Source organism: Mustela lutreola, chromosome 6 (assembly GCF_030435805.1).
Source record: "Mustela lutreola isolate mMusLut2 chromosome 6, mMusLut2.pri, whole genome shotgun sequence".
NCBI lineage: Eukaryota > Metazoa > Chordata > Mammalia > Carnivora > Mustelidae > Mustela > Mustela lutreola.
In genome coordinates, this window is record NC_081295.1 from 67,738,418 (window position 1) to 68,315,133 (window position 576,716).

General features: G+C 37.4%; 1 protein-coding gene across 3 annotated transcripts; it reads right to left on the reverse strand.

The window, feature by feature from the left end:
• Positions 1–163,867: 163,867 nt before the first annotated feature.
• On the reverse strand, positions 163,868–435,935 carry EYA4 (EYA transcriptional coactivator and phosphatase 4). Of its 3 annotated transcripts, XM_059177515.1 has the most exons (20): positions 435,538–435,935; positions 407,540–407,639; positions 295,355–295,404; positions 233,535–233,659; positions 232,069–232,137; positions 223,490–223,582; positions 219,002–219,068; positions 217,731–217,873; positions 217,441–217,584; positions 215,527–215,606; positions 211,771–211,936; positions 202,777–202,913; positions 201,242–201,325; positions 185,899–185,988; positions 179,939–179,997; positions 179,671–179,831; positions 176,988–177,102; positions 172,992–173,113; positions 170,849–170,949; positions 163,868–167,277 (listed from the first exon to the last, which is right to left on the reverse strand). In XM_059177515.1, exons 2-20 carry the CDS (start codon positions 407,570–407,572, stop codon positions 167,197–167,199), a joined length of 1,920 nt encoding a protein of 639 aa, XP_059033498.1. In that variant the 5' UTR covers positions 407,573–407,639; positions 435,538–435,935; the 3' UTR covers positions 163,868–167,196. The 3 variants fall into 3 exon arrangements, with proteins under 3 accessions (XP_059033498.1, XP_059033499.1, XP_059033500.1); XM_059177516.1 differs by lacking the exon at positions 232,069–232,137 and having other exon boundaries at positions 435,538–435,934; XM_059177517.1 differs by lacking the exons at positions 170,849–170,949; positions 232,069–232,137 and adding an exon at positions 170,988–171,088 and having other exon boundaries at positions 435,538–435,934.
• Positions 435,936–576,716: the final 140,781 nt, after the last annotated feature.

A 576,716-nucleotide genomic window follows, 5' to 3' on the forward strand; every position in this document is an offset into this window, starting at 1 on the left:
CCCTCTCAGACCCTTGCTTCCCTATCTCCTCCCATAATGGTGTAAGATCTAACTCCTATAATAATAGATCCTTGCAATTTCATCATACAGAGACAATAAACATAAATAATTGGACAAATTTAGACAATAATATAATCATTAGGAATTGAATTTTGTGTAACTATTATCTTTTAAATAAGCATAACTAATTTAATTATATTATCTAATTTAATTTTTTTTTTTTTTTTTTTTTTTTTTTATTTTTTATTTTTTATAAACATATATTTTTTATATACATATATTTTTATCCCCAGGTCTGTGAATCACCAGGTTTACACACTTCACAGCACTCACCAAATCACATACCCTCCCCAATGTCCATAATCCCACCCCCTTCTCCCCAACCCCCTCCCCCCGGCAACCCTCAGTTTGTTTTGTGAGATTAAGAGTCACTTATGGTTTGTCTCCCTCCCAATCCCATCTTGTTTCATTTATTCTTCTACCCACTTAAGCCTCCATGTTGCATCACCACTTCCTCATATCAGGGAGATCATATGATAGTTGTCTTTCTCTGCTTGACTTATTTCGCTAAGCATGATACGCTCTAGTTCCATCCATGTTGTTGCAAATGGCAAGATTTCATTTCTTTTGATGGCTGCATAGTATTCCATTGTGTATATATACCACATCTTCTTGATCCATTCATCTGTTGATGGACATCTAGGTTCTTTCCATAGTTTGGCTATTGTGGACATTGCTGCTATAAACATTCGGGTGCATGTGTCCCTTTGGATCACTACATTTGTATCTTTAGGGTAAATACCCAATAGTGCAATTGCTGGGTCATAGGGCAGTTCTATTTTCAACATTTTGAGGAACCTCCATGCTGTTTTCCAGAGTGGCTGCACCAGCTTGCATTCCCACCAACAGTGTAGGAGGGTTCCCCTTTCTCCGCATCCTCGCCAGCATCTGTCATTTCCTGACTTGTTGATTTTAGCCATTCTGACTGGTGTGAGGTGATATCTCATTGTGGTTTTGATTTGTATTTCCCTGATGCCAAGTGATATGGAGCACTTTTTCAGACATTACTTTCTAAAGATAATTGTGGTTACATGCAGTGACAGAGAGTTGTTGGGTTCAGGCTTAGTTTCAGTCTTGTCTGCTTTAAGTCTAGCTCTTCACAACTGCTGACCCTGTTGACTAAATGAAATCTCCTGTCCATGACTGGATTTTTGACAACAGATAGACAGACATGGGAGCAACACACAGACATAGCTTCTCATAGACCTCAGGGATCTTTCCTTCACAGTCTGATTTAGGAACATGCTAGGCTTTTCACACAGATTGGTTGGTGACTCCTTTGGTCTTCCAACTTCCCTCTCAGACCCTTGCTTCCCTATCTCCTCCCATAATGGTGTAAGATCTAACTCCTATAATAATAGATCCTTGCAATTTCATCATACAGAGACAATAAACATAAATAATTGGACAAATTTAGACAATAATATAATCATTAGGAATTGAATTTTGTGTAACTATTATCTTTTAAATAAGCATAACTAATTTAATTATATTATCTAATTTAATTTTTAATGATGGTGTATTGACAGTACACCTGGGTGGCTCGGTTGGTTAAGTGTCTGCCTTCGGCTCAGGTTATGATCCTGGGGTCCTGGGATCAAGTCCCCACATCAGGCTCCCTGCTTGTTGGGAAGTCTGCTTCTCCCCTCCCCTCTGCCTGCTGCTCTACTTGTGTTCTCTATCTTGCTGTCATATAAATAAATAAAATCTTCTAAAAAATGGTGTATCAAATTTTTTTGGTGCAAAATTCCTGAAAATTTAAAAATCAGCCCTTATGAGCTTGTAACCATACACTACCGGATAGACCCATCCAGTCATGGATCTATTATCCTTGCGAAGAAATGGGCAGATGGGACTAGATATTTTTCCAAAGACATCCAGATGGCTAACAGACACATGAGAAGATGCTCCATATCACTCATCATCAGGGAAATACAAATGAAAACCATAATGAGGTACCACCTCTCACCTGTCACAATGGCTAAGATTAACACAAGAAACAACAGGTACTGGCAAGGATGTGAAGAAAGGTGAACTCTATTCCACTGTTGGTGGGAATGCAAGCTGGTGCAGCCACTCTGGAAAACAGTATGGAGGGTCCTCAAAAAGTTAAAAATAGAACTACCTATGACCCAGCAATTGCACTACTAGGTAATTTCCCGAGGATACAAAAATACAGATTCAAAAAGATACATGTTTGTAGTAGCAGTATTATCAATAATAGCCAAATTATGGAAAGGGCCCAAGGTCCATTGACTGATGAATGGATAAAGAAAATGTGGGGTGTGTGTGTGTGTGTGTGTGTGTGTGTATTACTCAGCCATCAAAAAGAATGAAATCTTGTCATTTGCAAAGATGTGGATAGAGCTAGAGTGTATTATGCTAAGCAAAATAAGTCAGGCAGAGAAAGACAAATACCATATGATTTCACTAATGTGGAATTTAGTAAACAAAACAGATGAACATATGTGAAAGGAAAAAACAAAAGAGAGGGAAGCAAACCATAAGAGATTCTTAACTATAGAGAACAAACTGAGGATTGGAGAGAAATGGGTTGGGGATGGGCTAAATGGGTGATGGGTATTAAGGAGGGCACCTGATGAGCACTGGGTGTTGTATGTAAGTGATGAAGGATGAAATTCTACTCCTGAGACCAATACTACACTATATGTTAACTAACTAGAATTTAAATGAAAATTTGGAGGAAAAAACCTTTATTATTAAAACTTAAAAAAAAATAAAACCTGCTAAAAAAGAATAAAGTATTGTTGGATTCACTTTTCTGTTTTGTTAAGAATTTTTTATCTAAATTTATGGGAAATAGTCATTTGGAGTTTTATATAGTTTTGATTGGGGTTATAAAGAATAGTTTTATATAGGTATAATTTGTTTTATAGTTTTCTTTTTATTTTGATGGATTTATATAGTCTTCTTTAGAATAACACCTCACAAAGTGAGTTTGGAAGTATGTTCTCCTCTATATTTTGAAGTAGTTTGTGAAGTTTGTATTATTTCATACTGTTTTAATAAAATTAGGGAGTGAAGCTATTTATGATCCTGGATTTTCTTTGTGGGAAGCTATTTTTTATTATGAAATCAATTTATATAATGGTAGAGAAATAATCAGGTAATTCGTATATTCGTAATTCGAAATTTGTCCATCTTCTCTAAGCTGCCAAATTAATGGGCATGAATTTTATTATTATTTTAATATCTTCAGGGTATCATTATTGTTTTAATTATTATTTTAATATCTTATTGTTTTAATATATTCAGGGCAGAAGTGAATGTCTCATGAAACAAATGAGGGTTGCTCAGGTGTGGGGATGTAGGGATAGGGTGGCTGGGTTATGGACATTGGAGAGCGTATGGGCTATCGTGAGTCTTGTAAAATGTGTAAACCTGATGATTTACACACTTGTACCCCTGGGGCAAATAAGACATTACATGTTACTTAAAAAAAAAAAAAAGTGAATCTCTTTTTAAATTGTTTATATTGGTAATTTGTGTTTTTATTCATTTTTCTGGATTTAGCTAGAGCAATTTTATTGATTTTTTTTCAGAGAACCAAATTTTTATTTCTCTGGATTACCCTATTTTCGTTTATTTTCTGATTTCTGATTTTATCTTTAGTATTTCCTTCATACTATCACTTTAATTTCCTTGTTTTTTTCTTGTTGCCTTTTTTGTTTTGTTTTGTTCTTTTTTTTTGTTTGATTTTTTTCCTTTTTCTTATTTCTTAATGTGTAAGTGTAGATTACTGATTTTAGGCCTTTTTAATGTAATATAAGCATACTTAAATTTATAATATACAATATAAAACACTAGTTAGCCATATCCCACAATTTTTGGTATGTGTATAAGATATATTTTCTAATGTATCTTGTGATTTATTTTTTGACCTCTGGAAAATTTAGTATTATTTAATTTTCCAATTTTTGGTATTTTTCTAGATATCATTCTCTTATTGATTTCTAGTTTAATTTCCTTGTGGTCAGAGAAGATATTCTGTATAATTTCCCTTTTCTAAATTTATTGAGAGTCGTTTTATGGCCCAGAATGTGGTCTATTTTAGATGAATTTTCCATGTGTGCTTAATTTTTTTTTAAAATTTTACTTGTAGAAGACTGAATCATAACCCCAGAGATATTACATCCTAATTTCTAGGACCAGCAAGTTACCTTATTTGGCATAAAGATATTAAGATGGAGAGATTATCTTGGATTATGCTGATGGACCTAATGTAATCATAAGAGTCCTCATAAAGGGGAGAGAGAGGCAGGAGAATCAGAGAAGCATATGTGACTACAGAAGCAGAGATTAGAAGGATCTGCTTGATAGTTTTAAAGATGGAAGAGGGCCATCAGTAGAGGAATGTAGGCAGGCTTTAGGAGCTGGAAAAAGCAGGAAATAGATTCTTTTGATCCTCCAGGAGTAATGCTTTGTTAGTATCTTGATCTTGGTTCAGTGAGAATTTTGACCTCCGGAACTGTAAGATAATAAATTTGTCTTTATATATGTAATATGGAAGTATATAAAAGTTTGTGGCAATTTGTTACAACAGCAATCAGAAACTGATACATTGGTTATGTGATTGGTTTTTTCACAAGTTATAATTCTCACTCCCTCTTTCTGAATTACCAAAAAGAGGTTAATAATTACCTTATAGGATAATCTTGAGAATTAAGGGGAATAATAAATAAATTTAAATCCACAGCTCAATTCCTGCTACAAAGTAAGCATTCTGCAAATATTAATCCCTTTTGCTTTCTTCACTTGTTGGAAAGTACAGCATCATTATGGAGTTTTAATCAGGGTGAATGACATAACTGAACAACACTTAACAATGATAAAACTTGCAGAGTCACAAAGGATGAGCAACCAGAGGCTGCTTCAATGATCTCTGTATGATTAATGAGATCTTGGACTAGAGGGCTGAACAATGAGAACAGAAAGGAAAGAAAAAGTCCAAGAGATATTTCAGAAAAGATAATAAAATATTTAGTATGGAGACAAGGAGAGGCAAGAACCAAAGATAAGCTAGCAATTGTGTTTCTGCTGGAGTGAAATTCAAAAGGATTCTAAACCTTTGGGATCTCAGAAATAAATTAGTATCAGTAAAGCGCATTGTTATGTCTGATTCTGAGCTAATGTGAGAAGTCCCTTCACCTGGTGCTCTGGACTACAATCTTCTAAATTGCTCCATTCTTCTCTGATAAACTCTTGACTGTGTCAATGAATGTTAGATATAGCCTGAAGCAGTAAATACCAAATTGTAGTCCATGAACCATTAGTTGTCATAAAATCAATTTGGTCATATAGACACAGCATTTTAAAAAATGTAATCGGACAAGATAGAATGGAGAAAATATGTACACTTCATATATAGTAATGGTAGAAATTCTTTTCTCCCTGTGTGTGTGTATTTGTGTGCTGGATTTCGATGCAAAGTGTATTTCTTGTGGATCACTGTCAAAAATATTTGAAAAATATAGTATAAAAGGTATCAACATATCCATGCCCTTTTTAAAACAGCGAGTTCAGACTCCTGGGGAATGTGGAGATCAGAGGTTCCTTCCATTCTTTAGTGCCAGGGTTTGATTTCAGGCTAGAAAAATAATAATAATCATTTGAATTCTCTATTGATGGATCTTTATAAGGCAAATCCACTAAGACTATGTGCTTATGAGGTATGTCCTCAGATAACCTATAAATCACTTGAATAACAAGCATTTATTTAATGCATATAAGAGAGATGCACACTTTCATGGGAAATTTGGTTAGTTTGTTGTTGGTACTGTCCTAAGGCTTTCTTGTGCCTCTTTATATTACTATAACTTCCCAAATTAACTAATTTTACTAGCATCCAAACTTCAGACATAGCTTTAAGATGGGTAGTTTAGAATTTTACAATAAATTTCGGGAAAGACCCCCGTAGACAAAATCACATGAATTTTGGTAAGACTTTTACTTCATCAAAGGGTGGAAAATTTATGTAAGCCTTTAGGAATTAACCCCCAAAGTAGGTATTACAAATATAAGATATTGGGGTGCCTAGATGGTGCAGACATTCAGCATCTACCTCTGGCTCAGGTCATGATTCCAGGGTCCTCAGATCAAGCTCAGTGTTGGGCTCCCTGCTCAGCAGGAAGCCTGCTTCTCTCTCTCCCACCCACTCTGCTTGTGTTCTCACTCTTGCTATCTATCTCTGTCAAATAAATAAAATCTTTAAAAAAATTTTTAAAATAAATGTAAAACAAAAAACAAATATAAAATATTTATAAAATATGCTAAATTTCAGACTGCTTATTATCTTTTCATAAATCTTTGATTCTTTATGGAAAAATGAAAAGTTTGAAATTAACAATTTAGGATAAATTTGAAATCAACAATTTAGGATACTAATCACAATCACTTGAGAAATTAGTAATAGCATAAATCTTTCCTTTATAAATGGAGGCAAAATAATATAGTAAAATTGAAATTGAAATGAATACCTTATAAAATGCTATTTAAATAAGGATTGGAATACTCTGGGGACTCTCACAAACAAAATGATTGATGTAGTGTTAAATTCAGTTTTTAAAACAGCAAGATAAATCTTAATGAGATAAAATAAGAGCTCAATTTTAAAATTAGTCATTACTTTTTCAACAAACTATCAGCAATCTTGGCATTAAAGCAATGCTAGGTGATCCCCTAATCAACTTTTATTTATTTCACATTCATATTCCTAAATAGGATGTAAGAGGTAATTTGTTACTTTATAAATTACATTTACCCAGAGGGAATTTTTCTATGGAAGACAGGGGTAGATTATTGGTCATGCATGTTGTGGGTTTTTTCTCATTTCGTGGGAGTTAGAGTTACCAGTCTCTTACTTTTTAGTTTTGAACAGATTTCAAAATAAATCTACAGACACATTGAGACATTGCTTATTTTGGGCTAGTGTGGGGTAAATGAATATTCTAGGAGATTCTGACACTGTGCCAAATGTCTTTTAGTCTAAGTTATAGAATCATGTTTTTTATGAAACTTTGAGATTTGCCAACAAATCCTTTTTTTATTGTTACTCTACATTCAAAAGACTTGTCTACAGAGAGGTTGATAGAGGGCAGTCAAGTCTTTTGCACTGCATAAATTATATCATTAGGTGTCTGAATATGGATTGACTTGTTCTCAAGACCTAAAAACTAAACACAGCTGAGAGCTAAATCCCTTGACAAATGAAAGTTCTGTGCAAAGATAACAGACAGCATATTGCAAATGGAATTTCTAAAAACCACACTATCCTCTAATATACACCTGATAAATGGTCATCTAAAACTGTAATTTGGAAAAAAGGTAATTTAATGTTGCTGCTTCGGGATAGCAAGGGTCAAAGAAAAAATGTAGCATACACATTAGAAGAAGAAAAGATTAATGCATTCAATTTAGTGTTCAATGTAAAGAAATTGGGGGGAGGGGAATAAATGTAAAGCTAGATTAAAGTTAATGCATTAGGCTGTTGCTCCTGAGATTCTTGTTGAAAAAAAATTTGTAGTATATGAGAGATTACATATTTAATGCTGCCTTTAAGGTAAGAGTAAATATTTATGGATTAAAAGTGGCAAAGTCCAGTTGTAGTGTTCCTTTAGTTACCCTCCCGAAAGGTTCTTGTAATTAATTATATTTTAAAAATAACTTATCATCATTATAAATAATAATGTATATTATTGAATAACAATAATTTGTATTATACAAATAGTATATTAATTAAGATTTATATTTTGTTTGTAGTTTTTGCTATTGTTATTTGCTTTTTTAGTTTTATTACAGTCAGGGATGATATAGTCATTTTCCATGGAATTAAGAACCTGCTAAATCGTATAATGGCATGACAAAATTTATATTTAATCTGAATTATGTATTCTTTTTTTTTTAAAGATTTTATTTATTTATTTGACAGAGAGAAATCACAAGTAGTCGGAGAGGCAGGCAGAGAGAGAGAGAGAGAGAGGAGGAAGCAGGGTCCCCGCTGAGCAGAGAGCCCGATGCGGGACTCGATCCCAGGACCCTGAGATCATGACCTGAGCCGAGGGCAGCGGCTTAACCCACTGAGCCACCCAGGCGCCCCTGAATTATGTATTCTTTTAAAAATAAATTTGATATACAGCACTGTTTAAGTTTAGAGTGTATAGTGTATTACTTTGATATATTTATACATTGTAATATAATTGCCAATGTAGCCATATTTATCACATTACATGAATACAGTGTAATATTATTGTCTATATTCATTATACTGTGCATTAGGTCTTCATGGATTATTTACTACGTGTTATAAAATTCTATCCTTAAATACCATTATCCACTCCCCAGATCCTGTGATAACACCACTTACTCTCTGTCTTTTTTGTAGGTTTAATTTTTTTCTTTCTTTCTTTCTTTCTTTTTTTTTTTTTTTGAGAGAGGGAGGGAGAGAGAGAGAGAGAGACATGGAGCCTGCGAGCTTGGGGGAGGAGTAGAGGGAGGAGTAGAGAATTTCAAGCAGGCTCCACACTGAGCAGGGCTCAATCTCACAATGCTGAGATCATGACCTGAGCCAAAATCAAGAATGGGATGCTTAACTGACTGAGTATCCCAGGTGCCCCAGATTTAACTTTTTTAGATTCCACATATAAGTGAAATCATACAGGACTTGTCTTTCTCTGACTTTTGTCTCTCTAAACATATTGCCCCCAAGGTCCATCCATGCTGTAGCCAATAGGAGGATATCTTCCCTCCTCATGGCTAAATAATATGTACTACATCTTTTTAATCCATTCATTCATTGTTGGATACTTGAGTTGGTTCCATATCTCGGTTATTGTGAATAAAACTATGATAAACATAGAGGTGCATATATTTCATTGAAATCCTGTTTTCATTTCCTTTGGGTATATACCTAGAACTGGAATTGGTGAATAATATGTAGATCTATTTTTAATTTTTTGAGGAATCTCCATATTGTTTTCCATAACTGTTGGACCAATTTATATTTTCATCAACACTGTATAAATGTATCTTTTTCACCACAATCTCACCAGCACCTGTTGTCTCTAACTCCTGGATTATAGTCATTCTCACAGACGTGAAGTGATATATTTTGTGGTATGGGTTTGCATTTTCCTGGTGATTAGAGATGTGGGACATCTTTTCATGTATCTTTTGATGTCTTTTTTGGGAAAATGTCTATTTAATTCTTCTGCCAATTTTTAAATCAAATTGTTTGGTTTTTGTTATTGAGTTGACTGAGTTATTTATAATATTTTAGATATTAACCCTTTCTCTGACATGTGGTTTGAAAAATTGTTCTTTTTTTTGGTAAAGATTTTATTTATTTATTTGACAGAGAGAGACACAGTGAGAGAGGGAATAAAAGCAGGGGGAGTGGGAAAGGGAGAAGCAGGCTTCCTGTTGAGCAGGGAACCCAACAAGGAGCTTGATCCTAGGACCCTGGGATTATGACCTGAGCTGAGCCTTGCCCAATCTCTCTAGCTAGGACTTTCAACAGTGTATTGTACAGATGTGATGAGGGTGGGCATTCTTGTCTAGTTCCTGATCTTGGGGGAAACTCTTTTAATTACTTTCCACTAAGTATAATGTTAGCTGTGGATTGTCATATATGACCTTTATTATGTTGAGGTATGTTCCTCCTATACCCTGTCTGTGGAGGGTTTTTCTTATCAAAAGATGTATGTTGTCAAATTTTTTTATCTGTCTGTTATGATCATGGGGTTTTAATCCTTCATTTTATTGAGGTAATATATTACATTTACTGAAACATTACATTCATTGTGTTAAATCATCTTTGCATTACAAGGATAAATCCTACTTGATCGTGGTATAAAATACATGAATTCAGTTTGCTAGCATTTTGTTGAGAATTTTTGAATGTATATTCATCATGGATATGGCCTGTGGCAATTCTTTTCCTATGATATCTTTATCTGGTTTTGGTATAAGTAATGGTAGCCTTGTAAAATGAGTTTGGATGTACTCTTTCCTCTTCAACATTTTGGAAGAGTTTGAGGAGGATTGGTATTAATTCTTATATAAATGTTTAGAAGAATTTTCCAGTGAAACTGTCTGGTCCTGGGGTTTTCTATTTTGGGAGTTTTTTGATTACTGAATTAATCTCTTGACTCCTTATGTTTGTTCAGATTTTCTGTTTCTCCCTGAGCTAGTCTTAGGAGGCTGTGCATGTCTAGAAACATATTTATTTCTTCTAGGCTATGGAATTTGTTGGCATGAAATTGTTCAAAGTAGTCTCAGGATTTTATATATTTTTGTAATATTACTTGAGATGTTTCCTCTTTCATTTCTAATTTTATTTACATGAGTCTCTCTTTTTTGCAATTGACAAACCTTCATCTAATTAATTTAATTTAGCTGAAGGTTTGTCAATTGTGTTTCTTTTTGAAGAACAAGTTCTTAGATTTCTTCAGCCTTTCTATTGATTTCCTTGTCTCTATTTCATTTATTTTCATTCTGATTCTTTAAAGTTCCTTTCTTCTGCTAACTTTGAGCTTAATTTCTTCTTCTTCGTTTTTTTTAAGTTATTTATTTATTTATTTATTTATTTATTTATTTATTTATTTATTTTGACAGACAAAGATCACAAGTAGGCAGAGAGGCAGGCAGAGAGAGAGGAGGAAACAGGCTCCCTGCTGAGCTGAGAGCCCCAGGCGATGCAGGGCTCCATCCCAGGACCCTGAGATCATGACCTGAGCCAATGGCAGAGACCTTAACCCACTGAGCCACACAGGCGTCCCTAAATTTATTATTCTTTTTCTAGTTTCTTGAGAAAGGATGGGTTGGGTTGTTTATTTGAGGTCTTTATAATTTCTTAATATATGTATTTGTTGCAATAAACTTTCCTCTCAGAATACTTTTGCTGCATAACACAATATTTGATATGTTGTATTTTCATTTTCATTTGTTTTGAAATACTTTTTAAATTTCCCTTTTGATTTCCCCTTTGTCCCAAAGGCTGTTTGAAAGTGTGTATATAGTTTCCATATATTTGTGGATCTTCACACTTTCCTCATGTTGTAGATTTCTAGTTTCACACATTGTGGTCAGAGAAAATAGATTTCAATCTTAAATTTGCTAAAATTTATTTTGTGGCCTATGATATGTATCCTGGAGAATGTCCTATGTGCACTTGAGAAGAAGGTTATTCTGTTGCTGTTGGTTAGAATCTTCTGTATACATCTATTAAGTCTATTTGTTCTAAAGGGGTTCAATTCCCAACTTTCCTTGTTGATTTTCTGTCTGGACAATCTATCCATTGCTGAAGGTGGAATATTGAAGTCTCCTACAATTATTATATTGTTGTCGATAGCTCCCTTAAAATCTGTTATTAATGACTCAGTATACATATATGCTCACATTCTGGGAGTATATATATTCATGATTATTGTATCTCATAGATGATTGACTCCTTTTGTATTATATAATTATTTTTTTGTCTCTTGTCACATTTTTTGGCTTAAAGTTTATTTCGTCTGAGATAGGTATGACTATGCTTACTTTTTTTCTTCATTTCTGTTTCCTGGAAATATCTTCTCCCGTCTTTTTTATTTTGAGCCTATATATGCCTGTAAAGCTGAAATGAGTCCCTGTAGGCAGCATAGAGTTAAGTCTTATTTTTGTAATCCATCCAGCCATGGTGTGCTTTTGACTGGTGAGCTTGATCCATTTACATTTAGGGTGGTTATTGGAATGCAGGGATTTACTCGTGCCACATTATCTTTTGACTTCTGGTTCCTTTGACTCTCCATTGTTTCTTTTTCCTTCTGTTTCTGTCTCTGTTTATAAGAGACATTGTGATCTCCTCAGTCTCCTCCTTTTTGTTATGTTTTGTGTCTCTGGTTTAGATTTTACTTTGTGGTTACCATAAGGCGTATATAAAATATCTCACAGATAAAATAGTCCTTTTTGCTGATAGCTAATTATCTTCACTCACCAATAAAGTTTTCAATTTTTATTCTTCCTCTTTTATATTTTAGTGTCAAAAGTTATCTTTTTTTTTTTTTACTGTGATTTTGTTGCCAAGTTGTAATAACAATATTTATTTTTAGTGTTTTCTTTCCTTTAACTTTTATGCTATAGTTAAGTGTTTCATATACTATTCTAAAAGAGAGTTACTGAATTTTAATTCTGATAGACTACTTACCACCTTAATTAGAGTTTGTGTACTTTTGTCTTTTGGTTTCAGCTTGAAGAGCTCCTTTCAACATTTCCTGTAAGCAAGTCAAGCAGTAGCGAATTCCCTAAGATTTTGTTTGTCTAGGAAAGCTTTTATTTTTTCCTTCATATATTCATACCCATGTCTTTGGGTTTGGCTGCTGGAAAATTGTAATTTCCTCTTTGTGATATTGTATTACCATGATTTTTCATGGCGTTCCATGGGAAATGCTTCTGCCAGTGCTTGTAATTGCATTTGAAAGGGCAAACGTCTTTCTTATTTAGGCAAGGCTATGTTTATTTTGATACTAACAGTTCAACAGGTTGGTATTTAGGCACCTTCCCTTTTTTTTGTTTTTGTTTTTGTTTTTTTGTGTTCTTTTCTTCTAGAAGCTGGTGCTATAGTACAAGTTTCTGATCTCCCTTACCAGATCTGATTTCACTGCTAAGGCTGGGAACATATGCATAGAAAACAAACAAAGGAAAAAGCAAAGGATGGTGGTGGCAGGGGTGGGAGGGGTGGGGGGGTGGGGGGGTGGGGGGGTGGGGGGGTGCAGTGGGGGTGTTGTGTACTTAGCTCTTGGGGCTTTGGTGTGCCCACACAGGTAGGGGGATTTTGTAGGGGGTTCCAGAGGTTTGTGATTGACCTTCTTACTTCTGGTGCAGGCAAAAGACACTTTCAGTTAGTTCTCTTCACTTACCTACTTTTCTTTCCTTCCCCTAAATGATTGTAATCTCTTCATAGAGAAACTGGTCCTTCCAGCTGCAGCACATGTGCCTGGGCAGTGCCCCTTTCACCACCTTCAGATCCTACATCCTCTGCCAGAAAGGCAGTGCTGGCTCATTGCCTGACTGATCACTGCTTTCTTTGTCAGCACTGCCTCTGCTGGCCCTGGCTCCCCTGACACTTTCCTTTCTCTGCTGCCCTCTCCATAGTCCAATCCATTGACTTCTGGGCACAGAGATGGTGGATCTTTCAGGCTTCCTCATATGCTGTGCAGAGGCCCCCCTTTTTTTCCTCTTTGGTTATGGATATCCAATTAATTGTAAATCAAAAGGGACAGAATGAAAAGTGTCTCACGCTGCCATGATGCTGACATCACTCTCCTCTTTTCAGACACTGGTTGCTGATGGTGGCACAAATCAGCATAATTGGAGAAAACATCTAAGATTTATATTTTTGAGAAGTAATTTAAACAGACTTACTGGTCAAATTTTAAAGAATTATCATTATTACTAATTTCTTTTTTTTTCATTATGACTAATTTCTAAAAATAACTTACATCAACTCAGTACTCCGTCTGACTTGGTATTATCAGTATTATTAGGCAGTCCATTAGTATACTGTATATTTGACTCTAATTCTTTCTCAGATCTTTCAGTGCTTAGGCATGCTTTCAATTTCTGGTGGAGAAAACATACAAATTAATTTGGAATCATGGTATAAGGTAACTGAATTGAGATTAAAGACCAAATATGTGCCCAGAATTTGGATTATATTTTATATCATCAAATAAAATTTTAGTTATATATGTAAAAATTGTTACTCTATTATGCCTTCTTATTTTATACTTTACACTGATTGACTTATTTGTCTTGATCAGTTCATTTAATAGATATTCATTATCACTCTATGCCAGACTTTGTACAAACTACTACAGATACAATAGAGAACAAGAGTGAAGAAGCTTCTTCCCTTTTTCCCCTTTCATCTATTTTTTACATTGTTCTATTTCCCATTCTAGTGTGTAAGCTTTATAATAGGCTATGCATCTTTTACTTAAAAAAAATCTTATCATAATGCTTAGTATAGAATCTGTATAGTAGATGCTCAATGAATCTGTAAGTAAGAAAAGTAAAAAATAAATTGACAATTAGAAGCAGTTTGGAAATATGCAGTCTAATGTACTTCTATAGATGACAAGGCAGGTAGCCTTACTCAAGATCCACAGTTTTGACATAAGCAGCCCTAGAGTTCAAGTCTCAAATTCAGTTTCAGGGCTCTTTTCACTGCCATGCTCTGCCACTTCTAGGAAGATGATTATCATAGAAAATGTCAAGGTGTAAATAAAATCCATGAATTAAATCAGAAATAATATTATAAATAGATTAAAATATGTACATTTCACATAACTAATTAGAAAAGAATACAGTGAGCAAACTATAGTGGTGGGTTAAGGAAAGTAGGATGATGCTGAAGATAATGAAAAAGTCTGATTATGTGTAAAATATTTCAAAGATGAAGGTAGTTTTGTTATAAATCTTATAGAGAATCAATGAAAAAATTAGTATAGAAATTTGAGAAAATCATAAAGAATGAAGAGATGGATAATGTATGGATTATATGCCTCAGATAGAAATGGAATAGTTGAGAAAGGAGAAAGGTTTGAAATGGACTTTTGGGGTTTATATCTACATTACAGAATTTAAATTAGAAGCTGGAAGATATTGTAATTTTTTTTTGTAAACAGAAATCAGTGGTATATTTAAATCTATAGAATTTTGATTATGGTAACTGTAATTGAATTTTATCAGAGCAATATTTCTCCAGAAGATGATATTAATTTTATTAAGGGATTGAATTAGGATAAGAGATGACTATAATATTTAAAATGAAGGAAAATAAGAGAAATAGTTATTCTAAACTCACAAATGTAGGAGGTCAATATGGAAAGAATTTGAGCCTTTAGTCTTTATATCATTTTTCTCAGTTTTATGGTTTTAATCCTCATTATGTGGAACGACTGCTTAATGAATCTTAAGGACTGCATTGTGTATCTCCAAAATTTGTATGTTGAAACCTTAACTCCCAATGTGACTATATTTGGAGATAGGGTTTCAGGAGACAATTAAGCTTAAAAGAGGTCATAAGGGTAGTGTCCTAATATGTTAGGACTGCTGGTCTTATAAGAAGAGAGAGATCTTATTCCCTCCTTCCCTTTTTCTTCCTTCCCTCCTCCATGTGTGCACAAAGAAGAGGTACTATGAGCACAGAGTAGAATGGTGGCAGACAAAAACCAGGAGAAGGGATCTCACAGTAAAACCTACCTTGCTGGCATCTTGATCCTGGCCTTCCCAGCCTCCAGAACTATGAGAAATAAATTTCTGTTGTTTAAGCCACCCAGCCTATTGTATTTTGTATGGCAACCTAAACAGAATAAGAATGAATTAAGTGAGGGGCGTCTGGGTGGCTCAGTGGGTTAAAGCCTCTGCCTTCAGTTCAGGTCATGATTTCAGGGTCCTGGGATCGAGCTCCACATCAGGCTTCCTGCTCTGTGGGGAGCCTGCTTCCTCCTCTCTCTTCCTGCCTCTCTGCCTACTTGTGATCTCTCTCTCTCTGTCAAATAAATAAATAAAATCTTAAAAAAAAAGAAAGAATTAAGTGAGAATTTTGCTATTATCTACATTTAACAGCTAAGATACATGATGTGAAGAGTAGTATTTTTTTTAATATAATTTTTTATTTTTTATAAACATATATTTTTATCCCCAGGGGTACAGGTCTGTGAATCACCAGGTTTACACACTTCACAGCACTCACCAAAACACATACCCTCCCCAATGTCCATAATACCACGCCCTTCTCCCAAACCCCCTCTCCCCAACAACCCTCAGTTTGTTTTGTGAGATTAAGAGTCACTTATGGTTTGTCTCCCTCCCAATCCCATCTTGTTTCATTGATTCTTCTCCTACCCACTTAAGCCCCCATGTTGCATCACCACTTCCTCATATCAGGGAGATCATATGATAGTTGTCTTTCTCCGCTTGACTTATTTCGCTAAGCATGATACGCTCTAGTTCCATCCATGTTGTCACAAATGGCAAGATTTCATTTCTTTTGATGGCTGCATAGTATTCCATTGTGTATATATACCACATCTTCTTGATCCATTCATCTGTTGATGGACATCTAGGTTCTTTCCATAGTTTGGCTATTGTGGACATTGCTGCTATAAACATTCGAGTACACGTGCCCCTTTGGATCACTACGTTTGTATCTTTAGGGTAAATGCCCAATAGTGCAATTGCTGGGTCATAGGGCAGTTCTATTTTCAACATTTTGAGGAACCTCCATGCTGTTTTCCAGAGAGGTTGCACCAGCTTGCATTCCCACCAACAGTGTAGGAGGGTTCCCCTTTCTCCGCATCCTCGCCAGCATCTGTCATTTCCTGACTTGTTGATTTTAGCCATTCTGACTGGTGTGAGGTGATATCGCATTGTGGTTTTGATTTGTATTTCCCTGATGCCGAGTGATATGGAGCACTTTTTCATGTGTCTGTTGGCCATCTGGATGTCTTCTTTGCAGAAATGTCTGCTCATGTCCTCTGCCCATTTCTTGATTGGATTATTTGTTCTTTGGGTGTTGAGTTTGCTAAGTTCTTTATAGATTCTGGACACTAGTCCTTTATCTGATATGTCGTTTGCAAATATCTTCTCCCATTCTGTCAGTTGTCTTTTGATTTTGTTAACTGTTTCCTTTGCTGTGCAAAAGCTTTTGATCTTGATGAAATCCCAATAGTTCATTTTTGCCCTTGCTTCCCTTGCCTTTGGCGTTGTTCCTAGGAAGATGTTGCTGCGGCTGAGGTCTAAGAGGTTGCTGCCTGTGTTCTCCTCAAGGATTTTGATGGATCAAGAACTATATGATACTCTCAACAGATGCTGAAAAAGCATTTGACAAAGTACAGCATCCCTTCCTGATCAAAACTCTTCAAAGTGTAGGGATAGAGGGCACATACCTCAATATCATCAAAGCCATCTATGAAAAACCCACCGCAAATATCATTCTCAATGGAGAAAAACTGAAAGCTTTTCCGCTAAGGTCAGGAACACGGCAGGGATGTCCATTATCACCACTGCTATTCAACATAGTACTAGAGGTCCTAGCCTCAGCAATCAGACAACAAAAGGAAATTAAAGGCATCCAAATCGGCAAAGAAGAAGTCAAATTATCACTCTTCGCAGATGATATGATATTATGTGGAAAACCCAAAAGACTCCACTCCAAAACTGCTAGAACTTATACAGGAATTCAGTAAAGTGTCAGGATATAAAATCAATGCACAGAAATCAGTTGCATTTCTCTACACCAACAGCAAGACAGAAGAAAGGGAAATTAAGGAGTCAATCCCATTTACAATTGCACCCCAAACCATAAGATACCTAGGAATAAACCTAACCAAAGAGACACAGAATCTATACTCAGAAAACTATAAAGTTCTCATGAAAGAAATTGAGGAAGACACAAAGAAATGGAAAAATGTTCCATGCTCCTGGGTTGGAAGAATAAATATTGTGAAAATGTCTATGCTACCTAAAGCAATCTACACATTTAATGCAATTCCTATCAAAGTACCATCCATCTTTTTCAAAGAAATGGAACAAATAATTCTAAAATTTATATGGAACCAGAAAAGACCTCGAATAGCTAAAGGGATATTGAAAAAGAAAGCCAACGTTGGTGGCATCACAATTCCGGACTTCAAGCTCTATTACAAAGCTGTCATCATCAAGACAGCATGGTACTGGCACAAAAACAGACCCATAGATCAATGGGACAGAATAGAGAGCCCAGAAATAGACTCTCAACTCTATGGTCAACTAATCTTCGACAAAGCAGGAAAGAATGTCCAATGGAAAAAAGACAGCCTCTTCAATAAATGGTGTTGGGAAAATTGGACAGCCACATGCAGAAAAATGAAATTGGACCATTTCCTTACACCATACACAAAAATAGACTCAAAATGGATGAAGGACCTCAATGTGCGAAAGAGTGGTATTTTTGACTCATGCTTTTATAGTTGCAAGTTTGACACATGCAATCAGCTTGCCTTATTTTATGTCCATTTTTCATTTTCTTGGTTTATCCCTAATTAATCATTTTGAAGTAATCTCATTCGGTTACTTTACTCAATATTTTAAGTCAGAGATTGATCAGTAATACAGATACTACTTCAGTACTGCCAGCAGTAATCAACATAACAGAATATTAGTTGCTTGGGAGTGTCATAGTAGAAATCGCAGGAAACCACAGCTAAGATTTCAACTCCGCACACCATCAGGGAGTAAATAATAAACTGACAAAGCTAGAATGTTGGGGCGCCTGGGTGGCTGAGTGGGTTAAAGCCTCTGCCTTCAGCTCAGGTCATGATTCCAGGGTCCTGGGATCAATCCCCGCATTGGGATCTCTGCTCAGCAGGGAGCCTGCTTCCCTCCTTTCTCTCTCTGTCTACTTGTGAGCTCTCTCTGTCAAATAAATAAATAAAATATTTTTAAAAAAGCTAGAATGTTATACTGTAATTCTCCAACAGTCATATCATTATGTTATGTAGTATTACCTCCTCATGAGAAGACTCATTCTAAAACAGGTCTTTGCAAAAGAAAAATGATTAGAGTATATAAATCTCTTTCAAATTCCACTCTGACTAGATTTTCTTGTTCCGTTATTTACATGTGTTTTCTTTAGGAACATCTTTTCTGAAAGATGTCTTTTCTGAAAGTGTCTTAAATATTAACATAAGTATTATGAATACGTTTAAATACTCTTATCATTTTGGTATCTATACCAGCTCTTCGCATAACTCAATGAAAATCAGGATAGATCAAAGATTAAAATCACAATTCACTTTAAACGTCAAACATTACTGAGATGCCTGGGTGGCTCAGTCAGTTAAGTATCTGCTTTCAGCTCAGGTCATGATCGTTGGGTCCTGGGATTGAGTCCACATCAGGCTCCCTGCTCAGTGGGGAGTCTGATTCTCCCTCTGCCTGCTGATTCCTCTGCTTGTGCTCTGTCTCTTTTTTCCTCTGATTAATAAAGTCTTAAAAAAATAAACTTCAGACATTATTACTGAATTTATATATAACTTGGTTCCACTTTACATATCTCTAGAATATTAATTCTCAATAGGGTCACAAATTGTCCTTCAAATAATATTTTGAAAACAGGAAGATAATTATTTTATTTCTACCTCATGGTAAGGCGTATTTCCCCAAAATGGCCCTGGCATCATCCCTCAGTCTATATTTCTTCTTACAATGTGACTATGGCACTCATCCCATCAAGAAGTGGAATCTAGGTTCTCTCCCCTTGGACCTAAGTGAGCTTGTGCCTTATGTGATTTCAAAGGTTGGGTTGTAAAAGGTGATGCAGTGTCTACTTAGCTCTTTTGTAATGGTCTATGGTCTAATGAACCTAGCCACCATGCCATGAGGAAGTGCAAGCAGTCACATGGAGAGGACACTTGCATGTGGTCTGCCCAGTAGTTCCAACTGAAGTCTCACCTTATAACCAAAATCCAGAGTTGGATGTGTGTACATGAACATTCAGATGATTCTAGTCCCAGTTACTGAGTCACCCTTAGCTCTCAAGTCTTTCTAATTGAGGCCTCAGATGTTGTGGTGCTGAGATACATTGTCACTGCTTTGCTCTTTCTGAATTCTTAATACCCAGAATTTTTGAGTCTAATAAAATTGTTTTTATTTCTATGTTACTAAACTTTGTGTTGTTTGTTATGCAGCAATAGTGACTGGGATGCTTCTTGAACATTTATATATTGAATTTGACATAATTTTAATATAAATTGCTTTGTTTTAATTTACTTTATTGATATAAAATATTATGTACCTAGGTATCCATATTAGTCAGCATTCTCCAGAAAAACAGAAGAAATAAGATACACATCTATATAAAATTTCTATCTATATCTGCTTCTGTATCTGTATAGGAAATGGCTCACATGATTATGAGGGCTAGCAAGTCTGATATCCACAGGCAGACCCAAGGAAGAGCACTTATTGTAGTCTTGAGCTCAAAGAGACAGAAATCCTTCTTCTGAAGACCTCACTCTTTTGGCTTAAGGCTTTCGACTATTTAGAAAAGGTCCACCACACTATGGAGAGTACTCTGCTTTATTCAACATCTACTTATTTAAATGTCATCACATCTAAAAAGGAATAAAGTCCCTGCAAGCTGGAGAGGATCAGGAAGATCTCTATTTTTCTTTCTTTTTTCATTCTGGGATCTGCCTCAAGGCCAGTCACAGGTATTGACTATACAGTCTCAGTACCAGGCATGCGATTCTCCAACAGAAAATCTTTTCCTGAATAAAAGTACCTTCCAAAGAGTCCTTTGTTCTCATCCTAAAACTTACATGGAAAGGGGAAGGAACTAGAAGAGCCAAAATAATTTTGAAGAAGAAAGAAATGAGAGAACTCCGAATCCCTGCTTTTAAGATTTACTGTTAAGTAACAGGAAGCAAGGCAGTATGGTATTTGTGAAAGGATATCCACATGACTCAGTGGAGCAGAATAGAAGAGTCAGAAATAACCTACATAAATATTTTCCCTGCATTTAAAATAAAAAATTAATTATAAAGCCAAGAAGTTACAGAATAGTTTTATAGCAGCAATTTTTTTATACGGTGTAATCTGATATATTAAATGCTGATTCAGCCAAATATTGTGATATGACTATATTGGAAGAATAAAAGAAAGGGGCATGTCTATGTGGCAGTAAGGGTTAAATGTTGGCCATCTACTGTAGGTAGTCAGTAGATGGTTCCCAATGTTAAAACATTAAGAAACATGTTACAGGAAAGAAATAGTTAAGAGTTGAAAGTGGTTAAAAAAAGCAAAACAAAACAAACAAACAAAAAGAGTTGAAAGTGGTTGTTTCTGTGTGGTGGGGCTCTGAGGTAGGAAGCCGGGCAAGAACTCTTGTTTGATAATGTACTACATGGATAACTTGGGCATAGTTACATCTCTTTGTTCTTAATATATAGTAGAAAATAAATGGGATAAATGGGATTTTAAAGGGTAGGAACCATTCTGGGTGAGGGAAAGAGTGAGAGCAAAGACTAGCTCTTTCAAATCAGGAGTTCTTAACCTGTAGATTATCATGAGTCTGCTGGGTTCAGGGGACTATAAAAGAAATGAGCTGTCTAGAGTAAGGGGGTGTGTTCAAAAACAGTAGAACAAGGGGCGCCTGGGTGGTTAAGTGTCTGCTTTCAGGTCAGGTCATGCTCTTAGGGTCCTGGGATCAAGCCCGGTGTGATCGTCTGGCTCCCTGTTCAGCAGGAAGTCTGCTCATCCCTCTAATTATCCCTCTTTCAACTACCCACCCCCACTTGTGTGCTCGCTCTCTCTCTCTCTCTCTCTCTCTCTTCTCTCAAATGAATAAATAAAATCTAAAAAAACAAAGAGTAGGACAAGTGATTGGGTCAATCTTGAATGCCAGGCTGGGAGGCATGGACTTGCAAGTCTGGAGGTTTTGAGTCTAGATTAGAACTGACTTGACCATGTGACCTGGTACAAATCAATTATCCTGCTGGACCTCAATTTTATCACTATAAAAATAATATCTTTAAGAGTTACTTCTGATTGTATGATAAAACTCAAGTTCCAGGATGATGATTAGTCTTCAGCAGTGGGAAAGGGAGAGATTCAATCTGGCAGTCTAATTTGGAGACATTGGAAGTATTTGTTTTAGAGGCCCAGGAGAATACACTAGGTATGTATTTTCTGAAAGAAATGAAGTTAGCAGGTTTAAGAGTATCAGGGTATATAGGATATATATAGGGTATAAGACAAAATTTTGCAAATGCTTGATCATAGAACTCCCTAAATTTTTTTAAAATTGTTGAGGATCCCAAAGAAATTTTCTTATCTAGGTTATATCAACTGATATTTCTGTAATAGAATAAAACATGAATGTACACAAGCCTACACAACTTTCCATTCCATTTCAGAGGACCCCTGGGCTTCCCTTGCGGCACATTTATGGATTACAGGTTGAAAACCTCTAATAGACTAAAGTTTGATGTTAGAGTAAATGTGTAAGGCAAATATGATTTTGCCAGAATAATTTAGATTGGTTCTAGAACACGAGCTACACAACTTTGGTTTCATGTTGCCAAGTGAAAAAATTCTTTGGTGGAAATCATATTCCTGGACTAGATGACCTTTAAGAATCCCTTCAAACCTAACTTTGTGTTATTCTATGAATCATTCTTATTGGCTAGTTAGACTGTTCTGATTTCATTGCTCTGTTGCACCACCCTTACTTCACAGGAATTATATCCAACTGGCCTCAGGTTTATTCCCCAGAAACGATAGTCATAAATTTATCTTCCAGTTTCCTTTGCTTAATTTGGAAAATGTCTAGTGAATTAAAAAGTCTATTTCCAGGGACTAAAAAGCAGTGGCAAATGGCCTATTTATTATACACATGCATACTTCTGATGACAAGGAACAAGAGAGGAAGTGTTTTTTGGCTAAAGCCTTGCATTTTTACAATTCAGAATTTTTTAAGCTAGTAAATTTCATCATTCTTTATTGCACCATTTTTCCATTTGAAGAAGATTTTCATTAGGAAGAAGAAGGAGAGGAAGAGGGAGAAGGAGGAGGAGAATGAGAAGGGGGGGAGAAGGTCGAGGAAAAGAGGCAGCAGGAGGAGGAGGAGGAAGAGGACAAAGAAGAGGAAGAGGAGGAGGAGGAGGGAAAGAAGAGAGAGAAGGGGAAGCGGGACAGCAAAGGAAGGGGAAACGAAGTAGAAGATGACGACATCCAAGTGTACATCCCAGATGAACAAGGTCTTCTCTGTTTGGGAAGGGTTACCATGCCAGAAATCAGCACACACAGACATTTTCAGAAATGGCAAGAACAAATTGTGACTTTGAACATATAATGTATTTTCCAAAACTTTAGGAAAAACTCGGAGGCAGATGATTCACCAAACGTCAGATTTGTATTTATATAACATGAAACAACCAGCTGATCACTATGAAATGCAGTCCTAAATGTGGATTTCTTAAATATAGAAATGTTCAATATTAGAAAAGAAAAAGTTCAGACTTTTTTTTTTTTTTTTTTTTTTTTTTTTTTTATAATTTCAGGGTTTGTTGTAGAGAGAGAACTCAAATCTCTGGAGAGAGTAAGAAGTAGAATTCCTAGGTTTGCCGGGAGGAAAACTGAATTCATATAAATAAATAATAATCATGATTCTCTCCCTAAATTCTCTTGGAGTGAAATTTGGTTTAGCCTTTATCTGAAATTTAAGGCAACTAACTGGCATGCCATTATCTTTCCAGTTGTCTTTCTGCCTTGTCCTCTTCTTTACCTAGCTTAAAATTCTTGCCAATGTGAAATTCCTGGTGAAATGCTTCTGTGTAACCTAGATTAGAATGCTAGCCCTCTCCTGTTAGTGCAGAATAGATATAGTCTATACTCATTAATAGTGCATTAGCGAGTTCACCTTGTTTCTGAGGGTAATGCATACATTAACATTAATAAGAAGGGGCAATGAAGTCTATATCCTTGCCTCTCCCTTTCCACACACACCCAATCCTCTTCCTGCAAAAAGCAAACCTGAATGCTTCCAAGTTGTGGGATTAGGCGCATCCAGCCCAGAGCTACTTTCAAAACCTGAGCAGTGGGGATGCCCAGGATAGACTGGTGATGCCTTAAGTCTTTTCTGTCAGTGGTGTAAGAATGAGGGGCCCCCAAAATTGCTGTCTTTCTTCCACAAGGTAGGGAGCGCTGGGATGGTACACGAGAGAAGTAGATGTTTTCTCTCTGGTGGTCTCTGAAGGTTGTTGCCAGGCCCTACTCCTAAGCAATGAATGAATAAAATACTTAAAAAAAAAAAAAAAAGGAGTCATGTACTCAAAAGTGCAAGCATGGTAGAGAGGAGCATCTTTCTCAGTCTGAATGGGATTAATTAGCCTATCCTCTCAAATTAGGGAAAATTCCCTCTCCCTCACAAATCTTCTGCAAAATCAACTCTACCAAATATTAAGAGAATGTGAATCAATGGGAACTCGTAGATGCTGATAAAGTAGACCAATTGTTTGGGAAAACAATTTGACCTAACATGTGGTGTGAAACAACCAAACAACCAGCAAATCCCTTCCAAGGCGATCACAGTAGATGAGGAGTGGCAGGAGTGCTCTGGGAGCCACGGGCAAGGAAGTTCAGAGGAGCTCCATTCAGACTTCTAAAAGCCAGAAACAACAAAGTTCAGAGCAGCTCCAGTTCAGACTTCTAAAATTCAGAAACCACCCAAATATCAACAAGGAAGACAAATAATTGCACTCTAGGCTAGTATACCATATATGATCTCTACTCTACAGAATAGAATGGATGAACTTTAGAAACATGTCGGAAAGTGGGGAAAAAAAGCAAGTTCTGGAAATCTGTAATAGTATGGTATTCTATCTATAAAATTCAGAGACTAAACCCTATGTTGTTTAAGCTTACAGACATAGGTCATTGGTAGGATCATTTTTTAAAAACAAGAGGATGATAAACATAAAATTCCAGATACTGCATAACTCAAAATGGGGTCCAGAAAGCAGAGACGTAGGGCTAGGAGAGAGTAATCTCAATAGAGGCCAATTATTGGAAGAGTTGCTTTTCCTAGATTGCAGACACTATAAATTACAGAGACAAAGAAGAAAGGAAGAACTAAAGGACTATCCACTTTCATTTATTTCTGCCCCTAACCAAGGAAAAATAAATAAATTGCTGAGACTTCCAGAGAAAGTCTGGTTGTGGGAGAAGTTGTAGTTGAGTCCCTCCTAGAACCTCTTTTCTGTCTTCAACATATAGGAAGGATCCAGGGCAACGCTCACTATCAACTCCAAATATGAAACCTGCGTCCAAAGGCACATGGGAGGCTTTTTGGCTGCCAGAAGCTGCCCCCAGAGAATCCACTCATTCTATGTGCTTGTCGACTGTGTCATAGCTCAGTTTGAGTCTCAACAAGATAAGCTCAACAAGGCAGAACATTTCCAGCTGTTGTGGTCAGACAGCAGCAGGTTCTTATCTGAGGACAGCAGGGCCATGTGGCACACCGCAGCCGGGGCAGTGTCAGGGGAAGCATGTGGTCTCTGTACACAGTAGCAGGTCCAATAGACAGCAATTAGCACCAGGAGAATGAAGATGAACGGGACATATACATAACCTTCATAAAAATGTCACAGGGAAAAGACTCACAAACCATATGGATCCGTGCCGGGGCTCTCCCAAGGATGGCCTTTTATATTACGCTAGTCCAAGTGATGGCTTTTTAAAAGAGATGTCTGTTCATTGCTGCGTCTTTCTGGCTAGACCTATGGAGAGAAGTAAAGAAATAGCCTGCCTCTGTGGGGTTTGTGGAAACATGAAGAACCCTTGGGCTTTGACATGTTTTGGCTTTCTCAGCTCCGAGTTTTTGGGCTAGGTTGTCTAATCTGCATATGTTGATGGTTAATGAACTGGGTCCCCTCACCTTGTAATATTTTTCTCTTTTACTTTTAATGATAATTTTTCTGAATCTATAAGTTTTTCAAATATATCCTTATCTGTTTTCAAAAGCACCCATGTTGTGTCTTCTTTCTTCATGAAGAAAAATTGTTTTTCAAAAGGACTTTATCCCCTTTACAAGATCACTGACCGAGATGGCTGCAGAATCAGTCCCATGAAACAAGCAGGCACCAAGGAAAAAGACTGAGCAGAAACCGTAGCCAAAATCCACCCACAGCTGATGGCTGTGAGGTCAAGGCTGACACTGCCAGAGACCACGGGACCACAGGGTTTTTTTGTTGTTCTGGATTTTTTAAGATTTATTTATTTACTTAAGAGAGAGAGAGAGAGAAAGTGTGAGTGAGTGGGAGGAGGGGCAGAGGGAGAGGGAGAGAGGGAATCCTTAAGCAGACTCCCCATTGAACACAGGGTCCAATGATGATGTGAATCTCAATCCCAGAATTCAAGATCATAACCTGAGCTGAAACCAAGAGTCAGCTGCCTACCCAGCTGAGCCACCCAGGCATTCCTGCATGTGCTGATTTTACTGCTCCTGGATGCTCCTCCTGGGAAGGTAAGGGTAGGGTCATCACAGCCAGAATGAAAAATCATTTTGACTTTTCTTCTTTGAGATTTCAATTCCTGATTCAAAATCCAGAGCTCATCATTCAATTAATATATACTGAGCTCCTAAAATATGTGTGGCTCTAATCTTGGAGCTTAGGATCCATCACTGAAGGAACAAATGAATGCTTCTATCCTCTTGGAATTTATATTCTAGTGGGCTAAGAGGCAAGCAGGGCTTTAGGAGATAGGCCATAAACAAAAAGAGTAAGTTATATAAAGTGATGGTAGGTGATAAGTGCTTTAGGAAAAAAGAAAGCAGAGTAATGAGGATAAGGAAGGTGGATGTATGGGCAGGTGTTGATTACAGGTAAAATTTTTAAATGGAGTGGCTTGGGAGTTCTCATGGGAAAAGTGACATTCCAGCAAAGATTACCGAAACATAGGGATGGGAGATCTTGTGGCCACTGTAGAAAATACAATCAGGCACTTGAACCATGAATTTCAGAGGACACAGGGAAATAGCTTGTGGGATTGGCGATGGTAGGAGAGCAGCAGTGTAGGAAGTGTGTTGAACCTTATGGGGAATCAAAGGAGATAAAAGATTTACTTGGGAGCCAGGGCTTTTTGTGATGATTTATAAAAACAGGAATAACAAGCTAAATGTGAGTATTTCCTGGACGAATTTAAGGCAGATAATGTGTTAGGGGATTGGGAAGGCAGTGGTATTTGCTGTTCTCTATTAATAGGGGTAAGGAAATCTGGGGTAGTTGGTTGTAGGCCTTTTCTGACCCTTAAAAATGGTGGTGAAAAGGATGGGGGGAGCAGTGGCCACAGACCCAGTACATTTCCTGAAGGAGATTGAGGCTTATATTAGGTGTTTGGGTTCTGTCTTGAGACCTGCTACTGGAGTTGTTATGAACTGAATGTTTGTATACCCCTGATATTTTCAAGTTAAGTCTTAATGCCCAATGTGATCATAATCTGAAGGTGGTACCTTTGGGAGGTGACTAAGTTATGAAGATAGGGTCCTCATGAATGGGTTTAGTGCCCTAATGAAAGAAGCCTTAGAGAGATGGCTGTCTATGGGCCAGGAGACAAGCTCTCATCAGACACTGAATCTGTCAGTACCCTGATCTTGGACTTCCGGCCTCCAGAATTATGAAAAGTATTTATAGTTTATAAGCCATGGCATTTTGTTACAGCAGCCTAAGTAGACTAAGACAGGAATTGAGATTTTTGGAGAAGTCAGTAGTGGGGACCCTTTCTTGGCTCTTGATGATGGGGTAGAAAGTCTAGGTAATCTCTGTGGGGTCATCTGATTGGCTGCAGCTAGGATGGGTGCCTAGCCCTAGTCACGAAGGAGGCTGGTGAAGAGAATGTCTGACCATATCTGACCCAGATGATGGGAAATCCTCAGATATTACACAAGGATTTCAATGCTGGACCATCAAAAAAGAGAAGGAAGATATTCACATTTTTTAGTCTTGCTTTTAAAAAAAAATAATGAAATTTTGATGTTCTTTAACGTATACACTCCTCTTGCATCACTTTCTTTTCTTTACAATTTATTTGCTGAAGAGCCCAGGACATTTGCCCTGTAATTAATAGTCCGGGGTTTGCTGATTGCACACTCTTAATGCTGTTCAACGGGTTCCTCCAGGCTCTGTATTTCCTGAAAATTGGAGCTGAATCCAGAGCTGTGATCTGACTTCACTTCTTTCCTTTATGCAAGATTGCATGGAACATTTTTCATTAGGAAGTACATGATGTCTAGTTATCTCCTTATTTGGGACTTACTGGCTACTACTAATGCTAAATGACCTAGCTCAATTAATTCATTCAGGTTGAAAAGTTATTTTTAAAATTCCACAAATTATTTTTGCTAATTATTAGTTTTGAACTACTTTTTTTTTTTTAAGGAAACTTCAGATTTTAGTATAGTGTTAGATTTACAAAAAAAAAGTGAGCAGTTAGTACTTAGTGTAATATGTATGGTACATTTGTTATAATTAATAGACCAATATTAGAGTCCATACTTTATTCAGGTTTCCTGAGTTTGTACTTGATATTCTTCATGAATGCCCCTCCCCTAACCAGATCCCATATACGATACTATAGTACATTAACTCATCATGTCTCCTTAGGCTCCTTTTTGGCCATGACAATTTCTTATTTTCCTTGTTTTTGATGATCCTGAGAGCTTTATTTTTTTTTAAGGATTTTGTTTATTTATTTGACAGACAGAGATCACAAGTAGGCAGAGAGGCAGGCAGAGAGAGAGAGAGGAGGAAGCAGGCTCTCTGGTGAGAAGAGGGCTTGATGTGGGGCTTGATCCCAAGACCCTGGGATCATGACATGAGCTGAAGGCAGAGGCTTTAACCCGCTGAGCCACTCAAGCACCCCAGATCCTGACAGCTTTAAAGAGCATTGGTCAGGTATTTTATAAAGTGTCCACCTACTGGGATGGCTAAGGTATTTCTTATGATTAAGCTGGGGTTATAGGTTTGGGGGAGAAGATCACTTTTCCCCTCTACCTGCCAGAGTGTGGACAAAACATTTCTCACAGCTTCACCATGAGAACATATCAGGCTTTCTGGAGGTAGGACCCATGAAAGTGTAGAGCCCCCCAGTGTTGTGGTCCCAGGAGTTTCTGCCTTTTGAGCTAATCCAAACTCAGCTACCAGCAACCTGTCAAAATTACCATGTAAGTGTTCCCACTAGTTTGCAGCTGTAGTGGATCCACCACCCGGTAAATAGAATTTGGCTATGACAGTGTAAATTCGCTTATCTCCCCAGATTTCTTATGACCTCATTTCCAAAAACGAATAAATAGGAATTACCCAAGACTTCTAACTTCATCCCTGATATATAAGGAGCTTGGAAATTATCATGCTTGTTTTTACAACAAGAAAAAAGCTAAAGAAAAATCAATTTGATTTTCAGCTTCTTTAGTTTTTTCTTTTATAGAAACAAGTTCCTTATACATCAGGGATGAAATGAGAAGTCTTGGGTAATTCCCATTTATTAGTTTTTACCTTTTAAGGAGATTTGATTACCCTACAGTAGTATAGTTCATAAACATGGAAGGTAAATACTTTATTCTTTCTACTTACTTTTACTAAAGTTAATGAATTGGTTACCTCTTTCTCTGAAAGTGACCAGTTAGCTTCTTTATACCTACAAACTCATAGACTAAATAAAATACAGTTGATAGATTTCAATCCTTTGCAATTATTATCCTTATTAAAGCTCAAGTTCCATTTTTGGACGATAAGATCCTCTTCAGCTTAGCTCCTCAGTCCTTTTGACATGACCCTAGTGTTTCCTAGCTATTAGTTATTATAGGATGATTCTGTGTCATGTTGAACATTTTCTGCCCTAGACCTGAATCAGCCATGGACTCTTTCAATGGGAAATGGTTTAAAGACCATAATCTGAGCACTAGAGATTTTTATTCTTACCGTGTTAATCAGTGCTTTTAAGAGTTTTCAGTGTAGAGGGGTCCACACACATATATGCATACAAATATTATAAGTCATAATTTCATAATGCTATTTCCAATTAAAATTCAGTATTACAAGGATTACATTTAGCCCTTTAATAATACATGTGCATGTCCTTTCTTTTATACCACATATCGCAGTGCTTAAGCTGTCCTATCAAGTTTATAGAAAAATGGTTTTAACATAAAAATCTAGGAGATTCTGGATTTGTTGGCTCTTTTTGAGGAATTTAATATAGTGATGACTTGGGAAATCAAGGCAAAACAATGGATGGTGAGTATTTTCAAGTAATTAATGTACAGCTAAGACGGAAACAAAAGCAAAGATGACAGTGGGAGACTAAGGATATTGTGATATGAATAGATGACTCACAAGAAAGATATAAGAATGGCTCTCAAACATATTTTCAAATGTCCTACCTCACTCACAGAGAAGTGGAAATTGAAGCAACATTAAGATACCATTTGCCACCTATGAGGCTGACAAAAATAAAAACATGATGACACATTCTGTTGGTGAGGCTATGCAGAAGCTGGCACTCCCACACTGCTGGTGGGGATGCAAGATACAACCCCTTTACAAGGAAATTTGGCAACACCTAACAAAATTATACGTTCACCTACCTTTTGACCTAGCAGTCATACCTCTAAAAGGAAGCAACTACCTACACCTATGTTGTTTGCTGCAGATTTGTTTGCACTTGCAACATACTGAAAAGAAACTAATACCTACACATAGGAAGTGGTTGAATAAATAATGATGAATCTGGAAAATGAAGACCTTTGAGAAGAGGGAGAAATGACAGCAGGTTAGTAGGGTGAGAGGGAACAACACTCCTCCAAGTATACTTTTTTGTATATTTTTGCCTCTTAGAAACATAGTAACAGTTTTTAAATGTGACCTTCCCCCAATAAATAAATAATTCAAAGCAATCAGGATGTGGAGAGATTCAAAATGGAATAGAAACACCAACAGTCCAACTTAACTGCATTACAAATGATGAACATAATCACACCACAGAAGATGGAGAAGAAAAGAATATACCTAACTTTGGATAACAGTATTTTGACTAGCTACTGTAAAGCTAAAGATGAAAATAATTGTTCAAAAACACTATGCTTTAGATAGTACACTGTTCCTTACTGGGGTTTGGGTGAGCAACTTTGTAACTATTTTATATATAGAATAAGTAACTAGATAATAAGAGCCAGGATTCTCAGTATGGGAGAAATAAGCTTAAAAATAAAATGAAAGGGAAATCTGGAATGCAACTTCAGGTTTTGGGTTGTAATCAGAGGTACTCATGAATTTGGGGCTTTTAACATATACACAGATAAATATAGAATTAACTATAGATGTGTGTTCATGAATGGGTCCATGCACACCCGTATATTCCCCAGGAGCAGTGACATCTCAGCAGGGTGAGCACATCTTACACCAAGTTATTGTTTTCTAAATACTATTCTCCAAAAGCAATGACCCAGTGGCTGATTCCAGGAGTGAGACAGCAAAAATACAAGATAAACCTGAGGCTAAAAAGTAGAGAAGTACTCAAAAAGGACGGGGACATGTCAAAGGGCACAGGAAGGAGTTTCCCACCACCAAAGGGAAACAATTTGAGCAACAAGCAAATGATTGTATTGATAATAGCTTATGGACTAAAATATTCATGAGAACATGCAGACACAAATAATTGAATAAATAAATAGATTGAGAAAAAGTGATCTAGATACCTTACAGTATAAACCTATTTAAAAATACAGAAAGAAAGAGGGGAAAATACTCACCATTTGGCAATCACCACAGTAATAATTTTTGCATGCAAGATGCACTGATGGAACACCGGGAAGTTTGAGGAGAAATGGGATATTTACATAGGTTTAAAGTATCTCTCCCAAGGTATTTATCAATCAAAAAGGGGAAAATAGTAACTACAGTGGAGAATCTCAGCAGATGCCACTTAACCAAACATTGAAGCTTAACATTGCCAGTAGAAGGACATACTGACAACATGTGCCCCTTTGTAAGATGCATTGAGGACAAAGCATTATTTCTGCAGTATTCTAGCCAAAAGCTGCATAACTTCAGTATAATTATTAGAAAACATTGAACAAGCCAAGCAAGAGATATTCTTCAAAATAACTCACCAGGGCTCATCAGAATTGTCAAGGTCATGAAAGAAAAGAGAAAAAAAAATGTGAAACTTCCACAGATCGGAGATTAAGAACACACAATAACTAAATGCAATGTGGTATCCAGAATGAGATCTCGAAACAAGCAAACAAAATGTCAGAAAAAAGCTGATGAAATTAGAATAAGGTTTGTAGTTTGGTTAGTAGTGTTGTACCAACATTAATTTCCTGGCATTGATAATTGTATTTTGGTTATATGAGCTATTAACATAAGAAATTATACATGAATTATCTGTACTATTTGTGCAATTTTTCTCTAGGGTTCAAAATTGTTTCCAAATAAAAATTTGGAAAAAAGAAGAAAATTCATAATGAAAAGGCATGACACAGTGTAATAGAAAATAATTGCAACACATGTGAAGATCAAAAGACTTGTATCCAGAGTAAACCACAAATCAATGAGAAAAAGACAGATAACCCAATGAAAAAGTAGGCAAGAGACCTGAAGATACTTTACAAAAGAGGACGCCAAAAATTCCAATGAACTTGCTCAGTTTATGAATCATCAAAGCAATACAAATTAATATCACAATGGACATATTAGTTCGCCAGAATGACTAATATTAAAAAGATAATAAAGTCAAGTATTGGTTAGAATGCAGAGCAACTGGGACTCTCATATACTGGTAGGCAGAATATAAATAGGAACAATCACTGAAAAACTATTTGACCGTATTTGCTAGAGTTTAACATACATATAAACTTTGATCTAGCAATTCCACTTCTAGATATATAGCCATTAGAAATGAGACCATGTGTTCACCAGAAGACATGCCATAGCCAAAAACTAGGATTTATTTAAATGTTTATCAACAGTAGGATGGAAAAAAAAAAAACAGTAGGATGGATAAAGTATGGTAATCATAAAATAGGTTATTATAAAGCCATGAAAGTTAATAGTACACAGAATAACCTGAATGAATCTCACAAGCATAAAATTGAACAAAAAAGGCCAGACCCTGGGCTTTTGTTTGTTTGGAGATTTTTAATGACTGTTTCAATCTCCTTACTGGTTATGGGTCTGTTCAGGCTTTCTATTTCTTCCTGGTTCAGTTGTGGTAGTTTATATGTTTCTAGGAATGCATCCATTTCTTCCAGATTGTCAAATTTATTGCCGTAGAGTTGCTCATAGTATGTTCTTATAATAGTTTGTATTTCTTTGGTGTTAGTTGTGATCTCTCCTCTTTCATTCATGATTTTATTTATTTGGGTCCTTTCTCTTTTCTTTTTGATAAGTCGGGCCAAGGGTTTATCAATTTTATTAATTCTTTCAAAGAACCAGCTCCTAGTTTCGTTGATTTGTTCTATTGTTTTTTTGGTTTCTATTTCATTGATTTCTGCTCTGATCTTTATGATTTCTCTTCTCCTGCTGGGCTTAGGGTTTCTTTCTTGTTCTTTCTCCAGCTCCTTTAGGTGTAGGGTTAGGTTGTGTACCTGAGACCTTTCTTGTTTCTTGAGAAAGGCTTGTACCGCCCAGGGCCAGACGGCTTCCCGGGGGAATTCTACCAAACATTTAAAGAAGAACTAATTCCTATTCTCCTGAAACTGTTCCAAAAAATAGAAATGGAAGGAAAACTTCCAAACTCATTTTATGAGGCCAGCATCACCTTGATCCCAAAACCAGACAAGGATCCCACCAAAAAAGAGAGCTATAGACCGATATCCTTGATGAACACAGATGCGAAAATACTCAACAAAATACTAGCCAATAGGATTCAACAGTACATTAAAAAGATCATTCACCACGACCAAGTGGGATTTATTCCAGGGCTGCAAGGTTGGTTCAACATCCGCAAATCAGTCAATGTGATACAACACATCAATAAAAGAAAGAACCAGAACCATATGATACTCTCAATAGATGCTGAAAAAGCATTTGACAAAGTACAGCATCCCTTCCTGATCAAAACTCTTCAAAGTGTAGGGATAGAGGGCACATACCTCAATATCATCAAAGCCATCTATGAAAAACCCACCGCAAATATCATTCTCAATGGAGAAAAACTGAAAGCTTTTCCGCTAAGGTCAGGAACACGGCAGGGATGTCTATTATCACCACTGCTATTCAACATAGTACTAGAGGTCCTAGCCTCAGCAATCAGACAACAAAAGGAAATTAAAGGCATCCAAATCGGCAAAGAAGAAGTCAAATTATCACTCTTCGCAGATGATATGATACTCTATGTGGAAAACCCAAAAGACTCCACTCCAAAACTGCTAGAACTTATACAGGAATTCAGTAAAGTGTCAGGATATAAAATCAATGCACAGAAATCAGTTGCATTTCTCTACACCAACAGCAAGACAGAAGAAAGAGATATTAAGGAGTCAATCCCATTTACAATTGCATCCAAAACCATAAGATACCTAGAAATAAACCTAACCAAAGAGACACAGAATCTATACTCAGAAAACTATAAAGTACTCATGAAAGAAATTGAGGAAGACACAAAGAAATGGAAAAATGTTCCATGCTCCTGGATTGGAAGAATAAATATTGTGAAAATGTCTATGCTACCTAAAGCAATCTACACATTTAATGCAATTCCTATCAAAGTACCATCCATCTTTTTCAAAGAAATGGAACAAATAATGCTAAAATTTATATGGAACCAGAAAAGACCTCGAATAGCCAAAGGGATATTGAAAAAGAAAGCCAACGTTGGTGGCATCACAATTCCGGATTTCAAGCTCTATTACAAAGCTGTCATCATCAAGACAGCATGGTACTGGCACAAAAACAGACACATAGATCAATGGAACAGAATAGAGAGCCCAGAAATAGACCCTCAAATCTATGGTCAACTAATCTTCGACAAAGCAGGAAAGAATATCCAATGGAAAAAAGACAGCCTCTTCAATAAATGGTGCTGGGAAAATTGGACAGCCACATGCAGAAAAATGAAATTGGACCATTTCCTTACACCACACACAAAAATAGACTCAAAATGGATGAAGGACCTCAATGTGCGAAAGGAATCCATCAAAATCCTTGAGGAGAACACGGGCAGCAACCTCTTCGACCTCTGCCGCAGCAACATCTTCCTAGGAACAACGCAAAAGGCAAGGGAAGCAAAGGAAAAAATGAACTATTGGGATTTCATCAAGATCAAAAGCTTTTGCACAGCAAAGGAAACAGTTAACAAAATCAAAAGACAATTGACAGAATGGGAGAAGATATTTGCAAACGACATATCAGATAAAGGACTAGTGTCCAGAATCTATAAAGAACTTAGCAAACTCAACACCCAAAGAATAAATAATCCAATCAAGAAATGGGCCGAGGACATGAACAGACATTTCTGCAAAGAAGACATCCAGATGGCCAACAGACACATGAAAAAGTGCTCCATATCACTCGGCATCAGGGAAATACAAATCAAAACCACAATGCGATATCACCTCACACCAGTCAGAATGGCTAAAATCAACAAGTCAGGAAATGACAGATGCTGGCGAGGATGCGGAGAAAGGGGAACCCTCCTACACTGTTGGTGGGAATGCAAGCTTGTGCAACCACTCTGGAAAACAGCATGGAGGTTCCTCAAAATGTTGAAAATAGAACTGCCCTATGACCCAGCAATTGCACTATTGGGTATTTACCCTAAAGATACAAACGTAGTGATCCAAAGGGGCACGTGCACCCGAATGTTTATAGCAGCAATGTCCACAATAGCCAAACTATGGAAAGAACCTAGATGTCCATCAACAGATGAATGGATCAAGAAGATGTGGTATATATACACAATGGAATACTATGCAGCCATCAAAAGAAATGAAATCTTGCCATTTGCGACAACATGGATGGAACTAGAGCGTATCATGCTTAGCGAAATAAGTCAAGCAGAGAAAGACAACTATCATATGATCTCCCTGATATGAGGAAGTGGTGATGCAACATGGGGGCTTAAGTGGGTAGGAGAAGAATAAATGAAACAAGATGGGATTGGGAGGGAGACAAACCATAAGTGACTCTTAATCTCACAAAACAAACTGAGGGTTGCTGGGGGGAGGGGGTTTGTGGGAAGGGGGTGGGATTATGGACATTGGGGAGGGTATGTGCTTTGATGAGTGCTGTGAAGTGTGTAAACCTGGTGATTCACAGACCTGTACCCCTGGGGATAAAAATATATGTTTATAAAAAATAAAAAATTTATAAAAAAAAAAAAAGGCCAGACCCACAAAAAAGTATATTATGGGGGTTCCTGGGTGGCTCAGATGGTTAAGCATCTGCCTTCAGCTCAGGTCATGAACCCAGGGTCCTGGGGTTGAGCCCTGATTTGGGCTCCCTGCTCAGTAGGGAGTCTGCTTCTTCCTCTCCTTCTGCCTTTTTGCCCTACTCATGCTCTCTCTTTCTCAAATGAATAAATTAAAAAAATATTTTTAAAAAAGTATACCCTGAGGTTATTCATGTGGAAGTAAAAACAGGCAAAACTAACCTATGATTTTAAAATTCACAATAGTCATTAATGTTTGGAGAGGAGAGTAGGAGTAGTAATTAGAATGTATGGGTTGGAGATCTGGGGGATTTGGTAACATTCTGTTTCTTGATTATAGCATCAAGTTGTACTTTCAGTATTTTCACACTTTGATGTACATTTTGTGGACATGAATACAAATATTTTTAAGCCTCTGATAGAAAAGATTGCTAGTGAGCCTCTGGGTTGTTCAGTTGGCTGGGTGTCTGCCTTCAGCTCAGGTCATGATACCAGGGTGCTCAGCGGAGAGTCTATTTCTCACTCTGCTCCTCCCCTTGCTCATGCTTGTTTCTCTCTCTCTCTCTGAAAAGTAAATAAAATCTTAAAAAAAAAAGACTCTTAGCTATTCAGGAATAGATATAAGGATATATGTAGATATCCTTTATTCCTTTCTGTGTAGGATGAGATTATACGTATTCTTTCTAATTTCTACCCACTTCTGTCTCTGATTTTTATTTAGAAGAAATTCTGTGACTCTTTTTTATTTCCTTTCTTCTGATTATTTTCTTTCGTATGCTTCAAATTGATACTAATGTGGAGCATAGGTTAACTTCCTTGATTTCTCTCCAAAATACTCACAGTGTGGGTCCCAGATTTTACTTATGAAATTTGGGACAAATGGGGCCAAGTAAGAGACTCTTGCACAAGATCATATGGTTTAAATATAAAGTTCTAAACTTAAAGGTCTTTCTTGTTATCCTTATCCTCTCCCCCTACACAATCTCCCGCAGGAAAAATGTCAGTTTATCTTCTCTTCTTGGATTCCCAAACCCCATCATGTTTCTTCTCTTCACCAATGGCATGGTTTTTCTTCTCCTCCCTAGCTAGCTTGTTGAAATCTCTCATATACTTTTTTAAAAACCACTTTATTTCATGCATAGGTTATACTGGCCATACTCTGAAAGCTAATTTTCCATATCAAAGATGTCTCATTAGTTAATTAACCCCAAACAGTCCTCCCCACTAAGATAAGGGTTTTCTATTCTTCTCTAGTAGAATTCCGCTTCTGGTCTTAATCTGACAGTCTATCCACTCTCTTTGAGCTCTACACTGTATTTATTCACACATGTTTTTCTTGGTGCAAGCCAAATGAATTTCTAAAAATTTTAGAAGCTTATCGTATTGATGAAAATTTTATGGCTCAGCTGTCTGGGATGTACTGGAACAACGCTTTTGAGGCAAAAGACAACTTCCTATTCATTGCAGCTCTTCTCACTAAAAAGGAAGCTCAATGTTTTGTGAACCTCTGAATTTTGAAGCAGTATATACATTCTTGGGAATTATGCTCTGAATCAGGGTTAGGTGGCTCAAAGGGCTACCAGTTTTGAGTGGTAGACAGACTAAAGAAGAATTGTGCACCAGATTCAGACTCAGTGAGAACAGCCTGAAGCTTGGACTATTAGTTTCAACATGAGAGTGCTAGAAGTTTCCATAATGGTTAAGTATACAGGATAGAATGTCTACTAAGCTCTACCAAAAGAATCATAGTTCAGACTCCCAGAATTCTAGGGCAAGATCATTCTTGTTTTCACAGAGAACCAACTCCTTGCTCTTCAAAAATAGTTCCTAGTGGGCGCTTATACGCCTATAGATACTGAGGGTCTGACCTTGGGACTCCAGTAACTATTATCCAAAGAAGAGCTAGTTGAAACTCTGGATGTGGCACATTCCCTTGAGAAACCAGACAGTTATCTGGTGACAGATCTGGTGACATTACACCAGACCCCTTCAACCCTATAAGGGACTTGGGGCTAAATTTGACTTAACGGGATCAATGAATGGAGGGCATAAGAAGATCCAAAAGGCACAGAGGGTAGACTATATCATATACTTCTTGTATACTAGTTCATATCCTCTGAAGATCTCCACTAGCTTTGCTCAGTTGCTTTTTGACAAGACCTCATTCAGAACTGTGTCACATAGTTCTCGCTTCCTACCCCAGAATATCTCTGATGTTGAAATATAAGATGTTTGCATGAACACACTTGGCCTTCATAGATGCACAAACCAGGACTGCAGAGAAGTTAGTATCTCTGAGGCCATCTTTGACTAATAAGGGAAATGGAGCCAATTAATTAATACTCCTCTCTTTTTGTCCTGTGGTTCGACAATCTTAGACATATTCCATGAGGCTCCTGAGAAGTTCCTTGCGTGATGTAGTACCAGCCCACATCATGATGGCCAATTGAGTATGCACCCTTAGATTAACTTTCCCTTCCTCCCTCTCTTACTCCTCATGTCCTTCTTCCTTTATTCCTGAGGTCAATCCCCAAATAAACTATCTTCATGCAAGGCTTTGTCATAGAGGCTCCTTTTTGAGAAAACTAGATTAAAATAGATTAGAGAAGTGATTAAAGCTGGAGAATAAAGCTGATTAAAATTTTATTTCATTGACTCTGAAGGGATTGTAAGAAAGAATTTTCATGGGCTTTGCTATCACACACTTCTTATTGTGAACCCCTAGAAATGAAGCTAGAGAAGCTTAGCCATCTGAAGAAAATGACACCATTATTATTCTCCAGTTTATTAAGAATACAGTGAGGTTCCAGTGGCCTGTATCAATTCAGCTCACCCCTCAGATAACCCTCAAGAAACTGTCTATAGCCAAATTAAATTCTATGCTCACCTTATCAACATTATAAAACAGTTTCCCCTGTATTTGACAAGTATAGTAGCAATAAATCAATTTTAGTGTTTTAACATTAAAACCTTATCTTTTTTTTGATTGGGTCTGAAAATGATAACACTTCATTTGTAATGAGTCTGAACCAAGAATGCCCTCTTATAAAAGTCCTCAGTTTGTTTTTTCTCCATAGAACAATATCCATATAAACTGCAGGGAATCCATTGTTAAAACATAGAAACTCTCTTTGATGATTTTAACTATACTATGTAATAAGTTAATTTTGATTCAAATGCAAAAGAAAACTCTACACCCTTATTTTATTTCTGTCTCATTAAAGAAAGGTCTAAGTATTAATTTAGGAAATTGTCAACTTTAAATGATAAAGGAAATGGTTGTTTAGGTACCAATAATTCACAAATTTATCTTGAATATGTCAGCATTTGATAAGAAAAAGAATAATGAAGCTCATAATAATTCTGTTTTGCTGTTACCAAAAATTGTTTTCAACTGGGGCAGTGTGTCTGGGTTTAATTTAAATCAGTCTAAGAGAAAGAGAGAGCATTACAAATAATTAGAAAATACAATTGAATAATCTTGATTCTGTTATCTCTTTACAGCACATCTAGGTCTGCCCTTCAAAACTGTGAAGGTGCTTTTCTGGTTCACTTTCCTTTTCCCAAGTTCACCTAGAAAAGATGTGAAGACCCAAGCAAGACCTCAGTTTTACCATAGGCATTCAATTCCAAGAACTTGCTTCAAAAAAAAAAAAAAAAAAAATTCAACCTAGTCTAATGTGATGAGATTGTTATTTTTTTTTCCAGTTACAAAAATGTGACTCACATTTTCTAACTGATAACTGATTATGGTAGAGCAATTAGAATTAGTCCAAAACATTTTTAGATGAAATGGGAAGAAGTTTTGAAAGTATAGGAGGATAAGAACCATGGAAAATTATGTAATATGATTGTTGCAAAGATTGATTGTTCAAAGAAGTGAGCTTTGAATCCTGCATTAATTAAGTGACAACACATAAGCCAACTACATTGTCTCTATGAAAAATCAAGATGATGATTTTTATATCAGTTCTATATATGAGATGCAGTCCAAAAGACATTAGTATCCTTTAAACACATTAATAATTCAGAGAGAATAGGAAGAGTAATTTATATTAAAACTATCTAAAAAATCCACACCAAATGGTCATTGCACTTAAAAAGAAAGTTTTAGTCACCATTAGTAACTTTTTAAAATATACAAAAAACACAAACACTAAGTAATGACATCTAAAACTAAGTATTTATTAATATTTTGCCATATTTGATATATCTGTATTATTTCCATGCATATGCTGTATTTTCACTACCTGTGTATTTAGTCACAATAATACATCTTATTATTTGTTTTTAAAATGTTAAACAAGTGACATTGTGTATGTTTTCTTTCTGCAATGTTTTTTCAGCATTAAGTTCTTAAGATTTTTCCATTTTGAAATCTATTGTTAATGGCTGTGAAGTTTCTACGGACTGTTGTTTTTCCTTTTGTTTAGTTTAGTTTGTTTGGTTTTTGTTTTAACAACCAGTGCTGCAATAAGCCTCCCAAGATATGTTTCTTTTTGTATGTGTGCTAGAGTAGCTGGTTATAGATTATACATTTTTCATCTTATTAGGTGTAGAGAAGCAGTGCATGATACAGTAGGTATGTTGTTTGTGTGAGCTCAGGGCTTGACTTCGTCATTCACTCTGTGGGTAACTACCTCTTTGACTCTGTTTTTAGATCTCTAAAATAATGATAATAGTAATTGCCTATGGCAGAGTGCTTGTTGTACTCCAACATCCTTTCTCCCTTCTGTCCATCTGAGAGTTTCAGGTGCATTCATGGCTCTCCAGATACAGGTTACATTTCTCAACATACTCTCAGCATGTGGCCACATTATGGTTCATGGGATTTATGTGGAAGTGATATACATCCCTATGTATGTTTGTCTGCCTTTTGCCCCTTCCTGCTCTCTAGGTAATGCTGAAAGACAGAACAGCTGTTCCTAGAGATGGAATCTCCATATTGAACCTGATGGAGTTGCCTTGTTAGCCATCTACTGCTGGACTATTATAGGAAAAATAAATAGACTTCTTTCTTACTTAACTATTGGATTTTGACTAGTCTCTCATTTCACACAGCCTATTTGCCACATATATAGCCCTTTTCACACCCTAAAAAAATACAACTTGTAATATTGTCAAATGAAATGACAACTCTTGGAAGAGTGCTTAATAAGTATCAATTATTTTGTATCATTACAACAATTGTGAAATTGCTTTTGAAGATGGTTCACTATAAACTTCCCAGCAATCCCCAAATCTTCATACTTCATTGCATTTTTTGTATTTTGGCCATCTGATGGGTGTAAATTTATTTTCATTAACTTATATTTTCTTATTAAACTTTTCAAAAATGAAGAACAAACATTTAGAGAAGTACACAATCATCAGTATATAGCTTGAGTATTTACTAAGTGATAATACTAACTGTATTATCAGAAGCCAGAACTCTAGAGCTCCTCATGCCTGTTCACAGTCATTATTACCACCACCCTCCCTAAAGGTAAGCATTGTACTGAATTTAAGTGATATATATGGTTATGGGCTGAACTGAAGTCCCAACACACATCACCTCAGAATACGACCGTATTTGGATATGGGGTCTTAGCGATGTAATTAAGTTAAAGTGAAGTCATATGGGTGAGCCCTAATTCAACGCAAGTGGTATTCTTATAAGAGGAGATTAGGACACAGACACATATAGAGGGAAGACCACGTGAAGACACAGAGCATCTAGAGCCAGGAAGAGAGGCCTCAGGAGGAACTAATCCTTCTGACACCTTGGTCTTAGATTCTTAGCCTTCAGAAATGTGAGAAAATAACTATCCATTGTTTAAGCCACCCAATGTATGATACTTTGTTATGGCAATCCGCCAAAATGAATACAGTAGGTAAATTTTAGCAAGAATGATTAGTGTTAAAATCAATACCAGATTCAGAATCTTTTGTGTTAGATCTGTTCGCTCAACATTATGTTTTGAGATTTACTATATTCTTGAACTTGGTGGTAGTTAGCCCGTCTTGTTGCTTCACAAAATTCTTTTTTTTTTTTTAAGATTTTATTTATTTATTTGACAGAGAGATCACAAGTAGGCAGGGAGGCAGGCAGAGAGAGAGGGGAAGCAGGCTCCCAAAGAACCCGATGTGCGGCTCAATCCCAGGACCCTGAGATCCTGACCTGAGCCAAAGGCAGAGGCTTAACCCACTGAGCCACCTAGGGGGCCCTGCTTCACAACATTCTATTATGTGTGTATATGAAAATTTAGTTATCCATGTAATATGGATAAACATTTGAGTCATTTTCAGTGTTTGGTTCGGAAGATTCTCATATATCTTTTGGAGAACATATATTTTCATTTCTCTTGGGTATTGACATAGGAATGGAATTGCTGTATCATAGTATGTATATATACATATACATATATATACTTATACATATATATACTTATATTTTATACATATATACATATTTGTATATTATATTATGCATATTATATTTTATACATATATATATGTATATATATATATGTTCCATTATAGGAGGTTCAGCCAAAAACTTTTCTAAAGTAGTCATACCAACCTACACTTCTAAGAGTAGTATATTCCAGTTGCTCCACATTCCTTTCAGCAAGAGATATATTCTTTTATTTTTCATTTTGGCCATTCTGATGTGTAATAATGGAATTTCAAAGTGACTTTAAAGATTTATTTATTTATTTATTTATTTAAAGAGAAAGAGAGAGAGAGAGTACACCAGCAAGAGGAGGGGCAGGAAGACTCCCACCTGCGTGTGGGGCCCCTGGCAGAGTTTCATCTCAAGACCCTGAGAGCATGACCTGAGCTGAAATAAAAAATTGGAGGATTGGGACGCCTGGGTGGCTCAGTTAGTTGGGCAGCTGCCTTCGGCTCAGGTCATGATCCCAGCGTCCTTGGATCGAGTCCCACATCGGGCTCCTTGCTCCGCAGGGAGCCTGCTTCTCCCTCTGACTCTTCCTTCCACTCTGTCTGCCTGTGCTCGCTCTCACTCACTCTCTCTCTGACAAATAAATAAAAAATTAAAAAAAAAATTGGAGGATTGACCAACTAAGCCACCCAGTGGCTTTTAATTTGTATTTTTGTAATTTGTCATTTTAATTTGTATATTCCTAATTACTGACAAGACTGAACACTTGCTATATGAACTAGCATATGGTGATTTTTCACAAATATTTCAAGTATACTTGAAAAGAATGTGTATTCTATTACAATTTGTGTATTTCGAGTATACCTAAAAAGAATGTGTGTTCTATTACAGTTTGTGCGGTGTTGTATATATTTCCATTTCAGGTTATGTTTCTGAAATTCTCTATATCCCTACAAATTTTCATAATATAATTTCCCAATGATTCTGCATCTGTCCATTTCTTCTTAAGATTCTGTCATTTATTAGTTTATACATTTTAATACTTTATAAATTGTTATATATGCCTAGGAGATTAGAACTTTTTTTTTAGATTAGAAGTTTTTTTTAATTATTCTATTCTTAACCTCCTAGTACTTTGTAATTCATTATTTTACTACCCTTTTACTGGTTATCCTAAAGATTAAAACATGAACCCCTGATTTATTATATTTAAATATAAGTTATTACTTTTACTACTTTTCAACAATACATATACTCCTTTCTTACCTATTGTTATTTTGTATTTTACTTCTTCAAATATTTTAATATTTTATTTTTTAAAGATTTGTTTATTCATTTGAGAGAGAGAGAGCACAAGCATGGGGGGAGGGCAGAGAGAGAAGAAGAGAATTCTCAAGCAGACACCCCACTGAACATAGAGCCTGACATGGGGCTTGATCCCAGAACCCCAAGATCATGACTCCATCCAAAATCAAGAGTCATTCTCCCAACCAACTGAACCACACAGGCTCCCCAACTTTTTCCAGTATTTTAAAACACACAGAGTATTGAGCAATTTATTAGGCATTCATTCAGGTGTATTTAAATATTTAACCTTTTCTGTATTCTTTATTTCTTCCCATATTTCCATGCAGGCTTACTTTTTTTCTGCTTAAAGAATGTAATAATTTTTATTTAGTAAATCTGCAGGTGACCAACTCTGTTTTTATATATCTGAAAATGTTTATATTATGTTAAATTTTGATAGATATTGTTGCTGTATGTGTAAAACTCTAAACTATTGGTTATTTTCTTTCAGCCTTTAAAAAAAAAAAAATGCCATGCCATTTTCTCCTGGTTTCTTAATGTTTGTGTTGAGGGGTTAACCATTAGTCTTTTCCTTGCTTTTTGAAAATAACTTATTTTCTTTCTGGATGCATTTGCTATTTTCTTTGTATCTGTATCTTTGGATCTTTGTTGTGTCAGTAGTTTTATTGTGATGTATATCTTTGCAGACTTTCTTCATATTTATCTCTCTAAATCATGGTTCATAAAGGTTTTTAAGTCTGCAATTTGATATATTTTATAAATTCATGGAAGTTCATAGTCATATTTCTTCAAATATTGTTTCTGTCCCATTTTATCTCTTTCTCCTTTACACTCATTACAATTATTATACACATTCATCTTCTTTATACATGCGAAACATTTTCATTATGTCCAATATACTTTTCTTTTTTTTTTAAAAGATTTTATTTATTTATTTGACAGAGATCACAAGTAGGTAGAGAGGCAGGCAGAAAGAGAGGAGGAAGCAGGCTCCTGGCTGAGCAGAGAGCCCGATGCGGGGCTCAATCCCAGGGCCCTGGGATCGTGACCTGAGCCAAAGGCAACTATTTTATAAGGCAGGCAAGAGTGAATGTTGAACTTACATCTTTATTCTTCCTTTTATTTTGGAATTGGCTCCTCGAGTCTTAACTATTTTGATTACTCTTTGAAGTCTAAAACAGATTTTTAAATTTTTCCAGATTTGTTTTGTTTCGTGTTAAAAGATTTAGTCTCATGCAAAGTTAGTCAGCTGTAGCCGGAAGTACACATCCTTTGATTCTTATTTTAATTTGCATGTCCATTTATTGTCATGAAGTTGAGGATACTTTTATATATTTACTGATGATTCTGTTTTCTTGTCTGTGAATCCTTTGCTCACTTTTTTTTTTTTATTTTTTATTTTTTATAAACATATATTTTTTATATACATATATTTTTATCCCCAGGTCTGTGAATCACCAGGTTTACACACTTCACAGCACTCACCTTTGCTCACTTTTTATTGGGTTGTCTTTTGGTTTATAATGCATGAAGAATTCCAGATATGATTTTGGGGAAAGGAGACTTTAATAAGTCTGCAAATATCTTCCTCTACTTTGTGATTTGTCTTAATTTTTTAATGTTATCTTTTATCACACAGAAATTTTAAATTTTAATAGATAAATTTCAAACATTTTTTCCTTTATAGTTTGTGTATTTTGTGTCTGATTTAATAAATTCTTCTGTTTCCTGATGTCATAAAGATATCTTCCTAGATTTTCTCCCAATAGTTTTGCAATTTTAATTTTCATTTGAGGTATTTAATTTACCAGGAATTTACTTTTTCTGGGTTGTATGATGTAGGGATAACCAAATGTTCTAGCATCATGTATCAAAATGACAAATATTTCCTAACTGTTTGGTAACGCCATTGTCAATGTTTTCTCTTTAAAATTAACTTTAGTGTTTTTATGTGTTAACATTATTAATAACGTTTTTATGTTTACATAACATTTTAAGAACTGTGATCACATCTTATTGTTTTTGACTCCATCAAACTCCTTAATGTTCATAAAAATTAAGTTCAAGAAAATATTTTTAATAGGTATATTGACCTAGATGAATTGATGCTGTGTATTGACCAAAAAACAGCACTTTCTACTTATCACAAATTCACATTCATGATTTCTATCAGGTGTTGCAAAAATTTTTGGACATGTACAACAAAATATTCACTTCTGGTTGTCCTAAAATGAAGCTCTAAAAAACAATATTAGTAGTACTAACTAAGATTTATTGATTACCTACTATGTGCTTGGGAATGCTCTAGAATCTTTGTGTATGTGATAACTCATTTGTTACAAAAACTACTATATGGTGACTAACATAACATAACAAAAAAAGCAAAAAAAGGTCAAGTTATTACTAATGTCAACATATTTCATATGATAACTCCACATTGAAGTTTTACTTATGTTTATAAGATAGGCAATGCAGAGCCACTTTATTTAAATCCACTTCATTTTAATTTATATAAAAAAAGAAGTTATAATATAACTTTCAGGTGAACATTGAAATATAAATATATCTGTAAATAAATTTATAATTTTTTGTTGTATGTTCACATTTATATTTCAGTTTACCAATGCTGTTATCATAATCATCAATAATAATTTATTGGAAGCTAAACAGGTTTGTGGTATCGAAAAGGTGTTAAAATTAACTATAATTTTCTTGAATCTAAGGAAAACATTTGGTAGTCTGACTTTCACTAGTCTTTCCTTGATAATGACTGCATTTCAAGGAATAATGCACTTTACATGCTTCTCTGGTGGTTAAAAACACATTTCACATAAATGGAGTAAAGGGCATTTAATGAACTGAGCTCTATGCATGTGAAAGCCAACAGCAATATTAGAAATGGTGTTTATTTTATGGCCCAGAAACTGCATTTTAAATGCTAGTATATGTTTACATGACAGTTCTATTAAATATAAAAGAGTCCCATTACAAGGGAAGTCCTTTACACGGGCCTTTTATATGGTCTAAATAGCATACCCAGCCCTGCAACTCCTCATATGAGACATTTTTAGAACCTTATTTATGTTAAAGCCATAACAAACTAGCAACTAGAAAACTATAATGGGCACAAACGGCTAATAAAAATGAGATTGTTGAAAATACTTCTTAATAGCAACTAAGGAAGAATCCTGATAAAACAAAGTCAAGCTTTGGTGTCTCTGGAAGCCTGCCACCCCAGTAATCACAGACCACAGGTACTCCCCCCTTTTCCATCTTTGTTGCTTTCTTGGCTGGAAACTAAACAGCCAATGCACTTTAAGATTGGTATTTGCCCTATTTTTCATTCTAGTGCCTACTAAACTGATGTGCTCTGGGAAAAATCCTAGGATTGTTCCTTCTCTCTCTACTGATGATTTACTGAGTAGATCAGGAGAGTTATGGCAAATGTTGCAAAACTGGTCAAAGGGGAAAGAACGCCAGGATGGGTACGTAGACGAGTCTGCATATGTGTGTAAATGTGTGCATGTCTATTATATAGGTAAGGCCCAGACATGTGAAATCTGGATCACTTCTCAGCTGAACTGCTATGTTTAGACAAGCTAGCTAAAATGAACAGGTCAAATCCTTTATTTATAGAGTAAAAACTATTTGATCTGGGGTAGATATCAGCCCTACAGTCAAACATGTGGGCCAAAGTAATTTTTATTGCTACATCTTGCAGAATTCTGAAATGGTTCATGTGGCCATCCATGTGAGCAGAGGAAAAATTCCCACAGAAGAGTAAGCCATTCAAGTATGAAATGTTGCTCGAATCACCAAAAAAAAAAAACAAAAAAAAAACCCAAACCCAAACCAAAACCAAACCAAAACAAAACAAAAACCAAAACCGTATGTGTCTGTATAATTCAGAGTGTAAAACAATGGAGAAAGGAATGACTTTAAGTTCTGAACTAGAAGGAATCTCCTAATGAATTTTGCTTACCCAGACCCTGGTAGCACTTTACTAAGGTGGTAGCTGAGGCAGACACCAAAATAATCTCTTTCTATGCTTGGGGATACTAGAACCCTGTGAAATATAGTTTGAAAATGACATATAATGTAGTTATTTATGCTATGACAAATGGTTCAAAACCCATACATTTTTGGAGTTGAATGTCAACTTTAAAATCAATGATATTTGCCTCTCACCTAATTTGGAAATTTGCTCCTCCACATCATGATGAAGGTCCTCCAGTCCGTTTGTGAGCTCAGTATTGGGAAGCTCGTGACCTTAAAATTGTCCATATTTACGTGTTAGAAAATTCTTTACAAGACCATTCCCAACACATAGATGGTTAATTTATAAAAGACTGTCATTTGAAATAAAAATGACCACCCCAAAATAGTTGGCTCATCTCATATGCTTGCCACTGCCATTTTTGGAATCTCCTTTTATGACAGAGAAAAATATTTAGTCTATATCTATATCTATGTGTGTGTGTGTGTGTGTGTGTGTGTGTGTGTGTGTGTAATGTATTTTCAGCCTGTGTCATCCTGTTGATCTCCTGAGACCGTTGTGTTGAGTAAAAAAGAGAACCGGGAGAAGTAAGATCTCCCAGGAGGCTGTAGATTGGTTTACATTGGAAAGGCAAGAAAGCCTTGGTGGTAAACTGGAAAAGATCTAGAAACCAGGAGACAGTAGCAAGAAAGAGCTGTCATAAGCAGAATTTTAGGGAAAAGTTTTGTAAGAAATTTCTAGCACATAGCTCTGTTTTTACACAAATATATATAAACAAGTTATTAAATGATATCATATTCACTCATTAATCTATAATCTGTATTTTCCCATTTTACATATTATGGACAGCTCCCCATGTTTTCCCTTGAAGTCATTTTTTAATAAAGCAAGTATTCCATTTTGTCGATTTTCTATTATTTATTTAATTAGCAATTAAGGAACTTTCATATTATTACCATTACTTTTCCCCTATAAACAATGCTTCCACATTCTTGTATAATAATCTTTTTTCTTCTATAGGAAAAATCCCAAATATAGGGTTATTGGATCAAAGGTTATATACAGTTTATATTTTAATGATATTTTCAGATTCTTTTCTTGAAATACTTCCTAAACCAACCCGCAAATGTACTAACTTCTTATCATTGCAATCAAACTGAATGTTATCTATCATTTTTAAAAAACGATTAATTTTAGAGAAAGAGAATGAACACTGGGGGTGGGATGTGGGAGGGGCAAAGTGAGAGGGAGAGGGAGTCCCAGGCAGACTCAGAGCTGAGTACAGAGCCTGAGGCTGGGCTGCAAGCCATTAGTCCACCATCATGATCCTGAGATCACGACCCCAGCTGAAACCAAGAGTGGAATGCTCAACTGACTGCATCATGTAGGCACCCCATATTACTATCTTTTAAATTTTCTTTATAATGACACTTTAAGTTACATTTTCTTCAACTGCAGTAAATCCCTTGCCCATTTTTCTATTGGATAATTTTATTTTTTATTCATTTGTAGATTTTTAAAAATATTTTTGTATTTGTTGTAGTTTCCTCTCCCTTTCCTTCCGGCCTCCTCCCTTCCCCTCTGTCTCTTTCTCTTCTTTTTTCTTTTCTTTCTTTCCTTTTTACCCCCAGTCTATTTTTTTCATCTGATCTTGTTCATGGTATTTTTTTTTTATCATATCTCAAAGTTTTTGTGTGTCTATTCTCACATTTCTCCTGAGTCTCCATCTTGTTTAAAAAAAGTCTTCACTTTATCACAATTTTGGGAATTCATTAGTCCAATGTTCACGATTTTAGTCTTCTAGCATACTCTACTATGATGAAGGCACGCAGCTGGAGATATAGCAGAAGGCTTGTCCTCTGGTTTATTGCTACTCCAACATAGCATGTGGAGAAAGTTATTTCTAAAAAATATATAAAATATAAAAAATATTTTTAAAATATAATGAATTATTTAATGTTACAGTCTGGAGTATTTCTAACAATTGGTTGACTAATTGTTTCTTTTAATTTTAATTTCAGTAGAGTAAACATACAATGTTATATTAGTTTTAGGTGTACAGTATGATTCAATAATTCTATACACTACTCAGTATTCATTGTGATAAGCGTACTCTTAACTCCCATCACTTATTTCATCCATTTCCCCCATCTACCTCCCCTCTGGTAACCATCAGTTCTCTATAGTTGAGTCTGTTTTTTAGTTTGTCTCTTTTTTCCTTCTTCATTGTTTTGTTTCTCAAATTCCAAATATAAGTGAATTCATATATTATTTATCTCTCTGACTGACTTATTTTATTTAACATTAGTCTCTCTAGATCTATCCATGCTGTTGCAAAAGGCAAGATTTCATTCCTTTTTATGGCTGAGTAATATTATGTTGCATAGGTAAACACACCACATATTCTTTATCCATTCATCAATCTTATGGGCACTTGGGCTGCTTCCATATCTTGGCTGTGGTAAACAATGCTAGTGTAAACATCAGGGTGCTTGTATCCTCAGTTGTTGGAACATAGGGTAGATATATTTTTAACTTTTGAAGAAACTTTGTACTGTCTTCCACAGTTGGCTGCACCAGTTTGCATTCCCACCAACAGTGCACAAGGGTTCCTCTTTTCCACATCCTCACCAATACTTGTTGCTTCTTCTGTTGTTTTTAGCAATTCTGACAGGTGTGGAATGATCTCTTTGTCGTTTTGATTTGCATTTCCTTGATGGTTAGTGATTGTTATGCATCTTTTCATGTGAATTGACTATCTTAACCTTTGACATCTTTTTCTATCTGCACAATAATACATTTTGGATTAAGCTCTGATACTTTGTTTTCTTTCTACACTTTCATGACTTTTAAAATTGTACTACCTGTGCCTTAAACACAACATCTCCAAGTTATTTTAAGACTCTGAATATAATACTTTGAACTTGGAATATGAAAAAAAAATATAAATGTTCTCTATTTTCTTATTCTCCATCTTAAGTTTTCATTCCCTCCTAACCAAGCTGATTCTTCCTGTTTAGAGACTTTCTTCCTGGTTCTTACAATAATATAGTTTCTAATTATGGAATAGAAAGACTCTGAAATATCAATAATATCAATTTGTATTATTTTAGTTCCTTTTAAATCTGATTTCTGATTAAGGGTGCTAGCATCATGATTTGGGGAAGAAATGTTAGTTTTTAACATCTATAAGTTTTAAGATCCCCGAGCGTACTAAAAGAGTTAAAACAACTTTGAAAATAAAAGGTAAAGTTAGAGGACTAACATTTATGATTTTAAGACATATGATAAGCTACAGAAATCAAAACAGTGTGATATAAGTGCTAAGACAGAGAAATGGAAAACCGGAACAAAATAGTTTAAAAAGTGATTTATATGTAATGAACAACTGATTTTTAACAAGGGTGTGAAGGTAATTCAAATGGGTAAAAAGATCATCTTTTCAACAAAAGGTGCTGCAACAACTGAACATCCATTTGCCAAATGAAAGAATAAATGAACAAATTTTTTATCCATACTTCACACTATATGTAAAAATTAACTCAAAATAAGTCATAAGCTTAAATGCAAGACCAAACCCTACGCAATGTCTAGAAGAAAACATAGGAGAAGACCTTTATGACCTTGGGTTAGGCAAAGATTTCTTAGAGGCAATCCCAAGAGCATAATCCATAAAAGAAAAAAATTAATCAGTTGGACCTTATTAAAAATAAAAATTGTTCCTCTTTGAAACCACTGTTAAAGATAGAAAAGGCAAACCAAAACTGAGAAAATCTTTGCCAAGTATACATTTGATAAAAAACTAGTATCTAGAACATATAAAAAGCTCTCATAACTCAATAATATGAAAACAAAGAATCCACTTTTTTAAAATGAATGAAAGTTTTGAACATGTAATTCACCTGAGAAATTAAGTGAATAACTAATAAGCACCAGAATAGATATTCAATATTAGATAAATGCAAATTAAGTCTACAATGCTAGGGCAGAGATTCATCATAACATCTTATTTCAATAGTCCCACAATCCCAGTTCTACCCTAGCTAGCCAACCCCTCAAAGCCAGTGTTCCAACACTTCCTCACAGATCCTTTGGACAGTCTCCAGGCCCCTGATGTCTGCTGTGATGACCAGCCTCCCTCGCATGTGTATCTGAACTACCACCAGGACTCAGAGGTCACCATTAATCACCAAAATGACCCAGAGATCTACATCACCTGTATCTACCTGTCCATGTCTTACTACTTTGACTGTGATGATGTGATTTTGAAGAACCAAAGAAAACTCTTCACTAATTTCATGAGAAGAGGGAACATGTGAAAAATTGATGAAGCTGTAGAACTTGGATGACCACTGTAACCAACTTGTGTAAGATGGGAGCCCTGGGTCCTGACATTTCAGAGACTATCTTTGACAAGCACATCCTGGGAGAGAGTGACACTGATAGGTAAGTCTTAGGTTGGCTTCTCCATAGCCATGTGGATAACTTCTGTCACCAAAAGGCTGTACACGCATTTGGGTTTATCTTTTCCTTTCCTGTAAGTTGTACCAAAATATCAACGTAAGTTCTTTCATTTGTACAATTCTTTCAAATAAAGCAATATTGTTATGCTCCTCCAAAAAGAAAAAAAAGCCTACAATAAAATAATACTTCACTGCATACCTATTAGAATAGCTAAAAATTTAAAGAGCTGACCATACCAAGTGTTAGCAAGGAACTAGAGCTCTATACATTACTGGTGGGGATGTAAAATGGTGCAGCCACTTTGGAAAAAAGTTGGTTTCTTAAAAAGTTAAACATATACATATCATATGACCTAGCACTTCCCAGTAGATACTTTCCTAAAAGAAATGAAAATATATGTCCATATAAAGACCTATACACAAATGCTCATTTATTTATAATAGCTTAAAAGTGGAAACAATTTCAAATTCCCATAAAAAAGGGAACGTGGGGGCGCCTAGGTGGCTCAGTGGGTTAAAGCCTCTGCCTTCGGCTCAGGTCATGATCCCAGGTCTTGGGATCAAGCCCCACATCAGGCTCTCTATTCAGCAGGGATCCTGCTTCCCCCTTTCTCTCTTCCTGCCTCTCTGCCTACTTCTGATTCTCTCTCTCTCTCTGTCAAACAAACAAATAAATAAATAAATCTTTTTTAAAAAGTGAATGTGTAAATTAAATATGATACATCCATTCAATGGACTACTACTCAGTAGTAAAAATGGATGAAATATTTGTGAATGCTACAGCATGAATGAATCTCAGAATAATTATACCAACTGAAAAAAGCAAGGAAATAAAAGAACACATCCTATATGATTTCATTTTCATAAAGTTCTAAAAATGCTAGCTAATGTATTCTGACAGAAAGCAGATCAGAAGTTGCTTAGAGGAAGCAGGTGAGGATGTACTATAGGTAAGGATTACAGAGTGGTGCAAAGAAACTTTTAAGGGTAATGAATATATTTATTATCTTGCAGGAGTGTCTCAAATATGCATTCTAAATATGTGCAGTTTATATGTGTCAACTGAGCCTAGATAAAGCTGTTCAAAAAAAAATCTCTGTGTGGCATAAGCTTATGCCACATACACTCATAGGTTTATTTTAAATACATCTTTTAAATGCTACTTTGGAAATAACTTTGAAATGTTGGGTCTAGCACAGGGGTGAGAGCACAGGGAGCAGCAGTGACTGCTCCTTTCATTTGCTTGGGTTCTAGCCACCATCTCTCTGGCATCTTGCTGCTCTCTCTGGCGTTCAGGTCCAAGTTCATGCAGGGTCACTGCTGTTACTGCTTGCTCTTTCCCTGCTTATCTTTTTCTCCCTGACATTTTTCTCGGGGCTTAGATTCTCAGTGAGGTCTTTTAGAAAAAGATATGTGCAAAACTTAGAAACACCCCTCTTCCCTTTCGTCCTGAAAAAAACATACTGGTTCTTAATATAAGTGACACTGTTTGGGGGGGTTCGTTTTTGGTTTATTTTTGGTTAAAGTATTAACTTTAGCCTTCTATCTGACATGTTAAAGTGAGAGAATTAGGGGTGCCTGAGAGGCTTAGTCATTAAGCATTTGCCTTCAGCTTGGGTTATGATCCCAGAGTCCTGGGATCAAGCCCCGCATAGGGCTCCTTGCTCAGCAGGAATCCTGCTTCTCCCTCTCCCACTCCCCCTGCTTGTATTCCCTCTCTTGCTGTCGCTCCCTCTGTGTCAAATAAATAAAATCTTTTAAAAAATTTAAAAAAATAAAATGAATTAGGATAAGCTATCCTTTTTTCTTGTTTCCCTTTGTAATTAATTAATTATTTATTTTATGGTAGTATAGTTGGTGTACAATATTATATTAGTTTCAGGTGTACAACATAGTGATTTGACAATTCTATACCTTCTATACTGCTCACCATAGAAAGTGTAGTATTATTGACTATATTCCCTATGCTGTACTTTTCATCTCTGTGACTTATTTAATAGCTAAAACTTTGTGCCTCTTAATGCCCATCACCCATTTCACCCATCCCTCCATCCACCTCCCCTCTAGTCTGTTCTCCATATTTATGAGTCTGTTCCTCTTTTTTGTTTGTTTAGTTTTTATATCCCTCACTTAGCATAATACCCTCTAGATCCATGTTGTCACGAGTGACAAGATTTCGTTCTTTTTTTTACAGCTGAGTAATAATCCATTGTACGTGTATACCACATTTTCTTTATCCATTCGTCTATCAGTGGACACTCGGGTTGCTTCCATATCTTGTCTATGGTAAATAATGTTGCACTAAACTTAAGGGGGCATATATCTTTTCAAATTAGTGTTCTGGGCTTTTTTTTTTTTTGATAAATACCAACAGTGTAATTACTGGACTGTATAGTACTTCTATTTTTAATTTTTTAGAGGAACCTCCATTGGTTGGCATACTTTCTAGTGAAAACTGGTATAAGTAGATCTATTTTTATTAATTTGGCTAAGAAAATTAAAAACTGTGAGGGCTGTCTCCTAGATCTTATCTTGTTCTTGACTTAATTTCAACCTACAGTTAAGCAGCTTATGTGACAAGCTGTTTTTTCCTTCTGTGGAAAACATTCACTATCTTCATGGGTTTCAAGCAACAAAAACTCACAGACCACAGGATTAAGGTACTGCTCTGTGAAAATCTGTCCTGCCTGTTGCTGTGTTAAAGGCTGTGTCTCTCCCTTCCTAGGGCCCCTTCCTTTATCTCTTTCTATGTAACTGTGTGTGGTCTCCTTGCATGTCTATTTTTCCTCCCTCTTCTTTAGCTCTCTTAACTATATCTTAAAGTTAGAATTTTTTTATTGTTTTATTTATTGAATGGGATGTTTGAATTGCCTTCCTTAAACATAGATAGGTGGCATATTTTATTTCTTTCAAAAAACCACTCCAATTAGAACGAAACAAATTAAATCTAGTTGCTGTATACTTTTACATGTATGGCCTTTAGTTTGCTTTTCTCTGGGCTAATGATGCTGCTCTCCTCACCTCTCTCCCTGCCAGCTCCAATTAACATGTAACAATGTAGTGAATTATGATAGTTCATAGGCTTACTTATAGATGGTATCATAAAGTGCATTACCATGGAGTTGACAGTGTATGTATTTGTTATTTTTCTCTTTGAGACTTTTTTTTGGCCTATTTTAACTGCTAATAAAAATAGGATTAAAGTAAATCTACTTAGGTATATGTATTTCTAAAAACTTGCTTATTTTACAAAATTGTCATCCTCCAAGAAAGGACTTGGTAAATTCATTTTGATTATGAAATCAGTACCGGTCAATGAGAAATGTCAATTATTTTATATTGGCATTGGCTACTTTTCTTATCTTTGGATAAGAAGGCAATTGTGACCATACCATTTATACTCACAGAATATCAAGGACACTGGTTTTAGATATTCAGTTTCCCACAGTATAAGACCCTTGAACTTCTCAGAAAATTTACTTCCTAAACTATTGCTAATCATCTGTGAGTCTGGTATTCTATCAAATAAAACATAAAGGCATGGACTACCAACAATTAAAGTGCAATATGCAATAATAATAGAGCGAGGCAAATGAGACAGCTTATAAAAAAGTTTTGGAAACTTTAAGCAAAAATTATTATGAATTGATTCAGTCAATTCTGCAAGGAGCTTTGGTGGAAAAAAAAAAAAAAAACAACAACCTGCTTAAAAATCCAGTACCTCTGATTCTGTATTACATTTTAATATTTTAATCACAGAGAATAAACAGCACAAGACAGGCGATTTTTTTTTTTTAATACAAGCTGGAGAGAACTTCTTTTGCAGCTTCTTTATTATATTACCATCTCTTTCCACCCCTGCTCTTACTCTGTGACTTCCTGATAAAGAACCGTTATAAAATTTCCAGAATTGCCCCCACCTGCAGCAGCAAGATGGTAAGATGGGAGTATTTCCAGAAGGAGAGTTCAACCACATTCTCACTGACCTCCAGGGGTATAAAGCAGCCTCAGAGTGACAAGGAGAAGTGAGGCTCTTTGACAATAGATACCTATTTAGAAGATGCTCTTCCCTGCAACCCCCACCCTGGCCCATGGGCTTTCTGTCCTTTGAGAAAACAATGATGTCTGAGCAATTAATGCTCCCCTATGGACAGCCCAAGAGGCTGATAGAATGTTACAGTGAATCTGGAATAAGAAGTGACCATCACCAAGACAAGGAGAAATCACAAGAGCTGCTCAAATTAGAACAGATGTCAGCCTTGGGTATTTCCATACTGCAAACAACACATACTCTTCTTGGAAAAGAGCAGCCAGCAGGCCTAGCAAGCTTTACCCAAAAGGCTGAGGGTCTCAGGGTGAGACTAATTCCTCATGCCTACCTGGGAAGGAGAACTGGAGGCTGCAGCTTTCCCTGATTTTTTTTTTTAATATTTTACTTATTTATTTGACAGAGATACACAGCAAAAGAAGGAACGCAATTGGGAGGAGTGGGAAAGGGAGAAGGAGGCTTCCTGCCAAGCAGGCAGCCCAGTGCAGGGCTCGATCCCAGAACCCTGGGATCACAACCTGAGCCAAGGCCGACACTTCATGACTCAGCCACCCAGGCGCCCCTTTCCCTGGGATTCTTAAAAGACAACGAACTTCTGGTAGCAAGGGCTGATGTTTATCTCCTCTTTTGCTGCCTAAAGTCAACACTAGACTGAGACCAGGGCAGCAGTATCCAGACCTTGGTTTCTTGAGTTGAGATCAGTCCCAGAATTCCTTACTCTGTGGCCTCATTTGCCTTCTTAAAGTCACGAGAGCAGCCCCCACCATACTACTGCCATCCATGCTGCCCTAACCTCCATATGGGCTCTTCTCAACTGCAAGCAGGGAATATTCTTGCCAACCCTATGCCCTGGGGATGGTCTGAGCTCAAAGATATTTGCCATGTCAAATGGGCACCAATCTAGGAAGAGGCAGATTTCAGATTACCTGGGAGGAAGAGCTGGTATTAGGAGTAAGAATTGATTTAAATGAGGTGGATCAAGTTGGGGATAAAGATGACTAGGTTCAAGGCTGTTGTGACATCACTGAGTGATCAAGAATTCATCAGCGCCTGCTCAGGCTTAAAGGATTATCCAAGACTAAAGCAAGGAGGACTCAAGGCTAGGGACCTCTAATATTATATTAGTAATAGTTATTAGTTGGAGTTTTTCTATATTCCATATTAGCTAAATAGTTGGTGGATATCTGTTTATCCTCAATAACTATTGAGAACCATTTTAGGTGGATGTCAACAAATATTTATAAAGAATTTATTTTGTGCTGGATTAAATGCTTAATTATGTGGACACTCAGGTTGCTTCCATATCTTGTCTATGGTAAATAATGCTGCACTAAACTTAAGGGGGCATATATCTTTTCAAATTAGTGTTCCGGGCTTTTTTTGGATAAATACCAGCAGTGTAATTACTGGACAGTATAGTACTTCTATTTTTAATTTTTTAGAGGAACCTCCATTGGTTGGCATACTTTCTAGTGAAAATTGGTATAAGTAGATGTATTTTTTATTAAATTGGCTAAGAAAATTCTAGAACTCATTTGGCTTGTTCCTCATTGCTGTGCACTGGAGAACTTCCATTCTCTAACTGAGGAGGACTCTTCAATGTAGCTTCTTTATTTAGTTCAGTTGTGTTCAGTTGTGTTCAGTTGTGGCCTTTCTGTTTCAGTTTCTATCTGAGTCATAAAGGCCTCTTCTGCTGGACACAGCAGTCTTGAGCACAGAGATACAGGTACAGGATTCACAGCATTCTTACCTTATATGATAAAATTGGATATTTGAGGTGTGTTTACATTTGCTTGGAAAGACACTTAAAAACTAATCTTTTTTCTAGAGTCATAGTTCTCTCTCACCTAAACAGAACTTTAAAGATATATATATTAGAAATATATATTTATATAAATATATATAATATATATAGAAAAAATATATATATATATCTTTCTCCAAATGTGATTTGGTATAGAGAAAGTCCCTTCTTACATAACAAAGAAGAGGAGGAAACTGTTACATATGCACTTATTGGTTCATATTCTAACAGAAGTGGTCACAGTGTAAACAAAACCATGTTGAAATGTTTTTAGGTAGGACAACACTGCATCAGTCAGGTTTTGGTAAAGGATTAAGAAACCAGTGTAGGCAGTTCAAATACATGGTATCGGACACAGGGAACTAGATGTCTTTAAAAATCAATGGAAAAACTAGAGGAGCAGAAGTGGAGGCTGCAAACTGGACATTTACATTCAAGGTCACACCATTGCAACAAGGATCTACAGGCCAGGAGACTGCTGCCACCCCACCCACCTCACACCCAGAATCTGGAGAGAGACCAGGGAACACTGAGTCTGGCTGCTGTATACCCACGGTCTATCCAGCACGACCACAGGAAGATGGCCTGTCCCACCCTTCCGCCTTCTAAATCTCTTGGGAGTGCTTCTCACTGGTGGAAACTAAATCATGTCCAAGATGCAAAATCAGTCCCTGGTTGCAAAAAAGCTTCAGAAATGTAGTGTTTGCCTTTCTACATCTAAAGGAGGTAGGGGAGGTTGTAGAGGGCAAAAACTATCTAGTCTACATCTGCTGTCATGTTATACTAAAAATATAGGAAACGTTGCTATTATCTTCCATGAGCATAGGATCTCTGGCAAAGTTAATGTGTTTTACCAACAGATTGGAGACTTCAAGGGTCCAAAACTACAGGCAATACTTACCAGGATAATTAAGTTATATAACAATTTTTTTTTTTTTTTGGTAAATTCAAGTATGCTCTTCATAAGAAATGATATGATTGTGCCATTTTAAATTCTCACCTCTATGATGCTTATGGATTAAGTATTTTTGACATTTTTGCATATAAATAGCTTGAAATTTTTGAGTAAAATGAACCACTAATTGAACAAAATAATTTAGATTTTCATTAACAAGAAATCTTAGAGTTGTAATCAACCTAATAAAGATCACATTGATAATTATGTTTGTGTTGATTTTTACTTTTTTATGAATAAAATGAACAATGCTAATAACGCTAATTTTAGTGTATTAAATTTTCCTGTGGTTCAGTTTTCTTTTCCTTCTTCTGTGACTAGATTTGGGACCTAACATATATCAGAATGTTATTTTCCGGTATGAAACACACAAAAGAATATTAAAGTGTTGAATAATATTAACTGAAAAATGGAGAAATTTTTCTAGTCTTCAGCTCGTGCGGGAAACAGACTGTGAGGCAGGAATTTGCCTGTAGGTGGTTAATTGGTGAGTGTTCTTGAAAGAAACATCCATGAGGGCTGAGGGACACAAGCTTGGGCAGAGAGAGTAGCAGAGCTAATCAGAGGCCTCAGAGGATCCTTCGGAGTTGTGATAACCCTTTAGACTTGTCCTGAGTCAAGGCAAGAAGGCTGACCCTTTGTATACCTGTCTTGACCATCCTGGATGTGGACAATGTCCAGGGAATAGGTGTCACTTTGGGTGAGAGAGTATCTTTCCTAAAAAGGAAATGTGTAGAGAGGAACTCATGTATTAGTAGTCAACACCCTTGCATCTGGAAGTGTCCTAGCTCTTAAGGAGGATCTGGCTGGCAAACCACAACATAGACCACACCTCTGATATACACCACATTAAAGACACTCTAAAAGAGCCTTAATTTTCAATGCTGCCTTATTTAAGGAAAGCATTATTTGCTTGGACATGTTGATGCATTCTGTATCAAAAATACAGTGTATGTCCGGTTAAGTTTTAAATTATGGAAAACATTGAGCTTAGCCTGTACCTAGATGCACAGACTATAGTATCTTTCTATGTCAGAAGACAGTTTCAGTTTATTTTATAACTACTTTGAGAAAGTCAACTTTGATTCTGTGTTGTATGAATTATAACTACTGTGAATGTTCTCTTATTAATCTAGCCTAAAGGATACAGGTATATGGGTGGCCTATTTTCCAGACAACTTTAGATATCTTGCATGAGAAAAGATTTTGATTTTAATCTGATGTATCATGTTATAAAAAAATGAATCTTGAACCTTTAAGAATCAATCCAGTTTTATTTCCATTATTAAACTAATACTTCAGATCCTTCAATGAATAAGTTTCAATTTTATGAATTATAGGGTACAATATTGTCTGGCTAGTTAAAATTAAAGGAAAGGATACATAATTTCTAGTTATATTTGTTTTACACTATCTTATATTGGAAGTCAAGTAATCTATAAAGCTGTACAGACAAGAAGGCATGTAACAGAGACATGAAGTTGATCTTGTGGAACATCCAACAGAGATCATGTACTTAATTAAAGGAAGTTACTTCAGAACGATAATATATGTGGGGTGGCTCAGTTGGTTGAGTGACTGACTTTTGATTTTGGCTCAGGTCATGATCTCAGGGTTGTGGGATTGAGTCCAATGTTGGGGTCCAGGCTCAGCATGGAGTCTGCTTGGAATTCTCTCTCCCCCTCTCCCTGTGCCCTTCCCCATGCTAGCCTCACTCCAAATAAATAAACAAATAAAATATTTTAAAAAATGATAATGTATGTGACATATATAATTATAGAAACATAGACAAAAGTTGTTACTGAGTTTGGCTCAGGAGCCAGGTGATCACTCTGTGTTACAGAAAAGAAAAATTTTACTATTAATCAGCAGTGATCAGCAAAGAAAGAAAATTAGAGGGAGTTTTAAAAAGAGACAAATAAGGAGAAACTTTCAAGTGAAGAAATTGGAAGCAAACCTTGGGAAATACAATTGATATAAAAAAATCAGTCATGGTTGAAGATAAATCATATTATGATTGCTGTATTAACCACCATAGGAATGACAACTATTTTTCTAGAGAATATTAATATTCTAGTATTTTCTGGTATTCACTAGACCATGCTGCTTCTGCCAAATTTATTTTCTTAAAATATATCTTTTCTTCAGAGAGATTGCTATTACTGATCTTTCAAAAGCTCATGGGAATAGTTTTCTCCTTTCTTCTAGTTGCATTTAAATCATTCTGAGACTTTTCTAATCAGACACACATTTGGCTGCTGAACAAAGAACTGGCTCACCAGTCACTTAATTACCTGAGGCTGTAACAATGATTCATTTACACTAAGATGATTAAGGAATGCTTATGTTCTAGCTGAAAGCCAAGAATCCAATGGTGAACATCAATGACATTTTATGAATCTGGGGGATATTCTACCCCAAATTTCTCTTATCATCAAGTAAAAAACAAAACAAAATACAAAAAAAAAAAAAATAAGAACACTGGAATTACCTTGCAAAATTAACTTTGGAAGTTGGAATATCCATTATATAGATCAATTTTATGTATTATGGCCTCTTTCTTGGCTGTCAGTTGTTTTGTAGTGACCGAATGAGACTCACCACATAAAGCCAAGGTATCGTAACAAGGGACAAGAGAGAAATAGCATTATCACTAAAGACACCTATCTTCCAAAACACCATGATTTCTCCAGGCTATTTGACCTGATATGCTCAGTGTTTCCCAGCACACCATGGACCTCTGGTTTCCCGTATCAGCATCCCCACAGTCAACCTGACTTTAGCTGCACTACACAGTTCCAGGCAACCTTGGGCTCACCTTAGCTGACAGCATCCTACCTCCAGGACCATGTTCTCTGCGATGGCCTTCCTGCACTTAAAAGTAGCCCACATGTTGGAGCAAGTTTTAATGTCCTGATGCAATCCTCACTGAGGAGGGATAGAAACTGCTAGTTAAATACCCCATCTTCCTCCCCTTCTTCAGAGGACAGTTCTAGGAGGCATTCTGTACATTTCCCAGGCAGTCCCAGAGGAACTGAGCCCATTGTGCAAAGCAGCAACCTCAGTGATGCACCTAGAGGCTGGATGTTCCTCCTTCCTTGCCTCACTTCACTCCCCATCACTTCACCCAGGGACCGCCTCCCAAATAAGAAGCCTTAATCTAAAAACCAAGTTCTTAAAAAAATAAATAAATAATAAGAACCAAGTTCTTGTCTTGGCTTGCCTTTTAGGGGAGCCCTGATTAACACACTTCTGATTATTGTTATCATCATCATCATTAATAATTATCATTTCATCTCAAAAATGAATAATCTCAAATCCTCCCTGATTAAATTTGGTAAATGTTAAGTTTATGTATGTACTTGGGTCTCTCTTTTTGGACTGTTTTGTTCCATTGGTAAATTTATATATGGCTTGGAATTATGTCTACATTATAATACATTAACTTATGCTTGCCTTTAATTTTTTCTCCTTTTCAAGATATTTGCAGCTTTTCTCAGTGATTTATTTTCATAGGAATTTTAATATAATTTTATCCATTTCTAATATTATTCATATTCATAATTACAGTAAATGATTTCTGAAATTGCATCAAACTTATATGTGAATTTGGAAAAATTGCATTTTCAATATTATGTTGCTTCATTCAGAGAGAAGGTGTATTTTCCCAAGCATCTTAGTCCTTTTGAGCTACTTATAAAAAAAATACAACAGACTGGGTGGCTTATAAACTGCAGATATTTTTTCTTCACAGTTTTGGAGGCTGGGAATTCCAAGATCAAGGAGGCAGCAGGTTCTGTTTGGTGAGGGCCCACTTTTTGGTTCAGAAGTGGTCATCTTCCTCTTGTAACTTTACCTTGTGGAAGGAGCAAGAGGGCTCTCTAGGGCTTCTTTCATAAGGGCACTAATTTTCTTCATGAAGTCTTGACCCTCATGATGTAATCACCTCCCAATGGCCCTGCCTCCTAATACCATCACATTAGGGGGTAGTTTTCAATACAATTTTGGGGGAATACAAACATTCAATCTATAGCACTGAGCATTCAGATATTACTATTATATTTTCTTTAAGTCCTGTGCTTTTCTTACAAAACTATTCCTAAGGATTTTTTGTTTGTTTGTTTGGTTTGCTATTATTGACTGATTCTTGTTTTTCAGTTTGGATCTTTAACTGGTGGCTAATACAAAGAAAGTCTTTTTTTGTTATTTTTTTTTCTTTTATCTGGTAACTTCACTAAATTTCTTTATCATCGGTTTTGTATTCATCTCATAAGGATGTATGAGCAACTTTTTCTTCTCTTCTTTAATATGGGTTAATTTTATTTGTTTTCTCATGGCATTTATTAAAGCCTCCCAAGTGTTGCTGAATTATAGTAGTGTTCGCAGGTATTTTTCACATTGTTCTGGTTTTTAGTGGAAATTATCTCAGTGGGCTATCTGAGTGGAAATATCTAAGTATTTCATACACTAGAGTTTAGGTTACTAGTGTTTATCAACTTAAGTAGTTTTCCTCTGTTTCCATTTTATGTAGAGATTTTATTATGAGGTTTAACATAATTTTAGGAATTGAGGGGGTGGAATGGATTGAGAGGAGAATGTCTCATGATTATATATGGAGAGAAAGAACCCAGTAAGTCCAAGAATTTGATGAAAATAAAAGAAACAAATTATTTAGCAAGGTTGTGAATGGGGAGATTTTCATCTGAAGTTTATAGGTGGAGAGAGATGGGCGTGAGAAGGAGGGGGGGACCCTTCTCTGGAAAAGGGGGGAAAAGGGAAGACAAGGTGCTTGGAGCCCCAGAGAAACTCTGACTTGAAGAAGGAAACTGTTTCTTTCTTTGTGAATGACCTCATCTCCTTTCATGAAAGAGACTGGTTGTAAAATGGACAGAAAAACAGGACTTATCTGAGGTTTGAGATTGACCGGTGTGAATGACAGATTGTGTCACAAGGCTATAGGACTCAGATTGGTCAACATGAACTGGGGCACAGGAAAACTTAAGGAATTTAAACAAGTGTTGATTGGTGATAGTGAATTCAAGGGGGCTGATGGATGTAAAGAGGCTACTATGGTCAGAGGGGGTGATGTCAAGATTCCACATGAAAGAGTGTCCCACATGCTGAAGGTGGATGTAATGGTTTAGCAGAGTAGTTATGAGTGCACTTAAAATCAGAGCACTCCAAGGCAAGAGTTTTGAAAGTGCCATGAGCATGGAGGCTGAAGGAAATTTAAATTGATAGTAGAGTTTGGAAAGAAAGAACAAAAACAAACCAGGGCTGAGCCACTGAAAAAAGCTCAGATCTGACGATGGCATTAATGAGGTGAGATTCTGGGAGTTAGAAGAATTCAATCAGCTGACAGATGTACACCTAGATGGGAAGGTATGCTGGGCAAGAGAGGAACATGTGTTCATGAGTCTGTAGATGGGTGAGGCAAGTGAGCATAAAAAGGAATATGAAGCAGGAAATCACAAATTAGTTTGGAATCTATGTGCTATTTGCATCTGAGTTTGGTGATTATGCTGTATCTTATTAATGGAGGGCTATGTAAAACATCCAGATCCAAAGATTCAACTAGAACTTGATGGTGGGTGGCTTTGCAAAACCTTGTTTTACAGGAGCTCAGAGAAGTTAAGAGATGTGTCCAAGAATATGTAGCTAATAAATGATGGAAGAAGAATCCAAACAAGGGGGCGCCTGGGTGGCTCAGTGGGTTAAAGCCTCTGCCTTCAGCTCAGGTCATGATCCCGGTGTCCTGGGGTCAAGCCCCGCATCGGGCTCTCTGCTCAGCAGGGAGCCTGCTTCTTCCTCTCTCTCTGCCTGCCTCTCTGCCTACTTGTGATCTCTCTCTGTTAAATGAATGAAGTGAATCTTTGGGGGAAAAAAAAAAAGAAAAAGAAAAGTTAAAAAAAAAAGAATCCAAATAAGGTCTCAGCTCCAAAGCCCATTTTTGCCCCATTTCACAATGGTTCTATTTGAAGTTTGGATAGCTTTACAAGTTTACGCAGCTAGGAAATGAGAGATGGAGGATTCAAACTTAGGTCTGACTTCTAAGTTCATGAAAATTAGCATTTAATAAGACTAATTAGACCATTTAAAAAACTTTGATGTCCATAGCAGGTCCAAAAAAGCACCACATATCTTTCATTCATAAATTTCAATAGTTCATGTGTATGTGCGCTTGATTTGGTGAATGCATTTAGCAAGTTGCCTTAAGAAAGATGTTAAGAAGACTTGAAGTGTGACCTACCACTAGCTTGCTCCTTTCCCCAAGCCTTAGTGCTAAAATTGGGTAAACCTAGGTGTTTGACTATAACTACTTTATTCACACAGCAATGGGGATTATGCTGATGCCATCCCTCCAATGACAGACGTCATGCAACTAGAGCTCAGACAGAATCTTGGTGCATTTCTTGAGCAGCAGAAAGCATCAGAGTTCAGATATACAGAAGAAGTATTGGATACTTTCCTTAGAAGATAGAACAAGGGGTAGGTGGAAGTCTTTTACGGGTATGAAAGATTAGAAGACACTTAACTCCTAGTTTTATCTTTGCAGCTAATTCTCTGTGGGACTTTGGAAAGATTGCTTAACCTCTGTCTAGATGGGGCTGGTCATACTTTACCATCTAGCTGTGCATCCATCAGCTCATTAGATTCTCGTTCTAACCCCCCAGAATCCCCAAAGTATTCCACTGTCCTTGTGTTTATTTACCTCTTGCATTTTCTAATATTGTGACTTATTTTTCTGTATTTTTTTTCATCTGTTAAAAAGTAAATTCCCTTGTAATGGACTTATAGCTATGATAGAATTCCTCTCGAAAGCACAATCAGGGTAGACATGGGAAAAAGATTAGCAGGTAAACTGACCTTTTAAAAAGTGTTAATTAATTAACATACAGTGTATTATTAGTTTCAGATGACAGTTTAGTGTTCCCTACTTCTTTTTTTTTTTTTTTTTTTTTTTTTTTTTTTTTAAAGATTTATTTATTTATTTGACAGAGAGAGATCACAAGTAGGCAGATAGGCAGGCAGAGAGAGAGAGAGAGGAGGAAGCAAGCTCCCTGCTGAGCAGAGAGCCCGATGCGGGACTCGATCCCAGGACCCTGAGATCATGACCTGAGCTGAAGGCAGCGGCTTAACCCACTGAGCCACCCAGGCACCCTCCCTACTTCTTATATGTCCTCCAAACCTGTCTCTTCTGGACCTCATCCTGGATCTCACACAGAGGCAATGCACACTATGATTCTACCCCTGGGCCATCTGGGTTTTAATCTTGAGTTCATCATCTCTCAGCTGTGTGACACAGGGATAAATACTTCACAGTTCTGGGCTCCAGTTTTCTCATCTGGGGAGATGATGGTTCCCACCTTATTAACACATTGTGCTCATTAAATGTTTTAATGTAGAAAAGTTTAGCATAGTGCATGGCATACAGTAAATGAACAATATATGTTGTATAAAAGATAGGGTTACATGTTTCTGGGTGACTTATGTAACCAATTAGTTGTACATATGAACTCATGGATGGCTATGATTATGACTATACATTTTTTTCTATCCTTGAAAATGAATGTGCATTTTCCCATTTTTGTGTATTAATGATATGAATGGAATTCCCAGCAATGGCTTACTATGGAGGCAGACATTTTGGGTAAGAACCCTTCACAGGTTCTCAGATCATACCATATAATCTCCCTTTGAATCATGGAGCTGCCTCTGTGAATACACAGTTTGACAGCATTGTGCCAAAGGCTGTCTACACTTGCTAACACCTGACAAGAGTGAACAAAACTTACTACAAGAATCACCAGAGTCGCATTTCTTATTGCTCCCCTTAAATGGTGTTGGTGTGGCAACTATATGTGTTTACAGTTCCCGCTAGGCTCCTGTCTAAAAGAACTATGAAAGCATCATAGGGCATCTCTAAATGCAATTATTTCCCTCTGTGCCAATCTTCAATATCTCTCTACCTATGGTATTCTATGCTGCAGGTCCTGCTTCTATTGACTTCAAATGGGAGAGAAAAGACTATGGATTGCTATAATCTCTTGTCTTGAAATAATAGTCTATATTTTAGAAGTTGGTAACTATTCAGTGTGTGAGCAGAAAGCCTGCATTTCTTTTTCAACTGTTATACACTTCCTTTTAGTAAAATTTTAGGACCATTTTTTCTCCTTTTCTGGTTAGGACCAGAAAATCATAGAGAATGTAAGTAAACTAAACAGAAAAACAAATCAGAAGGAATCTCTCTTTTACCAATGTCATGCTTTGCTTCATTAGTTGAGTTTGACATTTAGAAATTTATGAAAGGTTTGCCATTATGGGTATGAGGACTTTTCCACATGGCATAGGTATTTTCTACTGAGTCCATTTGGCAATTTTAAGTGTCAAGTGCTAAAGTAATTAAACTCAGGCATCTAAGTGGTTTGCTTGAATAACCAATGGGGCTCTTTATTATAAAACCCAACCTGGTCAGGGATTGGTTTAAAAGAAACCATGTAATTTGTTAATTAGTATTTTTTTAATAAAAAAGTTACAGTAAGTATTTTGGAAAGCAAAATGAAAAGGACATATGAAATATTTCTGTCTGAACCAGAAGAATATTCAGAATCTAGAGCAGAGCTCCAAAAGCTAAATATCCAACTGAAATTATCAAGAACAGCTGCAATGTGTAGTGGCTTGGGAATAATGATGGGAGCTATCTGGGATTGTTTTCCTTTATAAGACTGGTATTTTTGTCTTCTATTCTTTACCAAACTCCAAAGTGTCCTGACTAATAAAGATTATTCTGTGAATGAAATGAATGACTAAAACAACCTCTATAAGCCTCCAGGGGGCTACCAATCGTGTCCATGGCCATGTGTCTTCTACTAGAGGAAAAAGTCTCACATTATTTAGACATATTCACGAGGTACTTCTCCATTCAGTTTTCAAACATATTTTGTTTTGCCCTTTTTACTTACAATAACTATCTCTTTCATTGAAGGAACATTTAAACAACTTCAGGGGAGAAGAAGCACAAGGTAAGATATCTATATTTGAAAAGAGATATTAAAATATCAAAAAGCATGGGGGAGAAAACACTCATGTTTCCCATTTCTTTTCCAAAACAAAGGAAGTAAGAAATTCTTTCATGGTTTTTATTTGTTTTTCAAATCACATCGTCCTCAACTTTTAAAATAATAATCTTCCTTGACAGCCATTTAATAATTGTGAGTGATCTATGACTTCATTATAAAGTATTCATCTAATGATCTATTTCCTCTACCCCAGGGGCCAAGTACAAAGCTAGGGAATTATCTTGGTGATACTTTTAATAACTTCCTGTGGGATTGCGAACCTCAACCGAAGCTGACTCTGCAAAGGAGTTAATCATGTAATTTCACAGATTAGACACCACAGGGTTACTAATGAGAAACTTCAGTTTGGTGATAAACTTTTTTTTTCCAGGAATATTTTGAGAGGCCCGTAACCTTTGGCTGACACCCAGCAAGGCTATTAGTTTAACCATGGGATGCACTACCAAATGCATGAGAGTCAGCGGAACTTCTTTTCTGAAAGTTGATTTGTAAGAAAAGTTTGGTTAAAGAACAGATGGAATGGGTGAAAGGGGACAAAAAGACAAGCATCAAGAAACTTGACTTCCGTTGGTTGGCATAACTGCAGCTTCTAGTGTCTTTTCAACCATATGTTCAAGATGGAAACTGCAGCTCACATTTAAATGTCACGCTGCCCTTGGTTCCATAAACATGTATCATCCATCACTAAATATTTAGATCTGAATTGTTGAAGTTGAGTTCTGTGCCAGGGGTAGGGGGATTAATTCCTCTCAAGTTCCTCACATGATGGATTTTCCACTGAAGTAAACATCCGAGAAGAGCTCACACTAAAGCCATAAAATATATAAATAAAGTTTAAAGTTTAATTAAGTCAACATTATTTAAAGTGGTTGTCATATTTTACGGTGAACTTTCCATGTTTATTTTGTATAACTCCTAATAAATAGCCCCTCCTGATCAGACAAAAGGCACAGCTAGGTTAAAGTCAAGGGCTCTAAACTTAGGACCAGAAGAAGAATATTCCTGAGTTGGGGATAAGACAACTTTTTTCCATTCTGTTTTTGTTTCAGAAACTAGCCTGTTAGCCAGACACTGAGTCAGTATCTTGAACAGACAAAATGTTTGAAAATCCTTCAAGGATTTATCAGTTGGATTATGGGGAAACATACCCATACAGATCAGAAATAAAGAATAAAAAAGAATAAAGAAGAATAGCCCAAGTGATAGAATGAATTTCATTTTTTTAATTTTCTTATAAAAATAGAAAGCATAAGAAGAAAAATAGCTGGTTCAAGTTAAATTCATACTGGGTTATTGACTTTTTGAAATGTTTTCTTAAAAGCTGGATCATTTTAATGCACATAGCCCTCTCTCCCCTAAAAATAAAACGGTAATCTAGGGTACTTGGTTTTCTCCCTTAATCAATAATCACATACTTTTTCTTGTTTGATGGATATAGTATTGAAGGAGAGAGAAAGCAGAGGACACAGATCGTCTAAAGTGAATGTTTTTCTCCTTAGTGTTCAATCAGAGCTGCCGCCCAGTATGGACTTTCTCTTTAAAGCAAAAACTCCGCCAGTGTGATGGTGAGAGCCTTAGTTCTTCCTACAGTCCAGAGAAGTATTTAAACTGGTAAGGAAACTTTCGGAGTTGGACTCACCCTCTAGCTATCTTGTCCAACCCTGATGTTTTGTGAGAAAAACAAAGCCGGGAGAAGTTAATTGTCACAGTTCACATAGCTAACTGGTGGCAAAGTCATCCAATGCCCATCTTACTGGTTTCTCTGCAGAGTACTGATATCACAATGTGGATATCTGCTGAGGAGATGCACGGTAGGTATAATTGATGGTCTTGGAGAAGATGAAAAGTATAATACCTTCATTGGTTCTTAGGTTACATATGTTCAGAAACCAGGTGATTTGATGCAAAAGGCTAAGATTCTGTTGCCTTGTGTGTAAAACACAGCTACTGTGAGATACTGATTAGAGATACTATTTGTCACGTGTATCCTCCATATACTCAGTAAATACCGTATCAATGGTATCAGTTACCATTGGTTTCGTGTCCACATTTTAGAAGCTACATATGAAGGGCAGTGTGTCTTTCCAAATTACCAAGTTCCAGGTATGACTGAGGAAGATCTCACTTCTTTTCCTAGGTTGGGGCTTACATTTAATTTAGACAAGCTCAGATCTTTTTTTATAAAAAAAAAAAAAAAAAAAAAAAGATTCTAGTTGTATTTGTTTTCTGGAGTAAAATATATATCAAATGAAAGGATACATGCTATCAAAATGGTTTATTATCACTTGGACTAGAGTTTGAGGTTTTAATGAACTGAAAAAAATTTTAAAACATGATGGAAATTTGACAAGAAAAACACAAAATTCATTTCATTCTTTTCTCCTGAGAAAATGTCTCTTTACGTCCTCACACTTAGCATTTTGAAATGTGACAATTAATCATACAGTAAATGATTAGGAAATAAGCAATATTCAGTTATATCTGTATATTTTAGCCCAACCCTCAAAGAAGATTACAGGGGAAAAAACACTACCTACAGAAAATAACAAAACTATGATCATTTCAAGGACTTATATTACTACCTACAAACTCTCTATCATTTTAATTTTATTAGTTTTTCTCAACTCCTTACATCGTTCTTATGTGAATTTTGGTTCCAGATTATTTTCTCTCCTTACTTCTACATAGTTCTCTTTGTCACAGTGAAACAACTGTATTTTCTATATGAATATATCACAGTCTGCTAAATCTCTCTGTATTTATATAAATCATGGACTTATTATGATTTATATGTAGCTTCTAAAATGTGGACATAAAACCAATGGTAACTGATACCATTGATGTGTTTATGGAGTGTATGCGGGACATACCTGACAAATAGTAATCCTCTGCAGATTATGTGTTTCATGAAATAAACATGTGATTAAAGGGAAAATAAATGGAAATGAAAGTATCCTTTTACACTAAAAGAGAATTGATTAAGATTGTTATTACAGAACACAAACACATTATGCCAAATACAGTCCATTTTGCGCAAACTTACAAGGAAGTAACAACTTTAATTAAATAGCTCATGGTTTCAACATCTAACAGATCTATTAAAAGATCTCTAAAGTTTACTAAAGCAAAAACAGGGAAGCATAACCTCTACATGCCTGATGGATGCCATGATGCTTATTTCATATAAAATTATATCACTGGATAATTCTAATGGTTAAAAGTTCTTTATTAATTTGCATATTCCAAAATCACATTTTAATTTTTCTATAATAGACTTGTCCAGACTTACACCTACATATATCCAGGCTGAGGAAACTTTTATTATTTATTTCCTATAGATGTGTTAAAGAAATCAGCTCGGATAAGAGAAATTTGAATGTATTTATTTATTTATTTAGTATTTTCTGTACATGGGTGTCCAAACTAATAGATCTTTTAATGAATATTTATAAAATGTCATCCACAAAATTCTGCTTCCTTTTCTAGTATGTTGCTTGCCGAGAAAACCTCTTCTCTTCATTCACACCTAACCTCATCCAACTAGCCTTTCAGGAGAGCAGTTTCTGATGCTCATAAACCAGCGACCTAGAAGGTTCCCTGGAGCACAAGTTAATTTCATTAATGCACTCTCAGGGTAAGCACATGGGCAGCTAGGATTTCCAAATTATTTATTTTGTCTAAACATTTTCCCTCCCTGAGTTATTTATATATTATGCAATAGAAGTGGAGTGGGTGCTAAAGGTAGGCCAGATGAAAATCTTTCTAGGTGTAGCTCACTGGTAGTAAATCTGGGGCTTTTCTCAAGGGAACTTCGGCAAATAGAAATGTTCATGCAGAAGCACAGGCTTTTAGACAGAACAAGTTAGGTAATGAAGACATAGACACTTTTTAAAAATTTTTATTTATTTTTATTATTTTCAGTTAGCCAAATATAGTACATCATTAGTTTTTGGTGTAGTGTTCAATGATTCATTAGTTGTGTATGATACTCTTAAGCCTTAGCTATTTATTTTCCCAAATATTTATTATGAATACATCAGTTTGTTCCACTGTATTTGCTGAGAGCCTTTTCTACGTTGTTGACTATCTCCTGATATCTCAGTTAATGAGATTTAATGAAAAGTAAGCTTTCTCCACCATCACCTTGGGATGAAAAATTCCTTTAGATTCTGCACACACACTCGAAAATATAGGACTGTGTAAATATATATGTACATATTTGGTTTTAATATTTTATGTTAATTATGTATTTTTAAAAATTCAATTTAATTTTACTTTTTTTCAGTGTTCCAAAATTCATTGTTTATGTACCACACCCAGTGTTCCATGCAACACGTGTCCTCCTTAATACCCACCACCAAACTGGCCCAACCCCTCACCCCCCTCCTCTCCAAAACCCTCAGTTTGTTTCTCAGAGTCCATACGCTATCTGCATAAACATATCATTCCATACTTTTTGGCATTATTCTGCTGACAAAAAAGGGGGCAGTGAAATTAAATTCATTAAACCTAATCAGTCCAGAAATGTCATTGACTTTCCAAGTTTCCAAATTCTAAGTAAATACAGGGTTTTCATTGTAAATCGGGCTGCATAAATGAGGGTACTAACAGGCTACCTTTCTTTAACTGGAATGACAAGATATAAGGTAGTGATATGAAGGTGGAAATTTTGTCTTTTAGGAAACTTGAAAGAGGAAGTCCTTTATTTAAAATATGAAACCATAAGATGAAAACGTTAGAAAATAACTTGAGGTAATAAGTCATTAATATTATGAAACAAACTGTGGTCAGACATATGAATGGGAGAAATAAAACTTTAAATTATGATAGTATGACATTACGATGTGATTGGTTAGCTTTGATTATAAAACCTTCCAATAAAGCTATATTAGTTCTTGGAAGACATCCCCATCCTACTTCAGAGCTGGCTGCACATGACCAATGGAAGTAACATAACCAGGATATACAATCATTACATACATAAAATTCAAGAAAGCACATGAAAAACAGAGATAAAGTTAAACAGTGGAAAGTTTATTTGTGCACAGAACTGACTTCACAGTTATTTGTTGATTTTATTTTAATTAGCAATTTACCAGACGTAACCAGTGTTATCCCAATGGTAAGAACCATTAGATACCTACCTATGCTTGGTAAACTCCATACCTCTTGCTCATTCTCCAATGGCCATGTGTAGGAGGCTCATTATCTCTATTGCGAAGAGGAGGTAAGCAATGCTCAGAATGAACAACCGACTTCCACATAGTCACACAAAAAGTGACAAAGCTGTGGTATAAACCCAGACTGGTCTGGTATATAATCATTCTTGTTTATTACACTATGCTGTAAACACTAAAAATATAATATAAAATGTGATTTTTAAAGGAAATACGGGGCTTGTTTCAAATGTCTCTTCATTTCTTCTCCTCTCCTTAAGCCGGACTAAACTTTGGCTTAAACTGTAAAAACAGTCATGTGAAGACAAAAAAATTCAAGAAGGAGGGGCGCCTGGGTGGCTCAGTGTGTTAAAGCCTCTGCCTTCAGCTCAGGTCATGATCCCAGGGTCTTGGAATCAAGCCCTGCATTGGGCTTTCTGCTCAGCAGGGAGCCTGCTTCCTCCTCTCTCTCTGCTTGCCTCTCTGCCTACTTGTGATTTCTGCCTGTCAAATAAATAAACAAAATCTTTAAAAAAAAAAAAAAAATTCAAGAAGGAGGTGACATGGCAGAAGGATTGGTATAAAGATTTGGAAGAAAGAGGAGTGGGAGACTGCAAAAGATGACCATAGATTATTCCCATCCCTGTATGCATACCTATTGCTAAGGGACTTTGCAGTTACTCTCATCAAAAAGTAAAGTCTGTTTCTCTACCTTTTGAAGCTTGTCTTGAATACACGTCTTGCTTTGGCCCATGGACTTGGTAACTGTGACAGAAACAGAGTTTGCTTCCATTAGGACATGAGTCCAGTCTACCCAGCAGAAGAGGCCACATTGGGCAGGACCCAGGTGCCCTGACCAGAAGCCTATCAACTGCCAGCCTGTGAGTGAAGCTTCCTGTCCCAGGCAAGGTGCCAGATGACTGCAAGGAATCTGGAGGAGAACTGTCCTGTCGTTGTTCAATTCCTGACCCACAGAATTTCAAACCACAGAATTCCATTGTGGTTTGTTAGCATTGTAAACGTTGCAATAAGTTAATTTTTTAAAGCACTTGTGGGAGCCTCGGTGGCTCAGTAAGTTGAGCCTCTGCCTTCAGCTCAGGTCATGATCCCGGGGTCCTGGGATCAAGTCCTACACTGGACTCTCTACTCAGCCAGGAGCCTGCTTCTCCTTCTGCCTGCCTGCTACTCCCCCTGCTTATACTCTATCTCTCTGTCACATAAATAAATAAAATCTTTAAAAGAAATAATAAAGTACAGGGAATTTCTAGTTATTCTCCCCAGTAGTGACAGAGTCTGCATTGAGCCATGTAATTTTTGCTATATCCAATCTCACTTTGTGATCAAGTAATGCATTTGGTAGACGGCTTGGTTGCTATGGAATATTTTTTCTCTGAAGCAACTAAATTTCTTAGGAATTCTCTGAAGTAACTGAATTCTTTAGGAATGAAACCCAAGATCTTGGCTTCATGAGCATCCTGCTTCTGGAACTGAGAGTCTTGGCTCACTTACTGTCTTCAGATGGGTCTCTACAACCATCTGAATGGAGCACAGACATGCTGGTCACCATATGACTTTTAGGAGCCTTTATCCTACTTGCCTTTGTGGGCGGCATCCCTCATAAAAATATTAATGACTCTAATTTGTAACTGCATGGGTATAAAAATGAATATATTAATATTACATATTAAAATATTTCCTACAAGTCAAAGGTTCTTTTTTTTTTTTTTTGCTTCTAATTTTAAAAGAAATTTAAACACTTTTGTGGGCTCCTCAAAGTATTGTAAGCCTGGGCCCTGACCCTATCTTGTCTAATGAATATATTAGCCTAGCTAGACATTATAAATAATAAACTAACCGGCTTTCTTCTTCCTTCTAGCTCTTCAGAACTGCATTTATTTATTTATTTTTGTTAGAGATTTTATTTACTGATTTATTGAGAGAGAGACAGTGAGAGATCACAAATGAGGGAAGGGGCAGAAGGAAAGTGAGAAGCAGACTCCTTTCCAAGAAGGGAGCCCAGAAGGGATCTCGATCCCAGGACCCCAAGATCATGACCCGCGCTGAAGGCAGGCATTCGACTGACTGAGCCACATAGGCACCCCTAGAACTGCTTTTATAACCAGGATCACAAAGTCGTGTGTGTGTGTGTGTGTGTGTGCACGCATGTGTGTGTGTGTGTGCGTGTGCACACACGTATGTGTGAACATTTAACCTCCTTTCATAACTACTATAGGAAGCTACCTCTCCACCCTCTCCCGTGTCCTGTGTCCCAAGACAGGGGCAGCTTTCGAAGAGGAAACTACATAGGGATTACAGAGGCTATAACCATTCATATCCTGCAGTGACCAAAAAAGAAAAAAAAGCTGGGGGGGGGGGTAGAAAGAAAACCAACACTAGGGAATCTTCAATATAAACATTAATAGTTTCCCACATCTTTGTTTAGAGAATAGCCTGAGGATTTCTAAACTTTTAGATCTTATTCATTCCAGAAGAACTGTTTCGCTTATGGCCACATAAATCTTGGCCCTTCAGAAAGTTCCAAGATTAAGACTGCGGAAAGTAGAGTCACAGAGGACTCACAGGTGACCTATGTAGAGCAAATCTGATTCGGGCCAGTCAGGAGACATAACATTTGCTGAGATGTTTGAGTTTGGCTCTGACATCAGTTACAGAGACAAGAGACTTGGTAAGAGAACACAGACAGGAAAGTTGGGTAGCAATTACTGTATTGTTTTTTAAACAGATTGTACTTTTTTTTTTTTGAGTACAAAAGACAGACAAATTCAATAAAGAAGAATCTAAAGAATTTTTTTTTTTAAATAAAAAATAAACACCATGAAAAGTTGTAGTAAGGGTTGTCAGGTCAGATGTGACTGAGAATTTAGGGGTTTATATATATTTTTTATATATATTTATATATATTTATATATATTTATATATAAATATATATATATATAAATATATATATATATTTATATATATTTTTATTTATATATATTTTTACCTCTAACTACAAGCATGTTTCACTGATACTTCATTTTTTAAAATTTATGTCATTTTGAATCTAGTCATGTGAAAGGCTCTGCCCACCACCAGGTTCCACAGCACTTTACACTCTGTTGGAACTGACTTATCAGACTTATTAGCAGTTTTATTTCTCATTTCTGGATTCAGACTGAATTCTGGTAGCCATGTTAATTTTACACTCCTCACAACATAATTCATTAAAACTCTATTTCCTTAACCATCCTTGATTGCCTGCCTTCTTTTTTACTCATACTGACAGTCGCAAGGAATTCATTATTTCTCATCTAGATCACAGCAATGACCTCCCAACTGCTTCTCCTGTCACTAGTCTCAGTTTCCCAAACCATAAGACATATTGTTTCCAGGCTATTTTTCTAAAAAAAAAAAAAAAATCCCATTATGCAACAGTCTTGCTTAAATTAATGCAATGATTTCTTACTTATCTATAACAAATTTACAGATGGGAAGATCCTGGAGGAGCATGATTGTCTTGAATTTATTTGAAGGTAAAAAAATTCAAGGAATATTAAAATTAGAATGGGTTATAAAATTCACACTTGTTTTTAAATATGGGACCTCAAAGAATCTTAACACAAGCAACACCCCTTTTAGGCTATACTACTACATCATTGGAGGTAAACAATCCTTTTTTGCTTTTCGGGTTATTTGTAAAAACGATAGAAGTAAAAAGGAGAATTAATGCATAAAATTCAAATATCTTAGTATAGTCCATAAAGCTTGCTATGAGCTGGCCCTTTTGGCCTCATTCAGGCACTGCGCCTAACTTTCCAACTTGTCCTTAGGTTTCAGGCATGGCCACATCAGAAAATCTTCCTTGTGTCTCCTCCTACCCAGTCTGAGTTTGGATTTATATGCTTTACAATTTCCCAGTATCTTGTGCATGCCTGTATCATAGTGTCTTACTACACTGCTCTGCCTTTGCTGTTTTCATGTGTGACTCCTTTATTAGACTTTAAGTACCTTAAGTGTAGGATACATTTAGTTTTGAATGTTGGGTGTCTAATAGAGTGCCAAGCATGTCGTAAGTGCTCAATGAATGCTTGTGATTGGTTGAATAGTAATTTTCTTCAGAGCACAGAATAGGTAGTCAATAAATGTTTAATTTAACAAATAATCAGAAAATTGACATTTCTCATTGATTATTTCCCTTTACATGTGAGCATTCATAATGTTCCACCTCTGAATTCTTAAAATCCAATATCCCGTCCTCTGATCACAACTTTCTGTGTTCCTGCTGGGCTGGAAGCAGGGGGCTGCTGAGGGCAGTCAGAATGCAGGTTTGTAGCTGGAAATTGATCCTTCTCGGTCCCAGCTGGGACAGCTTTGTCACTTAGCAACCTTTTAAATTGTTCTTTTCCGTCGGTGGATGTTTCAAATATTGCCTGCTATTATGGATTCCATGGTCGTCTCAGCATCAAATCCCATGTCCTAATTCACAAGCTAGCCATAAATGTCTGCCCCCCTTTAAAACACTGGCAACTGCATCTTCATCCATATCTTCTCTCTTCCTCTTCTCCCTTGAGAAAAATGTTATCCCTTCTCTTCAAAAGCCTTCCTCCTGGGCTCTAGGTCCTGATAATCTAACAGTTAAATTTTATAAATGCTTTTCATTACGTTATCTGTGGGGTCACTCTGTGGCACTTGACAAGATGAGTGATTTCTTCTTACTGGAAATTCTTGTCCCTTGGTTTGGGTGGTTGATCTTTCCTCTACTTCTGACTGCTCTCCTTTGTGTACCTCCACTATCTGTGTTTTCTAGGGTTCCTTCTTCCACTAATCTTCTCTCATTAAGCACATTCCGTCAACATCTAAAGGATGTAAGTGCCACAATGTACTCAGATCTATATACTCTAACATATAGCTCCCTAGGCATCTTAACCTGGAAGTGTCACAGAGATTTTGAACTTAACAAGACACAACTTACTATCTTTATAGCATCTCCTCTCCTCTAATTCCTCTAAGATGCCACTTTTCCTGTGTTTCCTCTCTGGGTTCACTGGTGGCATCATTAATTTGCCCAAGTCAGGAAAGGGGACGTCAACTCATGATGTCCCTTCTCCTTAATGGCAACTGATTAGTAAAGAGGCCTTGAAAACTCTTCCTCCAAACCTAATCTCAGTTCATCCCTCCCTCTCTAACGCAACTGTCAATGCTCTTATTCTGGCCTTCATCAATTTGCACATGCTCTGTTACAACAGGCTCTGAATGTTCTCCTTTTGGACCTCTCTTTCTCCCAACCTACCTTTCTCACAGCTGCCAGAGTTGGTTCTTTGAGCCAGCCCAGACATCACTTCCTGGAGAACCAATGACCCCATCACCTGCTCAACAGATAGAGATGGCTGACTTGTCATGTGTGTACCTATAGCCTTGCACAGCGTGAAGTCCTGCTATGATTCTTGTACTCTAGGGCACTCATTCATTTTCTGTTTTCCTCTCTTTTTCTCTCTTCTGCCAAATTGTAATTTCTTTGATTATAGGAGCTGTGTCTTCTTGAACAACTCAGTAAATATTGTCTTTCCAGCTCAATAAATATTTATTGGATAAAATGTTTATTGAATAAATTCTTCTAATTCTTTACCCTTTTCCACTTCATTTTGCTGTTATTCGATTTTATTTAGAGGTAGCAGAGCACAGTGTTTAAAAGTGCAGGTTCTGAGCTAAAACGGCCCGAGTTCAAATCCCAGATTTACCACTAAGAAACTGTACTAATTTTGCAAGCTGCTTCACTTTTCTGTGCCCAGATACCTGATATAAAAATGGAGAATGTAATAGTACCTACTTCTAGGATAATATGAAGACTAAATGAGTTAATCTGCAAATATTTAGATCTACACTATTACCTGACATGCACAAAGCACTTGTTCTGTCATTTTTGCTTTTCTTTCCTTCTCTTTCTTTCTTTTCTTTTTTATTCTTTGTTGTTTGTTTGTTTGGGATCCAATTTTCTCCTTTCCTTCTCTATTAGTTTTATATTTACTAACAACTCATAATGTTTCAGCCACAGAGAAGGCCTTGCTCTGAGAAGTCACACAAACAAATACCTCCTCTCTAAGGTCATGTTGATGTGACATTTCAAGAAGGAGTAAACAGTTGCATTGTGGCTCTGGAATTTGGCTGCAACACAGCCCTCTATAGCATGGAATGCAGAATAATGATTTCAAGAATCCCACCCAAAGAGGTTAGAACATTTCTAGGGTATCATTTGTGTTATGGTTTTGAGCATGACACTGTGGCAGGCTTCAAGATAGTTTCTTCAGGGTCAGTATCATCTGATGGAGAGACCTATTTCAGAACCTGGTTCAGAATCTGACCTACTCTTTCCGCTGGAGCGAAGACCACTTCAGGTTAGGTTTGGGTACTATGCGATTTTAACCCTCAAAGTTAGGTTTCTCTGGAAATTTGCTACCCTTTCTTCCAATACTTTGAGAAGGACAAAAGTGGGAAGACTAAACCACTAGCTGTCATGCAAAAGTTTGAGAACTTATGGTATCGTTCTGATCTGCCATTCAGAGTAGAGGCTAACAGAGGTCAGATGATCATTGGAGTTTTAGCTGGAGGTGGTCTTGTGCTGGATCCCTGAACCTATCTTGTGGTTATTTGGTGGGTTCCAGAATAGATCACTGGAATGGACATACTCAGCAACTGGCAGAGTCCCCACATTTGTTCTGTGACTGTGGAGAGATGAGGAAAGATAGGAGGAAATGCATGGTAGAAGCCGCTAGAACTGCTTCTATGTAAAAAAATAGTAAACCAAAAGCATTACTGCATTCTTGGAGGGATTGTAGAGTTCAGTGGCACTATCAAGGATTTGGAAATTGCAAGGATGGTGACTTCCACCACATTCCCTTTCAGCTCATTTATTAGGCCTGTGCAGAAAACAGATGAATTTGGAGAATAACAGTGAATTATCATAAACCTAATCAGAATCACTCATCATACTAAATGTGTATCAGTCAGAGTTCAGCTGGAGAAACAGAACTAGGCAGTCCTCACAGCATACCGTCATCATACCACATCATTGCCACATGACACCATTACCTCCTGACACGTGTGGCTCCATTATGACACCACATTATCATCACACCAAACCATCATCATGCTATACCCTCATCATACTAAACTGTGACAAACCCACACTGCGTCCACACCACAGCCTCATCTTCCCACATCATCATCGCTGTACACCAACTTCACCGAGAGCAGCAGCATCCTCATCACCACAGTTTTTGCTACCAAATTAGATTAATAGATTCACATGAAAGCATAATCAATCATGTGTTTGTCTGTGTTTTCCTGAAACAGTAAAATTCTGGATGAGAAAGTAAAAATCAATTCATATGGATATATGATCACCAGTCTCACATAGCTCTTATCATTCCCATTAGTACTACCATCATCTATTGAAGTACTACAGGCTCTCAATATTTCATATATATCATCTAATGTGATCTTTGCAACAATCTTCCAAGATATTTATTATTACCTCCATGTAGTAAGTGAGGAAACTGTGCCTTACCTATCTGGTAAATTGCAGATCTAAGACTTGAAATGATGCTTGCCTATTTCTAAATCCTGTGCTTCTTACCTTCCACCATGCTGTCAACTCTGGAAATACACATTATTTACAACAGCTTTGAACAGATACTTATCTTTTATTTTTATTTTTTTATATCTACGTAACCTATTGACACAGATAGGAAAAAATTATACATCAAATAAGTTTATCTCTATAGCTAAATTATGTGAGACAAAACTAAAAGTACTAATTCTAGTATACAAATAGTTTAAGATGTTCTCCAAAATATTAGAATAGTTGAATGATACAGTCCCTTGTTTGATTTTCTTTGGCATAGGACAAAATGTCACATAATAACTGCATCTTGATAAGGTAAGTTTGTTTCTCTCAACATGCATATAACAACATAGTCCATGAAAACAAATGGCATAGAGCTCATCAGAAATTCTGAGAATAGTATTGTCCAGAACATCATAATGATCTAGAAGGCAAATGACAAATGATATCATATTTTAATTGAACTTTCAGTAGGAAAGTAATGGAAACAAAAATTAAACCAGTCAGTTCACCAGAGAAAAAGAATTTTAAATGAGGGTAAGTAAAGTGCAATGAAATAATCTGGAAAATAACTACAGAACTTTTAAAACTAATAATAAATAAATGTTATCTGAATTGAACTGACAGTTTTTAATGGGCCATATGTAATTCATTTGTGTCCTGATGAGGCTGTAATTTTCTCCAAAGATCATCTCCATTTTTTTCTTCTTTATAATGAAGAAAAAGTAACACACATACCAAAAATCATTTGAAAGATGTTATAATTTAATCCAAAAAGATAGTGAAGGCCCATGTCAGTTTGGGGGGAGCTTGTATTTTATTGCATAACATGGTTTACAGCATAAAGTTGGCTCTGGAATTGCGGTTTATTCCATAAGCAGCCAATGCATTTGCTAAAACCTTAGTTCTTTCTGTCTTAATCATATTGCAATCTTTTGGGACTATTTCAATAATAATAATTTCAACAATAAATAATATGTAAATAAAAAACTTATGACAGAGCTGCACAGTTATGTTTTATAGAAATTTTATGAGCTATGTGTTCTACATTTTGATCTTTTTCATGCAAAAGGGTTTACTTTCTTGATATGCTGCCTAAACAATTTGTGGGTGGTATTTGAAGACTCTGGTCAAAAGGGGATAATATTTAAGTTTCAAATACAAATCTTGCCAAATGCAGAGGAAAGGAAAATCATAGAAGATGAGGGAACAGTTTAATTCCTACAATATACACTTCACCAGAATGGACCCATTTGTGACTACACAAGCTGTTAATAGATGAGCTAAACTCCCATTACAATGTGTTACATCTCTAGATGATTTGTGGCATCTTATTTTTATAAATAGACTTTGGTCTTTTATTCTTAAGATTCTATACACTGAAGAATCTAATGTATGAATCCTGGAACCTTTAGGCAAATGATATTTCTTTTGCCTTTTTGTTGGACGAATGTTAGTGTGCTAATAAAATTAATGTCATTATTTCATTAAACAAGTATCCATATAAGAGGCTTTTTCAGACACTTAAACATTAAAGATCAATCAGACACAGATCTTGGAATCAAGGAACTTGTTATATTGTAGAAAAGATAGATGTTTAAATAAATAAACATAACATAGTGTGAACAGTGCTGAAATTGAGGTTCATGCAGTGTAACGTTACTGAACAAGAGAATGATAAACTCCAGAGGGAGAATGGAAATGAAGAGTTCTCTGTGGAGAGCTTCCTTGAACTGGGACTAAAAGGATGTGTGTGGTCCCCAGATAAATTAGAGAGAACAAGTATTTCCAGGCAAAGGAAAAAGTTGGAGCTAAGAAGGGAAACTTCTTATTTTATGGCATCCTTTCATCCCTCTTACAAATGGTTTGGTCTATAATGGGAGAGAGAGAGTGTGTGTGTGAGCAAGGGGGGAGGGAGAGGGGGAGAGGAAGAGAGATAATCTTAAGCAGGTTCCATGCCCAGTGTGGAGCCTGACATGGGGTTGGATCTCACTACCCTGAGATCATGATCTGAGCCCAAATCAAGAGTTGGGTGCTTAACCAACTGACCCAACCAGGTGCCCCAGGAAACCTTGTTTCTATATTCTCCAATACTGTCCATAGCTAATAATTTGTATAACATTCTACAACACTATTCATGTCTGTTTATGATACCAGATAGTCAAATAAATAAATGATAAAACTAAGTGGAATTTCAACAATGAAAATATCTTCAAAATAAAGACAAAGCCCAGAGGAGGGAGAATGATTACTTTTGGTTTAAGGGGTCCAAAGAAAGATTTCTTGGAAGAGATGATATTAAAGCTGTGTTTCACTAGATGAGAGACTAGACACAGCTACCTAGGGGAGAGGGAAACAGTGGATAAGGTGGCACAGCAGAGGATATACAAAGGCATGAGGTTCATGAAAAACTATAGTATGCTAGATGAAATATAAGCACTTTGGCACTGTTGGGGCATAAAGTTTCATAAAAAAGACAAAGGTGGAAGATGGGTATGTAGGTTAGGTTACATTCTACAACAATAGTAGAGAACCCAAATTAACCTAACAAATAGGGGTTCATTTTTCTCATATAAATCTGGAAGTTTTGTTTTATCCTCATGGTCATAGGGTAGCTGCTATAGCTCTAGGCATCTTGTCTTTGTGAAGGTCAAGAAAATAAACGAAGGGAAAAGTGGAAGGCACTAGGATATCTGTTCCCTCTTTCTAAGAAGAACAAAACCTTCTGAGAAGTTTCTTCACTGATTTTATGTGCAACCCTCTCTTTGGCAGTCTGTGACATATGACAATCCAAAAGGAGTTTGGCAAATTGATAGTTTAGCTTTTCAGGTTCTACCAAATTGGGTTAAGGGAGAACAGTGGAGAATGAATATTAGATTGGCTAACAAATGTATCTGTTACAATGAGTTTGAGAGGGAAACTAACTATATCATTAGTTTCCCTCTCAAACTCATTGTAGCAGATGAAGATTATTTTTAAATGAAGGGTTAAGGAGCTTTAATTTTACCCTAAAGGAAAAAGAGTTTTGGTGAACAATTTTTGAAAGGTGCAGTCAAACTTGTATATTAGAATAAATAGTTGCTTAATGGCTTGATAGCAGAGGTATATTATCTCTTCCTTTTAAATGTGAATATAGATTGAAAAAAAGTTAATATTAACAAACCATTGTTCAAAATTTGGTTTTTCTGACTCTTGACACACATAGCGTCAAAAATACTATATTTGAATATGAAGGATATAATCACAGGCACATGTGATCACAGACAGACACGTCACATACATACACTTCTTGTGCCTGTTACATAGGTAGGTCTTCAAATTACTTTTGTTCAACATGATAACTAGATTACCATGGTCCTCCATTTTTTCTAAATAGTTAATTTGATCAATTTCCAAGTGGGCAAACACCATGCTTTACAGTGGCTGAGTCCATTTTTATTCGATTCCTTTGGAAGAAACCTTTGATTATTGTATGATTTAGAAATAAACTCTTAAAAACACTCAAAACCCCCTCAGTTCTCTGGTTCGAGATAGTACAAACTAATCGCTATCTTTTTCCATTCCTATGTTTCTAATAGGATAAGAATATCCATAACAATCACATACAGGCCTCCTGAAATGAGTAGTTTTTCCTTCATCCCATGACCAGTGAGGAAACTGGTAAGAATAAAAAGTATTCTGGCATAAAGTCTGAGAAAAATGAATTTTCCTAGAACACTCCCATTTTTTAAAAATAGCCATTTCTCGGACTTAGTCTCTGAAGTGAAAATAGTCATTCCATTTTCTAAAATATGGAGGAGCACCGATGAGTTTAAATAGCAGAGCTGAACATTGCTACACTTATAAATTAAGTGTAGAGGAAGAATAACAGAAAGAAAGAAAAAAAAAGATAAATGTAATTGCTTCAATTTCAAATAGAGTTGAAGAGTCTTTGGAAAGTCAGAGAATGCCCAAAAGGGAGAACTGAGTACTGGGAGCTGGGCAAATTAACTGGCCACTTCTCCTTCCCAGTGGGTGTTTCCAGAAGCAGCCCTGCAGTGGGAGGAGCCTGGCATCTCCACAGGCAGACTCTTTCCACAAAAAGTATAAGCAGAATGTGAAGCAAACTGCCAAACTGAACAATGGGTCAAGAGGGAGCTGGACTGAGCTTTGGAAACAGAAAATGCACAGCTGCTCTCAAGATTTTTAAGTTGAGGATGAGGAGTTACTGTGCAAATGAACTGGTATTTCCTGGGCACATCTGTACTGAGTTTCTGTCTTCTTCAGGTTCCAAGTGCTTTACTATTTTTTCTTGAACTCTCAAGTCTGCATAAATCTCATGTCTTCATCTCTTGTATCTAGCAGCTGGTCCTCCTGGCCCTGGTCAACCCTTGTAGGATTCTGAATTATAGTCTAGAAATGGAGGGGAAAGGAAATTTACTTTTACTGATAGCATAGACCTATATCTATATCTGAATTTGTATTTTACTCTCAAAGCAAGAACCATCATCATCATCATTTGCATTTAAAATGATGAAATAGGATGCGGAGAGGTTAAGTAACCTCACCAAAGTCAGGGGCAAGTCTGCATAAGAATAGATATTCCTGCTTAGGAGCCAGGCTCTGTGCTAAGGGGGCATGACTGAGAACTGCCACTCTTTATCATTCTGTAATCAGGAAAATCCTGCATATGGATCTCTAATAACTTGGAAAGGGTACATGGGACTTCATTAAACCAGTGTTTATGAGTTCTTACTGTATGTGCTGGACATAGTTATCAAAAGCTGAGGGAAGAATCAAAAGTAAAAAGATCGTGGAGCCCCTTCCACCTAATAGCTTAAATTATAAATAATGTATATAAATATATTTCAATAACAAAAGACAAAAGATGCAGTATTATTTGCTGTAATGCTAAAGGACTGCCTGTGCCCCTGGGTGCTGAGGAAAGATCATCGACTGATGCTCTGTTGTCAAATTCATCAGATTATGTCCTTTTGGAGAACTGACCCCTTTGTCATTATGTAATGCCTCTCTATCTTTGATATCTTTCCTTGGTTTAAAGTCTGTTGTGTCTGAAATTAATATCATTTCTGCCTTTTTTTTTTTTTTTTTTTTTTTGTCTAGTGGTCAGATAGTATATCTACCTCCATACTTCACCACCTTGAAAATACATTTGACCAGCAATACGTTTAAGATCACATTGATTTCATAAGGTATCTGTTTTTTATTTAGAGATGTTTTTCTAGACATTTCTAAAATCATCTAGGCAGCTTGGCATCCAGTTTTGGACATTTGTTTATTAATTCTTTCTGCAAATATTTATGATACATCTCTTTTCCCATACATGCTTAATACTAGTCCCAGTGATATAATAGTAGATAAGATAGACATTTGTCCTGGGGTCATTTTTCAAAAAGACTAAAATATAAACAATTTTCTTTCCATTCTCAATCATTACAAGATATTTAACTTTTAATAACTTAGCTAATTTGTGGTTCAGTATATATGAAAAAAATGTTGTGGATGGGGTTAATTCTGTGATTGGATACTTACCCCATCTTTTTAGTACTTCAGGAGACATATAAAAACAAAAACAAAGGAAACCACAATGCTTGCTGTCTAACTTGTGAATGCCCAGAAAAAACAAAATCTCTCTTTACCGAAGTGTATTTGAGAAGCCTAAAAGGATCTTGACTCAGTCCTAAGTAGAACTCAGACAGAAAAAACAGAGTTCAATCCATAATTAAAAATGAACAGCAATAAACCTTTGTAAAGCTAATGAAGAAGGAATGGGCCTACAAGGCAATCTGCTAACCATGTGGGTTGAAAAGTAATAGGTAAAAGGTATAACTTCTAAGACCATTCCTGAAGCTGTGCCACAGATGGAATTATCATAGAGAAGCAATGTACTATTGCTTTTACAAGGAGTACTGAGACAAGAACATAAAAGTACATTGAAGAAACATTTTCAGAATTAGAAATGAGGGTAAAAAGATAAAACATGTGGTTTTCTCACTGCACTCCAGTAAGGGGCCTTTTGCATACAACAAAAAGCTATAGCCCTCCTCTATTTCTGGATAAAATTTTTGTATTCTATAATGTTTTGTCTTACAATCACCAATGCCTGCCCTCCAGCTGTATGGTTCATAAGCCATAATTACCACTTATTCAAGACAAGTTCCCTGTGAATTGGTAGGGTAAAGCTTAATCTTTGGGTGTTTCAAATGTTCACTGTGGTTTTCTTGTCCTTCATTTCAGAAATGTGAAAGGATCATGACAAATCAATTCCTACATGTATTTTTTTCCAAATTTTTATTTAAATTCTAGTTTGTTAACATACAATGCAATATTGGTTTCAGGAGTAGAATTTAATGACCCATCACTTACATACAGCACTCAGGGCTCCTCATAACAAGTACCCTCCTTAATACCCATCCCCCATCCCCCACCCACTTCACTCCATCAACTCTCTGTGTTCTCTATTGTTGAGTCTCTTCCAGTTTCTTTCCCTCTTTTTTCTTTCTCCCTCCACCCATATGTTCATCTGTTTTCTTTCTCCTTGTGGTTTTGATTTGTATTTCCCTGATGGTGAGTGATGTTGAGCATCTTTTCATGGGTCTGTTAGGTATCTGGACATCTTCCTTGGAAAAGTGTCTATTCATGTCTATTCCTCAGTTCTTAACTTGAATATTTGTTTTTTGGGTGTTGAGATTGATAAGTTCTTTATAGATTTTGGATACTTGTCCTTTATCAGATATGTTATTTGCAAATATCTTTTCCCATTCTGTATGTTGCCTTTTAGTTTTGTTGACTGCTTCCTCTGCTACACAGACGCTTTTATCTTGATGAAGTCCCAATAGTTAATATTTGTTTCTGTTTCCCTTGCCTCTGGAGACAGGGATGATAAGAAGCTGCTGTGGCCAAGGTTGCTGCCTGTGTTCTCCTCTAGGATTTCTATGGTTTCCTGTCTCACATTTAGGTCTTTCATCCATTTTGAGTTTATTTTTGTGTATTGTGTAAGAAAGTGGTCCACTTTCATTCTTCTGCATATTGCTGTCCCATTTCCCAATACCATTTGTTGAAGCATTTTACATGTATTCTTAAGCTTATGCTGGGAGATACCTTTTATCCTTTCAAAGTGTAAGGACTCAAGCTAAGTACAAATGGATAAAATTCCCATAATGTCATATGCGATTTATGGGAACCAAACTCTATTTCAAGTGGGGAAAAAATAAAACTTCTGTCCTGTATCTACCCCAATGCCTTAAATGACAATTTTTTAAAAAATATTTTATTTATTTATTTGGCAGACAGAGATCACAAGTAGGTAGAGAAGCAGGCAGAGAGAGAGGAAGAAGCAGGCTCCCCGCTGAGCAGAGAGCCCGACTCCGGGCTCCATCCCAGAACCCTGAGATCACGACCTGAGCCAGACAGAGGCTTAACCCACTGAGCCACCCAGGCTCCCCTGCATTAAATGACAATTTTATATTATTAGATATGACACAGATCTACTTTCCAGCAAAAGCTGCCTGCCATTTCTGGGACTAGACAATATATTTTTATTTGTTTCTATCTTTCCCCTTTCCTTTCTCTTCACCTTACAGAATATCAGCTCAGAGGGGGCCTTGTGACCTGGTACAAGGAAGAACCATTTTCTGGCTTGTGTTTCCAAGAGCCTAAGAGCATCAAAACACTTTCAGGGCTTGCAGAGGAGGGAGAGGGTTGCAGTAGAGAGAATAATGGTTAGGACCATGTGGTAAAGTGGGGCTCCAGCATGGGACTATCAGCCTCAGCACAGATCCCTTGCCTCAGGAAAGTGCATCAGCAGAATCCAGCCATCTCCATGAGAACAGGACACAGAATACACCTGTAGTTCAGATGCCTGCTCATCTGTAGTCAGAGAAAAGGGAAAACAATCTAAGGCTCCCTAAAGGCATACTTAATTGTTACTACTGCTGTTGTTGTTGTTTTAAAGATTTATTTATTTGAGGGAGAGTGAGTACACGTGGAGTGAGGGGCAGAGAGGGAGGGCGTGGGTGAGAGAGTCCTCAAGCAGACTTCTGGGCTCCATCTCAGAACCCTGAGATCATAACCTGAGCCAAAGTCAAGAGTCAGACACTCAGTTGACTAAGCCACCCAAGAGTCCCTTTATTGTTTTTCATCCAAAGGAGATTAGAAGCTGGTATGAACAAAAGCATAGAGGCAAGAGAAAAAATCTTGTTGGAGATGTCAAAATACACCCAAACTTACTGGACAGGAGAGAGAATGAGGTTGCTGAGCAAAGAGATTAGCATGAAGGGGAGGAGCTAGTCGTTAATTAGGCTGGAAATCATGGGAAGGGTTGGGTAAAAACTGAGGCAATGGAAACTCTTCCAAGCCAAGGACTACACCTGCTGCATTTGGATGAAATCAAAGGAGAAGGTTGTGGAGAGGAAATAACCACAGTAATTCAGGTGCGGGTCATGGCGAACAGAGTGGGATTTTGTATATGAGAGGGCAGCCTTCCCTGATGATGGACTGGGGATGTGGACACAAGAGTAAAAAATGTTTTAAAATGCCTCAACAACCGGGAGTCTGGTGCCTGGGGTAATCTCAGTGCTACAGAAAGTAACAGAACATTTGTAAGAGAGGGAGGGGGAGAGGGTGATAAGATATTGGAGGAGGGAACAAACTGGGGTGAAAAATGAAGACTTAATTCTACCGCTTATCTTATAAACAAAATAATTAGGTACAATATTTTTATAATGGGAACATCCCGTGCCTTAATAATCATTTAAACCTTATCTCATTGATGAAGAAATGAGACCCAGGGAGAATATGGCTGCTTGGCCCAAGACTGTCCAGCTGGCTTTAGGACAATGGGCAAGAGAAGTGGGTGTCCTGACTTTGTCCATTAGGACCTTTGCTTTTGGCAGCACTGTAGCTCCTGGCTCCACCCTACTGCCCATTCTGCCTTTCCTTCCTGCTTTTATTGAAAACATTCTTTTCCCTACAGAACCAAACTTTGTGTTATGGTTCTCTAGTGCATGCAAGAAAAGCCAGCTCTAAGATCGTACAGTATTTAGGCCCCTTCCTTCCTGCCTCCTTTAAACTATTTATTTATTTATTTATTTATTTGAGAGAGAGAGTTCATGATGGTGGGAGAGGGAGTTGCAGAGGGAGAGGCAGAAACAGACTCCCCACTGGGCAGGGAGCCCCACCTGTGGCTCAGTCTCAGGGCCCTGGGATGATGACCTGAGCCGAAGGCAGACACTTGACCAACTGAGCCATCTAGGCACTCCAATTTAGGCCTTTTTCTAAACTCTACGTTCACTATTTCCTCATTTCCAAAATATTCTTTGAGCATCTACTTTGTACCAGGCAGTGATTTAGGAGACCAGAGAACACGATAGTCCCAAACCAGTGGAGCTCACATCTAGTGGGAAGAGGGAGACAGGAAACAGTAAACCAAATTTGTCAGGTGATGATGAGTGCTATGGCAAAAAGAAGTGGGCAAATGAATAAAGAATGACTAGGGGGTGATCAGGGAAAGCATTCTAATAAGGTGATGTGAATAAGAAGCTTAAATGAAGAAGAGACAGCCTTGTGCAGGTCGCTGGGAGAACATGGGAGCAGCTAGTACCGGAAATGCAAAGGTCCTGAAGGGCAGATGTGCTCAGTGCATTTGAGGAGCAGAAGGAGGCTGGCAGGACTGTAGCAGGTTGAGTAAGGAGGGAGCAGAAATGAGGTCTGAGGATTGGCATGGATGCAGACCACCTAAGGCTTGGAGGCCGTGGCCTCTGGCTTCCATGATGAGTGAAAAGAAAAGCCCTTGAAAGGTTTAAAGTAGAAGAGTAACATAATCTAGTTTGCACTTTGGTTCACTCTGCTTACCATGTGGTGAGGAGGCCATAAGGCTATGTGAGTGAAAGCAGGGAGACCAACAAGAAAGGCCTTTGCAGTAGTCTAAGTGAGAACTTTCTGGAGCTTGCTCTAGGATAATGGGCATGAGAAATGGTCAGGATTGAGACATAGATTGAAGAAAGCCTCAGCAGAATTTGCTGAAGAATTCGATGGCAAGCAGGGGAATCATGAAGGACTTTAGCAGGATAATTTATGTCATTGCTTACTGTTGAAGAAGACTTAGGAGGCCCAGGTTTAGTGGGAAGCAGGAAGGGGGATAAATCCTGAATTGTGTTTTATATAATTCAAGTCTGAGTTGCCCATAAGAAAAGAGAAAAGTAGCCCCTGGCATTTGGGGAGCTGGCCGGGAACTACACAGCTAGGCCTTGGGGTGTGTTGCTGGTGATCTTTGGCTGGAGGGCTTTGACCCTGTAGACACCCAGGTTGGAAAGTTGAGAAGGCAAGGGTAGACCATAGAGGAGGCCGGGGCTAGAGACGTCAATTCAGTGTTCATCCTTATAGTGTCCTCAAAGCTGTGACACTGTATAAAATCCACTGGCGGAAGGTAAAGATAAAAAGGGGTTGAAGGACTAATTCTCTGTTTGGAGGCTGGGGGAAGATGAGAAAGGTCAAGCAAAGGTAACTAACAAACAATGGTGACTGATGTAGGAAGAAAACAGAGAGAAAACAGAATCTACGAGAAGCCAAGTGAAGAAAAGCACTTTGAGATGGAGAAAGCGAGGAACTGTGTCAAAGGTGGGCGTTTAAGTAGTCTGAGGATGGGGACATGACCATTTCACTTGAAATGTGGAGGTCCCTGGTGACTGTAGGAGCACAGTGTTGGTTGTGTAGTTGGCAGGAAAGTCGGATTACGGGTGGCTTCAATAGGGAGACGGTGAGCGTAGGAACTGTGTGGTAAAAGGAAGTGGGGAGAATTGGGGCAATCTCTAGAGAAATTACAAGGATTTGAGGTAAAAGAACTTTTTTTTTTTTTTTTTTTGGATGGTGACTCTAAGACATTTGTGTGCTAATGGAAGTGACACAATAGAGTGATTAATTAGTGAAGCAGGAGAAAAGACACACCTGAGTGTCTCATTCAGGCACAAATTCATCTACCACAGAGGGAAAAACGGAGTGTGAGGTACAGCCAAGAAGCCTGATGGATGTGCTGGTCTGAGCATGTGGGTGTTCACTTCTAATCCTCTGGCAGCTGCTAGGAGTCTTTCTGAAGGAAATAAAGAAGGTCATCTGCTAAATGAGGACAAGAGGATAGTACTGGAGGTTTGAGAAGGGAGAGGAGGTTGCAAAATATACTGTGGGGGAGTGGAAGAGTACTCGATAATCTTCCTGCTCTTTGTGTTCCCCATCTTAACAAGGACCTCAGAATAGACACAGTTTTATAATCTGTCTTTAAAACAAAATTCCATGTGCCTATATACATAGGTATAATTTTGCAACATTTTAATCATATGTTGTATGCATACATACAGAAATATAAAACTTGGTCTATTCAACATGGTACTAATTAATTGAAAAAAAAAAGTTGAGCTTGGGAATAAAATACCCCCTCCCGCCCAATTTTTGGAAACTCATGATCTTTTTTAGTGGTACGGTATCTTTACATATCAATTTTCAGATTAAAAATCACTGACAATTTTTTTTCTTTTATCAAGAGAACTCTGAAAAGTGCATCATCTAGAAGAGTGGCTCTTAAACTTGAGCATGCATCAGAATCAGACAGCTTGTTAAAGCACAGATTGCTGGGTTGCACTCCCAGAAGTCATGACTTAGTCTGACTGAGGTTGGACTTGAGCATGTGCATTTCTAAGATGTTTTCAGGTGATACTGATTGCTGCTGGCCTAGGGACCACCCTTTATGAAATGTTGTTTTAGAGTCACAAGGTTTTGGTCTTCTTGTAAGGACCAAAAGAGATCTGGGGAGAGAGATTAAGTAGGTGGATTGGTCCAAGCAGGAGACAGGAGAGAAAAGATTTGAATAGCCTTCCATCTTGCTTTGTTCTTGTCACTTCACTTTCAATCCTTCTTGGAAGAAATCCCTAATTAGAGTAGACCCTGAAGACAACATAGGATTTCATTCTTCTAGAAAGTTCTAAACTCCCATTATAATCATGACCAACTTTTCTTTTGCTATTTCCAAGATAGTTGCTAGCATTTGTGAATGTACAGACTAAAATAGAAAATGCTGTACTGAGAGAGGAGTGAGCCATCATCTTAGCAGCTCACACCAGCTACCACCTTGCATATGACCCCAATTCCAGCTTGCTTATAGGGACGCAGGATGTGGCCTTAAATTCCCTCACTACCTACTCTTCTCTCCTTGCTCCTGCTTGCCAACTGAGGCTTAAGAGGTCCCTCAGGGCTGTCCAGATCCATTTGTCAGGAGTCCATGTGGTAAACCTGCCACTGATCCCAGCCATTAGGGGAGCCCTGCCAAAAAGCCATCATCCAGGCAGTTCCTCAGTCTTCTCATTTCATTTCGGCTCCCTCTGCAGCTTTATGCTTTGTTTAGTTAAGTATACAGTTCTCACATAATAAATGTTGATGAATAACTTGACCAATGTCTGCAGTAACACAAAGAGGAATGTTTCGTAATTTCAACAGAGAAAGTAGGAACGGAGCAAGGTAAACTATTTTGTAAACATCAGGTGTCTGTAATGTAGACTGAATCATATGGTAGCTTATTTGGTATGTATCTTATGTGACAAAAATTCTTTTTTTTTTTTATGTGACAAAAATTCTTAAAGATAACAAATGTTCATTGTTCTTATCAGAGCAAAAAGACAAAGGTTAAAGTTCCTGTAATGCCATCACCCATAAATAACCTCAGCTATGATTTTGGTGACTACCTTTTCCAATACAGGCCCATGTGTGTATGCTTATATATCCTTGCACACATATGCACACAGGTACATACCTGTGTGATAAAACTAGACCTGCTTTTTGTTACCTTCTAGTTTTCCTTTATTTTACTTAATGTATTTTGGTTTTGTCCTTTACTTAATGTATTGTGAACCACTTTCCACATTTTTAAAGAAAATAGCTTTATTTTCAATTGCTGTTTAGGTATTCTTCCCCCTGGATATGCCATAGTTTGTCTATTACTTAACCGGTCCCTCTGTTGCTGGTCATTGTCCCGATCCCTCATTTTTATAATCATGTCACACTTAACCATATTAGGTAACTGTTAAGTCCATCTTTAGTAATTGCTTTAAGATAAATTCCTAGAATGATCATCTTAAAGATACTAATGCATATTACCAGGTGGCCTCCCAGGAATCCTATACACAATTTATTTCCTACAGCAACGAAATCACCCATTTCTCTAATGCTTTTGTAAACTATAGGTATCATCAATTTTCCAACACTTTGGTTTTAATATTCATTTCCTTTTTTTTAAAATTTTTATTTTTTATAAACATATATTTTTATCCCCAGGGGTACAGGTATGTGAATCACCAGGTTTACACACTTCACAGCACTCACCAAAGCACATACCCTCCCCAATGTCCATAATCCCACCCCCTTCTCCCAAACCCCCTCCCCCCAGCAACCCTCAATTTGTTTTGTGAGATGAAGAGTCACTTATGGTTTGTCTCCCTCCCATTCCTTTACCAAATATTTGTCAGTCATTCATATATTTTCTTGTGTAATTTCTTACTGTCATTCTTTATTTTTTTATTTTTTTTTTCTTATTTTGGAAGCATAGTTCTAATATATTAATATCTCTTTGCTGTATATGTTACCATGTTTTTCTGGTTTGCCCTTTGCATTTCAGTTCTGTTTATGGATTGTTTTAAACCTTCATATGTTTAAAATATTTAGATCTGTACCTAGTTAGATCTATCAATATTTTCCTTTGTTGTTTTTATTTGTGGGGCATAATGCCAAAGGAATATTTCATAACATAAGATTTTTCCCAAAATAAAAATCTAAAAATATTTTGGTTATTCTAAATAGACTTCTCTTACGTTTTGCCCTTTACTAATTAGATGATTCTCACTTCACAATAGAATTCCTCCTCAGCTATGGATTGTTCTTTGAGATGACCCCAATCCTTCCAATGGACATGTGGGAACCTTAAAAAATAGGTTTCCTTTATCAGAGATTATATAAAATAGAGATTAACAATTCAAATTTTGAAGCCAGACAGACTAATTTCAAAAGCTGATTCCTATTGCTAACTGACATTGGGTGAATTAACAATATTGCTTATTTCACAGGATTATGGTTAATATTAAAATAAAGATTCAGATAAAACACTTTACATGTTTGGTGTATAGTAAATAGGAAGTAAATTATTCTAGAAGTTATTCCCAAATTTCAAGTGTCTTAAACATAGATGGATCAATCAACTATTGCCATGGTATTACACAGAATGTTGAACAAAGTATTGGTCATTTCCAGCACTTGAGTCCGAACTCTGAAAACAGGTAGTTGGCATGTCATTAGTATCTGTTTTGCCAGCACCTCTTACAGGGACTAACACATATAATTTAAGTTTTAAGTTCAACTATCTAAAATATTCATTTATGTTTTTCTTCATGAATCATGAATGAAATATTCTGACTAAACATATATCATCTTACCATTAAGAAGGCTGTAACAGTTTGAATGGAATAACTGAACCTATTATTTTGGTAATGAGTTGTGAGATCATGAAGCCTTCCATAAAGAAAAATTGAGCTGAGATCACTTCACTCACCTACCACTGGGGAGTACAAGCAGACAATAAGAGCACATTTTGGGGAACTCTGTCTTGTGGATAGTATATATTGGAGATAAACTGATTGCAGCATGGATTAATAACTTTTTTGGTGACAAAATGTGCAACTTTAAGAATACCATGATTTTATTTTTATAAGCTTCAGTATCCTTCTTAAGGATTTCATCTATGGTAAAATGGATTTCTGTATCACCTAATATTTCAAAATCTCTCTCAATTTACAATTGCTTCGTATCAGTGCCTTTATGTTATATAGAGACACATGTTAATAGATATTTCTCCTTCCACTGTTGTGTCCAAAGTGATCGATGTACAATTGATATGACTCAACAGAATAGACAGATCAAAGTAAATGAACTTAGATGAGAACAGTTGGTAAGAATGGAGCAAATATAAAGTTACACAAGACTAGGAGCCCAAAAAGGTCTGCCATGCTGAATAATAATAGGAAGTCAGGATAGGGACAAAGATTAATTACTTCCCTGCTCAACACTCATCAAAACAAGACCGAGGTCAAGGCACTCAACTGAACCCTATTATAACACAATGTAAAGGTTATCAAGAATAGGCTTCTGCACCCAAAGGACTTACAAGCCAGTAGACAATAAAACCTTTGTATTAGATTGTGAAGCATTTTGTCATAAAATTTGTCTATCGATCCTTAAAATACCCTTTTAACTTGGGTATGGTAGGTACTATTAGGTACACAATGCAGAAAGATAAAAAATGAACTGAAATTCAGAGAGGATTTTTTTTTAAAGATTTTATTTATTTATTTGACAGAGAGATCACAAGTAGGCAGAGAGGCAGGCAGAGAGAGAGGAGGAAACAGGCTCCCTGCAGTAGAGAGCCTGATGCGGGGCTCGATCCCAGGACCCTGGGATCATGACCTGAGCCGAAGGCAGAGGCTTAACCCACTGAGCCACCCAGGCGCCCCCAGAGAGGATTTTCTTAAATCACATAACTTATTTCCAAGTTTCATAACTAGGATGTTTTAATTAAATGCTTGTTCAACTATGCTTTGCTGATCTCTTATGGTTGTAGGGGTTTGGGTTAAAAACAAATTAGTGTGCATGACAATTGAATTAATTCCTCTGCCACAGATATTTTAAGTAAGATCATGGTGACAGGGAGGCACGGTAGGGCAGATTTTTCTGTATCTTTTAACACCTTCATTTATGTTTTGGGATGAAAACTGCATTCGCCTTTGGAAATCACTGTCATTGGAGGCTCCCCCTTAATATTTTTTTCAATAACTCCTGTACTTGCAGTGGAATCCTTGAGAAGTTAAAAGAGTAAAGCATTGTGGGACAGTCAGCTTCAGCAGAAGAGAATGCTTGGTTTGTCTTCTATCTGCTACCCTCTAAACACAGCAAGGACCCAAGACAATGGAACCTGAGAGAACCAATACTTAAGAAGCCAAGAGACATAGGACATTCTTGCTGGATGCAGAGGCTTATGGCAGGATGGAGCTAGGATCCTGGGGGGGAAATATGAAATAGTAAACTAGAGACGTAATCCAATAGGGAGAAGAGTTCTGGTACCCAAAGGAAAAAGTTTCCTTTGGATCAAAAAGGACCATAGAAAAAGAGTAACTGGATGTTTGCAAAACCCTTCTGTCATGTTTGCAAAACCCTCTTGCCTCGAGGTATATTTGTAATGGGTGGCAAGTAAGATTGTGTTTTCTGTGGGGTCGATAAATGGAGCCTGCTCAGCTTTTCTTGTGTAGTAAGTATATTCTCAGTGTTAATTCACCAAAAGTTACTTAAATGTTTTTATCTAAACATTAAACATTTAGGTACTTCTAAAGATTTTTTAAGAATTAAAACATTGATAAAATGAATTAGAAATTATAGAAAATACCATTTTAGCTCTCTGCCTAGCTTATGTTGACCCTTTTTTAAAGAAAGTTTCTCTATAGTCAAGGGTGGGCTCCTATAACCATGTTTTTGTGTATGTTTGTGTTCCCCTGGCTAGAATTACTAGACATGGGTATATACCCGTTTCTCAGTGTGGGCCAGAGAATCTTCACCATCTGCCTTTTGGTGAAATTTGGGATTGTGATTCAGTGATAGTTGCTTTTTCTCAGGATATGAATAAACTGAGGGTTTTCAAATGAGAGTTTATTCAGCTATGATCTTCTACCTACCCAAGTGTAGATAAAGATTTCAGAGAGGAGCAGAAAATAACAGAGGGGACAGCCTGTTACCCTTCTTGTATTCAGAGTCATAATACTACATCAACACAACTATAGGAATGGGTAGAAATAATACAGTAATAATACATGTTAAATGCGATTAAATAGAACACGAGATGTAAAAGTCAGAGAAAGCTGAAAAGAATAAGAGATGATTGGCTAACTAAGAGCCACAGTTAAATCATGAAAGCATCTTTTGGACATAAAACCAGCTATTTCTGGTCCACTGCTCCTTCCTCCCAGGTTCCTGGACTTGCCTAGTCTCTTTCATCCCAAGTTACTTACTTTTGGAATAATCTAGAAATTACCTATGTATATAAAAGCATTTTTATTCATTCACTAAATATTTTTAAATATCTACTATGTGCTAAAGAGGATGAAGTCAGAAAAAAAAAATTCTCAAATAATTTACTACCTAGGAACAGGAGAAGGAAAATAAAGTGCTGAAAATAACCAAGAAAATCAGGAGATAGTGGTAAACACTGTGGTGAATTAAAATAGGAAGATGTGAGGGACGCCTGGGTGGCTCAGTTGGTTGGACGACTGCCTTCGGCTCAGGTCATGATCCCAGAGTCCCGGGATCAAGTCCTGCATCGGACTCCCAGCTCTATGGGGAGTCTGCTTCTCTCTCTGACCTTCTCCTCGTTCATGCTCTCTCTCACTGTCTCTCTCTCAAGTAAATAAAAAAAATCTTAAAAAAAAATAGTAAGATGTGATATTGATGAGATATTGATGCTTTATTGTGGCTGGCCTGGGGAAGGTTGCTCTGAGAAGTTCACTTTTTAGCTAAGCCCTGGCTCAGCTGGTGGAAGACAAAAATTGGTGGAAGAGAATATTCCTGTTTAGTAGCGACTTTGAGTCTAGTACAGTGGTTTTCAAATGTGGTTTTAAGACTTCCAAGACATTTTACAAGGTTCACAAAGTCAAAACTATTATCATAGTAGATCAAAAATATTAAGATTATTTATCTTTGTCAGTGTGTTGACAATGACACTGATGTTGCAAAAACAAAATTGGGCAATACTGTGAAACCCTAGCGGGGATCAACTCAGTGGTAAAAATTACTAGTAATCATAGTATTTTTTTAAAACATAAATACACACAATTTTTGAAACACCAATTTCATTTATCTCTTCATTGAAACAGGACAATGATTAATTTTATTGTATTATATCCCTACAGTACACATCTTTTAATATTCTGTGTGATAAAATGAGATAAACAAATGAAACATTTCTGCTGCATACCAATGTCCAATAATTGTCTTAAGGCAAAGCCCCTAACTGACTATAATTTTAAAAGATATATTTTTATGAAAAAACTACAGCTACCAAATAAATCAATAATGATAAAATCAGAAAAAAAACACTACTTTACCATTACTGATAAATCAGTGGATTTAGGCGTTGATCATTATTGGCTACTAACCGCCTCCCCCGCACACACACAAAAATCAAACAGATGTTTTATGCATCCTGAGGGAAGGACACACCTCAACCTACAAGGCAGCTTTGCCAAAAAAATAAAATAAAATAAACCTTAATCTGATCAAGTATCTAGTTCAAACAACCAAAATACAGGAACTACAGGCAACAGGGGACACATTAAATGATACCATGGAGATGTAATTAGCAAAACCCAGGCTGGGGGAAACTCTGTAAGACAAATAATCTAATTTCTTTGATAAAAATTTTCAACAACAACAACAACAATAACAACAAAAAAATAGAAAGAAAGAAAGGTGAAGGATGAACCTGTAAGTTAAAAGAGGCAAGAAATATTAGCTGAGAGGTTCCTGGGTGGCTCAGCCAGTTAAGTGTCTGCCTTTGACTTAGGTCATGATCTCAGGCTCCTGGGATCTATCCCTGCATGGGGCCCTCTGCTTGTGGGGAGCCTGCTTCCCCTCTCCCTCTGATGCTTGCCCTGCTTGTGCTCTCTCTGTGTCAAATAAATAGATAAAATCTTTTAAAAAATCAGACAGATAACATTAAAAAAAGAAATATCAACTGATTGCAATATGTGGATCCTTTTGGATACTGATTTAAAAATTGTTTATGATGTTTATAAGACAAGTGGAATCAGTTTACTGAATAGTAATAATATTAATGAATTATTATTTCATTATTAAATGTGCTTAGTATTATGGGTGGTTAGATCTTTGAAAAATATCCTTTTAATAGGTACATACTAAAACTTCTTTGAATTGAACAAAACCAAAAATAAATAAATAAAAGATTAAATAAATAAATAAAACTTGCATCAGGCTTAATGGTGAGAATCTCTACTTAATCAAGAAAAAAGCAAATATGCCCACAATCGCCATCATCATTTAATATTATTTTGGAAGTGCTAGATACTCACTTTAAGCAAGAGAACTAAGAGGAAGTGAATAGTCACAGCAGAGAAAGCAGCATGATCATATACTACCAAAAATATTTATAGAGCTGGAACTAGAAACTTATTAGATATATTTTTAAAAATCAGCAAAAGTACTGGTTATAATATGAATGCAAAAAGCATTAACTTTCCCTAATGCAAACATCACAAAGCTATGATCTATAATATTGGGCAAGATCTCAGTCAACATGGCAAAAGAAATGCAAGATAACTGAAGCACCTGTGTAACAAGAAGTATGAGAGACTGTATGAAGAAATTTCTGAAAATTTTATGAAACACATGAAGAGTACAAGGAGAAATTGACTTTAAAAGGATATCCAATGGTGGGTGGGGGAATGGGGTAACTGGGTGATGGGCATTAAGGAGGGCACGTGATGTGATAAGCAAAGGGTGTTCAATGCAACTGATGAATTATTGAACACTACATCTAAAACTAATGATGTACTATGTGTCGGCTAATTGGATTAAAAAAAAAATGAAAGGATATCCGCTGTCTGCATATTCTGTGCATTTCCAAAACAGGACCCAATGTGATTTGGGTGGAGAACATGTTTGAAAAAATATACTAACTTTCTTTTCACCAATCAACAGGTAAGTATCAGTAGGGAAATGTTGATTTTTGAGTCCCCTTTTGCCACTCTTTTATTTTTTGAAAAGGAAGGAAAGCAAAAGACATCCCCAGATGACCGTCTGCGCTGGGCTCTCTGGTAGGGGCTTTGTATACGGCAGCCCCACGGGACCCATCTGAGCAGGAGAGGACGACGTCAGCAGCTGTGAGCCCTCACACAACATCTCACTTAAAATGTCATGTGTGCTACTTGGTTTAAATTGTCACCCCTCCAGCAACCACAAACAATGCAGACACAGCAGATGTATTTTCTATTTAGAATTAAACAGTTTATCTCAACCACTGTCATTGTTATAGGGAAAAAATAAATAAATATCCATCTTAATGTAAACTTCAAAAGGTACTTTCTGGCAACAGGAGATATTTTCAAATCCAAATCCTCTGAGAAAACTAGGATTTGACTACAGATTTTTTTTTCAAATCGGGATGCTGGCAGCTCCAAGAGTAGTAAAACGCAGCCTGGTCAAAAGATTTTTGGCCAGATATTACATACAATAACTCACGTCATTGATGCTTAATGGTCCAAAGCATTAAGTAAACATCATAAATGTCTTTTGTTATTAAACGTTCCATTCAAACATTTTGTTTAACACTTGTGTAATAGATAGAAAATAAGAAAGCTGTAGTAGAAATTGGCCCTCAAGACTATGGTTGATTCACCTTTCAGAGATTTTTTTTCTTTTAATGCCATCCTTGAAATTACAGAAAGGAAATAGCATTTCTGTCCTGTGGTGTATGCATTCTAATTCTGGAAGTTAGGCTACTTGTGAGTGTGACTTTGTTAGGTCAAGTTCAATTTACCACCCATGTATTCAGAAGACTGTTCCTTTGTTCTCTCTAAAGTCAGGAAGTCAGCCTTCTTCTCTGGTAACTAAAGAAATATGGGTGTTTTCTTAATGCGAAGTTACCAAGACCAGGAAAATGCTATTTTTCAAAGATTATTTTGTAAAAATAATAATTGCTATAGTAAAAAAAAATTGGCTTGTAAAACTGGCTTATCAAGACAGTGATCACCTTGTGTAGTCTACCCCACCCCAACATATCTTGACATAAATGCATTTCTGTTGCATTTTGAAGGTTCCATTTCATCATCAAAACCTGACTCCTATTATCCTGCATCTAATCTCAGCTTTTCTCTTGCAGTGTTTGTTGTTGTTTTGTTTTGTTTCAAGTTTTTATTTAAATTCCAGATAGCGTATAGTGTAATACTAGTTTCAGGAGTAGAATTTAGTGATTCTTCACTTACATATCACATCCAGGGCTCATCACAAGTGTCCTCCTTACTACCCATCACCCATTTAACCTGTCCCCCTGCCAGCTTCCCTTTTGAATCCATCACTAAAACATCCGTGAAAAGCCCTGCAGTTACATTATGTTAGTATTTTTCCATGGAGCTGCTTTTAGTCTAATTTAAGTAAAACTCAGCTACTCTATTGACCCAAAATGCCAAAGAATTATTAGGATACTTTATAGTTCTATTAGGGAGAAAAATACCCAAACAACACAAACCAAACGACCATTCAATTATATTTTATAATTCTTATGTAAAGAAAAATCTAAAATCACATTTGTTACAGTGTATCCCATTTTGGTTGATTCTGTGTTGCATCACATGCAGGAAACCTTACACTCTTTGGAAAGAAGGGAACAAGTACTGTTCTTTGCAATAGGATTCTCTAACTGAAACTACTAAAACTACATTTTCATAGTATACCTATGATTTGTTTGCTTATTCATTCATTCACTCAGTGTTTTATCTGACAATTATTTATTAAGCTTCTACTATGCTATCAATGAACAAACCCTGTCCTTTCTCCTTCATGAAATTGCTAGTTAAACTCTAGCTTGTTTGCATATTTCATAGTTGCCAGAACTAACAGACTTTTCTCTTATATAAAATCCATTCAGAATTCTTTACAACAATCACCCTCTGCATCTATTGTGGAATGACTGAAGTCAATACGTTACCTTCTGAACTATACTTATATAGCATCTAGAACCATAAATTTTTTCAAATGAATGATGTGAAAAATAGCGGGGCTGCCAATTTTATAATAAGAGCAGTAACAGGAAAGGAAATATAACAACAAAGATGCTTCTATTTCTCTTTTGAGCTTAGAAAAAAATGAATAGTCAATTATTACAAAGTATTTGTATTCCAACTGGCTCCAAGGTCTAATACCTGGACAAGTAATTATAGAGATATTTTTGAAATAAGCAAACATATAATGAAGGAAATTAATGTATTTTTTTCTTTATCAAAACACCCTTAAAATTTTGACTATCTATCTTTTACCTGAGAAAAGTGATACTTCATAGCTCAACTGTCTACACCTTGCTATATTCTGGAGGCATCAACAAGTGTGGCTGGACTGACATTTGAAATCAAATGATGGAAAACTATTTCAGATGCCACTCATCCTGATACATATTTCTCTCTGAGGGGAATGGAAAGAAAATGGTATGTAAATAACAAAAATGGACTTCTTGACTCTTTCTTTTCTGTTTTTATCACAACAAAAGCTTCACTGAAGTTTTTGGAAAAGAAAAGATTTTAGTAAATCAAGCTCATCAACCAATACCTAAAAAAAATTACTTTTCAATTAAAAAATTAGAAAGCTGGATGGGGGGAAAAACTGTGAACTTTGTCTAAAGAGATCAGTAAATTTGATCAGATATATCATCATTTTATTCTTCCTTTTTCACTGCATTAAATGAGATCACAGATTGAGTGAAATTTATGCATCAGCTTTATTAAAACACCAAAGAACATTTCTGTATTTTCTTTGGTTAAGGAAAATTTAAAAATAGTATTATCCTGAAAAATCCCTCTAATGTTGATGGTTATAAAGCCATTAAAGCCTAAAGTGACTTTCTCAAGGCAGTTATAAAGCCTGGGACTCCTTAATGTTGTATGAAATGCTCCAATCTACGTCTATTAAAAAAGTACTAGGTCTTTCTCTGACTGACTTATTTTCGCATAACATTACCCTCTCTAGCTCCATCCATGTCATTGCAAATGGCAAGATTTCATTCTTTTTTATGGCAGAGTAATATTCCATTCCAATACACATGTATACACACATGCATGCACACACACCATGTCTTCTATTTTATTTTTATTTTTTCCAGATATTTTATTTTTTCTGGATCAGGACCAATAAGCCAGAGAAAGACAAATCCCATACAATTTAAATTATATGTGTAGTTCAAGAAACAAAAAATGAACAAAGAGAATAGAAAAAGAGGCAAACCAAGAAATATACTCTTAACTATGGAGAATGAACTGATGGTTACCAGAGAGGAGGCAGGTGGGGAGATAGGTGAAACAGGTGATGGGGATGAAGGAGGGAACTTGCTGTGATGAACACTGGGTGATGGATGGAAGTGTGGAATCACTACATTGCACAACTGAAGCCAATATTACACTGTATATTAACTAACGGAAACTTAAATAAGAACTTAATAGAAAAATTAAAAAATAAAAAAGCACAAGATTACTCCTTTTTAGGCTTGTTAATCATAGTTGCTTCATTCACTTAGCTGGATATATGCTTTGAAACAAACTCTGAGAAGTTTTTGTGTTTACATAAAAATGTTCTTCAAAAACAGGAAAGCAATACAGAAGAGAATAAGAACTATGAGTTAGAAACAAGGCTGCATATGTTCAAGCCTTCAGCTGGAGGCAGCATGGTGATCAAGGTCCAGGGATGACTTGTTCTACTTTCGTTTCCTTCTTTGAGGACTTAAGAGCTTCCCTCACTTAAGAAGGATGGTTGGCACTTAGAAAATGTGAAATACGTGAAAAATTTTCATTACATTCTAGAAAGGAAAAGTATAATTAAAGAAGTCCTAAGTGATGAGACTAATTATTATTTCTTCTTAGTAGCACAAAGGAATCAAACATAATGGGATTCAAGAGCAATGCAATATTGAGACTTGTTTTGAAATACTGATAAACATATCATTAAACTAATAATGAAACATAGCATTTAAGACTCAGTAGAACACAAGGAGCCCAAGCAGTACTTTCATTTCAAATGGAAAGAGTAGTGGCTATCTTAAGAGTAGTTGGTTCATAAATTGACTAAAGGTATTTCTTCTAGCTTTTAGTGAACAATTTTTTTAGGTATTCAGAGATAGGAAATTCTCCCTGGCTCAAAGTGGTCCTGTGATTATAGGAGAATTTTACTGTTTACATATTATGAAGGATGGGAAGAGCATGAGGTGGTGGAGAATACTAAACCCTCATCCTCATTACCATTTTCTTTCTTTCTTTCTTCCTTTTTTTTTCAAGAAATCTCTCTCAATAGTTTTAATGGCTAAATCTTTGTAGATAGTGGATTGGCTAGAGCTGTTTTGGTTTGCAAGTGACATAAATCTGAATGAATTTGAGTTCATGTACCCAAACCAGGAAGGGTAGGGGTGGAGTTGAGCCCTCTGACAACTCACCCTAGGTTCTGAATTTTATCAGTTAATATCTCTGTCTCTGTCTCCTCTGTGTGTGTATGTGCCTATCTCTGCAGGTGTGTTTCTCTCTCCGTCTCTCCCTATGAGTCTCTCTCCCCATTTCTCCCTGTGATCTCATCTCTATCTTTATATCTCTGTCTTCATCTCTATCTCTCTAATGTTCTAACCACTGTCTTAGACATTGTGGATAGAGAAGTGAAGAAACACAGAAAGCAGGGGTGCCTGGGTGGCTCAGTGGGTTAAGCTGCTGCCTTCGGCTCAGGTCATGATCTCAGGGTCCTGGGATCGAGTCCCGCATCGGGCTCTCTGCTGGGAGGGGAGCCTGCTTCCCTCTCTCTCTCTCTGCCTGCCTCTCCATCTACTTGTGATTTCTCTCTGTCAAATAAATACATAAAATCTTTAAAAAAAGAAACACAGAAAGCAGAATTTTCTACCTTTATGAGCTTGTATCACTTCATAATCCTTTATGCATGAGTTGGATATAATCACACAGAGATGTGGGAAAGGCATCCTTGGAATAAAAGACAGCATGAGCAAATGTATTAAGTGGGGGGTGTGGGGGGTTCATGTGATGGAACATGCCAGTAATAGCCAAAGATGGCTGAAGCACAGATTACACACAGGTGTGAATAAGGAGATGCATGCTAAGATAGAGCCAAATGCCACAAATGCCACATCTGTTTGGAAACAGATAATAGGTGAGAAAAAGAAAGAATTGTCAAAGTGGAGTGTAAAATTTCTAATTCTAGAAATATGAACGTCCATCCCTATCCCCTTCACTCACTTTCATATACAGCCATACCAAGTTACAATCTGTCAGTGTATTAGTCAGGGTTCTCCAGAGAAACCAGATATACAGGATGTATATTTATATAGGAAGAGATGTATTATAAGAGATTGGTTCATGGGATCATGGTGGCCAAGAAGTCCCAAGATCTGTAGTAGGCAAATTGGAGGCCTACGAGAGCTGATGGTGGAGTTCCACTCTGAGTTCAAAGACCAGAGAACCAGGAGAGGGGATGCCATAAATTGTGGTCCATAAGCCTGCAGGCTCAAGAAAAGCCTATGTTTCAGTCTGAGTTTAAAGGCAGGAGAACACTGACATCCCAGCTCAGCCGCCATGCAGAAGTTTCCTCCTACTTGCAGGAAGGTGAGGCTTTTTCTTTTATATAGACCTTCAGCAGATTGAATGATGTCCACCCTAGTGGAAAGTTGAATCTGCTTTACTCAGCCTACAGATTCAGATGTTAATCACATCAAAAATTTCCATCACAGATACCCCCAAAACAGTGTTTGAAGAAATACGTGGGCACCTTGTAGTACATTCAATTTGACAAAAAAATAACCATCACATTTGGGATCAGGCACATTTTCAAGCCTTTATTCATGGAAATTCCTCTGTTTGCAATGCTTTTCCCACCCTTCTGACCCTCTTCACCCCCATTCCTATTAGTCACCACCATTAGCCTTGATGATATCTCATCATCCTTTAAAAATTTTCCCAAATGTCATTTTTGAAGTCTTCCTTGAAGCCCTGCATCCCGCTTTAAGGAGTTTCAGAAATACTGTAGTTCACATAGCACCTTGCACATGCTACCAATATAGCATATATCCTATTACTTTATCAGTTCAAATCCCTGTCATTTCATATTAACATCTGGGTCTCCCAAAGACACATACAATTTTTTTAATGATTATTCTATTGTGTTAAAAATATAAGTAAACATACTTGTGTTCCAGTATTCACAGCAGCTTTATTCACAATAGCCTAAAGATGAAAGCTACTCAAGGGCCTATCAAAAGATGAATGAATAAACAAAATGTGGTCTTTTGATATAATGGAATATTATTCAGCCATAGAAAAGACAAGTTTTGATATGTATATAACAAGGAGGACCCTTGAAAACATGGGAACTGAAACAAGTGGGCCATGTTTTACTCACTCTTGGACATCCACCACTTCACATGGCTCCTGGCACATGCCTAACAAGCGATTTCTGAGGCCAGAAATAGGTTTGGGGCCAGAGTTCCTAAGCTGAAATCTTGGAAACTTCATTTTCTAGTTGTTTGGTTTGGACAAGTTATTTCACCTCTAATGCCTCATTTTCCTTATTTGAAAAGTGGGGGTAGTAATGGTCCATCTTTCGTAGGGTCACTCTGAGGATTAAGTGAGTTAATTTGCAGGGAGCTTAAACAACATCTGAAACACTGTAAGCACTAACAAGTGTTCATTCCTATCATCATTATTATTTATGTTATCATTTAATGGATTTATGGATAATGTGCAAGTTGGGGAAAGAGTTCTTAATATTTGAGGGATACAGTCTTTAGGAAAGAACTGTTAAAACTAAGAAGACTGATATTGCTTTAAAGGTATTTTTTGTGCCATTATCACAGAGAGTAGAAAGAAATGGGCACTGAAATTGAGCTGTCCAAACATGAATCATGGCTTAAACATGTACTATCTGTGTGGCCTTGGGCAAATTGCTAACTGTTGAGCCTCAATTTTTGTTTTCTAAAATGGGGTTAGTAAGGGTTGTTATGAAAACTAAATGAAATAATGCATGTAAAGTGCTTAGCATTGTCCTGGGCACAAATGAAGTACTTAATAAGTGCAAGCTACTATTAACTGTGTTAAATGAGATAGTGCTCATTGGTTTCTTGGACTTCTTTGACCAAAAACATTAGTCTGTGATTTTAAATATTCTATCCAGTTGACCTCACCCACAACCTCAAGTCAAAGACAGCCTACTTAACATTGGCAGTGGGTTTTAACAAGTTTACCAGAATGCCTACATATGCAATAATAAACATGACATTCCTCTGAAATTGACCTCAATCATTCACTACTGCCTAGACAGTGAGGAGCAAAATTCTTCAGCTTTGTGTAATGTCACACTGTTTAAAAACCAGTGCATGTCCTGGTTTTTAAAATAAGACAATTATGCAGATGGAGAGAACAGATGGATTAGATCGGTGAGTGTTTATCATTTTTTAATATTTTGAAACCAGATGTGCTACGTACACATTGCTGGTTGCCTTCTAAAGAAGTTTCATTGGTGGGTTACTAATCTTTAATAAGAAGTACAACATTTTCATCCAGCTTAAATCAACTATTTTTAATATACAATTGGACAACCACTGCAGCAATCCTTAAGAAAATAGAAAACAGATGCTTAATACAAGGAATACTATCAGCCAAGAAATTCCTGGTGATCTTTTTATAGAATGTAAACTTACATATTTTATGGGTCTTTTAATGAACTGCTATAGAACAACTTCAGCAGTCAAAACATTTCGTGAAAATAGACGTGAACAATTTGTCACTTGTTACCATATTCACAGAAGATCCTTCAGTGGCACTCCTGGGGAAATGGGCATGTTAGTGGCTCTACTATGTTATTAACGACATCTGTTATTTACCACAGATCTGATTGGATACATTGGAGAAAGATGGAGTTAGAATAAACAAACAGAAATGCCTCTACTTTTCTTTGTGTTTCTGGGAGACCAGACTTAAGATCCCTTGCTAGGTATGAATACTTCTATGTTAATTGTGCTCACTGGGAAATGGCGCAACAGAGTAAGGCCAGAATAGTGTATTGTTTCAGGGATGTCTTTCAGAGAAAAGTCCAGTAGAAATTTGGACCTTTGAGAAGGATTATGGATTAGGAGAACCTAAAAGGGGCCTACCATTTGCCCATTAGGACAACATACTAACCGAACTCTGACTGGCTCAGTCCAACTGTGACACTGGAAAGGAGGTAATAAGCGATGGTCACCCAGTTCCATTTCTGGATTCACTTCTGTTGGATGGTCCCTGAACCTCCGTAAGTTGGGACACAGAAACCATGGTTAAGAGAGTGGGACTTTACCTCTCCTATATCTCTACCCCATCATCTATGCTTATCGCATACACCCTTCATCATGCTTTGTGATGTTTAATGTTGGTTTAGAGTATGAAAGAGTGGGGTGAAGAAAGGGAAAAGTAGGAGAAGAGACGTAGAAAATTTTAAAAGTATTTATTTATTTTTATATTTTCTAAAGATTTGATTTATTTATTTGACAGAGAGAGAGAGCACAAGCAGGGGGAAGAGGGAGAAGCAGGCTCCCCACTGAGCAGGGACCTTGACATGGAACTTGATCTTAGGACACTGGGATCATGACCTGAACTAAAGGCAGACGCTTAACCAACTGAGCCACCCAGGCATCCCTTAAGAAGCATTTAAATGATGTACATGGCATCTTCCCAAAAGAAGAGGATAGCCTTTTTTTTTTTTTTTAACAAAACAAAATAAAATGATGTAGCATCTTATCCACACCATCTCACCACTATCCACGGGAAAAGATAAAGGCTGGGTGTGTGATGGTGCTGAAGTCATCCAATTTAGAACAGAAAGATATGGAGATATGGTCTTCTCCCCTGCAATTATACAAGACTATTTGACCCTTGTAAGAAATGAGTGGAAACCTCAATCTTAAGAAAATACAGCATAAAATACAACATTTAGAACATAAGGACAGTGTTACTATGAAAAGACACTTACAGTGCCCTGCAGGTAGCAGGAAATGGATAAGCTTTATCTACTACCCACATGGTCCTCATGTACAGTTCAAATGAGTTAATATTGATTAGTTCATTCATTTAACAAATATTTTTGAGTGTCCTATAAGTGCAAATTTCAGTACTATATACTATTCATGATGCAAAGTATAATTAACATGCTCTTAAGGAACTTAAAGTCTTCAAGAGGTGATAAAAACAAATATAAAGAGTGGCAAAGACTGCTATTTTCTATTCGATATCTCTTTACCCTTCAACCAAATGGCTACTACCCCTTATAAGGAAGTGTTACCTACAATTAGATTCTGGGTAATAAAATGTAAACAGAATGCTGTTTGGGGTTTCTGGGAAGGCTTCCTACATGCAGCTGAGAGATGGACCCTTTGCCCCTTCCCTTGTGAAACTTCCACCATCCTGTTTCTTGGAATACATACAGCTTGAGCTTTAGTGGTTATCTTGAGGAATCAAATGACCTCAGGATGGAAGTAGCAGACTGGACAAATTAGAAGTTCAAACAAGACCGGGTCTTTTTGGACAAAGAGTCTTCCTACTAGATCCAAACTGGGTATACCCTATTGCTTTTATATTAGAAAACAGTTAACTTCTGTCTTAAGCCTAACATTAACTGATACATTAAATTACTATAATTAATTCTAGGAAATGATCTATATAGGCATAAATAAAATGCCATGAGACTAGAGGAGGGGAATGGTGATGATCAGAGGGGATTTGATCATAGGAAGAAATGTTTGTTAGTGCCTTGTACTGCCACACTGAGTAGCTTAAACAACAGAAATTTATTTTATTACAGATCAGGAGGCAAAAACTCCATGATCAAGATGTTATCAGAATTGATATCTGGTGAAAGCCCTCTTCCTGGCTGTATCCTCATATGGCTTTTCCTCTGGGTTTGCTGAAAAAAAGAGACATCTCTGGTGTCTCTTCCTGTATGAGGCCACCACTCCTATAGGATTAGTGTCTCACCCTTATAACCTCATTTAACCTTAATGACCTCCTTAAAGGCCCTTTCTCCAAAGGAAGTCACTCTCTAGGCTCAGCCTTTGAAAGGGGACACAGTTCAATCTATAACAGGTACTATGTAAACTAGGCCTATAAAGTTAGCTAGAACTTAAATATACGAAGATGTCCAGTGTTGGGAACAAGGAGGGTAAATACATAGAGGTAGGAATATCCAAGATACACATAAAAAGAAGTAATAGTTCCAGCTAACCAGACACTAATGGCTGTAAAGAACTATCAGGACTATAAAATGGAAGGCAGAATGTGAAAGCTAGTTTGGAGATTAAATGCCCCACTCAAGTTTGGACTTTTGTTCAAAGAATGAGGAGTCTGAAGGTTTATGAGCTGAGGAATGACACAATCAGAATTGAGCTTCAGAAAGATAATTTGAGAGTTGAGTGTATGAGAGATTGCAGTGAGTGAAAACTGGAAGCAGAAAGAACAGTAAAAATGCTCGCTATTGCAATAGTTCAGGGAAAGATAATAGCTTGGAAAATTACATCTAATTAAAAATGACCATTGTTTTGCTTTTACAGTGGAATTCTTCAGAGGGGGAGACAAACCATGAGAGACTGTGGACTCTGAGAAACAAACTGAGGGTTTTGGAGGAGATGGGTGGTAGGGTTGGGTAAGCCTGGCGGTGGGTATTAAGGAGGGCACATATTGCATGGAACACTGGGTGTGGTGCATAAACAATGAATCTTGGAACACTGAAAAAAATAAAATAAAATTACCAAAAAAAAAAAGTGGAATTCTTAATATGTTTCTTATCTCTATTTTTCCATTTGGTTTTTGGCCTTCTCATCCTGCAGCTTTTGTCTTGGCATTTTGTGTTCTGAAGACTTAATCCCACTATTGAGAAAGTCTTACAGGCAAGTACATAGAATTGACACCCAGTGATTAAAGAATTCTGGGGAAATTTTAAGAGCAGAATAAATCACCTATCAGAGACCCATAATACCCACAACACAATTGGATTCACCTGCACATAGGAGACCTTACTGTTTTACTTGTCAACATTGTTAAGTATTTCACAGCTAAAAACATAACTGTCTATGGAAAATGCTAAACGGTACATTTACATTTTACCTTCTATTTAATATTCAGATTGACTACTAAGTGAGCATTCACCATGTTATCCATACCATTCAAAATAAACTTCAGTGTTTATTATGTGAATGGGCACTGAAAAGAAATTCTCAGCAAAACCTCTTGTTTAGCAAAAACAGCATATTTTGCTTGCATTCTAGCTACCAAATTGTTTAGCTTTTCATGTTGTTTTTTCAAAACAACCTCATTTCTTCTCATGGAATTCAGCCCATAGTTCTATTCATGATAACCAGAATCCTAGCCCGTTTGGCATTGACCCAGCTGATTTTTAGCCAAAATAATTCAGTTATTGTTTCCAAATAAACCCTCTAATTTAGTCGTTATTTTCTTCCCAGCCTGGAGGCTCAGTGGTTTACAGCACATTCTTGCAGCTGTTCCCCAATGCCAGGATCAGAGTCCACTCCCTTAGTTGGTAGAGCAAGAAAGTAAAAAATTTATCAATAAATGGTTACTGGCTTACCACCGTCAGCAAGGCAGCCGGCTCGGCACTGTTGGGAATACAAATGGAATCCCTGTTCACTGACTCATAAGCTTTAGTTCCAAATTTATAAAAACATCTTTCCAGACTCTCTCCAACTAGAGAAGTGCAGGAGTGTTGGTCCATTTGAAATTTCTCTAGGGTAGCCTGGGCCGCCCTAGCCAAGAGGTCATGCAGTGAAGCATGCACAGAATCAGACACAGACACAGAGGTATCTGTGTTTAAGTATTAAAATGAATAGTATAATGATCCTACATTTCTAGAATAAACTTCACTTGGCTATTATGCATTATCCTTTCAGATATTATTGGATTTAACTTGTTAATTTTTGTTTCTTATGAGGTTCTTATTGGGTTTTGATATTAGAATGATGCTGACATCATAAACTGAGTTATGAAAGGTTTTTTCCTACTCTAGCTTTTGAAAAGGTTTTGTGAAACATGAGGATTTCTCAAATGTTTCAATGAACTAACCAGAAAATCCAGTTTAGTGTAGAATTTTCTTTGTGGAAAAGTTTTTGATTATAATTAAAGCTTTTAAGAAATAGAGGCCTATTTAGATTTTCTGTAGATACGGGTATGGAAATTTTGTCTTTCTAGGAATTTGTTCATTATATCTAATTAAACTGATAGATGTAAAATTGCTTATAATATTATTTTATTGCATTTAAAATTAACATTTTATTAGATCCAATACCTTGTTTTTTCAATTAATGAGTTTATTTTCAGATAATTAAACTCACATGTTATTATAAGAAATTATACAGAGAGCCCCAGAATGCTCTATCTAATTTCCCCCAATGGTAGAATCTTGGATAATATCACAACCAGGATATTGATATTGATAGAGTCAAGACACAGAACATTTCCATCGCCTCAAGGATCGCTCATGTTGCTCTTCAGTACACACACCTACCTAGCTCTTCCCAAGCACTCTCCCTCTGTCAACCACTAAACTGTTCTCCATTTCAATAGTTTTGTCATTTCAAGGATGTTAGATAAATGGAGTTATACCTATGTAATCTTTTGGGATTGATTTTTCCACTGTATTTTTTATTTTTAAAATTTCCATAGGAGTCTTCCTTATATTTTCTATTTCTCTGCTTACACCTTTGATTTCTTTGCTGATACTTTGTTTTGTTTTTTTTTTTTTCACTTGTTTCAAGCACGTTTGGAGCATTTTTATGATGGCTGTTTTAGTCTTTGCCAGATAACTTTAGTTGGCATATACAGATTGTATTTTTCATTCGACTTGAGATTTTCCTTGTCATATCAAGAGCTAGTTCTTGGTATAACAAGGAGATTTTTATTGAAAATCTCTAAGGGAGATTTTAGTTATTATATTACGAGACTGAACTTTATTTAAATTTCCTCTGACACCTCTCAGACAGGGGATAGGGCAGTGGATATCCCCTAATTACTGCCAGGTGGGATAGACTTTCAGGTTCCCTACTCAGCCTCTCTTGACACTCAACATGTGTGTGTTGGGGGGAGGGGGTTCTTGTTACTGCTAAGTGGGATGAGAGTTCCTGCTCCCCTCTAGGATTCTATGATCCCTTCGATCTTGAGTACGTTGTCACTGCTCTTCACAAGGCTGACACACCAGGAGGTGGAGGGTTTCATCTGGATGCAGTCACTTCTCCATTAGGTCTCCTCTGTCACCACCATAGTGGGACATAGGATGGGCACTTTATGACTGCCTTTGAGAGATGGAAGTTCCTGCTCCTCAAGCAGTCTCCAGTGACATGGCAGTGAGGGGAGGCTTTATTACTGCCCAGCAAGGATAAAAATCCCAGCTCCCTACTCAGCCTCTAATGCCACATCAGTGGGGAGTTGGGATGCGTTGTTGCAGCTGACAAGTGTGGGAAATACGGATTCACTCCTCAGCCATGGCTGTCACATATATGTGTTTAGATAAAGTAGGACAGTTACTTTCTAAAATACTTTTGTCTTGCTAGGCAGTCCCTTACCTGGACCTTGGACTAAGGAGAGTTGGCTACATTAGAGCTTTATTTGAATTTGCATCCATTGGCATCTCCAGTTTCTCCGGCACCCAATCTGGGGACTAACAGGCAAAAAGAAGGTCAGCAAAAGCACCCACAGGTCATTCTTCAAAGTCCTGAGGTCTGTAACTGATCTATACCTTCTTGTTTCGGAATATTCTAATGTTTAATTTATATATAACTTTCAGGGTTTTTAGTTCTACGTAGTGGGAGAAATCGGGGAATGTACAACTACTCCACCTTCCTGGAAGGGAAAGTCTTAACCTCTCAATTTTTAGTGGGTCCACACAGATGTCTGTTCTTTCATTCCTAATAGAGGTCATTTTCTTGCTAGGACTTAATTTATTTTACTCATTTTTCAAAAACATACTTTTGGTTTCGTTAATTTTCTCTGTTGCTTGTTTTCTATTTCATTGATTTCTGCTCTTTATTATTCCCTTTCTCTACTAACTTTGGGTTTCATTTTTCTTCTTTTTTCTAGGTTCTTGAGGCAAAAGCTTAGATAATTGATTTTAGACTTTTTTCCCTCTAGTGTAAGCCTGTAACATAAACATCGCATTATGTATATATTACAAATTTTCATACATTCTCCTTTTGTTATTTAATATATCCTTTTGTTATTTAATTTTTAATATAAAAAATATAATATATAATATAAAATATAAAAACAAATATATATTTGTTAATATATAAACAAATGTATATTTGTTATTAAATATAAATATAAAAATTAAAATATATTTAATTTCCTAATTTTTCTGTAATTTTTTTCCCTCAAGTTATTTTAGAAGGGTGTTGCTTTGCTGGCAAATAGTTCACTCTTTCCTCCTGTTCACTCACAGAGAACCTTTTCATCCCTAACCTGTGGTCTTGAAAGTGTGACTCAGAGCATCATTTTCAGAGTTCTCAGAAATTTCCTTTTAGGAATGAAGTAGTGATGAAGTCTGGCTTTGACAAAACTCTCGTGCCCCATTCCCCATCATTCCCACCGCTTTCCCACTCACACTGCATTGTCTGGTTACTGACCTAGTTTTCTGATGATTTGCTCTGTGGTTCTATTCATAACCAAAGGAGAGGTATTCTAAATACTCTAAGGTTATTGTTTTAAACAATAACAACCTATACTCATGACTTAGACTTGTATATTTCATCTGACTTGAGATTTTACTTCACATTTCTTCACTATATCCTTTAAACTAGATTCTCTTGTTACCTCAACAAACTACAGCTTTCTAGACTCTTAGGAATAAATTTCTGTACTATTATGACTCCTTCTTTAAATCTTCAAAAGAACAAGTTCTAAAAACATAGATCATAGTATTAAATCTGGCACACAACAATAAAAATCCCTTTATGAGAGCACACTAACCAGGGCATACATAACCATAATAAAATATAGAAGAAAATAAATTTGATTTTATTAAACACAAGCTCAGAACAATTTGCTCTGAACACATAGAGCTATTTATTAAACTTAATTTAATAATCTAGATCTGGCAGCTTGCTTTCTCCGAATTGTGATATTTCTTGAGAACTCACCACTATATCTGATTGATGGATATTATCTGATTAAAGATTAGGGAATAATATTATAGAATAATAATAATAGTTTGAAGAATGATAATAATATTTGCAATAATTTTCTGGGTACTGATTTAAAAGATACTAGTCTTCTAATTTACAAAGAGATGGGTTCAAAGAGAAGTGACTTTCAAGAAAGAACTTCCAGTAATGGCCAAGTGAGGACTAAAACTAAAGTTTTATCGTTTCTTGTTTTATATTTAGATCTATGATTCATTGGGGCACCTGTGTGGCTCAGTCGGTTAAGCTCAGCTTGATCTCAGCTCAGCTCTTGATCTCATGGTTGTGAGTTCAAGCCCTACATGGGGCTCTATGCTGGGTGTGCAGACTACTTAAAAAAAAAGAAAGATAAATATTGATGTTTGAGTCATTATGCATTATTTTGTGCATAAATGTGAGGCTAAGTTACAAATCCTGGAAGGGATTGTGAAAAATTGATTTTTTTTTTCATAAATGAAAGAATCTACCAATCAAACCATCCAGGTCAGAAGATGTCTTTTTCAGAAAGGTTTTGACTATTAGTTCAACTTAATAGTAGTAGGGTTATCAAAGTGATAAGTGGGTTGAGTTTTGCTAGTTACTATGAAATTGGTGTCCTTTCTCTAAGTTGTTGAATTTACGTATTGTTAAAAGAAGATTTAGAGAGTTTTGTTTTTGTTATTAATAATTTATTAAGCAAAAAATAAATTATTTATAGACACCTGGGTGGCTCAGATGGTTAAATGTCTGCCTTCAGCTCAGTTCATCATCCCAGGGGTCCTGGGATCAAGTCCGCCATTGGGCTCCCCACTCAGTGGGGAACCTGCTGTTCCCCCTGCTTGTGGTCTCTCTCCCCCTGTCAAATAAATAAATAAAATCTTAAATAAAAGAAAGAAAGAAAGAAAGAAAGAAAGAAAGAAAGAAAGAAAGAAATCATTTGTGATCAGAGATACTTCAAATCCAAAACTGTCATAAATCTTAGAAGCTTGATTATACGTGGTGGCTTGTAAAGTGAAAAATGAGGAAGGTGTTTAAACTTTACAGTGATTGGTTATTATGATGGGGGTTTCCAGATGTCGGGGGATTGCTCAATAGTCATTATTTTATATCATTTTAGTATCATGACTTAAGTTTCTTTTATAATTATCAGAGACAGTACAAGAAATAATCTAAAGTAAATTGCTCTTATGTTCATGAAATACGCTAGATTCAGTTTTGCTTATATGGCTTATATGGTTTTGTCTGCTCCAGGGATTTTCAAGCCTGGTTTCCATTTTATTTTATTTTAATGTTACATAGGGTTGTTGGTAGCATATCTTTTTATCCCTTTATTAACCACAATGTCTGTAGGGACACATCCTTTTTCACTGTGGATGTGGGAAATTTGTGTTTTCTATTTTTCCCCCTTGTCAGTTTAGTGAGATGTTTATCAATCTTGTTGATCTTTTGAAGGAAAAAATTTTTACTTCATTGATTTTCTTAATTGATTTCTTGTCATATCTACTGAATAGAGAGCGTATATAGGGATAACATCTATTCGTATTTCATGCAATATTAATATATTTGGATTTATATCTATCATTTAATTATTTGGATTTATATCTAGTATTTTATTATTTGAAAATCACATATCTACAAATGACTTAACCAGTGTATTAAAAAATTCTCAAAATTAAAAAAAAAAAAAGAAACAAACCAACTGAATAGTCAGCAAAGACAGGAATGATACTTTGTAAAAAGAAGCAATTAAAGGGGCCCCTGGGTGGTTCAGTGGGTTAAGCCTCTGCCTTTGGCTTAGGTCATGATCTCAGAGTCCTGCTCTCTTCTCAGCAGAGAACATGCTTCCCCCTCTCTCTCTGCCTGCCGCTCTGTCGACTTGTGATCTCTCTCTCTCTGTCAAATAAATAAATAAAATCTTTTTAAAAAGAGGCAATTAAAATGGCAGTGGGCTTATGAAAATACGTTATATACATCATTAACCATTAGGGAAATACAAATTAAAGCACAATGAAATAACATTACACATCTATTGGAATGACTAAAATAAGAAATATGGACACTATCAAGCTCTGCTCTGGTGAGTTAGCCTTGCATATGAGTGGACAAACGATGATCCTTCCAGAAGTGTTGTAGAAGGGAAATGTAGAAATGTTGTAAAAGGGAAATAAACTAAAATCATCTCTCTCTTTCTCTTTCTCTCTCTCTCTCTCTTTCACACACAATTGCAGGCATATTAAAGATCTAATGGTAAAAGAAAAAAATGAAACTTTCAAAGCAAATACATGAGAGATAGATGAGAATGTGTTTACAATTATCGGATATAAATGTTTTTCTAGATAAAACACAATAAACACGAACTATAACAAAAAGGTAAAATTAATTGTATCAACATTTAATTTTTTGTTATTATACCAGACCCTATAAGTAGAGAAAAAAGAAACTGCAAGAAGAAAAATGATTTGCTTTTAATTAACATATAATGTACTATTTGTCCCAGGGGTACAGGTCTGTGAATCATCAGGCTTACACATTTCACAACACTCACCATAACACATACCCTTCCTAATGTCCATAACCCAGCAAACCTATCCCTACTCCCCACCTCCCAGCAACCCTCAGTTTGTTTCAAAAGATTAAGAGTCTCTTATGATTTGTCTCCTTCCTGATCCCATCTTACTTCATTTTTCCCTCCCAACCCCCACAACCCTCTACCCTGCCTCTCATACCAGATAGATCATATAATTGTCTTTCTCTTATTGACTTATTTCACTTAACATAATACCATCTAGTTCTATCCACATCATTGCAAATGGCAAGATTTCATTTCTTTTGATGGTTGCATAGTATTCCAGTGTGTGTGTGTGTGTGTGTGTGTGTGTGTGTGTGTGTCTACTCTGCATCTTCTCTATCCATTCATCTGTTGATGGACATCTAGGTTCTTTCCATAGTTTGGCTATTGTGGATATTGTTGCTATAAACATTTGGGTGCACATGCTCCTTCAGAGCACCACATTTGTATCTTTTTTTCTTTTTTAAGATTTATTTATTTATTTATTCGACAGACAGATATTACAAGTAGGCAGAGAAGCAGGCAGAGAGGGAGAGAGGAAAAAGAAGTTTCGCCACCAAGCAGAGAGCCAAATGTGGGGCTTGATCCCAGGACCCTGAGCTCATGACCTAAGCTGAAGGCAAAGGCTTTAAATCACTGAGCCACCCAGGCACCCTACATTTGTATCTTTAAGGTAAATACCTAGTAGTGTGATTTCTGGATCATAGGGCAGCTCTATTTTCAACTTTTTGAGGAACCTCCATATTGTTTTCCAGAGTGGCTGTACCAGCTGCATTCCCACCAACAGTATAGGAGTGTTCCCCTTTCTCTGCATCCTCACCAACATCTGTCCTTTCCTGACTTGTTAATTTTAGCCATTCTGACTGGTGTTAGGTAATATCTCTTTGTGGGTTTGATTTGTAATTCCCTGATGCTAAGTGATGTGGAGCACTTTTTTTCATGTGTCTGTTGGCTTTCTAGATGTCTTCTGTTCATGTCCTCTGTCCATTTCTTGATTGGATTATTTGTTCTTTGGGTGTTGCGTTTGATAAGTTCTTTATAGATTTTGGATACTAGCCCTTTATCAGATATGTCATTTGTGAATATCTTCTCCCATTCTGTCAGTTGTCTTTTGGTTTTGTTTACTGTTTCCTTTGCTGCGCAAAAGCTTTTGATCTTAATGAAATCCCAATAGTTCATTTTTGCCCTTGGTTTTCTTGCCTTTGATGATGTTTCTTGGAAGAAGTTGTTGTGGCTGAAGTTGAAAGGTTGCTGCCTGTGTTCTCCTCAAGGATTTTGAGGGATTCCTATCTCACATTGAGGTCTTTCATCCATTTTGAGTCTATTTTCTTGTGTGGTGTTAGGAAATGGTCCAATTTCATTATTCTGCATGTGGCTGTCCAGTTTTCCCAACACCATTTGTTGAAGAGACTGTCTTTTCCATTGGACATTCTTTCTTGCTTTGTCGAAGATTAATTGACCATAGGGTTGAGGGTTTATTTCTGGGCTCTCTATTCTGTTCCATTGATCTACATGTCTGTTAAAAAGATATTTTTAATGCATTTATACAACAAGGGATTTGTAAACAAAACACATAAGTTACTCTTAAAAATCGACCAACAAAAGACAATCTGATAGACAAGTGAAATACATCTATTTATGATAGACAACATAAATATGACCTGGAACATTGAAGGAAGAGGGCAGTAAATGGCTAATAAATCAATGAAAAGATATTCACTGGGAAACCGGGATACATTAAAAAAAAAATCAACAGGATATACAATTGCATAGTCATTAGATTGGGAAAAACACCTGAATACTTATTGTCATGAAATATCCAGAACAACAGATAAAACTTTTTGGTAGAGATTTGGCAAAATACATGTACTTTAGAACTCAGAAACCCCATGTGTACCTATGATCTCAGAAAAACTCTGATTCATGTACATATAGAAAATACAAATTTCAAGACAGTGATGTTTGTATTAAAAGGAAATGGGAAACATATTATGAACACCTTATGAACAACATAAGAATGAATAAAAATTGAGATATACATTTAATGGTTTACCATATAGCAGTGAAAATGAATGAATGAATGAATGAACTTCAAAAATATAATGTTAAGTGAAAATCATGAGTTGCAGAGGAATACATCTAACATGGTACTACTATAAAGTGTAAAAACACACAAAACCTGTATCATGTAGGTGTATATACTCTAGTTAGTAAAAGTTTTAGGAAATGGTTGGAAATGATAAACCTCAAATTAAGGGTAGCAATTATCATTGAGAAACAGGAAAATTCAATCAAGTAGAGGTATATGAGGGCTTCATTTCTAATGTCAAATTTGTATCCTTATGCTAGGTGGTAGCCACATATTTTTATATTTGTTTATATGCCTGAAATATTACAGAAATTCTTTGAAATTGAAAATAATTTACATATTAACAGATTAAAAAGACAAAGTATCACACAATGGTTTCAGAAGCTAGAAAATAGAAAAACTCTTGCTATAACACAACTTCATCCATTACCAAACATCTCATTAAAAAGGAGTGAAAGGCAACTTCCATATGATCTTATCATAACAGAAAGCTCAGCAAACAGCACACAACTTGGTAAAATATTTAAAGTGTCCACTTTAAATTCACATCAAGGCAAAATTGCCTATTTCTCTTCAACGTTATATGGTGGATCCAACAAGTCAAGGGCAAGACATAAAAAGTATGATCGGAAAGGGGGAATCCAACTGCTTGCTGCATTCTTGGTTCTCCTTTTCCCTCTTCCAGGTGTATGTCTCAGCCTGCCTATCTCTCCTTTTTAGTGCTGTGCTGGGGGTTCCTCTCCCTTACAGCCCAGCTGCCTAGAGGGGCACAACTCTCCACTTCTTTGGTAATTTACAGCCTAAATTGGTTACTGCCATTTTCACAAAGAAAAAGAAGTAACAAAACAAACAAAATATAGGGGGGAAAAAAAAACTTTTATCATCTCTTGAATTAAAATGCCCATCTCCCTTTCTCAAATGATGGCAATTGGGGTGGGCAGCTCCAACATGTCCCCCCCCTTGTATACGCCCTTCTAATTTCAGATGTTCTGTCTTGGCAGGAGCACTATCTGCAAATGGCTTTCTTGTGTGTCTCGGTTCGTATGTTGTACTATGTGTGATGTGTGTGGATCATCCTGGGACACCATCTCCCACTGCTTACCCTTCCCATGATGTAAGGGCTTGCTTTATCAGTTATTCCTTAAGTCTGTTTTGAAAACAATAAACCAATGGCATCTACACATTCTTTTGGGGAAGTCAATCTTTTTTTTTTCTTTTTTTATTAACATATAATGTATTGTTTGTTTCAGGGGCAGGGGTCTGTGATTCATCAGTCTTACAGAATTCACAGCACTCACCATAGCACATACCCTCCCCAATGCCCATAACCCAGCCACACTAGCCCTCCCCCTCCACCCCCTAGCAACCCTCAGTTTGTTTCCTGAGATTAGAGTGTTTTATGGTTGAAGTCAATCTTTCTTACTCATAAAGAGAAAGAACAGAAGGAAGAGTTTCCCAAATTAAAAATCTTATTCAACCAATCTGCTCAGTGTAAACAAGGAGGAAAAAAAGGTAATTCAAGGAACTGTGCATTATAATAATAAAATCCTGTATTTACAAAGTAATTACAGGTGTCAAAGTATTTTTACATCTATTAACTTGGATTTTCAAATTCATTTTACCCCAGAATATTAAGTACAGGTATAATAGAAAAATATGAGATATAAAGTATGCTTAGATTAACATAAGTAGGAAAAAAAAATGATCTCATAGCTTTAATCATTTCCAAAAAATAATTAAAATATAAATTTTTAAAAACTATATAGAACTCTTATGAAATATAGTTTGGGAAACATGAGATTTTTAGAAGAGTCGTGTGAGACAGGTATACAAAGTTCCATGATGTCAAGATATTATTTATCTCAGTTATTAATGCTTTCAAATTACTATATAAAAGCATTGTAATAAAAATAATGGGGAAAACAATATAAAACACTGAATTCATCTAATTCTCTCATTCTAATGTTTCTTTCTAGACTTTATCCAGAAATACTTATCTTTATACGCATGGCATATTATCAATTCCTATTTTTTATTATTTTTATTTTATTTTTTAAAAGATTTTTGTTTATTTATTTGACAGACAGAGATCACAAGTAGGCAGAGAGGCAGGCAGAGAGAGAGGAGGAAGCAGGCTCTCTGCTGAGCAGAGAGCCCGATCCAGGGCTTGATCCCAGGACCCTGGGATCATGACCTGAGCTGAAAGCAGAGGCTTTAATCCACTGAGCCACCCAGGCACGCCCAATTCTTATTTTTTATTCACAATATTATGTCAAGTGTTTATGTAATTGCTTTATCTATAATTCTCATTTTAGTGGTGATATAGTTTTACAAGATATTGGTAAGCTGAAGTTTATTATCCACTTTTTATTTTTTGGACATTTAGATTATGTTTAGAGAATATGTATGTGCATACAGTGTTTCCTTCAATTTAAAATAATATCAGACAGCAAGCAACAGGAGGACAAGTCTAGTGTGTAACGGTAGGCTGGCCATTGACTTCCAGCCAGCTCCTGGACCAGGGTTTTGGAAGTACTTAGTATTTACATTTTTAACTTTTTGAATGAACAAATTGACTTTTGAAACATATTGCCAAATTGCTTTTCAAAATTACTACCTTAACATTTACTAAAGTAGCAATACGTAAATACACTGGTTTCATCACGTTCTAATTATAACTGGGTATTTCATTGATTTTAAAATACTCCAATATTTTGAATGTTTTCTACATGATTATGTAGTCATTTACATTTCTCTGGTTGAAGTTGAATATATCTTCATGTTGGTTATTTAATAATATTTGCTTTTTCTAATTGTTGGTTCAGATTTGGAAAATGAGGTTCAGCGAAACAGAACAATAAGCAAGAAATATGGGGGCTCCTGGGTGGTTCAGTGGGTTAAGCCTCCGCCTTTGGCTCAAGTCATGATCTCAGGATCCTGGAATCAAACCCTACATTGGGCTCTCTGCTCAGCGGGGAGCCTGCTTCCCCCTCCCTCTCTGCCTGCCTCTCTGCCTACTTGTCATGACTCTCTTTCTGTCAAATAAGTAAATAAATAAATACATAAATAAATAAAAATCTTAAAAAAAATAAGCAAGAAATATCCCATGGAATAGAAATTAGGCAAGTATGAAATATTTCTTATCTAAACTTTCTTTTTTTATTTAATTTTTTCAGTGTTCCAAAATTCATTGTTTATGCTTATCAAAGCTTTCTGATTAAAACTTTCTGTTACATTAAAATATAGTCTCTACCATAACACCCCAAATGCAGTTAATTTTTGAAGCTGAAATTTTGATTTATTTAGCTTGCAGAGTATTATATAGGCATACCTCATTTTATTATGCTTCGCTTTATTGAAATCTTTTTATTCCTTTTTTCTTTTTTTTACAAGTTGAAGGTTTGTAGCAATCCCGTTATCAACTAAGTCTATTGAAGCCATTTTTCCAAGAGCTTTTGGTCAGTTTGTGTCTCTGTATCACATTTTGGTGATTCTCACAATTTTTCAGTCATTATTATTATTATATTTTTATGGTAATCTGTAATCAATGATCTTTGATGTTACTATAGTTGTGGGGCACCACGAACTGTGCCTACATAGAGAAACAAACTTGATCAATAGATCTTATGTGTGTCTGACTGCTTCACCCCGAGCTCTCTCCTCATGCCACCCTATTCCCTGAGACACAACAATATTGAAATTAAGTCAATTAATAGCCCTGCAAGAGCCTCTAAGTGTTCAGGTGAAAGGAAGAGTCACACATCTCACTTTAACTCAAAAGCTAGAAGTGATTAAGATTAGTGAGGAAGGTGTGTCAAAAGCCAAAATAGTCTGACTTCTTGCATCAGACAGCCAAGTTGTGAATGCAAAGGGAAAGTATTTTTTTTATTTTATTTTATTTATTTATGTGACAGAGAGAAAGAAAGAGAATAAGCAAGGGGAGCAGCAGGCAGAAGGAAAGGGAGAAGCAGGCGTCCCACTGGGCAGGGAGCCAGATATTGGATCCAATCCTAGGACTCTGGGATCAGGACCTGAACCAAAGGTAGATGCTTAACTGACTGAGCCACCCAGGCGCCCCACAAAGGGAAAGTTCTTGAATGAAATTGAATGTGTTACACCAATGAACACACTGGTGATGAGAAAGTGAAACAGCCTTAATGCTCATACAGAGAAAGTCTGAGTGGTCTGGTTAGATGATCAAAGCAGCCACAAGATTCCCTTCAGCCAAAGCCAAATCCAGAGCAAGGCCCTAAGTCTCTTCAATTCTACAGAGGCTGAAAGAGGTGAGGAAGCTGCAGAAGGAAGTCTGAAGCTCGTAGAGGTCAGTGCATGAGGTCTAAGGGAAGACACCGTCTCCATGATAGAGAAGTGCAGGGTGAAGCAGCAGGTGCTGGTGGAGAAGCTCAAAGTGCTCCCCGGAAGATCCGGCTGACCTCACTCATGAGGCTGGCCACACTGGACAACAGATTTTAAATATAGATAAAACAGCTTTTGATTGAAGAAAATGCCATCTAAGGCTGTCATAACTAGAGAGAAGTCCATGGCTGGCTCCAAAGCTTCAAGGGGCAGGCTGGCTCTCTAGTTAGGGGCCAGCACAGCTGGTGACATACATTTGAAGCTAATGTCCATTTACCATTTGGAAAATCGTCAGGCCCTTAAGAGTGATGCTAAATCTACTCTGTCCATGGAACTACAGTCTGGGTGACAGCACAGCTGTTGTCGACATGATTCACTGAGCATGTAAGGCCCACCATTGACACCTACTGCTCAGAAAAAGAAAATCAGAAAAAAGATTCCTTTCAAAGTATTACTGCTCACTTGACGATGTCCCTCACTTGACGAAGAGCTCTGATGGAGACGTCTGATGAGAATAATGTTTTCCTGCCTGCTAACAGCCCTTCTGCAGCCCATGGATCAAGGAGTCATTTTAACTTTCATGTCTTATTATTTATTTAAGAAATATGTTTCATAAGGCTAGAGCTGCCATAGATAGTGATTCCTCTAATGGATCTGGGAAAAATACATCAAAAGTCTTCTAGAAAGAATTTACCATTCATGATGCCATTAAGAACATCCGTGATTGGTGGGAAAAGGTCAAAATATCCACATGAACAGGAGTTGGGAAGATGTTGATTCCAACCTTCATGGATGACGGTGAGGGTTCAGGATTTCATTGAAGGAAATAATTGCAGACGTGGTGGGAATAGCCCAGGAACTAGAATTAGCCATGGAGCCCAAAGGTGGGACGGAATTGCTGCAACCTCCTGATCAAACCTGAATGGGTGAGGAGTCGCTTCTTATGGATGAGCAAAGAAAGTGATTTTTTGAGATGGTAGCTACCCATGGTGAAGATGTAAAGATTGTTGAAATGACAACAAAGGATTTGGAATATGACATACACTTAGTTGATAAAGCAGCAGTAGGATTTGAGAAGATCGACTCCAATTTTGAATGAAGTTCTACTGTGGGTACGATGCTATCAAAAAGGATCACACGCCACATAGAATTTGTCTATGAAAGCATGAGTCAAACAATATGACCAACTTTATTGTTGTTTTATTTTTAAAAATTACCACAGCCACCCACCCTCCAGCAACCATAGGCATGGGGGCAAAACCCTCCACCAGCAAAAAGATTGTAACTCACTGATAGCTCATATTATGTCAACCTTTTCCTTAGCAATAAAGTATTTTTTACATAAGTGTGCACATTTTTAGACATATTTTTATCGCACTTAATAGACTATGGTATAGCATAAACATAACTTTTATATGCACTGGGAAACCAAAAAAATTATTATTGCATTACTTTATTGAGGTGATCTGGAACCAAATTCACAGTGCATCTGATGGATACCTGAATATTGATGTGATTATCTCTAGGTATCACACCTGTGTCTTGGCATCTGTAGAAAGAATACAGTATTCCCAGCCCCAGATTTTTGTAGGTTTGATTTAGTTGAACTTCCAATGATTTTGCTAATATTCCTAATAACCGAATCACTGGCTATTTGAATTTAATAAGTTATTTTCTGAATTTTTAAAATGTTTTAAAATTACTTAAAATGTTTTGGGGATTAACAGGACTTTAATCACACATTAAAAATCCCTTCAACTACTTGTGTATATTGAGTCCATTTTATTTTGCACATTCCCTTGACATTATTATATAAGCCACAGAATAATTTCTGAATATTAAATATGACTTCACAGAAAATAGAACTTTGGCATCTGGTGAGGAAGATAACCGTCTTAGCTTATCTTTCAGAGAGGTTTTAAGGAATTCAAGGTGTTACCTTCTGTAAGGAGATTAAAAGAGGTCTAGGTTTGAAAATAAATAAATAAGTAAATTAATACGCCATTAATCTAATCAGTCTTTTTTTTTTTTAAATAGATCACTGTTGAGATATTAGAGGGAAATATATACTCACTAACTAACTGGGTGTTTGCCTTCAACGACTCTATTCCTGGTACCTTTGGACAAAATTTCATTTATATGAGGCATCCGTAAATCAGATGTGCAGGACTTAGGCCCATCCGGCCAGGTTTTACAGCTGAAGGGAAAGCTGAGATTGCCACTTGAAAAGGGTGGGTCTGAGGTACTTTGCTTGGGACAGCCAGGGCCCCACGACGCACGTGACACACGCTGCAGGTGCAGCGAGAAGAGGCTAAGATTTCAGTCGCCAAAACTCTCATCCTCACTTCCCAGCACAACTGCTATAAATCAGTAGTCAAGGAATGATGAAATAGTACCTATAACATCAATATTTGAGTTTTTGAAGGGCTCAAAACGTGTATAAATAGACACATGTGTACACATACCCATATATACATACGTATGCGGGCAGATATATACATATGTACACTTGTTTTGTGTTTGTTTGTTTGTTTGTTTTTAAGATTTTATTTATTTATTTGACAGAGATCACAAGTAGGTAGAGAGGCAGGCAGAGAGAGAAAGGAGGAAGCTGGCTCCCTGCCAAGCAGAGAGCCTGATGCGCGGCTCTATCCCAAGACCCTGAGATCCTGACCTGAGCCGAAGGCAGAGGCTTAACCCACTGAGCCACCCAGGCGCCCTGTGCACTTGTTTTTATGTGGCAACATACATGCTTCCTGTAATTTCTTTCCCCGAGACTTATCGCTTCTGCTAGATGTCTGTAAGGATACCACGCTTGTCAGGTCGGAAGTTGCAGAAAAGAAGCCTATCCCCAGCAGGGAGCTACCACAGTGTGAAGCAAACCACTGTTTTCTACAGCTTTAAACGCTCTTCAGGATGTTGTGTTTGTACTTCGATTTGGAATAATCCTCGTATTTGTGCACTTTGCACAAATTCATTGTAAAAAGATATAATCACGTTGAAGGGTGTAATTCATTACCCTTCAAGGTATGCTCCTAACTTTGTTTCCTTGGACTAGGTCTTAGATGAACCCATCTGTGAGATTTGGTACTCTTGAGAGATGGGATTTTAAAGAGATTCCAAACAGTTGAGATGGAGCGCCCTCTCGTGTTCATTAGAAGTATTGCCAGTTGGAAGTTTGTTGTTTTGTTTTGTTTTAAGCTTCAGTATTACTGAAGAGGAGGAAAAGTAAAGTTCCTCAGTTTTCTCCTTTGACTGAATCAATTTTCATAATAATTGGGGTACGTCTGGGGAAGTACCTGGTGAGTTATTTTAGTGAACCCATAAAGGAACCTCTTTATTTTTATCTCCTTAGGCTTGCAGATAAACATAGGATCAGTTTCCTCTTTCTCCTTGGGGATTCCAGTCACTCTCAAATTCTTCTCCCACATTTCTGGGAATCTTCGAAGTGGTCTCAAACGTACTTGAGAATTATTCATTTAGAGATGACTGAACTTTCTCAGAAGAAATTGACTTTTGGGAGGATGAGTCACTCATTTGTATGGGGATAAAAAATTGTGAGCTCCTGGCTGGCTCAGTCTGGGGAGCATGTGACACTTGATCTCAGGATCGTGGATTCAAGCTCCATGCTGGATGTAAGGATTACTTAAATAAATAAAGTTTTAAAAATAGGGAAGGAAGCTGAAAAGCTGTGGAACATTGGGCACTGATAAGAAAATGTTGGTTTTAAAGAATGATTAATTGGGTGAGGCAGGGAGCAAGGAAGCATCCTGAGGACAGTGGATGCTTGTAACAAGAATGAGCCCATGCAAAATGTAGACAGAGAAATGCACTGGAAAAGGTGTATTAAGGCCAAAGGTAAACTCTGACTATAATTCAGTCTGTGGCCTAGAGAGAGGAGACAGTGACACTGCCATACCTTAGTGTGTCCCTGTTCTTCCACAAGTGACAGAAGACCAGTGGAGTCTGGCGAGCAGCTTCCCTAGGCCTGCTCTTGGCTAACAGTTGGAGTAGAGATCCTAGAGGTAATTATCAGATGTGGCATCCTGGGGGTTTAGCTAGCACTAAAGAAGGTAGTCCAGGACTGGACTGGATTATAAAATCCAAAAACAGAAAAACAAAGTAAGGTCGGGGACTGAAAGAGAGGCTGAGAAATGCAGATATGGAAGAAATTTGTGGGGCCAGGGTTCTGCATCTCCCATGTTTTATGTTTGTTTATGTTTTGTCTTCTCAGAATCCTATGCCAGAGTCTTTGGGAACCAATGTGCAGCAAACCAAAATCGTATCACTAATTCAAGTTCAAAGCCTGAAAATGCCCAGGATTTTGGGTTGGATGATGGAGTAAAGTCCTTTGAAAATTAGTTTGCTTTTTTGGCAAGGGAAGCAAGGGCAAAAATGAACTATTGGGATTTCATCAAGATCAAAAGCTTTTGCACAGCAAAGGAAACAGTTAACAAAATCAAAAGACAACTGACAGAATGGGAGAAGATATTTGCAAACGACATATCAGATAAAGGACTAGTGTCCAGAATCTATAAAGAACTTAGCAAACTCAACACCCAAAGAACAAATAATCCAATCAAGAAATGGGCAGAGGACATGAGCAGACATTTCTGCAAAGAAGACATCCAGATGGCCAACAGACACATGAAAAAGTGCTCCGTATCACTCGGCATCAGGGAAATACAAATCAAAACCACAATGAGATATCACCTCACACCAGTCAGAATGGCTAAAATCAACAAGTCAGGAAATGACAGATGCTGGCGAGGATGCGGAGAAAGGGGAACCCTCCTACACTGTTGGTGGGAATGCAAGCTGGTGCAGCCACTCTGGAAAACAGCATGGAGGTTCCTCAAAAAGTTGAAAATAGAACTGCCCTATGACCCAGCAATTGCACTATTGGGAATTTACCCTAAAGATACAAACGTAGTGATCCAAAGGGGCACGTGCACCCGAATGTTTATAGCAGCAATGTCCACAATAGCCAAACTATGGAAAGAACCTAGATGTCCATCAACAGATGAATGGATCAAGAAGATGTGGTATATATACACAATGGAATACTATGCAGCCATCAAAAGAAATGAAATCTTGCCATTTGCGACAACATGGATGGAACTAGAGCGTATCATGCTTAGCGAAATAAGTCAAGCAGAGAAAGACAACTATCATATATGATCTCCCTGATATGAGGAAGTGGTGATGCAACATGGGGGCTTAAGTGGGTAGGAGAAGAATCAATGAAACAAGATGGGATTGGGAGGGAGACAAACCATAAGTGACTCTTACTCTCACAAAACAAATTGAGGGTTGCTGGGGGGAGGGCATTTGGGAGAAGGGGGTGGGATTATGGACATTGGGGAGGGTATGTGCTTTGGTGAGTGCTGTGAAGTGCGTAAACCTGGTGATTCACAGACCTGTACCCCTGGGGATAAAAATATATGTTTATAAAAAATAAAAAAATATAAAAAAAAGAAAATTAGTTTGCTTTTTTTCACTTATATATGCTCTCCCTCTTTGTACCCTGCTTATTGATAAGCAGGACCATACAATTTCAGTCCTGAAATTGTTGTTTTAATTAATTTGAGATGAAGTGAGGTCACAAAGCATTCTCATCATGTTCTCTGAAACCACATCTTTTCCTATCTCTGCTGTAGCACTTGGCCGTTGGAGTTGTATTTATTGTTTTCATGTCTACATAAACCATTTGTATTAGAGCGCCTGAAAAGCAGAGACTATAACTTATTCCCCTTTGTATTTTTAGCATCTAACATAAGAAGGGCTTGTTGAAAAAGAAAAAGGGACGTGATTTATAAGTACTTTTCTTGAAGAAATGAATGAAGGAAGGAAGGAAGGAATTGTAGAGGTATGTTCTAATAAATGGAATATAAATAAACTGAGACCAGGTCAGCCATTTATATTTGGATAGTCATCTATCATGCCTTTAAGTTTCTGTTTTATATTGGGCTGTCAGAAGGTTGAACAAATGAAAATAAGAAATAAAAAAGAAAAAGCATAATAGAATGTTCCATATTGTTTATTATATAAAGTAGAATTCAAAAGAGGCTCCATAGCATCTTATAAAATTTCAATCATACTATAAATCTATTTTCTCCATAAATCTCAAATGTGGCCCATTTTGTGAGAGGATTTGTGTTTGGTGGTCAGCGCTGAGGATGATGGCTGATTTCTAGTGGTGGGTTACCTGCATTAATAATGGGGTAAATGAAATGGAAAATCAAAAACCCTACTTTATTTCTTTCTGAGAGACCCATCTTTCTCATCTTTATTAAAATACTAATTGTCCTGAAATTTGTAGACCTCAGGATATCTTTCTGAGTGAGCACAAGTAATAATTGTAATCTAGTCAAGTTCAATTTTAAAAAGCTGCTGGGGTTTTTTTTTTCTTTTCCTTTTTGACCTCCAGCAAAGTCGTATAAACATTTTTAATTGCTTGACCATGAGATGGCCTCCCATCTTGGCAAATCTGTGGATCCTGCTGATCAGTGGCTCTGATAATTTAAGCGTCAATGTCAGTTTGTCAAATGGACAATATGTAACTTCCAAAGATTTTAGACCATTTGCTTATTGGCAATTTGTTATCATTTGAAGCTGGTTTCCTTCTTTAAAAAATTATAATCCTGGGTTTCTGAGATTAATATTCTACCTGAGGAATAAAAGAGATTCCCATTCAGCTCTTCCACAATGATGGTTTTTATCATTCATGATCTTCTTTAGGGAGAAGGTCACTTTTTTGCAATGTTTGACTCTATGCCTGGACATCGACTGTGGGCAAGGTATAGGAGTGAAATACAGATTCTTGGTACGTTGACTACTGGGCGGTGGACCTGGTATTATTCCAGAAGTCACCAACAGGTGAAAAAGGCATCCTGAGACCTGAGATAAGGCTTTTAAAAAACATAAAATTAAATGTTTTTCTCCTTTCATGATTTTCTTAAAAAAGTATTTGTTCTATTGTTATCTAGTTTAATAGTTATTAGGATTTGAGTATGACTCAGTTAATTTTTTTAATATCAGTGAAAAATTGCAAATATTCACTGAAGTAGAGTAGATAATAGTACAAGGGAACTGCTATCTAACCTCACTCAGATTTGACAATTATCAATATTTTGCTACTTTTGCTTGACTATTCCTTTTCCTTTCCTTTTTTCTTTGCTGAAATATTCTAAAGCAAATCCTACATTTTAGCAATAGATGTGTGTATCTCAAAAAGAACCTTTTTTAAAAAAGCTAATGAATTTAAATTAAAAAAATGTTTTAACCAAAATGCCATTATCAGATCTAACAAAATTAAAAATGTTTCTTGGTATCAAATGATATTCAGCTCATAATTAATTTCCCAGATTGTATCAAAAATGTTTTTACTGTTGTTTCCTTGAGGATGCAACACTCAATGTTTAAAATGTACTTGAATCCCCACATGAGACCCATTATTAAGAACATAATGACAAATCACCTACATGCACTTGGAAACACTTTTGAACGGGGCTGTATTTTATTAGTCTCCATATTGTCTACATATTCTTGGAAAATGATAATGCATATGTGTGAGACATTTTCAGGCTACAGAAAATGCTTGATGATCACAAATATTTGTAGCATTTGTAATAATTTGTAATTCCTCCTCAGGCTCTGAATCCTTAGTCTAGACTACATTCGTTAAATGGTAAAAGATAATTTTAACTTAGACCAAAGTTTTTATTTTATTATTTTATTTTATTTTATTATGCTTATTTTATTTAATTTGTTTTGTTTTGTTGCTGTTGTTGTTATCAAAAAATTATGATCTGATCTCCATTGTAGGAATTTTTCTTGTAATCTTGGATTATTATTCTAATGGTTTTCTAGGCCTTCATACCAGGGAGTACTTAATAAGTGAGATAATTTTAGATCCTTTTGATTTGCTAAAATCTGAGCTTCCTTATTTGATTCCTTACTTGATTCTGGTGTACTCCATTTTAATACTATTTATCACTTATTAATATATTTCCCAATATGAATTCTGTACCATTTAAAGATATTTTTAATTAAAATGATATGAATTAAATTCTAAAAATGATCATGTCAGAGAAGTGAAATATATTCATTGTAAGAAATTATAGAGCTATAAAAAAATGAAAGGAAAAAAATAACTCATAATCTGTGACCTAGAGAGAACCTCTGGTAGGTAATATTTTGACATATAGTCTTCCAATTTTTTCTGTAAAAAGTTGGCTCTTTCTGCATGTATAATTTAGTATTCTACTTCTCCACATTGTGTTGTGAATATTTCTGTTTTTCATCATGCTTATAAATGTGGTTTTTACAAGTTTCCATAATATATCACTATATGGATATACCATAACTCACTTAAACATTGTGTGTTTGCTGAGCCTAGAAATATAGATGAATATACATGTACATACACATATACATATACACAAAACATTGTTCTATATTTCTTCTGATGATTTCTTTTTAAAGTAATTTAAAACTATTTAGTAATTAATTAGTGATAGACCCTTTAAACTAATTGTTCCATGAAACACCGGAGGCAATGTCCTTGTTTGCTTTGATCCTCAAATCGCTAGGTTGGGCTTTGTGTTTCTCAAGTTCCCCAACACTTGGCATCTGCTGGCTCTTTGGCACCACCCCTTCCATCCTGTTGATTACTTCCTGCCATATTACTCAAAGAAGCCCTAAATTCCTCTCATTCAATCACAAAAAGATTTCCAAATCTTAGTCTCTAACAGAAATGCAGGCCCACCATTGGTGTATCTTGAACACAGCAAAGATCTGAGCAAAACACAATGGGCCTTCAATGACGACAATCTAAACTTAAAGAGTAGTTAGGGTTATGGAGGCAAATTTTCTTCCATTAAGGAACCAATCTTTTGCTTTGAAATTTTTCCAAGAATAGTTGGGGCAGTAGCTAAGAGGTAAGGCCAGGAAATATGTGTCAAGTACTTAGCACAATGCTTGACACCTGGGAAATGTTTAATAAAAGTTAATTGTTGATGATAAAGACAATGGATACATCTCTTTATGAATACATCTGTTTACACCTTGTGAAACTGGCATTTTCATTGGCCAATGGTACACAGACTGGTATTCTATATAAGGTGTTAATATATGTTTAACACATTTTGGAAAAGCTTTTGGGTTGAAGAAATGAAATTTGAAAAAATACAGTCCAATGAGAAAGCACTGCGGGTGATAGCGACAATTCTACTACTAACATTACTACTATTAATTGTTGGTAGTATTATATTTGTATTCCTTTTCTCCACCTGCAAATCTTGAGTCTAGGATACATAAATCTCTCCCACTGTGGATAATTTGGAAAAACAACAACAACAACAACAACAACAACCAGGAACTGAATGATTAACATTTTTTAAAGAGGGGAAATAAAATAAAAGACAAAGCCGGAACAACAAAAAAAAAGTATGACAAGATAAAGCCAGTTCTTTCTCAGAATGACAACTGAGCAGCTTTCAAAGCAACTAAAGGTTTTGACATAAAGTTTATGGGCTGAAACAAAGCTATATAATTACATATATTGGGGGAAGGATTTGAGAAATGCCTAAGAGCTATGCAGAATAATCTCAAGAGAGGTTAACAATGTATATTCTTTCTTCAGCATTCTCATTTTTGCATCTCTTTGAATACAATAGGATCTGAAGGCATGAATCTATTGGGTCTACATGACAAAAATCCTACAACATTGTTTATTTATAGGGGTGCTCCTTAGTATTCAATGATCTACATAAAAGCAAAATTAGTTAAAACATGTGTCATTTAAATCTCAGAGGAGGGATAGCCTAAGAATGTTCTAGCAAGTAAAAGATGGTAATTGTGTCCTGGGACACTCTGCATTTTAGTAGAGTAATATATATAAAATGTAATTTGATGGGAGAGACTTTTGCCTTCATTTTAAACTCTATAACAAACCTATAAGAGTTTGCTCAAGTTCACCTAAGATACCGGATATCACTCTCTCAAATCTGAAGTTAAGTAGAAATTGCTTTACCACAGACCGTTTCAGCAGCTTCATCTTCCTGGTTGGACATGACGTAAGTTCTCTTTTATTAAATTAACAACCACCCTAAAAGTTAGTGTCTTTAAACAATGACCACTGATGTATCGCACACGTCCTCAGATTGGCCGTCTCTGCTGGTCTAAGCTGGGCAATCTCTCTGGTCCGGGCCAGCTCTGGCTGGTGTGCCTGGAGCTTCTCCACACACGAATGCTCATTCCTCACAGGCAGTCTTGGGCTTGTTCACATGGCAGCGTCATTCCAAGAGTATCAAGCTAGCAGGTCCCAACACCTCAGTACTTTCCAAGTTTTTGCTGGAGTTACACTGGTGACTGTCTCTTTGGTCAAAGCAAGTCGTAGGATCAGTTCAAACAAAAGAGCTGAAGAAAAATTTTGACTGGAGGAGTTTCAAAGTTACTATGGATCTGGGGCAGGAAAGAATTTGTGGCCATTTAAAAAATTTACCACAGAGATGAATCTACTATAGATTTATAGACTGCCTAATTTATTTGCTACATATTCTCATTTTATAAATGAAGACCTAATTTTCAAAAAAAATTAAAGTGTCTAAGTTCTCAAAAGATGACAAATAATGGCATGAAAATTTGAACCCTTTCAACCTGACCTTGCTGGTCCTACCATTAGACCATGCTGATTACCCAGGGGCCCTGGAGGACTAACACATTTGCATTAGATTACAAAAATCCATAAGAAATAACAGTATACAACAGAGCCAGAAGTTTGCCTTTATTATTGAAGAGGTGTGTAGATGTATATGTGTATGTGTGTGACATTTTTAGTAGTTTTTCCTCTAAGGCTTTGGATTATTTGCAACAGGTTTCTGTAGTCTCAGAGTAAATCCATACACAATTTTTAAAAAAATTCTTTTTTTAAAAGATTTTATTTATTTATTTGACACAGAGAGAGAGATCACAAGTAGGCAGAGAGGCAGGCAGAGAGTGAGGGAGAAGCAGACTCCCCTCTGAGCAGAGAGCCCAATGCGGGGCTCGATCCCAGGACCCTAAGATCATGACCTGAGCCAAAGGCAGAGGCTTAACCCACTAAGCCACCCAAGTACCCCTTTTATTTATTTATTTTTTTCAATCCATACACAATGAAGATTTCAAATTGGGGAATATAGTGCTGTAGAATAAAATGTAGTTAAAACTTCAAATGTTATAATGACTTGAATCTGTCCCAAAGTCAGATGAGATTCCACACTGGTTCACTTATAACTATAAACGTAGATGATTCCTGCAACAATCAGAGCAGAATTAGAACCAACAAACTTTCCATTTCCTTTTCCTCAAAAGAACAGCGTGACAGTATGCAAGCAACTGTATAAGACAGCAAGAAATGGAGAAAGGCGAGAACTAGAGGAAAAGTGAAAAGGAAAATCATGGGGAACAAGAACCAGGGGAAGCAAGAGATTCATTCACCTGCAGTGGGAGGCACGGTTGCTTAAACTGTTAGAAAGTATAGTTGACCCTTGAATGATGGAAGGGTTTGGAGCACTGACCTCCCGCATAGTTGAAAATCCAAGTGTAACTTCTGACTTCCCCAAAGCTTTACTAATATCCTACTGTTGACTGGAAACCTTACCAATAACATAAACATCTGATTAACACATATTTTGTATGTTATGTTATTGTATATTATTTCTTCTTAAAAATATTTTATTAATTAACTAATTAATTAATTAATTTAAGAGATATGCAAGTGTGAGCACAGTGAGGCGGGGAGGAACAGAAGAGGAGGGAGAGGGAGGGGAAAGAATCTCAAGGAGTCTCCACATTGAGTGCAGAGCTGGGCGGGCCAAAAACAAGAGTTAGATGTTTAACCAACTGAGCCACGCAGGCACCCTCCCATATACTGTATTCTTAAAGTAAGCTCAAGGAAAGAAAATGTCATTAGAAAAATCCTAAGAAAGAGGGATGCCTGGGTAGCTCAGTTAAGTGTCTTCCTTTGGCTCAGATCATGGTCTCAGCGTCCTGGGATCAAACCCCTCACCAGGCTCCCTGCTCAGGGGTGTCTGCTTCTCCCTCTCCCACTCCTCCTGCTTGTGCACTCTCTCTGTCTCTATCTCTCTGTCAAACAAATAAATAAAATCTTCAAAAAAAAGAAAAGAAAACCTTAAGAAAGACAAAAACACACTTACAGTACTATACATATATTTATTGAAAAAAAATCCTCAAATAAATGGACCCACACTGTTCAAACCTATGTCATTCAAGGGTCAGCTAGGGCAATATTTTTGCTGACTTAGAAGAATGGTAATTATTTTGTTTTTCCCAGACACAATGGGATCTCACTGAATGTGCTCTGATTTAATAGTATGTATTTGAGGTCTTTTGTTAAAACAATGTTTTATTTTGAGATCACTACAGACTCAGATGCAGTTGTTAGGAATAATACAGAAAAATCCAATTATTCTTTACCCACTTTCCCCAATCATTATATTTTGTCAGGTCATTTTGAAGGGAAAAAAGTAACTAAAGCATTTCATTTAAAAAAGTATTAAAGCCCTGGAGTCAAAGAATTTTCACCATAATTAAAATTACTCAAGGTAATACCTCACATTAACAGAATGAAGCACAAAACCACACAACATCTCAATTAATTCAGAAAAAGCATTTGACAAATTTAACATTGTTTTATGACAAAAACTCATAATAAATTAGGAATAAAAAGCATACACCTCAACATAATACATATCATATATGAAAAGCCCACAGATAACATCTACATAAGTGTAGAAAACTCCAAAGATTATGTTAAAGAAATACTGTTAAAAACTAATAAAGTTAGAAAAGTTGTATGATTCTCACCTAAACCAAGAGATGAAAGATTATACATTGAAAACTATAAAATATTGTTGCAAGAAATTTTAGAATATACAAATAAATGGAAAGACATTTCATGTTCATGGACTGGAAGACAATGTTGGTAAGATGTCCATCCTACACAAAGCAATCTACAGAATCAGTGTAATCAAAATTCCAATGTTATTTTTGCAGAAAAAGAAAAATCTGTCGTATAGGAAAAAAGTTCGTATAGAATCTTAAGGGACCCAGAATAGCTAAAACAACTTTGAAAAAGATTAAAGTGGGAGGGCTCACATTTTCTGATTTCAAAATATATTGTAAAGCTACAATAATCAAAACATTGTGGTACTGGTATAAAGACAAACACTGGAATAGAAAAGAATCAGAATAGAGAATAGGAAGTCCATAAATAAACCTTCACATATATGATCAAATGATTTCTTAAAATATTTTATTTATTTGAGAAAGAGAAGGAGAGAAAGAATGGGGGAGGGGCACGAGGAGAGGGAGAGAATCTCAAGCAGACTCCCTGCTGGATGTGCAGCCCCATCCCAGGACCCCAAGATCATGACCTGCACAGAAACCAAGAGTTGGGTGCATAACTGACTGAGCGACCCAGGCACCCTGATCAAACGATTTTTAACAAAAGTGCTGAGACCATTCAATGGGGAGAAGACAGTCTCTTTAACAAATGGTACTGAGGAAATTAAGTATCCACGTGCAAAAAATGAAGCTGGACCCTTATCTCATTTTCTACAAGAATTAAATTGAAATGGATTAAGGACATAAAAGAAAGACATCAAATGATGAAACACTCAGAAGAAAATATAGGGGAAACAATTCATGACATTGGATCTGGCAATGATTTCTTGAATATGACACAAACTATGGAAGCAAAAATACACAAATGACACTACATCAAACTTAAAAACTTGCATCAAAGGATACAATCAACTAAGTGAAAGTGCAACCTATAGACGGGGAGAAAATATTTGCAAATTATATATCTGATAAGGGTTAACATCCAGAATATATAAAGAACTACATGTCAACAACAAAAAAATCAAATAACTCAATTTTAAAAAGGCTAAAGAACTTGAGTGAACATTTCTCCAAATGGCCAACAAGCATACAAGAAGCTCGTCAATCACTTATCATAAGAGGAAATCAAATAAAAGCCTCAATGAATATCACCTCACATGCATTAGCATGACTGCTACAAAGTAACCAGAAAACAAAACAAAACAAAAATTATTGGCAACAAATGGTATCAGTGATGATGTAGAGAAATTGAAATCCCTCTACATTGTTAGTGGAAATGTAAAAGGGTATAACCATATGAAAAACAGTATGGAGTCTCCTCTAAAAATTGTTTAAATTATCTTATGGTTCACCAATCCCATTTCTGGGTACATACCCAAAAGAATTTAAAGCAGAGTCCTAAAGAGATATTTGTACATCCATATTCATTGTGAAATTATTCACAATAACAAAGAGGTCAAAGAAACAAATCTGTCTATCATCAGATGAAGAAGTAAAGAAAATATGGATATACCTATAATGAATGTTATGCAGCCTTAACAAAGGAGGAAATGTCCAATGCTATGACATGTGATAGGTAGAGGTACATGGGTAAACCTCAAGGGAATTATACTAAGTGAAATAAGCCAGTCACAGAAAGACATATGATGTACTCATATGAAATAACAAAAGTAGTCAAAATCATAGAAAAAGAAATTAGAAAAGTGGTTGCCAAAAGTCGAAGGGATGATGGGGGGGAATTAGCGTTCGATGGGTCACATTTTCAGTTTTACAAGATGAAAAAGTTCTAGAGAGCTGGTGTACAACAGTATGACTATGCTTAGCACAGCTGAGCCATACACTTAAAAATGGTTAAGATGGTAAATTTAATGTGACTTTTTTGTTTTTTTTTATTAACCACAGTTAAAAAAAAAATAAAAAATAGTTGTTAAGACACATTCCTCCTCTTCTCATCAGTTTCCAAAGTTCAAAAGCAGAGCTTTGCTCAGTGAGTTATTTAATCAATGAAATCTCCCGTTTTACTGAAAACATTGGTGATGACAAAAATGAGAGCACTTAATACCACCAAAATTTCACACTCCTGGCCATCTGCTCTTTGGGGTGAGGGAATCTTGAAGACAAATTAACATGTGGCATATGAAAGAAAGGCAGAGAAGTTGGGACTCTGCCCAGACTTTCAAAGACCAGCACTATCCATTTGGTTTGAAAGCAGTTTTCTTACATATGGGTGGGTCCTTTGCATTCCCCGCCAAGCTATTTCTTTATATAAACAATCGCCTGTAGTCCAGTTCATCCCAGGATCTTCTGTTGTAATCATTCAACTTCAAGCACAGCTATCCACACACCTGGTTAATTGCACCTCTGATCACACTCCTTCAGATCCAGCTTTCACACCCAAATTAGCCTTCCTATGTGGGGTATAGAATAAGGTCAAACAAGCAGTAAAATGCAAATCTTTGCAAAGCCCTAGAAGTGGACTTCTTTTGTCAGGAAACCTTTAGGCAAGCAACCAAGGGCAATTTTGATATTTTTAAATAGACCCGCAGCTGGACGGGCAGTGGCAGCAGCGGCCCCTAGAAACTTGTCAGAAATGCAGACTCTCCAGCCCCACCCAGACCTACTGGATCAAAACCCCCTGGGGATGTGTTTCAAAACCCTCTGGGTGATTCTGATGCCAGCTGAAATTTGGGAGCCACTGCTCCAGATTGTCTACCTCAATGTGACCAGGCCAAATCCGCTCCATTTCAGAGCGAATGTGGGAAAAGTGACAGCAGGGGGCAGTGTTTGACTATTTCTGCCTTTTTCATTAACTTGCACTCACCATAGACAACCAAGTTGCCCAGCCTGAATATTTAGCTCACTTAGTAAAAAATAAATTTCATGGTTATTTTTCTTTCCAAAAAGAAGACAAAACTATTTCCTTGAAAATATAGAACCAACATCTAAAAATAAAATAGGTGGGGTTTTTTTCATTATTGTTTTTGTTGTTGTTTTTTGTTTTTTTTTCCTTTTAGGAACTTAGGGAGATTTAACTTGGAGAAAGCTTTTAAATTGTATTACATCAAGATACAAATGTGGCTGTGCTGGAAATTATTAAGTATATTTTCATAAGTCAACAGAATGTTCATTCCTGCTCCTCAGCAACCCTGTACTGTTTTGTTTTGTTTTGTTTTCTATTCTATGCAGCCATGACTTTGGTCTGTCCAATCTACATACGTGTCTCTGGTGTGAACAGTAAGCTTTAGGCTAGTTTATATTTTGAAAAGGGTTCACTGCAGTACAAGTCAGAGTTTTAATCATAGCAAATGGGATGAAGTTGGAAAAGAGTTATCACTGCCCTAAAAGATGGTGCGACATATATGTGATTTCATGGTGAGAGAGTCAGGCTTTGCCAAGGGAAATGATTCGTTTTCCCATTACAGGATCCAACACTGGCCGCTTTCTGATCACCAGTGGCTACAGGAATTCAGCCCTGATTTGCTTGGAGCCTTCTAGAAGCCTGCCCTCTCAGTGACCCTTCCTAGATCACAGTGATTCCGGCCCACAGTACGGGGCTTGCTCATGAGAAGGAGCACAGAGAAGGTGTTGAGGTCTAGCTGTAGCCTAGTCCCATTCACCACACCCTGGAAGCACAAACGGTTTTTAGTTTTAACACTATTGTACCCTGAAGGGCTTTGCTTGATAAATGGCCCTTGAATGGTGTGTGTAAGAGCACATAGTGCCTTCTCCAAATGGCTGCTGCCAATGATGGTAAGCATGGTCAGAGTTACTGCTTGCTGCGTGCTACTGAAGCTTTGTTTTCTGATGTTCTTTAATCTGGAACATACATTTGTTCCTGTCAGCAATCATAAGCTATGGCGGCAGGATTCCATACACAGAAGATGAGGCTTGATCTCCTCTACCAGCGACCGGTTAGCTAGATCTTCAGGATGCCCTATTACATTGACCGCTGTGCTGCGCGGGTGGGGGTCGGGGGAGAAATACATCAGTGCCTCTCCAGGTCAGTATCCCATCTTGTCTTGAGATCACGTTTCATTGTTCCCCAAGCCAAGAACGCATGGGGTCTGATCCCCGGCCAGATAATGTGATTCTGGGACATAGATCGGGATTACTGAAGATAAAGTGGCCTGGCCATGAGGCATACTGTAAGAACACATGTGCTTATCGGATTGCATCCCGTGTCTGTGGCGGCGGCCCTCCTGCCAAGTCGGAGCGCCACTAAGCTCATCCCTCCCTCCGCTCCCACGCGAGTCACAGGTTTGCTTTCACTCCAAAAGCAAAACATAACAGTGAGAGAGGCCCAGTCCGGCTCAAGATCTACAAGCTGTCAGTTCGTGTGGGGACAGAGGCTGCCTTCCAGCTGAGGCAGCACCCCAATAATGCCAAGAGGCTCCTTTGGCACCCTCCCGGGTGCAAGCTGTTTCTTCCTGAATGAATCGCTGATTCTCTGGGTTCTTCGTGTTGCACTGTTGCTTGCATCGTAAATGCACCCAGGCTGCAAAGCCTCACTTTGGTTCAAGCACCTAAAAGCAAAGTTTTTAGCCTCTCCTTGTCTCGCTCCTTACATGGTAACAGCTGAGCTCTGAATCACGGACAGAGCAGGGCCCTATCTTTGAAAGGAACTTAGAAATCAAAGGCAGTATCAATAATTGAAGACGTCGAGTTGCTTTTTTTATGTACCTGATAAAAACATATTTTAGTTGGGATACCTGGGTGGCTCATTTGGTTAAGCATCTGCCTTTGGCTCAAGTCATGATCCCAGGGTCCTGGGATCAAGTCCCATGTCCAGCTCTCTGCTCAGAAGGGAATCTGCTTCTCTCTTTTCATCTGTCTCCTTCCCCACTGCTCATGCTCTGTCTTTCTCTCAAATAAATAAAATATTTTTTAAAAATAAAATCAAATAAAAAACATATTTAAGTCAACCACTATTTGAATGGAGTTACATGTCTGGACCCCCAAGGAGGAAGTCATTAGCCTAGAAGCATTTCAACATTTGTGATGGAAAACCACTGGGTTATAAGTGAAAAATAAAGGAGGTAGAAGTGGTTCTTTTGTAATTATATTCTTCCATTTATAATCTCCCTTATATAAAGGGTGGGGGAGAATCTCCTCGTTTCTTAAGGCGTAGGGGACAGACCATCTCTACCAATGATGTCTGGAGTGCTTCCTACATATGTATTCCCAGCCCCACCAAAGATCAGAATTACTGAGTTTGGGGAATCAGGGAATCCGTATTTTAATGAGATTTCCGGATACCTCTTTTTGGACACTGAAATTTGAGAACCATTTATCCAGCATCTTAAGAGACTCTCAGGTTTCTAATAACGATGAAATCCTCTAAAGCGTGCTGTGGGCTCCTGTGGTGCCTTCGATTAACCCCCCTTGCAGAACTGCCCAAAGCTAGGTGCTTGTTCTTACTATGTACATATCATCCCCCACCATGCAGATCTCTCAAGGGCAATAATCAGGCCTTGCATGCCTCCATTTTCAGCAGTGACAATGACCCTGGTGCTCTAAGTAGACAAGATGGTCACGAATGACTAGATAAGATGCAAAATTTTAAAAAGGCAGAAAAAGTATTTGCATTTATTGCGTTATAATTAAAGGAACATCCCACTGGGATTCAGTCAAGATAAGTCTTCCCTGACTGTCTAATTCCATGAAGCCCACAGGACATGGCAAGGCTGGGGAGAAGCCTTCACTGGTCATTGGCAAAATTATGTTAAGAGCATGATGCTTACAAACTGAGTTGAAACCTGGGGTGACCCCAAAGAGATCCTAGTGCTCGATAAGTTCCTGGCATACAGTGGGTGGGTGGTCAATAAATATTTGTGGCATGGAAATGAACATTGTGATTCCAGCACTTCTCCTGTTGCTCTGATTCACAGCCTCCTCTACTTCCTGTCCCGTGATTTTATTCTCCCTTCCCTACATATCTGCCCTATTGAGCAGAGGCTACTAAATAGTAATAATACTTAATTTGTTTTTTTTTTGTTTTTTTTTTATACTTTTTTTATTTTTTATAAACATATATTTTTATCCCCAGGGGTACAGGTCTGTGAATCACCAGGTTTACACACTTCACAGCACTCACCAAATCACATGCCCTCCCCAAAGTCCATAATCCCAACCCCTTCTCCCAAACCCCCTCCCCTCGGCAACCCTCAGTTTGTTTTGTGAGATTAAGAGTCACTTATGGTTTGTCTCCCTCCCAATCCCATCTTGTTTCATTGATTCTTCTTCTACCCACTTAAGCCTCCATGTTGCATCACCACTTCCTCATATCAGGGAGATCATATGATAGTTGTCTTTCTCTGCTTGACTTATTTCGCTAAGCATGATACGCTCTAGTTCCATCCATGTTGTCGCAAATGGCAAGATTTCATTTCTTTTGATGGCTGCATAGTATTCCATTGTGTATATATACCACATCTTCTTGATCCATTCATCTGTTGATGGACATCTAGGTTCTTTCCATAGTTTGGCTATTGTGGACATTGCTGCTATAAACATTCGGGTGCATGTGCTCCTTTGGATCACTACATTTGTATCTTTAGGGTAAATACCCAATAGTGCAATTGCTGGGTCATAGGGCAATTCTATTTTCAACATTTTGAGGAACCTCCATGCTGTTTTCCAGAGTGGCTGCACCAGCTTGCATTCCCACCAACAGTGTAGGAGGGTTCCCCTTTCTCCGCATCCTCGCCAGCATCTGTCATTTCCTGACTTGTTGATTTTAGCCATTCTGACTGGTGTGAGGTGATATCTCATTGTGGTTTTGATTTGTATTTCCCTGATGCCGAGTGATATGGAGCACTTTTTCATGTGTCTGTTCACCATCTGGATGTCTTCTTTGCAGAAATGTCTGCTCATGTCCTCTGCCCATTTCTTGATTGGATTATTTGTTCTTTGGGTGTTGAGTTTGCTAAGTTCTTTATAGATTCTGGACACTAGTCCTTTATCTGATATGTCGTTTGCAAATATCTTCTCCCATTCTGTCAGTTGTCTTTTGATTTTGTTAACTGTTTCCTTTGCTGTGCAAAAGCTTTTGATCTTGATGAAATCCCAGTAGTTCATTTTTTCCCTTGCTTCCCTTGCCTTTTGCGTTGTTCCTAGGAAGATGTTGCTGCAGCAGAGGTCGAAGAGGTTGCTGCCCGTGTTCTCCTCAAGGATTTTGATGGATTCCTTTCGTACATTGAGGTCCTTCATCCATTTTGAGTCTATTTTTGTGTGTGGTGTAAGGAAATGGTCCAATTTCATTTTTCTGCATGTGGCTGTCCAATTTTCCCAGCACCATTTATTGAAAAGGCTGTCTTTTTTCCATTGGACATTCTTTCCTGCTTTGTCAAAGATTAGTTGACCATAGATTTGAGGGTCTATTTCTGGGCTCTCTATTCTGTTCCATTGATCTATGTGTCTGTTTTTGTGCCAGTACCATGCTGTCTTGATGATGACAGCTTTGTAATAGAGCCTGAAGTCCGGAATTGTGATGCCACCAACGTTGGCTTTCTTTTTCAATATCCCTTTGGCTATTCGAGGTCTTTTCTGGTTCCATATAAATTTTAGCATTATTTGTTCCATTTCTTTGAAAAAGATGGATGGTACTTTGATAGGAATTGCATTAAATGTGTAAATTGCTTTAGGTAGCATAGACATTTTCACAATATTTATTCTTCCAATCCAGGAGCATGGCACATTTTTCCATTTCTTTGTGTCTTCCTCAATTTCTTTCATGAGTACTTTATAGTTTTCTGAGTATAGATTCTGTGTCTCTTTGGTTAGGTTTATTCCTAGGTATCTTATGGTTTTGGATGCAATTGTAAATGGGATTGACTCCTTAATATCTCTTTCTTCTGTCTTGCTGTTGGTGTAGAGAAATGCAACTGATTTCTGTGCATTGATTTTATATCCTGACACTTTACTGAATTCCTGTATAAGTTCTAGCAGTTTTGGAGTGGAGTCTTTTGGGTTTTCCACATATAGTATCATATCATCTGTGAAGAGTGATAATTTTCCGCTAAGGTCAGGAACACGGCAGGGATGTCCATTATCACCACTGCTATTCAACATAGTACTAGAGGTCCTAGCCTCAGCAATCAGACAACAAAAGGAAATTAAAGGCATCCAAATCGGCAAAGAAGAAGTCAAATTATCACTCTTCGCAGATGATATAATACTTAATTTGAAAACATCCAGTGGTCTCAATGAAGAGGAGTGGTCTTGGACATTCCATCAGACATTATTTACTACCATTTGGACAACTTCAAGCATTAGATCCAAGCAGAAACTCTTAAGGTGATTCAAGTTTGGCAGCAATCAAAATGCCCTAGTTTCTAGGAAGTTGTGTCCTGAGTGTCTTCATCATTTCATTTTTCTACTCGTGAAAACTGCTTTAAACATGTTACTTGGAAAAGAATGTTTTACACGTGTTATTACACGCAGGTCTAATGCCTCCCTCTAGAATGAAAGCTTAGAGAAGACAGGAACTAAAAATATACTTAACACTCCTTATAGGCACAAAGAGGTTCCAGAGTTTCAGAAGCTTGCTGGCAGTTCATAATACTGTCATAGCAGAATGAATGGCCACCAGGATCCTGGCAAAAACAAGGAGTCACAAAAAAGGACTCAAGCCAAGAAGGGGCTGCTGGGTGGTAAGGGGGATGCCTGAGGGAGAAACCAATGGTAAGTTCTTGCTCAAAAAAGAGATTCCAAGCCAAATGCTTACTTACTCTTAAGGACTAGCCTGACTCTGGACATGCTGTTGTTGGTTGGGATGCCAGGAGGTAAGAGGAAAGAGAAAGAAAGAAAGAGAAGAAAAAAAAAAAAAAAAAGCAAAATTCAAAATGGAAGCAAACAAACTTGAGGTAAAAGTATTTGCACACGTTCATCTAGCCTCTTAGCCTTTGCACTGTGCCTGCTGCCAGTGAATGACCCCCTCCCATCCTTCCCATTGGGAAACAGGTGTCTCCTGCCAATTAGGCTTTAAAAATCAACAGGGGCTTCTTGAGAGAATGATGACAAGTCTAATTGCAAGGAGCAGCTGTAGAGCCCTGGGCTGCACTGGGGCGGAGTCTATTAATCCCCGTTTTGCTGGGTGCCTGGCACAGAGCTGGGTTCAGCTCCCCTGTCACAGGGTTGAGGCTGTAAAATGTAGGGCGAGTATTTAATGGCCTGAGCTCAGCAGGAGGGATTAGGCTCTCTGCACTGATACTGTGAGTCCAGCGTGTAAAAGTCAAGTGGACATAAAGGCACTGTCAGCGAGCGACATCAGCCCAAAAGGCTGCCACCACGGGAGAACATGCCCAGCATGTTTACCCAAGGCGGTGGGACTCATTCAGTCTCACTATGTTTACCGCCTGTTGTCAGGACCCCCGCCCCCCATCCAGGCTAAGAACCTGGAGGTTCTCAGAAGCGTGGCCTTGGCGTGGTTCCTGATGTTGGCCTCTGCAATGTGCTTAGATTAATTACATAAGCCCTCATTGGAAGAAACCAAGGGGACTATGCTAGCGTAGTACTTTGTAGGTATGAGACTGGCAAAGCCAAGCCACCAATAAGCAAACGAAAAAGTGTGCGTCTGAAGGGCCCGTGTAAACACATTTTTTAAATAAATTAAGATTATTATCTTGAAAGAGCTTTCTAAGATTTCCTACCAGGGGAGCATCATTAGATTCTCCAGGGCCCTTCTCTGGGTGTGGTTTCCAGACAGCACGTATGTGGACACAGGCTCATATGCACATGCTTATAGGCTCAGACATCACCTCTTAGGGAAGTCCCTCTCAGTTCTTCTCTGTGCTTCCTCAACACATTCTTCAGGCCTGCACATCAGCTCTTCTTTGAAAGTGACTTTATACTCTATGTGAGTACGCATTCATTAGTATAGCGCAAACTTCTTTTCAGGGGAGGTTGTGTTTTCGTTGACTTTGTATCCTTATCATCTAGCCTTGTACCTCTGCTGTTGTAAGAGCTCCATAAATGTTTCTTTAAACTCCCACCTCCCAAACGAGGAGGTGTGGAATCTATCTGCCAAAACATTGGTAGCAATTGCCAAGGCAAACATTCTGCAATCGTGCTGTTCTGTTGCCATCTAAGAAGTCATTCCTTTAAAATGCCAGCAAAGACAGGAAAGTCCAAGAAACATTCCTCCAGAAACACATGCAAACATTCATTCTGGAATGCCTTGGCATTCTCTCATAAGAATAGCTCAGGGAGAGTCCAGCAGAGAGAAAAATGAAACCAGAGAATAACATTTGCTCACAGAAACTTATAGACCTTAACATAGGCAGTGCTGAGAGGTCAAGGTCAAATGCACTAACAGGATGCAGAGATTTCAGTAGGAAAATTCTGCAAGTCCCATAAACACATTAAAGTTTGCAGTAGAAACTAGCCCATATAGCAATGAAATCCTTTTTAACTAACATTTCCTGGAATCTTACTCGATACTACCTTTTGTTCTGACTAATAGAACCCAAAGAGCAATACAATTTTGCCATTGTCTTAAGCTGCTTCTGGAAGGGGAGTGAAGTACTATACCATGAGTGTGAACAAATGGATTGTAACACAGAGAAGTGGTCTCAGTCTGAGCAGAATTTGTCAACCTGAGATACAGGATATAATCATGTTCAGAAGACAAAAAGGGGTTTTAAAAAGAGGAATTAATTAGTTTGAGCAATGAGAGTACAAGGTGTGTAAGAAGAGCGAATGAGATCCATGTGAAACCCAGGACGAGAATGGGCTGAGAGGAGAGGGAATGGAGTAGTGTTGATGCCCCAGCTCCGGGATGTGGAGTCTCCCCTTGGTCTCTCAAGAGATCCTAGAGTCTAGCAAAGAGTCTGCTCTTTGAAAGAGCAGAGAGACAAGCTGAGTTCTCCTCTTTATTACCCACAGTGAGCTGGCTCACAGGGGATGTATTAGAATGGTGGGAAGCAGCCAGATGATTAACGCTGTTAATCATCTTGGCAAAAAGGAGCTGAAATCTTCAGTTGGGGATGGGGCCAAAGGGATGGGGTGAGGACAGAGATTTAAAGAACACTTCAGAAATGGTATGGATAAGACCAGAGAGGGAAGGCAGAGCAGGGGGTCAATACAAAGCCCAAGGTTTGTAGTTTGGGGAACAAGGTAGATAGTCGTGGCATCTAAGATGCCATTCTCCAAAGATGGAGAATTCAAGCTGAGTTATGGGAAGATTAAATGCAGAATTTGTAAGTAAAAGACAAACTTGTAAAGAAGCAGAGAGAATTTACATAGGGGTCTGAATCAATACTTAATAAAGAGTGTTTCATAACTAACTATGTTTTCATACTAACATAATGAGTCAGTATGTAGCAAAATAAGTCTGCATGAACTGATACATAAATTTAAAGATTCATCTTATAATCTCAAATAATGTGTATATAGTATAGAAAATGAAAGTGGCCAAAACATTAGATCTCCAAAACACAAAGTTGAATTAATTGTTTGCTTAAGTAAGGGAGAATTTATCTAGTTTTACTGACAAGATCTTAAAAAGGGTTTGGGGAAGAACATGGTTTGGGTGGTGATGGTCACCAAGGCAAGAGGTCATGGCCACAGTCTTGGAAGCAGGGTTTTGCCTTGGTGACAGAGGCAGGAGTGGATGGATTTCAGCCTTACAAGCTTGTTTACTAGTATGTGTATGACACCCAATGACTGGCCTTGAAAATGTAAGGCTGCCACTGATCGGTTGGTTTTCAGTCATATGCTCCTGGAAAAACCAGCTTTAGCTAATTAGGCAAGTTGAAAATCAACTTTGGTGTTTGTTTGCATTTGCCTTTTAACTGAAATTTATTGATTAAAGGGTTCAAAACTAGTTTCTCTGCTTAGTGGTTAGCAAAGCTCTAGAACTTTCAAGCTCTTCTTTTCATTTTTCTTTAATTATTCTCAATAGGTAGGAAACCTATGCAGTAAGGGCCAAATCATCCATTTCACTGCGTTGCTATTCTGGAAATCTAAAAGTAAAAAGCATCTTCATTTTCGAACTTCTCATAACAACAGAAGAATACGACAACCAAAGATTTCCAATATTGCCAAGTATTTTGAATTTGTGTGATCTTAACAATGAATCTTCCCCAATTTGGCTAATGCCTAATGGATCTTTTCATCTTGCTTATTTTCATGGTGTGACGCATGGTCTCTCATTCTATGAAGAAGATTTCAAATCCAGTACTGAATTGAGATAGCTGAAATCCAGAATGGTTCCTTACTGAACTTAGGAGCTATGAATGTGTGCTGTGGCGTTTCTTTTGTAAATTATTGGTTGCGCCTGTCAAACTGTTTAGATACTTTGAATTCTAAGGTAATTTTTGGTAAGGCACCATTTGGTTCCCTTACAGCTGATGTCTGGGGCTATATGTGCTTCAGCTGTGGTGCTGGTCCTGACAGGCTGACAAAATTCTTGCTAAGTGGTTGTCTAAACAGATGTCTTAGTACATATGCCTTCTCTGCACCAAATTGACAGAAGGCCTGCATTTTTGGGAATCCACTACATTGTTTATATTGTGATGTAAGATTTGGAAGCTGTTTTAATTTTTTTGTTTAAAGCATCTGAAAAGGGGTTCTGCTTCAAAAATTATTAAAATGAAAATAGCATTCAACTCCAAATACCATGCCATAGAGCCCCCATTATAGCACTTATCCCAGGCAATGTAGTTGTCTATGTAGCTAACCATGTCCTTCCCCAGTCTCTGAACACCCTAGGGGATCTGGCCTCCTTCCTTTGCTATTTTGGCCAGTGTCTACTGGAGGGCTTGACACATAATAGGTACTCAGTAAATTTTCACTGAATAAATAAATCAGTAAGATTTTAATGTCAAATGCCAAAATATTTCTAAAACACGAACAGAAGTAACATATTCATTTTATTATGCTCATTTCTAAGTTCCATTCAACTATAAATACTCAGAATCCCCAAATAGGAAGAAATGTTGGAACCAATAATTTCCAATCCCTTTATTTTACTTTATAAGGGTTCCTGAAAATACTTTTTGGTGAAACTTGAGGGGATTATGGCAAGTGAAATAAGTCAGACAGAGAAAGACAAACACTATAACTTCACTTATATGTGAAATCTAAAGTAAAACCAACAAAAACCCGAAATCACAGTTACAGAGAACAATTAATTGGTGGTTGCCAGAGGTAAGGAGTGAGAGGTGGGCAAAACAGGTGAAAGTGGTCAAAAGATACAAATTTCCAGATATGAAATTACAAGTCCTGGGGATGTAATGTATAGCATAATGATTATAGTTAACAATACTGTCTTGAAAATTTGGAAGTTGCTAAGAGAGTAGGTCTTAAAAGTTCTTATCACAGGGAAAAAAAAATTGTAACTCTGTGGTGCTGAACGTTAACTAGAATTATTGTCATGATTATTTCACAATATATACAAATCACAAATCATTACCCTGTGCACCTGAAACTAACATAATACTATATGTCAGTGACATCTCAATAAAAAAGAACCAGAGGTGCCTGGGTGGTTCAGTCAGTCAAGCTCCTGACTCTTGATTTTGGCTCAGGTCACGATCTCCGGGTCATTACAACAAGTCGTGACAACAAGTATTGGGCTCCGCACTGGGCATGGAGCCTGCTTAAGATTCTCTCCCTCTGCCCCTTCCCATAGTCCCCTCTCTCCCTCTCTAAAAAGCAAAAACAAAAACAAAACCAAAAACACCTAAAAACCAAGATCAGGAAATAGGTCTCTTGATTCGTAATCCAGTGCTTTTCCTATCATCCAATACTGGTTTTTCTAAACATATATTTTTAAATTTTTCTTATCAGTGCAAAACAGTTTCTAAACATCATTTTTATTGACTTCATTAGACTATTTTACTTTCTTATTTTCACTAAATCAGATTGAGAGAGCAGAGATCTTGTAATCAGTTCTTTGCCAGTACTAAACCACTAAGATATTTTCGCAATGATTTTCACTTCATTTTCAAGCTACTACCCTCAGCCTTCTTCTTACGTGGATATCACAGGAAAAAAATGTCTGCAAAGAAAGACAAAGGGAAGAAGAAGACAAAAGATAAGTCTAATTTAAATTAGATTTCAGGCTTGATTAAATATCAAAACATCTGGTCAACCCTTGGTCTGATATGCAACCTTCTGGTTTTCCTTGACTAGTTACAATCTTGTGTGTTCAAATCATTCATTCCTTTCTTATTCAGGCCTTTCTTATTCTTGATCTTAGGGAACTCACGTCTTGAGGGGCAAAGAAAGGAAGCATACCTTGAGTGAGAAGGAAATAAGCTAGAATACACTGACATACATGGCTTTTGTGAGGTCATTTGTGAACTGAACCACACTTTATAGAAACTGAAGTTTCTGGGGCACCTGGGTGGCTCAGTGGGCTAAGCCTCTGCCTTTGGCTCAGGTCATGGTCCCAGAGTACTGGGATGGAGCCTTGCGTAGGGCTCTCTACTCAGCGGGGAGCCTGCTTCCCCCTCCCACTCTGCCTGCCTCTCTGCCTACTAATGATTTCTCTCTCTCTTGTCAAATAAATAAATAAAATCTTAAAAGAAAGAAAGAAAGAAAGAAAGAAAGAAAGAAAGAAAGAAAGAAAGAAAGAAAGAAAGAAACTGAAGTTTCTGCTGTAAGGAATCTTGGGAAAAGTCGTCTGTTAAGTGGAAAAAAAAACCCCAAAACATTTCAAGTACAAATACAAAAATGCCCACAATGTCTCTGTCAAAGGCAAACACTTGACTGCCGATATAAAACCAAACAACAGGCTCATGACCTCTATTTTTCTCTGGATATGGGACACCCACCTGATTGGGAAGATCTATAGGACATCCATATTCCATTGATCTAAAAAAAGATCCAAATAACTGAAAGTTGGTGGTAGTACTTATGTGTAGACACTAGAAAAAAACCAAGATGCCTTTAGTGAAAATCAGGGAGGTCTTCTGAAAGATATTTAATGAACTGTGTAAATGCAAACATTTCATCATGTGTTCTCCAGAGAGCAATCTTTAGGCAGAAACTTAGCATGTTTCCTATAGTCAGATGTCTGAGATTTCTGGGTCAAATGGCAATAGCCCAAGGAGAGTAAAGGAGGTGTTCATACATGTGGGTGTTTAAATGGGGCCCAAGTGTATCCTTTGACAATGTTCTTTCCTGCTTTTCAACCACAGAATGAGATAATCTATCTAGAAAAATGATTGATTACAATAGTCCCTTAATATTCCTGGAAAAGAACAGCCAGTTTTTCACCCTGGAAGCATGTAGAAGTGACAGACATTGGTTCTATGAAGGAGGGTTCTATGAAGTTGATAATGTGCTCTTGCTCAGATGGACCTCTTACAGAAAATCAGGCATTCCTTGGAAATATAAAAGATAGGATTTGATAGGATTTGTTGACCCTGACTATACAGAAATACCTAGAGAAGTAAAAAACAAAACAAAACAACAACAACAAAAAAAAAAAAACAAAGAAACAAACAAAAAAACAATTGTCTAGGTCCTGCATCAAATCATTTCAATTAGAATCAATGGGAGAGAGAATTTAGTCTTTTTTTAAAAACCTGTGTAGTTCAAATGTACAGCTAAGGGTTTCAAAAATTTCTTACACCCTTTAAAATATGTGTCCTAAAGACTAGATGCTCCACCACCAACTCCTGCCCTCAGAAACGATGACACTGCCTCTCTTGCTTTTGTCTCAGTCTCTGGTCCCTATCATGCCCTTCTATTTCAGCACAGCCACCAGCATGATCTTACCTACAATTAAATCTGATCATGTTATTCCCTAGCTGAAAACCCACTAGCTCTCCAGCACATGTCTAATATTGGTGAAGTTCAAACTCCTCAACTTGGGCTCCAAAATCTTCCCTATTCTTACTGTTGCCTTCTTCTACTGCTCCATGCAAATTAATTGTTCTTTTCAGGATATGACTGCTAGATAAAGAATATAGGACATTCAGCTAAACTGGAATTTTAGAGAAACAATAAATAATGAAATATTTGGAATACGTTTATATTAAAACATTATTTTTTTTTCTCTGAAATTCAAAATTAGCTGAGTGTTCTCCTGCATTTCTTTTTGCCAAGTCTGGCAACTCACTCCAGGAGGAATCCTGGGGAACTGTATCACCCCCTTCTCTGCCCCGGCTGTGCATGCGGCTCTGGTCTTCTCCAGCTGGCACTCGTTTGCTTGACTGCCAAGAGCGGGTTGAGGATCTGCCTGTTCTTTCCCAGGCAGTCAGGTCCTCTTCCTCTGAACACAATGCTTTCTTCGAACTTCCACCTAAAGGTTAGAATTGTCTTGTTGCCTGTCTCCAATTTGATGTCAGGAACTGAGTCTTAATTGTTTTTGTAAGCCTAGCTCCAAGCTGTGCCTAGAGCATGGGTGCTTAATAAATGTTTGGAAAATGACCGAACAGCACTCCTGGGAAACCCTGGCCAATATAGTGATAAGAAGCTCTACCTTAGTTTTGAATACTCTAAGCTTTACTCTTTCTGAAACATTATCAGCACTCTCAAATCACCTGTGGTATACCATACCTGAGGACACTGAACCTTCCAGATACTGTGGCATGCCTTCTTTGAGTTTCTTTCTCTACCTTATGGAAAAAAAATTTTTTTTTGTTTTTGTTTTTCATTGTTAATTTCCTTTAGAGGAAGCTCCACAGGGAAGCTCTTTAAATATCTGTATCATTTAACTGTCACAACAACTGTATGATATGGGTTGTTTAAGGATTAGAGATGGGAAGGTGAAGGCTCAGTGAGGTATGTAATTACTATAAAGTAGCAAGAAGCACTCTAGGATCTGTAACCAGGTATGTCTTACTCTTAACTGTTCTCTTTTGAATTGCCTATGCTGATGTACTTCACTTTATAGCTTGTTCTTAAATATCATTGACATCTCATCCAGGAGTGAGGTAGCCAGGATTCAAGATGGCTGCCCAGCAATCCCCACTTCCTGGTGTTGATACCATATGTAGGGTCTTCTCACATTTTCTCATGGTTGATCTGTGTGTCTAATAGCACAAGTTATGCCACTTCTGAGATCAGTATAAAATACTGCAGCTTCCACTTGGGGTACAGTCTTGCTAGCTCAATCAATCTCTTCCTCTTGGATCTCTCATTATGAGGCATGCAAGCTGCCATATTGTGACTAGTCTTACGGTGAGGTCCATGTGGCAAGGAACCGAAGACTGAAGCCAGCACTCAGGAAAGAACTGATTCTGGCTAATGATCATTTAAGTGAGCTTGAAAGAAGATTCTCCAACCAGTCAAGCTTTGAGATGACTAGTCCTGGCTGACAACTTCACTGTAATCCTGTGAGAGACCCTGAGCCAGAACCACCCAGCTCTGCTGTTCTTAGATTACTGATACTCCAACACTATATGAGGTAATAAATCCTGAATGTTTTAATCTGCTGAGTTTTAGAGTAATTTGTTACAGAGCAACACCGAACTAATACACAGGGTGGATGAGTCCTTCTTTCTTTATCAGCTTTTCTGTTAGAGTTGAGTAAAGGAAGGCTTGGTGCCCAATATCACACCATTTAATCTACTGCCTGCCTCAGTTTACACAACGGAAGATAAAGACCTTCTTTTAGGCGAGAGTGCAAGTGTCCAAGCTTCTAGGGTATCAAATATGAAGAGAAAGTAGACCAACAGGTCTCTTTTTCATAATTTAGCAACTGGGGAGCAAACAATCCCCCTTAAGCTCTTGACTCTTCCCAAGACTCTGGTGGGTGGTTATTTATAGCTGATTCTGAGTTATTGCTGCATAACAGTTTGCACAGTATTTATTGAGCAGCCTTTAATGATGAATAGAGTGAGAAACACCAGGCAAAGAATATGGTAATAACAGCACATAAATTTTATTTTCATTTAGCATGAAAACACCTGATTTCCTTCAACATTGTAAACATGTCACATTATTAGGCAGTGAAAGGCTGATGAATTTAGACGTTTATTTAGACATTGTTTTGAATGGAAAATGTACTTTAATTCCACTTGCCTCCACTATTACAGACCATTTTACATTTATTTATTTTATTTCACTTTGGTTAGTTTTAATTAAAATAAAAATCCCAAGGAGAGAAAGCAACTGGGAAGTTTTCTCAGAATAGGATTTTTTTTTTTTTTAAAGACATTTCTCTTCTTATTCTCCTGTGAACAGAGAGGCAGCCTCAGGATAGAACATCTTATGGTCAGAGTTGGGAAATAGTTCATGTTTTATAGTTAATAAACACAATTAGAATTAAGTGATTAGAAAGAAACTCTGCTAGACCATTTTTTAACAAAATGCAAAAAGTACATTCATTAATTATATACAATTCTGTTGTTAGCTAAAGAAGGAGATTTCAGGGGCACCTGGGTGGCTCAGTTGGTTAAAGTCTCTGCCTTTGGTTCAGGTCATGATCTCAGGGTCCTGGGATTGAGCCCTGCATTGGGCTTTCTGCTCGCAGGGAGCCTGCTTCCCTCTCTCTTTCTGCCTGCCTCTTTGCCTACTTGTGTTCTCTCTCTTCTCTGTCAAATAAATAAATAAAATCTTAAAAATAAACAAACAAAAAAGAAGGAGATTTCAGGCTAGGAAGGCATCTTATCCCTTCCCTTCATGTTAAGGGAGTAAGTACCTACAAACTTCAATTACTGCCCAGTAAAACAATGGCCTCATTACTTTCAAACCAATGATTTGCTGTTTCACTAGCATGATGTGTTTTGTGGCACTGAGATTCTGTCAGTAGGTGTAATAGAAACTCCTATGTCTAGGGTTTATCATTCAACTGTTAAATAAAAAAATTTAAAAAAAAAAGGTCTGGTTGGCCAAAAAATTAAGTAAGGGTGCTTTGGAGCTATATGAGAAATCAGAAAAAAGAAGAAACCTAACTACCTCCTAACTACCATGCTAATTTTGGTCATACAGAGTGTTGAAGCTTGGAGCCATTATGTGACTCAGCGGTGCTCTTTCCACTGACCCTATTGTATGACTAAGGGTGGGATAGTAATGAGCGTGATAGGCCAATTTTTTTTCCAAAGGGAAAAAATGTTAAGGAGTCACAAAATCTAGCATCCGATGGGCTCAGTTCTAAATGCCATTTTATAGATAATTAGGTGATGTGGTCCCAGTTGTGGGGAGAGGAGGGCAAAGCAGATGGAACACTGAGATTCTAGGCCTAGAAACTGAGGTTCCCAGGGTGTATGGGCAATTTGTAGGGAGGCATAAAGTAAAGTATAGGGTTTATTGAGAGCACTGTAATTTAGAGGGAGTAATAATTGAAAGTAACAATAAGCACAGGATAAGATGTTTGACATCACTAATCATTAAGGAAATGCAAAGCAAAACCACAGTGAGGTATCACCTCAAAACATTAGAATGGCAGCAGTCCAAACACATCATGATGACAATAATGGAGATATGGAGAAACTGGAAGCCCTGCGCGTTATTAGTGAGAAAGTAAAATGGTGCCACTGTTATGGAAAAGTGTGTCAGTTCCTCAAAGATTTAAAAATAAAATTACTACATGATCTAGCTATTTCACTTCTGGGCATATACTCCAAAGAATTGAAAGCAGGGACTCAAGGAGGTATTTGTAGATCCATGTTCATCACACTGTTAGTTGCAGGAGCTAAAAGGTGGACCCAAACCAAGTGTTTATCTGTAGATGAATGGATAAACGAAATGTGGTGTCTCCATACAAGGGAATATCATTCAGCCTCAGAAAGGAAGGAGATTCTGACACACGCTATGACATGGATGAACCTTGAGGACCAGAAACTACATGAAATACGCCTGCCATTAAAGGATGATTACTGTGTAGTTAGTCTATATGCTTATAGGAGGTACATAAAGTAGTCAAATTCATTGACAGAAAGTGGAACAGTGGTTGCCAGGGGCTGGAGGGACAGGGAAGAGGGGATAATTGTTCAGTGGGAACAGTTTTGCAAAGCATGCAGTTCTGTGGTGGGTGGGTAGACAGTAGCACAATAGAGTGGATGTACTTTGTACCATTGACTCTACCCTTAAAAACATGGTTAAGATAGTAAATCTTGAATGCGTTTTACTGCAATTTAAAAAAAGGCATGTCCACTATAGAATTTTTAAAAGAGAAGCAAAGTTGGCCCAATTATTTCTAAAAACTTTTCTCCATTTATCCCTTAGAGACTTTCTTCTGGACATTTGTTATACAGATACCCCTGAAATCCTGCTGAATCCTTCCTGCTCCCCCCTGATTTGTTTTCCTGATACTTAGTAGCTCTAGAAACTCCCTAATTCCCCACTCTTGTCAGAAGCCTCCTCAGGCCCTTGCTTTAGTTCACGATGTGTATAAGTCAGTTGTGCCAAAAGCTGTTGATATATGCGTTATCTCCAGGAAAGGTGTTTTGAAGAGAGAGCATCTGGAGAATGTGTTTTTGCTTAAATGTAAACCAATTCAGCAACTTCCATTGGGTAGTTATCTCTTGGGTTTCCATACAGAACTGCATATAATTGTGATCCCTAAGCCAGACCTGCTGAGGGCCCTTTGTACCTTTTCTCTGCAGAAGTACTATTTTTACCACACAAGGATCATTTGTCACATAGGCAACACAGGATGGTATGTGCAATGGCATTTATGCCCCCAGGAAGAGAAAAGAATTATGGTAATTCCATTGCTTGCAATATCACATGCTCTGGGTTGCACTTTTCCTCAGATCATAATTCTATAAGTTCTGAGCAACTCGACTGCAGTAAGTGGATAGCCAGATACAATGGAACAAACCTAACATTGTAGTCCAGACAGTCCACTTGCTGGACCCAAGTTCAAATTCTATTTGTGTCACCCACCATCACAGGACTTTAGGGGTCACTTGAACTATATAACGGAACTAATGATACCATTTCTCAGGGATGTGATAACTAAATGAGGTAAGATACCATAAGTTCATTAAGTCTCTTCAAATGTTAGTTTCCTTCCTTTTTCTCCTTCTGCATGCTCACTTCAGAGCTGCCTCCAAAACTACTCATTAAATCAAAGCCTGCCTCCCCCACCCCCAGCATAATCCCACTCCTCACCTTCCTTCAATGGTACCAGCTGTCTCCATGTGGGTCTGTCCCTGCTGAAGTCAGAAGAGTAAAACCACAACAACAATAATAAAGACTTCAAAGAGATCGAAGGTGGTGCATGAATGAATATCCCTGTTTTGGATAGACAGAACAATGTTTTGCTTTCTTAAGAACCAGTTTAGTTCTTGAGCCAAGCATGGTGACAATGTATACTGCTAGAAGTGATCATAATCTGTGATAGTAGATTTTATTTAGGAAAGCAGCCTGTCCTCAACATTTGGAAAATACACTGGTCATTTGTAAAACTTTAAATGCAAGTTTAAAAAATGATGTGTTATACCACCTTTTTTCCTGAGCCTCTCTAATGTTTCCTCCACCTCACCCCCTGCCATTTCCATAATTGATGTAGATGTAATTTCACAAGCTAAATAAGATGGTTTTAGAGCTGTGTGTTTGGCATTAATTTTAATTTCTATTCACATACACATAATTATTGGCCACTTCCATGCGAATAGTTTATCCCACCATAACATATAATTTAATGAAAGCCGTATTTTGTTGAAGTTACATGAATCTGTCGAAGAAGGACTCAATCACTTGTCTTTCTGGTGTAGAGCTCCTTCTCTATCAGGTCTTCATTGTTTGGCAAATAAATTAAAATGTCATGTTTGTTTCCAAGTAGACATTAGCTGGTGATGACTTGTACAAGAGACTGATGAAAAGTTCACAGAGGCATTTGAATTACTTCAGGGTTGTAAATCCAGATACAGTATTACTTTATCTTTGTAGAAAACTGGGGTAAGGCATGAGATAGGAAAGCAAGATGATAAGTGGTAACCCCAAATAATTTTCCATGGTGTACACTGTACATACACATTCTATATTTCTGCCATCATTTCTAGTTTTCACTAATGCTATCTCAAGGTAGCACAAATGACAAAATCTTGTTTAAATAATGAATTGATTTGAAATGATGAAATGTTTTAAAATTTCACTGAATGCTTGCAAATTCTGTTATGATTAAACAAGGTGTTTAATGACCAACCAGGAAGTCACTACAAGTTCACCATCCCACTGGACAACTCTACTTTGAGGTCCATGACCATCTCCCAAGTAACACTTCCAATCACTGCACTCAGTATCTTTTTCTAATAACTAACATCACAAACAGCAATGGAAATGGCTAGGAGAATCCTTTTTTCTTTTATGTTTCTGATCTCTGTGAATGGCCCTACATCTACATCTTGGGCACTGGATCTAACAAATTTCCCAAACCAGAAACCCAAAGGTAAGGCTAGATTTGCTTGAGGGCATGAGGAGAAGCAGGAACAATTGCTAATAGCTAATTATTCTTAGCGTCTTAATCTCTTTAAATCTGTGTCCTTGTCTCCACATTCATGACCATCACCTAACTGAGGAATCTATCAGTAACTCTCTGGAACCCTGTACCAGCCTCAGAGATCTTCCATTCTCCACTGTGGGGGTGGAGTAACTGTTACCCCATGCAAATCTGGACACCTGCATCCTCTGTTTACTGGCCTTTCATTTGACACCTACTGATCCCCTGATAAAATCAAAACTTGTATTGAAAATAAAATCAAATGGTATATTGAAATCCTCATGATCTGACCCTTGTGTATTTTCCAGTCTCACTTCTTACTATTCCTTCTCTTGGCCCTGTGTTCCAGATATAGTAATTATTTTCAGTGGTTCCCTGGTCATTTTTCTCTCTTACCTTTACTCTCTTTACTCTCTTACATACTTTTTTTTTAGCATGTCTTACATACTTTTTTTTAACATGTCTTTACTCTCTTACATTCTTTCCACTTTGTCTAGATGTTTTTTTTTTTACATGTCTTACATACTTTTTTTTTTTTTTTATATATATCTTTACTCTCTTACATACTTTCTACTTTGTCTAGATGGTTCCAATCCCTGGCCTTCTCCATTTTGTCTTTGAATTTCTAGCTTGGGAATCATTTTCTCCAGGAATCTTTCCTTTGAGGGTGGGCTAAGTGCCTGTGCAAACTATTCACCATGCCCCATGTGATGCCCATGGTAGCCCCCTTCACATACTCTCTTCAGAGTCACCCTATCTAATGCCCAAGAGCTTGAAGCTCAAGAGTGTGATGAGTTCAGAATCAGCGGTAACAGTGGTTCTATGGAGACTGATTTACTTGATGGCTCCTTGACACCCTCCAACACACACTTCCTTCAATTCTGTGTATTTTCACTGAAGGCGTCACAGAGAACTAGACTGACATCATCACTGCAGCCAATGGACACAGAAATCTAAGATTTTATGAAAACAAAACAACACGGTACCCTTTAGGCACTGAGACAGTGTTCTGACAAGCCCCAATCAAAAAGTATTTAATTGGGGTGGGGAACCTGGGTAGCTCAGTCAGTTCAGCATCCAGTACTTGATTTCAGCTCAGGTTATGATCTCAGGGTCATGAGATGGAGCCTTGTGTCAGGCATAGAACCTGCCTAAGGCTTTTTCTCTCTTCCTCTCCCTCTCCATCTACCCCTCCCCTTGATGCGCTCGCTCTCTTGCTCTCTCTCTCAAAAAAAAAGCATTTTATGGGGGGAGAAGATAATATTCTGGCTTGTATAGAGTTACCTGCTTTATCAGATATTAATTATGTCTGGACATTTTTCAAATTGTGGCTAACACAATTCTGGAAGTTTCTCTGGATGAGGGGCAGGCATTTAAAATCAGAACTTGGAAAGTTTTCCCCTTGGTGCTGTGAGAAAGCATCTAGTTTACTAGAGTAGATCCCCAGAATTGACTTTGGCCCAATCAGATTTGAGAGGTTTTTGAGTAGTGACCTATAAGTGAGAATATATGTTCTTTTATACTGCAATATTCAATAACTAATTTTTTTTAAAATGAATATTATGAACAGATGTGAAACAGCAGTTATCTTTTGATAGCTAAGGGAAATCACACATTCCCCTTTCTTTTTTTTGTCCCTGGATCTCAGAATCACAAACCACAGACTTTGCAGATAGATCTAATTTTTACGGGATATTTTGTGGCTTTAAGTAATTTAAATAAAAGAAAGCTACTGATGTTGCATTTTATTATTATTTAATAAAAGTAATGGGGGCCGAGGAAGCAATTACTAATTTATCACAAACTTATTTTTTCTTATCAGATTATTCTTAGTTCACATGTAACTCTTTTCTCAAATATGTCTTTACTTAGGGCCAGCATTGCTCTTTATTTTTGTACATTTTTAGGCAAGCAGACACTCCAGCTAAGTTGTAAAAATTTACATTAATTCCATCCAACTTACTCTCACATTTTCTTTTTTAAAAAAATCTAGTGCTACCTTTTAAAATCTCTTTAATTCCAGACCATAATCATACAAGTGTTTTCCTATGGTTTATACATTCCTTCAGCAAATATTTTTTGGGGTGTCCATTACATGACAGATATTTTCCTAGATAGTAGTTAAATAGAAGTGAACAGAACAAAATAAGACAAAAATCCCTGCCCTCACAGAGCACACATTCTAGTGGGGAGTCATCCAATACAAAGGATAAACAAAATTTTGTGCTATGTTGGGTCAGTTGAGGGAGTATTATTTAATAGTAAAGCAGTGAAATGATAGAAGTGCTGGGCGAACTTGTGGGACATACTTGATTTAGAGGTGAACCTTTTAAAAAGTTGTGAATGAGGATGTCTGAAATCTCCTTTTGGTTTGCATTTGAAGAGCAGATTTGCAAATAAATCAATACCATACACAAGGGGATAAAGCTGTTAAAAGCTATTTAAGACAATGGACTACTACTCAGCCATCAAAAACAATGAAATCTTGCCATTTGCAACAACATAGATGGAACTAGAGAGTTTTATGCTAAGTAAAATAAGTCAGAGAAACACACATAACAGAGGATTTCACTCTATGTGCAATTTAAGAAACAAAACAGATAAACATAAGGGAAGGGAAGGAAAAAATAAGATGAAAATAGAGAGGGAGACAAACCATAAGAGACCCTGAACTCTAGAAACAAACTGGGGGCGGCTGGAGGGGAGGGACGTGGGGAGATGGGGTAACTGTGATGGGCATGAAGACGGGCACATGATAGAATGAGCACTGGGTGTTACGTGCAACTGGTGAATGACTAAATTCTACCCTAAAGTGAGTAATACACTATGTGTTAACTAACTTGAATTTCGATAAGTAAAAAAGCTATTTAAGAACAACTCTGGGGGCGCCTGGGTGGCTCAGTGGGTTAAGCCGCTGCCTTTGGCTCAGGTCATGATCTCAGAGTCCTGGGATCGAGTCCCACATCGGGCTCTCTGCTCTGCGGAGGGCCTGCTTCCTCCTCTCTCTCTCTGTCAGCCTCTCTGCCTACTTGTGAACTTTGTCTGTCAAATGAATAAATAAAATCTTAAAAAAAAAAAAAAAAAAAAAGAACAACTCTGCTGGGCACCTGGGTGGCTCAGTTGGTTAAGCAACTGCCTTCGGCTCAGTTGGAGTCCCAGGATCCTGGAGTCCCAGGATCAAGTCCCACATCAGGCCCTCTGCTCATCAGGGAGCCGGCTTCTCCCTCTGCCCCTCGCCCCTTTCATGTTCACTCTCTCTCTCTCTCTCAAATAAATAAAATCTTAAAAAAAAAAAAAAGAACAACTCTGCTTTTATCATTCTTGGAGCTACTTAGAAACTGGGTCCCATATTCATTTAAAAAACCCTGCTTTCAATATTCTAAAAGGTGTTATGTTGTCATTAATGAACTGCAACTCCTTTCTGCATTACACTTGAATGTGACTGCTCCTATGTAAAACAAACAAGCAAAAAACAAACAAACAAACAAACAAAAACAAAGCAACTTGCATCCTTTTGGCACACCAGCCTGCTTTTTAGTCTTGATGAGTGACATTCTGTCATGTTACCTCTCAGCTTGCCTTAACTGCAAAAGACATCACAGAGACATAAGCAAGGGAAGAAAAAAATACATCAGAAAGCCTAAACATACATTTCACATTATTTAGAATTGAGCTAAGTCCACACAACAAAAACTCTACAACATAGGAGGGTGAAGAAAATGAAAACATTTCCAAAGGTATTTATTGAGAAATAGTAAAGATGTACATATTTTTACAAGCTTTTAATATTAATTTACATTTCTTTAAATTATGTCGGCCCCGATAATCTATACTTTACTAATACATAACAGAAACCCTTGACTTTGACTGTGAGATTTCCAAAATGCTACCATAGTTGGGAGTCAAAATGCAACTTTGGCTCATGATGCTTTAATTTGTTTTTGAAAGAAATACTAAATGCCATATTCACTGAGAACATAGGCTCGTCATAAACAAATCCACTTCAAAGAAAAAACCTTCAAACTGGAGTATGCTGTTGACATTATCTTGAATCTTTACTCACAAGACTAAGGAAAAAATATTTTTAGAGTTATTCACTTTTTTGTGCACCAACTGCATGATTCTAATTTTTTTTTTTTTTTTTTTTTTTGGTCTCTGAATTTGACTTACAAACTTTTGTAGGGATATAGTGACTTTATCTTGTAAGCTATAATATTGTAGCCAGGCCACCTGCTTCGATATTTCTCAAGTGTGACACGAGGTGGTTACCTTTCCTAGTGATGGACCACGTTCGTACACGTATTAGTCGAAAACTCAGTGACAGAACGTTTTCTGAACTGGTTAATAACAAGGCACAACAGTTGATGTCAAAAGCAAGTGGGAGTTGCCAAAAAGGTTGTTCCTTTTGCTTGTTGGCTTATTTTTGTTTGTTTGTTTGTTTGTTTGTTTTTGTTTTGTTTTAGATCAGAAAGGAAGAGAACCTCTGTTCCTCGCACAGGAAGGGCAGAGTTCTAGTCTGAGCATGCTCCAAGTTGCATGACAGGCTGCGAGGTGAGCCATATTGTGCCGTTGTTTTGGACGAGCTCTTTTTGAACAGCTTGGGCTTTATGCCAGCAGCCTCTTCTGAACACACAAGAAGGGGAGAAAATTTATGTGAGAAACAGCACTGGGTCATGTCATCGGTGACCCTTCCTTTGCCTGTGAACCACTGTTCCTTTCTGGCCCTGCAGGGTTAGCAGCATTAAAATCCTTGCTTGTTTGATATGAAAAATAATTAAGAGTCTAGATGCAATGCCACAATTCTATCATTTAAAGAAACTGGCTAGAAAGAGAATATTGTTTCATTCACAGTAATAAATATATAAGGTTTTAGTGCACAAAACAGAATTGATAATCAGTGCAGCTCTTTGATTTTTTTTAAACTGCCATTTTCAAGCTACGTGCCAATAGAAGTGTGAGATGATGATGATCATCATCATTATTATTAAAATTATTGCAAGCTTAATTTCTCTGCAGCAGTGCTTGGGCCAGAAAGAGCCAAAAGTTACAAAATTTAAAGAATAAGTTTAAAGTTTGTGTGATGAAATCAGAGTCTTAAAATCTGCAAACTTGGATCTCTAGCTGTTTCTGCCTGGTGTAAATATGGCCTTAGCATTCAGTAAAGAAATATAGGTTTACAACCTAGGAAATTAAACCTCGCTTCCATAGTGAATGTTGGGATCAGTGTCCAAAAGCACTGATCTCACAGGAGCCACCGAAGCCTCAGATGATGAGCTATCACAGACCACCCTCTGATTAGGGGGGCTGCCTATTAGCTGGACTCCTGCTTCCACATTAGGACAGTTTAAACACAGAGCTGCAGGTGCAGACACCATTAAAACACTCCTAGATCTTGAGGTCTTAAATTTCCACAAGGGAAATCATGTCATGCAAAATGACAGGAGAACTTGTATCGTGTTCTTAACATGGGCTACACACCAAGAAAAAAAAAACACACATGCACACACACCGATGACAGGTTCTCCTTGAGATGAATGCAAGCCATTGTGCAGGAACAGGGCAGGCAGAAATGAAGGTGCATGGGTCTCTAAGGGAAAGAAACTGGACTGAAGCATTCAGACAGAGAACCAGATACTATTTCGCTGTTGTAATTTTAGTATTGCTGCCAAGATCTGGCTCGCTTGCCAATTTATTTTAGGATGATACATTCTAGGTGAAATTTTCATTGACTCACCCTTTCTTCAGAGGGCATTTGGGCATTCGCCTTCCAACACTGATGACATTTCGTTTTTGCAAAGGCATTGGGAATGAACGCACTTAGCTTTTATTTTAAGCCATGTTCACTCAGTGTGAATTTCAAGCCATGTTCATGGCGTAGCCTAAGAAAGTTTGGGTGATATTTGCTCATGAATTTAATGAGACTATTTTTCTCTACACAACTTACACATATCAAAAAGTCAAACTCAAAATAGTGTAAGTAGTCTTGAATATGGCTCTTAGTTTTCTCCAGAAGAACTGTAAAAAGGGGTACTTGAGACTTCAACATACATTTCACTTTCTAAGTAAAGGTCCCACAGTCTTTCCCAAACCTTCTGTTTATGGTTGCCTCATAAACATAAATAGTTGCCTCATATAATTATTGGAATTATTAAGAACCCAAATAAAATACAAGCTTTCCTTTATTATCATTGTTTTCTTATTGCAACAAATACTCAGTTTCTTGGTGATGCAGTATTAAACTTTGATAGCTTGAATTTTAAATTTGGTCATCTTAAGAATGATCACAAAGGTTTTTTGTTGTTGTTGTTTTTGTTTTTCATTATCTACAGAGATTTTAACCAGTTACACCATAACACACAAACGCTGTCTTTTCTTTAAGGCACAACACATCAGTATGAACATTCTGTTTGCCAAACTTAAAAAAGAGACATTATTAGACTCCCATTGCCCACCCCCTTCCCTCCCCAAAAAATGAAAGAAAAATTGCATCCACTTGCAAAGTCAGCTGCTAATAAAGTCACAGTAAATTATTTTCATCAATAATTTACACAAATTACAGGTCTAGATAGGATTGTCCTTATACAGTCTGAGTGCATTCCAATTCAGATTTTCTGGGCTAGGTAGGCTAAAGTCAGATTCAAACCTCAGGACTGAGAATATCTCCCATTTTGAGGAATGTTGTTGAACACCACCTTGTCGGACGGAGCCTGTGTTGGCGTTCTGCCAGGGTCAGCGTTCTTTGCTAAAGCTGTTAATTCCAGTGAGGACTCACTCGGTGTGTACCAGCAACCTCCACAGATTTTTTTTTTTTTTAAACCATTAAAGTGTTGTAAATATAAGACCATAGAGCTTCCTTTCTGTAGCGCTAAAGTTTAATTCCATTCAGCAATCTGAATTCTTCATTCTGGAATTTTCTTTCCAAATATGATTTCATCCTTTAAGACAATTTATATGTGTAAAGCCAGAGGCATTGAATCACACATAAAAATTCAGTGTACTTTGAAATTAAAATTAAAAAAAAATGGATCTCCAGCTAGAGAACACAGTTACAAATACTCTAATTCCAGTGCTTGATGAAGAGCCAAGAGGTCTGAGTGACTTGATATCCTCCAAAAGGGCATGTTGTGCTGTGTATTGACAGAGGCAGGGACAGAGGAGAGAAGGGGAAGGAATGGAGAGAAATCATAACTATCGTCTCAATAAAGCAGCAATAAACACCAAGACCTGTGGTTCACCCATATTCAAGGGAGGGAACTCAAAGGAGGCAGGATCGTATTTGAAGCCTTGGTAGCATCCATATTATAGTGTCAAAATACTAGAGAAATAGATCTGAACTGGATTTTAGTGTTTATAAAAGCAAATACTCAGATTTCTTAGGTAGTTTAGTATTTATTCTGGAAAAGCATGACCAACATCAGCATCTGGGGAAGCAAGTTGAGCATGAAAAGCCTCCATGACTGATAGAAAGCAATTTTTAACCACAACACTCCTTAGAGTTAGAAACAATATTTTTTAAAAATTATAAACTTCCTATGTCTAAGGCTTTTAGTCTATATGAGAGGAAGAAGGTGAATTTCTATGTAAAAAATAATTTGAAGCTGGACTGTAGAAGGTAGAAAACAATGTGGGGATGATCGACCTTGTTCCTTGTCTGGCGTAAGTAATAAGCCAGTAGCATTGACTTATTTCACTGGTATGGGACTGAAAGGAAGCACTCCAGCATCCATTCACAATAGGGATGATATATATTAAAGGGGACAGAAACGACCTCTTGTGGGGAAATATTCTTAGACATTACAATGGTTTGAGCCCCTCCAAAGATATACCAGGATATAGTATTTGTGTGTAAGTTTCGTGAAAAATTGTGATTCCAAAAAACTGTCTAAAAATACTCCATTATGGACAATAATGAAAAAAAGAAATAATGCATGGTAGCAATTAAAACCAAAGCATTATTTGTAATTTTTGCTGATGGTATCTTGTAGAATATATATGTATAGAATACATATACATATAAATGTATTATACATATATATAATGGAGATATATATATATATATATATATATATGTATGTATAACATGGAAAATGTATTATAAAGGTTAAACATTAAAATAATAATCACTATTGTTATGATTCTTTGCTGTCCAATATGGTAGCCAGTAGCCCCATATATCTGTTGAGTACTTGAACTGTGACAAGTCCTGTTCTAAATGCATACTGAATTTCAGAGACTTAGAATGTAAACATCACATTAGTAACTAGTGTTTTTATTAGGTGTTGAGACAGTAACATTTTAACATACTGGGTTAAAGTATATTACTAAAATCAATTCTCCCTCTTATTTTTTTTAAAGCAACTTCCAGAAAACTTGCAATTATAATAATGGCTCACATTATATATTTCTATAGGGGGCTGTGGTTATACATTAGTTCTTAACCTTTGAAATCTCTTCTTAAATTTGCAAGAGAAAACATGTTTCTAGGTCCATTTAAAGCACAGAAATTCACCTAGAAGTAACCTTTTTTTTCTCATTCAGCTCAGATCTATTTATAATAACAAAATAGTACATTGTATTTCTGCGCATGCGATTATAGCCACATCCAAAGTAAAGCATGCATTCTGGATACTAGAGGAACCAGCCACCTGTGTTTCCAAACAGAACCCATAAGCTTTCACCATCACCAAAACTGTACCTACATAAACAACCATTTGGAAATAGCATTCTAACAAGGTTCTCTTCCAATTGGAGTCACGACTTTTTCTCCTGAAGTTTCAGGTATAAAGCAGAGGGTGTAACAACTGAAGAGCCAAGTCCTGTTTTCACATGGTGGATAAGTGGTGTAGACTTTATAGATTTTCAGTTTCAGGCATATAATGTTTCTGGTTTGGAAAAGTGAATTTATATTGCCCTGACCTAGGTATGTGTGAATTTCACATAGTCTTGTACAAGACATGCAAAATGTTTTGCTGCGTTTGTGCTTTGACTACTTGTTGTGGGTCATGATGGTGCCAATATGAAAAACAGCAGGACTCTAGACATGGACAAACTCCAAAAGATACTTCGACTGTGTGCCACTGGAAGGCTTTTTAGAAGCAGCTGGCAATGAAAGTTGGGTTTCTTGAGGCTGCATCTCTGGCCTTATACAGAATGTCCTAGGGGTCAGTGTGCTGTCTTGTGTCACTGATGCTGCCAACAATTACAACCAAGAGCTCTATGGGAGTCAAAGCCTATGCCAGTTCTCTTAGTGTTAATGGAAAAGCATGGAATTTTTCAATTATGGCTTCCAATACTTCACTAAACCTTCTAAAACAGAAGCTCATTCTCTTTCTTCACTTTGCTTGATTTGAATGATCTACAAACCAAAGTCATTTCTTTCACCTTTCTAGTATAGCTAAACTTTTCTTATAATTTCTTTTATTTATTTATTTAGGAAAACAGAAATCAGGTAAACCCTTGAGCACACTGCAAGTGGTTAGTGAGGGCTTCATTGGATGATTTGAGATCTCCTTAGGATAAGGACAACATTCTTTCTATGTACGACAATATAAGCTGATATGTCTCTGTTTAAAAATAGCAAGCATCAGGGCGCCTGGGTGGCTCAGTGGGTTAAGCCTCTGCCTTCGGCTCAGGTTATGATCGTGGGGTCCTGGGATCGAGCCCTGCATTGGGCTCTCTGCTCAGCAGACAGCCTGCTTCCCCCCTCTCTCTGCCTGCCTCTCTGCCTACTTGTGATCTCTGTCTGTCAAATAAATAAATAAAATCTTTTTAAAAAATAGCAATCATTGTTTTGCTTTATTTTACAAATTATATGATTTTTTATCCTGGCTGGATGATATTTTGGGACCATTCAGTAAAGGAAGCATTCGATCTCAGTGTTGTGTCAACTGATAGTTTGGTTCCTAGGACTAATCCCCGGTATCATTCCTCTTTTGATCTTGGGCCAACCATTTAATGGTTTTTAACTACCTTAATTTCTTCTTCAGAAATATGGACCAGATGAAAAGGCTTATTTAAATACCTAGGGCCTACGAGATTTTCTGAATAGGTTCAATGCCAGCTGCTTGGCTTCAGTCAAATGCTAGCAGCTAGCTGAAACAGACAACACCCTTCTAGAAGACATAGGCGTACTGCCTCTAAGTCTCTATGACAAGTTGGCACCAAAGGACCTGGATAATACATGTCATTCCGATAGCATTTACTAAATTCTCTAGCAACAGTGTTTTCCTTCAGCTACTAAATCTTTCCTTATCATTTATATGGAACACACTTACTACAAGGCACTCACAAGGACCATTGGCATAAAGATGGGTGAGCAAGAGGGTAAGAACAGAGCCACTTATATGATTTCTATGGAGCTCATTAAAGCTATCAGGTTAAGCTTCATGTGTTTAAAAATGGTTATTTTCCCCCACCTTTCTCAAAAATCACCATATCTGTGTGCATTATACTTACACACGCAAGCACGCACAAATAAATCTGACTAAATTTTTATACATTTCCTTTCAAATTTCAGGCAAAAAGTGCTAGACTCCAAATGGTTTCTTTGAATGTAAGTATTAACCTTCTCATGCTCTTACAGATTTGCAGCTACACATTTAAGTCATTTGTCAAGCTGCCATTGGGCCAAACTACAGGAATGCAAACACAAAAGCTTGCATCAGAAGTATCACACCAACATTGTTTGAGACAGGTTACCTTTTTTGCTGCCTGTTCTTCTTCTACACCATCCCCAATTACAACATATACTACTTTTCTGCCAAACCTTTGCATTATTCGTTCAAAGCAACTTTCTTTTCCTGGAAGATAAACGAGATAAAGTTCAGAGTGAAGTTACCTGGTTAGCGGCATGCTCCTCATCTCGGCCATCTCCAATCACAACATAAGTTATGTTAGTGCCAAATCTGGACACTATACGCTCAAAACAGCTTTCCTTGCCTGAAAAACAATGCACTGCTTATTCTTCCAGCCATTGCATTCATTAACCTAAAGATTCATAAAGTGTTAGATTAATTTTTCTTGAACATCCATCACTTAGACTAGCTTGCAACCTCTGGCTTTATGAAATCAACAAATAGGTTTGAAAAATATAAGTCTTTCTTTACTTGAGACAGAGTATTAGGCAAACGTGCTTCACACTCCAAAAAAGTCAGTAGGGTTAAACATTGACCCAGAGAAAATGTTAGCATCTTTTACACCACCAAAAGAATGCTGGAACAACTTTACAAGCAACCGTGAGTTTTAACATTTTTTTGTTTAATTCTGTGTATCCATTTTATCTAGTTGAAGTAGTATAGACAAGTCAGCTAGCAATATTATTATTGTAAAAAAAACTGAAGGTTCGTCTGTAAGGAAAGAGGAAATACTAAGATGTGCATTTACCTTGATAAACAACTCCTTTCTTCAAGTGGCTGGGAGCTAGTCTGCTCAGATTAATTGTACTAAGGGAGTTGTTTGGATCACAGAACTGCTGGCACCTGTCTCCTCTGACTGCACTACGGGAATAACATGGTGGAATTTCTACATGTTCTTCGTTTTAGAATACTGGCACAATTCTCTGAATTTCACTCCCACAATGTTCATGTGGTCATGGCTATTTTTGCATTTTTTTTTTTCCTAATCTGATAGTTCAGAACTCCAAAAAAAAAAAAAAAATACTAGCTTAAAGGGAAAAATAAAAATGATTGTTTTTTCAGATTAAATATAAGGAACAATTTGGTCAGTAAAAAAAAAATAATAATCTTGTCCCAGCTAGAAGAAACATTTATCCTGGTGTGAAATGATTTCACCTGTCAAAATGCAAAATAAAGTGAGCTAGGTTAAGCCTGCTAGCATGAATACATACATTTCTGTAACGAATGAGTGGGCCTGGCATCAGGGCTCTGAGCTGCGGTGCGTATGACAATGTGGAATTTACATTACGAAAGCTTATAAAGGCTCTCTTTAATTCTACTCCTCAAACAGCTGCAACCAGGGGCTCTTTTTAGCTGGTGCCAATACAGAAACTCTGAGAGACCCAGCGCAGGTTATTTTTGGTTGGGGATTTTGGGATTCTGAGCTCTTGTCAAGGTGCCAGCACCTAAGTTTGCTGACCTGCGGGGTACATTATACAACCTACTTCCCCAGCATTTCCTTGACAAGACAGTGCCATACGGACACTGTTTTCTTTTAACTCTTTCAGGACGGCGGAGGTTAGGAAGCTCAGCTTTTGAAAGATGATTAGAGACATAGTCTCTTTAAATCAAAGATGGCTCCAAAGACAGATAGTAAGCAAATAAACAAAGCCGTAGTTCTCTGATTACTGTGGAACATTGTTGAAAATGTGGATTTCCAGCCATTCGTGAGTTATAATTTGTGAGATATTTTTTTCCTGGAATTAAGGATGTTATTTCCATCCACCTGGCACTTCCCTGTAATGCCAGCATCGTATTTTTATCTTAGATCTAGATTACTGCATCTGCAAAGATGAAATACCATATACCATCCTAACTAAGATATTCAGTACCATGGCCAAAGACACTCTGTTATTTAGAAAACAGGGGCTGCAATGAAAGACAAATATAAAGACATAAATAAGTATACTTATTTATGTATAAATAAATAAGTCCTAATATTGTCCTAATATTGACTTCAGAATTTCACTAGGAAACAGTTTTCATACAATTTGCACGTGTACAATGGGTTACAGGCTGCTTTATTATCTGAGCTCTGCTCAAATTTGCTTGATATTTTTGTAGCAAAACCGATAAAAGAGGGAATCATGCAGAGAGACATACCGAGAACAGCCTCCAAGACACAGAAGTGAACACATTTCATACAGAGTTAGAAAGGATTTTCTTACCTATTTTAGTTGCACTGTAAATATTCTCAATGGGGAAAGCACCTCCTAAACTATAGAGGAGAACCTTCGCAAGTGCTGGGATCAGTTGGGTTGTCGTGACCAAGACATTTACGCAGTTACTCCTAAGACAGGGAGGAAATAGGCAGAGTTGTTTTCTAATTCTAAATAATTTCTAATGGTGCAGGTTGTAAATGGTCACTGTGGTCTTTCGATTCCATGATAAATGGGCCCTGATAACCTAACCTTTAAACATCAACAGTTATTTACGGACTGTCTGCTACCCGGCAGGCACGATGACAGGGGTTAGGAATACATCCCAAAATGGAGGACATGGAGGAAGACAGGCAAAAAGAGGTCACGTGTGGATGACATTTTGTCCCCGCCACCCCCCCCACCCCAGATCACAAGAGAGATAGGAGAGAGGGAAGGAAATAAGACACCTGCAATATGAAATGTGTTCTATAATAAAGATCTCCTCTGGCTTCTGTGGGACCTCAGAGAAGTACACCTGCCTTAGCCAGTGGCAATTACGGGAAGGTTAACAGAGGGAGAGTGTAGCTCAAAGCTTCACAGGTACCAGACGAAGTGTTTTTTAGGGTAAGAATCTATGTCCCGGGCTTAGAAGAAAAGTAGTAGACATGGGCAGAAAGAAGGTTATAGGATGGGTAAAAGGTGTTTTTGGATTTTGTGCGAGAAACAGTCCAGCGTTCTAAATCAAGGGGCTGAGAGATGGGGATCCTGAATAAGTAAGAATGGAGAGGACCCTTATTTAATCCAGAAAAGGTGAATCCCCGAATCTCCTTCTTAACAACAACAAAGAGCAAACTGCATTTAATGGGCCCAGTTTTAATCCATCTACAAAGGCTCTACTCTCTGAGAGTGACAGTGTCCCAATTTGTAACTTACAGCTGTTTCTTTCATGGTAATATTTCAGGGAGATAAAGGAAACACTAAGAGAGTAGGAACTGTGAGGCAGAGATCTGGAAAGAATGGACTGTGGTCCTTCCTTCTTGATTATGTAGAAATTGAGCCTTCCTGCCGTGAGGAGTTCAAACCACACACATCAAATTGGGACTCAGGAAGCATACAGGGATGGGGCTTTCTCTATTGGCATTTTGTAGCACGAGCCTTGAATACAGATTAGTGAGAACCCCCAAAATATTCTCGAGAAGTCTCTAGATTGATTTTCAGAAACTTGGTTAGAATTTAGAAGATAGAAGACCAAGTTGGGTGCCAACTTTTCATGGTATGTATATGCTTATCCCCCAGTACATGTAATATTATGTTTATATTTTTAGACATATCCTCTGTCAAGAAAAACTGCAATTTGTCCCAAGAACAATTATAAAACCTGTATAATTACAGGTTTTTAAAACATTTTCATTTCTAAATTATTTCCATAGACAACCTGATTTTATAATGGGAGCTCTGACTTCTGGAAGCATGTGATGAGGTTCTCACTTATATGGGATGAAGAAACAAAGCCTTCCAGAGGTAGAAGTTTAATAAGTATCACCAATGGAAACCTTAATGCTGCCAATAAGGCATTAGAGACCTAGAAAGTGATTTGCCTGTTATTGGACAGAAACTATCCAAATAATGGCAGATTATTTAGCATAATACATAAACACATAACTGTACTCAAGTAATGTTTTGGAATCTAGCTTTGCCACTGAGACAGTGATATTTGGAGTTATTTCTTTTCCAAGTTAGAAACCTCATATATACTTGTAAATTATAGACTTTAAAATTGCAAACATCGCATTTATCTAATATTCAATTTATAATGCAATTGTAACTTTTAATTACAAATATTGCATATATTTATAGGTTGCATGTATATACATTTGTGAAATATGGGAAAACATCAAGAACATGAAAAGCATCAATTATTTAGCTATCCAGAGAGCAGAGGGTAACTGCTCTCACCATTTTGTGTGTTTACTTTCAGGATTTGTTTGCATATAGATTTTCTCATTAGTACCATACTATATATATATAATTTCTTCTACATTTTTTGCTTGTTTGTATCATGAGCCTATTTATTTATGTCATACTCTCTATTAGTCCTCCTTTCCCAACAAAATATAATGTGTGAAAACCACTTGTAGTTGTGGGGTCATTTTTTTTTTTTAAGTTAGCTCACTGAAGATGATTTGCTTTCTAAACATTATATTAAAATGTCTTACATAGAAAAATTTCCTACACATTTGGTTATGACCTTTGACTATATTCACAGGAGAAGAATTAGAGCTGGAAGGTGCAAACTTAGCTAAAGGCTCAGAAACGTAATTCAGCCATGTTTTGTATAAGCTTCCGTTCTCCTGACATCTTGGACATTTTATAAGGACCAGTAGGGTCCTACATGTGGATGACTTAGCAAATTTCACAGCACTTAAGTCTCTAATGTGTAAAGACTTATTTTTCCCCTTCTTCTCTTTGTCATATTTTTATTTCTTAAAAGTCACATACCTATGTAGTTGCTTTAAAACCATGTGTAGAATAATAATAATCTCTTTCTATTATGGGTAACACATATATGATCTACATAACACTGTAAGAACCTTTGGTTTTTAAGCTTCTAAGAGAACTCTTTTAAAAAGAGTGAAAGCCGCTGACTTCCTCCTCAGAGAAATGCACATTCTACGACATTTTATGCACAATTTCAGACACTTAGAAGTCCTCTCATCCTAGCTTCCTTGACCTTTTGTCTCCATATCCCTAGTTACAGATCACAACCCAGCAAGTCCCATTTTAAAACAGCTTCAGTTGTGAGACAGTTCTTCCTCCCATAGAGCCAGAACATTCCTTCCTAGCCTTCCCACTCATCCATCCTAATTTTCTCCTTTACAGATCAGAGGGAAATGTAATTTATTTTCAGTCTAACATCTCATACCATTGAAATTGGTCATCTTGTCCCACATGGGACACTCCTTCAGATGAAACTCCTTGGTTCCTCCCTCCAACTGCCCCTTTCATGTGGTATCCTCAGCCTGAAACCCTTCTGGCCACTTTGTTGGACAAAAGATGTGTCAAATATGCCACAGCCCCCATTGGAATGTGGTGCCCAGAATAAGCCAAGTACTCTGGTCTGGCTTCCCCATCCTGACTCAGGAAACCTGCCACTTCCTACCCACCTCCATCCACCCACTCATAGTTTTTGACATCAGTGTAGTTGCTGGTCACGTGGCAGCTGGACATCACATGCAGGACGGGACATATACATGCTAACTTCCGTATTCTATTCCTGGATTCTCCTTTTACCCCACCAAGATTTCTGTAGCCCAGTTCAATCAGTCCAAATATGACCTCTTCTTCTGAATTTGTGCTACCACAGCTTGGCTATGCATGCTTTATCCGCCCTAACTAGCGATCGCTTTCTGGATTTATATTACTTCATGAACTAGCATTTAGGCACATGGCGTTCAACTAATTGTAAGTCTATTCAGTTCTATTATCTATGCTACTAAGGCAGTATTTCACTATTTAGTTCAAATGGTGCAAAGATTACAAGTTTTTCAAAGAGCTTCCACTAGCAACTTTCTTGCATTTAAATTATGCATATTATCTATAGTGGGCCCAAACACTTTAAACATGCAGTCTGTGTGTAAACTACTGTTTTATTTTTTTTTTTTCATCATCTCCTGTACTTTGCCACCAACAGGGTGCTGTCTTTTTTGTTGTTTTTCTTTTTCTTTTTTTTTTTATTACTAGTCCTATGACCTTCCTGTGGAGATTATCAGTAGTTATGTAGAATGGAGGGTAAAGACAAGGGATCTCCTGGTTATTCTGGGACATTCTGGGAAGCAGCAACTCCCGTCTTCTGCCCCCCAAACACCTCCCCCGACACACATTGAAAATCACTTGCTTCAGTGAATTGTTAGGGCCCTAGAAATTCCAAAATACTCTAGTAATTAATGAATCTGTATATTTGTTGTACTATTACAACCACATCTTCAATACAATAAATACAGAAACTGAAATAATACCACTTACCTAGTACTAATAATTGATAAAGATTTAAGTGCGTTGGTTAGCCAGGAGTCTGTGAGACCTTCGATCTCTGCCCTTAACTGTAACCATGCATCTCTCTTGGCAGGGCCAAGGAGTCCTGCAACCAAAAACCAAGGCAGAATCAAGAGATGAAAAATTTCAGGAATACCTAGTTTGCTCCCCCTTCTGTCTAGTAGAGATCATATCAGAAACAGGGAGAGACTGATTTGTATCAATAGTGATCTTTCACTTAGGAACTGGTGATCCATTCATTCATTCAAACATTCACTGAACAGCTTCGAGATTTCTGGTCCTGGGCCAAACAGTGGGGATGTAACAATGAAAGAATGGGTCCCAGCCTCTGCTCTCACTGAACCCAGAATGTGGCACCGTGGACACAATCACCTGAGGGGCTTCGACCACACCTGTGCCGGGGTCCCACCCCGAAAGATGGGATATAGATAGGTCTGGGGAGGAAACCGGGGTCGACCTGCCGAGGGATACGAATCTCAAACACTCTGGCTGTCTGAAAATGTTTTACTTCTTAACAACCACAATCGTTACCACTTTCCATGAATGTTATCATACGTAGCTACGAGCACCAAAGCTATCACTAATACTGTGCGCTTGAAAAAGAATTGTGTTTAAAATTCTGAAGCATGTGATACAAGTTATAAACAATGGTTAAAACTGCACTGATGTTGGGCTAAGAAAACAAGAAGGCATACTAATTGTTTTATTTAAAAAGCCCTTGCTTATGGGGCGTCTGGGTGGCTTAGTCCGTTGAGCGTCCGACTCTTGAACCCAGCTCAGATCCTTATCTCAGGGTTGTGAGATTGAGCCCCACGTCAGGCTCCACACTTGACATGGAGCTTAGTGAATAATAAGTAAATAAATAAATAACCCTTGTTTTATGATAGAACAAGATCATGCAAATCTGCTAAAAAGAAGTTTCTGATTTAAGTCATATTTTAGAAAATTAGGAGCACATATACAGATGGATGATTTATCATAATGTATAATTTCTGGCAGCTCTCATTTGTCCTTACTTCAAAAAAGGGATGCTAACAGAGCATAGAAAATGGACTTGCATGTCAGCACTTCAACTTTTAAAGCTATAATATTATTTATTAGTAATCTTAGTTTTTATATAACTTTAATACCCTTCATGAGGGAAACAATGCCTATCTAAATAAAAATTACTTCAGATTTCTCAAGGGGACATTTAGTGTAAAATTAAACATGTTACCCACAATGGAATTTAAACAGAATATCTGTTTGTCTGATTTTGTGAATGTCTCATCTACAGCAGTAGAGTGTATTTGGAAACTGGAGTTGTCTGTCCTGCAGGAGCCTATTTCTCCTTTGGAAATGAAGATCTCCTTTGGAAATGAAGATTTCTCAGATCCCTTTTTGGTTCTAACAACCATAGTAATAACATTGCTATTGCTTATGGTTCTACATTTTTTTCAATGATTTTATTTATTCATTTGAGAGAGAGAGAGACACGTGTGTGCACACAAGAAGAGGGAGAAGAAGGACACTTCCCACTGAGCAGTGAGTGCAACTCGGGGCTTGATCCCAGGACCCTGGGGTCATGACCTGAGCGGAAGGCAGACGCTTAACCGACTGAGCCACCCATGTACCCCTTTATGTTTTTTGTTCTTTTGAGCTACAGAGTGTCTACTTAGTATCTATGATGTGCCTTAAGGGTTATTAGACACTGAGAATACAAGATGAACAGACACACAGCCCCCCATATGTAATATATATATACCATAGATGAAAACATTACTTACTATACTATGTTCTATGTATATTTATGTACATATGTATTGTATGCATAAGTATATTTAACTTATCATTCAATTTTAGATTCTGATTTTAAGCTCCTCATTCCTCCTTTAAAAAGAGAGAGAGAGAGAAACAAACAGAAAACTCTGAGAGAAAAATGTTACGTGACTTCATAGCTAATTTTAGGATCTTGCTGACCTAAAACTGATCCTAATAATAGAAACAGCCAAGGTTTATTTTATCAAGAAACGTATCCAGGATTTTAGTTTTGATGTCACAGGTTATGATACCACCTGTAACAAATGGATGAAGGTAAAACAGCTTAGATAAAACCTACAGAGTATCCGAACATTTGAAAACCATGATAATCACAGTTAATACTCTACATGGCAAAGACATATTGCCAGATAACCTGCAATTTTTAAAAAAATAAAATAGACTTAAGTCATTGAAATAACATAAATCGCTGCTTATGTTTATTTTGGAAAGTATTCCAGAAAGGTAATGAGGACTAACCACTTCGCTTTAATGACTGGGATCTTTGCTTTCAGACAGGTTTCCCTGCTGCCTCAAGGAGTTCCCCTGTCAGGTTTACATGAATAGTGTCTGTACAAGAAGGGTACACTTTCCATGTCCTGCTGTGAATCTTGACCAAACATTTGGGTACAAAAAATTCCCAACTCCTTTGGCCAGAGCCGCCTGTTTTATTTTGTGATTACGTGTTTTCCCCCCACCAACGAAGACACTTAAAATTCCAACTCAGTGTAGTTCAGCAGGGGCTCTTGCTAATTTCTTTTCTAGTAGAGTAGTCTCTAACATGGAACACGGAACTACAGTTCAGTGTCTACCTCTCTCTGCAGTATCTTTATTAGATTTAATGAGCCACACATACCTCCAACATTGTTCTTGTAGGTGTTATATAATTCTTTTACTCTTCTGTAACGAAAAGCCAACTTCCTCATCCAGTCAACCCCTCCTCTTACACCTGTTGGCAAACAAAGGTTTGCACTACTTGCAGCTGCATGGAAGCCATCAGTTGCAAAACTGTAGGTACTGCAACACCCAAAATACATTAAAAAGAAATAAAAGAAATAATTACAGGTGCAAAACTCCATAGCTGAATTTCTGTAGGAAAGAGCATACTGAAAGGCCTGGCTTACCTTAAGTCCTGCCCATTATCATCAGACGAAACATCATCTATATGAACTTGATCACATTCCTGTTAAAAACGTTGGAAAAGTTATTTGTTTTTCAAACGATGCCTGTGTGATATTTGGTTTTTCTGTCTTTCCATTTGATCAGGTCATGGCCAGAAGGTGGCAGCATTTGCCCATCTATCCTATTGCCAAGCGGGGGACAAGGCAGCATTTCTGTTTTAAATCCAGGAGAGTACCATAAAAAGGGGTCTGAAAACATATGGCATGTGGATTTCTTTAGAGCAGCTTAAAATTGTTTATTCTGAAAATTACGGATAATAAATGATTTTCTGAATTTTTATAAGAATGACTGGTGTTCACTTTCAGCCCTTTCTGTTGTGTATACAGTATGGAAACCAAGCTAATCTGAAGACATACAGAACTGTGTGGTTGAACCTCAGGTGATTACTATTATTTGCTATTTGTTGAGCAATTATGGATGGGCCCGATGATTATGGTGTCCTTTGAGATCTCTGGACTTCCTGCATTTTGCTGGGCCAGGGGTACCATGAAAAGACCATGCTGATGTTATTCTAAAAGTCCTGTTCTTTTAACACAGAAAAAAGCTAGATAACCATGGGAGTTGGTATCTTTTATTCCTTTTGTTCAAGTTTTGGAATCCTGACGCTGGAAAAGATACTTATGAATAAAAGGGAAATAATGAAGGTTTACTGTCTCCAATGTGCTACAAACTCAGAGGAGAGTAAACTTTAGGTACATATACACATACACTTGCCCTGACGGAAGTCACAGTGTTCTCAAATGGTCACTTTTCTAGATAAAAAGTAAACTCTTCTTTGTTGTTCTAAGGATCTTGTTACATCTTCAAATAATCTGTAAAGTTCTAGGAAATCGTATGTGATCTGAAGGGGGAATTTGGCTAGGGCATTTAAAATACCTAGTACTTCATAACTTCAGGGTAAGTATGTTTTAGCCTTTTGGACCTCGTTTTCTCTCCTCAAATTATTTCAGATACTCACAGATCCTGACTGTGTAACATAATGCTTACTCTTCAAAATCATTTTTTAAAAAATTATTAACTTTGACAAGAAGGTGCCTTACTAAACAAGGGCTCTTCAGCTACTGTTTATATTCATTATAGGACCTGGAAAGTATCTGGTGGTGAAGTATTTCATATCTCATCTCCAGCTTTCCATGTCGAGTATATTACACCCTCTAATAGTCTGAGGGTGAACTAGCTGAGTTGGGCTTCTTTCAAAATGTAAAATAAAAAAGTAGCCCAGTCAATATAATTTTGAAGCTTGAAAATCCAAGTAAATTAAAGGTTCATATGATTTACATAAATCACACATAAATTAGTGATTTTTTTTTCAGATTTTATTTATTTATTTGACAGAGAGAGATCACAAGTAGACAGAGAGGCAGGCAGAGAGAGAGAGGAGGAAGCAGGCTCCCTGCTGAGCAGAGAGCCCGATGTGGGACTCCATCCCAGGACCCCGAGATCATGACCTGAGCTGAAGACAGCGGCTCAACCCCCTGAGCCACCCAAGCGCCCCTAAATTAGTGATTTTAACATAAATGTCTACCAATACTCATAGGTAAGGAAGGGCTCCAAAAAGTTGATTTGACTGAAAGCTCCCTGAGGGGGGTGTTGGGCCACCTCCATATTACTCCCCACTCCCAGCCAAGGCACAATCTGGCACATGGTAATCTCTCATCAATTCTTTGTTGACTAAATGGCAGCTATCTAAACAAATGACAGTTCTCGACAAAATTACCACAATCATTTAAATTTTCTAATAAAAGTTGCAATTATATTAAAAATAGTACTCTACATGGTAAGGACCGTAAGAAGTTATTTTCATCAAGAGTGGAGGGGAGTTGGGGGAGAATGGGGTATCGGCCAAGGCTACCGGAGTCTGGGCGGGGCGTGCATTTGGAAAGGGTTTACCCCATTTTTGACTAAGCATGGGTGGAATGGAGTCCAGCCCGAACTTTAACCAAAGGAAGCACTAGGCTTCCAGAAAAATCTCAGGGAAAAGTACGGCAAGTAACAGTAGTGGCTACTGGATTGGGCTCTAAAGGAAAGGGTGGAGAGATTTAATCATTAGCATGAAAACTGGAAATAAACTTCTCCCAGAATAGGGAGGCAACAAAGGGGTTCTAGACAAAAAGACTTATATCTTATTTAGAGATGGTGACATTCTTGGTAAGCATGAAGATGGAAGTAAATCATTATCAAAATGGCATCATGTGGGGGCACCCGGGTGGCTCAGTCATTAAGTGTCTGCCTTCAGCTCAGGTCATGATCCTGGAGTACTGGGATCTAGTCCCACATCAGTTCCCTGCTTGTCAGCGAGTCCGCTTCTCCTGCTGACCTCTCTCCTCACATGCTCTCACTCTCTCATTCTCTCTCTCAAATAATAAAGGAAAAAAAAATGGCATCATGTGAAGTTGTTCATTCCACTGAAGTTCTGAAATCTTTCATTATGTAAATAGTTTCCATCTCTCTCTTTTATTATAAACTACAATAAATAAAGAAATATCAAAAAAAAGTGGGGGGAAATTCCTACGAACGACTCTGGTAATTAGAAGTTATTTCTAGATTTCATACCTTCTCATTCTAATTTGTAGAGAAATTCCTCTGACAGTTCAAGTATTAACTCACATGATTAATTTGTACGTTTTGCCCTTAAATTTATTTTTTACTCCTGAGGACATCAGTATATCAAACTTACTGGAGCATGAGCTCCATATTTGAAGTTATGTTTGAGATTTTTCCAAATGGAACTTCTCTTTAAATTTATGCCTAGTTAACTATGCTTGTTGACTCTGGACTCTGGCCTGAGGATTACAGTCCAGTGAAAGAAACCTGAACTTCAATCACTTACATTTTTAGAAGATTCAAAATAATTGTTCTTCAATTAGTTTTCACTCAGAGGAATTCTGCAAGTATTATTTTTGACCAAAACCTGAACTACTAAAAACAGTGTGATGCTTGGCTTCAACAAATTTCAGTATAAGGACTCAAATATTTGGACTAATTCTGTTACTAATCTTAAATTCTTTAATTTTGTCTTGCAAGGTGACCATAAAGTTGTCACTGATCTTTATCAGTTATAATCCACACAGCAGTCTTCTCTCACTTTCGTGAACCTGAACTCCCCAGTGCCTCCTTTTCTGGAAGTTATTCTAACTGAAACAACATATTATTTCAACAGAGAGCATTCTCTTCTTCCGAGGAGTAGTGTCAGCATTTGCTTTCTCTGCAGTTGGGCAGGATGGGGGGAAGTGTCTATCAGGATTTAAATTTGTATCTTTTAAGGAATTATGTGAGAGCAGCTGCTACTACATATGTTACAGTATCTATTGAAGGATTTGAGTCTCAAATTAGATTTCTGGGTTAAGAAAAGGAACCCTGAGTGATTAAATACAGAAGAAAAAAATAGTAATAGGCTAACGCTGGAGTTACTCTCTTGAGGAATTTGCCTCTTTGTTTGCAGAAGCAGAAATAGCTCAATACCAGTTCTGCAGCCCATGAAAATCCGCTTACCAGAAGTTTACTGAAATAAAAAATGGGGAGAAAGTCAAGTTGACTTTCAAAATCAGATGTAGCAGGATCGTGGATATAGACGTAACAGCACTGAATGACCCTGGAAGCTACTGTTTAGATTTTATTTTCATGCCTGTTTATCTCACTGAAGGCAATAGTAAGACTTTGAGTTTCCTTGGGCACTTCATCTGGACTTAACGTGCGCCTATGTCTTAACGTCTTTGGACTTAACGTGAGCATGCGTGTGCCGCACAGATGAGCGTTCAGTCAATTTATAAGCAGATCTCAATCATTTCATTGATAAGATACTGTTGGATACTAAGTTGTAGTGCTTGAGTCAAATGGAATTTTTAATCACATTTTAAAACATAACTAAAAAGCTATAATCAGAAGAGAAAGTCAATACCAATATTTTCTCAGTTACTATTTTTACCAGAGACCCTGTTGGGCATTTTAAAAATATATTTTATATAGTACATAATCGAAGATAAAAATTCTTAAAGCCTCATAACTGACCACATGCTTCTGATACGCCAGTATTCATGCCAAACTTGCTAAATGTATTTGCAAATTCACCATACGCTACTTTCACTTCCTCACTTTACCATTCTGTAAAAAGTTGGGTGGTAAATTTATTCCATCTGGCTTCTAATGTGCCACTATAAAGATAAAAGGTCATTTATTCCATTTATTTCTAGTAAAAAATAATTAATAAAATGAAATAAAATCTCTAAAATCTAAATAAAACCACATAATTTTTTTTTTTGGTCCTTTACAGGTTTAAAAGGATGAGTGATCTTATTATTTTCTTTAGAAAAATGAGACTCTTCCATTTTAACCAACAGAAAAACCAACCTAAAAGTTATTGCCATATATAAAAATTCAAGCTCCAAAAAAGATTAAAATGTGTTTTCTATTATAATGTATATACAAAGTCATTCTGTATGCTACACTACTAATAAGTAGCAGGATTAATTTAAATCAGGTTTTAGAGAGGTGATTATTTTTTCTTATTATCTGAAACTGGAAAACTTGCTGAGGAATACTGATCTTTCATATTGGCCATTAAAGAAAACAAATAAAACCTCTTTAAGCAGACAGTAATTTTATTATCCAGTAAAAACAGTGACTCACTGCAGAGAAAACACCACTACCAAAAAAAAAAAAAAAAAAGACATTACCCAGATTTCCAGCACATACATTTATGGGATATACTAAAAAACAGAATTTTTACTCATGTCTCAAGTGCAGCTGAAACTGGTTTTAAGACCTTGTCAATTTTTAAAACTTATTCAAGATACTGACTAATTTGGCTTTTCTTGCTCACACCCTTCTGTTAATTTCAGCATGGTCTGGGGGCGAAGTATGAGCTCTGGAGCCAGAGAGACTCCAGAGTTTCAAATCCCAGTGTTGCCACTTAGCTACCAGGTAACCTTAGACACAATTTTTATGCTTGTGGACCTACAGTTTCTCCTCTACAAAAATAATGTGATAAATAAATTTATTTCAAAGGTTATTATTCAATTAATGGGAAATCCAATATAAAATGTTCTGCACAAGATGGGATTTCTGCAATAATAATCTCCCTCTCCATTTATAATATGATTACAGATAAACACTTTTATTTCATTGTGAAACCACTGGGTAAAAGATAAACGTAAACATATCACTTAAAAAGTATTTCACTACAGCGGCTCTGGATTGAGAAGTACATCTGCTCAGTGCCTAGCTACTCAATTACTTCAAACTTAACCATTTGAATGCCTGATCACCCAGATCATTAGAAGCCAGATCATACATACCTTATTACAGTATTTATTCAGTGGTCTTGACACTATTGGGGGAGGGGGAGTTCTTTCATTTTGTTACTGTTTTTAACTTTCCCTTTGAGGTTAGAAATGAAATGATAAATGATTAAAAAAGAAAATAAATGCAATGCAACCAGTCAGATATGCTATGTCAAATGGCTCTAACAAGGTGCAGAGGAAATAAGGAATGATAATGTTGTTTAAAATGAGGCTTCAGATTATCTACAAATCTTAAGGACCCATGCCAGCACCATGAATAGTACCCAGTGATTTAACCTAAATAATACCCTGGTTAGTAACCTGGAAAAGCTAATGTTGATTCCAAAGATGCCAAAGGGGCTATCCAGTATGGGACAGCAAAGCAGACCTTCTCCTCTTCTGAGATACTTCTGTTTCAAACAGGTGCCTGTATACAGGCAGACTTTATTACCTCAAGTTAGCTTTTGTTTGTATTTGCATCTATACTTTTCCCCTTGACAGAAACTTTCCTATCCTCTTGAGCGAAATATTTTTCAGATTCTTGAGGTTATCTGTCTAGTTAGAAACCATCTAAGCATTGTAATATTTGGGATACGACTATTCCTTTCTTTTTCAGTTCTTACCTCTAAATCATTAAAAAATAAATGTGTATCAGCAAGATTAAAAATCATTTCTTCCATTCGGAGTCCCAGGGTTACAGCCATGGGGGGATCCTGAAATGAAAATACACAAGGAATGAGGTAAAATTTCAGTAAGCACTTATTATTAAGAACATTTTAAGTGCCTATTGTTATGGGAAGTGGGGGTGGGTAGACTGTATGGATTTTTACCTAGGATCCAAAAGATTTCCCAATCATCTAAAAAGCTGCCTTTCCAAAAAGTAATCTAAACCATACTAAATATAGGGCTACATCTTTGAATGTATAGGAATTTATACACACATCAAGACAACTTAGAACACATTTCCACATACATCTGTATGTTCCTGAGGAGGAAGAAGGAAGCAAGCTAGTTCACAGAACCCCGTTTATGCATACCCCATGGAAAGTCCTTTGGAGAAATATATTTGGTTGGGCTACTGAAGAATGGAGCAGACTTAAGAGATGGCGGAACACAGTAAAACCACCACTCAATTATTAATTGCATTTTGATCAACAGGCAGTATTTATTTGAATATGCATATAAGTTGGTCTAACCTACATTTGACTAGAGCTTTGACTAGAGAGGGTAGGGTTGAGGATAACTAAAGGAACATTAGTTCAGTAAAAGAAATCTGAGTAGAAAATATATACATTTGAAGTTTAATGAATGTAAAGGAATTAGTAAGGAGGCAAGTGATTGATTCTTGTCTACAGAAACCAAGATATTATCTAGCAGCAATGAGCTGAGAACCAAGACCAAAGCTGGTACTTGATCATGATTATCCAGAGCTGAAAACCTGACAACAGAGGTGTAAGACTTTGACAAGTAGGGAGAGTTTAGGAATAGGGATGGGGAAGTAATTCAGGCACAAATATTGTGCTTGAAATGATGGGAGATTGAAATGATCTTGAAAGAAGAATTGCAATAGGTATACCTCTGGAGATACAGAAACTAGAAAACCTGGAAGGGACAAAGCCTCATAATTTGAGACCAGAATGGGTATTAGCAGGGAGAAGAATATGGTTTTGAATAAAGCTGACAAGTCTAGAAGGATACTGTTGGTTTTGGCTGAGAAGTTATTTTGGAAGACTTTAGAGGGTGATTTGGGTTGAGTGGCTGGGCCAGGAGCCAGACTGTAGGGATTTGAGGAGAGAGAACCAAACTTGTGTTTTCAATGTTCTAAAAAATGGCATTTCAAAAAAACGTATTTAAACTTGGAGAAACTAATGTTAACTTTACTTCAGTTTATGATAAGGATATGCAACCCAACAGGCCAATCTATGTCCGTATATAACCCTGACCTCATTCCACTTAGCAGGAGAAGCCCTTCCTTTTCTCATTCGCACACAGCAACAACGGATTTTCTGCCTATACTCCCTTCCATAATGCTTTAAGGAGGAAACCCTAGAGTAAACATATTTGCAGTGAGTGTCAGTTTCATAGTCCATAGTGATTAAAACCTAGAGAGTAGGAATTGAGTGCTAAGAAAGAAAGAGGTCACTGAGGTGTGCTGAGCCCAGTGAAGACTTGATGTGGGAGAAGATGAAGACAGGGCAGTAACAACACGCTGGATGTCGACACGGTTTTCTAATTGTCTGCATCACTTCCTTAGAGATTTCTGTGGATTTCATAGTCAGAGACTCTCTTTCCAAAAACAGATGTCCACTGTTCACATACTTGATGGCATCCTGGTATCCTGTCCTGCAGTCGCTCAGACATGTCTGCTGGATTCGTTTGTCTTGCACTGACAGGATCACTTGGAGCAACACACGCAAAGACCAGATAAATTCCATTTTCTCCAACAAATATTCAAGAACCAAACAGAAACAGGGAGTGCCTCATTTGTGTCTCAGAGGGATCTCATGCTGTTATCTTAAGTATGAAATTCTTTTTCCTTACTTCTTTTGTTGTTGTTCATGTTTTCACTGCTGTTGAAAGAAAATCCCTGAAGGCTGAATAATTTTGTCTCAAACTCTACATTTGTCTTTTTCTGTTCAGGAATTCCTATTTCTAGTCTCTGTCTTTCTTTTTTGGGGTGGGGTACTGAGGCTGAGGATGGAAAACTTGTAAATATTCTGTCTAGTCATGGGGCCATGAACAAAAAGTCTATAGAAATATCAGGAAAAATCAAATGTAATTATAGCATGAAAACATATAATTCCATTAGTGACGCTCTCTGCTTTTGAGGAATGTTCACTGATGCAAGACAATAAAACCGAGCTCTACACTACTCCGTTATGTTTCTGATGATTACTGCCCTAAAGATATATATTTCAGATGGGGATTCAGAAACATCCTATTTAAAAGGTTTTCCTTCTGGAGACTTTCCTTCAGTTGATTGAATTCTCCTATAATGCGCCAAATTTTCTTTTTTAAGTTTTAAATAAAATTACTGAATTTCTTATATTCATGTCTCACATTCTTTGCATTTATAGATCAGATTTACGAGGCTGGGAGAAAACATACTGTTCCTCTTTGATTGTTACTTTCATTGATTCCACGCTTCTGAAGTCCATAACTCTCTATGCTACCCATGATAGGCAAATCCATGAAGAATGCATTTTGTGTATCTGATAAGCATGCAAATACAATTTTAAAAAATGTATTTTTTTAACATGAATTCTCTAACAAGTAAGTACAACGTATGGTATGATGAAAACTGTATTCGAGTGCTCCACAGGAATGCAAACCCATGGCACTAGAAGGGGTTGTTTGTTGGTTTTTCAGGCAATGGCGATTCTACATCACCCTCTCCTCAGAGCCCGGACTTAGTAAGCATTCTGGCAAAATATCATTTGTTAACCGGGAAAGTTTAGGTTTGAGGTTTGTCAGAGTGTGAATTAGCTGTATTTTACTGAGGTTTCCAGAGAACAAGGCCTGTTGAAAGGGAGGGGTTGCATCAGCCATGCCAAAGGCTTGGCACAGATGGGCTAGGGATAGTCATGTCTAAGCCAAGGAAAACCATGTCTGTAAGAAGTGGTGATCCTGTTTCTAAGAGAATGTTTAGTGAGGGCTTACTTTCAAATACTGAGTTCCCCCTTTTCCCCCAGCAGCTTACTAAGTCACTGGGACAGCTAAATCTAAGCGGGTTACGATACCACATTTTTCTAGCTGAAGAACCCACAGATGTTAAGACTCCAAGAAAGGTGACCAGCAAATTGGTGGAGGTGGCCTTTGTGAGGATCTGTAATGCTGGGTACCCTTTGCTTGGCCAGACTCCTACGAAGGAGCTACCAGAGCCAGCAACCCCATGGTTTTATCAGGCATCTGAGAGTTAAACATACTTCTGGATTGAACCCAAGTTTTATACAGAGATGTTTGCTCATTTTCATGAGATGTTTGTAGAATTATGGGCACCTTATGAATCAAGAGTAACTGCCCTTTTTAAGTTTAACTGTAGTGCGTGTTGAGTTTAGGGTCTGAAATGAAGTGACGGTGAAATCTTGGATGGGGGGGAGTGGGATACTAAGGGCACCAAAGGGGTTTTGTGGAAGCTCTGATACATATTATACATATATAACAGTACCAGTAGGTTCCAAGTGTCTACAGCAGAGTTTAACATGGCGCAAACTGAACTTCTGCCAATTTGCTCTGTGTACCGCTCTATTAAAATACTTCAACTATTCCCAAGACATTTTAAGGGAGGGAGGGGGAGACAGAGAGAGAAGGGAAGAGAGAGAGAGAGAGGGAGGATGAAGAAAATGAATAAGTCTTGGCCATTAAATGTGTGATTCTAAGCCAGATGTTACCAGTTTTTAACCAAGTCAGAATCAAGTACGGCACTTCTCTATATCAAAATACTAACGCCTATTAGCCATGTTAGCACAGAACATAAATTGGAGCCAGACTGTCTGTCTATGGGCCTCTGGCCTGCACTGGGCCATCAGCTGGAATTCCTCCTCTAGAGACACAATGTAAAAATATCTCAGGAGAGGCAGCAGTTACAGATTTTAAAAGAAAGAAGGAACTTTTTTTCCCCGGAAAAAGAACTAAAGCTCTTGGAACAGTTACTCCTTTGGGACCGGAAGCACATTTGTTGACTTGTGGGCACAGACTCAGAAGATGTGCAAATTTATTACAGAAGGAGGAAGACAACAGCATTATGAACTCGGGTAGGAAGAGCTAGTGGGTTTGTGAGAGTACATGAACTCTTCTCATCAGTGATGGGGGGTGAAGCGAAACTCAGTCAGGAATCAGAGGGGCAATTTTACAACTGATGTGTTTCTTTGTGATGGACAGGCAAAGGGCTTCAGGCTTCTTGGGGGAACTGGAGAAGGTCTCAGGAATACCCATTCCATTAGTGTGTAGTCAGTGAGTATCTATGATGTGTTAGACGTGTTCAAATTCTAGGCAGAGAGCAGAGAATCCATTAAGCAAAGTCTTTCCCCTATGGGGTTAATATTATTACCAGATGAGATACCTGATACATAAGTGGACAAAAATCCATGTAAATATATAGTATGTCAGGGAGAGGAAAAAAAATCAGAGTTGACAGATACAGAAGACCATGGGAATAGGTGGTGATGGCTCATTTAAACAAAGTTCAGGGAAGGCCTTTCTCAGGAGGTGACAGTTGAGCTAAGAGCCTGAACAGGGTAAGGACATAGCCATGAAGAGAAGAGGGGGCAGAGAACACGTGTAGAGGCAAGAGGGAGTCCATGTGTGTGGACTGGTGTGAGGCATGCGTGACCCCAGTCAGAGAAGGGGAGTGGAGCGAGAACTTAGAGAAAGATGGAGTGCGCAGCTGATTCAGACACACGTGAGAGGCCCCAACAAAATAAGGCAGGCATTTGGCAAGCAGGTCATTCCTCAGACTTGAAGGCACAGGCAGAGAATGAGAGCTACAATGGGAAAATGGGCTCCAGAGGCTTTTCTGGTGATTGGGCCATTATAACATGAAATATGGCCCAAAGAATAATCCAGGAGAGTGGGGGGCCAGGGATGTAGGCAAGAAAAAGGTCATTTCCAGAGTCAGTTTATTGGGTAAGTACAAGGGCCTAGATACAGGACATGGCTGGAGGTGCAAAGCGCAGGCAGAGAACACGGTTATGTTGCGAAGATAAAGGATTTTTTTTCAGTTTTTCAGTTTGGGTTTTTGTTTGTTTGTGTTTGCTTTTTCTTCTAGTGAAGAGGAGTTTTGTGCAAAATTGAGAAGGAGCTATGAAGGTCTGAGGAGAGAGAAGGTTTGAAATAGTCAGCTGAAGAATGAATGAACTCAAACATGCTGTACCCACTGGGCCCAATCAGCTGTTGAGAAACAGGCAGAGAGTCAGGTGGGGTTTTCTGCAACATGAGTTTGATGCCAAAAGAGCAGGATAAGGACAGTGAGGCTTTATGCGAAAGTGGGGCTGCAGGGACATCCAGGGCTTCAGGGATGATGTCTAATGCAGAGCCTGTCAAACCTGACCACACACGAGAAACCGGAGAGTGTTTAAACATCCCACTGCTTACCCCCCACCCCATACCATTGACCTCAGATTTTCTGAGGTGGGATCTATGCATCAGTAATTTCAAAGCTCTCCAGTGATTCCAATGTATAAGTAAGACAAAATCGACAGATCAGTGCCTTGCTACTCAGTGTGGTTCACAGACCAGCAGCCTTGACATCACCTGGGAGCTTGTAAGAAAGACGGAATGGCAAACCCTCCCCCAGATCTACCCAAGCAGAACATGCAGGTTAATAAGATCATCATCATAGGCATGTTGATATTTGCAAAGTACTAGTGAAGAGCTCTCATGAAGTTCTGGGACAGTAGGGAACAGCGGAGCTGGTATGACCTTCTGGTTTCCCAAGAGGTAAGCCTCTAGGTTGCTTCCGAAGGACTCTAAGACTTGATCCATCTGATCACTGAGCAGAATCCTGGTTCAGTAGAATTTCTTAGGAACTAGGATTCCCTACTAATAGTTTAAAGTTGTGAGTAAGCATGCACTGCCCCATCTTCACCTCCATAAAGACTACCTGTGGACTTAACTTCAGTAACCAAATGACCCACACAGATACCTGCTGGAGAGCTGGCAAAGGTGGAAAACTAGCTAATTTTTGCTCAGGATTAAGAACATTCATCCCGAATCTAAGTGTTCAGTGTAAGCCACATATTTGTAATTAAATAGTAGTCAGTATTAAGTAATCAGAAATCCTGATGGAGGCATCATACAACTTACCATACCAACTTCTGTTTCAATCAGAAGAGAATCCAATGAATACAACTCATCCAAATTTATTAAACTAAGGACAGAACATATATAATTCAAGGGGAATTACAGTAGTAGTAATAAGCTAGACTTACAGTTGCTATGCTGTACCATTGCTAGTGTGGAGACTCCAGATCCATGAGACTTGTTCAATTTTTATTATTTTTTGGCCCTTAGAACCTATCATATGCCATATATATTTTTAAACTTAAAAAACAAAATAACACTATGTTTATACTATAGCTTTGCAACTGGGTGTGAAGGATAGTTTGGGGAGAACAGTCATGGACTAATGAGCTAGAAAACCCAAGACTGAGAGAGGAGAGATGGGACAGAGACCACTGAACACACCTACTGGGTTGGCCATGGGACTTGGTGGAGGGGGGGAGCATGAGATGAGTGGTACATGAGAGGAAGGCTGTGGAAAAGAGAGGTGAGACATTACCTAGAAAATGGACAGTTGATCATTTAAGGAAATTTAAGGGACATTGATAATCAAATCTGTCCTGTCCACCTGCTCAAGATGGGAGATGGAACAAGTTTATAACCTGAGATCATAAACAGGGACTGAAATTTCAAGGGAGGTCATAGAGGTCTCCTCTAGAAGTTCATGTTTTTAAGAAATGGATTACCACTCACCTTTCTGGTATATTAGCTTCAAGCTAATAAATGTGAGATCCCTTCAAGATCTTTCCCTTTTCTCATCTACTCCCAGCAATAATTTGGTGAGGCTGGGCTTCAATAAAAGTGAGCACGATGTTTGGCTATTTATGGTATCACCTAGAGCCACTCAATCTCTGAAAGGAACAGATACTCAACAGAAAAGGAACACAGAGCTCTGCAAGAGGAGTCCCTATGACAGAGTTTGAGAAACGTTACTGTCTTTGACTTAGCTTTACTCATACATACCTACACACTGTAATTATGTACACACCATTCATGTACACATATGTGCACACAAACACACATATTATGAACAACAACTTAACACCACAACATTTGTGAAGCCTACAAACTCTGCTCTCACTCGTTTGTATGGACCACACACTGTCTTGTCACCCTCTAATTCCCTACAACAGTGAGCCGAGTATCTGACATCTGAGATAAAACAGCAGATATAAACATATGCACATTTCTTTAGGAAACATTTGGTTTTCCCAAAATTCAGTTTCCCAACATTCAGATTTCCTTGAAACCACATAAAGTACGTTAAACTTACTGAATGCTTATTCTGTGGTAGGTAATGTGTCGAATTTTAATGCCTTAGCTCATTTAACCCTCCTAATCACGTGATTAATTTTATCATCCCTCCTTTTTTTTATACAGAAGGTAACTGAGGCTCACAAAGTTTAAATACACTACCGAGGTCAGAGGTAGAGCTAGAATTTAAACTCAGGTCTATTCTCCCTTCAATGACAGAATGCTTTATTCATTATGCTTAGAGGGGAGGTGACCTACACTGGTGTTAACGCTGCCACTGGGGTGGCCTCTAGTCCATGGTTCTAACCCTTAATTAATTCTAATCACTTCCTTTTAAACCATATTGCTTTTCCTTAGTTGGCCAGCCCCTAAGTCAGTACTTATCTTCATAACTAACCCAAAACTTAAAATCTAGCTGGTGCCATTTCAGAAATCTTTCTATGTAAGCGTGTATACACTTTTAATATAAAAGTAATCAATGGGCTTATGCTGATGGACATCTATTTCTCCAGCGCCGCTCTTACATAAGATGTTGTCTACAACGAGTAAGTAGTTTGGGGAGCTTGAAGTTCAATTTCTCAGTACAAAGTAACTAACCCACTGTTCACTTTTCCTTCAATCTTTTCCCTGACTTGGGCTATCTCCTTAGCTTCCTCACCCATACTATGGAATAACTTTAGAGAATCACGGCTTCACAGCACATGGCATATTAATGCTCCCAAATGGATCAAATCCCTAAAGCACAATTTATTTAGTTCCTTTCATCCCTCCTTCAAAAAAGAGGAATTACTACAACTTATCAAATATAATAATACATATACATAATCAGGGGATAGGAAGAGTCTTCACAAACTCTAACTGATGATGGTTGAGGTGATTCCTCATCTATGTCATGCCCAATTTACAAACTCCTATTCTGGAGTTCTACACGGCTGAAAACTATACGTGCCCACAGGTGCTCTGCTGTAAAGCCCATCATCAGCTTCATAAGCCTCAAGGCTCAAACACCCACAGAGCTCACTTGCCATTATGGTAAACATTCAGAAACTGTTCTGCTTGGGAAAAGAGCATGTTGTATGGACAACAGAACAGAGTGTAAGAGTTTTAAGCTTATAGGAAGATTCTTGGAATATTCACAGTATCATTTACTTGTAAGTGGAGCTAGGGTTTTCCAGAAGTTTCTTTTCTAAATTAAAATGAAAAAGTTGGGCACCTGGGTGGCTCAGTTGGTTGAGCGATTGCCTTCAGCTCAGGTCATGATCCCAGAGTCCTGGGATCGGGTCCCGCATCAGGCTATCTGCTCTGTGGGGAGTCTGCTTCTACCTCTGATCTTCTCCCTTCTCAAGCTCTCTCTCACTGTCTCTCTCTCTCAAATAAATAAATAAATAAATAAATAAATAAAATGAAATGAAAAAGTTTGTTACACAGGGCTATTTATGACTGATGTGGCATCCCTAAATTATTATGTTCCATGCATTTTATTTTTATAGAAACCACGAGACCAAAAGAATGCAGAGATTAAGAGCATGTCAAAGAAATGTGGGTTCTGACTGACCATAGCACTTATGAGCTGTGTGAGATACTACCAACCACACAGGGCGGTGATTAAAGTTATGGAGATAATGCCTTGAACAGGACACTGGGCAAAATGTCAGGCCCATAGCAAGAACTCCAAATGGTGCTTATTTTTTCTCAGTGAGAGAAAGGAAGATAAATAGAGAGGTAAGTAGGCATGGTTCTCAGGACATGACTTTGTATCTCTGGTGCTTATATTTCTGTCTCCCAGCTCATTAAATATCAGGCCACTATGATACCACTTCATACAAACACTGACCTTCTATGGGTCCAGAAATAACTGCCATTAGCCATTTCTCATTTAGGAGAAATAATGTGTATTTTTGTAAGCTTCTCTGGCCTGGGATGTGGATGATAGTTTTCAGAGCAGAGTGCTACTTTTTATACATCTACATTACCTCATTTAATCCATCCAGTAACCCCAAGTAGGAAACTGATTATACCCATTTTGAGATGAGACAGGCTCAGAGATTAAAAGAGTTGCCTGAGGCACATCCAGGCACAGGATTTCCCTCTACCTTCTAGCTCAGTGCTCCTTCAGCTGGGTAACTGCTTTAAAAACTGTGCTCTGAGCAGCACCCAGGACTCAAGAAACCTGGTGACTGAGAACTGTGGGAAGAGATCGGCTACATGAGGGAGGGAAGTATGTTATCTCTAGTCCCTTAGCATCTCCATTTCACCCAGAGTACCTCCACGCTCGGATGTTTTACATAAAGAGCCTTAGCGTGACAGAGTAAATGTGCACGAGCGTTCTCGGGCTAGAAGGAAAGAACTGAAAAAATCACTATGTTACACAAAAATGTTAGGCTTTAAAAACGCATGTGGTACAACCAAGACTCACTGAACAAATGAAAACAACTGAAGACATTAACAATTGCACACTGAGGCGAACTTTAAGTAGCATAAGGGTTGTCTTTTCCTTTGGATAAGAATGGCCCTGGTCACTTTTGTTATTAGCAAAGTCCTTCTAAATTGTCAACTAGACACCAGAATGACCTCACTTCAAGCAGTCCTCAAGGTCATTACTGAAGACACTAAGGAACTGAGTAATTAAACATGGTTACAAAGGATTCTCAGCTGTTAAAACCTCTCAAGACCTCTAACATGATAATGTGCACTGAATGGCCATAAAATATAAGTAGTCTCTAAGTCTCTTTGGCCATGAGCCTTTCCACAAAGACTATCAACTAACATGTTCCAGAACTCATTTTTTTCAAGAAGAAAACATTGGGGAACTACTCTATTCTAGTGGTTCTTAAACCATGTTTCATCAGCTTTATTGGGTTTTATTCCAAATACAAAATCTCAGGCCCCACCCAGACCTACAGAATCTGAAACTCTGCAGTTGGGATGCAGCATCTGTGTTTCATAACCTGTTTCATAAGCAGGTTATGGTGACTCACGTGGGAGTTCGAGAAACACTGTTCCAGTCTAAACTGCTATCGCTTCTTCCTTACTGCATAGCAGCCTGCGAATCTCCACAGAGCACCCGATTATAAACCATCATGACCCCACTTAGCCAAAACCCCTACAACACACTGCAGCTTGAATAAACCCCAAGTGCCTTATGGGAGATACCCTAGTGGATGTGGCCCTCCACTCACCACTCCATTCTTACCCTGAATTATTCTCTTCCTTCTTTACAAGCTTCCAGAGACACTACTCCTTTATATTCCTGGAACACTGGAAGGCTGTTCCTGGTTCAGGGCCCTCCTGTGCCCTCGGCCCAGAACAGTCCTCCATGCTCTCCCCTTCCCCCCACATCAGCACGGCTAGCTCCTTCTGTAATCCAGGTCTTAGTATCAATGTCACCTCCACGCTCAGTCCCCTGTGACGCTCTACAGGATGCACTTTCACTGTCTTCACAGGGGTTACGACTCTCTGCTCTGATTTTGTTTGCTTGTAAGCTCCATGAGAGCAGGAAAAGGGTCTTGCATTAAAAAATAGTTGCTAGGGGTGCCTGGGTGGCTCAGTGGGTTAAGCAGCTGCCTTCGGCTCAGGTCATGATCTCAGGGTCCTGGGATCGAGTCCCGCATCGGGCTCTCTGCTCGGCGGGGAGCCTGCTTCCCTCTCTCTCTCTCTGCCTGCCTCTCTGTCTACTGTGATCTCTCTCTGTCAAATAAATAAATAAAATCTTTAAAAAAAAAAATAGTTGCTAGATGAATATAGTCTGTCTACAGAGCTCTGTTTCACCATTTTTACTTGTGGTTTGTGGTCAAGTGAAAGCTGCCCGACGCCCTCTTGGCCCCATTGAATGACCTCTGAGCTGCATGTGGTCTCCAGCTTCAAAAGATGGGAACATAACATCCCTTATTTAGCTCTTTCCCAATATGCCAAATAGTAATGTCTTACTGGAGAGAAGACTATGCCAACTTCCTTTTGGACATTAAGAAACTTGTCAAGAATCAAGTGACTTTTAGAAAAATGTAAGTAATAATTCAATAAATTGTCATCTTAGTTGTTTTTCATGGATTTCAAGAAGGGTGTTTTCATTCTGATTAGAAAAAAAAAAGGAGCCTAAACAAATTTTTTACTTTAATTTCCTTAAACTGCCCCAAGTAAAACATTATTCAATATGGTGAATTCCAACAGGCTTCTCTCCTGTTAGAATCGTATCAAGTACAAGGAATTGTTATGAGACGGGCCAAATGTACCAGCATTTAGCATTTTTGTGACCTTGGTCATGTTTCTCAGCTTCTCATAACCCTGGGTTTCTGCATCCACCGAACCTGGATCACCAGAAGTTACAGCCGAGTAATTAAGAGAATTAAGGGGGACGACATTTGTGAAAGTTTTTTGAATGTTAATTCATGCCAGCTGTTCTGAAAAGCCCCTTAAACATGTTATCCCTTTCATTCTTATTTACTACAGGTACTATTATTTCCATTTTACAGAAATTGAAGCCCAGAGATTAAGGACTTTGCCCGAGGTCACAGAGCGGCAAACACTGGCTCAGCGGCTGGGTTTTCAAAGTGAAGTTTTTCTAACTGAAAGCTTCTTGTCCTTAATCATCATCCTTACTGCTTGTGAAAAGCCAAACACCGGCTCCATCTGCCCCCCAGCAGGTGTTCTACAGATGTCAGTTTACCTTCCCCAGACTATCAACAGTGCCCCTGGTTCCCTTCCCGTGCTAGACCGCCATGAGGCAGTGACATCTGTCTGCCACAATCCATTTCACAAGGTTTATCTCTTGAGGGAAAAGTATTCCAGTCTTCTGAGAGAAGATCATTCAAATCCTTTCAGCCCACAGAGGACTCCCATAATGGCCTACACAGTTCCTCACTGCCTGTCTTTACTCTTTCTAGGCTAGGTCCCATACTGTGCTCATGGCGCATTGAAGGTCTATGCTGTGTGATGCGCTGTAGCAGAGACGAGACGGGCTCTGGGGTCCGAGTCCAAGGCTCCATGACTCATCTCTGCCATGGACTAGCCTGATGACTCTGCACACATTTTATTCCCTGAGTATGTTTCCTCCGCTAGAGATGGGGAGAAAATCCTGTCTTACAACCGCTGCGACACTTCACGCCTGGCACTCTGCGGGCACTCAGCAACATTAGTTCCCTCCTTCCCCTCACTTTGCCCCACTCTTTTGATAAGCTCTCCTGTTTTAGGCATTGACAATGGCTCTTTTGTATTCCAAAAAAACTTTCTGACAGTACTTTAAGAGAATGGGACTTGTCCGTGAAATGAATGCTGCATGTCCAGGTGGCCATCTGGGGAGGTGACAGGTCCCTTTTGATGATACATCACTGCTGAGGGAAGCATGAGAACTTTGCTATTAAATCAGGAAACAGTCTGAGTCACTCAAGAAAGCTGACTTGTTATTCAGGTTTTTTATAGTTCACCACCCACGCCCCCTGACTCCTTAACACTTTACTGGTGCCCCTTGTTATCACAAAAGGTCTATGCTCAGTTCTGGGAAGGGTGCAACTTTATGGTATTTTTGCCAAAAAGAAAAATATATATATATATATATATATATGTGACAACCATGCTCCTTATTTATCACCTTGGGTTCAAATGATCTTACTATTTCTAATAATTAAAACCACCACAAAAGGATGAAGTTCTGAAGTGAGGAAACACTCCAAAAATCTAAAGGTAATTCCAAAAGATGACTTCCACCACTGATCTGACACAATGGAAACCACATGGATATTTAGGTATAGCCTCTGATGGAGCCTATTTTGAAGGGAACTTCATTTCGATTCATATGTTCAAGTTAGATTATCTTAAATAGTGAAGTAATATGAAACTTAGCTGTATAAAAATACTGCGGTCAGCTCAAGCAGGATTTATTGTGTATTCCTCATCAGCCAAAACTATTCCAGAAAAAATGCTTTAGATTGTTATCTGGAAAGTTTTTAGACTGTATACTCCACCAGTCATTGAATTTTGAATGTGCACCCCAAATTTATGTATGGTTACTTAATTTATATGTTATATGCATATTCTTTATAACAATATGTATGTATTTGTAAAGTAAGTGCATTATGAAACATAAAAAATACAAATTGTAGGACAAAATGTGTGTGTATATGTGTGTATGTGCACAGGTGTGTACACACATTATCTTTTTTCCTTATCTCTGTGGAGCATCTTGTATATCTGCACATATACTGTGGTCTTAAATGACAATGACTGTGATAAAAGGGCCAAGGCCCATTTTTTCTAAATAGCTGTTTTTTATGCTTTTTTTTTTTTTTAAAGATTGTATTTATTTATTTAACAGACAGAGATCACAAGTAGGCAGAACAGCAGGCAGAGAGAGGGGGGGGAAGCAGGCTCCCTGCTAAGCAGAGAGCCTGATGTGGGGCTCCATCCTAGGACTCTGGGAATCATGACCTGAGCTGAAGGCAGAGGCTTTAACCCACTCAGCCACCCAGGCGCCCCAAAATAGCTGTTAAGCAAATCTGTTACCTTCCATATTTGTTTAGTTACGTATATTACTTAAACCAAAAATCAAATACAGGGCATATTCACCAAGAGCACATCCCATGAATATTTCAAGGAGGAAATACTTGAGCGCAACTCATCATTTCTGGTCTAGAAGACAACTTAACAAAACTGCTAAACACGGCATGCTGGGCTGTCAGGAGACCCTCGTAAATAATGAAACACTATAAAAACACAGGGAAGGCACTTCTATCAGCGTAATATGTAAAGGAGCCAAGTCAGATGTAACTCTGAATACGGTAATTGAAGGCAGACCAAACATATTCTTTTTTTTTTTTTTTTTTTTTATTTTATATTTTTTATTTATTTATTTGACAGAGAAAGATCACAAGTAGGCAGAGAGGCAGGCAGAGAGAGAGAGAGGAAGGGAAGCAGACCCCCTGCTGAGCAGAGAACCTGATGCGGGACTCGATCCCAGGACCCCGAGATCATGACCTGAGCTGAAGGCAGCGGCTTAACCCACTGAGCCACCCAGGCGCCCAGACCAAACATATTCTGAGTTGACTCTAGTCAGATTATGAATCCTACAGAGTCAAAGATTCAGGCAAGAATGGCCTAAACACTGTGGACCTGACAACTGCTTTCCCTGACAAGGAGTTCGGCACTTACACACTGTACACCAACACAGTCATAAGAAGCTAGCTAACCACAAAAAAGATGGCAAGAAAGAAAGGAAGAGGAGTCACCAGACCATCGGTCTCTGAATTTGTGTGTGTGCGGGGGTGTTATCCCCACTTGCTGCTCAAATTCTTATTCGAAGTTATATAAAAAAAAAAAATACTTAGTTTCATAAATCCAAAGGATCTCTCAGACAAAAGATTATCTCCTTATTTCAACTGGCATTCAATAGCAACACTTGGTGCAATAAGTGATTTCAAACAATTTCTTAAAATTTCCTTATTAGAGGATAGCATATGATTTTATAATGTTGCAAGTCCATTTTGATTTACCAAATAATTTTTTCTAAAGTGATTATATCATAGTAAATAATCTTGCTTTTGAGACAGAAAATTCAAAGGCATTCTGAAAAAGAATTCAATGTCGAATTATTTTGGTAAAATTTGCTGGTTCTCATTAAAGAACAATGAGCCACTGAAAATTAATTACAAACAGATCTGACAGTCTACGATAAAAACACTTAAATGTATTTAAATTGCTCTGTATTTTTTAAAAAAGATTTATTTATTTGAGAGAGAGAGAGAGTGCGAGTACATGAGAGTGTGCGCTGGAGGAGGGGCAGCAGGAGAGAGAGAATTTCAAGCAGACTCCCTGCTGAGCGCAGAGCCCAACACAGGGCTCAATCTCTTGACCCTGGGATCATGACTTGAAATTGCTCTGGATTTTTGAACAAAATAAAATTCCAACAAGGTGCCTTGCAGTAAAATGTCTTGATTTTCTTACCTTGCCATACTTCTGGGCATAAGACCCTGTGAGCAGTGAGTGGAAAACAATGATGGTTTCATCCAAGTCCCAGACAAACACACGCTGAAGAAAAATACAAGTATCAAAGAATTATCAAGTTCTAAAGAAACAGAAATTTCTTAGTTGAAAACATCTGACTTTGTCATTGGGCATAATCTCAATACCATTCTATAGAAAACTACTCTACTCCATTCATTTTTTTCCAAGTTTGCCAGATGTCACTGTGATAAAACCAGAGGGGGAAGAGTGATTAAAAAATAAAGTCATAATAAGCTTAAATATCAGATGTCCTAATTTGAATGTATTCCTCTAAATATTTACTTACAGTTAATACCCCAAAAGACACATCTGAACTTAGGATATAAGTATGCTTAAAAGCTTATTTTAAAATCTCTCACCTCATGGATTCATGAGGTTTTGCAATTTGTGTAAAAATATTTTAAAAAATATTTTTAAAAAATCATTGAGCAATCCCTAGACAGAAATTGCAAACTGTAGAACTTTGGGTTAGATTAGGCCTTCAGAGGGGTTGTTTAGTTTGCACAGTGTTTAGAAAGATTTCAAATTATTGATCAACATTTCAGGATTAGAAGATTTCACATAAACATCAGGGTTCTGAGCACAGCAGGGAAACAGGAAGATATAACAATGCTCACTGACATTCCACGTGGCAGTGATTTGTGGGCCCTCTTCAACTAGGCCAATCCTCCCTGCTCCCCACATTCTGCTGCTGGCTCCCTGACCCTGTTCACTCATTTCTGTCACCTTCTGGGTTCCTGAAGGCGCTGGAATGTGCTACTGTCCTTCAGGTAAAAGGAGTGATGTTTTACAAAGAGGCACAATGGCTATCATTTGATTTTATCAAGTCTGGAAACTTGGGTAGGTATTTTTCTTAATTGAAGGATGCGGTTGTGTAAGAAGTAACATAGTATGGTTAAGATAGTTTCCCTGATGTTTTAGAATAAAAATCAGCCTGCTTGGCATGAACATATCTCAAAAGAGCTTTCAACCAGAGGAATGGGATGCAAAGAAGTTTTTATACAGATAAAAATGTTACCATGTTATCAAATGATCGGAATTTTTCCCATTTTCAGAAGACAACTTTTCTTTTCCATACAGATTAATTTCACCTTTTTTCAAATTTTATTCACCCATATAAACATTCTTCATTACCATAATACTACCAAACAGAGTGTCTCTCAGAAGATTATCCCACTAACAGTGACTTTATTTTGTAAATTTCTGTTTGTGTCAATTAGGACCAAAAGATGCAATTATCTCAGGCCTGGAATTTATAAAGTTCCATCGTTTTTAAGTTTTTAATTTTGCCATTACAATGGATGAAATCTCAAATTTTAGAGTTATGAAGTCCCTACACGATGAGATCCACTCATTTCATGATACTTCCTTCTTTTTTTTTTTTAAGGTTGAAACCTTATGGAACCATAAGGTGTAGAATATCATTCAGTAAAATAAAACATCAGATTCCACTCCTTACGGATAAGTCAGCATACCTCCAGGTCACTGTCAGGAGGCGGGGAGGGATTGTTTTTCCGGCCTCTTCCTCGGGATTTTGACCCAGAACTTCTGCACGTTCTCTCATCAAGATCTTTGATAGGTGTGGAAGGGCTCTGCACGGTATCAAACTCTCCTAGAAACAACATGACGTGTGTCAAGAAAAGCTCTTCATTTTTAGATCAGGTATGAGTCTTTGTTGTGAATTATCTTAACGAATCTTTATACAATAGAAAGCTCCTCCTGACAAAAAAGATTTATCATCCCAAATACACAAAATCCCCATTCAATTAAAAATTTTGCAGGTCACACAAATCCCCCATAGTTTCAATCTACATGATCTATTAAACCTGAATGTGTTTTATACTCTATGTGTCTTCACCTTCCTTGTCTCTACTGTCCCCTATATATCTATCCAGATTTAGCTCTGTTCCCCTCTTTTTTTTTTTTTTAAAGATTTTATTTATTCATTTGATAGAGAGAGATCACAAGTAGATGGAGAGGCAGGCAGAGAGAGAGAGAGAGAGGGAAGCAGGCTCTTTGCTGAGCAGAGAGCCCGATGCAGGACTCGATCCCAGGACCCTGACATCATGACCTGAGCCGAAGGCAGCGGCTTAACCCACTGAGCCACCCAGGTGCCCTGTTCCCCTCTTTTTAGGTCAGAGCTCAAAGGAGGGGATGTCTTCTTCTGGATCAATCCCATCCCTCACCTATAAACTTGACTCCCAACCTCACCCTCTAAGGGAATTGTGCTCCATTAGTTAAACCCTTTCTTAACTTTCTTCCCACCTCTTGCTTTTTTGTGGGCCACAAACAAGTTTAAATGTCCTTCCCTTGACCTTGCATTTTCACTGAGAAGTTATCTGCTTGCTATCTTCTCTTTTTTAAGGGATACTCCTTAAAAGAGTAGTACATTACATGACAGGGTTGTCCAAAAGAAATATGATGTGAGCCACAAACATAACCACATATATAATTTAAAATTTTCTAGAAGCCACAATAAAAAATGTAAAGAAACATGTAGAATTAATTTTACTTGTATATATATTAATTGAGCCAATATAAACACAATATTATCATTTCAGCATGTAACCAACATGAAAATTGTCAACAACATGTTTTCATCTCCTTTACATTCTAAGTCTTTGAACTCCTGTGTGTATTTTATACTGATAGCAGACCTCCAACTGTACTAGCCCCGCTACAGGTGCTCGACGGCCACTCACGGCCAATGACGACAGCAGTGGACAGCCCATGTGTCTCCACTTCTGGACATCTTATTTGTCATGATCGCTTCGCCAAAATCCTAATAAAACTACTCTTACTCAGAGTCCTGTTAACCACCTAACCAACAGATGTAATAAACAGACGCAGTCCTTATCCTTATCCTAGATGCCTGAGCTGTGTTTGATCTTCTTAAACACCACATCCTTAGAGCCATTATTAGGCTTGTGGTCTCCTAGCTCTGGAAGTTCTCTCACCAGGCCTTCTCTGTCTAGGAGACACGCACTCCTTTTCCTCCTCCCACTCCTTGTATGCTAGTATTTAAGAGTTCCAACCCTCCGTCACAGTCTTCCTTATTCAACACCATCTGGACGATCTAACCCTCTCATGGGTTAATCACCTTCTCTGAGATGACCCATACATAAACCTATACTACCAATGAGGCCGCATCCTACAGAAGATTCAGACTTTGTATCTAACTGACCTCTGCATGTTCCCTAGGTACCTGAATGCCTGACATGTCTACAGCTGGGGGTGGGGTAACTTACAAGGAAAGTGTACTGAGCTGTGGCAAATCTGTAGGAGTGGGTTTGCACAAACCAAAATGACAGTGAGGTCCTCACAAGTAACAAGGGTCAGACGCACTGTAGGACTTGAAGCATTTCACTCAATCTCTCTGAAGCACTTTCTTTGTATATTAAAGCACGGGCAAGAACAGCTGCTTTCTGAATTACTGAGGTAAAAATGATTTATGCTTAATTTGATGTGAATTATATATGTAAACATTTCTAGGAGAGTCTGAGGGTAAACTACATTTAAAATTAAATTTAAATTACTACATTTAATTTAAATATAAAGAAATTTAACGATTATGCTTTGTCATAAAATTAAGGAAAAATAATTATGAGGACAGCCAAGTAGTTATTAATCTAAATAAACAAATCTGAACAGGCTAGACAGTATCTAGGTCATATTTCTTCCGAGATGTTCTAAATGAACAGTCATTTTTACATACCTCACTTGTAATTATTTCCAATGGTTATAACATTTTCTTTGGGAAACACTGTGCATGTCAGGACGGCATCAAAAGAAACCATGTGTCTGTGCTTCAAATATCATTTGCTCTTAAAACATTGTTAGCATTGTTCCTATGATAGGTCTCTGCTAGTGACTGTGTTAGAGAGGTCAGTGTAATAAAGGCTTCATAATTTTCAGTTGAATATTGATTGTCCCATCTTAGAGTAAATCATGTTTCAGCTTGCACAAGTATTAAATGAGAGATTTAGGTATTTAAATACATGCCAACTTAAAAAAAAATCACACAAAAATTCTCTATTTTTAGTAATTTTTTAAACAGAATTTTCATAAGGTTACTATGCCCTCCAAGCCAAATGTTCCCGTTCTGATAAAATGCTGATTCAAATTAAGCCCCATTTATTAAGTAAGCTTATAATTTTTTGGATGGCCTTCCTCAAAAACTTGTCTTTCTACTCATGATAGATCAATTTTCAGCTGTTAACTATCATGAGGCACCTTTGCTCTTGCAAAAATGCAAGAGCTGAAAGGTTGAAAACTTGCAAAATTGCAAAGCCATTGTGATCAGTTATGGGTGGCTGATTGTCAGCTGGATCCAGAAAGAAAGAGTTTGGCAGAACAACTCAGCTATTAAATGAGCTGGAGAGCCGGCTGCTGAAGAGCAGGAGGAGGAAGAAGGGAAAAGACTGGTCATAGGCAGTGTCCGCATTTCAGTAAAAGTAGGATTTGATATCACTAATTCTTGCCAAGTTCCAGAAGGATCTTAAAAGGGCTCTAAGAATCTGGACAAAATAGACCCACGTGGGGGGCCTGGGTGGCTCAGTGGGTTAAGCCTCTGCTTTCAGCTCAGGTCATGATCTCAGGGTCCTAGGATCAAGCCCCGCATTGGGCTCTCTACTCAGCAGGGAGCCTGCTTCCCCCCCTCTCTGCCTGTCTCTCTGCCTACTTGTGATCTTTCTGTCAAATGAATAAATAAAAAAAAAAATCTTAAAAAAAAAATGAACCCACGTATTTTGAGGAAAGTAAAGGCCTATCCTTTTAAGAAAATGATGAAGAGTAGCTCCACATTTATCCTTAGTATGTGTTACGTGCTGCCTTCTTTCTTAAAAAATGTACTGAAATATGTGTTTGGCTCCATTCATTCATTCTGAGTCTCCTCATGTCTGTGAGATTCTTGCATTTTGTAACCTGGAGCAGTTTCTTGCTTTTTCCTTCATGTGGCTAGAACTTCCTTAAATATGTATACTATGCTTTATTTGACTTTTGTGAATGAACATTAGGTTATTTACAGTTTTAGGCAATTACAAATAAAGCTGCTATAAACATGCTTGTTCAGCTCTTGTGGACATAAGCTCCTATTCCACCAGGGTAGATTTTTAGCGGTGGGACTGTTGGATCAGAGGAAGATGTATATTCATCTTCAATAGACACTGACCACCTTTTCCTAGTGTGGTTGTATTAATTCACTCTCTGACTAGCAATGAGATTTCTAGTTGCTCTGCATCCTTGCCAATAGTTGGCTTTGCTAGCCTTTTATGAGCTATTGTGGGGCTATGTTGGTCCCACTATAGTTTTAATTAGCATCTTCTTGTTGAATAATGATGTAAAACACTTTTTTTCTTTTCTTTTTTTTTGCCCATTTGGTATCTTTATGACATAACTGTTTAAATCTTTTGCCCATGAAAAAAAAAATGGTCTGGTCCCTAGGTGGCTCAGTTGGTTAAGCTTCTGCCTCCACCTCAGGTAAAATCCCAGGATTCTGGGGTAAAAGTCCTGCATCGGACTCTTTGCTTGTCTCCTTACTTCTTCCTCTACCCCTCCTCCCACTGGTTCTCTCAATCCCTCTCTCTCTCTCCTCTCAAAAAAAAAAAAAAAAAAAAATTGTTATCTTTTTCTTATTGGTTTGTCAGAGCTCTTTATTGTAAAACATTCTTTACATATATATGTCTGACTTAAACTTTAACCCAGTGAATTTGGTCCTTCATTATCCTCTTTTAATAATGGGAGAACCAGAGGCACATGAGATTTTAAATTAACTTACCAAGATGAAATAGCTTGTATGCAGAATGCTGGTATGATTGCAAAATTCCTGCTTTAACTACTAGGTTATCCTTTCTCTCCCAAACAGCGACAGACCCTCCAGGTTTCCAGGTTACAAAGAGGTCAAACTTAAATCTGTTTCTACCCATCAAAAGAGTCTACAGACCTCTTATAATTTTGTGAGGGCCAATGAATTCTCAAAAGATCTCCACAGCACAAGAGTAGGTCCTGATGAGTGCACGCGTGGCATCTGGGTCCCTAGAGCATCCACCCAGGGGAACAGCTCTGACCTCTGTATCTTTGGATGGTGCTATATTTTCTTCTGATAAACGGCAAAACCAGGAACTTAAACTCAGTTGGTCATTAAATATTTGTTGACTTTTTTTTTTTTTTTTTAAGAGAAAGCTGTTAATTTCAGTGTCTCTGCCAAATTTCACTAGGGTACATTAATGCTGCAGGTAGGAGGAAAGTAAATTGGCAGAGAAGTTAAATGTGGTCAGTCCTTTCTATCTAAATCCCCTTATTAGCTTCACTTAAATGAAGGAGCACTTTGCCTGCCTTCCTGTCCTTGTGTGAAATGCCATGAAGCTATGGAAATTCTACTGAGTTCTGCCGAAGAAACTGGTTTCTTTTCAAAGAGTGAAGTGATCTTATTATATCCTTTACATTTCTGAAATATCTGTAAAGTTTAATTAGGTAATGTATTGTAATGCTTGCCAAGGTCTCAGAATAGAGGATGATACTGTTACAAATTACTGATTATTTTTCATTTTCAAGATGTTTAAAATACTGAAAGAGCGGGAGCTACAAAAATTTGTAATGTTCATCAAACTTTTTCAATGCAAATCAAAAATATAGTATGCCTGAGATAATCTTTGTTAAAGGCAAAAAGAGGTCTTTATAAAGGTAATATAAACTCAAATATCTGTTCTTAATCAGTATGCTAATGTTTCTTTAAATATATTGTCAAACTGCCTAATAAGGTAAAGTCAAGAACTGAATGCTATTTGCAATTTCCAAATAACATCAGTCATTACCAATTGCCCTAGGCTTTTCTTGGGCCAACATTATACGTGATTGAATAATTCTCCTTTAATTAGTACAGTAATGAATAAGTATACCTTCTAAGCTTTGGTTATTTAGATGGAACTTAATTTCCAAGTCTAAGTCAGAAGAACCAGCAGCTGTCTCTTATAGAACATAAAGTATGTTTCTATTTTAAAAATGAGAGCTATGAACAGTTAAGGATTTATGAAGAACTATGAATTTAATTGTTAGGTTTCTGTGTTCAGTCCAAAAGGCAGAGCTGGTCAATGGGAAATACTTTTCATACCCTTGAATTAAGTACCTCAAAATTCATCAATAACAAAGAAAAATCCCACAGTTATAAACTGGTTGGTTTAGATACATGCCAGGTCTAGAAAAACAAAATCAAACTTAAAACTACCTTGCCTGAAGCGCTGGGGTCACAGAATTCCCTAAAAATCCAGATATGTTACTGTTATAATATATAACAGTTACAAGTAATATATAAAATATATAACAGTTACAAGTAAAAATGATTTCTTCTTTAAAATTCAACATAAAGTCTGATAAGACCTGAAAATTTTATAAAACTCTACTTGTTGGCATTAGGAATCAATGGAAAGCTAAAGAAATTGCATTCTAATAGGACTATGAGGATGTTACACATGGATGTGTCACATTCAAAGTCATACATTCAGAATACCTATGTGCCTGGATTTAGTATTTTTAATGTAAACAAAATAGCTATTCTGAATATTTATTATTCTTTATTTAATGGAAAGTACCCATCTCCGTCTTTCCTGCAGAGAAACTTTTGTGATCACACTGAAATTAGAGCAAAATACACAACAGCAAATTCCAAGTGTTATCCAAAGGGTATTATATTTGAAAATCAAGTGGTTTTCACTCATGGTAGTTCTACTCTAGTGCACTCAAATACTATCTGCTGCTCCTGGTCCTGTTACTCAGTCTCCAGTACCTTGGTGATCAAATACTTGTGTGATTTTGTTTTTAATACAGTCATCCTACCCTGTTTCCCTTTGCATTTACTACGGAGAAAAATCTTTCACAGTGTGATAAGACATCCCCTTATCTAAAGTATCTCTAGTATCCATTAAGCAAGTATTCTAAAATCATATTTTCTTCTTTCGTCTTTCTTTCTCACCTTCTTTCTCTCTTTCTCTCTCTCTCTTTCCCTTCCTTCCTTTCCCTCCCATCCTTGCCTCCTTCTAGATTCATGCACAGGGTCGCACACATGCATGTGCATGTTGTGGGGAGTGGCAGCAGGAGAGGGAGAAAATCTACAGCAGACTTCCTGCTGAGCTAGGAGACCAATATGGGGCTTGATCCCATGACCCTGAGATCATAATTTGAGCCAAAACCAAGAGCCGGACCCTTAATCAACTGAGCCACCTAGGCACCCCATACATTCTTTCACTTAAGATAATATTTTTGATGAAATGTAACTACTGGCTCAAAGAGGATCAGGACAGATTTAGCACATGTGATTTAAGCTGAAATGAGGTTAAGGCAAGTGAGGTACAAAGGGTATGAAATTTAAGGGCCTTGAGAATGAATGCCTCCCTCAATTTTGTACCCTGTCCGTCCCTGGCCTTACTTAGTCCCAGCCCTGCATACGATACAACCACTCAGAGAGGATGGGGCTAGATGAAAAGACTAAACAGGAGCCTTAAGGGGACAAGGACCGGAAACTCAAGAGGGCTGTGTGGTCATAGAAGGGAGGTTCTAAAGGGAAGATAAGGAGAAAGAAACTGAAATGTAGGACCACCAAAGACAAAGTCTAGTAGAATACTAGACAGTTTTTCCTTGGAGCCACAATTAGAAACCATATGCTGAAGAGGGGACCAAAAAGAAATACCATTATTTCATCCATTCATGATCTGAGCATATTTTGGCTATTACTTGAAGTGTTAGCTTCATTTTAATTCTTTAGGTTCAAATTAGTTTCTTGCTAACATTCTTGTATTATCTAGCATTTTCCCTTTCCAACACTCATACAGTTTTAATTATTTGCTTGAGATTTGTCTTGTTTGTCAAATGGAAGCTAAAGGTATGCAGAGATCTCATTCACTACTGGAATATTGGCAGTACCTGCGACCTATTAGGTACTCATAAATAATTGTTAAATGGCCTTAAATCTTCTTGGAATCACCGGTCCACTTAGAATTTATAGTGTTGTTACCATGTTTCTTCATCTTCTTGTCCTTCCAAATGGACAAAAAAAGATAAGTTTGGATCTTGCAAATAACTGAAGTCAGAAAAAAAGAGCTTGAACATACTAATGGTGACTATGAAAATTCTTAACTTCATTTTTCTTATTGAACCTTGGTAATACTTTATATATTCTAGATGCAAGCCCTTTATCAGATATATGCTTTCCTACTATTTCCTCCAAATCTGTGGCTTGTGTTTTTATTCTTGTGAGTGTCCTTCAAGGAACAGAAGTTCTTGATTTTACGAAGGCTTATTTCCTTTCTTTTAGAGATTGTGTTTTTTAATGTCATACTATGAAATCTTTATGTAACCACAGCTGCAAAAATTTCCACCATGTTTTCTTCTAGAAGGTTTATAGTTTTAGTTCTTATTCATATGGTATATGGTGTGAGTTACAAGTCAAGATTCTGTCTCAGGATTTGTTTTTTGTTTGTGCTATTATTGTTGTTATTTTTGCATATGGATGTCTAATTGTTCCAGTACCATTAAAAAAACAAACAAACAAAAATCCCTTTATTCTCCAATGATTTCACACCTTTGTCAAAGTTCCATTTTTGAGTGTATGCTTACAGGTCTATTTCTGGACTTTCTATTCTACTCCATTGTTCTATGTATCTATCCTTTTGTCAATACCACACATTTTTGATAACTGTACTTCATAATAACTCTTGAAATCAGGCAATGTCAGTCACCAAACTTTGTTCTTATTTTTCAAAATTATTTCAGCTAATCTAGTTCCTTTGCCTCTCCTTTTAATTTTAGAATCATCTTGATGACTTCTCTAAAAAGTCCCACTGGAATTTTGAATAAGATTACAATGAATCTTTATTAAATTTGCCTGTAGCTTGAAATCCTTCAGCTGTGTCAGCAAATTCAAGTCCAGTGGCACTGCAGATAAGCTTCTGACAACGAAGAATACAACAGATCTTAAGTAAGTGCTAATCAGAGAAAGATATTAAACTACCTACCAATGATCTTACACATCCTAGGAATGTAGGAAATGTTCACTGCCCAGAGCTCCTGAGGATTCACAAAGATGAAAGAGCTACACAGGCTCTCAAGCTTAAAGGAAATACTATCAGTTATACCCAAAGAAAATAATATTACTACAGCCTTTCCATATTGTCATGATCTTTACAAAAGAAAGGATTAGTCAGGCAAAAGTTCCACTGACCTTTTTATACCCATATGCATGTATATACATATATATATATATAATCACTTGAAATTAAAATCTCTTAACCATCCACATCTAAAAGAAGGGTTTTTTAAAATGCTGGAAGAAAAGCCTCATCTTACATGGCGATATTGGCCCAGATGAAATATCAGCATCATTAGATGAGAACTTTGAGCCTGGTCTCCAAAATGTCTTTTCCCCCATGTAGTAGACCCAGCAAAACATCAAAGTATTTCATCTGGATGAAGATCTGTACCTGGTTGGCTGGTCAGTCCTGGGAGAGATTCCTGCAACTGATAAGTTGAGGTGGACGACGATGTGCCATCAGCCGTGTTATTTGATGTCATATATGCCCCGTACGTGGAGGCTGAGTAATACTGTGCATACTGGTTTTGGCCAAAGGCTGTGTAGGATGGGTAATCCTGAAAGAAGAATTGAGACTTATGTGTTCTTGAAAAAGGAATTACTTCTGGTCCAAAGAAATCACTATGGTAACTGAAAGGTTAGTATTTGGTTCCATTTGTTTTAGAGTCCTCAGTTTTGAGGTGATCCTAGTGAGTTCACACAATTATGAACTACCCTGCTGGCTTCACCAACCAGGTCTAGCACATAACTCTCCAACTGCCTAAAGGCTGCACATGCCTCACGTAACCACAATTACTTATCTGGGGATGTACGTCCTAAGGTCTTAGGTGAGAGAGTAAATAAAAGAAAATAGAATAATAGAGTTTTTTACCCACACTTTCATAGGCTATGTGTCGTCTAAGGTCTTGACTTAAAGTGCCTAGTGAGGTTTTTAAATATTGAGTTTGCCTCATTTGCTAGAGAAAGAAGAAAGCATTGAGTCAACTCCTCTGTCCTGCCTTTTATTAAAAAATTATAAGAACCTTAAAGTAATCTAAGTAATCCTTCAAAATCCTCTACATATTAAGATAACAAATAAGAATTTGTTGTAATAATTTGTGTTTAATGTATCTAGCATGTTTTAGCCCAAATTGTTATCAGTGATGATAAAACTTGGTCAGGATTATGATTCCCCGATACATGTTCCTAAGGGAACAAAGATACACATTTGATGCGGTTTTCAAAAAAGGAAAATCTTTATGTAAGTAAATATCTGTATAAGCAAATATATGTATTATCAGAAAGGATTAGGTAGAGATGACCCTTGACTAACATGGGTTTGACTGCATGGGTCCACTTATATGCAGATTTTTTCAATAAATATAGAATATAGTACGGTAATGTATTTTCTCTTCCTTATGATTTTCTTAATAACATTTTTTTCTAGCTAACTTTATTGTAAGAATACAATATATAACACCTATAACATATAAAGTCTACGTTAATTGGCTGTTTAAGTCATCAGTAAGGCTCCCTATCAACAGTGGGCTATTTCAGTTAACTTTTAGAAGAGTCAAATGTTACACATGGCATTTTGACTGCATGGGACAACCCCCATGTTGTCTAGTTCAACTCTAGTATGGCAGGAAATGAAAATTCTGTTTGTCTGCTAATTTCAAGATCTGATATTCCCCATCACCACCTGTAAGCTAAGGAAAACACCTCTCAGCAATACTTGGACAAAGGTCCTAGCAACCTATCTTTGTCAGAGTAAGACACTTACACAGGCAGTGTTCAAAGGTGTTAAGTGGATTCACCCATTTAATCCTCACACCCGCCTATGTGCTATTGTTACCCCATTTTTCACTGACGGGGTCGAAGGCACAGTGTGGTGAAGTGATCTGTGTGCTCGAGGTCAGACAGCTAGCAAGTTTCAGGCTGGAACTGGTCCCCAGAGAGGCTGACTCCGACGTCTGTGTGCTGAAGCTGTCCCTGAGGCTGCTAACATCCTTACGGGAAGTTGAAGTGACTTAGAGGAAAGGTCCACACTACTAGCTACTGGTGACTAAAACATATTTTTGTATTCAAACATAGCTCAGAGATCTTCCTCCCACTACTATCACCCTAGTCCAAGCTACCTTCACTTCCTGTTGGAGCCAGTGGACCAGTTTTCCAATTTGTCTCATTTCCAGGTTTAGTTTTCTCCAGAGTGATATTTTCAAAACAGAGACTGTATGACACCATGCTCCTGCTTGGAATCCCTTAATAGCTTCCCACTGGGCTTGTGTAACCCTCACAGAGGGATACACATACAGAGCCCTGCCTATCTTTATAAATATGCTTCCCCCTCTGCCCTCCTGCACAAACTAAACGCTCCCCTTCTTGGAATTCACTGGTGCACCAAGGGTTTCACCTCTCAGAGGTGAACCCTTTCTATGCCCGAAACACCCTGGCCCTCCTTCTTCACCAATCTTAGGAGACATCCCAAATGTCGCTTCTACAGACAAGCCTTCCACAAAATCTTCCCTACTCAAAATTAGATGTCTATTAATATTTTTAATAGACTCCGTTCTGACTCTTCGTGCTTTCCAATTCTATATTTATTCATGCATTTACTGGTTTATTGTCTGCTTCTCTTGGCAGTTGGTGATATCCAGGAGGCCAGAACCAGGTCTTATCCACTCCAGTCCTCACTTACATGTCCCCAGCATACAGACCAGGTCCTAAGACATAATAACTACTCAATAAGTGTTAGCTAAACTAATAGACTGGCATTTCAACCATGGTCCAAGATACAGGTTGTGAGTCATATTGGAGCCACTCTATTTAAATGTTTAGATAGTATTAGATTTGTTTTGTGCTATAAATCTTTCTTCTACTTTATGAATCTTTTATAAATCCTCCCAAGTAGAACAAAGTAGTCTTTCTTTTATGCTATACACCACTCTGCCTAGTGTTTATTTCTACTATTATATTCATTATATCCTACCCTCTATTCATATTATTTTCCTATCTGTTTCGGTAGAATTGCTTCCTTCCAGACAGCAGAAAATAATGACATTATTTTTGAATTTCAATGCCTGGTCAAAAGTCTAATGAATAATAAGAGCTCAATAAATGTTTCCTGTATCAACAAAAAAGTAAGTAAAATGAAGCTACCTGGATTATCAAAAATTCTCAATATTTTTCAATATAAAATAGACATACTAGCTTTGATGTTTAATATTTTAAGAAACCATTTTTTCTAACTAATGCCAAATTACACGATTTAATTCTATGAAAAATGGTATTTTTCCACACTAATAATCACAATTTCTTTTTTGCCTTTTGTTACATTAATAAACATTAAAAGAAGGCAATTAATATAATCCCTTCAATAAATCCAAAGAGTGTACTTGTGCAATAACTTAGATTTTAGAATATATAAAAGTCTAACAACAATGTTAAAGTAAAATAGTGTATTGTCCAGCAAGGAAATCAACTACCCTTCTATCTCAACGACTCTGAACTTGACAGAACTAGGAAATAAGCAAAAAAGATTCTGAAGTGTTAGTATATTCACCCATCGCAAACGTTCATTCTCGCTCCACACACTATTCTAACAAACTAGATTTTAGAACTCACAAAAATACTAAGAAAATATAATTAAGAGGAGGACTAAGGACTACTAGAGGCAAGCACCCTGACAAAAGCAAAAATTACAGCTATCAGGAAAGTAGGAATCAAACATTTATTAAAATGAACCACAGAATTAAAAGAAAAAAAATCCAGGAGGCATTTGATTTAGTAGCAAATATTCTGTACTATCAATGTCATAACCTACTTATTGGCTGTAGTTCAATTTCTTAATTAATTTTCATAATAACTTGTCAAAAATGAAATTATATTTAGTAAAGAGTTTAAAATAACATGAAAGTACACAATATATTTTGTAGTTCTGTGCCAAATGATTAAAATAAAAATCATGGCTTAAATGTTTAAAGGACATACAACCAGAAAACCTAAAATGCCCAGAATAACACAGATCCCAAGAATTGTGGAAAGCTAATTTTTTATCACCTTGAAAAAACCTTTTTCTAGGAGAGTATACGCTTACATGATAACCGAAACTATTCTTCAAAGATCTGAAATAGACACAAAAAGCCTAAATATAAAAAAGCTACTATACCTGTTGTGAACCGCTAAAATTTGTTGAATTGGAGACTGAATTATTTGCATAAATAGTAGATGATGGTGCAAAACTAGAACCTAGAAATAAAGAAAAAATTGCACTTAAAAAGTATTTATTTGCAAAATTATAAAAACATTTCACTTTGCAGAATCCAATGAGAGAAGTATATTTTTAATTTTGTTAAGGCAACAAAACATGAAATTTGAAGTTGAGAGATTTATAAGGAAATGAGTGCTTAGTTCTATCCTTCTTGTGACAACAGATAAATTCTTTGCTGTAGATTTCTGTTGGACTAAACAGGAGCACATGGGAACAGTCTTAAGGACAGCAGTTAACCTTTGAAGGTTAAATGCCTAGAAGAGCAGGGTTTTCAAAGAATAAAATGTTATGCAGACAGAGTACTCCTAGGAAGCTACTGGAACTTTCAAATGGTCATACAAGCTGCATATGCACACAGAAACCATTTGAGCTAAACACGTGGATGGGCTTAGCTTAGGAAACATAGAACCAACTTAGAACTGATGCTTGCAGCACCCTGTCTTTTCTTTCCTCCTCTGTCCTTTCCTTGGAGCCAAGAAAGATGTGAAGCGGGAGTCAGACTAAGTATAGTACAGTCACCCAGGGCTTGAGAGCCTTCAAAGATCTGACTACAAAGTTAGAAATTTAATCGGTTTTTAAATTATTTTTTCAATTAAAAACAAGTGAGATATCAATGTAAAGATCATTTTTAAACATATCTTCCATGGAATGGACTTAGGAAGAAGTAAAATGAAAAACTACTGACACAGCTGATTACTTGTTTTATCAATGTGTTTAGAATTGCAATAATATTATATAATTAACACAAACTGATCTGGCCCAGAATATCCAACATGACGTATTGGGGGGAAATCAATGAAAATGTACTCATGGTTGCTTTCATACTCCTAACTGATGATGTGTGGCCCACTGTGACTTGAACATTTATGTAACTATATTTCTATATATACTACTATATATCTACAGTTTAGATAAAAAGAGACCTGACCTTTCAGCCAAAAAGGTCTAGGTAACTATTTCACTTTAGTTGATGGACTACAATTTCAGCACTGGGTTGATTAAAGAAGTATGATTTAGATAACCCCAAATGTATGACAGAACAGACACAATGACAGAAAGCTTTTAATGCATTTACTATGTCACTAAAATTCTTTCTGCAACTACTACCTAATGACCAAATGTAGAAGGAAAATTAAATACTCAGATGTAGAGGATTGTTGCGGGGGGGGGGGGGGGAGTACAAATTATATAAATATTTCTAGTATTAGAAATATTTATATTTCTAATTATATATTAGAATTATATATTGAATTGATTATATAATTACTATATTGAATATATAGAATTTTATTAGTAATTATATAAATATTTCTAGTAAGAAATAAAGTATTAATAGAGGAGAGGTATTTGAGGAATGAACAGAAAATCCAAAATAGTTAAATGGTAAACGGGACTTAGAAAGGTATTAACTCAATTTTAAATATAATCAAAGCAGCATTACACACTTAAGGAATATGGACAAGAAAACGCACATGAATCTTTGAACCTCACTTAAACAGATGCCTGTGTAAGACTGACATGGCTCGGAGGTTACTCTGCTTGGACTTAGTGTCCTGCCAATTTCATACAACTTCAACTTAAGTACTGAAATTTGGTATAGGTCACGTTTCCTGATGTATATTCAATTCTTTCCACCATGTTTTTTTCTGTTTTGTTTTTGTTTTTCCTCTTCTCTAGGTATTTGTCTTTCCAGATGCAAACAGCAGTAACAATTAAAACCATTTTCGTGAAGGCATATCCCTATTCTGAAGCCAAGGAGTCTCATCCAGAGAATTCCTCCTCACGTAACATGGTTCCTGTGGGGTGGCTTACCTGGCATCTGGTAAGAATACGGCGTCTGGCCTGGCTGTGGGGTGGAAAACCCTGGGCTGTAACTGAGGCACCCGCTCTGTAACGGGGATGGGGTCTGTGAAAGTCCACTCTCCGTCTTGATGCCTGGCAACATCACGCCCAGATCTGTTTGGGAAATGCAGAGCGCAGACCCTCGCATTAGTAGAATGACCTTGCTCCTGAATTGTCACTTATGCTAGAAAATCTAAGCACTAGGCATCAGGATTACCCGCTCATAAGCAAAGAAGCAGAGAAAAAAAGAAAAGCGATACCGTAAGTGGGCAGGCTGTAGGGCTGTCCTGTCTGTGAGTAGGCTGTGTAGACCGCTGGCTGCTGCATCCCCGAATACTGAGTCTGGCCTGCGTAGGCAGACATCGTTTGAGCTGCTGGTGTAGAAAGAATGTGTGGATAGGGCCTAAATATCAGAAAAATAGCATTACTGTGGCAACAAAGACTGCACATTACTTCAGACAGCTTAGATTCAGTGAAACCTTATCATAGCCAGGAAGTAACCCTCTTCTTCATCCACAATACAATTCTAACAACAGGGAAAAGACAAGAGTCCAAACGTCCCAAGCTCTGCTACCAGTCAGTATAGCAACTTGGGACAAATGGTTTAAACTCCTTAAAGACTTACATCTCACCTATATCATGAGACATCTGGATCAGAAAGTCTTCTGTTTACAGTACTTGTTGACCTCTGAAATAGTATCTCAATTAATGTGCAGACCAGGGAAGTGGAGTCCAGGTCAGTTAGCATAATCATGAGCTTACCTACAGTTTCTACCTACAGTCTCCCCTGCTGCTATACCACAGATACACAAGTCATGAAAAGTCCTACCAATTCTCTGCCAAGAACAGGACATTTAAAAAACAAAAAAGAAAGGAAAAAGGTAGGCAGCTGCTTCCTGAAAAGAAATGGAATACCACCCCTTTTATTGTGCCACATTTTACAGAATGTTCCCGAACAGATATCCAAATCTGTCTGTACTTAAGGGCAGAGACTGTAGCTGCTCCAGAGAATAACATTTAAAGTGTGTGGATCATGACTCCAAAACCTTAACACATCTGGCTGCTTGTAACCAAATTCAGATATATACCTAATATTGTTAAATTTGAAATTTCTACCTCTGCCTTCAGTAAGTTGACTTTGTTTGTTATAAAAACAATGGAGCACATTATTCTAAAATATGTGCCTGAGAACTTGAAATCCCATGAAAATGATGTTATATGGAACAAATTATGAAGGGTTAACATTTGAATAAGATGTAATCTTTTCAGATTTTCCTTAAGCTAGTCAGCATTTTTGAATTTCCATTCAGAAATCAGTGTTTTCTGGTTTGAGCTTGATGCCTTCCTCGAGGTATACAAAAATCCAGAATTAAAGGGACAGTCTGGACAAACAGGAGTCTATCTCTGTTCCTGGATTTGTATAGGGTATTTGTCCATACATCTAACCCACCCAACTGCTCTGTGCAAGCATCCATCTATTCAACTATCTATGACACACTTACATACACAAAGGAATCTACGGAGCACTTACTTGGAAGGATATAGCTGTGGGGAATATTGATGTGCTGATCTGGGGCTGTAGCCACTACTTGTTATTACTGTAAGAGACAAAAAAACCAGTGCAAAAAAAGTTGCTTCGTGAATATGTTTCACTAGAATGACAAAGCCAGTTTGAAGAAATTATCATGTTCAAGAGATGTTTCTACAAATTCACTCATTTTCTAAACAGAAAAAAAAATCATTTTCTAAACAGAAACAGATGCCTAAATATTTTCTTCTAATGGAACTGCGTCAAGTTTGGCCTAAGAGCATAAAATGAAATCCCCTCACAATCCTTTCTCTCTGTCGTTCTTTCGCGTTCTCACATCAGTAGCATATTCTGACGTACGATTAAGTAGGAATAAATATCCTTGATTCCAGACCATTATGATTTCATGACAAAGTAAATTTTTAAACATTTTCAAACTTTAGGTTTTATGTTTTAAATTCCAACTAGGACAGCAACATACTGCTCTTCCTCCGTATCTATTCTACTAAAAATACAACAAACTTTCAAGAAAAATGTGAGTTTCCAACTGCACTTTGAAATTGTAAAATGCTATCATTTATGGCCTCTAATTTTACCAATCATATGAGCAGTTAAAAATGCAGAGTCCAAGATATCTGAGTACTAAGTGGAGTATACATAGAAAGCAGGAGTGGTAACACACCATGTCTTATGAAACACCATTGCATAATGCCCTAGCGATCATATTTATAAATATATTCTGAACTATCAGAGACAGCGCTTTCTTGAGGAGAACTCAAAGGTGAAAGTCAGGTCCTGTTGACATTTTGTCCTAACATGCAGCCCCAAACTGGACTACATTCAGAAGTCTGGAAGTTTCTCTTAACCAACTACCTTGACTAAGATAGATGTATTGCAAGTACATGGACTCCATAGTGTTGAGGCAGTCCCTTCAGAGCCAATCCATACTGGGCAAGCACACAGAGTGTCTTTATTAGGCCATCTGCTGTTCATTCACTTTTCAAAAAGATTAAAGTAGTACACAATGCAGTGCTGGAATTAGTTTAGTCTAATCAATCATAGTTATACTTCAAAGTACTGTGTCCTTCCTAAGTTGTTCATAATAATTCTTGAGCTAAACTTTGAGAATTGTAAAAGTGACAAATAGGTTTAGGTTGCTAACTATTTTATGAAACATGATATATTCCTACATCCAAATGCTATTAAGTACCCTTGTGATCTGTCATTTTGTAAACACATAGAATTTAGTGTATTTAAAATGCTATTTGGCCTGTAAGGTCTGAGTATGGAAAGTATATTATGGTTTTTCATAGCAATAGTGCAGAAAGTATGTTTTCAAGGATATTATGAACCAGTTTTGAGAATCACTGAATATGACGAGAGGTGTCAGGTTCTAAATGTTTTAACTAAACAAAATTGAAGTGAAATTGCTATTTAAATTTGCAAATCATTGACCAATGAACCATTAGTTTTCTACTGATTTATTAAAAGCTTAATGTTAAAACTTTCAAATCACTTTAACGAGAATATGCTTTTCCTACCACACCACAGATGCTAAGCATATATTACATAACAGCAATAGTGTTATTCCCCAGGAAATTCAGTCTGTTTCATTAACTCACAATAGTGAGCAAAAATATAGTTAAATGAGGCATAACTCCATGTGTTGTCACTTATTTATAAAATGTCATTTTATAGTAATCAATTCTTCTCAAGATTGCAAATCACAAAACTGTTCCAAAGTGACATCAGAAAATGAAAAGAACCATCCACCAGAGCAACTTTTATTTAAAAAAAAAAAAAAAAAAAAAAAGCCAAAGAGCAAAATTACTTCAGAGAAAAAGCCCCATATACCTGAATGGAAATCTGAATATAGGATTTTCCTCCTGCTAATGAATGAATCTAGACAATATTAAAATAATGTACCCATAACAGTACCAAAGCTCAACATTTAAAATTTCTATTAATGTCTGAATGTTCACTTGCTAAATAGAATGCAAAACCTCTAGCTCAGAAAACTAAGATGTTCATATAAAACTTGCTTCTACACTAAAATGTATGTATTTATTCTAACTCATGAGTCTTTAGGTAAGAGAAAACAACAAAAGGTCACTAAGGAGGGTTGAGATTCCGCCGACCAGAGTAAAGTCTGTTTCTACACAGGGCAGCCTAATCTTCGGTATGGTTTCTGGACTACTGTGTACAGATTTCAGAGACGTTCCTCTCATTCCCCATTGTCATTTCAGTAAACAAGAGTTATTACCCAACACGCTCAACTCATTATATTCCATCATCTCTGCAAATAAAAGTAAACAAACTGCTTGTTTTCAAAATGTCCTGAAAGTTAATTAAAGCAAATGTCTATATAGTATTACAAGATTCTCAGAGGGTGATGCAAACAATTTTAAGGTTTTAGTCTAATCACTGTGACACCTTAGATCAGAGATTCTCAGTGGGGCAGGAGATGGGAAATGAGGGAGCTGGGCAGGTAGGATTTTTACCTACAAGGGGACATTTAAAATGTCTGGAGGCATTTGGGGTTATCATGACTGGGGAGTATTACTGTCCTGCTAGGACAGACAATAGGGATGCTGCTAAACCCCTTCCAATGCAGAGGACAGATCCTCCACTACAATCAAAAAAAGAAAAAAGTTAGCCAAATTTTTAATAGTGCTACTGTTGGGAATCCCTGACTTTGAACACTTTGTCTAAAGGAACCTGGTCCATGGTACTAGAAATGTTCTATATCTGAGCTGTTCAACACCATAGTCACAAAGAGACCACAGGCAGCTCTTAAACACTTGAAATGTGACTGCTGTGATGAGAGACAACATTTTTACTTTTACCCAATTTTAAATAATTTAGACTTAAATAGCCACATATGTCTAGTGACTATGGGACAGCACAGCCTTAGATAATTCGTAAAAGAAAACTGGATAACTATTTATAAAGATAATATGCATGAATTTTAGAGAGGATGACTGCTCACAACTATTTCTTTTTCCAATTTTGTATTTTCCAATGGACTATTATAGAAGGGACTGCCAGACTTATCAGAACACGGCTCTGTACTCATTCATACCAGTGACCAGCTGTGAGACCTGGACCGTCTGGCCTTCACCACCTTTAACTTATCTGCACCTCTGTGCTCCTGCCTATAAATCAGATCAGAGTCCTCTGAAATTCCTTGTGGGACTAACGTTACAATGCTGTCATTTAGTTTTCAGTGAACTTGTGGTATGGTATTTAAGTATGCCAGCAATTACTTAGTATTTCCACTTCTTTCCCTAAAAATGTGTTCCCTAAGCATTTACTCTGCAGAAAGTTTTACAAGAGTTATGGTAGACGAGCAGTAAAGACTGCTCGAGTAAGTTGGTACCTATTTATCTCGCGGGAGGCAAGTGAATTGCTAGAAAGGATATGAATTAGCACATGGGAGTCTCAAGGCAGAGTGTATGAATTATTACCTCTTTCTGTCTGAAATACCAATACTTATGTGAATATACAACAACTACTCCCAATCAGTGTGAATTAACGAAGGGGATCATCTATCTCTATGAAAATGCAATGTATGCTTCAATATTATATTCAAGGACGTACTTCTGTTCTTTATACCAGAGGCATACACACGTAAAACCTTTGTGTGTGAGAATATGGATGAAACGTAAGAAATATCGTAGTAGACCAACAGAACTACAGTGTAAATTACCACAAAAATTTCTCTAGGTTTACTGTTCATCTTTGTGCTATTCAAATTCCTTCTCAGGTTAAAAAGAAAAAAAAAAAAGCCTTTCACCAGATAATAAACTAAATACTGTAGCTTAAAATCTTTAACGAAGTCAACTTAATGCGTGTCCTTTGTGCCCACCTGGGAGTTATCAGGTATTTATATTTAAAAGGATTGCTGTTTAAAGATACGCTATTGTACTCTTTGAAGCACTAGGTGAAAGTAGTGCTCTCAGGCTGGGTCCTAATGCAACCAGCATGTGTCCTCCAGCAGCCCATTAACCTTTAATACTTGTCACTCAGCTGCTTACACAAGAGGATTTTTTTAAACCCAGAGAGGAAACAAGGTTATTTAGAAGGAATCAAATGGATAGTTTTACATCTCGAATGTTGGGAGAGAAGGGAGTTTTTTATGCCATTTAAATGGACAAGTTAAGGGAACAAAGCCAACGATTATGACCTAATGATTAAATTAAACACTGTATAAAATCATTACAAAGGAAGCCAGCCCCGCTTCTTTCTAACAAGGAGGTCAGAGGACAGTTTTGCTGTCAACTGCAAATCCAGTAAAAATGATTCCAAATACAATTTTTAAAAAATATACACTTCTGTCACCATTAGTTCTCAAAAAAACCCACGTCAGACGCTAAAGTGATAAAAACCCGCATTCTCGAAACTTCTTTTTGGTATTTATGCTGCTTATTCGTCAGGAAGATGATGTGTACCCCAATACGTAGGTAGCAACGCATGAGCTTGAGGCTTTACCTGACCCAGTAAAAGTGTCAAGGGCTCCATCTCCAGTGGTGGTTGCCGCTTCACTGCTGTTCAAAGGCTCTGTTTTGACTGCAAGGAGAGACACTATGTAGAAGAATAAGGACATGTGAGTTTTATTTCTAAATGTTTATCAAAGATGCTGACTGTTCCACTAGTGGCTTTTCCAACTACCACGGGCATGCAAGAGAACACTTGAGAGATCCATGAGGAAAGTTGTGTTAATTGAGCTTCTAAAAAATGGACATGCACTTCTAGAGGATTTAAAATAAAAATCCTCTGACTAAGCTAGTTCTCTCAGATCTGGTTTTAAAGGCAGTGTCAACCTTATAAGGGAAAGTGCAGTACACATGTTTGCATTTGTAACTCACCTAAGCACCCTCTGATATTAGAGTCAAAAGACAGAAAAAAGGAATCACAGTTGGTCCTTAGCCCATTTAATCCAAATCATAACAAAGAGATTTACTAGTTTATATTTTATTCTTCCCAAGGAGACAATTTTTAAAAAAACACATGATAGATTGCATAAAAGTACAATGGAAGCATATGCAAATACAGAAACCATGGGCCTGATGGATGGACAATGAGGCACACAATAAATTTCTGTTTTTAAATATACTAAACAGTATATTTAAAATATTTATTTTAATGTATTTAATGGTATAACAATTTTTAATGCATTATAGAGATAAGCAGAGAGAAAGATCATTTCTACAGCAGTTCTGAAAACTCTTTAAAAGGTTATTTCTACTCTGAAGTTCTATATTTTGCTAAAATTCTCACTTGGGAATGATGTCGGCAGGCACACATCATTATTGTCATTATTAGATGCAGTGAGTGGGGGAAGGGGGGCGTGGAAAAGCCTCGAAAAGCCTCGACCTGTTTTTGTCACACCATATTTTCCCTTTGTGGGCAAAACTCTGCTACATACATCACAGCAGCAAGGGGATTAACTAAATTATTTTCTACTGAACACCTCTTGTGTTTCCTGGTTATGAATGGAATGATACAGTTAAATAAGTTAGAAGCAAGTAGAAAACTATGAAGAAGGAAGCTGAAGACTAGCCAACCATGAGCAAACATGGCAAAAAGAATCGTGCGGTTGGAGTGTCCCCATCAACCAAGCAAGTCAGCAATGTTACTCTGTTAGAAAGGGAATTAACTAGCTGATAGAGAACCATGCAGTAATGATTATGCTCTCTTTCCACACAAACAGAATTGACCAGAACCACCCCCTCAACCCTCCTCCTGCCCCGCAGTGAGCCCTAGAGTTAAGTTAGTATTCATGACTTAAGAATGTCCTGAAGAGGGGCACCTGGGTGGCTCAGTGGGTTAAGCCTCTGCCTTTGGCTCAGGTCGTGATCTCAGGGTCCTGGGATGAAGCCCCGAATCAGGCTCTCTGCTAAGCAGGGAGCCTGCTTCCCCTCTCTCTCTGCCTGCCTCTCTGCCTACTTGTGATCTCTGTCTCTGTCAAATAGATAAAATCTTAAAAAAAAAAAAAAAAAAAAAAAAAGAATGTCGTGAAGATTTGCCCAAAGATTCAGAGGAGTACTGTAAATGTTGGAAAGCAGTAGTGAAGAAATTTGGATTACTTACCCTAGCAAAAGGGAAGTTTGAGCTTGCCCTATTTTTCAATAACAACAATAATCTGAGGCATAGGGTCTAGTTATTATATAATGATAAATAATGACTTGGTGGTGAAAACTTTACGGTAGTAATTTATATAGCAGTCTATTACATAGTGATGCATTTATAGTTATACCTGACTGCTAATTACATTTCCCAGTACAAAATTATTAACTACTACAAAACTATTTATCAGGAGCTTACTATGTGCTAGACCACTGACATGGAACTGATCGTTAAAACAACTCTGATGGATAGGAACCACTGTCTCCATTTTATATAACAGAAAGCTGAAGGGTGGGCTAAGGAGTTTACATTCGTTCCTTTGCAGGAGATGAAGAAACTATGATCAGAACTCAGGTCTTTAGCTCTCCATCCACAATCTCTCCATCATAATAGCCTGCCTTCGGGTATAAAAATGGCTATGTTCACCACAGGGACTCCTCACAAAGGTTCAGAGATGGATAAGAATGGCCTTATCCTCCAGAGAGTGTATTTAAGAAAAAAAAAGTCAGAAATGAAAACTGCAAATATGAGAACAGGCTACTACAGTGTATTTTCCATGTCTTCTCATGAAATTTCTTAACAGGCGGTAAGGAGCAAGTGTGAAAGCAGATAACAGCACACACTTAAAAGATATTTAATATGTGCCAGGGGCTGCTGCTGTGCTTTCCAGATATGAACTCATTTCCTCCTCATGACGATCTTATGAGGTAGATAATATTATCATCTTACTCTTCAAATGACTAAGCTGAAGCACAAAGTAGCTAAATAACTTGCCTGTAGTCACATAGCTAGGAAGAACTAGAATTTGAGACCAGGTGGTATGGGTTCAGAATCCAAATTCTAAACCACACTGCCTCTCAGGAAGCACAAATTATTCAAGAATTCCTTTCATCTATATGAAGATGATCCAGAGTGTGGCCAGGACGGATGTAAAGCTCTCTCTCTGATGTAATGTCCACGTTCGACTTCTGACAAAAAAGCACAGCCCAAAGCCTTCGGCAACACTACTACAGTGTACGGTCTCTTGAAACTTCCAAATTCTAATGCTGGCTAAATTCTTATGTACATGGGCCTAAATCTATAAACAATACTTGTAAAATCGTTGTAAAAAAAATTCCATATTTTGTTTGTGAATTGAGGAGGAAGGATCAGAATGTGAGCTGGGTCTAAAAAACTAGTCTAGAAGCCAGACATGAGGATTAGTTTTGTTACTTTGGATCCCAACTTTGTATTGATGTTGATTATAATCTCCTCAATTTTCATGTTTCAGGTGGTCAAAAGGAGGAGGAAGAAAAGGGAGACAAAGAGCTTGTCGTTGCATTCACTATACTGGAAACGGTGCTCATTAAAATTTTAAAGGTCTGAATTCAGTCAACGACAGAAAAAGAAGTTTCATTTTACCAAAAAGAGGCATCTGTAAAAAGCATATGAAGAGAATCATAGATGTCAAGAAGCGTTCAGTGTACTAATATGCATGGATTTTAAAGTAATTCAACAAATGGATTTGGGGAAAAACTGCACATTAATGCTAATTTATTTTTCACATGCAGGTAAGAACAAAAAGGAAAAGAGGGAAATTTGATTATGTTGCTACAGAAAGTAAATTATTCTCACATTAGGTCAACATCAAGAAACATCTCTTGAGCTCCAGTAAAATGCAAAATAATTTGGTTTGATTTTGTGAACAACAACAAAAATAACATTAGGTAATAGTAAATAATTTGATCCTCCAGGGGCAGAAAACCAAGAGAAGTGAAATGGACATTCCATATATGATTAGTTGATTAAAAAGACAGAATACAAATGAGTATCTTAATATTTATAAAACAGGTTACTAGGACAAAGGAAATACTATTTTAATTATAAAGTTTTGAAAAATGTTAAGTCATTTTCAATAAAGGCCCACATATATTTGAAATGTATTCTGATTTCTTTTGTCTTGGTTTTGCTTCTGTACTTTAAATTAAATATGCCACATACTTTTCTAGTGGCAGGCAACTTTGTTTTTAGTTAAATATGTGCAGGGCATTACTGGAAAGATATTCGCCAATGAAACATCTTACTATTTTCTAAAACTTATAAAAATCCTCATTCCAAATGATTATCAGTGTATATTCATGGTCACATTCAAATGTATTTTTTTCTCACTTTTCTTAAATTAACACAGGTTCAACAGGGTTTTTAACCTAATTAGGACAGTGTCCAGAATCATTACATGCTATAAAATGGAAAGGACAATCTTCTATAAGAGAAACATCATATTTTTCAACAAAATGAAACTTACAGACAAATGTTTGAATTTCAAAAGTAACAATCATTTTTTAAAATCCAAAGAGTATTGTGGTTTTACTCCTCTATATATTCAAAATAAGTAATTCAGGGTTCAGGGTTAATTCAGTAATTCAGGGTTTCTCTAAAAGTGAGAAGAGAAACTATATATAGCACTTTGTACAGAACTTACTATTTAAGAAATATAAGCATTTCTTGTTATATAGTTGTAATTTGGATGTTTTTCACAGAGAAAGATGAAAAAAGAAGTAAAAATATTTTTAATATATTGATTATAATATATTGGTATAATTTGATTTTTTTTTTACCTTTAAAAATAATTGATACCTATGGGCTAAATCAAAATTGTACAGGATTATTGTCCGGGGTCAGCTGTGCCTCAACCTTCATCCATACCTCCTACACATATTTTCAGAGCAAATTTAATCTTGTCTGTTCAGATTATCTTTGGAACTCAAGTACAAAGTTAATGGATATTAATGATTTGTGAAGAAAGTCTGTTTATTGTAATAATTCCAAGCTCATGTTCATTAGTTGCACTAGCAAAGTTAATCCTTGAAAGAGAAGGTGACCCAAGTAATTTACATTTTACATTTCATCCTCCCAAATCTGTGATTAAACTGGTATACACTTAAAAGACATACATATGCTAATTCTAAATATACTTCTTTCTGAACCACAAAATCACCCGTAGCTCCTTCTGACAGCACAGGTGTTGCAAAGCATTTCAGGAGGAGTTAGATCAGGAAGGACACAATTTTTAACACTGCAGGGGAGCATGTGGTATGGCCTACCGCTTTTTAATAATTAGTATAGTCTATGATTTAGTTTCTCTGAATCAATATGTTCACTCTATCTATGAGCACCAAGTGTCTTTCACTCGTAAATATCTAGAAATAAAATAATTTTATAAAGCAGCTATGGCTTTCATTTAAAAAAGAAAAAGAATCTAAAAAGAATAGAGGCATGATAGTAGATGGTTCTACTTCATGAACATGTAACATTCAGAAATAAACCCCTTGCATAAGAAAAATCATGTGTGTAATAAACATAATACAAATTCTGGAAGACTCTTTTCTATGATATATAGATTTTAAATACAGAAAATATTGTAAATCTGATCAGAATGTCTGATTTAGGTTCCCTCAAACCTTCTCTCTAAAGCATTTTCTTAATCTCCATGTAGAATCAAATATTCCCTCCCTCTGCTATGCACTCACCTTGAACACATTATGCACTCATTACTTTCTTGTCTGTTTCCCTCTGCTAGACTTTTGGTCCCTTGATGGCCAGTATCATATTCTATAGGTCACTGGGTTCCCATTTCCTAGCACAGAGCCTGGCATATAACAGGAACTTGATACATTTTAATTGAGAAAGTGAAAATCCACTTTTAGATCCTATCCTAAGCAATTCCAACAGATGTCTTTCTGTAAAGTACAGCTAATCGTGAATCTTGACACCATTAAGCAAATAAAAAGCTTATGTATTTCTGCAACTTTTCATATGATTGGCATGCATTTATATGCATAAGTATGCATATACATGAAGGAAACAAAGCATACATATAGCTCATCTCGGGGGTCAGCAAATTACATCCCACAAGCCAAATCTTCCCCATGGCCTGTTTCTGGATAGCCTGTGAGCTATGAATGACTTTTAAATTTTTCAACAGTTGAAGAATATCTAAAGAAGGATATTTGTGACATGTGAAAATTCTGTTAATTTCAAATTTCAGTGTTCACAGATCCAGTTTTATTTGAACACAGCCAAGCTCATTGTCTATTGTTGCTTTTGCGGAACAACAGCAGAGCTGAATACCTAAAACAGAGACCTTATAATCTGCAAAGCCTAAAATATTTATTATCTCACTCTTTGCAGAAAAAATTTGTTAACCACTGATCTATATGCTCGGGTATGATTGAATATATTCTACTTTTATTGACAGTTCTACATTTTAACAATTTTACAAGCAATAAAAATTTGAAAGAAAAATTAGTTTCCAATATAAATCTGTAGTTGTAATTATATAATTAGTTCTAAGGTGTTGAAACAGTTTAAATCACTTCAAAGAATAATGTAATATATTTAAGAGTACCAATGTAATATGGTAAGATATTAAGGGGACACTATCAACTTATTCATATTAGTAAAAACTATATAATTCAAGTCCTTTTTAAAAATCTCAAAGTTAAAGGAAAGGTTTTCAAAAGCCACTAAATTAGCTTTTGCTTTTTTCTTTTATTATAATAATTTTATAAAGGGATCCAATTCCCACAATAAAACCCAAGATTAAAGATAAAACAGTTTATTGTCAATGGGAGAGATATGCACCAAATCCTTGTTTGTGCTATAATACCCAACATACACTCATACAATAAACTCTCCAAAGTCACTAAAATTCATAAATTCATGAATTTCATGTCAGTAAACCACCAAGACTACATCGTTAACAATCAAAGTATACCTACCATTTTATTACTAAAAGCTTGCCTTCTTCTTTGGCCAATTTACACATTTTAAATGCAGAAAAATATATTTTATGACCAAATATTAGAAAACCTTTTAACAATGTTAAAATTGTTTTCATTTTCTTTTATAAGAAATGTATGTTTTCGTTTTCTTTTAAAACTATTGCCTAGTCATTATTGAATTGTTAATTCAATAAGAAAGAAAGAGAAACATACTGGTTTTTACTGGCAAGCAATGTGTATACACTAGTATACAATTTAACACAAAAGCTTTGGCAAGGAAATATTATTTTCCTCCTTTTATAGAAAGAGATTAAAGCTCAGAGAGGTTAAGTGACTTGTCCAAGGTAACACAGCTAGTAAGTGTGCTCCTCCTGACAGACAATTCTTAGTTCTTCCCACATGGCCACACAACTTTTAACATTAACACTAAGAACTAGGAAAATCTGATACTTAACACTTAGAAAAATATATCTGGTTGAGATTCATCTAAATTACTAAACACTGTACATATTCACTATGGTAAAGCTGCCCATGTTACATGAATATCTGAAAACAGAACAATAGCCAGCGAGGTAAGAATGTTTTTCACAAATGAAATATTTTTTAAAAAAAAGATCAAAACTAGAATATTTCGTGTTGTGATAACTATGAAATTTAAATACTGGGTTTTATTGGAACCTGATGAATCTCATTCATTTATGCATTGACTATGGCTGCTTTTGAGTTAAGGTGGCAGGGTGGAGTAGATGAGACAGACATGGTATTTTCTATAAAGACTAAAACACTTACTATCCAGCTCTCTATAGAAAAAGACCCCCGAGTTAGAATTAAGAGAAACTAAATTCTTGCAACAGATTTTTAAGTATAAAATGTATATTTCAAGGTGGAACTGGAAAACATTTCAAGTTAAAATTATTTTTAAAAAATAAATAATGGATATAATGGAATTATTTTTCACTCACTGGTCATATATTTTAATCAGATACAGCAAGATCCGGCCAAACTGCCTAACTACTCTATTGTAATGCACATTTCCAACAGGCAGGGAGGTCTTTTTAATTTTACTATTGGGTGATTCCATGTTAGTGTTATAGTCTTGTTCTTATTTTTTGATTTTGGTAGTATATTAGCTTTTGATTTAGAATAATAAAAATATTATGGGTACCTGGGTGGCTCATTCATTGAGTGTGTGCCTCTTGGTTTCAGCTCAGGTCATGATTTCAGGGTCCTGGGATTGAGCCTCATGTCAGGCTCTGTGCTTAACAAGGAGTCTTCTTGAAGAATCTCTCTTTCCCTCTCCTGCCCCTCCCCACACTCTCTTTCTAATAAATATATAGCTCTTTTAAAAAAAGAAAGTTTGGGGGCACCTGAGTGGCTCGGTGGGTTAAAGTCTCTGCCTTCGGCTCAGGTCATGATCTCAGGGTCCTGGGATCGAGCCCCACGTCTGGCTCTCTGCTCAGTGCGGAGCCTGCTTCCCTTTCTCTCTCTGTGCCTGCCTCTCTGCCTACTTGTGATCTCTCTCTCTGTCAAATAAATAAAAATCTTTAAAAAAGAAAAGTTTGTTTACACTTCTATATATTTTATGTATATGAATGCAGTAATTATAGTTCAAAGTATTTTAAGGGTTAATACTGATTTATAATTTTAAATGTGTAGCTTTCACACGGATAATTCTTTAAATGATGGAATTTTAAGTGTTTATGTTACTTTAGACACTTTAACCGGATTATTTACTGACGTCCTTAAAACCACAGATATCTTTTTGCCATGTTAAGAATTTCAATGAAGACAGTCTGTAGTGACGGGGATGACCAAGTTTGTATGTCTGTGCAATCTGGTTCACCCGCTCTTAGAGCCAGGCCTGCTGTGCTCTATTAGGCACATAGATGATACGTAGTTAGAAAAACAAAAGATGCATCTGTTGGCGCAACATTATAAACCAATGTAAGAAAAAATACCATTGGCTTAAGGAATCTAAGATTAGAATGCTAGTTGGTAAGGAAAAAAACATAGTCAACTATTATCTATAAGCAGTAAAAAGTCATGTTTATTTCTCCTTTTTTGTTACAAGTACTTTACACAGAAAAGGAAATGCAAACAGAAAGAGCCACAGAAAGCAAACCAGAAGGGCAATACCAGCACACCCAAACACATGCAGTGTACCATCATCTCTCATACTTGTTGCGGAAGAGGGGGTGTTGCAACTCAGCAACCAGTCTGCAGTGTTTAAAACAGTCATGTTGTCCCCTGAGAACAGGAACAGTATAAGGGTTCATTGTCCGAATGCCTGCTCAGTGTGCAGGAATAGTCTTCAATGCCTGCACTGGTGCCTGACCTTTTAGCTAAAATCATAACTGCACTGTATGATTTTTACCCTTTATTTTATCAGGTCTGTTTTAGTTCTGTTAAATACATATACATGATGATTAGTGAAACTCCAAGGTTTGATTCCAAAGGTTTTAAAAATCTTATTACATGTATCTAAGTTAAAGTTTAAATCTAAATGTCCTTGCACCAGAAATAATCACTAAACAATCTTACAAATTTGCACTCCCATAATTAAACAGCTAAAATTATAGATGCATGTTTAGAGACAAATAAACATCATAAACAAGGAAATGTTAATCTACAGAGGGTTTGGTATAAAACATTATTAAATACAGGCAAATTGCAATGCACACAATTTTACAGAAAATAGTTTAGACTGCACAGTTATTTTAAAATAAATGGGAAGAGGTGTGTCAATTTCATAAATACTTACTGAAATTTTAAAAGAAAATATGATGTGGCAAATGCTGTTATCTAGTAATATGATTAGTTTATAAATTAAAACAAATGCATATACTTTTTCTCTAATGACTAAAATAGATAAAACTTCAAAATGATGAATAATTTAAAAAGTAGTTTACACATGTGTATATACATATCATATATATAGATATGTGATGCATATATATATTCTGATGCAAAAATCAGACCATATCTTTTGATGGCTGAATACATATTATAAAATCAGTAGGGCACAATATTTGAAATAACTGTTATTGTTACCATATGCTATGGCATGATTATAGGCTAATCAAATGAGAAAGTATCTGAAAAAACTTAAATTCCCACCTTAAATACATCAGGTATTAATCTCCTTGAAAAGAGAGTGCAGCAGATATAAATATTTTTCTATTCTCAAACCTCTTAAGAAAAAAGGTTTTTAAGAAAAATTTGGGGTACCTTTCTCCTGCAATTCAAAATAAAACCAAAAACTAGCATAATCTCTCTCTCTCTCTCTCTCTCTCTCTCTCTCTCAGACATACACACAAGATCAGAGTATAAATCATTTTGGCCACATTTTCTACATTTTTGTTTTGAAATATTTCCTAGGGCAAATACAAAAAGGAAGCTTTGCTAAAAGTCTTTAAAATATTGTTCAGGGATATCTACTTTTTCTGATTTTTTCCAGCTACAAAGGAGGTGCAAAAGTCTCAAGAAAATCAGCAGAATAACAGTCTATTAGCCATATCGTCCCCAGACATAATGCTGATTATGTTATTGCTGATAAGGATTTATTTATTAGTAGATTCCTAACATATGAAATTATAGAAAACATCGAAATATGATTCTGGGTGCCTCTGGGGTGGTACACTTACCTCCTGTTCCATTTGTGGTGACAGATGTGCTGCTGAGATTAGCCTTCTCCAGTTTGGAGCTACCAGGAGTATCACCACTTCCAACAAGAGGATGAGGACTTGCAAGGTCCTGCATTTCCATAGACCTGTTAGAGCAGGAATAGCAGAGCAAAAGCTGAAATCTCCAGTTTGGAGCTACCAGGAGTATCACCACTTCCAACAAGAGGATGAGGACTTGCAAGGTCCTGCATTTCCATAGACCTATTAGAGCAGGAATAGCAGAGCAAAAGCTGAAATCTCAGCAATGATTTCTTAAAAAACAACATATATTTTTTTACTGAGCACACATGTGATCTCACAGTAAGAATGGAGACCAAAAGCAAGAATGGAAACCAAAAGCTAAGACTTCTTCATTAGCTAGATGAACACGACAGTACATTAAAGATTAATAAATAAATACAGCTTCCATGGTAGTTGAGCTTCATAATTTATTTGTAATCCTATAAATATTCTGTATAATAAAGTACAGAAGAAATATTCTGTCATCTTAGCTGTTTAAGTTGACAGGGATACCCTCCCTCCTACATTGACCATCTCTATTATTAACATGTAGAAATGCTGAAAATATTTAACCCCTAAAATTTGATGTCCTCAGCCACCAGTGACAAAGAAATCAACAGCTAGAAGTAAAGTACAAACAAAGTCAGAACAGAAACTTCCAGCTGACCTTTTGGATCCAGGGCTGAAAACTGACTTTAAGGACTGAGGGCTAGAGTTGTTACACCTTTAATATCACTTAGGAATAGACAGTTTGACATAAGGGGATGTGCTGGAATTGAGACCCTAAATAAAACTGAGACTCTTGAAAGATTGACCCTCTTTGGAAACAGAAACTTAAAAAAGCAAAATTTTACAGTAGTCCAAAGAAGCCATACATGCTTAAATGAAAGAAGGAAAACACATGAAATAAGTAAAAATAGAGAGAACTTATCACCAATAAGCTATCCTATAAAAATAATACTGAAAGAAGACCTTCTGTTAAAAGTAAGGTTACCAGATAAAAACTCGGAACTAGAGGGAGGAATGAAGAATGACAGAAATGTAAATATATAGGTATATACAAAGATTACCTCTCTCTTTTTTTTTCTTCATGAAAGACTGCCAAATGAAGCAAAAAAAAAAAAAAAAAAAGCAAGCAAACAAACAAACAAAAATCCCACAACATTGTATTATGTGATTTATAATATAACACAGGAGCAAAATATATATCAATATCAAAAAGATAGTGGGACAAAATTATATTCTTTTAATGTTCTTTCATTTGGCATGTGATATTATGTTATGCTTGGAGAAGACATTTAGGATTCTTCAAGTAATAACTAACTTTAAATATTAATAAGAAAAAATATTGACTAGATATAATAAAAAGTCAATAGAAAAAGTAAAGTAAAACATTTAAAAGGATTGATTAACCCCAAAAACCAGGAATAGAGAAAGTAAGGAAGAACATATGTGGAAAACAGAAAACATGTAGCAAGATAGCACACTCAAACCTAACCATATCAATGTTTACACTAAATATCAATGGACTAAACACTTCAATGAAGCAGAGATTGCCAGATTGTATTAAAAAAACACAGCCCAACTATTAGGGATCTACAAGAGGAGTATTTTAAATACAGACACACTGTGATACTATGGCATACTGCTCAGAAAAATTCATTCCTATAGCTGCTGGTGTGTTACTAACTAGCAGTTCTCAACTAAATTCCTTTCCAAGAAATGTCTCAACTAAAGAGAGTCATTTTGCCCTAAATCACACCCTTTCTGGACGTACCCTCACCTACTGACTGACCATGAAGGGGTATAAATGTATTACCCTCACCCAGAATGTCACTTGAGCCTAGAGCCACCATAAGATCATCTAGGACCTTTGTTGCAATTGCACTGAAGATCAAAATCTCTCAGTCTAATCATGCTTCCATCATTCCCCTTAACATATTACCACTGGAAGCACAACCCAATAAACTCCTGGTACATAAATCCCTATGTTAGAGTTTGCTTTCTGGGAACTTGAGCAGTGATAAGGCACAACTAGGTTCAGAATAAAGCATGGAAAACAATATGACATGTAAATAATAAATGTTAGATAAATGTCTGGGCTATTATAATATCACAAAATGGTCCTCAAAATGAATAATATTACCAGATACAAAGAGATTAATTAAGAAAATGAAAGAAATGATAAATTCTTCACAACCTTAGATGTGCATGTACTTACTAACTGAGCTTAAAAATATATAAAGGAAAAACTAAGCAGAATTAAAGAAAAAAACTGACTAGCAGTCCATGGTCATATTTGGAGATTTTATAACATTCCTTACACAATAACCAATTGCAAAAGGAGACACTGTGATCAATATGCTGTAGTTGACAGAGTATACTAATACCAAATAATTATAGATTACACATTATTTTCAAGTGTACATGGAATGTCTACCAGGATGACTGTAAGGTAGGGGATAAAGTAAGTATCATTTTATTTTAAATTAAACCTACAGAGTATAGTATCTGGCCATAATTAATTAAATTAGAAAGCAAAGATAGTAAAATATATGAAATAATCATTAATACTTGAAAATTAAACAACACAATTCTAAATAACCTATGAGTCAAAGTAGAAATCACCAATGAATTTAGAAAGTACTTAGGACAAAATACTAATGGAAACACTTAAAATCACCCCACATGTAGTCAACTGATCTTTGGCAAAGTAACAAACAGAATACAGTACAGCAAAGGCAGTTTCTCTAACAAATGGTGCTGGAAAAACTAGTCACACACAAACACGCAAAATATAAGTCTAGACACAGACCCTATACCCTTCACAAAAACTAATTCAAAATTGATCATAGATTGACATAAAATGCAAAACTGTAAGTTTTGAATACAACACCAAAGACTGAACCCTTGAAAAATAAATACTGTTAAGCCAGGCTTCATTAAAATTAAAAACTTCTCTTCAAAATTCAATGTCAAAAGAATTCAAAGACAAACCACAGACTGAAAGAAAATGTCTGCAAAAGACTCATCTGATTAAGGACTGTTATCCAAAAAACATAAAGAACTCTTAAAATTCAACAAGAGAAAAACAACCTGCTTAAAAATGGCCAAACACTTCAACAGACACCTCATCAAAGAAGATGTATAGATGACAAAATAAATAAATAAATAAATAAATAAATAAAAAGATAGTCCACATCACATGTTATCAAGGAAATGCAAGTTAAAACCATAAGATAACACTTTACTATTTACTAGAATGGCCCAAAGCTGGAATACTGACAACATCAAATTCTGGCAAGGATATGGAGCAACAGGAACTCCCATACACTGCTGCAATTCTGGTGGGAACGCAAAAGAGCACAACCACTTTGGAAGACATTCTGGCAGTTACTTATAAAACTAAACATAATCTTACCATATGATCCAGTAGTCACATTCCTTGATATTTATGTAAAATAGTTGAAAATATATGTCCACACAAAAATCTACACACAGATGTTTTTTGTAGCTTCATTCATAATCATCAAAACTTGGAAACAATTAAGATGTTTTTCACTAGGTGAATGGATAAATTCTACTATAGAGAGTCAATGGGTCATTATTCAGTATTAAAAGAAAACGAGCTTTCCAGCCATGAAAAGACATGAAGGAATCTTCACTGCATATTACTAAGTGAATATCCAATCTGAAAAGCCATATGTACTGTATGATTCCAATTATATGATATTCTAGAAAAGCAAAACTATCTTTCTAGGGTAGAGAAGAGGGAGGGATAAATCAGAGTAAACAAAATTTTTAGGGCTGTGAACATATTCTGTATGGTATTATAATTAAAGTTATGTGTCATTATACACTATTCAAACCCATTGCATATACAATATCAAGAGTTAACCCTAAAGTAAACTATGGACTTACAGATAGGATGATGAGTCAGTGTAGGTTCATTCTTGGTAACAAGTGCACCATTCTGGTGAGTAATAATAATAGAAGAGGCTATACATGCACTGGAACAGAGGGTATATAGGAAATCTCTGTACCTTCCTCTCAGCTGTGTTATGAACTTTAACTGACCAAAAAATAAAGCCCTTAAAACAATAAAAAAAAATGACTTCAAATCAGAATTTGTGATATGCGAATAAATCAGTGGCTAATGAGAATTTATATCTTAAAAAGATTATTTTAGAAAAGGAGAGGGTTTGAAATCTGTGATCTAAATTTCTACCCTAATAAACTAAAGAGAAAAATTTTAGAACCCAAGTAAATAAAAGGAAGAAAACAAAAAAGAGCCTAAATCACTGAAAGAGAAAAATCTATCATAAAGACAATTTACAAATCCAAAAGATTAACCATTAGAGAAACTAAAAATATTTAAAAAGATAATAAGAAAATATTATGAACAACCTTATGACAAAGCATTCACCAATTTATTTATTTATTTATTGAAATATTTTATTTATTTATTTGACAGACAGAGATCAAAAGTAGGCAGAGAGGCAGGCAGAGACAGAGGGAGGGAAGCAGGGTCCCTGCTGAGCAGAGAGCATGATGCAGGGCTCAATCCTAGGACCCTGGGATCATGACCTGAGCCGAAGGCAGAGGCTTAACCCAGTGAGCCACCCAGGCACCCCAGCATTCACTAGTTTAGATAAAATCAGCAAAATTCTTAAAAGACACAACCTATAAAACCAATCCAATAAAAAATAAAAAATCTCAAGAGTTCTATATCAAATTAAAGAAAATGAATTAGTAATTAAACACTCCTCTCTCAAAAAAAAAACACAACAAACAAACAAACAACAACAACAACAACAATTCCAGGATCATATAGTTTTCTTAGTGAATTCTAATAAAATAAGAAAAAGAAAGTTTTTATGAATTTTTTTTTTTAAAGGTAGGAGGAAACACATTTTACTCCATTGTATGAGAAAAGGATTACTCTCATCTAAAACCTGACAAAGAAAAAAAAAAAAATAAAAAATAAAACCTGACAAAGACAATTAAAAAAAAAAAAGCTCTGGATCTATACTTCTCATGAGCATAGATGAAAAATTTAACAAAATATTATTAAGTGAAATGCAGCAATAAAATAACCACTGCATCATGACGAAGTGTGCTTTATCCCCAAAATGCAAATTTTATTTAACATTTGAAAATTTAAAAAAAAATTTGAAAATCAAACAGTGCAATTCAATATATTAACAGAATATTATTTCAATGAGTACAAAAAAAGTAATAATATTCATCATCCACTCATGATGGAAACTCTCAGCCAGTTAGAAAAGCAATATTTCCCTCATATCTAATAAAGATCATTCTCAAAAAATATATAGCTTATACCATATTTAATGATGAAATGCTGAATTACTTCTCCCTAAGATCAGAACCAAGGTAAGGATATCTGTTTTTCCCATTTTAATATATTTTACTGGTAATCTTAGCCAATACAAGAGGACGAAAATAAATAAATAAATAAAAGGGGTAAGTTTAGAAAGAAAAAATTCTGTTAATTCACAGGTAACATAATTATTTACACAGAAAAAAAAAACAGAGAAATCCATAAAAACAAAACAACAAGAAATACTAGAATGAATGAGTGAATTTACCAAGTTATATGTACAAGGGCCTTGCCAGTACTAAATCAAAACATGAACCAAAAATATCTGAAACTTCAGTCCATACTGTTCCAATTCAAAAACTGAAATATAAAAATGATTGTTGTTCAGTAATTGGAAGTCCCCCTCTTGCTCAACTCTTAAGAGGAATCTGAATGCTCAGACCCTCACCTTAACTGCTAGGCAGAGAAAAGGATTTAGACTTTTCAGGAAATAAACACAACAAAACAAATAGTGTGCTTCAGGCTCTACTGAGTTTTTATGTAACGCGTTCAAAATATCATAAATATTTTGATTCCTAATAAAAAGCTCCAGTAAAGAGAAAACACAGTAAACAGAAGCAGACCTGTATATGACCCAGGTTTGAGAATTATTAGACAAGGATTTAAAAATTATTGTGAATATATGAAATAACTTAAAGGAAAAGATATATGCCCACAGAAGTTGTGTTTGTGTGTGTCACATATATACATACATATGTGTCATATATATTTATATATACATGTGTACATATTATATACATAAATGTATGTAATATATACATATACATACATATAATACACATATGTATATGATACATATATATTATTTATATGTATTACATATAGAAAAGAAACAGAAACTCAAAAAATGAAAATTCTAGAACAAAAATTACAATATATTAAATAAAAATGTTCTTTGTATGGATTTAGCAGCAGATTAAACACTGCAAAAGACAGAATCAGTAAGTCTGAAGCTGGGCCATTAGAAACTACTCAAACTGGAAGAGCAAGACAAAAACAGGAGGTGGGGAAATTAAATTGAGTATAAGTAACTTGTGTAATATTATCAGGAAGCAAAAGAGTAAGACAATACTATTGAAATAAGTAATAGCACATATTTTTCCAAATGTGATGAAACACCAACACACAGATCCTTGAAATACAATGAACAACAAATGAGAAAAGGGAAAAGAAAACCATACCTAGGCACATTTTAGCCAAATTCCAAAAATAGCAAAAAGTAGAAAAACTTTATAGCAACCAGAATAAAAAAGAGGGACATAGTAGTATCCCCCCCCCCCCGTAAAACAAAACAAAACAAAAAAACAAACAAACGATTATCTGTAGCACACTCTTGGTAACAAGCTGAATTATAGTAAGTAATGAATGCTCATAACTTTATTATCTCCCACTGGACCTGCCCAAAATATTTTTAATGTAATCGATCAAAGAATAATGATTGCTTATTACATGCAAAGTACTGTCACAATTGCTAGGATTCCTGAGTGAAGAAAACATGCCCCTACTGTCCAGGAGTTTAGGATCCAAATGAGAAGGCAGATCTTGGGCAAAGAAAATTAAAGTACCTTAGATGTTCACTGAATGAAACAGACAGAAATCAGTGTGAACTCAGAATATGGCAACTTTTCTCAGAAACTATTAACTGGATTTTGATGATTTCAAAGGAATTCTGGAGGAAGCATTTAGTAGTAATACCACTAAAGCTGCAAGGTAGTATATGGGCTCAGTCAGTTTAAACCACATACAAGATGAAGAAGCAAGGAAAATTAGTCAGGAATGAAAACATGGAGCATACGCTGAAGAAAGAAGTGAATCCATGTTCCTCATGCAAAACAAAACAAAAACAGCCTTGGTATTTTACATTCCAATTTCCAGGAAACCAAAATGTAATGATCTGAATCTTTACAGTAAGTCCCCTTTGCTTAAATTCACTTCAGTGGGCTGATCTTTCTTAAAATTTTAAAAGAGCCTTTTGAGAATAGACACGCATTACTACCACAAAGTATTCAGCAAGAATATTCCTGTAATTCCTTCTGCATGTTCTGTAATTAATTGAATTCTGAAACTTCAGATTTTTTTTAAGTCTACTTTATACAAGAAAGAATATATGAGATACAAAATTTACCATAGAATTCAACAGCAGAAAATGATTAATGGTACCAGTTTTCACTGCAAACACATAGTCTGACACATTCTATACCTGGTACTTCATACAGATTCTATGAATATGTTACTGAATATAATTCATATATTCAGTAACACACTTATATGCATATTACTTTTTATAGTTTATAGGTGAAGTGACTGAGGCTTACAGAGGATATATAGCATGCCCAAGACCACAGGGGTAGAAAGAAGCAGCAGCAGAATTTGAACTCATGTCTTTCTGAGGGCAGAGTCCAGGTTCTTTCTGTCGCACATTGTATGTTTCCCATTTTTTAAAGTGACTTTAATTCTGTCACACTGTGAAAACACAATCAGGAACGCAGAATCCTGCAATAAAACATTTTGTATAGTATTCAAAAAATTCCTAAAGTCAGTATAAGCATCTACTCTGCCAAATCTATACTAGTTATTACTATACGTAAAGGTGACCCCCTTTTCTACCCAAGAATCCCATTTCAACCCCCTTTTAATGGTCCTTATGTCAAAAGACCACATGAATACTAGCATTAGTTGGGGAAATATAAAAAATGAACTCACCCATAAGCACAAAAACTCACTTAAAAATTAAGAATTGCAGGCCACATGCAACTAGTTTCTTGGTTCTTTTCTGGAAATCTTCTGTAGCATAGATGGGAGTTTATTTCTAACTGACTAAAAAAAATCCTCTTGAAACCCAAGAGCAAAGTTTGTATCTGTGTATTTCAAAGTCTACTCTAACTCAGAAAGCATAATTCCTTCTGCACGGATCCTGGTAATGGGTCACAGCTTTTGCACATACTGTTTGAGATTCCATCAATCCTTCATGACCCAAAAATGCAAAAGCATCCAATACTTTCCAGGACATTCACTCTCACAGCAGCTTCTTCTCTTTGCAGAAAGTGGACAGTATGTGCATATGGCTCTATGTCTCTCGCTGTCAGAGTCAATCTTCATTTTAGCCTCCAGAAAGAGTTTAAGGAAAGAGTTTAGGTTTTGCTTTGCATATCACTCCCTTTCCTAATACAAGTCTTAATTCCCCTTGCCTGCAAAGTAGGAATAACAACATTAGCCTCCACTTCAATAATGAGTCTCAGCTCTGTTAGGACAGGGATTATGTTCATTATTCATTGTTTTTAGTCATTACACTTACAATTGTGCAGGCTACTTGGTAAGTGCTAATGAATTAACAATAAATAGGAACAGGAAAAATGCAGATGAAGGGATCTGAGGTAATCAAGTGTAGTCTAGTTCAGAAGACACTGCTTGAACATCTATTATGTTCTGGAGATAGTTCTAGGAATACACATGGTATCTTCAGCGAGCTTGCAGGCTAGCGGAGAGCAAGAGGACAGGTGAAGCGTAACAGGGATCAGTTCTCTGATGTGAGTGTGTGTGCAAGTTTTCACATCTGTATGTGCAGTGTTAGATCTCCCAAATGAGTAGAAGGTTTTGTGTGTGTGTGTACATGCATATGTTGGGGGTGAAGAGAAGGATATCTGCCTGTGTACAGAAAGCCACTGTGGAAGAAAAAAGAAAATAAAGCAACTTGGTCAACCTAGATCAGAGGAAAGTCATGGCATATCACTATGGAGTACCAGTTCCCACGGTCTGGAAAAAGCCAGCAGGTAACAATGACAGGCCATCTTAAACATTTCAGTTTAGAATCCAAGAAATCACTGTCATAGCTGTAAATCTAAGCCAGTTTCTCCTCTGGGTGTAAGGCTGGGAGGTACGGATCACTCCAGTGGTTCTAGATCCATTATATCCCTGAACAGACGGTCTTAAAAAGGAGACCCTCCTTCACCCATTTTACCAGACATGGTCAGAACCAGGTTCCACCAGAAAGAAGTGGAAATGGAGGAGGAAGAAGACCCCTAGCAACCAGTATCAAGAAAATGGGCCATGCATAATGGGAGCTGTTCTTGCACTTTGCCAGTGACCTCATGCCTGTCCCTGGGGCCAGCATGAATGCTTGCAGTACAAGTGACCTGTCTGCCAGGGTGACCTCAGGCCCTGGAGTAACAGCAAATAAAGCCATGAACACACGGTTCTCTGGACACTTCCACAGTCTTCCCTTTCCAGGGCTTGTAGCTCTACACTTGAGATCTGCAACTCTGGCCCCTTCTTCACTATGATCATAACAAATTATCCAGATAAAACATGGTTCCCCCACCAAAGAAGTTCGAGTAAGTATTTTTCAAAAAACAGAAGCATATCTTTAAATGCCAATTTTCAAAGCCCCACCCCCCCAACTTAATCTGTAAACAAAGAAAAAAAAATTCCCAAGCATTATTTGAATGGTACAGGACTCAAATTTCTGTTAGATCAGTTACAAACCATGGTTAATGAAGCAGGAAATTATTTCCCTCCAGTAAGCAGTAAAGCCGAAGACCACAATCAAAACAGCTAATGCCATCAATTATACCCAGAAACACATCAACTCCTTTTTCTGAGAAAGACTGGATGAATGAATGTATAAAATAAAGATGCCCCCCCCTGGAAAAAAAAGATGGTCCCCTACTAAAATCATGGAATTTCAGGGTCCAAAGGACATTCAATGTCCTCAGATGGAAAAATATCATTTTATGCTCGAGGCTGTGAATGCAGTGTTAAAAGCCTACACAGTAGATTCAGACCTGGGTTTTAAACCCTGTCTTACCCATTTACCAGTCACGGGACCTCAGGCTCAAAAATGAAGATAATAATATCCATTGGAAGGCTACTGTGTAAATTAAATAAGATCATACACATGCATGTGCACACGCGCACACATACACACACACACACACACACACACACACACACACTGCATGGAATCTGGCAAACAGGAGATCTTAATAAATGTTAGCTATTACTACAATCAATTTCATGACACTGTCAATAAATGCCTGATTTGTCTGTTTGAAAACTTGCGTTGACATGAAAATTATTTTCTTAAGAGGCAGCTCAGTTCATTTTCAGATCACTCTTACTATTACTATTAGAAAGTTTTCCATACATGGTTTCCATGGAATTTTGGTCTTAGAAGAAATTGAACCCATTGACATGGGTCAAGCTGAAACCTTCTTCTCCATAACTGCTCTTCAAACTCCAAAGAGGGCTACCCTAGAGCCTTTACAGGCACAAAATACAGCAGAGGCAGTGCAACTCATCATGGACCATCACCCTAGCCTAAGAGTACATGAGTTTTGCTACCACACTTCAAAGTACTAATACATGCTGAAACCAACAAACAAAACCCTTAAGCCTTTGTCCCATGTCAGGATTTACAGTCCTGTTTTCGCTCAATCACTACACATGCAGTTGGCATTTGGAACCCAAGTAAAAAGCTTTTCGTGTGTTCCTCCTAAATGCCATCTTGTTGGAGCAAGTCCATTGTTTCAGCTTGTCCCATTACATTCTGATTCTGCCACTCAACCTACTTTTCAGTTGTGCTAGGACACCAGTAAACTTTCTTAGCATGCCTTCAATACCGAATCACAGTAAAAATGTTAAAGGGCCAATGTCAAACAGATCTTGAAGAGGACACTAGAGGTGGAACTCCAGATTTATATGAGGTCCTCGGGAATAATTATTGAGCTACTGGTAGTCCTCACCTTCTGTCTGTATTTTTCTATCATTGCCTCACCTTCATAAATATATCAAGAGCCTCTGACACACCCCTTGTTGAATTCCATACATACTTTGTATAACGCATTTCTTTATTCCTCTTTTCTGGTACTGCTGTCACAAAAGACTGAGGTTATCCCGCCTGCCTTCTGCTTAGAGAAGTCCTACTAGATACCTGTGACCACAGCTCTTACTAATTATTTACAGTTAATTACTTAAGAATGTAATTTTAGAGTCAACAATTCACAAGAATTTTACTGTCTATAGTTTATGTCCTAGGAAGAAACAATGAAAAATGATTTCTCGTAGGCAATGTGATGATAAAATACACATAAGGTATGCATTGTATTAGATAAAAATATGGACTGGGAATCAGGAACATGAATATAAGTCTATGATCTACTACCTAGGAAAAGTTACTGGGTGTATGTGTAGACAGTTTTCTGAATATCTTCTCAGGTTTATAGGACTCTCTAAATAACCCCGAAATAGACAGGCATTCCGTACTCTCTTGCTTTTTACGCCAAGACATTCTGTATCTTTATGAGGTTACTCAACCCATTCACTTTGAATGCAAGGAAGTTAGCACCTGCCACGAAGGATCAGAATGTGAAAGATGATGAGGGAGCCCTGTGATAAGTGCCTGACCTTTGCAAACAAAAATAAAACCCCCAAGAAAAAGAAGAAAATACGGCAATACGCAAATCAGAGGACTGTGTGGCCCTGAAGAGAAGCAATTAAAGTGCCACTTCGTAGTAAACAGTAGTTGAGTGTCTGATTCAAGGAACAGGAATGCCAGGAGACGTCAGGGAACTCCCTCACTGCCCCATCCTTATGACACTATAACATGATAGTCTCCATTAAAAAAAAAAAAAAAAAAAGTCAACCAGCCATCTTAGTGATAGGAACCGGGGCCCATTTCTCATCTGACATAATACTTCACGGAGCAGGTCCAAAAACAATGCAGGGCCCTTGAAATCAGCAGGAGCTCAGCACGCTGACCCATGCCAAAGAGCAAGATGAGAAATGGGGCTGGTATAAATATTCATTGGGAAGTTACGGCCAACCTCCTTGCGCTGTGTGTTTAGTGCAACTCAAAACTGTTCCACCTGGTCCCTTCTGGCTCCCTCATGTCTACCAAGGGCTGGCAGCTGGAAAGCAGGCTGAGCCTTAGAGATCTTTTAATTTGTAAAGCACCAGAGGGGCAGGCAGGAGAGATGACAATGCATATGCTAGGTTTCAATTACAGGGCTGTCTTTTTCCCAGGTGGAAGGCAACACTGACAGCAGGGAATTCAATGTCTCCTCTATTAAGGTCCCTCAGGAAATGTTGGGTCCTTTGCAAATGCTGGGGGTGGGGAATAATGTGCTTGACAAAAATCTTGGCAGAATGTATCAAGCATATTGAATATTTTGTTGAGCTCATGTGCCATCTTGACTCTTGTCTCATTTTCCAAGGTAAAATCTTTCTGTAATGTCTGCCTGGAAAAAAATGGATGGCTGCCTCCAAGTTCAGAAATAAGTTGCTGTTTAGCCTATAAAATGTAGGATGAGAGAGGCTTTGAGATCACTATCCCCTGAATCTCACTGCCAAAAAGGTTTTTAAATATTGCATAAACTTAGATGTGTTCCAACCATTCACATTTAAGGGGAGCACACAATGTTCTAAATTTGAAGCACTTGCCCAGTTCCTAAAAGTTTGACAAAAATACACTATAATGTAATTATTTCTTTATAATAAAAGTGTCATAATGCCATTAATTTCTAGGACACTCACCTCAGTAATCTGTTGCAATCTGTCAGCGATGGGGGGAGGGTGTGCCTCCTATTCTACTTGCTATGAAGCAAGGTTTACCAAATACAAACAAATACATGAAGAAGGGTTAATTACGATTTACCAGGTTGTTTCTAACAAAGGGTTAACGAGGGTCTACTTGGTTGTTTCTATATGAGTACTTATTGTGCTCATAATTACAAATTGATCTTTAAAAAAAAAGATTTTATTTATTTATTTTATTTATTTGATGGAGAGAGAGAGATCACAAGTAGGCAGGGAGGCAGGCAGATGGAGAGGGGGAAGCAGGCTCCCTGCTGAGCAGAGAGCTGATGCAGGGCTTGATCCCAGGACCCTCAGATCCTGTCCTGAGCCGAAGGCAGAGGCTTTAACTCACTGAGCCACCCAGGCGCCCCTACAAATTGATCTTGCCTATTTGTAAGAGTAGATCTGTCAGTTCTATTACTTGCATAAATTTCCAAGGTGCATCAGTTTATTTTTATTATGTATTAAAAAAGAAAAAAAAAAAAGTTACCTTTGTTTTTAACTCTCTCAGTTTCATACTTGCCCCAGAATAGCTTGATTTCCCCATGGCAGTTAGGGCTTTGCAATAACCACCTCAAACTTTTTAAAACCTTCTAATTACCACCCCACCCTTCATTTTTTTTTTTTTAACATTTTAAAAATTTACTCATGTGAGAGAAAGAGCAGGTGATGGGGCAGAAGGAGGGGGAGAGAGAAAGAATCTCAAGTAGATTACCTACTGAGTGCAGAGCCCAGTCCCAGGGCTCGATCTCACCACCCCAAGATCATGACCAGAGCCAAAATCAACAATCAGATGATCCACGGACGGAGCCACCCAGGTGTCCCATATACTTCATCCCTCTTAGAGTGTTCACAAATTCCTCACCTGGCCCTAAGGCCTCCTTCCTCACATGACAGATACTCCAATTCCCCATCTCTCTGACCTTGGCTCCCAATGATTCCCCTCACTCACGAAGCTCCTCTGGCCCATCTACCCAACCCTGACCGCTGACCTTCAAACATGCCCAACAGGTCTCACAGAGCAGGGCCTCAGCACTGGATATTTCCTTTACCTAGAATAGAGCTCCCCCAGCCATCCTCCTTGTCCTGTTTCTCTGCTCGAACTTTTCCTGTTCAGAGAGGATTTCCTGTTCTCCTTAGAAAACAGCAACGCCACCGCACCCAATGTTGCCTACTACCCTGTGAATGTTGCTTTATTCTACTTCAAGGCAATTACCTCCCCTGACACAGAATATATTAATTTATCTGTTTGGGTTTTTTTTTTTTTTAAGATTTTATTTACTTATTTGAGAGAGAGAAAGTGAGAATAGGAGCAGGATGAAGGGCAGAGGAAGAAGCAGGCTGCCCGCTGAGCAGGCAGCCCGACTCAGGGCTCCATCCCAGGACTGGGGGATCATAACCTGAGCCGAAGGCAGATGCTTAACAAACTGAGCCTCCCAGATGCTTCTGTCTGTTAATTCTCTCTCCATTTGCAGTGTATGCTCCATGAGAGCAGAGAGATTTTGTTCATTGCTGTATCTACAGCATGAGAAATGTATAAGGTACATAGGGATGGTTCAGTTAATCACTGCATGTGAATGTGTGACTAAATCACTCACTAATTTCACCTGAGTGACCTAGTTAATCCTAGTTACTTAGGTTTTATTGTACTGCTCAATATTATTCGTTTTCTGTGGCATCGTTTTACTGGTTTTTGAAAATCATGTATCTAATAATTTAAAAATATGCTTCAAGTATAAAGAATTTGATAGTTTGACAGAATCTCCCAATTTTTGTCCTTAAATTTGAAGTATAGATAATTAGTAATTACTTAATGAGTACATAGCATGCAAGAGGCATTACTTTCTATAATTTTAATAAAGAATAGAATTTTCCCAGACATTAAACATTTTCTTGCATTCTTTGCAAAATACAAATTTTAGCTTAAAACCAAGTGTCTTGGTATGTTCAGGCTGCTATAACAAAATACTACAGGCTGGGTTGCTGATAAACAACAGAAATTTATTGCTCACAGTTTTGGAGGCTGGGAAGTCCAAGATCAAGATGCCAGCAGGCTTGAGTTCCCTGGTGAAGACTCTCTTCTTGGCTCATAGCTAACAGTTTTCCACTGTGCCCTTTCATGGTAGAAGGGCCAGAGATCTCTCGGGAGCCTCTTTTTTAAGGACACTAACCCCATTCATAAGGACTCTCCCCTCATGACTTAAGCACCTCTCAAAGGCACTGCACCCTAAGACTTTAATCTTTGGGCATTAGGATTTCAACATGTGCATTTTAGGGGGACACCAACATTGAGACCACAGCACCAAGCATGGAGGTAAAAAGTAAAAATATTCCATTTTTAGACTCCAAATAAAACCTTTTGATGCCTCATTGCAGTATAACGTTTATAATCTCTCCTAAACATAAGCATTTCCACAAAATAGAAATAACACTCTTTCTTTAAATCATTTCTGAAATTCACCAACTCTGGGATTCAAAAAACAAAAGAGCTTTCTTTTTCTCTCTCTAAAGTGATGAGAGCTCTAGGACTTGACAAATTAACAAAATTCATGCAACTGGCACTGGAAGAGAGCATCAGAACCTCATCAGGAGCCATGGACTAGACTTTATCAGATTTAATTGATGATTCGGGTTGCTTTCTTATCCTTACTCTTCCTTGCAAAATCCAGAGTCTTCACACTAGCCTCAGTGCTTCCTATCCCCTCCTCACCTCAATGGCCCTCTGTCTACTTCAACCAGTATCCATAGTCTATGTAGTCATTAGTGTCACCTCCTAATTACTAATCCAACGGGCTTTTGTGGGTTTTTTTTTCATCAACTCTCACTTTGATCCTTCTTGGCTTTTCATGATGTTCAAAACTTCTCCTCAAACTTTCTTCCTCCTAGGCTTCCTTCATACTTGCAGCGTGGTCCTGTTGCCTGGTTATGGCTTCTCCATTTGCCATTTCCTTTTACCTAAAAAAAAATTCTCCATTTGTGTTCTGGTATCCATTCCTCACCAACAAAGAGTAGTGCCTTGGAGAAAGCTAAAACCACACTCAGCTCCAGGAGATGGCAGTCTAATTCTTTTCCCAAGTTAATGGCTGTTTTAGGAATCCAAAGTCAGGTAACCATATTTGTGCTGTCAAGAGTTCAGAAGGAGCCAAAGTAAAAGCCAATGAATCACTGAAGTAGTAAACTAAGACGCACAAGAAAGACAGTCTGCAAACTGGGAGCACCCAAACCAATACCTGAAGTAAGGCTGAGGGGTGTATTGTTACAAAGAAGCGTATCTAGTGAGAAAGCAGCGACTGTGTGTTCTTCACAGTGATTGGTGACAATATTAGAATTCTCTTCAATGGTCGGGAATTGATCGGCAGTCACCTCATTTCAACCTTGGGAAACGGTTCAAGTGTTGCTTATGATTTCCAGAGGCATAATCAAGAAATGACCCAGGTCAAGTTAGCCTTGCAGAATAAGCTAAATTAAGCTTTGTTGTATGAATAAACTGGTTTTGTCTGCTCGGGGAACTTTCAAGGCGGGTCTCCATTTGTTTTTGATTTTAACAGTGCCCAGGGGATACACGGAGCACGTTTGCTGGAGACTTGCGGGAAGCTCCTCTTCACTCTTTTAGGAGAGCTTCCAGATGCAAACTGCTTCTTCAGCTGGGTGTGAATGAGGGACACGTAGCCCTGATGTCTACAACCCGTCATTCTATCACCAGAGGAGAAACAGACAGAGCAAATCCAAGACTGGATGGTGGAGTGAAAGAAGACAAAAGAAACTGGTTTCTTGATGAAATTATTGAGTGCCTGGATCAACTGCGCCCAAGGCTGTTTTACCTTTGGAATTCTAGTTATGTGATCCAATAAATTACCTTATTGTTTCGAGCTAGGTGAGTCAGCTTCTCTATTACCTGCACTTGAAACCATTTTCACTGAGACAACTATCCTTTCCTGGTTTCTTGACGTCAGTTCTGGCCATGAGTTTCCAGTCTTCTTTGTGGGTCATTTTTGTGTCCTCTTAACCTTTTGATGTCCATAATCGTCCAGCCTCAGCCCATATCTCATCGCACTCAGGCAAAGCCCCTTCTGGGAATTTTCACATGTATTTGTGTCTTCAACAACTTTTTGTTGTTGTTGATTAATTCAAAATCCATCCAGCCTCAGCCCACATATCCCTTCTAAGCACCAGATCTTCTTTTCAATTTTAAACTCTTTTCTCCACAGGGATTTACACAGACTTTCCTAATAGAATATGACCACAGCTCAACTCATCATTTCCTTTACACCTACTTAAATTCTTACCTCAAACTATACTATTAGACTAGTCCTTCAAGTCAGAAACCCAAGGTGAGAGACTCGAGCCTTCGGTCTTTATAGAGTTCACCAAACACCCTCAGGGTTTCTGTCTAAATAGATACAAAGATATTTACTCCTTTTTATCCTAAGCACTTCTTAAGTTAGGTTTTCATAATTCTTCATCTAAACTTTTTCTATAGGCTATACTTATCACACAGAATCTTGGCATTTCACTCATTCTTTGGTGCATACCAAGTAGTAGGAGTTCTATGACCATTCCTTCATTAGTGAATGAACAAACAGCTGCCCGGTTTTTCTGTTCTATTTTTTTGTTTCTCCAAATCATCCTCCAGACAATCAACAGATTATTTTTTTCAAATACAAAATACAACTATAACTATGTCAGTTCCCTTCTTAAATACCCTTCCCACTGGCAAAAACAAAATAAAACAAAATCTCCAGTGGCTTGAATTCAAATATTTAAAAAATGTCTACTATATGTTAGATTTTGGGTTAAGGAGTTTGAAAGAGTGAGTTATGCTTTTCTTATTTTAAAGTTCTTTTTATTTATTTATTTGACAGAGAGAGAGAGGGAACACAATCAGAGGGAGTGGGAGACAGAGAAATAGGCACCTCACTGAGCAGGTAGCCTGATGCAGGGCTGGATCCCAGGACCCTGGGATCATGACCTGAGCCGAAGGCAGATGCTCAGCGGCTGAGCCACCCAGGCACCCCTGCTTTTCTTATTTTAAAAAATCACATACAATTCAGGAACAAATCAGTAAATGACCTTAGCCATGGCAAAACCTAGGTGTCCTCACACTACTCTCTGAATCAAGAACCAGCATCTATTTTTATTCCAGTGGACTATTTTCATACCATTTTTATGCTCCATCTATCCAGATCTGAACTAGAATTATCCTGAGTTAATTTCAACTTGTATTGAGGCATAAAAATTCTAGAAAATATGATTGACTAATTGACACTCTAGTGTACAGAAATTAGTACTTTTTAGAAACTGCCTTAAAATTCAGAATTTCAATACTACATTTTATATAAATGAATATGGTGATTTGCTGATTTGTGATTTCACTCAAGAAATTAGTTCTAAAGTATCACATTCTTTAAAATTCAGAAATCACTCAAATTTGTTCATATTTTCTTCAAAGTTTTTTTTTTTTTTTTCTGAAGAAAGATTATTTAAATTCCACCATTTGGCACACAATTTCATACCTTCCTTTATTTATTTGACAAATACTTGGGTGCCTAGGCCCTCTGTTTTCCTTTATGAACAAACTTGACTTTTGTGGAGCTCCCATTCTGGAGTGGGGTAGGGGAGAAGAGTAAACACTCCCTTATGTAGCAATTGCTATTCACTTGGAAATCTTTGCAATGGGTTATTTCATCTATTTATTAGACTCTCTATCATCCAGTGAGAGTGTCAGTGGGCTATACAGCAGAAATACCTAGAAAGTCCATAGGAGATGTGGCTTGGTCACAAAGGTTCAACTTCAGTAGGACAGATTATTAGCAGAATTCTGACCGATGGAGGATGGGGACAGGGTATTCTGGCCAGAAGATAGAGTTGAACTCTAGAGCACAAGCTGGCACAGGGAAGTGGGGAAAATAGGCTAAATAAAATGGGGAATGAATGTTGGAGAATAAAGAGGAGTTAGATTACTGGATTCGCTAAGGCTGAGGAAGGTCAGGCACAGGCTTCTGACCAGAGAGTGCTGTGACCGGGGCAGTCACTGCAAGAGATGAGTCTGGTTCACATGCATGAGTGAGGTACAGACAAGAGGTAGAACTTAAACTGACACAGGATGGAAACTAACGCAACAATTCAGGTAGGAATTTAAACAATTTTTGACTGAACTGGTGAAAACAGGATTGAAAATGAGGTAAAAGACCTTAAGAATATTTTGGCTGGGAAATTACAACTTAATCAGACATGTAAATCCGACATTCATCTATTCGTATGTATTAAGCACCACAATGTGAGTCACTCACATGGATCTAGCATCCCACATATTTATTGAGCATCTACTAGACATCCGCCATCGTACCAGTTAGAAGATTCAACGGTGGTAAAAATGCCACAGTCTCCACACTCTATGACGACGGTCACAGTCTAGGAAGGGAGATAGAGCAACAGAACAGTTCAGGGCAGTCCTGTGGACACGGGCAGTCTGGATGAGACAGGATTCACTTCCTGGGCTTTGTGGGAAGGCACATGCACGTGTATGTAGAGATAAAAGAAGGCGTCAAAACGGAGTTCTGAGGTTATTCAAAGTTAGTGAGGGATTCCGGAAGGTGGGAGGATAAGCTGACTCAAAGGTATGGAGGTGGGAAAAGGCATAGCGTGTGCAGGGAAAAGGCATAGTGTGTGCTGCAAAAGGCAGTAAAATGTTTCTGCATCACCGCGATCAGGGGGCGGGTGGCAAAAAGCACAGAGCTCCCTGAGGTTACTGTTGAGGACTGAAGTGCAGTCTGCAGACGGAGAAGAGCAGCTTGGGGGTGGGAGGCAACAAGGCAGCATGGACAAAATAACACATTAGAGAGACGTGAGGACCGCGTGGAGGCTGACTCTGGGAGGCAAAAACAAGTCCAGGAGACAAGAGGGGAGCCTGCAGGCGTGCTGAGGTGGGAGATGGGTAGACACTACACAAAAGAGCAGGATAGGACAATGCACTGATGGTTATTTAAAGGTCTGATTATCAGGCACCTGGGTGGCTCAGTGGGTTAAAGCCTCTGACTTCAGCTCAGAGTCCTGGGATCGAGCCCCCGCAAAAGGCTCTCTGCTCAGCAGGGAGCCTGCTTCTCTGTCTCTCTCTGCCTGCATCTCTGCCTACTTGTGATCTCTGTCTGTCAAATAAATAAAATCTTGGAAAAAAAAAAAGGTCTGATTATCAAGTGGCAAACAAAAGAAGGAAACCTGAGTGGGAAGCTAAATTCCTAGAACCTGGACACGAATCAGCCACGAAGAGAGGGACACAGAGGTAACGAAGGTTTTGAACTCAGAGGCTGGGAAAGGGATGGAACAAAATTGGAACAAAAGGAAGAGACTGTGTGCAACAAAGAAGGAGTGATGGAAGGCTTTGAGGGAAAGGAAAGACTTCTCAGTAGCAGGGCAGGACCTCCTGGCATTTGGGTAAAAGAGGCATATGATGGGTTTCCGTTTAGTTCAATTACTCCATGCACTCTCACTTCTGAAGTTTGCTTGCTTTGTTTTCCCAATTAGCATTTAGATTTGCCTAAAGATATCTACTTCTTTTACCACATGATTACTGAATACCATGCATGCCAGACACTGTCCCAGACTCTGATTAATCACAGGTATTATTTCGTGTTTAATGTTTAGCTTATGAGAAAATATATGGGTGTATATATATGTATACATACATACATATACATAGTAGAGTTTTAAATATATATATATTTATATTATATTTTAAATATACATTAAATATATTAAATATATACATATATATTTAAAACTTCACAAAATATAAAATGGCTAATCAATTTAATAACTGGAAACAACACAAATATCCACTAAGAGGTGAACGGATGGACAAGCTGTGGTATCAGCCCCCAGGAGAATACTGCTCAGTAATACAAAGGAACGACCTGACCCAGGGACAGATGCTCACGACATGGAGGAATCTGAAAATATTATGAAAGGACATCTGTGGTTGCCAGGAGATGGGAGGTAAGGGAGAAGGAGGATAGGAGAAAAAATAAATGAAGAGGCAGGACTAGACTTTTGGGATGATGAGTACATTAATGATCTTGGCTGTGGTGATGAATTCACTGGCATGTGTGTATGTGAAAACATCAAGCTGAACGCCTTACATGTACCTGTTAAATGTACCTCAGTAAAGCTGTTTTTGTTTTGTTTTTTAAAGATTTTATTTATTTATTGACAGAGAGAGATCGCAAGTAGGCAGAGAGGGAGGCAGAGAGAGAGGGGGAAGCAAGCTCCCTGCTGAGCAGAGAGCACAATGCGGGGTTGGGGAGGCAGGGGGGGGGGGGACCTGAGCCAAAGGCAGAGGCTTAACCCACTAAGCCACCCAGGCACCCCAATAAGGCTGTTTTTTAAAAATAAAATAATAGGTATATTTGTGTGGTGGATTATGGGTTAATTTTAGTTTTCTTTTCTTTTCTTTTTTTTTTTTTACATTTTATACACAAATATAAAACCCTATGACCTTTATAATAAAATTCATTTTAAAAATTACAGAAAGTGCACTGGCCAGGTACTCAACTAATCCTAGTAATCAGGGAACTGCAACTTAAAACAACAGTGAAATATTGTATTAAGCCCATCAGACTAGCAAAATTACAAAATCAGATGAGGTCAAATGTCAGCTAGAATGTGGTAAAGTAGGTCATTCTCATACTTCCGGTGGGAATACAAATTGGTACAGCTAATTTGGAAAGAAATGCTGCAATATCTAGCAAAGTTGAAGCTGTGTTTAGACTAATGGCTGCAGAACCAGTTTTCAATTTTCCATGATTCTAATAACCGGTACAATTGTGAAGTATGAATACACGTTTGTTGTGTATATTCTGTGTGAGTACTGAGATTTCAGAATGCCACAGTATAGATCACTCCTCTCTACAGCATCTCTCCTTCCCCTCTCCCTGGTAGCTCTCCTTCCTGTCAGCCTGGGGGCAAACCCTCCAGTCACTTTACCCACCCCAACACCTGCTGAAATCCCTTTCCTTTTAAAAGGGACTTTCTCTTCCCCATCCCAACCCCCGCCCTACCCCATGCCCTGTATTCCCCTCTCGCTTCCCCCCTCCCTGTACTGAGCAGGGATCAGAAGTTCCATGGGAAAAAGACACATCTGTCCTCTGAAATGTGGACAGTCCAACAGTGGACAAGATAGGCAGGGAAAATTCATGGCATCAAGTAAAAACAGCAGAAAGGTACTGAAGCCTTTATAGGGCCAGTCATGGCAGGAAACTCAATCCTATGGGCTTTCTGACTAGAGGTAACGAAACACCCAGAAAGTAGCAGAGCAAGAAGGGTGGTATTAAAACTTTATAATTTGTAGCTATTATTTTTTATGGAGATGTTTAAGATATTCACGAATGTCACAAAATGTTTTCATTGATGTGTATGCTGATATTCTAAAATTCTGTTATTAATGTTTGTATTAGAAGATAAATGCTGAAGTGCTTAGCTGTCAGTGGCTGTGGTACAGTCAACACTATGTACTAAGTCCCCTAATTCCTCTTTCTATTTCGACTCCAGAAAAATTATCCCATAACATTGTTCATTTGTAAGAGTAAACGATTAGAAACAACTTAAATGTCTATCTAGAAAGGAATGCATAGGGGCGCCTGGCTGGCTCAGTGGGTTAAGCCTCTGCCTTGGGTCATGATCTCAGGGTTCTGGGATCAAGCCTGGCATCCTGCTCTCTGCTCTGTAGGGAGACTGCCCCCTGCCCACCACCGCCCCCCTCCTTCTGCTGCTCTACTTGTGATCTCTCTGTCAAATAAAAAAAATAAAATCTTAAAAAAAAGAAAACAATGCATAGATAATTTGGATTATATAAATACTATAGAATAGTACACAATGTTTACAATAAATGAGGCAGAGCTATATTCATTAATATGGATAAAGAATACAAGCTTAGGGAAAAAAATAAGCTACAGAACTGTGTGTATTGTTTTATATTCATAGGGATTTTACCACTTGACCAACATAAACATATTGTCTCTAAATTTATAAATATGTAGTGAGATACAATGCATTCATGATAGTGAAAGCTTCTAAATTCAGGACAGTCCTTTCTCAAGGACAGAGAATACACAAGAATCTTCAGCACCGTCTTGTGTTTATTTTTAAGATCCAAAGTGAATGTAAACTGATGTTAAAATCTCATAGAGATAGGGGGTGGGGACAGATGTTTACATGTGGGTAAAAAAAATAGTTTTATTCCCTTTCACACCAAAAGGATTTGTACCAAAAACTTTACTTTAAAAAAAAAAAGTATAAAGACAAAATAAAGAGCTTGGAGACATAGGATACCTTTAAAATGCTAATATCCGGCTGCTTAGGGGAGGGGGGTTGGGAGAAGGGGGGTGGGGTTATGGACATTGGGGAGGGTATGTGCTATGGTGAGTGCTGTGAAGTGTGTAAACTTGGCGATTCACAGACCTGTACCCCTGGGGATAAAAATATATTATATGTTTATAAAAAATAAAAAATTAAAAAAAATAAATTTAAAAAAAGATGTTAAAAAAATAAAATAAAATGCCATTATCATGCAAACAGTGAACTGTTCAGTTTTAACAGTAATCTCAGCTGACAAGGTTTCTGAATTCACACCCATCTATGAATTTCTGAACACGAGGAAAGAGTCCTGGTTAAACTGATCATTTACCTGGTTCAGCTCTTGATAATGTGGATGTTCTCGAAGGAAAACATCTACAACCGAGCTGCTCTTGCTCGAATATAGCTTTAAGCAAAACAACAGATAAGCATGGTTCCTATCCCTTCCCACATGATAAGCATGGTTCCTATCCCTTCCCACAATGTGCTGCCCCATGTCAGAAATCTCCGCATTTTGCAGTTCCATTTCTCTGTGTCCCCTCTCAAAGTGAGGAAGAGCTTCGGGGACACCCAGGGAAATAGTGCCTAAATACAGAGGCATTAAATTGAAGACCTGGGAGGCCACTCTTGAGAACCCATGCTAAATAAAACCTATTGTAACCAAATTTTAGGCATGCAGAGTAAATTCCAAACATTGTGGCTTGCCACAAGCTCAGTATATTAAACCTTATCCCAAATGAGATGTTACTTGATTTATTTAGACTCCTTGGCATGTTTGGATTAATGTGCTGGCAGTCTGAGCAGCTCTGCTTCCTGGGTTCTTTCAAGAATTCTTGGATAGATGAGCTAGGCTAATTTGAACGACATTTATATGGGAATACGACTCCAGGTGCAATTATCATCAGCGTGCGGTAGGAACAGCGGTGGATCTTTCTGCTGAGTGTATCTGCCCAGAGGAAAAAGTAGAGGCTCCCTCTGACCTGCCTCTTGCAGGGCTGCCCTGGATGGAGCCTTGGGTTCACTGTAGAGAAGGACCAGTCTACCTACCAGTGAGCCAAATGGAGGGAAGAAGCAGGGAAGGGGGATTTATTTAATTTTTTTTAATTTTATTTTTTTTTTCCCCCGAAAGCATCTCCATCTGGTTTCTACAGGGAAACTTGACTTGGAGGACAGGCTGCAGTAACAAGTGATAGGTGAGAAGAAAAGCAAGCCAGAGGAAAGGCCATACAGAGCAGCCTATTTGGTATAAAGTTTGCAGCTACTTCTAACACTACAGCAGGCCCTGCTCAGTCTGCATCAAATGGGGCATCGGGAGTCAGAGAGCTGCTGGTAGGGTTTCGCAGGCTCACAACTCCACTAGCCTTACCCCTGGCAGCCCTTTGCACACAACTCAACACGCGGTCCTGCCACACGAATAGCCTCCTGGTGTGCAGCCACCTCGGCACACCGTCAGCTTGGCCCAGCTCGTTTCTCTCATGCTTACAGAAGTGCTGAAGTTCTCAATATCATCAAGGTCGTCCCTCCTTCAAACATTGTTTCGGTGGGGCACCTGGGTGGCTCAGTGGGTTAAGTCTCTGCCTGCGGCCCAGGTCATAATCCTCCCAGGGTCCTGGGGTCAAGCGCTGCATTGGGCTCTCTGCTCATCAGGGAGCCTACTCCCCCATCCTTGCGCCTGCCTCTCTGCCTACTTGTGATCTCTGTCAAATAAACAAATAAAATCTTTAAAAAAAAAAAAACAAATCAAACCATTGTTTCAGTGAATTATAAAGTCAAGCCCCTACTTGTGGGGTTCTATTTTAAAAGTCCAAGTGGCCTGGGACGTCTGCCGGGCTGGAACTCTAGTCCCGCACCACTCTCTCCCCAAGGAGTGCCATTCCTTAGGTTCTTAACACCTCCATTTTCTATTGTATGGAACCAGGAAAACAGCCTTTGTCTTGGAAGATGGAATACAAACAGTAGGGCCCCTGTTGGGGAAGATGCTTTTAAAACCCTAAGTTGGGGGTGCCTGGGTGGCTCAGTGGGTTAAGCTTCTGCCTTCGGACCAGGTCATGATCTCAGGGTCCTGTGATTGAGCCCCACATCAGGCTCTCTGCTTGGCAGGGAGCCTGCTTCCCTCTCTCTCTCTGCCTGTCTCTCTGACTACTTGTGAGCTTTCTGTCAAATAAATAAATAAAATCTTATAAAACCCTTAGTTCTACAAAGCTGGAGGTATCACAACTTCAGGTTTTAAATTATACAACCAACCTGTACTCATCAAAACAGTATGGTACTGGCATAAAAATAGACATGTAGGTCAACAGAACAGAATAGGGTTCTGTTGCTGAAACAAACCTAGGATTATATGGTCAGTTAATCTTTGACTAAAGAGGCAAGAATATGTAGTGAGAAAAAGACACTTTTCAGCAAATGGAATTGGGAAAACTGGATAGCTATGAAACTGGACCACTTTCTTATATAACTGACAAAAACATACTCAAAATGGATTGAAGACTTAATTGTGAGACCTGAAACCATAAAAATCCTAAAAGAGAGAATAGGCAGTAATTTTTCTGACACTGGTCAAGGCAACATTTTTCTAGATGGGTCTTTTGAGGCAACGGAAATCAAAGCAAAAGTAAACTACTGGGACTACATAAAAATAAAAACTTCTTCACAGCAAAGGTAACAGTCAACAAAACTAAAAGACAGCCTTCTGAATGGGAGAAGATATTTGCAAATGATATATCTAATAAAGGATTAGTATTCAAAATATGTAAAGAACTTATACAACTCAACACACACAAAAAACAAATAATCCAATTAAAAAGTAGGCAGAAGACATGAACAAACATTTCTCCAAAGAAGACATCCAGACGGCCAATAGATACATGAAAAGATGGCCAGTTTCACTCATCATCAGGGAAATGCAAATCAAAACCACAATGAGATAGCCCCTGACACCTGACTTGGAGAACAGGCTGCAGTAACAAGTGATAGGATGGCTGGAATCAAAAACAGAAGAAATAACAGTGTTGGAGAAGATATGGGAAGACAGGAACTATTGTGCCCTGTTGGTGGGAATTTAAATTGTTACAGCCACTGTGGAAAGAGTATGGAGGTTCCTCAAAAAATAGAGCTATCCTCTGATCCAGAAATGGCACTACTGGGCATTTACCCCAAAGAATACAAAAATACTAAACACATACACACACACACACACACACACACACAAATATACTACTCAGCCATAAAAAAAGTGAAATCTTGCCATTTGCAACAAGACAAAGGAGAGGAGAGAATAATGCTAAGCGGGGAAAGACAAATACCATATGATCTCATTCCGATGTAGAATTTAAGAAACAAAACAAATGAACAAAGATTCTTTAAAGAGAGAGAGAGAGATAAACCAAGAAACAGACTCTTAACTACAGAGCACAAACAGACAGTTGCCAGTGTGGGGGGGTGGGGAATGGATGAAATAGGTGATGAGGATTAAAGAGTACACTTACTATGACGAGCACTGAATAATCCACAGGATGGTTGAGTCACTACATTGCACACCTGAAACTAGTAACACTGTATGTTAACTATGCTGGAATTAAAATAAAAATCTTAATAAAATTAAAAAACTAAGTTGTAAGCAAATGCAAGATATTATTTGAAATAATGGCAAAACTAATAATCAGAAAAGATACCTCATACTTGTAAAGTACCCCTTCTTTCTGCAGTCTTTACCTGACGCTGGGATGTTTATCAATACGCTATCGGCTCTTCCCACTATGGCTGTTGAATGGGCTTTATTACTGAAAATGAAAGATGCATGAAGTTATGGCTTTCCCCCAAAAGAATGCTTCTTAAATTATAAGAAATTCCTACATCCTAAGTTATGAGGTTTTCTTCTTTTATTTTTGTTGTTGTTGTTGTTTTAGTGATTCTCCAGAGACTAAAACTGCAGATGTCACCAGAACCCTCATGAGAAGAGTCATTTGCCTAAGTATATGCCCATGGCTCCTTCACTGTGGCGGGTGACCTCAGAAATGCTCTTTCCACATTTACCCCACATACATACTCAACAGATGGAGCATCTCTTCTGATTTTTCAGATATGAGACATTTCAGTCAGTCATTCAGGGGTGCCTGCATGGACCAGTCAGTTAAGTGTCTGCCTTCAGCTCAGGTTCTAAGACCAGGGTCCTGGGATCAAGATCTGCTTCAGGCTCCCTGCTCAGCTGGAAGCCTGCTTCATCCTCTCCCTCTGCAGCTCCCCCTACTTGTGCTCTCTCTCTCTCTCTTTCTGTCAAATAAATAAGTAAATAAATAAAATCTTAAAAAAAAAAAATGTCTGTCTTTGGGACGCCTGAGTGGCTCGGTGGGTTAAAGCCTCTGCCTTCAGCTCGGGTCATGATCCTAGGGTCCTGGGATCAAGCCCCACATCGGGCTCTCTGCTCAGGCGGGAGCCTGCTTCCTCCTTTTCTTTCTGCCTGTCTCTCTGCCTACTTATGATCTCTGTCTGTCATATAAATAAATAAAATCTTAAAAAAAAAGTCTGTCTTTGACACCCACTGTGTTCCTGGCACTATGTGAGGCATTGTACACACAAGATGAAGAAGCTGGTGTTTGTACTGCATAAGGAGATCACACCCACTCAGACTGTCATGGCTGGTATACTGTTAGACCGAACTGCACTACTTTTTAAATTCAGGGAAGGAAATAGTATTTGTGATGTATGTGCATGATTATTTTTATACAGGACAAAATCATCTCATTCATTCACAAATACACACCTGAAATCTACTTCCTCTGAAATCTACTTCCACGTTGACAGGTTACTAAGTTTTGTAAACTAGAATTCACTTTCTGTAAGAATTCATAGTTTGATCATGAAGACACACCCTACCAATCACACACGAGAAGAGGTTTCCAAGCGGTGTCTATCAAGAAGGCCTAATGATGATGCAAAGATGTGTTCTGAGGAGCCCGAAGACACAGGACCACTGCCATCTCATAAAGGAAAGGGCTATATCCAAAAGGAGGAACTTCGATGGAACACAAATGATGGACAATGGGAGGATTATCTGTGTGCAAACCAGCTATTCCATTTTGATATAAGACCAACAATGTTGGTCCCTATCACAGTGTAGACCTGGCTGGCACACTGATTCACGAGTTTACGCAAGTGGAAACCATGCTACTGGGCGTTTCTCTCTGACTCTATCCCTTCTCTCTTATTTGTCAGGTTGTCAAAGTTTGCACTCATTGAAACCACATTAGGAATTAAAGAATTGGAGGAAGCACAAAGGAATATTGAAATACTATTGCACAATTCCACCCTCTATACCAAGAAGAAAAGGCCATCCCATGTTCTCATGAGTGCATACAGTCTGACAGTGTGACAGTGGCCAAGGGACAAGAGAGAGAAAGCAGAAAATTACTCTATTTGCACATACCCACAAAAGGAGCTGTATGCCATGGCAGTATGTCTTCAGCAATTTAGAAATTATTGCTCTCACTCAGCTCCTTTCTCTATCTTTGTACAACAAAGAAAGAAGTACTCGAAATTCCAAGTTGAAAATGTCAAAATTGTAAACTTTATAAAATCACAATTTATCTTTAGATCCCTGGTTATATTTATTTGGTTAATCTGTTTATAGTTATCTTGGTCATTGTATTAATATTTCTCCAGCTAATTTAAAATAGAAAGTCCTCATTTTTTAAAAGATTTTCTTTATTTGAGAGAGAGCATAAGCAGGGTAAGCAAAGGGAGAAGAAGACTCGAGAGGGGTGAGGGGCAGAGAGAGAGGGAGACGCAGACTCCCCACTGAGCAGGGAGCCTGCCAGTCTTGGGTCTCGATCCCAGGACTCTGGGTTCACGACGCCAGATGAAGACAGATGCTTAACTGATTGAGCCACCCAGGTGCCCCAGAAAGTACTCATTTTGAAAAACCTTAAGTTCATGTGTCAAACGTCATACAATTCATCAGTGTATTGTCTTACCCATTATGTGTTTCAAATATACTGAAAGTAAGCATGTGTGTTTATACATATCCCATATATGTATGTGCATGTTAAAGGTCTCTGAATCGTTCTAATTTCAGTATATGTGCTGCTGAAGCAAGCTCAGTATGTTAAATATCATAGACAAAGTCCACAGAATAATGACAATAATAACTTTTATTATATATGCATCCAACAAGTATCCTTGAGCAACTAGTATCTGTAAGGTACTGTGCTGGGCCTGTATGGAGAAAAATTCACAAGACATCTGAGAGTCAAGCATCTAGGGAGAAAAATTCATAAGACATCTAAGAGTTGAGCATCTAGGGAGAAAAATTCACGAGACATCTAACAGTCAGCTATCTAGGTAACGCAATCCAAAGACCCACCACAGCGATTCTCTCCATACTGTGAAAAGTGAAAGCACGTGTTCAGACAGCAGCCCAAAGAGTCAGGCCATTGTGAACGCACCCCAGAATGCAGTCAACCAGCGCACAGACTTCACAGGTTTTTGCTAGGTGGTACTCAGATTCGGAATGCATACTGTTTTCCCCCAACTGTTAAAGGAGGAAAGGCTCAAGTGGGAAAGCTCCTGGTCACCAGCAAAATGAATGGCACAATGCACAAGTACATCCTCAAGCAACATAGAGTTAGCTGTCAAACACGGGGGAAAGCCAGAAAGATGAAACAAAACTGGAAAATCAGAGAAGAGGGGTGGGGTATTTATTTTTGGAACAGGAATACTGTGCACTGAATACAATAAAGGGATAGAATGACACATTGGGTTTAAGAATCAGCTATGACGGGAAAACAATAAAAACAACAACAACAGAAATATTCTCTATATGTTTTGGATAATTAAAAAGGCTCCTGTGGCGGCACATATTGCATGGAGCTCTGAGTGTGGTACATAAAAAATGAATTTTAGAACATTGAAAAAAATTAAATCAAATTAAAAATTTTTAAAAAAAGACTCCTGTAGAAAGAATCAGATTTTAAAATTAAGAAATATGTCCTCAAATCCCAGCTAAGCTCCTCATACTAATTTGTGATTTTAGGCAAACCTTGAACCTCCCAGAGTCTTATTCCTATCTATATAGTGGGGACAGTAACTTAGGGTGCTATTATATGGATTAAAGGAATAAATCACTTTAGAGGTTTTTTAAATACTAATAACATGCCTGGTTATGAACGTCCAGTATAGAATGCACCTGTGAAATGCATGAGTGCTGTGTATATGTGTATGTATATGTAAGTATCACACAAAGACATACCCCTTCACTCATTCAACATTCCACAAACTATATATTCTATCCCATGCAAAGCCTACAGATTAACCAACTCATCACAAGTCCTGTGAGTTACCCTGACAACAGGTCTCATATCCACCCTTTTAGTTCTTGTTCCCACTTACTCCAGCCTAGTCCAGGGCTCCTCTGTTTTACGTCTGAATCACCACAGTCCTATCCAGACCTTCTTGCTTCAGCATGTATTCCTGTTTTACCAATAGACTTACCTTCCTAAAAGATGATTTTCCTTCCCCTGTGTAGGTACTGCACAGTTTGCACAGTGAAGTGGAAAGGGAGTAAATTATGAGCCAAGAAATTAAGGTCTATTCTTGCTTCTGCTTCAAGCTTAACCCAATTATGGAGCAAGTTCCTTAACCTCTCTGATCTTCCGTTTCCCCTCTATAAACTGAGTACACTTAATCTAAATGATTCCTGGGTTTCCAACCAAATATTCTTTTTTTTTTTTTTTAAAGATTTTATTTATTTATTTGAGAGAGAGACAGTGAGAGAGAGCATGAGTGAGGAGAAAGTCAGAGAGCGAAACAGACTCCCCATGGAGCTGGGAGCCCGATGTGGGACTCGATCCCGGGACTCCGGGATCATGACCTGAGCCGAAGGCAGTCGTCCAACCAACTGAGCCACCCAGGCGTCCCCCAAATATTCTTAATTTTAAATTTAATTTCAAATGACACACCAAAAATATCATTGTAAAAACCGATAGTCAAGACAAGGGTCCTGAAGGAAACAACGATCAGGAGACAAATAACCGCAACATATTGTTGTGCACTGGACCCCACTGCACACAAGCTGGATGTATTAAGCAAGCCACCAAGCCCACCTGTGTGCCCATATGAGGGCTGTGAACCACCCCAATTTCCACTCATTTCTGTGAATTTAGGTTGGAAGCTATATGGAGGTGGCATTTACCCTACTCTCCCATTCATGTGTGACCCATGGTATGTAAGTTGTTGAGGAAACCAGAGAGAAAATACAATTTCACCTCAGGGAATGTGGTTCTACTACTTTTTTTTTTTTAAACCAAGAAGCTAGAGTAGTCAGATTTGGGGTATTGATTCTCAATGCAAAAATCCAAAGTTCTTAATGCAAAAATACAGTTGTATAAATACTTACACATGTATATACCTATACATGTGTAGCTTTGCTTATCTATGATATATTAATGTAATACACAATATTCATGATGCTCTATTTGTTCTAAGTTATGTTGAGATTCTATCTGAAACCCATTTTATGGATGTGTAAGTCCCTCACTCACATTCTCCTCATCATCCATTTCAAATAGGTAAAACGCATGATGTAACTTTTGCTTTTAATGAAGGCAGGGTATCAGGGAGCTCATTAAGCCTTTCACCTAAAACAACTCAAAAACAAACAAAAAAGGGGTGCTGGGTGGCTCAGTGGGTTAAGCTTCTGCCTTCAGCTCAGGTCATGATTTCAGGGTCCTGGGATGGAGCCTCTAAGCTCTCTGCTCAGCAGGGAGCCGGCTTCCCCCTCCCCCTCTGCCTGCCTCTCTGCCTACCTGTGATCTCTCTCTCTTTCCCTCTCTGTATCAAATAAATAAATAAATAAATCTTTAAAAACAAACAAACAAACAAGAAATATGAAACAATGGTTCTCAAGACATTGAACATCATCCAACGGACAATAGCGATCTGAGAAGGATGAAAGACAAAGTCAGGTGAGGCCTCCAGCTTGTTCTCTAGAGAAAATTTCCAAGCCACGATCAGAGGAACACAGGCAGAACCCAGTGAATGGAGGAGAGACAGCCTAGCTGCGCCAATGTTGCTTCTCACGATGCTTTTAACATCATCCACAGATGGAGTGGAGGACAAAGAGTTTCTGTCCTCAAGAAGCTCAGAGTCTAGTAGGCATACGGACAAATAGATTTAAAAAATTACAATACGGTTCTCCAAATTCTCTACCATCAGTGCAGGCACATAATCATTGGGGAAAATAGGAGAAGGATTTCCAGCAGCCCTGGAGGAAACAGATCAGAGGAAGGTTCTTTGCAGAGAAAACCAGAAGCTATGTACTAAAACCTAAATAAGAGCTAAAGGAAGGAAGGGAGGGTAATCCAAGCAGAGTGGGAACACAGGCAAAAGCCCAAACACGGCAATGAGCATAGAGAGTACAGACATACAAAGAGCTGGGAATGAAGAAGTGGTGCGGAGGTCAGCAGCCTTCAGACCCTGAAGGGCCCTATCCATCTGGCTAAGAAAAGTGGATTAGTTCTGCAGGCAGTGGGGAGCCACCTATGGTTTAAATAGGAAATTACCTAATTTATTTGTTATTTTGTATAAATCATTCTTGCTAACACGTAGAAAGTGGACTGGAGAGGAGAAAACCAGATGTGTGGAAATTATTAAGAGACTCTGATATTTAAGTGACAGATAACAGGTATGAGTTCAAAACTCAGTAGATTCTAAAAAGTCCAGGGAGATGGATTTTTCTAATAAATTATGATTGATTAAGTATGAGAAAAGCATCAAGGATGGATGTCCAGATTTCTGTGACAGGAAAGGCACCATGATTCACTGAGATAGAAAAGGAAGAAATTTTGGAGAAGGATGTGAGTTCAATTTTGGACACAGAGGGATTAAGGTGTCCAAGGGACATGCAAAGAGAGATATCCAGTGTTAACAGAAGTGTGAGGGAGAGGCCTGTGCTGGAGATAACATTGAGGTTCATCCACACTATGGAGTGTCCACAACGTCTGGGTATGGAACATGTTCCCCGTACAATGGTAGGCAGAAAGAAGATAAACATGATAGGATCCTGGAAAGGACTGTTCCTTAAGGGATAGGCATCAAAGGAGAATACAGAAGAGACAACAGAAAAGAAAGAATCAAAAGATGGCAAGAAAGCCAGGAGGGTATGATCCATAGGAGAGTTAAAATAATGCACTGGATTAGCACCAGAAATCGGGGATAACCTCAAAATGGTGGGGAATCCTGAACATATATGGAAAGAATTGGCCTTTGACAAGACAGCAGTTCTTTGTGTTAGAATAACAAGGTAAAAGGCAAAGAAAGATGTAGCCAGATGCAGATTAAGGGAGGAAATAAAAGAAATCCCTTGCCTATAGTTCTAATTTATCCGGGAGGTGCTCGGCAAACTCTTTGCATGTGGGAATATGTAGGGAAGATGGAGTGGAGTCAGTTTAAGGAGAGTGAAGTGAGTTTCAAATAAATATACTACTAGAAATGAGAAAGAGAATTTTAGGTAAAAACTTAAGAGTATTACTATGCAGGATAGAGGGCCTCGTTGAAACCCAAGAATGAATTGGTAGGGTTTTCTAGCATGCTTCTGGGTTGCCCCCAGTATCTGTGGATTTCCTTCTTCCTTCACTAAAAAAAAAATAGGATTTTAGTTGTGTTCATAGCCACCCAGCCATAATCCTGCATTTCACAACCTTTTCACAGGTAGATTTGTACACATGAAGACATTCTCTCTAATAAGAGTGAATTTCCGAGACATGTGTCTTTCCAGTTGGGTTTGTCCTCCTTATCCTTAGCCCTTCTAGCTGCAGGGAAATGGTGCACCCGTCAGCACCGGTCAAGTGGTGAGGGGGAGCAGAAGCCAAACCAGCCCTGGGTCGCCACTGACCTCTGCCCTGTGATGTGAAAGAAGAACATCAATCTTATTTAATCTGGGCACTTCTAGATTTCTTTGTTACTCTGCAGTCTAGCTAATACACACAGTAATTTTGAAAACACTCAGAAGCCTTGGGAGCATAAGCAGAGAGGATAGGCAGTCTTGATTTTGCAAAGGGGTATGATAAAGAGAAAAGGGGATAGGAAATTAAGATCACTAGAAAGTGACTAGTTGAAACGGTGAGCCATGGGACCTACGCCCAAGCCAGCAGGCAAAGAAGATCATTCAGAGGTGACAGACTGTGACAAAAGATGAGGAGACTTAATGAAGTCTCAGGCAACATTAGGGTCACTTAACAGAATGCATGCAGACAGACAGGATCAATGGAGACTAAAATATACAACCACACAAAGAAATAACGATGACTTTTATAAAGAAGTTAAGCAAAAGAAGCGGTACACACATACAGCACATATAATTCCACTAATACAGAATAAAAACCAGGTAACATTAAACTGTAACATTACAAGTCAAAAACCACCCCCAAAAACAAACAAACAAACAAAAAAAAAGTATTGTGGCTGGAGAGTGATCACAGTGGGGCTGGTAGAAGCTGGTTATGTTCCCCATCTTCCCTGGGTGCTGATGACGTGGCTGTTTCCAGTTTTGTGAAAATTCAGAAAATAGCACATATAATTTATAATATGTATGCACTTCTGTATGTATACTGTAAAATTACCCAACTGGAGAAATACATACCATTTTTACTTATCCAAATAGCAGAAGTTGTAGTTTTTAAAAAAACACGGTACTTCTCAATGTTCTCAAGAATGTCATTCTCAAGAATGACACACAAGCTCCTATGCCCTCGTACTCTGACTTTAAAATGGCATCAGCTGGGTGGAAAGCTCTCTGGCAAAAGGTTTCAAGAGCTTTAAAATATGCATGACCTTCGACCTAGAGTTCCATTTCTAGAAGTTCATTTTAAGAAAATTAGAAATATGAGAAGACTTATGCATAAATATATTCAATGAATTATTTATAAGAGGGTAAACTTTGAAAGGAACAGAAGTGTCCGCAAAAGGGGAAAATGATTACATAAACTGTTAAATCCTGTGATGTGATAATTATGCAAAAAATTTTTCAATTACATAGTGAAATGTTCATCATGTAAAGTTTTTTAAAAGGCAAAATAGAAGAAGTGAGGATAAAGTATTATTCCAAATATCCATAAAAATATGTACCAAAGTGCAGTTATCTCTGGTAGAATGATTTTGTTTTCTTTTCATAAATTCTGTATATCCTACATTTTCTTTAAAAAGTATGCAATACTTTGTTGATTACAGATAAAAAAAGCATGCTTATGTTGCATTTTTATTTGCTCTTCTCATAGTTTCCTGTTTTTATAGAAACATCAGTAACAACTGTGTTCTGCTCCGTAAGAATTGTCTTAACAGTTTGACTCAGCTTTTTTTACTCATCGTAACTTTCTCTCATAACACCTTGTAGAGAACGGAGTCTGCTCTCTAAAAACACTGAATCAGGGTTGCCTGGCGGCTCAGTTGGTTAGGTGTCTGGCTTGGGCTCAGGTCATGATCTCAGGGTCCTGGGATCAAAACCCAAGCTGGGCTCCCTGTTCAATGGGGCATCTGCTTCTCCCTATCCTTCCACCCTTCCCTGCTTATGCTCTCTCTCTCTCATGCTCTCTCTCTCTCAAATCAATAAAATCTTGAAAAATAAAATAAATATTTTAATATTTAATAAATAAATAATAATTTTATAGAATAAAAATTTTTTATAAAATAAATAAATAAAAATAAATAAAAAATAAAAATGCTGAATCGAACATTGAGCCCTCATCTGTTATTTTTATTTCTATAATTGTACTATACAATTATGTAAACAGCATGCAATATTAGCCTTTTCGCTGCTTATATTCGGAAGTAAACATACTTCCAGCTGCACCGCTGATGGCTGAGCCACACATTGCACTTTGTCTTCTGATTAGGCTCTGAAGGGGCTGAAGGTCCAGGCACGGTGGGGTTGGGTCTGGAGAGGCAAAAGACAGGGCTGAGGGGTTCAACCCCAGTTCCAAGGCTCCAAGTAGAGAACCAAGACTTTGATCTTCTTCCAAGTCCCTTCCCCTTCCCCCATGACTCAAGGTTGAAGGAGGTAAAATCCAACAAAGCCAAGGGTGAATCAACACCTGGGGGTAATCATTTAACTGGCCCACTGGGGAACCTGAGCCCCGTTTGAAGTGGACTGCAGGGAGCCCACAGGAGGGGAGGAAAACCAGGTCAACAGGAGGGACTTTGAGCTGCTTAAGAGAGTAGGGAGCCTTCAAGGGGAAAAGGAAGGCTCATGATTGATAGAAGGAATTACAAACTTAGTTCGACAAAAAAATACAGAGAATTTTTTCTAGAAGGAGCTCCCTCATAGTCAAATTATAATCACTACCTTTGGAAGAAATTGCTAATTTTTATGGTAAGTGGTCATTTTTTGAAAAATTGTGACCAGAATACTAATTATCCAATGTCCTTAATTACGCTGGATTTATACACTGACTTAAATAATACTTTCTCAAAATGTCTATTCTCTCTCACCTAGTCTTCACACACTGATGTTCACTATAAAAGTTTAAATCCCACTTGGAGCAAAAGCAGCACATAATTTATATTTAAGAAACACCAGTAACACAATCTTATCTTTTAGAAATATCTTTTGCATGAGCATTTTACTCATATCACATTTGACAGGAAGTGTTCTAGGATGTTAATTTCTCTGTTCACGTATGCAACTTCTAGTATATGCCACTATCATCTCACTAAACTAATGAAATAGATTTAATCAACAAATATAGCACATAGGACACTAAGGTCATGGTCTGGTTTTGCAAATGTTAGTGAATCTGCCATGTTAAACTTTTAATAGATAGGCATCAGTTGTAGTTGTGTTTGCAGTGTCTCAAAAGCTTCATAGTTCTCTCTCTTTTTTTTTTTTTAAGTCCATTAAGATGACCTCAGAAGAACTGAATATAAATTTTAATGCTTTAATTTTGGTGGAGAGCAGTAGATGCTTCCACATTATCTTGCCAATCCAACCTCAGATGTCTTTTGTCCATCAGGCCACAGGCCTTTCCCATGTAACATGGCAGCTACAGACCTAGGACCCAAGGACCACAGACAGACTCACCTACTTCATTTTCACTTATAATAAAATCCAGATTGGATCAGGGGTTGTGTAAGATCAAAGTCTAGTTAGTGGAAGGTGAACTCTTTTTTCACGACTTAAAAAGGAACCGAAGTTACTCTCCACTAGAAATGACCACGCATCTCCCTGAGCCCCATCAAAAATTTTAAAAATAGCATTAAACCACTTGACACTTAAAGCTGAATTTAACCCATACAAGCAAGAACATACTCCAGTCCTAAGAATACCATGGGTAGACTGAGTGCCAGGTGTGTGCCAGACACTATCCCTAGCACCTTTGGGAAGTAAACTCTTTTAACCTTCACAGAAACCTATGAAGTAGGCACTGTCCCGATCACCTCACGCTTGGGTGGAGAAATGGAGGCACTAAGAGGTTAAAAAAAGTTATCTGAGGCCTCGCTGCCAGCCAGTGGTAAATCCGGGTTTCAAATTGAGTTGTTTCAAATTAAGTCAATCGGGCTCCAGAATTTATGTTTTCTACTATTATACTTGAAACTCAATTCTCCTCAGAACAACTTTTTATAAAATTTTTCTCTTGCTGAGATTCATTCAATCTAGATTCTAGAAACCAAAGATTTTTTTTTTTCCTTTTCACCTCTACACCAATCATTCAGGAGGACAAGACTATGCAGACAGTCCATCTGTAATGTAACCACATAAAAGACTTCCTGGCAAATTTGAGCCCATTAACAAAAGTGCACAGGGGATCTGCCCAGGAGCCAGATGCTGCCCTCCCTCAGGGCAGGAGTACCTTTCCTGAGCTTGTCACCCAGAACTTGAGGTGGGCACTCACTGAGAAAAAACAGAAAAGGGATGGTCGTGTTGCACACATAAAACATACGACACACTTAGTAAGAAGCATGGGATGTTTCGTATATAACAAAATATTCTTTTAGCAAAACCCAAACAGCGGCACCAACAATAAAAGAAACCCTCTACAGGTATGCATTATAGTTCTGGGAGAGTTTGCATACTAAAGCGTGTCCTAATCCCCTTTCCAGGTATAGTTCTTATTATAGGTCAGTGTTTTCTTCCCCTCTACTTCAAATCCTCCAAAGAATGCTAGAGAAAATCAGACAACCCAAACAAGCAGCTTTTGAGTTCTGGCACTCTACCATTTGGAAAAGAGACTTGAACTGCATGATAGATAGTGGTCTAGGAATTTAAGAAATATGAGTTTGGTTTCAATAAGAAATACCTTTACAAGGAAGCTGAAAAATGGAAAACAGCAGCGGTGTTTTTCTTTTTTTATTTTTTTTCCTCCCCCAGAAAATCAGTAACAAACATAGGAGCCCTAAATTGAATTTGAATCTACATAGAGTTCACTATTTGATTTACAAATTCCTACTAGGCTCAACTTAATTGAATTCAGGAGACTAAAATCACTGGAGCTGAGAAGATTTATTATTGCATTTTATCCATGGCACAGGGGGTCCTGGGATTACTGGAGTCAGGGGAGCTGGCACCCAGTGAGCTGCTTCTGTTAAGCCTGCTGTAATGTGACGCCATGGGGGTGGGGTACGGGGGGGGGGGGGGGCGGGGGAGCGGGCTTGGAGAGCAGGAAGGGAGAGAACAAGAACAAAAGTCCTGGTGATGTGGGAGAGTCTGGGCTTGGAGGGGATCACTATTTTCCCACCCCCACAGTCCCCCATTCAACATCTAGTCCAATCTTCTCTTAAGTCTAAGAAATGCAAACTCCCAACAAGACTAAAAATACAGAATGATCTAAATAAAGCTCTTGAGATGAATACCTTTCCTGCAATTAAAAAAATGCCTAGATGCTGTTATTTAACAGTGTAGTTTGATAAAACCCTTGGATAACCTGTGGTTGATAGCACTGAGTAATCACATGAACACTTAAGTGTTTTAATTAATCCTTTCCGTAACAACAACAACAACAACAAAATGTGACAGCAAAGGTTATTTTCCCTTTCTTTCTAAATTCAAAGCTACAGTGTGTATGTATGTATGTGTGTGTATATATATATATATGTATACACACTGATATATATATATATATCACACTGATATATATATATATATATATATATATATATATATATATATAAACAGCTGTATGCAAAATCTACTAAAGAGAAACACAGATACGATACATCCAAAAGTTGGAAGTCCAATAAGTGATTTATCTATTTATCTTCCAACTTCTGGAAAAACCAATGCTCTTAGATATGTTATTTCTCTAATCAGCTTTTCTCTGTCATTATAAAGAAGCTTATTTATGTTCTGCATTTCTTCCTAACTTATTCTGTTCAGATAATTATGAGGAGGAGTGACATGAATAAATTTCACTTTAATTTTGGCCAGAAACATTCTAGAATTAGAAAGTCATAGTTTTGTACACTTGGAAATTATATAGTTTGTTAAAGTATTAAAAACACGTTTATACAACTTGTTAACAGCTTTCAACTTGAACTTATTTGAGGGCTATGCACTTTGACGGATAATGGCAAAGCAAACATGCCCACACATATTGGCATTTAGTCGAGGACAACATTGGATTCTGAAGGCCAAGGCACTGAACATCCTGAAATCTTAGGACATTGTTAATGAAGAGAATTCAGAAAATATACACTGTTTCAAAGGCTTTCCAAAGTAAAATATTCCTTCCCAATCTTAGCTTCCCTGCTGTTTTCACAGATAATAGAGTAGGAGTCCCCCACAAGCAAGGTCATATTCATGCCACTGCCCAGGAGGTTCTGTCTACGTGAAACTCTCCTAAGGCACAGCTAGAAGTCATGTCTTCCAAGCCCTGACTTCGCTCACTTTCCCTCTCCCACCAACCAGCAGTCATTTCTTTATGTCATAAAGAAATGTAGTCTATCACTACTCACCGATGTGTCTTATCTCTCCTATTATTTTGCAAACCTGTTTAAGGTAAGAACTACATCTAATAGGTTTTTTTTTAATAATTTTGTATTACTTTTTTTTTTAAGATTTTATTTATTTATTTGACAGAGAGAGATTACAAGTAGGCAGATAGGCGGGCAGAGAGAGAGGAGGAAGCAGGCTCCCTGCTGAGAAGAGAGCCCGATGCGGGGCTTGATCCCAGAATCCTAGATCATGACCTGAGCCAAAGGCAGGGGCTTAACCCACTAAGCCACCCAGGTGCCCCCATCTAATAGTTTTTAATACCTTCCAATACCTAGGACAGAGCTTGACCCACACTTAAGTGCTGAATAACCACCTGTTAAATTAATGAATGGGAATATTAATGAAGTTTGACAATCTACATTCTATAGACAAGGTAATACCTGATATAGATAGCAACTTGGGTTTTCCTTCAGTCTTTCCTCTAGATCTGTGTTGTCTGGATACAGTAAATACTAGCTACATGTGGCTGTTTAAATATAAATCAACTGAAATTAAAAACTCACTCACTCGCACTAGCCACATTTCAAGCACTCAACAGCCATATGTAACTAGTAGCTATTACGGTGGACAGCACAGATTATAGAACATTTCCATCACAGACAGTTATAGCACTACTCTACAGAGAAATCAAAGCGATCCTATTAAAAACAAAGTCCAATTGTTCATCCTCAGATCCCACCTGTCCCCACATATTCCTGTTCTTCTTTTCTTGCTCTTTTTCCATATTACCCACTACCACATAATATACTCTTATTTTATATATTAATCTGGCTTATTGTTTGCCTCCCTCTACTAGAATGTAAGCCCCAATAGGGAAACTTGAGTCTGTTTTGTACCCTGCCATACCTTCATCTAAAGTAGTGCCTGGCATATTATTTGCATTCAATAAATATTTGTTGAATTAATTTGTTGAATTGATGAAGAGTATTTATAATCTATAGATGGGTAGAATATAAAATATTGAGGATGATTTTTTATGATTCTTGTGCAAATCAGAAGAATAAATTTAAAAAGTTACTAGACAACCTTAAGGTTTTCAGCTCAATGGTGCTTTCTGCCATCAAGATACGCTTCATATTCAGTTAGAAACACTGAGACTGTCGGAAGTATATTTCATTCTGATTTTTATTGCAGAAGAGAGATGCTGCAAAATGATGCTGATCCATTCACTCATTCTCATATTCGCTAGATATTTCACGACACCCACACTTCCATATGCCAGCACATGGCTAAGATCCTTTGGAACACAGATACGAAAACACAGTCCCTACCAACTGAAGGCCAGTTAGGGTGGCAGGGAGTCAGACAATATTCTAGCACAGTGTGTTATGTCCATGGCAGTGGTGTGCCTGGGGAACAAAGGAACAGATAGGAAAGGCACCTCGAATCTATGACCCCAGGAAATGACTTTCTGGAACTGGGTTTCACAAGGCAAGAGTTATCCACAAGAAGGACCAAGGAAGTATGTTTAAACAGAAATAATAGCATAACTAAAGGTAACTAAACATGGTGAGCAGGTACTGTCAGAGGGAAGTTTTAAAATAGAATGTAATAATAGATGTTGAATCAAGTGAATAGGACATCCAGGTTTCCCATTTCTCTGACCTCACACGAAGAGCCAAGGGGACTAGAGGCTGGATATAAGCAAACCACTTCGTGGCGGCTGATGAAGCAGGGCCACCTATAAGCCGAAAGTACATTCCAAAACTCAGTTAAAATGCCTTCTATTACTTATAGGTTCATATTTGCTAATTAAGTGCACAGCAGATGATTAGTCTCAAATTTATATTAGGAAAAGCCTTTAATATTCAAGACAACAACCAGACTTGCTCTCATCACTAGACCTTAGAAACTGGAAATAGAGAGGATTTGTTTTATTTAGTGTGACTGCATGTATTTATTTTATCTAAAGGTTCTATAATGTATTATATTTCTAATATGAAAGAACACAGTTATGAATGTTTTAAGAAAATACTGAACTAAGAACTGCTACTGTGAAACCTATCGAGAGTGTGGACTGTCTTTTCAGGAAAAGCACAGTGACTGGGACCAACACAGGTCTTCATGTGTCACTGGCTAAATGGAGGTGAATGAATTAATGGAATAAAGTCGTTCATCGCTTCAGTAAGTAGGGATGTTAACTGCTCTCTCCTTGTCGCTAAATAGCATTGGGATTAGAAAAGAGACCGTGTGCTTTAGGTTTCCCATCTACTCTATCGTTTTCTGGCAACCCTCACTTTGAATCTGAAAAACTAAAGAAAGAAAGTGGTCCAAAGGGAGAGTTCAAGTTCCCAGGATACTTTTATTGGACATAAAGGAAAGGAAAAGATGTCTTCCAGATCTGAGGTATGCGTTTGTGGAAGCAGCCTCCTTTCTTTATAAAACACAGACTAAAATTTGAAGGTGCATAAAGGAAACTATAATCACTCAGATTTGAATAGATTATTTTAAGGAGATAAACTCAATCATGAAAAATACATATGGAAAGGAAAATCCTTGAAATTAAAAAGTAGTCTTTCTTAAACACTTTCATCAAACTGTCATTTTTGTATGGAACTAACATTGTACAATAACTATACATACTCTCCTTGACAAATATACCAGGGGGTGCCTGGGTGGCACAGTCAGTTAAGTGTCTGACTCTTGCTTTCAGCTCAGGGCAGGATCTCAGGGTTGTGAGATCGAGCCCTGCGTCTGGGCTCATATTTAGCACAAAGTGCTTGACTCATTCTCTCTGCCCCTCTACCCCTCCCTCCAGCACTCTCTTTTTCTCACTGAAATAAATGAATCTTCAGGAAAAAAACAAAACAAAACAAAACAAACAAACAAATAAAAAAACGAACAAAGTCTTATTTTTTTTCCCCTTTCAGCTAAAGAGGGCATTTGGCGGGAAAGTGAACTAGGACTTATTTTATAGGACTTTGCCCTCTGAGACTCCAATACTTGGACAGGTCTTTTCAGAGTTAAACAAAGCTTGTGGAAAATTATCACTAAAGTAAGGCAGCTACAACATAGTTTTCATTCTCTCTCAGGTCAATTTCTGTCTTTCTGTAAAAACAAAGGAAGAGGGTTAGAAAGGACATTTTTTGGTCCTTTTCTGTTTTGTGATCCCAGACTCCTGTTTATTTTCAGGTGCGCTACAACCACAACAATTCTTATTTAGCCTAACACATTTTTACTCAGTTTTGCTACTTGGCCTATATAATATTAATGCTTCCTATTATATAGACACTTAAGCACAGAAATAACAAATAGCAAACAGTAAATAATAGCAACAGAAATTTTAAAAATAGCATGTAGTGCCATTCTAAGTGCTTTCGTTCCACAAAGGTAAGCCCTGCCACAACTGGGGACAGCAGACACAGTCAGGATCCCCAGGACAGAAGTGCCAAAACAGAGACACCAGAAGGTTAAGAGAAGGGCACAGGTTGTGGAGCAGAGGCCACGATCTTTGTCTGTCTCCAGAGCCCAGGTGCTTCCCCACAGCACAGTGCCATTTCTTAAGCACCCAGTCAAAGGTATTTATGTGTAATAATCTTTTCACAATGAATAGAGGTATCAAATAATTAACAGTTCTACAACCCCATCTCCTCCCTAATTCTATTGACCCTGTCACTTGCTACTCTTCCTCTTATCTCTTTATAACCATGACATTTTATTATATTTTCAATATAGTATATATTATCCTTGCTTTGAATTCAAACATAATCCTAATTATTATTGACTGAGTTAGTATATAAAGACTGTACTTAGTGATGGCTCATAATTTTTATATAAGAAATTATGATGGCACAACATCTCCCGCTAGGCACGCCTTGATGATGACATCTTTATATTGCGCTGCTCCCTGAACCATGACAGCAAAGAGGCAAGCATCTGATTCCTAATTATGGTTAAATATTCCCATAGCGCTTCATCAAAATGAATTTGCAAAGGGAAAAAATGGACTAGGCCATTTCAGTACACATTTCGACATTTGTGCTGATAAGTAATAGTGTGAATTTAAGCTTCCAGATCCTTAAGTAGATTCTCACTTTGGAATGTTTTTATAAGACTGTGTTATTTCATGAATGCTACCTTTTTAGAAATCTGAAGGGAATAAAAAGGGCAAGTGTTCTATTCAGAGAGCTAATTACTAACTAATAAGTAATTAATTTAATAATGATAAGACAACCTAAGAAGAGCTTGCCAATCAACAGTTTAACAGATGAGCCAAAGTACTTTTGCCTAATAAGGTATTCTGGAGAAGTATTAAGAACTATCATTGGATATCCTTCTGTGTCCTTATGCGGTCTGAGGAAGGTGTGCATATTAGGTCCGCAGATAGACAATAGTGTGAACGAGATCTGTGTGTGTGCATGTACATGCCCATATGCAAATCCCCTCTCCCGAGAATATACTCCCCCTCCCCAAAATATGAATAATTTTGAAAAAAAAATAAGTTTTCAGCTAAAATTTTGCAAAAAAGTATAAATGAATATCTTCTCATAGCCAGTGGAGATGGCTCGTCACAATGTGACAGCCAGCGAGCTATGGATCTTCTCTCTGCTTCCTGTACTGCCCCGTGATTACTCCTTTAAGGTCAGCAAGAGCAGTACAGTCCTTGCTGTTCCCACCCCTGACACATACCATGGCACTGCGGCTGCCTGTGTCTGCTAAAATATCAGGTTTCTTTTATGAGAGATGCTGGAACAGACTCTCCAACCAAGCTGCTTATTCCTAGGAAGACTGAACGCTGGATTCTGCCACATTTCAATCTGGTCAGGTCATAAGTCCCCAGGGTCAGTTGTGGACACTGGGAAGATAACAGCCACCTCCCACAGAATGTTTTCTATGGTGTCAAACACTGAACATAATATCATCTAATTTAGTCTTCATGACAACACAAGAGGAAGGCACCAGTTCTCTAGGGTAAGAGAGGATATGAAACCTAGAGGTTGATAAGTAAGGGAATGATATTTGAACTCAGGTCTTTTTGTGTCTAGAGTCTGTTGACTATTTGATAGTATTGCCTAAGAAGAGAGTGTTAGAATTAGAACAAAGCAGGAGAACTTGTGCTGTATCCCTCAGTTGAATTCCAAAACCAAACCTGACCACATGAACCACTGCAAGTTTTTTATTTTGGTTCTTACACAAGATTAGAAGGGATTAGAATGTATGCCTGCTAAATAAGAAAAAGTCTACAATTTAACATAAAAGGGGCAGAGGCAAACAGAAGTGGGTTTGAACCCAAATCACAACTTAGAACATCTCCAAAGCATTTTTAAAATAACACTGTTGAAAGGTAAGGTAACAAACAGTACTTTGTACACTGTACTACTATCCGTGACTCAACTGTGATCCAGCTTTCAACATGACGTCCGGGGCACAAACTATTTTCAGGGATTTTGCTAAATTCAAATCCTTATATTAGCAGAGACCGTTTATGCAAGCGGGCTTGTGCGCAGGTGTCCAGCCAGTGTCTGGATCGGTTTATATTTCAGTAATGATGTTTTATACATAATATGGATTAGACATGTTTCACTGTTACAGGAAACTTGCAAATAGAGAATATACAAGCACAAGAAAACTTAGAAATAAGTAGGGTAAATACATTGATATTTGATAATAAACTCAGAAACATATAAATCAAATAATGTCAGAGAATGAGGTGAGGAATCCTGATGAATATGATGAAATTTGGAAATACTAGTCCCTATTTTTTCAGATCCAATCGCCTAATTTTTCCTTCTATGTTTCCCAGTAATCATACAAATGCCTCCTCTTTTTATTTTCTCTGACATAATTTGTTCGAACTACAGCAGAACTTTATATACTGATGTTAAACAATTATCTTCCCATCAAAATTATTTTAAGAAACCTACTGTGGAAATCACACGGGCCAATCGATCCATGTAATGTGAAGGAGAAAAAACACCGTCAACATTTTTTAAAGTCAGGAAACTATTTTTCAAGTCAGAAAAATACAAAAGTATTGTCATTTAATGGGAACTTTGTTACATGTCACAGCATAGACTCCTGCCAAAATTCTAGGCTATATAACTACTTATATTTTGATTTTCAGCAGATGTAGTAAAAGTTGACAACATTCTTTTGTGAACCATTAGAAAATACTTTCACTGAAAACATATTCTTGATTTAAAACATAAGTGGCCTCATTTGACTTTTTTTTTTTTTTCTCTATAGCTTCTATCAACCTGTTTTTAACTCCCTAACTTTCTTCACCTTTGCACACCACACATCAACATCTTGATCTGGTGAACTAACCAGATAATGAATAATACTGAGTATCAGTTTCTCATAGATACCATCTACTTGAAAGAGGTAGAAAAACATACTAAAGTACTAGCTGAACAAATAATTTCCTTCTGTCCCCACTGCTTCATTAGAGATAATTTATATGTGTTCCAAATTATAATCATAAAGAATAAATTATGACATAAATATACTTGGTCTGACACTGTAAAGAACTGAGCATGTATAAATTATGCCCAGAAAATCCACTAGCAAAGCAAATGGATTCCCTGAGATACTGACCTGGATTTAGCATGACCTGGTGGAGGCATGGGCTTTCCAGATCTGCCACTCTCTAAACAGAACAGCAAATGACTATAGACCTTGGAAGGCACACTTTTGGCCAAAAGATAAATAACCATGTAGTTAGCTGTGTTATACCTTATACTTACTTAATTAACTATCACCCATGTGCTTTGTGATTCATCTTTAAACAAATCCAATGCTGATTCATCATATACCAGTCTCATCCGCTAAAATAACCACGTGCAGGCTTCTTGTCTTTGCCTACAATCCACAATTGCTATAGGGGACAAGATTTTACAAAATCTTTTTTTAAACTGCAAACTGTGGTGTTTTTGTTTTGTTTTGTTTTTTTCTCCTTTTTTCTCTAAGAAGCCATATCAGAACTTTCTTCAGGAAATGGATTTTTCTCATTCTATAGTGTGGAAAATTTACCTACCCCTCTCCCCAAAAAAAGGCCTCACTTACACTGAAATTCTGGACTTCACTGATTTAAAATCTTCCCAAAGTTCCTGAACAAACCTTCTACAGCATACATGCAAAAGGAGCAATATTAAGACAGAACTTTGAAATAAGAAACACATGTCAGTCGGAGAAGTTCTAACTCTTACTATTGACAATATCAAAAGAAAGGCCAACTGGGTAAAAGTAACATGAAGAAAAAAAATAGCAGCTGAATAAATCAGACTCCCGAAATACGAAGAAATGGAAACGTGTCCTAATAGTTGCTCAGAGAGAATTCAAACAACTGATCCAGCTTCAATGTGGATATGAAAATTGAATTTAATGAAGGTCTACTGTATAAAATTTCTGTTCCCTTAAGAAAAGGAATAAGACTATTTAGAGAGGTTAAAAAAAAAAAAAAACATTCAAAATACCCCCAAATAAACTAGTCTCAGCAACCTCTTCACCCTTACCATACACAAGAATCAATTCACATGCTTTGTAAAACCAGTTTGGTCACTCCTGGCATTACAGAGATGGGAAACAGGCATTCCTTTGCAATTCTTCTGATTCTTAACCTGAAGACAAGGCCTACATTTTACACTGGACTCTCTTTCTTTCGTATTTTATTTATCAGCCACCTAGTCACTTTAATTAAATGGACCTCAATGCATGACCATAGGGGAAAGGACACACGAAAGTATGCAGGGTGACAGATTTGGGAGCACACCATCTACATCAGCAAAATAAATAAATTCTAAAGGCTTTCCAACTCCTGTATAAAGTAATGGTCAATGATAAATTAAGAAGAGGATATCAATATTTTAAAGCCAACTGCTTCTAAGATTCCTCAATGATCACTTATTTCTATTGCATGAAGGAAAAAAAAACTTTTCCATGAAGGAAAATTCAATTTCATAAAAATTCATATGCTCAAATATCAAGAATTTGGTCAATGGAATGCAATGGGTAGACTGGAAATGGAATGGAAAGAGTAAAAAGACACTGAACATATAAGAATTTTGGAAATAATTCTGAAACCTCATGCTGCTCATGCTCCATTGTCAGGAATGTTCCTTGAAATCTGGCTGTAGAGATTATTGACTGTCTAAGCAGCATCAACAACTCAAATGATGTTATTGGGATACTGACCTTGAGTTGTTTTTCTAAGGTATTGACAGGCTATTCTTTGCTGTCTATACTCTCACATGGATGTCCTTGTCCCAATGTCAAGTGTCTGTGAGACCCATGCTGGGGTTAAATGTCAGAAGCTATAGATGAGAGCTCTTTTTCCAGCAAAGTCGAGTGACTCATTCTGGGCCCTGGGAGGCAGCTTCACTGGCACCAATTTCTAAGCCTTGTATTTCTTAAAACTTTTCTTAGTCCACCAGACTTACGATCTTTTAGGTTATACCGTAGCCTCCTCTGACCATAATCAGGCATCCACAGGGTACCTGGAGAATGTCTGAAACCATGTCAGGAAGTGTTGGGATTCTCACTTCAACTGGGGCTGCTACTTAGATGTGGAAGAAGCCAGGTTAGGACAGTTGAATAGTGCGGGGCAGGGGGCAGTCCTGCTTAACAAAGGATTGTCTCTTCCAAATCCTTTTTGGAGAAACGCTGGTGGGTCTCCCACACTTCCAGTCACATGGTACCAGTGCACTTCATGCTTCTTCCCCATCATGGTTACCATCAGTGCATCTCTTGACAAGGAAACCTAGGAGAGTTATACCCCAAGAGCACATATGGAACATTATGTTTAAGAATACATCGAGTCAGTGTTGTGTGAGCTACAGTGGCCTATTTAGACTCCTGCTGTGCAGGACACCATGCTCCCTTCCACTGCCAGGAGCCTTCAGGATAACAGCTGCTCATGGAGGGCAGCATAGACAAACCACACTCACCACCTCTTTACGAGGCACTTGCATGACCCCTAACATCCCCATTAGCTGGCATTCTGGATCTCCCATCAGAAGAATAATACAATACGAGACAAGAGGCCATGTAGGGGAGATAAATAAATAAAGGTCACATCACTTCATGTAATAAGACTGTGTACATTCTTGAAAAATTAGTGTTACTTTGCAGAGGCATGGCCTCTCTACCAACTTATCCCATGACAGAATGCAACAGAGGAGCTAGCTATTTAAGTCAAGCCTATAAAAACAGAACAATTATTTCCCAGTGACCTTTTGTTTCAAGAAGCATCTTCATATATGGTGTTGCTTTAGAAACAAAAGTGCAATGCCCCTAATAAAAACCATCCTAAGGAAGGAAAGAGAGGAAGATAGAAAGAAAGGGAAAGCAGAGAAGGAGGAAAGGATGGGACAGGAGAGACGAATTGTTACACTTCTACTTTAGAAAGTCTGATAATGGCATTAGCATTTAGTTAGAGTGACTAAAAAACTTACCATGCAAACTAGGATTTTCTTGAAAGTAGAGCATCTCTAACCAGCTCCAGAGGGGACACTGGAACAGTGATGTAAAATGGGACCATACTTGGGCCAACCTAGGATGGAGAAGCCCCCTACTTGCTACAGAAAGCTAAGAGGTCTCTCTGAGTTTCTATCTTATGTTTACAAATGGTATTTGAGGTGTATTCGTTATCATGTCGCATATGGTACTGAGAATAACTCAGGACCAGACATAAAGAATCTTTCACATAAGAAAATGTAATAACTTAGCTACTTATTCATTCATTCATTCATGTATATTACCAAATATTTGTTGCTTTCCTACTATGTGCCAGGTACAATATGCTAGGAATCAAGTGGTTTGGGGAAAAAAAAAATCCTAAATGATCCTGACATTGAGTTGCTCCTATTAATGTGAAAAAGAAATATTTCTACAAAACTTCAGCTATCTAGAACCTTCAAGAAAGGGTCATTAGGGTTTAGTCAAATCATTTGGGTGGCTGCTATATGCATAATTTTAGCAATGGCACAGTCAATATGGAACTTTCTGTAGAGAAATAATTCCCCAATGTGTTAAGATGCTAAACGTCACTTTTTCTTAGAGAGCCAAGGTGATCAGACCTGATGAGAATGATTATACAGTACTAAGACATGCAAATGCCCTGGGGAATTGCTAAAGAATGCAGGGTTTCGAGTATTAATCACAAAACAGCCTACATGACTCAGCATTTTACATTCTTGTATTTTTATTTCATTATTTTTGTCTCCTTCCAATAGTTCAACTGTCATTTGTCAGTATTTTAGCGATAATGTACCTAGTAGGACAATATGACATTATCTCCACTTTACAGACGGGAAACTCTGAGACACAGAGAAGTTAAGCAGTTTGCTTAAGCTCAAACACCTGGGAGTCCAACGCAGGCAATCCACCACATTTGCCTACCCTGCCATGTAAGCAATGCCGCATCTACCTTAATAAGCCATGAACTTGGAAACTTTAGACTATTTTAAGAGAAAATATGCATCTGAGAAACGTAAACCTGTGAGTTTGGGGAAATCAAATCTATGACACCTATATTTGTCATAAGGCGTTTTTCTTGCTCTGTAATTCACAAATATGCTTGTGTAAGTGAAGTCTGTCGCATAACTCAGTTTGCCAAGTTCACTGAGCCTAGGAAATTAATTACAATTAAAATGAAAACATTTTTACAATATAATCTCATATATATTTTGTCCAATTACTCTCAGGTTGGATATTTTCTCAGGAGAAATTTAGATTTTTAGAAAAAGTAAAGTTTAATTTTAGTTACATGAATTTAAATAAAGGCATTTCTTTGATAGAGTAACAGGCCAGAAAGACACTGAGTATCAGGTGATAGAAATTTAGAAAACAAATGAACAAAGAGCCCATTCAACTATTGGCTTATTGAAAAGCAAATGAGAACACTGTATGGGTTGCTAAGACAACAGAGATGAGATGATTAACTGTAAGATAATGAGCAGAATCTTTGTGTCTTTATGAATCAAAACTCTGGAATCTAATGCCTCCTCTGTATATTTAACTAAAATTTTAAGAGTATTACTTTAAAAAAAAATGTGTTCAGGATTTTGAGGTCTGCTGGTGAAGAAGCTTACAGCCTTCTGATCAGCCAGAGCCCTTGTCTTGGAGGATCTTCACCCTGTGGCAGAAAGAGGTGTTTCTGGCAAGGAATCAAGTCAGTCTGGGGGCTGCGGGCAGTGATGGATGAGCTGCCTGTCAGAGATTATTACCCATAGGTCGGGGAAAAATTCTTTGCAATGGATTTATAAAAACTGTAAATCAATGTTTTCGAAATACAGTGATTAACCGAACCAGCAGCTTTTTCTAGAATGTCACTACTTCAAATTTGAAACTCTGGGCTCACTCCCTCTGAGCCACCAGGCCCTCCTCACTGCTGCTGCAATGGTGAGCAGGGCCAGGTGGGCAGGGCTCCCACTGAAGGTCTGTGCAGTGGCTCAAGCCCAAGGGAGTGAACTTCTCCCAGCCCTACTCTGGCTGTACTACCAGCTCCTTCAAGTTTTTGCTTATATAGCGCCCAATTTAAAACCAGAACCCACTCCTTCCCAATATTCTTCATACTTTGCTCTGTTCCTGGGCATTGATCATCTTCTGAAATAAGCTGTCATCACACACACTCCTGTTTCGTTCACTGAAATATCCCAAGCACCCATTCCAGTGCCTGACACACAGAAGACGCTCGTAAACAGTCACTTTAAGGGCAAGAATTAGTGTTCCTCTAAATGAACTACTGAGAAGAAAACTGTAAGATCTTGTGTCTTTCCACCTTAGATTGGCCCAACACACTGACAGCCCTCCAAAGTTTCTGTTTTCTGCTCAGTCAAGTCTAGAACTTTGTGCTAAAGATACCCCAAGTCCAGAATAACCATACGGATTTATGTAGCCCAGTAACTCCTAAGCAGAACCTCCGCCACCATGCTAAACACTCAGAGACCTTCACTACCCCCAACCGTAGTAATTTAGATTATCATTCTGATGCAAAGTAGAATCTCCTTTCAGCTCCTGGGGTCCTCTGGATAAAAGTCACTAAACAAAGGCGACTTTATGTGATGTGTGACTCTGACCAAATTAATTCAAAGCAGCTAACAGTCTCCAGGAAGACTGTTTCGTATTACGAACCATAAAGATTTCAGAAGAACTCAGTTTACTGCAAGAGAGGCTGAACCAGGACCACAGCCATTCTCTGGAACTCATCACTAATAACATGTGGGGAAATCAAATATTTTCTCGTCTTTAGAGAATAATGCAGGCGGTCAGGAAGCCGCCAGATCCCTCCCACTGCCACCATCCTATTTCAAGCTGAATCTATTATTTCATGCTTTATAATACGTTTATTGGTTCTTAAGACAAATAAATAATACACGATGTAGAAAATTTAGAAAACATGTTTGAACTATGAAAAAAAAATAGCATCAAATGTCACCTCAAAATAACCCCAGTTTGCTCACTGTCTCTCAGGCCTTTTAAGTAAGTCTCAGAGCTAGCTTCCCTGCCTCCAGGCCCCTAGGTCAAGTTGCTTCATCATCAGGACTACGGTTTAATCAGGTTATCACCTGCTCAGCAATCCACCGGTAACCTCCCAATACCTGGAAAGGTGGGCTGCCAAAACTTCAAATTTGGACTCTAGGTTACTGGTCACTGGTTTTATTTCTTTGAATGCATTTGACAGTTTTTGTTTTGTTTTGTTTACATAAGTCCAAACCTATATACTCAATTTGACAAGATTATCTTCAGAAAGACAAGTAATTTCAACCAGTACATGAAGTGCATTCATCAGACAGTCACATAACAACTGGAGGAAGTGGAGAAAGTTATTTACATTTGCCATGGCGTCTGACAGCAGAGGACAAGAACTGGGCCCACTGAAGAGTAGCTGGTCATCCTGGGGATTGGGACAGCAGGGGCAAACTGCAAGAAAGGTTTTCAGCAAGGGGTGAAAAGAAAGAGTGTCTCTTCCTTTGAAATATGGCCTCCACTTGGCGTAAAGCTCTCTCACACGATCTCTTCTTTGTTGACTGAAGCTTGTAGATGTCAGACCTATGAAATCAAGCTCCAAGTCTCCGTGCAAGCAAAAGTGATAACCACTGAGTTATATGTGATGAGGGAAGGCTAGAAAGCAATAAAAGCTGGATTATGTAAAATGAAGAACTTGGGGAAGGGTCGATGGAGAAAACAGTCTTGGACAAAGCTAGAAAGTAGAGGGTACTTGTTGGGTTATCTGCTCAGCAGTCTTTTCTTGGAAGTTCTTCTCACCCCTGCTTCCTGTGCTCCCAGGGGTGGCTCCTGAAAGCCAAGTTTCTGCTTTGTGAACCCGTCCCACTAATGCCATCCCCTGCCCCAGAAATTTGGAGCTGAGATAAGGAAAAAGAGAGAGATTCTCGGCTAGAGGCTTCACCTACAGAAGTATAAATTATAAAATCAGAGGCAGTAACACGTGGGCATTTTCCTCCTACTGTGAGACCTTGGGAGAATATAAGCCCAATCAGTCGGTCTTCAGGTCTTCATCAGGAGGTAAGACATGAAAGTGGCCAAGCAGCCAGGACCTGTGTGAACAAGAAACGAGCAGGAAGGTGAGCCCTGCTCGCACATCTTACAAAATCTTTCAAATCCTTTCCTCTCAGGTTCCCTAAGACACCACATTCTTGAGTTTAATACTGAAACAATAAAGTGACAAATAAATACTCCTCTTTTCTGCAAAAGCAAAACTCCTCTTTTCTGCCTAAACTGCTTCATAGTGGCAGCTTCAACCAGTGAGTGCTAACAAAAACAAGCAAACAACAAAAAACAAAACATTAGAAATCCAAACCGGCAACATTTTGAGTTAATTTACCTATTTTCCAATCTCACTGACCATCTTCCCATATGAATCAAGTAGAACCACATGAGGTGACTATTAAAAAAAATCCCATCAGGGGCACCTGGGTGCTCAGATGGTTAAGTGACCGCCTTGGGCTCAGGTCATGATCCCAGAGATGGGGGATCTGAGCCCCTCATCCGCGAGGAGCCTGCTTCTTCCTTTTCCTCTGCCTAGTGCTACCTTTCTCGGTAAAATAAATAAATAAAATCTTTAAAAAAAAAAAAAAAGATCCCCATCAGTTTCAGTTTCTTGCACCTACTGGGGTTCTCTTTTCCCCATTTCTTCAAATCTTATCTATTCTCTGACATTCAGCCACAGCCCTAAGTCTTCCCTGCAAGCTGTCCCCAATGCTCCAGCCTCACAGTGGTCAGGGTCCAAGCTGCACTCCAGTGGCACTGTCTTTCAACTGTCTAGTGAAATGAGCTCCTCTGTAGAACTACCAAGCAAGTATTGCCCTAAAACAGCTGCTTTCAGGAAACCACACAACACCCAAATCTTATTGGACTCTATGGTCTATATAGGGAATGAGGGAAGAAGGAAAAAAAATGAAAATCAGAGTACATATGTCACTGGTATATCTTCACCTTGAACATACTTTCCGAGATGTGTAGTAGAGTCACCTATTTTCATGCTGGTTTCCAACTGGAGGAAGAATACGAAATCGGACGACTAAATGATAACTCGTAGCCCAAAGAGTCCCTGGCCTCTTCCAGACAGCAAGTAGGTAAAAGCATGTGTGTCCTTATTTTTTACCTCATGCACACAATTCTATTTTTAAGATTATTTATTCATTCTTCTGTGTATATTCTAAATGTCTGCCGGATACTTTTTCTGATCAATGAACAGGGTAGCCCCATATGGAAAGTGTCATTAACAAAGGCTCATCTGACAGCCTGGCAGAACAGAAAGGCAAGATCTGTAGGGAGCCAAGGGAGCCGCTTGAAAATTCGTTGTATTAATTCAGAGGTAAGGTGAGGACAGCTTCAACTTTCACAGAGGCAGTGGGAAGGGCAGGATAAAGAGATTCCAAACGTAGCTGAGGACAATTAAATACGACTTGATGCCCAACAGGACTTGGGAAAGGAAAGAGAGAAAGAGGTCAGAGATTACTCTCGAGACCTGAAATAGGACACAACTAAGAGAATTATCACTGGAAAGAAAAGATCCTGGGGGAGGGAGTGTAGTCATCATATTTTTTTTACAAGAGGAGTTTGAGATGGCAGGGTGAAATCCCTAATAAAATTGTATTAGGGATTTGTGGTTACATGAGCTGTCCCAGGAGAGATTACAAGCTAGATTTGTGTATCTGGAAGTTACCGTTCACTAAACTGGTATGTACTGAGGGACCTGGTACATGCTAGGCACTGTGCTCTCTACTCGTGATACAATAGGGACCAGAAAGAAGCAGATGCCACCCTCACCTCATGGAGCTTACAGTGTAGTGAATGAAGCCAATGTTAAGCAAATGAGGTGCTTCTCAAGGAGCAACATGGGGGGCCAGGCAGCCAGAGGACAGTGGGGCTGGACCACTGGGCTCACCAGGGAAGAGCAGAGATCCAAGGAGGGATGAACTGAAATGAAGTTGGTGAGCAAAGTGGGTGAGCAAATCAGGGTCGGGGAACACAGCACAAATGGGGAAGGAGCAGTCCAGCCTCTGTAGAAGGACAATGGCCTCTGTGAGTGCAGACCTTTTCACCAGGGGAGGCCTGACTGAAACAGAAGCTAGAGGAAGAGCAGTGCCTAGAGAATGCTAGGCATTGTGGGCCACGGCAAGACCGGTGGACAGAGGGGCAGCGAGGTGGCCTCATCACTCAAACATCTCATTCTTGACTTGGACTCAGGTCATGATCTCAGGGTACGGAGATCAAACCCCACATAGGACCTCCTACTGAGCAGGGAGGCTGCACTCCCTCTCCCTCTCCCCCTGAGAACATGCTCTCTCTAATAAGTAAGTAAATAAATCTTTTTTTTTTTTTAAGTTATGAACTGAAATTACATGTGAAAAACATGAAGTGGGAAGCAAGCAAAAAGATCAAGAGCCAAACCTAGGGATCTGAAGCCATAAAGCAAAAGCTAAAAACAAGTATGTGTTATTTGAATTAAGTACCAATGATGGGGGTGCCTGGGTGGCTCAGTGGGTTAAAGCCTCTGCCTTCAGCTCAGGTCATGATCTCAGGGTCCTGGAATCGAGCCCCACATCAGGCTCTCTCCTCAGCGGGGAGCCTGCTTCTCCCTCTCTTTCTGCCTGCTACTCTGCCTACTTGTGATCTCTGTCTGTCAAATAAATAAATAAATAAAATCTTAAAAAAATAAAAAGTACCAATGATGAGGCTCTTCTTCCCTTTAGCTACAGCCCATCCTTCTCCACTATTAGGTTTAAGATGTCTTGTTCAATTTTGAACACATAATAAGAAGCTATTCTGTGAGGACCAGTGTGTGTAAGGGCTTTTTACATGTATTATTTTACTCTCATTTACTCATTTAATCTTGGAAGATAATTAAATTTGGAGAGGAAATACTTCCCAAAATTGACAAATACAGAGATAACACTGAGTTGTGTTGGCCAATAAAGATATGGCATCAGGAAGCCCCAGTGAACTATAGGGAAGGGCTGATCACAAACCTGTATGACAAGACACTTAGAAAACAACAATCTAAGTTTTGAGATTGATCTTTAAATCTTCAAGTAACACTAATTGATATCAGGGATTAGCAGATACCTCAGACAAACATCTGAGGAAACCAGCTCAATACTCTACCATGACCCAAAGGGTCAAGATATCCCAGATACTGAGGATACAATGAACAGCAACACGGAACACATTCTTCATTCTTGTTCAGAATCCCAGTTCTTTCCACACCTGTAGATCTGTCAACACACATCAGAGAGGGCAAAGTGGATTCAGAAACTTCCGGAAAATGCTAGCCAAAATGATGAAGAGAACAGAGAGGCATCCTTATGAGGCCAGACTTTGAAGTGAGATAAAATGCTTACACAACTGGAAAGAAAAAAGATGAAACTGGTAGGACTCAGGTGAACTAAACCATTTTATAATCTAGACTGGTTCCCAGATTGAGTTCTTTCTCTTCCATTCCTCAAACACGAGAATTAAATCACACTCTTAGAATATTTATCCATCATTTATCATTTTCAGGGCAGGCTGAAAGAGGCAGTTTTAAACAACTAGAAGGAATGAATAATTACTTTGTATTGTGATTAGTAATTTTCTGGGTCTAGAATACTATAGTCTATAATATTTGCTAGTATGTAGCTAAGTCAGAGAAATGACTACATACGCATGGACTGGGACAGCTAGACTATGTTGCTGATAGAATCTGTTTATTGGTACTACATTCTGAAATTTGCAAGTTTAAGAACACGCAATCTGGTAGTAATGAATTTTCATGCTTTTAGAGACAGAATATTGGGCCAGATGGGCTTCTGATTTGACACAGTGAAATACAAATGTGCGTTTTCACAAAGGGGCCCTCACTTTTCACTGCTATGAAAAAATACCCCATTTAAATTTTTGATAGGAAATTCTGTATCAACAAACATTTCAAACTTCTGGAAGCATTATGATAATTATTTTACTAACAAATAAATATGTACAGCTTAATGCCTTAAATATTAACACTGTTAAATCATAATTGTTTACATAATATGAATCAGTGGCATTTTCAAAGGTTTTATATGGAGACCCTGAATACATCAAATTCCTGAGGCTCACTGAAATAGATATTACACTGAGATTCATTCTGGTGCTTCTTTAAAAGCTGGAGAGTCATTTCTCTTGATAACTTTAAAGTCACTATAGACTAGGGCAAGTCACAGCACACAACCAAGCCTTTGCTGGTTTCAGGAAACTCCATTTCTCAGCAAACAAAATTTCTCAACCTATGAAGCAGGGAAGAAATGTCCACCCTCACCATTACCCACCGAATCATTCTGTTTAACCTTCACATGGAAAAACCATCATCTTAGCTCATAGGTACTGTGAGTACTTCCCATATTTGAACACGCTTCCTTAGATTCCCCTACTATAATCTGCTGGTGCTTGGTATAGTGGCCAGGCTGAGAGAAAAAGAACAGATCTATTTCCTAGAAGCCACTTCACACAGCCAATTTCACCAAAATGTGTATTTCCAGAATTAACAGAAGAAGTAGGAAACAAAATTTCTGGATTTGAGTTTTATTTCCTTTCTGTGTTCTTGAGGTCTTCTTGGTGAAAATACTGTATGAGTTTGTGACCCAAACAGGAAAAAAGTGAAGGGAAACCAAATCCCACCAAATTGTTCAGGTTATCATGAGGACTATTTTGACATAGAGCCATATTTTCATACAGGATATTTGCTACAAATGCAATTACAGAATAAAATAAAAATTATTTCCTCACCTCTTATCAGAAAGAACTAAGAAGTAGTAAAGTTAAAAATATGTGAGACTTATAGAAATTTCTATTAGCTTCACTTTTCCATAATCTATTCATTACAGTATAGTTAAACAAGATACATGTATTTTCAGAGAAGACTCAAAAGAGGCACAAATCCATACAAAAAAATTCACCATCTATACAGGGGAAAAATCAACATAAAATTGATATTTCTATTCATGTTTTGGGGTCGTCTATCTAGTAACAGACAATTTTAGGATAAGAGAAAATATGTAAAAAATATGGATTTTAGTTTTCTCTCTTACCCATTTTATAGTCAATATTAGTTTTAGGAACAAAGGCCAACAATCCTATTACATGAATTGCAACAGGAGGAAAGCAAAAAAAAAAAAAAAAAAAAAGTCAATTTTGCTATAAAGCACATTATATCCCTTGCCATATGACATCAAGTTCAATATAGTTTTAGGAGTCTGAGAAAATATAGTCCCTAATATCTGACTTCTAGTGTATACATATAATATTATTTCTAAGAAGACATTTTTACCTTCCTGACATAGGTTACTAAAGTCTCTTTTTCCCATTCTACCAGTCACATCTGCAGCCCAAACATTTCTTTCCAAAAGAGGAATTAAAGCCAAGCAAGACAAAGAATTTGCTGATACACATATGTCACCCTAAGAATTTTCCTTACCAAGTCTCCACACCCAATTTAATTACTTCCCTACTGTAAAAGCACTTTCCATCTACATTTATTCTAATCTTTTCAAATCCAAAACCAACACACTATAAAGCTAGCCAAATAAATGAATTATATTAGCTTTAGGTTCCAAGTGAGGCAGCACTTTATAAGGCCATGGGTCTCTAGCTTTCATGCATTTTATGCTGATGCAGTGTTTCATTTGGAGCTCTACTCTTTACTTTAGATTTGTTTAGAATAGAATTATCTAGCCCCAGGCTTTAAATCTCAATCTGAATCGATCAATCTCTTTCTCCTTTTTTCTCTATCCCAGGGCTCTCTCTCTTTCCCTCTCTCTCTTTCTCTCTCACACACAGGGGAAGGGAGGGAGGAAGGAAGGAGAGGGAGGGAAAGAGAATACAGGGAGGTTTGTGGTTACAATGAGCACCAAAGAATGTACCCACGTACATATATTGCTAAAGCAATGCTATCTGGTGTCCATAATAAAGGCATTTTGTTTTGGGGTGTCTGTGTGTATGTGTGTGTTTAATAGGTGATAAAACTGAACCTCAGTATACGCATACAATAAATACTATTTTTGGCATTCTTGGATGCTTGAAATTTTCAGTAAGTTATTGTATCATTTTTGTGTAAAATGATATTTTGCACAATGCAAATTCTTTGTGCAAAATGATTTGTGCAAAATGATATTCCATCATTGCTTTAATTAAGTGCAAGTTTTAGCACTCTAATACCTACTAGCTATGAGTAAACAGAGAAGCCAAGAATAGTCATGCCTTTATGTTACTGACACTTTCAGAGTGGGGAGACTGTCCCTTGCACCAGAAGTTAGAAGAGGAGACCAGCCAAGACCAGACCAACCATCTCTTGGTTTCCAGGAAATAAAGGCAGTTTTCAATTAATATATATATATTACATTATATATTAATATAAAAATATAGTCTATATTATAAAATAAAATATATTTTAAATAGTCTCTTAAAAATAACCACAGTTTACCTTAGAAACAAAATTGTACTTTTAAGGTCATATAAGCTGGGATTTGCTAGATAAAAGAGAATGATCTAATTCTGGTTTAAATACACTGAGTTCAAAATTCTCTGTTTTTCCTCTAAGTTACTGATATCAATTGTGAACACAACCAGTTTGGTGGCTTTCTGCTTGTTTAAAATTTATTTAAGCATAACACCATGTCCAAAAATCCTGAGTGGACTTAAGGGAAAAATTTTTGATATAAAATATCAATAAGGATGATGATATTGCCTCTTAAAAAAAAAAAAAAAAACTAATCTTCAAGATCAGCTTTGCAAAAATTACCTAATTACTTAAATAACAAATCATAGGTAGGTCACTCAGAAAGGTCAGCAAAATGATTAGGAAGGTAATGCCCACAAGGATTAGAGCTTAGACCTTTCTTTCTCTCCATGCATCCTGGAATTACTCTGCTTTGTAGGAAAACCTTTAATGGTTCATCCATTTCCTAATGCTCTGATAAGCTACTTGTTTCTATTTTGATATCCAATTATGAAGGACAAAGATCAAAATGTCAAAGAACAAATGTCAAAAGTCTTGTATCATATTTGTATACTCTTGATGGTCCAAAAGAAAAGACCATTTACAATCATTTTAATATAAGATGTATAAGAATTAACTATAGGAAAATCATACTGCATAAAGTGAGAAAAGAGTTATTCAAACTGTCAATGCTGGCAAAAAATATATACTTGTTCTCCAAAAAATATATATATATGGTGGCCATAAACATTTCCCTTAGATGTTGTATTGCTGTATTACATCAAGAGAATCACTTCTTACATCCTACACTGGAGCAAGGAGGGAGGACAAAAAAAATAAGACCCATCTCACCATTAATTACAAATGTGTAATAAGCTAAGTTATAACATTAATATCATATCCTGGTTATGTTTATTATTGTAATGGTATTTATAATACTTCTTAAAATTCAAGCCTGGATTTTGAAATAAAAATCTGTAGGCCTGAAAATATCTCTGGGGCATTCAATCTAAGTACAAAAAACGAAATGGCACGAAGTTCCTGTATGTGGTGGTCTGACCACCTTACTGGATCATTTCTACTTGCTCCAAATAACCCAAAAGAGAAGGTCAAGTCAATTTTGATTTTTCCAACTTGACAGCATTCTCAAAATCTAGCAATGTTTTATTTAAAAAAAAAAATAGAAATTCTATAGTTTTATGGTAAACAGAGATTTGAAAGTTACTCAGTTTCAGGAACAATTTCAGATGTGAATACATTATAAGAAAAGATTAGAAAGCAAAATGTAGCTGAGCTCATAGAGTAAATGGAAAGGGAAGAAGCTTTCAAGTATTTCTAGAAGATGTCTATTATCATTCTTTAAAGCTGACTTCAATTGGAATCCTCTTTATTCATACTATGGCTAACAGTCCTGTAGCCAACATGACATGCAGTTTTCATGAAGAAAAAGTTCTTAAAGAACCTCAACGTTTCAAATCACGGTTGTATCTGGAGTATGACATCTTACTAATTAGTTCTCCACAATTGCCATTTGCCTTAGTGGAGTCCTGGCCTCCATTTTACAGTACCTGGAATTCTGAGCTTCTGAAACGTCTGGGTCTGGGCACGTTTTCTTTACCTGTAAGAAAAGAGACCTAGTTATTCTCATATGAAAATGTAACTTCCTCACTCAGGTTCACACACTTGATGAAGCAGATACAGCTCTGCTCACCGAGATCTCTAGAAAATAATCCCCACACTTCTCAGCGGCAGCATGCGGGGCTCAACAGCAGATTTCATTATCCCAAGATCGACGGCCACAGGCACTTCCCTAGACGCCATCAGTATGTAAAATGTTCGGCTGAAATGGCTTGGGACTAGCTTAACTAGGAACAAAGAAACCAAAGAACCAGGTTTCCCACTTAGGAACAAGAAAGCCATACTGTTCTCAATTCACGAAGAAATGTTTTTCCAATTGATACTGCTTCTGTCCCCTACCACAGTGCACAATAATAAACACCAGGTTCTGGGGGCAAAGCAGCGTGTGAGCTAAAACATTCACATATTAATTTTCATTTTCTCAATCCGGTGGCTGTATGCTTTATATATTTCTCAGCATATCAATTAAGTCTCAGCAGGGCTCACAGACTTCTCACATATATTTTGCAGACTGTATTTCCACTTAATGGTTTTGGGCCCACAAAAGGTAAGAAATGAAAGTAACTTGTGCTTCTAGGACTTCTAGGACTAAACATTTCTGGACAACAGTGTGTGATACCTTCTCTGAAAGAAGGTAAAGCACTAATCTACTGTCTTTCGCAATTTAACTTTAAGAACAGATAACTTTATCTGATCACTATGGGCTTAATGGTATATGATACGCAGACTCAATTTTAAAAATTCCTTAGTTAATATGGAGCATGAACAATACACATCTACAAGTCCACTGTTAGACACTCTCAGTGTTAAAATCATGAGGGTCCATCTATGCAACCTACAGAATCCAAGGCATTTTAAATTCTAATGCGAAGCTTAGAGGTGAAAAATAAGTCTACTGGATATACACCCTGAGCACACAAATGACATCTCTTAAGAATAAGTTTTGAGGGGCACCTGGGTGGCTCAGTTGGTTAAGTGTCTGAGTCTGGCTCAGGTCATGATCTCAGGGTCCTAGGATCAAGCCCTGTTATCAGGGTCCCGACTCAGTGTAGAATCTGTCTGCTCCTCTCCCTCTGCCTCTTCACCCCCACCTCTGCTCATGCTCTCTCTCTCCCTTTCTAATAAATAAATAAAATCTTTAAAAAGAAAAAAGGAATAAGTTTTGAATTTTAAGGATCTAGCATTGTCTTTCCAGCTCATAAAGTAATTCTCTCCTCCTCTGACTCAGAAGAACAATTAAAAAAACAAAACAAAAACTCCTATGCTTTCAAATACCTATGTGTTTTGCTTTAATTTCTAAGCCTAGACATTTTCATCATCTGGGAAATCAATTATTTTGCTTGATTAACCTCACTCTCTGTTGTATCCCGTGTATACATTTATACAATAGGAAAATAAAACTGATGAGCAAAGAGATTATCGTCCCTGTCTAATCATGGAGCAGCTTCTATGCTCTTAACATGGAATTCAGCACCATGAGATGAAGGGTGAAGAAATATCTTCAAGAGGAATTAGTTAAAAGAAAAAAAAATTTTAAAAATGAATAATTTTCTTAAAATATAAACAAAATTTCCTACAAAACCCAAAAAAGTCATATGCCCACTAAAAATTGTCCAAAAAGAAAAAAAAAAAAAAAAAGCTATAAGGGTGGTATACTAAAACAAAACCTTTATTTCCCACTAGGTTATTTTATATGATTCATCACCAGAAACTACATGAACTGTCCAATGAATATGCAGAATCACCTCAAAGTCAATGTTACTTTCCTCAAGACTACGATGACTAGATTTTGGGATTGGCTGAAGAAGCCCCAAACCACACTTGCAAACTCCAAAGCAAGAGTCAGAACCAGATAAGCTTCCTGTGGCTTAAAAAACAACAACAACAACAAAAAAAAAAACTCATGGCTTTTATAAAGCATCGTTCTTTAAATAATTAACCAGAAAGTTCTGATTATTTTAATTTAGCCTCAGAATAGTAATTATGATGGCAAAGAACACATCCACTGATTACTCACGGTCTACTACCCACTGAGTCTCAGGTTCATAGCTCAAGCTATGATGAAAGACTGAAGTAGATATAGATATTCTTTATCCACATAAATTGCTAGAGCTATAAATTCGACAAAGTGATCTTTTTAAGGGTTTCATCCATTTATCCATGGTCCAATGAGGGAAAAATAACATTTGGATACCATGACTGCTATAGGAAAGGTCGCACCGTGTTATGGACGCTTAGAAGAAAATCTAGCCCAGTCAAAGGACGATGGGGAGAGCAACAAAGGAAGTGACTTCTCAAATGAGTCTTTAAAAAGAGAAAGTCTTCAAAGACTAAATTTGGAGAAAAGTTATTTTAATATCATGGGATGTGCCAGAGGAATCCTATTATGAAGAAGACCTTACACATGACAAAGAATTCAGAATTTATCTTTGGGCACTTAAGACCATTGACGAGTTTTAATAGACAACCTCGGGAGAGATGATGTAGAAGATAGTGTAGAGTGGGGCAAAGTGAAGGCTGTAGAGACTAATGCAATAGGAGAGAGAGCTTCAGCTCCACAAAAGCAGAGATGGCATTGGTCTTGCCCATTATTATACCCCTAGCCTTGAGAAGAAGCTCACTGTTACGGTCTGAATGTTTGTGTCCTCCCAGAATGCATATGCTGGAATCCCAACCCCTGGAGATTATGAAGGGGGGCCTCTGGGAGATGCTTAGGCCATCAGGCTGGAGCCTTTGTTAATGAGATTGATGCTTTTGTGAAAGATACCCCACAGGGCTCCCTACCCTACCCACATGACCACGCTAGTAGCACGATCTTGGACTTCCAGCATTCAGAACCACCAGAAATAAATTCCTGTTGTTTCTAAGCTGCCCAGTCTGTGGTGTTTTGATATGGCAGCTCAAAGGGACTCAGACACTCCCCAAATACGAATTTAATAAGAGAAACACATTTCAAGCCATTGGTGAGAGATAGTGACAACCCAAAGTAAGACAAGAGCTATGAGGACAGAGGTGAGAAGATGTTTTTGACAGATACTTCTGAGACAACTGACGGAATATTATTACTGATTGAAGCAAAGTACCAAGATGAATATAACTTGATCTTCAAATCTGTCCTCGAAAAGAAATTTTGATAATACCAAAGACCAAAAAAGATGTTAACTTATAACTTCTTTAAAATACTTCAGGGTGCCTGGGTGGCTCAGTGGGTTAAGCCACTGCCTTCGGCTCAGGTCATGATCTCAGGGTCCTGGGATTGAGTCCCGCATCGGGCTCTCTGCTCAGCAGGGAGCCTGCTTCCTCCTCTCTCTCTGCCTGCCTCTCTGCCTACTTGTGATCTCTGTCAAATAAATAAATAAAATCTTAAAAATAAAATAAAATACTTCAAAACCTCCTGTCTTGTTTCTGAACTGATTGGGAAAAGTGAATGAATCATTAGGAAACTTATATGTTGATTGTGTCTTGATCATGGAACTAGAAGGCAAATGGATAGTTTAAATTTGAACATACCCTCCCATCTGAGAGATCAGCAACACCTCAGTAAATGTGGCTGCTGAAGTAGGTATGCTACTGGAGAATGAATATCCTCACAAAATATATAGAACCTTCTGTTTTCAGAGATCACCAATTAAGTTTTCAATTTGTTTTTGAAAAAAGTAGAAACAAGCAGGCAAAGAAGTGAGGAAGAATTTCATGCCCGTAATTTAAATCAAGGCCTAATTTTCATAAGACACACAAGGAGGTGAACAAACAATATGCCAAAAGGAAAAAGACAAAGAACATTAATAAATGCGTTTAATAGGCTGCACTAATGTGAAATTTTTACCCTACTTAACGTTATAAAAGTACAGGCAAAATCAAAGCAAAATAAAAAACAATTACAAGTCTATTTTAAGAAAATAACTATTCAGTATGTAATCCACATAAAAATATCAAAACACCAAATTTTTGGAATGAATGAATGAATGATAGCTAAAAGTTTTAAGTGTTTATTATATGCCAGGCATAATGCTTAGGTAGAAACTATTTTTTCCCAATTCATAGATGAGAATACTGAGAATCAGGAAGATTAATCTGGAGGCAAGTTGTGTAGGAAAATTCAATTCCAGATTTATAAAGGCATTCTAACCAGTACATTAAGAACCTAAAATTCGGGGCGACTGGCTGGCTCAGTGGGTTAAGCCGCTGCCTTCGGCTCGGGTCATGATCTCAGGGTCCTGGGATCGAGTCCTGCATCAGGCTCTCTGCTCAGCAGGGAGCCTGCTTCCTCCTCTCTCTCTCTGCTGCCTCTCTGCCTGCTTATGATCTCTCTGTCAAATAAATAAATAAAATCTTAAAAAAAAAAAGAACCTAAAATTCATAAACACACTACTTACCTGTTTAAAATGAAGATCAAAAATGTCTTATGCTTTATAAGTAGAATTTTTACTGTATCATAACAACAATTGCTGTCATTTATTAAGCAATTACTTTTTTCCACTCACTGTGTTGGACTATGTATGTATGCAATCTCATTTAATCTATAAAGAAGGGTGTGATGGATGAAATCTTCCTTTTACAAAAGAGGAGACTAGAGCTCAACAAGGTTAAACAACTTGTCCAGTGTTCTACAGCTAGCACTAAAAGGGATGGATTTAGAATTGAATACTATGCATCAAACCTTTCTTTCTCTCTTGTGCTAGATGTGCTGTTTGCTATTAGCAGGTTTTTTAAAACTAAGAGTTGAAATTAACATCCCATGGAAAAATTTGTAAAGAACCTACTAGTTATTTCCTACAATACATCAACCATTAAAGGAATCTTTTAAATTGGGCTACTGAAGTACCCTGTCTTTATCAAGCACTGGTAACATTTAAAGTCCACATAAGCAAAGTGAAATGGAGCTTTAAAGAAATTTTCCAAAAACCTCTAGCATCCAGTGCCCCTACCAACACTGCAACAACTGCAGAAAAGGTCCCGTGTGCTTCTGTTGGTGTTTTACATCTGAGATATCAGAAGTGGCTAACTCAACAGCGCTTTAACTGAAAGCACTGGGGTGTACTAGGTACCATTCTGGGCATGGAGACGGACCAGAGCTGAGGAGTCCAGCAGAGTAACCTCTAACCACCTTTCACTATTTAGTGCAGCTAGTCTACACTGAGATATGCTGGAAGGGTAAAAGGTGCACAGGATTTCAAAGAATTAATGTGAAGAAAATGTAAAGTATCTCAGTATTTTTTATATTGAGAAATGAAATATTTTAGAGATACTGGGTTTGTAAAATAATTTCCCCTGTTTCCTTTTATTTTTCTAAGGCAGCTACTAAAAAAACGGAAAATACATATGTGGCATACACACTCTTTCTGTGGACAAAACTGACTCAGACCCACAAAAAACCTGCTTGTGTGGGTCATGCGTTCTAGGGGAGACAACATGTAATGAATCTGAGAACAGGTAAACAAAGAATATGTCAGTGGTAAGTCTCAAGAGAAAGCAGAATAAAAGGTAGAGAACACTGCTTCATAATATTACAATAGCTAGACAATTATAATACTAGCACCCTTCCAGTTTTTCAGGCTGTATGTATATAAGGAATGTAAACTGTACTTTTCAAATGAATTGTAAAGAATGTAGGATTTGGTATTCAGAGTCATCAACAGTTTCAATGTCTGCAAAATAAATGCAGAACATTTCATCTCTAGAATTTTTTCATTATGACTACTATATTCAAGAATAAAAAACACTTTCAAATTCTTCCTATTTTCTAACCACTTACACCCTTTGAGAAGCTTATAGTCTTCTCAGGAAAAACAGAATTAACTCATTTTAAAAAATTGTAAAGAAGAACAAATTTCTTTTATCCCATCTACCATTTTCTTAAAAAGCTGGAGCCAATTATCCCAATTATTTTCTACTTAATCTTGATGTTTATAAATCCTGAAACATTAAAGATAATAAAAAAAGGATGGAATAATAGATGATGACATTTTAAAAAGACCTCTTTTGTAACTTCATTTTGTTTTGAAATGAATTTTAATGATTGAGTCTCAGAATATACAATACAGTGATAATAAAGGATCAACTCTACAATTATAAATCCAAGATAAAAACTTCAGAGATGAAAGTCTGCTGATGCAATGAATAGCTCATTATACATATTTTTATGGATGGTGTGTTAGACAATCTTTATTTCTCCACTGAACTGTATAGGAAATATCATAAATTATATTTCAATGAAGCATGTTTAAGGAAAAAAAAGGATAAAAAGATGCATAAAAATAAAATCTATTCTCCAAATTCAAATTTTATTATAGATTATTGTTTGGAAAAATCTTTGTAAATACAGAAAGTGAATGCAGAGTTATTGTCAACAACAAAAATTTAGGTTGTCAACTATGGTTGTATTTCAAATGTGAATGAACTCCAAATATGACTTAATAAAGAGTATTTATACAAATATCATAACTGTCAGTGCCCAGTGTCTTATATCAGTGTATATGTTATAAAATGTATTTTATGACTGGATTGGATAAAGTTGTAAATAATTGCCCAATAAAGCAGAATAGGTATCTAACTTCAGTTACCTTTAGGTTCTGACTTAGTGAAAATAAGAGACTGCTTGAAATATCAATTGTTTTGACATTTCTCATATTTTCTAATACTTAGAAAATTGGTTATATCTGAACTGCAAATTATATAATGGAATGAAAAAGTATTTTCTTGTAATTATTCCAGCTGTATTCTAGGAATATAACTTATACTCTCATTAAATACATTTTAATTAGATGACCCTTTTAAAAACATTTAATTTTTTACAGTTGAACCAGCTGATACTTTTATGGGCTTCCTCAGATCATCTTTTTCTCAGGTTAGTAGAATTAAATACATATGAATTAAAATGTTTTTTTTTATTTTACTTCAGAATGTATATAATAACATAACTAAGAAAATATAAAAGTTGAGCCAAAATAATAACAGTTGGAATGTTCAACAAAATACAAAATTTTTACTATGGAGGCTTTTGCCAAAAATTATTCTAATACTTACTTGGAATAGTCAAATAGAATATGTGCATTTTATAAATATGCTATTTACAAGTGAACACTACTCCAGAACTTAGCATTGGATGCATACTTTAATGAGGTAATCTGTGATTATTTGTACAACCAAGATTATAATTTATGTTTAGAAGATCAGCATAGAATTGCTCTTCTGCTAGTAGTCCCATACAAATGAAACTTAGACACTATCTAAACTGGCTTCAACTGAAATGTCCTCACATTTCTCAACAAGACTTATTTTACATTTTTCTATATGTTACAATTCATTTCTTCACTTCTAAAAACTTAAGACATAAAAACATCTTTGGAACACAGAAGTTGTTATGTAAGTTTATAAAAATATATCACTGTTTTAATATGCCCACACAAACTGAGATGCTTCTTAAATAAAATAAAATAAAAATAAAATAAATAAATAACATAAAATAAAATGCCATTTTGCCAGATGGTGGTCAAAAAATTAAGTCTTAGGGACAGACTTCATAAAAATCTAATTTCTAATAAACTAAATCTACTTTTATAAGGTGTCACTCTTTCTTAGAAACAAAAACCCTGCGGTTCTAAAATGTGTACATTTCTAAAATCCTTCTCATGGAGTTCGGAACATTCCTTTACTCTTCCCTTTACTTAGCATATCTCTTTTCAAGCTCTTTAGCATTGCTTCCCCAAGCTTCTCCCCTGCAACACCAAGTATCATTTTCCCAAAGCCCAAAGCTTTTTATTTTCCCAAAGCTATTTATTTATTATAAAAGTGAAGGAACTGTACAACATAACTGGAAATCTTATATCCACTTCAGTTCAAAGAAAAATTGCCATATTCTTTTTTTAACCGCTATACATATATAAAATACAAAGATACAATTGAATGCTCTGTTTTTAACTGCAACACTAAACAAAATAATCATATCTACTAAGAACAATAGGGTTAGAGTGTTAATAAGTAAAACTCCACAACCAAAAACCTGAAGTAAAAATTATTCTACCCCTCTGGTATTGGACTGTCATGGGCAAGATCTTACTTGATTTCTGGTCTTGAAAGCAGGGGGCCTTCCAGGACCCAGGTTTGGGGGAGGGAAGTTATACAAAATCACCCACTGGGGAGGAATTATATTTTAAAAGTAAAAAATCCTATAGGCTATAACTCTTTATCAACTTCAACTGTCACAATAGCGTTTGCATTATTTGAGAGTTCATTGCAAGGTTGGATATATTTAAAACGCAACTTAGTAACAATGACTCAGGGAAGCAAAACGTAATTATATATGTACAGCATACAAGTATTAAATCAAATGTCAGACCTCATAAGCTTTTAGAATTTGGAAGCACATTCTCGCCTTAATTATGCCAGTGTTCTTTGTCACCTGCCATAAACTCCACATACACTGTATGAAATATCCAGGAAAATTTCAAACTCCTTCTAATGGTATGTTTTTTCATTATTACCCAACAGGGACTATATCAAAGGTAACATAGTACTTAAAATGCCACAAAAGGAACCATAAGATGCCTTAACGTATCATGTTACAGCACATATGAATGGTTTTTTTTTCCCCCTTCCAAGTTTGGAAGCAAGACTAGATTGTTCAACCATGATACTCTGTCTAAATATGATAGATAAGTCTTAAAAGGGTTTGGTTGTTTTTTCTTTCTTTTTTTTTTTTTCCCTCTCACAAATGTGTACTATAAACACCTAAGAGATATTTACCCATAGATCTTGGTCTCATTTATATATCATATTTCCATGTTTCTCTGCAGTCCTGGATGTCACAAAGCAGATAGTATTAAAACAAGAAAAGAAAGTGGAATATTCAATTCTAAACCAAGAACTAGCACTTAAGGAGCATAATGTTAATTTGGTAGAAGCCGCTGAGTTAAATTTAAATTGCTGACTTTACTATATATTTCCTTTATGTACCAAGAAGGAATAATTCCACCTACATTAAATATAAACATCTTTTAGCCTTAGATTTCCCCCATTCAAGCGAAGATTTATGAATTCACACAAATAATGCTTTAAAAATAATCTTAAGAGTTGACCTTATTTTCCCTACATAGAGAAGTCTTGCTAATGTTTTTGGCAATGTCTTCTGTGTCTTTCTGGGGTTCCCCCTGCCTTTTTTTTTAGATATTGGAATGTTTTGGCCACAAGGTTAAGAAAAACTTCCCCATTTATCATGACCTGCCACGGACAATAGGCCCCCAGACAACGCAGCCTTCTACCACTTAACAAATTCGGCTCATCTCAGCCATGAAACTTCAAAAGAATTTGGCCACAGGCATAGATTAGCTATCATTTGTTTTGCAGCATAAATATCAATCATTCTGTAACATACTCTAGTATACCGAACATCATTTGTCTAATAGGTATAACTGATAGCTAACCTTTTCAATTTGAATAATAATAATATAGAGATAATCTGGTTTATTAATATATAATTGTAGAGTTTATGTGTAATAATTTTAGTAAAAGCTTCTGTTAAAATCTCTTAGTTTGAACCAAATATGTAAACTCTAAATGATATATTCAATTAATATATAAAAACTCTCTTAATGTTTCCAAAGGTATCACAGTAACTTAAGAAAAACTGAAAAATCCTTTGACTTTAAAAAAATTGATGCAGAGAACATAAATAATAAAATGTTAAAGGCAATTTTAAATTGAATGGCATATATCTGTAGGTTAATCTGAAGATTCATTTACCTATAATGTACATATTTCTGGCACTTTTATATTGGCTTTTATAAAAGTAAACAAAGAGTTATATTTCCAAATCCTGGAAATTTTAAATTCTTGATATCCCATTAAAATGACAACTTTTTTAAAGAGAAAATCCCAGGGTGGTGCCATCAAGTTTTTTATTTTTTAACTGAACTATATATAAGAAGAAAAAATATATTTGTAGCATTATTCATTTTAATGATTTTTTAAAATAATTTTAACAACATTTTAAAACCTAACCTAACATTTAAAACCTAATGTAGTTTTATATTAAATCCATCTTGCAAAGCATTGTTATAAAAAGCTAATAAATCACCTTTCCTTAAGTTTTAATCCTAAAATGAAAATCCTCATTAGCAGAGTTAATAAAACACAGACTGTGACATAATTTACACATTAAAAATAAATTATAAGATTGCTGTCTGAGATTTTCTATCAAATTAAATTAACATTTTGAATTACAGTTTCGCGTGAAACATTTCACACATACAAATATATAAGAAGAAATATTCCTATTAACTGTGCAAGTTCAAGTAAAAACTAAGCAATTTATTTTAAGCCTTTTTGAAATATAGAAGTTGATTCCTTACATGGAAGTAAGAATTTAGTCATGTAATCTCACAATTTTTCTGACCCTAAATATTTATCTGTCATAAGGAATGGAGCACCCTTTGCAGTTTCAAAGTAAAATGGATCTACACAGTGGTTAAACACAAGGGTTAAAGAGTAAAGGAATTATAGATTAGGTCTATCTGTAGTGAAGGTCTCATTCTCGGTAAACCTAATAAATAATTGAAATATACTTACGATTTTTTCCTCTTTGACCTCAATTAAAATGACTTTGTGAGAGCAGGTTCTAAGGACAATTTATCCTGGTTTCCTCAATACACACTTATGAAGTCATCTGGCTTTTGTATTTCTTCAACAGCTGCACTACCTTCAAAATTGGCTTGCACCATTTCCCCAAAGCAAAATGTAAGACTGCCCCCAGACACACACAACCACCTTCCTTCTGCAGGAGGGCTGCGTGCTGCAAAAGTGAGATCCTACGATTTTGAAAATTCTAACAACAGTAATTTTTAAGAACTTGGAGGAAGAAAGAGAAAAATCAAAGGAGAGATTTTAAAAACTGACTTTTCTCTGTTTTCCTTTTCCTCCTTCCCCTCCCTCCTCTTCTCTCTCTCTCCCTTTCTCTCTCTCTCTCTCTCCCTCCCTTCCTCTTCCCAAGTTCTAACACAAAGCATTATAGTTTATTGGTATCTGCTTCTGTCACCATTTTTGATTAAGGAATATTCTTGTAGTTTAGAAAACTTCTGGTGAAAAAACAAACACTCAAAAAGCAAACGAAGGTAGTGCATCATTGTTCAATTAGACAGGATTTCAGAAAATCATAACTGCAATCAAGGAAAGGAGCAGGAAACCGGAGAGTGCTGACTGATGTTCAGTAGACCCTGGAAACCAAACTGGAAAACTTATTGGCTGTGATAATTCATCCTCTCTCTCTTCAAACAGGTTCCCTAAACAATCTAACTCTGGCAGTAAATCAGTGGTCACAGACACTTAGAATTAGAGAATATTTTCTCCTCCTGAATTGTGTTTTTCTCACAAGAATAATAAAACAGTACTAACAGAGCAAAACTTTCCTCAGTTGTCTTGAATAAAAGAAATCTTTTAGATACTGAAGTTATTCTGACAATTTACTACATCTTAGCCTCTTGATGCAGCAAAACAGCAATTCACACTCTTTCTTCATGAGATTCAAAGAGACAAACCTATATTCAAATAATCTAAACCAAAGCATATCAAAGGCTTCTACATCAAGGTTCTAAATCAAAGTCCCACTCAATGGCACAATCAACTGAAGGTAAAACCAACTAGAAAGTTAAGATTTTTTAAAGAAGTTAAACTTGATTTTACTATTAGAATTTTAGGGGAAAAATCCCATAAGAAGAGGGAAACATTTGTTCTCTTAAAAAAATGTAAACACTTATCTTTGAGAAGAATGCATTTGAAATCTAAAGAAAAACCCAAATTTAGCAAAAACTTTCAAAACAAAAAGTATCCAGAAAAGAAAGTTTTTCATTTAAAGAGATGGCATTATGTTTTTTAAAATCCTACAGCATGCAGCTATCAGGGAAAACTCCTTGAAATACACTATTAGTATTTTTTAATGAAATGTAATCTACTTACTATCAATTACTGTTTCACCTGCAGTTCTCCTAGCATTAACATAATGTTATTACATTTTATGAAGGAAAAACAAAATGCTCTTAACATCTTAGCGTGGGCGCATTGGACATTTTCTCTATAGCGACCCACTTCCTCCATTTTATGTATATATTTCTTCTATTATCCTTGGGCTAAAACTGAGAAAAATCCAAACAAATTATTTTAATTAACATTCTTCTCTGAGAAAGAACTGCTGATATTTAAATGTATGACTTACCATACCATATAATAGTCATTATAATGTCTCAATCAAAAGTTAAATACAACTTACCTCATTTCAAGTCCAAAAACCTGAAACTAATTCCAGTTTTATTTGGAAGTAAGTTTTGTGTGTGCATGAGTGTGTGTGTGTGTGTGTGTGTGTGTGTGAAGTTCAACAGCCAATAAATTTCACTCTCCAGTATGAGTAGAATGAAACCTGGTTCGAGGATTACACAATACTCTGAAAGGTTTATAGTCTCTAACCAACATCCAGGTAGCCTTAAAAACACCTTGCTCTGGCATGAATCTTCTGGCTCCAGAAGCAGTGTAGCTATTTAGGTTAACTGGGAGGACACCTGGAGAGTAAACACTCTTGGTTCCAGCCAATGGCTTTCCACGCCCTTCTGTTTATAGTAAGATGACTTGCCACCAGAGGTCACCCCCATCAACAGCACCTGTCTTTCAGTGGGCATACAGGAAACAGATCGCCTTTACCCTGACTTCTAGGCTACTAACCTGCTGTCCTCACAACGCACTGGTATAGTTACTTGAAGAGTTAAATCCCTGCATTAAATTTTCTAAAATCAAATGTTACTTTAATTTCTTTTAAAGCAAAACATTTCTGTAGAAGAAATACGTCTTGGCAAGTGAAGGACTGGTACTCACTTAAGCAAGGATTACATGAGGATTGTTATTCAATGTCCAAACTAGCATTTTGGTTTTTGTTCCTTTCAGGGTTTTTATTTTATTTCACTTGTTTTGGTTGGGGAAGAAGTCCTGTAAAATTTTACTTTCATTATTACATTTCTGCATTAAGTACAACATTTTCTTCTTCCCTTGAGCACACAGATATGTTTGCTGACAAAGTGGGAAGTTAATTGCAGGCATTTTTATTTAATTCTTTTTTTTTTTTTTTTTTTGTATTTTTATTTGAGGTAGAGGACGGGATGATCACAACTATAAATTTTTGCACAGAGGTCATCATTTCATGTAAAATGTTTTCTAAAACAAAGCCTTTTATGTTTACCAAGGAAGAAAAGAAGTATGTTGAATTCTAATGAAAACAAAGAGCTAAATACAAGAGATAAGGATAACGCAGATTAAGCCCCTTCTCTGGCACTGAAGTTTCCCTTCTTTCTAATTTATTAAAAAAAAAACAAAAAAGTTTCCTTTAGAGAAAACGATATTATGAAACTTTCATCCCTTCGCCGTTTAAAAACATGCCTGTGGATCTCCAAAAACTAAGCTCATTGGCTAAGTCCCTCCTACAATATTTCAATTCAGCCTTTACAGGCATTATGGGAATTACTGCCTCCAATTTAGTCTATATAATTCTGGGATGATTTCTTCCACTTTTCCTGATCTTTATACAGTGTGACTCTAAATACCAGTGAGGCCAACCTTTCAAAATAAAGACCGATAGCCAAGGGGTAAAGAGCTCAATGGGGCTGACTGGTGGTTTGGGAACTGAGAAGCCACCCCCTGCTTCGGGCCTGCGAGGAGCTCCAGAAAGCCCGGTGCTCTCGGCACCTGAAGAGGGCGCTGTCTTCCCGTGGGGCTGGCTGCTGGCAGCCGTCCCTGAGGCTGGGAAACTGGGTAACTGTAAACCAACTGAACCATTCACCTGCAGCCCCCGTTCAGGCCAGGTCTGGATGCCGCTGCAATTCTTTCTGGACAGAGAGCTGCCTGGCTCTGTCAGAGTTAATAAAATGTGCTGATCAATTATTTTAGAGACCTCGTTTAGGCAGATCCAGTGCTTTGTTGCAAGCATGGCTAGATCACTAGTGACAGCTGTGCAGCCAAAGCTTAAGTAGTTAGAGCTTCATAGGGACTATGGTAGACATTAGAGTTTTTAATTTCAACAGAATAGGCTTCTGAAATGACTACTTCCTTTAAGGAGTGGAAGTCGTTCGGTATTTCCTAAATGCGGAATAGCTCAAGAAACAGTCATTGAAGAAAAATGTATGTCAATTCCTGCTCCATTAGAGACCCAGAGAACTGTACCTATACCTCTGAGAAGCACAAAATAAGTTCTTCATGAATTAAAGAAGGCTGGCTAGATGGTAATCTTCTTCCCCAGTCTGGGCATGGGGGCCCATGAGGAAGAGGGTCAGTGAGCAACATGGGATGAAAACTTTATGAATAAGGCAACTATGAACATGAAAACAAATGTCATTTGTAATTACAACCCTTTGAGAGAACAAATAACTACAATCTTTCTGATGAAAAATATAATCTTTAACTCAGCTTATATTATTAGGTCATCAAAGTGTTCCTAATTGGTGTACCATTACTTTACATTGTTTAAAGCAGAAAATTACATTATTGATTTTTTTTTAAGATTATTTATTTATTTATTTGACAGACAGAGATCACAAGTAGGTAGAGAGGCAGGCAGAGAGAGAGGAAGGAAAGCAGGCTCCCTGCTGAGCAGGGATGTGGGCCAAAGGCAGAGGCTTTAACCCACTGAGCCACCCAGGCGCCCATATTATTGATTTTTTTTTAACAATATTTACTAACTGCTCTTGCAGTCCCAATGTACTGCTACCAACTAATTACATGAACTGGAACAAACAGATAAACCGTTCTTCCTTTTTTTAAGATTTATTCGTTAGAGAGAGAGAGCGTGCATGCACACAGGGGATGGGGAGAGGCAGAAGGAGAGGATGAGAATTTCAGGCAGATTTCCTGCTGAACATTAAAGCCTGATGAACGGCTCAATCCAAGGTCCCCGAGATCATGACCCGAGCCAAAATCAAGAGTCAGATGCTCCATGGACTGAGCCCCCTAGGGGCCCCAATAAACTTCGAAGTATCCCTTTTTCCTCCTATGAAACAAAAGTTTCCGTCTTAGAGTGTCAATAGTACAGTATTTATTTTTTCAATGCAAACCACATATTTTTGAGGTGTTATCTATCAAATATACTTCATTTAACAATAATTGTTTCCATTACCCACACTTAAAATCAAGCAGATAGCTGTCAATCAATGCTAATTATTATGAAGTATCCTGTAGGTACTACTGAGTTAATAAAATAACTAAAATCAAAGGAACTACATATCTTTAAAAGCCAGGAGAGCTGTATTATGGGTAGAAGCTTGGTTTCCCTTTTATTTTAAAATGTTGAAAATAACACTTTGACTTCCAAAAACTACCTGTCAGTGACTTAAGTGAGGTCAGTGAGGACCTGCCCCACATGCTGACACAAGAATGAAGCTATTATGAACTGCTGACAGTTGACACATCCCAGCAGTGTCTTACAGAGTTCTGCAGCTGCACTAGTTGTTAAATGCATGAATATCCTTCAAAATAACACGTGAACTGAGATGAGTTTAGTCAATCATAACAACTCAAAGGTTTAGTGTAAATCACATAATTTTTTAAAAGATTTATTTATTTACCAGAGAGAGAGAAATTGGGGAAGGAAGGGGAAAGGACAGAAGAGGAGGGGCAAGAGAGAATCTCCAGCAGACTCCCTGCCCAGGGCATAGCGGAAGCAGGGCTCAATCCGCTGACCCTGAGATCATGACCTGAGCTGAAATCAAGAACTAGATGCTCAGTCTACTGAGCCAGCCAGGTGCCCCTCACATATTTTTTTAAATCAAGAAAATAAATCAGGGACTACAGTTTTACAAGTATGTCCTTCACATTGGCCCTGCTGACTCTCCATAAAGTCTGAGCACAAGGTCGGTGCTTTGGGTCTCCCCAGTCGTCCTTTCTTCTCCACCCCATAACATCATTTTTTGTACGTTGTCTAGTAATCTGTCAAGCATCCACCTTCTCCAAAGCTATAAAATACCTCGAGGTTCTTTTATAGCGTTTCTTGCCACTCTTCATTAATGTCTGATTCAATGTTAAGACAGCTTTGTAAGCAGAGCAAAGGAATGATATTAAAAATCAAGAGATAAAATGGCACCAACGTGGGAGACCAAAAGAACACCAAAAGTACAATCACCTAATTCTGACAACAGCCCAAAAATCATTGAGAAGGGAAAGAAAAACAGTTTAAAATGTCTCTAGGTACAATAAACTCCCAAATTGTTAGTTTGGAAAAGCCATATGGAATCAAAACTAAACAGCCACCACAAACTATAACCACCTCCTTAGCTAAGTTACTGATGTGGTATTTATATTAGAATACAAAATTCAATACCTAAGAACCTATTTTAAAGTAAACATTTAGCGAACTATGTCCATGCCATGGTAGAATGCCATATAGTAATCAATGCGGTAATTATATTTGCCATTTGATTAATCTCCCTTCTTTTTCTCGTAAGGCTGTCAAACTCAAGTATATTTGGGAGCCAAGTGGGTAATTTGAAGGAGTGAAGGTGGTGAAGAGTAAGTGGGGCTATTGGCAAAATGCTTGATTTTCCCTGAACCACTCAAATTCTGTACTTCTTTCCTAGAAAATTCATGTATTTTCAAGTCTTAAATGCCATCCGTATGCTGTAGATTCCTAAATTTTCATCACCTCCTGAGATCCATCATCTGAGTTTCAAACTCTCACATTCTTCTAATTTATATCTCTATATAAATGTCTCACAGCCATATCAAACTTTAATATGTCCAGTGCTAGGCTCTTTACTACTCCAACAATCCTATCTTTACTGTCCAATATTTTCCACATAAGTAAAGCCAGAAACTAGAGTCACTGGGTCTTCCTTTTCCTCAAACTCTGTATCTAAATTAAACTATGCAGTAGAATTAGACCAACCTGAAGAATTAACCTCAACATTGGCCCCCAGAGTACTAGCCCAAATCAGCTGAACAAATCTCATAAACCATTAAAGTTAGCCTTCAGAAAGCCAGCTGACTTTATTCTTAAGCTTCTGTATTGACCTTTCCATCCAGTCTTCACGTATCAGTGAGCCCCACGAGAGGAACGTTCGGGCAATTCTGAACATCCTCAACAACCCTGGCCGGTGATTTGAGCCTGGGCTGAAAACTACCAGGTTTGAGGTGGTATTACTGATCACTTCAAGTAAAATCAGGAATAGATTTCATACCACCTTTTCTAACTAGAGACAGGGATTACTGTCCACAGGCACACATAAATAATGAGTCAGTTACTCCTCCATAAAACTTTCCTGAGTGACCAAGGGTCGCTTCATTTTGGAAGGAGTTCCACATTTGGCAAGTGTATGATCTACAGTCTTTAAATACTTGAAAGTCTCTTACAACATCTCTAACATAAAAATCTTCTAAAAAACAAGTACAGTTCTAAGATACACATAAAGCGCTCAGAAAGAAAGGGGTTTTTAGAGCATTTAGGGCCCCACAAGCAGATCACCACCAGCTAGAGAGGTACATGAGGATGGTGCCTCCAATGTGGCTTCGAGGTCAGTTAGTAGGCCTTAAGATTCCCAGTTCAGCTCCAGTAACTAAGTCTACTCTTGGGGATGAGTCAGTTCAATCTGTGTGTGTCCACACCACTAACTAGTGGCATTTATTCGTCATGTGGAATGAATAATAGTCACGGAAATGATGGGGAAGACATCTAAATGTGTTCATATGATTTTTGCTGAGAGGCAGAGGAGTTAAGCCAACTTCTGCTATTGTCAATAGACTCCTTTGTCAGGTAAGGGGAAATGGTGCTCAGATCATGGCAGAGCTGTCTAGCAGGAGATACTAGAGCTAAAAGTCACTTAAATTTAAGGTGCTTCTAACAGTGGGAGAACTGCACTAGGACAGTTTGCTTCAAGAAGAACGTTCCAAGGGACGCCTGGGTGACTCAGTCGGTTAAGCTACTGCCTTCAGTTCAGGTCATGATCCCAGGGTCCTGGGATCGAGTCCCACATCGGGCTCCTCAGTGGGGAGCCTGCTTCTCTCTCTGCCTCTGCCTGCTTGTGCACTGTCTCTAACAAATAAATAAATAAATAAAATATTTTTTAAAAAAAAGAAGAAGAAGAAGAAGAAGGTTCCAAGAATGGCTAGGAAAGACCAAAAACATCATTGTTTACTGGATCAATGCAGCTCCCAGATCTCAAGTTTTCTATCCACGCATTCAGTCATTGCCTTTTCCCTATCACCACAAAATCATGTCATATTCTAGTAGCTACCACTTCAACTTCTTCTAATCATCCCCTTATTATACACACCTTCATCCATAAAGGTCAAGTGCAAGAGGACCACAGCTCTTTTTATAAAACTTATTTGGACTATCAAGGGAGATATCAGTATCTGGGAAGAATCAGCAAGCAGTTTATTAATCAAATGATCAATATCATTATGATTTAGAACAATTCAATCTAACAAGAAACTTTACGTGGCTGAACCAATATAAGTTTGAATCTTCTCTTCCCCCTTTTGGCCAAGCTGACAGCCAGAGGGCATACCAAACAGGATGATGAGGGGAACTAAACTCATCACATCTAGGAATGGTCAGGATGATATCCCAAATCTTCAAAATATAAAGTATGGTATAACCTCTCACCCCTTCCATCCTTCTCATAACTCAGGAAGTGGTAAAAAAAATGACTTGAAACTGGGGCCAGCTGGATTCAGTAACCAAGTTGTTTTACTAATGTATGTGAACCAGAGGAGTTCAGAGAGGCAGAGTTATAAATCTTTTGAGTTGATTTTAAGGAGACTGTTTCAATGGTCAGCCATGTAAAATGCTTCTGGACGACAGGGAGCACAGAAGGGCCACTGAAATTGCTTATCTGCCCTGGCTTCTGTGACAGAAGCTGAACCACAGTCAGACTTATATAGATTAATTTCATGGACCACAATGGTGTGACTGGCGTTGGTTAACTGGAATAGACCAGCAAAACCATAACTTGGAAAACTGTCAACATTAGTGAGGTCCCGTCGACATCCCAAGAGGTGACCCAATGCAGTCAATTTTTCTGGAATGGCATGAATAAACCACTGGAAAATATGTCCCCCCTTCACTGAGACAAAGAGGTCAACTGTTAGCATGAGTCATCAGGTTTCCAAGCCAGTCCCTCCTCTTGGAAACAAAGTGCCTCACCTCCTGCTGCTCAGTCTTGGACTGTGGGTCTGCTGCATGTCCAGTTCAGTAATGAATCCAGGTAGTAATGGCAGAAGTCTGGGTGTACACTGAACCAGGAGCTTGAATCCAGTTGGTTCTTATCAGAGAACAGGCCCTTACCATAAAAGGCTTCATGAATGACCCTGACAGCTTAACCATTTCCATAGCTTGTGCCCCCACAGGGACACTTTTTTTTTTTAAAGATTTTATTTATTTATTTGACAGAGAGAGAGACAGTGAAAGCAGGAACACAAGCAGGGGAAGTGGGGGAGGGAGAAGCAGGATTCCTGCTGAGCAGGGAGCCTGATGCGGGGCTCGATCCCAGGACCCTGGGATCCTGACGTGAGCTGAAGACAGATGCCCAATGACTGAACCACCCAGGTGCCCCCAGAGGGACAATTTTAATCTGCCAGTTGGTAGTTTTTCAAGTGGCAAACCAAACAAATACATCATGGCAGACAGTAAATATGTAACAAGATTCATCAGAGGGAGTACTGACCAGCCCCGTATGGACTACCTCAAATGCTTCACAGACAATATGCAGAGACAATAGGCATTTTCTGCACAGCTGTTGCTGAGCCTGAAAAGTCACAGCAGCCCCTCTTCACTGAATTAGGCTTCAATTTAACCAATCCATCAATGAGCAGGGCCCAGGCATTTAAAAAAACCTCCTGTGAGTCAGGAGATAAAGATTCCCTAAGGGAAGAGCTGACACTTTTTCATGTGAAGTTAAGATGCTGCTGGTGTCAGGCTGCTTGCATTCCTGACCATGTTATTTCCATTTGGCCACTGAGGCTTGTCAGGCCCTTCCTACCCCATTACTCTCTGTATATGAACTGATAAACTTCAAAGTATAAATATCAGACTGAAGAGTCACATGGGCCAAGCACTCAGTTTGACTCAAAAGGATACCTAGCATCCATATCAGGGATGTGGCGGGACCAGAAATGGTACCACCCTATGAAGGTTGTTTCCTTTTGCCAGGTGCTCCAAAGAGCAAAGTCATAGAGACCTGAAGCTCAAAAGGGGTCATTAGGGTTGTGAGGCCCCAAACATCCTAGTGCCTCTGCACATGCAGCTCTTCAAGATCAGAAGAATTCCCTGTGGATTTTGTAAGCATTCACAGTATAATAAGGAATTCAGTAACAGAACCCACAACTAGAAGACACTGGAGTGGCCAATGGGATCTACCACCAAAGTCTATTAGTTTCCTTCCTCTATTGCAAACCCTCCTTAAGCCACATTAGCTGAATTCAGGTATCCCTTTTCTCCATGGATGGGTAAGTTGGTAAATTGAGCACCTGTATCTAACATGTCCATAAAAGTTTATGTTCCACCCTTCCCCATAGTTTCCTAGCATGTTACATATTTTTTAAACAACATTTGTATGGGTAACAATCGGGTCCTCTAGGATAGAGAACTCAGCCTCATCACTGTCTTTTTAATTCAAGAAGCTGAAGTTGGGGTAGAGGAGTAGGGAAAGATCTAGGGTCATAGAAAAGAATAACCCCATGTTAGTAAATGAGGTACATTTAATTTCATTTTTGATTGGCGGCAAGCTCAGGACTCAATCAAATGAACATTTAATGTGTTCAGTTCATGCACTGATCTGTATTAAGCAGCAAGATCACCATCACTGACATTATCTATTTTAGTTTGAGAATCCCTAGACTTAGCAGCCATAACCTGTGGCTCTGGCATTTGCTCCCTTTGGTAGACTCAGACTTGATTTGCATAGGAGAAATTGTTTTAGAGTCTCCTTTCATTGAAGGCATTTACCACCCTACGGTAACACCTCTAAAGTGCTATCCCTGTTTTGACATAAGAATGATGAGACTTTTCCAAGGCAAAGGTGATGACTGGAACAATATGTCTAAATTGCTTTGGGTAGTTTATTTTCCAATAGATCATTTTCATCAGCACTCCAGGACAACAAGAGCCCTAGTACTAGTCAATACACATCCCTGATACCCACAGGGGCTTTTGTTTCTGGGAAATCTCCACAAAGGGGACAAATTTCCCCTAAGAAACTAAATATGCTAACTTCTATATTTCAGCTCCTCAAAGAAAAAGGAAAAAGAATAGCTGACATCAAGTGAGAGAGTAACCCAACAGTAGAGAAAACAGAAAACTATGATTCCAATATAAGAATCCAAGACATTTATGTAAGAACAACTGTCCTTCCACAAACTCTGACTACCTCTTAGGGTTTCAGTTCATTAACAAATTGCACAATGATAACCTTGGGCATCAGGAAGATTCAAAAATGTTCAGCCAGGAGATTTTCACAGCAAGAGCCCAGGACTAGGTGTCAGAGGCTGGAGATCTCATCTCACCTACTGGCAAGGTAACCTTGGGCAAGTCATCCTCCTTAACCCAAAGTGTCTATATTTGTCAAACAAAAAACCCAAAGTCTTAGGTATCTCAACTGGTTGCCTTTCTATAACGTGCTTTGTAAACTATACAATTCTCTAAATCTAAGGTCAGACAATTCTTCTCCATGACACTATATTCCAGCTACCATGGATTTCTCTCCAGTTTCTTGAAAACCAAAAAGATCCTTTCTCCTACCAAGGCCTCTCATTCACATTTCCAGTGCCTAGAAAGCTCTCCCCCCATTCTCTAAGGATTGGCTGCCTCTCACCCTTCAGATCTCAGCTTACACTTCACTCTCTCAGAGACTTTTCTCCACCACTCACTCTAAAGCAATTTTGCCCTGTCCTTTCTTGTAGTGCTCACATTTTCCTTCTTACCACTAATCACAATTGGCACTTCAAATGCGTAAAAACTAAGATATCTGAAAAAAAAAAAAAAAAAAGAAAATGGATGACTTCTTTCTGCTGTTTCATTTAGAAGTACGCCTCTACAGATGCATTTTCCAGCCTACCAAAAAAAAAAAAAAAAAAAAGACAGTGTTTTTTAGAGTCACCTACACATGTTCTTCTTTGATCCTGTGAGACAGTTAATATTTCAATTGCACAGAGAAAAATAATTGAAAATTCAGATATTTAACAGCTTTCTCGTAGCCACCATAATAATACTCAAATTCAAATTCAGGTCCTTTGATACAAGTCCAGTACCCTCCAGTGCACTAAGCTACTTCTACTTTCAAGAGAAGGCTCTGATCAAAGGATTAAGTACAAACATTTTGGTTTCTTACTATCAAATTAGTTTCAGACGAGCGACTTTTTGCTGTGTTAAAGCAAGAACTTCAATAAAATTACCAGTAAATCAACAGAAGCTATGAAGTTATCAGTGGGGTTCACCTCAAGGTTTGTTTTACCTTTAACATCTGCTTTAATTCAAACCATATTGAGAGGAAAATATCATGTAGTAGCAAGACCCAGTAATACTTCTGGTAAACTGGGCCTAATGTTATATATGTAAAATATATATAATTATATATGTCTATATACAAACACATGTCCATGTAATTATTGGTTCTAATATAAAAAACATGACAAGTATAAATTATATGAATATGACATACACACATTATTGTTCCCCAAATAACAATAAGCTGGTATGAAATCTGTGGCCCAGGCAAAATTATCAGAAAGACCCCTTTACTCTTGCCTTCATTATAAAACAAACAACCCCAGTGATAAAGAGCCCCATTTTGGGGCACCTGGGTGGCTCAGTAGGTTAAAGCCTCTGCCTTCGGCTCAGGTCATGATCCCAGAGTTCTGGGATCCAGCCCATCAGGCCCCACATCGGGCTCTCTGCTCTGCAGGGAGCCTGCGTTTCTGCGTCTCTCTCTGCCTGCCTCTCTGCGGACTTGTGATCTCTGCCTGTCAAATAAATAAATTAAATCTTTAAAAAAAAAAAAAAAGCACCATTTTGAGTGAATGCATTCTTAGAGAAATAAGTGTTAATGAGAAAACAGCTGATTCTGCATAACCGGGTTCCATGCCTTTGAAAACAACTCAAAACAGTTTAGATTTTTTGGCATGACATGGACAGGGAGGGTACCTGGATTTATGTCAACTTCTGAAATGTATGGGCTAAGACATGGTGAGAGACATTTTAAAAAGTTTTCTGAATGATTTCTTCAGTTCAACAATTATCTTAGAGTTACATCAGGTACTATCATTTAATCAGGATGGAAAGAAGTTACTTCTATAAAATTCATTTTCCTATTTTAAAATTCAAATATTTCTGCAAAATAGATTTTTTGAAAATACTAAAGTCCTCCCTTTTCTTCAGTAGGAAATGAAAATGGTAGAAAAACATAAATAAATATAGAACTAGTTCATTTTTTCTGCTCTTCCATATAGGAAATAAACAAAGTAGGATTACCTCCACTCAGAAAGGCTCAGTTTAGCCCAAAGATAAAAAATGAGAAGTAAGACTACTTAAAAGCTACTGAACAGGAACATTATGGGGGCACCTGAGTGGCTCAGTTAGTTAAGCATCTGCCTTTGGCTCAGGTTAAGATCCCAGGGTTCTAGGATTGAGGACTCCCTCTTCCTACCCCTATGAGGCTCCCTGCTCTTCTCCCTCTTCTGTTCCCCCTGCTTGTGCACACTCTTTCTAACAAATAAATAAAATCTTCTAAAAAGTGGGGCATTACCTGTAATTATAAATATACAGGATAAAAATTAACTGTGTAAAAAAATCTTACTTTCAAGATAATTATTCTTAACCAAGTTGATCACAAATTATAAATGAAAATAACAGTTTCACCTCAATTCATGGTTTTAAAAAAATGACAATTTGAGTGACAGAGAAATTGCCTGAGTCTAACTGAATGTTTGGAATTAATTTCTCCAAAACTACTCCACTATACATTAGTTCTAAGAATAGATATTTAAGGTGGTTACTATCTAGGTATTTACTATATTCTTATACATTTTTCTATTAGTTACTATGATGCTATAATACGATAGCAGCTCTTATGTTTTAAAAAAAATTCACTGCATTAACTGATGTTCATCACTCTCTTTTTAAAAAAATTTTTAAAACTTTTTATTTAAATCCTAGTTAGTTACCATACAGTGTAATATTGCTTTCAGGAGTAGAATTTAGTGATTCACCTCTTACATACAATACTCAATGCTCTTCACAAGTGCCCTCCTTAATCCCCATCATCCATTATCCCAACCCCTCCCTTCCCCTCTAGCCATCATCACTCTTCTGGATTATGCTCTGACAATTCGAATGCTAATGGATAGTAGACTAGTCTTCAGTAAACTCATTCTCAAAACTCTTTCATATTCATTACACCATTTGGTCTTCATAATGTCAAAATAGTTGACTTTGTAACAATAGCCACCACTTCTGAACCTGAAACTGAGCAGCTACCACTCTGACCTCAGCAACAGTCAACTCCTACTATCTTCTGTACAACTTGCAGGGCAACAGCCATGAACAGTAAATAATAAACTCAGAAATAAAAACATTTTAGGAAAACTTCTATATGGTCAAACACTGATTTCCCTAACATCACCATCACCACCATCAAAATATATATCCACACAACTTGAGTCAAACTTTTAATAATATGCATGTATAATTCCATTCCATTCCATGTATTATTCCATATTCCATTCCAATAATACCCATTTATCATTCCTTTTGAGTAAAAACTGCAAATAGGTGGTATGATTCTTAGCTTTAAGGTTGACAATATGTTATCAACTGAATGTTTGCAAATTCACATGCTGAAGCCCTAATCTCCAATGTGATGGGGTCTTTGGGAGGTTAGTAGGGTTAAATGAAATCATAAGGGTTAATAGGGGATTCATGCCCTTACAAAAGCAGAGACCAGCAAGTTTGCAGTCTATTCCTCCACCATGGGAGGACATAGGGAGAAGGTAGCTATCTACAAGCCAGGAAGAGAGCTCTCACCGGCAACCAACAATGCTGGCACCTTGATCCTGGACTTCCTACCCTATATAAGACTGTGAGATATAAATTATTGTTGTTTAAGCCACCTGGTCTATAATATTTTTGTTATGGCAACTCCAGCTAAGACAAAATGAAACTAGATAATGTAATCATACTGATGATTATTTTACTAATAATGGCATGCCATTCGTTTATTTTTTATTTACTTATTTCTTTGGTTTTTACATTCAGGAACCTGGATTCTTATAATACATAATATATACAATTCAATATAAGAAGCTTAATCTTTGAGCTTAAATAATGACACAAAGCAATTTAGAGACCTTACCAAATTACTTATATAGTAATCACTGAAGAAAAACCATCATAAGTAAGTTTACTATTGGGTTCATTGCCAGGAAACAGTAATCATTAAAGAAGATTTTCTTAAAATGATCTGCCTGAACGTCTATTAGGCTGTCTGTGGATTCAAAAATAGATTTGGTATTCTACTCTCCAAAAGCTACAGCCATAGTCTTAATGAGAAACTGGCCATATGCTGGGGAAAATCTAGGTTCTACAGACAGCCCCTGTTTCTGTGATTTCCCATAAGTTTCCATGTGGAAACAAAACAAAACAAAAACTACATTAACCTTTCTTCAATGATCTGGGTAATATCTTCGTACAGAAGCTGAATGCCTCATAAATAGAAAAAAATTTTTTCTCACATTTTTTTACTCTTGGTACATCTTTTAATAAACTGAAGAACTCTAGGTCCTTTCTTTCCTGGAAGCTACTCATTTACTATCAAGTATTCTTGTTCCAGAAGCCCTACCAGAAATGAGTCTAAAAATCTTATTTTTTAGACTTATAAAAGATTTGACAGAATCCTTATTAAAAGATTTGAAAAGAAGCAGTATACGGTGGTGAGAATGAATGCATGCTTTGAAATCAGGAAGTAGAGACTCTCTGTCCCGTCACTGCTTTCACCAATCATGTGAGATTCTTCATTAGAAAAACTGAGATAAAATAACAGTACTTGAGTCATTCTGCTGAATAAATATGGTGATAAGCCTGACACATATAGTACAGAATAAACACTTAGGAAAGATTAGTTTGTCTTTATCTTCTTCCTCTATTATGACTATTACCAATGCTATGACTTTTTAATCCACCACTACTACTATTACCTGTAACAATAACAATTGTTATTATTACTGATGGAACGTTTAGTCCTGTAGTTAACATTACAACTTAGCCTCTGGAACTTTATATAAAGTTCATTCAAAAATTCAGGTGATATTTTGTTACCGGAGCAGTAACCAAGGATTTACAAAGCATATGTAACTATACCTTTAATATTGTCGGTATCATAAAGTTATGATGGCTGCAATTTTCCTTAAAATACTGTAACATACAGAAAATAGTATTGTGTGTGGGTTGCTTAGATTAAGCTATGATTTATGTGTTGTAAGTACTCTATGAAAAAAATGTAACAGAGGGGTGACTTTCTCATCAGGAAACCTACATTCTGAAGCTATTAAGTCTCCTGGTATCTATATTCATCAACAACTAACATTCTGAAAATGAGAATATTTAATGTGAGAAATGGGTTTTCACTGATGGAACATTAGCCTCTTGACTAGGACTGTGAATGTGAACAATGAGCTCACACAGATGAGAATAAAACAAATCAAGGTAAGTGTTCACTAAAATATTTTAGCAACAACTCCCGTCCTCTTGTATAAATTGAGTAAAAGAATCAGAGACACCTGCAGCCTTCACTTTTCAGATGTCTTTGGCTTAACTCTTTGAGCAATCCTAAACTAAATCATGAACCACAGAAGACTCTGATTGCCTGATCCTAGCCAATAAGGTGAGAGAATCCTGATTTAGGAATTTTGACATTTGTAACAGCTGAAGCTTCCATGCAAGATAGTGGTCACAACACCAAAAAACCAAAAACAAACAAACAAAAAACCAAAACAACAACAATAAAAAAACAGAGAGCTAGAACTTCTCTGAGCCTACAGAACAAGCTACAGGAGTGTGTGAGTGTGTGAGTGTGTGTGTGTGTGTGTGTGTGTGTGTTTCCTAAGAAACATTCAATACCTTTTTTTAAAGATTTTATTTATTTATTTGAGAGAGAGAGACTGAGAGACAGCATGAGAGGGGAAAAGGTCAGAGTGAGAAGCAGACTCCCCATGGAGCCGGGAGCCTGATGCAGGACTCAATCCCTGGACTCTGGGATCATGACCTGAGCCAAAGGCAATTACTTAACCAACTGAGCCACCCAGGCACCCCATTCAATACATTTTTATATAGAAGATAGAATCTGGCTGAGACTTCATTCATTTTTTTACCCAGGAGCAAGGTTTGGAAGGAAGGGTGGATAACCTTCACTCATTTCAACATTAACTACGTAACAGAAGTGAAGAATTATAATTTCATAATGTACATCACATGGGAGGGCAGGCATAGTCACACATCAGTACTCTTCCTTGGCAACATATTAGAAATAGAAACCTGATTAACAAATATTTGAGAAATTTTATGTAAACTTGAAATAGAGGAATGACTCAATAATAATAATAATAACAACAACAACAACAACAATATTCAGGAAAATCTCTCCATTGTTACAGAAACAAGCATTCTCAGTATAACATATGGTCATGATTTTTTTAATCCATGTGGAATTTATTCAGAGTAGAGAAAATACTACCAACAGTGAGGTTGGTATTATAATACATGCTTGCTTTAACTGGTAATAAACTATGAACTTACTATCATTTGAACTTGTACATGCATGTCTCAAATATCTTTAGTGTTGGGACAGCAAGATTATCAACTTTCCACAATTACCAACCATGATATTTTATGCTAAGACATGTGGAGCTTTGTTAGCAGTATTAAATTTGTTGGTTTAGCTATGGGTGATTGATTTCCCAACTTTCATTCTGTCCTATAAGATTCTTCCTTTTATTAAACATGGATTCAACTTTTTCTATCTTTCTTTCTCCTTTCAGTGCAGCTGCAATTCTGGTCCCATGATCATGTTTTGTAAATTAAGTCAACTAGTTATGTTCATTAATTATAGGTCTCTAAATGTTTTATTTTCCATTTATTTTCATTTCTGTTTATTGATGAAACAATATTAAAATTTTAAAAGAAAAAATATTCCCACTATTCCCTCAGGAGAATGATTGATGTTATACAATGTTTTTCTATTTTAAAAAATCTTCCAATTATCTATGCTATGTTACTTTCATATGTATATATGACATTTTAAACCATTCAACAAAAGATGCAAAGTAAATACTACAAATTATAATATACATGAACATACTGCATAGTTTCCTTCATTTAATATTATATTATTTTAAATATTTTTATGTTGTTTCATTCCTACCTTTTTACAGGTAGGAATTACAGACTTAGAATAAGTAAAAATTCTCAATACAAACTTCCTTTCAAATAAGAGATGATGGGTCATTCCCATGGCAGCCATTGGATTGTGAGATTATTTTGTTTTAATTTTAGCCAAATTAGAACACATTTCATACACAAAGCAATGTTTTGAGTACATAAACTATTGAAACTATAGAGCTAATTGCAATTATTTTTAGCAATAAAAATGTAGATACAAATCAAATGTACATTTAGAAAGTATTTGGCTTTGGGTGAGAATGCTGTGTCAGTGAAGATTTGTCACTTTTTATCAAATGTGTCACTGTGATGTGGATAATGGGGGAGGCTGTGCATGTGTAAGGACAGGAAGAATATGAGAACTTTCTCTATATGCCCCTCAGTTGGGCTGTGAACCTACTCTAAAAAATAAACTACAGAGACTCTAAAAAAAATTAAGTTTATTAATTAAAAAAAATATTTGGCATCCTTTAAAAAGATTAAACTGTAAGGTTTCTGAGATTAAAAAAACTTAGACCTATAGTTCAGGAACAAATACTGAGTAATAAAGTACAGATTCGATAAACACTATTTTCTCTTCTCTTATATCTGTCTTTCATATAGCATTAAGTCTTGCCATTTCTTACATTAAATTCTTCCTCATGATTGGTCTAAAGAATAATCTAAGATGGGTGAGGGTACTAGGCAGAAGGTATAAATAGAAAAATTTGGTTTTCTATTGTTAACTATTAAAGATGGATGATGGGCATAAGAATTGATTAGGATCCTTTCTCTACTTTTGTATATGTTTGAAATTTTCCATAAAAATATTATTCAAGAAAAATATTTCAGGGCACCTGGATGGCTCAGTGGGTTAAGTCTCTGCCTTCAGCTCAGATCATGATCTCAGGGTCCTGGGATTGAGCCCTGCATCGGACTCTCTGCTCAGCAGGGAGCCTGCTTCCCCCTCACCCCTCTCTGCCTGCCTCTCTGCCTACTTGTGATCTCCCTCTGTCAAATAAATAAAATCTTTTAAAAAATTTTAGAAAAAGTTTTTGCAGGGACATCCATTCCTGACCATGTTAAAGAACTTGTATCAGACTTTCCCCACCTCCCATAATGAAACTAAGAAATCCAGATAAAATATATAAAATGGTTAGTTTTAGACATTAGACAAAGTTAGCAGAGTAATCCAGCAAAGAAGGGAAATAAAAAAAAGTGAGCACTACAATGCTAACAGTTTTCTCTCTCAGTGTCACTTTCTGGATTTTGAAGCAGAAAGGGATACCTTAGATAAAAAATTAGCCATCAGAATTCTGGAAGGTTAAAAAACTTGAAATTTATGGGGTCTAGTACTGGGGATAACAGAGCTATGCAGACAGAGAGCTCTTCAAATCTACATGGGGCCCCTTTATGTAGTACACACATGAGGTTGAAACTCCACATGACAGGTTAAACAAATAAAAATGACCAATGAGCTCTAGTCTTTACAATATGCAGAGTTTACAAAGAACTAGAAGACACTTGTACTCCATCCAGCTGGCATGGAAAGACCTTAGTGAGTGTCTGGGACAATATGATGAGACCCTGAAAGTTTTTGCCTTAATGGTAAGGCAAAACTCATATTAGATTAGGTCTACAGTGGACTCACCTAACAACACTTTAAAACAAGCTTTAAAATTCAAACTGACTTGTAAGTTAATTAATGGCTTTCTATAACAGATTTTAACACTTATAACACTCCATACAGGAAGACAACAAAATCGGGATACTCAGCAACGTAATATTCATTATGTTCAGCATTCTATAAAATGTTACCTTCTGTGCAAAGAAAATATAACCAGGAGAAAAAAAATCAGTCAATAGAAATACAGATATAAGTACTGAAGGCAATATAACTTGGAGAAACTGATATTAAAACTATTATAATTATGTTTGAGAATTCAAATAAAAAAAATGAAGTGTATAAAAAATAATGAAATGGAACTTCTCAAGCTAAAAACAGAGTATTTAAAGTGAAAAAAAGTCACTGGATTAGAATCACAGGAGATTTGCACTGAAATAGAAAAAAAATCAACAAAGTTTGGGACACAGCAAACTAGACATAGAAAGAAAAAAAAGAAAAAGAAAAAGCAAACAAGCAAGCAAGCTCGAGCTACATGGGCTTGTGGGAGGATATTAAGCAATCAAACACATGTATAATGGAGGTGGGAGGGAGCAAGAAAATGTTTGCATAAGAATGTCAAAATTTTCCAAATTTGGTGGAAAAAAAAGATTTTAGAAGTAACAGCTCTTTAAATGATACCTTTAATTACAATCAGGGAGAAAATATTACCAATGCATGCATTTGATGAAAGACTTGCCTCCAGAATGTGTAAAGAATTCTTACTACCCCAAAATAAGAAGTCCAATAATAAATGGACAAAGAAGCTAACCAGACACTTCACACACACACAAAAGGTATACAATGGTCAATGCCATGTGAAATGATGCTCAACATCATTACCACTAGGGAAATGCTAATGAAAAATACAGGGAGCTATCACTACATACCCACCAGCAAAGTTAAAATTCGCAAGACAGTATCAGTGTAGGTGAGAAGGTGGGACATGTGGAACTTTTAGACTTTGATGATAAGAATGTAAGATGGTAAAACCATTTTGGAAAATAGGCTGGCAGATTTGTGTAAGATTGACGTTTACCATATGACTTAACAATTCTACTCTTAAGTATTTACCCAAGAAAAATAAAACCTCACAAAGACTTGTATATGAATGTTCACAGCTTATCCATAATAGCCCCCAAACCTGCAAACAACCTAAATGTTCACCAGCTGCTGAATGAATAAACACTGTGGTAGGCCACACAATTGGATATTATGCTAGCAATGAAAAGAACAAATGACTGATGCCCACAAGAATTTGGTGAAACTCCAAAGCATCATGCTAAGAGAAAGAAGTCAAACAAAAAGATATCACACTGTCTGAATGCATTCCAATGAAATTCTAGAAAAGGTACAACTAATGTATAGTTACAAAAAGATCAATGGTTGCCTGGGCCTGAGGATGGGGGATTTACTGATTGCAAAGAGGAATAAGGAACTTCTTAGAATGAAAGAAGGGTTCCAGATCTTGATTATGGTGGCAGTTACACAGCTGTACACATTTGTTACAACATACTAAACATTATATTTAAAATGCATGCACTTTACTGTAGGCAACATACATCTCAATAAATTGGATTTTTTTAAAAATGTCCTTCAGATTCAGTCCTTCATTACACTTCTCTCCACCTGCACAATGACAGCTGTAGTCTAGGACAGTATAATTTGTCTTCTTTGATGTTTCAGGAGCCTTCACCATGCTCTCTCCTTTTTTGAACAGAAAGGGAGATGGGTTTAAAACCCTGTTCTTCAAACTGCAGAATGTAACTCTTTACTGGGTCATAAAATTGAAACCAGAATTGTTTTATGCAATGGAAGTGAAATATCAGAATGTCCTATGCACAATAAAATATGTTTTCATAAAACTTAAGAGTGTGTGTGTGTGTGTGTGTGTGTGTGTATTGGGTAGCTATGCAAAATATTTCTATGCGTCTAAACTGAAAAAAAAATACAAAAAAAATGCTCCAAATACAAAGTAGATTATGCTTAAAACTATCCAATGCCTTTCTACATCACATAAAAACCAAACTCTACATTGTGGAATCTAAGGTCACCTTTATAATTACATGCTAACAAACATGGTCCCTGCGTTCTTCCCCAGCCTGGCCTTGCTCGGCTTTTCCCTTCACTCATAGCACTCCAGCCTGTCATCCTGTTTGCTGTTCCCCAGACACAGGAAGCTCCTTTCTGCTTTCCAGTTTCTTCATTTATAGCCCATTGTGTAAAAGTCCAGCCCCAGCTTTCTGAATGGTTCCTTTTGTCAGTTTGGTCTCTGCTCAGACATCACCATCTCAAAGACACCTTCATGAGCTACTCTGTGAATTAGCCACCACTGCTGGGCTAGCATTTTATTTTATATCTTTATAGTGCTTAGGTCTATGGAAAATTAGCTTCTTCATAGTTAATCTGATGACTGTCACCCTATTCTCCTGAAAGGGACTGAAATTTCATATGAAGATGTACTTTCTTGACCTTCTGGTTGGACATAACCCCCACAACTCAGTACTGCTTTTCATCCAAAGCATTTCACATGTTGACATTATTGCCTGGGCCTCAGGGCATCTTGTTTTGGCATACACTCATAAGTCCTAGATATCAGAATAAGGGACTATCACTAATTTGTAATTATTACCAAATGAAGATACAAGTTCCTAATAAAATGGAAACACATTCATTTACTCATTCATTCATTCACCCATTCATACACAGTAGCCCAGGAAATGTTTATTGAGTGCCTAATATGTATCTCCCTTAAAAGGGATAAGGAACTAGGTCATGGAAATATTTGACCCGTAAGTTTCTAGGCAGGGAATAAAGTACAAAGGTCCTGAGAGTGGCGTCCTGGTGTATTCAAAGACCACAGCCTGCTAACCTAGCTAGAGTACAGTAGCAAGGAAAACAGAAGTAGGAGGTCATAAAAAAGTGGCAACCAATAGCCTGGTCAATCATACAGAGCCTTCTAGGCCACTGTATGACTAAGACTTTGATGCTGAGTCAGTCTGGCAACCAGTGGAAGGTTTAAGTCAAGGACTGACCTGATCTGACTTAAGTTTTAAAATGTTCGCATTGGGCTGTGAAAGAATATGCCCTAGAAAGACAAAAGAGGAGGGTACCACAATCCTACAGATGGATATGAAGCTCCCTGGGTCAAGCCCCACAGAAATAAAAATATTAGAAGTTGATCTCATTCTGGTTATATTTTAAGAATAGAGATAACAGTAGTGCTAAAGGATTCGAGGTCTGCAGAGCAGGGGAAAGGTGAAGCTGGAGATTAAAAAAAAAAAATGTGAATCTTTATCATCAGAATGGTATTTAAATATACAGGAACTGGATAAATCAACCACAAAGGAAATATCCAAAGTGGAAAGATAAGAGAGAGGAGGAGAAGTGTGTCCATCACATACATCTGAAGGTTTCCATTTCTATCATGTGGAAGCAAGAGTGATACTAGAGCAACCTGGTATCATTGATTATTACAAGTAGAAGACACTGAAGATATCCCCTGCCAAATGATGAAACTCAGTGCTAGAGAAAGAAGTGACTTTGTAAAAGACACACAGCTACTTACAGCAGAGCCCGGATGTGACAGAGCCCACCCAACCATCTGAGCTGTTCACGCCTATATGATAGGCCTCTCATGGTAACTTTTAAACACCATCATCATACAGAGAAAGAAGACTGTAACCTGCAGTAGGGAATCCACACTGAATACTTGTTGAATGAAAACAAAGTTATGACCAGTCCATAAAGTACAGATTTCTCTCAAAGCCCCCATGAAAAACAGCACAGAGTTTCTATAATCAGATGTCCTCAGTTCACTATGTAGGCACATGACTTTGGACAAGTTCTTTAACTCTTTGTCTCAGTGTCATCATCTCTAAAATGAGCATAACAACCATTACATAGGTGTCAAGTTGTGACCATTAAATAGAATAATCTATGAAAAATGCTGACAACAAGGCTTAGGGTAGAGTAATTCACAATAAGGGTCAACAGTGATTACTTCTCTACCTTGTGCCAAATCTGGGCAGTTGACTTGCCCTTTGCTCTTAGATATGATAGCTATAAAATAGGGGATGGGGAGATGTACATAATCACCATTTCACATGACACTGCCACTCTAAGTCTCCATTTTAAACGTATAATTTACACATTTTACACTCACAAGTTAGAAAGGGAAAGAGTTGAATATAATTACATTTTGAGGAAAAAAATTTTAAAATAGAATCATCACTATCTTTCCTCAAGAATGTCATAAAGTAAAATACACATTTTAAATACTCACAAAGAGAAACTGAAAAGCATATGACAACCAACTATAATGGAAGTGCAGAGAAATGTATAGGATTTATTTATTTGTTTGTTTGTTTGTTTAGTTATTGGCATACATACCATGAGCAGATATTCATGTGAATGGAGATATATAGAAAGAATATCATAAAATCCTGAACAAAGCTGACAGGAGAAGGTCATACAAAGGAGTAGAGAATTTTGTTCCCACTTCTCTCAAGTGTCTGGTCTTCTCCAAAGCCCTCTTCATGTCAGACTTAACCACTTTCTTCTTTGACCCTTGTAATAACACACTGTAATTATTTGTTCAACTATCTTCAAGTAACCATGTGCTCCTTAGAGGAAGGACTGGATCTTCCCCCTTAGAATACCTTATCAATTACCAAAGACTTCATAAATATATTTTGGTCATACCTCATCACTAAAACAATGCTTCTACTTCCAGAATCCTTCAGTTGTAGTGATAGGAAAAGTCCTCCTTCATCGTATGCAGTCCTGAGCAGACTATGGTGTGGGGGTTAAGACTCAGAGCTTGGAGTCAGTCTGACAAAAACCCACACTCAGCCATTCTTGAGCTATGTGACGGGGGCGGGGGGGGGGGGCAAACTAATGTCCCATCACTGTAAAATGGGCATGCCTGACAGACAAAGTGGATAGAAGACAGAATAAAATCAGTTATGCAGAGGATTTAGTTTCTAGTCACATAGGAATCATCCAATGAATGTTAGCCATTATTCTGAGAAACGGATAGTTAAGGAACTGTACAAATAAGCAGGAAAGATATAATTCTAGAATATCGTATCATTTTGAGTACACAAGGTTTCTAATAATGAGGTTTTTAAAATTTTATCAATTGTAATTAATCTGAGTAAACGTTCCTCTAATACTAATTCCAGTTACTTTTTCCTACTCTTTAAAAAGCCCAAACTGTACATTCTCTAATTATATGTTAAAAATGACTATGCAACTACCCCTTGGGGGGGTAATCTATATTCAATTTTTGTGCACAGTCGGACCAAAATTAAAAATGTTTAAACCTGTAATTTGAAAAAATAATAAACTTCATACCTCTGGAGCACATTAGAAACATGACTGAGAAGGCTCACTAGATGAACAGATGAATAAATCATTTCAATCCTATCAAGCAATCATTTCCCTAAAACAGTTTCCTCTCCAAATTATGAAGCCTGACAGAGTCCCCACAGATGGGCTTCCGTGAGTGCACTCAATTGAAGAAGGAAGAAGCAAGGAAAGTGTCTGCCAGCGAGGCAACCTATACCTCAATCTCTTTGGGGGTCTGTATACTACCACACCTTTCATTGCAGGTAGCTAGGATTGGAGTAACTCTGAATTAGAAATACCTTTTCTCTAAAGATGTCCTTATCTTCTCTTATCCATTAAAGATGGTAAATAGTAAATAGTAAAAGTAAAACACGTTTCAGAATGCCCTAAAAATGGAGGGACAATACGACAGATAGACTACTTTTATTACAGAATCACTTTTCTTATAATTTAACTGGACATATTATATTTTACTTACAATGATCCTCAATTTTAAGTTTTAAAGATACAAGTAAAATATGATTAAAAATCGGCATACTGTCACTTATTACTAAAACATAGGATGAAATAGAAAAGCCTCGTCAATCGACTCTTTACATATGCTGTTTGCCTTCCATTTTCAGTTGTTTTATAAAAACTTAAATAGTGGGGCACCTGGGTGGCTCAGCTGGTCATGACCCTGGGGTCCTGGGATGGAGTCCCATGTCAGGCTCCCTGCTCAGAGAGAAGACTACTTCTCCCTCTCCTGCTTCCCCTGCTTGATTTCCCCCTCTCTCTGTCTCTCTCTCTGTCAAAGAAATAAATAAAATCTTATAAAAAAATAAAAATAAAAACCTAAATAGTATAAAAATTTAAAGGCATTTATATAATTTTACCCCCAATATCAATATCATCAGAACTGAGAAACTAACTGGTTTACCTCCTAAAAATACCACTAATGGATAATAAGACTGATAATTGGCAAAGTTGACATAACTTTGGAAGTTAAAAGTTATATACACAGGTTTTGGACTTACATTTTTTAATCAAAAGTACTTGCGTAATGGGGCGCTTGGGTGGCTTAGTCAGTTAATCATCTCATCTGACTCTTGGTTTTGGCTCAAGTCATGATCTCCAGTATTGTGGGATCAGATTGAACCCCGCAGTTGCACTAGGGCTCAGTGAGGAGTCTTCTAGTCTCTCTCCCTCTGCTCCTCTCCCTGCCTCTTTCTCTCTCTTTTTCTGCCTCTCAAATAAATATATAAAAATCTTTAAAAAAATACTTTAGTAGATCTTCGTTTACATGTGTGTCTCTGTAAAGTATATCATATACGTAATACTTGGTATCCATGTTCCTCATAAGACTATGGGAAAGTTTAGTTTGTTAAAAAAGAGATGACCAAATAATCTATGGTACAAAATATAGTTTTTCATAAGACCCAAGTGGCAAGGTCTACTTCTTATTTTTGACACTCATTTCTGTGTAATAGCTGCAGTAAACTATAAGCAAACCATATGGAGAAGTCAGGCTTAATGATTTTCTTTCTTTACAAAATAACTTTATACATCTTTTCTTTTAAGCTATTAAATCTCTTATTAGTTCCATATATACACATACTTATGAAAATAGTGGGTTAAGAACTAACAATCTTATCTAATTAAAGAAACTTGGAGGAATATCCAGTCATTTTTCAGAAGACCCTTTTTTCCAAAACGGAAGCCATCTATTTAATCAGATTAAATAGAAAGGAGAAAAACCCAAAAAAGGAATTTGTGGTATTTTTTGGACATAAGCCAATAAGTTTCTCAGTTCAGGTGATACTGACATATGGCATAGTATTACATAAATGCCTTAGAAGTTTTATATCATTCATGTGTTACAAAAGAAGTGAAAATGCATGACTAAAGGAAGAGATGCCACTTTGATATGATTAAAAAACACTTATCAAAAGCCACAATGGGTTATTCATATATTCACATTTATATGCAATACTATATTGAAATATATTTCACTTATACAATTATATAGAATATAAATATATATATATGATATTTAACAAATGCCACCTCATTTAAATACCAACTTTGTGTAAAGGCAGTTTTCTTCCTTCAATTGGTTTACTACCTAAAATTGATCAAAGTATAGATGGAATCAAATCAGACTGTAAAACTAACCCCAAACCTTGACCAATCAGATAAGACTGATACAAGTTTATACAGTCATAAGGAAAATCAAACTTCTTAAAAAACAAAAACATAGCTTTAAATCTTTCAAACTGTTTTTAAAAAATCAAAAAACATCAGAAACATTTTCAAAAGTAAAAAGGACATGGACACCCCTTATCACACATACTTGAAATCACAAGATCCCTGATCTACTCCAGCATAGAAACCAGGGACCCAAGATAAATCAGATGGGTCATGTAATCACGGGCCTGGGTCTCCTGATTTCCAGCCCAATGCCCTTGGCATATAACTGTGCCTAACATTAATCAATGGTCAACCAATGCTTATGTCTTTTCCTGTAAAGTTCTGCTTCACTATCTTCATCTGCACCCATAATGTCTATTCTCATTGCCAGAACAGCAGGTCCCTTTATATCAGAGTATAACAAACAAGGCTAAAATAATGATTTCTTTAGTTGTGAATAAAACTCATTGATAAATGGTTATCAAATTGTTAAGATTTGGGGAACAACAGTTTTTCTGATAAGAAAATAAACTTTGTAAATATGAGTCCATAATATATAATTTCCTATCCTGTAATAAAAAAATTTATAAAATGTGGACACTTTCTTACTATATGTAAATATATATAATAATTTATGAAAAATATAGCTCTACTTTAAATACCACATTCTTGGGGCACCTGGGTGGCTCAGTGGGTTAAAGCCTCTGCTTTCGGCTCGGGTCATGATCCCAGAGTCCTGGGATCGAGCCCCGCATCGGGCACTCTGCTCAGCAATGAGCCTGCTTCCTCCTCTCTCTCTGCCTGCCTCTTTGCCTACTTGTGATCTCTATCTGTCAAATAAATAAATTAAAAAAAAAATACCACATTCTTCCTTTTTTATTTTGAAATAGCAACCACTATCCCAAATTTAAAAATAAATATATAAATAATTTGTAAATGGCAAAATGTTTTATGCTATTTGTTATCATTAGTCTTTGTTAAGTCTATATTAAAGCAAAGGCATCAGCATACAATTAAACAATGTGTGTATGGTGGTGGGTGGGGGTGGGTGGGGGTGGTTGGAGTGGGTGGGGGTGGGGTGGGGTGGAAGGTTTAAGGGTTGGTGGTAGAGCTAGTTGCTAGGGAATGAGACCAATACCGACCTGGATACCTGCTGAAACGGAGTCCCACTATAGGATCAAGGTCTAGGTGAGAAAACCAAAATGGGGAATGAGGGCTAAGACCCAAGGAGGGCAGAGTAGGAACAGGAAATGAAAACACCAACAGATGTAAAGTGGAAGACTAGTCACAGATCCATCCTGGTAAATTCAGTTCAACTGAGGAGTCATATGCAGGAACAATATCTGCTAATGTGTGCAGTTTTGTTTTCATGGATCTCTTCATAACTGAGCTTTTGTTGCATTAGCCTAAGGTCAAGCTCTTCTTAAAGTGGCCACTCCTTCATTCCCCAGGGCATCTGCACATAATCTAGAACGCTCCATGAAAGATTTCAAAGATCAATTTACTCTCTACCACCTGAGAAGAAACTTATAAAACCAATAAATCAAAGAACTCAAAATAGCCATTGATCTGTAATCGGTCATTATTTATGGCTACTGCTCATTCCTCTATAATTTATAAAATAAGCGACACACAAATTCATTCTATCAAAATCATAAAGATCAATAAGCCCAATACAGAGAATAGTGTTCAGAATACAGAACTATTAGTATAGTGCACAACTAGGAATCAAATCTGTACCATATTAAAGATATACTGGCATTGAACTTTATGAATTTTCACAATTAAAACAAATCAGAATTGTTTAGTTTATATCAATACCTCCTTAATGATTCAGATATACTGAATAAAGATTTCAGGAATTCCAAATTCTCCTGTCAATACCAATTTACCCCAGCCAGACCCAGATATAAAAATGCCAAGGAATTATAGTAAGAAATATAAATTCAACGTATGCCTTAAGTCAAGTTCAGAAATCTATTAGAAACCACATGTGTAATGATGGGTACCTTAAAATGGAGAGCAGCAATGTATTTTGTTTTCACATAATCCTGGGTAATAAAGGACCTAAATTTAGATGCTTATGACAAAATATTCATTCCCTGCCCCTTGATTTGCCTGCTGAATTCTATTTGTCTGCCTTTGCCCTGATGGGTCCTTAAAATTGTCTTGAAATTCGGCACATTTGGCCGGATGACGAAAATGTGTCTAGGCTTCATGCCGCCCTTCTGGGGACTGGAACTGCCTCTGTTCCTTACTTACCAGTTGGCTAGAATTCATGCTTAGATGTTTATCAGTCCAGATCCAAGATGGCTTCATGGCACCACCCACCTGACTCTACCCAGCCACAGAAAAACACACAGGTGTTGGTTCCAATCCAGGCTAGTCTCAATTTCAACTTGTTTGCTGAGATTTTAGGATCTGAATTTGGAGCTCAAGTCTTATAGTCAGTAAATTGCCCCTAAGCCCTGACCATTGTGAGTTAATGCCCCTGATCAGTCAGCCCATTTAGGGTCCCAGCATGTTTCAAATGATCCCTTGAGATATTTTTAAGAAAATTCAGTAGCATTAAACCACAGACTCTCATATAATTAACCCCGATTTTGACTATGAGAAGACATGTTACACAAAAGTAAACAGGTTGAAAAAAATGTATTCAGTCACTTGGGGAGACAGCTGAAAATCAAATTTCAGTAGATGCTATCCATTCCAGACTAACTATTCACTTGTTGAATGGTAAGCTTTTTTTTTCCCCCTTAAGTGGTAGTTGGCTTAAAGCCACCATCCCCATTAGCCACATAGTTGGTGAGAAACAGTGGAAATTTTTTTTGTCCTGCTTATCTAGAAATCCTGCTCTCCCTTAGCTAGTCATTTGTGAGTCAATGTTTTTTGTTTTTGGTTTTTTGGGTTTTTTTTACTCACCTATTGCCAAAGTCCTTTGTTTTAATGACAGAAAAGAATTTTCTAAATTCTGTTCAATGCTATACCCCCAAACCAGAATTTATTAGACTATTTATATTTGGAAGTTCATAAAGCCAAATGCAGCTGGAATTTAAAGTTTTAACATTATACCTGACTTTACAAAGGGTTCCACTGTTAATGTTTGTCCACATCTCCCAGGAAGGGATCAAGATTAAGTCACATGGTAATACAGAAAGAATAATGGCTTTGACCAAAATGTGGCCTGAGGATGAATAACAGCTTCACCACTTAACTTTATAATTTAAACTACCATCTAGGCTAAATTCATCCACAAGTCCATCCAATCATTTATTCATTCAGCTAACACTGAATGGATATTGACCACATTTGAAGTGTGTGTGTGCTGGATTTTAAATGGAAGTCACTTATGATGGAGCCAAAAACTTAGAAAATGATAAAGCTCGGGGATAAAGCATGAACAAAAGAGACAAAAATCTCTGCTTTGTTGACGTTTGTATTCTAGTGGAATTGAATGGACAAGTAAGTAAAAAACGCAATGTGTCAGATGGTGATAAGGTCTATGAGAAAATGTAGCTGGAAAAGAGATTAGAGAGGATTGGGGTGGCTGATAAGATAATAAGATGATACCTAAACGCAGAGACCTCACAGACATGGGAGAAGGAAATCTAAGTATAAATGGGAGACAAACTTTCCAGGGGGTGGATGTGTATGACTCCCGAAACAGAACTGTGCTTTGAGGGACTGCAGAGGAGTGAGAGAGAGGGAAGGAATCCAAGCGGAGGTCCACGTGGGTGGTGATCCTAATGGCATTGAGCCCCGTGAGCCAATAAAGACAGACTTCACTGAAAGTCACACTGGAAGTCAATGGAAGGTTGGAGAGGAGGAGTGGCGTGACCCATGTAAATTTTCAAAAAACCGCTCTGGCTGCTATGTGAAGAAAGAAATGTAAAGAGACAAGTGAACACAAAGGAGGATTTCTTCAAGCCTGTGCCACTCATCAGCATGAAATTAGAGAAGGTGGTGAGCAGTGGTTAAAGCATGGATGTATTTTGAAGATTCGGCCAAAGCTATTTGTTGGTGTGCTGGATTTTAAATGGAAGTCACTTATGATGGAGCCAAAAACTTAGAAAATGATAAAGCACAATTCCTCCTACATTTCCACATGCTTGTTGTGTATACCCTGGCCAACTATCCTGGATCTGAGTACCCTAACACACATTTTAACAGGTCTTTTAAGGAAGATTATGCAAAATGACACATAGACAAACACACTGAACTGGTGTCTGGGTTGCCTGAAGGACCCTACGATATGGGAATGTGAAGAGAGGAATTAGGGTGACCTTGAAACCATGCCAGGTCAAAGACGCCCATGCCCTTCCAAATGGTACCAGTCATGAGTGAAAGATGTGTATGTTTGAGGGGTAAAGACAGAAGCAGCAGCATTCTTGTATCCAGAGGAGTGGTCCAAAACCCAGTTGGCAAAAAAAAAAAAGATACGAAAGTCTACAAACTGGGGCTTTGCTTTTAAATTCTGTTTGTATCTATAACCACAATCCCTCCAGTAAACAGAAAGGGTACGGAATGAACTTTTGCCCACACTTTAGCCCAGTAAGCATATATATACTCTTAACAGTGGTGACATTTTCTTTAACCAACTTCAATGGATATGACAAATTCTGGTACTGTGACTTAACATTCCCTTCTCTTTTAAGTCTTTCCTACCACCTTATACTAACCTCTAACCATATTGGTTGCTAAATTTTACCAATCCCACAATCAATCTTCCAAACTTCTTGCTGGTTTCAGCAACTATTTTATATACCTCTGTAATCCACTCTTAGCCATCATCCCTGATGATTCAACATCATGTTACTAGGCTTTTTTGCCCTCTGGAAGCAGTCCTTCAATGCCTCCAAGTCAATGACCTCCCACATTCATCTCCACTTTAGCTACTTATAAACACCTACCTGGACCTTGTCAAACTGGTTATTAATCAACCCATCCAAGCTTAAACTCTTAGTAGACCCTCTCTAAATACAAGACCTTATTTTTATCACTTCAGAATCCACATTTCCACTGAACATTCTGCTCGAACTGTAGGCTACAGGCCCCTTCTGATTGTCATGTTTCATTAGACAGCCAGGAATCCATGATCATCCTTTCAGAGGATAATTTTATCAATAAGAAAGAATGACTTTTCCCCCCTCATTTCTCTTGCATATTTCCATTTCCTCTCCAGGGACGGTCTCTGCTTTGCAGACACACATAATCATATTTCCCCAATCCTAAAAACAAACAAATCTGATATTCTTCCACTGATGGCTCCATACCACCTCTGGCCATTTAAACTAGACTGACCTAACTGCAACCATCATACACCTGCTGGTCTCTGAAGGCGGCCAGCAAACACACTAGTGTTTACAGCAACTGCTTAGATACTCAGAAGCTACAGCTCCACTCATTCCCATGAGCAATTTGGACTTTGTATCTGAACTTGTCTCCTTAATTTGGTTAATAAAACCAAACTAGGTCTCTTCTGACGGACCTCACTACCTTGTGCTGCTTTAGCAGAAGTCCAAAAAGCAGTCCCTTTTCCTGGCCACGTAGCCAGTTGCCTTTACAGGCTATACAACCTTTCACCAAATGATGAGTTCATCAATGATAATTTGTGCAAATTCATATGACAGGTCCGTGGCCTATTTACAATGAACCCAGTCTCCTGATATCCAGCCCAACACTTTCCTTACCATATCCTGCATTCCCAACACTGATTTCAGCACCTAATAAGGTCTTCTGATAGTGATAAAAAGGCCTATGACAATCAACACATAGAAGAAACTAGTATATAATGGATCTCCCTGTTTCTGAGATGACAGAAAAAGACAAGTAATTGGTGATCAATTTCTAAATGTTATTATGTGTGTGTGTTTGTGTCTGTGTGTGTGTGTTTGTGTATGCACATAGACAATGCAGCGTGATTTTGGAAAGAACTAACATTGTCACCTCTTTTATAATTATCATGCCATATTTAAGTTAACCACCACAAGAATGGCTGCTGTGATGTTTCCTAAGAAATCATTTTAAGGCACAAATGCGGCAGTGAGTAAAAGAAAAACACAATCAGTGTTGTATCAAAGGCTATGGTCTTATATTAAACTATCATTTGTTTAAAGATACAGCTGTAAGAAAACTCAATGGTCGTGACATCTATCGAACTTCTAGAGGTAAAAATGAAAGGTTTACTTTTTATGAATTGCCATCAATGTAAATTAAGGAGAAACCTTCCTGAAAGAACCACTCTAGAAAATAAATACATGTTCAGTTGAAGTGAAACAAACCATCCAGTTACCTCTTGTTGAATAAATATGGCAAAATTTACATGGATAGTACCAAAGGGATAAATTCACTTGCTACATATTAGGCACATACATAATTTGAGTTTAAAATGAGCATGTTATCAGTACTGATGCGGGTAAAATTACAAATTACTTTTTTTCCTCAGAATTTTTCTAATGTTTCTAACATAACTATAACTTGTAGTAGTAATGCTTAGGTAATTTTTTTGGCTAATGATTAAACAGCCCACAAAGTAAGTTCTAATGTAGGTATTTTTTTTAAGACTTATTTATTTATTTGGTAAGGGTCAGAGATGAGGGAAGAGGATTGAGGGAGAGAAAAATCCTGAAGTCTACTCCCCTCCAAGCGTGGAACGTAACTGATGCCGGGCTGGATCTCATGACCCCAAGATCACAACCTGAGCCAAAATCAAGAGCTGGCTGCTTAACCTACTGAGCCACCCAGGCACCCTAGGTTCTGGCTTTTTCTAACCCCAATAGAGAATTGATGTTAGGTTTTATATTTGGAAAAATTCTGAAAAAAAAAAAAAAAGTAGATAGTATTTTTACACAGAACAGCTTCATAGAGAATAAAAAGTACAGAAAAGTGCTTTTTCAAAGATTAAAATTAGAAGGAACTCATCATTTAATTGTCTGGAAATTACTGCAAACAAGAGCAATTAGGGAGTACATGAAACTAGTGCTATTTTGTACGAAAGAAATGCACTACAATACTTTCTAAAAGTCTGTTTTACAGCCAAACTATATTTAACTACCCAATAAAATCAAATGATATGTTTCCACCTTATTTTCTCAAAATATCTTAAACCCACTATGTCTAAAACCAATTCTTGGATCTTTCTTCCCAAACTTGCCAGCATTCGGAGTTCTGACTCTCCATGCATGACTCCAACATTCTTCTCGTCACACAAGGTAGACACCTACGAGCTGTCCGTTATAACCCCCTCTGCCTTACACCCCGTTAACAATAGAACATTGAATGTCGTCACTTCTTACCTCTAAATTTTATCTTTCTCTCACACCTTACACTTTTCTCTCTCATCACCACCATCCTAGTACAAAACTATCATATCCTTGACCGTCAGGTAAACTGCAGGAGCCTCCTGATCCGTATTCCACAACTGTGTTAAGTCAAGCACATTCTATTTGTGGCAGGCACAGAGCGATCTTGAAGTCCCTCCCTCTCAGTGGAAGGATACAGGGTTTGAGACTCATACCACTAAACACACATTTACACTCCTGATGTGATTTCATTCTAAGTGTTCAAAACCCGGAAGACTTGGCAGATTTGGGGGTGTAGATGTTAGGGTGACTTTCTGAATTGGTGAAGGATCATCTCATCAGCTCTAATTCGTCAAGTACTAGAAATCCTGGAACCAGATACACAGGCTGAGTCAAGTAACTACCCAGCTTTCTATCCATCTACTCTCTCTCTCCAAATTTTTACAATGAAAATTTCATACAGACCAAAAAAGAAAAAAAAAATTGAAAGAATAGTGCACAACTCAGATGTTCTCATAAGTTCCATGATTCTTTCAATGTTTACTTATCTTTATTTCTAACTATGTTGTATTTATAATTGCAGTTAAATCATCTGGAAGCAGGCGGACATCTCAGCCTTCTCCTTCTCATGCCATCTCCTAAGAACACTTTGCTTATCACTGATGATACTAACAATACCATAAAATCCTCTAATATACCCAATGTCCCCAAGAAAGTCTCTTTTTTTAGTTTCTTTTTAAACCAATATAATGAAGTTTTGTTTTTTTAAAGATTTTATTTATTTATTTGACAAAGAGAGAGATCACAAGTGTAGAGCAGGAGGCAGAGAGAGAGGGGGAAGAAGGCTCCTGGCTGAGCAGAGAGCCCGATGTGGGGCTTGATCCCAGGACCCTGAGATCATGACCCTGAGCGGAAGGAAGAGGCTTAACCCACTGAGCCACCCAGGTGCCCCATGAAGATTTTTCTAATAAGATGTTTTGCTGTTAAATCTCTTTAATCTATTTTAATATTAAACAAACTCATCATCTTTTTAACCCATGCTAACCAAATTTCTAAAACATCTAGGCCAGGAGTCTTGTAGAATATCCCACCTTATGCTGTTATTTAACTGGTCCTCCATTCTTACCTTCTCCACAAACTCAGAGTGAGATCTAGAGGCTTGATTATAGTCAGGTTCAACTTTTTTTTTCCTTTTGCATAAATCCTGCACAGGTGGGGCTAGGAACTTTGTATCACATCACATGCAAAGCCTCCAATATTAGGTTATAGTCACATGATAAGTAAAACTAAGTTTAATCCCTTGGTTGGAAGGATAACCCTCCATTAGGAAGTTACAATTTCTTCTGTAATTAGCACTTGGTGCCTAGTGATATCGCTTTGGTTCCATACAAATATACTATTCCTCAACTGATGCTCATGCAGTGGTTTTAGCACCCATTAACAATATTCCAATCAGTTATTAAATCAAGAATTAAGGAAATGATGACTCTCTGTCATTCCTTCTCCTTTTTTTTATTTTTTCTATAAAGAAGAGCTTTTCTCCACATCATTCTTACCCCCAAGTGTCACTATGGATTCATGGGTTTTAACTTCTTCCATTTGGGTTACAAGAAGTCATAATCATTACTCTGTATCCTTTATGCCTCCATCCCACGCTCTAGAGAGCAGCCAAAGGCATAGTTCCTAAAAGCAAATCTTCTTCTCAACCTCTCTTTATATCTCTCTTTCACACACAAACATGCACACACATTTTGACACCTGAAGAGTTTCCCAGGACTCTCCGGATAAAGGAAAACAAGAACAACAATAATGACCTTAACTTAGCCTACAAAGGCCTGTGCTTTGGCCCCTGCTCACCTGGACAGCTCTGCTCCACTGAAAGCTCGCTTTGCTCCCAGGCCCCATCTATAGCACAGCACGCTCCCCCCTCCCACAATGTGCACGCTACTCCCCCACCTGAATTTTCATCCCATGCACCTCTGCCTGCTTATCTCCAGACATCAGTATTAGTCTTCAATTAATCCCTTTCTCGGAGAAATATTTTAACTACTTATCTGACCTGGCAAAACCTAAAACAAATTTTATACTTACTTGCATGGTTATTTGCTTTATCCCTCTTTGACCAACTTGACTATAAGCAACATGAGGGCAGGAACAGAATCTATTTTTTTTAACCAGGCACAGTGCCTAGAACATAGATGCTCAAGAAATACCCATTGAATAAATGAGCAACTCAACCTGAAGCATGGTGTTACTAATCATGTTTATACGCCTTTGGAACTCTTTTGAGACAGAATGGAAGTCCCTGTAAAAGTGTCTAAACTAGCAATCAAAGATTCCAAAAATTATTGTTGAATCCATCTATAATTCACTAAAAAAAAAAAAGTAAAGCAAAGCCTTAAGCATACAAGGGCATACTGCTGAACCACTGCTGTAGTTCTTCATAAAAAAAATAATAATAATTTATTTTTTTTTAAAGATTTTATTTGTTTACTTGACAGACAGAGATCACAAGTAGACAGAGAAGCAGGCAGAGAGAGAGAGAGAGAGGGAAGCAGGCTCCCTGCTGAGCAGAGAGCCCAATGCGGGACTCAATCCCAGGACCCTGAGATCATGACCTGAGCCGAAGGCAGCAGCTTAACCCATTGAGCCATCCAGGCGCCCAATAATAATAATTTAGTAATCTGGAATCCATGGGCTACAACTTGAAAAACAGAAATGCAGAAAGACCTCTACCAGATCATAAGTCATGACTAAAAATAACTTTCTTTTCTTTTGTGGCATACAGAATTCCTTCTTAGAACAAATACATTGTGTCATAGCAAAAGCAGTATAAAATGGTCAATTAGAGCTTTGATGACATTCTTACTCTTAAACTTAGCTGAAGTATATTCTTTATTGGATAGATCTGTATAGAGTTCTACTGCTGGCTGGATTTTGAAATTTCAGCAAAGCAAATTTCTTGATAAAAGATAAACGGATGCTAAAATATTCTTTCCATAGGTATTATTGTAACATGAATGCTAATACTCTTTATCCAGCGAAGAACGTAATAGAGCCTTAATGAAAGGAACCTTAATAAAACAGACTATGTCATAAAGAATTTGGTGGAGGTCACTAAGCTTGTTTTCTTTTTTCTTGCCGAGAGTGATCAGACAGATTGGCAAATGCACACGCCAGTAGGAAAACTACTGAAACACAATACAGCTTCTCGTTGGTGCTAAAATGTTCGGTCGTGGTGACATACGCCAACTAGACACACGGCAGCAGGAGAATATATCCAGGCAGAGTCTGCTAATCACAATTACTAATACAATTTCCAGATACCACTCAAGAATCAAGAAAAAAAAAAACATACCCTGCTCTGACACCCTTTCTATTACTACCAGACTGCAAGCAAACACAGCACGTTGAAAGAAGTGTTCCATTCTGGACTGGACTATTTTAAATCTCTGGTTGCAAAACACAGAAGGCTTGAATCTCTTCTCTTAGACACAAGAAGTGTGAAGAAATACTTCCATGAATTCTGTCCCTATGTGCCTTTGAGGCACGCCAGAGACAATTCAGGCTTATAAAACAGGGATAACAGCAACAGCAACAACACAACAAAGGTGTTTTGCTTTTAACATCTGCATCTGTTAATACAAATTTCTGTCATGTTATAAGTTGAAGGCTATTACACAGGGTAGGAAATATCCTTCCTAAAGACAGACTCATTGTCACTGAGCAGAACAGCAAACTAGGCTAGAACTGTGTGGAGGGAGGCTCAACGTTTCTCCTGTTCTCTCTTTGTAATTACACTTAGTGGCCAAGATTGAGTGATAGCTGAGAGCAGTGGAATTTTACCAATTAGAAAGAAAGATCTCTTTATTGTGTGTGTGTGTGTGTGTATATTATATTATATATACATATTATATATATATGTATATATATAAATTTCCTAATCATACAGGAATTTCTTTCAGAAGGCAAGATAATTTTATTCTCTGCAAAAGTTTTGTCATTACCTATTAATGAAACCCAAATGCAAAGTACAATCTAATCAGATTATAGAATGTGATACTACTCACTATAATTATCATGTTATTTAATTTTCCTTTCCCATTATTCATTACTATTCTACTTTAATAAAAAAGGTGTTCTTGTGAACACAACTGGTTGAAAACAAAGGGAAAAGCATCCCGGGGATAATCTGGGTTAGACACCGTTAGGGCTACAACACTGAGCCAGCAGTCTCCACTTTCACTCCCACATGTTCAATAAACGCTGAAAGAAGAAATCAGAAAAACATTCTATGTATAGTGAATAAATACTGAGAGACTATCACCAAGAATCGAAAATCTCTTGGTTAATTAGTAAGTAATTGATTCTTGGTTATTTCCTCGAAGTTCAAACCACCACCGCACAGAATTACAGGAAAATTGTATGGTCATTGGTTTCTATTTCCTTTCTGATGCCTAAATCCCCTATTTGTTGGCAAACTCTAACAGAGTTGTCTATCCTTTTTAAAATTTCCACCGGTGGAAAATGCACTGCCTTTTAAGGAAGTCCATCTAGCATCTGATAGATTAAATCATTAAGAAGTTCTCATCTCTGTTGTTCTCATGTATCAAGTAGTCATTAAAGGAATATTCTGTACTAGATACTAGGCCAGGGTTTCAACATGTTCCTGGCCTTCTTGAGGCTTCTAGTCTAGTAGACAGGTAAATAAATAATCATAGAAATTGACTACATAAGTACAAATTTTGGTAGGTTATCTGAAGGAAAGCAAAAGCTGCAAGGCACATGGTAAGTCCAAAATAATTTAACACAATATTGAATGAATCAGTGGAGATGTGAGGAAAGGCTGTAACAAACCAGAGGAGAAATCATTTAAATCAGGAGATCTTCCACTTCTTGGAAGAAGTGACATTTAAGCTAAGACCTACAGGATGACTAGGAGCACACAGTGACAAGATCCAGGAGAAGGCCATAGGAACTGCATAATGAAACCCTCAAAGTAGGAAAAATCGTGGCATCTTCCATCTCCTAAAATAATATTACAGGTTCAACAGCAGAAGTGGGGGGTAGCATAGCTGGTCTGAAAGAAAGAGGAGGAAGTTGCACGTGCCTTGTGGTCATATTAAGGTTATTAAATTTTAGTCTAAATGACATTAGCAATCTACTGAAGAGCTTCAGTCAAGGGGATGAGATGATCCAAGTTTGGTTTTGTTTGCTTGAAAACCGTTCAGTTTGCTTTCTTGTAAATGGAGCCCTTCCCCTGGTGTCTAGGGCTGGAGAGCAAAGGTCTCATTCCTCTTTTTTATGACTCTCCTTCAGGCAACCAAAAAAAAAAAAAAAAAAAAAAAAGAGAGAGAGAGAGAGAGAGAGAAGCTTTAAGATCTGAGCAAATATAGCCAGGGTCTCAGGGAAGGCTTCCCTGTGGTGACAACACAGATACCCAGTTCTCTGGGGGCACTGCTGAGTTCCCACTGAATTGTGGTTCAGTCTATAGATCCTCCTGTCCCATGGGTACATGTGAAAGCCTCTCTGGAGGCCAGGACCCCACATGGATAGACTGCCAGGAACTGACAGACCAGTCGTAAGAGAACACAACGCCTAGAGTTACATCAAAGTGTGACTGGGATAACAATTTTTAGCCATTAAAGGTGACATTTTCCAAAAGACACAAACTTATCAGACAAGTAAGTCCTGGAGATCTAACATATGGCATGGTGACTACAGTTAACGATATGGTATTATATACTTTAAAGAAAATGAATGTTAAGAGTGTTCTCACCAACACCACAAAAAATTGTAACTAGGTCAAGTGATAGATGTGTTAACTAACCTTACCGGAGTAATCACTTTGCAAAGTAAACATCTATCAATTCCTCAAGCTATCTACCACAAGCATACACCACATTTTATGTCAAGCGTAATTTAATAAAGTCGGGGGAAAATGGTGACATTATTGTGCATGAATTAGGAACTGAACTCCAACTACTTGTTCTATCTTTGACTTCCTCGAAATTCTTTAAAAAAATAAAAACTACTTCAGCCAAAAATCACTAGGGCACACTGGAAATGCATAGATTTGGAATCCAAATCTGAAAGTATTGAGCAGTTATCCTCTCTCTAGGTTCTGAAAGAGAAATCAAGCCAGCTTCTTGGCTGATCACATTGCGAGGACTCAGCACAGCTGCATAAAAAGCACTGTTGCAGTAAAGTAGGTCCTTTCTTAGAAATGGAACAGACAAAGCCTCTCATTTATTATTCATGGTGTCTTGTGCCCATGTCAACTCCTGATTAATAATTAAAATTAATCTCATTACAGAAGATTTCATTACAGGATAATTTAATTAAATGATGAATTGGCTCCCAGATGTTACCTTCTCTGCCATCTTTTAAATAATGCTGATGATGACACAGGGATTCGCTAGGTATCAGTCGGGTCTTAAGAAAGTGAATTATTCATAGGGCTCTGCAATTCTGCCAATAATACATTATATTGATCACACATATGCATTATCCTTCTCTAAAGCCACATTTTCCCAAGATTTCTGATGTTTTCACAAAGTTTATGAAGTCCATTGAAAATGTAGGACCGCCATTTTGTCAGTCAAGAGAATGTACCCATTTGGTAAAACGCTAATCCACAAAATTTATTCATTTTATAGGATAAGTATATAACGAGGTCTCAGAATTGCAAATCAGAAATATCAACTTCAAGATAACAATGAGGAAGAATGTATTAATCATTACAAATGCAAAAAAGAGTTTGATTATAGAAAATAATCAAACATATTAGGAATGAGACTTCATTTTTTTTATTTCTTTATATAAAGTAACCAGTAAAAAGAGCCTTACAAAGTCAATGTTTTTTTAATTTGCCACGCACCAACATTAATCACAATTTTTATACACTTCCAGTTACCACATATGTCACTGTTATAAACACTCCTCTCATTGCACTTTGCACAAGATACACATCCTGCCAAATAAACATAAGAAAAAAAAGAAATCCACTAACACCAACTTTTAGGGGATGAAAACATTTAAGAGCCACTTCTTCATTTACTTGAGAAAAATCTAGGTTTTTATGAAGACCACAGTATATGACAAAATATAGGTCATCCCAACTGTTATCAGCAAAACATACAGGTTTTAATTATTCTACTTGGTTTATTTCAACAATTCTAATAAAAAAAGAAATACCTGTAAAATCTCAGTCTAATACTGCGGTTTTTATTTCTATTATCTCTAGTGGAGGTCAGATTTTTTTTTTTAAGATTTTATTTATTTATTTGACAGAGAGAGAGTGAGAGATCACAAGTAGGCAGAGAGGCAGGCAGAGAGTGAAGGGGAAGCAGGCTCCCTGCTGAGCAGGGATTTTTCCCAGTGCAGGGCTCTATCCCAGGACCCTGAGATCATGACCTGAGCCGAAGGCAGAGGCTTAACCTACTGAGCCATTCAGGTGCCCTGAGGTCATATTTTTCTTAACTTGGGATTTAGAAAATTGAGTTAGAAATGGTATATAATCTTCCCTCATAAAAGAACTCTATTGCTTTGGTACTTTAAAAACAACAACAACAACAAAAGTTTCATGGCAGTGAACTCATGGTATAATACTGAGTTATAATTACAAAGTGATCAAAAGTGTTACCATGTCTTTTGTATACTATGTTCACTGATCAGCAATATAAATAATAGAATCACAACATGTTGGATGTCACAGTCTATCTTGGAAGACATCTAGTCTATCTTCTATCCAATGTATGAATTCCTTAAACATCTAACAAGGAGATACTCTTGATGTATCTGTATAAGGGCAATTCATAAATTTTTAGGCAGCTTCTTTCATTTTCAATCAGCTGATAGGGCTAGAAAATCCTTAAAGAAGTCTTCTCTGAATCACTTGAGATTTTCCACTCTCTTTCTTCCTTTTCTCTCTCCCGCCCACTCCACATTGTTCATTAAATGGGCAGGTTTCCAGCTCTGGTCCCACTGATCCACCTTCCCCAAATAGCTCTTCCTCACTCCCTTGCATTCCAGGTATCTCCTCTGCCAACTCGTGTCTTTTCTCCGTTAGAGCTGATCCCAAACACATCACTCTGGGATTCTTTGACATCGTGTCACCATTCACTTCCACAAAGAATCTTGAATAACCCTTAATGTGGATTGAACCATGCAATTCATATACAGGTATATACTGCACTACAATGGCAGGTGTTAAGCAAATAAGACAGAGAGAGTTTGTGGGAAAACACCAGGCCTTCTGAGAAATACCAGCTACTTAATTCTACCAATATGAACTAGGAACAGTTTTACAAGAAACCATTATGACTACAAATGCAACATAAAATCCATTACGAGCAGACACAGTTCCCACAAAAATAATTAAGTAACAACTCAACCAAGACTGGGTGTTTCTGAGATTTTTCTATTGATGGATCTCTGTGACTTGTTCTTTCATAGTTGACAGGCTAAGGTTTTCCAAAACTATAATTTTTTTTTTAGTTGGGAAAATAATTATCATTTGACTTCAAATTCCTCAGCTAGAATTTCAGCTCATTCCTGAGTTGGTCACGTGGCCATTTTTTGTATTCCTTGTTAGTTGCCTGTAAAAATTTTGTAGTTACTCAATAGGTGTGGGCTCTAGACTGGGAAGGGGTTTGCTAACACATAATAAGACTCTTAGGGTACATAATATTTATACTGGGAGAATAGACATGGGGGGAAAATAAGCTCAGGAAAGTTTTAAAACTTTGGAAAGTTTGGATGGTATAAAAATAGACCTAATCATCAAATCACAATATAGCAGAATTAATTGTCACCACTCCAAGAACTAGGAGGGGTTGCTGTTTAAAAAAAGTATTTTGAATCATGGAATACAACATCAAAAACTATGGTGACTAACATAACCCAATAAAAAAAAAATAAAAGTATTTTTAAAAATTTAGACAAATAAGTGAAAGACACTTTGAAAACAGACTGAATGGAGAACTTTCCTTGTACTTGAGCAGCGCTCTATTTGTTGAACTGATTGAAATATCCAAGTTTTTGTATTTTGTATCTGATGAGACTTGAACATAAACATTCATTTTTATGAGCTAAGTGCTTACCCATAATGGTCTAGTGTCTTCTATAAACCTATAGATTTATCAAAGCAATCTACTTTTAAGATCTTAAAATTCATCAGTATTAGGTCTTAAGAAACAATTCTTGCTTTTTGTTTTGTTTTGTTTTTGTTTTTGTTTTGTTTTTGAGAAATAAAGAGAGAGCCTGGAAGGGTAGGAGCCAGAGGGAGAGAGGAAAATATTTTTTTTTTTAAGATTTTACATATTTATTTGAGAGAGAGAGACCACATGTGTGAGCATGAGCAAGAGAGCATGGGGGGAGGGGCAGAGGGAGAGGGAGAAGCAGGCTCCCCACTGAGCAGGGAGCCCCATGCAGGGCTCCATTCCAGGACCCTGGGGTGAAGGCAGATGCTTAACCAACTAAGCTACCCAGGTGCCCTGGGAAAGAGAGAATCTTAAGCAAGCTCCATGCTTAATATGGAGCCTAACACAGAGCTCAATTTCACAACCCTGAGATCAGGACCTGAGCGCAAATCAAAAGTTGGACTTTCAACCAACTGAGCCACCCAAGCCCCTCAAGAAAAAATTCTTTGTGTGTATGTGTGTGTGTGTGTGTACATATACATATATATACATATACACACATCTGGTATTTCTTACCTATATCTCAATCCATACAGAATACTAAACTGTCTTTAATTAATGACTACATTTTTAACATATTTATCAGTGGAGGAATCCTATAAACTAATTTTAAATAAGTGACATATAGAAGATAGATTTTATTTCCATACATTTAAAAAAATTTTTTTTCTCCTTAAAAAACAGCTTACTTAAGACAGGTATTTCTTTTCTCTTTATAGAATGCTGATGGGTGGGGCACTTGGGCGGCTCAGTCAATTAAGCCTCTGCCTTCAGTTTAGGTCATGATCCCAGGATCCTGGGAATCATGAATCCACACTGGGCTTCTTGATCAGCGGGGAGACTGCTTCTCCCTCTAATTGCTGCTCTCCCTGCTTGTGCTTTCTCTCTCACAAATAAATAAAAAACTCTTAAAAAAAAAAAAAAAAGAATGCTGATGGGTGCTACCATTTACTGAGCATCTGCTATGTGTTAGATTGCCTATAACTTCTCTGAATAAATCCCTACAGCTATTCTATGAAATAGAAATTCTATGAAATAGGTAATATTACCCTCATAATAAAGATAAAGACATGTAAACAAAGATGATGTAATTAATTTGCCCACAGTCATACAGCTAGTAATAGTGGAGTAGAGATTGAAGTCTATGTCTATCTGACTCCAAATATTAATAAAAACATTTTTTAGGGGCACCTGGGTGACTCAGTGGGTTAAGCCTCTGCCTTCAGCTCAGGTCATGATCCCAGGGTCCTGGGATTGAGCCCCGCATCGGACTCTCTGCTCAGCAGGGAGCCTACTTCCCCTTCTCTCTCTGCTGCCACTGCCTACTTGTGATCTCTGTCTGTCAAATAAATAATTAAAATATTTAAAAATAATAATAATAACGTTTTTAAAGGTTCTAAGTACCTTGCATGTACTAATTTTATTTAATCCTTACATAACCAACCCTATGGAATTGATTACTCTTAATTCCACTATTTTAAGAATGAGAAAACTAGGCAGAGAGAGATAAAATAACCTCCTACTACCAAGATACAAAACTGGGCTATAACCCAGTCTACCAGTTTGAACCACAAGAAGGTAACAGTAACCAGGAGGAAGTATCTAGGAATTCTTCCTATTTTCCATCCTATCCAGTCTATCACCTGGACAATGCCCTTCTAGCTGGTCTTTAGGCACCTCATTTTTCCACTCTCTAGTCTACACATATATGAAACATTATCTAAAGACTGATTTTGTAATAAAAGAATTACTATGACTCAGTATTTTCCCTAGAAATTTTCTGAAATACAATGTAAAGAATTATTAGTCTCTTGTAGATATCTCCTAACTGGGCTGTATCAAATACTCTGAGCCCTAGAATTATAAAAGACAATATAGAAGCAGAATACCCTTGTACATCCCTGTGACTGAGGGGGGTGGTAAAGCTTGTTTTTATCTCCTGTAAATATCAAATTGCTCCCCATGTTGCTCCTTATGTAACAAGGCCAACACAGAAGCCCACTGATCTTTTCTCTGATTTTAATTTATAATATCTTTGAGCACCAATTTTAAGTTTCCTTGAAAAATGCCTCTTAAAATCAATATTAACATCAGTTTGACTTATATTTCATTAACTATAACTTTTTAAAATATAAGGATTTGAACAAAAAATTCAATTTGATATCACTACACTGAAAATAAAGCCACATAATCTCTACTTTGACAGAACTCACTCAGGGCCAACAGTGAGGTTGAGGGTGTGAGTCTTTGGCAAAACCAAGAAACAGGGAAGATGGGAGGCAACAAAAATGCCAAAGAAGCCTGGTTCAGGCAGGCACTGAGAGCCCACAAAGGCTGTGCAATAGAACCAGACAGAAACACAGGAGACCAGGATGCCTCCAGTTCTTAAAGAACAGAGGGAGTCAACTGAGGGCTAACCACCCACTAAGAGCAGCCCTTCAGGCATAACAAAGGCATGAGGAAGATAATCCAGAGCTTTGAAGAAGAGTGAATCACCCTGTCCAGTCAAGCAGACTATGACCTGGTCTCAGCAGAGCAAAAGTCCTGTGAACATGAAGAAGACCCAGTCTCACAGCTATACAGTCCTGCCTAGTGTTTACTCGGCCCTATCAGACACCAGTTGCAGAAGTAGAACTCATCACATACGAGCCAGCTTAAGGGGCTGAGGTCCCCAGCCTATGTCAAGCTCTAGTCAAGACTGGCTCTGGAATTACGCAGCTCTGAGCATGACTGCCTCCACAGGCGAGGGAACAGGAAAGAAAGGCCTAGGCTGCATACCTCTTCCCAATCTGAACCTATAAAGAAGGGTGGAAGTCTCCTCAGGGTCTTCCGAGAAGGGAGTCTACAAAGCATAAGAGGCAAATAAACACCAGGCAGAAGCTTGTAGATACAGGCTTACACCAGAACTAAGCACAAGACAGTGGGTAATGACAGAGGAGGTCATGAAATCCCATGTGAGGAGCTAATGGCTCTGAGAGGGAGAGTTTGGATTGAAAGTGTGAGGTCAACAAACTCAGTTCTCCCCTCCAGTTCTCCTACAGCTGAGCTAACAAAGGGAACACCCACACTCATTCCTTGCTTTACCCATTGCCTGTGGCTGCTTCCTTGCTGCAGTGCTAGAGCTGAGTACTCACAACTGGGGCCACATGGTCACAAAGCCTAAAACACTTACTATCTGGCCCTTGATACAAAAAGTCTGTGATTCCGGCCTTAAGAGAAGTATCAGTCTTCCCAGATGCAACTTTATACATGGAAATAAGTGTAAACAATGAAAATTGAGAATTGTAAGATTTGAAGAACAGAACATAAAAATATCATGCAGCTAACTCATAGCTAACTCACACTAGGCAGATGAATCACACAGACGTGGATATAAATGATCAGAATTCTGATACTAACAAAATTGTCCACATCAGTAAACTAGGATATTTCAGTTCTATCTTCCTCTCTACGTGTGTTTCTTTTTTCTCCACTTTATCAACAGGTTTACCTTCCACAAGATTATATTAATTTTTTCTTCTTAGGTTCACAACTATCTCCCCATACAGATCCCACTCATTGTGGCCTCAATGTACATGATAAAGTGATCACATTCTGCCCATTTTATGAATGGATGCCTGGTTGCCACAGTGAATAGTTTAGCTGGTGAGCTAACCTGGCATCCTAGAAATGTGCCATCACCTTTCAGAGATTAGACTACCTCTGTCAAAATAATTACTGAAATATTCTCTATAACTTTCCAGAAAAAACTAATAAAACTTGAAAGAAGGGACTGGATTTATTAATATTTTAATGTTAGCTTACTTGCTAATGAAAACATTTCTTTAATTTATTATCATTATTAGGATCCACATTCAAGAAAGCTCATGCAACCTTTCATTCAACAAATATTTACTGAAGACCACTATGTGCCCTGAGCTGTCCTGGGGACCAGTCTGAACCAGAGAAATAATCCTGGGCTGGTTTTCTACTTCCCTTTCACAGAGCCTCTTTATTTTCCCAACACTTCAGACACATTGTGAAAGGATTTTTCACTTATTTTACATAAAAAGAAATAACAATTCATTAAACAAAAACAGTGAGCACCACTACACATTCTGTAAGAAACAATTCTACAATTAAATACTTGAAAACAGAAAAGTGTGAACAAAGTATTATATGACACCAGTCTCACACCTACAAAGACAACCCACAGAATTTTAAAGTCTTCCAAGTTTTAAAATTTATCCTGTTTCCTTCAAAATTACAGAAGCTGAAATGTTATTGTAAATAAAATATCTAATTACAGATACTGTTCAAAATTATTTTGGGATGGCAGAATATAGTATAAATTCTCAGTCATATAAAGAGATACACTGTATAATAATTAACAGGCTTTCCAAATTTAAGACTTCTAATAATATTTCTCATCCAAAGCCATAGAAAGATGGTTTTGACAGCAACGGAGAGGCTATATGCATTATATATGAACCGGTATCCAGTTTTCAAGTTGTCCTTCAAAACTTGAAGTGTTGATTTTCAAAAGAAGCAGCAATGAGATCAAAAAATATTTGAACTTGTACAAATGGAGGTGACAATTTAAAAAAATGGAGGATGAGTTTAATATCAGGAACTTCTTGTATTGTCTGAGAAATAAGAGTAGTCACTCACATACCCAGATATTACATCATGTAGCTTCTTATGGACCTTTAATAAGAACCCCCGTGTATGTGCCACCTCTAAGTTTATAACCTGAGAGGAGACTATGAAGCATTTGTAATGTTACAGAAATTAACGTGGTGATTCATTTATTATTTCTATATTACTGCATAAAATTTCATTACTGAAAAACAAAATTTTGAAGGTACTGACCCTTTAATACATTCACTTTTATTCTCCCTTCCTCCCCATCTCTCTCTGTCTCTCAGCCATATGTTCATGAGCACACATGCGCATACATACACACACATACACACACACACACAACTTGCTTCCTTAAAAACCACATTATCAACTGTTGTTACACACATGCAAAAACATACACTTATACTAAGCTCTTTGGTGATACCAATATTCTAATTTTAACATAAAATAAAGGCACTGTGTTTGTATTTTATAACTGTTCCTATTAACCAAATTTTACATACTATCTCAGTCTTTAACACAGATAAAGATATTAACAAATTGCATTTTATGCATAATTTGAAACAACCAGTAGTGGGACCTTTACACTTTTGTTGAAATTCAAACTTAGAAACCGAGGCAACACTGTAGTTCAGAGTCTCAGAGCTCCTCTTGGAGGCACTTTAATTCTTAATGTCTTAATTACTTGCACTTATTAAATAATTGAAACTCTCTAACAAACAAAAGATGAGATGCCTCTCCTGCTATCTGACCAATATGATGGCATAAGCTTGCTCTAAAAAAAGAAATACAGAATTATGTTGAGAAACTATGTTGAGAAATTTTTAAAGCCTGTATTTGTCATGAGTTTTTGATCTTTACACACACATACACACAGACACACAAGTTTTGTACTGATATATATGCAGAGATGTAGATTTATAAAACAAAAATGAATATTGTTCTGAGAAACAAATAGTATTCATATTTAGAAACAATCACTAGAACCACAGACCCTCGAAGATAATGATTAGAAATAATTTTGTCACCATAAGTGACTCTTAATCTCACAAAACAAACTGAAGGTTGCTGGGGGGAGGGGGGTTGGGAGAAAGGAGGTAGGGTTATGGACATTGGGAAGGGTATATGCTATGGTGAGTGCTGTGAAGTGGGTAAACCTGGCGATTCACAGACCTGTACCCCTGGGGATAAAAATATATTATATGTTTATAATAAATAAATAAATAAAACATGAAAAAAAATCGTTTTGTCCAACCTACCTACCCAGTAGCAAAAACACTGTATATAAGTATATAAGTAAATTTTATAAGCACAGAAAATTTTTAAAAAATCATATTTTTATGCTGCTAGCTTTAGTTAACATTCTGGATACTGGTTCATTCTGTATTTGCAGTGCATACAGCTTCTGAATTTCTCATATATATATAAATATAAATATATATCTCTCTCTATAGACACACATACACACACACAAGATTCACTGGCAATTATAATAGTCAAGATACAGTCTTATTTTGTAATGTGTCCAAAAGTGAGTGTACCTCAGAATCACTCCTAATACTGACATTCCTGCATTCGTTCCTTGGAAAATTACTCAACTGTCATGAGATGCAATATTATATACTTATTAAAGAGAGAACTGTAAATATTTGTTTACTAAATTAATGAATAAAATTAACTTCGGATTTATTCATGCACTATATTTTCATCTCAAAAACACTGTACTCCAAGATTTTAAAATCTGGCCTTTATATTTATATACTAATCATGTGGGTCTTGTAGCAAAATTCATTTTGTTATTCTGGGTAGATCATACACATCAGAGGAAAGATGGTCTATGATACTGAGTCACAAATATTTATATACAAAAATTAAAGGATAATAGTCTTTTATAGCACAAGATTATACATTTCTGTTTTCCTGTGGTGGCCTTGATTTACTTCCTGGCCTATATAACTACTGCTAGTGCCTTCTTTCACTCTCAAAGCTGTCTCAGTTTAAATAATAAATTATATAGCTGCTTGATCTAAATAACTAATGCTCACCTTTTTCTTTTATTCAGTAATTATTACCCAACTCTAGTCTCAACTTCCAATCAAGATTCTTCCACACATTCATGATTTACCCCCAGTGGCTCAAAACCCACAGCAATGATAAATATAATAGAAAATATAAAATCAGAAAGCTATCACTGAGATTTTTAAAAATATGGTTAGAATCTTTAGGTAAGAAATGGAAAATCTGTAAGGAAAGCAAAAGCCATAGACTTACTGGCCGTTGTGTCCAGGTGGGAATTTGGCTTCTGAGAAACACACGCTTAGAAGGGGGAAACCCTTTCACTGAAAGTCTGATTCAAAATAAGGCTACATACCAAAATTGCAGAACACATTTTTAAACACAACTAATATGAACATTAATTGTTTCTCTATATGAAATTACTTTTATGGAAATAAGTTTAGAGCTTTCAAATAAATAAGGGAGAAAATTCTTTTCATCCTCTCTCAAAAATAAAACATTTGCAAACCACAAATGACAGAAATTTTAAAGAAGAAGAGATGTAAAAGTAACAAATTTAAAATATTGAAAAGGAAATTAAAAAGTTTAAATAAGTGGAAACTGAAGAGCAACTGAGAGTATGCCATCTATTTCATAGGAGTGGTTGAAAATAAGAGGTTATAAGTATCTTTTATAGATAAAGATATCTACATTACAAATAAAGATAGAGATTACAGATAAGAAATGTTTGGAGATACGAACATTAAGAATTTTCATAAAGTTATATAATTCCTCACCTCAATAATGTACTCTGAATACCATGTAGGATCCATACCAAGTACAACACAGTAAAACTCAAAACAAAATAGCAAGTATCAAAAGCCACTAAAGAGAAAATAACAAATTAGTAACAAAGGAACAACCATTAGATTGATGGGAGGTTCTTATCAGCAATAAGAGATGTCATTCATTTATTCAAAATATATCTTTGATTAGTGTGTTCCAGGCAAAAGACAATAGGACAACATCTTTAAAGTGCTGAGGAAGGGAAAAAACATGTTATTTTAGAATTTTATACCTAGCTAAAGTATTACTGAAAATGAAATTACAAATAAAGCCAATCAAAGATCATCATCAAATCATTTAAGGATATACTTCAGTAAAAACAAATCATATTGTATCAAAAAATAAAACCAAAACTTTAGTCAATATTAACAATGAGAATTACTCACTGGATATTTATACCATTCTAAGGCATATTCACGAAGAAGAAAATACAGATAATTGTCAGACTTTAAAATGTATAATAATTTCTATACATTGAAAAAGTAAAAGCAATCTCTACAGAAACAGAACTATAATGTACAGCTTTCACATAAGCAGAGAAAAATAAAATGAAATACAGAATACTTTAATAATCCAGTAGAAAGCAGGATGGGGGCCAAAGGGAGCAAAACAAAAAACTCAAAAGAAGACAATACATAAATATGAATATAACTGCAAACATAATAAACATAAATAATAAACTCCCTATTCAAAGACAAGATTAATCAGAGCTATCTAAAAATAAAAAAGCCAGGCTTAATCTGCTTGGGAAAGACATCCCTAAAACAAAACCAGCAAAACAATTGCTCTAAAAATGAGAACTTGGGGATTGAAAGAGTATTCAACAAATACTAACCAAAAAAGAGCTGATACAGCAATGTTGATATGAAAAAACAAACTGTAAGTCAACAAAGCATCAATTGGAGTAAAAAGGAACATTGTCAAAGAACAACAACAACAAAAATTCACAAAGAAGAAAGTATATTGATGAACTTGTATACACCAGGAGCATCATCTCAAAATATACAATGTAAAAACCAACATGATTCACTCTACTATGTCCCTGAAACTAACAGAACATATGTAAACTATACTGGAATTACAATAAAACAGTAATTTAAAAAAATTATATAACATGAAGAAAGAACCTGACAGAGTTGCAATGTAAAAAAGAGTAACAAATAACAAATGCACAATCTTAAAGGGAGATTTTTACTCATCCAGTTTCATGGCAACTGACTATCTAAATTCGGGCTGCTAAACCTAAGCACAGAATCACAATCCCCTACTTGTTTCTCGCTCTGCATTTACCCATCTCTTAAAAGAGGGCCAAGTGGATACGTTCAAAGATGAAAACCAAGCCCTGAGGATGAAGAATTCCCAACCACCACCAGCAAGAGCTGGGAAGAGGGGTTCCAAGGTCTAACACTGGTAGGGAAGATGAGAGAGAGAAGGAGGGGCTGGGGTTTATTAAGCACTAGACTTCCTCAGAAGGAGGGCTGACTAGACGGCACAGCCTCTAAGCTGCTCCTCCAAGTGTGACAGGTGAGAAAGCTGTACATGAGTCCTCCTGTCATCGGTGCTCTGCTTGGATACTGCTGTGCAGATTCATATGGCCTTCAGAGAAACAGTATTTTAGGCTCAGAGGGTCACATTAAGACAGTGTTGACTACATAAATAGGAAAAGTGCCAAAGGAAGCGAGAAAAGAAAATAGAAAACACTGTCCAGTACTTTATAGGGAAACCCAAATTTAGAAGCATTTAGATAAAATGAGAGTTACAAGGTCAGAATCAGCATGAGCGACATCTATCAGTGTATTGATTGTGGTACAGAGTGGGTGTAGGCATGCGGGGTGTTCAAAAGGGCAGTTAAAGAAGCTAAAAAGTAACTAAATTAGTTCAGGAGACTCTGAATGGTTAAAAAAAAAAAGCTTACTTTTGGAACTGGAAAAATATGGACAGTCGAATAAAAAGAGCATCTGGAAATAGAATAAGCGCAAGTTTTATCAGGCGGGAAAACAGAGAAGGCACTAAGATGAACATGGAGGCACCACAGGAGCTAATGTATGAAAAGAACTAGTAGACCAATGAGAATGTGAGAGCTTCCTCCACAGACAAACCAGTCTTCTTGAACAGTTTACTGACTGCCAAAAAAATTTGTACATTAAACTCAAAACCCTGACCACCTGGCTCTAAAATTCTGTTTTTAAATTTGTGATAATTCCTCTCAGATGTTTTCCCTTTAGTTCTGTCCTCAGTGGAGCCAGCAAACAATAACCAGTCACCCCCACTGAAGGGGGTGCCTACACCACAATTCAGTGACTTAAATTGTTCACAAATTGTCATGCTTCAGAAAAAACTATTCAGTTGAATAAGCACATGCTTAGAAATAAAGCTCTGGTACATCATCTTTCTGAACTGCAGATCAACAACAAATATAAGTAAGTTCTACAAACATATATTTAACTTCCAAACTTCAGGGGAAAAAAGCAAGTTTCATTACAAGGTAAATACTATGGTAACATTTATATGAGATGACTGATATACAGATGGATAGATGGAGGATGGATGGATGGATGGATGATGGAGGATGAGACTGGGAATGGTTACATAAGAATTCAGATGGATACACACTAAATTATTATGTGGTCATCACCAAAGATACTATTCTCTTTTATTTCATATACTTAAGAACACTGAATACATACGAATTTATAATTACTGTTTATGTCTATTAATCTGAGCACATTTATCCTAAATAGCACAAAATAAATATAAACTTAGAATTCTGTTGTTAGAACAATTCCAACATAAAACCAAAGAAAGAGAACAGAAATACATTGCTATTATTAGTACATATACAAGTTGCTAATATTAAAATCATAATTACTTTGGCCCCAATGCTTGCCCAGAACTGGAAACTGGAATTGCTACACTAAACTCAATTTGGACACTGCTTACCTGGAAGCTAAATTGACCCCCAGCCATCTACTTGTGTGGGTAACAATAACAACATTGCTCAAGCAAAGCTGAGCTTCCTTGGCACATCATGAAGTTCTGTAGAAACTTCTTATTTGGTAGTGACAGGTGAATGCCATTAGCTATTGAAATGAGCTTCCTAGAAGTACCTATTTCTTAAATTCCTCGGGCCTTTGACCTTTTGATACGTCAAGAGGATGAATGGAGCTATAAGGTTTTGAGCAGCTGCTTGATGGTGGTGACATTCACCTAGTAGAGCCTCTGTCCCTCTAACCTCCACTTCTCTCTGACACGTTGTTTCTTGTTCTGAACTGAACAAGGAATTCAGATGAGGCCCCAATGGTCCAAAATGAATAAAGTAAGCCTAGACTTCTATGGAAGCCAAAAGGAAAAAGTTGGTATGAAACCAGGAGGACACAGGGCAGGTACCAGGGGCCCTGAATGTTCTGTAGATAGCAAGGTCATCAACAGGCAGTTAGAAGTGGTCAGAACTTTAGCTCCCTCTAACAGGTACCTTGAACTAACATGTTCAAGACAGAGAAACAGTGCCAGCCCAATCAAAATAGTGAACTGAGAGGAAAATACTGAGACAGATACTCTGAGTGAGAGATAAAGCACAGCATTAGTGAATAGCCATATATAAGTAAGGAGGGGCCAAAGAAGGGTAGAGTCAAAAATCAATGGAAAGTAACTACAGAAGAATATGGCAGTGGTAGAATTTATAGGCTAAAGTAATATTTCAGTTAAACACTTATGTATTATTTTCTAAATTACCTCGTTATCTTAAAAAAAAATCTGTCAACATCTACTGAAGAACAATTTTGCTACCCAGCACAATCTGCTCTAACATACATTTTCCTTAACTAAATACTCAAGCTAAATCCTATTTAAGGTAATCAAAGAACTATCTTGGTTATAACTGAATACTTAAGGTTGTAAGATTTTTACCTTGGAGCCTATAATCTTGTGTGGTAGAGACACTGTACATAAAAATTTAAGGGAATAAATTAATGTAGAGACTTAAATAAGTCTCTACATTAGCCTTCATGAATATGAACTACTTTGTGAGGAAAAAAAAAAGAAATCTTCTAGGCATTGTTTTTTGTCATTTTATTTTATTATTTTTTTCAGTGTTCAAAATTCATTGTTTATGCACCACACCCAGTGCTCCATGCAATATGTGCCCTCCATAATACCCACCACCAGGCCTTCCCATCTCCCCACCCCTCCCCTCCAAAACCCTCAGTTTGTTTCTCAGAGTCCACAGTCTCTTATCGTTAGTCTCCCCCTAAGATTTTCCCCAACTCACTTCTCCTCTCCTTTTCCCAGTGTCCTCTGTATTATTCCTTATGCTCCACAACTAAGTGAAAGCATGTGATAATTGACTCTCTCTGCTTGACTTATTTCACTCAACATAATCTTCTCCAGTCCCATTCATGTTGATGAAAATGATAGTTATTCATTCTTTCTGATGGCTGAGTAATACTCCATAGTATATATGGACCACATCTTCTTTATCCATTCATCTGTTGAAGGGCATCTTGGTTCCTCCCAGTTTGGTGACTGTGGCCATTGCTACTATGAACATTGGGGTACAGATGGCCCTTCTTTTCACCACACCTGTATCTTTGGGGTAAATACCTAGTAGTGCAATTGCAGGGTCTTAGAGAAGCTCTATTTTTAATTTCTTAAGGAATCTCCACACTGTTTTCCAAAGTGGTTGTACCAACTTGCATTCCCACCAACAGTGTAAGAGGGTTCCCCTTTCTCCACATCCTCTCCAACACACGTTGTTTACTGTTTCGTTGATTTTGGCCATTCTAACTGGTGTAAAGTGGTATCTCATTGTGGTTTTCATTTGAATTTCCCTGATGGCTAATGATGAACATTTCTCCCAAGTGCTGGCAGGGTTTGCAGGGGCCCTGTGGGAAAGCAGAACCCATCCACAACGTGTGCCACCTGGTCTCATGGCCTGTTCCAGTTAGCCAGACCTTTCCGCTGACGTTTTTGGAAAAACACTCCACTGTTGCCCATTTTACATTGCATCTCCCCCATGTTTAGAAATTATCACACTACGGCTGCCACTTTTTCCCACTGTAAACTTCTATTCAAAAAGGCAAAATGCCTCTTCAGTAATAGAAATCTTAGCAGTGGAAGAAAGGAAAATATTTTTTAGATGAATTAAAATAAGAATCAATATAGTTCCCAGTCATTATTGTAGAATACGTTTTTTCACCAAAATTCAATTCCATGAGCTTCCTTTGTGTGTTAAGACATAGTTTAAATTTTGACTTCTATTTAAAGGCCCTAAGACTTTGCTTCAGTCACCCTAATTACTTCCATTACTAACATTTATTACCTTTCCAATTGTCTATCAGTGACATTTGTCTTCCATCAAACTTCTTTACCATTTTTAAGAAAATTATCAACAAATTTCCTCAATTTAAGAATACTGGCTAACCAAACCTCCAAGACAGACTTTTCTCTCTGGCTCAATAATTTCCCACAAAATCATTTTAATATAATTTTCTCAAGTAAAAAAATGTAGTTTACTTATGAGTAAAGAAATCACGTTAAGGTTGAAATCACCATAAAAGAAGAGTCTTTAACTTTCTCAGAAAACACTTAGTTTTAACGCTTGATGGGTTTCCAAAAGCACTGGGATAATAACACATTAAAAAAAAAAACCTGGGCGCCTGGGTGGCTCAGTGGGTTAAGCCGCTGCCTTCGGCTCGGGTCATGATCTCGCGTCCTGGGATCGAGTCCCACATGGGGCTCTCTGCTCAGCAGGGAGCCTGCTTCCTCCTCTCTCTCTCTCTGCCTGCCTCTCCAACTACTTGTGATTTCTCTCTGTCAAATAAATAAATAAAATCTTAAAAAAAAAAAAAAAAAAAAAAAAAAACCTGATTTTGTGTTTGCTGTCCTGAGTAATATCTGCGGCCTCCCACAGCCATACAGCTGTGCTGCCTAAGTGTGATTCAGTGTTCTGAAAACTGAAATTCTGTACCATTTTGGTAACCACAGATCTTCATTGCTAAAGGTACTACTTTAATCATGTCTCATCCTTTCTAAGCATGTGGATTACCCCTCAGTTTAGACATGTCCTTTTCACTGAGACTTGCTGGGAAAAACAAAGGCTTACAAAGAATGTTCTTCTGGACACATACTAGAAAATCAGCCCCCACCCAAACTACACACCTGTATTAGATAAGGAGAGAAAACAGAGTGACTTCTGATACTGGTTCAAACAGATTCTGATTTCACTTAGATATTCCTATTGATTTGCAGTTGCCATCACCAACTCAAGGGAGACACCTATATATTACTTTTTTTTTTTTTTTTTTAACCATAGAAAATATTTTATGGACTAAAAATGTTTCTGGGGTGCCTGAGTGTCTCAGTCAGTTAAGCATCCGACTCTTGATTTTGGCTCAGGTCATGATGTCAGGGTGGTAAGATCAAGCCACAAGTGGGGCTTCATGCTCTGTGGGGGGTCTGCTTGAGATTCTCTCCCTCTTTCTCTGCCCCTCCCTAATTCATGCTCTCTTTCTCTCTCTCTTTCTAAAATAAATAAATAAGTCATTAAAAAATTAAAATGTTTTAATAGTTAAGGATGATGAAGTAAAATTCAAAATAAAAATCATGTATAATATTAGCTTTTGATTAACGACCGTAATATTGCTATGTTAAGTAAATTTTAATTGAGATATATGGTTCAAGAAGCTGAAATATTTTCATGCAGAATGCAAGTTGTATCCACATGCTTGGAAGAAAAACACTGCTTGAACAAAACAAAACAAAAAATAGTGGTTTAATACCATGTAAAAGAATCCATTTAATAAAGTAGAATAATAAAAATAAATATGTATGTACATGTATATTTTCACACAATTCACACCCAGAATAATTTCATCATTCATACTAAGGGAAATGAGCCATGCATTGCTAATCTTAAAACAAAAATATTTAACTGTGAGATGTTTCTGATTATTTTTCTATAAATTAAAATTTATCTTTAGATTTCATTTAAATACTTTTTTTTAAGAATTTTTATTCATTTGAAGAGAGAAAGAGAGCGGGGGATAGACAGAGGGAGAGAAAGAAGCAGACTCCCTGCTGAGTAGGGAGCCAATTGTGGGACTGGATCCCAGGACCCTGAGATCATGACCTGAGCTGAAGGCAGATGCTTAACTGACTGACCCACCCAGGGGCCCCATTTAAGTACATATTTAAATAGTCTTTCTAAATTAAAAAAAAAAAAGGAAATTATGGTGAAAGCTGAAAATGGTAAAATAATATATGCTTTGCAGAAGTTAACAGGTTTTGTAATACATAAATTTCTATATACAACATACAGCCACACATAGGCACATACTGTGCTACTTGATGTTCTCACTTATGTTTTGGAATGACATTAATGTAATGACACCTATGTAATGGAATGACATTAATTGGTAAAGCTCGACTTAATCTTCCTATTTTTGAAGTACAACTGGAGACTCATAAGTAATTTGTATCAGATGAATGATTTGGTTACATTTACACTCTCATGTTTCTTATAACCACATATGTCTCATGGGATAGCTTTATTCAGATACTAACAAAGAAACTACAAATTTTAAAACTTAAGTTTTTTTTCTTTAAACAGCTTTATATTGGGGGTTGGACATTTTTAATTCTATAAAAGTCATTTTGAAAGAAGAAAAGTTAGCATTGTAATCAAAGTCAACACGCAGCCTCCCTCAGAAAAATAAGACATCAGAAAGATTTCAATACAAGGCACCTGGGTGGCTCAGTAGGTTAAGCATTCCACTCTTGGTTTCAGCTCAGGTCATGATCTCAGGGTCATGGGATAGAGCCCTGCATCAGGATCCACTCTTACTACAGTCTGCTTGAGATTCTTTCCCACTCCTCTTCCTCCCCTTCTGCTCCTTCTCCTGCTCTCTCTCTCTCTAAAATATATAAAATCTTTTTAAAAAATGAGAGATACTCAAGGGGCACCTTGGTGGCTCAGTTGGTTAAGTGTCTGCCTTCAGCTCAGGTCATGATCCCAGGGTCCTGGGATGGAGCTCTGCCTCAGGCTCCCTGCTCAGCAGGAAGCCTGCTTCTCCCTCTCCCACTCCCCCTGCTTGTGTTCCCCCCCTCTCTGTCAATCAAATAAATATATAAAACCTTTTAAAAAAATCAAAATACTCAAAAAAGGAGAGATCATTCATATACATTCTCTAACATGATTTCTCAATAGTTGGCTTAAAAATAACAAAATGAATGAAAGTGACAAAAAACAAAGTCCCAATCTAACAACTGTATAAAAAGGAGCCAGAGAATTATTGCAGATATTTGTGTAACAAAGAATTAAAAGGGGAATTTACAAAAATAAAAATAAAGTTATTTAAGTTATGTAGAATCAAATGTAGCTGTATAGCTGGATCTTGATTGCCACATTTCAACAATAAACAGATAAATAAGTAAAATAAATAAATTTCTTTCTTGGAATAGCAACAATTAACCTCACATAGATTTTATATTTCACTAAATTGACTTAATAATCATGTAAGTCTATAATCTCCTAGAAAATATACAGTAGATCAACTGTGGTAGGGAGAAAAAGTTAAAACGGGAAGGTTCTTTTTTTTTTTTAACATCTTAATTTTATTTTTTTTTTCATTGCTCCAAGATAAAAAGGGAAGTTTCTTCAAGCTATATAATTATTTTTCCAAAACAAAGATAATAAATGTTAAATATGAATGAGAGTAAGAAGCACATAATGTGCATAGATCCTCCATTTCCACCTATCTGTTAACTTTTTCTGGGCAATCTGGACAGCAGACACAAGCAGAGAGCTATTCCTCACTCGCCAGGAAGGAGATATGCCTAGCTTAAGAAAAACTTCCCTTCTTCAAAGGAAGAGAGACAATGTCCTCCAACCCTAGAAGAAAGGAAGCATCTCCTTCTCCCTAAAACAAAATGGAACAAGTGGAGCTTTCCCACACCCATATTCATAAATACTGCACACACTTAAATATACAATAAATCTAATATATAACTTCTATCTTTTAAGAAGTAATATAATTAATGTTATAGACATGAGATTTGAGAGAGGTTTTAAATCAGGAAAACCTAGCTTATTAAAAAAAATGAAAATAAATATAAAGAAATATCAATGGTCTCAAAAAGATTAGCTATCTCTATACTTAATCTTAAACCACTTGTCCCATTAAGGAATAGAAGTAAACACAGGAAAGCATATTTATAAGCTCGGTGCTGCAGAGGAATAGAAGAAAATCATATTCTGAAAGTAATACAGATAGCCCAAGGTGGGAGGAATAGAAAAATGCAATGCAATGCAAGGCAATGAAATGAAAAGAAAAAAAATTAAAAAAATAAAAATAGGGATGCCTGGATGGTTCAGTCCATAAAGGAGCATCCAACTCTTGATCTCAGCCTGGGTCTCAATCTCAGGGTTGTGGGCTCAAGTCCCACGCTGGGCTCCACACTGGGTATGGAGCCTACTTAAAAATATATGTATTAATTTTTTTTTAAAGACAAAAGAAATGAGGTGGATGACAGAAAAGAAATAAAGGAAGAATGATGTAATAAAGGCAGGAAAGAGGGAAACAAAGGAGGAGGATGAGCTGCAGAGGAAGAGTCTGCTCTGAGTGAAGAGGAAGGTGTGAGCAAAGGCTACCAGCATGTGAGAAAGAATAAGTGACACCAGGCTAGAGAAAGACTGGAAACGAATGTTGAGGAATACAAGGAGCTATCTGGGTTAACAGTAACACCAGTGATCTGTATATAAATAGATAAGTAGATAGACACAGATATAAGTGGATTTATAAACATAAATTGATATATGTGTCAATTTATAGTTTGTAAAGTTCTCTCACTATTTCATTTGATTCTCACCACAATGAGTTTATGAGTTTAAGTATTTCTGTTATGTCTTTTATACAAATAAGATAAGGTATCCGCAATTTAGAAGATTAAGTGAGTTGCCTAAGGTAGGTTGGTGTCTGTCTATTCACCCCCACTCCCACACATACAGTAAGTAAATGGAACAACCAAGACTTGAACCTAAGTCTCCAAAGGTTTAATTATGTTTGCCAATACCCACCCAAGCATTTAACAAAAAACAGATTAATCCTCCCTTTTCCTCATCCTCCCTACATTTAATCCATTAGAAAATCCTTAACTAAGACCCACCACAATTTGCAGAAATGGTCATTTCTTTTTTTTTCCCAAGAATTATTTCTTTATTTTAAAGGGAGGGTAAGATAGGCAGAGGGAGAGTCTTCCAAGCAGACTCCGCGCTGAGCACAGAGCCTAATCTGAGGCTTGATCCCATGAACCTGAGATCACAACCTGGCCAAAACCAAAAGTCAGATGCTCAACTGACTGCATCACCCAAGTGTCCCAGAAATAGTCACTTCTTAGATCCTCCAGCCATGGTCAACCTCTGCCACCACAGGCTTTTGGCATATTCTTCTTCTTCTTCTTTTTTTTTTTTTTTCTGGAAAACTCTTCCCCTGGACCTCTTTACTCCTCCTCCCTCACACAAACATCCCCCATCCTGCCACTCAGCATAATTAACTACTGCTCATAACCTCAATCATGGCTTTCCCAGAAAGACTTCATTATTACATGCTTTCGTACAATCATGAACCCATGTTCCATAATATTTCATCAGTGTTATACCTCTATGGGTTTTTTTTTTAAAGATTTTATTTATTTGACAGACAGAGATCACAAGTAGATGGAGAGGCAGGCAGAGAGAGAGAGAGAGAGAGAGAGAGAGAAGCAAGCTCCCTGCTGAGCAGAGAGGCCGATGTGGGGCTCGATCCCAGGACCCTGAGATCATGACCTGAGCCGAAGGCAGAGGCTTAACCCACTGAGCCACCCAGGTGCCCCCCTCTATGGGGTTTTTTGCATGTGATTATTTGATTAGTATTTATGCTACCACTAGACGGTAAGTTCCATGCATACGGGTGCCACACGTTATCTTTTTTTTCTCCTCTCACGTTTTTATTTATTTATCAACTGATAGCCAACTACGTCTCTAGTACCCAGCACAGTGCCTGCCTTGTACACAAGTTTTATAAATGTTTCCTGAATGAGGAAGAGTGTCGTCATTGTGTTTATATTCTAGAGGCAGATCGTACAAGGCTCACACAAGATCATACAAGGGCACGATGACACAAAATCATGCAAGATCATACACGGCCCTGGTAAGGAGTTTGGAATTTTAGCAGAGTGCCATGGGAAGTGACGAAAAAACTTTGGAGGTGAGGGGGATATGATCTAAAATTTTTTAAATTTTACTCCTTCCGTTGTATAAAGAATACACAAACACAGGAAAGAGGGGAAGGAAGGTATACTTGTTAGAAGCAACTGCAATTGTCCAGAAGAAACATCATCACAGCCTGTCAGGGGCAAATATGCAAGTAGTAGAGCTAGAAAGATAGAACAGATTGGGCACGTAATGGTGATAAAATGGCGAGACCTTGAAAATGTTAAAAATGAACTGCACATGGGAATGAGCAAGAAGAAAATAGGAAAACTTAGTTTTAGGTTTGAGGTACTAAAAAGACAAATAATAAAACTTCAAATTTGAGTATAGAATAAAAAGAAGTCTGAGTTCTTCTGAAAGAGTCATCAAAAGAAAGATTCTGGGGCACCTGGGTGGCTCAGTGGTTAAGCCGCTGCCTTCGGCTTGGGTCATGATCCCAGGGTCCTGGGATCGAGCCCCACATAGGGCTCTCTGCTGAGCGGGGAGCCTGCTTCCTCCTCTCTCTCTCTGCCTGCCTCTCTGCCTACTTGGGATCTCTGTCTGTCAAATAAATAAATAAAATCTTTAAAAGAAAAAAAAAAAAGAAAGAAAGATTCTAAAGGGGCACCTGAGTGGCTCAGTCAGTTAAACATCTGATTCTTGATCTCAGCTCAAGTCATGATCTCAGGGTCATGAATTCAAACCTTTTGTTGGGCTCCACACTAGGTGTGAAGTGGAAGGACAGACGGAAGGAAGATAGGTTGGATCTAAGAAATGGAAATTTGGGGGATGCCAGGGTGGCTCAGTTGGTTAAGCATCTGCCTTCGGCTCAGGTAATGATTCCAGAGTCCTGGGATTGAGTCGCACATTGGGCTCCCTGCTCAGCGGGAAGCCTGCTTTCCCTCTGCCTGCTGCTTTCTCACTCTCTCTCTCTCTCTCTGACAAATAAAAAAATAAAATCTTTTAAAAAATGCAAATTTTGAAATACATGATCTTATATGATCTCCTAAGAATCTAACATAAAGGAGATTTTTTTTTTTAAGATTTTATTTATTTATTTGACAGACAGAGATCACAAGTAGGCAGAGAGGCAGGCAGAGAGAGAGGAGGAAGCAGGCTCTCTGCTAAGCAGAGAGCCTGATGCGGGGCTCAATCCCAGGACCCTGAGATCATGACCTTTGTCTTTAACCCACTGAGCCACCCAGGCGCCCCAAACATAAAGGAGATTTTAAAGATAAAAATTGCAGTTGCTCCCCACAAAATTAAGGTTAGCCACTGGATTTTTTAATCATGCTAACATGTTCATATTCAAGAATCTATTTTTGAATTTTGAATTTGGCTAAACACTAGACATCTAAATCATAAGACTTTGTTTTATGGGATGTTTCACATCTCTTTTCAGTGTGCTTCCCACTTATTTTTCCTTAGAACTCCTCTAAATATATTTTAGAGTCACTAAATCTTGAAATCAATGAAAAAACTGTTAGCCAAATCTCAGTGCCACAGCTAAGTTCATGAGTCCTGAAAAAAAAATATCAAGAAGTATGGGATAACCATTTTCCATGTCAACAATAAGCTATGTTTTTGCCTTACAATGGCAATTAATGGTTCACGCAATCAAAGTTGGAAAAAAATATGAAAATTCAAACCAACCAATTTATTTCCTATCATACTGTATTAAAATCATGTTTAACAACCAAAGGATTGGGGAAGGGAGCTGGAGATCCACAATGCAGTAAAGTATTGATGGAGATAAATGAAGAACTCTCTAGAAATACAAGTATTTACTCACATAAAGTTAAATTGTTTTCAAGTCAGAAATAGACAAGAAATAAAGAGTTGAGAAATAACAAGGCACTACAAACCTTGTTCGCCAGTTAATATTTTGCTACCAACAAAAAGTTCTTTCCCTTCTAGAAGTGGAAATTATTGAAGGTTCTATAAAGCAGAAATTATCAAAACACAGCCTTTTTTTTTTCACACAGGCTTCCACTTTAAATCACCAAATAAGTAAAATATACTCCACATTTTCCGAGCTGTGTGGCCTCTGAGGCTCCCTTATTCCTTATCATAAAACCTCACCCTGAAGAAAGATTTTCTGCTTAAGACTTGCTAATTGTCGGCAAATCACAGAGGCTTTCTCAGACACACCATTTTTTTTCTCCTTTCCAAAAAAATCCCCCAAACCTTCTTCCTGTTACTTTCCTCATGGAGAAAGGATACGGTATCATAACCAAAAGAATAAGGAAGCTCTCACCACAGAGGCCCACGTATTACCACGGGGTTTGACTGTGTAGACTTCTTCCTACAGGCTAACCTCACTTGGCTTCCTAGTGACAGAGAACCCTAAGATGGACAAGTTTCAAACCAGAAAAAGGTATCTGGTTTCAAAAAAAAATAGGCATGTTAGTGTGTTATCTTACTGTGGTACATGGTTTTACTACTCTTGTATTATGGAAAGGACACGAGAATGGTTAAGATTAATAGCAAATTAATGAAAACCAGTCCTAAGTATTCTGGAGTGGTACTACCTTAATCAGAATGGGGAACAAAGATTTGTTTCAAAATGTCTGCAGGGCTTTAAAACAAAATTTTTATGAAAAGAAAAGTATGTTTTCAGTCACATCTGCGTAATTATCTAATAAGTTAAATTTGAATATTTTAAGAATATTTATTATTGCAATGTCACTGCCTTGTTTAAAATCTCATAAAACTTCAAGGCTCTGGCCTGAAATTACTGCAATTCTGGATCATCCTATAATCATTATCACACTCACTTAAACTCTAATATACTGAAATTTATTTCCTAAAAGCAAGTATAGTCTCTCCATTAAATCTCAATTTAAGTATCTTGGATTTCCACAGTTTGGTGCTTTATTTTCATCACCCATAAAAGAACATTATATTGTTTTAATAAAAGGAAAAAATATATATTTTAGCATAAATACTAAAGGAACGTATACTATACTGGAAACTCTAAGAAAACTACATTTATGTCTCTTCAAACAATACCTAAAATCTTTTTGTGAGTGTGTGTTTTGTTGCCTTTTGTTTAAGGGTGCCTGTTTCCAGTACAACAAAAAAGTTTAGTAGCTATGGAAAATCTGTAATTAAAATCTTATATCATCTCCAATTTGACTTAGATAAAAAATTCTAGGGTGCCTGGGTGGCTCAGTGGGTTAAGCCACTGCCTTCAGCCCAGGTCATGATTTCAGGGTCCTGGGATTGAGCCCCACATCGGGCTCTCTGCTCAGCAGGGAGCCTGCTTCCCCCTCTCTCTCTGGCTGCTGCTCTGCCTACCTGTGATCTCTCTCTCTCTCTCTCTCTCTCTCTGTCAAATAATTAAATAAATAATTCTTTAAAAAAAAATTCTAAAAAGCCTCTCTGAATAAATTTTACAGTAAACTTAAATTATACAGTAAACTTATTTTAAATAATTCACATGTGTATTCAAGTTTGTACGCACAAAAGTATCAAGTTATTGAAAGTGAGGCAACATGTTTTTGTCTAAAATTCCTGGACTGGGAATCAGAAGCCCCAGATCCAACTCCTGCTTTCTCTGGGTATTAGATCGATGATTTGGGAGAGCCACTCAACTCTCTGTATCCTAGTTATATCATCTGGAAAAACAGAAACTGCACTTGTAGTGTCCTGAGGGCTGCTTTAGGAGGCTAGCACTTATAGGCCACATAACTTTGGGCAAGTGACAGTTATGTGGGTCCTCAGCTCCCTCATAAGGCACATAACGGCAAATATAAATATATCTACCTCATAAGACTGCTCTCATGAATAAATGTGATCATTTAGTTAAGGGGCTGAAGACCATGCTCGGGACATAGTAAGAATCTGATAGCTATCACTATTTGTGCTGTTGTCCTTATGTGGGATAAATGCCGCAAATTCCGAAAGGAAAATGCCCAGGCAGGCTAGAAAGCCCGGCTGGGCAGGAGCAGAATACATGGCCAGTATTCCGGGGAGCAATGCCTCCAACCCACAGCACTTAGTGGGGGAGTCCCTGATTAAGTACCTAGCATTACTATGGCAGCAGGTTCTCCGTTCAGGTAAGTCAAGTCTAAAAACAAGACTGCGCCTTCCCAACTGTCAAATCCGCGTAAGACTTTTTCTCATCAGAGGGGGCTTTCTGCCGAAGCTTTGAAGACACAAACTTGAGGTCTCTCTCTCTCTAGACTAAAAAGAAATCTGAACACAGTAATGTTTAACTTCACTGATTTAGTTCTTTATGAGGCCAGGAAAAAAAAAAAAAGTCATGATCTATTAAAAACACCCGAACCTCTGGGAGCTAGGCCGGATGTTGGAATCCTTTCAACCGTGGAAGAAGTGATTCAGGACACAGAGCCGTGCTAGGAGGCTTCTAATGAAACCCGGCTCACATTCATCATGGGCTGGATCCTGGAACAGCTTTTGCTTTGTCCCATATGGTAGTTTAAATACATTTCAAACCATTGTTGGTTTATATAGTACATGACAGAAGAGAATTTATTCACAATGTCCCAACTGTATATTTGTTTTAGTTACAACACTTACTGTGTATGCAATAAATGCCCCACTACAAAAATAATAAAAAATGCTTTTCTTCCACATAAATCATCCCTTGCTTTGTTGCAGTTAAAGTGTGGATTAAATACATGTGATGCTTTTTTCTTTTTTAACTTCCTACTGAGGATCTTTGTCCAGTTCAGCTCTTTTATGATTTAAATTTATGTATGTTATAAATAAGGCATATTTTGTCCTTTATAGTCGATTCACAAAAATAACTACTTAAACATGGTGACAGTATCAGTTTTTAAAATGTTAAATATTATAAACTAATAGGCAAAAAAACGAGAGATGCTGAACATGCCAGTTTTCAGCATAACTCAACATAACAACAAAGCGGAAAGAAAGGAACCTGGATTTCAAATTAAAGATTCCGTTTGTAATAAATGTCCGCAATAAAACAAATTTGCTCAGAAATTTTGAGAGTATAAAAGAAGTATTCATTTTTCCCCTGAGAGAATATACTTTTCACCTGGAGCATCAGCTAATCAAGTTAAAATGGTGTAGGGTACTGGAAGATGGAGGCACCGATGACAAGACAGTCCCGCCCAGCAACTGGCTTCAGCAAGTCATTCCATAATCAGAAGCCACTTTCTTTACACGTAAGTTGAGGACCTCTGTCTCTGGGTCCCTTCTAATGCCGTACACCTATGGCTATGCCTTCTGGTGCTCTACTCCATAGGAACAATTTGTTCTACCCCATCTGGAGCCCATCCGTCCAGTCCTAATCTAAAATCTGCCACTTACCTAGGCAAGTGTCTTCACCAAGGCATTTAACCTCTCCTTGGCCTGGTCTCCTTGCTTTTGTAATTTGTGATAACAGTCATGCAATATTCATATACTGCCTTACCTGGCAGAGAAAAGGACCTAAAAACACGGAATTTTACAACATTACAACTACCAGGCCAAGGGTTTCTGTTTGGCCCAGTGTTTACTGAGATTATATTGGACACACCACCTACAAGAATAAATACACACACACACTCACACACACATAACAACATTTAGTGAGCACATAATCATCACTGAGAGTTATGAATAATGGCAAAAATAGGGACATGTCCTCCCTCTTTATTTATGTACATGTTTTACTCTTCTGTATAACCTACTTGAAATACTGAACAGATAGGAGGCAATCTAACCTAGTTCAAAAAGATAGAACTGGTTTGCAAACCCAAGTCTGCCACTTACCAGTACTCTGGTCTTGAATAGGACGCTCAGCTTCCTCAACAGTCTAACGGAAGCACAGATACTGCAGTAACAATAGTGGCCGTATTAGGTTACTGGGAGAATGAAGGCAGAAACACACTGAATGAGCCCACACAACACCAGCTCACGGTGGGCGCCCCCCAGACCATAGAAGGTACCTTCTTGGTCTGCTTAGACCCTCTGCGAAAATTCCCCCCATCAGTTGCTCACAGATCAGGCTGCCATGTCTCAGCTGCTAATGGAGTACATTTTCTCACTCAAAACTTCATAAAAGGACCTGTTCATTATGCTCATCCACTCATGGAGGGCACGGTGCTCAGCACTGGAAAGTCAAAGAAAACTACGCATTCAACCTCCTTTGCTGAACGTCATTATAAGTTTTAACAACCAACTAGTAGCTAGCATTCATTACTTGCTCACCCTGTGCCAGGCACTATTTGAAGTGAGTTTTAAGTTGTTTAATGCTTATAAGGCCACTTTTCACCACCCCTTTCTTAACACACCGGCCACTCGACTGGTCTTCCTTCTTCTGACCTTGTTGTACTTTGTATATTCTCAAAAATGGCAGCCAACATGTTCTTGTTAAAATAGTCAGACATTATTTGGGTTTGGGGTAGTCAACCTACCTCAAACCCTCCAATGCTTCATCTCACTACAAGCCGTAAAAGGATTATCTCCTATTTACTTACCCTGCTCCAACTACAGTAACTCCTTACATTCCTTAAAAGTGTCAAGCACCTTCCACCTTGAGGCCCTGCATTTGCTGTTCCCTCTGCCAGGAATGCTTTTCCCCCAGATACCCTCACTGATTGGACCCCTATCTCTTTCAGTCTTTACTAAACTGTCCTCTTCTCGAAGAGGTCTTCCCTGACAATTTTATTTAAAATTGCAACCTTCTCCTTTCTCTGCTCCTAACCTGACCCCAGGATTCCCTATCCAACTTCTACCATTTACCACACCATCTCTTTTACTTATACTATTTGTTGTCTATCTCCTCCTCACCACTGCATCCAGAATATAAACTTAGGGACAGGAATTTTTGTTTATCCATTTAATGCTGTATTCCCAGTGCCTAGAAAGTCCTGGAACAGAGGAAGGGTTAAATTGTTGAATTAATGAACAAACCCTAAAAGATAGATCAATTATATCCCTACTTTACAGGTGAGAAAAATGGAGGGTATCTGAACTCTGATAAGATGCAGAAGCAGGATTAAAACTCACACTCTATTGCTGTGCAAAAGCTTTTGATCTTGATGAAATCCCAATAGTTCATTTTTGCCCTTGCTTCCCTTGCCTTTGACGCTGTACCTAGGAAGATGTTGCTGCGGCTGAGGTTGAAGAGGTTGCTGCCTGTGTTCTCCTCAAGGATTTTGATGGATTCCTTTCGCACATTGAGGTCCTTCATCCATTTTGAGTTTATTTTTCTGTGTGGTGTAAGGAAATGGTCCAATTTCATCTTTCTGCATGTGGCTGTCCAGTTTTCCCAGCACCATTTATTGAAGAGGCTGTCTTTTTTCCATTGGACATTCTTTCCTGCTTTGTCGAAGATTAGTTGACCATAGAGTTGAGGGTCTATTTCTGGGCTCTCTATTCTGTTCCATTGATCTATGTGTCTGTTTTTGTGCCAGTACCATGTTGTCTTGATGATGACAGCTTTGTAATAGAGCTTGAAGTCCGGAATTGTGATGCCACCAACGTTGGCTTTCTTTTTCAATATCCCTTTGGCTATTCGAGGTCTTTTCTGGTTCCATATAAATTTTAGAATTATTTGTTCCATTTCTTTGAAAAAGATGGATGGTACTTTGATAGGAATTGTATTAAATGTGTAGATTGCTTTAGGTAGCATAGACATTTTCACAATATTTATTCTTCCAATCCAGGAGCATGCAAAGGAAACAGTTAACAAAATCAAAAGACAACTGACAGAATGGGAGAAGATATTTGCAAACGACATTATCAGATAAAGGACTAGTGTCCAGAATCTATAAAGAACTTAGCAAACTCAACACCCAAAGAACAAATAATCCAATCAAGAAATGGGCAGAGGACATGAACAGATATTTCTGCAAAGACATCCAGATGGCCAACAGACACATGAAAAAGTGCTCCATATCACTTGGCATCAGGGAAATACAAATCAAAACCACAATGAGATATCACCTCACACCAGTCAGAATGGCTAAAATCAACAAGTCAGGAAATGACAGATGCTGGCGAGGATGCGGAAAAAGGGGAACCCTCCTACACTGTTGGTGGGAATGCAAGCTGGTTCAACCACTCTGGAAAACAGTATGGAGGTTCCTCAAAATGTTGAAAATAGAACTGCCCTATGACCCAACAATTGCACTATTGGGTATTTACCCTAAAGATACAAACGTAGTGATCCAAAGGGGCACGTGCACCCGAATGTTTATAGCAGCAATGTCCACAATAGCCAAACTATGGAAAGAACCTAGATGTCCATCAACAGATGAATGGATCAAGAAGATGTGGTATATATACATAATGGAATACTATGCAGCCATCAAAGGAAATGAGGTCTTGCCATTTGCGACAACATGGATGAAACTAGAGCGTATCATGCTTAGCAAAATAAGTCAAGCAGAGAAAGACAACTATCATATGATCTCCCTGATATGAGGAAGTGGTGATGCAACATGGGGGCTTAAGTGGGTAGGAGAAGAATAAATGAAACAAGATGGGAATGGGAGGGAGACAAACCATAAGTGACTCTTAATCTCACAAAACAAACTGAGGGTTGCTGGGGGGAGGGGGTTTGGGAGAAGGGGGTGGATTATGGACATTGGGGAGGGTATGTGCTTTGGTGAGTGCTGTGAAGTGTGTAAACCTGGTGATTCACAGACCTGTACCCCTGGGGATAAAAATATATGTTTATAAAAAATAAAAAATTAAAAAAAAAAAAAAAACCTCACACTCTAGAATGCACCTTGAACACTATGCTATTCTCCCTCTCAAGATAAAGTTCATGGCCCCCTATTGTGATGTATACAACCCTCCATAATCTGGCTTGGCCTAGTTCTCCAGACCCAGCTCCCAGCCCACTCACAGCACAGAGCTGCTCGTGGTGCCCAGGGCAGGCCACAATGTGTCTCTCACCCCCGCCTTTGCAACAGTTAGCTCTTCAGCCTAAATATTCTTCCTTTCTTCTTCCTGCTCTTTCCCTAACTTGCCTACACTCACATCTCAGGATCTAGCTTGGAATTAAAGAGAAGGAAAGGATGTCTATCTTGCACCAGGAGATTCTTGAGTAGAGAGTCTCTGGACTACCACAGAACCCGGCACATGTTCCCTGAGGGGCTCGTGCCACATTTTTAAAAATAATATTGGGGCACCTGGGGGGCTCGGTGGGTTAAGCCTCTCCTTCAGCTCAGGTCATGATCCCAGGGTCCTGGGATCAAGCCCCACATCAGGCTCTCTGCTTGGCAGGGAGCCTGCTTCCCGCTCTCTCTGCCTGCCTCTCTGCCCACTTGTGATCTCTGTCTTTCTCTGTAAAGTAAATAAATAAATCTTTTAAAATATATATATATTAATGTGTACCTTCCCCACTAGAAAACTAACTAATTAACCAGCTAATTGATTAATGAATCCATAGAATCTTAAGTAAGACATAACACAGGATTAATGCTCAATTACGTCTGAACTGAACGGTGGCCACAGAAACTCACTAGGAAATTTTCATGTTCAAGGTGTGAGAGGGATATCACTGCTACCAACAATATCATGTATACCATCCTTGTTCCTGCAAGGAGAATATGTATTTATTCACTCATTCAGCCACCACATTTACCTGAACCTTCTATATGAGCTATTGTGTTAGGACTCCATGGACCCCATGAAGACGAAGGAGAGAAATCTTCCCTACCTAAGCCCTGCACCCTCTCCTCCCCACCTCTAACTAGGATATAATGATCTCGTATTTAATTTAGTACCACACAAATTTCACATGAGTGATATGAACAAAATACTACCAGAGTTGTGACACCTGAGAGATTACTTCAGGATGCAGTGGTAAGGAAAGATAACATGAAGGAAGTCATATTTAGTTGAGCCTAAAAGAATGAGTTGTATCATAACATTTTTATTTTATATTAAATGAAAAGAATACCCCTCCTAACCCAGATCTTAAAAGTGAATAAAGTGAAATATCCTCTTTTCTATCCAATTACAGAGACTCAAATAATTTACCATTTCTAAGCAAAAATTTGATCATAGCCTGGTAAACACTCAAAATTTCTATAACTGACCCCAGGAATGGGGAAAGGCAGAAAGGATAGAAAGAATGGAGCCCAGTCACAGTTACCATCTTGGAAGCAGTAGAAAGGGAGTCTATAAACATTGGCCTCTCCAGTCATATAACACTAGCTGGAAAACACTGATCTAGCTTTGGCACCCACCTCCAACTTGGACTTTTGATGGAAATGGACCATCTCTGTTTAAGTGAGTATCTGAAATAATTAAACTCAACAAGCCATCATCAAATTACCACAAAGAGCTGCTTCACTGGCTCCAAACAAAGGAGCACACACACACAAAATGAAAAAATTAATATATCTAGTTCTACCAAATATAAAAACTGATCTATGTTGCTAAGGAAAAAAATCACTGAAAAAACACTGAATGCCAATATGCTTACACTAAGCATGTACTAGGACCAAATGCAACACCATGCAGCACAAGCCTGCATCTTGTAACAGAATTAAGAATCTAAAGCAAATATATAAGCTAACAAAATTATAGAGCGGCAGTCTGCAAACTATGCCTTGTGGGCCCAATCTGTCCTGCCTCTTGTTTTTGTAAAATAAAGTTTTGTTGGGGGCGCCTGGGTGGCTCAGTAGGTTAGGTGTCTGCCTCCAGCTCAGGTCATGATGCCAGGGTCCTAGGATTGAGTCCCACATCGAGTCCCACACTGAGCCCTGCATCAGGCTACCTTCTCAGCAGGGAGTCTTCTTCTCTCTCTGCCCCTCCCTCCTGTTTGTGTACACACTATAGTTTAAAAAAAAAAAAAAAAAAAAAGCTTTGTTGGAACATAGCCATATTCATTCATTTACATATTGGTTATGACTGCTTCCACCCCATACCAGCACAGGGAATTTAGCTGCAACACAGAATATCTGGCCCACAAAGCCAGAAATATTTACTAACCAGCCCCGTTTAGAAAGAGTCTGCAGATCCCTGGATCTAGATAATAATGTAAATCTTTTATCTGTGACTGGTATTGCTGATACAATACTTGACTATAGAAGACTTTTAATTCTACAAACTGTCATAAAGCTTTTTATTTGTTAAGTATAAACTTATTATATGGTGATGGTGTGGTCATCTGTTCAGAAAGATTTAAGATCTTGGTTTTAAAAATCTATAGCTACTTGGAATTTACTATAAACAAATAAATAGCAAGTTGCTGTGTAAAGGTATGCGTTTGTGTGTACTGTGCATATATGTTCTTAAAAGTTTCGACTTCATTGCGGCAGCTAAAAGGCAGGCTAAAACAAGCACAACTGACCATTTTTAATGAACAATTTGTTTCTAAAATGTCAAGGTTTTTGGTTGAATAAAGTCCACATTCATTCAGTTGTGAAACAATTATTTAATGAGTAAGCTGTAAAATATGTTACAAATTTTGATGCATGAGAATATGTGGTCTTGACTCCAAAAACCAACTCAATGCACTACAACTCTAGAATTAAACTAAAATCTCAGGAGCTCAGATAGTTTTATTTCTGCCCTGTTCCCAGAAGGACAAACTCCTTTGCCAGTCATCCAAACTCCTCCAAACTTTGGCCTCTAAGTCATTTGCAAAACCACCATTCTGCACATGTCCTCAGTTTCCGGAATACCTTCCTCCCCTCCTATGCCAGCTAAGTCATAGTATTTCTCCTCCAAGAAGTTAACCTGATGCCTCCCCTGTCTTCCTACATAGCTGATTTGGTCATGTTCTTCTGTATTCCCACAGTTCCCTACACTCAGAGCTCCATGAATGCACACAGGGTTGCAACCCAGTGGATTGCATGCTCCTTCAGAGCAACAGATGTGTCCTGATCATCTCTCTGGAAGTCCAGCCATTTCTCACCTGATGTGCAAACTGGCCAAAAACCTGCTGCACAAATGGATGTATCGATAGTAACCAACACAGTAAGTCAAGTAGAACACAGAGCATAGCAACTTGATTTCTGAAAGCAGGTCCAGATCCCAGCTTTACTTTACTTACTGGCTTTGTTCAGTTTCCTTCATCCATACAACAGAGATAAAAAGAGCATCTACTTTATATGGTTGTATTAAGGTTAAATAAAAGAATGCAAACAGAATATTTAACATGGGGCCTGCTATGCAGTAAGATAGCTATTATTATCTTATGTACAACTATTTTCTTTCCCCTCATATTAGGATATTGCCCTTTTCACCAAATTAAACACTGAAGGCATCTAGGAACAAAAAACACACTGAAGGTATCTAGGAATCCACTACAATCTTGATAATCATAAAAGTCATACTGGTGCACTAAGGGAAAACCTGGAAATTCAGAATGTACACAAAGGGAAAAACTCACCAGCTAAAGACAATGGTGGTTAACGTTTTCATCATATGTTATTAATACAATAGTATAATGTTTAAAAGATAAACATTAATTCATCGTGTTTTCCTTAAGGAATTTCTCTCTGAAGAGTTCTTTAATGAACAGTTTACATATTTAAAGTTTCTTATCAAGATGGTTTAATAGAGTCTTACGATTGTAATAACTGCACATGTTCCAGACCCCTCATACAGACCATAAACACAAACACACAATCCTATTCATCAGCAGCACCCACATGGCTATGCCAGCCAGGCTCATTACTGGCAAAAGTGTGCAAAATATGAAACATATGGTAAGAAAAGTCAAGACCCAGCAAGAGATGATCTTCAGCAAGATGAAGGTTCTTAGAAATCTGCAAAAACTTTGCTTTTAATTTTACAAGCACTGAAAAAAACAACTGCACATCCAGAATACAAAAGGCAAACAGAGCAGTGTGGTCACAATCTGTTGTGTTCATTGGAAGTTTTAAAAGGCTATTTTGTGAGGATGTATGGATGACACTCCTCCACTCTGGCATTTCCACCAATTAAAGCGTGTCCAAAAATGAAGCAGCCAGTACAAGAATGTGTCACTCCTAAAAGAAACCAATTTATGTTTTGTACAAGTATTTGTGATTAATACTGAGATCAACCAAATATTGGCCAGCAAAAGACACTACTTCCTAAAGATCATCAGGTACCTTCAGCCAACATGTTTGTACTCTCACTGTTATTATCATTACATTAACATTGAATAAGAGATGAGAAGAGAGCTGAGAATAAACTTAATATTACTATTCATCATCTAAATTTCTCTTTGCAGTGCTGTTGCAAAGTGATGAGGGAGTAGGAGGCTGGCTGAGGACAGAGCAAAAGCTGGCACCTTGCACCCCCTCTCTACCTGCTCCCCTCCATAATATGTGTAGCATTCCTCAGGCACCCCTGACTGCCATAAAATGATAAATAGTTAACTTGAAGGGATCACAATCCTGCAGAACAGGAATCTCCCTTGCTCTACAGATGTCCTAGGGATCTACAAACAGGGAGGTTACCGTATCAATAGCACAAAGTTCCAGAGGCAAATAACTCTCAGTTCCTCAAGCCCTAATGTCTCCCTCCCCACCATAAACTGGAGGATGCTGAGGTAGAAGGGAATGTAAATGATAGCAGGATCATAACACCCCACCAAGAATCTCCCAACTATCTTGATGTTAATGGCTGACCTAAAGATGACACTGATCAAGCCACAAGGGCAAGGCCTCCCCTCTGCACCTTGTAGGCCCTCTTTAACATATGAAAACTCCGTTGAAACCTCCCATCCCTTCACCACCCCCCCAACCGCAAGGTATATAACCTGCCATCCCTCAAAACCCCGGGGCAGCAGCTCTCCTGCCCACGGGTCCTGTCCCCGTGCTTTAATAAACCACCATTTTGCACCAAAGATGTCTCAAGAATTCTTTCTTGGTCATCGGCTCCGGACCTCAGCCCACCGAACCTCACCTAGGTTCTAGTACTTCATTAGAAGGATAATTTTGTGTGAGCTTGATGTTAATTGCACCATTTCAATAATAAAAATATCACTATGGAATCGGACTTGTGTCACCTGTGAGAGGTGGAATGAAAAATTTTTTGAAAAGTCAACACAAGAATAAGTAGGATTCTAATGCATATATTTATTTTAATGATATTACAGAAATTGGTTAATGATTATTAGAATTTTTGTTTGCATAATTGCATATATTACTGCACTTATGTGGTTTATTTTTAAAAATTTACTCTCTGAGGGTATCCCATAGGAATTCCCATCTTCAGTTTGGGATCTCTGATCTAAAAATCCCAAACTTGTTATTCTCTAGTCTTCCAGATGTTGCCACTTGCCCTCCAACTCATGTTGATAACCCAGCAAGAGTCCTGCCCCCACTCTCCCACTACACAGAAAGCACTGTTGAGAAACCTCATTTATAGCTCTATGGCTTATCTCTCAAGTCATACAGGGTAGGGACTCTTGTCCTTATCCTAAGTGTCTACTGCAGAGGCTGGGGCCTGAACCCCAATAGGTACTCAATGAATGAAGGTGGTGATACATTTATTAGGTTGAATCACATGAAATTATCATTTTTGTAGGTCAAAAATGATCAAATAGCAGTAGTTCTATAAAGTCCAACATACTATTTTTTGCAAATGGTTAATTACCAAGTGCATACTTGAAGGCCAGAATAGTTCTAAGTAATCTACATATATTAATTAACACACTTTCCACAAACACTTCCTATTGCAGATACTTTTATTATTCTGATTTTGTAAATGTGCAATCTAAGAAAGACACAGTATAGTTAAATAAATCGCCCAAGGTCAAACAGCTAGTACATTTCACATGGGGATTATTAACCACTCTGCTACAGTTTCTGACAACTAATTTTTTTTTGAGCAAATAAACAGTATATGCTGAGAGTATCAGCATAAACTTAAGATATTAAAAATTATATTTTCTAGTTGTTTCCACCAAAAGGTCCTAAACACAGTGACATTCCAGTAGCAATGAGCACATCTAGAACTCTAATTTTGTTTATAAATGCCTTTTCCCACCAAAAGAATTAGAGGTCCCTGGGAAAACTGGCTGGTTCCAGATCTACTTGAAGGGGTAAATCTAAGCAAGCCTGGGATATCTCCCTCTGAAAGTAAAGATGGACTCAAAACTTTAAGTGGGGTGTGTCAAAAGGGCACCGGAATTGGCTTGAGAGGTACCTACTTAGCAAATTCAGGACAGTTGCAGTATCAAAAATAATGACTATAAAGTATTAAAACATGCTTAATCAGAAATAATCCACGAGACCACAATAAGAGAAAAAAGGTAGATAGGTCAGAGAAGAAAGCTCTTCTTGACAAAAAACTGGCAAATAATACATGTAGAAGAAAAAACAGATCTTAAAAACCATTATTTTGTGGTCCTCAGGGTAACTGTTAATTCAGACACTAATCACTATTGGAGGCAAAATCCCCGAGTGAAACGCTGTCAGATCTTCATGGAGCCTGAAGGTATCACCCCCACAGCAGGTGAGCAGACACCTGGGTTGGGCTTGGCCTCAACCACTCCTTTCTTTACAACTTGATGCGCCAGCAAGAACTTCTATGGACTAGATGTTTAGAGAAACGCTTTCTAGTAAGGCAGATATAAAAATGCTGTATTAAAAATTAAGTATATTTTAAAGCATGGCTGAAATGGCAGGAAAGTCAGGGAATTCCTCAGACGACAACAATGAAGACTGGAAGATTTGGAAGGGTTAATGAGCACAGGCTGGGATTTGCCTTGGAGTCTGTCAATCCCCAGTGGACTCAAACACGGGTTTAAATGAGGCAAAGCTAGGAGTTCAAACAGAATGAGATATTAAAATCTGGGACATTCACATCAAGGTGGGATCCTTGAACGGCTGCCTCAGTGATGTAATAGGAAAAGCCCCATCTTGCAGAGGGCAATGATGGGGCCACAGGCCTATCCTGACCTTGACTTAGATGGGAAAAGTAGAGAAAACTTTCCTGAGAACTCCTAACCACAAGCTCACAATCACTCAATTTGAGAATCAAAACTCATGCTACAGGGGTTGCCAAAAAGCCTAAATCAAAATTTAGTTTAAATTAGCCCCAGATGATAGAGCTTCTAGGCATCTGGCAAGAGCAAATTCTAATTCTGTGAAGGAACATATTTTAAATTCAGGTCCCACAGGATTCTCACAGATAAAGTTCAAAACAGCATGAGCTCAAAAACAGGAACACAAACACTAACCAAAAGAAAGCTGGTTGTAACTAGACTAGGAAAACTAAATAGACCTTAGGGCAAAAGCCATTTGATAAAGATATTAACATGTACTGACAAATGTTAATTTGCCAGAAAGAATTAGCAATTCTAAATATGCATGGACCCAGTAAAATAACTTAAACATGCAAGGAGCCAAAATAGAATTGTAAGATAAACTGACAAATCCAGCATCACAATGAGAGATTTAAACACAACTATCTCAGTACTTAACAGAGTCAATGACACACATAAACACCCACTTGCCAAAAAATTTGATAGGTTAATCAATAAAACCCAGTAATATGGAAGCTTCAAACAATGTAATTATGTCTACGTTAATGGACATTCATGGATATATATTAGATTACAAATGAAAAAAAGGAAAGCCAATCAACGTGCTGAGAATGGTTAGCCACCTAGGGGAGGAATAAAACCTACCCTGTATAATGTAAACATTGGAGTCCATTTCCTTCCAAACTTTCCTCTTGAAGATTTTCTTATTTTAGTGCTTGGGTCACAAAACTTGCAGTCATCACTGACCCTCTCTTTTCCTCCCACCCCACACCCTATCCATTAGCTTATCTTATGGGCTCGATGCTTGAAATAGGTTTAGAATCCCACCACTTATCGTCACTTCCACAGTTACTACCCCAGTCCAAGCCACCATCATCTCCTGTCTGACTGACTGTAATACTCTCCTAACTGGTCCATCAGATCCTTTCCTGTTGTCCTGTGGTCTATTCTCCATCTAAAATATACATCATACCATGTCAAAGACATATGCTCAAATCTTTCCAGTGCCTCCCCATCTTCCTCAGCGTAAAGCCAAAGTCATGACCAAGGCCTACAGATTTCTGGCCCCACACCACCTCTCTGATACCATATCTGACCTCCTCTCTGTACTCATTCTGCTTCAGGCACGATGGCCTCATTGTGTTCTACGATCATGCCAAGCGAGTGTCCATCTTCAGAGCACTGCACATGCTGTTCCCTCAGTCCAAGGGTGTTCTAGCATATACCATGACTCATCCTTTCACTTCCATTGGACCTCTGCTCAGTTTTACAAAAAGAGACTTCTTTGATCATCAACCTATGGACAAATGTACGCACACCTCTTTTTCCATCACTTTTTCTCCTATTGCACATCCTTGCTCTTTTCCAATAGCATGCAGCACCGTAGGACACATGTATATATTTTGTTTCTTTCTTTGTAACAGTGCCGAGCACATAGTAAGTACTCAGTTAATCTTTGTTCAATCAGTCCATCAGTAAATAATAAATGCAATATAGCAGAATTAACAAAAACCTAGGTTCAGTCAGACTTGGATTTGGATCCCGTCTTTGCCACTTGCCATGTGAATCTGGGCAAAATCTTAACCTCACTAAGACTCCAGTGTCATCTTTAAAAGGGGAATGTAGATACCTAAAATGAAGGTGCAACTTTTTCAAAGATAAAAACTGCATGTGTATATAAATATTTAATATGTATGAAAAACTAAATATCATATATAAAGCCCTATGATTTATAATTAGTAAATGCTCAATAAGCAAACATTAATTTTGCATAACTTGGAAAAAATATTTTGATCATAAGTTTTACCACGCACAGCATATACGACTTGAAATATTAACTTTGACTTAACAATAAAGAAATAAACAAGTAGATTACAAAATAGACCAAAAATCTCAACAGACACCTTACCAAAGAAGCAATACATATGGCAAATGAGGATAGGTCATCAGGGAAATGGAAATCAAAATGAGACGGCACTACATGCTGCTAGAATGGCCAAAATCTTGCAACCCCAAAATCAAATCTCCTAACCCCAAATGCCTGGTGAGGATGTGGATCTGCTGTGGATCGACAGGAACTTCCTCACTCACCCTTATTGAGAACACAGAATGGTGCAGCCACTTCGGAAGACAGGATGACAGTTTTGTACAAAACTAAACATATTCTTACCACACATTCCAGCAGTCATGCCCCTTGGTAGTGACCCAAAGGAGATGAAAACTTGGGTCCACACAGAAACTTGCATTTAGATGTTCACAGCAGCTTTATTCATAATCGCCAAACTTGGCGGTAACCAAGATGTCCTTTAGTAGGTGAATAGAGAATTATACTGCATACAAGCAGATAATAAAATATTATTCATGGCTACAAAGAAAGGAACTATCAAGCCATGAAAAAACATGAAGGAACCTTAAATGCAACTACTAAGTGAAAGAAACCAATCTGAAAAGCCTACATATTACGTGATTCCCGTCACAGGACATTCTGGATAAATACAAAAGTATGGTAAAAAATCAGTGATCGCCTTGCCAGGAGCTGGGAGCAGGAGGAGGAAATGGACAAACAGGTAGGGCACAGAGGACTTTTAGGGCAGGGACAATACTCTGTATGATATTATGAAGCATACATGCCATTATACATTTGTTCAAAACTGCAGAATGTACCACCCCAAGAGTGAACCATAATGACTCCGAACTATGGATTTGCCGATGTGGGTTCATCAGTGGAAGAAATGTATCCTCTGGGGAGGGACCGACCCTGTGATGGAAGGAGGTTATGCACATGCCAGGGTAGATGGTATGTGGAAAATCACTGTACTTTCCCCTCAATTTTGCTGTGAACGTAACACTCAAAAAAATAAGTTTTAATAAGAAAAAAATGTTAAAATATTAACTTTGAAACCATTAAAAACCCTTAAATATATACAGAATTATACTTACTATCTGGTGGAGGATGAGAAATGTTTACTCACACTGTTTCAGAGTCTAGCTATATTACACAAGAGCAGAAAAAAATTTACTCTGGATATTCAAATAAGCTAGAAAGTTTAGAAATGTTTAATCAACACAGTGTTGAGCAGTCTTTTTTAAATGGCAAGGTTGACCTCTTTTTTAATAAGAGGGAATTTATTTCAGTGCTGAATGATAATACAAAATGCAAGGGACCGAAAATATCCTCTTTTTATTCTTCAGTGGATGGAAGCATAGTCTGGGTCCCACATTGCTAATTCAAGTTCATGTAAGTCACTTGCAAGGATTAGCTTGCGAATGACGTACCTATGCATATTCTATGGGAAAATAGGACCTTTCTAGTTTAGATGATGACAATGATAAAGGTGATCCAACAATGCCATAACAGGTATATCTACAGAAAAGTTTATGGCTTAGAAAGCACTGTCTCTGCCCCCCTTGGTGCAGGCAGAGACAAAGGTTACAGGTGAAGAAGGAGGCTCTGGGGAGTCAGGGTGCTACAGGCAAAGTGACAGGTTAACTGGAAGACTGAGATGAGGGGTAGGAACCATTTTGCCAACCCTAAGTCAGTGTCCTTCCTAAAACACTGTTGCCTTTTCTTGTTCTTTCATAAATTATAACCACAGTATTCCATCATCAAACATTTCTGAGACATTCTTTTTTAAAAAGCTTATTTTTAAAAAATATATTTCTGAAGATTGTTATTTATTTATTTATTTGTGAAAGAGAGAGAAAGAGAGAGAGCACGAGCCCACAAGCAGGGGAAGCCGCAGGCAGAGAAAGCAGCAGACTCCCCGCTGAGCAGGGAGCCCGATGTGGGACTCCATCCCAGAATCCTGGGATCATGACCCAAGCTGAAGGTGGACACCTACCTGACTGAGCCACCCAGGCATCCCTCTGAGAGATTCTTGATAACAGAGAATTTATCTATTTCTCACATATTTTACATATTAAAAAATGGAAAATAAACTCTATGAAATGCATGTACGTATGTTATATATTCCCTGCTAAGTCCATACGCATATTTATGTGTGGATTATAACAGAAAGAAAAAAATAGTGCTACAGGTGATATGGTTTCATAAAAGATGGTATCATTCACTTTCAGGGCATATGTTTTTTAAATAAGTAAAAACCTTGATATCTTTTCATGGACTTTTGGATTAAAAAATACCATAATTCTCTGATCACAGATTAGAAGCTGAGGCCATGAGAAAGACAAAACTGAATTTCTACAAAATGAAGTGAGAGAACTTGAGGACCTGTAAACAAACAGAAATTCAGTATACCTGGAGAAGATGTGGAGATACAAAAGGGCTAAGAGAGAGTCCATGGGAATCTGGAGCAAGACAGAAACCTCCAGGGAGAGATGGCCAGTGACTACGGATGACTTCTGAATTTCTATAAACTGGGTTGTATGAGAGAAAGTCTCAATTATTTCACTGTACTCACTCTAAAATCTTCTGACGCAGTAACTGCCTTATGTTCCTTGGAATAGGACAGCAGTAACTCAAAAAAGTTGTGGGCACTGTGAGGCAAAGCAGTGTGGGAGAGAACAGTGTCCTCCTGGTCTAAGAGCCATGCTAAAGATCCAGGAAAGTAGGCAGCTGTGGGGACTGACTCTTAGGCACAGTAGCTCCGACCCACTGACCTTGGAAAGCTGGAAGGTTCAGAGGAATAAAAGGTATTGAAGCTGCAGACATCTGGGGTACCACTCCATTTTCTCATCCACCCCATTCTGACAGACTGAACAGAATCTATGTTTCTCAGACCCTAAAACCTTTGAGAATATGATCAGCAGAGTCTAATTTGAGAAATTTTAAATAATTAGGTACACTAGATAAATGTTGACACTTGTGTGATCAGTGGGCACCAATAAAATATAATTTAAAATCACAAACCACTGGACTAAAATTTCATAAAGATACTTGGTTATAAGGTCATGGGTCATTCATAGGACCCAAAATTGTTTGCTCAAATATATAATACTTTATAAGGTTTTATAAAGAACTTGAGGCCCACTCCCTCAAATAATATACTTACATACCCCTGGGTACACAGATCGCATCATGAGAAATACCGGTCTGGATCATTTCTCAGTTATAACAGACACAGAGTCATTTCAGGAAGCATCTCCTGTCCTCCAATCCAAACATGACCTGAAACTCATACACTTCTATTTCTTCTAACCTGTTTTTTATCCTAATCATTTTAATATAATCATATTCTTACTTATTTCCAGTGATCGCTATCTACGCAAGTCAAGTAAGTACTCGTGAAACTGTCATTTTATAAATTCTACAGAAGGTAGCATCCTACAGGTTGTGGTTGATAGAGAGTAAGGCATGGGTCTGCCTTAAAGAAACATAATTTGGGTGTGGAGGCCTAAGATTAACAAATTAATACACAGCCTACCATATAACTCAGTACAATGTTCTGCAACTTGCACTCATTTCTACATTGTTTTGCATTTTTAGGATATTGTTTACAAAGACTTATATTTTATGATGTTACCTTGCTTCTCAAATTAGGGTTTAAGAAACATGCTCAAAAACCACAGGATTAAATACAGCACCTCCTCCTGGAGCATGAGTTTCACTTACGTTTAGGGTTAGGGGAGAGGCTGTGCTCGAGAATGTAACTATTTTAAAATTTTACTCTATATTTTTACCTATAAAGATATAATTGCAGAGGAGAATGCAAAATGTGAATGATATTTTTCAAAATTAATCACAAGCTTTCCATGAGGTTTCATTTACAATTTTCAATGGACTCACAGATTCCACCTTCAACTTACTATGAAGACCGATAAGTGGTCTACGTTCTCTGCTGCTATCAATACTGTACTAGAGGTCCTAGCCACTGCAATGAGGTGAAAAATAAAAGGCATTTTGATTCGGGAATAAAAAAGTAAGACTATTTACAGACAATCTGACTGTCTACACAGAAAACCCAATACATTAGAACCAAAAACTATTTGGCAAGGTTGCATAAGAAAAGATCCATATACAAAGATCAACCTATTTCCATACATAAAAGATAAGCAATCAGAAGTTGAAATAAAAAATTTTCACAACAGCATCAAAAATATGATAGAGTGAGACACGAATCTGACTAGCTGGGCAAGACCTGTATGCTGAAAACAAGTCAGACATCGGTGAGAGCAGTTAAAAAAGACACATAAATGGGTCAGAAGACTCAGCATTCATTGTGAAGATGTTAATTCTCCTCAAATAATATACAGATTCAATTCAATGTCAATAAAAGGGTTTTCTTTTTCTTTTTTTAATTAACAAACTAAGACCATGAAAATTCAGGACACAGACTGGAAAAAAATACCTGCAAAGTACATATTTAGAAGGATTTGCATCCAGAATACACACACCCTTACTTACACACTTACACTTTCACACAGAGAGTTTGCTATAGATAAAATATACCTCAATAAAAACTTAAAAATCAAAACAAAATAAATAAGACAATCTCTAGTTTTAGAAAGATTTTCATCTCCCTTAAAAAATCATTTTTTGACCATGAGAGACTATGGACTCTGAAAAACAATCTGAGGGTTTTGAAGGGGCGGGGGGTGGGAGGTTGGGGTACCAGGTGGTGGGTATTATAGAGGGCATGGATTGCATGGAGCACTGGGTGTGGTGCAAAAATAATAAATACTGTTATGCTGAACATTTTTTAAAAATCAGTTTTGAGAAGCATGAGATTATGTGATCCTTAAGGTCAGGAACTAAAACTTCTATTTTTTTCTTTCCTTTCCACCAGGGACTGAAACCACACACACAAGGCTTAACAAATATAACCAAATAACTCAATTCAGAAATATAATTATCTCACAAGCAAGCAGCCTGGAAGGAATATGTGTCGGGCTTGGCAGCTCAATAATTTCCTGAAGGATATAAGTTCTCTCTGTCCTTCTGCTTGGCCATCTTTAACATTTTGGCTTTTCATTCTTAGGCTTATCACCTCATTGTCAGAGAATGGCTAACGCATCACATTCTCCTACAACAGCCTCCAGAGGAGTAAGCGACACAAGATGAAAGAAAGGAGTCCTCCTTGCTGTGCCTTTCTATTTAGATGAAATAAGATCTTTCCCAGAAGTCCCTTGGGTCACTTGCCCAGGAGCAGACCAATCCCTGTCAGAAAACACTAAGATTCCCATAAATCTGGCTTCGACCAATTAGACATCTAGGACAGTGAATGGCCCTCAACAAAATCGGATTCACTTACAAAGAAGAAAAGAGGTAAGTGACTGGTCGGCAACTGAAAATGTCTGCTACAATTGTTGACTAGTAAATAGAAATCCTGAACAGCTTTTTATATTACTTAACTCTCTATTCTTCATATTCTACTGAAGAAGCATGAATATGAATGTTTGCCTCATTTACAGAGTGTCCCCTCCTCTCAGAACAAGCATTTCTGGTGGTTATAATACAATTTATGCTTTCAAATTAGTGTAAATAACCTAAGCCAAATTGAAAGAAAAAGAGAGTGAAGGTAATTGGGAAGTGTGCCAGAACCCGGCATCTGAAAACCCACCGCTGCCAATAAGCACATAATGATTTCTGAATCTTAAAGAAATAAAAGTGGAAAAGAAAACATGCTTAATCAAATAGGTCTTGATGTAGACAATACAGAATATGACACAGTCACTTTCATTACAATGCTTATATCATTGCTCAAGATCATTTTCCTTTTTACTAGTGACATTTTCTTCAGAAACAACTAAAATTAGTTCACACTTTCTGTGCCATAAGGCCCTATAGTTGGGGTTAGTGTAAAAAGCCTCAGATATATTTTATGGAGAATGAGACGCCCTGGGACTAACCATTTTCTATGTATTATAAAATACTGGAAATTGAATACAGCAGGGATTCATGTAGACTCAAATCAGTCTGAACTTTTTAGTAAAGGTTTCTCCTGTGTGACTTCAAAAAAATTCACCAATAAAAGTTCCCTACGCTCAAAAGTTCAACAATGTTGTATCTGAAAGCTCTGGGACATGAAAAAATCAAATATGCTGAAACACAGCCTGGGATTTAAAAACCAAGCTTGAATCATCACTGCACCACCAACCAGCTATGGGATCCTGAACAACCTCTTTAAATGCTGTTTGTCCTTAGCTTACTCTGATTACACCCATGAAATAATAGAGTCAAGACAATTTGGTCTCTGCGGTCTAGTGAAGCTTTATCTGCCAAAGGGGCAACATTTTGAGGAAGGACAAAACTATTTAAATAAATATACTTAAATTCTAAGGACTTTTTAATACATATCCAGACATCAAAGGATATTTTAGAATAATGTTTCAGAGTTGAAAAAAAATTTAACAACACAGAAATCTTCCTTTTCTCTCAATTCCTAAATTTATGACTTGTCCCAGAGACAGAAAAAACCAGGCACTGGGAGCCCCCCCAGTTCCTTGCATAGAGGTTGATACACACAACCTAACAATCTAACAGCAAAACAAATTCCACTAAGATTCCAACATTAACAATCAACCCATGTTCATGTAACAAATACCAATAACCCAAAGTCCTTTCATTAATTCCTTTATATCTCAAGCTTGACATTAAGGGTTCAAAAATGAAAATAACCTACATACAATTCCAATGACAGTGCAGTAAGCAACAGATGAAGGGAAAAAAATCTGTCTAGCATCCAAATATTAAATCTATTAAACCAGGAATGTTCAGTGTAGAGTTTACTCCCTTGAAGACTAGCAAATTCCTCCAACATTCTTAAATAATTATGCATAACCTGAAATTATCATTAATGATTCCTGATCTACTTCTGCACAGTAACTTAGGCACAACAGAATGTGTCTGAATCAACCCAAAAGTGAGCAGATACCATTATGGGAAGTCCCATACAAATGTGCAGCTGATGGGCATTCCAGAAAGACCTCTGAACACTGATGACAAGTTACTTAAATATTAAATGCCTCTTCTGGTTTTTCACAAAGGGTTTCAAATCACAAATTATTTTCCTAGGATAATATGCAAGTTCTTTAATTCTGAATGATTTTCAAAATCTAAGATATTGAACCAACCAAATTAGAAAAAGAAAAAGAAAAAAAAAATCAGTCTATATGGGATCCCAGCCAATGAAAACTAAATTTCATGGAAAAAAAATAAGAGTCCACAATCTCACATTGAGGTCACCGCAAGCATGGATCAGTGCAGATATTATTACACAAATTGGAGTACTGAAAAAGGGAGTAGTCCGTCTTGGGGTGACTGGAAGAGTCCCATGAAAGATACACAGCTGGGCCACACAGAGTAAATAATACCTTGACAATATTTGTCTCTTCATCTTAGGCAAATGCTTTCAAAACTGAAGTTGTGAAGGCTTTTTATTTTACTTTTAACTTTACTTTATGGACATTCAAGCTCACTTCCCTTAGCACTGATGTCCAAATCATTGTTACAACCTGTGACATTTACTCTGTATTTTTCATTAGTGAATGCCATAACTAAACTATGGCTATATACAGTTAAGCAATATATAAAAACATATAGTGATATAATGTCTATTGACCTGTCAAAGTTCCCCATTTAAAAACCACTGATCATATATATGCTGCTTACCCAATACCTATTTTATATTTTATAAATCTGGTGAATAAGAAAATTTTGAGGTAGACAAGAGTTAGCTAAAATAAAGTGTAAAGCCATAAAGTATAAAGACATCCTCAGTAACATGAAAAACAACCATAATACATTTTTCAGAGTTTGTTGAACAAATATTTTAACTTCCTGCGCACAACTTTAATCTATTGTTTAATTCCGGGTCAAAAGGAAGTAACCCAAATATGCACTCTGTTATATAAAAGGCCCAGAGGATGAAATTACATCTCTCTCTAATAAGGGCCTTTGAAATCCTATGCTAAAGTAAATTCGCAGCCAAATTATTTTTCTTCTGTTAATGCTGATTGAGCAGTAAATAATAACTAGGAAAAAAAAACCGTGTAAAATAAAGTGTTTCACACCTTTGCTTGAGCTTTCTTAAATGACGCGCCTCTACCAACTTCAATACAGGCTCAAAGGAAAGCAATTATTTCCTCAGCCTCTAAATAAAGCAATAATTCAACTGCAGTTTTCAGGGGGCAGACTTCAATTTCAACACATTAAGAAGCTGTTTAGGGAAATATGCAAATTTTAGTGTTGAGGTTGAAACAAAACAAAAATTCTCATTTCGCAACACAGTGCTGCTGTGATAGCTTTGGCTTGATAAGGCGCTCTAGCTTCTTGGCCTTCACTTTTGCATCTGTAAAATAAAGGATTCAACCAGTGTAACCTCTAAAGGTCCCACCACTTGTAGAACAAGCCCTCAGTCTTCCCTATCAAACATGTTAATATGAAAAGGAGATAGAGCAGCCAGGACACTTAATGCAAGACAAATGTGAGTGTACTTTTGATCTTCCTACAGATCCTCACGTAAAAAAATCAGCAGAGACCCCTAAATCCACCTAAGCCATTTTTTAATGAAAAATAACTGACATACAATATTATGTTTGCTTCAGGTATACAACTCAGTGATTTGATATTTATCTGCATTATGAAAGAGTCACCACAATAAGTCTAGTTACCACCTGTCACCATACAAGGTTGTCACAGCCCCTTTTTAAATCAGTAGATTGAAAAATAAATACCATCTATGTTACCAACTTCAGTCTACCCCTTCATATTATTTCTGATGTGACAGACTTCTGAAAAGATATTTAAAAAAAAAAAGGACACAGACCAATTTTTTTTTTCTTCTTATGTATGAAAATTTAACGAAATTTTAAAATTTTCTTGTTGTTGAAGGCAAGGGTCAGGGCGGAAAACTAAAAAATATAGAGCATTTTCCCACCTTACAGTTTATATTGCAGGCTCAGGAGCCAGACTGCCCAGTTAAAATCCTGCCCCCCCGCCACCTGCGAGCTGTGTGGCCCCTGCCCTATAAACTGGCAGATAATAATAGTGCCCACCTCAGCAAGAGAGCTAATTGAGGTAATATACATAAAGCACTTAGAAAGCCAAAGTGAGGGCTACGTAGCTGTGAGCATCTGGTGTTCACAATCCAGTTATAATTCACTGGCCTTGTGTGTCCACTGTAGCACTTAGGGCAAAAATAACAGAAGCTAAGGAAAGTAAGTAGTCAGTGTTTGTCCTTCCTTTTAACTCCGGTTTGTTGTTTTTGCAGAGCTTCTACCCTGCTATCCTGGTTCCTGCCAAGAGAGCTGACGTGAACTTCACATACTAACTCTTGTAGGGGTATTCACATTCTACAGAAGTCTGGGCAGAGAAATCAATCCTCAACCCAAGAAGATATGAAACGATAGAATTTCATGTACTTTGAGACAAGTGCTTTTTCAGTCTGACTCTTGTCAAATTTGACACGATCACATCCAAATAATAGGCTCTTCTTTTCATTGGAAATACTGATATCCAAAGAAAACACAGCAAACAATTTCTTCCAGAGATGAGAGGCATTTTCATTAACCACAAAAGTGTTTGTTTTCTCTTGTCTCTTTGTAATGGTTTCAATGTTAAAAAAAAATAAACTTCCAATGCTAACACAAGGTCTTTAGTCTTAGTCAATGTGACATACTTTGCTAAAGAAAACTGAAAATATCTCAACAATCTATGTATTGAGATCTAAGAGATCCTCTATCATTTTTTAAAGTAATAGCTATTGCTAATCTTTTTTATACCACTTAAGTATTTAATCCTACCATGCTTCCATCCATTTCCTGATCTTGTCTGAACAAATGTACTTCCCTCCTGTCACTAAAAAAAAAATGAATGCCAACAAGGGAGAACACCCTGAAATATTCAAAACTACAGGCATTCCCTACCATTTTCAGAGTCAGAGTGTGCTATCCCTCCCTCATTTCAATGTTATCTTCTTCATTCTGACCTCTACTGGGCTCTGCTATCGCTTCTGCAACAACGGGAGCCCACTGTGCCTTCCTCCCTTGTCATCAACCACACACAAGCCTCCTCTTGTTTGAAAGAAGTGCTCCCTTCAATTACTGCTCTGTTTCTCTTTAAACACACAAGCTTCCTCTTACTTCCTCCTCTTCTCTATACTGAGCCTCCGAGATGTCTCTTCTTACCAGAACTCAAGTGAGACTGCTTTCCAAAGTGCCACCAATGACCTTCTAGTCAACCAATGAGACAGCCTTTTTCTCAGTCCCCATTCTGCTTGACCTCTCGAAATGTCAGATAGTGATGACCAGTTCCTCCTGAAAACTGTCTTGGTTCTTAGCTCTGAAAACAGTATTTTCCTGATCTTCCTTCTGTTACCCTATCTCTTCTCTCTCCTGATCCATCTTCCTCCTTCCACCTTAGAAACATGGTATTCTCCCGGGTTTATATACATAAACCAGACATCATTTCCTCCTATATACAGAGCCTCAAGGAAGATACTGCTCTGCTCGACAAGGTCAGCCCAGACATCTCTTCCATGTACAACAGAGATTCACCAGCTGCTTGTTTGACATGTTCTCTACAGTTCTAAATTCAAACACAACTTTCTCTTTCCTCAAGTCACTGACACTTACTCTTGAACCTTCGTACTAGTATCCCCTAACCTTGAAACTCCAGGATAATCCTTGCCTTTTCCTTCACCAACATCTACCACCCGCAATTCCTCCTATTCACTCTGTTTGAATGGTTACAAGTTCAGCAAAGTTTTCTCTTCAAGTTCTCTTCCTTGATTCTTTCCTTGATTTCTTTCCACTGTCACATCATTAGTTTACACCAGAAGTTGGTCAAGTATGGGCCACAGCCTGCCACATGCTGATGTAAATAAAGTTTTATTAGAACACAGACATGACCATCCATGTATGCATTGTTTATGGCTTCTCTCACACTCCACTAGTAGAAGTAAATAAGCTGTATGAAGACTTTATGGCCAGAAAATCCCAAATTATTTCTTGTCCTACCTTTCACCAAAAAAAAGGTCTGTTCACCTGGTTTATGCCCTTTTCAGCTCACATGTCAACTGCTTCAAGATCTCCCAAACCATCTTCCTTGACCAGTTTCACACCTTGACTAATCTTCACACCATCTGGTTAATTTTCCTAAAATATCATTTAAAAAATATTACTCTATTGCTCAAAAATTATGTAACTTTCCATTATGTCCAAGATAAAAGTCCCAAAAGACAACACAGTATCTTGCAAATCTCTATAATTCATGTAGTGACAAACATCATGCTAGACATGAAGCAACATATAAATATCTAACCTTGACTTCAAAGATCTTTTTCAGTCTGGTCTCAGGATTTTTCAGCTGGTTTTCCCACCACCCTCCACCTTCATTCCCACAAAGCTCTGATTCAGAAATTCTAATTCATTCGCATTTTTTGTACAGAACTTATTGTCCTCTATTTTATGCTTCTTAGACTTCACTCCGACTATCTGCCAGGCCAGGATAGACCTTCTTGTGTCCAATTTTCTCATCTTTCAAGATCCAGTTAAGGTATGATTTAGCCTACCTATAATTCTTTTCTTGACCTTTTTTAAGCTGCATAGTACTTACTATTCTCCACTGCTAACTTGGCAATATTGTTTTGCTTTCTTACCTCTATATGAGACTGTGTTTGCCTTTTCATCCCAGTTCCCTCCACAATTTAGTATAGCATATCACAGTAAATGTTCAGATAAACCTCCTCAAATATTTTGTAGGGAATACATACATAAGCAACTAGCTCACTGAAAGCAGACATAACAAAGACCAGTGATTCTTGCCTCTAGCCAGAAGACCTCCATCCACATCTATAGCCATATTCAATTGTCACAAAAGAAAGTGGGGGAGGGAAATGAATGCTACTGACACCTAGTGGTAGATACCAGAAATGCTTCTGTACATTATAGAAGGCGCAGGACATGCCCCCACTGCAAGAAACCATCTGGCCCAAATTGTCGATAATGCCGAAACTGAGAAGCCCTGAGGAAGGTCAATTCTTTGCTAATTTGTAATGCCTAGAAACCTCACATCTACAAACACAGCAATCAGAGAACAATAAATATTTGTTGACTGATTTCTAAATATTTATGGTTTTGTTATCTGGATCGAAATGCAGAGAAGTGAATAACATCTCAATTCTTATTTAGCTGTATCTCTTCCTTGAGAGAGTCCAACCCAGTAACCAGTAATGCAGATATAATATGTGATTTTTGGAAAATTTGGAAGAAAGCATATTGAAAGAAAACTTACTGATTATGGTAACATACCGTATGGCATAATTTAGTATTTATAGGTATCATGGTATCAAGCAACCACCTTAAGTAAACTGTTGCCTCCTTAAGCTCTAAATGTGTGTGCCTCAGAATTCAGTCATTTTAATTTGTCTCTATTTAGGTTTACTCTCTCGGTGATCTCAACCCAATACTCTTTCTTTAAGTAGTGCAGATCTACTAAAGCTTTCCAAATTTATATTTTGAGTCCAACCTTCTCTCCTGAGTTCCAAATGGTTACATCTAACTGACTTCCTAACATTTCTACTCAAATGTCTAATATTAGGTCAAACTTAATATGTCTCTATGAACTCAGTTGCTTAATACTGTCCTAGAAATCTGTCCTCCCCACAGTGTCTCGGCTACCCAGCATCACTCGATCTTAGGGTTCTGTCACCTTGACCTGAAGCCTCCTCCTCATTCTTCATCTTAGAAGAACATATGGACCAAAGAATCACACAGCAGTCTCTCACTGCTTCCACCTGGAAATGATATGTACAGCACTTCCCTTTGTATTTCATTTGCCAAAACTAGTCCTATTGTCCTATCTAAATGCAAGGAGGCTAGAAAATGTATTTCCCAATGCACCAGAAAAGAGGAGTATGAAACAGCATTGGTGAAAACACAATAATGTCTCTGCTCCCATGTCTAAAACTGAACTCCTGGATCTCCACCCTCAATGTGTTCCTTATAAGTTAACCTGACTCAATAAATGCCATGCCATCCTTCCCACTGCTCAAGATGAAAACCTTGAAGCCATCTTTGACTCCTTTCTCTCGCTACTGACCCCCAACCCATCAGCAAGTCTTCTGGCTCTACCTTCAAAACATATCCTGAATCCAGTCGCTTTGCACCCCCCACGCCACTGCTACCTTGTCCATTTCACATCTGGGTACTGCAACAACGCAGTTTCTACTCTTGTCATCATAACTGTCGTTTTTAATAAGGAGACAGGGTGGTTTTTTAAAAACTTCAGTCACATTATGTGGCTCCTAAGCTCAAAACCCTCCAACTGCTTCCCAAGTCGCTGAAGCTAAAGCCAAAGCTCTTAAAATGGCCCCCAAACCCCTACATACACTGTACTCCTCCACCTCACACTTCCAACCTGATTACTTGTTATCTCCACCTGTTTTCTCCGCCACAGCCACCAATACTGGCCTCTTTCTATCCTCTGAACATATGAGCTGTGCCACCAGCTCAGTTTCATAGTTGCTATCCTCTCTAACTAAGCCCACGTTCCCCAGATACCCATAGGGCTCACTCCTTTACCTTCCCCAAGTCTTTGCACAAATGCCATTTTCTCAGTAAGATCCTGACTCCTCTTCCAAAACTGCGGTCTTCCCTTCCCACCTACCTTGGGATTCTACCCAGAATTTCCTAGCCTCCTCTCTACTTTACCTGGTTTTCCACCTTACACTTATTATCATCCAACATACTCTACGTATTTACTGTTCATCTCCCCCAACAAGAATATAAACTCCATGGGAATAATAGTATTTGTCCATTTTGTCCACCATGGATTACTAACATCTAACACCATGCTTCAAATACAGCACTTCTTCACAAATATTCACTAAAGAAATTAGTTGCCACTGTCCAAAACTCATTTTAAGATAAATTTAGAACTCACAGGGCTGGGTGACTCAGTCAGTTTAGCGTCTGACTCTCGGTTTCGGCTTGGGTCATGATCTCATGGGTTGTGAGATTGAAGCTCAGAGCTCAGCGTGGACATTGCTTGGAGAGTCTCTCCCTCTGTCCTCCACACACTTGCATGCCCACGTGCATGCGCTCTCTCTCTCTCAAATAAATAAATCTTTAAACACAAATAAAATAAAATAGGGGCACCTGGGTGACTCAGTGGGTTAAATCTCTGCCTTTGGCTCAGATCATGATCCCAGGGTCCTGGGATCAAGCCCCGCATCAGGCTCTCTGCTTGGCAGGGAAACTGTCCCCACCCCACCCTCCCCCCACCCACCGCCCTCTGCCTACCTCTCTGCGTACTTGTGATCTCTGTCAAATAAATAAATAAAATCTTTTAAAAAATAAAATAAAATAACTTTAGAAGTTGAAATAACACCTTATAGTCTTATATGAAACAAAAATTGGGGGGGGGCACAAAAATGATGTTACATTTATCTTTTAATCCTCAGTTTAACAAAGTTCCTGAAAGAGAACATGGACTCTTTAAATATTTCTTTAACTGAATTTGTTGAACTGTCATTCAATTTTCATACATTCTGCTATCTTATGATTGTCTGCTCAAAATATTTAGTAATGAACTTTATACAGTGGGTTTGTAATGATGGGAAAATAACTTCTATTTCTCACCAAGACCCAGGATATTTAAACATTTGCTCTTTATTTGAATAAGCTAAGATCAAGTTGAGTTTTAATGCATACTTAAAGACATCAAGTGTATTGAAGGGTCTGAAAACCATTTAAGTTGATCAAAGCAGGTAAGATAATACATTTACCAGTATAGGTTCTGGAAGGGGACTATGTAAGCCCACATCCATCAGTGCAACATTCTAGCTGTGACAACCCTGAATAAGATCTCCAAGATCAGCTTCAGCCTGCCCTGTGGGGCAGTTTAATGGGATGAGTCACATAAAGCACTATCAAGGAATGCAAGCTCTTTTCATCAGCCAACATTTTCCGTTTGCTGTATACCTTACAGCAAAAGTTCCATTACATTAATTTTCCCATTTCTCAGAATTATTAAAGCAAGAAAGAAATATATTACATTTATATTATAAACAGTTATTTTCATTTTAATTGTTAAGACAGAATTATGGGACAATCAAAAGACCATATGTAAGCTGCAAATTCAGATAAGAGACTTTTGGTACCTGAAGATATTATGGCTCTTATTTGCATTTATACTCTCCAAGCCAAGTGCTCAGAGCTTCTGACAACTGTCCAGCCCCAGATCAGCAGGTGTGAGGCTCTCTGTCACTCCCACTCCTGACCAAGTCCATGGCAGGTTGCACTAAGATCATAATGTTTCTCTTCCACTGAGCCAGGAGGAAGCTTTAAGATCCTTCTCAACAGGGACAGCTGCTACCAGCTGATCACAGGTGACAGAAGAAAAGCCTAACATTTACTCTCCAGATTACAGCAAATGATATACAGTCACAATCCATATTCTGTACTCTGTGGGGCTCTCCCTGTCTCCAAGTGTATTCTAAAATTTGTAGAGAGGTTTTAATAAAATTAAGTCATAATTTTAGAAGGTCGTAAAAGATGATTCATTGAATCTTTTTATGAATCTTTAACAACACATGCAAAAACATAGAGATTAGAGTTAAAAAATTGTGCAAAATGAAAGAGTAAGCCTTAGTGACTAATAAAAATTAAAATTTAAATTCACTGTACCTACTTTTTAGGTACTCTATTATATAATTGCAAAGTAAAGATATCACTGGCAATTGGGAGTTATAACAGTTTTGAAAGTAATTTACCTTTAGCCAAAATTCCAATGAACTCTGAAATATACTGTCCCACTGAGTGGTGCAAAAACACCTGTTGTGAACATGATTCTTCTGACTAGTTTAAAGGTCGAGTTCTTCCTAACAGATTTGCAGCCTCAAAAATAATTTTAGTTAGATCGAAATAAAATACATTACATGATGATGCTCAAATTGATTTAGAGTATCTAAGAAAAAAAGCAATAAAATAATGGGATTCCAGGATTTGGACAATGCCACATTATCAAAGATGAAAAATCAATTTAAATTGAAGATAATCAAAATAATTATTTTATAGCAAGGTGTTGAAACATTGACAAACTGGTGATTCTGAAGCTGTACGTCTAAAGGGTGATTTGGCTGGCATATCAATTCCATACAACAGCTAAAAACTGTCCAAATCACTCAGAAAAGAGCACAGGTTTTTAAAGATGGGTTAGTGGCTATAATCAAAATGATCCATAGACTCTCTAAGAACAAAGAACTGGGGAATAATTTAAAGTCATTTAGGATCCTAAGGGAAACAAACTGAGACAGAAAAGAGATTAATTTATTAAACTAACTTTAGAATTTTAATTTGCATTATTAAGTTAGTAAATTTGATGTAAAAAATACTATTAGTATCTACAAATATACATAAGTTTCTAAAAACACTGCTGCAATATATATATAAAATGGATCTAATGGATGTGAATTTACACCTCTATAAAGGAAATACGTCATCAATAACAAGTTAAGTGCTTCAAGTTAAGAGTAACAATGTTGACATATATAGGAAGTCAGGCCCTTAATGTCTAATAGTAGGGAATGCCACCCTACAGTAAAAACTTTATTCTCCCTCAGTCTACTTGGTAATCATTAATGCTTTACTCCATAACCCACCAGTAAAATTCACAAGCAATATTTTTTTCCCCAAACTTCTAGTTTGATGATAAATTTAGGCAATACCCGCTCTCACTTTGATATGAATGAATAAGATGAGGAAAAAAGTCTATGGCCCATCATTCATATAGGACCTCAATATATCTCAATGTGTAAAGATAGTATAGAAGCTATAAAAACAATAAATATTGCTCAGTCTTTATTTGAATACAGGGAATATAACATATTTCACAGTATCAAAGGAACTTTTTATTATTAATATAGCTACTGCTATGCATAATCTAGATTCATATTTATTTCTATTAATGATAGTTAAAAACCAGTCAGCTATAACTGGATATAAAACTGTTTCTAAATAATTAGAAAGTTCTAATATAGAATTTCAGACAAATATGAAAACTAAACCTTACTTTAATTGATGACCTCCTAAAATTCCCTAGATGTTCTCAGCCAGACTGTAAAGTAAGATCCAGATATAATACAAAAAAAAAAAAAAATTAAGAACCACACTTTGTTTTGATTACATGCTGCTGTGTGTATTATATGTTATGTGTAATTTTTTTAAAAAATGTAAATGAAACATGAAATCATGAGTCAGTAATCCATTTTGAGAATAACATTTTGACTTTCTAAAATTCGTCAGGCTATTCAATAACATACCTTAGTATGTAACAGTATATAGAAGCTTTTGAAGAAAACATTCATTAAATGACAGCAAGAATTGTGCTAAGAAGCAAGGATACAAGATGAACAAGACTTGCAATGACTCTTAAGCAGTTTATAATCCAGTAGAAAGGTAAATAAACAGATAAGATTTCAGTTCTGTGGGGTAAGTCCCAGGATGGAGGTAAATGCCATTGGCAGCACATTGTAGAGGCCCCTGACAGTCTGGAGAAGAAAAAGGCCATCTCAGAGGGACAGAAGCCCATCTCAGAGGGACAGAAGATCTGGAGTCTTCCAGATCTACTAGTTACCTGCGTGGAGCAGAGGCCCACCTGGGAAGAGGCTACATACAGCACTAGAAAAGACACGGAAACCTCAGAGGACCTGGAAGATTCCAGGAACCAAAAGAAGCCAGAAAGAATACCAGAGAGCTAGAGGTAAGCTTCACTGAACGCTTGGGACTTTCTCTTATGCAAGAAAGGGCCTGTGAAGGATGTTAAATAGAACAGCCACATGATCAGGTATGTACTTCAGAAAGACCACTCTAGAAGCAACTGAAAGCAAAAAAAGAGTCAGGAGATAAAATAGAGATCCAAATGAGAGCTGTAGCAGAGTGAACACTTTGAGAGAGCTGAAAAATTAAGATAAGACAAGAGTTTGAAATGGAGATGAGGATGAGTCCCTGCTTTCTGACCTAATCCACCCCAGGGCTGAGGATGCCATCCCTGGAGATGAGAAGAACCAGAACAAAAAAGAGGGGTAGAAAAGTTGGGAAAGGAGAGCTTGTGAGTTCAGTTGCCATATGTTGAGTTTTTAAACCTATGCACCTCCAGGCAGGGCTGTCGCCAGAAGGTAATTGGATATGCAAGAATGAATGCATACTCTTTAAAGACCACCTGAATATGTCAGGTAATTGTAATAACAGCTAACATTTACCATGTTTCTACTTTAAGCGGGGCATATGTTAAGCCTTTCATATAGCTTCTTTTTATTATCCTCCCCATGCTACACATGAAGAAGAGTTTAAGTAATTCCCTTATGGTTACAGAGTATTGAAGTGTCAGGGATTTCTGATTTCAAGCTCAAGTACTTACCCACTATACTATGCTGTGTCTGCAAAATCCATTATAGGTTTTAGGACCAGATAAACATGGGGTCCGTTCTAATCTCTGCTACTTAACAGCCAAGTGACCCTGACACTCTCCAAGCCATAGTTTCTCCACCTGTAAAGCGGTGACCATAACAATTACATCACAAGACGATTCCATGGAAAGAAAATATGGAAGTGCCAGACTCAGTCTATATGTGCAATAACTGGTACCCACTGCTATGCCTATGCCTAAAGAAGAAATTCTTCTGTGATCTGAGCAAATTCCCTTTCATCTTATTATGAATTTTCTTTTCATTCTACTCTATTTTTCTGTATCTTAATAAAGACTATGTATCATTTTTCAAAATATTTGAAACATATTCTATAAAATTTAATGTTATTTAAAGATTTCACTCAAATAGAAATCATTTCAATGTAAAGGGGTTGATTCAATTTTTTGACATTTCTTGTAATGATGAATGTCAAAATAAGAAAACCCCAAAACCATAAGTCGTGCTGATGTTCTGGAAAGAGCTTTGGACTTGGAGTCAGAAGACCTGTGTGAAGTCCCAACTCAGCCGTTTACTAGCCATGGTATCATGGGTATGTCATTAACAGTCCCAATGGTCCCTCTGCGCATGTCTGTTCTTCCAAGTCTAAGGATGCTGAGGGAGAAAGGCTTTACAATCTTTATAAAACCAAAACCCTTAAGTCATCAACACTTGACACAAACTTCAAGTTTCCCGTGTTTTAACCCCAAAGTGCCCACTCTTTGATGGCCCGTCAAACCACTCCACAGAGCAGGAGCTTCCCATTTGACTCTGACCAGATGATACTCCTCAGGTGGAGGGTTCCATGTAAAGTGTGGGGGGAGGTGGGAAGTGGGCAGGGGATGGGAGTGGAGAGCATTCTTTCTTTTTCTCAAAATCACCCCCATTCTCACCACAAATTCAGTAGCTAAATTTAAGCCAAGAAGCCAGAAAACCACACCAGATTTCCGATTTTCAAACCTGGCTGCACATTAGCAATACCAGGAACTTTAAAAAAAACAAAATTTGTGGGCACCTGGGTGGCTCAGTGGGTTAAGCCACTGCCTTCGGCTCAGGTCATGATCTCAGGGTCCTGAGATCGAGTCCCGCATCGGGCTCTCTGCTCAGCAGGGAGCCTGCTTCCCTTCCTCTCTCTCTGCCTGCCTCTCTGCCTACTTGTGATCTCTGTCTGTCATATAAATAAATAAAATCTTTAAAAAAATAAATAAATAAATAAAAAATTAAAAAAAAATTTGTTTTTAAACGTTGAGCTCCATAGTCCTGAAATAATGCCAGAGGAAGCTATGATTTACAAATGCTGGGTTTCACTTTGTAAAAGGTCGTATGAAGCATCTTGCATAATAACCTCATTCTAATGTTAAACATAAAAACATATTCCCTTTCACCTACACTACATTGAAAATAAATATTCCTTCTTGAGGATACACATGCAATGAGATCCGCCATCCCTGTCTGCCAGGACAGCACCAGCATTAGTTTCATGTCCCGGGTTATCCCAGGGTCTCGGGAAAACAGCGACAGTTGGTCAATCTCTCTCTCTCTCTCTCTCTCTCTCTCTCACACACACACACACACAGACACACGTACACATGCATGTGCACAAACCTTTAAGTAACCCTCAGTGTGTCAGCAAAGTACAGATCAACAGTGGCCCTCTCCTGAAGCAGCACCACTAAAATGACATTATTCACTCAGGTACGTATATGGTCTCGCTTACAGACCTCTGACACCACTGGGATCCATAAATCCATAAACAAGCAATGGTGTGGGTGACATCATGCTATCATCCATTTTGTTGGAGTCCACACTTCGATAACAAGCATTTAAAAAAATAACTACTTGGAAGCCCCCACCTCCTAACTGCTATTTGTCTACTCAGGAAACTTTTGAAGAGTAATATCTCTATCATTTGACAGATCTTTTTTAAACTTTTATGGTTTTGGTTTTTTTGTTGTTGCATTGTGATGCCATGTAAAATTAAATAATTTTACTTTATTTAAGATAATATACCATGAAATTATGCAATGGTTGTGTCTGCTTGTAAATTAAAGACTTGGTTATCACCTCTTCTTTTAAATGAAGTATTTTTAGAATCAGATTAACTTGAAAATGGCACACAATTCACCAGAACATAGATTCATTTGTATTTCAAAACCAAGCTGGTCATAGAAGTATTTTCTAGAACCACATGATGATACACAAATGCACTCTTTTCTGTTGCCTCATAGAAACACGAGACTCTAAGATCCAGTCATGTTCATACAAAGAACAAGGTCGTAAAGAACATAAAGAACAAGGTCAATCTGCATAATACACACTTGGTAGGTTCCCATATCTCCTCACTTGTGACACGGCTAGTGGTCTGTGGGAGCAACAGCTTGAGGCACAGTTGGCAGTAGTGTAGGAGTGTGAGGGAAGACCTCCCCCCGACTTCTGTTCCACACACTAACGTATCAGTGCCATGGAGGCACAAATAGTGAGTTAGGAGCAAAGGCCACATAAAGTCTTTCGCTTTGAGAAAGCAGAATCTCAGAGTGACTGCCACCAATCTTATGCATACTTCACTCTGCAAAGAACTAGCAACATAGGCACTCTGAGAAAGCACAGGAGGACTGTGGCTGCCATCCCCGAAATGAACAAGAGGTATGCTGGTAACACTTCTCCTGTTAAGCTTCTGACATTCAACACTATATGCACGATCTAAGCATTTCTGGAATAAAATGAAATAAAGACGGTTTGCAAAATTGTTTAGATTGTTGAAAATACTTGGCATGATTTAAATGCCCTAGTCTTTCTACCACTAGCTTTCCAAACAATTGATAGAGACCTCAAAATGTGACCTCATTAAGCAGGAATGGAATAATATTTCCAAAGGTTTGTTTTATAGCCTTGGAAGAGAATTCAAAATTTTATATATATGTATTTTACAAAACTCTTTGATTTTTATAATATATTGCTTTTAGTATGATTTTGAGTGGTTCTGTCACAACTTTTTGCAGCAAACTGGAGACTGAATGAGACTTACTGATTGCTCATTTAAGTCCTGGGAGTCTTCCATGTGGTTTTCTCACTTCTCCAGCCACCCCCAAACAGAAGCAGCTTCCTTCAATTAAAAAGTGGACTATCTAAAACAAAGAGATGGAAACAAAGAGGAATAATGAAAAGATTTTTTTATTTATTTGCAAATTACCAAAGCACACTATGATTTATGCAATAATGGATAATCCACAGGAGCATTACTTTCAAAGAACAATACTCATTAATATTATCCATATCTTATAGACCCAATGACCTTGAAAATCACACCATGGAAAATGGGAATATGTGAACAGCTACTCAGGACAATTTTGGAGACACAGTCTGTAATAAACACTTAGAATACTGTTTCGCTGAAAGAAAAATCGGTCGTTAAGCTATTGGCAGATTAAAAATTAAGAGTCTGCATCAATTGTTCACTTTCTGAAGTCTATGAATTAAGAAAATGCAGTATGGGGGCACCTGGGTGGCTCAGTAGTTTAAAGCCTCTGCCTTCCACTCTGGTCATGATCCCAGAGTGCTGGGATCTAGCCCCACATCAGGCTCTCTGCTCAGCAGGGAGCCTGCTTCCTCCTCTCTCTCTGCCTCCTTCTCTGCATACTTGTGATCTCTCTCTGTCAAATAAATAAATAAAATATTTTTTAAAAAATACAGTATGTATCTTAATATGACAGCTTGCTATAAAGGAAAATTTGTCTAAATTACCAGATGATCATCATCCAGTGTTGAAAAATAGAGCATCATAAAATACATGCTCAATTTTAAATATAGATTAAAAATAACACTATTACAGTAAAGAAGGCATTACAGACATACATGGGAAGGACAATTCACTAATTAACCTTAGTGAGACAGTCAGTTAATTATTCAAAAAAGCTCATCTTTACTCCATACCATATATTTAAAAATTTCCAGGCAAACTGAAGTATAAAATAGCTCTAAGAAAAATAGGCATAATTTCTTTCAATACCCAGATGGAGAAGGATTCTGTAACAGAAACAATGAAATACAAAACAAAAAAGCCAAACAGCCTCTTGAATCCCCTCACACCTACAACAAAAAAAATCATAAAAATTAAAAGATAAGTGAAAATACAAAAAGAAATACTGTACAAATATCAAACACAATAGGCTAATATCTTTAACATATAAAGAACTCTTAAATGCAAACAGAAATGCTCACACATCCCTACAGGAAAATGGTCCAGCATCACAAAACAATGCTCAAACTCATAAATAAATACAGTGCCATTTAAAATAGTGATGATGCATTTGTGGTCCTTCAAATCCTAATTTTAAAAATAAGAAGAATATAAATTTTTAAAAATTGTGTAAAAAAGTGGTGTTTCTCATGAACATCAATTAGATATAAACTGCTACACTCAAGGACTATTTAGTGGCATCAAAATTCTCTGAAGATACAACTTAAGTGAAAGATTAGTATTCCAATAAGTGTTCTGCAGAAACAATTCGGTTTATTTCCCCAGTTTATTGAAATACAACATACACAGGTGTTTTGCTCCATTTTACAAACATCCATTCATACACTCCCTACTACAAGCAGGCAGATGTGGCTTTAATTTCTTCCCTTTTCCACGTTGCACTATTTTCTACAAAAACAAATCTAGGACTTTCCTTATTAGAATACAAGACATTCTAAAAATTACAAAGGAAATTTAAAATGTATCTTGTAAATTGTTTTATGCCTAGAAGACTCAGAGATACAGATTAAAGATTTTTTTAATCTGAAGAGTTAAAAGTCATAAAATGGGAACGTAACTTATATGTATGTAAATTGACAGTGTCCATGCGACACTGATTAAGTATAATCGCAAACCAGAAAAACATCCCTTTCAAGAACCACACAGTTTTACAGCGTATACGATATGAAGGAGGAAGGGTAAGTATGAAGCACACTGAGAGGTGTGGCAGCATGCATTTGGACTCAGAAAGACGAGCAGGCAGGGAGTTCAAGATGTACAGATGTTATTTTCTGTGTTGGGGGTGGACGTGAGAAACGGTGAATGGACAGCCTGGGCTCTGCTCTTCCCTCCCACCTCCTCCCTGTTTCACCTCCCACTCTTCCCGTCTCCTTAAGGACGGTTCAGGGCATCTGATCTGGGTCATTCAGCCTCATTCTTACGGATCTCTTGCTTGCTCCTCCTGTCCTTGAAGTCCTCCATCTGAATCCTCAGCCTGTATACTCTTCCCTACCCTCGTGACCAAGACCATTCAGGCAGGTTCACCTTGGGTCTGAGCACAGCACAGTCATTGCAGGCCACTAATCCGCTGATGCTGACCTTGCTAAGACTGACACCTGCCTGCCTCAGGAGCCCTTCCTCCATCCTCCCAGAGGGCAACTGTGGCGGATCATCTCCTTTAGTGGCATTTTCTCCTCACTACCTGGATAACAGACTGGCCAAATACTCCTAAGGCTGTTATTTTAAAGAACTACCACAAACCATATATCTCTGACCAATAGAAATTTATACTCTCATAGTTCTGACAGCAAGAGGCCCTAAATTAAGGTGCTGGAAAGTCCATACTCCTTCTCTAGACTCCAGAAAAGGTTCATTCCTTGTCTCTTTCTTGTTTCTAGTGTTGCCCACAATCCTTGGCATCCTTTGGCTTGTAGATGCATCACTCCAATCTCTGCTTCCATAGTCAATGGTATTCTCCCCACCCATCTCTCCACTTGGCCTTCTTCCATGTGTGTGCATCTGTATCCAAATTTTCCTATTCCTAAAGGTACACCAGTCACTGGTTTAGAACCTACCCTACTCCAGTAAAGCCTCATTCTAACTTGATTCCTTCTGCAAAGACACTACTTCCACAGGTGAGGGGATCAGAATTTGAACATATGTTTTAGGGGATCCAAATTCAACCCACGACATAGCTATAGTTACCACACTAAAATGATTTTAAAGATGTCATCAAGGTTTAAGTGTAGTATTTCCAGAAAGGATATCTAACAATTAGAACAAGGATATGGATCATTAGGAAAGAAGTTACTGTTTTCTAGAAAGGACCACCATCTCAGGACAATGGTAATAACTCAAAAGAAATTAAAAATTAAGGCTTCAGAAGAGATGTTGGAACATAAGAGAATTAAGCAAAAGCCAGTCTTTTATTTTTCTTTTTGTTAACCCCCCACTGAGAATCTACTTAACGTTCCAGTTGGGAAGCTATTTGCATTAATGTTCCATGTTACAACATAATACTTTGCTTTATGTTTCCTTAAAATTGAGATTGTTACTTAGTTTAACTTCTTTATGGTAACATGAATTTCTTTTTTTGCCAAACACACTAAGGTACTAAAATATTATGAGCCCAGTGATTTTATATTCTTGAACCAAATAAAACTACCTAGGTTAATTGCAGACACAGTATTATTTTACATCATAATTTAGCATTGGTTGTTATGCTAAATCTTTTAACATTTCATTTTCACAAATATATGAGAAAAAGACAAGAATGCTCTTCAAATCAAGTAAAAGAAGTATTACTTCATAATAAAGATATAAAATTAAGGAATAACAATAACCTCGTGCTGTTTTATGAGGTAATAATCTAGTTCCCAGCTCTCTTTCAAGGCCATTCCCCCAGAAAAAGGTGAATTTAAAAAGGAATAATAACAACCCCACCCATTCCATGTTAGATTTTTTTTTCTCCTGCAATCAGTTTCTCAATACATAGTAAATGGATGATATCCTTTTCTCCAACTCCGCTTTAGAGAAAGTGAGCTATAAACTCCTGTGTCTTAGAAAATTAGAATTAAAAAAACCAACATCTCCCCTAGTTTAAATACATAAGGAGATTCTGATATCCAGTTATACGACAATTCTCAGAAACAGAACAGGGCGGACGCCTGGTCCAGGTGGTGGAGACAGCAAAGAGAAAAAGAAGATGTTGAGCAATGTTTGAGAAGTTTGTAGACTGCATGATCCAGTTCTCACCTTTTTGACTGATCTTTCTAACCAAACCCTCAGTGAAAAGGAGATTGTCCCAGCACGCTTTGGCAAATAAACATGAACGTGGAGGGGATGGCTTTCTGCACCAGGGCTGGCACAGGACAGGGACAGAGGCTGCACACGGGAATACTATATCTCTGGACGGCACACACATGGTGCAGCCTCCCACGGGTCATTAACGCCAGACCCCTGGGCTTTGTCACGGACTCCTTGCCCACTCCCTTCCAATTCCAGAAGTGACCAAGTGCTCTCAGTACTTCATAGCGTTCATTCAAATCTCTCCATGTTTGTCTCATGGCTGCCATAGTAGCTCAAGCCATCAATGGCCCTCGTCCAGATGGGAGCAAGCGCCTCCTGGGGGTGTCCTTCCTCCAGAGCGGCTCCCTGGAATTGACTTTTCTTTCTTTTTTTTTTCCTAGATTTTTAAAAAAATTATTTATTTTTGAGAGGGAAAGAGAGACAGCACAAGTAGGCAAAACAGTAGGCAGATGGAGAGGGAGAAGCAAGCTCCCCGCTGAGCAGGGAGCCCAATGCGGGACTCGATCCCAGGATTCTGGGATCACAACCTGAGCCAAAGACAGACACTTAACCGACTGAATCACCCAGGCGCCCCACGGACTTGACTTTTTGCAGTGCAGCCAGAATAATCTTCAGAGTAGAGATCTAATTGGATTCTCTTAAAACAAAGTAGATCTTGACCCTTCCTTTAGGATGAGCCAGAAATTCTTCAGTCAGTCCTACTTGAAGCTGGGGCAGCGCCTAACAGAATCCATGCAGGACAAGCACTAGTTTGCTGCCTTTGCTCCCTGGGGCCACTACCTGTCCCAGGAGGGAGTTCTGAGGGAGAGCTCCACCTTCCTCCTTCTCCTGGCTGCACACCATTCCCTCATCCCACCACCACGGACACACTCACCACAGTGCCTTGCAGCCGACAGAGAGGACTACAGCAGAGTCTCCTGGGAGGACGTGTGCACAGTACAGGCTCTGTGATAGTATAAAGGAAGACGGAGTGGGGAAAAGACTACAGCCCCCACCCACGTGCCCAATGCCTACAGTATCCTGAGGGAAAGTGGAAGACACTCTTGTACATGGCCATCCGAACAAGTTCCAACCCCGATACAGATGCCCGACAAGTGGAGAGAGGCCTATGGAGAGTCCCACCCATAACCACAGATAAGGCCCCCTTTAAACTTAGATGGGGCTTTGAAGAATCTATGTACATGGGCAGAATTTCCTGGGCCAGGAGAGGGTGTCCTTCCATTACATTCTGTCATCCAGAAAAGCTAATCTATTGTTTGACTTACAGGTTTTCAAAGGGCAGGTACATTTTTGCAAATGTACTGTGTACAAAATGGCTCTTTGCCCACATGAGGCTATAGTATAAATATACTGATCCACAGCCAACATTTTGCACTTAACCCGCTAGACTGCACAGTTCCTTCCAAGTCATATCAGATTACTTGTATCAAACGATGCATCACAATCCCTTCCTACTGCTTAGGATGGGAGTGTGGGAAAGGATCAGGCTAGTCCTCCTTCAGTGGCAAAATCTCTGGGGCATTAAACTGGGGCATGCTCGGGGTGCCTGGGTGGCTCAGTTGGTTAAGGCTCTGACTCTCGGTTTTGGTTCCTGTCAAGATCTTGGGGTCATGGGATAAGATCCCCATGTTGGGCTCCATGCTCAGTGTGGAGTCTGCTTGAGATTCTCCCTTTCCCTCTCCCTCTGTCCCTCTGCCTTCTCATGCTCTAAATAAATAAATAAATAAATAAGATCTTAAAAGAAAAAAAAAAAAAAAACACTTTGGCATTCTTTACAGACATGTGAACAAACTTGCGTCTGCTAGGGAGAGACAGAAGAGAGGTGACCCAGAAAGAGTAGTAGCAAAAGAGAAGATGGCAAGAAAGTCCTGGCAGAATTTAAGGACCTGGATCTTATTACTCCTGAAGTCTCCACTGTTTCTGTGCCCTTCCTGCTGCTTGGCTGTTCAATTCTTCCTTGGATTCCCTGAGCCATCCTCAAGAGCCTTCAATTAAATTCCCTCCCTTACTGAGTATACTGCCTGACATAAAACTAAAATTGTAGAGGAAGTCAAACAACTTACATTATCGTTACATTACTCAGATATTATAGCTGGACTCCAACTGTCAAGAGTGCATCGCTTTCACATCCTGCACATCAAGTCACCTACACTGCCCTCAAAATTTTACAAATGGGTCTGGGAAGCCAAGACAGGCACCAGCTGGTTCCAACAGGTCAAGCAGCATGCCAAAGAGGGAAGCCAACAGCACCAAGGACACCTAGCTCCAATTCTACAGCCCACTGTTCAGAGGAGGACATGGACATTCTTTGACCATGCATGTGACACCTGTCCCTACCTGTGCAAAAGGAAAACAGCAAAGGAAAACTGCTTACCCTGATCTGTCCAAGAGATCAGGGTAAGCAGTAATGAGGACTGTGCTTTGTTTCCATCTCCTGAACTGAAACCAAACTAAAAACCAGACGCCAAGCTCCTCTGACCCGCTTTGTAGAGCATGAACTTCGCAAAATAGTCCATATAAAGCAAAATGTTTAGAAGAATGGGGTTAATTTCTCATGCTAAAATTATAACCAGCTCAATATCATGCTAATCACCTGGGTCATTAGTGATAGGTTCATTTTGGGGGGCAATCATCTTCCTGGAATTATAAACTATGATCCCTTATTTTTGACAAGCAAGGCCTGCCAAGTTTGTTTTTATGTTGTTTGTGTTTGTACATTGTTGCTGGTGGGCTAGTTATCCTAGAAAATGCCGACCCAGTTCTATAACTGGACAGTCCCAGAGGAACCTCTGAAGGGATTCTGGGCTTGAGCAACTTCTGTTACCCTCCAGATACTCAGGCAGACTCTGCAGGCTCATGGGCTGCGTCCGTCGCTCCTCTCAACCTGGATGTCACAATTACCCTGTCGAGCTTTCTGTGTACCCTGGAATGGTTCATCTAGCTCTGCTTGTCCTGCAGCCTGGCAGGAAAAACCATTTGAGCCCTTTCTCAGAAATAGTCTGTTTTTTTGGCCATAAGCCTCTCTTTCATACCTGCGAAACATTTTTGATGAAGAATATATTGACCCTATGTATTACTTAACACACGTCTGATGACTTTATGCCTCTCTTGAGGAAAATCTGTTGCACTTTGAGAGAATTTAAAAATACATCTCCTAAATTTAGTATTCCCCTCTTGAAACCTGAGAGGTAGAAAAGATAGTTTTGCTAGAGAGAATATAAACTTAGTGATTCCGAATACTTCTGGATAAAGCAGTTCTGCATGTGAGTCCTTGCTTCCTCTCTGGATAATGGTATGGCCTTGTGACAGTTCATGATTGTCTCTAAATATCATTCTCTTCATACATAAAATAGGAATAATAATGATACCTATTTTGTGTTATGTTGAGATTAAATGAAACCATGTATTTCAAAAATACACCCCATTCGATTATTCGTGACAGAGTGGACAAAGATCTCTGCTTCTTTACTTTGCTTCCTGTATAATCAATTAAAACATTTTAATATTTTTACTGTACAGTAAGGTATTATCTATGCAATTTCTTATGGAAATGTAAGGATTTAGAATTCTGCTCTACTAAGAATATTAATCAGTGATCTCCAGAAAATGCATTAACTGCCTATGTTTAGAGAGTAGCCAAAAGTTACCAGTCTTTGGCCGATTCTCTGAACTTGACATAAGTTTGTTAAAATGAACAACATCTTAATTACATTATTACCATTTACCCTTTTTAGCTTTTCATTCTATATAACACCAAAGTTGTGGCTGGTTTCTTTAGTGTTGAGAGACTGATGCTGTCAGTAACAGAATTATACATCCATGTGTGAAAGAGAAGGGAAAATATTTTCAGAAAAGAAGTTTTGAATTGGTAAAAGCAAGGGTGAGGAGCTAGACATTGGTAATAGCAATTGCAATTACTATATTTTGGTCACTAACATGCAAACAAAGGATGACATATATCATAAAATTGCAGCAACACATCTATCTGGATTTCTGAAAAACAAGGTGAATAGTAATGAAAATTAAGGAGCAACATGAAGACTGTTGTAGTGATCTAGATAAGAAATCAAGGGAATCTAGACTGATGTGATGGCTGAAAGACACCTGGAAAAAAGGTGGTTATGCAGGATAACATAAAGACAAATCAAAAGGATATAAAAAAATATGTGAATATAACTCCTAAGGCAAATATGATTTGCAGGTATTACACGGTGCTGAAAATGTATCATACGGAAAAGTTGAAAGGAAAAGGTATTTTTTCTTTGTGTGTTATTGTTTTAGTTGTCATTAATTTCACTTATGGAGATGGGCAGGAAACAAAGGCAAAAGGCAATGTATAAAAAGAAAGTCTGAGAATTCTGTCTCTTTTACTGAAGGAGGGCTAGAATACTCAGCCCACCATCTGACTCAGCAAGGAAGCTTGTCGTATGATGGAGCCATTGGGAAGAAATAATAATTACTTATTATAAAGTAAATAATTACTTGAGATAAATCAAAAGCTCAGTCTTACTCAAATGTAAATTTTAAGTTGTTACTGCCTCTCTGGTATGGAAACCTCAAACCAAAAAACTAAAAATCAAGACTGATCCAGAGGCCTGAAATCCCCAGACTCCAGGGGAAGTAGATGCAAAATTATCCCACAGGACAGGAAGGATTCTGAGAAAGAAATCCATCAAAAATGATAAACTAGGGACGCCTGGGTGGCTCAGTGGGTTAAGGCTTCTGCCTTCGGCTCAGGTCATGATCCCGGGGTCCTGGGATCGAGTCCCGCATCGGGCTCTCTGCTCGGCAGGGAGCCTGCTTCCTCCTTCTCTCTGCCTGCTTCTCTGCCTGCTTGTGATCTCTGTCTGTCAAATAAATAAATAAATAAGATCTTTAAAAAAAAAAAAAAAAAACGATAAACTACATAAGGAAACAAAATGCCACAGAAACAGCAATTGCAACAACAGAGAAACTAGGATCCAAAATCTGAGATTATAGGACCATCTGAAAAAGAGAAGTATGCTTAAAACAAAGAGATAGAAGGAATACAAACAATATTGAAGGAAACCCCCGCTATGAAAAATAAATACATAAATCTGGGAAAGAACTATAAAAAATGTTTTCTTAAAACTATATGCACTGAAATCTTATAAAAGAAATGAATGAGTTAAATAGCAAATTAGATTTAGCTAAAGAAACAATTTGCAAAGTAGAAAGATAGAAACTAATAAATAAACAAAAATTCTCAGGAAGTACGTAGCCCCTTGAGTGAAATTAATGGTAACAAAAAACAGTAACAATGCAAACATGTATTTTTCTCTCATATCTTGCATATCACCAATTTCTCAGGAATCAAAGTGTGACAACTGAGAGTCATCTTTTGTGGAGGGGGGGCAGGGATCGTGCAGAATCCAACATATAACAAAGTAAACATGAGAGATACAAAATATGACAATAAATTTGACTTACCTAAGCCAAATTACTTGCTTGAATTCTGTCTATAATGAATATTAGTTGGGGGTTTAATTATATATGATGCTATCTGCCTTCCTAAAATATGGAACACTTGAAATTTTTACCTAGAGTTTTAATTAAGGCTGGATCCAAAGTTTGAATATATTCTTCCTCTCAATAAATCCCCCTCTGGCGTCAGGGAATAAAGGCATTCCACTGACTTCATAACTGCATTCAAAATAGAATCACATTAACAAAAAACTGCATTATAGCTTCTAAAAACCCAAGAACTTCTTAAGGGCTAAAGATATAAGAATTCAGAAAATAATATCTTGAATAAATTTAGTGTTTTTCAATTCTATATTGTACTTCCTTGTATGTTCTGACTTCAAGAGAAACTTAGAATATGAATGGAATCTATAGGGTCTTATTTCTTTGTCTCAGGATCATAAGAAATATAGAAATAAGTGGGGTTTATTTACAGAGTGATCATATGTGTCTGTAGATAGAATATTTGAAGCATCTTAGCTCCAGGGAACTGAACCACTTCCTTCTTCTCTTTCCTTCTTTCAGTGTTTCCTTACATATTAGTTCATAGATCTACCTTTCAGAATTTCCACTCTAGTCTACCCACCAGAACCATAAAGCATAAGCTAAATCCTGCTTTAGTATGTATGGCAGGCTGTTAGATATTAAGAGAGTGCAATCATTCATGTCACCCCTAAATCTTTTTTCCTCAAGTTAAGTACCCCTAGTTAATAAGACTACATCTTTAATAAAAAAAAAGTCCTTGTTTCCCAAAAGGGATTATGGGAGAATTCACTCAGCCACAGTTGCGGGGAATGCATAATTGCCTAGGAAATGCATTAAATGGAAGATAGATATGAACTAGGTCATAGTGCATCATTATTTTTAGACCATTCAATTATAAATTGACTTTAAATTATTACAGATCAGCATTAATGTATAGCAAATAGCAAATATCATATTCATACCCAGCCAAAAACGAAAAGGAAACCCAGTTGGTTGAAACGAAAATTAGTGGCAATAAATTTTCAAGGCAATGAGAATGAACAACCTTAGGATTTTGTTTGTTTGCTGGTTTGCTGAAAACCAAATTATTCTCCAGGAAAATTTAAAAAGAGAAAAGACTAACGTTTAAGCTGCTGGGAAGTTTGGTTTGCCCAGAACTTGGACGTTCCTGGGCTTGTTTGCAGAATCGATGGCTTAGGCTCCCAAGTGCTCTTGGGCCTGAGGAGCCTCCTGGGAAAAAACTCTTCCCAGGAAAGAGCTGGTGAGCCATAAAGCTGGAGCTAAGTCTGAGTCCTAAGTCTCAGGGCTGCAAGCAAAGAACAAGAAAACAAACAAACAAACCCCAAAAAACTGTCCACTAAACTCTGTAGAAGAGGTCGAGGGCAGATGGCACCCCTGTATTATCTCGATTCTCTCTTATAGGGTACTGTGCTGGGGGAAGGGACTGGAGATTTTCTCCTTTGAAGTCACTTGCGGCAGCTGTTCAAGGAGAAGGGAGATCTGACCCAGAGAAATAATATTTCCTGTAAATAGGACTCTCACAGTTTGGAGGAAAAAAGAGTGAAGAAAGCTGAGGGAAAAAACTGGTTAAACTAGTAAGTTAAACTAGTAAGAGAAAGATCACAATAAATAAGAACTAAAAATGTGAGACGTGAAACTCCAGAAAATGACAGAGAAGCAGAATAATTTTCCCCCTCTTGATCAAACCAAATGATCAATGAGATTGTAAAGATGTGAACACCCTGATGGGTAGTGTGGTATCTTCTGGCCAGCGTTCGGCACTCCAGGCCCACGTAGGGCTGCAGTCAAGTTCTAGTTCAAGTCCTGAACAAACTATATTAGCTCTTAAAGAAACTTCAGTGCTTCCCATAGATACTTCTGTGGCTCACACCTGGACAATTCAATTTATTGTTTAGTGCCTTAATTTCTCTTTCATGGTCATGAAAAAATATAGATAGTAAGTTTCTTGTAAAAAAAAAATTTAAGATTTATAAATTCAAACATTATTCACACTCCCTACATCAAGACTCTATCTTGCAAAACCATGGATTCTTATATAATGTATAAATCAATGAGTGAATGGACAAGCAAATGAACAAATAAGGAAATAAGGAAACATGCCTAAGGCCCATTTCAGGAAACAGATAACTTCAATTTCATGAAGTTGCAGGTTGAATCAGGCAAACAGAATCGTAGATTTCCATGCCTGCCATGACTCAATGCACGGCTTTGGGAAAATCTTGTAATTTCTCCATACTTCAGTTTCTCACCCTATAAAAGTAGTATATTGCTTGAAATTCAATTCCCTCACTGCAGTGAAGGTTTTGATTCAACATTTATAAAATGCTTTTTAGCTTCCCTGATTAATAGTCAAAATACTGTGGTAGTTGCATAATACGCTTTCCAAAAAGTATAAAGGTAACTAGTCAAATCTAATGTAAAATGATACTTGAGAAATAAATACCAGTTATATTTATTACTTCTCCATTCCATTTGCTAAGTCATAAAAATTACTTCTAACAGAAGAAGTATCAAATTAATATTCAAGCCAGCTGAAGTGTTATCATCATAGGTTTACCTATATTGGGGGGGGGGGTTGTTTTGTTTTTCCAGGCTGCCCCACATGTTTATATGGTACAGTCAGGAATGCTGGGCATGGTTTTGAAGGCCTCTAGCGTATTCGTTGGTTTCTGGCATTCTAATGCACTCTACTCTTATAACCATAAAAGTACTCTTGAGTGCTTCTGGAAATATATAACAAATCCTTAATCAATTTAAGAGTGTTTTAACTGCATACATGAAATTTCTTGGGAGGAAAATGTTAGCTATTCTACACACATATAGTACTTAAGTTAGCAAGAGAGTTCCTTCTCAAAGGCACAAAGCAGTTTCCCCATAGTAATATAATTTTCAGTTTTATGTGCATAAGTCCTATTGAATCCCTTAGAATAACAGGAAATTCTGCAGGAAAAAAACCCACAAAAATTGATAGCCATACTTATCCAATGCTAGAGGAATAAGTTAGCTGTTTTGAGTTGGATTACTCTTAAGGCAATAGATAACCATTAAAGGTTAACCAGAACCTTAATTAACCAGAAACTGTAAGACCTGAATATTCTAGAGACAGAATTTTCTACTACATAGAACACTCTAACAATAAAGTCAACGGATTAATACACTTCATTTTAACATTATTCTAGACAGTTCTTGAATAGCTATTCTCTAGATTTTGATACATTAAATTTCACATTAAACAGATTATAACATTTCACAGATGTACAAATTAGTACATTGATAAGGCAGCCAGCATTTTGATCTACCTTAATAATTATCAACATATATTCAGACTGGAGTGATCTCTTTTATAATAACCGTACAATGTCTATACCTTTTACCTACATTTTAAAAAACTATAGTAATACATGTAAGGTGCTTAGAATTGTGTCTGGCACATAGTTAGCTCTTAATAGAATAATAATACATAATTCCTCATAAATTCTCATCAACAATATCTGAGAGCCATTTCTCTTAGTAATTCCTATAAATATTTTATGATACTATATGAAAACATGTCACAAATATGACATACACTGTTTTTTTTTTCTTTCCTACCAATTAGTTTAAGAACTATGAATATATAAAATAATTATTCTTTTAACTCAATTCTAACAACTCTTAAAGGAGATATTAACTATATATAACATAGATTTGATATATATGAGGTTAATAAATTATTCACTCTCATCAGTGAACTCTTCCAGTTAGTGTATGTCTCAAGGAATTTTACTTTAAGCCTTATTATGAATCAAAGCACAAATAATTATCATGTTCAATTGAGCATAAAATTTCGCCTGTGGCTTTTATGAGAAACATGCAAGCATCGTCATAGGGATGCAAGGGGTTATAACTCTTTTGAAAAATAATTTGGCACAATCTATGCAATATACACATATTCTTTCACCTATTTATTTGATGTCTAAAGCTTTATGCATAGGAATTTTGGATAAATAGAGAGTTATATAAAAATCATCACTGCAACATTCCTTGTAATAGTAAAAAACTGCAAGCAACCCAGAAATACACCAAGAAGGGAACAGTTAAATTATAAAACATATGCATAAATTAAATAGGAGTATCCAAAATTATATGTACTGATATGGTAAAGCATTTAAGACAGCGTAACAAAATAAAAACAAATGTAAAATAAAAATAAATTACACCCTCACATAGTTCTTACATTCATACATACACAGAAACAAGAATCTGAAAGGAAGTGCACTGAAGTATAACGAATAACTTTGATTTGTGGAATATGGATAAAATGAATAAAGTGAGGGACATCCACTTTTTACTTAAAATACATCTAGGTTTTTTATCTTTTTATTACTGTAAGACATACACACATACACAAATCAAAAGTAGACTGCTCATAAATACTAAATAAGCACCCCCACATCACCAATCAGACCAAGATATATGCTATTATCAGCATTCTAGAAGCTTCTCTCCTTCCCTCTTCCAGTCACTGCTCTCAAGTTAAATTCTATCATATCTGTTTTAATGTGTTACACACTATATAAATTACTTTTTCTTTTAAAAAGTTGATTAAAAAAATCTTGCTTCAGCCGCAGGAAGGCTTCTTTTTTGAGTATTAAATACACTCAGCAGGTTCTTCAAAGAAATCAATTTAAAATATATTCTGGGTATTTTCAGTGTCTTCCCTACACTAACTGAATTATTCCCTACAACTCCACGAGGCAAGAGGCAAGAATTATTATTACTCCCCATGTCCACATCCGGACTCAGAAAGTGCCCCAAGGTTCCCCTGCCGGAGGAACAGGCTGCAGGGCCCAGACACACAGAGATGGAGCCCGATTCCGGCATCTGCAACTCCTTTAGACACAAACAAAGGAAAATAAAGGCAACAAGGTAGAGAAGTGGGAGCACTAGGTGTCTCCAAGATGAGGTCCTCTTTTCAGCTTCCTTCTTTTGAATACATCACTTAAGATCTCTAATCCAGCCCCCAGCTGCAAACTGAAAAGGTAAATTCCTCTTCTGATCTGATTTTCTGGTAAATAATGTGACCTACCAAACTACAGAGCAAGTATGTTTCCTTATGCTGTAGTGCAATCACATACTGCGTTCAAAAGTGACTCATACAAGGAAATAAAACCACAATTTTTGAAACTATTGGAAACAATAATTTTAATTTAATGTTATTTTTGGACAACGGAGGGATTTTTTTTCCCCCTAAATAAGCAAGTTGGTGGTTTTAAAGGCTCTTGCTCATCTTTTTGTGGAAAATGCCTAAAAACAAACCACTAAAAACTAAACAAAAAATTTTCCTTCCTCAATTGTGCCTGAAAAAAGACCTAATTTCTCTTACCAAAAGGCCACACATACTTTAACAGACACATCTGGGATTTCTGGCTCCTGTATTTTGAAACATTGACATAGACGAATACAGAACATGCTTCTACTCAGATGAAATCCGTAATTCTGAGAGTTAAAAATTCTTCAAAATAACATGAAGTGTATCTCCGCAGAAAGCAACCAGAGAGGCCAAAGTTTGTTTCAGGAGAAAAGTAGAAGACTATAAACCTCGACTAGAATCTTTTAATTTGGTTATTCAAAATGCCAGTTCATGCTGGACAAATCTTTTCTTCTTCTAGAAAACCAAGAATATCTTGGTACAAAGGAAGCTGTAAGTAAATTCGAATAAAAAATAACTGATAAACTTGCTTCCGTGACCATAAGGAAACGAGAATCAGTTCCCAAACTGTAAACAGGATTTTCTTTGTAATTGTCTGGCTTTGGATGTGTATCCTTTGAAGACATGCATGGAACAGAGCAGTTAGTGAATTTCCATCGATATGCCCAGGCACTGGGACTACAGTGGGGGAAAGATAGGATCTCTACCTTCAATGAGTTCAAGTCTCTGTGGAAGACAGATTCACATATAATTAGCCTCAGCACAATGTGCTTTTATATTAATAGCCTCAAAAAAGGTGCTATGGTATTACAGAGAGAAAAGAATGAATTCTGCCTGAGCCTTAGGGAAGGCTTCCCAGAGGAGGTGACATCTGAGCTAAGCCTTGAAAGGTAAGTAGATTTTTTGTGCAGGTAAGCAGCTAAAGAGTAAGAGGCAAATAGGTTAACGGAGCCGGAGCACTGGAAGACAAAGGTGGTGAGAGTATCTCAGGGAGAAAAAAAGGAAGTGCCTAATTGTACTTTATAACACAGAGCGTTCATAAAAATAGCTAAGTTTTACATTAAGACCCACTATACAAAGAATCAACCGGACAAAGTAGATATGTATACTGAATTCTTGGAGGAGGACAATTTCCTAATTTATGAACCCAAGAAGTGTTCCTTCAGAAAAATAGAACCTCTGATTTGCTGGCTGTTCTCCAATAAACAGGCTTCCTGTTCAACATCAGGCATAAAGTATCTGGAGGAACTTGAGTTTTGCTCTGCCTTCTTTGGACTTCTTGTCAATGCATGGAACAGAACTCTACTCCATGGTCTGAAAACTCATGATGTAGGCCTCTGACTTACACCCCCCCCCCCCCCCCGCCTCCAACTCCTCTGGAATGGCTACCACCTGTCACGGGGTTGCTCAGAACCTTCATCTCTCTTCTAACAAGTAGCTGTGCAGGTTCATCTCCTCTTAGAAAACAGTAAGACACTTTGATCACAAACGATAGGCTACATTTGTAGCCAATTTCCCCTCTTAAAAGTACATTTCAAAAATTAAAGCATAAGCCAAAGGTGAGGCAGGAGAGAAAGAGACAGACACACAGAGTCTGTCATTTAGTACTTCTGCCCTGCCTTCTTAAGCATCAATTAGTAAATGATGCAAAATCCCTAGGTCAGCTGACTGCTTCCAGGTAACATGATTACCTGCCTAATATAACTAACGTAAAACCACTAAATCAGACAATATGTAGGTGTGGAATTTCAAGTATCTTTGCAGTTCCTAATGAGATGACAAAAAAACTTTATACTGTTTAGACCTCAGATGAGTGTTAGCACAATTATATATCTATAATACCAATTGTTTCATACCTCAAAATAACTTTCACATTCAACCCAAAACTCATGTAGGTCACATTATCCTCTATCACTTTAAGTTAACATTATATGTTCCCATTTTGTTTCTTCAAACATCTTTCATATAGGCTTAAACTAGGTGGAGGTCAGAGGTGGTACTCAGACCAGTCACGTTTACTTACAGTCAATTACAGATCAAGTCGTAGATAAAATGTCTTCAAAATTAAACCTCAAGAATTAGAACCTAAGTTTGAATTTGGTAATTCATCACAGGAGTGCTTACATGGGATATCCTTATTTTTATTTTCTTCAGATTATACCACTGGTATTGAACTCAAGATCCTGAAATTGTGGTACAGACTGAAAACTAAGACATATTTCATCTGAAAATTTCTCATCACAAATGAACAAATGAGAAAGTTTCTCAACTCAGTATTTTCATCTTAGGCAGTTGCGATTATAAGTAACTTTACCTTTTGTGACACTAAAGACTATAAATAAAAGTCTCTTATTACTGAATTATTTATCTATGGAAAAAATAAGTAATTGTCATTTAAAATATATTAAAAATAACAGTAAAAAATAGAAAAAATATATATTAAAGAGAGTCAAACAAATATCCACTTCTTATACACTTTCCTAGGTCTTCTGCTCTCCCCACTCATATATTATTCTTAGGGTAAAAAAATGCTGAAAGTTGTCACTCTGTATAAAGCGTATCTGTAAATCCCCTCTACGTAAAGTTTATCTATCAACACAGACCAATGAGAGTTGTTTGATTTTGTATTTAAACTTAGGAGGAAGGTATGAAGATTCTCCACACTTGACTGAAAATAGAACAATTCTCTCAGGCAGATGCCTGGGAATCTTTTTTTATCTCTATCAAGTGGTCTTAAGATCTGCTTTGGTCATGGGTTCTCAACCGGGGGCAATTTTGCTTCCAGAGGATGTCTGGCAATGTGTGGAGACAGCCATTACTTGGGAGAGGGTGCTACTGGCATCTAGTGGGTGCAGACCAGGATGTTATTTATCTCTCTACAATACACCAGACAGACGCACACACACACACACACACACACACACACACACTGACAGAGAATTGCTGAGCCCAGGGCACCTGGCGGGGGGGGGGTGGGGTGGGGGCGCAGTCAGTTATGTATTTTCTTTCAGCTCAGGTCATGATTTTGGGGTCCTGGGATCCACATTGGGCTCCCTGCTCAGCAGGGAGTCTGCCTGCCCCTCTCCTTCTGTCCCCCTTCCAGTCTCGTACTCTATCACCCTCTCTCACTCTCTCTTTCTAATAGATAAAATCTTAAAAAAAAAAAAAAATTATTGAGCCCAAAATATCAATAGTAAGAGCTTGAAACTACCTGAGACTAATGCAACACTGTGTGTCAACAACAGTTAATACTGGTCTATATATACTGTGGGATTCAAGCGCACCATCAATACCAGTAAAATTTTATTACAGGTGCATCTGACAGTTCCCGGCAAGCCATAAAAATAGGACCTATTATTTTAACTTCCATTCCTCCCTCAGCCCCACTCTGCTATACAGTCATTACATCTGAATCCAAGGACTGGGTGATATATTCTAGAAATAGGGAAGCTTATAACCCCCTATTGTCTCTGCAGAGATAAGAATCATAGGAATATTTAAAGTTGTCTTGTTACATTTACATTAAACCCATTGAGCTCACTGTCAATTGAAAAGTATACAAATTCTTATAATTGGTACCTTCAATCTGAAAAAAGCAACCAAGGATTATAAAATAAGGGTACCCTTATAGAACATGCTTAAAATTGCTGAGGAAAGTTGAGGACCACCCTAAATCAAAGCCTTAAAAAATAATTCTAGATTATTGAATGTGGAAGTATTTGTTAAAAGAAATTCCGTGTAACATAGATGGCCAAAGCTCAGTTTGGAGCACCTCTGATGTCTTCTCCAGATACAGTCTCAGATTTGCCAAGAATGCCAAACTTATACTTGGACCACTGGGGATTCCATTGCTAGTCCTCAATCTGTGGTCCCAAAAAATGACTTCCAGCTCTAAAACCTGTGAACATTTTTGGCCAACTAATGGAGACTAACAATTATCATCATACTAGTTAATACTCAATTCAGACACTATTCTAAATACTTCACATATGTTGACTTATTGAATTCTAAAAAGAGCCTCATAAAGTATGTTCTATGATATGTGAGAAAACTGAAACAAAACCAGTTTAAGTAACATGCTTATCATTACAGAGTCTTTAGTGTCAGAGCGGGAGTTTGAATACAATCCGCCTGGCTCCATGTTCTTTGTGCTTAACCATTATAAAAAGAATCTGGTCCCTTAGATTTCAAGGGAAAGACTTGTGTCTTCAGAAATCCTTGGGGCTTATCCACTGGGTCACCGATTTCCCAGTGGTCATATGAGAAATAAATACACTTCTATATACATCTACACATACATATAAGCTGGCCCTAGATTCAGAGCTGCGATTCTACTGAGTTAATACAAAAATCCCTGAGGTTTTCTCAAGGATGTCCTGCAGTCGATCGGTCACGGCTATCCCCTTTGCTCCCAATCTCATGGCAGAGAATGTCCAAGGCCATCATCACTACCCTTGCCCTCCTTTTCTTTATTCATTTACTCAACAGAAACTTACGGAGACCAACTCACTGGAGATATGGAGATGACAAATGTCAGTAATCATGTCAGTAAATTCTCAGCCTAGAGCAGGATTTAAATTCACGTAATTTATTATGTGTCAATGTGGCAAGTACTGTGCTGAAGGTAGAAACTGGGTGCTTTGGCAGCAAAAAGGAAAGAAACATCCAACTCAGCCTCTGGAGGACAGATGAGCTTACTAGAAGAGGTTACATTTTGTCGGCAATCTTGAAAAAGAGGTCTAAAAGAAAGTTTCAGGGGCAGAAAGATGTGCACAATGAAATGTGGTGGAAGCGATGAGGGTGTATTTGTTTGAGAACCATAGTTCTCCATACAGCTCGAGATTCTTGTGACCAGGTATGAGAGGTGAGAACAGCAACCTTGGCAAGGTTCTCAGCATGGAAGGCCCTGTGGTCCTGCTAAAAATCCTGGAATTGTTCTAGAGGCCAGAGAACATTTTTTGAAGAATTTTAAGTCAAAGAGGGAACTGATAAAAATTGTGAATAAATGTGATTGGACATTCCTGGGATGGGGAGGAGAGTTTTAGAGACAGTTCCAGTATAGTCCAGGGTGGTCCCGCAGGACTAAACCAAAGACCATATGACCTATTGTGTACAAGACACATGTCCACCCAAAGCTAATATGATAATCTGAGAATTAAACCCATGATCTTGGTTATCATGGATAACTCACTTATTATTAAACCATTGCTTGTGAATGGTATATACTAAGAAAAAGTAAAATTTATTGTAAGAGACTACATGCCCCCAAAGTCTTCAAAATTAACACATAGAAGTGAAAACGTATTCATGTCACTCTAACTTTTGCATGTCCTTAGTAACACTGAATATGAAAAAGCATTTAAAAAGCGTGTTTTTGTGTACCAAGAATTTTGCTAGTTCTCTTCATGAATGAAGCCTGGAAAATCTAATCCAAAGACAATGTTTAAGGAGACGAAACAAAATTAAATTAAAATTCTTCTTGGGTCAACTAAGAAAAATAAGAAAGAGTAGCCTCATTTGAACACCTGGAAGTTCTGTAAAAAATTTAATAGCGCTGCTGTTCTTGACAGAATTTTTGAGGTTTGCCTTCTTAAGTTACCTACTAGAAGCAAAGTTTTAGATTAGAGAAAACCTGCCAAAGGGAATCTGAACATGACTCACCCACTTGTGGTTAAATTTGGCTAGAATTACCTGAGTCATAATCATACATGACTATACATTTGCATTTAAATATAAACTTCTAAGTGAAAAGCATTAGCTAATTCAGAGACCTGTTGACTCCCCAAGTCATCATCACTTTCAACACACTGGACACATTAGGTTGGAAATGCTCAATCTCTGAGTCAGAACCTTTAGGTCTTTTCAAATCCTTAAACATTGGGGAGTTCAGAGCCAGAGGCGAACTGTAATGAATAGATCACCCCGCGGGGTATATGCAGAGGTCTGTGAATTGTGTGTATGACCTTCTGGAGAAAAAGCTCTCCCAGTACGTGGTACATCTATTTGATTAAGTATAGAATTTCAAATCAAATGCTATTGCTTTTGTGAGTAGAATTAAACTTAATGGCATAAGAACGTAAATTTTTATGATTTCATTGTAACCTTCACTAGAAATGTCCCTTTCATTTTAGAAAGAAAAGAGGAAAGAATCACAGAAACAGAAAATTTATATGAAAAAAAGAATTTATATGAAAATCTAAGATCATATCCATTTAGGCTACTGCTGATGTTTCTTCATAAAGTCCTTAAGAAGAAAAAGATACTCTTATAAAACAAGCCTTTGCCTATAAAAATGGGGTGGGTCTCATTCAGACCTGTATCTCTATGCAGGAAACATACTGACTACTTCTGTTTTCTAAGCACGAAATTGAAATAAAGTTGCAGATTGGTTAACAAGAATACTCAAGTAATACTAGGGTGAGCAGACATACTTTGTGCCCAAATATTACAATGGAGATATTTCAAGGTATTTGAGAGTTGTTTTTGTTTTGTTTTTTAGTGGAAGGCATGCTAACATACTACCGCAGTTACTGTGAATGGACCCCCTTCTCCGAGGACCCTTTTGCTCTGATTTTTGCACACTGGAAGACCCTTAACAGAGACTCTGGGGGCCAGGAATGGTCGGAGGGCAGAACTGGTGAGTGATTCATGGGCCACCCATGTTCTGCTTCATGCAGGACAGTGAATATTTATCCAGTGGGCACAGGGTCAGTTTTCACTTGGATAAAGGGGTCTGTGGCTCAATACATAAATAAAAGATGAAAACCACTGTCCAAGCGAAAAAAATTCACTCAAGTTATAAAATGGATGATCAGCAGCAAAACAAAAGTGTTCACCTACAGAAAACCTTAAAAATGTAAAATCTGATAGGATAATCCATGCAGACTGAGAGGGTTTCCAAAATATGGGTGACCCCATTATAATTTACACTTGCCTCTAGAAATGCGTTATGCAGTCCTTATCAGCTGGTCCAACATAAATGTATAGATTTGAGATTCATAACCACCATTCAGGCTTAAAACAACAGCAACAGTAGCAACAGCAACCAAAACCCTATAAAATCAATAGCTTCTAACCGATGGATAAGGCCTGGAAAGCAAAGGAAAATTCTACATAGAAGTTAACTGCTAAAAAGGTCGGTCATAAGTTCCTGACATTTGGGAAGCATTCTAGAGTAACAGTTTCTCCAAATTCAGTCATCTGCCACCAACCTTCCCGATTTTAGCTATTTTAGCCAAGCGTTTCCTCACTGTTACTTCATCTGCTTCCTCAAATAGGCGCTTTTCTAAAATTTAATTTGTTTTACTTCAGTACTTCTTTTTGGACTTCCTGTAAACAATAGTATCTGTGAAATTGTAGGTTTAATATGAAATTTTATGTATTTTTCTAATATCCTTAGAAATAAATGCATCACCAATAATATAAAAATAAAATGTTGTTCAGAGAACACCTGCAATGAACTTCTATCTGGCTGGTGGGAGTAAGGGCCTAGTGCAACCCTTAAGGATAAGGAGTCTGAGGTCAGAGCACAGAGTTGGAAACCTGTCCCCATTCCACTGTGTAAGTGCTCTCAGTTTCCTCACCTGAAAAATGGGAAGGATCAAAGTAACTAACTTATGGCATAGTTGAAAAGATAAAATTAGTGAATCCACATGAACACCTTAACGTGTTTTGCATAAAGCCAAGCCTCAGGAAACATCAGCTGTGCTGTAATTATGATGGTAATGATTGATGATGACAATGGTGATGATTTACACGGACATAAAAATTACAACTGTAGGGGTGCCTGGGTGGCTCAGTGGGTTAAGCCGCTGCCTTCAGCTCAGGTCATGATCTCAGGGTCCTGGGATTGAGACCTGCATTGGGCTCTCTGCTCAGCGGGGAGCCTACTTCCTCCTCTCTCTCTCTCTGCCTCTCTGCCTACTTGTGATCTCTCTCTGTCAAATGAATAAAATAAAATCTTAAAAAAAAAAATTACAACTGTAAAAAAAAAATCTGACAATTTCTATTTTAAAGTATACTTTGAGATATAAACATAATTAAGAAAATATGCTTTAGGTGTCAAGTCTCAAGACGGCTATTCAATATTGGGGGGTTACTTTGGGGCTTTGGGGGGGAGGTTTAAAGATTTATTTGCCCGGGAGCATGCACAAGCAGGGGGAGTGACAGCCAGAGAGAGAGGGAGAAGCAGGCTCCTTACTGAGCAGGAATCCCAATATCCGGCTCAATCCGAGGACCCTGGGGGATCATAGTCTGAGCTGAAGACAGTTGCTTAACTGACTAAGCCACCCAGATGCCCCTTCAATATTGGTTTAATGCAACTTCACTTTGAAAGTATTCCAATGTGATCAGAGCAATCAAACTTGGCCTAGTATCTTCAATATAAAAATATCTACCTGTGAAAAAATAATATTAAAAAATCCATGGGGCTCCTGAGTGACTCAGTCAGTTAAACATCTGCCTTTGGCTCATATCATGATCTCAGGACCCTGGGATCGAGTCCTGAATGGAATCAGGCTCTCTGCTCGGTGGGAAGCCTGCTTCTCCCTCTCCCCATGCCTGCTGCTCTGCTCTGCCTACTTGTGCACTCGTGCTCTCTGCCCCTCTCCCTGTCAAATAAATAAATAAAATCTTTTTAAGAAAAAATCCTAACATGGTAATACAGGTTTTTATCCCATGGCCCAAAAGTACACCAAAATAAATGTTCTTAATGTATATAAATAAAAGTTTTAAAGATATGAGCATGTTGTATTAAAATGTTTCATATGGAGGAAAAAAATAGAATTCCTGACATTTTAATATGGTGTTATTCATCAGCCATGGACTGAAATCTCAGGGTGAGAAAAGGGCCAGGCGAATGCTGAAAGGTTTCAAATATCAAACTATACTATTATGTCAGTGACCTAAGATCAATTAGCACCTTTCAATGACAGAAAAGGTTACAGTGAGACTCAGAGGTGCACTCTCTGAAACTATTTTAAACCACCATAAAAATGTGGTATTGATAACTCAAAATGGTTTCTATTTTTACATTAATCTATTTCATCTCTTTTTCTGAAAGACAGAAAAGGAGTTAGGGCAGTAAGGGTAGTGGTATTCATTTTCAGTACCTCTCAACTAGTAGAAACATAGCTGGATACACGAAAGAATCACAAAGTTCAAGAGGAAAATGGCATATCACCAAGGCATATACTAATGTGCAGTGCTGGGGGCAACAGTAGATGACAGTGACGTTTACAAAGTCTTCAGACCCTTAAAAATGAGCAAAACTGCTTGTACTGCATTTGAATATGTGATTCTTGTTTGTTTTCTTCCATTCAAGTTCAAACTAAAGGATGCCAGGTTTGGCTCTATGTACAATTTAATGAATATTCAGTGCCTCCCCCCATGTTAAAACACATCTAATGGATACAGTATTACATAGACCGCAATTAAATACAGTGCTGCATCTCACCCATCTCGACAACAAATGCCTGAAAGATCATGTCATTTCTTAGTCCACTGGGAAAAATTCACCAGAGAGGCAGGTACATTGCAATGTCATCCATGCGCTCTCCTGTTGATTTCATGCACCTAGTAACCATTGTAACAAAATCCCCCAACTACATTTCTGAACACAGTTTTAAGATACTCTATAGGAAGACACATTATAAGAGCTTAGAATGTGTAAAAATAATACTCATTTAAAAAAGAAACTATCGTGGTTATATTTTCACTGAAAAAAATAAGGTGTTTGATAGATGTTTGTTCAGTACTTCAATGAAAAGATTCAAAACAACTTCTGCTTTTGATACGACGCTTTTCTGTTTGTTTCTTAAATGAGTGATCTGAAATATTTACAACCAGACAGTACCTAATTTTAGGTTTTAAGTGCTTTAACAGCTCCGTGAAACATGATCAGCAGCTGCAATACAGAACTAGGGTGAATAAAGTCCTTATAAAGGGGGCCTGTTTTTACTGAATGTTCAGTGTTCCTGCATTTACCTAATAGGAAAAAAAAAAAAAAAAAGATAATGAAAAAACATAATAAATACCTGTGCTCTTAAATTACTTAACACTTCAGTAAGTCTTAAAAGGATTATCTCCCCTCTTCTTGAATTCTCTATAAAAATGTGAGGTTTCCTTTGGTAAAATAAGTTAATTTTATTATTTGAAAGTTAGAGTGTAAAAAGTTCCCAACATCCTAACTCTTCATGACAATAATAATGGCTTTTCTACCATTCTGCTTTTTAAAACTCCTGGAAAAATTAATTTCAGTGCATAGATTTTTTAAATGAAATACCAAGCCACATAAATATATTTTTAGACATGGCATCAGTCATTTAGAGCTTGCAACAGAGATTGAAAACATGAAACTGGACACTCTATTTCCCGTGGGTATGTAAAATTTATTTACACCCCAAATCACAACATAAATAAAAAGGAAACTCTTAGAAATGGAAAACTGAGTTTTCTTTTTTCTTCTAATTCAAAGAGATTTTTTAGAAGAAAAAAAATAAATTACAGCAAAATGACAAACTACTCATCTGCCAGCCTCTCTTCAAAAAAGAAACTTTTATGCAAAGGCAAATTTTTTTTTCAGTTAGCTTCTACAGATCCTCTAGAATATAGCATCTGCATTTCCTAATATAAGAGTAATGATTGTTCCTGAACCAATTTCTTTTTACACAAATCTTAGGGTTTACTTTTTAATTTTAAATTTGAATACATGATTTAAATATTACCTATGAATATATGCATAAAGATTTCCATTTTGTATAAGAGAAATTAACTTTCTAACATCCAATGAAATGAATACTTCCTAGTAAAAAAATAAACAAATATTTTTATTTCAGTTATAATTGTGAAACAAGCACTGTGATGGCCTTAAAATGTTGAAGGGTACTCTTGTCAGGTAACTGACAAAGGAAAACAGGATTTTGAAAGCCACATTGATTTTAAACTTTCACTTGTTATGAAAGACAAGATATGTCCCTAACGATTAAAAAAAGGACAGTTTACACATAATCTAATTATATTACTTTCAGAGTTGTAACTGTCAAAAGTCTTAACTTTCTTTCTTGTACAGTCATTTCTAAAAATTGGTTTAACTCTGAATGACTTACAACTTTTAATCGGGTGGAACAAACTATTTTTATGGTTTATAATAACAATAAAAATGGATGCGGTTATATCTGCCTTTCGTATTGTTGCCATAAAAATCAGATTCTGGCAGTCTAGCTCCACACAAAACAGTCTGTCTCTTGTTACTACTGCTACTTATTTCTTGGGATAATGTTATTTAACCCCCCCCCCCCACACACACACACAAATGCCTAAAAGGTGCAGTCTCCTAAAACGCACCATACCACGTATCAAATATTTTGTTTTAGGAATCTCTCCCCACCCCCTTTCCTCATTTTTTGGTTCTCCAGCTACAAGATGGCCAGAAACCTTATAAAAGAAGAGGAAGAAGAAGAAAAGGAAACATTTCTACTTAAAACCAAGTTCTGCCCAGGAAAGATTACCAAGTGCAATTCCTTGTCCTGATGGGGTTTTAAAAATAAAAACAAAAACAACCTACCCAACAAAAAAACCATCATTGACTTTCAATACTGCCAGTCACCTATGTGTAAATGAAACTTCAGAAGCTGCTAAAGGGGAGTCTGAGGTTGTTAAAGGCTCCTAAGACTCCCACCTACGTCCCGAAGGAGCCTGCACAGAAACTGACAAACGCAGGAGGGTGCAAAACGTGGCCGCTGAGGAGAAGGGCAACAAAATGCCATATTCCAGAAGATATGTTTCGCTACATCAATTACGTTGATCCCAGGGTGCCAAGCCAAAAGGGGTAAGGGAGAAAGAAAACTGTTAAGTATGAGCTCTTAATGTGAAACCTAACCTGTTGGTTCTCTTAGGTATCAGATTTTGGAAGTGTCTGTAATGACAGCCAGGAAAGCAAATTAATGGCCAACGGCCCACTGGGTTTGAACACGAGACTCCTGTTACCTCCTCACAGATCAGGTACACAACACGCACACACACACACACGCACACAGAGATGCTCCACGTGGAACTGCTCCGAAACCAAAACACACGCCCCATCGCTATTCTGCACGTTGGCAGAAAGGGCCCGGGGACCTGCGCCTTCCTCCACTGCCCTCAGGTTGGGATTCATGAATGACTGCCCGCTCCGGAGTGCTGCGGAGAAGAAAGGGGAGAGGAGACTGTCTCCAGACCCTCCCCTCCCACCCACCCACCCACACACTCACCCAGAGCACAGACCTCACAAGCCTTCAAGGGAAGGAGCGAGAGAGGTGGCGGGGGCTGACCCTGCCATACCAACGAGGGACTGATGGCTCTCTGGTTTCGCTAGCGCCCCGCCAGGGGACTCAGTCCGCAAATTTCCTTACAGTTACAAGCTGTTCAGATAAATGCTTACAAAGAAAGAGACCTCTTTAAAGTGTTACTAAAGGAAAGTTCTGGCTGCTGTGTGGCGCACAATAAAACAAGCCCACACGCGGTCTCCTTCCGAACCCGGCTTAACCACGCGAAAACAGCCGTTTCCAGTGCCTCCACCAACCCCAGACCTAGCAAACTTTGAAAGGAGAGAAAACCTGCTCTCCGCAGCCAGGTCCCTCCGTTTGGAGAAGTTATAATCCCTCCATGGCATCCGCGTCCCGAGCCAATGAACGCGACTCCTCTGACAAGCCGCCTCTAATTTCACGGACCCTGGCAAGCGGCAGGAAACATTCGGTCCACGCCGCATGAAAACTATTAAAGTGGGATGGCCGCAGTTTAAAAGGCCGGTTCGTGCCTCGAGATTAGAGCACATGCAGGGTACGTACACACGCATGCAGCATCGTGAACATGCCAGGAGCCTGGGCCCTCCACGGGACCCGGTCAGCATCTCTGCGTCAGGCTTATCTGGGGGGTCATCAAAGTAATAAACAGCACTGGAAGGATGTCGGGGAGACCTCCGGCGCGCGCCCTCGCGAGCCAGGCAGCCTGAGTACAGGTGGGGATCCGTCCCGCCGCCCTGCAGCAGCCCCGCAGGCTTGGAGAAGACCCACGGGGCGCCGGGTGTCCTCCAGGGCAGAAAGCACCACTGCAGCCCGGTGGCCTGGGCCTCGGGCGGCCGAACTGCACTCCGCCTCTGGGAGCCCGCGGGGAATCGGGGTGCATACCCCGTCCTGCCCCACGTTCCCTGTCCCCGGGGCTCCGCGTCCTCGGCGGAGCCGCGCGCACTTCCCCGGAGAGAGTTCACAGTCTCCCCGCAAGTCGGACCCCGCGGGAGGGGACGGGGAGAAGGGACACTCACCTCCCCGAAGCCCGGATCGCTTCGGGATCTGAAGTTCAAGTGTCTGTCCCAGCCGCGGCCCGTGCGTCTGTATTTAGGTATTTACTCTCGTTCCTTCCAATGTCTGAGCTTCCCCTTCGCGTTGTGCCTCTGGTGAAAACAGGACATCCCCTTCGGCCACCCCCCGACAAATAGCGTACACTAGTGGGGGAGCAACGGGGCGGGGGGAGAAGCCGGCTCCGAGGGGGTGGAGGAAAGGAGAGGAGCCAAAACTCTGGACTAAGACAGGGGTGGGGAAAAAGTGGAAGAAAAGAAAAAGAGAGCGCGCGCACAGCCACCGCTGTCGCCACTGCCCCGCTTCACCCTAAGCTCTTTCCCCCTCTGAACCCGAGCGACAACTTCACGTGGACAGGCTCGAAGTTTTGCGCGGAAGCCGGGAGCGGCGGAGCGTGCGCCGCGCGGCGGGCAGCCTTGCACTTGCGCGCGGGATTGGGGGCGGGGGACGCCGCCGCCGTCTCCCGCGGCCACTGGAGGCCGCCGGGGGGGCCCCGGGGCGGGCGGCGCGCAGGGACCAGCTCGTTTTTATTCGACCTCGCTGACTGCCTGTTGTCATCGTTCGAGGTCCCGCGTGGGGACCGCTCGGGACCCTTGGCGTCCCCGGTGGCACCGCAGTAATCTCCGCGTCCTCCGCGCCGCCCCCACCCCGCCCCCACGGGCCTGGCGCCGGCCACTGCCACCCGCGTTTGAGGGGAGGGACCCGCAACCGCACTCCTCTCCCCGGACGAGGGCACCGCTGTCTGCCCCGACCTGCTTCTGCCGGACAGCCCAGGGGTTGCCTCCCACTCCGCCGCTACCCATTCTCCCCGGGTGTAGGCCACTTCGGGCCCCCTGCCGGATTCCTTTCCACTTACCCCAGAAGAGAAGACAGAAGGGACTTCGCCTGCTTGCAAAGACGTAAAAGAAAAACCAACCCTCGCCAGTTGAAGGGGACGAAATACCCTTTTGCGTGAAGATGTATGCTAGCATGGAGTAAGCAGTCTGGGGGTAGGCTTGCTGGGAAGGCCCTGGGCCCCTTCCAGCGCTGGGCACAGGTATAGGCATCCCTTCCAGACGCCCAAAGGTCAGGCAGCGTCAGAGCTTCCCCAGGCACATTGCTGAAGTGACATTTCAGAGCCTAAGCCTTATGTGCCTGCTTTAGGCACCCACATAAGATTTAGTATTCTATACGAGCATATGTGTATGCCACAACCAGAGGCCACGGCAAAATAGACAATTAAAAAAAAAAAAAAACATAAATTTTGCATCTATTTAATCATATCTCCCTGAAACCTATTGTCTATTCTTCTTTAATCGTCACATCTATTTAAAGTGCGTTAATTTATTGAGAATATATGTCAGTCATTACACTGATCCCTTTTGGTAGGTGTATGCTCATTTAACTTTCACAACTCTAAGGTGGTTATTGTATAGTGGTTATTTAAGCCCTTACAAGAGATAAGGAGACTAGGCCCAAAGAAACCTAAGTAACTTCACCGAAGACAACCAAATGGTCTCTAATCACAAAGCCAATGATTCAACAAGCAGCTCCTCACATGGCCTTAGATGTGGCGGTACAGATTACAAGGCAACTAGTAGAATTTACTCCTATTCAAAGAAAATGTAGTTTTAATGTTTTGTCAACTTTCCTTTCCTTTACTGTAGAGAAACATTGAGTCCAAGATGCTTTGAGGTGTTACCTTTAAAACTCTGTTTTAATTCAATTATTGATTTCCTTGCCTAAAATATACACTTCTGAAGTTGAGGTGTCTTTTTAAAGTTAATTTATTTTTTATTGCTTTTCTTAGCATCTTACTTGTCGTCAAATTCGAACAACTCCTAAGTATACAATTAAAAACCAAATTAGTCTCTAGAGAGACTATACCAGTTACCCCTCTCTCTCCCCTTCCACCTGACTTCTCAAAACTTCATCATAGGCCTTAACCTCTGTCAGAGAAACTCCAACTGTTAACCTCGTGAAGTGGCGGCATCTATTGGCCTCATCTGGTACTGCAACAAAGTTCTGCAAGGCGAGGCAGGGGAGAGGAAAAAGTACAAGACAAGGAGAAGGCGGTCAAAGAGCTTGAAAAGACAGATGGGAAAGTCTGAAATCGTCTGGAAAATTCGGGAAGTGATTCAGAAATACTAACGGACCCTACAAGACACGAATCAGGTCATCAGAACATCCATAAATGTCTTAATAATCTGAGAAAAGACATGTATTGGGGAACAAAAAACTAATGTGACTTTATGTGAAAATCAGGGGAAACCGAAGATTCTCTTATTAGTAATTCCTTTAGCCAACTGCTCCAGGGCGGGATGCTTCTACGGTTCTCGTCTACTATTTGTTTATTTTTCAAGTGTGCATAGTACTGTTTGGCATTGGGTTTTATAGAAGACAAATTAAACAAACAAGGCCCTCTAGGAGCTCAGAATCCAAAACATAATTTTTATTTTAATTTCATTTAAAAGGAACCTTAAGGGAAGATCATCCTATCATTTAGTAAGAACAAAATTTAGGCTAAAAAATTTTAATAAGACACTGCCTTTACCAACAAAAGAAAGCAGAAGACGGGATGCTTATAGAAATAATCCCAAAATCGATCTTTTGAGTTACTCCATTGGTGGACCTTTGAACTCCAGCTGGAAGTATACTCAGTTCTTAAAAAAAAAAAAAAAAGAAAAGAAAAGAAAAAGAAAGTCATTCAATTGTTTCTTAATAAGTTCTAAGCAAACCCTTTGAGCTTTGGGAGAACGGCTTTTCAGAGTCCAGAATCCATACCAAGTAGGTTTAACACTGTTTTACTCAGCTACTCTACCAATGACAGATTATGGGAACAAATGAAGATAAGACACAATTGCCCAGGAATCTAAAGTGCTATGCTGCTGAATTACAAAAATCTGTGAATAAACACACATTCTGAGTAATTTTGCGCAAACAGATCAAACTTAAAAAGGTTTCTACTGGTTTATGAAAGTGAAGAAATCGGATCTGCAAGGGACCTGTTGGGTCATTCTCTTCTGCTGGGCTCTCTGCTAAACTTCCTCATTCTTGGCAGAGTCTCTAAAGAAAAGGAAATAAATGCATACTCTCTGGGAGACAGCTTCATTATATTTACTTTTAAATTCTCTCTTGAAATTTTTTCTCCAGTTAAATCCTTTTAGTACCATATTATGCAATTCTACTCTATCTTTCATGTTTACACCCAACCTTCAGATGTTTATAAACAGATATCATGCCCACTTTTAGTCATCTGTGAGCCACGTTAAACAAATGTAAGGCCTTTTAATCTTGTTTCAGCTCAATCTCTCCAAGACCTTAATCATTCTTATTGCTTGTCTCTGAACTATTTCCAGGTTCCTAGATGTTCATTTTTTGTTAGACGGATCCCACACTGAATGCATTGTTCCAGGTGTGGTCTCATTAGCATATTAGAAGGAGTTTCCCTTTTTTTTTTTTCTTTTTCTTCCGTGGCCTTATGTTTTGGCTTCATTACAAACTCCCACCAACTCCTGCTACTTTACATATTCTCACAAACTTATATGTAAGTTTTTTCTCTATTTTCACTTCAACAGAGTTTCTTCTAGCATACTGAAACAATCTGGATTTCGCAAGTACTATACATGCATAGTTCTAAGTAATAATAAGAGTCAATATATGAACAAATGTTTCAAATAAGGAAAGATCTAACTAACCTCTTTTTTAATGCAACTCTTAATTATATATCCATTTACTTATAAAAGATATCCACTGATTACAATGTCAAAATCCACCAATGGTAATTCCCAAGTGCCCAAATTATGAAGGGCAAATAAATTGATTTGACAATTTTAAGATAATGTATTTGGCTTCGTTAACTCCATTACCTATTTACACTATAAAAGTTCAAAGTTAGGAAGACTGCTGTATTGCAGCTATCCATTTAGACTGAATATTTTTTAATGAAAATATTTTACTATAACTGAAAATTTAAAGGAAACTTTCTAATGTCCATTCTTTTCACTGTCTTAGAGCACAAATGTTTAGAAACCACGTCTTTATACATTTTTAAAATTTTCGCTGTATATTCTCACCCCCACCCCAACACACATTAAAATGACTTTCCTGTTCACCTAATTCTTTTATTTGGACACCAACCATCTCAGAATAAGTTGTCAGTCCTCTATGCGGCTACTTCTCCACCCTGTTAAATCCTAGAAACCTGACTTCTTTCTATTTTCTTTACAGAGACTGCTCTCTTTAAAATCATCAGTGGTGGGCACCTAGGTGGCTCAGCCAGTTAAGCGTCTGCCTTCAGCTCAGGTCAAGATCTCAGGGTCCTGGGATGGAGCCCCACATCCTGCTTCCTGATCAGCAGGAAGCCTGCTTCTCCCTTTCCCACTGCCCCTGCTTGTGTTCCCTCTCTCACTGTGTCTCTCTCTGTCAAATAAATAAATAAAATCTTAAAAAAAAATAAAATAAAATCATCAGTGCTCATTCTAATGGTCATTTCTTCATCACCCTTGACTTCCGGGAAGCATTTGGTATTTTCAACAGCCTTCTGCTAACTTCCAGCAGACTTCTCCTTTTTCAATTTCCATGATTCTGTGTTTATCCCCTGATTGTACTTCTCTAGTTCCTATGGTACCACTTTCACAGAGGCCCAACCTTTAGAATTTGTCCTCACTCTTTCTGACCTTTCCTAAACAAGGAGTCAACAGGACAAGCTTATTTTGCACAGGCAGTGTCTCCTTGTCTGTCCTTGCATTTCTTTCTCACTGTTGTTTCCCCAGGCCAGATTTGCAGAACTGCAGTCCTCCCCCTCTAGGCTCTCTTCAGCTAACATATGACACAGAGATAAGAGTTTGTCTTTCTCTAAAGTTCAGTTCTTGTCTCAGTGAAAATACATTGTAGGTCTCAAATGTCAGTTTAATAAAGTGCAAACATCTGATCCAGCAGTGAAACGCCCAGAGCAGACGTGGCAAACCAGAACCTTCCATCCTTCTTATCCTCTTATGCACAGTCCCTTGTAGCTAGCAGGGGATCGATATTTACTTACATAAGTTAATCAGTTGAAATGAGGTACTTAAATGAAGGCTGACCAAACACTTCAGTTGATGACCTGCTCACAATAGAGCAGACAATAGTCAGTATGACAGGAATCCTCCTTCGTGTTTAATTCGTTTGTAGGTAAAGCCGATTCATGGAGGATCCCCTTTGCACAATTTGATACCCTTCATGCCCCAAACAACTTCCCTCTTTTGTATTCTACTTTTTACTGTTTCCCATTAGCAGAGATAAAGTGTTCTGTATGTGTCCTACAATCCAGGATCTGTGATGAATCATCCAAGCTTCATGACCTAGTTTCCAAAGTAGTCTATGAACTCAAGAAAACAGAGACTGGGATACATGGCTCAGGAGGGGAATTTGAGGACAGGAGAGAAGGGCTGGGGCAGAAAAAGCAAGAGGAGAGGGACTCAGGATGACTGACTTTTTTCCTTCTGTTAGCAGACCTCATGTAGTGCTGGGGACCGAAGATGGACTCATTATTATTGTACTCATTAAAAGAACTCCCTTGGGGTGTCTGGGTGGCTCAGTTGCTTAAGCATCTGCCTTAGGCTTGGGTCGTGATCTCGGGGTCCTGGGATCGAGCTCTGCATGGGGCTCCCTGCTCAGTGGGGAATCTGCTTCTCCCTCTCCCACTGCCCCTTCCCCTTGTTCATGCCCCCAATAGATAAATGAAGTTTTTAAAAAATTAAAAATAAAAGAACTTACTTGGCTTCAGACTCCCTGCTAACTTGATATTAACTAAAAGTGCACCGTAGTTTCCTATCTGCAATAAAAGGATGAGCCCACGCTCCTTAGTTTCAAGATGAAATGAGCCAGTGCAAGTGAAAAAACTGTAGTTTCCAGAGTGCTATATACCCATGTATGACAAAGCCTTGGGAAGCATTCATGCTGTTGCCCCTTGTCTCTGCCTCTTTGGAACAGTTGAGTGTTTAAAATGCTGTAGCCTTTTTCTCTTTAACCTTTAGATAAGAGACAATCTAAATAATAACAATGGATCTTCCAGCCCCTCCCCCCCATTGAATCAATGAAGCTATTTTAAAGGAAAGAAACCTATAAACATTTACAATTCCTCTCCCAAATTGGCTCATTGCCAAAAAATTATTCCTAATAGCCAGAACTGAAACCACCTAAGACATCAGTCCTGAGGAACCCAAGAGCCTAGTGTCACGGCCTGGTTTTCACCCTGGGTTTTAGGGATATCAAATTCTAAAGCCCCTCTTCTTTCACTGTCAGATCCTTTCCCAGTCCTCTGATTCCCAGAGCTGCTCTTTGGTGAGTGGCCCCCCCACTGACAAGCTCCCCATGGGAACTTTCTTTTCCTTGGCTTCTGTGGTTCAGCTCCAGCCTTGGTCACCTCCAGCCCTCTGGCCCCTCCTTTATCCTTGTCTTGAATCCATTCCGGCCATTTAAATGTGGATGTCCCTTAGCACCTGCTCTTAGCATTCAAGTATGCTTGGTCAATGTAAGGAGGTACAGAGATGAGCCAGACCTGCCACCGTCCTCCAGAAAACTTCAGTCTAGAGCAGAAAATAAGGCATTTAAAAATAGTTACTACATGAGAGAGAAAGTGTTCAGCTTTGGAGAAACATTGACAAGCATACTGCTTTAGTTCAGAACAGTGAGAGTTTGCTTCCACCTGAGGGAAGAAAGGAGGTGGCATTTGGATCTGGCGTTTAGATCATGAAGAGTGTTATGCCTAGGAATATGTGTAATTCCAAATAAGAAAAACAGAAGCCATTGTCCCGCCATTCCAGCCTCCTCCAGAACAAGATACTCTTCTCCCCGTGTTCCCTTACCTATTTAATGGCACCAATAACCTCGCAGCCACCCGGAGGTACAAATGAGTCCTTTCATTCCTTAGCCCCGGTCATCCAATCAGTTGCTGAATCCTAGAGGTCTCACTTCTGTGATAAGCTTTGCTTTATCCCTTCCTCCGTGTTTTTTAATGCTAACTTAATCTCTGCTTCAGTCGCTTTCACATAGAGTATTTAAATAGCCATACAATTGGTTTTCCCATTTCTAATGCCTTTCCCCACTTCTATCAGATTACTCATTTTACAACACAGTTCTGTTCATGCCACTACTTTATTTGGGGGAGAGGGAAATCAGCCTTTAAGCTCACATTCCAGAGCTCCCACTCTCTTGTCCCATCCAGTCTTTCCAACACAGATTTGCTTGGCTCTCGGTCCCTCTGCCACCCCACCACAGACGATCTCGGCTCTTCTGTGAGCTCCTCCACAGTTGTCTGTTAGGTGTAGATAATTGTCTACCTAGGATGATGGTTACTTATGACATTTTATTACCTTTGTATCCTCTGGAGTGCTTAATGTAGAATTTTATACTTGGTAGGCACAACAGAAAAATGGGCTGAATAAATCAATGATAATTATTTAATAAACATACTGAGTATACATACTGTCTGAGCCTCCATGTACTGTTTGGGTCCCAGTGAAATATACCTTTGTGTTAACTGGTATAGGTATACTTTTTTAAAAAAAGAAAGAGAGAGAGAGAAAAGAAATCCTAAAAGTGATAATAGGTCCGTGGAAGGAGTTAGTCCATCTACTTCGTAGACTGTTGTAGAGAAGTAATTCATGACATCATATGCTGGTTTTGTGTGTGTGTGTGTGTGTGTGTGTGTGTGTAGACAAAGTCTTAGTTTCATCAGAATTATAGGCTATTTATATCTAGAAGGCACTGAGAATTGTGTAACTAATAAGTTTCTCTTTTTGATTTCCTTCTAGAAAATTTAAAGCCCCTTTGTTCTTCCCCCCCACCCCAGCAAGGGCACAGGTTGCTATGGTATGTCTTTTTGTATTAGTCTTGTCCCCTATACCGTTTAAGGCCCCATCTTATCTTCCCTCTTTCTTACCTGATTTTAAGTTGTTTTTAATTGTGTTTTATCCATATAAGCCTCCCACATTTAAATAGCTATTGAAAGTGTTCATACTATTTTGAATGATCATGTATCAAAAAATGGGACAAAAGTACTTTCAGAGGGTGCGTGGGTGGCTCAGTGGGTTAAGCCGCCTGCCTTCAGCTCAGGTCATGATCTCAGGGTCCAGGGATGGAGTCCCGCATGGGGCTCTCTGCTCAGCAGGGAGCCTGCTTCCTCCTCTCTCTCTCTCTGCCTGCCTTTCTGCCTACTTGTGATCTCTCTCTGTCAAATAAATAAATAAAATCATTAAAAAAAAATACTTTCAGAGCCAGAATTTTAGGATCTTGCATTTTAAAAAATACATCATTCATTTTTACGAATTCCTTCTACTGTTTCTTTAACTTGCCTATCCCACCCTTATCAGCAACCCACCAAAAAGTTCCAGGTAGTAGATTTCTTTTCTTTTTTTTGGTAACAGTACAATAATACTCGTCACAGAATAACTGCTTTTATAAACCTATAAATAAGTTTGGTCATAATGTGGTCCAATAAGGGCGCCTGAGTGGTTCAGTAAGTTAAGTGACTGCCTTTGGCTCAGGTCAGTGTGGGGCTCGATCCTGGAGTCCTGGGATGGAGCCCCACTTTGGGCTCCCTGCTCAGTGCAGAGCCTGCCTCTCCCTCTGCCTGCTGCTCCCCCTGCTTGTGCACTCTTTCTCACTCTCTCCCTGTTTCTCGATCTCAAATAAATACACAAAACCTTAAAAAAATAATAATAATGTGGCCCAATCTTCTCATACTCTAGCTATGAAGCTCTAGGTGCAGAGGGTTAAGTGATTTGTTTGCTCATTAAATGTGGGGAAATGGAAGTAGAATAGAGGTCTCTCAAGTCTTCCCACACGCGGATTCCCTGAGCATAACATCTGTGCATTATTGTGCCTGCGGACAGCACATTTTTAACAGGAACGCTAAATATATTAGTTTTATAAAATATACAACTAATGAAGAAGTAACATAACTGACAAGTCTCACTTTCTTTATGGCTCCCCCACCCCCACTTTCTTTCCAACTCTTTCAGATCAATTCTTTGCCGCACCCTATATTTTTCCGGATAAAATTGAAAACTCATAAAACGATTTTTGGTATAGGTTTCCTAGAGCATATAATTCAAAATATTACTACAAAGGTGGAATGATTAGATCCATTTACCATTGTTATCAAATTTCAGGAATCAAGAGAGTCACCCTTTTTACTAATAATGTTACCTGTCGAGGTTGGATATTAATTCAGCAGCAAGTTGCAACTGGCAAATAAGAACAAACCAGAACTGTTATTGTGTATATAACACTGTTTTTTAATTTAAAATTTATATTATTTTTGAGGTCAAGCTTGACTTGAATTTACAGTTTCATTTTTAGTATCAAAACGTAACTCAAAGATGTTTATGTTTGATAATGTGACTCCTTTATCAATCTTATATAAATGTTAACAATATTTACATTATTTCTATGTATATTACATTTATTTAATATGTTACTGAACTATAGTTTATAACTTAATTATATTTTATGATTTAATACTATTACTTATCTATATATATTAAATCACAAAACAATGCTAATACATTTTGAACACATCGCTGTGATTCTCAACTTAAAAAACTACCAAACTGAAAATAAAGCATGATACATGTACGACACACAAAGACAGGTAATGTAAATTGAGGACACAACTGTTCATGGCTTTAGCAACCCACTGCCAACAACTGAAAATATTTAATTTGTACCTTTGACATCAGAGTATTTAAAAATATTTTTAATAGGTATCTTTTCATAAAACTTCATAACTTACAACATATAATCTTTAATCACTCTTTGTGCTATCATTTAAGTTCTCCCTGAGAAAAATATCAAACTTCAAGCTAATTTGAGAAGCCTCCATATTTTATGTTTGTATCAATCCTCAGATGAATATGTAAAATTAAAAAGTAGTTTTCCATTTCCAAAGAGCAAACATCACAGCTCATCAAGACTTAAACTCATTTCACAAATTAAACCCACCACGCATTGTTTATGCATTTAGTTCAATGTGCAAACAATGCCTCATTGAGGGTTGTATTTCAAAACAAGTAAAAACTGGCTTTAGTTCCTTTTTCATGTCATTGTAGCTTTGAAGTGTATGCTTATGTGAAATAGCTTCTCATGGCCATCAGTGGTGGTCTGTATATGGTAACTAGCTAGATTAACTTCTAGCTTAGTTTTACCGCTTGTTAGGGAGTCTACGAACTGTACCTTGGTGCCATTCTTGATCAAACATAAAAGAATATGTTTTGTTTCTTCAATTTTGCAATCTGTATTTCATTTAGATCCCTCAAATCATTAAACAGCATATCTGTTATTTTAATGTCATTAGCATTTCTGTTAAAGTAGTGGTGATGAATAATTTTTCATATTAAAACTCATAAAGGATTACTCAACTCAGTAGCTATGGAATTATACTTTCTAAAATGGTATACCAGTTTAAAAATGAATGTCTGTGGCTCTTTCCTTGTTTGTTTGTTTTTTTTAAGATTTTATTTATTTATTTGTCAGGGAGAGAGCAAAGGCAGGCAGAGTGGCAGGCAGAGGAAGAAGCAGGCTCCCTGCTGAACAAGGAGCCTAATGTGGGACTCCACCCCAAGACCCTGAGATCATGACCTGAGCCAAAGGCAGCCGCTTAATTGACTGAGCCACGCAGGCATCCGTCTTTTCTTGTTTTTAAAATTTATGTAATAACCTAAGATTTGAGATAGCTTACCAAAAAAAGTCATTTTTTTCCTATTAACATGACCCCAAAAATCCAGGTATTAATAACTCATTATTATATATGAGTTAGTCTACACTTTAATTAAAAAAACCCTTTCTTGCAAAGACTGTTCCCTTTTTAAAAATATTCTTAAATGCTTTTTCATAATTTCATGACTTGATGAAGTTCTGTTAAGAGGCCTCTAGAATCTTCTTGTGAAGAAACTGAGGAGCCCAGTTATTTTATAAAATGAAGAAAAGAACACAGAACTCAACCAGAGTTGGTATAGATCGCCTTTTCTATAGACTTCCCAAATCTCATCAGATTTATCATGGAGTATAGCCACCAAAACTGCAATCCCATTCCCGCCAATGCAGATGAACCATAATTTTGGGCAAAGGTAAAACAGCCATTTCTCTTGCATTTCTAATATATTTCTAAACAATATCAAGAATATAACAAAATACTTTGTGATAATTTCACCAGGATGTGGGCCTGTTCCTTAAAAAATAATCTGATTATAATAGTTATTCCTCTGGGTCTGTAAACTACAATCTAGAAGTCATCATCTCAAAGTATTGGTAGTGGTACTTCTTTCTAAGACTTCTTTCTAAGCCTTGCAACTGACATCTTGAAATTCACCTCCATAAACTCTTCAGGCACACAGCCTTAAAACATCCATCTGAATGTTTACTTGACATTTTACAAACAGGAATGGCTTAGTATCATCTAAAAGATGAGATATTTAACTGAAAATTTCTCCCTCTAGATCATCTTCAAAAATATTATATGTCTCTTCTCTATTTAGTACCCTGTTTGATACTAAAGCTCAGAAGGCCATTTATCCTATTCAGTTTTCTAGCTGAAAGTCAGTTTTTCACTATGTCAAAATAAAACACATTATTTGTAATGAAACCTTTGACATAGAAATAATTTAGTTCCTAAAATAAATAAAACACAAAAACAGTAGTAGAAAGGGTATTTTTCCAAAATAACTCATATTTCAACATGTATAATCCAACCAACAAATAAAAAATTAAAATTAAATTAAAAATAATAAAAATAAAATATAATATTATTATAATATAATAATATAATAAAAATATGATATAATATAATATATTTATAAAAATAAAAATAATTTTATATGATATTTATGTCATTTTTGCTTGTGTAATAAGAAATTAGATTCATCAGTCTACTTCAGATTAGAGTGCCTTTCTGGAAACTTGAAAATTTGGAATCCTGTTGGAAATCCGGATATCCAGTGCCTTAACTCTTTGTTCTGATAGATCATGTATTGTGCCTGACAAATTATACAATTTCATTATTAAGTTTCTTTAAATCTCTCTAATCAGTTTGATATGGTCCTGATAACTTATTCTAAAGGGTGAACATCAAGGGAAGAATGAATTAGACAAGAGGTTGCCTAACTAGTGGGAAGTAGAGGGGAAGGAGGTAAGGTTAGATAAAGGAGTTATGTATTGATTCGAGTTGCTATCACAATTAAAGGTGTCTGCTTCCCACTCGCAGCAAGAATTCCTTTGACATCATCCATAACGCATAGTCTCATGGCATCATTTTAGGACCTGGCAAATAGTAGGTAGCTATAAATGTTTGTTGAATAAGTAAATTAATCCAGTCTTGAATTTAGAGCTTAATACTAATGAGATATGCACACACACACACACACACACACATATATATATACATATATATATAAATAAATATACACATATATGTGTGTATGTATATATTATATATAGACATATATTATATATACAAATTTATATACACACATATATATACATATCATATATATAAATAAGGTATAGATATATAATATATAAAATAAATATTATGTAATATATATATAAATTATAAATTAAATATAACATATGGTATATAAATTATAAATAAAATATATAATAAATATAATATATATATAGATAATGTATGTGTGTGTGTGTATATACCTTATAGATGTTTCTCTAAAACCACCTTTCCTGAGATTTTGGGCAGTCATGGCTGTGAGAGTTTTGAGAATTCTACATCACAGGACAAGAACATTGTTTTGTTATATTTCAATCTGAATGGCAATGTATCTTGTTCTCTCTTTCTCTCTTAATATCTCTCTCTCTCTCTCTAGCTCTTCTGTTACTTTAAAGCAAGTTTTAAATTTAAGTAATATCCCTTAATTGATCTCACACAGATAATGAGAAAACAAGGACCAGGATGATTGTAGAAGACACAAAAAGTAGCCAAAGCCTTAATGATACTTCCAGTTTTTCATTCAAACATACTATTTTGAATGTGTTGATTTGGCAAAGAATGACCTTTGGCTCGGAAGATCATTTTTCTTGTAATGTTAAATGAGTGTCAAGAAATTAATCCTCCCAACACACTTATAGAAACAATAATAGTATGAGTTGGTTATGAGCTGCTTTGATAGGGTACTGTAAAGCCCTTTAGTCTTTAAAGAGTCCTGGCATTAGGTAACTCTAATTGTTGGTTTCAGATGTCAGTCTCCATCAGGAACACAGCTGGAGACTGATAGGTGTCACTTGGGAATTAGCATTTTGGATTACTTTGAAGTCAATTGGACTGAACATGAAAATTTTATAGTTAGTGGCAGATTTCTTTTTAAGATATATTTAAGTAAAGTATCACTTAAACCAATTACATTAAAAACTATCCAGAATAAGAAACCTCAAAGGAAAATTCTTCTCAGTGGCAAAGTGTTAATCAAATAAACCAAGAAAACATTTTCCCCAAACCCATAATTTCCATGCTTTGGGTTGTTCGCATTTGGAAGTAGCCCATTTTAACTCTTTCATTTCACTCCTAAGGATCTTCCATTTTGACATGATCATTTTTTAAAAGTCATAGAAATGGTAGCACACACAGGACCAGGGCAAGTGGTGTAATGGTTAGGCACAGGAGGGAGCACTTTGGGAGTTCCATCTGTGCCTGGCTGTGATCAATCCCTCGTGTTTTTATTAAGCCTCCCTAGACGATGCAATAGCAACACCTCCTGGTCCTCAGAGTTGTCTTTTTTTATCCAGAGAGAAGTTAGGAGTGACTCATTTACTCTCCAACAGGTGCTAGAGGACAAGGGTATTTTCCCTCAATGATCAGAATGTTTCAATTCTGTTTCCTACTAGAAAATTTCCATAAATCAGTTTTCTTTCTTTTTTTTTTTTAAAGATTTTATTTATTTATTTGACAGACAGAGATCACAAGTAGGCAGAGAGGCAGGCAGAGATAGAGGAGGAAGCAGGCTCCCTGTGGAGCAGAGAGCCTGATGTGGGGCTTGATCCTAGGACTCTGGGATCATGACCTGAGCCGAAGGCAGAGGCTTTAACCCACTGAGCCACCCAGGCGCCCCCATAAATCAGTTTTCAATTGAGTTGTGATTTATGGAAGAATCTTCATGCCCTTGAAGTCAAAATGAAAAACAATTTAATATTAGAGTCCATGGATTGCAAATCAGGGAGCGGGTAGGAGTCAATACAGGCCTTACTACCTATTGTGTACTGGTGTCAGCCAATGAATCCTTACTTTACAAAAAAGCAGAATAGAGAAAAGTTTTTAAAAAGAAATTATATGTACCATATAAATTGGTGGACTTCAATGATTTATCCAAAGTTCTTTCCACTGTGCTCTCCAGTTTGCCAGCTTTTAACTCTTATTTCAGTACAAATAAACTCATATCAAGGCCAGACCAATCACTTCATGCTTTATTCCCTCAATTTTCTCATTCTTGGCATCTCCTAGAATATTATTAGACAGTGGCTTCAATTCTTTGCTTGAACTGCTGGAAAAATCGGTTCTGGACACTTCTTGTATTGTAGTGTCACTGGCACACATAGCAATCAGAGTGACTGTATGTCATGACCCTTTTATGGGACTCTGCCATCACAGGACATTTAGGTTCATCCCCTTGCCCAGTTGTTGAGCCAGCAGCGAACAAATGAATTTGTGCTTCTTTCTGGAACTAGAGATATGATTAAATGCATCTCTGAGAACTCTGTAAGAATGGAAGCTATCGTAAACACAGTCACAGAGTCAGAGAATGAAATGTATTTTAAGGTGTCTATTAACAAGTGGGACATGCTCTTCTGAACAATGGGTGGTCAAACTTTATAGCTTTCTGCACCATGCTGTGTTTTATGCCTGAGCTTTTCCTTTATCAGAAATCATAGCAGAAGAAAAACTGCACAGGAATCCAGAGTCCTGGGTACCAGGGGCATGTCTGCCTCTGTTTGTTGACTATTTAACCTCTCTGTTCAGTTTCCTAATCTGCAGAAAAAGGGGATCCAGCTCAATGGTTATCCCTAAAAGCTTCTTCAGCTGGAGCATTCATTCTGCTGCTCCTCCTGCCTTGTTCGTCAGCCAATGAATAAGCATTTAATTGTTGCCTAATATGTACGTAGGTTGGATGAATTTCTTAGTGACTAAATAAATCTGTTTCCCAACTGAGGCCAGGTCTATAAATGGTAAGTAAATTAAACCAATAGCATAAGGACTGCTCTACTCATATTTCTGCAGATTTTCTGTTAAGAGTAACTGAGGGTCAGGGAGCAACTGCGTACATGGGTCTGGCTGCTAATTTAGCATCAGAGGACCTGTGTTAATCCAGGATAATTACTTTCCAGGTCCAGCTTATCATGGGTGTGTGAATATGGCTGTTATTCAGATGGTGTCCTGTAACAACTTTCAAGTGATGGGAGGAGGGGAAGAAGTGAGTCATGTTAGTAGACATAATTACACACAGTGAAAGAAAGTACTGGGAAAATTCAATTAAACCCATCCATATATATACACATAAGTGGATGTGTTTAATTAGAATTAGGGTTGCCCACAGGGCTATATAGTCATTACATAGTCTTGACTGTGAAAGCAAAGTGGGTCATACTTTAATTGTGTCACGCAATAAAAATGTTTTGATATGGGCTAGGGAGATACAGTGTTTGAATGGCTGGGGAAGTAGAGGTCTGCGCAAAATGTCACAGTAGAGATAAATTGGAACCAGAATGGGTCAAGAGGGGAACCTCAGACCCCAAGGGAAGAAAGCCAGCAAAAGGAGAAACAGGAGAATCACAAAAGATACGCTTAGTCAACTTCTTGCTCTATTTAAAGTCTATTGCTGGTTTATGTTTACCTCTTGGTTATTTTTGATAAATATGATGCTTCTGATTCTTAGCACTAAAAGCATTATCTTTACACTTATACGACTATGGAACTTCTGTGAGGTCAAGTTTTCTTGTTAATTCTGTGCACTTATAAAATAGAATAGCCACAGTTAAATTGATTTCTCCAAATCTAACGTAAGGATAAAATGTCACTTTTCCTAATCTCTGATTCTGTAAAACTTGATGGCTAAAGGACAGGTAGGGAAAAAAGAATCACCACCAAAATACCAACAAGGTTAGAACTACTACGGAGAAATACACAGTAAAGACTTATGTAGTAATCTTTATGTTGTAAAGTAGGCAGTAATATTAACCGACTTCATTTTGCGCTTACAGGATGTTTTATGTGGATAATCTCCCTTAATCTTGACAACTCTAAAAGGTAGCTACTATTTTTAGCCCATTCTACAGATGAGAAAATGAAGGGTTAGAGGTCAAGTCACTTAGTCAAACTCACTCTGCTTAACAAGGAGCATAGCGTTGACTCAAAACCAGGTTAAGGAGGCTATGGAATTGAAGGTTTAAACAACTCTGGCAGATAGCTCACTGTAGTCGAAGGGTGTTGGTTGGCACATAACATTGGTGAAAAGAAAACAAAGAGACCAAAACGAGAACAGAAGATAGTTACCCGCTGTGACATTTGTGGAATCATGGTAATATATTCTAAAAATATAAATAAATAATTTTAAAAAAATTTTTTTAAATTGCTGAACTGCAATTGTCAGTAACCGGCATTTGTGTGTAACTTTTCAAGCAGACTGATGGGCTAAACGTTATACAAATTAAATTAAACCAACATTGCCAAACCTGGGAACTTGTAATAGACCTGTGACTAAGTCAGAAATTTCAGAGAAATTGGAAAATACAGCTGACGGTATCAGTAATTCAGCCTTGCTGTTATTCTCTGCATTGCTGCTTGTGTTCTCTTAGGAGGAGCGCTGATGGGAAAATTCTCCAGGCTGGTTCAAATACTGTGGGCTAGTTAATTCTGGGTGTCTTTCCGTGATGCTGTCCTTTTGGTTACTGTGACCACATGTGTGGGATAACACTACCGCAGTCCCTCCCGCAGTGGCATCCGTGGCCGAGAGATACACAGCTAAGGCTAAGATGTTTATTCCATCCCACCCTCACTAGATCTCATTCTCTGCAATTTTCCCCATTGGGGTTTTGATATTTGATGTCAACTCAGCAGAATATTGACTTCAAACTGGGTTTTTCTCAGCCCCAATTTAAGATGAAAAATAACATAAATTGTAACTTGAATGGTAAATGTCATCCATTTTCCAAGGCAGGTTGTTGTTTCACATGGTTGTGTGGCTAAAGACAAGAGCTCTATTTCTGTGTTACCTAGAAAGTTATACTCAAGCACTGAGACAAATAGAAACAATGCAGTGTATAAGCATCTTGCCCATGCTTTCTACACTTCCCTTACATTCATGCTCCAATGATTAGAACTCCTTTCTCAAATACAATTTCTTTCTATAAATCAACAAGAAAAAGACAATCCTTGAAAACCAGACCGAAGGCCTTCATATCCTTCACAGAAGATGGTATAGAGAAAAACCAATAAATACCTGAGAAGATGCTCAATGTCATTATCACGAACATAATGCAAATTAAAATCATGGCGAGACCTTATTATATAGGCACAGAAGAATAATGAAAAGGAAAAAGCAAATGATAACAAGGGTTGGGGAAGATTTGGGGAAAAAACAGACACACTCTGCTACAGAGAGTATTATCTTGGTTAACCATTTGGATAACCTTTTTAGGTGTCTCTACTAAGGCTGAACGTATGTGTACTCTATGACCCAGCAATTCCACCCCTAGTAGAAACGCAAAGCTATGTCCACCAAATAAATAAATAAATAAATAAACATGTGAGGAATATTCATAGCACTATTCATAATCTCCAAACTGGACACTACCCCAAATGCCATCAACCATCAACAGTAGAATGAATAAATTGTGGTGCCTTCACACAATAGGATTATATATACAAGAAAATGATTCACAAACACAGGCAACAGTACACATGAAGTTCCCAGGCATAATGTTGAGGGAAAGAAGCCAGACACAAAAGAGTACATACAGTATGATTCGATTCAAGTAGAATACAAAATGCACAATATTGATGCTAATATTTATTGGAAGTAGAATAGAGCAGATGCGGGGATATAGTGCTTGGTAAAGCGGTTTGGGGCTGTTGGTGATGTTCTATTTCTTGATCTGAGTACTCATTACATGGGTGTGTTCGCCTTCATTGAGTTGCACCCTTATGACTAGTGTACTTTTTCTGAATTTGCATTATTTCATATTTTTCAAAAAGAGATGAAGGAAGACTTGTGCTATAATACATTAATCTAAATATCACAGCAGTGAGGTTGCATTTATCAGATTAGTTAACAATCTCCTTGAAAAGCAGACAGTAGAGACTCGACAGGATGAAACCGAGGTCAAGAAAGTTTTAGTAAGGATGGGAAGGTAGCAGAGAATCTGAAAGAGTTATGAGCACAATAGACACAGATGGAGAGTTAGTGTGGGTCCAGCTGCCTGTAGAAGGCAGCTGTGGATACCTCAAGGGCCTGGATCAGGGCAGGTGTGAGCAGGCACAGAAGAGAGAAAGAAATTCTGTAATATAAAATGGAAAGATGGAGGGTAGGACCTGAAAACAAACTTCTTTTATTTCACATTTCCCCAGGGTTAGACCTAATCAAAAATAAGGTTGATGTTTTTCCAAGTGACATAGAATTTAATTAAACTTTCCCTCATAATTCAGAACAGTATACTTTTCTCCCTGCAAGCCTTGGTGGTCTTATACAGTATTTCTTTCTTAGTTCTTCATTTACAATTCACTAGAAGAAAGCTGAAAATGGGGGTAAGGAAGTGGGATTAAACCCACATAGAACATTCATTCTGCACGGTTTTCAGAGGTAAAGATTTACCAATAAGATCACGTGATAGTATGCATGAATTACAATCCAGAATTGCCCCGATACTAAATACAAGGGTTTCAATTAATAACATTATTTCAAAGATAAATTTTACTTAGGGAAAATAACTTTCTGTTCACTCATTCATTCACTTATTCAGTAAATACCTGATGAATTCTCATCATATGCCATTATTTGTTACTTCTCTTCAAATCTATAAGAACACGTACTATAGAAACAGTCCCGAATATAAATGCCTCAAAGAATTTGAAATTGTGACCAAAGAATAAATCATAAAAATTGGAAATAAAAGAGATGCCATTCACCCCAAATAGAATGTGTTCTTTAGAAATCCTGCTGATAAGTTAAAAAACATGGTAGAGAATTGAGAAATAAATAAAATAGTATAAAACATCCTGCACTTGAAATTCTATTGAATGTTTCTAATACCAGTTTAAAATGTTAACTTTCCCCTGTATGTTTAACAGTATTACCATGTGAATACTGAGCCCTTGTAATGGTATACTTATGTTGTTTATTTTTGTCTACATGTTGAAATGGCACTATTTCTGTGGGGAGAACATGTATTAAAGAAGCCACTTGTTTTCATCTTATTTTCTCGGACCTATTACTCTCTTGGGTTGCAATAAAGACCACCATTCCCACAGTAGTTTTCAGTCTCGGGGGATTGCTTTCTTTCTTGCAGTCAAGGATAGCAAAGAAGTCCTCAAACCAAAATCTACAAAGTCAACCTGCCTTATTCAACTTCTTTCCTTTCTGAATGATCGGTTCCTCTTGGCAGTGAAAACTTTGCTTTTGCCTTTCAACCAAATTTTGCTTAATCTCCATTGGGTTTCAATCCTATGATTCCTTTTTCCTTCCTACAGCTAATTTCCTCATTTTTAAAAGAAGATACCTGGCTCCTCGTTGTTTGAAATACAACACATATCCTTAAATCAACAGGCTGTTTTGAATTTGGGAAGGGAAGTCTGATCAGCTGGTGTGTGTTTATGGACTTCTTATTACTTAGGAAAGGGCTGTTATGCCTTTCCTAGGCTTAGCTGGCCCTGAGTCTTAACATTCTTCTGGAACACCCCTGACCCCAGAAAACTCTAGGTATTGCAGTTGCAATTAATGGAGCTCTGGAACAGAGTTCTAAGTGAGATGTAAAATTATTCTTTGAAAATCATGCATTTTGGGTTCTGGTTTTCAAGGCATTTTTTTTCCTTTTGAGACTTGTTTTAACCTTCCTCATAAGGCAACCCTCATCTTCTCCATCACAAATCACAGAGGGCTCATAGATAAATAATTTCAGTGCTAATTGAATGCTGAAATTCTGCCTCGTGACACTTTGTGTGATGTTATAATACTGTGTAAATCTATATTCATGAAGAGATCTCGGTGCCACTTATATCTATATCCAGTGTCTTCAGAAGGCTACTTAACCCTTGTTTTTTTCTTTATCAATAAAATTAAAATAATTCTTTATTATGCTATTTGGACAGTGCTTCAAACGACTGAAATATTAATGGGAAAATCATGCAAAATTAACATTTTCCAAGAATTTTCTCTTTCCCTGAAATTTGGTAATATAAATGTTGTTGTTGTTGATTAAGAATTACAGCATTGATAAGGAGCTTAAAATTTCCCTAACTTACAGATGGACAAAACAGATTTGAGAAAATCTGCCACTTTTGATGTCACCAAGAACTCAGTCAGGTACTTATTAATCATTGTTCCCCCAAAGGAGATATTTCTCACATATTCTAGGATGAATTGTGGATTTCTAAAATGGCACAAGTGAACAAAGAAATTGATAAACATGCAGATTAGCCTACATCAGAGGTAGTTCTAGTAAATTACAGCTTCTTCCTCTTAATATTAAAGAACAAAGGAAAGCGATCATGAAATATATTAAAGACTGTACTTACCAGTTCAACTAGAATGGAACACAACATGCAAGTAATTTATCATTCAAGAAATATTTACAAACCAGGCTCTGGCATGAGTGTACTGGAGGCAGGAGGTGGGGGATGGAATATGAGATTTATGGGGATGCCTGCCAATGTCCCTAAAGCCTCAGTTATCTCATCTAAAAAATGGAGTTGGGGTGCCTGGGTCACTTAGTTGGTTAAGCATCTGCCTTTGGCTTAGGTCATGATCCTGAGGTCCTAGGATCCAGATCCTCCTCCCTCATTGAGCTTCCTGCTCAGCAGGGAGTCTGCTTCTCCCTCTGTCTGCCATCTGCCCCTCCCCTACTCCTCCTCTCTCTTGCTCTCTCTCCCTCAGATAAATAAAAATCTTTAAAAATAAATAAATAAATAAATAAATAAGTCATTATGATACCTACCTCATGAATTACATGAGATAGTGGGGATTAAACAAATTAATTCCAGTAAATTATTTAGCACAATACCTGGAACATAGTTGACACTCAGTAAATATGAGCTATTTTTATAACTGTCATTAGTATCATTTTACATACAGAGGATTATTGTTATTCATGATAGTTATATTCTAAAAAGTCCCTTTAAACATTTAATTAACAAATACTGAATCATTACCCCTAGGGAAAATACAGGGTTAGGCTTCTACAAACCTGGTCACAATATTCTCATCCACTGAATAATATATAACACAATTTTATGTGTGCTTCCTTTTGAAGACACCTTCTTCAATGTATATTATTGATTCATTATTATTGAACTCAGCCAACAACACTATAACTCATGCCTCCACACAGCTTATCTAACTAACGTATGTATCTTCTCCATTAAGTCCCATCACAGCCTTCTTGCTCTGAGAGACACTACACAATACTTTAGTACTACAATCGACAGCCATTTTATATAGCGAAATCATCACCACAAAGCACAAAATGTGAAAAAAAAATCACAAGAAATAGACTGTGAAAAGAACAATTGTTCAACTTCAACTGAGAGTGTAGACTTCTGGTGACTCAAATTTTTTGCTGCTGTGTGTACATGCATGTCTGCAAATGACTGCAAGAACACTGTGAGGGCTGATTTTGGAGTTACAAATACATGTTAGCCCATAAGTGAATTCACAGATACAGAATCCACAAAGAATGAGGAGCAACCGTATTGAGCATTTGAAAAACTAAAATAAATTCTATTTGCCTAGACAAGAGTTTCAGGAGGGAAGCGGCAGGACAAGAAGTTTGGAGATTTATACTCATGCTAGGAAAGGCAGAATCTGGTAAGCCCTATTAAGAAGTTACTCCTTTTTCTAATAATCAGTCCTCGTCACTAAAACTTTCAAATGAAAGAATATCATAATTAGATTTGTGTTTTATAAAGAGCACTGGCTTATAATGAACACTAGAATAGAAACAACCCCAAGAATGGTGCCTCATAGATGGTGCACACTCAATATTTACTGAGTAAATTCCATATTCACCGAATGCAATATAAAGATTAGTTTTGCTGGGGCCGGACATAAGGCAGGAGGTAGGGAAACTTCAAGATGCTACTGCTATTCAGTGTTGAAGTCGAGGTTCTGGCCAGAGCAATTAGGGGGGAAAAATGAAACCAAAGGCATTCAGATTGGAAAAGAAGTAAAACTATGTCTATTTGAAGATGACATGATAGTATACATGGAACTTCCTAAATATTTCACTAAAAACTATCAGAATAACCAATTTCAGCAAGGTTTTAGGATACAAGATTTGTATACAAAACCAATTGTTTTTCTATACAACAGCAATGAGCAAACCAAAATTAAAAGAAAGAAAAAACGCTATTTACAACAGAAAAAAAAATAACATGCTCAGGTGTAAACTTAACCAAAAAGCACAAAATGTATACACTGAAAAGTATAAAACTGTTAAAAAAATTGAAGACTTAAATAAACCAAAAGACAACATATTCTTAGATTAAAGACAATATTGTTAAGATTGCAATTGTCCCCAAATTGATCTGCAGATTCCACATAATCCCTGTGAAAATTGTGGCTGTTTGTTGTTGTTGTTGTGAAATTGACAAGCTGATGCCATAATTCATATAAAATTTTTTTGACCCAGAATAGCCCAAACAATCTTGAGGAAGATCAAAGTTGGAGGGCACACAGTTCTTGGTTTAAAAACTTATTGTCAAGCTACAATAACCAAGACAGTGTGGTATTGACATAAATACAGACATAAAGACTAAAGGAATAGAATTGAGAGTCCAGAAATAGACCCTAACATTTTTGGCTGGTTGATTTTCAACAAAAGTACCAAAACATTTCAATGGGGAAAGAGTAGTCTTTTCAACAAGTTGCTGGGACAACTAGAAGCCTCATCCAAAAGAACAAATATGTAAGCCTCACTTGTGCCATAAACAAAAATCAACTCAAAATTCATGAAAGATCCAAATGCAAGTTTTATAAAACTACAAACTCTTAGAAGAAAAGACTGAATTTGTCAATGGCTTCTTATCTACGATGCCAAAAACTTGGATAAGAGCAGCACCAACTAAAGATAAACTGGATACCAGCAAATTTAAAACTTTTGTGCTTCAAGTGATACCATCAAGAAAGTGAAAAGACTACACTTACAATGGGAGAAAACTTGCAAATTATACATCTGATAAAGGGCGTGCATCTAGAATATACACATAACAATTACAACCCACCTAAAAATAGACAAAGGATCTGAATAGACGGTTCTCCAAAGAAGATATACAAAAAGCCAATGAGCACACAAAAAGATGCTCAAATATCATGAGCCATCAGGAAAATGCAAATCAAAGCCACAGTGAAATACCACTTCACACCCACTTGTATAGTTGTAATAAAAAAGACAGACAGTAACAAGTGTTGACACGGATGTGGGGAAACTGGACCCTGGTACTGTGGTGGTAATATAAAGTGGTGTAGCTTCTTTGGAAAGCAGTCTGGAAGTTTCTCAAAAAGTTAAATCAAGCAATGCTATTTGACCAAGCAATTCTCCTCCTAGGGTAGCTACCTGAGAACAATGAAAACATGCACCCACACAAAACATCTACTTGAATGTTGACGGTAGCATTATTCATGAGAGTTAAAAAGTGGAAACAGCCCCAAGGACCATCAACTAATAAATAAATAATGTGAGATATCCATACAATGAATTATTATTAACAATAAAAAGTAATGTAGTACTGATAGATGCTGTGGCCCAGATTAATCTTGACAACATTATGCTAAATGAAAGAGGCCAATCACAAAGAACTGCATAGTGTATGGTTTCACTTAAATGAAAAATCTAGAAGAGGCAAATCCGTAGAGACAAAAAGTATATATTAGCAGTTTCCAGGAACTAAGGGGACAGAATGATGGTCAATGACTGCTAATGTATATGAGGTTTTTTTAGGAGAGTGCTGAAAATGCTTTGGGATTAGGTAGTGGTTATGGTTCCCTAACTTTGTGAAAATCCTAAAAACCTCTGCAATGTATGCTTTAAAAGGGTTGGTTTTATGACATGTGTATTTTATCTAAAACTATTTTTTAGGAATTCTGTAGGATTTCCAATTCTGATCATGATAGAGTAACTGCTAAGGAAATATCCTCCCGCTGTTAATCAGTACAAACATGGATAAAACTTAGACTTTTAAAGCCTCAGGTAGCAAGTGGCAAACAACTGTCACTTTTCAGAGAATGGAAAACATGAGATGACACTTACGTTTTCTGAACTTGAGCACACAAAAGTGGAGTCCAAGTAGAAAGAGTAATTTGGTGTAACTGAGGAGGCAATTGCCTGATTTCAGAGGTGTTGAAGAAGGTGAAATTTGAGGGAATTACTCAGATGAGTGGGGATAAGGAAGCATGGAGGTTTCCAACACTTCCTTGCCCATGGCTTAGACTCTGCAAGCAGCAGAGAACAGCTCCTGTGAGGCAGAGCAGTAATGAAGATTTCAAAGTTTTCTCTGTGTTAGTTGGGTGGGAGGGAAGGAGGAAGAGAAGGAGGAAAATGCGGTGAAGAATAGAACATAGAGACATATTTATTAGATAGCCACAGGGACCATAACCATGGCAAGCTTTGATTTTTCAAGTGTTTGAACAAAACTGAAAATAAATAATAAATAAATAAATAAATAAATAAATAAAAATAATAAAAAATAAATATTTAATCATTTAAATAATTATTAAGTGTTATTGACAATGTCCACCCATAAAAATTTAAGAATAAAAATAGAACCTGTTACATAAACATCACTAAGTTGTGTATCCAAAAGACCTATTAATTGCAAAGAGTATCTGTAAAGTGGGGATAATAAGAAAGGTAAAATCCAAGAATTTAGTGGAATTTATTTAATTTGACACGTTCTTTTTTTGGTGGGATGATGGGTTGCAAGAGCAAGAGTGGTAGAGAGAAGGGGGAGAAATTCTAAGATAATTTATACACAATAAATCATTTTCTAAAACAGAATTCTTTCAGAAATATGTTTTTCCAACAAGATCACCCCCATTGGTCCACCCATGTAGGTGGAATCTTTGGCTTAGAGTCAAAGTAAGTACAATTATACTATTGCACTATTCAATTTTAAAATAAGGGAATAATATCCACAATGGGGTGAATCAATCTTTTCCCATTAATATCTGGCACTTGTGTCCTTTTCATTTGAGTAAAGATTACATCTGTCAGTTGCAAACATTTACTCACCTATTGGCTAGGCTGGACAAAAAAAGCCAATTGAAAACTAGGCTAGGAATAACATGAGCCTAGTCTTATCACATTAACAAGTGATTTTAAAAATTGTTTTAACCTTGTAGTACGTGGTTAGTCATCACCATGTGCAGCACTAACTCAAGCTAGATACTTGTTCTTTTGCCAAATAATGTCACTTTAAATGTGTGCAAATATCAATATCACAGTGAAATTTAGGACCTAACTTCTGACAAGGTGTGACCACATGCATGGTAATGAAATTTCATCTGTTCTCTTAAAATTTCTCCTCTAAGGATGCTTTATTTTAGGAGAAATAGAACCCATTTAAGTTTAAAATATCCATTCAAGGCAGCTATGAAAAAATAAACGGTACTGAAAAAAATCCTAGCTCTAAGTATATATATATGGATTTGTTATTCACTGTAACTCATTGGTAATGTTTTCTAAGGGACTAAATTTTTTAATACATTATGTATGAGAAAGCAAAGTTTCGCTGTGTTGTATATTAAGTTAAACCCCTTAAAATAAATACTAGACAGTGAAATTCATCACAATATGCCTTCATTTAACATTTTCCTGCAGCTAATGTTCATTTTTTAAAAGGCTGGCTAAGGGCCCAAAGAGGATCATGTAACGCTGAAAAAAAAAAAAAAAATCCCAGATCCCTGGAAAACATTATAGAGACATTCCAGTATATTTAATTTTTAAAAAATGATATTTGTCAAATTGTTAGCCATCTATTAGATGGTGTACTCTATGAATATACCACCATTTTAGAGTGTTGATAATACATCTTATTGGACTTCCCACTAGCCAAGAGTTCCTGGTAAAATATTTTCCTACCACATAAGCCACTAGTCATCAACCATGTCAAACAACATTTTCAATTTGGATAATGAAATTCTAAGTTGACTGTACTCAATAAATAACAGATACATAATGTTAACCATATAATATTTTAAGCATATTTAAATTAAGCTATATAACATACAGGAATTTAAGGCAAAACATTTATATCGATCTCACATACATAAATCAATTAACTACTGTCTTTTACAAATATCTTTTTAACCCAGTCTTCTCTAGAATGGAATTTAATCGCATATATGGTATACACGTATTTAAAACCAGGAGCAGGAATCTGCTTTAAAAATATCAAATAAATTAACATAAGCTCTCTTCTTTTTGATAGATAGATAAATGGAGAAAATATACAAGATATAAAATTAACCATTTCATCGTTTTAAGCATACAGTTCAGTGGTGTGAAGCACATTCACATTGTGTAAACATGGCCACCATCCATCTTCAAAATCTTTATCTTCCTAAACTGAAACTCTATACCCATCAACAAATTCATCTTCATTACCTGTCCCTGCCAATACCAGCAAGTACATTCCACTTTCTGTCTCTATGAATTTGATGAATCTAGATACAGCCGATAAGAAGAATCATATGCTATTGGTCCTTTAGTGACTGGTAGATTGGACTTAGTATGATGTTTTCAGGGTTCACTCATGTTGTACATGTGTAGGAATTGCCTTCTTTTTTAAGCTTGAATGATGCCCCATTATATGTATTTACTGTCAATGGACACTTTATTTAACCATCCATCAGTGGATGCTTGGGACGCTTCTACATTTTAGCTATTGTGAATATGCTGCTGTCAATATGGGTGAACAAATCTCTTTAAATCCCTGCTTGCAATTCTTTTGGTTATATACCTGAAAGTGGAATTTCTGGGCTCTTTGCATATACTTTTAATAAGTTCTCAGATCTACCCATGGGCTTGTTTCATATTTTAAAGGTGACTGATGCCCTTTTGAGGGACTCAGTATCACCAAATCCCTCCCCTTCAAGGCTTCACGATCAACACATCCTTCTTGCTGGAAAGCATTGATAAGATCTCCTATGAAATAATGGAAAGAGGTTTCTTAAGATGGTCTACCATTCTCGATATATTTATAAATTCTGAATATTTGTTTTGCTTAGGGAAACTTAAGTGTTTGCTTTTGAAGTACCAAAGATGGGAGAAACTTGAGGAAAAAACCCACAAGACATGGTATCCATTCCCCAGCCTTCGTGTACAGTCTCATCCTGATTCAATAAAACTCTCTTTTACTGAAGGCCTCTATAAAACAAAATTCAAAATCTTCCTTGCCAATTTCTTCCTATGTTCAAATCCCTTTCAAAAGAAGTTTTTCCATATCTAAATAAAATCTAACTTTGCTGTTACTCTTCCTACTCTGCTCCTTTGCCAGCGCCTCTACTCACTCCTTTTATTCTGAACTCCACATCACTCCCAAAACGTACACACTGATCTTTGGAAATTCAGTGTTAACTTTATTCTCTTCTTGGAAGTCCTTCCTGTTCTTCCAGGATGATTTTAGTTTCCTTGTCTGAAAAAATGGAGGGAAAAATACCTTTCTTTCATTGATTTGTTGTGAGAACTCGATGTAAAAAAAGATATACTTAAGCATTATCTAACACACATGGTAAGTTTTTAATAAGTATTGGCTGTTGTTACCAATGAAAACAACATTTAATAAAGGATGAAGAATATTTGCTTCCTATCATTATATTAAATTTTTCTACATGTAGAAATCATTATTACTTTACCATTCAGCCAAACCATCTTTTTGTTTTCTTTTCTACTATCTTCTTTTCTTACCTTTTACCTATCCTAAGCTTTCTTCCCTAAATCTTCACTAAATTATTCTCATCTACTTCAGCTTCACGGTCTTAACCTAGAAATTTCCAAGTCTGGGAATGAAAAATGTCAAATACAACTGGAGATGGGGAAAGGAGATATAATAACTTAATATTAGTTAATTGTTTACCATCAATTGTTTACCAACAATTAACATTAGTTAATTGTTTTTTATAATGTGCTGGCACTTTTTGGGCCCACAGACCTCCCCTTGCAAATATGATGAAAACTATGGATTGTTGCTCGCCTCCTAAAAAATACAGACTCACAATTTTACATTAAAATTCTGGAGGTGTATGAACCCCCCTGAATGTTCCAGGAGTGTCCATAGATCTCAGATCAATTCTGGGAATTGTATAATATAAACATAAAAATCTCAATTTTTCCATTTTCTTCTGAAATACATCTCAGGTTTCTTGCCCAATATTTTATTCCATTCTACCACTTGCTGTCTACATGTCTTTATTAATTGCCAGTGGTTAAATCAAGGCTGGTTTAGCCAAATGCTCCAGATACTGCAGAGAGTGATTGAGGGAACAAGATAAGGGATTATGTCTATGTATAGAAAACATCATTATCTCTTTTCTTTGCACATGTATGTACACTGGTTAGTGTTAGGAGATTCCTTTTCAGGCGCAAAAGTAACATAGTAAAGAAATATTAAATTCTTTAGTGTATTGGAAAATCCTAAAACACAAAACCTCCTAAAGTTTCTGAATTCACATAGTCACTCAGAAAATATACTTCAATCCAGTTTCCTTCTAAAAACAGTTTTCACCAGACTACACAAAACTTTGAACTATCCTGGTAGATTTTGTAATGTTTTTGTGAGGTATTAAAATAAACTGGACAGTGATCTCATTAAGATAGACTAAACTTAATTCATCCAAGGGCTTTTACACCAGGGAGTAAGATGTCTTTCTAGTTTGTAATATTCTTATACATATATTTGTGGGTAACCTGTCTCATTTCATAACACAAAGTGTTACCACTAAGAACAGAAGAAACGCATAAGACAAACTTCCCCTCATTATGAGCAAAATAATTTAATTGTAACCAAATACAGCAGGTATCAAAAAAGGTCTTAACACTGTCTTCCTCCAGTACTTGAATTTTAAACTTGGTCTATACTAAATGCAACGTTAGCTTCATTTTGGTCATAATTTACCTATTACATGATGTTTGATTGGCTAGCCCTTATTCTTTATAGTTGAAGGAGTACGTGCAAATGTACTTATTTGTCTACTTGTGTAGATTCAGCAGTTGTAAATTCTGCTCTGCTGAGTATGAGCAGCAACCAGTCAGATGACACCACTAGCCCTGAGTAATGGACACAGAGAATGGTGAGGGACTTGGGGTTTCAGTGAGTAGGAGCTCGACAATATGAGTGAGAATTTAAAGCAATTGCTATAGAATAATTGATGAGCAGAGGGAAGGAAGAAAAAGAATGATTGAACAGCAAATGCTGAGAGATCATCTAATTTTTCCTACATTTTCTATAAATGAAACATGAAGTAATTGATTATTCTTAAATTAGGACTGGGGACATGGGTTTAGGGGGAAAAATTAGTCATCTGAGATTCAAGAAACCTGAATTCCAGACTTAAATTTGCCATTAATATTAGGCAAGATAGTTTTTCTGTGTCTCAGTTGCCACAAATATTAAATGAGAGGATGGGGTTAGAATTCCAGGATGCTAATCTTTAATGAGGCCGTTTCCATTCCCAGGCTAATTCTATTTCATTTGAACATTCACATTCTAAGTATGAGCACAGTAAGTGATGGTGTTTACCATCAATTTAGCATCAGGAAGTCCTCATTAGAATAATAGTTATAATCATTACTCAATATTAGCTATTACAAGATGGATAATATATCTTTTAAAGTATGTTAAAGTTCTACTTTTTAAAGTTATTAAGCAAACTTTTTAACTATATACATAATCATTCCCCCTCCCCCCTTTTTTTTAAAATATATGAAGCTTTTACCGAGTATCACCTGCATTTCTCAGTCCTGGAGATAGAGCAGTAAGCAATTTAGAAAAGGAGCCTATCCTCAAGGACAGAAAACTGAGAATATTTAGATATAATCTCAAAATAATCTCAGAGAGTGATTAATCTCTTCTGAAGAAAAAAAGACAGTCACATAAATGTGACTAGGGGAGGTGAGAAGATGTTGCTATCAATTGGATGGTCACTTCTAAAAGGGAGAAATTTGGGCTAAGGCATGCATCATGAGAATAAACATTTTCTGCTGAGAGGCACAGAGATAGGAAGGTACAAAAGCTATGTAGAAGGAACGACTTTGCCTTTCCAGGAACAGCAAGAAGGCCTGTGTGGCCTCGTATGGGATAACATCCGAGAGACAGGCAAGAGCAAGTTAAAAGTTTCCATTGAAATATTATATATCTATAACAACTAAGAGCTTTTAAATATTTTTTCCGAGACTTTATTTATTTATTTGACAGAGGGAAGAGAGCATCAGTAGAGGGAGCAGCCAGCAGAGGGAGAGGAAGAGAGAGAAGCTAAGCAGGGACCCCAATGTGGAACCTGATCCCAGGACCCCCTCCTGGGATCATAGCCTGAACCAAAAGCAGCTGTTTAACCTGAGTCACCCAGGTGACCAAGAGCTTCTAAATATCAATATAAATGAATTCAAGGTGAATTTTTGCCTAAAACCCAAGCTGACTATAGATAAGTTTGCCTTCTGTGGAATGGGAATATGGGGAGAGTGGTATGTACTCACGTGTGTGAGTGTGTGTGTGCGTGTGCATACATGTGTGTGACTTGGACCTGGATATTTCTTAAAAGAGTAGAGTAAAGCACATCTGCGCATCTCACTTCCCTGTACAGAGACTGGCCAAGGACCGAGAATGGGTAGTATCTGACGAGGAAGTTTAGAAGCACACTTAGTGAGTCCTTATACATGACTGGGGAACTTAGAACTGAGTTTGGAGTTGGTTAGAGAAAGTGGAATCATCCTAAAAGGGAGAAGAGTGTGTTTGGTCCTGGTGATCCATGGCTGCAGGCCAACATACTTTTAAGTAGAAAAATTACCAATATCCAAAATTTTGTTTCATGGCTAAGTAAACAACTTCAGTCTTGCCAAGCTTTCATAAAGTCAGGGATGTGGACTTTTTGTTAAAATTGCTTTTTTTGAGGAAATCAAAGAGGACTAGGTTCCATGTTTGAACTGATGCAGAGCGGTATGGATGGAAGTGACGTAGGAGTGAGATTCGGAATCCCATGAACTCTTGAGGCCGGAAGAGACCATGAAAACACAAGTCCCCCTGAAATCAGCATGGCTTGAGCTGGCTGTAAGTTGCAGAAGCGTTCATTAGTGCATTCATTTTCAGAATCTCACTGCTGTGGAGACTCTTAAAGAAAAAGAAAGTAATCGGAAGAGGAAGGGAAAGAGAGAGAGAGATCGTGCACCTTCTTTCTTAGAAACTGTAAGCATCCACAATGCCAAAACATCAGTTTGGTGATAAAAACAAGTCAAGTGAGTCATTGAATACAGAGTACTCAAAACAATTGGCTGATTGACTAAGTTTTCACTTCCCAGAGCTTGCTTTGTCATAAAATAGAACTCAAACGTAAATATTTAAGAGTAGAAATGCATCCATTTTATTCCCAATTCTGAGACATTCATAAACATGTTTCAGTTTTATCAGCAAGAATCCATGTGAATGACTTGTCCCATTTGCTCTGGGATTCTGGAGTTTTAAGTGGGCCAGGGTATTTGAAGTGTTGAAAGATATTATAAAGCACTTACAAGTATTCAGCTAGTCAGACCGCTCAATTAGCTGAACATTTATAACCTCAAAATTTTGACAGAGCATGATTCATGTAGCAACGACCCCTTGGACAACAGATGGCTTTATTGTAGGTATGGTTGAGAGAAAGCACACAAAGCAATGTGATCTGAAGGAGTAAAAATGGAACGTATATAGAGAAAGTAAAATTGAACTTAGAAGCATGGATTGTACTTTTTAATAAAGAAATTGTTGAAAAATTTAGCTTATATATTTTTTAAAATAGGGTGTTTTTTAAATGTTTTATTTGAGAGTGTTTGAGACACTCATTCATGGGACATGCCACAAAAACAAAATAGACCAAAATCAATATCTAGTTACTATCTAGGCAACCCATCCTAACTCAGATTATAAATCTAAATTAAGTATTTAGAAAACAGTAACAGGGTTGGGGAGTAAGAACTATCATGTCAACCAAAAACCTAGATCCACAGCATTTTAATTTCTTTTTCTTTCTTTCTTTCTTTCTTTCTTTCTTTCTTTCTTTCTTTCTTTTCTGTAGTTATCAGATGCTTATATTCTGGAAAGTGTTCTAAAGAAGCATTAATTCAAAGGCATATTTTAGGATGATATTTTTACCACTAAAATATATCAAGTTTTGAGTAAGAGGGTTTTATCAGTTTTTAAAGGAGAATCAATGGTGATATAAATAAAAAACATATACTTTCAAGTATCTTCAGTTTTCCTTAAAACTGAAGTTAGTACCATGTAGAAATTCACTTCAGAGAAAGAAACATCAGATCCCCCAAAATACTTGACACGAATCCATAGAACAAATGCAAAATGTTCCTCTCATTTGGAGCCTCTCTCATTTGGAGCCCATTCTGGTACACATTGACTGGTATAACTCTCCTTTCCTTTCCCTTCTCTTCTTAACTTCCTAAGAGCACAAAACTACTCACATTACCATTAAAAAAAAAATTCATGGAACAAGAAGCAATAAACAATTTCTCCCAAAGGTCTGAAAAAAAAAAAAAAAAAAAAAAAAGTAACTCCATGAGAAAAAAACAGAAAACACACTTCACAGCACTCACCGACCTGGGGATAAAAATATATGTTTATAAAAAATATATGTTTATAAAAAATAAAAAATTAAAAAAAAAATAAAAAATAAAATAGGCAAAAAACAGAAAACAGAAAAACCATCAGGGATCAGGGAGGAGAACAGAACACAGGACATCCATAACCCTGCTTGTACTCATTGCAGACATGTCCTGACCCTCAGAAGAGTGTGCGCACTTGTGATTCAGGAGAGCTGGGAGTAGCCATATGTAAGTGATTAGACATTCCACACTTATTGCTCCATTTTATAGATGGACCATTAGAACCACTATGGGACAGTATGAGGACTGCTCTCTGACTCTACCAACTTAGCAATAGGGAAAAACAATGCAGTCCTTAAATTCAACACTCCTTACCTACTCACAACTGCTGCTTATTTATTAAAGTCATAATAAAGTAGAATATAATATATAAATAAATATAAAAAATTCCAATGAAAAGTCAGTAGAGACAAAAAAAAAAGTGTTAGCTTATACATTTTTCCCTTTACTTAGTTATTTCTCCCCTTAACACTATTAAGCAAGAAGCACTGATGGAATAGAATGCTCATTCTCGACTAATTGTTCATATAAACTGTAAATGTACACTTTAATATCCTCATGCTTCTTTGGTCCTCATTACAACTCTCTAGGCCAGGTTATTATTTTTCTTATCCTCATTTTATAGAGGAACCTGATGTTTAAAGCAAATAATTTATCAAAAATCAAACAGCTGGTACAGACTATAGTCAATATCAAATAAAGGACTTCTGCCTATAAATTATATTCTACATCCTTTTATCGTGTACCTATAACCATCATGACTCCAAATCAATTTTCTTCTAAAAAACATTTTGTTACAAGACCTGTTATCCACCCAATAAGGACACATACTAAAAGTATAATTCTTAAGCAATTTTCAGGGCAATCTTGTAAGAATGTATCATTGCTCTGAAGATCATGTCTATTCGTGAAAAATATTTGTTCAATGCTCCTAATTTGAATCACCCAACAAATCAGAAAAAGATCCTACTTCAGCATCTCACACATTCACTATTAATTCCTCAAACCTTTTATTATATATTCTTTTTCTTTTTCTAGTATGAAGACTAAGAAAAATGTATTAGGAAATTTAGCTGTTACAAGTAAAACCAAATTAAAAGAAGAAGAAATCAGGAGCAAGAGAGAGAGAGAGATCTAATGATGATGCCAGGTTTTGGGGGCAGAGTGGGTATTAGTATTAGCTGAGGAAAAAAATGAAACACTGTCCTTTGTGGGCACACATAGCATTCCTGTATACAAGAATGATTTAAAATTGACATTGGCTTTAAATACTGTCCATGAATGAACTTTTAAAATTAAAAACAAAGACAAATGCAACACACATAATTACTGATAGAAAATAACAATGTAAATGCAGAACGGCTAATTAGCAGGCATGGAATATTCCACAAATTACTTACAAGGACAAGCTAAGCCCTATTGAGGCTTCTGTGGTCTGCTTCTATGTGAGATACCCGTTGTCACTGTATAGATCTTTTGCCTGTCTGCTAAACATTCCATGACTTTCTTGGCAAGACTGAATGTAAGTTATTCTTACAAAGTACCAGAACTGTTCATAATTACGATTTTTAGTATTATCCAAATTAATTACAACTTCCAGCAGTGACACAGACTAAAATAGCAAGAGCTGCTGGTGATCTAAAACTACTCTCAGCATGTCCCAGCGAGTACTTGGCCAGGAGCACATGTCGCTTAAAAAAAGCATGTAACCCTTTAGACTCGACTGTCAATTAAGGCTTTGGTAGAAATGTCAGCCATAAGAATGAAAAGACCTTTCAATTATTTATATACAATTTTCCTCTAATTAGTGAGAACTGATTTTAATTTTTTTCCCCTTCTTTTCTCAAACAGGACCATATGGGATCAAGTTTAGAAGGGCAGCTGCTTCATTAGAGACAGAGAGAAAATGAGAGCAAGAGTGAGAGCCAGGAGAGAGAGAGGTAGTTTTTCTTGTCAGTCAGACCTCATGATTCTTATAGAGACGGGGTCAGTGAATGCCTATGAGCTGTCTTTAAAGATTTGTAGGGAACTTTGCTAGGGACCATGCTGATGTTGTAAAACAATAAGACATTTTCAAAATGCCTGACAAAGAAAATACAAAAATAATCAGCAGACTGTAGTGTCCCAAGCTCCTGGTGTCTCTGTGTTACAAAAGAGATTTACTATGGTACTTTGATTTGGAAGTTGTATGGCTTGCCAAATAACTGTACATATACATAAAAAACATATATGTAATGATTTAAATATGGTATATTCAAAATCACATCTTAAAATTACTTTTGTAAGGCAATTTTGAAAAGACTTTTTGCAATATTTGAGTAGAATTGACTGTGGAATAATTGTGACTACCATCCAATTTCTTATATCAGTTTGGAGTTGCCATATCTTTGGGGGCATGATTTGGGAAAACCTTTGTAAAATACATGCATTTCATTTTTTATTCTATGGAATGGACAATAAGATTTCCTTTTGCTGATGTTTTTATTTTATTTCTAGATTTCAGAACGTCTACCTCTGGAGGAAAGAATGTTCTGAGTCTTTCTAATTACATTACTTCTTTAATATAACTTTTTAAAGTGTTTTTAGGTCATTGGCTTAAGAAGAGAGACTTAGTCATATTTATACTTTTAAAAGTAGAATTGGAAAACACATTACCTTTCAGAGCTTGATTTATTTGTATTTATTTGTTTCCAAAAGTTAACTTGGAAATTCCACATGGGAATTTCCAAATGAGGTAGCAGGCATATGATATTTCTCTAGCAGGTTTTACACAACGCTGACAGTAAGAAAGATTGACATAAGAGAAAACATTAAGCTTTCACAGTTTTGTTTGCATTTATCCTGACATTGTTATTTAAGACAAACTCCCTAAACTTTCTTAAAATCCAAATGTACGCACAGGAACTGGTAGTGCTCTCAGCCACACGTGGCTTTAATTCAAATAAGAAGTAATTTCACCATCTGACTACAGGTTAACTATCCCCAGAAAATCCCCCCTGTATTCCCTGTACTACTTTATGAAGATAGGCCCAAACCAAAACCAGAACATTCAAAACTGAACTGAAGACACCCAAGTAAAGTCAGAATTGATATGGAGCAGCTTCTGCCAACTAATAGGATTCCTTTTGTGCTAACAGGAAGGGACAAAAAATTCAGTTGGCTCAATTGTCTGGGCAGGGAAGTAAGCTCTCAAGAACCTAGGAGTATGTGTAGATGTTGTTGAGAATGGTAATGGCTCTTCCTACTTTCTCCCTTCTTTAGAGTGAGCCATCTTGGAGAAATATGAAAGTATTGTAGAATTCAATCTAGAGTTCTGGGACAGAGAGAGGATGGCCTTGGAAAACTTCTATCCTGAGGGATTCTTGATATTTTTCACTACAATAGGCTCCAAAGCCACCCCCCCCAAGCTTTTGTAACTTCCAGAAGGGCCATAGCAGCCAGCTGAATTTATGGAGCTCAAATCTATTGGCCCAAACATTCTTTTCTCTCAAGCTCCTGGAAGAGTGACCTGCCTTCTGTCAACTGCCTTCTGTCCCTTTTCTGCCATGAGTCACTTCTAGTTAGAGGAAAGTTTTCCCTAGTCCTGAAGCTGTTGACTAACGAATTCATGACTCTCCTTTCCCTCACGTATCAGTAAAATCAAAGAATCATAGTGTCATTCAAAGTTAGAGTCTTGGGCAACTGTCATTTTTCAATGGGCTGTGTGAGAATGGTTTCTTTTTAACTTGTTTCCATGATTTATTCCAGATTCTGCCAATTTAAGTCTATGTTATATGGCAGAAGGATTTTTCTAAAATGAAACATTTGCTATTTTTCTTATTTTCTTTACTAGTTTAAATCTTCTGTGGCTCCTCACTACCTGTATTTATAACAATAATTTCAAACACAGCATATGCTCCAAAAACATCATAATATACCCTTCACCTTCAACATGGTAGACTTGGTATTTCTAAAACATATCCCCAAAAAAGTCTGCTAGAGTGGGGATCTTTCTCTCAAACCACTCCAATCTATTTTTTTTGCAGATAGAGATGGACTAAAAGATTGCCAACCAGTATAAGAAAATCCTGGTTCTGGGGTATAGAGCAGAAATAAAAAATAAAAATAACAGAAAGAAAGAGTCATGGAAATGAGGAAGAAAAGAGAAGGCAGGATTTCTTTGCCAGTTCTGAGGAGATGGCCTACTAGGTGTCAGTACCAGTTTGGGCTAATCAGGAGGTCACAGTGGGAGGGATTATCAAGATGGCCACTGTACAAGACTGGCTTCCTGGGCATGTCATATGTGCTACTGCAATCCCAGAAGGGCCTCACACATGGTTCATGTTCTGTTTTCTCCATCTTGATATTCTAAATTTTATTTTTGAACTTGTGTTTTACAACTGAAATCTAATGAGACAACTGAGCATTCAAGAGTAGAGATATGCTCAGTATGTCTGTCTGCTGTTCCTTGCTTCCCCATGAGCACAGAATTCTGGTAGCCTCCCAGTGTGGGAGTTCATTGACATGTGAGTATAAGCTAAATGTGTTACATCTACAACTGAGTGAGCAAGGTGTTGACAGCTCCAAGAGGCCATACTTTCCCTGAGAACCAGACCATACTTCAAACACAGAATAACACAATGATGTTCTAAGAAACACAATGACTGAAGAACCCTCTCACATACTTTCTTTCTTGTGCTCCTTCCCTGAATTGGCCAACCACTTCAGCTAAAAATAATGGCATAGATGGAAAGAGAGAAAGAGAGCAACCCATAAGTCCTTTTCCTTCCAGTGTCTCCTTATCCATCAATAGGCCAAAGGCAAAGACTGGTGGTAAAAACATGCGCATGTAGACAAATGATACAGTTGTGTTTTGTGCAGCACCTCTGCTGTTCTAGTAAGAATGAAATACATATGCACATACAGGTTATGAAATGTGAATTTTGCAATTTTAGTGATTTCACATACGAGTCAAATGATCTTAGGTTTGCATTTAAAACTGGCACTGTAGCATATACAGATGAATGGCAAAATTCATGTCAATTTCAAGTTTTAATATTTCTTTACTTAGAACAATAAAAGCAAATAAAAAAAACCAGCATGGCAAACTGAGAGGGAGATCACAGAAGAAGGAAAAAACTTTATATTTTAGGAATTTTAACACCACTTTTCCTTACTCTCAAAAGAAGGACCCTGCATTTTCATTTTGCATTGGGCCCTACAAATGATGTACTTGGCCCTCCCACTTCATTACCTCCAATTCTCATTTTGGGTCCCATAATTGGATTGAGTTTATTATTCAAATCACAAGTAAAAGACTACTTGATAGAGTCTTCTCTATCTTATGGCTTGACAAATTAATTCTAGGGCCACTTGAGGTACGGATTAAATGCTCCTTTTGCCATGATTTGGACAATGTCAGAATCGTGGCTGGGGGGTGCCTGGGTGGCTCAGTGGGTTAAGCCACTGCCTTCGGCTCAGGTCATGATCTCAGGGTCCTGGGATCAAGTCCCCCATCGGGCTCTCTGCTCAGCAGGGAGCCTGCTTCCTCCTCTCTCTCTCTGCCTACTTGTGATCTCTGTCAAATAAATAAATAAAATCTTAAAAAAAAAAAAAAAGAATCGTGGCTGGGGGTGGGGGGGAGCAGAAACAGTGGTTCAATCCTGGAGAAAAATTCTAATATATCATGTTTTCAACAATTTTTAAAGGTAATATATTCACATGGGGGTTGTTAGAACCTTGGGGGAAAGTCATCCAAGGACCACTCCCCCCCCCATGAAAAATTCAATTAAAATATCAATTTTGAGACTATGATGTCTGGATGCTGGGCTGGGCTTACTTCCTTCACAGGCAGTTTCTTGAGTGCAAAGATGCCAGCACAGTGCTCAAGGGTAATAAACACACCAAGGAGCATGTGGAAAACAAATCCTGGGTTTCCCTAGGTTCCACAGTTTATGGCAGATATAGCTAGAAAATTATGCCTTCCTCACTTAGTTTTATCTAATTTTTTTATTCCCTGATAACAAAAATGAAGGAAAATAGGTAAAACAATGGTTATGTAGATAAATAATAAGAGAAAAAAATGATCTTCTTTTAAATTTGGGACCTCTTGCTTTACCTTGTTAAGAAACAGGAGTGATTGTGGAGAATTTCTCTGCAAGACTGAAGAAATGGGGCAGAGAGTTGGGGGAGGGGATGGAGTGGAGGGGAGAGGAGGGTGGAGAGACTGAGCAGCTGCAGTAGGCAAGGGGAGAGGGGGAGACACCACACCCGCCCCACCTCACCCATCCCCCTACCCCCCACCCACCCCCACTCCCCCGCAGCTCAGAAAGTAGTGACATTGGAGGAATGTCTAAAGGGGATATTTCAATGATAAAATTCTCTCTGGCTTCATTTTAAAATGAAATCTACAATGTCTTGCTCATGTTTTGATGGAAGTGGATTTGCATATGTGAAGAAGGCTGGTGCTGGGATAAGGATTGGAATGGGAGTTGGGTTGAAAGGAAGCTCCAAGAAGAGTACTGGGGAGGAGGTAACACCTATTTTTTAGTTATACAGATTTTAGAAGATTGTCTTTAGCATTTAAGAGAAGGGGAAATTAGTTCATTTCCCATTTAATATTCTCAGCCTTCCTGATAACTTTTGGCTGTTCACATTGACTTATTTCTGGGAACATATTCAATTTCCCTCGTTCTTTCGTCCTCTCCAAAGGAAAGAACTAATTCCAGTGCCTCCAGTTTTACCATCTAACATTTTGCCTAGCAAATGGACTCCTTGGAAAGATGATGAAAGAGAAATGTCAGTAGAGATTTGTGGCAAAGACAGAGAATATTTTCATTGTAAAGGGAAAGCCTGTTTCCCTGGCTACCTTCAATGACCTATTTCCTGGGCTCTAAATATAGAGCACCAGGGCTTTCCTCACACCTGACCCTGATGCTGCCAGTTGGGAGATTGGGTCTCTATTCCAATATAAACCCTACCATGTAAACAATGTCTCAGCCACTTTTTCAATATAGGCATTTTTTTTTCTTAAAACATATGCTAATGATACATCGTTAAAGTGAAATATTTGCTGCTCTTGATAAGTTTCTAGCTTTAAGCTACAATTTCTATTATTAATAAGTTAAGAAAAAAAAGTATTCTTGGGCTGCCTCTGTATTTTGAACACAAGATAGAGCGTCTCAGGTTTGAGAACCTTATTTTCTGGACTGAGCAGCCACTAGCAGTCACTTGCCTCACAAAGAGATGAATCACTATGGCTCTAAATGGAAATTGTAGGCAATCACTCACAATACTTGCCTTAAGTTGATTCATGTTACTTTGGCCCTTCAGCCCCAGGGGCCTCACCTGTCCCTGTGGCCTGAAGAAACCATTTGTGGTTTTGATCACATGTGATTTTCTTCTCCCTCTCGCTTCCTCTTTCTGGTCAATCCATCATACCCAGACAAAGTCAGCTTTCTACAACACAAATTATACTGTGTTATTCCCTGCTCAGAAGCCTTCCAAGACTCCCCACTGATTTTAGAAGACTCCAAACCTCTTAGCATAGCAACCAAAACCCTTCACACTCAGAACTCAGTCTTCCCATCTAGTACCTTCTTTCTCTGTCCCTCCTCTTTCCTGTCTTCCCTGCCCTTTCTATAAATACATTCTTAAATACTCCAGTAATTCTAGTTAGCAGTTACTCATGGGATCACGGATGTTCACTGACTCTTTCATTTAGCATTAGACATTAAACCATACTTTTCTTTTCCATGTGTACAATACAGTGATTCAACAATTCCATACATCAGCCAATTAAGCCTTACTTCTTTTTCTTGTACTGATATAAGGAGAAGAGTATGGTTGAATAATACCTATTCAGCCAAATGTTGTTCATCTAATTTTTATTTGAGACATTTGATGAAAATGCAGATTTTTCAGCACTACCTTAGACCTAAATCAAAATCTTTGGAAATGGGATATGAAATCTGAAGGTTAAGCAAGTTTTTCATGTCTATTTAATACCCTAGAGTTTGGATACTCCTTGGATTTGATAGTAAAAGCAATAGCATTTGCTTTAATAGTATCTTTTTTATTTTAATCATCCCTATGTCACTCAAACCAACACTGTTGTTGAAGGAAAAGAGATATAGAAAGAATTTGCTGAATCAACCTTCCAAGGAGGCTACACTATCTCTGGGTCTTTTCTTACATTAACTAATTATTTTTATTTTTACTGATGCAAAATACATCTTAAGTGATATACATATATAACAATTTTTACACACCTCATTTGATCCTCAATAACCTTCTTCAAGATGAATATTCTCTGCTAATAAAAATACACAAGAAAAAGCTTAAAAGTGAAGAAAATATCAGAAAATTTTTACCAAAGCCCAACCAGGAGGTTTGGCGATTTCAAAATATGTATAATGGAAGCAAAGTAACTGTCACAGAGTACCATCTCTTGTGTGCTGATTATTATGATAAGCATTTCACAGATTATCTAATTTAGTTTTTGTAACAGTGCTAGAAGTTTATTTTTATCCTTATTTTACAAATGAGTAAACTGAAAGCCAGAGAGAGTATTAAGGAATTTACCCCAGGTCACAATCTGCAGCAAATATTTCAAATTCAGATTTCTGGTCAGCACATTCTATGCCCTTTTTACTTTGTCACAAACTACTTCTTGTGAGAAAGTATCTCCTATGAGTAAGGTCTCATAGAGGAGTAGTCATCAGCACTCAGTAACATAAGAATTTAAGTGAAAGAACATTTGAGGAAGATGTGTGAGTCCTTGTGACTGGAACAACAGTGTGAAAACAATGATACATTGAGAATAAAGCTGTGATAAAGGATAACCAAATGGTGTTTGTGGGAATTTCAAAGACAGAATTACGGGGTATATTAGCATATTGCCCAGGAATCAGAAATGAATCTTTGGAGAAGTCCAGCGAGGGAGGTGAGAATAGGAGGACACAGCAAAATAAAAGAAAATAAAAGGAATGAGAAAAACTGGCTCAACTATAGACAAAATCATATGCTAGATGCCTGAAAGAAGACTTCAGGACAAATATAAAGAAAGCCTGTCTAATGAAAAATGAGCAAATTCATTATTATACTTTGGACTCTTAGACTCAAGATGAAGATTGGTAAATGGTTGAGCCAGGTTTGCCTGCCTCTTAATTCAAGCAAAAACTAGTGCTGGGAAAATATAGCAAAATTCAGAAGTTAACAGAAATTAGATCCCCAATTCCTCCACATCCTGATACAATAAGTTTCCTGTTGTTTGGAGGGGAAGAGAATGTGGGAGGGAACTTATTGGGTGCCTGTTTAGAGGTAGACTCTAATAAGAACTTCACACACAATTTTTGGCCCACCATGTTGCATGGATGTCAGAATAAAGCTTCACTATAAAAGCTGTAGAGATGTGATGGACACTTAATCCTCACAATAACCATGTGGGATTATTGTGTTAGCTTCTGTTTTATGATCGAAGAAGAGAGGCTCAGAAGAATTAAGTTAGTAGCCATAGATTATGGGATGAAATCAGGATTGGAACATACGTTTTCATAACTCCAAAGCTATGTTTATACACTTCTTGTAGACCTTTCAACCACATTTTATTTAAAATAGCCCTTCCATGAGAAAAAAAAAAATAAAGTGAATGATTGAGAAGCAATAAATAATACCATATATTTTTTCACAAGAGGAGATTTATTTAGTTTAGTCACCGTACTCTTATAGTACCTTCTAACTAGTGTTCACAAAAACAACAGCATATGGACTTTATCAGCTTTTGTAGAGTGATCAAGATTGAATTTATCTTTCTATCTTAAACAACTAGAAAATTAGATGACATCTACATCTTTAAAACAATGGTTTTTCAGGCACTAGGTAGCAGGCAATATAGGTCAGTGACTCCTGAAAGAAGGGAAACAAATGTGGTGAGCTTTGCTAGGAGAGAGGTGCCAGACCATAGTTGAGGGTGAGTGAACCCAAACAGAGCTTATTGGTCTTGTTGAGTTGAGAAAACAGAGTTGGGAGTTCGGGGATGCTAAGGTGGCTGGAATTTGAGTGATGGAATCAGAGAAAATGGATCTGGACAGAAAGAGAACTCCAGAGATCTACAGAGGTGTTCCCTTAAATTTTCAGCTGATTAATATGGATGGATGAGAAGAAAACACCTGAATTCAGAGAAAGAACTACTATAAGGAAATATCTGGAAAAATCTACCCAAGCATTATATAGGACTGGCAATAAGTTGTATTCTCAGCAGTAATTCAAACACCTAGTCCATGGGGCATATTATCCTTAGAAAGTATTGCCTTAGTAATGAAGAGAATTACTCTGAGACTAGAAGCTGGTCTGTACCCATGCTAACAAAGCTTAAAAGCAAATGTTAAAACTGATTTTTTTAAAAAGATTTTATTTATTTATTTGACAGAGAGAGATCACAAGTAGGCAGAGAGGCAGGCAGAGAGTGAGAGAGGGAAGCAGACTCCCCGCTGAGCAGAGAGCCCGATGCGGGACTCAATCCCAGGACCCTGAGATCATGACCTGAGCCAAAGGCAGTGGCTTAACCCACTGAGCCACCCAGGTGCCCCAAAACTGATTTAAAAAAAAAAAAATCTATGTGCTATAATAGAGACTAAAAAAATAAATAAATTTTTAAAAAATCTGACACCAGAAAAACAAAATTTATAATATCTGACATCTAATCAAAATTTACTAGGCAGACAAAGAACCTGGGTAATACAATCTATAGTGAAGAGAAAAGTCAATCAATAAAAACAGACCCTGCAATGACAAAGATGATAGAATTAGCACAGAAGGACATTCAAACAGCTGTACTTAATCAAAACAACAGAGTACCAGTGAATGAGGGACAAAGGCAAGTAGAACAACCTATTTGTAATTGGAGGACAATTTCAACAATGCAAAACTAAATCCATTTTATGAATCACTAATTATGTTTGGTAAAGTTTCAATTTAAAGTACAATGGATGTAAATAATGATCACTTACTTTAAGTCAAATACCATAATAATTCATGTAAGAAATGAAGAGTAAGGTATCTAATATACCTGCTCTAAGGAATTTAACAATCCCTTCAGGTGTGTAAGGCAAGTAGAAGTTTAGCTATTTGTCTGGTACAAGACCACATAAAGAAGAATAAAATTTAAGAGCCAGGCTTCGAGAAATGCTTTGTGTAGGTGGGACAGTTCAGCTGGAGATTCAAGAATGAGTAGAAATATGAGTCATAATTATGGGGCACAGAAAATATATTCTAGTTGTAAGAAATTATTAAGAATAAATTTAAGGATGCAAGAGAATTAGACACGTTTAAAGAGTGGTTAAGTGCTATAATGTCTTACATTAATTCAAGAAGGAGATATATCAGTTCAGAATGTCAGAAAGGGAGTTAATGTAGGTGTAATCCTGTTACCTCCCTGTTAATTTTTACTACCTTTACCAATTATTATAGAAAATTTAGGAAGAACATTAGAAATGTAGTCTTTATGTTGTACTGATGAGTTTATTTGTTTGCTAGAGCTGCCATTACAAAATACTACAACCTAGGTGGCTTAAACAATAGAAATTCATTGCCTCTGTTTTGGAGGCTGGAAGTCCAAGATACAGATGTTGACAGGGTTGTTTCCTCTTGAAAACTGCAAGGGAGAATCTGTTCTATGCCTCTCTTCCAGGTTCTGGTGGTTTTCTAGCAATTCTTGTTTTTCCTTGGCTTGTAGATGCAGTGTCTGTTTTCATCTTTACGTGGTATTCTCCTTTTTGTAAACACAGTCATATTGGATGACGGTCCCAGTCTTTTCTAGTATGACCTCATCCTAAGTAATTGTATCTATAACTACCCAATTTCCAAATCAGGTCATATTCTGAGGTACTGGGGGTAAAGTCTTCAACATATGAATTTTAGAGGGGCACAATTCAACCTAGAATGGTGGGGAAATGTTGAGGCTTAAGAGAGGGTCATAGTAGAGGTTCTTGAACAGAATTGCCTGTCAGCAAGAGTGATCTGGCAGCTGTGTGTGAACTGGCCTTTGAAGGCCTAGTCATTCCTTCCCCCTTTGCTCCATATCCAAATACACACACACACTGTAACCAAAGAGCATCTACATTCAGACACATTTTCATCTGTCTCTGCCCTTGCCTTTGCTATTCCCACTCCTGGAATTTGTTTACCCCATTATGACTAACTCCTACTCTTCTTTCAATACTTATCTCAAATGTTTTACTCATGTCCATAATAATATATAGATATGTCTATATATCTATATATTAGATAAGAAGCCTTCCCTAAACATGCTACTCCCCTTCCGAATGATGTTTATAATCCCATTGTCATAACCATTAAAAAAAAAAGTGACATCATGTGTTATCATATGTATAATACTTTTTTATGAAACCACAACACACTTTAGGTTGCATACAGTGTCTAACTTGTCTCAAATCTCTTACAACTAGCTCAGGGGCTCAGTGTTTGGTGTTAAATAAAAAGGCTAGAAGTAAGGATGCCGCTAATTCCACCTGTTCTTCAAGGCTTATTCTTAGATTCGTAGTGTTTAGGATTATAAAACAAAAAACAAAACAAAACAAAACAAACAAACAAAAAACCCATCTACATTGTGCTTGTATGCCTGGCAGAGTTTTAAGTGCTTAATATGCATTAACTCATTTAATCTTCAGAAAACCATGGTAAGTTGGGTACTACTATTGCCGCATTTTATAGATGATGACTCTGAGGCACAGAGAGACTCAGACTCAGACTCTTGCCTGGAATTACATAGCAATGGAGTGACTGATGTTACAATCTCCTCCTTAACCATTTGTCACACTGCTTCTCAAAAACATTTGCCCTCTTTGTCACAAGTCTTCATTCTGAAGCCATGTCCACTCCTGCTCCTAATTGGCTACATGATTTTGAGCAAGTTATTTAACTTCTCTATACTTAATTTTTTTCAGTTTTGAAATGAAAATAATGGTGGTACATCCTCATAGAATTAATATGTGTAAAGCATTTTTAAAAGTACCCAGCACCGAGTAAAGCACACCACACACACACACACACACACACACACACACCATTGAATAACTGAGAATTTATTGTACACTATGTAGCTAATTGAAGCCATACTGCCTCCTGCTGATGATTAATAGTGTCTGGCTTCTGAAGAAGGATGGTATTGGCAGATTTTTTTTTTTTCCTTTTTATGAAGGATGGGACTGGGCTGTCACTTTCTATGAAAATGAGAAAGAGGAGGTCAGAGGTGTTTTTGATAGCAACACAATGGACCTTTATAAGGCTTAAAAAAAACATGGCAGTGTTAGGAGTCTGAGAATCTGGACTTCCACTGGCTTATAGCAGTCATATTGACCTCTCCCCTCTGCTTGTAAGGGGCAATCGAAGGGCACTAGGGGAAGTAGGAAGAAAATTTTAGAAAATATTTCAGAAAATACAACCTTGAAAGGAAATGAAAAAAATCAGAATTCTGCACAATAAGAAAATTCTGTTCACTGAGCCGGTTGAACAGTTATCAACAATTCTTTAGAAAATTCTAGCAGTTTACATGTGGAGTCAGTTGCTTTCTAATTGCTACAGCAGGCTACCACTGTGAAGAACAAAGGAAATATTTAGCACATCGTAAATTCTTCTGCAGCCCTGTGGAGTGGCTGGAGTTCAGATTACACATTTATAACTAGCATTTGAGAGCAATTTCTACTTCACTTTTGAGAAAGCTGTTGGAGAAGCAGTTCAGCACTGTTCTTCCTATGATTTTAGAGAAATACAGACTGAGCATTTAAATTTAATAATCCAGTTCATTTGTGTCAGGATTTAATGAAGCTTGGAAAGTTGTAACAAGGAAATCCATCTTCTCCTCCAGAGTTTGCTTTTTCGTGGGGAAGTAGGTTTTTCAGTGAGTGGGAGAGTATACCTCAGATACACTGGTGGGGTGCCTTGACTCACCCCAACCTGGACAGTGGTCTTCTCATAGGCCAAGACGGAGACATTCTGAAGAATAGGCAGGACCTAAAAATAGATTCAGCTCACACGGCCAAGGAGGACAGACAAGCAAGAGAGCAGTAAACATGTTTCATGTCACCAAGGATGCAATGAAGGCATTGCACCACATCACTAGGGAAGAAACCATCACAGTCCAGTCAGGGCACCAAGAAGCCACTTGGATATGAAAAGTCAGAGGTCAGCCTAACTCTTAAGATGGCTCTTGTAGCTATTGTATTTGTGTTATGATTGATGAATGAGTAGGTCTGCAGGGCCTGATTTATTTTTGACTTTGGGAAAGATGATTCAATTCTCTACAAATTTTAAGGGGCACATTTGCTTAGCAAATAGAAACACATTGTGGAATAATTGGCTGATAGTTTATGATTTATGAGTTGTCTCTGGCTTTAGGTCCTTGGGCTGGACACAGCCATAAGGACCACCTTGTCATTCTTTACCTTGATGATTGGTAAAATATGAGAGGTCATTTCTCCCCATGATATTAAATGAATGTCTTACTCCAAGCCTGAGGGAGAAGAGGCTAAGATTTGAGTCTTTCCAATAAATGAAAAATGAATGCCTTTCTGAACTTATGGTAACTAAATTTCTCCTCCTGCTGCTAAAATAATTGATAATCTTCTCACTAGTTTGCCCAAACTTTTAATTGTATATTGGCTAATGTTTGGAGAAAATTTCCAAAGGGGGGTGGGGGGAAGAAGAAGAAGAAGAAGAAGAAAGAAAGAAAAAAATCTAGTTGGGTTTCCTACTTCCTAAGATTAGTTCCAACATAAATTTTCTATAGACATAAACTACAGAACAAATCCTGTCTCTCTTTCTGAATCAACATAAACTGTTTCCTCACTATTTTCTCTCTGGCCAAATTTAGGATTGCAGTGTCTTTCTATTTTAAGAGTAAAACAGTTAATTCCCACTTTAGGTTTTGGTTTTGCTACACAAGTAGATAACATGATTAAATTGAAAAAAAAAAAAAAAAAGCAGACATTTAGTTGTAACATTTGTCAAATTAATAATTACAGTATCTCTTCCAACATCACATAATTTTATGCAACTATTGGCTGACAATCCTGAATTTCTCTGTTAGGTTGTATATATCATCTATATTTCCAAAGGGAAAAAATAATCTCTTTAGCTACTCAGCATATATTCTGAATATAATCTGGTTAGGCAGTAAAGTTTTGTTCCATTTTTTTTTTTTTTAATCTAGCATGATTTTTAAAAGTGCTAAATGCAGGGTGCCTGGGTGGCTCAGTCTGTTAAGTGTCTTCCTTTGGCTCAGGTTATGATCTCAGAGTCCTGGGACGAAGTTCCGCATGGCGCTCCCTGCTCAGAGGGGAGCCTGCTTCTCCCTCTACCTGCCACTCCCCCGACTTGTGCTAGCTTACTCTCTCTCTGTCTCTGACAAATGAATAAATAAAATCTTTAAAAAAGGTGCTAAAGGAAACCGAAAAATGGCTTAAAACCATAAAATATCTGATTTGTCTTCATCAGTATGATGCCCACATAAATTGTAAGAATTTATATCATATACATTCTGTTCTTTGACAACAAAAACAAGACTAACCATATCTATATTAAAAAGCATATGTGTTTTAAATATATTTTTATATATTTGAAAAAAGTGAATAGAAAAAGGATGACTTGTATGAAGTAAGGAATCAAATGAGAATATTAGCTAAAACCTTGTGAGCATTATTTATGAATGTACACTGTCAATTGATTCTCACAACAAATTAAAATCTCTATACAATCAAAAAGTTTCTAAGCTCCAGCCAGTGATTTCCTTATTTCAAGCAACATTTGATACAAATAAAATCCAGTACAGCCATTCCCTTGGATTTCATTTTGATGGGATTTATTCTCTGTTCACCGATATAAATGTTGGTCTAGAACAACTGATGTCTTTGGAAATTTTAGTGAATAATTAACCAATTCATTGTTATTTTTAACCACAGATTCTCACTGACATTTTAGTAACTTACACAAATGCAAGTATTTAAAAAAAAAAAAAAAACAAGCATGATGTAAGAAGAACCCTAATGAACATAATTCTAAGAGGGAATCTTTTATTGTTGTGAAGCTTATAAAATTGAAGGTCTCATGTTTTAAGAAGATGAAAAAGGAATTCTTTCTCTGGTGTGGCATAAATGGACTATCTCACCCATGAATAATGATTAACGTTCTTTCACTCAGAGAAAAGGCTTGTAGGTGTTCACACCTGCAGCATTCATGAATTATAGGCCCCATTGCCTTGAAAGAAACTTAATAATCACTATTCACAGGTGAAGTGTGCTTCAGTTGGATATAAAAAGTTGAGATAAAACCAGTCAGCTTTGTTTCCAGCGCGGTTACTTTCCCAGCATTCCATCCCCTCCGGTCACTGCAAAAATACTTGAGCAGCTTTAAAATTATCCAAAGGTGGTGTTGTAAATACCTTTTCTTCTCAGCTTAGCTCTGTGTTTATCAGAGATTCAGAGGTGGCTTTAAAGGTCAGAAAAACAAGCCGCCTGCAAACTTGGATTCAAACCCAAGTAATAAGGCCGACATTTTTACAACTGTGCTCTTCTCCATGCCATCCAGGTCTAAACCGAACTGAACGTTTCCGCATTCTGAGCCCTAACCTGCAGACGCTGCCATGTAAATAGGAATACAAATGTAAACATATGGATCCACTTAAGTAAAAGTTTAAATATACATATAGGATAGTTTTATGTACAAGATGGAGTATAAATTTAAATATAAATATAAGCGAATGTAAATAAAACTATACATACACATGTAATTTTCCAATATGGTAGGAAGGTTTTTGATTCTTTCCCTTGTCATTTTAATTCAGTAAAATGTTTATGGCGTTTTTTCTTTTCTGCCTAAAGACAGTGAATTGCCACTTTTCTAGGGCTGATTCACATGTTTTCTTGGTTCACAGGGGGTTTTTAAAAAATATTGAACCACAGGGGCACCTTATTAGTACAATCCTTAAGCCTCTGACTCTTGGTTGCTGTTCAGGTCATGATCTCAGGTCCTGAGATCAAGCCCCAGCATGCGTGTCATAGAGTCTGGTTGAGTTTCTCTCTCCCCCTTCCCCATTTCTCTCTCTCTTTCTCTAAAGTACATGAATAAATCTTATTTTAAAAATCTTTGAGCCTTAACTTAAAACATGACCCATTTCACATTAAAAATATCTAAATTTGTCAATTACTTGAAAAGTTTCAAGCTCTCGCAACACTGTACCTCCATTCCCTCATAGTACAAACTGGCAGGTACCGAACACTGGGTCAGCATGCAGACCTGGCTTATACGTGACACAAGTTACCGTTTCGTGCCTGCACCTTGACTGCACAATCCTAGCATGACTAAACTGTCATTCTTTTATCAGTCCTCATGTCTCTTCACGAAGTGAACCAACCAACACTGCTCCAGCATCTGACCTTGCAAGTACTTGGTCTTTGGGTAGAAAGTGGAGTTAACTATGCATTCTCTGCCTTTGAATCTTAGGCAAGCCTTTCATGAAACACTGGGGCTGCAATGCTATCTTCCAGATTACAATTTAATTGGAGACAAAGAAATACATGTTAAACGGATAAATAAAACTTGCAAGTGTGATGATACAGGTGCCCGTGGGAGAATCAGAGCCTGCAGGGAAATGCTTCCTGATCTAGGTGGGATGGGTGCGGAAGGTGTGGCCGGGTTGAGGGGAGAAAGGGCATTTCTCAGATTTGGGCAGAGAAGGCTTTTCTCATGGACTTTAGAGATTATGAAGAAGTTAGGGCAGCCAAAGGTTGGGTGGGGGACAGTATGGGATAAGCCACTGATTTGGTTTTTTTCCTACTGTGTCTTGCCTTTATTTATAACCACTCTTAACTTCTACTCTGACTTTCTCTAGCTCTGAATTCAGCATTACATCTAATGTTACAATTCTTTTATAAACATGGCTCACGAACAAACTTCATCACCGTTAAGCCATATATCTTCCAAATATATATTCATCTCCCTCTCAGAAATAATCCTTAGATTTTCATCCATGACTAAATCCGAGGCTATTTGATAAAACAAATGGAAAAAAACATACAAAGCTGTTCAATAAAATGGGAGCCCATTATATATACATACAGAAGCCTTACATAGAAACATCCTTACATAGAAACATAGTATGTTAGGAGCTAATACTATTAGCCACTGTTGAAATTGACCAAAATAATCCTCAGCCACCTTTCTGAAGCAGGGACACTTTTTTCAAGTGTTGAGAAAAAGTTTTAATATTTGATCAGATCCAAGATTTTGGTTTGATAGAACCAAATCATTCATTAGTATTTCAAGTTTTAAAACTCCAATGAATTACACTCATGATTATAAAAAACAAGGATACATAGAAAATAAAAGCAGGAAAATGTTCTGATTTAACCACAAGGCCTAGAATGATTTCATAAATAGCCATCTGTAAAATGAAATTTTGTTTCTGATTTAAAATAAAACATTTCTTTTAATTAAGTAGCATTCTTGTGGGCATTGGCACAAGTTAAAGGATAGAGATGATCGTCTCACATAAGAGAAATATAAATTTGGTAAAGAATGAAAAATGTTACCAGGATGTGTTGTTAGGGGACACTATCTTTTCTTTGAAGAGTCATACTCGAATCAGCAAGCACAATCAAAAGTGTTTCAGACTTTTTGCACATCCACTCCCTTTCAGTGAAATCACGTCAGTCATCCGAAGACATTTCAAGTATAATCCCTGCAGTCACAGTGAACCAGGTAAGTTCATGTTGGCAGTTCTCGGAGTCCCTCAGCCTTCAACGTATTACCGGCTCTCGTAGCTTTGTTAGCTGAAGCAGTGGGCCTGCCAGGTTTTTTCTTCCAAAAGCTTATAAAATTCATAGTTAAGAAAGGTCTATGAAAACTTAAAAACAAAGGAGATAGATTCAAAAGCAGCTGCTTATACAGTTTGATCGCAGTATTTCACTACAAGTCACGATGTCTTCGCAGCGGCTTCATACTTAAAAGATTTTGAAAGTTGATTGATTGTTCCCAAACTGCTACATAGTTTTATTTGATTAACCACGTATATTTTTTTTGCCAATATGTCTGGCTACCTATTTAAAGTTAGTGCGTTGCTGGCAGTATTAGAAAAACAGATTTTAAGGATTGGAATCAGATTTGGCAGGAAAGGATTCGGTTCCAAACTCAGAGGTGATCTTAAAATTTCATTTGACATAAAAAGAAAAACCTTTGCAGTCAGAAACAAAAGGCTGTACTTGCACTGAAAAAAGCGTTTTGGCTGCCAAACATGTTTATTTCCTTTGTTTTCACTCTATCACTGGTCCCTTTGAAGAATGGCCGTCAAGTGATATTATTTAAAAATATAAGAGCGCACACACATTTAATCAAGATCTTTATTTAGATGTGAAGTAAAATCTTACTCCTTTCAAGTAAAAAAAAAAAAAACACAGACATATTTTCAAAAGTTCATTGCAATAAAAGAATCTTTTGTCCTTCCTCTTGGCATTTTAAGGTTTTAACGAGTTGTTTATATATCTCAATGGCTTGAAAAGACAGATGTATTTTATGTAATCTTCCATGTAAGCTTTTTTCATTTCCCTTATAAATTACTTTTCCATATTTTAAAATGTAGTTATGTTTTCAGGGAAAAATGGCCAAAAAATATGAGCCGTTATTTGTTGGCCACCATGAACCTTTAGATAAAGTAGGTATAAATCACAGTAAGCAATAAAATTCCATCTTAAAAATAAACCACAACTTTATTGAAGAACTATCTATTAAAACTGTGTTGTCTCATTTTTGTTTTACCTGAACATTAACGTATGAGTTTCATTTGAGAGCCAATAGTTAACAACCCATGTTTCATATTCTAATTAACATAAAAGAGATCCGTTTCAATTAAAGAAAGCAAACTTCCTAAAGATTCAGTGATGAATGACTTTTATATTCTGTGAGCTACGGTCATAAATTACATATAACACAATGCGGGGGGAAAAAAGGAGTACAGAACAAAGATGCCAACCCCTGAAATACATAATTGAGCAATAATAATTTAAGTACATATGTCAGCTTGTGTGTGTAGCAGATTCAACCCACAGAAGCACAGACCTAACGAAATGGTTTCTTGCTTTGTAATCTCTATAAACCTTTCCTGCTGCTTTTAACTCTTATAGGTTTGAATACAAATCATATGTAAACCTTAACTTCATCTGGAGCTGGAGTCCAGAAGACAAACAGAAACAAAACAACTTCTGCAATGGGTTATAGGCACTAACAAACGCGTGCTTTGAAGGATGATGAAAAAGCTCTCGGAGTTAAAGGGGCATAGCTGAGTGGATTGCTGCGGTGGGTAATGAGATTCCTCTGGTTCAGAAGTACCTGATTGTAATGAAATAATCCAGCCCAATGTTTGCAATTAAGGTAATGTAAATTCTATTATTTGTGGGATATATTAAAAAGGCAATGTGAGAGCTCCCCCTATTGACTCACAATAATGCACAGTGTACCCTGAAATACACTTCCAACCATTCACCATCAATATAAAATTTCAGATGTTTAAGTGATATCAAAAATCATCAAATTTGACTACCTAATTTTATACTCATGGGTACTAACACCTAAAGATCTTTACTGTGATGGAATAAATTAACTGCAGAGTTGAGACTGGAACCCAGAGCCTGTCTCTAAGCCCCATTTTCTCTGCACTAAGGCATGGTGTCCAGCAGGTGATAACAATTCAAAAGTGAGGAAGAACTAGAGAGACCCAAGGGATCTAACTCCAACTTCCTCTGATCAAGGAAGACCCACAGAAACTAAGAGACCTGTGTGGATCACACAGCTTCTTACTAATAAATTCTTTCTAATAGAATGAAATCCTAGTTATGCGCTCTATAATTTCTACTCTGACAGCGTGTACTGTGTTGTTTTGGGCTGCAAATCTTTTGTTCTTTTGCAATTTAAAAATAATTGTTTTCAAAATATATATTTGTCTTCAAAAAATAGAAACTTAGGTTTCTGGAAGACATGAAGACATTCACTTTTTGGTGATACATATTTTCTGTGAATTAACTAGAACATGTATATTAATATGGTTATATTTACTTTCATATCTCCTACTCAAAATATTTATAAGATGACATGTGCAACTGCGCAAAATGGTAGGAAATTCTTAAATTGCAAAAAGAAGAAAATGTTATTTCTCTAATTTGTTCCCTGGTGAAAATATTTGTGATTAATTGGCTAACCTTGATATTATTGTTATTGTTCTATAATTTGTGAGATACTGATGAGATGTTGATTCCATTTAAGGCAAGAGCAGAGTTTCCCTACCACCCACCCCCAAACCTGAAGATATATGGAGATAGATTTGCAAATTGCACTCTGTTAACGCCTAGGACAAGGGTTGGGTTTTAGACATTTATTTTTATGCATCTATCTTTTCAGTGAACACAGTTGGAATGAACGCAGGGATTTGAATAAAAGCTTTTGATTTACCATTGCTTGATGCGGCTTCTACTAAAATGTGCTCAAAGGTGCCAGTACTGATTGCTGGACTCTAGGGGAATGCTTTTCAGAATCCCACCACCCTAATGTTTTATTTGCTACATGTCACTTTCAAAATGCTGAGGTACAGGACTTGTTACCAAATTACCTTTCTTTGTCCTAGAGGCTTAGTTAGCCTCTATGACTGTTGAAACAGGGCGTGTGAAGAGAAATTAAATGAAATTCTCGTTAAACTAGATATTGTGCTTGGTGATCTGAAGCAAAATTTTGTGTTCTCAAATAATTTGGTGCTAGAAGAGAATCACTTTCTCTCCTTGAAATGTTGACCCTAAGCCATGTAGTCTTCATATGTCTGTGATTGAAAATGTAAAGGTGACAGAAATGGGGCTATTTGTTTATCAACAGGAAATTTGTACATGGCTTTCCCCCACCCCTGGAGTTTCCTGTGTATTTTAAATTGTTCAGCTATCTGTTACCTTTATGATCTTTCCCCCCCAAATCCCACCCTACCCTGGCCTAATCCCCACCCTACCAGACAGAAACAGTCTCTAGAAGCTCAGTACAGGCAAAGAAAATTTATATATTTTATCAAGTTTGAGAATCAGATTATTGCATTCCACTCAAATTAGAAATCAGGTAGTTATATATCAGTTCCCTTTTTAATTTTGCCTTTCAAAGAAAGTTAAATAATTATGGTTAGAAAGTGCTTTTATTCACTTTCTCATAGACACAAATATTTTTTAACAGGTGCATGGAATGTCTTCCAACCTTGATGAACATGATGGGGGCAATGAAATATTACTTTTGCCTGCCACAGGTCTAACATCTTTAAGTTTGATATTTAATTTACCGCTTATGCTCTGCCTTTTATTTACCTGAACAAACGTTTTTGGAACAAACTTTTTTAGTCCCACTATTTTGTGGACCTTGAGTACTTCAGTTACTGGCTTCAACTTCAGGATTTCTGCAACTCTACTTGGAATTTCAACTTGGAAGTTGAAAATATGTCATATTAAGATAACTTTGATGATGGAACTCTTAGAATTAGGGGGGAAGAACTAATGGATGTTAGCACTTCTTTGTACCATGATATGGTAAGAATGAACAATCTCTTATGTGATCAAGAGGGTCAGGTCTGATGGCAGTTAGAGATGAAGGAGAAGCAAGAAAAAAGGTAGGTACTGGTCAAAAATATAAGAAATAAAAAGGGAAAGGAGACTTCCGTCAGTCATTTGCATAGTTATCTGGTCTTCATTGGGAAAAGCAATTGGCTTCACTCGTATTTCTTCCCTGTGGCTACAGATATCCTTGTATGAGTGAGTATATGAGAGGGAGGACTTTGGTGGGGGGCATGCACCACAGGCCCAGTAAGAAGTTTGGCCACTGAGAAGTAAGTTCTTTCATGGGACCCCATGTCCTAATTCCCAAACTTCAAGATAATTGTATTCAACTTCCAGGGTGGTTGTGAGAATTAAACAAGATAAGGCACATAAAATAACAAACAGGCAATACACTTTAACTATCATTTTCAGAAAAAATCAAACTAAGAATGAGTACCAGAAAAAGTTTAAGGGACTGACTAGGTTCTAAAAGAGAGTGAAGCACAATCTAACAGTGATGGTTTCAATTTAGAGTACAGTGATGGTTTCAATTTAGATAACCATTTCTAAAATGCCTCAGAGTAGGAACTCAAAGGGAGAAGCTACATGATAGTTTTCATAAATTTTCAAAAACACATTTGATAACATTTTACATTCATTTTGGATGAAAAATAAACTTTGATAAATTAGGATTAAAAAGATGCTTTAAATGTAGTTAAAATTTATAATTTATTGGTGAAATGAAGTATTGTCATTAATTTAGAAACATAACAGGAAGTGTTAATATCTCTGATATTTTTCCAGATTTATTGAGATATAATTAACATTGTGTAAGTATAACATGGTGTAAGTTTAAAGTGTACAAGTGATGATCTGATACATTTTTTATATTGTGAAGTGATTACACAGTAAAGTTAGTTAACGCATCTATCAGCCCACATCTCACATTATTTAATACTACTCTTGAGGAGTTATTAATCCAGTTGGGCCAGATTATAAACTATTAAGAATAATTTGCCTATATATTATAGATATATAATTCTACATATATATATAAAATTATGTATACAAGGTATATATGATACAAATCTGGAAAATCCAAGATAGTCTACTAAAAAATTAGTTATGATTAAAAAAACCACAATGCCGGGACGCCTGGGTGGCTCAGTCGGTTAAGCAGCTGCCTTCGGCTCAGGTCATGATCCCAGTGTCCTGGGATCGAGTCCCACATCGGGCTCCTTGCTCAGCAGGGAGCCTGCTTCTCCCTCTGCCTCTGCCTGCCATTCTGCCTGCCTGTGCTCGCTCTCTCTCCCCCTCTCTCTCTGATAAATAAATAAAATCTTTAAAAAACCCCAAAAACCACAATGCCATTTTTTAAAAACTGAAGCATAGTTGACATACACTATTACAAACTGATGTATAACATAGGAATTCCACAATTATGTACATTACAAAATGCTCACCATAAAGGATAGCTATTGGTGACCAAAGTTATTAAATATGATATTGACTATATTCTTTATGCTGTACTTTTCATCCTTGAGAGTTCTTTATTTTATAACTGGAAGTCTGTGCCTCTGAATCCCCTTCCTCCATTTTGGCCACTCATCCACCCCCACTCTTCTGGCGACCACCATTTGTTCCCTGTATTTGAGTTTGTTTCTGTTTTCTCTTTCTTTGTTTGTTTGTTTTGGCTCTTTAGATTCCACATATAAGTGAAATCATATGGTATTTGTCTTTCTCTGCCTGACTTGTTTCACTTAGCATAATACCCTCTAGGTCTATCCATGTTGTCTTGAATGACGGACTTCATTCTTTTTATGGCTCAGTAATATTCCTTGTATACCTGTATCACAACTTCCTTATTCATTTCTCTATCCATGGACACTTGTTGTTTCCATATCTTGGCTATTGTAAATAATGTTGCAGTAACATAGAGGTCTACATATCTTTTCAAATTAGTGTTTTCATTTGCTTTAGGTAAATATCTAGAAGTGGAATTACTGGGTTGTACAGTACTCTATTTTTAATTTTTTGAGGAAACTCCACTCTGTTTTTTGTCATGGCTATATCACCTGATAATTAGTAATGCAGATTACCTTTTCATGTGTCTATGGCTATCTGTATGTTTTCTTTGGAAAAATGTCTATTTAGGTCTCTACCCATCTCAAATTAGACTATTTGTTTTTGATGTTGAGTTGTAGAGGTTCTTTATATATTTTGAATACTAACTCCTTATTGATTATATCATTTGAAAATGTGTTTGCCTATTTAGCAGGATTCCTTTTTGTTTTGTTATGGTTTCCTTTCCTGTGCAAAAGCTTTAGAATTTGATGTAGTTCCAGTTGTTTATTTTTAGTTTTTTTTATATAATTTTTTATTTTTTATAAACATATATTTTTATCCCCAGGGGTACAGGTCTGTGAATCACCAGGTTTACACACTTCACAGCACTCACCAAAGCACATACCCTCCCCAATGTCCATAATCCCACCCCCTTCTCCCAAACCCCCTCCCCCCAGCAACCCTCAGTTTGTTTTGTGAGATTAAGAGTCACTTATGGTTTGTCTCCCTCCCAATCCCATCTTGTTTCATTGATTCTTCTTCTACCCACTTAAACCCCCATGTTGCATCACCACTTCCTCATATCAGGGAGATCATATGATAGTTGTCTTTCTCCACTTGACTTATTTCGCTAAGCATGATACGCTCTAGTTCCATCCATGTTGTCGCAAATGGCAAGATTTCATTTCTTTTGATGGCTGCATAGTATTCCATTGTGTATATATACCACATCTTCTTGATCCATTCATCTGTTGATGGACAGCTAGGTTCTTTCCATAGTTTGGCTATTGTGGACATTGCTGCTATAAACATTCGGGTGCACGTGCCCCTTTGGATCACTACGTTTGTATCTTTAGGGTAAATACCCAATAGTGCAATTGCTGGGTCATAGGGCAGTTCTATTTTCAACATTTTGAGGAACCTCCATGCTGTTTTCCAGAGTGGCTACACCAGCTTGCATTCCCACCAACAGTGTAGGAGGGTTCCCCTTTCTCCGCATCCTCGCCAGCATCTGTCATTTCCTGACTTGTTGATTTTAGCCATTCTGACTGGTGTGAGGTGATATCGCATCGTGGTTTTGATTTGTATTTCCCTGATGCTGAGTGATATGGAGCACTTTTTCATGTGTCTGTTGGCTATCTGGATGTCTTCTTTGCAGAAATGTCTGTTCATGTCCTCTGCCCATTTCTTGATTGGATTATTTGTTCTTTGGGTGTTGAGTTTGCTAAGTTCTTTATAGATTCTGGACACTAGTCCTTTATCTGATATGTCGTTTGCAAATATCTTCTCCCATTCTGTCAGTTGTCTTTTGATTTTGTTAACTGTTTCCTTTGCTGTGCAAAAGCTTTTGATCTTGATGAAATCCCAATAGCTCATTGTTGCCCTTGCTTCCCTTGCCTTTGGCGTTGTTCCTAGGAAGATGTTGCTGTGGCTGAGGTCGAAGAGGTTGCTGCCTGTGTTCTCCTCAAGGATTTTGATGGATTCCTTTCACACATTGAGGTCCTTCATCCATTTTGAGTCTATTTTTGTGTGTGGTGTAAGGAAATGGTCCAATTTCATTTTTCTGCATGTGGCTGTCCAATTTTCCCAGCACCATTTATTGAAGAGGCTGTCTTTTTTTCCATTGGACATTCTTTCCTATTTTTAGTTTTGATTCCCTTGTCCATGGGAGATAGATCCAGAAAAATACTGATAAGACTGATGTCCAAGAGTTTACTGCCTATGTTATCTTTTAGGAGTTTTATGGTTTTAGGCCTTATATTTAGGTCTTTAGTCCATTTTGAGTTTATTTTTGTGTATGGTGTAAGAAAGTGGTCCAGTTTCATTCTTGTGCATATAGCTGCACATTTGTTGAAGAGACTGTCTTTTCCCTGCTATGTATTCTTGCCTGCTATGTCATAGATTAATTGACCATTTAAGTGTGGGTTTACATCTGGGCTCTCTCTTCTGTTCCACCATGTGTCTATTTTGGGGCCAATACCATACTATTGATTACTGTAGCTTTATAGTATAATTTGAAATCTGGAATTGGGATGCCTTCAGCTTTGTTCTTCTGTTTTTAAGACTGCTTTGGCTGGTCAGGTCTTTTGTGCTTCCATACAAATTTTTGGTTTATTTTTTCTATTTATGTGAAAAATACAAATGACATTTTGATAAGGATTGCAGTGAATATGTAGATTGTTTTGGGTAATATAGACATTTCGACAATATTAATTCTTCTAGTCCATGAGTGCAGTATATCTTTCTATTTATTTGTGACATCTTCAATTTCTTTCAACAATGTCTTATAGTTTTTAGAATACAGGTCCTTCCAGGCAAAATCATAAAAATGAAATATTATAAAATGTATATTTCCATCTTTGGAAGATTAAACTAGCATTTAGGTAGCTTCCTGAAGAAATAACAAAATCTAGTAAAAATGATTCTAAATTCGTAGGTAAAAGTAACTGCACACCATACTTAAACCCCTTAGATCAGATAACTGGAAAATTGGCATATTATAAAAATGGAAAAAATAAAACTTAGATGAGAAAAAGTCATCTTTGTATTCTCTACTACTCTATCTTTTCAACTATATCCCTATTCTTGATCCTAAACTTTGGGAAATATTTTCATTCAGATAACCTCATTATTTTTATTTTGTTTTGTTTTGTTTTTGTTTTCTTAAAAAACACATTCAACTCTGATTCATTGTATAGAGTGGGGTATACAATGATAATACATGAATTCTTTGATATTGGAAATTCCTCTGAAAGACAATTACAAGTTGAGTAGTACAAGTACAAGTAGAGTTGCAATGGAAGTTATAATTTATGCCAAGAGATAGTGAATGTTTTATTCCTACTCAAAAGTTTAAGAATAATGGTCTTAGGGAGATTTTAAATCTGTAGCTTTGAATAGATGTTGATTATTAACTGCTGCAATCGCCCCCAACCCTGTCACCCTTCCATCAGATTTCCCACTACCTACACACAAAATTTAGGCTGAAAGATAAAAATCCTCAAGAGTAGATGGAAAAATGCCTTGGTTTTTGTGATAAGGTGATACATTCTTATAAATTATGTGGAAGTCAGAACATGTAATAGACTTCATTTTGAGTTCCAGATATACTTCTAAAAAAGCAAATTCATAGTTGAACATAAGAAAAATATTTACAGTAAAATGAACCTTAAACATGGAAAAACTATGCCTTCATATTTATGATTTAAACAACATAGCACAAGTAAAAACTTGATTTAGCAAACTTTTTCTTATCTCTTGAAATATTAATATAAAACTGCCTCTAGATGTTTTTAAGAATAAATAGAGCCTTATTAAATTATTTGCATGGATAGTTTCTGGACTTTCATTTCTGACAATAAGCAGATCAGATATCCTCAAACACACACATACACACACACACCAAACTTCCTTATACAAAAATTCTAAAAATGCTGGATAAAATTTAACAAAACCCATCTTTTTAAATGCTTAACTATTCTGGCAAGAAATAAAGGAGGCAGATTCATAGAAGCCAAAAAGAACAACCAAGCATAAATCCAGAGATCTATTATAGCACTAAATTGGACCGTTGCCCAGGGGGACATCTGCCAGGCCCTGGTCCCCCAAAGCTTTCTTTAAATGAACCACTTGAACAGGGCTATAGGTGGTAAGGCCTAAGGACTAATCAAGATAGGAAGTTTAATTATAATCATCCTCATGTTACCAGAACCTTCCAAAGGTAACATCTTTAGTAAAGAATAAACTATAAAAAGTACCACAACAAAAGAAAAAAACTAGAAAATTTGGCTGCAGATAGAAGGGGAAGAAAAGCTTTTCTTGAGAATTTATAACCACAGGCAAGGCATTATGTGGGTTTTGGGCCAGGAATCATTCTATTTGTGTGGTCTAAACACTCCAAGATAAAAATTTGGTATAAACTGATCCTGGGTTGCTAGTGCCTCTAGCCTCCTGGAGAAAGCAAACAGTTATTTTCTTTGGGGAAGTGCATGTTTGTCTGGGCCACAAAAAGTACCCCTATAAAGTGTTACAAATATGAGGTCTCAATTCAAAATCTATAAAGTGGACCAAGTCTACATATGTACTTATTATGAAATAGGTAAGCTCAATGCATTTGAAAAAAAGAAAGGTAGAAATAGTATAACAAAGGAATAGCAGACAATCCCAAATATTCAGGAATACTTGGGGCAAAAACAACTAATAGAATCTCTATAAATGAAAAATAAAATAATTTATCATGCGAACACAACCTAAATAAAATGTTTGACATAGCTGAAGCGAGTTGTCACAGATGGGAAGATGCATAAGAAATAATCCAATTTGGGGACGCCTGGGTGGCTCAGTTGGTTAAGCAGCTGCCTTCGGCTCAGGTCATGATCCCAGCATCCTGGGATCGAGTCCCACATCGGGCTCCTTGCTCCGCAGGGAGCCTGCTTCTCCCTCTGCCTCTGCCTTCCACTCTGTCTGCCTGTGCTCACTCTCACTCTCTCTCTCTCTCTCTGACAAATAAATAAATAAAATCTTAAAAAAAAAAAAAAAGAAAAGAAATAATCCAATTTGTAGAACACAGATAGGAAATATTAACAGCAAGTTAAGAAAAAAACATGTAAGGTCCAGTAAGAATGTGGAACACATAACTATGGAGCTCTAGAATGAGACAGTGGGGAACATATGGGAAAGGCAATATGTAAAGAGACAGAACTTTCCAGAATTGATTTTAAAAAATTCCGATTGAGACAATTCAGTAAATCCCAAGAAGGATGTATAAAAAGGAATCCACAGTTGGCCAAATTCTAGTAAAATATAGACCTGCAAGACAAAAAGTACTGAGAAGAAAGAGATTACTTTTGAAGGAATGCAAACTAGGCTGATTTCTCAATAGGAAGTAAAATATCTAAATACTGCATTATCATTGAAAAGAGCCAGAAAAATATTTTACATCCAAACTAAGGAAACTTACTACCAACCAGTGCTCTCTAAAGGAACATCTAAAGAACAAACTTCAAGAAGAACAAAAATGTTTCCAAAAGAAAAGTTTGTGGGGCAAATAGGAATGGTGAGCAAAGAAAGTGATAAATGTGAGGGTGAGCTATACAGAATTTGATTATATATAATAATTGTAACATCCATGACGTTAAAAAACATAGAACTAAAATAATAACAGTAAAGAATGACATGTAAATTGGATAAAAGGGGTTTAGAATGCGTTCTAAATTTTTAGAATGCTTGGAAGGAGTAAATCACATGGTTTAAATGTGGACTTTATTAAGGCAAGTATTAATTTTAAAATTTCTCAAGTAAACACTAATAGGATAAAAAAGAGCATAGAATGTCTGAACTACTAGACAGAAGATACATATATGCATGTAAGAATATACAAACAAATAAACCAAAAAAGACTTACAGCAAGGTTAGGAACTAAAGGGGCACCTGGGTGGCTCAGTGGGTTAAAGTCTCTGCCTTCAGCTCAGGTCATGATCTTAGGGTCCTGAGATCAAGCCCCACATCAGGCTCCCTCCAGGGAGCCTGCTTCCTCCCTTCTCCTGCCTCTCTGCCTACTTCTGATCTGTCTGTCAAATAAATAAATAAAATCTTTTAAAAAATTAAAAAACTAAAAACCTATTAAAAAAAAGTTAGGAAACAGTTAACAAAATCAAAAGACAACTGACAGAATGGGAGAAGATATTTGCAAACGACATATCAGATAAAGGACTAGTGTCCAGAATCTATAAAGAACTTAGCAAACTCAACACCCAAAGAACAAATAATCCAATCAAGAAATGGGCAGAGGACATGAACAGACATTTCTGCAAAGAAGACATCCAGATAGCCAACAGACACATGAAAAAGTGCTCCATATCACTCAGCATCAGGGAAATACAAATCAAAACCACGATGCGATATCACCTCACACCAGTCAGAATGGCTAAAATCAACAAGTCAGGAAATGACAGATGCTGGCAAGGATGCGGAGAAAGGGGAACCCTCCTACACTGTTGGTGGGAATGCAAGCTGGTGCAGCCACTCTGGAAAACAGCATGGAGGTTCCTCAAAATGTTGAAAATAGAACTGCCCTATGACCCAGCAATTGCACTATTGGGTATTTACCCTAAAGATACAAACATAGTGATCCAAAGGGGCACGTGCACCCGAATGTTTATAGCAGCAATGTCCACAATAGCCAAACTATGGAAAGAACCTAGCTGTCCATCAACAGATGAATGGATCAAGAAGATGTGGTATATATACACAATGGAATACTATGCAGCCATCAAAAGAAATGAAATCTTGCCATTTGCGACAACATGGATGGAACTAGAGCGTATCATGCTTAGCGAAAGAGGAACTAAAAAAGGATTTAATTTACAGTACGGATTAAAAAGCTAAGAGTATTTTGCCAGTGAGTTTGAATACTTCATTGAAATTTCTGGTGAATTTATATAATTAGCTAAAACTCTGTATATTTTTAAACGCCTCTAATGAGTCCTATTGTATAAGAAAATTAACGTCATTTAAAATCTTCCCAGTAGAGGGTTGCCTGGGTGGCTTGGTTGGTTAAGTATCTGCCTTCTGCTCAGATCGCTATCGCAAGTCCCCTTGTCAGGCTCCCTGCTTGTCAGGGAGTCTTGCTTCTCCTTCTCCCTCTGCCCCTTCTACAGTTCCTGCTCTCTTATAATCTCTCTAAAATAAACGAATAACATCTTTAAAAAAAATTCTTCCCGGTGGAGAAAAACCCGGTACAGTGTCATTTTAATCATGAGTTTTATCAAATATTCAAAGGAGAGAATTATTTCTACCAACTCTTCAGAGACCAAATTGAGAGAACACTCCCTACACTCCCTAACTTCTTTTGTAAGGAACTGACTTGATCCAAAAAAGCAGAAAAGAAAGTAAGGGAAAATTATAGGACATTGCCAATGGTGACCAGAGAGGGGAAAATAAAAACAAAAAATTAGCATATGAAGTTTATAATGTATAGTCTCTATTACGACCAATTGGATTTATCTCAGCAAAGCAATGTTAATATGGTAGAAAATTATTTAATGTAATTTATCACTTCAATGGATTAAAAAAATTTGTTTCTCTCTCACATTTAGAATCAACATTCAACAAAATTCTGTATCATTCCTATTTTAAGATAAAAGATAAACTAAAATCTCTTCACACACTTTCTCAAACTGATAAATATAATATCTAAAAATATCCTATAGTAAACATCACTAAAGATGACATGCTAAACAATCTAGTTTAACATCAAGAGCAAAACAAGGGGCAACTGGATGGCATAGTCAGGTGAGCCTCTGACTTGATTTCAGCCCTGGTCATGATCTCATGGTCCCGAGATGAAGGGCACCCTCTTACCTTTGGTTGGGCTCTGGGTTCCCTGCTCAGCAAAGGTGGGGATGGGGGAGTGTCTGCTTGAGATTTTCTCTCTCCATCTCCCTATCTCCCTCTGCCTCTCTCCTCAGTGCTCTCTTACGTGCTCTCTCTCTAAAATAAGTAAATAAATCTTTTTTAAAAAAGAGCAAAATAAGAATGCTTGCTGTGATCACTTTTAGTCAACACTGGAGTTTAAGACCTCATAAATATAATTAGGTGAGAAAAATAAATAAAATACCAGAGTTGGAATATAAATAGTAAATTCTCATTATTGTCATATAATATGATCATCTACCTAGAAAATCCTAAATAATTTACAGAATTAACTTTTGCTGACATAATTTTATTTCTATATACCAGCAACAAAATAGGATGAAATTTTAAAGATAATATTAGTTATCATAAAATATAATGTACTTAAGAACCAATGAAAAATATGTAGAACCATTATGGAGAAAATGATAAACTTTAATATAAGACTTTAAAGAAAAGGTTAATAGACATACTATACTTATTGGGAGGAAGACTAAATATTTTGAAGACTATCAATTCTCACCAAACAATCAAGATAATTAAGTTAATTCCAATTAAAGTCCCAAGGTGACTTAAAAATATATGTGGAGGAGCAAAAGACAAGTATAGTCTAGATTGTCCTCATGAAGGACTAATAGATATCATTACTTACAGTAAAGGATGTATAATTTAATTGTGATGTCATGTAAGGATAAACACAGTGCCATATGACAAAGGACAGACCCCTCCCTGGACTTGTGTGTACTTGGGAACTTCACATGCGACTAAGATTGGACAGCAGATTGGCTGAGGAAAAGGTTTAACCAGTGGAACAAGTCCAGTGGGTTATCCATATGTAAGAAAAACTAAATAAGATTCTTGACTTATGACATAAATAAAAGCAAATCCCAGATGATTATAAATATATAGTTAATGAAATACAAAGTTTTGAAGATAACTTTTAGGAGATAATATTAGTGAAAATCATGGTAATGTTGAAACAAGGGAGAATTCCTTAAATAAGACACATAAAGCACAAACTAAAAAGGAAAAGATTAGCAAATTAAATAGTGTTAAAACTGGATATTCTATTATCAAAACACATCAAAAAGAAAGTGGGAAGACAAGACACAAATTAAATAAAAATACACAATATTTTTATTTGCCAAAAGTTGGGTATCCAGAATATACATAGAATTCCTACATATTGATATTTATTTATTTATTTATTTAGAATGGCGGGGAGGGACAGAGGGAGAAGGATGGAGAGAATCTTAAGCAGGTTCCACACCCATCAAGGTGTCCCATCCAGGGCTCAATCTCACAAACATGAGATCAGACACTGACCTGAAATCAAGAGTCTGACACTTAACCAAGATAACCACCCAGGCACCCCCAGACTGACTTTTTAGAAAGGCAAATAACCAGGTAGCACCAAGAGGAAAGACTTGAACAAATACTTTGTAGGCAAACAAAATCAGGACAATAAACATAGGAAAAGATGCTCATCTCATTAGTATTCAGGCAATCCTATTGAGAACAATGGCAAAATTTTATACCCATTAGAAAGGGTGTAAAATTTTCAAGTGTCAGACAATACCAAGGCATAGTGAGCACTGAGAACTCTTATAAATTGCTGATGGGAAAATAAATGCAACAACCTTAGAAGTCTGGCATTTAGTAATGGAATTTAAAATGTGCATACTCGGGGTGCCTGGATGGCTCAGGGGGTTAATGCCTCTGCCTTCGGCTCAGGTCATGGTCCCAGGGTCCTGGGATTGAGCCCGACATCGGGCTCTCTGCTCAGTGGGGAGCCTGCTTCCCCCTTTCTCTCTCTGCCTGCCTCTCTGTGTACTTATAATCTCTGTCAAATAAATAAATAAAATCTTAAAAAAAAATAAAATAAAATGTGCATACTCTGGGAGCATTTTCGCTGATGTATAAACACTTTTACATGTACACAGAAGTCATGTACACAAAATTCTTATCATCATTGGTTATAGTTCTAAAAACCTGAAAACCACCCAAATGCTATTAAAAGAAAGATAAATATAAAAAACACCAAGCAATATTTTTGGGGAGGATCCATACATATGTGATAAAACCATAAAAGAGCACAAGGGTGATAGTTTTAAAATGCAGAGAATTACAGTGAAATCTTTCAGGGGTATCTGTGGAACTTCAAAGTGGTAGTGATATTCTACTTCCCAAGAAGGGTGGCAGATTTTAACATCTGCATATACTTCATATGTAATTTTCCTATGTAAAAATTTTATAATAGCTTTTTTGAGAAAAACTCTGAGCATCTGTCGGCTTTCACGAAAAGTAGCAACACATGGTTTCTAAAAGCTTAACTCTACATGTGGGAGGGTGGCTAAATAAATCCTTGCAAAAGTAGCATATCTTACATTGTAAAGTGGAATCGAAATTATTTTACATATGCTTATGATTTGAAAAGATTTACATTCATCATTTTTGGTAAAAGTACTAGTAGATCTATTGCCTTACTCTTTAAAAAAAATCAAATAAAACCATGGATTTCCTTGTGTATGTACGACAGACATTTGGAAGCAGTCCCTGATTCTAAAGATGATAAACCGCACAGCATGGATATTGTCTGATTACTCACACAGGGTCTCTAACCCAGCATCGCATCCTGCCTCTGGGGACAAAAGTTGGGGTTGACCCATGGCAACACTATTCTGTGTTGATTTTGTGTTTCTACAGGTATTTCTCTTACTGAAATTCAATACATAGGAAGTGGAAACTGCATTGTCATAATGATATGTTTCTATCATTGTTACTCTGATAGAGAGGTTTTGGGCGGGGGGGGGTTGAACGGTAAGAATAATGTCACAAAGTAATTGGTTTTCACGTACACACAATGGAATGTAGGTACAACTTTATTGTTTAATCGAATAGGTGGAAAGTTGATAGCTCTTATTCAGGCTTAAACAAGGACTCCCGTTCAATGCACTAAGCTAGTTTGGCTGTTAGCATAGGCAAACAAAGAAGGAGAATGTGACTAGGGCATTGGATCTCCAATAAACTAAAGCACATCTAGCAAAAACCCTCTCCATAGGGATTTTAAAACTTCTGGTACATGCTGAGGTAGGACCAGGCTCCTTCCCCTGGCAGTCTGTGAGTGTCTTGAAAAACAAAATGTCCATGATAAGTAACCAGATACATCATTATACACCTGTTCGAACAAAAAGTACTGTATGCTGACTGTCAGAAAGAGTAGGAAGTAGGGACTGGATGCTTCAAGAGATTGGGTAATAATGAAGAAAAAGGCATCCTTTCAGCTCAGAGGACAGTAGCTGATTTTATTCCAGACAATGCTGGGAGATGCTGGAGCTGGAACTCATTCATACCTGATGACTAACAAGGGCCTTATACAGGCCATCAGATGGTATCGGTATCAGTTTAGAATCTGATGGAAAGCTGTCCGCACAGTCAAAGTTGGTATGAAGTATCATGATACATGGTAACCAGCCTCAGTTCAGAAATCTCTGCTCCTCTCCAAAATCAGAAATTAGTCCAGATCTCAATTTTGCTCCAGCTGAAAGAAAAACACGTTATCAATTTCATTTCTATTTTGAGTTGCCAGATCTACCAAACAAAAATTTGAATTTGAATTTCAGAAAAACAAAGAGTATGTTTATAGTATAAGGATGTCCTTTGAAATATTGAGAACTTACTTATACTAAACAATTATATATTTTTATTTTGGGATCTTGTATTTTAGCTGGTAACCTTTACCCCATATTCTTCCTAAAGTTCCAAATTTTTTGCAACAGTTCATCTATAGTGAATTTTTAAAAAAAATCAATATGGGGATTGATGACTCTGAGTTTAGCTCGGACCTGAGGAATTCTAAATATCTAAAAGAATCAGATCATGCAGGTTTAATTGTTATGGGTCAGGGCTATTCATTCTAAGAGAAAAGAAGTCTCTAGGTTAGCCAACTTGGCTAGTGAATGTTTGGATCTTTGCCTGGTGGTGCCTCATTGATTCTTCTTGGCTTGATTTGCATAGGAATAAAGAAGTCAGAGGAAATGGTGAAAGGCAATAGGCTTTGTGAGATACTTAGATTCTGTTTTACCCGTGTGATTAAAAGAAGCTGGTCTTCCTGAAAAAGACACTCTTTTTTTGTTGTTTGTTTTTTAGGGAAGCCAACATCAAGAGGTGAATGCCAAGTGTTGAAGCTGCCCTAAGAAACTGCTCGAGCAAAGTATCTGGTCCACCTGTTCCCTCTGCCCGGAACACTGCTCCTCCAGATATCCATGCTGTTCACTCATTTACTTCAAGTTTTCACCCACTTTCCATCTTCTGTACCAGGCTCTCCCTGCCCACCCTGTTGAAAACTCCAAACCATCATTCTTCCTCACCCTCCTCCCTACCACAGGACGACCAACACCCTTCATGCTGTTGAACAAACTTTTTTTTATAGCTCTTATCACCTTTTAACACACATGTAATTTCCTTATTTATCATGTTCTGCTGTCTCCCTCACTCCACCAGAAGGTAAGTCTCAGAGGTCATGGACCTTAGTTTATTATGTTCTAAATATCTGTCATGAGCACATAGAAGAGTACCTGGGAGTTAGTCCTCAAAAATATGTTCTGGATGAATGGATCTATTTATAAAGGGAACAATCTTTTATAAATCAGATTTTTGGAATCAAAACTTCCTGTAACCTAAATCTGTAAACATCATTATGACTTTGCCTATTAAAATGGACGGGGTGCCTGGGTGGCTCAGTGGGTTAAAGCCTCTGCCTTTAGCTCAGGTCATGATCCCAGGGTCCTGGGATCAAGCCCTGCATCAGGCTCTCTGCTCAGCAGGGAGCCTTCCTCCTCCTCCTCCTCTCTCTCTCTCTCTCTGCCTGCCTTTCTGCCTACTTGTGATCTCTGTCAAATAAATAAATAAAATATTAAAAAAATAAATAAATAAAATGGACTAAAAGGGGTGCGTGGGTGGCTTAGTCGATTAAGCATCTGCCTTTGGCTCAAGTCATGATCTTAGGGTCCTGGGATTGAGTCCTGCTGAACAGGGAGCCTGCCACTCCCTCTCCCTCTGCTGCTCCCCCTGCTTGTGCTCTCTCTCTCTCTCTCTGTCAAATAAATAAACACAATCTTTTAAAAATAAAATAAAATAAAATAAAATGGACTCAAAAACAAAAGCTCTAAGTCAGCAATAGGTGTATGATTCTAATCATAATACAGATATCACAGTAATACATTCTTAAAAGTGGATCAGAACAGATTCTTCTGATTGTGTTCTCAACAAAATCCACATATAATAAAACTGTAACTCTTTGAGATCATTGGGAAATGAAACATTCTAGTGATAGATACCAATGTTTGACCTTAAAATATTTGTAATATATGTTGCCATATATTCATAAATGCTATAATCTTGAATATTAATGATTTTTGGACAAATACATATTTTAGAATTTCTCAGAGTTTGAATAGCAAATAATTCTCTTGCTATGACTGTAAAAGAAGATAGAGGAAATATAGAAATTAAGGATAAATGCAAATTGTCCAAGTACGCACCATGAAAGTCAGATTTGGGAGCACTCTAAAACTCTTCTTTCAATTTGTTTTTTTCTCTTAAAAGCAATTTAAGGAAAACGAATGGATTAATTAAGGATGGCAGCTTGAATCAACGTTTAATAAAGATCTTATTGTGAAATAAATTTTATTTTTTTCCTCTTTTGTCACTATTCTATTTACTTTAAAGTTTTGTTTTTCCCTTGATCTGTGTATAAATTTTTGCTTGTTTTTACCTGATTAGCATTTTGGCACCTCATCATCCTTCCAAGACTAAGAAAAATGAAAGATAAAACAAGTAGAAATTGATGTTCCACCAGGCCTAATGGTAGGCACTGAGCAGGACTAGTGAGAGTGAGGCCACAGTGATGGGCAGAAAGAGGCCGCAACAATGGGCTGCCACCTATGTAAATCAGAACTCTGAGAAGTCTTGTCCTGTGAGGATTATATTGGAATGGGATTACTTCCAGCTCTCCTGGGAGTATAGTTTATAGAGTCCACTCCCACAATTGTTGACCAAGAGGAACAAATCCCATTACAATACAGTTATTAAGTTCTACCCTGACAACATTCCAGAGCCTTGAGCAGCTGCAATAGTGACTCCCAGGTCTTTTAAGGACTAAGGACACCATGCTTGTATATCCATTCCTCTGCTCACATTTTCTCTTGATTCAACTGTTTTGTACTTATTTGTACTGCGAATGACTCGGGGAGCAAGGCTTGACTTGCTAAGACTCCCCTCAGTGTGCCTGGATGGCTCATGCTGTTAAAATATTTGACTTTGGCTTTGGGTAATGATCCCAGGGTCCTGGGATCTGGTCCCACATCAGGTTTGTCAAGGGACCCCATGCTCAGTGTTGTCTGCTTGTCCCTCTCCCTCTGCCCCTCCCCCACTCATGGTCGTGCACGCCTACGCGCTTGAGTGTGGGCTTGCTCTCTGTCTCTCAAATAAATAAATGAAAAAGAAAAAGAAGGCAAGACTCCTCTCCACCTTAAGTCTGACCCAACAGAGATTCACTTTTCCTTTATTGAGGTATAATTGACATATAACATCATGTTAGTTTCAGATGTAAAACATAATGATTCGATATTTGCATATATTACAAAATGATCACCTCAATTAAGTCTGCTTAACATTTGTTACCATTCGTCATGCAGAACTCGTTTTTCCTTGTGACAAGAAATTTTAAGATTTACTCCTAGCAACTTTCAAATATGCAATACAAGATTATTCACTACAGTCCACATGCTGTATGTGTTTGTGACTTATTTTATAACTGAAACTTTGTAACTTTTGACACCCTTCACCTATTTTGCCCACTCCCTAACAACCAGTAGTATGTTACCTGTATCTATAAGCGTGTTTTGGTTTTGTTCTTGTTTTAGATTCCACAAATAAGTAAGATCAAACAATATTTGTCTTTGCCTGACATTTCACTTAGCATAATACCTTCAAGGTCCACCCATGTTATTGCAAATGACAACATTTCGTCTTTTTTATGGTTGAATAATATTCACCTGTATCTCACATTTTCTTTACCCATTCATCCATGATAGACACTTATGTTGCTTCCATATCTTGGCCATTGAAATTATGTTGCAATGAACAAATAGGCTGCATATATCTTTTCAAGTTAGGTTTGTTGTTTTGTTATTGTTGTTGTTGTTGTTTTTCTTTTCAGATGAATACACAAAAGTGCAATTACTGGCTCATATGGTAGTTTTATTTTTAATTTTTTGAGGAACTTCCATACTACTATCCCTAGTGGCTGCACCAATTTACATTCCTACCAGCAGGGTACAAACATTCCCTTTTCTGCACATCCTCACAAATACTTGTTATTTCTTGTCTTCTCTCTCTCTCTTTCTCTAATAGTCATTCTAGCAAGGGTGAGGTGATATTTCATTGTGGTTTTGATGTTAAACATCTTTTCATGTACTTGTTGGCCATGTATATATTTTTCTTTAAAGAAGTGTGTATTCAGATCCTCTGCCCATTTTTTAATCAGATTGTTTGTATGTTGCTATTAAGTTCTTGTATAGGTTCTTTATTTATTTTAGCTATTATCTCCTTATCAGATATATGATTTGCAAATATTTTCTCTCATTCAGTAGGTTGCTTTTTTCTTTCTTTATTGATGGTGCAATTCACTTTTTACGTAAGCATTTCTCTATTTTTTTTTTAGATTTTTTTTTTAAGATTTTATTTATTTATTTGACAGAGAGAGACACAGCTAGAGAGGGAACACAGCAGGGGGAGTGGGGGAGGGAGAAGCAGGCTTCCCGCTGATATGGGGCATGATCCCAGGACTTTGGGATCATGACCTGTGCCGAAAGCAGACACTTAAAGATTGAGCACCCAGGTGCCCCTGCGTAAGCATTTCTAATCATGTTTATAGATATGAACATTTTCTAATACTCCTATGCCCTGATGTACATCCAAACAGTTGTGGAGCATGTATCCGTATGAAAAGAACCCACCCTGGGTGTGTTCATATAGTGCACACACATATATGTTTCAGAACTTATCTTGCTATATGTTCTTATCTTGAGGTATCTCATTTCTATTAGACCCAAACTCCAGAAGGGCACATGACTTAATAATATTTCCATTTACAATACTTGACCTATGGTAGAAACTTAATAAATATTTGTTGAGTAAGTGAGTGAAAGTCTCAGTTAATTAATTTTAAATACACTATTTTCTAGGGTATAAAATTGTAATTCAATTTCTAGCTTCTGTTTTAAAATGATAACTAGAAAGCAAGAATCTCTTCACCATTGTCAAGTATAATGTAGTATTAGAATGCATATAAGATTAATATAAGGTACTTTAAAATGAGAGAAAAACTGGAAATTAGAAAACAGTTTTTTGGTAGAATAATTCTTATTTGTATTCATGATCTGAATTTCTCACAACTCAAACTAAAACTAAGTGCATGCAAATATTATATGCACTTGGAGGTTTACTGTATATAAATTGCGAAGTTTCATATGTATTTAGTATATAACATATAGTGCATAAGATGTAACTATTCTAAATCTACGAAAAATATTTCAATCTGGTTAGCTTTTTAATATAGCTGGCTATTGAATTGTGTTTGATATACTCACCAGAATTTCAAACTTTACATGGATGCTAGATATCTTTGCTAAAATAGTTTACCAAGTGAGCTAGTTTGTTATAATTAAAGAAAATGGCCAATATAAGGGAAGATAAATTGCCAAGATTATATACTGTGGTTTTGTTCATCTTTAATTTCTCAGGCTAATAGTATAGTAAAACCTCTACTATACTGATAATTGAGCCAATGATACTGTATTTGAGTCTGTATTTCTCACATTTTTTGGATATTTTTTGCATATATATTTATTCTTATAAATCACATTCTCAAATGCTTGAAGTCTTTCCTATTTGTAGAAACTTACATGAATACATAAAACTTCTAAAGCATGGAATCTGCAATGTCGAAGTTTCTTATTTATTATTTTTGCTAGCTACAGATTTTAGGTCACTAACAAACCTAAAGGCATGATTCCAGCTATTGGATATCAGATATTTCAAAAATGCCTCAGTGAGAGTCCTCATTTCAGTAAATCTCTTTAATGGATTTGTTTCATCAATAGTAGTAGAAAATCTTGCTTTTATGTTTCATAATTTTAGTATAAGATCTGTTCTAAACCTATTTTAAAAAGTAGCATAGATAATATATTTATCCCTTTTCTACTGTTTTAGTATCCTATTTATAGCTTATGAGGAAAAATGTAGTCCCACTAACAAGCTAGAACTACCCTAAATTCCTGGTGTGTGTGTGTTCTTTAAATTATTATTGGGAAGAATGTTTCCAATCCAAAATACGAATCAAACCCCAAAATTATTTGGATTGATGTAAATGGACAGACGTTTATGTGGGCTTTTTTGGTTATGGCAACAGACTGTCAGTGACAGATGAGGTGCGAAGCCCATGACCGATTCCTTCCAATGCCCACACAGCGTGTGGTCTACTCACTGTCCGCACTGTGTAGACCAACAGCCTTTTGCTAGTGGCTTATCCAGTAAGAGTATTTCCTACATTTTTTTTCAGAAGGCTGTCTAGTGGCCTCCTAAAATACCGATGAGATCTTTCTTACACAAGCTGGTTTATTTTCTATATTAGTGGATGCCTAGCTGTGGTCAAAAACTCCAATGGGCCAGAAAGCTATTATGGAGACAGTCTACAAATGCATTTTCCAATAAAGTCAAACATTTGCTATTAAATGGATGAATAATACATTTTGTACATTTATGTAATGTCAATTTTACATATAAGGAATTTCTCTTGTGATTATCAAAATAGTAACAATTAAAAACACCACTGAATCCATTCATGTCTTTCCCTTATGTAAGTTTCAAATCAAGGTATAGTGTTTCATGAATAATACTGTGAAATAATAATATTTATAAAATAAATATTATATAATGATGTGAAAGTTGATGGAACCTTTGACATTTCATGTAAGACCTTGATACAACAAAAGTTTGACACTCTAGGCCCTAAATCATTTTTTTCTTTTAACTTAAATAGTCAATACATTAACAAGAACAAGTGTGAAGCATTGTAACATTAATGTGAAAGCAATAACTTTTGCTTTTTATTTTTTTAATTGTGAATGTATATTTATTTTTTTATTTAAATTAGCCACCATATAGAACATCATTCGTTTCAGATGTCGAGTTCAGTTGCATAGAACCCCCAGCACTCATCACCTCGTCTGCCCTCCACACCCTATTCCCATCACCCAGTTACCCCATCCCCCCTGACCTCCCCTCCAACAACCCTCAATTTGTTTCCTACAGTTAAGAGTCTCTCATGGTTTGTCTCTCTCTCTGATTTCTTCCCATAGAGCCATAACTTTTAATTATAATCATTCTTATTAAAAAAACTCTTTAAATAAGATATCTTTCAAAAATAATACTTGTTGTTTTTTATTCATAGTCCCTTGAAAAAAGAACATCAATGCCAGCATCACATAATGGATTTCACTTTATAAAATCACAGGTTCATAAAAATCATCTGCTAATTTTACTCAAGATGAGAGAACAAAATCACCTGCAAAGTATTCCCTGACAAAATGATTTGGATTTTTCAGACATAACACATGGTTAGAACCTTGTACATGACAGTACAGCTTGAGAGGAAAATGACTTGCCAACGTCCCACTAGCATCCTCCCAGCCCCTCTCCATGACAGGTCCAGCACTGAACATAACATATTGTTGAGGTAATCTTTCTTTCTTTTTTTTTTTTTAAAGATTTTATTTATTTATTTGACAGACAGAGATCACAAGTAGGCAGAGAGGCAGGCAGAGAGAGAGAGAGGAGGAAGCAGGCTCCCTGCAGAGCAGAGAGCCCGACTCGGGGCTCGATCCCAGGACCCTGGGACCATGACCCGAGCTGAAGGCAGAGGCTTTAACCCATTGAGCCACCCAGGTGCCCCGAGGTGATCTTTCTTAACCTGTAGTTATCTGTTACCCACAGAGCACCAGTGACTTCCTTGCTATTCTCCTGAGAACTAATCTCTCAAGTAATAAAAGCTTAGAACTAAACTCAACAAGATGTGTAAATAAACTGTTCTTTAGAAACTCTTGCCCATTTCTTTGTAATCATCAAGTTATTAGTCAACAACTACTATCCAGCACATCCCACCTGACATAATCTATGATAAACTGACAACAACTAGAAGGGCCATCAGATAGAAGTGCGTCCTAAAGACTTTGTCCACTACCCTTGCCTCTAGGGACATATCTAGTAAGAAGTTACTACAGTCAATGTCAAAGAGGATGTTGCCTGTGTTCTCCTCTAGGATTTTGATGGTATCCTGTCTCACATTTAGGTCTTTCACCCATTTTTTAAAAGATTTTCACTCATTTATTTGAGAGACAAAGAGAGCGAGAGAGCAGGAATGGGGTTGGGGAAGGGCCAGAGGGAGGGGCAGAAGCGAACTCCCAGCTGAGCAGAGAACCTAATGGGGGATTTGATCTGGGACTCTGGGATCATGACCTGAGCCAAAGGCAAGCACTTAACAGACTGAATCACCCAGGCACCCCTCTTTCATCCATTTTGAATCTATCCTTGTGTCTGGTATAAGAAAGTGGTCCAGTTTCATTCTGCATGTGGCTGTCCAATTTTCCCAACACCATTTGTTGATGAATCTTTTTCCATTATATATCTTTCCCTGCTTTATCAAAGATTAGTTCACCATACATTTTGGGGTCCATTTCTGGATTTTCTATTCTGTTCTTTTGAGTTACATATCTTTTTTTTTTTTTTTTTTTGCCAGTACTATACTACCTTGATGACTATAGCTTTGTAATATCACTTGAAGTCCATAATGGTGATGCCTCCCACTTTGCTTTGCTTTTTCAGGATTGCAACGATGTGGATGGAGCTAGAGTTTATTATTTTGGTGAAATAAGTCTGTCAGAGAATGAAAAATACCATATGATTTCACTCATATATGGAATTTAGGAAAACAAAACAGATGAATGTGTGTGTCGGGGGCAAGAGAAACAAAGAGGGAGAGGCAAACCATAAAGGACTCTTAAAGGATAGAGAACATACTGAGGGTTGATGGAGGGATGTGGATAGGGGACGGGCTAAATGGGTGATGGTATCAAGAGGGCACTTGGTGTTATATGTAAGTGATGAATCACCAAATTTTACTCCTGAAACCAATATTATATTATATATTAACTAATTAGAATTTAAATAAAAATTTAGAAGAGAAAAATTTAAAAATATTTTTAAAAGACTTTGTGCATTCCCAACTGTTCTGTGTATTTCTTGTTCATTGTACCAAGAGCATAATGAAGTAAATAGACCCTTCCTCATTCATGTGTTTCAGAAAGAAAAGGTTCAAATCCATTTGTCCTGAGGTGTCTTGAACATAATGTTGGTAACCAACTGATCTTGGCTGAGTTATCCTGCATGTTGTTATGGTGTTTTAGAGATTCACTTACTCATTCATCATATACTTATTAAGAGCCATAATATTCAAGGCTCTGTGACGTAGATGAATTGAGCTGGAGATCAAAAGGACTCAAGAGCAAGGATTTTTAGGACAATGAGAATATTCCGTATGATATCATAATGAAAGATACATTTTATTATCTATTTGTCCAAAGCCATAGCCTGGATAGCACCAGCAGTGTACCCTGGTGTAAACAATGGACTCTGGGTGATTATGATGTGTCAAGCAGGTTCATCGGTTGCAACAAACGTTGCTACTAGGAGAGATATTTGATAAAGGAGAAGGCTGTGCATGTGTGGGAGCAGAAGTTATATGGGAAATCTTTGTACTGTTCTCTTAATTTTGCTGTGCACCTAAAACTGGCCTAAGAAAATACAATCTTTTTAAAATGAGAGACTCAAGAGACAGAAGAATACTGCTGAACTCTGATCACTCTCAGGGAATTAAAAATACACTTCTTTTCGTACAGTTACTGATGTGTAGAAATAAAGAGATTCAGAATTTGAGAGAGGGACCCTGAGCACTTCCCCTACAGATGAGGGAAAGTGTAAAGTACAAATAGACTATTTGTTCTTCTTTTCTGGCATTTGAAAATAAGACTCGATGTGGGAAGCTCTGGGAGAGCTTCTTGCTATTCTGCAGGGCTGTTTTGCATAGATTCCTCAGCTATGGGAACAGCCAAGTTCCCCCAGAGAGAAAGGGGAAATCAGGCTCATTGTGTTCTGTCGAGTAAAAGAGGAAAATCCATGTTTGAATCAGCCTGAAGGTTAATAGAGAAAAGATTCACATAAATGCATTCCTTTTCCCCAAGGCTAGGCTACTGTCAGCAGAAGATGATTGAGTTAGCAAAGGCATTTCCCCCTTTTTTTTTCTAAAATTTTCAGCATCATGAATTCCACCCATGCGTACTGCCCTCACTCCTCACCCCCCCACCCTTGACACATACTTTAAATAAAGAGAGCATCTAAGTCTGCCAACTATGTAAACCTCCCCAGTGACCTATGCCAGATTTCTCATCACAAACACATAGCTTGAGAGGGGAAATAGCTGAAATTGGTTTAAATGGTATAAAATAGCCATTCCATTATACTGGTGAAGAAGGAAAATGGGAAATGCAAACAGACCAAGTAATTATGCTCTATTTGCATCTATAAAAATGGTGCTGACAACTTATGCAGACTTTAGTTTTTATTGGTCCATTTTAGTATTCTCAAAACAATCGCTCTGTATCCCTTATAGTTAGTGAAGAGTGCAAGGGGGCTACAGAAGAAAGTACGTCTTTAAAGGAATGAATGACTACACTATATATGCCAAATGCTTGAATTTTTTTTACTGGCCCAATAATTCATATATAATATTAATACTATAGATTTATTTTATTACTTTTCAGTACTTAGTGATTAAGCCATCCTGTATTTTGAAACATTTAGATTTATTTCTGTAACAGGTCTAAAAAAAAAAAAGAAATGACTATTTTTGTATGGATGACTTTGTAATAAAGACCTCATTGTCTTAGGATTCTTTTTTCCCCTACTCTTCCATTTAAAAACACCGTACTAATTTTCTACCCTCTATCACTGGCCCGAAGAGTGTTAGAACTTCTATTACATCCTTAATGTTCTATCTCATTATTACTTTTTGCCCCATTACAAATACTCACAAATAGGATTTTAACACGTGCAAAAACCATCTGGTATGCTCCAGACCATGAGATCCAGGAGACCCGTGCTACCTGAAAAGGACTTGATTCATTTAGCATTGCTCATTTAAAATATTTTCTTTGGTTAGTCTAGTGCTTGTTTTAAATACTTGAGTGCTCCAGTTTAAGATTTATTATGCCCATTAGTATTGCTTTGTTGAAACTGTAGTATGCATTCTAACAAGTATTTACAATTTATGATGGTAAGTTCAAAGTTGTATAATTATTGTAGTAATTTCCAACTCATTCACTTGTCATTTTTTATTTCTAGACCTTCCCACAAAAATTTTCAAAATTAAAAAGGCTCTTGTCCAACTTGGTCTTTGTTCAAAAGTTAATTTTAGCTTTTGTTGAAGTCTGCCTTAAAATATATCAGCCATTTTTTCCTATTTAGTATGTTAAGGATGGGCCATCCAACCTCAGAAAAACTAGAAAAATTACTAAAATACTGAAATGGCTGATTCCTGGAGATCATTTTTCCAAAATGTAATCTTTTAGATTAATGTTTAGATTCAATGGATGAAACTGTAGGAAGCTTCCTTCCAAGATGTTCTTGAAATCCCAGTTGCAAATATCTTGCCAGATCACACAGAGAAATAAAGTGCAGACTTTCTTCTTCCTCTGATTCATCCTCTCCTATAGAGAAAGCCACTGCAGTTAAGACGTGCTATTTGAGCAACATTGCTATAAATGTAGTGTATAGGTATTCTCGTCCTCTACCGTTGTCTGTGATAAAAACTGCATTCCTTGACCATTTTATAGCCAGTTCTGTTGACTTTATGAGATGCCCATATAATGGTTGTTAGTTTCAGGAGAGCAATTGGTCTGACCATCTTAAAGATAAGCCTCTTCCTAAGTAATGAAATTGTCACTTACTGAATAGAACAAAAAAAGTTCTGATCAACTGACAATTGGAATATACATAGATATCTTCAAGAAATTATTTGATTTTTGCCATAGCAAATGCTTAGATTAAAAAAAAAAAAAAAAGATTGTTTTCCTAAAACAGTTGAGTTGAAAACTTTCATGAAAGTGGTTTGTCTTTAGGTAGTTCTTATATCTATTTTTCAAATTTTCCGAATTTTCCTTAGCAGTGGAGTTCTTCATCCAAATGAAACATTATTACATATCATCCCAATATATAAAAAGACAAAGTGAAGTTGCTGATTAGAGTGGAGGTAAATATTGAGAGCCCTATCAGCTCAGCCCTTTTGATGTTCAAGATAGTTACTGAGGAAGCTCCAACGTTTTGAAAAGCAAAATTTGAAAATCATTTTTCAAAGGCTTTCATTTTCAGTTTTTAGCTATAGATGTTATGAGTTGATAGGCATATAATCTAAATCAACATCAAGTGGGGGAGGTAACATCCACATTTTTCACTCTAGACTTAACCTGATAGACATCTCTAAATCCAAATCTCAAACAAATTGTCTTGCTTTTTCAAGCTTCAGTTTCCTTTTCCATATATCAAGATTAATCATCTACCTTGCACCAATGTTGCTGAGATAAAATGTAATAACATAGGAAGGCCCTCAGTAAATGTGGGCACCATTCCTTTCTCTACTTCGATAATTAGGTTTTCAAACAACTATTTTGCAGATCATGTCTAAAGCTCTTGCTATTGGGTATACTCAATTCACTGCCTCTCACTGCACCATGATTTCTCATCTGAATCTGAGAATTATTACCATGATGTAGCCTTTATGGTGAAATATGCACCTTCTTTTTAAAAAATATGTTATTTACTTATTTGACAGAGATCACAAGTAGGCAGAGAGGCAGGCAGAGAGAGAGGAGGAAGCAGGCTCCCCGAGGAGCAGAGAGCCCAATGCAGGGCTCTATCCCAGGACCCTGGGATCATGACCTGAGCCGAAGGCAGGGGCTTTAACCCACCAAGCCACCCAGGCATTCCGAAATATCTACCTTCTTTCCCTTAAATGTCTAGGATAATGTTTAGGGTCATCTTCAGCATCTTGTTGATCCATTTTCATCTTCTGCAGGCTTTAGGTTTGTAACCTTGCTGTCCTCTTAGAGCCACCACCATCTCATTTCCATTTGGTGTTCTTATCCCACAAAGCAGGATAGTCTGTTTGTTATTATCTCTACAGCAACCACTCAGATCCTCTCAACTTATAATAACCAAAAATAATCAGAGCTTCCCTAACTACAACAAATAGGAAAATTGCTGAGGTATTAGAAATTTGTTTGGAGGCATTTCCCAAAGATATGTGAAATTACTTACTGCTGCCATTGTCGTCTCCAACATATTTTGTAAATTGGTTGCACCTTTATGGAATCTCAGCTGTGGAACCACAGAGTCATCCAAAGGTCATCTTCCCGGTGCTGAGAAATCAGTAACAACGCCCTTCCAGTTGAGTTAATTGTTTGATGCAATAATTTGTTTGATTTGTTTAAGACATTGAAGAGACTAACATGATGAGGGGCCAAGGTGGAAGTACCCTGACATCTGAGGTTTCAAACCCCATTTTACAAAATCACTGATACACTGCCCTAAAGCACCCTGCAGTGTGATTTTTTAGCGACCAAGTCCCCATTTGGTGCTATTGAGCAAGAAATAGACCCAGAAGAGTGTCTACCTAGATCCAGTTATCAAACCTGAGAGTAAAGCAGCATAAGACCTTAAGACTCATACTTAACATTAGTACTGGTTTTCATATCCACTCTGCCAGCCCAACACATTTTTAGAAGCACTAATAATACTTGTTTCAATTCATTAATATGCAAAGGGCTCCCTTGTTTACTTTGGTTCCAATTTGGGAGTAGGATATATTCAGCCTTATCTTAGTTGAATACGGAATGAAAATACATGGCCTGTAGCAATAGGTAGATTGAGGGAAAACTTGACTCTCAAATCTGAAGAATTTTCAGAAACTCATTTCTAAAACTGTTCTTCAGGTTTGGGCCCTAGGATTCATTCCTCTGGCCACTCAACTGAGCTCCAACAATTATGTTGTTCTAGCTTTTCTGCATCCTATCTGTAGTTCTTGCTTTCTTAGATGAGGTGGAAACTTCCTTCTGTGACCCTCCCCAAAGATTCCTCTGCAGGCTCTGGAGCATCTTAATCATCTTTTTCAAGATTCATCATTCTTCTTCAGTGATCACAATATTCTAGCTTCTTCCCTTCACTTTTTTAAATTTAATTTTCTTTTCCTGAAGTCATAATGTCTTCCTTTAAGTGGGTGCAACTTGGTTTATGTTCTAAGCCAAAGTCTGCATCCAGCCTGAGCACTGTAATCCCAAAGCGTGCTGCTTCTGTCACATTGTTTCTCTCTCTGACCACATCTAACTGCTACCTACTTTTGTTACTTTTTCTGCACATTCCACTATGTTCTTATTTCTATTCTGAAAGCCACCTAGATGACACATTTATATCACATCCCAGGACATATTCTAAATCCAATAACTATTCACCCCTCAAGTTCTTGATTTCATCAGTTTCCCCTTGATTCTTCCTGCTAATCAAATTCAAGTGTCTTTCAGGAATGTGGTCTCCTGAAACTTAAAATAATCACGATTTTATAATACTAAAATATCTCAAGAAAACAATGAAGAAAGGTCACTACAATTTCCTAATAGAGAAAAAAAAAAAAAAAAAAACAAAGCTTTTCTATTAAAACCTTATCCTAAGCTAGCATTTCTGAAAATGTTTGATTCTGGATAAAAGTTTGTTATCCTAACATTCTGGAAAGCAATAAAGACAAGGCATGATTTATTTGCTTTTTGTTCAGTTTGGTGGCATTGGAGATGCATGCCACATCATTATTAATTTCATCAGTGATGTATATTCAGTATAATAATGCTGTTTTTAGATCCTGAGCTTGTTTTTATCTGGGTAAAAATGTATAAAATATCACATAGGCATCAAAGACGATTATTACTAAGGCAAATATAATCAGACACTTTTTCTTGGACTATGATAGTGAAGGAATATTCTAAAGTCAGATCTAGCTTGTCGCTGATGGACTCCTTTATATTAGTGATCCTATATTTCTGAACTTGGTTATTTGGGAGAATACAGAGCTACACAGGCTTAAGTGTTAGATTTTTTTCAGAGATTAATAACAAAGAATATTTTTTGGTTTTGCATTTTCATATCTGTTATCAGCTGTGATCTACTGGCCAGAAAAACAAAACAAAACAGCAATTAAACTAACTTGTCTGTCCTGTCAGAGCTGAGTCTTTGTGTTCTGGGAGGGAGAAGTGAGGAATGAAGATGGAAGAGAAAAAACAGGTTTAGTTTCTTCAACAGAGGGTTAAATTCAAACACAGCTGAGTGGATTAATTGTTTTATTACCTGCCACTTTTGACCTCTTCTAGAGGAAGTGCTTATGGTCATTCTGACTTGAATTCCATGTGCACCATTGCTCCAAGTTGGGAGGCAAGCCTGTGTGGAGTTTGTTATTTCTCTTTTGAGAAACCTTTTCAGTGTATGAGCCCATCTTTCCTCCTCATAGGACCTATTGTAGATATTTAGGTAGAAGTGTTTATGAAAAAGGAAGAGGAGTTATGTGTTGAATATAAATATGGGGTCTAAAGGATTTTGATGTCACAAAAATCAATTGGAGTTATTTGGTTGTGTTTTCTAGGGGATCTTAAAGTTTCAGCTCTGTAACCAATATGATAGAATAAATATCAAAGAAAAATATGAGTTGAAATTCCAAAGATAAGTATGCTGTTCTTAGGAAAACTTCTGTAGTCAATGATAGGCAATAAGATAATTTATCATCAGCTCTGTCTTTCCTAGCAGGAAATCTTGTGGTGATTGTAAGATGACTTAAGTTACATTTTTTATATCACAAAATATTAAAGAAGCAGCTTTTCTTTTTTTTTTTTTTTTTTTTTATTTTTTTTTTATTTTTTATAAACATATATTTTTTATATACATATATTTTTATCCCCAGGTCTGTGAATCACCAGGTTTACACACTTCACAGCACTCACCAAATCACATACCCTCCCCAATGTCCATAATCCCACCCCCTTCTCCCCAACCCCCTCCCCCCGGCAACCCTCAGTTTGTTTTGTGAGATTAAGAGTCACTTATGGTTTGTCTCCCTCCCAATCCCATCTTGTTTCATTTATTCTTCTACCCACTTAAGCCTCCATGTTGCATCACCACTTCCTCATATCAGGGAGATCATATGATAGTTGTCTTTCTCTGCTTGACTTATTTCGCTAAGCATGATACGCTCTAGTTCCATCCATGTTGTTGCAAATGGCAAGATTTCATTTCTTTTGATGGCTGCATAGTATTCCATTGTGTATATATACCACATCTTCTTGATCCATTCATCTGTTGATGGACATCTAGGTTCTTTCCATAGTTTGGCTATTGTGGACATTGCTGCTATAAACATTCGGGTGCATGTGTCCCTTTGGATCACTACATTTGTATCTTTAGGGTAAATACCCAATAGTGCAATTGCTGGGTCATAGGGCAGTTCTATTTTCAACATTTTGAGGAACCTCCATGCTGTTTTCCAGAGTGGCTGCACCAGCTTGCATTCCCACCAACAGTGTAGGAGGGTTCCCCTTTCTCCGCATCCTCGCCAGCATCTGTCATTTCCTGACTTGTTGATTTTAGCCATTCTGACTGGTGTGAGGTGATATCGCATTGTGGTTTTGATTTGTATTTCCCTGATGCCGAGTGATATGGAGCACTTTTTCATGTGTCTGTTGGCCATCTGGATGTCTTCTTTGCAGAAATGTCTGTTCATGTCTTCTGCCCATTTCTTGATTGGATTATTTGTTCTTTGGGTGTTGAGTTTGCTAAGTTCTTTATAGATTCTGGACACTAGTCCTTTATCTGATATGTCGTTTGCAAATATCTTCTCCCATTCTGTCAGTTGTCTTTTGATTTTGTTAACTGTTTCCTTTGCTGTGCAAAAGCTTTTGATCTTGATGAAATCCCAGTAGTTCATTTTTTCCCTTGCTTCCCTTGCCTTTTGCGTTGTTCCTAGGAAGATGTTGCTGCGGCAGAGGTCGAAGAGGTTGCTGCCCGTGTTCTCCTCAAGGATTTTGATGGATTCCTTTCGTACATTGAGGTCCTTCATCCATTTTGAGTCTATTTTTGTGTGTGGTGTAAGGAAATGGTCCAATTTCATTTTTCTGCATGTGGCTGTCCAATTTTCCCAGCACCATTTATTGAAAAGGCTGTCTTTTTTCCATTGGACATTCTTTCCTGCTTTGTCGAAGATTAGTTGACCATAGAGTTGAGGGTCTATTTCTGGGCTCTCTATTCTGTTCCATTGATCTATGTGTCTGTTTTTGTGCCAGTACCATGCTGTCTTGATGATGACAGCTTTGTAATAGAGCTTGAAGTCCGGAATTGTGATGCCACCAACGTTGGCTTTCTTTTTCAATATCCCTTTGGCTATTCGAGGTCTTTTCTGGTTCCATATAAATTTTAGAATTATTTGTTCCATTTCTTTGAAAAAGATGGATGGTACTTTGATAGGAATTGCATTAAATGTGTAGATTGCTTTAGGTAGCATAGACATTTTCACAATATTTATTCTTCCAATCCAGGAGCATGGAACATTTTTCCATTTCTTTGTGTCTTCCTCAATTTCTTTCATGAGTACTTTATAGTTTTCTGAGTATAGATTCTGTGTCTCTTTGGTTAGGTTTATTCCTAGGTATCTTATGGTTTTGGATGCAATTGTAAATGGGATTGACTCCTTAATATCTCTTTCTTCTGTCTTGCTGTTGGTGTAGAGAAATGCAACTGATTTCTGTGCATTGATTTTATATCCTGACACTTTACTGAATTCCTGTATAAGTTCTAGCAGTTTTGGAGTGGAGTCTTTTGGGTTTTCCACATATAGTATCATATCATCTGCGAAGAGTGATAATTTGACTTCTTCTTTGCCGATTTGGATGCCTTTAATTTCCTTTTGTTGTCTGATTGCTGAGGCTAGGACCTCTAGTACGATGTTGAATAGCAGTGGTGATAATGGACATCCCTGCCGTGTTCCTGACCTTAGCGGAAAAGCTTTCAGTTTTTCTCCATTGAGAATGATATTTGCGGTGGGTTTTTCATAGATGGCTTTGATGATATTGAGGTATGTGCCCTCTATCCCTACACTTTGAAGAGTTTTGATCAGGAAGGGATGTTGTACTTTGTCAAATGCTTTTTCAGCATCTATTGAGAGTATCATATGGTTCTTGTTCTTACTTTTATTGATGTGTTGTATCACATTGACTGATTTGCGGATGTTGAACCAACCTTGCAGCCCTGGAATAAATCCCACTTGGTCGTGGTGAATAATCTTTTTAATGTACTGTTGAATCCGATTGGCTAGTATTTTGTTGAGTATTTTCGCATCTGTGTTCATCAAGGATATCGGTCTATAGCTCTCTTTTTTGGTGGGATCCTTGTCTGGTTTTGGGATCAAGGTGATGCTGGCCTCATAAAATGAGTTTGGAAGTTTTCCTTCCATTTCTATTTTTTGGAACAGTTTCAGGAGAATAGGAATTAGTTCTTCTTTAAATGTTTGGTAGAATTCCCCCGGGAAGCCGTCTGGCCCTGGGCTTTTGTTTGTTTGGAGATTTTTAATGACTGTTTCAATCTCCTTACTGGTTATGGGTCTGTTCAGGCTTTCTATTTCTTCATGGTTCAGTTGTGGTAGTTTATATGTTTCTAGGAATGCATCCATTTCTTCCAGATTGTCAAATTTATTGCCGTAGAGTTGCTCATAGTATGTTCTTATAATAGTTTGTATTTCCTTGGTGTTAGTTGTGATCTCTCCTCTTTCATTCATGATTTTATTTATTTGGGTCCTTTCTCTTTTCTTTTTGATAAGTCGGGCCAGGGGTTTATCAATTTTATTAATTCTTTCAAAGAACCAGCTCCTAGTTTCGTTGATTTGTTCTATTGTTTTTTTGGTTTCTATTTCATTGATTTCTGCTCTGATCTTTATGATTTCTCTTCTCCTGCTGGGCTTAGGGTTTCTTTCTTGTTCCTTCTCCAGCTCCTTTAGGTGTAGGGTTAGGTTGTGTACCTGAGACCTTTCTTGTTTCTTGAGAAAGGCTTGTACCGCTATATATTTTCCTCTCAGGACTGCCTTTGTTGTGTCCCACAGATTTTGAACCGTTGTATTTTCATTATCATTTGTTTCCATGATTTTTTTCAATTCTTCTTTAATTTCCCGGTTGACCCATTCATTCTTTAGAAGGATACTGTTTAGTCTCCATGTATTTGGGTTCTTTCCAAACTTCCTTTTGTGGTTGAGTTCTAGCTTTAGAGCATTGTGGTCTGAAAATATGCAGGGAATGATCCCAATCTTTTGATACCGGTTGAGTCCTGATTTAGGACCGAGGATGTGATCTATTCTGGAGAATGTACCATGTGCACTAGAGAAGAATGTGTATTCTGTTGCTTTGGGATGAAATATTCTGAATATATCTGTGATGTCCATCTGGTCCAGTGTGTCATTTAAGGCCTTTATTTCCTTGCTGATCTTTTGCTTGGATGACCTGTCCATTTCAGTGAGGGGAATATTAAAGTCCCCTACTATTATTGTATTGTTGTTTATGTGTTTCTTTGATTTTGTTATTAATTGGTTTATATAGTTGGCTGCTCCCACGTTGGGGGCATAGATATTTAAAATTGTTAAATCTTCTTGTTGGACAGACCCTTTGAGTATGATATAGTGTCCTTCCTCATCTCTTATTACAGTCTTTGGCTTAAAATCTAATTGATCTGATATAAGGATTGCCACTCCTGCTTTCTTCTGATGTCCATTAGCATGGTAAATTCTTTTCCACCCCCTCACTTTAAATCTGGAGGTGTCTTCGGGCTTAAAATGTGTTTCTTGGAGGCAACATATAGATGGGTTTTGTTTTTTTATCCATTCTGATACCCTGTGTCTTTTGACAGGGGCATTTAGCCCATTCACATTCAGGGTAACTATTGAGAGATATGAATTTAGTGCCATTGTATTGCCTGTAAGGTGACTGTTACTGTATATGGTCTCTGTTCCTTTCTGATCTACCACTTGTAGGCTCTCTCTTTGCTTAGAGGACCCTTTTCAATATTTCCTGTAGAGCTGGTTTGGTATTTGCAAATTCTTTCAGTTGTTGTTTGTCCTGGAAGCTTTTAATCTCTCCTTCTATTTTCAATGATAGCCTAGCTGGATATAGTATTCTTGGCTGCATGTTTTTCTCGTTTAGTGCTCTGAAAATATCATGCCAGCTCTTTCTGGCCTGCCAGGTCTCTGTGGATAAGTCAGCTGCCAATCTAATATTTTTACCATTGTATGTTACAGACTTCTTTTCCCGGGCTGCTTTCAGGATTTTCTCTTTGTCATTGAGACTTGTAAATTTTACTATTATGTGACGGGGTGTGGGCCTATTCTTATTTATTTTGAGGGGCATTCTCTGAACCTCCTGAATTTTGATGCTTGTTCCCTTTGCCATATTGGGGAAATTCTCCCCAATAATTCTCTCCAGTATACCTTCTGCTCCCCTCTCACTTTCTTCTTCTTCTGGAATCCCAATTATTCTAATGTTGTTTCGTCTTATGGTGTCACTTATTTCTCGAATTCTCCCCTCGTGGTCCAGTAGCTGTTTGTCCCTCTTTTGATCAGCTTCTTTATTCTCTGTCATTTGGTCTTCTATATCACTAATTCTTTCTTCTGCCTCATTTATCCTAGCAGTGAGAGCCTCCATTTTTGATTGCACCTCATTAATAGCTTTTTTGATTTCAACTTGGTTAGATTTTAGTTCTTTTATTTCTCCAGAAAGGGCTTTTATATCTCTCGAGAGGGTTTCTCTAATATCTTCCATGCCTTTTTCGAGCCCGCCTAGAACCTTGAGAATTGTCATTCTGAACTCTAGATCTGACATATTACCGATGTCTGTATTGATTAGGTCCCTAGCCTTCGGTACTGCCTCTTGTTCTTTTTTTTGTGGTGAATTTTTACGTCTTGTCATTTTGTCCAGATAAGAGTAAATGAAGGGGCAAGTAAAATACTAAAAGGGTGGCAACAACCCCAGGAAAATATGCTTTAGCCAAATTAGAAGAGATCCAAGATCGTGAGTGGGGAGAAAGGGGATAAAAAGAGGTTCAAAAAGGAAGAAAGAAAAAAGAAAAAAAAAAAGAAAAGAATTTTTTTTTTTAAAAAAGAAAACACCTAAGAAAAATGTAAAAAAATATATATATATATTAGATAAACTAGTAAAAAATCGTTAAAAAAGAAAAAGGTAACAGTTAAAAAAAAAAAAAATTTTACCCGAAGGCGAGAAAAAAAAAAAAAGATGAAAAAGAAAAAATTAAATTAACTGCAAGACTAAAAAAAATCACAGGAAAAAAGCCATGAGTTCCGTGCTTGGCTTTCTCCTCCTCTGGAATTCTGCTGCTCTCCTTGGTATTGAAACCGCACTCCTTGGTAGGTGAGCTTGGTCTCGGCTGGATTTCTTGTTGATCTTCTGGGGGAGGGGCCTGTTGTAGTGATTTTCAAGTGTCTTTGCCCCAGGCGGAATTACACCGCCCTTACCCGGGGCCGGGGTGAGTAATCCGCTCGGGTTTGCTTTCAGGAGCTTTTGTTCCCTGAGCGCTTTCCGTAGAGTTCCAGAGGACGGGAATACAAATGGCAGCCTCCTGGTCTCCGGCCCGGCGGAGCCGACAGCCCAGGGCCCCACTCCTCAGTGCGCCCTCAGAGAACAGCGCCCAGTTACTCCCATCTGCCTGACCTCCGGCCGCGCTCCGAGCTCACCGAGCCTGCGACAGGTTCAAGGTAACACGGAGCTGCGAGCTCACTGTCAGCTCTGTCTCTGTAGCCGGCTTTCCCGTTCCAATACCCGCAAGCTCTGCGACACTCAGACACCCCCGATCCTTCTGTGACCCTGCGGGACCTGAGGCCACGCTGACCCCGCGTGGGCTTCGCTCCGGTTTAGCCTCTGGAGCGATGTCCCTCCGCGGAACAGACTTTTAAAAGTCCTGATTTTGTGCGCGGTTGCTCCGCCGCTTGCCGGGAGCCGGCCCCTCCCCCCGGGGTCTATCTTCCCGTCGCTTTGGATTCACTTCTCCGCCGGTCCTACCTTTCAGAAAGTGGTTGTTTTTCTGTTTCCAGAATTGCTGTTCTTCTTCTCTTCGATCTGCCGATGGATTTTCAGGTGTTTGCAATCTTTAGATAAGCTATCTAGCTGATCTCCGGCTAGCTGAAGCAGTCTCAGCTTGCTACTTCTCCGCCATCTTGACTCCTCCCTCAGAAGCAGCTTTTCAAATGAATATTGTCCATATCATGTACTTAGGAATCTATGTCCAGGGGACTCAGTAAGAAAGGGCTTAGACATCACTAACTCCGGCTTCTGGTGGCAGAAAACCCAATCAGTGCACTGATTACTGACTCAAGTCTCAATATAGATTTTATAAGAGGAAGAACGAGTGGAACAGAATAGTGTTCATAATCTCTCAAGCTGAAACCCAGGGGTGACTCCTAATATCTGGCAACCAGTAGTTATGATTACTCACCTACTAGTGATGTCCAGAAATTGTATCTTGGTCAGATGTTTCAAGGATATATTGGACTACTCTTATATTTACTATTATATTTACATAATGAATTTAAATTGGAAGTCACCAAATTATTATTGGGCCCTTCCTGCTTGTAAAACTCCAGGTAGGTGGCTGCAATGGTAAAATTAAATATATGAGTCCATTTCCAGAAGATACCATATTTTGATTAAAGAGTCAAAAGTAAAAGATTTCAAGAAGTCTTCTATGGTTTCCATAAAACAAGAAAATAGAGTTAAAAAAAAAAAGAACTGGAAAAATGGGGACTTCTGGTGCCTTCATTGTATTCCTGCATGGGACAGTTCTCTTTAAAGAAAGTCTCCATGCTCATCCCTGAAGTCTCCTTCATTGGTTCTGTCTCTTGTTTGTGGTCTTGACCATACAATCTTGCTGTACAATCTTATCTCTGCAAAGTTTTGAGTTGTTGCCTGGTGTGCCCACCTTCCCTTCAGAAGTGATGCTTTGGTCAGTTCTTTGGTTTGCATGCGCCACAGCCAGTCACCATTCCAGTCCAATCCTATACCGAGCTCCAGAATTTTCATGCAGACTAGACCTGTATTCTCAGCCTCCCTGCTTGCGTGGGAAGTTAATTGAATGACTGTTTGCAATTCACACATTCCTAGTGTTCAACAACTGGTTATTAGCAAAAGGGATGAATATGATACATCTAAATCTTATGGCATTCCCACTCCAGATTTAACCAACTTCATGTCCTCCTGAATTTCCTGAATTTCTACACTGTTTCATTTAACATTTTGCTTTTTGTTTTTGTTTAAGAATTCACACACTGTAAAATGACTTCTCACCTCATGGGAAAAGATGATTATGCATATAAGGGTGGATGCTAAAAAGTTTTTGATAGTAAAGACTCTAGACTCTGAGTCTAGAGTGTCTGATGGCTCTGAAGCCAAATTGTTGACTACACAGACCATGTTCCTTCAGACTTTGAGTAGAAATGTTGTTGCTCTGACCCTGTGGCCCTGTCAGTTCTTAGTTTTCCTTGTGCTGTTCATATTAGATGTTCTCTGGGTACCTAATCTCAAACTAACACTATCATGTGATTTACCACATTGGGTCTCAGCTTGGTTCATGTCTTGCATGCAGTGTGGAGGGCAGAGGTAGTGAGGCGTTATGCTTGTAACTAGACGTCATCAGCTGTGTGAATGAGACTGCATACAGAAAAATGGAAGGAACTGATTTTGGCTTACTTCTTATGTAACTCCATCCTTTTTTTCATGTCTTTATATGTTTTAAATATATTGAAAGCTTATAGCACATGATAACAATGCACAGTGGTTTTTCTGGCAGTCTCAGGTTAATCATTTAACTTCTTCAGTGTATCAGCAAGAACAAAAAGTTGCTCTTTCTTCCCAGAAACTGAATAGTAACAAATTATTCCCTATACACATAAAACTGGATTGTATTCAATTTCTCCCATATCCTACAGATGTGGAGGACTTTTTATTTTTATGTTAATTCAAAGTATATTGAGTAAGATCACAGTCTCCTAAATTCTTAGGTTGAAAGTCAACTAATTTCTATGGTTATCGTTTTAAAAAAATTACTTGAATCCAACATTATACTTTTTTTAAAAAAAACTTCCTGTCTATCCTTTAATGCACAAACAAGGTATATTTCAGGGACTTTTGGCTCTGACAGAATTTTATGGTGAATAACATTGGCCACGTACTGTTGAAATGAATATTTTTCCCATTGGTACATTATGTAATAAGCTGCAATCTCAAAGCGAACATCTGTACTACGGAAACAGCATGTGTAGAATTTTGAGGTCAAGTTATTTTAAATCTATGTTCTCCAAAGTCATAGTCTCTTTCATAATAAATGACATGCAAATGTCAACTTTATTACATACCTAACAGCTATACATCTATTATTATTTTGACTGTATACTAAGACTTCCTCATGACGATGACATTATTTTAAATGTATAATATATCCAGTATGCTGAGGGTCAAAGAGAGGCCATTTCTTTTGTTTTCTCATTCTCAGCATTTTGTGGTCAATTATTACCTTCCTTCTGCTACTTTTGAGTTTGATTTTTCTTCTTTTCCTGTCTCTTATCATGTAAAGTTAGATTATTGATTTGAGATCTATTTTTCTAATATAGGCATTTACAGCTATCATTTTCCCTCTGATCACTGCTTTTGCTGCATCACATAAGTTTTGGTTTGTTTTTGTTTTCCTTCATCTCCAAACATTTTCTAAACTCCCTTGGGATTTCTTCTTTGACCCATTGGTTGTTTAAGAGTATGTTGTTTAATTTCCACATATTTGTAAATTTTCCAGATTTCCTTCTGTTATTGATTTCCAGTTTCATTCCATTGTAGTCAGAGAATCTTCTTTGTATGATTTAAATCTTTATAAATTTACCGGCATGTGTATTGTGGCCTAACATATGGTCTACTATGAAGAATGTTTCATGTGTATTTGAGAAGAATGCATGTTATACTGCTGGTAGTTGGAGTGTTTTATATATGTTGGAGAGTTGGAATATTGATTTTTGTAAGAGGCACAAAAGCAATTCAGTGGAGAGGGGAAAATATCTTCAGCAAATGGTGCAGGTAAATTGGATATCCATGTGCAAAAACAAAAAAGACTTCTATCCACACCTGGCACAACATACAAAAATGAACTCAAGGGGTGCCTGGGTGGCTCAGTGGGTTAAAGTATCTGCCTTCGGCTTAGGTCATGATCCCAGGGTCCTGGGATTGAGCCCTCCATCGCATTGGGCTCTCTGCTCAGCAGGGAGCCTGCTTCCTCCTCTCTCTTTCTCTCTCTCTGCCTGTCTCTCTGCCTACTTGTGGTCTCTGCCTGTCAAATAAATAAATAAAATCTTTTTTTTTAAATGAACTCAAAAACACACATAGAGGTGTAAAACCTAAAACTATAAACTTCTAAAAGAAAGTAGAAGAAAATTTTTGTCACCTTAGGATAGGCAAAGATTTCTTAGAAATAACAAAAGCATGATTCATAAAAAGACAAATTGATAAACTGAACTTCATCAAAGTCAAATACATTAATCCTTCACAAAACAAGCCTGGGAGAAAAATACTGGAGAAAATATTTGAAAATTATATCTGTTGAAAGGCTTATATCCAGAATATCTAAGGAACTCTAAAAATATAAAAATAAGGAAACTGAAAAGTCCCATAAAAAAACATGCAAAAGATTTGGATGCTTAAAGAAGATAATTTATCAAAGAAGGTAGCAAATAAGCACATGAAAAGATGCTCGGTATCAATAGTCATTTGGGAAATGCATGTGTAAACTACATGTATAACACTATACACCTCTTATAATTGCAAAGATTGAAAAGTCTGACCACACCAAGTATTGGTGAGGATGCAGAGAGATTGGAACTTTCATGCACTATTTTTTTTTCTTTTTTTAAATTTTAATTTTTTTTTTATTTTCAGCATAACAGTATTCATTGTTTTTGCACCACACCCAGTGCTCCATGCAATCCGTGCCCTCTATAATACCCACCACCTGGTTCCTCCAACCTCCCACCCACTGCCACTTCAAACCCCTCGGATTGTTTTTCAGAGTCCATAGTCTCTCAGGGTTTACCTCCCCTTCCAATTTCCCTCAACTCTCTTCTCCTTTCTAACTCCCCATGTCCTCCATGTTATTTGTTATGCTCCACAAATAAGTGAAACCATATAATACTTGACTTCTCCTCTTGACTTATTTCACTCAGCATAATCTCTTCTAGTCCCATCCATGTTGCTACAAAAGTTGGGTATTCATCCTTTCTGATGAAGGTATAATACTCCATAGTGTATATGGACCACATCTTCCTTATCCATTTGTCTGATGAAGGACATCTTTGTTCTTTCCACAGTTTGGTGACCGTGGCCATTGCTGCTATAAACATTGGGGTACAGATGGCCCTTCTTTTCACTACATCTGTATCTTTGGAGTAAATACCCAGGAGTGCAATTGCAGGGTCATAGGGAAGTTCTATTTTTAATTTCTTGAGGAATCCCCACATTGTTCTCCAAAGAGGCTGCACAAACTTGCATTCCCACCAACAGTGTAAGAGGGTTCCCCTTTCTCCACATGCACTATTGATATAAAAATAAAATGGTACAATCACTTTGGAAAACTACTATAAACTATTTAATTAGACTATTAATTAAAATTTTTTATAAAGTTAAACATGACCTATCATATGATATAGCCATTGCATTTCTAGGTATTTACTCAAGACAATGAAAGCATATGTCCTTACAAAGACCTGTGCATGAATATCCATAGCTTTATTCATAACAGCCCCAAATTGGAAACAACCCACATGTTTGTCAATAGGCAATGGATAAAACAAACAAACAAAAGAACCCTGTAGTATGTCCATATAATGGGCTACTACTCAGCAATAAAAAAGAATAAACCATTGATACATATGATGTTAGCAAATCTCAAAATAATTACACTGAATGAAAGAAGCCAGATATATGAGTGCATGCTATCTGATTCTATTCATGTGAAATTCTAGGAAGTGTTCATTTATAGTGACAGAACATCAGTGGCTCATTGGTCTCCTGGGTTTTGTTGTGAAAGAAGAGGTAAGGATGACAAAAGAGCCCAAGGAAACTTTGGGAATGATGGATATATATGTTCGTTACTTTGATTATGGTTATGGATATATGGATATACATATAATTCCATACAAAAAATGGTTTATTTTCTGTCAATAAAAATCTCAGCAAGGCCATTTAAAAATGATAACATACACAGGATCATATCACTTCCCTGGTTAAAATTCAGAGCCTGCATAGCCTAATAGAAGCCAATCCCCTGGCAAGGATACATATTGTTTCTTAAAATATGATCTCCTATAATTCCTCTACCCACAACTTGTGTTCCTACTATTCAATAACTTGAAGTTCCCTCAAGAAACTGTATTTTTTTTTGAAGCTCCTTACTGGGAAAACACTGTCTTTTGCCTTGGTTTAAAGTCTCTTTCTCTCTTACAGGTCAAGCAGATATCTGTTTATCTTTTTGACATTCAGTTCAAATCACTTCCGCCATATTTTTCTCCCCAATTCACCAGAGAACTAGGCCCTGCCTCTTCTGTAACCCATAGCAACCCGTTCAAGCTACAAGGATGATACTCTCCATGGGTTGAAATTATGCATTTATCTTGTAACCTTTTTTCCATTAGATGGTAAACTTGTGGGGGACTCCACTTTATTCGACTATCTCCTCAAGAAGCAGCAGAATTCAATAAATTTTGGCTAAATAAATGTATGATCTCAAGACCAGTAAGGCAAACTCATAAATTGCTTATATAAAATGCAGGTTCACAAGAGCCAACTATTGTTACTGTTCTAAGTATGTCCTGGGGGTAAAAATTATCACAAGAATCACCCAAGCATCTCTCACAGAAAGGAGAAACAGGTTTACATCATACTTTCCATCAATAAATTATTCCACAGTCTCCATCATCTAGATTTGTATCTCTCTTTGAGCCCAGTGAGATGATGTTTATACATCTCAAGTATCCTAGTTCTCACATTATGGAATTTAAAATAAATTTACTTGATTATAATATTGTCAGTGTTTTTAAGTGGAAAAAAATCTGTAAAACTGTGAATAAGAAATAAAACTAACCTAAAAGCACCTCTGTCTAGCAGTAATAGTATAATTAAATTTTAATTCATTTTGTCATATTTTCTTTAGGTAATCTTAAAACAACACAGTGCTTTAAAAATATTTCCTGCTTCCTGGTTTTTCCACTTTGATTTTGTATAATGGTTGCTCTTTCTTAATTAAAAAGGCTGCTGGAGGATAAAGGGGTGGTAATACAATCTGGCCAAACTTTTTCAAATTTCCTTCTTTATTGCTTTCAACCTTAATGAAAACATTCTCACACTAAGCCATGGCAATATAAAGAACACAGCATTGCATTTAGCATTAAAATATAAATAAAAGAAAACAATTTTGTTACCCTCTAAGGAATCTGAAAGCAAGATATGTCTATAATTATAACATTTGGATTTGACACTGAAATATCATTTTTATAATTAAATTTGCTGTTAATTGCATTGTAATTATGTTCACCTACTGAATCGTGTGCAAGTCACCTTCTTTGCAATTGAGCCCTGAAAGGCCAGATGACTGGTGACTGAGAAAATTCAGGAGGGACAGACTTTACAAAACTAGCTTCAGAAGAGAGACTCCTAATCCAATTGATTATGCCTCAGAGAGTCTGTGAGCGCCTTTTCCATAGCTGAGCAATTCTTGTCTGCTCAGCTTTAAATAACTATGAAATCCAGGCTGGTGGAACTATTCCAATCTGCGGACAGTGTGATTAATTCAGAGAGCTTTGGCATGGTAACAAAGTCAAGTGTTTCTCACTGTGAGAAATTCTCAACTTCTTTCATGGATAAGACTGAATGGATTTGGAAGTACACTTCTATGGGAATAGCATTAGGGAGTGATCCATGGTAAAGGAGGGGCTGCAAAAAGCACTATCTTTGCTGGTGGTTCCTTATAAGAGTTTCACCAAAAGTTCTGAGGTCTGTGGAAATTGTAGCCAACCCATGAAGGACAAAGCCTTGAGGTGTAGTATACTTAGGAGAAGTGATCTTATTAACCGAGCATCAATGTGGAGTCAGTTATTCACTCTACATGAGCACATAGGGTGCCCCTGGACGCATGGAGCAGAGGGAGCAAGACACAGGTTTCTGGGCAGAGAGAACGTTTCTTGAGGTGTGATTCTAGAATAACCTACAGCGTAGCTGCCTTAGGTATATCTCCATATCCAGAGTAATATCCAGGTTGTTTAATAAGAATTTTGGATCGTTTGGCCTGGAAATATATAGTTTAACTTTCTTCTAAGAAATTTTTGTATATTCTAAAGTGTAAGAACAGCTATTCTTAAGCTTCCATTCGATGAAAAAATAAAATAAATAAATAGGCTACTGTGATATATGGCATAATTTGGTTTATGTAATAGGAAAGTTGAAAAGGACTATTTAGATTTATTAAAGGGAATAATTATGTCTGGCAAATAGCACCTGAAAATATCTAAGGAAGGCGTATTTGAGATAGGCTTCCTAGGACAATATGTAGTATTTCTATAGTTGACATTTGGAGGAGTTATATTCTAGATGAAGGAAAAACCAGAGTGTGTTTATGAAATACTGAATTTTGGTTATAATATTCTTGACTTTTGCATTATAACCCCTGGAAAGCTTTTAAAAATGTTGATGCGCAGGCTTATCCCTGAAAATTCTTGTTTCAGTTGTCTCCTGCAGTGGCTTTGATATCCATTTTTTAAAAAATTATTAAATTGTATTATTTTCATTATTATTTTAAGTATTTTTTTAAAAAAAGGAAAATCAAGAAGATGAGGGCGGAAGGATGATAAGTTTGGAGAGCAAAGAAATGAGAAGTTTTAATTGGAAAAGTTGTTAAAATATCCAGGTGGTTACTTCCATCTGGTTGTAGGAAATGCAAATTGGAGCTCTGTAAAGAAGCTGTTGTCATGGAAGATGTTGATGTTGACATGGAAGGGGATTTGTATAGCTTGGAGTGTGGATGAGGAGAGAGATGCAATTAGGATTTGAGGAGGCAAGAGAAGCAATAGATATGGAGTTATTTAGAAAAATAGCAGAAGAACCAAGATATAAGTATCAAAGTGAAGGGTAGAAAGAGTTTGGGGAGAATTCAGGTGATGGTTATCGTGAACAGCCACTATAGTAGTTCTCAATGTCAGTTTCATGTTAGAATCATCTAATGTGAGGACCACCAGCTATAGAAAAGGTGAGAAGGATGGACATAAAAGAAAGTCCTCAGAATTTAGTCATAAAGAGATTACTGGTGATTTTTAAGAGAATAGTTCCAACCTAATATTTGGGCTTCAAAGCCAAATAACAAAGGAGTTAAAGAATGAGACATAGAGAAGAAGAAACTCTGGTTAGAACATACTGCTTTAGGAAAACATCCCCAAGCTTAACAAAGCCATTTTTTTATACTTCCTCAAAACTATTTTTAGAGAAAATAGTTGTATTTGCAAGATAGTGTTGAAACAAATCAAACCAGTCCATGATCAACTAGGTTTCTATGACCCTAATTATCATAGGGGGCAGGGCAAAGATAGAGCTAGAAACTTAAGATGATATGTCAAATTTGGGGAATGCCATTGGATGGAAATGGTTAGTGAAAATGGTTCAGACATGTCCTCATGGCGATTCCCCACTTTCTTCCTTCTGCATAGTCTTTTCTCCTTTTTATTTTCTCATTTTATTGCCTTGTTCTCTCACATGAGAGAGTGAAGTGATTGAGTTAGCTGGAGAATCTAAGGCTGAGAAGTAATTTAATTTGAAATATTTTCTACCACTAATTTTGTCCTTGATGGAATCAGATCATTTTCTTTCAAAGAAATTTTTATTTTGATGGGAAATGAGAATGACATTAAAATTTATCTTTATTTTCTGACAAATGTTTCCATAAGATATATACTTGAGGTTTGATAGCCATGCGTATTTCAGTGTACTAGGGTCACACCATTGATTTTTCTTCTTTTGTTTGTCCTTTTACGCTTAGATTTAGAACACAAGTAAAAAAATAATATTTAATTAATAATAATAATATTTAATAATTCAAGAATAATGATTCTTGAATTTAAATGAAAGTGTTATTGGTGTAATCTATGAAAGCTTTATGACTGCTGTTGCTTCTCGTATTTAATGACCATAAATTCTGAATTTATATCAGAGAGGTTTCTTCTCCTGGTTTTCCCAGATAGCTTTTCTTTTCTTCTTCTTCCCCTTCTCCTACTCCTCCTTCTTTTTTAACTTGCTGCTATATGCCACTGAAACTTTACATTTATATGTCTCTCAATCTCCACTGTTGCTTGTTCTGATACTCCATGATGAGTATTTGATATTCAATGATTATTTAAAGAGACACACAGAACTACATCTATCATATTTTTTTTTTTTTAAAGAATCACCCCATACCATTTCCCATAGCAACTGCGCCATTTTACATCCCACTAATGGTGGACAAGGGATCTAATTTCTTCACATATTCTCCAACACTTGTTATTATTATTTTTTATAATCGCCATCTTATCAGATGTGAGGTCATATTTCACTGTGAATTTGATTTGTGTTTTACTGCTGATGAGTGATGTTGAGCATCTTTTCATATACCTCTAGGTCATTTGTATGTCTTCTTTGAATGTCTATTCAAGTGTTTTCAAGTGTTTCAAGTCTATTTCAAGTGTTTTGAATGTCTATTCAAGTGTTTTCCCTATTTGTAAATCAGGTTATTTGTCAAAAAATCAATAAAACTACCATATGATCTAGCAATCTCACTTCTGGGTATATATATCCAAAAGAATTGAAGTCAGGATCTTGGAGCAATATCTGCACTCCCTTATTTACTGCAGCATTATTCACAATAGCTGAGATATGAAAATCTAAATATCTACTGACAGATGAATGGATAAAGAAAATGTGGTATATATTTATAATGGCATATCACTCAGACTTACCAAGGAAACAAATCATGTCCTATGTTAGACCATGGATGAACCTGGAGGACATTATGCTAAGTGAAGTCAGGCCAAGTGCAGAAGCACGATTCTGTTGACTGGAGTATCGAAAATGGCCAACCTTAGAGAGGGTGAATGGTTGTGAAGAGTAAGGAGAAGGGAAAGTAGGGAGCTGTTGTTCAACAGGCATAAGGTTTCAGTTACATGAGATAAATAAGTTCTAGAGATGTACTGTAAAACACTCAGCCTATAATTAACACTGTATTTTGGACTTTAACATTTTAAAGGGTTGGTCTTGTGTTAAGTGTTCTCACCACATTAACAACAAAAACCTCAGCAGAATGAGGAAAATAGCAACCAGATCTTATTCAAAATTATATTTTAACTTACAGTTTTATTCTAAACTCATGAAAAATTTGTTGTAGAAAGAGCAAATATATCTTTCCAGAACAATCTTTTTAGACTTTATGGCCACCCAGTAGAGCTAGGAGTGAGGGTATCATCTAATTCGATTCTCTTTGTTTATCCCTCTCCTACGCCCAGTGTAGGTAAGAAAGCACCTATCCTTGAAATTATGGGAAGCCAACAAAAGTATGAAGTGGGCACATGGAAGAGAAAACACAAAAATAACCACGCTTCCTCTGGAATTGCTTTAGTCACATGAGCAAACAAGTACCTTTAATTTTTTAGGCCAGTCTTAGTTGAATTTATATTAAATGTAACCAAAATGTTCTTCTAGAATAGAAGAAAAATCAATGGATTAAGAGTCCAGAGGTCAAGTGCAGTGTGTATCACAAAGTAGAACTAGGAAACTATTAGCTGAATGAAGAGAACGAAGTTTACATTGTTTCCCTACATAAACTTGGGCAAATCACATCATTTTGAAAAGTCTCTGATTACAAAATAAAATGTTAATGAACATTTTCTAAGATCACTTCCCACTAGAAGTAATTATATGCTTTCTATGATGGTAAGAGTAAATATTAGTTGTTCTTATTAACATCAATTTCTTTACAACTTTTTCTTTTACAACTGTTTCTTTACAAGTCTTGATATCAATGCAAGTTTCATTTTTCAATTTTTTTCTAATTGTTTCATTGAGCATCACCTTTTTCAGCAAATTATAATAAAAGTAACAAGCATTATATTTGTCAAGAAATATATTCACTCCATTTTTAATATACTCTTCTAGTCTTAAAATGCAATATATTTACTATAAAATAGCTAAACAAAACACATCTAATATGAAATTACAATAAAGATCTTATTGCTTTACTATGTACTTAAAACAAGAGATCATTGTTTTCTGCAAGTGTTTCAATATATTGCAACATGCGACTATTAGGCAAGATGTACAAACATCTACCTGTCAGTAGCATTTGACTTCCAGGCTGGTTGAAACAGTGGAAGTATTTTTTATTGTACAGTGCTTTATTTCTCTTCTTTTTCTTATATTACAGAAAATTAGTTATACTGAAATGGTAAAATTTGGTGTAATTGTTGTGTTGTTTACCTAACCAAGGTTAAAACTGAAAAATTCTACTTCTAAGCTTTTGTATGGAAGGTGGATAATTAGGGGCACCGGTTGCCAGTTGAGGCAGAAAGAAGAGAGGCCTGACTTGAATGAGAAGAACTCAGCAACAATTCATAAAATTGCAGCCACACAGGGATTTCTACAAACGTCACAAACAAATTTGTGTTGGATGATGTTGAGAATGTATGACAATCTGACAGAGTTTGTAGTATTTGATACCAGTTGTAAGTTGGAAATTGGTTGAACTCTCTAATGTGGTTGAAGAGGACATGGCTTAAATGAGATGGAAAACCTTACTTCCTAAACTCTTACTGCTTTAAAGATTTCAGGACCCTCCCTACAAGAATGTGACATCAAATCTTAATATCTGCTCCAATTTTATCTGAACTTTGTCATTTTTTTCCCCCCTTCAGAATGAAGACTCTGGTCCAGTTCTTAAATCCTGTAATTTGTGGCATTCAAACAAAGACTGTGAGTGACCCCAAGCCAACTCTGAGCTTTTCCCCTTTGTGTTGCTAGCAGGCTTCCAAAGTAAGATTATATTCAGAGCCAAAACACTAATAATATTTGCCAGGGAATGAAAGAACCACAATAAAGAAGCAATTACCATCATTCTGGAGTCAAATTTAGTAAGATGGAAGTGGACTATAAATGTATGAGTATAAAATGGATGTTTAGAATCATCGCTAGCTCCTGATACTTAGAATTTTAGTATGAAAATCCCTTCCTATTTCCCCAAATATTAAGAGATTCAACAACTATAGAGAATATAGAATATTGCTTTTATGTAATTTTTATTTTTTTAGAGAGGGAGAGAGCAGGGAGAGGCAGAGGGAAGGGAGAGAGACAGACTCGAAGCAGGCCCCATCTGGCGTGAAGCCTGATGTGGGGCTCAGTGTGGGGCTTGATGTGAGGCTTGATCTGATGAGCTTGAGTCTGTGACCTGAGCAGAAGTCAATAGTCGGCTGCTTGACCACTGAGCCACGCAGGTGGCCTGGGAATATCAGTTTTAAAAGACACAATAGAGAAGCCATGGCTTTAACTGAAAGCCACAGCCATGTGACGTGTTCTTTATATTGCTTGCTCTTAAAGAACCTGTTCTCAATTGCTCTAATAATTTTTTTATTATAACATAATGATGTATACCATTCAGTGATCTTTTTGTTTTATCATCTAAGTCCCTAAAGGGAAGGAAAGAGCATTTAGTAGACAATCTAGAGTTTAGGTTTCTTAAGTTTTTTTTTTTTTTTTTTTTTAAGATTTTTTTTTTTTATTGGGACGCCTAGGTGGCACAGTTGTTAAGTGTCTACCTTTGACTCAGGTCATGATCCCAGGATCCTGCGATCAAGGCCCGCATCAGGCTCCCTGCTCAGCAGGAAGCCTACTTCTCCCTCTCCCACTCCCCCTGCTTGTGTTCTCTCTCTCTCGCTGTGTTTCTCTCTATCAAATAATAAATAAAATATTTAATAAATAAATAAATAATTTTTTAAAAAAAGATTTTATTTATTTATTTGAGAGAGAGTGAGAGAGAGCCAGTGCACCAGCAGGGGTGAGGCGCAGAGGAAGAGGGAGAAGCAGTCTCCCTATTGTGCGGAGCCATGTCAGAAATTAGACCCTGGGATCATGACCTGAGCCGAAGGCAGATGCTTAACCAACAGAGCCAGCCAGCCACCCCTGGGGTTCTCTGAGGTGTTACGATTTTTTTCTTTTTTTTCGATTTAAACTTGCTAGGTATCCAATGCAACTTATATAACATTTCATTGAGAAACAGTATTAAGACACTAACAATATTACAGGCTCTTAAAAATTTATTTCACTGGCTACTGTGGATTAAGAGGCATGTGCATAGTTGTTTTAAAGACAGGTTTATCCCAGAACTCTGAAATAGATGAGCCACCCATTTTGGTAGAACACACGCTGAAAAGAGATCTCATCTGGACTCCCACCGGAGTAGACTCCCTTTGCCACCCAGAGCACCAACTGAACACAGTCTGAAGAGCGAAGGGGAAGAAAATTAACCTACGGTGATGGGGGCCAGAGTGGGGGGTCATTTTCTGCCAAGGGCGGTGCCTGGGATAGAGCTTGCAAGAGGCTTAGGGGTCCAGGTCATGCTCCATAACACGATTCAGGTGAGAGTTACGTGTGTTCACTTCGTAAAAATTCACAGAACAGTTCGCTTAGGATTTGTGTACCTCGTTGTCTGTTATATTTCAGTAACAAAGTTAACCAAAAATATGAAGGGGCAGTGTAAAAGACAACTGACCCGGAGTCTTAAAAAAAAAAAAAAAAAAAAAAGCATCACAAACACAAAACAAAACATAACAAGCCAAAACAAAACACACCCCGGTGCCACTCACGAATCTTGACTGAACTTTGTGGAATAGGGAAAAAATAGCTATAAAAATCTATTGGGGACAACGGGCGATATATGAATATGGAATGGATGGTAGATTATATCCTGAAATTATTATGAATTTTCTGAAGTGTGATAAGGTATTGTTACATGGTTTTTAGGCAATGCGCTGATAGAAACATTGAGTCAGGATGTTTGCGACTAACTTTCAGATAGTTCAGAGAGCACTGGGTGAGTATGTGTACGAGAGAGTGTGAGTGTGGTTTTGCATATGAGTGTGCGCGTTTATGATTTTTTATGGGAGCACGGCTGACACGCGGTGTCACGTTAGTTTCAGGAGTGTGCCAAAGTGATTCGGTAAGTGCGGACCTTGTGCGAGGCTCACCACGAGTGTAGCTACCGTTTGTGAGCGAGTATTTGTGCGAGCTTATCGAGGCCGTGTGTGCAAGAATAGGACAGGGAGAGAGCGAGCCATTGAAAGCAAATGCGATGCAAACTTAACCAGCTCTAAATCCCAGGAAAGAGTGTATTAACACTTTCTCTCAACATTTTCGGAGTTAATTTTTTTTTTTTCAGATAAAAATGGGGTGGACTTCAAAGGCAGATAAAGAAAATGATGATCTCTTGACCCAAATCTTAAGTCTTGAGATTCCTGCCGAAGTATTCTGAAACCAGAGGAAGCGGCCAGGGCTGTGGAAGAATGTGGGAATAATGGACCCCGAGATCCGGGATGAGTTATATACTTACATACAAAGCTCCTGAACACTCACCGTCCTAAATTTTATTTTTATATGGCACACATTTAGAAAATTTAGGAGTGTCCTGGAAAGTTATAACAGCTGGTCTGCGAGTGCTGGGCCCCGGGGCTGGGGGCGGTTGGATGTCTGAGGAATTCCAAGGCCTGTGAGAGAAGTGTGTTTCAGAGCAAGGCCCCAAACAGCCCGGGAGCCCACAGTGTGAGAAACAAGCCACTGGACGGGCCCTGACAGATGTTATGAAAGGGTGGTGTTAAGTGCCTTTTTCAGGATATTAAACCAGCGTCCTAACTGGCAAAAAAATGAATTGTCACTGACATTATGTCGGCCCATTGGAGACCCTCTCTGCTACTTTCCGTGATCTGGGAACCATTATACACGGGAGAGCGATATGCTCCTGGGCAGGAATTTAAATAATGATTTCTAATAAAACCTATTTTAGACTGCTCAGGCCAGAGGATAGAGACAAGTCACAAAACATAATGGGTTTAAAGCGGCTCTCCCTCCCTCTCTCTCTTTTTTAAAGACCTGAATAATGGAAGAGAGATCTGGCGATAAGGCCCCCAAAAGGCCTTTCGGTCCTGGCCAATCTGCTTAGCTAATGGCTGTAAACTGACACCCCTAATGAAATAAAAATGTCTCAGTTCAAGTGCATAGCGGCACAATTGTTAACAACCCTGAACTCTGGCTGCGATCCTGGTGATGGGTACTAAGTAATGCACTGACAATTTCCCATGACTTCCTTCCTCTCTGCCCCTTCCCAGTGAAAAGCAAATAAAAGAATCCTGCATGAAATGAAAGGATGGTAGCATCTGGGGATTTAGGCCACGGAACAGGGCAGGGGTGCCATCCCTTAGATCTCTTTCATCTACTTGTGAAGGTGCACTGCTTGGGTTGCATGTCAAGTTCCTGAGCCTGTGATGGGTAATTGACAGTGCTGGGTGGTGGTGGAAAGGGGGGCACTTTTTAAAAAGGGAAAGCCCGAGAGGGCGTGTGCCTCCAGCCGGAGCCTGTGCAGGCCCCTGACTCTGCCCTTGGCCTCTGAGTGCCTCCGAGCTCCACGCTGCAGACAGCAGGCAGGACGAGGAAAAGCCCCATCCAAGTGTGCTAAGACTGGGTGGCTGTGGTTAAAATGGTTTCCCCTGGCTCTCCTTCACAGCTTGCAGTTGTCTGATTTCAATCACTGGCAGTTCCCCCCACATGTCCAGCCATCAATCTTCTGCCGCCCCTTGGATGAGTGTGTCACAGCACAGGGCGTGTTCCAGTTACAAAATAGCCTTTGCCGCAGCTTTCCCTCCGCAGCCACTGATAAGTATGTCTTCAATATTTTTATTAAAAAAGAAAGAAAACACATCGGAAAATATGTTTTATTTCTCCCAGCACAGACTAAAAGCCCCTGAGGTTGAGGAGGATGGGGAGTCTTTTGAGAGGAAATCCAAGGTGGGGGGCTGGGAGAGGGGCTGAGTTCTACTTTTGAGCTTCCCGAGTTTTGCAAGGTGGGAAAGGCCCTCTCCCAAACAACCAGAGTTTTGCTATCCCTGCAAGGGTATCCTCAGCACCCCAGCACCCCCCAAGCCCCGTGACGGGGATGGGCCTGCCTCAGCATTGTTCACAAAGAAATAACAAAGCAATAAGCAACCCTCCTCCAATGAGGAACACACGTTGTCACGAGAAACAGGATTTGGAAGGGATTGGAAGAGAAATGGTGGGTTCCTCCCCTCAACCTTTTCCCATCCCCGCTGATGGCTGACTGTGGCACCTAGGATGGACTGGTCCTGTCTCCTGCCTCACTCCGCACTCTGTGGCAGGAAGGAGGCCCCGTGTGGGAGGCTGGGAAGTGTCACTCCCCCGGCAGGGCTCTGCTGGCGGGCCTCCAGGAGATGCCTGCCCACTTAGTCACCTCCAGGAGACTACACAGTAAACATTCTGTAGCCAGGTTCCCGGCGCCTATTTTAAAATAGGCTGTTCCAATCTATTTATCATCAGGGGTCCACCTACCTTCCTGGCAAAGTCATTAGAAAACCCTCTGGGGTTGAGCAGAACCGATCCCCAATCCTCCACCCCTCCACCCCTCCACCCCTCCACCCCTCCACCCCTCCACCCCTCCACCCCTCCAGCCTTTTGTTCTGTCCTGAGGCTAAGGAGTGACCTTCCTGGGTGAAGCTTATTTCAATCAGGTTTTTGGTTTGTTTGTTTGTTTCTTTGTTTGTTTTAAGATTTTATTTGTTTGACACAGAGAGAGATCACAAGTAGGCAAAGAGGCAGAGAGAGGGTGAGGAAGCAGGCTTCCAGCTGATGTAGGGCTCCATCCCAGGACCCTGAGATCATGACCTGAGCCGAAGGCAGAGGCTTAACCCACTGAACCACCCAGGCGCCCCTCAATTAGGTTTTTTTTTTTTTTTTCAAGATTTTATTTATTTATTTGACAGACAAAGATTAGAAGTAGGCAGAGAGGCAGGCAGAGAGAACAAGGAGGAAGCAGGCTCCCCGCTGAGCAGAGCGCCTGAAGTGGGGCTCGATCCCAGGACCCTGAGATCATGACCTGAGCTGAAGGCAGAGGCTTTAACCCACTGAGCCACCCAGGTGCCCCCCTCAATTAGGTTTTTAAATGAGGTCAGTTGTTCACTGCTGGGAAGGACTTTCAAGTTACCAAGCCTTGTACCTGGCAACATAAACAGGGAATTTAAAGTAAAAGAGGACTTTTCTGTAGCCCACCCTCTCAAGACTAATACTCTTTTTGGAGTTTGGAAAATCATCTACCTTCCTTATAGGCATAGGACATCTACTGGTGGCTCAAGAGCCTGAGAACCTGTGTAGGAACCCTGGGGAAGGGGCAGGGGAAGGAAGGTTTCCTAACATGGAAAGGAGGAGTGACCTAACATGGTGACTTGAGCTGAATAAATCTGTAAGTTCAGGAACAATTCTATTTTAGAAAATCTAAGAATTAGAAATAACAGCAAAGACTCTGGGGACCTGAGGAAGGGTCCAGAACTTGTTTTAGGTATCTGGTACTGATTGGGCTTGAAATAAAGGTTCAAGGGTAGGGTGAGCCTTCTGCCCTGGGCAGAACTAGAGACAATTTTTATGAAAGGTAGTATCCCCATCTGAAAGAACTAGTTCATGTTAGGAAGAGGAAGATGACTCATAACAGTTCCGAAAGGACATGAAGGAAAGCGATCTCTTCATCGAGTACCACTTAAAAAGTTTATCCATCTGGTTAAGCATTTCATTATGGATTGACTGAATTCAGTGACTTCCCCATTTCCTGGCTTGCCATAGTCCATAAAATTTTACTGGTTCTGAAATTTTTATCCCTGAACGAATGAATGAATAAAATTGCTGTTTGTGTTGGTTCAGATGATTATGATGTTTAAAGACTAGATCAGAATTTTTTAAAAAATCATCCATTCACTCAACAAATATCTTTTGAGGGTCTACTGTGTGTTAGGCACTGTTCCTGGAGGTGGAAATACACCAAGAAAGAAGATAATGTCCTTGGTGGATATATATGCCAGAGGAAGAGGCATACAATAAATAATTAAATGGAAGAATAAAAGATATAATATCAGATACTGATAAATGCTACCAATAATGATGCAGGTGTTAGTGGTGACCTTTCTGAAAAGACTTACTTGAATAGAGAACTGAATGATGAGGAGGAGAGAGCTGGAGAAGAGAGTTCCATGCAGAGAAGCCAACCTGCATGGGTGAAAAAAGGAAACAAGTCTTTAGTAAGGTGACCATCTGACCCAGTTCTCTGGGAATGGAGGGGGTTCTCGGGACATATGACATATGACTTTCAGTGCTAAGACAGAGTGGGAAGTGCTAGCTGCCCTTTGAGTTCTCAGACACAGAAATGAGAAACTGTCACAGAGAATGGGTTTGGATAGTTAGGCAGGGATGGGGGCCCCTTGAGGTATGGTCTGGAATGATTTTATTCTGAGTTTAATGAGAAGCTGTGTAGGATACCATGGATCCCAGATTCCAATTCCATAACGGTGTTGACATTTGGATGATTTAGTATGTAGTATTGAATATATATGGGATTAGATTAGCAGTGTACCTCGGTGTGCTTTTCATCCTGTGGAATTTTGAAAAAGTGAAAAATATAAGAGGCTCAGAGCTGAAATGATCTGGTTTTGTCATTTGCTAAAGTTGCTACAAAGGCTTCCGTGACAGAAAGGGAAGAACAGGCAGTGGGAGGCCTTGGTATGAAGACTTGAATAGTACAGACCTTCATTTCTCCATGGGATTGAGGGAGGGAAGATTCATTTTGGGAGGATTACATATATTTGTGGGAAAAGGGGGGTTTGATTCATTGTATAGGTGCTTTATCTGTGAGAGTTTGATAACGAGAGGAATTGCATTATTAAATTGGATAAGGTGGCAGGAAACATCAGACACTTGAGGTTAGCATATCGCTACTGGGCTATGTTATACTCTGGTGCTCATTGTTTAGCCGTTTGTGGTAAACTGGGGCAGAATTAGAGGAGCACAAATCAAGGTGAAAACAGAATGGAAGGGAGCAACTGTATTACTGTAAATGGTGCCTTGAAGGACTATTTGTATCAGATGTTGCGCTCAATCAGAAGCTTCTGGACACAACAATAAATAGGTTTTTATAAAATACTGGCCAAAGACTAGGGACACAGCCCCACAGTGAAGCTGGTGAGACATCTCTTACATCTCTGCTAAATTTGCCTCTCAAGGGAGACAGCACCACCTCTAGTTGAATGTTGAATGCTAGTCCACAGCCCTTTATTTATTTATTTATTTATCTGTCTGGGGGGCGGGGCATGCAAGTGAGGGATGGGAGAGAGGTATGGAGGTAGAAGGAGAAAGAGAATCCTAAGCAGGCTCCATGCCCAGCATGGAGTCCAACTCAGGGCTCAATCTCACAACCCTGAGATCACGACCTGAGCCAAAATCGGGAGTCAGGCTCTTAAGGGACTGAGCCACGCAGACTAACTCCCAGCTCCCACCCTCCTCCCCACCTTCCCCCCAGCAAAACACCCCCACCCACCATCCCCCAACATTCCCCCATTCCCCATGCTCCCCTGCTCCGCCCCACCCCACCATTGTCTTTCAAATGAACTTAGTATCTCCCTCCTTATTGATCTCCCAAATCTCATTCTATCCTCCCAGAATCTATACTGGGCAGAACAGTCAGAGGATCCTTTTTTTTTTTTTTTTTTTCTTTTCAACGTAACAGAATTCATTGTTTTTGCACCACACCCAGTGCTCCATGCAATATGTGCCCTCCTTAATACCCACCACCTGATTCCCCCAACCTCCCACCCACCACCCCTTCAAAACCCTCAGATTGTTTTTCAGAGTCCATAGTCTCTCATGGTTCATCTCCCCTTTCAATTTCCCTCAACTCCCTTCTCCTTTCCATCTCCATATGTCCTCCATGTTATTTGTTATGCTCCACAAATAAGTGAAACCATATGATAATTGACTCTTTCTGCTTGACTTATTTCACTCAGCATAATCTCTTCCAGTCCCATCCATGTTGATACAAAAGTTGGGTATTAATCCTTTCTGATGGAGGCGTAATACTCCATAGTGTATATGGACCACATCTTCCTTACCCATTCGTCATTGAAGGGCATCTTGGTTCCTTCCACAGTTTGGCAACCGTGGCCATTGCTGTTATAAGCATTGGGGTACAGATGGCCTTTCTTTTCACATCTGTATCTTTGGGATAAATATCCAGTAGTGCAGTTGCAGGGTCATAGGGAAGCTCTATTTTTAATTTCTTGAGGAATCTCCAAACTGTTCTCCAAAGTGTCTGCACCAACTTGCATTCCCACCAACAGTGTAAGAGGGTTCCCCTTTCTCCACATCCTCTCCAACACACTTTGTTTCCAGTCTTGCTAACTTGGGCCATTCTAACTGGTGTAAGGTGGTATCTCAATGTGGTTTTAATTTGAATCTCCCTGATGGCTAGTGATGATGGACATTTTTTCAAGTGTCTGATAGCCATTTGTATGTCTTCATTGGAGAAGTGTCTGTTCATATCTTCTGCCCATTTTTTGATATGATTATCCGTTTTGTGTGTGTTGAGTTTGAGAAGTTCTTTATAGATCCTGGATATCAACCTTTTGTCTGTACTGTCATTTGCAAATATCCTCTCCCATTCCGTGGGTTGCCTCTTTGTTTTGCTGACTGTTTCCTTTGCTGTACAGAAGCTTTTGATCTTGATGAAGTCCCAAAAGTTCACTTTTGCTTTTGTTTCCTTTGCCTTTGGAGACATATCTTGAAAGAAGTTGCTGTGGCTGATAGCGAAGAGGTTACTGCCTATGTTCTCCTCTAGGATTCTGATGGATTCCTATCTCACGTTGAGGTCTTTCTCAATTGATGCAGAAAAAACATTTGACAAAATCCAGCATCTGTTCCTGATTAAAACGCTTCAAAGTATAGGGATAGAGGGAATATTCCTGAACTTCATAAAATCTATCTTATGAAAGACCCACAGCAAATATCATCCTCAATGGGAAAAAGCTTGCAGCCTTCCCGTTGAGATCAGGAACATGATAAGGATGCCCATTCTCACCACTCTTGTTCAACATAGTATTAGAAGTCCTAGCAACAGCTGTCCCAGACAGCAAAGAGAAATAAAAGGTATCCAAATTGGCAATGAAGAAGTCAAACTCTCTCTATTCGCAGATGACATGGTACTTTATATGGAAAACCCAAAAAACTCCACCCCCAAACTACTAGAACTTATACAGCAATTCAGTAACATGGCAGGATACAAAGTCAATGTACAGAAATCAGTGACTTTCTTATACACTAACAATGAGAATACAGAAAGGGAAATTAGATAATCAATTCCATTTACTATAGCACCAAGAACCATAAGATACCTGGGAATAAACCTAACCAAAGAGGTAAAGGATCTGTACTCAAGGAACTACAGAACACTCATGAAAGAAATTGAAGAAGACACAGAAAGATGGAAGACCATTCCATGCTCTTGGATCGGAAGAATAAACATTGTTAAAATGTCTATACTGCCTAGAGCACTCTATACTTTTAATGCCATTCTGATCAAAATTCCACCGGTATTTTTCAAAGGGTTGGAGCAAATAATCCTAAAATTTGTATGGAATTAGAAGAGACCCTGAATTGCTAAGGAAATGTTGAGGAATGAAAAACAAAACTGGAGGCATCACGTTACCTGATTTCAAAGCTGTGATCACCAAGACATTGTGGTACTGGCATAAAAACAGACACATAGACCAGTGGAACAGAGTAGAGAGCCCAGATATGGACCCTCAACTCTATGGTCAAATAATATTTAACAAAGCAGGAAAAAATATACAGTGGAAAAAAGTTTCTTCAATAAATGGTGCTGGGAAAATTGAACAGCTATATGTAGAAAAATGAAACTTGAACATTCTCTTACACCATACACAAAGATAAACTAAAAATGGATAAAAGACCTCAACATGAGACAGAGGATCTTTTAAAAACAAGTTCCCATTATACCCTGCTTAAAAGTCTGCCAACAGCTGCCTATTATAATAATAAAATTCAAGCTCTTTGGCATGGTCTGCAGGCCCTGTATCTAGCCCCTGCTTTCCTCCCCGGCTCATCTTCTAGCACTCTCTCCTCCCACAGGCCCCTCCAACCACACTGGACTTGTGGCTCCTCCAGTCACACTGCAGCCTTTATACTCAGTAGTCCCACTTCCTGGAATATTCTTCTCCACATGTTTGCTGAGTTCCTCTTTCATAGGAGTTAGGTATCTACTTAAATGCCACTTCCTTTGAGACTCCCCTTCTGTCTAAAACAGTCACCACTACCCTGGCACTTTCTCTAACCTTAGCCTGCTTTATTTTCCTCATAGCATTGGGCAGCCATCTGTTTCATTTATTCAACTAGATTGATAAGAAATCCAGTACTTCTCTAACCAGCTCGGTCCACATTCAATCCTTTCTCTTAGGAACAGTTATTCTTTTATGGGTCAGTCAAGCTTAGGGCTGCTGTCCTTTTCCAAGAAGTTCTCTTTTAGTTACTCTCTCTCCCTCTCCCCTGGGTCTGATGGATGTACTTTGGATTTATCTCTTCCTACTTTGCAGAGATAAGGTCTTTGTCTTGGGTCTGGTCTTCAGAGTTGAAATAGACAAAACTCACATTTGAACTGCATTCCTTTTAATCATCTTGGGACTATCTATACTAAAGAGAGAAAGACTATGTATTAACTTACTGAAGTTCTGCATTAGACTATTAAGCCAGCTAATAGGAAGAAACATTAATTCTTGCCTTGGTTAGTCATTATCTTGCACATTATCTCTCCCAGTGACCTCCTATGAAGAGGTAGTTGGTCTGGCAGATGATTCAAACATTCCTAGGTCCTCTGCCCAAAACAATATTAATATCATCTCTTCAAAATACTCCATCGTGTCATTCCTAACATTTAGGCTTGCCAGAAATACCTGGAATACCATTAACACCAACAAGAAACTTTTTCTTTTCTTAACCAGAGCAAAGGAAAAATATCTAATTATCTTAAAATACATTTAAAGTAGTACATATCATTTTCTTTTTTTTTTTAATTTTTTTAAAGATTTTATTTATTTATTTGTCAGAGAGAGAGCGAGCGAGAGCGAGCACAGGCAGACAAAGTGGAAGGCAGAGTCAGAGGGAGAAGCAGGTTCCCTGCGGAGCAAGGAGCCCGATGTGGGACTCGATCCCAGGACGCTGGGATCATGACCTGAGCCGAAAGCAGCTGCTTAACCAACTGAGCCACCCAGGCATCCCAGTACATATCATTTTCAACTTGCTGGCTCCTGATCCTTTCAGTGTTGAAATGACCAATGACAGAATGATGATCAAAATGAACATCTCCCCCAGAGAAGATTGTGTGGAGTTAAAGACAAGTTTATTTTTGTTTTCATGTTAGAAATTTACATTAAACAAATGAAGATAAGTTTAGCAAAAGCTTAATTTCTATGTTGAAGCTCTCATCTTACACTATATTAATTTGGCTAGGTATGTGATCATTAAAGTTAATAAGAAACACTTTGCATATTGCTTTAAGATGATTTTTAGGTTTTGTGTTTATTTACCATGGAAGCCATTTTTGTGCTGGGTTCCAACCAAATCTTGGAGTGGACATGAGTTTGACCTCTCTGGAAATATTGCATGGCTTAGTTTGATTTGATGGGCTTTGAATCACTTATATTTGAAATTCACTGTCAATTAAGTGTGTGAAAGATAAGGCTTTTAATCTTCTGCACCTTCCCTGTTCACTTTTGCTCCCTCTGAGACTGCCTCTGTGCTAATACCTTCAAATTCATTGCAGAAGGGTGGAGGGCTGTTGGAGGGGGGCAATAGAGAGAGAGGGAAAGAGGAGCAAGAGAGAGGCAGAGAGAGCAAGAGTTAGAGAGAAGAGGGGAAAGGGGAGAGAGAGTAAGGGAGAGAGAGAGAGAAGAAGGAAAAGAATAGGGAGAGACAGAGAGGAGGGAGAGAAAGTGTTAGTGAGAAGAGGGGGAAGAGGGGTCAGAGAGATAAAGAAGGAGGGAGAAAGATTTAGAAAGAAGAGGGGGAAGGCAGGAAGAACGAGAAAATGGAAAGAGAAATTTTTTCAGTTTTCACTTTTCAGTTCCTTCTCAGTAATACTTTCTTCTTCTCTGATACCTTGTCTTATTTTTAGAGGTTAACTCTTCTCTTCCTTTCTCAAATATTGTTTAATTTCTTCTCCTCAAAACACTTTCAATAGGTGAGAGAATCAGACACCATGTAGTAGAAAGTAGAAAGCAGGGAGCCTAGAGGGCTCAGTGGGTTAAAGCCTCTGCCTTTAGCACAGGTCATGATCTCAGGGTCCTGGGGTCAAGTCCCACATGGGGAAAAATCTCTGCTCAGCAGGGAACCTTGCTTCCCTCTCACTCTCTCTGCCAGCCTCTCTGCCTACTTGTGATCTCTGTCTGTCGAATAAATAAAATCTTAGAAAAAAAAAAAAAAGTAGGAAGCAGTGGTTAAAAGCCAGCTCTCTGAAGCCAAACTCCCTGGCTTTGAGTTCGCAGTACAAAAATGGCTTCCATAGTAAATAAGCACAAAACCTGAGGGCATAGTTAGATCCAGGCACACGGGTGACGTTTTCAAGAATTGTCTTTTCTTCCTCTATTTCTTCATTCTCAGGCAAACCTTTCCTCGGTAAAGAAGAGATGACCACAAGTAGCTCATTAGCTAACTACTTACTAGCTACTTTACTAGTGTGAAGATGGGTAATTTGTTTTAGCTCTCAGTTACTTCCTCTGTAAAATGGGAAGAAGATCAGTGCTCATCTTACATAATTATGGTATTTTAATATAATGCATTAGTAGATGTAAAGTGCTAGTAACAGTGCCTGGCATTTAGTAAGCACCCAATAAACATTTTCTCTTATTATAATCTCCCATCCAAATTCTGAGTCATGCTTATTATTATCCAAAAATGTTACACAAGACAAACCCTGGGTCATGCTCCTGCTCCCATGTATGGCCTATGCTTTCTTGCCCCATCATGTTTATCAATTCAAATCAGTTTAACAACACTGTGGACAGCTGAGAAGGAGAAATTAATCATGATAAGGGTATCGACAGTGTGTCCGGAGGAAGGGGGAAGGCATGTACACCCATTTGTCTTGAATATGGGAAAGGAAGTATAGCTATAGAATGGTGGCTGGGAGACTGGAGCTCCCTTTCCCCACAGTAAGTTTCTCCTGAGACATAGCTCAAGCCCAAAAGCCCAGACTCCTCAGGCTGTAGGACCCAGGACACCATTCTAATTTGGGGAACATGTGGGAAAGTTTAATTTAGCATCACTACCAGGTCTGTTTTTTATTTAGGTAAGGTGTAATGTAAATTTGTAATAATTAATTTTTATTTATATTAGTGAAAAACAGGATTTCTTCATTAAAAGTGGATAATTGATCTGCTTCTATGATTATTTATTTTAGCATTGCATATTCCTAAAGAATAAAACATTTATACTTATATACATATTTGTATACTATATTATTAAATTTTTTAAATGATGATATCTTTAAGGACTATTATCTGATATAGTAGGGGAGTTTAGGCATATAATCTGCACCAAGCAATTTTTATATTATAGATTAGTCAAATTCTTTTTCATTTTAGACATAGTTTTTATTAAAATATGTACAAATCATGTAAAATCAGTGTGTTTATCAGGGAATCAATTTTCCATGGAAAGGCAATTTTTTACTAGTAGGGTACTTTGTGATGACAGTGGAAATAACATTAATCTGAGATGTATCTGATTTTGAAGTACAAGCTTGTTTGCCTTGGCCATAGAAAAGCCCTTGCTTAATGACCAAATGTCAGATGTATTCATTGTAAGTCTTTTTTTTTCAGTAAGGAACATTACTCCCATGCAAGTCTCTTTTCTCAAATCCTAAAAATGGGCACTTTCCACCAAATAGTCATTGGACCTTCAGCATTCCCAGTTGTCCAGGCATTTTGTGGCACAGAGAATTGCAAATATTTTCATCTCACTCTAACATCACAGGAAAGTAACCACTGGTCTGGCATCATGCAACTACCAAAGGCAAGTTTGCTTCCTGGGAAATCAAGACTGTATAATATTCTTCTTTCTGTAAGTAATAAAGTCACCTAGCTATGTTTTAATTAATAGCAAATTATTTAACATACATCCTGAAAATCAGAGCTACATCTGAAGGAACACATTAAAAAAGCCAAAAGTAGTGGGTAGACTATTTGAAATTCTCACAAAAATATCACATATATTTGTAGTTTTAACATAGCAAATACCTAGTAATAGTTAATGTTGTGGAAATAAAAGAATGATTTTTAAGTATGCAATAAAAGAAAATAAATTTTGAAATAAAGTTGAACACCCATGAAAATATAATTTAATTAGACATTCAAATCTCTTTGGTATCACATTCATGAGTCAAAATTATGGGAAAATATTTTGAATTTTAGAAATAAATTAATAAAATTTAGAATAAATAAATAATAAATCTGGAAAACTTAAAGATCCTAGAATCAGCCATGACTGCTTGGGTTGCTAGAGATAAAATTTCAATTCAAATTCATTCAAACAGCAGAAAGAACTTACTGGGTCATAAAACAAAAGAAGAAACTATCCAGGCATAGTTGGATCCAGGCATTCGGGTTTTCAGGAATTGTCTTTTCTTCCTCTATTTCTTCATTCTCAGACAAGCCTTTCCTCATGTGAAGAAAAGATGACCACAAGGAGCACTAAGCCTGTAGGATTTGTATAGCTTGAAACATGAAAAGATGAAAGATCATTTCCCCACTCTCTTAAATAATCTCCCCAAAGAGCTCTGATTGATGCTGCTTGGGTCATGTGCCTAAGCTGGTCTAAGTACTTTACCTACAGGGCTAAAGTCACGTGCCTATCCTTGAATCCAGGAAGTATAGCAATGAAATTGATGGCCCCATCATAATCACAGTATGAGAGAGTGGAGGGAGGACAGAAAAAATAAAAAATAAATAAAACCAGATGTTTGCCATAATACAGTAAATATATAGTTACTCTGTTGAGGTGATGTAACTTCACTAGAGGTTGCTGGTCAGAATTGCTCAAGGAGCATTTATTGACTTCTGGTATGGATGTGGCAATGTATATTCAAGGTTCTCTTCTTTTCTTGTGTACAATTGAAAATAAAAAACAAATTTACAGATTCCATTTTTTAACAACACTTAGAGTCACAAAATGTCTAAAGTGTGCCACGGGTGATAGAGTTTATGCAGAAACTGCATGGAAAGGGATGGAGAACAGTGGAGAGTAAGAACACGACACTGGCAGATTTCTGAATAACCAAAATACATTTCACAAAGGGGAGATCTATATCTGAGGGTCAAAATATTTGTCTGAATCTTTAAAAGAGGATGCAGAAACAGGAGTGAGCTAGTTGAAGGCAGAAGTCACTATTCTTTACCTCTAACCAAATAGAATGATTAAGTCAAAAAGAGAGTAGAGAAGAATTTACAAAAAAAAAAAAAAAAAAATATATATATATATATATATATATATATATGTGTGTGTATATGTATATATATATATACAAAAGCCATATTTGCATGAAGCTGCTTAAATTTGTGATAGCTGAGGATAAGGCAGGGTCTATGTTACCAAGAAAACAAAAACAAAAAGCAGCTACTCGAGAGCCCTATCTTGTTACCTCCCACTTACAGGAAACTCCTCTTATAATAGGTCCACAAACCTTCGGTTCATAATAATAAACCATAAGCAGGAATTGGCACACATGTCTACAGAGAAGCCATAAGCATAAAGGCAGAAACAAACAGCAACATTTATTAACAAAACCATGTACTAAGTTAAAAAAAAAAATGTTGCCATAGAAGAGACTAAATTTTAAACAAGTATGTTACTATAACTTTTTTTTTAAGTAAATGCAGCAATGGTCTGAAAGAGAGTTAATCTATTAAACAAAAGTTTAATTTCTCTTCACAAAAGAGAATACCAAGACCTTAGAGAAGAGATGGAGAGACCACACTAGTAGGTAACCAGTATAACTCAATAAAGATGTAGGGAAAAGCAAAACAGCAAAAAGTGAAGAAGGAATCAGAAGGAGCTCAAAAGTAAATAAACATTGGGAAAAAGCAGCAATGGACACAGATGAGAAAAATGACAAAAATACAGTTGGAATGAATAGTTAAAAAGAAGTAGAGAGGAAATGTTGGCAATAGGAAAAGGAGATACACCATATGCATAATTGGAGTGAAAGAGGGAAAATGGAATAGATAAAATATTTAAAGGTACAATTCAAGAAAACATTCCTAAAATAAAAAGCACTTAGATCTAAATATAAAAAGCAGGACATATGTTATACAATGTTCAACACCTGCACATATTTAATAAAGTTATGAGACTTAAAAAATACACTGAGTCCTTTGAGCAGTTGGGAAAAAATACCACTTACATAAGAGAAAAAATTAGTCTTCTTTTATATATCTTCACAATAATATTTAATGTCAGACATCAAATGGTAATCCATAAGAAAAAAGACAAGAATCATAGGATCATTTCAATAGATGCAGAAAAAGCATTTGACAATACAACATCCTTTCATGATAAAAAAAAAAAAAACCCTCAGCAAAATAGATTTAGAGATTTATCTCAACATAATAAAGGTCATATATGAAAAACCAACAGTGAATACCTTAATAGAGAAAAACTAAGAGGTTTCCCCCAGGTCAGGAACAAGACAAAGATGTTGACTCTCACCACTTTCATTCAACATAGTACTGAAAGTCCTAGCCATGGCAATGAAATAACATAAATAAATAAATGGCACCCAAATTGGTAAGGAAAAAGTAAAACTTTCACTATTTGCAGATGACGTGATACTAAATATTTAAAAAAAAAAAACCTGAAAGACTCCACCAAAATTTACTAGAATTGAAGCATAAATTTAGCAAAGTCACAGGATACAAAATCAGTCTACAGAAGTCTGTTGCATTTCTATATACCAGTAATGAAGCAGCAGAAAGAGAAATTAAGAGAACAATCCCATTTACAATTGCCCCCAAAATAATAAGATACCTAGAAATAAAGCTAAACAAAGAAATGAAAGACCTGCACTCTGGAAACTGTAAAACACTGATGAAGGATATTGAAGACAACACAAAGAAATAGAAAGACATTCCATGCTCATGGATTGGAAGAACAACTATTGTTAAAATGTCTGTATTACCCAAAGCAATCTACACATTTAATGTAATTCCTATCAAAATACCACCAGCATTTTTCCTAAGATAAGAGTAAACAATTGTAAAATTTATATGGAACTTCAAAAGACCCCACATAGCCAAAATAGTTTTTAAAAATAAAAGCAAATCTGAAGGCAACACAATTCCAGACTTAAAAGTTACAAATCTGTACTAAAAAACAAAACAACAACAAAAAAACCCCACAAGATGATACCGACACAAAAATAGACACATAGATCAATGGAACAGAAAAGAAAACCCAGAAATAAACCCACAACTATATGGTCAATTAATCTCCAACAAAGCAGGAAAAGATATCCATAGAAAAAGGTAGCCTTTTCAAAAGGTGTTGGGAAAACTGGACAACAACATGAATGAAATTGGACAACTTTGTTACACAATACAAAAAAATAAACTAAAAATGGAATAATACCTAAATGTGAGATCTGAAACCATAAAAATCCTAGAAGAGAACATAAGCAATAACTTCTCTGAATTTGACCAACACAACTTTTTTCCAGCTAAGTTTCCTGAGGCAAGGGAAACAAAAGCAAAAATAAACTACTGGGACTACATCAAAATAAAAAACTTCTTCCCAGCAAAGTAAACAATAGAAAAAGTGAAAGGCAACCTACAGAGTTGGAGAAGATAGTTGCAAATGACATATTCAATAAAGTATCCAAAATATATAAGGAACTTATAAAATTCAAAACCCAAAAAACAAATAATCCTATTACAATATGGGCAGAAGACATGAACAGACACTTCTTCTAAGAAGATATCCAAATGGCCAATAGACACATGAAAAGATGCTCACCATCACTTATTATCAGGGAAATGCAAATCAAAACTACAATGACATATCACCTCATACTTGTCAGAATGGCTAATACCAAAACACAGGAAATAGCAGGCATTGATGAAGATGTATGAACAAAATTGTTGTGCACTGTTGTTGGCAATGCAAACTGGTGCAGCCACCGTAGAAAATAATATGGAGGTTCCTCAAAAAGTTAAAAATAGAACTACCCTATGATCTAGTACTCACACTACTGCATATTTACCCAAAGAATACAAAAGCACTAACCTAAAGGGATACATTCACCCCTATATTTATAGCAGCACTATTTACAATAGCCAAGATAGAGAAGCAGCCCAAGTGCCCACTGATAGATGAAGGATAAAGAAGATGTGGTATGTAAATACAATGGAATATGATTCAGCCATAAAAAAATAATGAAATCTTGCCATTTCCAAAGACAGCGTGGAGCTAGAGAGTATAATGCTGAGCGAAATAAGTGAGCCAGGAAAAGACAAATACCATATGATTTCATTCATATGTGGAATTTAAGAAATAAAACAAATGAGCAAAGGGAAAAGAGAGAGAGAGAGAAACCAAGAAACAGACTCTTAAATATAGAGAACAAACTGCTGATGGGGGTGGGCAGGAGGGAATAGGTTAAATACGTGATGGGGCTTAAGGAGTGCACTTGTTTGATGAACACTGGGTCTGGTATGGAAGTGTTGAATCACTATATTGTACACCTGAAACTAATATAACATTCTATATTAACTGTACTGGAAATTAAAACAAAAACTTTTAAAAATGAGATAGAAATCAAAGGCTAAATATCAAGTACTGAACCATGAAAATTAAAAAAAAAATACATCTTATTTTCAAGTGTTCAAAACCTTTCATATATATCAATCATACTGGGGGAGAAAAAAAATCTAAGTATACTCCCAAAAGTAAAATTAATACAGGAGATATCCTCTGTTCACAATGCAGTAAAACCAGAGATTAACAAAAGCAACAATAAATTGCCCCCAGTTTCTAGAAATTAGAAAGTCCTAAAACAACTCACTCAAAAAGAATATTTAATCTCAAATTGTAAAATGCCTTAAAAAATGATAATTAAAATGCCTCATATTAAAATTTATGAAATATACCTACTATGAAATATAGTATTCAGAGAACATATTGTTATCTTAAATATTTTATCAATAAGCAACAAAGACTAAAAAATGGAATATACATATATCATAAAGTGTGAGAAAAAGAATAAAAAATGCACACTATAAAGGATTAATAGAGATGACATTAATTGGAAAATAAATAAACCAATGAATAAATAATGGTAAGCCATAAATAAATCTAAGAGCTGATTTTGTTGGAAAAAATTAAATTAAGGTTTTTACTGACCTAGTTTTTTCAAAGTTCAGAAGTGAAAAAAATTAAGAGAATTATGACAGTATTTTCCCCAGTTCCATATCAACAAATGAAAAAGTCTAGACAAAAAGGGAATTTTTATTAGAAAATATAATTTACCAAAACTGACTCCAGAAGAAATAGAAAAATCTAATTACAAAAAGGAAACAAAGGAAACTGTCAAATAACTTTTTTTCCAAAATGCACCAAGTGAAAATAGATTAGCAGAGGATTTACACCAAACTTTTGGAAGATAATGTTATTTAATCAGTTTCAGAGTACAAATAAAGAAGAAAAGTTTCCAAATATTTTCCAGAAAATATAGGGAATCTTGAGACCAAAAACTGATATTGTCCCTGTATTTTTTTCTGTGTTGCATAATACATTATCACAAATTTAGCAGTCTAAAGCTATACACATTTATGATCTCATATTTTCCATGGGTCAGGAGTCCAGACATAGCTAAGCTTGGTCCTCTGCCATAAACATATCAGCTGGGCTGCATTCCCATCTGGTTGCCTGATAAGAGAAAAACCTGTTTCCAAGCTCACTTAAGTTGTTGGCAGAATTAATTTCTTTGTGACTGTGGAATTCACGGAAGTTTGTATTTTCAAAACCACCAATGGAGTGGGAGACTCCAGAAAAAGTTTACAAGGAAGATAGAGTTTTATATAAAGTAATGTAAATATGGAAGTTATATCCCATCACAGTTGCCATATTGTATTGGTTGGATCCATGACTTGCTTTTACTCAAGGGAACTCAATTAAACAAAGGGTGTAAACACCACCAGGACACCTTAAGAGTCTATCCACAGCAATCCTTGACAGAAAACTACATGGAACTCTCATTTATAAATATCAACATAAAACTTTTGTATGAAAATATTGGCAAGAAGAATATAGCTGCACCTTAAAAGAATACAATGTTTCAATCTAGTGTAGATAACTCTAGAAATGCAAGGATGGTTCAATATTATAAGTATATTATTATTATCCATTGTATGCATAGATCAAAAAGAAAAAAATCCAATCTTTTCCATTGATGCTGAAAAAGCATTTAACACAATTTAACAACTATTCTTAATTTTAAAAACATGACATAAACAATTAAATTGCTCTTTAATATAATAAAGTATGTTTTATCTCAATAGCTGGATGATTCCCTCTAAGTTAGGAACAAGAAAGTATACCCAGTATCCCAGGTATTATTTAAGATTCTATGGAAATACCAACCAATGCATTTAAAATAGAGAAAGAAAATATTGAGACACAAAAAATTGGAAAGAAAGGAGTAAAATTATTTTTTTGTAAATGGCATAAATATGTACCTGGAGCACCTAAGACAGTTGATTAAAAACTCTTAAAAACTATAATAGAATCCAGTTAGTTAACTCAGTAGAAAACAAATATAAACCAAGATCAAGCTCAATTCCTACATAAATAGAATGACTATAGCTCCTTGCTCTTGTTGGGATGAGAGACTCAAGCTACCAGCATTCCACCCTGTCAAGGCACCAGCCCCTTAATCTTACTCAATGACTTTGAAGACTTTAGTTTGATTTCCCACACTCAACGTTAGCTGCCATAATGCAGCATGTGTGAAACCACACTGTTTATGACACCATATCTCTGTTCTCTCAACAAGGCCTGCAATTCAATTCCCTCAGGAAGACATCTCTGATTAGACTCAGCGCATTCTCTGCATGCCATTACTCTGTATGCCCTTAGCACTTAGGGCAACAGTTTGTCTTGTCCTAATTTGTGTTTCCTTATACATTGCTTACTAAGTAAGTGTTAAGTAGTGTATGTTTTGTGTACCCAAATAAAGATTTTGAGAACCTTGTCTTTTCTATACCTCCCATCCATAATGCCTAGCTAGAATAGTCCATGACCAAGTATGCAACAAATGCTTCTCTTAATTTTTTAGTGATTTGTAATATAGGTAACATATTTCAATAGTTCATTTAAAAAGATATAATGGCTTATACTGAAGAGTCTTTCTCCCATCCTATTCCCCATCTTCTCCATCCCCGTCACTCAGATAACCTTATTGTTATTTTCTTATTTATCCTTCCAGAAAAAAATTATTCCTGCATAAGCTAATATAGTTATAGTTTCTCTTTTTTCTTATCCTCTTTATATAAAGGGTAAGGTATCCATTTCTATAAACCTTAACAGTATATCTCAAATAGCTTCCCATTAATAAATAAAGAGTTCCTCTAATTTTTATTTTATTTTATTTTACTTTATTTTATTTTTTTATTGTTTCTTGAGAGAGAAAGAGACAGAGACAGCTTGTGAACATGCGTGAGAGAGAACGGGGTGGGGAGAGGTAGAGGGAGAGACTCTAAAGCAGGCTCTGCTGAGCCACGCAGGCATCCCTCCTCCAATTTTTAAGTCTCACATTTTATTGTAAGTACATGCTATCATTTATTTATCCAGGGCACTACTAATAGGCATTTATGTTGATTCTGATCTTTTGCTATTATAACTAGTGCCTTCCAATTGGCATATTAGATAGATATAGATAGATTCATTTGCAATGAAATTATATACTGATGGTCCAGAACTAACTGGTCTTCTAGATGACTTTTTATATTTATGTTCTAATTCATGATGTGTTCTTAGAAAAAGTCTCATTCAAGGCCATCTACCATATTCTCCATCTCTGCTTACATTGTAATTGTGATAGGAAGCCAATTATTTCCAACAAGGACAGGAACCACTCAAGAAAAGGACTAGCCGTACTCCCTTAATACAGGATTGTGAAAGTGGATTAAAGTGACTGATATCATCTCTTTTTATAAGAATTTGTTTAGTAAGAATGATACTCCTGGACACATAGGCAGATGATTCATGTGTACCGAGGCAGTCAAAATAACTACAGTTGTCAACCATTTATCACCACATTGGTTAAGAACTTGAGCTTTGAAACCAGACTACTTCTCCCTGTGACTTTGGGCAACTTATTACCTTATTTGTGTCGCAAATGAGAGCATCTGTAAATTGTGGATACTAATAGTTCCTCCTTAGTGTCCAATGAGTAACACTATGGAACAGTTATTACCTTTTTACATAAGCATAACAAATATGTACTCATCACTCATAATAAAGCAAAATGCTTGCATTCTTCCTTCAGTCCCACAGAAGACACAGTTGAAGTGAACATGCTTGAGGGCTCACACTGACGCCTAGATCTATCAAACTGGATTAGGCTCAACAGAACCATTGGGCCAACCTCACTGACCTAAAGCAAATTTAGACCAGTGGTTTTGTACAACCTCTGTTTCTATTTGCAGGTGGAGGTGTGGGCTGGCTTTTATGAATTGCCTTAGACTCCGTTTGTTTTACTTACACATAGTGATCTGCAACTGTACTTGCTTCACTGTATTCCTCCCTACATAAAACATTTAAACTGTGTTTGCTTCAGCATGGTGAGTAATAAAGCAACAAAGTCACCGAGAACTATTAAAATTAAATTGGAGCCGCAGTTTAAAATAACAACCGGAGAATTCAGGCAAGATGGAAAAAAAAAAAAAAAAAAGCCTCATTGTACTCCTTCCCCTCCTCCAAAATCACCAATAATATCATGATATGGCTAACCTTTCCCTGGGAGGCTGGAGCTGAAAATAGAGACAAGGCAAAGGCCACCACTGCTGGTAATGGTAAAGATTACATGTTAATAATGATTTATTTCATTGACTGGTTGCTGCCTATCAATTTAATGGTAGACTGATGGCTTCCATGCTGAATCTAATGACCTTTATAGTTATTTGTTCCTCTCAAAACCTCTTAGGAAACAAATCAATCTTAATACCCCAGATAAGAACAATTTCTCAAATACTGAATGTGTTAGGTTAACTTCTCCAATATTATTCTTTTAAAACTGGCTCTGAAACATAAAAAGGAGCTTAACATCTGTGAATGAAAGACTGAAAATAGTTCTAATACACAGGATTCTAACATGCAGGGTTTTGCCTTTCCAAAATAAAACTTGTATAAATAAAACAAAAATGCTTCCTCTGTGTTCACTTGTCTATTGACATCTTGCAACTATTTCCACACCCTACCTTGTACATTCTCTACTGAAAGAGCCGAAGACCTGAAGCCATATATCCCAGATGTTCCTGCCACCAGGTTCCAGTATAAAGTCTGCAAGTCAGAAGCCCCTGGGTGTGGTTTTCTTGGCAGAAGCAAGGAAGGGCCAATATGGTGCCTGACATGGTAGGAAGCCAAGTGGGCTTCAGCAGAGGGCCAGAGGACAGATGTGATGATGTTGCCAGCATTTCCTAGAAAACACCTACTTCAGGGCAACAGGCAGTGAGGTTATCAATGGTGGCTCCCTGAGATTCCTGCGCTTCCTGATTTCTTAAACACTGATAGCAGTTTCCTTGACCTTTGCACAACCTGCTCTTCCAGTGGTTTTTTAAGTCTCAGATCTCCTGAATTCAATCCCTTCCCACATGCACACCCTAGAGCAGTTTCTCTTTTCCTCTCTGATTCCTCTCTAATTCCACCAATATAGTGATTGCTACCAACAGTAAAAGCAAGCGGAGTCTTCTTTTGACTTAGGACCAGGACAGGTGTTTCTTGACTCTTCTTGGGTGCCATATTCCCATCAGGTGTGGCCTTGGACCCAAGAGCTGGCCAATGAAATGAGAGCCTCAAGTGGGGGAACCCCTCCAGTCTGGCTCTTACCAACTTCCCAAAGCTGATTCTCTTTTCATACCCCACCAACCAGCAGGTTGGAGCAGGCTTCTAGGGGAGGGCTCAGCCCATAGTAGAGGAAGTATGTGTTCTTGGTCAGCTCTGGAGTAGAGACCCTCTATGCCTACTTCATTTGCCCATGCAAACCTCACTGTCATGGAAAAGGTAAGATTTTTTTTTTTTTGGTAAGATTTTATTGTAAGAAGACACTGAAATATTGGGATTGCTACAACAGTTAGCCTCTATAATTAGTGCATGGTCCTTGAACACAGAAGATATATTCTCTAACTTTTGCTTTTTCCATGGTGCCAAACACATCTATGGAGAGAACAGACAATCAATAAATGCCTACTTTATGAAGGAAAGAAAAAAAAAAAGGGTGAGGATAAATGTATTTAAATAAAGATAATTTAAAATCAGATCACAGAGGAGTTCTGCTCTAACACTTCGTAGTGATCATTATGTCACATATGTTTGAATGAGAAAAATGCACTAGCCCTCCAGACTGTGCTGGCTCTTACAGTTGAGGGAAAAAGTTAATATAGCACAGAGATGAAAAACGTAGAGGTTCAAACCACTTTGTGACTTCCTAGCTGGTTACCTTGAAAAAGACACTCAAAGGCTTGGGCTTTTGGTTTCTTCATCCATTCATTTCATTTAGGGATGATAATCATAGCATAATTAGGTCATAGGGCTGTTGTGTGTGTTCCATGATCCCACACGTGTAGAGTACTGTAAAGAGTGTTTGGATTGTGTTTGTCAGTGTGGAAGATAAAAATATAGAAAATATCCTGGCTTTTCCTGTCTTTGGCAATGAAGCCTTGTTTGATTGTGTTTCTTATTTCCTACACTCTGTCCTCCTACACTGATTTTGCTTTGACTGCTATCATTTCCTTTGTATAGAACTCTATAGAGGAAAAAACTACTATTTTTCCACGTGTGTAAGGAAAAACCCAGTTTTACCTTTCTGAGTTTCTCTCCTGTGAATCTCTTTTCTAACCACACAGAACACTTCTAACACTTCCGGTCACCAATGTGTAGGGGTTTTCTGCCTCAACAAGCAATTCTCTGTGATGCCAGCAAGGTGTCCTACACTTTAACTCAATTCTATCCCTGTCTAGAGATACTGTCAGATCCACACCTGAAAGGCTCAGTCCTGCAAAACTATCCACCCTCCATTTCAGATGACAGTCTCAAACACAGACTATTACCCCTGCTTCTGACCAACTGGGTATAGATCAGAGGCTTCCCCCCTCCTTGTTTTCAGTTAATTTGCTAGAACAACTCACAGAACTCGGGGAAATATTTAGCAACCACGAGTCTATAAAAGGATATGATAAAGGATACAGATGAACAGCCAGGGGAAGAGATACATAGAGCAAGGCCAGGGAGGGTCCCAAGGGCGGTATCTGCTGTCTCCGTGTGCTGAAGGATATTATCCTCCCAGTGTGGATGTATTCACCAATCTGGAAGCTCTCCAAACCCCCTACTATAGAAGTATTATGGAGGCTTCCTCATGTAGATTTGACCAATTATTAACTTCATTTCTAGTCCCTTTCCCCTCTCTGAAGGACAAAGGTAGGGCTGAAAATTCCAAGCTTCCTGGCATGGCTTGGTCTTTGTGCTGACAAGCCCCATCCAGGAGCCCATTCAGAATCAATAGAGCAAAAGATGCTCCAAGTGCTCTTGCCCCATAGAAAACCATGAGGATTTTAGTAGCTCTGTGCCACGAGCTGGGGACTGAGATCAATATATACATTTTTTTAATCTTATAAACTCATAGAAAAATTTGGGCTATTTCCCCATCTTTACGAGTTTCTGGATTATTTCTGGATTATTTCTGAGTCCTTGATTTGCTTCCATATTGGTTTATTATCTCAAATGTCTCAGTCTTATCTTCTTACTACATTAATGTCCCAGTTAACAGTAAACAACTATTTTTCTTCCTCAACAGCTTTAAAATTTGCTTAGTCAGGTTTTTTTTTCAAGTGTGATTTTTAAGGACCTCATGGAAATATTTAAGAAACTTCGGGTTTTATAACCTCAGTCTAGTGCCACAAATCCTTTCCATTTGTATTTTGTTCTGTGATGTACAGCTTCTCTCCCTGCTACTCTTTCTCTTAGTTACATTCTCTGATAGGCCGTGTCCATAACCTGTTTGCCCACTGGCACATTCTTCCCCGTGCTCCTAGTTTTCTGACCCCCTTAAGTGCCTCTAGATGGCCAATTCACTGACTTTTAATGTCATTCATTTCCTCTGTTCTTCGTTCTGTGCATCCCCCCTGCCACACACACAGCTGATTTCCTTTCTCCTGTCACACCACCTTTCTTGCTGATATCAACCATATGTGCTCAATGACTCTTGCATATTTCCTCCAAAAGAACTTTGCTGTGTGATGTTTGTCTTTTGTCACTACAACAGACAGCACTCATAATATGCTGTTTTTAATTTGTGCTACAGATCTCAAATGCATATGGTCCTCTCTGAATTAAAGATGAAGAACAGGTCTACTACTCCTTATGGTGACAATATTCAAATAAGCATCACTTCTTCCCCCAACTATCTCCCCCGCCACACCACACACACACACACACCCAGTATAGTCCTATCAACTCCCAAAGCCAGTGTAGGCAGAAACTTCAAGATGATGGCATGCTTTTGATAGTTTGTTTCTCTTTCTCATCTTTGAAATAGGGTAATAGGCACATAAGACCCTACAGCCAAATGTTGTGGCCTTCTCCTTGGATTGGGAAGGACATTTAGTTGATTTTTTTCATTATTTATTCCTGAAGTGAAAAGCAAAAGAAAGGATAGCTCATGATGTGGAGGGCAATATTAAGTGTCTTATCTGCAAGATACTTGGCAGAGCTACAAGGTCAACCTTTTACAAGTTACCAATGCTTTCTAAAAGTGTGTATATACCAGAAGAGCATTTGTTAAATGTGTCTGTATCTCTTGCACTAGCTTGGTGCTCCCTTCAAGGGCCCTAGTGTCTGGTCATAGCAGAGGGAGTTGGGCCACAAAGAGCATAGAGGGTTGGGCAAGAGTAAACCCACAGAGACACTGTCAAGGGTTTTTTGTGGTATCTGTGTTGATTATGGTTACCTTCAATGGAACAAGCTGGGCCCCACACCAGGGCCACTGTGCAGATGACTCTGACATCTGAAACATTCTAAGAACACTGCAGGTTTTTTTTGTTTGTTTGTTTGTTTGTTTGTTTTTCACATCTCTCCCTGTCACCCCTTTCACAAAGTCCTTTTTCTATCTTGGCATTCCCTGACGCTCCCCTGCTTCCACTGGCCAGCCAGCAACACTGTCTTGCTTGGTCTTCAAGACCATAGGCTTTAAGCTTTCTGCCCTCACTTCCTCCATGTCACACATCACACTTTTTCTCAGTCCCTTACTTAATTATCAGTTCTTTGAAAGACTGGGCTACATTTAATTATATTTTCATTATAGCATATAGAATAGAAATATCATACAGAAAGATAGCACAGAACAGAGGTTCAATATGTGTGTGTTGAAAGGATGAATATTGACCTTATTCCCCAAGATCTTACGGGCTTACAGTGACTGATAAATTGCTCATGGGTCAAAGTGTAATGCTCTAGCTTTTTTAGAAAATATTTATATATTTTCATTATGAAGGTAAACATGCTCCTTCTAAAAATTTTGGCAAAGCAGAAGTATATGAAGTGGAGGTCTTCTTTACTTTTTTACCCTCTAGCACCCTGTACAGAGATCCATTATTGCTGTGTGTCCTCCTGATCGTTTTCTATGCAGATACAATCACACAAAAACATTTATAATATATAAGTTGATTTATAATAAAGATATATATATATGAAATATATCTTGAACACCTGTGAAAAAATGCATGACCATCTTACCCATGTTCTTCAACAATGAGTAGTAAAGTTGATGTTTCCTTATGACTTAGGTGTACCTACAATAACACCTATCATTATACAATAACAATTTAGAACCTACTACTTCCTAAAATTCTGTGATGCTCTCCCAAACTGTTTGGTTGGTAAAAGTTTTTCTTCTACTAATGATAGCACTATTTTGTTTTGTTCTGTTTTGTTTTTGTTTGTTTGTTTGTTTGTTTGTTTTTGGTTCCCTAATGGCTGGTTTTAGCATGTCCAACCCCCCTCCTTAGCTGTCAGTTAGTACATTTTGCTACTATCCATTTGTTTCTTTCCTCCTAATTTGCCACCTCTAATTTGTTATATGTTAACAAATTAGATTACCAGGCTTGCTGGGGATCTGCATAAATTGAGGGGAAACGTCTAAGAGAGGTCTTCAGAGGCTCTCCTCTTAAATGAGGTATGTGTACCTTTGGTCATGAGCTCTGTGATTTGAGAGTTTCCTTGCCAAAAAGCTCCATGACAGGTTGCTGACAGGTGAGACCAGCCAACATGACCAAGATGGTGTCTTAGTGAGTATCCCTAGTATAAGGCTTGGTTCCAAATTGGGGAGTATCTGTGCTTGGCTGAGACTCAAATAATTCAACACTGATCTAAAAAAAAACTTACAAAAACAACAACAAAAATAAACTGTCTAACAGCTACAGGGTTGCTTAAATGTTGAAGTCATGTGGATTGTGAAAGTAACTAAGAACCATTGACTTCAACATTCAGACATATTAAAGGCAAAAGAAAATAAAAGGGTGGGTGCAGGGGGAGAAAGCCCTGTCTGTAACTTTGAGCTGCCTCGTTTTTTTAAATGAAAAAATTGTTACAAATGGGTTCTTCAGCATATGTTATTAATTTCATTATCCTGGCTTTTTGCCAGCTAAGCATCAAGCCCTGGTTTTTGTGATTTCAGTTGCAACTACTAAAACTCATGTGGGCATTAACAGAAACAGACAAGAGAACTTTTTTCCCCCCCAAATCAGCTCCAAGTGACTATATGAAAGGCTTTTATTTCATAAAACTAGTTAAAACATTGTTTTTGTTGATGAGAAGAATTATGCCTTTCTAAAATACAGTATTCCCAGCCTACATCAACCTTATTTCAAGGACTTTGAGCGAATTATTTGTACTGACAGATAAAACACATTTAAGTAATAATTTAAAATGTCTAATATTTTGGAAATGTTTCTATAATTTTTACTTCTTATTTTTTAATGCACTACATAGTTTAAAAAAAAATAAAAGACTATGGCCAAAAAAAGCTTTTCTTCTAAATGAAGAAATGGTGATAAAACTCAGCAAACAGAATGGCAAATTTAGCATTACAAATGTTTCATGAAGTATTCTTTATTAAACCTTTAGAGATAGTATAATTCTGTTATGAAAAGTCATTGTCCAAGTCACAAAAAATAGTCCAGAATTAGTATCCTCCTTCCTCTTCAAGCTGACATTTACTGAAGCTAATTATAAGCCAGGCACATTAATAATACCATTTGCTGTTTATCTAGCACTCATTATGTACCTTGAAATGTATTAAGTATTTTCTATATGCACCTTTTAAAGAGATCCCTACAAATTTTTGACCCAGGTATTTCCATTCCCCATTACAAATGTTTACAAATGAGAAACTGAAATCAGAGAGAGTAAGTATGTCTTGCTCAAGGTCATATTGCTAATAAATGTGGATGGAGAATTCACATTCATGAGAGCATCTGACTGTCCCAGTTTGCCTGTGACTAAGGGCTACATGGGATGAACGATTTGGGGTCCCCCAACTGGAAAATTTCTAGATGATCAGAGGTGATTTAGCCCAATTAGATCTTGCGGTTTTACCTATTCTGCTAGCCCCTTACCTTGTTCTGCCCTTCCCCTAGAGCTCTCTCGCTTCAAAGCCCATCCATTGCCTGAATTTTGCATTCCTTATTTCTTTTTTCAGTCATAAGCAATAGTCCCTATAGTACTTTATATTTTTAATTTTTAAAATCCTCCTAAGGGATCCAGACATTTGGAATTGATACATTCATTTCACAGACGCATTCATTCATTTATTCAGCAATGTTTACGGAATGTCCTCCAGGTACCAGGTCCAGGAGTGACAATGCTAAATAAGACAAAGTCTCATTGTTGCAGAGCTTACACAGACATGAAGGGGGACAGAGAAGAAACAAATAAGTACATTGTACAACTGCTGATGATAGAACGTTGTGAATCCAGGCAAGGAAAGTAGGGGGTGGTCATGTTTTGTTGTTTCCTACCTTGTAGTCAGGAAAGTATGAGCAATGTTGAGATGAAGGTCATGAGCTACAGCTGAGAAAGTGAAGGGAGTGGTCCATCAGGTAAGACCTCTAAGGAGGTGCTAAAAAAAATTGTTGGTGGGTCTGTTGGGTATGAATGTGAGCTTCCTCATTTTTTTTTTTCCTTTCCCTTCCTCTGTACTGAAAGCATAAAAGCAGACCACACAATTTTGAAAATTCTTCATGAAATCTACTTTGTAATTTGGCTCTGGTGCCAAGGGCCATCAGGGAGGGTTAAGACTGGGTACAGAGAAGGAACTATCAGGTGATGCAAAGAATTACACCCTAAGTTTCATGTTGCCAATTTTTATCCTGATTCACAGGATACAGCCTGGGATCGGCAAAACACAAACATTCAAGTTGAAGATTCTTGACCAGCCAAATTAAATTCATCATGTATTGGTGCTAAGTTCTCTCAGGTTTTTTGGGTCTATGGTCTTAGTCGCGTGGAGGTAAAAACAATAATGACAAGGACCATGTGAATGTCTTACCTTTGAACGATGACCGAAAGTTCTCAGTGCCCTTTCCTTAGCTCTATCACTTATTCACAAAACACAGTGGGGAGGAAGGGAGATAACACCACTATTTTATATATAATGAGGATGGAGGTTCACAGAACTAAAAATCAGGTGGTTTGTTGGAAGTCATATTTGCAGAAAGTGGTGGAGTCTGGACTAGAACACGCCTTTATTCTTAGGTCAGTGGTCTGCATATCACTTTGACGGGATGACACTGTTGGAAATGTACACTAAGGGAAGCACCTGTCTTTTTTTGGCAATCTCAAGCACATCTCACTATAAAGCCAAAGTACCGCAACCCATTCTTCTGCTTCAGAAGTTCTGTGCTCATTCTAGAAGTTCTTTTATTGGCCTGAGAAATGAAAGGACAAGTTCTTTATCTCATTGTGGACACCTTCCTTCTTGCCATCTTTAGATTCCCATTACTCTTTCTTCCAGAGTCTATTTAGTCTGTATGGAAGTCTATAATGAAAGTCAATATGAACATCTATATGAAAGTTCTAGCAACCATTTTTTCTCCCACTCTTGCATAGGAAAAATGTAAACTTAAATATTTCAAACACATTGATCTCAATTTAGAAAAGTATGTTACCCTCTGTTTTCCCCCAGTATCTCTCCCTTTATTCACATGCTCAAATCTCTCAATCTGTGTCATTCTAACCCCTCTTCAAATTACTTCTCAATTCGTCTGAGTTTTACAGCCAAGTTTCTTTTTAAAATTTTATCCTCTATTTTCTTTCTTCCTCACCTGTTCTCCCTTTAATCGATCATTCAATATTGTTATGATTGCTGACGCATGAATTTACTCCTCTCCATCCTTTGAGGAGGCCAGAATTGCAGCTCTCCACATCTCTTGCATTGAACTCAGCCCCCCAAGTGGTCACCAGTTTCTTTCTAATGGAATCTGTCCTCACATTGCTGCAGAGTAAGCTCCCCAGGCCAAACTGATGGTTACAGTCTCCTGCAGAGAAGCCTCTGTTGACTTCTCATGACCTGTAATATGCACTCCAAATCCCTTACTTAGCTCAGCACAAAAGACTCACCACAAGCTAATCCAAACCTCTTTTTCTAGCTTTGTTTCCTGTTGTTCTTCCTTCTCTCATAGCTCCACACAGGTGTAAATGCTATTCCCTGTGCCTGGGAAATGCATCCATCCACTCACACCCCAGAGCAAAGGCCACCTTTTCCATCCCCCATGTGATTCCAAAGGACTTGGATTATACCCCCTTTCAGCAGTTCTTACCATATGGTGATACTGTTTTTCTCTTTATGCGTTTCTTCTCCCTGACTGTTTTCTTTGGCTCACTGCCTGGCACATAGTAGGCTCTTCATCAGCTTTTCAGTGAATATTGATACGAATAAAGAAATGAATGAATGGAGCCAGGGAATTGGGGAAATTTGCTACGTAAATATCCATACATCAACCCTTCTTTTAACCACAAGAATAAAGAAGTTTAACTTTACAATAACTAACCTACATGAAAGTGTGTGTGTGTGTGTGTGCATATGTGTGTGTGTGTGTACACATTTACCTTAGTAACTATTCCCTAAGTGTATTTCAACTACTGTAGTTTTAACAGCTGCCATATATGTAAATATTGCAATAAATTTAAGGTTGCAGTTTTATGGCATTGAAGTGAAAATGAAAAATTCCAGTGAAACACTAGACTGCAACAGTATCATAGAGGCTAAACATTACAGATCATATCACAAGATGTAAAACTGTATGAAGCAGTGAACCTTTTTTGACCTCTGACAAAAATGCTCCACTAAGGGACTAATAACACATAGTTTTTATAATTAAAAGATAGAAATATATCACAAACTTTGGATTTTAGTGAATTCTCCATTAAAATAATATCAGCAAAACTAAATATCCAGTAATAGGTGAATTTTATTACCCTCTATTCTTTTAACTTTCTAATTTGTCTATTATAGCCATATGTTATTTTAGTAATGGGAAAACAAAATAAAAAATAGAGTACTTACATAACTGCAGACTCCTAGGTCAAAGAAAAGTTAATTAATGGCTAGATGTAATTTTAGCTACTTATATTTGATACTATAATTTTATCATTATTACATCTAATTTTTTATCTTCTTTTTAAAATAAGATAGTTCCTTCTGATTTTTAAAAAGTAAGTTTTGTTTCCAAAGCAGTTTTAGGTTTATAACAAAAGTAAGAAGAAGGTACAGAAATTTCATTTACATCATTCAGATTTTAATTAAAGCAGATTAAATTCCTTTATATGGGTGAACCTCATCCAATTAGTTGAAGGGCTTAAGAGAAAAGACTGAGGTCCTCAGAAGAGAAAAGAGTTTTGCTTCCAGACTGCCTCCATACTCAAGACTGCAACATCAACCCTTCCTTGGATTTTCAGTCTCCAGTCTGCCCTAAAGATGTTCAACTTGATAGCCTCACATGCATGTGAGCTAATTCCTTAGAAGGTCTATATCTATCTGTCAATCAATGTATTGATTAATAGGTAGATGGTTGATAGATCTCTATCCTACTGGTTCTCTTTGTCTGGACAACTTTAATACATCTCCTCTTCAGTAAAAACTTCCCTGGGGTGCCTGGGTGGCTTAGTGGGTTAAAGCCTTTGCCTTCAGCTCAGGTCATTATCCCAGGGTCCTGGGATCCACAGCCCCGCATTGGGCTCTCTGCTCGGCAGGGAGCCTGCTTCCTCCTCTCTCTCTGCCTGCTTCTCTGCCTGCTTGTGATCTCCATCTGTCAAATAAATAAAATCTTAAAAAAAAAAATAAATAAGAACTGCCCTGACAAACCCCTGATCACTATCAAATTTATTTTCTTCGCTCTATATATCACTTTCTAGAATATCTTGTCTGTTTATTTGTTTATATACATGTTTGTTTCTTATCTGTTCTCCTTCTGGTCCCATGAGAATGTTAAGTCCTGTAAGAGCACACACCTGGCCTGCCTTGTTAAATACTCCATCACCACCTCCTAGTAAAACATTCAGCACAAAGGAGGCATTTTTAAAAAAGGTTTGTTCAATGAGTAGTTCTTAGAAGTGTATTTAGGGATCAAAAAGATATATGTAAAGAATTTAAAACTCTTACTACCTTTAATGTCTTATAGAAAGCTTGTAGCAACTAAAGCTACCGGTATCAGTATCAGACTGACTCTCAATATTTCTTCATTTTCATCATAAGTGTTTGTTTTTGAATGCTGTGAAGTATAAACCTGGCAATTCACAGACCTGTACCCTGGGGCTAATAATACATTATATGTTAATAAAAAGAAAAAAGTTTTAAAAAAAAAAGAAAATGCTTACAATTATTGAGATTTGTTTCTAGATTTTTTTTTCTATATCTTTGATCTGCTTTTTGATTCTTGAACCTATGTATTGTGTTTTTAGTAGCAAGCAGAGTATGTCCTCCAGCGTTCTTCTTTTTCAAAGATGTCTTTAATTTCTTGCTTTTTTATTCTTCTGGATGCTTATGAATTCAAGCAAATCTGACTAGGGTTTGTGTTATTAATAATGCCATGACCATAACCTAATTTGAGAAAAATTGCCGTCTTTATAATACTAGGGCTCTCATCTATCAACAGCAGTAGAAAGATTACTACTCTTTATTAAAGTAATCATAGTAAAGAGGTTAAAAGACAAGGATGATCAGCTCAAAACTACTGAGAAAATATTAGATAAATGCCCACTTTCTAGATTCAAGGCCAAAATGCCAGTCTCGCCATTTCCCACCTGTATGCACCGTTGCCTACGGGTGGGAAATGGGGAGACTTAGTGCACTCTTTGTGATGAGAAAGATTTTACCTTCTTTCAAATCTTACATCTATACAATGTAGATTCAGATCGCTTATGCAAACTCTCCACAGTATCCCTAACATTGTACTCCTGGAAAATGCATTTTAGCTTCCATTTGAAGGGCAGAGAAAGCATCATATATTTTATAACATAGGCAGGAGATTATGAAAGGGAGAAGGAAAATGATCAAATTCAGCTAATCTTATGACTCTCTTCCTTATACAGAGGGTAAACTAAAGCTAAAAGCACTCAGATTGTATGGGCCAATTCTCTCCCTGATCCTGGAGAGTTAAAGGTTGCATGTTCCCCCATGTAAGGCTTGTTTCATGAAGGAAACCACAGTGAATCTGTTATGTGAGAGCTCTTATTTCAGGATGTTGCTGCAAGAATTCCTTAGAGTTTTTCCTCTAACCTTGAGCAATCCCTCTACACGTCATTCACCAGTCACACACAACAATATATAATCATACATTTCAAAAAGTTTTCTTTATCTTCAATTAGATTATGAAACAGTATTTTTCCAAAAATGTTCTTAGTAATTCTTCCCCATAAGGTTTATAATTATTGCCTATATTTATGACTGATGGACAACCAGAATTCTTGTATTAAGTGAATATCTTAGTGGACTTCAGCTCTGGCCATTCTGTGCAAGTGTTAGCATGAATACCTGATTTTTATTGGATTACTTACAAAGGGCTGGACTGTGGGCCTGAGCTTCCCAGTGCATTTTTTCTTTTTTATTGGATGTTTTGGAAATATTAAAAGAAAAAAGATAAAGCATAGAAATTAAGGAAAATGTGACAACTGATGAAAATATAGGAGTTTTAAATCTGACTATTCCCCAAATATTAATTTCTTATAACCAGTCTCCTACTCACTAAAGAAAAATCACTTCCTTGGCTCCTAGCAAAAGATTCAATATTAGGAAATGTTATATAGCGACATAAGTACTGGACTTTTTCAGAATAGCAAAATGTTTTTCTCAAATGGGATTAATGACTATAAAATTCATTGGCTAAGACAATCCTTTTCCCTTCTACTCTTGCGATAGTATAGTAATCGCAACACTTTCAATCTAAGAAATGGCTATATCTACTTGTTTGATCATGTTTTGTGATTATACCACATAATTTCCATGCCTGCCTGTAAAGAACAGCATATTGAGTTGAGAATTATTAATTTTGAGAAAAGCAGTGTATACTATTTCTAGTTTTCCTTTCAAATATGAGATTAAAATCTTTAGAGCCTTTTAGAGGTAATTGTTATCAACAAGGAATTCTTACATTAGCATATAGGTACATTTATAATTTTGATAAATTAAGAACATCATAAAGTTCACGCTATATACTAAATATATGAGTTGTGTTCTAAAGTCTCTTAATCGCAGGATCAAGTCAAGACTTCAAACATGAAAATTAATCTAGTACAAATTACTACTTGGGAGTTAGTATGTTATGGGATTCTACCACCATTCTCTGTGCTTTGACTGGAAGGCCCCTTGGGGGCCAAGGATAAGGCTAGGAGAACACTGCATAATAATTGGGTAAAGGATTAGAAAAGGTGGCATTTAGAACACACTCACATCCTATCTCTTTCAATTAAGTCAGGAATTTTAGGGCATTTTTAGAAACAGTAAATTTTACATAAAATATTTAAATAATAGCAAATATTGAAGAAAAAACTATACATTCACGTTCTGAAAAAAAATAGTTCAAATCATGTTTAAAGTGCTTGTGTCCACACACAAAGATAAATAGATTTAAGACACTAAATATCATCAACTTTTTGTAAAGTGATTAGGTTCCACCTCTAATAAAGGGGAATAAGGTCTCTGTGGCATTTTTTATATTTTTATTTTTATTTTTAAGATTGTTATTTGATTTATATGATAGAGAGACACAGAGAGAGAGGGAACACAGCAGGGGGAGTGGGAGAGGGAGAAGCAGACTCCCTGCTGAGCAGGGAGCCTGCCACAAGGCTCGATCCCAGCACCCCAAGATCATGACCCAAACTGAAGGCAGACGTCTAATGACTGACCACCCAGGTGCCCCTCTGTGGTATTTTTTAAGTGAACAAACCTATTTTTGTAAAACATGAAAAAAGTCTTTATAAGCAATAACAAGGGAATCTGGTATATATAGCATCAACATTCATTTATTTGTTTTATTTTATTTATTTTATTTTTTATCTTATTTTATTGTAGTTATTTTTATTTTATTTATCTTATTTATCTTTATTACTAATACAATACATACCAGATAATGATTAAACAAAAAAAAATGTCAGTGGTTCTTATTGCTTACTAGATCTGTGGTTCTCAACCATAGCTACTTCACCTAGAAAACTTTTTAAAAATGATTGTACATGAACACCTCCCCTGATTTACAATTAAATCAATATCTCTGGGAGGTGGAGCCCAGGTATTGGAGGCTTTTATGGAAGTTTCCCAGGTGAATCCAATGAGTGGCTAACTGAGATTAAGTGTCAGATGCCTATATCTGGCAACCAAGGCCTTAGCTGCTCAAGCCTTGACTCTTATTATTTTCCTCTACAACTTGTGTTTACTCAAAATGATGTAATAACTACAATTGCTTTGTATTTTCCATTCTTTCTACGTATCTTTGTTAATACTGTTCCTTCCTTAGACTCACATATCTCCTACCAAAGTCTAACCACTTTCAAGGTCCTTGTATCAAATAATTTTTGAGCACCTGCATGTTCAGCTTTACCATTCTATGATAGTATATTTACATTGCATGCAATAATGCACTTCACAGCCAAGTGGTAATGTGGGTAACTTAAAATGTAAGAATAAGATGGGGCTGGGATAACAGACACAGAAGTTATTATGAAAACACATTGTAAGAGCATCTTGTCCAGACTTAAGAAGTCCCAGAAAGCTTCCAAGAGGTTGAGCCTTAAGACATGAGTGGAAGTCAGCTAAAATAGGAAAAACAAGGTCCAGAAGAAGGAAAAACATGTGTAGTGTCTTGAAATTAAGAGAAAGCATGAGTTCTTTCAGGGCTAGAGTATGGAGTGCGAGATGGGAAATAGTACGCAAGTCTAGAGAGAAAACCAGAGGTCAGATTATTTGGAGTGTATCAGTATGTGTTAAGATCTTGGACCTCAATTCAAGAACAATGGTGAGCCAGGGAAAAACTTAAGACAGTAGATGCAGTTTATAAAGATCAAGTTTATGGAGGCAAAATGGATGGGGTGGGGGTAGACTGGAGACATGGAAACCAGTTAGAAGGTTATTGCAGTAATTCGAGATGGGAGATTCCAGTGTTTGGGCTGGGGTAGTTGGTAGATTGAGCTGAGGCGCTGTCTGGCACCCAGTTGGACATGCAGAGTTGCTCTTTGTAGGAAACTCTCTAGAAAGTGGAACATAAAGTTTTCAGAGTCTTCTGAACAGAGGTGGCAGTTGAAGTCATAGAAGAAGAAGAGTTTTCCAAACAGAAGTTGGAAGAGGGTTAAGAACAGAATCATAGGAAGCTCTGACTTATAAGGGAAGGATCAAGAAGAGGCATGAGATCAAAAGCAAAGTACTGAAGGGAACCAGGAATTGACAAAGACATCAAGTATCAGTGTATTAAATAAGAAAATAAGACAAGCTTCCCAAAATTCTTGACAAACTTGCCTGCAAGTAGCAGAGGCATCTCTTCTTGTACTATATTGTATATTTATGTGAAATTGAAGAATTGATTAACTTAATTTTGCATATTTCATCTTAAGCAGGTAGGAGTTGAGTTCAGTATAATTATACTGTACTGTATAATTAGAAATAAAGGAAAATTTTGAATTTTAATATAATAACTACAAAAAGAGGATGTAGAAGGA

Coding starts and splice junctions, on each gene's coding strand:
- EYA4 (XM_059177515.1), bottom strand. CDS start 407,572: ATGGAAGACTCCCAGGACTTAAATGAGCAATCA. Junction 223,583..232,068: donor CACCCCCTCTTCCGCAACAA/GTATGAGAGATG, acceptor TCTTCTACATAG/TGTCTCTCCTTGCAGTCAAA. Junction 179,998..185,898: donor TATTTTTTAATGATTTAGAG/GTAAGAACTGAA, acceptor CGTTTTTAACAG/GAATGTGATCAAGTTCATAT.